The sequence below is a fragment of the Typopeltis vanoorti genome, chromosome 14, assembly GCF_054136105.1.
Source record: "Typopeltis vanoorti isolate ZY-2024b chromosome 14, IOZ_Tvanoo_1.0, whole genome shotgun sequence".
Classification (NCBI taxonomy): Eukaryota; Metazoa; Arthropoda; class Arachnida; order Uropygi; family Thelyphonidae; genus Typopeltis; species Typopeltis vanoorti.
This window is the reverse complement of record NC_143562.1, coordinates 88070523-88477943: the sequence shown is the minus strand read 5'-3', so window position 1 is coordinate 88477943 and position 407421 is coordinate 88070523. Positions and strand designations below refer to the sequence as shown.

General features: G+C 37.0%; 3 protein-coding genes, 1 non-coding gene and 1 pseudogene across 4 annotated transcripts; 3 read left to right on the top strand and 2 right to left on the bottom strand.

Moving 5' to 3' along the window:
- Positions 1-9549: 9549 nt before the first annotated feature.
- LOC150099739 (basigin-like) lies at positions 9550-299737 on the top strand. Its single transcript, XM_090403617.1, has 12 exons — positions 9550-10022; positions 15985-16272; positions 32028-32226; positions 38393-38562; positions 42070-42183; positions 43799-43984; positions 136428-136542; positions 194347-194516; positions 214504-214617; positions 259166-259342; positions 268388-268523; positions 298100-299737. The coding sequence occupies exons 1-12, from the start codon at positions 9950-9952 to the stop codon at positions 298152-298154; spliced, it is 1797 nt and encodes a 598-aa protein (XP_090259743.1). The 5' UTR covers positions 9550-9949; the 3' UTR covers positions 298155-299737.
- Positions 60086-86189, top strand: LOC150099741 (uncharacterized). Its single transcript, XM_090404259.1, has 3 exons — positions 60086-60184; positions 82867-83166; positions 85933-86189. The coding sequence occupies exons 1-3, from the start codon at positions 60121-60123 to the stop codon at positions 86187-86189; spliced, it is 621 nt and encodes a 206-aa protein (XP_090260385.1). The 5' UTR covers positions 60086-60120.
- TRNAA-AGC (transfer RNA alanine (anticodon AGC)) lies at positions 132324-132396 on the bottom strand. The gene has a single exon. It is a non-coding gene; the product is annotated as a tRNA-Ala (tRNA).
- A 34332-nt stretch (positions 299738-334069) lies between the features above and the next one.
- LOC150099737 (nucleotide triphosphate diphosphatase NUDT15-like) lies at positions 334070-406342 on the top strand. The gene is made up of 4 exons (XM_090404147.1): positions 334070-334241; positions 368915-369061; positions 397032-397228; positions 406150-406342. Exons 2-4 carry the CDS (start codon positions 368919-368921, stop codon positions 406245-406247), a joined length of 438 nt encoding a protein of 145 aa, XP_090260273.1. The 5' UTR covers positions 334070-334241; positions 368915-368918; the 3' UTR covers positions 406248-406342.
- Positions 359377-359495, bottom strand: LOC150099738 (5S ribosomal RNA; annotated as a pseudogene).
- Positions 406343-407421: the final 1079 nt, after the last annotated feature.

The window sequence follows — 407421 nt, the reverse complement described above, 5'->3', positions numbered from 1 at the left end:
ACGGAGAGTTATAGAGTAGGTGCCCTCCCTCGATAAGTCTTAGGACTCTTGGAGGTGTCAAATAATAATAATAATAATTTCAAATATAATGATAATAATCTCCTCCTGTGATGGACCCTCTTGTTGCAGTTGGAAAACCTGCTTGCTCTAAGTATGCTAAGGGCTAAACTGGCGGTAGCATAGCGTAGCGATGCCTAAACGGTAGAGACAAAGAGTTGGGACTAAAAGAGCTCCGCATAATCCCTTTGCGAATAAGGGGGTTTGGAGAGATGGGAATTCAAAATATAATATAAAAAATAAATAATATAATATAATATAATATGAAAATGAAAATGAAAAATTATAAATTAAATTTATAATGATAAATGAAAAATGTAAAAATAAATAATTTATTTTAAATAAAATTTATATATTTATATATATAATTAATGAAATTGAGAAAAAAATAATCTTTAGCTTGGCCCACGGTACGAATATACTACAGGTTTCCTCAAAAAAAGTTTGTGAGTGGGATAACATAAAATAATAAAATAAAATAATGATCTCATTCCTGAAGCACCATCTTACTGCGATGGAAAGACTTGCATGTTCTGAAAATGCTTAAGGCTATGCTGGAAGCAGCAGTAACCTAGCTATCAGTACCTTCCAAGTCAAACAAGTCTTAGCAGATAAGCTAGACAAAGTACCACACCATATTTTAATATGATAAATATAAGAAGAAAATCAACCAAACCGGCTGTCGCCCATTAATAAAGACCACGTTTAGTGTTATAGCTCCTGGGAATCAAGAGATAAATGGGCTCCTGATGGCATAGCCTCTTATACTTGGAAACCAGTGCAAGGAAATGAAAACAGACTGGGAGGCCACTCGAAGAGAAAAAATTAACTTTGCCTGAAAACAAAATAATTATGCAATCATTAATCGAATGTAGCATCAATAGCTCACCAAAGCAAATGTATGAAATATGAAAAGCGGAATTTCCTGATAATATAGTTACTGAGTTGCAATTAATAAATCAACGAAGATTTATTGTTAAAACAAAATTTAAAGTGATGTTAAACACTAAGATGTGCAAAGAAAATTTGACACTTAATCCCAACAAGAACTTGAAGTGGATAAAAGACCATTGAGACAACAATTTAGGCAGATTTCTGGCACACAGATAAATTAAAGAATAGCCAACAGAATCAACTAAATCTACACAACAGTTTTAGAATTGAGACCTATGGTTGTAGAACAAATGCATGCCAAAGAAAGACATGACTACCACACTGAAACAAAGCTGAAGACCAGATGAAGAACTTATACAAAAGATGAATAAGACAAAAAGGACACCAATGTATAAATTACTTATGGAATTAAAATATGAAAGTTTCTGGCATATATAAAAAAAAATCAGCTAACGCCTTTTTTTTTTATTCCCGTATATGGGGAGTAGGCGAGGCCATTTAGCACTATCTAACTTATGGAGACTGAGTGGGCAGTTCAATCTCCACTGGTACCAATCAGAGATAGATGGCCCAAGGCTATCACTAATTAAGCGGTACACAGTGAAGAGAGACGGCTCAAATGTGCCGCCATCTCGTGGTCTCTAACCCTAACACAATATATTTAATGTCTGAAATAATGTGGGTTCTATGGTCGATTTTCTTGAGTTTACAGAACGAAAAACCCGAGTTTCCGGGAGGAAAAACCTGCTTGCCCGTGCCAGAGATCGACTAACTCGGGAACCGGTCGAAAAAAGGCTTAGAAAAATTTCCTCTAGTCGCCGACTAGACTCGAAATCAAGTCTTCCTTCGTGCGGCCAAGCGCCGTGGTGCGTAAACGCCACATCCACTGAGCTACACAGGCACACTTCTGGCATATACAGTATTAGCAATTTAAAGAATGACAAGTATAGAAAATTTAAGAACGAAAAGGTGAACAGCAGTCTTAAAATGATTAAACCAAAAACGATCGACGAAGCATCCAAATAAATAAATAAAATAAAATAAATAAATCCGTTTACACCTTTTATTCTGATATGGAAACGGCGAGGCCGTTTTAGCACTATCTGCCCTTCGAAGTCTGCAGGGGAAAGTCAAACTCCAACATTAGCCAATCAGATAGTTTGTCCAATACTATCAATAATTTTAATATGCACACTGTGAAGAGACAAGGTGGCAGACAAGTACCGCCATCTTGTCGTCCCTAATCTTATACAATGTGTCTGAAATATATGGTTTCTAAGGTCAATTTTCTTGAGCAGAAAGAAAAAAACCTGAGTTTCAGGGAGAAAAAAAACACGCCAGTGCCAGAAATCGACTAACTCGGGAAGTTGTAGAACGGCTCTGCAAAATTCCTCTAGTAGGTGACTAAAATCGAACTTAGGCTTTCTTTGGGTGGCCTAGTACTATGGATGTAAACGTCACTTCTACAGGGCTAGACTCATTTCAGCAGAATTAAAACATGAACTCTTGCGACATCTAAAGATAAAATATTCAATAAAAGAACAGCCAATGTCAGTTTTACGGGAATATTATTATTATTATTATTTCACACCTTCAGGGAGTCCAAAGACTCATTGAGGGAGGACACCTGCTCTACAACTCTGTCTCCACTACTCAATCCATCAACTGACTGCAACTACACCAACGCCAGCTACCACCGACCACCACCACTAGTTTTTCCACAGACAATCACAAACATCCATGCCCACGGTGGGATTCGAAACGGCAGCCTTTCGGCTGGAGAGCGGATACCTGACCATTCAGCCAGCCATGCCGGCAGAAAACCTACTCTACATCACTCTGTCTCCACCACTCAATCCACCAACGCTATCTATCGCCCGCCACCACCACTAGTATCTCCACAGACAACAACAAACATCAATGCCCATGGCTGGATTCGAACCCGCAGTCTTTTGGCTCGAGAGCGGATACGCTAACCGCCAGGCCAACCAAGCCGTCGATATTATTTCGAAATCACCAGAATGTTGAACGGCTGAATCCAGAAAAAAAGAAAGAAAAAAAGTTCTGTAGGGAGCTTTGAGATAATCCAAAAGAAACATAATAAAAATGCAACCTGGATAAATTATTCTGTGTTATATCGGCTGCCGCCACGTTGTGGTATGGCTCACTGGCATTCTTATGTATCGCCGTGTACGCCATTTTAAATATCGTTGCTCTTCCATTATTTTACTTCCCTCATTATTTTAACCTCCCTACGTTACTTACAAAATCTTCTTGGCTCTATCTGTATCACTTCTTACACGTTCATTCTATAAGGAAAGTAAATTCTACAGGGTGTTCGGGATAAATTTGACAGTTTCGTAAGGAAAAAGAAAATCTTCTTTGTATCTATTAAATTTAATGAATTGACAAAAAAACATTACAGGCAGAGTTAATTACAATACTATCAACAAGCTTCAATTCTGCTTCGGAACCTCGAACAAGCCGATGCTACAGTCTCCCTGGGAAGGGCCGCAAAAACTGTTTTAATTTTATCCATTAACTGGGCTTTTGTATTACTGGAAGTGCGATTGGTGTCTTTTTCAACTGCGCCCCATACAAAATAATCCATGGGGTTAAGGTCTGGGGAGTTTGGAGGCCAAACATTTGGACTGGTGAAGTCGTAGAAATTTTCAGACAACCATTTTTGACTTTTCCCAGAGGTGTGGCAAGGGGCCGAATCCTGCTGCCATACATACGGCCTACCATTGGCTACCCTTGTTATCCAGGGCTTGACTACAGTTAGCAACCCCACGAACAAAGCCCGAATTCCAATGCCAGGGTTCTTCAACACCTGTTCCTGCAGATTTGCGAGGAATTCTGCTGTACGAACGCAATCAGATCGCCTGCTAGGGATCTTTCTTCTTGCTACATCCTCGTAGTCACCATTGCAAGTCTCTAGTTCATGCCTGATTGTTTTTACTGTATTCAGGGAGCATTGGGCAGCAGTCGTAATATCCTTATTTTGATGGCGGGCACGAATCATCATGATACAAGTTATTCTCTTCCATGATTCAGGTGGGTTCCAGCTATCCATCCTTTCTGACATCTTGTATATGAATGAAGAAGGGTCCAAACTTTTAAATGAAGAGAAGTGTGTGTTAATACATGTAACTTACGGAAAAATATAATTAATTATAAATATGTCAAATTTATCCCGAACACCCTGTATATCTCTGGCCGATTCCTAAATTTACTCACGTGATTACCCTAACTGTTAAAGGTAATTCCTTACTATAAGAAACGAATCCTCTTATTTCTATCTGGGGCCGTCTCCTCTTCAGATATTGACAAATATATTTTTTTAACGCTGTGCCAGCCAGTATCTTAGAATAGAGGGGAACTCTTATTCAGGGAGACTTTTTCAGACCTTTGGTGCACAAGGAGAATAAATTTATTGCTTATACTCATAATTCAAATGCTCTACTATGGTTAAGTAAATTCAGGTTTGCAGTCGTAGCCTCTATAACAACATGTTATACCTTTCTTTCAATTCCTTCCGCCTCTCGCTATGGTTCGAATTAATGAGTGGTAGTTTTGGTTCACATCACAGGCAAAACTCAGGTATAAAAGACAAAGCATATTTATTAGAATCTAAAGACATAATATACACTTAGATCAATCTTACTTTCAATTAGTTCAATGACATGATAAATCAAACTATATCAAACTTATTAATATTCAAATACATGCACAATAAGCCCTTCTTTCAAGTTATAGAATTAACACACATAATGTACACTTCTAAAATATTGTACTTACTATGTTAGTCTTGCATGTTAAACTAGTCACAACCAAACTGTATCAAACTGATTGATACCCTAATACATTAACACCAAACCCTTCTTTCAAGTTAGAGAATTAACACATATAATATACACAATAATCTTTCCTAATCAATATTCTACTTACCGTGTTAATTTTGCATATTAAACTAGTCACAATTATCTATAAACATTCCTAACAATTTGTCTTATGGACATTAACACTACCAAATAATCACTTAAAGTCCTTAAATACTGCCCACACTCGATTAATACACTGCAATAATTCTTCCCCTTTTTCGACTGGGTAATTATACAACAAAATCTGTACTTTACCATTTCGTGGGGTAGGGTCTCCAGGTCCATCGGAACTGTCTTCTTTTGTTTGAACTACCATTCGAATCTGCCATAATTCTGGTTCCACGTGGTGGGTCAACTATGGTTATCAGTTTCCTTCGTCTATTCTCGATCTGTTTCGGGCCTTCCACAACTCTAGCTGCCGGTTATAATGTACGTCCGCGATAGTATTCCGTCGGTACTTTCAGTAAAAGGCCGTATCTACCGACATCTCACGCTGTAGTACTGGCAGAAGTTCAGACATCGAAGGGAAAGGCGCACCCACCGATACCGAACTGCCGCCACGAACATCCTCAGGAACCACCGGCCCACGAGAGAAGTCAAATCATCATCCAGGGAAACAGGCAAAAAAAAGCCCTGAGAAGGGGGTGCAAACCCTTTTTATTCCTCCTTCACTTCCCCCCTTTTTCAGCACCCTGTTCGTACCACGATAGAGCCCTCTTACTTTTTTTTTCTGCGATCTTTTCCCGCCCGCTACTTTCATCGACAACGGCAACTTCGGTACATCGCGAGATCTTAGCAGCGTCTTCCGGGAACCGAATGTGCGTCACTTACTGAGATTTAAATTTGCCTCAGGCCCGCCCGTGACCTTTGGACTATTGCTTACATCTAATTTACCCATTCATTGTATACATGATGCATTTCATATAATACTAATTTATACACGAAGTTCTTTACATGGCATTACAATTTTACTAACAGGAGGTAACTCTACTTCCATTTACAGTTAGTACTTTAGTTCTTCTACTCCAGTACAAGTTTTTTTCTCTCAGCTGAATTTTCTGACTTGTTAAATCCTGAATGAATTATTTCTTTAATAAAGTTCTTCATTCAGGATGTAACATCTGAAAACAATTCAACAACACACATAAATGGAAGATCTTTTGATCACAACAGAAATAGTTTAAAGGCAGTAAAGAAAATGAAGAACTGGTGTGCAGTAAACAGACGATGAAATGAATACTTTTTGGTTCGAATACATGGCGAATACTTAAGATCGATTAACTCGACAATTAACTCCCATACCGAATTAAAAAGTGAATAACAACCAGAAGGACATTTCTGAGTTTGAAAGATAAATAAAAATGAATTACAGTATTACAAGTAATTAGATCCGATAATTTGCCTACCAACACTATTTAGGTTATTCACTGTACTTCTATGAGGTTTGATTATTCGGCAATTATCAAGACTTCAGCTTTTGTATATTGAACAGAATGGTTGTGAAAACTCCAAATAAACAAAAGATTAATTATTAATTTTCAAAATTATTTTGAAAAATCGAATTTAAAAAAAACATATTAGCTAATGCCTGCTATTCCCTACAGGAATAAGCGAGGCTGTTTCAGCTTTATCTAACTTTTGGAGACTGAGGGGGAAGTTCAGTTTCTGATTATATTAGCTAATCAGAGACTGGCTGCTGAGATGATTCTAAAGAAAACTAAAGAAATTAATTCTAAAAAAAAACTGATCTCGGATACGAGTATCAACGAAAGCAGGAAAACCATTACATTTGTTATATACTGATAATATTAAATGGAAAACCATCCAGAGAAATCAAGTCTCAATTCAATGCGGTCTCCGAATTTTCATTGAAAATATTTAAATAGGTAGATTTTCACTGAAATATCTGAAAGGAATTTATGGTCGGTTTATAAATGTGCAGCACTGTTCCATAGTTAGAGACAAATTAATAGACAGAAAAGGAATCATATTTACAGCTGGATCAAGAATTAAAACTTTTTCCCAGAATGAATACAAAAACAGCTTGGAATTCTTGACACAGGCGACGTTTTATTTTCACTAGTTAAAAAGAAAACAGGATTTTAATATTTGAAAAGAGTATGAAAATTTCAAAGATACACACAACGAATCAACACTACAACAAAAACAATTATTCCTAATTCAACTGTGTAATCAAATACACAGTAAACATAATGGGTTCGGCATAAAATTAAAGATTGTGAATGATGCCATGCATCTTATAATCGAACTACATAATTGGCGGATATACAGATGTAGGTCGATTATACCTACCCAGAGAAAAGTGCACAGCATGAAATTTTAAGTTAGCAAAAGAATAAGAAAAGCGAGCGCTGAATGATTAGATCTTTTCTGTTCTTCACTTAAAGTTCACAAAGAAAAAGTAGTCAACATAGTTGATTAAATAAAGCAATATAAGAAAAAAGAATCGTCAAAAAAGATCAGGTTGGAAACATAAAGCTCTCTATAGTCAATATCTGAAGGACATCGGGGTGAAAATTAACAGTCGCTTAAATTGGCAATGGCTACAGCTGGGCACAATTAAGAAAGAGTTAGGTCTGATACTCGTTGATCAAGAACAGGCAAAAGAAAAGAATGCAGTACAAATGAAGACTGAAAATTATCCTAATGATAGTAAAGACGGATTGTATAGAGATGAAAAAGAAACAGTAGACCATATGATTACTTCTTGCAGCAAGATTATTTTCAATTGACTACAAACAAAGACAGGATCAGTTTGTCAAATCTATACACTGGAACTTGTGTAGGAAATATGGTTACAAAATTATCTTGGGAACGCACTGTTGTTGAAAATGAAAATGTGAAAATATGGACTTTAAGATGCAGAATAGACAGACATCTGGAACACAATATGCCAGACACCCATGCAGTCAGCTGAACAAAAATATATGTCGTTTACTGATGCAGCAATACCAGATGATAGCGGAATATAAGATAATGTGCATGAAAAACTAATACAACATAGAGACCTGGAGATAGAAATCCAACGAATTTGAAACAAAAGCAATAGCAGTTCCAAATGTCATAGCAGCAGCCATAACAATACAAAAAAAAAAAAAGAGCCTACCACATATAATACCATCTCAACTCCAGAAAACAACACTATCAGGGACATTTTATATATTATGATATTCGCGGTAATTCCTAGATCTTTATAAATCCTAAATTAAAATATATCTGCTAGTAAGTATTTGATTATTTTGTTAATGTGTTAATGTTTCTTGTCGTCTTTGACACTTCGAATTCTGTTAGCTGAATAAAAGACATCAGCTGACGCCCTTTATCCCATTAGAGCGAGTAGGAGGCCATTTTAACCCTATCTAACTTTCAGAGACTGAGAGGGTAGTTCGATCTCCATCGGCTGCCAATCAACGATACTGACCCAATACTATTCACTAATTTTGAGTGGCATTCAGTAAAGAGACTGAAAAACGAGTGATGCTATCTCTAGGTAGCACAAGTGTCATCAGTTGCGATGTTGATTTTTTACACTAATGTTAATTAGATTCAGCACCAGCGCTATTTTTTGCGAGGTCTCAAATTTCTTAGATTAAAAAAAAAAAAAAAAAACGCCACCAGAAATGTTGATATCATGCTGGATATAAAAATAAAAATAATTTACAGATACAAAACATATTTATTAAATATTTTACATATTACAACTTGCAAAGAGCCGAGATAAACAGTTTTACTTAGGAATACTCGTTTTTCGGAAAAGTAAGTCATTATGTCTTCATAATTTAAATTTTTAGTTATTTCGATTTCAATCCATATAATTGCAAGTGATGAGAAAAGTTCTTAACAAATGCAAGATCCTAAATAATTTTTCATAAGAATGTGTGCATATAAAACAGTAGTCGTTTACACAAACGCTTAGCAACTATCGACGCCAATGCCAGTCTAAGAGTTCTTATTACATCTTCATCGTTGCGACAGTCCAATTTGTTCCAATGACCGTAACCGCAAAAAATGCCTACACCTTTGCGTTGTAAAAATAAATAAATAATAATAATAATGATGATTTAATTCATGAATTTTTCATATTTATTTTCTGCACCAACAGTGGGGTCCCTCTAAACTCAGGGCCTGTGAGACAGCATAGATCGCATACCTATGAAGTCCGCCCTGATTAGGTTGTTAATTAGATATGCTAATTATCTTCCATTTTTATTTAGTCCGTTAGAATAAATAATGTTTATAATTATAAATGAAGTGGGCTTTATTTATAGAAATTAATACAAATAGTAAAATTCCTGACTTCTAGTCCAGAGGAAAAGAAAGCAATAAAGGAAGATTCCAAAACATGAATTAATTTCATATTTTAGAAGTTCTTTTTGTTCAAGAATTAATAAAACAAAATAATATATATTTGTTATTAGCTTAATTTTTTTTTCATATAAAAAAGGAAATTTAATTTAATATAATAATAAAAATGTATAAAAGTTGAAGAAAGTCAAATGCAAGTTGTAAAATGGAAATAGACTAAAAAAATAATAATATTGATTTCATTAACAGTACGCATGAAAATAACTTTTGGATACCAGCCCAAGACTTCTTGCAAAATACCTGAAATAATTGCATTGCAAAATATTACAGGTCTATAAGTGTTTCAGGCAATGTAGAAAGAAAACTAGTGTCGTCATTCCGAAGCATATGCCGCAATAGAGAAGATATCAGCATTCTATGAGATCCGCCTATCTAGTGACACGCAATTTATTTATTACGTACTAGGAGGTGGCTTTCTGTTCTCCTCTACCTTGGGGTTCCCTTCTTCCTAGAATACGGCAGAGCATACACTATTTTTAACTACCTCGTAGTGAGATTGCTCCAAGGTCCCGTCAAAGAGGAGGGTATCCCTTGCTCAGCCAAGAAAAAGGTTATAGCCTTAGCAAGCTTTATGCTTTGTTTGATTTAGTTTCTGACACATTTGTTTGGTTTTTGCTTTGAGCTTATTTTTGCCACCTTTTAAACAGTTCATTCAAAAGGATAAAGGTGACCTAACTGAGTAAACCGTTTAACTTTCTTTCTCATTATAAGACAGTAAGTGTGAAGAGATGTTACTTAAGAACTATGAGTATCACTCGTTCAAGAATTTTGTGGTTTTTGCCCTTTTGCTAAATGTTAGATGTAAGTAGAAAAACTTATAGTACTTCTTTTTTTATTTCTTCTTCTTCTTCGTAACAAGACTTAAAATAACTACGCATTTTCGTAACTAAAGTGCCAAGAATCTAAACCTTCCTAATCTTAGTCGTGCATGAGCCTCGTCCTAAACTGTTTTGTATGCGTGCATGAGATCGTTTGAAAACGAACAGGAGTAGAAGTTTGAGGGATGGAATTATATAACAAAAATTACATAGGAATTATTAATTTCTCTATGATATAATTGACAAAAATACGAATCCAATAAAAATATGAAGCCAATAAAGTTTCATTTACTTTTATTGCTGATATTTCACATTTTTACTGGTAATATTTACCCAGATTGAAATGCGTTCTAACATAAAAATCTAATAAGCAAGAATGCATTCAAGTCTGCTTTTGTGTGTTTGTATTATACGGTTAGCATATAATACAGATTTTTTTTTTTTTTCGATTGTAATGAGAGAACCGTTTTATTCTAACATGCATGTCTTTAGTCTTTCTTTTTCATGCTATTCTTATGCGTGGATTCATTATTGACAATTAAAGTTGACATGAAATAATGTACTGTATCGTATCATATTTAATAAATTACAGTACTGATCTTCGGTTTTGCTCTTCACATTTGTTCATCATATGAAGCAATTATGTGTAATCGTTATTATATGCTGTGGACTTTGATTTGATTCTCTTTCTTTGTGAAATAGTTTTTATTGCTTTCTATAATAAACTGTCAGAAGCATCAGAATAATAAAAATCCTTGACTGGAATAGGATAAGTGTGGCAACGATACACAGAGACTACAGAAACTTATTTTTCACGTATTTCTAACCGACACGTTCATAGTGTAAATATACGCATTGTTTTGTTTAATAAAATGCAAATTATTAGTAAGATAAAATGCTTTGTTTAATTAAGCTGTATATGCATTAATTGCATCAGTATAAATCATAATATGAGTAAATCAACTACTCTGTTCAGAAAAGTATGCTTTTAACTTTCCATATTTAATCGAGTATAACAAAAGCTCATTATAACTACATTATTTTGCTGTAATGTACTTACTTTCAACGCCTAGACCTCCAGCTAATAAGACATACGAACTGCATAGCTTTAGAACATGGAGGGGGGGGGGGGGAGTAATTGCTCACAAGATGTCAAATTAACACTTTCTTGGGTCTATACCAAAATTATTTGGGGGTTGGCTTTTTTTTTTAACTTTAGTTAATACATAAAGCATTTTGTACTTACTGTCAGAAATGAGAGTTATATATAAAAACTTTTAGAAGCAGCTAAAAAGCAATAAAATTAAAATAAATTTAAATGTGGGTCTTTCTATAGTTGTCTAGGTTACAGGAGAATGACATCATCTTCTAGAAGAAAACGATAACACCTATGCCTCCAACGGAATTCTAACCCCCCCCCCCCCAAAAAAAAGAAAGAAAGAAAAAGAAAAAAGAAAAACCTAAGTCACGTTTCATCTTTAAAAAAAAAAAAAAATATATATATATATATGGTACCTTATCAATATTATCTTTCAAGTATAGTGATGCATACCGATACTTAGAAAATTAATAAAATATTTTAATACACATCTAAACAGCGGAAAGATAAAAACGATTGCTTTTGCCCAAGATGAAATGATAAAATTAGCTTTAGGAAGAAAGAGAGGGGGGAGGGCACATACGTAGCATGTAGGAGAAACCGAGCGTGTGTGAGAATTTTTGTGCCTAATACCCGAAAGAAACTATAGAATTTACTAGTTCTGAATGCAGACACGAGTAGGTTTTTGCCTAGTTACAAAGAATTTCTTCAAATATAAAAATGAAAAGTCCTACATTACATAAACTTTACATAAAAATGATCATGGCATTCAGCCTCTATCTTCCTCACTGCTGGGTGAAGTCCTCTTCCGCTGGGGGAAGGTTGGATCTACTTTCCCCATGGTGACCCACTCCATATTAGGAGAGTTTGTGAAAGACAATCGCAAACATTTATGTCCTAGGCAGAATTCGAACCCGCAATCGGATACGCTAGCCACTAAGCCAACCAGACCGGCAGGTCTGAAAACTACGACATAGAGAGTATTTTGCTTATTTAAAACATCTCGTCTGTTATATATATTGAGTGTTATTGCTTCCATAGTAACTAAATCATAGCCCGTTGCAGCACTCAAAAAAATAAAAAATAAAAAAATAATAATGATAAAATAAAATAATAACAATTGCTTTGATATTCTGGCTATTGGCAGTTATGGCAGAACAACTAAGATCGGTGACTGTTAATTGTGTGTGTGTGTGTGTGTGTGTGTGTGTGTGTGTGTGTGTGTGTGTGTGTGTGTGTGTGTGTGTGTGTGTGTGTGTGTGTGTGTGTGTGTGCGTGCGTGCGTGCGTGCGCGTGCGTGCGTTCTTCTGGTCAGTCTGCTACTTTTGCGTAATGCAAAATTCTCTGCCACCGTATGAGACCAGCTAACTCAAATTGAAAAGCCCGTTTAAAAGATCTTACTTATCCTGGACGGTTTGAAAAAAAGGGCAACGTCAATACTAATAGCTAAGAAGGGATTTGATCTTTAGCTGACTGGGATTTAATATGATCTCCATAGATTCTAAGATTTTTTTCCCTCATGATCAGAAGGGTGCGGGACTTCTGAAGCATTCCGGGATACTTACTATCGCCCAGTTTGATTTTTCCACCCTCCTGCGAAATCCATGAACGAAAGGTTTGTAAGCCTAGTTAAATAATGCTGGGTTTAATATCCACTTGATTTATATAATTTTGCATCGCCGAAATCAAGCCTTTTGACTCTTTATTTTAATAATATACCTGGTTTGTAAACCTATACTATACCTGTGCCATGAGTGAGCTAATATGAGTGAGATAACGGAAACCTGTAGACAGCAAACATGAAAACATTCATTAAGCCATTTCAGGCCGCCAATACGCGGGGTAGCATTGGCTGTTAAACTTTTTTAACAGCCTGTTAAAAGTCTTTTAAGAGTTTGTTAAAATTGTTTAAAGTTAAAAATCTACCAACGGTGTATATTATACGAAAGCAATTTAAAACCCATATCTCTGTAAAAGGAGAATGTACATAATTCATTCTGTTTTTCTGATTTAATTTCTATAGTGCTTTATTATTATTTAATAAAATGGCACTTCCATGGATTTCCGGTAGGTCATTCTACAATCTGTCCCACTCCCTCACGCATATTTGAGGAGGGAAGTTTCCTTCTGAGACCCGAGAGAGAGAGAGAGCGAAGCTTCAAACTGCGTTACAGTGACGCTATTTTATTATTATTATTATTATTATTATTATTATTATTATTATTATTTTTGTTACAGTCGAATGCGTTTCCTATTCTCATGATAGATAAAGAACGCATTTGTTAAACTGCTAATTTACAGAAACGATATATCACTACCGCTAGCGTTATTCGGGGTATGTTTGAGCGCAGTTCAATAAAACCTCAGAATTCTTGCAACAAATTAGGAAACATTCAAAATATGCTACAGGGGATTTTACAAGTAATTAAAATATATCTAAATTTTAAATCTGTAAACAAGCAGCTATCGGAGTACAATGTTTACAGTTTACATGTAGCTAGTATACCCTCAAACACAAATTTAAGTATTTATACGTTAAAATAAATTAAAATGTATTAACGTGTCTCCTTATTTATAAGTACTTTAGTACTTAGCGTATCTTTAAACATATACACTTCAGTTTTATTTAAAGATATTTCACAATATGATTGAGAAAGTGCTCACGTTACAAGTAAACTGTACGATCTCATATCACGTTAGTACAGTATTACCAAAACAGCATTCTTTGGAAGGGGTATAAGATGTAAAATGACCTTGTTTGTTGCTTGAAATGACTGTTAATGATGATGATAAGAAGTGATTATTGTGACTTTCTACAAAGCGAAAATGCGCGCACCATAACTCGAACAATATAGAGTTGCATGAATAGAGTCGCCTGTGTAGCATTGTAATTACTTCCTGATTGTAGATCTGAAGGGAAAAAAAAACCCACTTAGTATATAAAAAATAAAAATAAAGGTTGTTCTAATCACCAATTAGAACAATCTATGTTTTTTTTTCCCCTTCCTTCAGTCGACTCTCTTTGATTTATTTCATCATTGTTAAAGAAAGTTGGGTTTTTCTTCTAGAAGAAACGCGGATTTTAAATCCCGTAATTCAAGAAAATCGACCGTACAGTCGATTATTTGGCTTTATTCGCAATTGAAAATGTTCAGTTCAATTGAACAAGTTTCACATGTTCAATTGAAAATGTTGAAGCGGCAGTAATCACGACCCTCAACAGTATCCCAAAAACCGATATAAAAAACTCATTTAACTAATTAATTGACCAAACGCTATATTAAAGCTGAGGGAGAGTATATTGATTGAAATAAATGATTTGAATAATTATAATTGGCCTGTGTTTTATTTTCTATCAAAAGTTCGGTTTCTTTTTGGACAGAGGGTGAATTTGTAGACAATGAAAATGTTTACAAAAAGAGATTCCTAATCATGTTCCTAACCAAAGGGGATCGGAGATACACTAATTTTGCAAATAATTGCTTTCCAACGTATTACTTCTCAATAATGCAAGCTATAACTTAGGTATAAACCATAAGGGATCCAGCAGATTCTACTCTACTTACACTTACTGGAACACTCTGGTGTGTTCCAGTAAGTGTAAGTAGAGTAATCTTGAAGATTACTCTACTTACACTAATCTTAAATTAATCCAAGAGTAGAGTAATCTTGAAGTCAGTCCAAAAAGAAACTTGAGATCACATATATCGCAACGCACATAGTTTAAGATAAAATGCATATCTATGAATATTGATGCATATGCATCCATATCCATCAGTATCTAATTATCTTAAATATGTATCCATAGATATGGATGCATATTTAAGATAAAATGCATATCTATAGATTTAACACAAAATAGTAAGTTATATTAAATGCCAACCGGCTTTGAAATTCTGCAAATATAAATAAATTAACATAAAAATAAAATAAAAATAAACTTATAAATTATCCATTTATTTAAATGGATAATTTAAATTTTTATGGAAATATCGAAGAAACGTGTTTCGCAATAACATCGCTGTGTAGTGATGACATAATTCATTATCACAACTGAACCTAGAATCTTTTTTTTTTGGTATATATATTTACACATATTATTTTTTTCTGCTTAATTCTGTCACTAAAGATTGTCCAGATGACACCTGAAAAATTTTAGGAAAGATCCAAAATACCAAATTGCCTTAAATGCCGTATAACTCATATCCACACAGCGGAGTGCGAAATTCAGTGTTCTAGTCTTGCTTCTTACAGTGAAAATCGTTATGCATAATAAAATGGATTTTCTTTTTTTCTTTTTTTTTATGTTGAGCACATACACGAGAGGTTGTTTGATCAACCTATAGTACATTAGTACAGTATATGGTTAGTGGGTTGGGAAAGGAGGAACTTGCTTACATTTGATTTAAAAGAATGTATATTGTATTCCTTGGGAAGCATATCAGTGGGAAGAAGGTTTCAAGGTGCACTGTGAAAGGATGTTGAGCAGCAGCAGCTGCACGTGTTCAATCGGGCTTAGTACTAAGTGGGGAAATAAGTGTGGTAATTGTGAAAATTCGTAAAACGACCATAGCTCAGAAATTCCCTGCATTTTTCTTTTTGTAAATATTCTTCTGATTTTATTTTCATTTATTTTTACTAATAAAAGAGTTTTTGAAAAGCAGTTACTAAAAGCTTATCTTCTCACAAAAGTTTCTAATGCTGTGCTTACGATCTCAAGCAAGACTAAAATCAAGTCTTTCATTAACTAAGTGATATAAAATACACTTTTACATAAATAAACATAAACAAGAAGTTAATATGTGCATATGCAATTTAGTAATTCTTTATGTTATTGTTTCACTAGGTGTGTTCTCATCCGGAGCAGTGTATTCAGGACCGAGAGAAGTTCGAGAAGGAAGGCCGTTTAAAATACAGTGTAGAATATCAAAGTATGACATTCCGAAATGGACGAGGGATGAGAAACGTATCGATCTTAATAAGGGTGAAATTTATAAACTGAGTCAGGAATTAAAAAATCAGCAGTGGATCTTAACATTACAGGTGGAGAGTGCTAGCATTCGTCATGAAGGAACGTACAGATGCAACAGTCTCAGCAGAGATTCTCATCACCTGGATGTCATTCCTTTAGAAGGTAAATACACTTCTATTTTATGGATATTAATCAAGTTGCATTATTGCATTAAGAAGAAATATTCCATATTACAGAATATTATTATAACATATATATATATATATATATATATATATATATATATATATATATATATATATATATATATATATATATATATATATATATATATATATATCAGGGGACCCTGTAACCCCTAGTGAGCGCTTCCTCTGGGTGGCGGATAGGGGAGCCCACCATGTATGTGTGTGTACATGCGCGTGCGTGTGTGTGTGTGTGTATATATATATATATATATGGTGGTGTGGTCCGAATATACTGAATAAGGACTCGTGGACCAACAGGGCCATAAGGGGCAATCATCTTGATTGTAAGGGAAGCGGCACTCCCATGGACCCCTAGCTGGATCTATCCTCTCCTTCTTCTACTTTGAGGAAGACCCACTTACTTTAAGCTTTCCTATAAGGCCTTATCAGCCAACTCTTCTTACTTTATGACCCTTGTGCTATTAGAGTACTCGAGGGCCATGGGGGTCTTTTCATTTCTGGCCTTACAACTATGTCCTCTCTATAAATCTTACTATATTTCTTCTATAATCTACCCTTTCCCCTTCAATATACCCTATTCCTCCTATGGGTTTAAATTCGGAAAAAGGCGAGTTCAGAAGCCTTAAGGTAGCAGCCCTACCACTGAACTATTCCATCGTCAGGCTAGTCCCCTGACATGGAGAACATAACCATACTTGTAAGCTGACAGAAAAAGATAATCGGATTGAATCTATGGGAAACGACCCTGGAATGGAAAAGGGAAAACGAAAATGGAAACGACAAAATATAATACACATAGCAAACTGGAATGTAAGAGGAATAGCATATAAAGAAATAGAATTAGACCAGTTATTAAATGAAAGAAATTTTAAAATAGCAGTAATCACTGAAACAAAAAAGAAATTAAAAGGAACTATGAGAACTGAAAATTTTAATGTGATATACAGTGGAGTCGACAGAGACCAAAGAGCACAAGCAGGAGTCATGATTTGGATTCATAACTCCCTTTCAAAACAGTTAAAACATTATAAATTATGGAATGAAAGAATAATAGAAGCTAGAATAAAAACAGATAGAGGCTATTTAACAACAATTGGTTTATATGCCCCAGAAGAAGGAAGAGAACAGGATAATATTGATTTTTATAATCAGCTACAAAACATATATAATAAAATAAATAAAAATGATTACATAATTTTAGCAGGAGACTTAAATGCAAGAATTGGAAACACGAAAATTAATAATAATATAGGAATACATGGAGAACACACTCTAAACAGAAATGGTAAAAAATTGATTGACTTTGTAGTTTATAATAACCTAAAAATAATGAATTCCTTCTATAAACATAAAGACATACATAAATATACTTGGGCAGCAAGAGGATGGAAATCAATATTAGATTACTTCATATTAAATGAAAAGACATCAAAATTTTCACTAGATGTTAGAGTTCACAGAGGATATGAAATAAGCAGTGACCACTTCTTTGTTAAAATAAAATTAAGATTACCACCTAAATGGCTACAAGTAACAAGAACAGAAAGAAAAATTGAAACATTTGTTTATAAAACTAGACTATTGAATGACACAAATGTACAATGGCTATATGAACAAAGAATTAACCAGTATCTAGATAAAATAAAACAAAATGAAGAAATAGAAATAGAATGGCTTAATATAAAAACGATACTAAATGCAGCAGCAAATGAAAGCTTAGGAAAGACCAAAAAATTCAATATAAGAAAAAAACTGAAGATCTGGGATGATACAATCAAAGAAATAATCAAAAAGAAAAAAGAAGCCTATCACAAATGGTTAAGCAGTAAAAGATTAGAAGATGAAATAGAATATAAAAGAATAAGAGCCATAGCTAAAAGAGAAGTCAGAAAAAGACATAGAATTAGAAATCAGCCTGAAAGAAACAAGAAACCGAAAATCACCTGGAGAAGATAAGCTAGGTTCAGAACTATATAAATACGCAGGAACAAGATTCAAAGGAAGACTCTTATTATTTTTAAATAAAATTTACTCAACTGGTATCCCCCCAATAGAATGGAAAAAAGCAATTATGATTCCTATCTTTAAGAAAGGTAATAGAGATTACTCTAAAAACTATAGGGGTATCAGTATACTAAATTCATGTTACAAAATATACAGCAGAATCTTAAATAACAAACTAATGAAATATTCCGAAAACTTTATTCTAGAGGTACAAAATGGATTTAGAAAAGGACGATCATGTATAGACCCAGCCTTCTGCCTAAAATTAATAATAGAGAAAAGAAGAGAATATAATTTAGAAACACATATTGCATTTATTGACTTTGAAAAAGCATTTGACAAAGTTAAAAGAAACATATTATTTAACATATTAAAAGAAAGACAAATACCAAATAATATCCTAAAAGCTGTCACAAGTATATATGAAAATAATCAAATACAAATAAGATTAAATCATGAGCTATCATATACAAGAGAGATAAACCAAGGGGTCCGACAGGGATGTCCCCTTTCAGCAACTCTTTTTAATATCTACTTAAATGAAATAATAATAAAATGGAGTAAAAATTTACATCAAGGAATTAAACTTTCACCTACAGTTAACTTAAACACTCTCCTCTTTGCAGACGACCAAATAATAATTACAAATTCTGAAGATAACTTACAGAAAGCTATTTTAAATCTATATGAGATATCCAAAGATTATGGTATGATAATATCAACGGAAAAATCAAAAACTATGGCCTTTAAAGGACAAGATCCAGCAAGAACTAAAATAGTATTAGATAACAAGATCTTAGAACAGGTGAATTCATTTAACTACCTAGGATGTATGATCACTTATGAAAATGAAAAAGATATAAACATAAAAATTGCAAAATATTTAAAAATAACAGGAGTAATTAACTCTATATTTAAACCAAACCTAGTTCAAAAACAAACCAGGCTAAAAGTATACAATACATTAGCCCTACCGGTCTTAATGTATGGAAGCGAAATCTGGACAATAAAACAAAAAGACAAACAAAGATTAACAACAGCAGAAATGAAGTTTATGAGAACCAGTAATTGAAAAAAATTAAAAAATATAAACATAGATGGATGGAACACGTTCAAAGAATGAAAACAGAAAGATTACCAAAACAAGCCTTAAAGTACAAGCCATTAGGAAAAAGAAAACCAGGACGTCCTCTTAAACTGCAAGTATACCCTATTTGATCACAAAAGAAACGAAGATATTATGAAAGAATTAAACCAAGAACCAGTAATTGAAAAAAATTAAAAAATATAAACATAGATGGATGGAACACGTTCAAAGAATGAAAACAGAAAGATTACCAAAACAAGCCTTAAAGTACAAGCCATTAGGAAAAAGAAAACCAGGACGTCCTCTTAAACGATTCAACGATGACTTCTAAGGCCGGAACAGGCCATACTAGTCCTAAATCCTTGATACGTATGATGATGATGATGATATATATATATATATATATATATATATATATATATATATATATATATATATATATATATATATATATATATATATATATATATATATATATATATATATATATATATACACACATACATACATACACTTGCATAATATAATTATAATAACTTAATTTCAGTATTTTATTTTTTTACCGACACTTGACGACGTTTATTATTAACCAGCCTGTCAAAATTTGGACTCAAAGATTGTGAGTGAGCATATGACCTTCATTATGGCAGAAAGGTTGACGTTGGTTAATCTTGATCTGTGGGCAGTTTTGTTACCTTTCATACATGAGAATAATTGTTCACATAAATAGGTGCTTCCAAAATAACATAGAATATTTGCTGCAAACATTTTAATTTCCGGATATTTTTGATCTAAATAACTGTATATTTTTGGAACACCAACTTCTTGGTATTTCGCGTTTAGAATGGAAATCAATAAATTCCATTTGAATACAAATAGAAGCTTTTTCGAAATTAAAGGAAAAATGATCTGTAAAAAGCGAAAAAACTTCTTCTTGCTCCTTGAAATCTTTAAATCGCCTATCAAATTCTTCTTTAATCTTTTCTAGTTTGGGACAATATTGAGAAAAGGTAAAACTTTGATTCTTATTGCTCAACTGTTCACACATAGGAAAGTAATTTAGAATATTCTTTTTTTAAATGATTTTGAAACAAAACCAATTTACATCTAAAACTTGACACTACATCATACATGTGTGTTATTAACTGATCTTTCCCCTAAAGTCTGCCATTTAAATCATTCAAATGTGCTATAATATCAACTAAGAATGCTAGATCTTGTACCCATGTCTGATCATTAAGAAATGCAACATCGTGATTTTTCATTTCTAGGAACAATTTGATCTTCTCTAAAAGAAAAAAAAAAAGCTTTTCAGAACCTTATGACAAGATAACCAACGAATCTCTGTGTAATAAGGTAGCCCTTCAAATTCACTCTCCAAGTCTTTTAGAAATTGTGCAAACTGGCGATGATTGAGGCCTCTGGATCGGATGAAGTTCATGGTATTTGTCATAGGCTTAAGTACGCTGCTCATTTCCATTATTTTGGAGCACAGGATTTGCTGATGAATAATGCAGTGGAAAGATTGCAGTTTTGGAATGTCTGGATACATTTCCTTTAACTTTGCTGCAAGTCTTGACACAAAACCTTTATTTTTGCCTGTCATTTCTGGAGCACCATCGGTTGTCACTGCTACGAGCCTGTTCAGAGGAAGTTGATATTTTTCAAAAATGCTCCACACGGCGTCAAAAATGTCTTCCCCTGTAGTGGTTCCATGAATGGAAATCATTTTTAAGAACTCTTCAGTAATATTCATTTCCAAGAAACAAAGTAACTTGAGCCACGTCATGAATATCGAAACTTTCGTCAAGTGCAATTGAAAAGCACTGTACGTTTGCGGATATTTCTTGCAACTGGGGACGCAGATTATCTGCCATTTCGGTTATTCTTTCGATCACAGTATTTTTGGACAAAGAAATATTGCGAAATACTTGCACACTTGGACATACGTTTTCGGCTGCTTTTATCATACATTCCTTAACCAAGGAACCGTCACTAAAAGGGTTGGAATGTTTCGCCAATAAATAGCTGATTTCATAACTGGCTCTCACTGCTTATTCATTATCTTTCATAATTTTTGAAAATACTTGTTGTTGACTTTTAAGTGAATCTTCATACTTTTTAATTTTTCTTCTCTCAGTTTACCCTCAAAGAGTGAATATTGTTCTTTGTGAATTTTATCGCATTTTATATTTTATATATTCTTTGGCGACACTAATTATTTCGTTATAAATAATGCACACAATTTTGTCCTTTGTTTCAGTGCAGAAGTAATTTAATTCATTTTTTTTCTTGAAATTTTCTCCTCTGATCAGCAATTTTTCTTTTTCTTGTTGGCTTGGAAAGCGACATTGCCTCGGTGAATAAATATAGTATTAATATTATTAACAATTTTTTATAAAAATGTTTGAATAAAACCGCACAAAACTGTAGGCCAGTGCACGATACTATTGCAAATAAAAATAAAAAATAATAATAAAAGGGATTCTCTCACTGCTAGATTGTCGTTAAATAGTGTTCGGCGCACTGACTTCAAAGATCACTGATTGACTGTAGCAGACAATTATAAACTCATAGATGAATTCCCATGAGTGCGTATGCTGCGCGTCACGTGAACAGCTGGTAGCCAATAGAATTCAACTTTTTCAGTACGCTACCAGCAGCGTGCTGTAAATTAATAATGAAAGCATAAATATAGTTTACGGCTGATTAGGATCGGATCTAACATTGAAATTGCGTCATAAATTTTTATTATTGCAATTATATTATAGCAGATTGTTGCATCCACATTGTAACTATATAGTTTACGATTGATTAGGAACGGATCTAACATTGAAATTGCGATATAGTAATAAAAAATTACTGCAATTATATTATAGCAGGTCGTTGCATCCATGTTGTAACTATAAATGTCGTATGAAAATGAATAAATCGATACCATATTTACTCAAATATAACTCGCACTTTTTTTTCCCCAAAATCAAAGCTAAAAAATGATGGTTTGAGATATATGCCGGGATTTTTAGAAACTAAAGTTTTCAGAAAAAAAACTTTAAATGGGGATGACTTACCAAGAATCTCATCTTCGTTATAGCTACTTCCGGCCTCGAGAACGGTTTCCTTGTGTGCATTGTCAAAGTTATCTATCCAAATAGCGTCATCTTCTTTCCCATTATTCCAAGTAAAAATTACAAGTAATTTACAAGATTTTAGATACGTAATGAACACCCTTCACGAATGTCTGAGAAGTGAAAGTAGAACGTGAAATAGCAATGGTAGGCCAATAGAGATAGAACAACTATGAAGATGTGGATATGATTGGTGCGGTATTAACAAAAGATCGCGTTACCAAAACACAAAGTCAAGCCGACATTTTTGAGCTGAAACGCTAATTCTCTTCAACCAAATTCCATAATATCTGAAACTGTCTTAACAACATTCACTCTATATGTCTTAGTTTTAACACGGTTACGAATTTTATTGCAGCTTTGTGTTTGAGTTAGTGGGGCACTCACACATCTAACTAAAACAATAGATTTTAGTTAGATACTGTGTATGACGGTGAAACATATGGTTTTGCTTAAGTCTAAACAGCATGGTTAATGTGGGAGGGGACATGTGATTCATTAGTTAGTGCCGTTTTTATACCAGTTGTCTCTAATTGCAGTTGGGGAAGACATGTTGTTTACCGCGGGGAGCGAGTTATTGTTCCGACGTGAAAGTGGTTAAACTTTAGTTTCGTGTGCGATGTACAGTACATGCAAAACTTTTTAATTTTTTTTTTTCATAAAGTAAAATCAGGGTACTGGGGTGTGAGTCACATGCGAGGGCAAGTTATATTCGAGTAAATACGATATTTCTGTTTTATTATAAAAAGCAATCATCCTTTTTTTAGAATTTGATGTTTTAAGGATACTTGTGACATAAAGACTGAATAATATAAGCACGTAAACACAAGAATCTCTCCTATTTTGGACAAATCGGACGTTCTCTTGAAAAACGAATCCAAGAACATCAATCCTCCATTCATCACAACAAACCCGAAAAATCTGGATTGGCTCAGCACGGGATTGAAACTAACCACAACATCATTTGGTCAAAAACTCGCCTCTTACATACATCCCGTTATAAATTTGAACGTTTATTCAAAGAAAGCGTACAGGCCTTACTCCATCGTCCTAACCTGAATCGGAATAACTCTATATCTATATCAAAAATCTGGGAAAGTCTAATCAGGATAACTCATTAATTCATATTAATTTTATGTTATTTAGTATTATTAATTAATATCTTTATTTCAATCATGTCTGCTTAAAAATATTCCCTTTAATACTTAGTGATATAACATCACGTGGCTTGTTTTCTATTTTTAAATGATCTATTGTTAGTATTCCACCTTGTATTTTTTTTTAAACTGTTCTTGTAGTGCCACTGAAGATGGTCTGCTATTTCCAGGCCGAAATATTTGGTTAATTAAATATCTTTCTTGTGTTTACCGTGCTTATATTATTCATCCTTTTTTTTAAAAATCTTTCCTTGAGGCGTCGGTGGCCGCACGAAATTTCTTTGGGGGCCGCCAGTTTGACACCCCTGGAGGGTACATCCTCCTGGAAACCTTGGGTTTTTTTCCAAAATAGGCTAACCGGCTAGAACAACACATATAATTAATAGACACAATCAACTGGATTCCCAATACCGGAAAGACTAATCTCGATCTACGACATGAGTCGTTCTTGTTATAATATCGGCAGGCACAGATTACTTATGAAGTTCTTAACAATACCTGTATACTCTTTAATGTGACTATGAATCGTGTGAAATCCCTTCATAATTAGTATCTATATTCATTCCAAAGTAAAGCTTATAGTCAATGTCAGAGCTAGGCAGTGGCTTCAAAAGAAAAATGTCCATGATTGCCTGGAACCAAATAAATGTATTTATCTACTTTACTAAATATACAGTAGTATTAATTTAATACACCATTATAAACTGTCACCTTAAAATTTATGGACCAGAAAACACTAATCCACTCATGATTTCTCTCCCCACTCCGTATAATGGCTCTCAATGAGTCACTTGAACATTTTGGTTGGTCCTTTTCAGATTCCTCGCCTTAAAGGGCTAACGATAAGAATTCTTGTTGATCGTTTATTGCGAGCTTTTAGGACCACTGATATCTCTCTCTCTCTCTCTCTCTCTCTCTCTCTCTCTCTCTCTCTCTCTCTCTCTCTCTCTCTTGGAATGTGGTAGTTACGCCAATGCTGTAAACTCTTTGAGACAGATATGTTCACTTTGATCTATACTTCGCCTTCTCCATTAACTATAGCTCACGAAACTAAATATGAAAACCAAAATATTGTTCATTACTACTACTATTACTATACGATTCAAAATTGGTCAGTTTGGAATATCTGCATTATGGGAACTTTATAACAACACTAAAGTCTCCGTCACACTTCAATAATTGGAAATGTGATAAAATAATCATTTACTTGTTTATTCTGGTATAACATTTATTCAATATTATACCAAACAGATCATACCAAAAAGGGATGAACAAGATATCCAACATGATAATAATGCACACAAACTGCACTAGTTTTCTAGTATCAATCTATGTAACACAGCAGAAGTCATTTTTAAATATGTCAATTAAAGAATTATTTATTACACACCAATCGCAAGGCAACTAGTGCAAGAAGGTGAGTGTGAGTTACTGACAGTACGCTCAATTAAAATTACCAATGCCGAAGGGTTACTCCACCGCATGTCACTTTACTAGCGCAGTGAAGTTGCTTGTGTCACTTGTGCAACATAAAATTAAAATAAAACAAAGTCTTTATTGTCTTCGTTAATAAAGATATCCTAAATCATCCGCCAGGTTGTTTCATGCGGATAAGTAGACAGACATAATGGTATTCGTTAGGAAAACTAGCCTAAAATATAAAAAGGATGACATTGTAATATAATATAATATTCCTTCATGTCACACAATGGTGATAAAACTGAGGTACAAGTGATAACTGTAACATAGTAGAAAAATTTGAATTTATTTTCATTTATGGTGCCTGTTTAGTCTTGTGGTTGTTACCTTTAAGACTCCTCGCTTTAGAAGACCAACAATATGCTATGCTTCCATAATGGAAGCATAGCATATTGGAAGACGACTGGAAGAAAGATTCCAGGTATCATTAAATTATATTGCATTCATTTCTAATTATTATTTCTAATCATTTTTCCATATTTAATACGTTAAACGATACAAGTAATTTACTTGGACCATTTTAAAAATATTAATTAAGATTCTCAATGTCAAATAATTATAAAAGTTATATGCATAGATATATACGAATGAATAAACGAATCTAAGTAGTTTTTTAAAAGATATATATTAGAAAAGGTATATTAAACTTGAAAAAAAAAATATAGAATGTTGTTTCTTTCCTATTATGAATGTAACTCATTATCGAAGAATTTGGGATGATATCATGAGGAAATTAGTAAGGTTGAATATTTTATTCTCGTTATGTTGTTTGTCACCTGGGCGTGAATTCAACTGGAGTTGGGGAGATGAGCATCCTCTTTCGGTCACGTCCTTTAATGTTCTTACTAGTTCCATTAGATCCCCAGGTCTTCTCTTTTACATGCTGTAGAAAATAGTTATCGCATCAGCAACTCTATAAATGCCCTTTCTTCGGTCCCACATGTTATTGTTTCCCTTCGGTGTGTATCTCCAAGTTAAAGATATCCTATAATAATTATTTATAGGATATATTTATAGGATAATGGTGATTAATTTGCTGATGCATTTAGCATTCCTCTTTTTATACACCCACAAGCTTCTGAAACTGGTATTATATATTTTATCTTGTTACCTGTCAGTTACATTAAACAGCCTGAAAGCCTAATACCCTTTTATTGAATCTACATTTGCGACATAATTCTCCTGTTATCGTCAATAATATTCTCTCTTTCTTCTCTGTCATCTATTCTCTTGAAAGTATTCCCATTCTAGAGTATCCCTTCAGTAACTTCCGATTGAATCATCCTTCCCTTTTCCCCCATCAACAATTGTCACTCTTTATGAAACAATTACTAGATCAACGATGATCAGAGTTTTCTTTTATGCAATCATATTCTGCTCACAATCATTTCATTACATTTGCATTCTATCATCTGTATATTCTTTCATTCTATGTAATTAGCGTTGGTCTTCTCACAGCGAGTGTAATGTAACATTTTACTCAGTTTCACTGACAGATATCATACCGAGTAGAGGTTCATGAGATCTTCTCCAACAAGACCTTAAATACAGACCTCCATATTCTTCTTCAATGATATGAGGATAATCTAGGTAACTGTAATGCTACCGAAGCATACTATTTGTCTCTTCTTTCTCGCAAAAATATCTTAGTTGTTTTGATAATAACAGATGAATCACCAGACAGAATCAGATCTTGGGCTAGAGTTGTCCTCTTCTGGAAGAGAACAGCTCGATTAATAGCTGATCTCTCTCTCTCTCTCTCTCTCTCTCTCTCTCACTCACTCACACACACACACACACACACACACACACACACACACACACACACACACACACACACACACACACACACACACACACACACACACACACACACACACACACACACACACACACACACACACACACACACACACACACACACACACACACACACACACACACACACTTCTACTAAGGGCTTTATTGCAGCGAACAGCTTTTGTCCTTAGACGGTTTCGACGATGTCTTCGGATGGAAAGACTTGAATTTGAATCCCGTCTAAGACACGAACCTTTATCAGGGCTTTTCAAATGAAGGTGGGTTATCCAGTCTCATACGGCAATGAAGCTTTTTTTTTCTTCCTGAAAACTCGAATTTTTCATCTAGAAACAAGTCAATCCAGCAAAGAGAAAACACGCAATTTATACAAAGTATACTTATAGACATGGGGATAACCACCTTATCCTAGAAATCATAGTTATGAATTCTTAGGAGGACGCTTAAGAGCCTGTTGGAGCCACTGATGATAACCATATATTACATTACGCTTTCGATGGTGTGTGTTAGTAAAGGAGACTCCATTATATCAGACATGGTGAAGTCTCCATCACTAATATCTTCTCGTCACTTTTCAGAAATGAATAAGCATTTAGAAAATTGTGGCAAGAAGCAGAAAAGGCATTTTGTGAGCTATCGTAATTAGTTCTTCGTGGGCTTCCTGAGTTGATCGATCTCTAGCACAGAAAAGTACAGTTTTTTTTGTTTTTTTTTCCTGGAAACTAGCGTTTTTCATCACGTAAACTCAAGAAAATCGACCGTACCAGTCTTGCAATTCCTAACATATAATGTTAGGGATAGTCACCATGAGATTGCGGCAGTTGCCTGCTGTACTCTCCTGCACGGATGCCAATTAAAAATCCTTGATATTCAAGGACCAAACTCCACCATTTAGTTAATCACAGAATAGGTGATTGAAAAACGGCCTATATAACACGTGGTGCTTCTCCTACTTCTCGATTTCAGGGTATCAGAATGAGAAATTAGATAGAAATTCGTCCAGAGATCATACAAACATTATTCTCCGAAGTGGAATTCAACCTACAACCTGTTGGTTGGAGAGCTGGTATGCTATCCACTCGGCAAACTATGCCGGTTTTAGGGATGAAACGGTTTGTCAACGGATATTTTTTTCTAGAAAAGTAGTGCATAAACATTAGAGTCTAGATTTTTTTTTTAATTTTATTCTGCTGCAAGAATTGATGCATATTTAAACCATGCATATCCATAGCCATCAAACACACAGTCCAGTCATCAAGTGAGTTTACCCAATTTTTACGACTACCTAATAATAACTTATGAATTACCCATTTTTTATGTTTTGATACTTTTTATAATCTTTGCAGTAACGATGAAGTCTATTTTTTAAATGAGCTTCAGGATACTTTCTTAAAATTTGGCAAAATACAGGTTGTCATTGTTGACGTCCATACCAGTCCGAATAAGCCTGATTGATTGCACTACAGTCGTCGTTAACATTTTCTCGTATTTAGTTCTTAATCATCATAGATCTGTGAAATGGCTTTCGTAAATGCAATAACATTATTAATTTTTAGGGGGTGGGGGATCCATAAAACGCTATATGCCTAATACCGTTTATCTGATATTTCGTTGTGTTTGCCGTACCAAAATCTCAAACAACAACAAGCAGGAAAAAAAAAAAAATCAGATAACGCCTTTTTATTCCCGTATACGGGGAGTAGGCGAGGCCATTTAGCCCTATCTAACTTTTGGAGACTGAGTGGGCAGTTCAATCTCCACTGGTACCAATCAGAGATAGATGGCCCATGGCTGTCACTAATTAAGCGGTACTCAGTGAAGAGAGACGGCTCAAATGTGCCGCCATCTCGTGGTCCCTAACCCTAACACAATATATTTAATGTCTGAAATAATGTGGGTTCTACGGTCGATTTTCTTCAGTTTACAGGACGAAAAACCCGAGTTTTCGGGAGGAAAAACCTGCTTGCCCGTGCCAGAGATCGACTAACTCGGGAACCGGTCGAAAAAAGGCTTAGAAAAATTTCCTCTAGTCGCCGACTAGACTCGAAACCAAGTCTTCCTTCGTGCGGCCAAGCGCCGTGGTTGGCAAACGCCACATCCACTGAGCTACACAGGCTCAGAAAAAAAAAAAAAAAATTCATGAAAAAGGTTCCTTTCATAAACGTGTTGTTGCATAGGTTAAAGTAATTTGAACAACAGCATCTAGAACTATTTATATGGAATAATTACTGAAAAACGTAATCTGTAATCTACTTATGCCAAATGTTAAAATAGTCAAAGTACAATAGAAAAATAAACAGATAAATAAATAAATACATAAATATCGTCTCAGATATTTCCATTAAAAGCGGAATGGAGAAAGAAAGTTTTTTTTTTTTAAGTGGTCAAAGCGAGAACTAATTTAAACAAGTAATATTACTTTCTAGTTAGGGGCTATAATTTCTTATTATTATCATCCACGTATATTACAGTATAATGAACAAAGTTCTGTTTCAATTGCTGTTATTTTTTCTATTGTTTGTATGAAGACTATCATGAAGTCTGTGATACAATTACGCTATTCAAAGAACTCTCTCGAGTGTTCATTCATACCTTCTTAAAAATCCGACAGAGTGTATCAAAAGTTATGCATGTTTACGATATGCCATCCAACCCGGTAGCGTCTTTATCGACAATGTACTTTGGTTAGAAAGACAGAGGTTTGAATCCAGTTTTGGATGCGAAGTATTTTTAGTATTTTTATGACGATTTTTCAATTTAAGGTGAATTGGCGGGTCTTATACGAAGATGGAAAGGTTTTCCCCTCAGGAATATCTGATTTATGACCCATAAAGCACACACTAAACCAAATTCAACTTATTAAAATCAGTTGAAATTGATCAATATCAATTTCAACTGATATTAACCAGTTCGAAATTATTGGAACTGATATTAATAATTGAAACTGAATCAAAATTGAATCATTTTGGACATTTTTTGTATACTTTAGAAATCCTAATTTTATTAAATTTTATCTAGCTTTAACGGAGTTATATAATTTTGACATTTCTTTTACCTTTATGACCCTGCAGGTACCTGATTGATACAAAAACGGGAATGGCTCTACAAATTTTGTATAGATTCGGAATATAGCAATGATCCAGATTAAAAAAAAAAAAAGATATTTGAAACTCATCTAAAAATGACAGTTTAATATAGCGTAGATTGGTGACTAGTGTGATAAACATGGGATCTGTTGAAGAAAATAACAAATGATTTTGCACTCCATGGAAATTTCTATTTTCTAACTTGCTGACACTGTTTAGAAAATGGTTCATCTGCTTTCATGCATATTGATTAAATGATTCAGCAACTTAATAGTAAGTTGCTGAATCATTTAATCAATATTATTAAGTGAAATTATAAGGCTTTTCGGTTGAAAATACCTTGCAATGTGATGATAATGTCATCGTAAACAAGCTTTCTTTAATGAATGACAAAGCAACATTTTCCCTTCAAGACAGTGATTCAGCATGGTGATCAGAAAGTTTATTTTGCTTGTTACATTAGCGAAAGCTAAGTTAAGTGTGTCTCATTCTTTCTTTCTATCTGTCCCACAAACTATCCACAGTAACTAAAATTTTTGAATGAGATAAGAGTCCACTATATTCATTCTTTAATTAATTTTTAATTAATTAAAGAATGAATTAATTCATCTTTAATTCATAATTAATTCATCTTTAATTCATAATTAATTCATCTTTAATTCATAATTAATTCATCTTTAATTTATTCATGTGCTTTCGTGCATATTGATTAAATGATTCAGCAACTTATTATTAAGTGAAATTATAAGGCTTTTTCGTTGAAAATACCCTGCAGGGTGATGATAATATTATCGTAAGCAAACTTTCTTCAATGACAAAGCATCATTTTCCCTTCAAGATAGTGAATCAGCATAGCGATCAGAAAGTTCGAAGGTTTATTTTGCTTGTTACATTAGCGAAAGAGTCCCATTCTTTCTTTCTTTCTATTTGTCCCACAAAATATCCACAGTAACTAAAATTTTTGAATAAGATAAGAGTCCACTATATTATAGTAATAAAGTGTGGTCATTACTAAATGAAATTCATCTTTAATTAATTAAGCGTGCTTGGCGATTTTACAAAATAGTCTAGGAATTATTTGGGGGGGGGGGGGACTTTCCGAAGAGGTGAGTATCCCAATCGCACTAAAGATCCACATTAAAGAGACTTAGATCCACATTAAAGAGACTTAGATCCACATTAAAGAGACTTCTGCATAAGATAACTAGGATATTTCGAAAGTTTGACAGGAAGAATAATACTGGTTTAATATAGATATTTACCAAAGTTACTTAAGTATAAAGAGCTAATAAGCTTCATTTCGGCAATGAAAACATTACTTAAATTAAGGGGATATTAAATCCCACATAGTTTTAAAACCGAATAAGAAACTCAAAGATTGGAATCAGAGAGTTTCTTGCCGAATATAGTAAACTATAAAGAATCGGCGACACTAGCGTTAGCCAATGCAAGTGATCCTAGTACGTAGTACAATACTCGTTGCAAAGGTGGAGAAAGTTCAGATCGCTATTCTTAGGTATTTTCCATAATGAAAATTTTTTATAGACTATTTTGTAAAATTCTTTATAGTTTACTATATTCGGCAAGAAACTCTCTGATTCCAATCTTTGAGTTTCTTATTCGGTTTTAAAATTATGTGGGATTTAATATCCCCTTAATTTAAGTAGATATTTACCATTTTTTTTTCGAAAAAAAAAGTTTTTTTTGTGAAAGATAGTTATTCATTGAACCCGCTATGTGTTATGTTATATGAAAATCGGAACATTCATCTATATCTACTTACTTGAAGGAACAAAAAATTAAGCTTGTTGAAATGTTTCTCTTGCTGATGGAGATGTAAATTAATGATTATATCTTGTGTATTTCTAATAGAAGAGAGCAGCATTATAATTATTATTGCGAACATTAGATATGCTATTTTCTTAACAAAATGTTCCTATTTGCAATAGGTGACGAGGAAGATGATGATGATGATATCAATACAGGTGATGATGATGATGATGACGACGACGACGACGACGATGATGATGAGAAGTCCGATATTCCAAAAGTCACAAAACAAAAATCTCCTACGATTGTATTAAGAGTGAACGAAACAATAGATTTATTCTGCGTCAGTGCTAAGGATGATCTAACCTCTGTTAGTTGGTAATGTAGAAACATCATTATACAGTTTCATTTCATTTTATTTATGGTACCAAAGAGTTTTAATTTAATATTAAAAAAGTTTCAATTAAAATAGCAATTAAAAATTAGTAGATACGATAATGCGAAGGAGTGTGTAAAATAGTTTCGCTAATATGTTACTTCTCAAACACAAAAAGGCCGCATCTTCTATATGAGGACAGGAAAACGAACAGCAGATAATTTAGGAGAATTTTTCATGCTGTAAATCATTTTATTTGTCCATTGTCAGTGTGTGCTACTTGAATCAAGTAGCGTGAAGATAATATAGAAAAGTGGACTGCAGTATTAAAAAGCTGCTGAAATATGACACAAAATTTAAAAAAAAGGAACAATTAAAGTCTTCCTAAAAAATAATTCTTAAATACCGCTTATTTGAATAGGCATAGCATGAGAAAACCACTAGCCATCTAATAAGTAACTCTTATACATCCCTATAGGAAAATAAAAGGAAGCCAGAAGTCTATGTGGGGAACAGACCAGTTTTAAAAAAATGCCATGCGGCTGAGACTTAAACGAACATACAACGGCAGTAAAAGTCGGTACAAATAGAAAATTGAACACACAGGGGAGAGAGAGAGAGAGGGGGGGGGGGGGGCGGAGAGAACTGTTTGGGTTGGTTGATTGTTTTTGAATTAGAGTTTAAGAAGCATTTCGAAAGGAGAAAGTGTGAAAAGCTAAAGCAATCGCTCTCTCTCTCTTGGAAATGAAAATAAAAGAAAGATTCTGACATCCTCCACAAAATTAAAGTTTCGTTGCTGCCACTGAACCAAAGATTATGAAGTGGGTGATCTGACTTCAATTAACACCAATACTTATCAAAGCATAAACACTCTAAATCTTGACTTCCATAAATTTGAAGTAATATACTCCAAACAAAAATAGTGTAGCAGATAATTCATTTTTTATTTGATTCTCATTAAATAAAGATTTTATTTATCTTTATTCTAAATCCCATTTCTAGATACACGTAAGAGAAAACTAAAGCTCAAATTCTATTACGTGCCACCTTAGAGGACGACGTAACAATTTCTCATCGGTCGGAAAGGTCATGATTCGAATATACCGTAGTACCCGAGAATTATTTATAAAGGGAGCCTTTAGGGTTATTTTCAGTTGAAGGTTAGTTAAATTCTCTCAATGTAGAGGTGGTGGGGTTTTTTATTTCGCAAAACAGGCAACCACCTTGTGAACACACCTACAGTTAAGAGTCACAAATATGGCTCACAGTCTCAGCTACTTTGCCGTAATTATAACCATCGTAATTTTAAATTGGCTTGCACATATATATATATATATATATATTATATATATACTGTATATATATATATTGATGACACCAATAACAATATATATATATATATATATATTGAAGTTAATTGTTTCATTATACTGGTAAGTATAACTCACTTCGCAAAGTGTTTCGTAGATGAAGAGCTTTTTGGACTTGGTGGCTGTTCCTAGACCAAGGAACAACAACAAACAACAAATTCATCTTTGTTTTTCTGGTTTACGGTGAATCTTCGCATTTGCTTTCTTGATGTCGTGTTTTCATTATGGTCCTTTGCTTATGGTTTCTGTTGTGATGTCGCATTTTGACCTTTCCTATGACAATAATCTTCACTTAAAAAAATTAGGAACGTTTCGCAGAATGCCTAAGATCCATTAGATTCGTATTGCCTGTTCGTCAATACGTATACATAAGTTAAATTAACTCTGACTGAATGGCTTTTATCGAAATTTGATAGTTAGGCGCTTTACTAAAATTTGTCGAATTATCCCAATTATTGGTTATTTTCGGACCCATTATACTCTACAGTATTACACACTTAGAATATTTGATGTTGTTTACCTTTGTTATAATCAATTTTTTAACAGCAAATTTCCTTCTTTTATCACTTTTTATTTGTCTGCTAAAAAGATTTTAGCAGACAAATAAAAAGTGATAAAAAGTGTTAAAAGAAGTTTTAGTCACTTCTGACTTTTGGAAACTGAAGGGTAGTCAATTCCTCCCTTTAGTCACAGATAGCTGGCTAAAGACTATCACTAATTTTAACAGCATCAGGTGAAGAGAAGTGCCGCCATCTTGTGTTCTCTAACCCTAACGTAATATTTTGAGTAAATCTTGTTGATAGTATTGTAATTAACTCTGCCTGTAATGTTTTTTTGTCAATTCATTAAATTTAATAGATACAAATAAGATTTTCTTTTTCCTTACGAAACTGTCAAATTTATCCCGAACACCCTGTATATATATATATGTGCAAGGGTTCGATTCCTGTCAATGACATGAGGAACCTTTATCTGGTCTCTTATTCGACTAAAGGTGAGTTAGCCGGTCTCGTATGGAGGTAGGGGATGTTTTTGCCAATAATAGGCAAACCGGCCCCGTGAACACACGCTTCTACAGACATAGGACACCTCCAGGAATAAAGAATAACCAACAAGTTCCGTAGGATTTCGGTTCCAAATACCTACACGGTAAAATGTGTAGGTAAAATGTACACGGTAATCTACGCGTGAGCATAAATTAGAATAGGATCTTAAAAATCGTCCGTTAAAAATCGCACTACATAATTATTCTTTCCATTATGCAGCTTAAGCGAAGTACTTCTTCATCTTCATTCCTTCTTCATTTTTAGAAACATCCTTATTATTAGCAGTCCCACTTATTGAGTACCTAAGTAAATGCGGTAATCTGCTGTAGTACTCGGATAATCTCTAGAGAGATTATCCGAGTACTACATTCGTGAATATCATTTGGCTTTAGTTGGAAAGAAATGGATTCGAATCTCGCCTAGGACCGAAAAATTTTTAAAAGGATTTTTCAATTAAAAGTAGGTTGGTAGATCTCAAACGGCGCCGGAGGTGAGTTTTATTTCCGGAAAACAATATATTAATGATATGTAATCTAATCCGTGCCTTCCTCTTTGAAGAGGGTCGAGTTGATGAACAGACCTCTTCCATTCCTCTCTATCTCTTGCTTCTGTAAGACTCTTGCCCGTTCAGTCTTTGATGTTGTCTTGCCGTTGCAGTCAGGGTCTTCCTCTCCTTCCTCCACCATCCCCTGCAATACTATTCTGGGGAGCTCTCCAGAAGAACCCCTCATCAAATGTCCTGCAAACGCTATTCTTCTTCTTTGGATACCAGCCATATAGTCTCTTTTCATTTTGAATCTTTTAAGAACCTCTTCGAAAAACAATATATTAATGATACACACACACACACACACACACACACACACACATATGATATATATATGATATATATATATATATATATATATATATATATATATATATATATATATATATATATATATATATAGTTTTATGAAAAAAATTTAATGACTAGAACCGAGATTTAATTAAAAAGGTTTTAATATAAACACACTACTAGTTTCGGCCTGTAACAGCCTTCTTCAGGTGACATTATAAAAGAAAAAACACTAAACATTGAGGGTTAAAAGACTATGAACATCATAGACAGTCTTTATACATAATTAGCATTAAAACGTTGTAGTTGTATTTGAAGCTGTTCTTTCATTTGTTGCATTGTTGGGAGAGTGCGTGCTTGCTGCATCACGTGAACGCCAGTACATGATTACAGCTGAATGACTATCCGGGAGGTTGTAGCTTAAGTTGTTATTTAGATGAACAGGATTGAAGATGATTTCTCTCGATTCCACAATTTTTCTCTCTATTTCGTCACTGCAACGGAAGATGTTTGTAGATTTTTCCCAGCAGACTTTGTGACTTTGGTTATCATCAGTAGGATTAGCCGAGAAGAGGATATGACTTGATAATGCACTTGCTCGCTGTCTCTTGTAAGTAATGTCTCTCATGTGTTCTTCCATACGCATTTCGACAGATTTGTCTGTCTGCCCGAAATAAGGAATATCGCAGTCACATAATATTTTATATACGCCAGGGTATTTGAGTTGATGATGACAAGGTTTTGGGTGGCTAATTAAGGAACGGATCTTTGGAAGTGGAGTGAACAAGGTTCTGATATTGTATTTTTTTAGAACTTTTGCTAATTTATGTGAAACAGTACTTATGTAAGGAATAGATATATTGCTTTTGAATCTATTTGTTTCTTCTGAGAGATGTCTTGGAGGATTAAGAAGGAATTTGTTAATGATTTTCTTGGAATATCCATTAACTTCGAAAGAAGTTTTCAGATGGTTTATTTCTGTAAGCAGTTCATTTGGATCATCAAGAAGAGAACGGGCTCTATTTTCCAAGGTGGAAATTATTCCAAGCTTATGAGGAGGGAAATGATGGGATTGACTGTGCAGATATCTGTTGGTATGTGTGGATTTTTGATGATCCAAATGAACTGCTTACAGAAATAAACCATCTGAAAACTTCTTTCGAAGTTAATGGATATTCCAAGAAAATCATTAACAAATTCCTTCTTAATCCTCCAAGACATCTCTCAGAAGAAACAAATAGATTCAAAAGCAATATATCTATTCCTTACATAAGTACTGTTTCACATAAATTAGCAAAAGTTCTAAAAAAATACAATATCAGAACCTTGTTCACTCCACTTCCAAAGATCCGTTCCTTAATTAGCCACCCAAAACCTTGTCATCATCAACTCAAATACCCTGGCGTATATAAAATATTATGTGACTGCGATATTCCTTATTTCGGGCAGACAGACAAATCTGTCGAAATGCGTATGGAAGAACACATGAGAGACATTACTTACAAGAGACAGCGAGCAAGTGCATTATCAAGTCATATCCTCTTCTCGGCTAATCCTACTGATGATAACCAAAGTCACAAAGTCTGCTGGGAAAAATCTACAAACATCTTCCGTTGCAGTGACGAAATAGAGAGAAAAATTGTGGAATCGAGAGAAATCATCTTCAATCCTGTTCATCTAAATAACAACTTAAGCTACAACCTCCCGGATAGTCATTCAGCTGTAATCATGTACTGGCGTTCACGTGATGCAGCAAGCACGCACTCTCCCAACAATGCAACAAATGAAAGAACAGCTTCAAATACAACTACAACGTTTTAATGCTAATTATGTATAAAGACTGTCTATGATGTTCATAGTCTTTTAACCCTCAATGTTTAGTGTTTTTTTCTTTTATAATGTCACCTGAAGAAGGCTGTTACAGGCCGAAACTAGTAGTGTGTTTATATTAAAACCTTTTTAATTAAATCTCGGTTCTAGTCATTAAATTTTTTTCATAAAACTATGTATGTTAACCGAGTCAATGATCATTCTGTCATATATATATATATATATATATATATATATATCATATCATATATCAAAAAATATTTAAATAAAGTATTCAATTCCTTATTTATTTGAACTCTGTTTTTGTACCGAGGCATTTTCTCATGCAGGTTCCAGAATTAGTCGAACTTTGGCGCAATCCAAAGTTCGAATAATGCAGATTATTTCCTCCTGGAAACTCTAGCTATTAATCCAATTAAAGAAAATCGACCGTAGCACTTACACTATTTCAGACAATGAATATTAGAACTTAGGGTTATGAGACGGCGGCACTGGTCTGCCACACTCTTTTGTCAAACTCATAAAAATCAACGATAGCCCTGAACTCAGCTCTTACTGATGACTAAGAGAAGAGACATTTTGTCGGCCGATTTTCTAACAGGTATTTGCTAAAAGTATTCTCTTCCCCCTCTCTAGATAGTAAAGATATTAGTGGATTTTTTTATATGTAAATTTCTTTCTTCTAAAACATTTCTATTGTTAAAAGTGTGTAACGTTTCGCTTTCCATCCTGTAGAGCGTAGCCTCTGCGGGATTTTTTGTCTGTTTAGACGAGGCAAACAAATTTCACCACCTGATGTGAGACCACTGTCTTACTTATTCGAGGCAAGAAGTGGCTCGTTAAAGTTTCGTGGTCGGTTTCTAAAGCAGGATTTCAGTATTATCTCACCTATAGTCCGCTTATTGTAATAACATGAGATAGGTTTGCGGCCTTATGTGAACGGTGGAACTAATAGAAAAAATACAAATACATTTTTTGAAAAACTGTCTATATTAAAATAATAATAATAATAATAATAATAATAATAATAATAATAATAATAATAATAATAATAATAATAATAATAATAAAGGTACTATTGCAGGTTTAAATATGGTATAGGAATAAGTCATGATTCAACTGAATATATCACACATGGACGACATCTCACCATTGAAGATGCACAGATCGATGATGCAGGAGAGTACATGTGCACTGTTGAGGAATCAGGTCTAGCTGATCCCAATGAACAGGGACGTGTGTTTCAAGTCGAAGGTGAGGTAGTGTTAACGTTACCGAGGTTTTTTAACGGTTATGTATTCGCTTATAAGCTTTTACTATGCTATTAATATTAAAGTAACATCATTAAATTAACATTTATTGAATCCATATAGGTGATTTTGATAAAGCATAGAGGTGCTGTACACATGCATCTTTTCAGTCAAACAAATGCAGTGTAATAAAAACTGATAACTCAAGCATTGTAATTTTTATCAAGTATATAATTTTTATCAAGTAATTTTAATGTATTTATATACATTAAAATTAATGATTTTTACTGTAAATTGTAACTTAATAATAAAAAAAATGTTATTCTCTGATTTCTTAGAGGAACGGATTGTTATCATAAATCCCTCACCAAGGGTCCACCAGTAGCAGAGGGCAAATGTATGACTAATAACTTTCAGAAAAAGAGTGTGATTTATAACGCTATTAAGATACCAGATATATCCCTAGAATCGATTCTATATATGCCAGTAATACTGTGCCTGAAAAACTTACGAACTTTGAAAGATATTATCGTATCTTTCAATAGGGCGTAATTTCAATGACCTATCCATTCGTGATATTAGTAAATTTAGAGAGTCCATGGGTTTGCCTAATAGATAATAGGGCACTACAATCCATGGTAATCAACAGTACAGACTACATTGGTGCAAGAACTTCGTACGAATCAGTCACGATATTCTTTACCCCATATCACAGACTTCAAGTGCCGTCTATGATATGGGCTTCCCATATCATAGACGCGAACTTGATCTACACACTATCCTCCAATGGGGGAGGACAACTTTGTTATGTTCAATACTACTAAACCACAGTCTTGCCTTTTCTCGTGCAAAACAGAGCCAAACTCGCCTATCCTTGCCCTCAGTAATACACAAATCACCAGATAAGATCAGATCTCTTTGCTTGGACTAACGTTTATCTCCAGTCTTTCCTGGCATAAACACGTAACATCAATAGCCTCCTCAGCATCCATGAAACTTGGCATTCTCTTTGGTTCAAGAAGCTATTTTACACCCAACCGACTCTTCACTATAAACGCATCCCAAGTCCGCCCATGTTTAGAATACTGCTAACGTGTTTGGGGTTGTGTACCTAAAACTTCCCTTAAAATCCTTGATACTGCCCAGAGGTGTGCAATTAGGCTCAGTGATGAGTCTAACTGCACACCTCGCTTCAACCTCTATCTCACAGACGCAGTGGTTCAGCACTGTGTCTCTTTTATAGGTACTTCCATGGTCACTGGTCCAGTGAATTGGTAACCATCACTCCTCCACTTTCTATTGTACCTGTTAATACAAGAGCTGCAGCTCCCTAGCCTCTCTTTACTGTGCAACTGCAAACACACCGAATCTGCTTCTATTCATCCTTTTTTATTTCGTCCACCTCTGTCCTCTAGAACAGACTCCGCAAGAAGTATTCCCAAACAACTACAACCTGTAACTCTTCAAAAATAAAAAATAAAATAAATAAATAAATAAAAGGGGAAAAACATCATTAAACTTCTATCTCAGTTCTTATTTGCACCCCACACACGGTACTAATGTGCCTAAAGGTTCCTCGACCTCTTATGTATGGTATCAATGTAAAAATAAAAGTACCTCACGGAGAACATTTATGATCTGACTTAGTAAAGAGTGTCTCCACTCTCTAACGTTCCAGCAGATGGGTTCGAATCCAACTGTAGAATGAATGTTTACGAAGATTTTTAAGTAATGGATGATTTTCATCGCAAGGTGTGAAATCACCAAACTTCTTACTGAAAGACAGAAGTAGTTTGAAAACGTTTCATAGTTTTTAAAGTTTCATCATTGTTAGATCAGTGTTTACGCAACACTTATTCGTTAACAGCATTAAATTCGCAGAAAATTAATAAATAATTACGATAATTAGCGATGAACATTAATGAAAAAACGAATCAAAGTAACGGTCATGGGAGAAAAAAAAATCTGATACAGTTGTTTAAATAATTGGTGCTATCAGTTGCTATTAGATCGCTTGAATTTCAGTTGAAAATTTACATTTTTGACAACTGAAACAATAATGTGTCAGTTATTGAAACTGCTACCCAGGTCGCAGTTTCAGTTAAAGCCAACTTCCTTCTTCCAAAACATTTAGCTCACTTTTTTTTTACGTAAAATGTTTTGAGATTCAACTAATTTTAAATGAAACAATTCAAACAGTTGACGAATACCAATTGTTGAAATCAGTTGAAAGATGAGATCAGTAGCGGTGTCTGAGACATTTTACTTTCTTCTCCTTTTAAAACCCCTCCATGCATTTTTTGTACCTGTGTAGAAATTGCCAGGTGATCTTAAATAACTAGATTTCAAATCTGATGAAAAATGATTGAGTGTTACCTATACAGTTGTCGAAATAGGAAGAGGACTCCAATAAATTCAACTTTATGGTAGTCCAATTAGTCTGAATTTTCCGAACACGCCCTTAAGTAACATAAAAAAATAACTAACATTCGAATATATCACCCCCCTGATGTCATCTGCCACGGCATCTACATGCACTTCTTCAGATCTAGTATGTACCATTCAACTTCCAGTGGGACCTTCAATACAATATAGAAGCACCAAACCAGATGAAGATATCCATTAAAGGCTGAGGCACAACATTCTGCCAACACCAGAAAAGCACCACAAATTCCAGATTCTTAATTCGGAACTTTGCATGTTTTGCAACATATCCAGAACCATGGAACTGTATCTGACCATTTGCACTATAAACAAAAGCAATATATATTAGAATATCCTGGAATGCCGCTTCTACTTGAGGACTACTCTACAGAGGAAATATTTGATATGCAACTCCATTCTTCATCACTGTGAAAGCTACTTAATTCAGATAAAACACAGAAGAGAAAATGATCATCCATCAATCACTCAGTCCAGGAAAAACTTCATGTGGAGCCTACGCATAAAAATACACAGGCTATTCCTTGCGTATCATTACCATAAAGAACCAGGAAGTCTAGCTCGATTTAGTGTAGAATGGAATTCAAGTAGTGAACTCTTGAACATCGAACACTTTCATGTAACTAAGAGTCTATCCATGACTGAATTACACGAAGTACAGAAAATACTGTTCCTCCCTGTGTAAACCAAAAGAATATACCCTTCACAAAACAAAACAGCTATATGGAGACGTATTTGAATTTAAAAGAAATAAAAAAGTAATAATTTCAAAATATGTTATTTTTTTTAATATTATTTATCATACCCCTTTCTTTCTCATCCCCCCCCTCTCTCTCTCTCCATATATATATATATTATGAGAGAGAGAGAGCGATGAGAATATATATCTTCTTTTCTTTCTCTCTCCCTCCCTCACGATAGATGCAAATTATGTAGTTGCTCTTAATTGCAATTCATTGTCTTAATTGTTTAACCAAGATCGAATTTCATTTGTATTAAACCAAATTATAATTCTGTCGTAAGTGAGAATGCTAATTTGACAAATGAACATTTGTGTTCTTCCTTCTAGCACCTGCGGTTGTGAGGGATTTTCCACGTAAACTAAGTATAAAGGTGGCAACAAATCTTACTATTCACTGCATGGCTTACGGACATCCTCGTCCAAAGATAACTTGGTACATTGGTAAGTTGCATATTTTATAATTCATGCCTCTAAAAGTTCGGATTCTAAAATAATTATTCTATTTGAAAGAATTTCTTTGAGAAAAGTTTTTGTGATATGCTATATCTACATTACATATAGATTACGTGTAGATTAATACAGGGTTTCTACAAAACAGTGACAGTATTTTAAATGCAAATATATTTTAAATAAAACTGTTGTGGTTACCTAGTTCAGTATTTTCCATATACCGAAACCGAATGCTCGCATTCAGTTCATTCAGTAAGCATTCAAAATTAGATAAAGTAGTAACTCCGGATGGATCGAATTGAATCAAATTTGCAATTTAAAATAATTGCTCCGTTCAGTTTCGGTTAATCAGACCACGTGATTGGAAAAATGATTCGAAATGAGAGTAATAATTCAGATCTGGATATGTGGAAGTTAATGAAATTTCGAATCTCAACTAAAATGTGTTTAGTCACTTTACTATTGGTTTCAGTTGGACCATTTCTAGAATAATCCCAAAGGAAAGTGGAAAAAAATGAAGTAAAATATAACTACGCCTACAGTACATAAGCCCAAAACGACTCTAGTTTCAGTTGTTGTGATAATTATCATTATAAAGAATTTCATTTACAGTTAATGACAATGATGTCATTGTACCAGTATGCTATTACGAAACGCATGTATGCATGGGTCCGAGAGACCAGCATTTATTAGTTTGATCGTGTCTGTCCTCAAACACCTCAAGAATGGACGAACCAAAGAGTGAAAGTTGTCAAGCAGTTTTAATCTTTGTTTAATTCAGATAAGAATGCATTTTTCAATGGTCAGTGATAAAAGTAACTTTACCACACAAGCGAAGCACTCAATGGAGTTATCTTTTTTTTTTTGCAATGCATATTAATGCGTCAGATGAGTTTAGTTTAAAATGCTGCTTTAGGGGCTTGACTTCTGTTATGTCATTTTAATAAGTCAATGAAATGATTAAATGTATTGCTAAGGACAGTAAACTCGTGTATATATAAACCAGTGTTTTCATCCCTTATACATTGAACAAAAAAAACAAAATAAATAAATAAAATCGAAAGCTAACAGTATGTGTTCTACTTGTCTTAGAAGTTTTGTTTACAACTGACCTGGAAAAAAAAAGTAGTATTATCTGCTGAATTTAGTATTCCGATTCTAAACTACAAATAATCTCCCTTCTAAATTCTTGCTACAAACGACATTTCTATATTCAGGGTCGTCACTGTTGGAAATTTTGGCAATCCCTATCTTATCAACACTCTCGAAAGACGCCGTTTTTGGATTGAGAGATCGTTTCGTTCCATCTGCCACACTGAAGATGAGTTAAACGGTCTCTTTATAAAAGAAGCGGGATGTTTACATCTTCAAAAGATTCTAACTCGGCCCTGAGAACAAGTGATTTAAATTGTCTTAGCTTCAACTGAGCAGCGTAATTTAGCCAACCAATTACAGGATATCTTAACACACCCAGCTATAATTATGACTAATCGTAACAATTGTAAACACCAAAATGATAAAATCTTATTCAAAACAACAATCTTCAAAGTCTTCAAAAAAAAAAAAAAAGAATTGTTTCAATGCTGATTATTTTTGTTTTTCGTAGGAAATGAACCGGTGACCGAACTGATGAAAAGTGACCTTAGATTGTTGACTCATGCTGACAGTCGAGGAATCAAAGATGCTACTCTAACACTGAATCATGTGACGCATGAAGATCGTAATCTATATACATGTCTTGTAGAAAATTCATTAGGCAAGGACGAAACGTCAGTCTTCATCACAATTCTTGGTGAGTAAAATTCATAAATAGAAATATAATTTTCAAATTACTGTCATCATCTAGGAAACCAACTGAAAGTGGAATATGGAGCGTGCTTCCTTTTCAAACTGCAATTTTTTTCCTGCTGAAGAGAGAATTATATACGGTGAGCGTTATATATAATTATGAACTTAATATCATGATTAAAAGTCCACTTTTGACCACTGTAAATCTCTTATTTTTAGAGTTGCTCACGTATTCGAAGTTAGTCGGATAAACAAATTATGATACATATAACTTCGCTGCAAAATACTTAATATTTATTAATAGCTACAAATGGTGTTTTACAAAGCATAAATTAAATAAATTATAACACCCTGGGAAGAAATCTAGTAGTTAAAATAATAACACCATATCCTATGACACAATCTTTGTTATTGTTTATTTTATTTTGTTTGATGAATACTCCTTAAATAGACGAGATATTCTGATAAGAAGATGCTGTGTATAATAATAATGCAAACAACATATTCTGTGCGATATAATTCTGATATATCAAAATTTCCTTACAGCACTAGTTAATTAAAATAGCTTTTTTTAAAAAAAAAATTAACATTAAATGAAAAATTAGTAATCCGCACTATTTTCGTTGTGGTTTCATCCTGCTAAAATTTTATAAAATATTTTTATATGCATGAAGAGTGCAGTTGAGTTATGAGTAGTCGAATGGAATAATAGATTATAGCGGAAATGAAAGTAGACAAAAGTGAGTGGAGCTATCAAAGGAAAGGCCAAGGTGTAATAAATAATCTAACGAATTATTTATATTGTATGTAATCGTATGAATGCATATAAAAGCAATAATACGGGATATTAATAAACATCTAAAATATTAAAAATTGAAGCCAATTCTAAGAAAATGTAAATTTAAATGAGAATTGAAGCCTAAGTATACATATAATTGGCGATAACCGTGAAGCAGTGAGTTTCATAATATGTTAAAATGTGCGTTCCGTAATGGATTTCTTGCATAGTGGCATTCCTTATCACAACAATGGAATTACTGCTGTTCTTAATGTACATTCTAGACATAATTTTGTAAATTTGCTCTGCGGTTTTCGTTTATATTTACTAAAATATTTTAAAGTGTTCCCAACTTCAGTTGGTATTTCATTGGTCGGAAAGACCAATGAAATACTTTGGCGCTGAACAACTGTCTTCTGTCCACTGTTTTGACTGCTGTTTGGATTCTGGTGTGTAATGGTGAATTCAAGCCTCATCCACAGTAATAATTCGACGCACAAAATCAGTTTTATTCTCGTTGAAACGCTCCAAGCACTGTTCAGAGATTTTCATGCGAGGTGTTTATGATCTGCTGTGGGCAAGCGCGGCACTCATCTTGCGCAAAGCTTTTTTATTTGCAATTCTTCATGCAAATATATCCTACACGTTCTGTTGAAATGCCTATAGTCTCAGCAATTTCACCCACTTTGACTCGCCAGTCATCTAATACCATATCGTGCACTTGATCAATGATTTCTGGTGTTGTTACACTTTTTGGACGTCCTTCACGTGGTTCATATTCAAGGCAGGTACGGCCATGTTTACACTTGGCAGCCCATTTCTTAATTGTCGAACACGAGGGAGAAGAGCGCCCATAATCTTTTATGAACTTTGAATGAATTTCTTTTGGCGTTAAACCTTCTTTTACAAAGAATTTTATAACCGCCCGATACTCAATTTTATCGATTTAAAGGAATATAGACCACGCTTTTGCTTCAGACAGCTGTATAAAACAAACTACTTGATATAATGACTTGCAATTTTACATGGATGCTTATGACAGATATACCAACTTAGAAAAAAAATTTACCGATAGTGTTGCCATCTATGGTCGAGGCTGAGAACTTTTCAGACTATCCTCGTTAAGAACAGCGAGAAAGGTATGATAATAACTTTAATAAAACACGACTAGTTTCGTCGGAACGCCGACTTCTTCAGGTGTATAAATAATTACAAAAAAACTGGAAAAAATAAGAAGGTAAAAAACATGGACTACTCATATAAACAAATTGGGAATAGCAACAGCTAAATATCATACCTTTCTCGATGTTCTTAGTCAGTATAATTATTTTTTTAAATGTCTACAAGCCAAGTGAATAGAAGATTCTCCAAAGGAAGTAGATGAAGCCATTTAGCCCGGACAAACTTTTGAAGAATACTGGACAGCTGGTCTTCACACTTAACAAATCACAGAAAACCAATCGCCCAACGCTATTAGTGGTTTTAATTGGCATCCGCAGAGGAGAGTACAGCAGACAATTGTCGCCATCTCGTGGTCCCTAAACCTGAGACTATATATTATCGTTTGAAATAGTGTGAGCTATATGGTCGATTTGATTTTCTTTAGTTTATGGAATGAAACCCGAGTTTCCGGGAGAAAAAAAGAAAACCTAATTTTCCATGCCAGAGATTACCTAGCTCGGGAAGCAGTCGAGAAAGGCTCAGAATATATATTCGGCCTGTAGTCGGCGACTAGAATCGAATTAGAAAGGTCTTTCTGCAGACAACCTAGCTGTGTGGATGCAAAAGCCATTTTCACAGTGCTCTACGTAGGTTTCACAAACTATTATGTTTCTTTAATTTCAAATTTTCCAATAACGATGTTAATTTTGTCAGCGGAATGTATCTTTTGTAATAAATAGTCATAATAATAATAACAATAGAAAGAGATATGTAAGTTCGTTCGTAGGACAAAAGCAAAAATTATATTTCCTTCTATTTTCGTCCTTTACTCTTTTTCTATAGCTAAACGTATCGTAATCTACAGGACAATATTAAATTGAAGAGTTTTTCAAAGCTAGACAATTTTCCGTTGCACACCTTTTTTAATTGCAGCTTCATTTTCTCACTACTCACTGAGAAAATCTTTAAGTGAGTAGTGGGTAGACGCATATCATTTTTGCTAATCCAACAATAATTTTCCACTCACCAAGTGTAAGATATTCGACCTTGGTGAGGAGAATCACGTACTTGGCCAACTACTGACTTTCACCTTTCTGCAACCTGAAGGTTATTTATTATCTTCTGGAGTTTCTTTCAAAAATCACTCCTATATCTTGGTGATATCGTATGTCTTTACTATGATTCGCTATAAACACAAAATTTCTAGAAATTGCTGTTTGCTATTATTAAACAAAAAATAAAAATAAATAAATAATGCGTTATCTTTCATATAATGCAAGAACACTCTTCATGCATATCCTGAGAACGCTTATTATTATTATTATTATTATTATTATTATTATTATTATTATTATTATTATTATTATTATTATTATTATTATTAGTGACACCTCCAAGGAGTCCGAAGACTCATTGCGGGAGGACACCCATTGTGTAATTCCCCGTCTCCACCTACTACCAATCAGCTACATCAGCGCCATCCACTGCCTCCACCATCACCACAGCTAGTATTTTTTGTCTGTAAATTGCGTGTGTTCTTTTAGTTATCAAATCTATCATGGCAAAATTCAACCCGCAGGGTCGCAAGTCTCATAATATTCATAAAAAAGGAAATGAAACTTTATAAAAATATCATAATTTTATTTACATCTCTCACTTTGAAAAGTAATATGCAATATCATGCCCAGAATTCTAGAAATACTTTAAGAATAAAATTCATTGACCCTTGTCATCTAAGCATGTAGCGCCGTATATTACATAACCAATAAATTCGGTCGTAGTATATATATATATATATATATATATATATATATATATATATATATATATATATATATATATATATATATATATATATATATATATATATATGCGTGCATTCAATAAATACTAGCATTCTCATCGTGCATGCTGTGGAAATTCACTCAATATCAGCAATAATGAGAGGTAGAAACCGACTGCCTACCGATTTCTAAGAAGTCATTGCCAAAAGGGTGCCACCTTTTGATGAATAAAAAAGCTTTAGAGCTTTTATTATTTATTTATTTATTTATTACATAATCAACTTTGGCGCTAAATGAGCACATATTGCAGTATACTATACAACCTAAGAGCCAAATGCATGCATTTTATCAATATGCAAATAGTTTAGGATCATTATATGTATATATATATAAACTCGACTGCCTACCGATTTCTTTATGTATATATATATATATAAACTCGACATATTCTATGGCTTCCTCACCATATGCAACCACAGCGCGTTGCAGTGGTCGCCATGACCGCTAACAGAAATATGAAAGACTGTGTCCTAACTTTGTATGTCATACCGGTTAGTGCAGATGCTTACTGCGCCGGAAGCTACATAGCTCTGGATCGTGGAAATCATATCCAAGATATCCAAAGTGAAAAATAAACAAAGTGTCTCTTTTTCTATTTTTTTTTTTTTTTATTTTTTAATTTTTTTTTTTTATGTAGTTCATGTGGGATGTATGAGACAAACGTTTGAAGGATATATGATATCCACATAATGCAATTTTCTTCATTAAAATTTATAATAGCTGTATTTTATTTCTTACATATTTATTTATATTTCATATTTTTGCTTTGGTCGCGATATTCTCTAGACAAGTTTATCTTTATTTGTTATTTTTTTCAAGTCAGTGATTGTCTCTACTTCATGATATAGGATTTTTTATAATATTTTTTTGGAGTTTTAGCATTTTAAAGGTTCCCTACGAAAACGAGCTTTACCTCAGTGAAACTTATAGCGTGATTAGAATATCTTTCTGCAATTAAAATATCTTTCTGGATATCAGCTATTATTTCAAATAGGTGGAGTGCTTTTTTCCTAGGTATAGAAGTCACTGCATGAGGACAACTCACCGCAAGTTTGGAAATTATTCTGTTAGGCTGAACCATCGCTAAATGAGGGTGTTCTAACATCAGGTAAGGAGTTTGACTTGTTTATCTATTTATATTTTTTTAAAATAAATTTTATTTGATTTCTTCATTTTTCAAATTATTTTTCATTTTACTTTTAAAGTCTTATTATTATTATTATATTAAACGATATATTATAATACGATGGTATATTACAATGCTGGAATTCAAGAATGCTATGATAGGTGAGATACTTATATTGAGCTCTGTTTAATATATACTGTACAGTATATTAAACCTTGAGCTTTAAGTGGCGGCAATGTTCTTTGCAGCTAATATCCAACGTATCCGACGTACAACACGCATATTCTAGTGGTCCGCGAATGTGTGTGCTGTAAGTACTGTAAAATAACATTTTCCTATTTACTAGAAGCTCTAACGTTGTTCCCACTGCTCAACAACCTCGTTATCTCTGGAATGCTATGGGATTCAATTAAAAAAAAAAAAAAAAAAGTTATATCTCACGAAAATGAAATTTAATAATGCTTCTGTGGTCTTCTGTAACACTACACGAATATATATCCTTTCGACACTAATTAGGATATTCTCATCCCTCTTGTACATGAGTTTTCTCATATCTCTTCTATTACAAAATATTCTAATATACGCCTTATTCAAATTTTGACAGACTCCTCCGTTGCCGAAAGTTTCCATAATTAATGTGTGCAAAGGCTTCATAAGTCATAATAGGAATGTGGAATTTTCATTCTTGGGAGTTTAATTATTTTGGTTCTGTAAGTAAGTTAGAATAAAGTTACCACTACTTTCTGTGATACGCAATATACAGCTACTCCAGTCAAGTTTATCCCAACTTCTTCGGGTGAGCCTGTTTCCTAACTTCAAAAAAGTGAGCACCAGTGAACATTCCGCTGTAAACAGATATTGTCTTAGTTGGAACTAGACCTAGATGACGAACGAGAAAGAAAAACTGAAGTATTTGTTGTAATTAATGACCTAAAGCAAACTGTTCATCTCCCAACCCAACCAGAATAGCCAACAGCAACCAGTTCTCATTTTAGGTACACTGTTAAGGTGAGTACTCCATTTGGTAAATCAGATATCATCCAAATTTTATCTTCGGTGAAGTCCACTCTACTCAAGTTTCACAATCTCGTATTCTTTGGCACTACAATGCCAAGTTGGAAAATCACCCACAGTTTGACTTTTCCTTTCCGTGGTATCTCACCATTCACCATCTAATTTTCCAAATATTTACCAGGGGAGTCCAAGAAAAGAAAAGAAAAGAAACAGCTTGTCGTAAGTGTCTTGAGACAAAAACTTGAAATTCATTCACAGCCTATACACTAAAGCTCACAACAAAACTTCCAAAATTATGATTAACGGTGTATGTCAAACATCGAAATAATGAATGGAAAACTCATGGAAACTATTTCATGCCTTTTGAGAAAAGAAAAACCATAAATAATTGAGCATTTGAGGCAATACAGTTATTTGCTGAAAGAAGAGAAGATAGATCAGTTTTCAAATAATAAGAATAGACTATGATATAGGGAATTTGATCACAGTTGAAAATGGATAAATGGCTCAATAGGATGGCAAAGAATGCAGCTAGGGAGAATAATTTTAGAATACTATATGAAATTATCAATAACAGAAGCAGGGGAAAAAAGTTCATTGAGTGAAATCATTAAAAGATAAAAAAAAAAAGCGTTAATGTATCATATGAGGTGAACAGAGCATTTTGATAATATCTTCAATATTATTCAGCCATATTACCCAATTGTCCTTAATGAATAGAGAACAGTCTAGTTATAAATTCTAATTTCATATTAGTCTCATTACACCATTGATTAATACAAATAAATTAAATATTCTTATCACCAGAGGAGCTTACGTGGTTCAGTCGGTAGAATTGAAGCCCTTTGGTTGGAAAGACAATGGTTCGAACTCTGCCTAGGATGTAAAGGACCTTTATCAGGTCTTCCAATTAAAGGTGAATTATTCAGAAGTGGCGGGTTTTTTCTCCCAAAAACTCGGGTTTTTCATCCCTCAAAGAAAGCAAACTGACCAGTGATCACACATATCTACATATACAAAATATTTCCCTTGAAGGGATGCAGCAGATTCCTCTGCTGCATCCCTTCATTTCGTTCATCTCGGATGAACGACACATGGATGAAAGTCAGTAGGGCGTGATATTTATTGAGAAATAACGCTAAAAAGAGGTAGACAAAGTATTATTTCCTATGAAAGTGGTAGTTTTCAAAGATCTCACTGGAAGTACAATATACACTGCATGGAAAGAAGTCAACGGATACCCCATGGGAAAGGTGTGCAGAGGCGCAATTTAACGAGCACGTGTTTGTAGCTGGAATACTTAGTTCCGGGCATCGACTGGAACACGAATCAGCACAAAAACATTCGGGACCAATGCTTCCAACGTTGGTTTCCATGGTAGGACCACAATATGCAAGTAGTACATTACCCGAACCAACATGCAGCTTCGTCTTCAGTGGTGCAAAGAGCGTGCACAGTCGGGTGTGGAAGCTTGGAATGCCGTGTTATGCAGCAATGAATCACACCACATCCTCTACTGAGCATATAGACGGGTGTGGGTGTAGCAGATGCCCGGTGAATGTCTCTTACCAGTGTGTGTGTGTAACCCCAACTATGATTGTGATGTTTCTCTGACCATTGTCTCTTTCAGCAAGACGATGTACCGCGCGCCGCGTCATAAGGCTGATGCTGTAACTGCATGGTTTGTTCATGAATATCACCGCATTAGACTGGCCTCCACAGAGCCTTTATCCCAACGCTATTGAACATCTGTGGGATAAACTGTAACATAAGGTGAGGTCAAGGGACTCCTTCCCTACAACCGTCCGGAACCTCATTACATGCCTACTTGAAGACGAGTCCAAAATTTCCGTTGATCGTCATTGTACGATTGTGGAAAGTATGCCGCGTAGGATTGCTCCAACCATTGTAGCGAAATGCAGTCCTACGTCTTATAAAGGTGCGGCGCGCTATGGCTATTTGTTCTTTATACTATGATGTCCGTTGAACGAAACGCGAAAAACATTTTTTTTTCGCGTTTCGCGTTTCGCGCTTCCTTTGAGTAAAGGACTAAAACCTAAGTAGATAATTTCTTGGTATCATTAATGTACGTAAAGTAGAACCAAAAAAAAAAAAAGAACTTTCAACAGCTCATCTAGAGATTTTTATCGATGAGATCTAGCAACTTTTAGCTACTTATATATGACTTCTGCATTACTTCAAGCTTGGTATCTCTCCCTGATCTGGCTCCCAGTGATGAGGCCTCAATGAAGGTCGAAGCCGGTCTGGGTAGTGACCCCTCCCATTATGCATAGCATTTTACACGTCCGAAAGGGTGTGTGTTTTACTAAGGCAAGTGATGTGAAGTAATTAGCCTCTGCATACAAGTAACTCAGACGTGAATATGTTTCATGTGCAAAACATTGTTTTGCCTCTTAGATAAAGGATTAAAACCTATTATATAATTTCTTGGTTTCTTTAATATATATATATATATAAAACTTAAGTTACATATTATTTTAGTTACAATTATTTTAGAAAGTTAAGTTACATATTATTTTAGTTACAATTATTTTAGAAAGTTAAGTTACAAATATATTTTTGATTTACTAATAACTTTTCATGGTGGGAAACAGGTGAAAGTTATTACTAAATCAAAAATATATTTGTAACTTGACTCTGGAATTTTTGATCAAACTTACAGATTTTTTTGTATGTTTTTTTATTTATTTTTGCATAATTTGGAAATCCTGTGCTAGAGACCAATATGGAAAATTTTCAAGCCCACCGATAAACGGGTGTTTTATTTTCACCAGGCAATGGCATATGTCTCCCACCTAAAGATAATTACAAACATCTATGCCTCTAGCAGGTTTTGAGCCCGCGAACTGCCATATACAATATATATATATATATATATATATATATATATATATATATATATATATATATGAATCGAACCTCTAACGTCGTTCTTCTTTTACTCGCATTCTAATATAATAATACAAAAAGCATTACTTACCATAGAGCTACATAGGCATCTCTTCGATAATATTCATGGATTTTTTAAAACATTTTTTTCAAAAAAATTACGTATTTATTGTGAATTGATAATATTATTAGTCTGTTACAAGTTCAGTGTCCTTTGTTCAGTTAAGTAATTTTCTAATATTATTCACGGATCTCAAAATTGGCATGAAATAATTACTTTCAACATTTTATTCATTAAATTTTAAAATAATGCCTGTGTAGTCCTGGGAAAACGGTATTTACTTCCATAGTGCTTGACCACCTGAAGAAATATAGGTTCGGTTTGATAAGATAGCTATAGGTTCGGTTTTTCTCTTATTCGAGGAACTTTTACTAGGAATTTCTTCATCCAGTGTTCTGAATCGGTGGAAGTTCAGCAAGTAGAGTTTCTTGTACCATATACTTGGGTTTTTCGGTCTATAGCCGAAAAAATAGACTATAGACGCACACTATTTATGACGTAATGCAGTGCTTCTCAACCTTCTTTCATGTGTGCCCCATTTTTTAATATTAGTTTTTGTGGCGCCCCCTTTCAATTCTTGTTTCAAGACACTTACTAAACCCATAACAGTTAGCAAAAAAAAAACAAACTAGGAATTAATTAAAAATTTTAAATATTCATATAAATTTAAATACGTCATCAAATCTTTTGAAAATTGTATAGATCTGGTATCACTGCACAGACCATTGAATCGTATCGGCCTTTCGGAAATATTCGCGATTTCATCGCGGGAAGTCTCGAATTGGCTGGAAATGTTTCTGCGAGTATAAATGAGGTTTGAAATGACAAGACGGCAGTAACACTACAACAGTGACCAACAGTGAGAAGTCGATGGTCTGCGCGTTATTTCGCTCCTATTCGCACCGACTGTGATAGATGGTATAAAAACAATCTTTTCTAGTGTAGAAAAATGGATAAATTTTAATTGGACGTAAGCGGGCATCTGACGACTGTGCAGCGTCGACGTCAACAAATTCAGGTTCACAGAATATCACTTCGAAAGTAAAATCAAGAAAGTATGCAGCAGAATATTTTGATTTCGGTTTTACAAAGACTGAAGTAAATGATGAAGAAAGATTACGGTGTGCTATTTGTTCGAAAATGTTGACTACTGATAGCATGAAACCGAATAAACTTAAAAGACATTTGGAAACACTTCATAAGGCGTATGTTAACAAACCTCGAGTGGTCGTTGCTGCCAAACTGAGATGTTTTGAAAAGCAAAAATCTAGCATTAAAAAAGATTTGTCTGTAAATGAAAAAGCTTCACTAGCTTCTTACAAAGTTGAATATAAAATAGCTAGGTGCAAAAAGTTCCATACTATCGGAGCAGACCTAATTCTGCCAGCTGCGATTGATATTGTAGAAACCATGCTTGGAGAAAGTTTTGCTGAACGACTACAGTGCATACCTCTATCAGTGATACTGTTGCTCGACGAATTGGCGATATATGTGAAGATATACAGCAACAACTTTTGTCGAAGCTTTGTGACCAATTATTCTGAAATTAGTTTGACGAGGCAACAGATAGCAACAAGGCTTGTCATTTAATTGCTTATGTTCGATTTTGCGATGGATTATCAGCAGTTGAAGAGTTATTGGTTTGTAAACCAATAGAAAGCAGAACCACAGCACCTGAATTGTTTAAAATATTGTACGATTTTATATGCAGGGCAAACATACAGTTGAAAAATTCTGTTGAAATTTGCACTGATGGTGCTCAAGTTATATCTTGAAGGTTTAAACGTTTACAAGTCTTTGTGAGGGAAAAATCCTCACAATGTATTTGGACACATTTCATGATTCATAGAGAAGCTCTTGCTACAAAGGAAATGAGTACCGGTCTAAACATTGTGTTAAAAACAGTTATAACCATGGCGAATTATATAAAAACGTGACTCTTAAAATCAAGACTATTTTCTGAACCTGGCAAACACATGGCTGGAGCGAAACATTCAGCGTTACTATTTTACTGCGAGACAAGATGGTTATCACCGGGGAAATGTTTACAACGTGTTTGCGAATTAAGAGACGAAATAGCAATCTTCTTGGAAGAGGAAAATCACGAAGAAGCAGAGAAGTTCAGTGGCCATTTATTTGTTGTGAAATTGAGCTACTTGGTGGACATATTCGAGAAGCGAAATATATTAAACATGCAACTCGAAGGAAAAAATACACATATCTTAGAGATGAGTAACAAAGAATGTTTTTTGTAAACAAAAAAAAATCTAGAGATGGAATAAAAACGGTAAAGCAACAAAAATTAAAAATGTTTGCAAATGTGGATGGATTTATCAAACCTACAAGGCAGAAGAGCAACACATCAAAGTTTTATTTGAAACTATTGAAAATCATTTAACAATGCTGACGAAGAATTTTAGAAACTATTTTATAACCGACGACATAATGGCAATGTAAGAGGGGGTTAGAAACCGATTTCAAATTACCCCCTGAAGATTTCTCAATTGAAGAAAAACAATTTATAGGCTTCACATCAAGCGGCGAAATCAAAAGACAATTTGCATCTAAATCGCTGTTTGAATTTTGTGCCGGTGTTGATGATGAATTTTCTGCACTAAAGTCAAGAGCTTTTAGTGCACTTTTGCCATTTCCAATATCTTATCTTTTTTGAAATCGGATTTTCTGCAGTGGCTGCCTTAAAAACAAAACATAGATCTGAGCTAAATATAGAAAGAGAACTAAGAGTGTCAATTTTCAGGTTTACCATCATATGAAAAGCTTTGCTCAGCAACACAGGCCCAACGAAGTCATTAATTTTTATATTTATTGTTATTGTTTAGTTTTAATTAGTTGCTCGGTATATTTTGCAATATTAATATGTTCCCGTAAGCATAACTAGTTTATTCAATATAGTCGATTTTATGCATTTTATTATTTTTGTTTCAGAATGTATTTTATGTTTTTGTGTCAATAAAAAGTTTCATTAAATGCTTTTGTTTGAATAAAGTAGTTTTTCAGTTTTTCCTTTGATTTACACTTTCTTCGCATCCCCAAAAGGGGGTGTCCCATAGGTTGAGAATCACTGTTCTGTGCGTTTCAATATGTGTGATAGGTTGTTGAGTAGCATGGGTACGAGATGTGATATCACAGCAGAACAGTATGAGTTGCTGAAGGGTCTAGGGTTGTAAAGATTTGTGGTGGGCCATGTTATGCGAATTGTATCTCTGTTGTTTCGATAAGTGTTGTTGAAGTAATTCCTTAGCAGCATTATGTAATGTTTCAGGTTATTAATTCTCGGGATTCTGTGTATCGCCATAAGCTGTTCGATTATTGGCTGTTGAATATGAGGTCTTCAAAATACTGTTGAAACAATTTTCCTGTGTAATGTTTTTAATTTGGTTAGATGGCTGTTTTTTGTATTGCATAGACTGTTGGACTGTACTTGAGTAATGATTTGCAAATACCGTGATATATGAGTATTTTTAAGTTAAATAAATCATATACTTTACTTGCTAGAGTTTTGTTGTTGCAATGACGGAGTTTAGTATGCAGATATTCTAGATGTTTTTTCTGTTCAAGGTGGCAGTCTATGTAAAGGCGAAGGTATTTCTCATGTGTTACGGTTTCGGGAGAGAGGCAGCTGTTTTTGTTGTTAATGAAGTGGTATGTGTGACAGTGCAGCGCGAGTGGTGCTGGGCACATGATCCTTGGGTTCTGTTTTATCAACATCTGCGTTTTGATGCTATTCATTATAACTGAATTTTGGTAGAAGTAAGTTGTGATTTCGTTTTAGTCTTGGAGAGAATGGTGTGATGTGTGTGTGTGTGTGTGTGTGTGTTAGTAGCTCAGTGTCGTATGCGTACAGATATATTTGATTACGTGTAGCCAGGCTGTGAACTTCGTTAATGTATATGTTGAACAGAGTGGATGGTAATATGGCACGTTGTGGAACTCCGTGTTTTATCTGTATATCCCAGCTCAATGTGTGCCTATTTTTGTTACTTGTGTTCAGCGGCGTAGCTAGAGCTTTTGTCGCCTCGGGGCGGTCTCTGAGTTTGCCGCCCCTCTCAATACACATCAAAAATACTCAGGGCCGGTTTTATCATTAGGCGAACCTAGGCAATCGCCTAGGGGCGCTAAGACTTCGGGGCACCAGATTTTGCTACATAGTTCGGGAAAAAATTACAGTCTTCGTTAAAAATTAGTAAAACCTTGATTAATAATAAAAAACTGAAATAAGTCAAGCCGTCCTGGTGCTCGCTGATGATCCTACATTATTTTGCTTTTCTCTATTTCTTTATTTATTATTTTTATAAATATCTACATGTGTAGGTGTACGTGTGCTTGTTTGAGTATGACAAAATATATATAGAGAGACAATGTATAGGGGCGCCTAAATTTTCTTTGCCTAGGGGCATCAGATACTCTCGGACCGGCCCTAAAATACTCCAAAAAGTCAAACCGACTTATAGGGAAATAAATTAAAACAGTATGTTTATTTTCGAAGTAAAACTTTAATTGCAACATTCTAAAATGTAATTTTTCTTGCATTTCCGTTAGCAAAATTGTCGATGACATCGAAGTCTATTTCATCATTCAGTTGCTGTTCTATAGACAGTATGGCAATATTTCTTAAACCCGAAACGTAGCTGGGGGTGGCGCTCCCCCTAGCTACGCCATTGCTTGTGTTCTGTTTGAGAGATAGTTCCTGAACCAGGTATTCAGCGTTCCTTTTATTTCGATTGAATATAGTTTGGGGGTCAGTAGTATGTCGTGTTCAAATGTGTCAAAAGTTTTACTTAACTCAAGAAGTATACAGACAGAGTACTTTGTATATCGAGAGCTTTGTATATTGCGTCGGAGATATATTAACACCTAACTCATTTTCATAAAGATTTCATTTCCGTTACTTACATCACATTACCCTATTATGCATGTAATTTATGTCCATATATGTACAGTAATACCCGCTATTAACTCTCAGGCTGCGTTTCTAGAAGCTAAACGAAACAGCATTAAACGCTTTTTAGCACATTAACTTGCAAAATATACATAACACATATACATACGTACACAGAAATACATGTACAAAGTTTATTTTTGTGCTGTCGAAGATTATAGCTCTACTGAAATTCTTGATTTTTAGTGATGAAGTCGTCTAGTGTCATTTATCGTTTTCTTTTTCTCTCGTTAAGCAATTGTCGGTAGCAACAGATTGCGCATCCAAAACCCCTCGTCATGCTTTTGTACTTCTTTCAAAATCTGGATCATTCGCTACAAACTGATCTACGATTTCGGTTATCGTCACCAAACTTTTTCTGAGGAAATCTGTAGCAAGTTCTTTGAATTTTTCGTTTTCAGAATCACTATTTTCAGGTTTTGCATAAAATAGTAATGATTAATTTTTAATGAACAAATAGAATTTTTGGTGATTTCCTTGGTCAATAATATCGATGATATTATTGATGTTTTACGCAGCACTCCAAATCGTATTGATACCGTGGACACCGTTTCACTGCCAAAGAACAACTACACGAGTTACGGGGAGAACAAATGCACGGGAGAAACATAGATTTAGGATTTATGGGAATTACAACGCTACGACGAATCATCACCTTTTGTTGATTGGTTCGGGTTCGGGAATAATAGTATTATATACGAATCAAGGGAAATACAGCGATAAATTGAATCAGCCTAAATTTAGCCCTTTTTTAGGCTCCGAGTAGAACCGCGTCGGATCATGGAATACTTAGCGCTTTCTTAGGGTTCAGAAAAAACCGCGTTAAATCGAATAGGTGTTAATTGGGGGTCACGTTAAAAGGGATCTTACTGCACTTGTGCACATTGTAAATAGTATGTATACAGGAACATTCAAATTCTAGTACTATTCTAGTTCTATTCTTTTAATAGTAATTCATCACCAGTAGTAATCTCTCTGATTACTACTGGTGATGATTAAAGTGCCCCTCAGTCTCCAAAAGTTAAACAAGGCTAAAACGGCCTCGACTAATCCCTACTAGCTGATTTTTTTTTTTTTTTTTTTTTGATTTGAACTTTGTACATACATGATAGCACGGAAGCCACAATTTTCAGTGAAAGGTTTGTATTTTGATTTTATCAGTTTAAAAGGTTTAACTTACCGTAAATAAAAGTATACGATATATAGTTTAAATAACACTACGATATTTAACAGACTAGCAATTAATTTTCATAATGAATATATACCGAATGCTTGTTGAAATAACGTTTCCTGCTATTATGCTAAGCTGCTGAAAAAAAAAAAAAAAAAACTGTTGTTACGGGTTCGATTCTAGTCAGCGTGGAGAGAGACTTGCTTGTCCTTGCCAGGTTCCCTGCTAAATCTTTCGCACAGGCAAGTAGTGTTCACTCCCCCATAAACTAGATTTTTTAAACCCGCATGTAAAAAAACTGACCGTATAACTCATGGATATCAGACACAATAATGCGAGTGTTGAGATTTAGGGCAACGAAATGGCGGTAATTGTCTGCTCTAATTTCTCTCTCTCTCTCTCTCTCTCTCTCTCTCTCTCTCTCTCCTGAAAAGCTTTGATTCACTGACTGCGGACTTATTATCGGTGTAAATTTGCATAATTTAGATTTGTTGACCCCCCCCCCTCCTCCAATCCTTGAAAAAAAAAGTTAATTTGGACCAAAAGAGCTACTCTTGGTCCCTTTGGGGAATAAGACATTAGAGGTTTTATTTAATTTAATTTTATTTTATATAGGGTGATATTTGCAAATCAGCAATTTGTATTGATTAGTAATGCCACATAAAGAAAAAATATTAAACTGTATGGTTTATCTAACTCTATTTAGCCAAATGCTATTGCTGTTGTAATCCTTAATAGTAGAAATCATGTTGCTATGGAAACGGTCTTCTTCGTTACAGTCTTGTTTAAGTACGCTAGATGGCTCTCATTTCTCTTTTGTAAACAATGTTAAATTGACAAGGCTTAATGAAACAGAACTATGTATTAATAGTAAGGCTGCAGCGTAGCGCTCAGTTTTTTCTAATTATCGTTGCAAATAGCTGCTGGTTATGATTTGGAATTATCTTAGGACGCATTTTTTGCTAGTGGAAATCCACTTTGTATGTTATACAACTGGAAGAAGTACGTTAAGATGAGTCCAGTTTTTCACTCTCCGAGAATTATATGATAGAAACAACGAATAATCTATTAATTATTGTCACAGTATTTATTTTTTATTCAAGTACTGCTCAAATATGCATCTTCCAGAAATGCAATACGTTGGTCGTTTCATTGTGTTTGTGATGAGCTGTATAACAGGTAATTTGTTAATTATTATTATTATGAAATGCAGTTCTGTTGAAATTTGAATACGTATTAAATCAATAAAAATGGTTCGTAGTAATTGGATTTTATTCTTTATTTCTTTGGCATGTTTATCTAGTATTACTTTAAAGAAAATTTATGTGTTTGTGTACGTACCCGACACACGCGTAAAATATGATATATGCTGCGTGGTCCACATCTTTATCACTTTCAGTTTTTCTTTTCATTCTTTCTTTTTTATTTTCCGCATTTGTTTCAGGCCTTCAGTTATCAGTTAGTATAGTATTGAAGAATAGTCTCTAGTGAGCAAGCACTATTTATAATTATCGATTTTTATCATAATTTTCATTATATTTAAGATAAAGTTAATTTTTTTTCTTGGCAATTTCGGGGACGCGCACATCATTTTTAAATTATTTGTTTTAAAACAAACATTTCATTTGCACGCATCTAATTTACAAAAGCTAGCAGTTTTACTTCACGTAACTAGGTGCGCTAATTAAACAGGAGGCGGAATATTTTCCCGAAGAATGAGTATTCTTTAACATATCAGGATTTGCTGGTATTTTTTCATCGAATGCTTCACAAGATAAGCAAATAAAATAAAAATGATATTAAATAATGTACAAAAAATACAGGCACGATTTTCGTTTCAAGGATGAACGGTTACCTTAATTTAATGATAAATGAGATAGCAGGGTTTCCTCTCCCGCATAACAGGTAAGCCACCCAAGGTAAGTAAGCGTTTAAATAGATAAAAACATGTCTTCTGGTATGTACGGTGTAAACATACAGTCTCCTTCAGCCATGATTATAGAAATTCCACGGGAGTGCCATATAATAATAATATTATTATTATTATCAGATAAAATTTTATTTAGTGCAAAGTGTCATTCAGCTATGCTGTATACCAAATCAAAATGATAATTAAAACCTCGTTCCATACTTATTTCATATAGTTAACGAGTAGAAGAGTGAAGGAAATCAATCCATAAAAGTGGAGAGAAGTAATAGTAATAATTCAGTGGACTTTAAATTCATGTTGTCCTTTACGTTTATTCACTTATTCACTGGAGCACCCTACCTTAACTGACATTTTGGTTATAGTTTATATATCATTATGACATAAAATGTGATTGAATGTATTGTATATTAGCGAAATAAACGCATATACAGAAACAGGGTTGAAGAGACAACATGAAGGATCTACCTTATATGGAAGTAATATAAAAGTAGATGAAGTACAAACACCATTAAAATTTGGTAAATCATTTAGCAGAATAAATTCGGCGAAATTAATAATAAACCCAGGATACAAAAAAGAGTACAAGAAAGTATTAAAACCCGTGTGTGTTTTGACTTAATTGCTGGAAGAAACTAACGTTAGAAGTTTAATGGAGTGAAACAGCACTAGGGGAGGATTAATTTTTTTTTGGAATCTGCTGCTGCTTTTAAAAATGAGCCCTGATTTGAATAAATATGGTTGCATAAAACTTCCTGAAATATGGGAAACACTAATACTTCAAGATCCATGTTTATATCTTAGGCCACTAACAGGTGTCTATAGAGGTTGCTCCACCTAATTAAGACTTTAGTCTTTTATCCACATGTCACTTAGTTTAGTGCTGCCTTTGTGCATGTGTTACAAGTCTCATATTGTACATCCTGATGATGTTTCTGTAACTGAAATGAAATATTGGAAGAATTAAATACTATTTTAACCCTTTCCTAGTGCTGTTTCACTCCATTTCCCACAAGGTACTTTTTTAATGTACCTTGTGGGAAAATAATGAACTTTTAAATAGCTTAAAAATATGTAAAATAAGAAATTCTTCGATTTACTAAGACTCAACTAACTTCCTGCAATACCTTTAGTATTAGATTATCTTTACTGTAGAAATGAACAAAATAACTATACATTTTCCAAATTTAACGTTCATAATCAGGGATTAGCTTTACTAAAAAAAAAATATTATTATTGTTAGATCTCCAGTGAGTCACGGACTCATCGAGAGAGAGAGAGAGACCATATATCACCCACACCAGCTGTCATACCTTTTCTTAAACTCATTCACACTAGATTCACTCAGTACTTCAACAAGCAAACTGTTCCACTCACTCACCTACTGCTCTATGAGAGGAAAAAACCTAGTTCTTATCCTTTCTTAACTGCACACAAACTTAACTTCCACAGATGCCCCCTTGTCCTCTCCCTACCTTTCATATAATGAAAAATGTTATCAACCAATATCCTATAATGATTCTCTCAAAAGTTTATAGACCTCTATAATATCACTGCTCTTTCTACCAGCATCTGCAGTCCACATACTCTCAATCTTTCCTCATAATGTACATTCCATAATTTTAATATCATCTTTGCAACTCTTTTGCAACCTTTCTACAGCTTATTTACACCTTTGGAACCCAAGATACCAAATATGGACACAGTAGTCCAGGTTCAGGTCGTATCAAGGTCTTGTAAAAAGGAAAAGTGACTTCCACATTCTTACATGTCAGTGTTGATTTCAGTATCGCAATTTATCCACTGAGTTATATTTGAGATTTTTGTAATGTGACTTTTGAACTTCAACTTTCTGTCCACCATAACTACAAGATCTTTTGGCTTTACTATAGAACATGAACAAAATAACTACAATTTTCCAAATTTAAAATTACTAATTAGGGATTAGCATTACAACAAAATATTATTATTGTTATTAAGGGAGACCTCCAGAGAATCACGAACTCATCACGGGATGCCACATATCACCTGCACCAGCTTTTATACCTTTTTTTTTTAATTCGTTCATACTATCTTCACTCACTCAGTGAAAGAAAAATCTAGCTCTCACCCCTTTCTTGACTGCATTAATTCTCAACTTCCACGGATGCCCTCTCCTCCTCTCCCTACCATTCATAAAATGAAAAATTCCCTCTACAAGTTCAGAAAATATACCCTTTACATTTTGACTTATATCACCCCAGGTCCAAAAATAAAATAAAAATCCATTGCATTAGCACAATTTATAAATGTTTCTAAATATACTACCATTTCTTCACATTTCATCATCATCATCAAATTCCTGCCAAGTACCCACAAGGGGTGTATAGGATATGATAGTACTACATGAAAAAATTATATCATTACTAACTTCCTATCTACAATTTTCCTCCAAATCATTCTGTTACTTGTCAAGACTCCAACATTATCAGATCTTATATTTCTATCGTCTAAGGCACTTTGTACCGTATCAATCCACCTATATCTTGGTCTTCCTCTGGGTCGTTTTGCTGCCAACGTGGCAGAGAACACTTGTTTTGCTAATCTTTCCTCGCCCATTCTGTTTAGGTGACCATACCACCTGAGATTAGCTCTGCTAACGCATTCCTGGATGCTGACAATGTTCTTTCCTAATATCCTCATTTTTAATATGATATTGCCATTGATGCCATCTGCTTATGCCTATAATCTTTCTCAGGACTCTCATATCTGCGGTCTCTAGTCCTTGGTCAAGTGTTTTACTTCTGACCCAGCTCTCAGATCCATAAGTTAAAACTGGTTTGAACACTGTCTTGTATACAGCTAATTTAGTGTTCCGACTAATTTCTCTTTTATTCCATATGAATTTATTCAATCGACTTCCCACCATACCAGCTTTGCTGATTCTGTTTTCTATATTTAATTTACCATCTTCACTAAAAGTCATGCTAAGTAGCTGAAATGTTTTACTTGTTCCACAGGTTCTCCATTCATAACACAGTTGACATTTTCAATGATTCTACCAATTTTCATTATCTTTGTCTTTTTAATGCTGACCTTCATACCATATCTATTACAACAGCTATTCAATTTAGCCAGAGAATCTTGTAGACTTGTAGCGGATTTATTTAGAAGTATAACATCATCCGCATAAAGCAAAGAGCTGACATTAACATCTCTAATTTTGATATCATGTTTAATACCACTTTCCTTCATAATGTGATCCATATAGATAATGAATAACAGAGGGGATAATGTACATCCTTGTCTCACACCAGATTTAACATTAAACCATCTTCCTGTACTTCCTTCAATTCTAACTGCTGACTTACAACTCAAATAAAGACTAAGTATTGCTTGATATAATGCCCCATTGACACCATATAACTGCAGCGTATTGAATAGCTTCTCTCTTGGCACCTTATCATATGCCTTTTCCAAATCGACAAAACTTAAATACAGATCTTTGTTATATTCCCATGCTTTCTCAACTATTTGTCGTAAAATGAAGATCTGATCCTGACAGCCTCTGTTTGGCCTGAATCCAGCTTGTTCTTCACCAAGCTTTTCTTCCACAATTCTTCTGAACCGTTTCTCAAGTATACTTGTATAGATCTTGCCAGGAACACTCAGTAGGGAAATACCTCTGTAATTCTCACATTCAGTTTTATTTCCCTTTTTATATATGGGTACTATGAGAGCTCTACTCCAATCATCGGCAATTCGTCCCTCTGTCCAGGCTTTCTGAACTATGCAGTGCAGCCACTGTAAGACTCTTATACCACCATTCTTCAGCATTTCTGGTTGAATATCATCTACTCCAGCTGCCTTTCCACATTTCAAGCCTTTGATGGCTTTTTCTACTTCAAGTATGGATATGTATTCCTGCCTGCATGCCTGGTCAGTTTTTTTTACCACTGTGCTGTTATCACTGCTTGTTTCATTTAGCAGTTTTTCAAAGTAATTACTCCATACTTCAAGGATATCTTTTTCTCCAGTTTTCATGTCATCTTTATCATCTCTAACTCCTTTTACAGCACTCTTTCCTCCATTCCTAAGTTTCTTCAACAACTTCCAGATAATAGAATAAATATCCTGAAACAAGGCTTTAAAATATCTGCTCAAACAGACTACAAAATAATTTTTACTAGTTATCTCAAAATATGAAATCATCTAAAATCTTTAAAGAAAACATGACTAAGAAATTCTTCAACAACATAACATAGTATACAGTTTCCTATATCACTCAAACCACAATTCAATACATAATCATGTTTTATGGTATAAACAACACCAAGAGAGGAAAATATATATATATTTATTAAACTAATATTTTGCTGATTTTCTAACCAGCATCTTCAGAGCACAATTATAACTGGGTTAGGCACTCAGCACTAAACTACCTACTTGAGGAAAACAATTTAAATTGCAACTGACAACAGAACTAATGTTCTTACATAGTGCCCTCAGTGGGTCAGACAACCACAAAGAGAGAAGTCAGGCTATCAGATCTTAAAATGAGAGTCTTCCAGATCGTTGGTAAATTAATGCAATACTCGTTGCACTTAATAGAGTGCTTCATAACTGATTCTTGAAATAGTTTCTCAGACTTATGACTTCTGTATAATAAAGATGTTTTCCTCCTATATGAACATTTCTGAGACTGCTGTATTCCCATTCCAGAAAATCTTTATAAAATTACAAAAAGAAGAACAAGAAACAAATGAACAACAATCCCAAAGCTGCAACCACTGAAATTGCAGCCCATGCTTGATTGTAATCATATCCCTCAAATTAAAAAGTTAGTATTGTGGATTTCCAAGAAAATTAAACCAAATTATGCCTCTCTGAAACCTGAAATCTCTGAAAAGTAATCAAACCAGTTGTAATGCCACAAATAGCGCCTCCGTAGCGCAATTGGAAGAACGACGGCATTGCGCTCTTCGATTGGAATAGGCCTAAGTTCGATTCTCATTGCGACGGGAGGAATCTTTATCTGGTCGATTTCAATCGATGGTGAGTTAGTCGATCTCATACGGAGGTAGCAGGGTTTTTTCTCCCGGAAACTCGGGTTTTTCATCCCGCATACATACAAATCTGCCCTTCAGAACACACGCAATTTACAGACAAAAATTACTAGTTGTGGTGGTGTTGGAGGTGGGCGGTAGATGGTGTTGATTCGTAGTAGAGGTAAGGTGTAGAGACAGTTGAAGATGTCCTCCCGCGATGAGTCTTCGGACTCCTTGGAGGTATCAGGAATAATAATAATAATAATAATATTCAGTACGCCTACATTATTTCAGAAGTTTGGAGCAAAAATTATATTAAAATGAAAAAATCAGAAACTGTGTTTTGAATTTTGAATACTAAATACCCAAGATGTAATAATACTAATAATTATTATTATTTTATTTTTTCTTATATTTTTCCACACTTCTGAGGATGGCTATGTTTGAAGCAGCTGCATCGTGTAAATGTTTTACTTCCCTATCATGATTAAAAAAAAAAATTGCTAATTTTTCAAAAATCTTAACAGATACAGAAGAAATACAGTCTGATCTATAGTTTGATGCCTCCTTCAACTTCTTGGGTACTTTTCCCATAGCTAGACTTTTGTTGAAAAGTTAGGTCAATAGAGAGCTGTTCAGCACATTCTCTTAAAACACATTACGAATTCCCATCCAGACCCACTTCTTTATTGACATCCACCTTGTGTTCTCTGTGCTACATGTTGTCCCTCAAGAATTCCAGAAACTCCATCCCTTACTGCTTTACGCTGTTTCTTTTTTTTCTCAGTATATACTGCTGTAGTTAAAATCTCTCATAATGAACACTCATTTTGCACTTACTGAACTTAACTGCCTAAATATCACCAGCTCTTCTTGTTCTGTGTTTCTTGGCTTATAGCATTTCCAAGAAAATGAAACCAAATTATACCTCTCTGAAACCTGAAATCTCTGAAAAGTAATCAAACCAGTTGTAATGCCACAAATATTCACTACGCCTACATTATTTCAGAGGTTTTGAGCAAAAATTATATTACAATGAATCAGAAACTGTATTTTGAATACTAAATACCCTGGATGTAATAATAATAATAATAATAATTATTATTATTTTATTTTTTCTTATATTTTTCCACACTTCTGAGGATGGCTATGTTTGAAGCAGCTACACTGTGTAAATGTTTTACTTTCCTATCATGATTAAAAAAAAAAATGCTAATTTCTCAAAAATCATAACAGATACAGAAGAAATACAGACTGATCTATAGTTTGATGCCTCCTTCAACTTCTTGGATACTTTTTCCATAGCTAGACTTTTGTTGAAAAGCTAGGTCGATGGAGAGCTGTTCAACACACACAGATAGTAAACTGTGTTAACATATCTCTTCCCGGCTATATACGAACTTTCATTTAAAGCATCAGATCTAACTTTGTGTGTTGGTAGATTACTCAAATAAATTGGTTTGATTTGGCCGAAGAACCTCAAGCTGTGAGGTCAGTGTATTATGCCTGTTAATAGCATGTGTTCTAATGACCAGTTTTCTTGCTTTGCATGACAAAAAACCAGAATTTTCAGGAGAAAAATCCTGCCACCTCTGCATGAGACTGGTTAACTCACCGTCAGTTGAAAAGCCCTGATAAAGGTTCCTTTATCAGGGCTTTTCATGGTTATTTTATTTGAGTGCAAGCTTCCATAGCTTAGTTGGTTTCTTTATTGGTTACAGAAGCTTGCACTCAAATAAAATAACCATACTATTACTACTACAGCATCATACACACAGTAGTGAACAAATTAATCTGAACACTCACATTTTAAAGAAAAATTTTAATTTTGCCAGAAAATAAGTATAAAAATAAACTCCAACTTCGTGTAATGATTTATATGTGCTCCTCTGTTCCTAATAAATTCGTTAATTCGCTTAGGCATGGACTCTACCAACGTAGAACACATTTTTCTTATTTCTGCATCTCAAAAGCATACGTTTATAATGGATTGTATCGAGTTATCCTGTGTATTACAATTTAATTTTCCAAGCCTCTTTTTCACTATGACCCACAGATTTTCTATTGACTTAATGTCAGAAGAGTTATCTGGTCACTGAAGGAATTGGATATTATAATTTTTGAGGAACTCTCACTTTTTTTTGAAGTGTGGCATCGAGGCAAGATCCTGTTGGAAGATGAGTTCTTTTTCTTTCTGGATCTGTGGGATCCCTCTTTTTTTCCAATATTTTAATGTATTAGTCACTTTTCATCATACCATCAACAGGCACAAGTGCTGAACTGCCACATGTAAAACAATCCCAGAACGTCTTTTTAGCTGGGTGTTTAGGAGCTTGTTGAAGGTGGGCAGGAAAAGTCTTCTCAGTTGCTGATTTGCGAACATAGGGTGCTCACTTTCCTTGGATAGAGAATTGGTTCTCATCTGAGAATATGACCTTTCACTTCTCAACAGTCAGTCCAATCTTTGTACACGTTTGTCCACTGGAGCCTCTTTTTCTTCATAGCCTTCATCAACAACTGTTTCCTTTTTGGTCTGTGGGCAGTCCTCCCAGCTTCCAACAATCTTTGATGGACTGTCATGTCAAACATTAATCCCACTAGCCCAAGTCTTTAAGTCTAGAGCAAACAATCTTGGATTCGTTTTTGTTTTTTTCTAACTAATAAATGATATTGAATAAGTGTAGTTTTCCTTTTTCACCCACATTTTCCTTTTCTGTCAGGAAAAAAAGTACCTGTCTCTCTAAATCTCTTTAAAATCACATTAACAGTACCAAAACCAATACTACACTCATTGTGAATTTGTCTTTGAGTCATGGATGTGTGCTGAGAAAGAGTACATATTTTTGAATGCTTTCTTGGAGATGTATCCATTTTATAGCTATGCACAATGAATAAAACACTACAAATGTCAACTTGTTTATACTATTAAAATTACACAACACTATTAATAAATATTGAAGAGACAGTTAAAACATGCAGCACTCAACTAAAATAGTGAATTAAAACCAAAAACTTGATGATAATTTGGTTTTCAGATTAATTTGTTCGCTACTCTATTTTATATATCATCATCACATCTCCATGGAGTCAATTAATTCACAGTGGGTGGTCTTTCTCTCACATGCACAGCTCATCGTACCTTGACTTAAATGCATTCGCTGTCTCTGCACTCACTACACTTTGATGCAGTGCATTCCAATTACCCACCACTCTCCATTCAAAAACCTACTCCTCATCCTTTTTGCTCAAACCATCCAGAGATGGCCTCTATATAAGGTGGATACTCCAAAAGGAGGTGAGAGCATGTGTAGGCAGGAAAGGAATGGAATGACCAGGAATCAAGAGGAAACAGTTGGAATTGAAAAGGGTTCTAAAATGAAGAAGCAGAAAGTGAAATGGCCCCGGTCTAGCATGGAGAGATCACATCGAGTGAGTGGTATCAGTGGAACTAGCTGTAGATCCAGATATGAGCTGTTGTGTTTGTATACCAATGCTAGAAGTATAAGAAACAAGGCAGATGAAATGGTTGCACTAATTGTGTCTGTTCACCCAAAGATTGTCGGAATAAGTGAGACTGGTTGGAAGAGGATGACATCCTGACAGGAATAGAGATGAAAGAGTATGATGTGTTTCTTGAGGATAGAAGGGGACAGGGAGTGCTATTGATGATAGAGAAAGAGTTATGTCCATACAAAGTAGAGATGCAAGACGGAAATAGTGCCAGTGGTTTTGAGGCAGTATGGTGTGAGATAGAGATGAATGGAATCAAATACTTGGTGGGATGTTGTTATAGACCAGGTAATGTGGATGGTTTCGGATAGTGAAATGTATAGTCAAATTAGCCAAGCAAATAAGAAAACGGTGATCATTATGGGTGATTTTAATTATGGCAATATAGACTAGAATGATGAGATAGCAACCGTAAGTAAAGAAAATGATTTTCTTGAGTTTTTGAGGGATAACTACCTCAGACAGTATATAACAGAGGGCACACGAGGATTAAGGGTCTTGGATTTAGTCATCTCATCAGAGGATGTAATTATAAATGAGGTGTCAAATCATCCACCAATTGGTAAGAGTGACCATGAGGTGATTACCTGGGTGGTTGCCAGCAGTGCGAGGACCCCTGTGATAAAAGGGTATATATGGAACTACAAGTGGGGGGGTGATTATGAAGAGCTCAGGAGACAGTTTGCGGGTGTAGTGTGGAATGAGGAGTTAGGTGGAAAAGAGATCAATGCAGCTCGGGGGATTTTCAAAAACTATCTAGTAGATGCAATGTCTAAATGTATTCCAAGGGTGAGAAGGTTAAATAAGGTAGGTGTTAGATGGATGAATAAAGAGATTAAGCATGTGATACAGAGAAAAAGGGCATCGTGGAGGCAGCATAAGAGAAGTGGAAATAACCAATTTCATGAGGTCTACAAACACCAGGCAAGGAGAGTGACTTGGTTGTTGAGAGTAGCTAAAGAGAGGTATGAGCAGCAGTTAGCTAATGAAGCCAAAAAGAATCACAGGGTGCTCTTTCGATATGTAGCCATCAAAAGAAAGAATGATTATGGAAGGATGACATTGATTGGAGAAAATGGTATGAAGACAGCTGTTGCGGTGGCTATACTTAATGAGCAGTTCATAAAGATCTTTCAATCTTGTGAATGTGACTTCATGGAGAGATTGAGAGCAGTTGATGATGGAGAAGAGAGACAGACTGTAAGTGAGCAAGAGGTGTTTCGGGAGTTGAGTAAACTAGATGTAAATAAGTCTGTGGGACTTGATAATATATCACCGTGTATTCTGAAGGAATGTGCCAGGGAGTTTACACCTGCCATGACATATTTTTTTAATATGAGTCTTGCACTTGGTCAAGTTCCTAAGGAGTGGAAGGAGGGCAAGATTGTGCCATTTCATAAAGGAGGTGATCGAACTCAAGCATCAAACTATAGGCCTATCTGTGTGTCAGGTGGTGTGGTTAAGTTGTTGGAAAAGCTTGTGAGAACTAGGATCCAAAGTTGGGTTGACAACAATGGTATTATCTTTGATGGACAGCATGGATTTGCTCAGGGAAGCTCATGTTTTAGTGATCTACTCACTTATTACAATATAGTGACTGCTTCCTTGGACAGAGGAGAAGGATACACAGTAATATACTTGGATTTCTCAAAGGCTTTTGTTAACGAGTACCTGAAGATAAGTTGACAGTCAAACAAGAGCACATGGGGGTTAGATATTAGATTAGTGCATTGGATTGGTGACTGGCTATGTGATTGGTATCAACCAGTTTTGTATGGGGTGCGATATCCAGGAAAAGGAAGGTCACTAGTGGAGTGCCTCAGTGGTCTGTTTTAGGGCCATTACTGTTTAACTTGTATATTAATGATATTGGCGAAGATTTGGATGGAGATATTCAGTTGTTTGAAGATGATGCAAAGTTGGGACGAACCATAAAGAGTAGTGAAGATGTTGTGGCCTTGCAAGAAGACTTGAATAAATGGAGTGATTGGGCACGGAAATGGGGATGCGAGTTTAATGTGCAAAATGTAAGGTTTTAAAATTTGGAAAACAAAAATGGGATGCAGAATTTATGATAAGGAATTATGCTTGGTGAGAATATATTGTTGGAGGTAGAGGAAATAAGAGTCTGGGGATGATAGTCGATAAGGATCTAAAATTTGGGGGACATATCGCCAAAATTGTGAAGACCACAGAAAGGCTTTTGGGAATGATGCAGAGGACACTGACGTGTAGAAGTAGGGAGATTCTTATTCCATTGTATAAGGCTTTGATTAGGCCATACATGGATTATTGTGCCCAGATTTGGTCACCGGGTTTCCAGAAGGATGAAGAGATGTTGGAAAGGCTCCAAAGGCGACTGACTAAGGTAGTTTCTGACCTCTGGAATGTTGAGTATGAGGAAAGATTGAGAAGATGTAATTTGCAGAGTCTGGTGGACAGGAGGAAGAGGGGAGATATGATAGAGACCTACAAATTGGTAAGTAGTTGTTATAGGATCAATGGTGGAGAAGTTCTACAGAGAATAGTGGGAGATCAGGGGAGAACCAGAGGTCATCCCTGGAAACTGTATAAAGAAGTGTGAGTATGGGAGTAAGAGGCAGGGTTTTTTTCGTGCAGAGTTGTGAATGATTGGAATGCCTTGCCTGAGAGTGTGGTGTCTGCAAGGAGTTTGAGTGTGTTTAAGACATGGTGTGATGAGATGTGTGTGTGTGATAAAAGGACCTCCCAGATGAATCTTTGACTCCATGAGGTCTTGTGCTAATAATAATAATAATAATAATAATAAAAGAAGGCAGTTTGTAAATGGTGTGTGAATGTGGCATATAAATTATACTGGAAAAGTACCCATGCTATTTGTTCCCAAGTTCCTGTAAGGTAGGTTATGGAAACTTTTTTATATGAAATTTTAGTCTGGTTTAGAGTTGTTTAGAACTATCAATTTTATAATAGAACTATAATAGAACTATCAAGTTTAGAACTATCAATGTATATACATTGATAGTTTTCTGGATGACAGCTTGGTTATATCCATTAGTCATGGTGATGCTTATTTCATTTACCGTATTTGCCGGCGTATAAGATGCACTTTTTTCTTTGAAAATAGGTCTGAAAAACAGGGTGCATCTTATACGCGATACTCAGGTTTTTAATTACTTTCATTTCTGGAAATTTGTTCTGTTCTGAGTTACTCAATTTCTTTCTTGCTTCCTTGTGGTGTGTGAGAGCATTCCAGTTACGTTTGTTTCAGTGGATGCGCATGTGCTGTCATTGACGATCACAGCTGTGTTCCTGTTCATTTAAACTTTCCAATTGTTTTTGAGGTTGTTGTGAACGGTGATAAATTTTTGCCATTAAATCTTCTCTAAATTTCTTCGCAAATTATGGCTGAAAAATGTCGGCATTGCCAGAATATTGCATTCAAGCCACGTGTGATTGCATATGCTTAAGAACATGGAAACAGGACTGCAGAAAGGCTTTTCGGTCCACCCAAAACTTAGAAAATTATAAGAACTTGGTGGAATCAGGAAGAGGAACTAAAAAATCTTTTTTACCTAAAAAATGCTTAAAAGGGGGAGCGTCTTATACACCGGCAAATATGGTAATTCTTCTAACATGAAAGAATCAGAAGAGAATGTGTGCACTCTGTGTATAAAAGTTTGTAATTCTGTCTTCTGTAATGGATGACTGAAAATGGATGGATGTATCTTTTTTTTTCTTTTTTTTTTTTAATCCCATATATGAGAGGTACAAGATATGTAGCATGCAGATGAGGGTTGAGACAGAAGAAACCTATTGGCATTCTTCTTACAGAGCTGTAGGTTGGGAAACACATCACGAGGAAGGCTGTTCCTGAGGACAGAGATAGATGGAATAAATGAGGAAGAGAAACAATGAGTTTGCATTTGTATTGTAAAGGGATATTGGATATCCACTGCTCTTGTTTTAACAGTCCTAACAGCAAGTTAGGAGGATAATGTTTGCCAATTCAATGAGGCAGTGACCATGGAAGTACCTGTAGAAGAGACAGAGCTGAAACATTGCATCTGTGAGATAGAGGTTGAAGTGAGCCTATGAGGAAAGAGTCATCTATGAGCAGAATTGCTCTCCTCTGAACAGCATCAAGAATTTTTAAGGAGATTTTAGGTACACCACTCCAAATGTGTGTACAATATTCTAAGGATGGGTAGATTTGGGATTTATATAGGGTTAGTAGTAGGGTGGATGTAAAATAGCTTCTTGAGCAGAAAATAATGCTTAGTTTTTTAGATGCTGAGAAAGCTATCCTTGCCCCACTGAAGGATGGTATGGAGATTATTGTTTAAGGCACTGGTTGCAGATGTCTTAGATATATATCTCTTACCAATGTGAGGGATACTTAGGAACTACACGGTTTGTCAAAAGAGCAGGATGAGTGGAGAGTGCTATCATCAGCAAGGCTATGAATAGGATTTGTAGTGGTTGAGAATAGGTCATTTATGTAAAAGAGAAAGGGAGTTAGGTGAGAGAATGGAGCTCTGGGTACTGCATTAGTTGCAAAACTCAAAGAGAGGGTGCCATCCACCATGACATGCATTAAATGACAAGAGAGAAAGCTGGCTATCCAGTTACAGAGGGTGACAGGTAGACCAAAGGAAGGCAGTTAGCAAAGCAGGCCTTGATGTCAAGCACAATCAAATGCCTTGGAAATGTCAAGGGCAACAGCACATATTTCTCTGAACCCTTCTGTGGTACATGTCCAGTAGGGTGAGTGATGCAGGCTAAGATATTAGCCATGAATCTGGATTGGCAGAATCAATACTGGTGGTCTCTGATTAACTGGTGAACTAGGCAGAGAAGTTGATCATTAATAACTTTCTCCATTATTTTAGAGACGATTGAGATTATGTCAATTGATCGGTAGTTGGATGGTAGGCTTTTGTCTCCCTTTTTTGGAATGTGTTGGATATATGCTCATTTCCATGCGATGGGATAGGTACCAGCTGAGTATCGAAAATTGAAGAGACAATAGAGGATAGGTGTTAGCTTTGGAGCACAACATTTGGGTACAATAGGAGAGATGCCATCAGGACCAGATGACTTTGTAGTGTTCAGGTTGTTTAATATTCTTCTTATGTCTTTCTGCCGAACTGCTTATAGGAGACATATGGTACTCAATTATGGAATGATATGGAAGGAGGTGATTTGCCTTTGTCTTCTGTGTAGGGGTTAGAGGAAAAGAGTGATGCCAGGAGGTCAGATTTTACTTTGGGTGTGTATCACCTTTCTCTCATCCATCTGGATGGGAGAAAGGTGAGAACACAAGTGAGCAGAAGTTGCATTCGATGGCTTTTGCGAAGGACCCAAAGGTACAACTACCATTTGGACAAGAGACAAGGTTTCTTCTAGTTGCTTTTATGAAGTTGGATTTGGATTTTCTGATAGCTGATTTACATTTATTGCGTGTTTCTGCATAGACTGAGTATGAAGCTTGGGTTCTTGATGCAAGTTACCTATGCTAAACTGAGTTTTTTTTCTTTGACATCCCAGCATTCACACATCTGTTGAACCAAAGCCAGTTGGAGTTGTGAACATTCAGGTCACCTAGGACGATGACTTCTGTTGCTAAATTACAAAACGCAGAAGTTTGCAATGAATTTAAAATAAAGTTAAGGGAAAATATGGATATTAATTTTGAAGTAGGAGAGGATATGAGGATATAAAGAATATAAGATATAGAGGCAAAATGGAAAAAGGTAAAAAAAAATCCTTAATGATACAGCAGAACATATTTTAGGATAGGCTAAAAGAAAGAAAGAAGAATGGTTGATGGAAACTTGGAGACGAGTGGATGAAAGGGAAAAAAAAAGCTGACATTATGTGCTAGAAATACTCCCCAAAAGGAAAATGAATTGAACTTAAAGACAAATATAGTATTTTAAATAAAAAAGTTAAGAGAAGTGCTCGAAAATATAAATGGCAATGGTTTGAAGAACTGGCATCGAGGGCACGACAAGCTGCAGACAAGTATAATAGAAAGTTACTCAGTATCGTAAGAAGACTTTCTGGAGAAGCCATACAAAAGAATGTCCCAGTGAAGGATTTGAATGGGAAAATTGTAGTGTCAGCAGATGAACAATTGGAAAGCTAGAGACAACATTTTAGTCAAATCTTGAACAACAGCAGTGATAAAATACAAACAAAATAAAAAAGGAGTAGATGAATTAAAAATTGATACCAGCTCACCATCTAAATTCGAGATAAAAAAAGCTAAAGAAATGAAAAATGGGAAAGCAGCAGGAACCTGATGGCATCACAGCAGAGGTTCTGAAATCTGACACGGCAATAATCACATATTATTCTCTATCCACTCTTCCAAGATATCTGGGAAAAGATATCTTCAAAGATATCTGGAGACATTCCCTAGGGATAAATACAAGAATAATAGTGAAAATACCAAAAAAATGAGATTTGGGAAACTGTAATAATTGGAGGGGCATAAACCTGCTATGTGTTATTAGAAAATTTCCTTATTCTTTCAAGAACTATATAAGTCAAGTGGATATTAGATCCAGCAATATTTCTTTCAAGAATCTTTAATATTTTAGATGAGGGCATGAAAAGAGAGTAGTCTGGTTTTAGGCCAAATTGATCATGCACAGACCGCATTAACATTAACACCTTAAGAATAATAATCGAATAATAATAAATTTAGTTTAATCCTTTATCCCAGTGAGAGCAAACAAACTGTGTTTTGCATTATGGGAGATACTGGGATAGGAGTGTTGGTAGCTTGCTCCACCTTTGCTACGAGTTGCCCTGGTGTACTACTTACCCAGGTAAGATGGTACAACACTATATTCAGTCCTGAAGATATTTTCAGGCACAAACTTTGTTTGCTCTCACTGGGATAAAGGATTAAACTAAATTTATTATAGTCTAACCAAGTGAAAACTAAACTTTCAATAATCGAATAGTTGGGTGAATTTAACTCTCCTTTATATTTGCTGTTTGTAGATTATGAAAAAACCTTTGATTCCATTGCTAGAGATGATTGTGTGTGGAATACATTTCAAAACAAAGGAATGCCACAGAAGATGATAAACCTCATACAGGAAGGATATAACCAATTCCAGTGCCAGGTGCTGCATGATGGATATCTGACACAATCCTTTCAAAAGAAAAAGAGCAATTTGAAAACTGTAATGGATGTTAAAAGGACGAAAGTGAGGCAAGAGTGGTGGAAGGAAACAAAATTGAGAGAACGAATGTAACTAGAAATGGCGTGACGCAGAAATCGAAAGAATGAATGATGGCGAAAGTTGGATGCATGTTGGACTGAAAGTATGGAAACAAAGAAAGATAAATGAGAGTGAAAGAGAGAAGAATGATAGCAAAAGTTGGACATATGTTGCACCGAAAGTACGGAAACAAAGAAGGATGAATGAGAGTGAAAGTGAGAAGAGGGGGTCGAGAGTTAGATAGATTGAATGATAGAGAGAATGTGTAGCGAGATTCAAAAGTTGAATTGGATTGAATGAGACAAGAAATGAAATGAAATGAATGCGGAATGAAATTAAGAGAATTCAGGTCAAAACTATTAAAATAAATCATGATGGCATGAAAGAGTTAACGAAAGATGAGCGAGTGGCATTGTATGGCGACTCCATTATTAAAGGTGTGCTAGAAAATAGAATGCACAAGGTATGTTTTCCAGGCGGTAAAATGAGTAGAGTGATTGAGGCATCGGATATGAGGTGGGAGCGAGCAAAAGAGTTAATAGTATTAATTGGTACAAATGATTTGAGAGAGGACAAAGAGCATGTCAGAATGTATATCAGGAGGCTGAATGGAAGGATAAAAGAGAATAGTGTGACAGGAAGGGTAGTCAGTGTGTTGCCTAGGTATGACTGTGGTGAAATGAGGCAGAGAGCAAGGATTATGAATGATATGCTGGCTGAAATGTGTGAGGAGATGGGAGTACAGTTTGTTAATGTGTTGAATGAGTTTCAGGGACGAAGTGAGCTGTATGGGAGATGGACTGCATTTGAGTGGTTATGCTGTGAGTCGCTTAGAGAGACTGCTGCTGGAAGGTAGAGAAGTGAATAGAGAGAATGAATCAGATCGAGAGGGGAGTGATGTGGAAGAGCAGGAGAGTAAGACAGGAGAGATTGAAGAAGTGGATATGAATGGGGAAGTGAGTGGTATGAGTATAGAAAATGAGAGAATGGGTGTGCAAGAGGAGCAGGGAAACGGGGAGGCTCAGGGTGGACAGGGTAAAAAACAGCATGAGAATGGATGCTCCAAGAGGAGGTGAGAGCATGTGTAGGCAGGAAAGGAATAGGATGACCAGGGATCAAGAGGAAGCAGTTGGAATTAAAAAGGGTTCTAAAATGAAGAAGCAGAAAGGGAAATGGCCCCAGTCGAGCATGGAGAGATCACATCGAGTGAGTGGTATCAGTGGAACTAGTTGTAGATCCAGAAATGAGCTGTTGTGTTTGTATACCAATGCTAGAAGTATAAGAAACAAGGCAGATGAAATGGTTGCACTAATTGCATCTTTTCACCCAAAGATTGTCGGAATAAGTGAGACATGGTTGGAAGAGGATGACATCCTGACAGGAATAGAGATGGAAGGGTATGATGTGTTTCGTGAGGATAGAAAGGATAAAAAGGGAGGGGGAGTGCTATTGATGATAAAGAAAAAGTTATGTCCATACAAAGTAGAGATGCAAGAGGAAAATAGTGCCAGTGGGTATATGAGTGATTATGGTGTGAGGCATTATGGTGTGAGATAGAGGTGAATGGAATGAAATACTTGGTTTGATGTTGTTATAGACCTAGGAAATGTGGATAGTAGTGACTATGAAAAGTATAATCAAATTAGCCAAGCAAATAAGAAAAGGGTGATCATTATGGGTGATTTTAATTATGGCAATATGGACTGGAATGATGAGATAGCAACTGGAATTAAAGAAAATGATTTTCTTGAGTTTTTGAGGGATAACTACCTCAGACAGTATATAACAGAGGGCACACGAGGATTCTAGGTCTTGGAATTTGGTCATCTCATCAGAGGATGTAATTATAAATGAGGTGTCAAAATCATCCACCAATTGGTGAGAGTGACCATGAGGTGATTATCTGGGTGGTTGCCAGCAGTGCGAGGACCCCTGTGATAAAAGGGTATATGTGGAACTACAAGTGTGTATTGGGGGGTGATTATGAAAAGCTCAGGAGACAGCTTGCGGGTGTAGCGTGGAATGAGGAGTTAGCTGGAAAAGAGATCAATGCAGCTTGGGGAATTTTCAAAAACTATCTAGTAGATGCAATGTCTAAATGTATTCCAAGGGTGAAAAGGTTAAATAAGGTAAGTGTGAGATGGATGAATAAAGAGATAAAAGCATGCGATACAGAAAAAAACGGCATTGTGGAGGCAGCATAAGAGAAGTGGAAATAACCAATTTCACGAGGTCTACAAAGACCAGGCAAGGAGGGTGACTTGCTTGGTGAGAGTAGCTAAAGAGAGGTATGAACAGCAGTTAGCTAATAAAGCCAAAAAGAATCCTAGGGAGTTCTTTCGATATGTAGCCAGCAAAAGAAAGAATGATTATGGAAGGATGACATTGATTGGAGAAAATGGTATAAAGACAGCTGTTGCAGAATGTGTGGTGGAGATACTTAATGAGCAGTTCATAAAGATCTTTCAATCTTGTGAATGTGACTTCATGGAGAGATTGAGAGCAATTGATGATGGGGAGGAGAGACTGACTGTAAGTGAGCAAGAGGTGTTTCGGAAGTTGAGTAAACTAGATGTAAATAAGTCTGTGTGATTTGATAATATACCACCGTGTATTCTGAAGGAATGTGCCAGGGAGTTTACACCTGCCTTGACATATTTTTTTAATATGAGTCTTGCACTTGGTCAAGTTCCTAAGGAGTGGAAGGAGGGCAAGATTGTGCCACTTCATAAAGGAGGTGATCGAACTCAAGCATCAAACTATAGGCCTATCTGTGTGTCAGGTGTTGTGGTTAAGTTGTTGGAAAAGCTTGTGAGAACTAGGATCCAGAGTTGGGTTGACAACAATGGTATTATCTTTGATTTTATGGACAGCATGGATTTGCTCAGGGAAGGTCATGTTTTAGTAATCTACTTACTTATTACAATAAAGTGACTGCTTCCTCGGACAGAGGAGAAGGATACACAGTAATATACTTCGATTTCACACAGGCTTTTGATAGAGTACCTCATGATAAGTTGACAGTCAAACTAGAGCAGATGGGGTTGGATATTAGTTTAGTGAATTGGATTGGAGACTGGCTATGTGATAGGTATCAACAAGTTGTGTATGGGGGGTGTGATATCCAGGAAAAGGAAAGTCACTAGTGGAGTGCCTCATTGGTTTGTTTTAGGGCCATTATTGTTTAACTTGTATATTAACGATATTAGCAAAGATTTGGATGGAGATATTCAGTTGTTTGCAGATGATGCAAAGTTGGGATGAACTATAAAGAGTAGTGGAAATGTTGTGGCCTTGCAAGAAGACTTGAATAAATTGAGTGATTGGGCATGGAAATGGGGATGTGAGTTTAATGTGCAAAATGTAAGGTTTTAAAATTTGGAAAACAAAAATGGGATGCAGAATTTATGCTTGGTGAGAATATATTGTTGGAGGTAGAGGAAATAAGAAATCTGGGAGTGATAGTGGATAAGGATCTAAAATTTGGGGGACATATCGCCAAAATTGTGAAGACAACAGAAAGGCTTCTGGGAATGATGCGGAGGACACTGACGTGTAGAAGTATGGAGATTCTTGTTCCATTGTATAATGCTTTGTTTATGCCACACATTGACTATTGTGCAGAGATTTGGTCACCTGGTTTTCAGAAGGATGAAGAGATGTTGGAAAGGGTCCACAGGAGACTGACTAAGGTAGTTTCTGACCTCTGGAATGTTGAGTATGAGGAAAGATTGAGAAGATGTAATTTTGCAGAGTCTGGTGGAGAGGAGGAAGAGGAGAGATATGATAGAGACCTACAAGTTGGTAAGGGGTTATTATAGGATCAATGGTGGAGAAGTTCTACAGAGAATAGTGAGAGATCAGGGGAGAACCAGAGGTCATCCCTGGAAACTGTATAAAGTGGGTGTGAGTAGGGGATTGAGAGGCAGGTTTTTTTCGTGCAGAGTTGTGAATACACGGTATGATGAGATGTGTGTGTGTGATAAAAGGACCTCCCAGATGAGTCTTTGACTCTATGAGGTCTTGGGGTAATAATAATAACAATAATAATAACTGTATCTGGAGTGCGACAAGGATGTCTGCTATCTCCCTCATTATTTATGCTGGTGCTAGATCAAGTGATAGAACAGACAGCAATGAAACATGCCAAAGAAATATCATGGAAAGTAAATAAAACTTTGGGTGATCCAGACTATGCAGACTAAAGTAACCACATTAGAAGAAGAATCACTGAAAGTTTGTTTGAAAATAAATACGAACAAAACAAAAGAAACGAGAATCAATGTGAACAACAAGGCACCAAGTACAATTGAAAATGGAAAAATCAAAACTGTTTCACATTTTACATATGTCAGCAGTGTTTTATCTGCAGATAAAGGAGCAACTAGAGATGTTGACATAAGGATTCAAAAGGCAAGAAGTGCATATATTAAAATAAGTAGAGTGTGGAAAATTAAAAATGTTCACACAGATACAAAATAAAAAATATTTAATGCATGTATTAAATCAGTTCTTTTATGTGGATGTGAAATGTGGCTGGTTTCAAAGGAAATACAAATAAAACTACAAACATTCATAAGCCAATGTCTGTGGAGCATACTTTGAATTTGGTGGCCACAAATTATTACTTATGAAGACCTCTGGAAAAGAACAAATCAGCAAAAAGTCAACCTTGAAATCAGAAAATGAAAATTTAGATGGATTGGACATGCACTTAGGAAAGATCATGAAGAAATCTGCCATGCAGCCCTGGAATGGAATCCACAAGGAAAGCGAAAGCGTGGCTGTCCTAAAATACATGGAGGAGATCGACTTTAATAGAATGTGAGAAGAGTTTTGCTGAACTAAGACCAATAGCAAGGATAAGGAACGCCAGTGGAAAGCATTTACAGACTCCTGATGTTCCTGATGGAATCTGGGAAAGAAAAAGGATGATGACTTCTCTGTTTGGGTAGATGGTTGAGTTTCATGGAGAGTAAGGTGAAAATGTCTTTGTGGCTTTCAGAGTTTGGAGACCAGTAAATGGAGCAGAGGATTGTTACTAAGTAAGGCATGCAAACTTCAGTCAGAGGAGGTCAAAAGCAGAGGGTTTTAAATTTGACATTATCTGGCAAGCAACAAGAGAAGGAGGTCTGGTTTGGGTGTCTGTAAGTTGTGATGAACATCATTTATGTTGGAATTTATGCCGCAGATGATTGAGAAGTGGATGTGGAAATGATTTTTTTTTTTTTTTTTTTTTGGTAGGGATCCTGATGAGTTTGGAATATTGTGCTTGGTTTGAATTGTTTGGTTCACTTTCCACTCCGTCTATTAACAAAAGGAAAGCATACGGACATGCAGTGGGGGAGATAGACTTGTGAACATGACACACCCATACAGAGTGACCAGTCATCTTGCCATTCCATGGTGTACATTGCCTCCCACATACCACTACTTGGACTCCCGCACTAGGCATGACCTTGTAGAGCATGTGGCAGTGGGATTATATGTCAGTTGACCAGGAAGCCCCCTGACTTGTTACTGATCAGTTGTTGCCTGTATACTATCTGGCAGCCAGCCTGTGGTACCATTTTAACTGCTGTACCCTTGAAATGGAGGATGGTGTAGGTCTCTATGTTAGTCATGCCCTTGAAGGGTATCACTCACACCGCATGGAGAAGAGTGGGGGATGGAGCCCAAACATAGCATTCGCCACTTTCCTAATAAGCAGGTGGTGCGGTGTTTCACTGGGCGATGAAGGTCATCTACCTTCATCTGCAGTGAAAGAGGATTTTCTATAAACAGAAAATTGAGCACTGCGTGTAGAAGTACAGATGGGTAATAATAACTAGTGAGTGGTACATGACTATTTCCATATATATTTCAGTGTTCTAGTAATTACAGAAATAAGTTCTGTGTAACTTATTTCTGTAATTATAGAAAAATAAAATTGCTGCTTCACTTTATGTGCTGTATGTTATACAAAAATAATTATCTAACAGAATATATTTATTGTACTAGGTAAAATGAACGTTCTAAACCAGTTTTATTCCATAGAGGAAGTATATTCAAAATATCTGTAATATTTTTAATCTGAGAGTAGAAGATAAAATAATGTTTCATAGTTAATTCTGGTTGTAGCATTAAATTTTATTCATGGCTGATGTTTTTTTTTTTTTTTGTTTTTGTGTTTTTCAGTTATGGTTAAAAGTGAACTTCCTGGTGGAACTACTTATGTGAAACAGGGTGGTAAATTTACACTAACATGCCTCATACCTTTGAGTGATCCTCATGTGTGGTTTAAGGATGACATGCCTGTGTCTGTAGATCTTAATAATCAGTATGTGCTTGAGAAAGAACCTTCCTCAAGGAATGATGATAGTCAGGAAAAATTACTAACCATGAAATTGTCAGTTCTTCATGCTGATTCCATTCACACAGGAGAGTACAAGTGTAGCAACTTCACTCCTCATTCACAGCATATAGTTGTGGTGACTGGTAAGACTAACAGATATTCTGTCATATTCACTAAAGATGATGATAACATGGCACAAAAATTTTTAATGTTATAACTTTATAAATACGAAAATCGTTAACTACTGTTATTAATTTTTTTTATTTATAATAAATTTTAGTGATATTATTTAAGAATTCCTCCAAAATAATAAGAACTACTACCAAATTTAGTATACAGCTTTATCTTATAACATAAGCTTTGAGAGATATAATGTGCCAGAAAGATGAAGGGGCATGTTAAATCTGAAGATTTCACTGATATAGCTGTTCATTTGGGAATTATTCATCATCAGCTTGCTATAGGCCTTGCTTTTGCAGTAACAATAAACAAATGCAGGGTGAATTTGAGGACAGATTGCCTCTGCAAGGACAAGTAGAGGGTGATTATAATTAAAGTTCACATTTCAAAAAGCTGCAACTGGGTAACCGCTCAGCAGAATGATTTAATATTTATTTTGAAAGTTTATTTTTCACTTGGTTAGAATATAATAAATTTAGTTTAATCCTTTATCCAAAGTGTGAGCAAATAAAGTTTGCGCCTGAAAGTATCTTCAGGACTGGGGTAAGGTAGTACAACACCGGGAAACTCGTTGCAAAGGTGGAGGAAGCTAACATCACTCCTATCTCAGTATCTTCCATAATGCAAAACACATTTCCTTGCGGATATGTATAATATTATGCATGGCTCCCACTGAAGAGACCTCAATAAAGGTCGAAACTAGTCTGGGTAGTGGCCCTTCCCTTAATGCATAACATTATACATATCCGCAAGGAGATGTGTTTTGCATTATGGGAGATACTGAGATAGGAGTGATGTTATCTTCCTCCACCTTTGCAATGAGTTGCTAGGTCTTGTACCACCTTACCCCAGTCCTGAAGATACTTTCAGGTGCAAACTTTGTTTGCTCACACTTGGATAAAGGATGAAACTAAATTTATTATGATTTAATATTTAACATGATAACGTGTGAGGCATTGGAATTTTATTTTACACAAGAACCAACGTTATTTCTAAAAGTTGCTACTAGGGCAATATGTGGTGCTGCAATACATGTAAATTACTCCTGATATGCAATGAAACGCTCTGACCATACCATTTATGCAAATGAAAAATGTCCCCCTGCTTCGACGGGAGCTTCTATAAAAGCAGATAGCTGCAGAATGCATCAGTTCATTGCCTGTGAGCAGACTAGTGGCAGCTGGTGAAAATTTTAAGTGGTGACACTGCATATACAAAATAAGAATAAAAAAATTCTTTTTTTCCTAATCAGTAACCAATTTATTAATAAATAAATTTACATATTAAAAAATTGCTTTATTAAAGATATTTCACCCTCACCACGAACAAACCAATAATAATGCAATCACAAGCGCAAACGAATATATTGGCGAGATTAGCTGCAATAGACCGAACATGATAATTCTGACCCTGCATTCGATCGCAGTACATTTGTTTCGTGTAACGATAATTGAAAAAATATAATTCTTTTCATATTTTCAATGGTGACACTCGTCATAATTCAGCCTTGTATCTATAATAAATAAATAATTATATGTTATTTTAACAAAATAAAATAAGATTTACAAAAAATAGTTCACCCTCGCCACGAACACGCACCAATAATAAAAGTTTCCTATCTCACAGAAATAACGTGTGCAAGCATATGATACACTGCCCAAACGAGCAGTGTCGGAATCACTTGTAATGTGCAATGAGAAGTGCAAATGAATATCGGTGAGGTTAGCTGCAATTGGCCGAATGTGATAATTCCGACACTGCGTTAGATCGCAGTGCATTTGTGTCGTAATCTAAAGCGTTAATCGAACAATTCCAATTATTAACTATTCAATCAATGTCTAAACATAAGCTGTAACCTTTAACATGTTGTATTGCATTTATATAATGTTGTAAGCATTGTTATTATTTATAAACACAAACAAAATTTAATTTTTTCATTTTTTCCTTGGGAGTGCTTCAGTGTTGCAGTGCTTATGTACAAGCTGCCACTGGAGCAGACAATATGTTAAAGCACAATGTCACCATTACCAAAGGATCACGCACTTTTCGTGAAGTTGTTCTACCAAAATAACAGCTGTGCCTTGACATCATTGCAAAAGTTCAGAACATTAAAGGGATTAAAAATGGGTCCTATGACTGCAAATGGTGTATGTAAAATGATCTGGAAATTTGAAGAGATAGGTTCCTTAGATTTCTTACCTGGCAGAGAACGGAAGCCCATCGAATGGCAAACAGTGGAGGAAGTAGCCAAGCATTAGAGGAAGAAAGGATGGCAAATGCCATAGGGAGCAGCAGCACATCTCATATTGCACGGTCTTTAGACAAACCTGTGAGCATGGTTCACAAAGTCTTAAGACAAATTCTGTGCTGTTATCCTTATAAGATTTCCCACATTCAGCAATTGCTTAATCCTGACTGGGATGCATGAGAAACATTTGCCCTGCAATTTCTTGCCTGGACTGAAGTAGACAACAACTGGCCATGGAACATTTTCTGGACTGACAAAAGCTCATTTCCATTTGGATGGTGCTGTGAATATGCACAATTGCAGAATTTCAGCAACTGCAAACCTCCATATCGTGTGACAGATTCCACTTCATTCCCCAGAAGTCACCACTGGGTGTGGTTTTACAGTGAAATTCATCATTGGACCATTCTTTTTCAAGGAACTCAGCCCTGCTAGTCTCATTATCTGCACTGTTAATGGCAGTACTATGCATCTCTCTTAGCTAATCAGGTGATTCCAGCACTTCAAAAACATCAGTACTTGGATTCAACATTTTTTATGCAGGATGATACCCCTCTTCACATGCCACCCCTGCCAAGTGGTTGCTTTAGACACATTTTACCAAGGACAGAATCATCAGCTGCCATTTGCATATGTCGCAAGGTTTCAGATCTGGCTGGTGCACTCGCAAGATCTGAAACCCTGCGACTTTTGGCTGTGGGAGACATCTCAAAGACATTGTCTAGCGTGGACACATAGCCAACTTAATGGACCTCAAGACCAGCATCACATGCCATATCTACAACATTTCGAGTGAAACTCTACTTTCTGTGGTAGAGCATGCGATTTTGCAATTTCAGAACATTGCTGACAATGGAGGACAGCATATTGAACATGTTGTGTAACCACACACCATGCTGTGTGTACCCTATGTTTTGTGACTTTTTGAATTACCCACTACAGCAGGGATCTTCAACCTTTCAGACAGTGCTGGCCGCATTAAAAATTTCAATGAAGCATTCAGGCCACTAAGCTGTGCTGCGGTATTTAGAATTGTAAGATGCTTTCCAGATTCACAAAGAACGCTGTGCATTTGATACTTTACATAAAATCCTACAAAAATAAACTCAGCTTTAAGAGCATAGGTAGGAGTCGGATTCATGATAAGTAAATACAATCAATACTGAAAAAAGATAATTTAATGAAGAAAACATTTATTTTTTACAATGTCATTGGGAAACTTGGCAATGCTTTTCCTTGACCAGCTTGTCGATGTTGGCATCAATGTTGGAAGTTGCTATGCGCAGAGTATTCTCGAGATGTTGGTCCATAATCTGAGTTCTTATCTTGCACATTCTGGAGAAGAACTGCTCACATAAGTATGGGCTTCCTAACAAAGCACACATCTTCAAAGCATGCCTGCAAAGATTAGGAAATGCATCCTCAGAAATGTAGTCTTTGTAAAATGTAAGCAAGGGCACATTGAATAATTTTTCTCTCAAAGAAGAGTTGTTTTGGAGTTCAAGCTGCTCCATTTATACTGAGCTTGGCACTTCGACAGCATTGACACTGAATGGCATTGAAAATAAATCTAAAGAAGACTGTTGGTAACGAAAATCACTAATTCTCTCTTTGAACTCACTTCGCAACACGGCTAATTTTGTAGCGTATTCATTAAGAGACGAACAGTTGGACTCAGCGAGAAGCTGAAAATGAGTCAAGTCTTTTTTTCCGAGTTGTGCCTCCCAAAGTTTGAGCTTGGCCACAAAATCTTTGATGTGATCAAACAGAGTGTGCAGCAGTTGATCTTTGGATTGTAGCTGTGTATTTAGGTCATTCATATGCAACGAGATGTCGGTCACAAATGCAAAGTCTGTTATCCACTTCGAATCGTTGAATTTCGCAATCGGCTTCCCCTTGGTTTGCATGAACTGCTGTATTTCGCTCCTTAAGTCAAAGACTCTTTTAAGAACCTTCCCTTCGCTGAACCAACGCACATCACTATAATAAACCACATCGCCATGATCTGCTTTGCACTCTTGGGTCAAAAACTCTTGGAATTGACGATGATACAATCCTCTTGCCTTAATAATGTTGACGACAGTCACAATAACTTGCATGGCATTCTCAAATCCAATAGTTTTCGTTTCACAAATTCTCTGGGTGGGTTAAACAGTGGTAATGGATGAAATCTTTTCCTTCTAGTTCCGGTTCTTTCCGTAGCGGCACAACAAACCCTTCGTTCTTTCCCGCCATAGCAGGAGCACCATCAGTTACCACACCCTTGAGGTTGGTTAAGCTGAGGTCGAAACGCTGGAGCATTTTCTTGGCGGCTTCAAGAATATCAGTGCCTTTCATCATTCCCTTCATAGGTACAAGTGCTAGCAGTTCTTCTGTCATAGTGAATTGTTGATCAATGCCATGGACAAAGATAGCCAGTTGTGCTGTATCCTTCACATCTGTGCTCTCATCTAAAGCAAGTGAATATGACGTAAATTCGGACAACCGTTTTTTTTTAAAGTGTTCCTTCAATGTCGTTGGCAAGTTCTTCGACACGTCGTGCTACAGTTACCTCAGAGACAAACTCGGTTTTTTAAACACTTCCTTATTATTTGGGCACAGAATTTCCCCAGCAGTGATAAGACAGTCTTTCACAAACTCGTCACCCTTTTGATTTTTTAGCAATTTTTTCAGCTGTTACATAAATTAATTTGACGCACGCTTTGCTCTCTTCCCTCTGCCTTTTAAACTTACCCTGCTGGCATTTTAAATCAATTTGGAGATGGTTCACTTTGTCCACACGAAGCTGCCCTCGAAGGTGATCGACATTGGATGCATGATTTGTCTCATAGTGTCGATTTATATTGTATTCTTTTGATACTGACACTGACTCACGACAAATTAAATACACTAGCTTATTGTTGATTAGCACAATATAAATTGGTCAACTTTTCATTAAAAATCCGACAAGAATCACTTGATTTATGCTTTTTACTCATATACGTCATAGCGATGGAAGGTGAACCCAAAAAATTATCCAAAATGGCTGTGTAACCGTTATTATCCACTGAATATGTCTCACACTAATAAAAAAAGTCTGGCAATATAAAACCACAATAGGCTATGGCTGACACAACGAACCTGCGTGCGCTTATACACGTATATCACACTGTTCATGACGGACTGACTGTGGATGAGATCCTCTTGTATTTATATGAAAATAACGAAGTATCGAGAACCTTTGAGATGTATCTGGAAGGCACTAGACAGTGCACTCGAATGAACTACTGCTTCAGCAATCTACCTGCGACGTTAGTACTAGTACTTAAGTACCGCTTGGCACTGGTAGATGACTGAAGAAGCATATCTATTTAATATTTTTATTTATAGGATTTTATGTAAAGTATCAAATGCACAGCATTCCTTGTGAATCTGGAAAGCATCTTACAATTTTAAATACTGCAGTATAGCTTAGTGGCCTGCGCCTTCATTGAAATTATTTTTTATTTAATCGCGTTTTAATATTAAGTAGTTATTTTTTCAAAATGGCGGACAGGCCATGTCAAAGAGCTCCGCGGTCATGCGTTGAAGACCCCTGCACGACAGTATTGCAGCACCATGTATCGCCCTAATGGCAACTTTTAGAATTAATGTTGGTTTTTGCATGAAATAAAATTCTATTTCTGCACACATCATAGTAAATATTAAATCATTTCACTGAGTAGTAACCCAGTTTCAGCCTTTCGAAATATGAACTTTAATTATAATCACCCTATATATGTTGTTGCATCAATGAGAGAAATGAAAAAATAAATATTCCAAGCTTTATTTCTTTGAATTACTCTTTTAATTATTTTATTAATATAAATTGTTTCTTACTGTGGATAGGGGAGAAACATTTAAATTTTCATATTATTAAAAAAAAAATTTAAAAAAAAACGTAATTGGACATGAGCTGTATTAAACTGAATTTTTGCTAACAAGTCATAATTCTTAAATATCGTAGAATTCATAATAGAAGCAGGAATATTTTAACCATAAAAAAATTTCTGACTGCAGAAAGTAGGTGAAATGACAAAGGTAGTTTGATACAAATGCTTTGAGAGGCAGCATAAATCATATAGTAAGAGAGCTGAGAGAAATGGCACATCAGAGAAGCAAAAGGAGTTATTATTATTACTATTATGCAAGTATCTCCATGTAGTCAATAGCTCCGTGGTGAGACCCACATAATAATTATCACACATATTCTTAAACTTATTCACTGTTGGTGCAATAATAACTATCTCTGACAATGCATTCCACTCATCTCTCCAAGCAAAGATCCTAGCCCCCCCCCCCCCCCCCCCCCCACACACACACATACTCTTGCTAGCTATACTCTTAACAACTTCCTGGAATGATCCCTTGTTCTCTCCCTGCTTCTTATGTATTGAAAAATTCTTTTGTGCCAATCTTACAGAATCCCTTTAGTAATAATTTATAAGTTTCTATCATGCCTGATAATTAAACTGCAATGCACACCCCTTCAATCTATCCTCATAGGAAGCATTCCAGACCTATCACCAGCTTGGCCACTTGTCTCCAAATCCTCTCCACCACCTCCTGATCCCCAAGAAACCCAGGAGACCAAATCTGCACACAATAGTCAATATGTGGCCAAATCCTAGTCTTATAATATGATACAAAGTGTAATCTTCTGCCCTGAAGTGCATTACCTTACATTTGGAACATTAAATTCATAACCATTGTCCTTTACCCACACTGCCAATTTATTTAAATCATCCTGCAGAATATTTATATTACCATTTTCAAATGCTACCCTTCTCAGTTTTGCACTATCAGCAAACAACTGAATATCTCCTCTTAAGTCTTCCACTGTGTTATTCATATACAAATTAAAGAGTCATAGCCCTCCACTTGTCTCTCTCATTCTCCTGGATTCAACTCCATCATACACCACCCTCTGATATCTGTCTGTTCTGTCATCACCTTTCTAATTCCTGCCTTCAGCTCATATCCATAGAGTCTCTACCTGGATGATACACCCTTGTGAAGTTATCACTTAATAACTCAACTATTTCTTCAAGAACAAGTGAACTTTTTAAAAACTGGAAACCAACAAACAGAATAAAAAAAAATCAACAATGCATGAAATCATAGAAAATAAAATTCCCTTGGATTGTCGAAACACGGACTATTGTGCCCAGATTTGGTCAACGGGTTTTCAAAAGGATGAAGAGATGTTGGAAAGGGTCCAAAGGCGACTGACTAAGGTAGTTTCTGACCTCTGGAATGTTGAGTATGAGGAAAGATTGAGAAGATGTAATTCGCAGAGTCTGGTGGAGAGGAGGAAGAGGAGAGATATGATAGAGACTTACAAGTTGGTAAGGGGTTGTTATAAGATCAGTGGTGGAGAAGTTCTACAGAGAATAGTGGGAGATCAGAGGAGAACCAGAGGTCATCCCTGGAAACTGTATAAAGAAGGTGTGAGTAGGGGAGTGAGAGGCAGGTTTTTTTCGTGCAGAGTTGTGAATGATTGGAATGCCTTGCCTGAGAGGGTGTTGTCTGCAAGGAGTTTGAGTGTGTTTAAGGCTTGTTATGATGAGATGTGTGTGTGATAAAAGGACCTCCCAGATGAGTCTTTGACTCCATGAGGTCTTGGGGTAATAATAATAATAATAATAAAATAGCCAACTACCCAGCATTTCTCCAAATCAAGACAGGAAAAATATAGTTATTAACTCTGAAATAGGGAAACATGAAAAACAAAGCCTAGACAACCCTGAAATCTTGAGATCATTAGCCCTTTCAAAAATAATGTAATATGGACCTGACTTAATAAAGATCTGCACAGATGGCTCCAAAAATCCAAATGGCAATTCTGGGAGTGGTGTACTCATCTATGGCTCTCATAATATAGAACTAAAAACAACTAACAGTATTGGATGCAACTCATACCATGCAGAATTAATAGCCATTAACACAGCACTGCAATATTTGGACAAACAAAACTCGAAGGAGTTTATATTTTTCACAGATTCTTTAGCAGCCCTTCAAGCTATTAAGAACTGCTACACTAGCCACCAAGAAATAGCAAAAAAAACATAAACAAACTACATAAGGATTCCGAAATAATCTTCCAATGGATCCCATCCCATGTGGGATTAAAGGGAAATGAAACTGCAGATGAAGTAGCAAAAATCGCTGCAACATCAAGTGATACCACAGATTTCGATCTTTTTAAAACCACCCAGAAAGAAAACATAAAAAGAACAATTCTTCAGGACATGACTCACCACTGGTACTCAGCAGAAAATTCAGGAGCTACCATCAACTCCAAGTTTAATCGCAGTAGTGCCACTACCATGATCTCTCACCTCAAGACCAGCCACAGAAGACCAATCAAGTTTAGCAATGGCATAAAAGTCTTCCCCACCTGCAAAATCTGTAACATCGAGGAAGCATCACCAATGCATTTGCTAAACTGTATGAATATTTCCAAATGTGAACTCTATAATAACCCAGAAAAGGTGCTGTATAAAATACATGAACTTGACCTCTATGATCTGGTATAATAATACCATGGGATAATAAAAATAAAAAATAAAAAAAAAAACCTATTTCTTCTGCTCCTGTCACTTTTCTACCACCAGCAGTGAGTAAAGTTATCCTTCCATAATCTTTCTTTCTCTTACTTACTTGTGTTGTGTCCCATTTTTTGATTATTATTCTATCTAGAGAAATTCTGCTTATCTATATTCAACTTTTATCTATGTACGAGATTTATCCCAAATTACAAATATTTAAGCTATTTCTCCCCTTAGTGTCCCTAATATTTATGTTATACTGTGCCTTTTGGGACATTTAGTTTGAGATATAAAATTTTATATGATATAAAATACAAAAACAAGGAGCAATTACTAAAATATGTCTGAATGTGAAACAATATTGCAGTCGTGACACTTTATCTCGTTACTCATTTAAATATTCTCCCTCCCGCGTGATTAGGTTCGTACGTTTTCAAGTGGTGCATTGGGCAGCAATTTCAGACAACTGTATTATCAATGAACAAAGGTTTATTAAACTCATTAGCATGGTACAATTCAATTAATATATATAACTCAATTCAATACTAAGAAAACATTTACAAAGTAACATTAGCTAATCACAAGTATTTGGCTATGATCCTATATGGGTATTACGATCATGCCTCCATAACAAATTCAACTCATACAATCATATGTATAATCCCAGATCTAATTAACACATTAGTTAACCCTATATTAGTCTGAATACGCTATATGCTGTAGCACCTGGACATATGTGATCAACTCACTCTATTTTACTATGTAAAACTATGTAGATTAAATTATCCTTTCACTGTACTAACACATAACTTTGACATTTAAAACTTTCCTATACGTTACAATACACATGCATAAATCTCAGGACACATGAATTACTTATATAATATTAATATTAGCAAGCATACTTTCATTATAATCAATCATGTACTAAAGTCCTAGTATAATTTTCCTTAGTCTCTTTAACAGTTCAGTAATAGAATAATGATAACAATTACAGATGATTTTCAGTTAACACAAGATTTTTACAGTACCTTTTTCTCTTGAGTTTTCTATATTGGCTTCTACCTTTTTCCGATTATTCTATCCAGGTATGATCTCTCTTATAATCTGTTACTCCTAAGTTCTTTTGGCATTAAACTGTGCTTACGTGATCTTAACTTTTCGTTCTTGAATTAAGGACACACTTTGAATCATCTATACAATGGCTGTGAAACTCATCACGTGGACACCGACTTCTTTACAGATTTCCTTTTCACTGGACTGTGAAACACGCAGATAATGCCTTCTTTCCTTTGGCTAAATGGCATTCCTCGTTTCTTACCATAGGAAATACGGAATCGAAATCCCGCTCACTTTTGTTTCCTTGTTGTGACGACGGAGATTAACTCCAATCCCGCCACTCAGGAAAACCACGTGAAAACCTATACGAAGGAGCTCGTGAAGAAACTCTCCGGGAAAAAAAAGCCCTTCGTGAGGGGGGGGGGTTTCTAACCCTTTTATACCTTTATTCTTGTTCAGAGGCTTATACGCTGGTTAAACATGATAACTAATATTTAAGGAATTGACAGCGTATACTAGAAATATAGATTAAATAAACTTTAATATATACTTTCCGATATTTCGGCGAACGTCACGTTGCCATCTTCTTGGGAACTTACTACAAAGACACGTGCACACAAGTACTAATAACAGCAAATGAGACTGAAGCTAGGAAGCTAGTGTTTTCCTAAAGCCCTGATGGTGCCCCCTGGCGGGCTATATTGGTAGTTCTTGGCCTTTGGGCTGAAGTTCTTCTGATAAAAGTTTCCCAAATTTGGGGCAGTCTCATGCATCCAAATTTGTTGAGGTTTGGCATGTTCCTAAGGGCCGAGGCTGATTCCATGAATAGTCTTTCATACTTGAACTTGCTGCGGTGTATTACTGTGGCTTTCTTCCATCTTATTCTGTGGCGAGTATCCAGAGCGTGGTCTGCAAGCCGAGAGTGGCTGTACTGGTGAAATCGGATGTAATCCTTGTGTTCTGAGATTCTGATATTTGCTGTACTGCTTGTTTGGCCAAAGTAGGACAGTTTACAGCTGCAAGGGACCTGGTATACACCAGGTAGGTCTAGGGGAAGTGGTTGGTCTTTGGTGGAGCGGATAAGGGATGCCAGTTTTCTATGTGGTCTGTAACAAGTGGTCAAGTCATGTTTTTTTAAGATTTTATCGATTTTTTCCGAAGTGCCTCGGATGTAGGGAATGGTGATGGATTTAGAGTAATCTTTTTTGTGAAGGGGAGGGGGTGGTGGGTTGTGGATAACTGGGTTAAGTATTTTTTGGAGGGGGTAGCCGTTGGCTGAGAAAGTGTCACAGATGTGATTTAGTTCAGTGGTTAGGGCTTGATCATTAGAACAGATTATTTTTGCCCTGTTGAATAATGTCTTAATAACTCCATATTGTTGTGAGGGGGGGGGGGTGATGGGATTGTTGGTGAATGTATCTGCCTGTGTGGGTGGGTTTTCTATAAACTGAGAAAACCAAGGTTCCATCAGGTTGGCGGGTGACTAGTGTGTCTAGGAAGGGGAGGTTATTGTTTTCCTCTTTTTCCAGGGTGAATTTGATTCTAGGGTGTTGGTTGTGTAAGTGTGTTAGGAAGGAGAGGAGTGAATCCGGACCATGTGGCCAAATAGCGAAAACATCATCAACGTAGCGAAGCCATATGGTAGGTTTTTGTGGGGCTGAGTTTAAGGCTTTCTCTTCAAACGTCTCCATGAAGAAGTTGGCCAAGGGTGGGGAAAGTGGTGAACCCATGGCTGTCCCCTCTATCTGTTTGTAGAATTTTTCCTGCCAAACGAAATAGCCTGAGTTCATTGTAAACTGAAATAGGGCTGAGATATCGGGAGGAAATTTAGCTTGGATTAGCTCTAAGGTTTCTTTGAGGGGGACATTCGTGACTAGGGAGGAGACATCAAAATTGACCATTATGTCATTATGTTGGAGTGTAAGGTTTTCTATACTGGCTTTGAAGTGGGCTGAGTTTTTTATGTGTGATGGTGTATTGCCAGTATAGTGTGAGAGCGCTTTGGCTAAATGCTTGGCTAGTTTGTAAGTGGTGGAATCAATGCCATCCACTATGGGACGTAATGGCACATTTTCTTTGTGTATTTTGGGGAGCCCATATATGCGGGGGGGTCTAGAGTTATAGGGTTTTAGTCTGTTGGTAATCTCCACAGGCCAAGAAGTGACCTTCTTAAGGAGCCTATGGAGTTTTCTAATTTGTGAGTTGGTGGGATTGTAATCAATGGGGAGGTAAGTGGAACGATCTAATAATAAAGCCTTAAGCTTACCTGTGTAGTCTTTAAGATTGAGTACCACAGTGGCGTTCCCCTTATCCACTTTGGTGATCACTATTTTTTTGTTTCTCTTCAATTCTTGTAGTGCCTTGTATTCACTAATGGATATGTTGGATTTTGGAGGTTTTGCTTTATTGAAAACACAGGCTACTGTGTTCTCAATATTAGTTATCATGTTTAACCAGCGTATAAGCCTCTCAACAAGAATAATGATCATCCACGGAGATCTCTTCGCACGCAAGGCCCGCCATTATGGCAAACTGAAGCTGAAGTTATCCAGACAACTTAACCGTCTGGCATTCCTAAAACGCTGCCGGGATAATCAAGTCATCCCGAACTGTGTTAAATTTAAACACCACTTCATCTCACAGAAAGCTCTCCGTATTTACAACCGCGCTAGCCAGGCATTACTTCGGGAGCAAATTACCGCTACACGCGGTTCCCTAGCCAACATAAACAGAGCTATTTCAATGCTAGAAAATGAGCTTTCACTTACGCTGAATCACGAGCTTTGGTCAGTCCTACATGACGTCTCGTGTACGGCAGCTAGAAAAGAATTTGAACGAGTACGGAGCCGACATATCAACAAGTTTGATAAATTAATAAAGAACTCGGCGTCCAAACCTAAATTACAAACCAACACTGTTGTTAACCTTTCGTCAGCTACCTTAAAGCCTGAAGCACTCCACGCTCTGTCACGTGGTCACAACTTTGCCATTGCTCCTAAGAAATTACCGGCCGAGGAATTAATGATCCAAATTGAACGCGGGATTCGCCAACTTCCAAACCACATCGCCAACGATATTAGATTGGATGTAGCCTGTGTTCTCAATAAAGCAAAACCTCCAAAATCCAACATATCCATTAGTGAATACAAGGCACTACAAGAATTGAAGAGAAACAAAAAAATAGTGATCACCAAAGCGGATAAGGGGAACGCCACTGTGGTACTCAATCTTAAAGACTACACAGGTAAGTTCAAGGCTTTATTATTATATTGTTCCACTTACCTCCCCAGTGATTACAATACCACCAACTCACAAATTAGAAAACTCCATAGGCTCCTTAAGAAGGTCACTTCTTGGCCTGTGGAGATTACCAACAGACTAAAACCCTATAACTCTAGACCCCCCCCCTGCATATATGGGCTCCCAAAAATACACAAAGAAAATGTGCCATTACGTCCCATAGTGGATGGCATTGATTCCCCCACTTACAAACTAGCCAAGCATTTAGCCAAAGCGTTCTCACACTATACTGGCAATACACCATCACACATAAAAAACTCAGCCCACTTCAAAGCCAGTATAGAAAACCTTACACTCCAACATAATGACATAATGGTCAATTTTGATGTCTCCTCCCTATTCACGAATGTCCCCCTCAAAGAAACCTTAGAGCTAATCCAAGCTAAATTTCCTCCCGATATCTCAGCCCTATTTCAGTTTACAATGAACTCAGGCTATTTCATTTGGCAGGAAAAATTCTACGAACAGATAGAGGGGACAGCCATGGATTCACCACTTTCCCCACCCTTGGCCAACTTCTTCATGGAGATGTTTGAAGAGAAAGCCTTAAACTCAGCCCCACAAAAACCTATCATATGGCTTCGCTACGTTGATGATGTTTTCGCTATTTGGCCACATGGCCCGGATTCACTCCTCTCCTTCCTAACACACTTAAACAACCAACACCCTAGAATCAAATTCACCCTGGAAAAAGAGGAAAACAATAACCTCCCCTTCCTAGACACACTAGTCACCCGCCAACCTGATGGAACCTTGGTTTTCTCAGTTTATAGAAAACCAACCCACACAGGCAGATACATTCACCAACAATCCCATCACCCCCCCCTCACAACAATATGGAGTTATTAAGACATTATTCAACAGGGCAAAAATAATCTGTTCTAATGATCAAGCCCTAACCACTGAACTAAATCACATCTGTGACACTTTCTCAGCCAACGGCTACCCCCTCCAAAAAATACTTAACCCAGTTATCCACAACCCACCACCCCCTCCCCTTCACAAAAAAGATTACTCTAAATCCATCACCATTCCCTACATCCGAGGCACCTCAGAAAAAATCAATAAAATCTTAAAAAAACATGACTTGACCACTTGTTACAGACCACATAGAAAACTGGCATCTCTTATCTGCTCCACCAAAGACCAACCACTTCCCCTAGACCTACCTGGTGTATACCAGGTCCCTTGCAGCTGTAAACTGTCCTACTTTGGCCAAACAGGCAGGACAGCAAATATCAGAATCTCAGAACACAAGGATTACATCCGATTTCACCAGTACAGCCACTCTGGGCTTGCAGACCACGCTCTGGATACTCGCCACAGAATAAGATGGAAGAAAGCCACATCAATACACCGCAGCAAGTTCAAGTATGAAAGACTATTCATGGAATCAGCCTCGGCCCTTAGGAACATGCCAAACCTCAACAAATTTGGATGTATGAGACTGCCCCAAATTTGGGAAACTTTTATCAGAAGAACTTCAGCCCAAAGGCCAAGAACTACCGATATTTCGGCGAACGTCTCATTTGCTGTTATTAGTACATGTGTGCACGTGTCTTTGTAGTATGTTCCCAAGAAGATGGCAACGTGACGTTCGCCGAAATATCGGAAAGTATATATTAAAGTTTATTTAATCTATATTTCTAGTATACGCTGTCAATTCCTTAAATATTAGTTATCACCTTTTATACCTTGACCCCTACCGGCACCTGCTTTAATTTCTTTTCTCCGCGCCTTACTGGATTCGACTTCACCGACCAATTAGGGTGGCGTTTTTCTGCCAAACATCCTGAGGTTTGCAAGCAAGTGATGATGTCTCAAATCTGGGAATTGACCCTGAGCGATGGTCTATTGTTTTTCTTTTGCTAGCCTCTAAATTAATCCCCTTTCCAAATTTTTAAGAATTTACTTAATATTTTAATCTCTAGCCTCTCACATACAATTTCTTATGACTAATCCTTTTTGTCTTACTTAGCTAATTTTTTTTTTATATCACAACACTAATATATTTCTTCTTTTATTAGTTAGTTCAACAAACACTTTTTTTTTGTTATATATTTTATTTGGATGTAAGAATATTTTTCTTTCTTTTAAATAATTCATCTATCAGCTTTTATACAGGGGTTTTATTTTATTTTCTCTTCATGTTACACCATGATAACTGAAAATTCCAAATTGTGAAGGTATCAGGGTGTAACACTTGCAGACTTTCTTTTACTATACAGCAAAAAAAAATTTTCTATTTTTTGGATTTACTTTGGCCTGCTTAGCTTAATTTTCTCTCATAATCTGATTTATGATTTAGCCTTCCTTACCATACTAGTTATCCTTCTTATATGTGCTTTGTGTTGCTCATGAGCATGCTAACCTAACCTCCCAGAACAAGATGCCCATCTTGTGTGGTCACTTTCCCTGATCAGAGGTAGAGTTGCTGCTGTAGTTAGATATCTTCCGATGCTATTACCATATCCAAAACTCTCAAGCCCCTGATTCTCCTTCATCAGTTGCTCTTTCAGATAATTATTCCTTAGTAAGTAACTGTATAAATTCCATTTTCATCTTACCATATGCTCTTTCCTCCTTCCAGTCTGTATCCCCATAGTTAAATGTCTCCATGATATTGAAAGTTTATTTTTCACTTGGTCAGACTATAATAAATTTAGTTTAATCATTTATCCAAGTGTGTGCAAACAAAGTTTGCACCTGAAAGTATCTTCAGGACTGGGGTAAAGTGGTACAACACTGGGCGACTCCTTGCAAAGGTGGAGCAAGCTACCAACACCCCTATCTCAGTATCTCCCATAATGCAAAACACATCTCCTTGTGGATATGTATAATGTTATGCATTAAGAGAAGGGCCACTACCCAGACTAGTTAACCCTGTTCTCCATGTCTCCATGATAATTGTTTGACATGCATGCACTCATTCTGCTAATCTGCCAATGAATAGCATCCACATCTTTCTCTAAATCCCCAGGTCTATAGCAGCAACCAACACTACATTTTGCCCTATTAGACTCTATCTCGCACCAGACAGCCTTAAATGAACCATCTCCCTCAGATTTATCATTCTCTTTAACTTCTGTTTTTGTTGGTTGAAGTTTTTTGGTTATCATTAATAATATCCCTCCTCCTCTTGCTTTATTTCCTCTATCTGAAAATACAATTTCCTTACATTCCATCCTTGTAACTATATATCATTTTTCTGTAAACTAGGTTTCGCTGATGCTAATAATTTTTGGCCAAGTCGAGCTGACCAATGCCAAAACCTCCTCTCCCTATTTGATATACTTTAGGCATTTGTGTACATACATTTCAGCATCCTTTTGGAACCTCTACAGTTACTCTTACATAAGGTCATTACCAGCCCATTGAGATTCAAAACTTGTGAATCACACCCAACTGTTCATGGTCATTCTGCACTCGCTTATCCCAGAGTTGGCTAATTTTGCACAATCATTCCTTCACTCACACATTTTCCCAGGAGTGGTCAGACACATGCTTGATTGCATATTGCATTCCCCCCCTCCCCAATATCTCTGTTGTCTTTCCTTTATAATCTACCACAAACTTACAAACACAAGCCAAATTCATTCAAAAATTCATACCACCATCATAACACAAAAACTAGGATTCATCAGCATCCTCAAACAAATCTCTAACAATTTGCTCCAATGAGCAGGCACTGAACAAAGAATATGAAATTATTAGCCAAGCGTTTATAAAAAATTGGGGGGGGGGTGGGGGGGGGGGGGGGTGGGGGGGGGGGGGGGTGGGGGGGGGGGGGGGTGGGGGGGGGGGGGGGTGGGGGGGGGGGGGGGTGGGGGGGGGGGGGGGTGGGGGGGGGGGGGGGTGGGGGGGGGGGGGGGTGGGGGGGGGGGGGGGTGGGGGGGGGGGGGGGTGGGGGGGGGGGGGGGTGGGGGGGGGGGGGGGTGGGGGGGGGGGGGGGTGGGGGGGGGGGGGGGTGGGGGGGGGGGGGGGTGGGGGGGGGGGGGGGTGGGGGGGGGGGGGGGTGGGGGGGGGGGGGGGTGGGGGGGGGGGGGGGTGGGGGGGGGGGGGGGTGGGGGGGGGGGGGGGTGGGGGGGGGGGGGGGTGGGGGGGGGGGGGGGTGGGGGGGGGGGGGGGTGGGGGGGGGGGGGGGTGGGGGGGGGGGGGGGTGGGGGGGGGGGGGGGTGGGGGGGGGGGGGGGTGGGGGGGGGGGGGGGTGGGGGGGGGGGGGGGTGGGGGGGGGTTTGAAGAGAAAGCCTTAAACTTTGCCCCACAAAAACCTACCATATGGGTTTGCTACATTGATGATGTGTTTGCTATTTGGCCACATGGATCTGATACACTCCTCTCCTTCTTAATGTACTTAAACAACCAACACCCCCGAATCAAGTTCACCCTGGAAAAAGAGGAAAACAACAGCCTCCCTTTCCTAGACACACTAGTCACCCGCCAGCCTGATGGAACCTTGGTTTTCTCAGTTTATAGAAAACCCACCCGTGCAGGTACATTCACCAACAATCCCCCCCACAACAATATGGAATTATTAAGACACTATACAACAGGGCTAAACTAATCTGTTCAAATGACAATGCCCTAACCACTGAACTAAATCACATCCTTAACACTTTCTCAGCCAATGGCTACAACCCCCCAAAAATACTAAAACCGGTAAACCACAGCCCCCCCCCCCCTTTCACAAAAAAGATTACTCTAAATCCATCACCATTCCCTACATCTGGGGCACCTCGGAAAAAATTACAAAAATCCTGAATAAACATGACCTGACCTCTTGTTACAGACCATATAGAAATCCCTTATCCATTCCACTGAAGACAATCACTTCCTTTAGACCTACCTGGTATACCAGGTCCCTTGCAGCCATAAGCTGTCCAACTTTGGCCAAACAGGCAGGACAGCGAATATCAGAATTTCGGAATACAAGGACTACATCTGGTTTCACCAGTACAGCCACTCTGGGCTTGCAGACCTGCTCTGGATACATGCCACAGAATACGGTGGAAGAAAGCTACAGTAATACACTGCAGCAAGTATAAATTTGAAAGACTATTCATAAAATCAGCCTCATCCCTAAGAAACATGCCAAACCTCAACAAATTTGGATGCATGAGACTGCCCCAAATTTGGGAGATGTGCATCTTGAAAACTTCAGCCCAACGGCCAAGAATACCTAATATAGCCCGCTAGAGGGCACCATCAGGACTTTAGGAAAAACAGTACTTTCCTCGCTTCGACCTCATTTGCTGTTTTTAATGCCTGTGTGCACGTGTCTTAATCTTATGTTCCCATGAAGATGGCAACGTGACGTTGGAGAAATATAGGAAGTATATATATTAAAGTTTATTTGAATTTATATTCCAGTATACGTTGTGAATTCCTTAAGTTATTTAGTAATCATGTAAGTAAAGTAATTACTCCAACACAAGTGGTTTTCTTCCATAAATTTTACACAATGAAAGAAGGTAACCATAGTGGGGGTAGAGTGTTACTCATTATAAGTGATGAATTGTGCCCTCTCAGGATGGAGAATATCAGTGGAAATAACACTAATGCTAGAGAATAAAAATTGTGATTAAAAGGAAATGTTCATGCAAATTAATATAGCAAGGGCAAAGTGAGGGATCATTTTGGGTGACTTCAAGTATAGCAATATGAACTGGGCAGAGGAGGCAATGTGCACTACTTAGGGAACTGAATTTTTGGTCTTCTTGAGGTAAAACTGTCTTAGGTAGCATATGGTTCAGGGAACATGAGGATCAAGAGGTTTGGATTTGATCATAGCATCAGAGGATCTGATTGTGACTGAGATTTCATACTTGTTCCAACTTGGAGCAAGTATGAAATCTTGAAGTATGAATAGGCATGTGGAGGTATCAAGGCAGAAGGAATTTATGTGAAATCATAAGGCAGGTAACTATCACAGATTTAGAAACCAGCTTGCAATAGTGCAATGGATGAAAGAATTTGAAAAGATAAGTCAGTAGTGCATGAGAGATACTTAATACTTAAGAAAAAATTGTTTTTAATAACAATGGCAGATTGTATACCTCGAGTGAAGAAGATAAAACAATTTGAAGTCGTATGGATGACATGAGAAATTAAAGAGGAATTGCAGATAAAATGGAGGACATTTCATGGAGGTGGAGAACAGGTTCATGAGGAATATAAGACTCAGCTAAGAAATTGACTAGTATTATAAGGAGCCCCCATGTGGTGACCGTGGTTAAAGAATAGTCCCAGTGTAGCCTATGCATGTCGTAAGAGGCAACTAAAATGGGTACTCAGTGCCTGGGGATATAGCTGGGCCACCCTGCCTCCACGGTACAAAACTTTGGAGGCCTGGTCTTCCAGGTTGGGGGTTTGGCAATGAGCTAACAACCCATTCCTATAAAAAAAATTTCTTGTTAAGAAAGCTAAACAATTGAAAGCCACCAGGCTTATTTTGCAAGCTAAAACTCATAAAAAGTTGTAAAACTAGAAGAAGAAGAATTATAAGGAGAGAAAAATTAGAATATGAGAGGAGACTAGCAGTGCAATCCAAGGAGTTTTTTTTTATCTAGCATGTAGGAAGAAAAATTATCGTAGTCAGATTACCTTGCTGGATGGAGATGGGAATCAGATGAAATAGTTGAGCTATTTAATGATCATTTTATTAGAGTGTTATATCCAGGTACAGAAGAGTTGAAATCTTAGAAGTGAATGAATATTCTTAATACTGAGTACGTTAGATGTCAGTAATGCAGGGGGACTAGATATAATTTCACTATGTGTTTTAAGGGAATGTGCTGTGGAACTAAGCATGCCATTTACTTGGCTATTTAATAGACGTCTTGCAACAGGAAAGGTTCCTGGAGAGTGAAAGGAGGTAGATAAGTAGGTACTATTGCATAAAACTACAGCAGACTTATGTATATTTTTGTAGCTGTTAACATTTTGGAGAAATTGGTAAGAACTTGTACAGAATTAGGCAGAACAAGGCAATATTATTTTTGCAGGCCAACACCATGAGCACTAATTAACAAATCCACCTGAATTTGTTAATTAGTGCTCATGTTTTAGCAATCTGGTTATCTTTTACAATAGAGTAACAGTAGCAGTGAATGAGGATTGAAAAAAATGACATCCTGTTTTTTTTTTTTTTTTTTTTTTTTTTTTTTTTTTTTTTTTTTTTGCAAAAGCATTTGACAAGTTGCTTTTTAAGCTGCAACATACAGGTTTGGATATCAGGTTAGATAATTGGATTGGTAACAGCTTTCTGATAGATATCAGAGCATGTATATGGGGAACAGTAGAGCGGTATCAGAGAACAGGAAAGTCACAGGTCGATTTCTACAGGATTCAGTACTGGGACCATTACTGTTCAATCTTTATGTTAATGATATTGTCATGAGATTACATGGAGATATTCAGGTGTTTGCAGATGATGTGAAGCTTGGGAGAGTTATTAGTCATAGTGCTGATACTTTGGCTCTTCAAGAGAATTTGAGTAAGATGGAAAGGTGGGCAAATGAATAGGGATATCCGTTTAACGCAACTCAATACACTGCTTGGCACCATGGCACCCACCTTAATAAGATGTGGGACTGCCTTTCCCTGTGATGACTTCAGCAATCCTATGGGAGAGGCATGCTTTCTACAAGGGTATGACAGTAATCAATGGAAATTTTGGACCATCCTTCTTATAGAGCATGTAATGAGGTCCTGTACTGTTTTGGGGCAGACGTTACAGATGTATTTGATGTGGTTCCACTGTAATTTTTTAATCATTATAATAATATACATATTATTATAATTTTTGTATATAAAAATATTTTATTTATGTTAATTAATTAATTAAATAAAAAAAAAAATATATATATATATATAATTTTTTTTTCTTCACCAGAGGTCAGGCTAGCTTAAACGATTAACAAAGCATTTAGATTTAGCTTTCTTTAGTGTTATGTAGATTGTGTTCTGTGCATATGTATGTTGTATGTTTTCCTCAATATAAAGGTCAAAACGTTGAGTGTTATTTGCTTAACTGTAAGCAAAGTAATTATTCCAACACAAGTGTTTGCCTCCATAAATTCTACACAACGAATGCTGACCACCATGTAACCTTGAAAGAAATAATTACTTTCTGTATCCTCCTGAAATATGCTATGCTTCTTATATTTTATGTTTTATATTTTATTTTGCATTTAAGTTGTGGTTATGCTAATTGGATTCATTGCTAAATTTAATAATACTTGCATTTATTGATAAAGTATAATTCATCTTTCTTTTTTTTTTTTACACTGTAATTGATATTGTTTTTTTTTTCTAGATATTCTCACATAGCAGATTGATCTCTGCAATGGGTAAAACTTTATAACCAGTGATTGTTGCATTTTATGGGACTTTTAGCCCAGTTCTATTTTTATTTCATTTTGTAGTATGTTTCATATATTTTGTTCATATTTTCTTATTATTGCACATATATTTTTCCATGTTTATATTCCATACCTAACTTATATAAAACCACTCACCCAGTCTGGCTGGCCAAGTGGTTAGCGTGTCCAGTCAAGAGGCTGCAGGTTCGAATCCCCCTGTGGACATAGATGTTTGTGATTGTCTGTGGAAATACTAGTGGTGGCGGTCGGCGGTAGATGCCGTTGGTGTAGTTGTGGTCAATTGGTGGAATCAGAGCTGTAGAGTAGATGCCTTCCCTTGATGAGTCTTTGGACTCCCTGGAGGTGACAAATAATAAGCATTATTAAAATTCAAGATATGAAGATTGTGGAGAGCATGTATAACTAGGATGGAATGCTGTCATGATACATACTAAATGAAATAAATAAGAATGTTAAGGTTTTATTAAGAATATTTATGTGACATCTGCTTTTTAGTGATAAATGCATTGATGCAGTGAAAATAAATGCATTGGTTGGACTATTGCTTCCGACCTTCCAACCCAAACATATGCACCGAACTTATCACCAAAGTAATCCTCACCAGCATGAAAACATATATTCCCCACACTACTCTGAACTGCCATTCCCTAACTAAACCCTGGTTCTCCAAAAGATGTGGCAAGGATGCACAAATGAAAAATCAAACATACCATAACTGGTTCACATCAAGAACTCCATCTGCCTTTAGAGCTTATATTCAAGCCCGAAATAGATGCAAAAAAACTATTAATGCTAAAAACTATAAAAACAGGAAACTAGTAGCCTGTTCAAACAGCAGTCGAGCCTTTTGGTCTCTTGCCAAAGCAATTGGTTATAACTTCTGCCCAATACACTTCCCACCCCTATCATATCCAGATGGCTATTGCATCATCACCCACAGAAAAAGCCAATCTCCTGGCTTCGCACTTTGCTTCCAATGCACACATAAACAACAATGGTAAATGCCCCCCCCCCCCTCCAACCATTCCAGATGCCCAGCATACAATGTCCCCTATATCCTTTTGCCAGAAAGAGATCAGAAAAATACTGTCCAAATTAGACACAAAAAAAGGTCTCCTGGGGTTGATGGCATTCCTCCAATTGTCCTGAAAGTTTGTGCACCAAAACTGAATTCCTATCCTAAGTTGCCTGTATATATATCCTCTCTTACTCCACTGGTATCTATCCCACAGCCTGGCCTATATTCAACCCATTCCCAAGAAGAGTGACAAATCACTGCCATCTAACTACTGCCCTATCTCACTCACCTTGGTCCTGTCTAAAGTAATGGAAAATATCATCAATTCCCTACTCCTACACTACCTTTAAGGCATCCACCTAATAAATGACCGTCAGTATGGATTCTAATTAGAAGAAACACACGTATAAACCACAGTGAAAATTATTTAATTGTAAATATTTCATCCTAAGTATCTTAGGACATCATCAGTACAGTATTTAAATAAAAATTAGGAATAACATACAGTTAGGGCGCATGATTACAATAGAATCTCATGAAAGCGTGCATAACCGTGCTAAAGTAGTACAAAAAAAAAAAAAACAACGTTAATTATTTAACACAGTTTTTATTATTATTATTATTATTATTATTATTATTCAGGCCTCCAAGGAGTCAAAAGACTCATCGAGGGAGGTCCTTTCTAAGACATAAAGTCTGTCAAGACTCATCGAGGGGAAGTCCCCCCCTGAGAAACACAAAGTTTATCATACCACTCCTTAAACCCACTGACCGTTCTCACTCCCACCACTCCATCAGGCAATGCATTCCACGGCTCAACCACCCTCCACACAAAGAAACCACTCCTTACCCTCTTGCTCACAGTTTCCTTTCGTAACTTCCAGGGATGGCCTCTTGTCATCACTCCTTCCCGCTGATCAACCAAGCGAAAGAACTCCCCAGTGTCAACCCTGTAACCACCCCTCAACAGTTTAAAAGTCTCAATCATATCACCTCTCCTTCTTCTATCCACCAAACTCTGCAGTCCACATTCTCTCAGCCGATCCTCATAACTATCCTTGTACAGTCCTGAAACCATCTTTGTCATCCGTCTTTGTATCCTTTCCACGGTTAATTTATCCCCTTCAAATCCTGGGGACCAAATCTGAGAACAATAGTCCAAGTGTGGTCTGATCAGAGACTTATACAACGGAATGATAACCCTCTTATCTCTGCAGGTCAGTGTCCTTCTCATAATAGCAGCAATCCTCTGTGTTACCTTCACCACCTTTGCAATATGTCCCCTAAACTTCAGGTCTCTATCAATCATCAACCCCAGATCTCTTGTCTCCCCTACTTCCTCCAGTATAACTCCTCCCATAGAGTATGCAGCATCCCATCGATGTTTCCCAAACCTCAAGACCTTACATTTTGCTGCATTAAACTGACACCCCCATTCATTTGCCCATCTATCTAGCTTATTTAAATCCTCTTGCAGGGCTACCACATCTGCACTATTACTAATAATCCTTCCAAGCTTCGCATCATCCGCAAACAACTGAATATCCCCCTGCAATCCACTGGCTATGTCATTGATATAAAGGTTAAACAATATAGGTCCTAGTACTGAGCCCTGTGGGACCCCACTTGTAACCCTCTGCCTCCTGGAAACTGCTCCACCATACACAACTCTCTGATACCTATCAGACAGCCAATCCTGAATCCAGTTGACCAATCTGACATCCAGACCCATGTGCTGCAACTTAAATATCAGCTTATCATGTGGCACCCTGTCAAATGCCTTCGCCAAGTCTAAGAAAATTGCAGTATATGCCTTTCCCTCATCTAATGCTCTTGTAACTTTATTATAAAAGGCTAGCATATTGCTAAAACAAGAGCGTCCTTTCACAAATCCATGTTGATTCTCACAGATAACATTACCCTCATCTGCCCAATGCTGTACACGGTCCCTCACTACTTTCTCCAAGATCTTAACAACTACTGATGACACACAGACTGGCCTATAATTAGACACTTCCAGTCTGTTACCACCCTTATGCAATGGCACTATCTTACCTTCCTTCCATTCCCTGGGCACCTTTGCCAAAGCCAGACTTTCATTGAAAAGCCACGTTAAAGGTATTGTCAATTCCCTAGCACATTCTCTCAAAACTCGTGGCGAAATACCATCCAGTCCCACAGCTTTACTGACATCCAGAGTACTCAGTATCTGAAACACACTCTCCTCCTGTACCTCCAGACCTCGTACCAGTCCTATCCCTCTAGCATTAAAACTGACTCCTCTAGGATGAAATACTCCAATAAAGTGTTCATTGAACAATTCCACTATGTCCTCTGCATCAGTCACTCTATTCCCATTTTTATCCCACAATATCATTCTTCCACAGTCATTTCTCCTCCTACTGGCCACATAGCTAAAAAATTCCCTAGGATTTTCTTTGGATCTTAGGGCCAATCTCCTCTCATATTCCAGTTTCGCTTTCCTTACCACACGAGTCACTCTTCTGGCCTGTGTCTTATATTCCTCATGCATCTCTTCACCTGTCTCCTTATATCTCTTCCATAGCCTCTTTTTCGCATGCAATTCCTGTTTAATATTGTTTGTCATCCACTTTACTCCAAATTGCGCCCTCTTCTTCACTCGTGGTATACAACTTACCATTGCTGATAACAAATATTCTTTCACAATTTCCCACGCACTGGTGATATCCCGGCCTTCCAATTCCTCCCTCCATGAAACTTCCCGAAGTTGACGTCTAAGACTATTATAATCACCTGCCTTATAATTCCACATAAGTTCCCGTCTCTTTGATACTCCTGCATGTCTATTCATTTTCCAAGTCAAAACCATATGGTCACTCTCTCCAACTGGTGGGAGAGACGTCAACTCAGTTATTATCAACTCTTCTGATGCTATAACCAAATCCAAAATTTTTGAACCTCTTGTTCCCTCTGTTACATGTTGCCTAAGACATTTGTCCCTCAAGAATTCTAGAAATTCCATTCCCCTATTGTTACATGCATCTTCCTCTCTCCAATTTATACTACTGAAGTTAAAATCTCCCATAACAATCATTCTTCTTGCACTTGCCAAACTTAGCTGTCTAAACATCTCCTGGTCCCCATCCTCTGTGCTCCTGGGTCTGTAGCAACACCCCACTAAATATCCTGTCTTGCCTACCTCTACCTCACACCATACGCTCTCAAAATCATTTGTCTCACTACCTTCCAAATTCTCCACTCTTAGAGGACATAGGTCATCACTTATCATAAGCAGCACCCCACCACCACGCTTTCCCCTCCTATCCTGGCGAAAAATGCTATACCCAGTGACTTCTATTCCTGTTTTTATATCCCCTTCTGTCAACCACGTCTCAGTGATCGCAATAATTTTTGGCCAGGCTGATGCTATCTGCGCCACCAATTCCTCTCCCTTATTCCGGATACTCCTGGCATTAGTATACAGCATATAAATGCCATTGTTTCTATACCCAGCATTATCCCTTCTAGACTCCACTGGGCTCAGTCTTACCTGACATTGTCTCCCTTCTCCCAAGTATCCATTCCCACAAGAGGCCACCCCTGCTATCATCCTCCCTGGGACACACATGATAATTTCCCATACTTTAGGAATAGTAAGAACATTGTTGCGGTTTAGGTTTGGTCTGTGTAGTAGGGCTTCAGAACTTTCTTTGTATAAACGTTCATGTTTAAATATAGACCTATGTAAAAGTTTAGCCTTTTCCCAATGGATCCTATGGTTTGGATTTTCAATTCCGTGTTGAGAGAGGCCAGATTTCTGCGGTTTAAGAAGACGAATGTGGTCTTGATGTTTCGAGATGCGTTTCTGAACAGACCTACCTGTCTGTCCAAAGTAAGATAATTTGCATGAGCATGGAATCTCATAAACACCAGGTAACATCAAGGGTGAGAATTTGTCCTTAGGAGAAGGTAATAAGAAAAGGGAGAAATAAAGGGAAAAGGCTAAACTTTTACATAGATCTATATTTAAACATGAACGTTTATACAAAGAAAGTTCTGAAGCCCTACTACACAGACCAAACCTAAACCGCAACGACATTCTTACTATTCCTAAAGTATGGAAAATTATCATACAAAACTGTGTTAAATAATTAACGTTTTTTTTTTTTTTTTTTTTTTTTTTTTTTTGTACTACTTTAGCATGTTATGCACGTTTTCATGAGATTCTATTGTAATCATGCGCCCTAACTGTATGTTATTCCTAAATTTTGTTTAAATACTGTACTGATGATGTCCTAAGATACTTAGGATGAAATATTTACAATTAAATAATTTTTACTGTGGTTTATACGTGTGTTTCTTCTAATTATGAACGCACCACAGGTTTCGTTATTTAAAAAAGTATGGATTCTGTCATTGCCAATCAACAGGAGATCTGCTCACATATGTCACCCATCTCTGGACAAATGCCATGGAGAAGTTTAGTGAATCTCAAGTGGCCTGATATCTCTGAAGCTTTTGACTGGGTCTGGCACAAAGGCTTACTAAGCAAATTACCATTGTTTAGTCTGTCTCGGAACTTCTGTAGTTGGATTGCCAGCTTGTCTGGGTGTACACTATGTGTGATGGTGCAGTTTCCTGATCTCTCACCATTCAACTAATGCCAGGGTTCCACAAGGTTCTGTCCTCTCACCAACCCTCTTCCTGCTATATATATATATATCAATGATCTACTCCCGTTAACCTCCAACCCAATACACAGTTTTGCAGATGACAGCACATTGCACTCCTCACTTTCATTTGACAAATCTTACTCTACACAACTTACCTCAACCTACAGAATGTCAACCACCACTGCTCTCAATTCTGATCTCCATCATTCACTGGGGCTCAGATAACCTTGTCAATTTCAATGCTAGTAAAACCCAGTTCTGTCTTATTTCTTACAAAAAAGAACCATTTTCTCCCAGTATTATTTTTGATAACACTCAAATTTCCAGACAAGATGATATTTCTCTTCTTGGCATAAACACATCACAACCATTGCATCCTCAGCTTCCTAAAAAATACTGCTCTCATATTTGGAGTGGCTCCTAAAAGCTCCCTCAAAATGTTTGACTCAATACAGAGGAGAGCAATTAGATTGATAAATGACCCATCTCTTACTAACTCACTCCCCACACTTTCACACAGACATTTGGTCTCTGCAACTTGTGTATTCTATAAATATTTCCATGGGAAATGTTCATCTGAAATACCATCAATAAGGAAGATGAGATGAGAATTCCTCCACTTAGCACAACAAGTACTAAGCTTGTTGGAACACGTGCAACTGCTGCTCAACATCCCTTCACAGTGCACCTTGAAACCCACAGAACTTCTTTTCCTGCTCCTTCATCCCTGCTACTGCTGTATTGTGGAACAGTTTTCCCCCTGATATGTTTCCCAAGGAATACATTATACAGTCTTTTAAATCAAATGTAAACAAGTTCCCCCTTTCCCAACACACTACTCATATACTGTACTAATGTACTATAGGTTGCTCAACCAACCTCGCATGTATAGGGCTGAAGCTCAACATAAAAATTGATCATTAATAAAACAGTGATGTTAGACAAATTTTGACTGTTTTTTGTCAGTAAATTTAATAGGTGCTTGAATTCTTCATCAAGTGATGTGATAACATGCCATTTAAATTTCAGTATGATGTCTTATTTCACTGTGAACTATTTGTTTTAAAATAGTTTGTCATTGTTTACATAATAACAAAACTTTGTTTTTAGTAAATTAAAAACTGCTTTATTATTATTATTACACTGAAGAATTTTTAGTGAATTTGCAGCAGTCATTCTATTAGTATTCTTTTATCATAATTAATTTATTTTCTGTAATATATTGAAGTGTTTGTTTATGATTGTCTTTATACTGTTGTTTATGCTTAGAAACATTTCTGTTATTTATTTTATAAAAAAAGCAAGAAAATATGCTTCTGCAGTTTTTAACTTGAAAAGTTTAAAAATTATCACTCGTCTTTACTAAGCAATTCTTTTATGAAATATGTATGCAATGCATATATGTAATTTTACTTTGATTTTAATTTATGTAGTTTTATTTTCTGTTTTCCTGTTAAATTTTTATGTAATCTCTCTAAGTAATTTCACTAATAATATGAGGCAGTGAGGGTGTCTTGCTTATAATTAACATCTTCATACAAGTTGAGGAAACTACCTAATGTGAAGATGTTGCAATGCCATGAATAATTGTGGCATGTGCTTTCTAATTGAAATGAAAACTTTGTGTGTGGGGGGTGGGGGGGTAGAGATTATTCACTTCATCAAGATAATACCAGTAACTAATAATTAAGAATTTTCACGTATTCCTGCTACAATTAATTAATGACTAAAAAGTGGAATGAATTACATATGAATCAGTAATTTAGACATAAGAATCATGTACAAGTGGGAAGTTTAAGGCAGTAAAGAAAAGTGTATGAGAAAGAAAGAATGATTCTATAAAGAAAATGAATACTAATAATTTAGAAGATTTATGTATGTTGGTGTAAAATAATAAATATTGAAGCTGTCATCTACAAGTTCTGATCAGCAGTAGTAGTGGCAGATGCCATCTTTTATACTCAAAGATTCAAATGTTTACTATAGTAAACATCCTGCAGGACACTTGCTAAACATTAAAGGCCAACTGCAATCTGGGGATTCTAGATGGCTTTCAAATGTGAATGGTAATATTTTATATGATCTGAAGATGGTCATCATATTTCGCTTTGTTAGGATTTTTGTCAACTTTTTCCATTCTGCAAATGGAGGGCATGAGTTCCATGCTCTCCCTACCCTCCAGCTAACTTTTAATGGAGATATCTGAAAAGAAAACTGTCCACACAGAAACCTACTGTGCTGTATACACACAGCAAGTTTCTGTGAACCCCAACATCCTATGATCCAATTCACTCCAGAAAAAGAAAATGACAATAGTCTGCTCTTCCTTAGATACCTTTATTAAAATTTTGTGTTTTAATAAAGTAATTTATTGTTTATAGACCAGTTTGTATTTCATCAGTAGTTGTTAAGATCTTGGAGAAATTAGCGAGGCAGCATTGAGCAGATGAAGGTAATGTTATCTGTGAGAGTTAACATGGATTTGTTAAGAGGAGTTCTTGTTTTAGTAATATGATGAACTTTTATTGTAAAGTGACAAGAGCGGTTGATGAGGGAAAAGCATATATTCTGCCTCTTTTTTTTTTTGCATTTTACAAAGTCATTTGAGAGGGTAGCACATGATAAACTGATATTTAAGTTGCAGCACGTGAGTTTAGATTTCAGGTTAGCGAACTGGATTCGGGTTGGCTATCTGATAGGTAGTGGAGAATTGTGTATGGGGAGCAGTATTAAGGAGGTAGAAGGTTACAAGCGGGGTCCCACAGGCCTTAGTACTGGGACCTGTATTGTTTAACCTTTATATCAATGGCATTGTCAATGGATTGCAGGGAGATATTCAGTTGTTTGCAGATGATGAGAAGCTGGGAAAGGTTATTAATAATAGCCCTGCAAGAGAATTTGAATAAACTAGACAGATGGACAAATGAATGGGGGGTTCAATTTAATTCAGCTAAATACAGTCTTGAAGTTTGGGATACATCAGTGGAAGGCTGCATACTCTAGAGCAGTGGTCGCCAAAGTGGTCGATATAACATTGTTAGGGGTCGATAGAAAAATATAAGACATCATTGTACGGGTAATATTTAATTCGGTTAACTTGGAGTGAATCTTGGGAACAGTGACATGAATAGGACCTGTAAGATGGAGCAAGGTCATGAATATAGTTACGGATGCCAATCAAGTAGGCCAAAATGACGTATTTGCTAATAAATGGATGTCGGTGGTTCCCGCCTGGCCGGCGCGGGGGAGCGAGATTGCAACACGTGCGTGGTTGCTTATTTACTTATACTTACCCGTATTCGATCCCAGTCTCATTTATGCACATCGACATACAAGTGAGTGTTAATGTTCTAAAATTCATCAACATACATATTATGTAATATTAAAATTACGTAAGAGTAAAATAGAGGGGGTCGATAAAAAGTCAAGAAACTCTTGAAGGGGTCGATGGTCAAAGAAGTTTGGCGACCCCTGCTCTAGAGGAAAGGGAGACAAGGGATCTATGGGGGGGGTGATGATTGATAGAAACCTGAAATTCAGGGAACATACAGTATTGCAAAGGTGGTAAAGGAAACTCAGCAGATTGCTGTAATACTGAGGAGCTTTTGTTTTAGTAATATGATTGACTTTTATCATAAAGCAACAAGAGCGTGTATAAAGCCCTGATCAGGGCTTTATATACTTGGATTATTATGCTCAAATTTGGTCCCCAGGATTTGACAGGGATAAATTAACCATGGAAAGCTGCAGAAGTGGAAAATAAAGATGGTATCAAGACTGTACAATGTTAATTATGAGGATAGGCTGAAGGAATATGGACTGCAGAGTTTAGATAAAAGAAGGAGAGGTGATATGATTGAAACTTTTATACTGTTGAGAGGTAGTTACAGGGTTGAAACTGGAAAGGTATTTCGTTTGGTGGAATGGAGGAAGAAGGGCCATACCTGGAACTTACAAAAGAAAGTTGTAAACAAGAGGATAAGGAGTGATTTCTTTGTGTAGAGGCTGGTTGAACTGTGGAATGCATTGCGTGACAGAGTGGTGAGAGTATGGACGATCAGTTAATTCAAGGAGTGGTATGATAGTGTTTTCTAGGATGGGCTTCCCACAATGAGTCTTGTGACTCTATGGAAGCCTGAAGTGGCACAATTACATAATAATGATAATAATTATTATTATTATGTAATTGGAAGACTACTGACGTTGCATAAGAAGCTGAAATTAAAGTTTCTATTAGAAAAAATGTAGTTTTACAGATTGGAGATAGTTCCAACCTCAACAGTGTTTTCTAAGACTATGTATATATGTGAAATGACTGAAAAGTTGTGCAAGGTTACTTTTTCACCCAATCACTCAATTTATTCAAATCTTCTTGTAAGGCCACAACATCTTCTCTACTCTTCATGGTTCATCCCAACTTTGCATCATCTGCAAACAGCTGAATATCTCCATCCAAATCTTTGCCAATATCATTAATATACAAGTTAAACAGTAATGGCCCTAAAACAGACCCCTGAGACACTCCACTAGTGACTTTCCTTTTCCTGGATATTGCACCCCAATACACAACTTGTTGATACCTATCACATAGCCAATCTCCAATCCAATGCACTAATCTAATATCTAACCCCATCTGCTCTAGTTTGACTATCAACTTATCATGAGGTACTCTATCAAAAGCCTGTGTGAAATGTAAGTATATTACTATGTATCCTTCTACTCTGTCCATGGAAGCAGTCACCTTATTGTAATAAGTAAGTAGATTACTAAAACATGACCTCCCTTTGGTAAATCCATGCATGTCAAAGATAGGCCTATAGTTTGATGCTTGAGTTCTATCACCTCCTTTATGATGTGGCACAATCTTGCCCTCCTTCCATTCCTTAGGAACTTGTCCCAGTGCAAGACTTGTATTAAAAAAATATGTCAAGGCCGGGCGTCAACTCCCTGGCACATTCCTTCAGAATACGTGGTGCCGGCCTGGTTGGCCGAGTGGCTAGCATATCTGCTCTCCAGCCAAAAGACTGCGGGTACGAATCCCGCCGTGGGCATGGATGTTTGTGATTGTCTGTGAAAATACTAGTGGTGGTAGTTGGCGGTGCATGCCGTTGGTGTAGATCATAGGTTGCCAAACTTTTTCAAGCCACTGCCCACTTTGCAAGACATAAATTTTGTAACACCCCCCCCCTCATTATAACAGTTTGAATAAAACCATATTTCAAATATTTGAGACTGAATAAAACCGTATTTCAAATACTCAATACTTTACTGTCGACATTTCTTTTTATATTCAGATATAATGAAGTAATAAAATTTTCAAAAATATTCACAAAATAAAAGATTTAATTTACACTTTGTATGACTCCACTTATCTATCACACTTTCGACTGATGATTGTTGGCAAAGCACACAAAAAATAATCAAACTTATTCCTAAACCACTGGTATTTATAGATTTGAAATCTAGCCCGAATGGACTTGCGTGCATTGACTTGTTTGCAATACCATCGTACTTGTGCTTTGAACAAGTCACTGCAAGCACCCGTATTCCTGTCAAAACATGCTGAATTGAGTGAATTACCTACGTAATAGTTGACCGACATACTACTAGTTAAGACTCGTCTGCTGCGTGGATAGACTAAAGCCTGTATGGCACGATCAATTTACCACCTTAACCCAGTCCTGAAGATACTTTCAGGCGCAAACTTTGTTTGCTCACACTTGGATAAAGGATTAAACTAAATTTATTATACTCTAACCAAGTGAAAAATAAACTTTCAACAATTTTTACAATAGCAAAAAATGAATAAATTTTTTAAGTATATAAAAAATAGAAGTTAAAATAACTTGTATGACACATTAAATTTTCTCATTGACATAGAAAATTGACATCCATTTCTATCTGACATGGTAAATTTTCAAATGATTAAATAATTGAAATAGAAAATTGATAAAAAAGTGATCGTGTAAGACAGGAATAAGATGAATTAAAATTCAATATTTAAATTTTAAATGATTATCTAATCGCAAAATCACGAAAATAATTAATTTTTAAATATATATTATTAATTTCATCTATAAAGAGCCACCAACCCCTAGACTGCCTGAACGCCCCCAAATGCTTCTGATCCCACTATAGCCCCCCTAGAAGGCTTCAGCACCCACTTTGGGAACCTATGGTGTAGATGATGAAGGTAGTTACAGTTGGTGGAATGAGACGGAGAGTTGTAGAGTAGGTGCCCTCCCTCGATGAGTCCTTGGACTCCCTGGAGGCGTTACGTAATAATAATAATAATAATAATATATTATCAAGTTCCACAGCCTTATTAACATCTAGTTTGCTCAACTCCCCATATGCCTCTTGCTCACTTACAGTCAGTCTCTCTCTCTTCCCCATCATCAACTGCTCTCAATCTCTCCATGAAGTCACATTCACAAGTTTGAAAGACCTGCTCATTAAGTATCTCCACCACACATTCTGCAACAGCTGTCTTTATACCATTTTCTTCAATCAATCTTTTGCTGGCTACATATTGAAAGAACTCCTTAGGATTCTTGGATAGGCTTATGCGTTCATCACACATGTTGAATTGAATTTAAACGGTATTGAATCGAACACAGATTGATAAGAAAATAACTATTTATTAACTTAAAAGCTAATATTTCGCTGGTATTATATCTAGCATCTTCAGAGCACACAAACAAAGTTTGTTACAAATGCGAGACAACACAATTCGGTGTAACAGTCCTAATATGGTGCCATCTAAGTTAAAAAAAACAATATTCCATAGTATTGAAAAAAATATAGTAGTCCTTGAAAGTTTTGAAAAAAATAAAATAAAATAAATAAAATTAAAATAAATATTAATTTGGTCTTAGGATGACAGTCTCCCAAATCTCTGGTAGATTTATACAGCCATACTTGTTAAGGTTTGGAGTATGTTTTAAGGCTTCTGTTGATTCCAGGAACAACCTCTCTGACTTGTAGAAGCTTCTGTGCAGTACTTTTGTTTTTTTCTAATTGATCCTGTGTGCTGGAGTATCCAAAGCGTGATCTGCCAGACCTGACTTGCCATAGCGAAAGTGCCTGATATATTTTTTGTGTTCACTGAGGCGGATGTCCACAGTTCTTCCTGTCTGTCCATAGTAGGCTCGATGACAAGAACAGGGCACTTCATAGACTCCTGCATGTGATAAAGGAGTGAATCTGTCCTTAGGTGAATGGATTTATAAACGAGCGAGTTTAGCATTATTACAGGAACAGATATACGCTACTCGACGAGAACTTTCAAAAATAAATTTTTCGATCAGTGCGCTACGTGATATACTATCTGACATTTTGAACCCAGAGCTATGGGATATCCTGGAGAGAATCTTCGACTCTACAGCCAATAAAGAATTCGCTAAAGTTAAAAACCGGCACCAAAAGAAATTTGAAATCCTCCAGCAATGCAGTACTATGCAGCGGCCGCAATTACATCAAGATGGCGTCGTTGTGAACTTATCATCGTTAACCTTAACCAAAGAAGCCACAAGTGCATTAAGTCATGGACACAATTTTGCCATTACTCCTAAAGAAGTTCCAAAAACCAAAATAACGGCTTCCGTTGAACGAGGAATATATGACCTGCCTCCAGCAATAGCCAATAATATTAGGTTAGACGTGGCCAATATCCTAATCCATTCTAAGCCTCCCAAAAATTATATCCCACATAAAGAAATAATGGTTCTAAAAGAGCAACGCAATAATAACCACATTACAATAACCAAATCAGACAAAGGAAACGCAACTGTAGTAATGGATACAACAGAATATGAAAGCAAAATGCACACACTTCTCCAAGACTGGTCAACATATCTAATTTTAGATCGAGATCCCACCAACTCACAAAAGAATAAGGTGTGCAAGTTATTGAACAAAGTCACTTCCTGGCCAAAAGAAACAGTCAACAAACTCAAACCCTTTCACGTTAAAACATCCAGAATATACAGAGCTCCAAAAATTCACAAACATGGTACACCTTTACGTCCTATTGTAGATAGTATAAACAGTCCAACATATAAACTAGCTAAACATTTAGCCAAACTACTAGCTACTTGCACAAACAATCCTCCCTCTTTTGTTAAAAATTCTACCCACCTAAAAAGTATTTTAGAAAACCGCACCTTAAATAGTTCAGACCTAATGGTGAGTTTTGATATCACCTCATTATTCACTAATGTACCATTGACTGAAACACTTAACTTATTAAATTCACAATTTCCCCCTGATATATTTCAGCCATTTAAATTCACAGTACAGGCAGGTTATTTTACATGGAAAGGAAAAATATACAAACAATTAGATGGGACAGCTATGGGATCCCCCCCTTTCTCCTCCCTTAGCCAACTTCTACATAGAACATCCGGAAAAACTAGCTATCAACACAGCCACTCTCAGACCTAGTCTCTTAGCTACGCTATGTTGATGATGTGTTTGCTATTTGGCCACATGGCCCAGACACATTGAATACATACATTTTTAGTGTATTTAAATAGCCAGCACCCAAAAATCCACTTTACAATGGAACTAGAAGCCAATGACTGCCTGCCCTTCCTGGACACATTGATCACACATCTTCCAGAAGGTTCCTTATCATTTTTGGTTTCTAGAAAACCTATACATACAGGAAGATATTTAAACAAACAATCACACCATCACCCTTCTCAACAATATGGTATCTTAAAAACACTAACCCATAGAGCTAGAGCAATCTGTTCCAATGATATTGCTCTCACTGCTAAACTTTCTCACCTGCGCCACACCTTCCTAACCAATGGCTATAATCTCCATAAGATAGACAAATACTAAATGCTACCCAGAAATTCCCCCCCCACTATCTACCACAGAAGACTACAACAAAACTATCACCATCCCATACATTAAAGGCACATCTGAAAAGATATCTAGGGTGCTTAACAAACACCAACTGCGCACCGTATTTAAACCTTATGTGAAATTGGCAACTCTTATCCGTTCACCTAAGGACAGATTCACTCCTTTATCACATGCAGGAGTCTATGAAGTGCCCTGTTCTTGTCATCGAGTCTAGTACGGACAGACAGGAAGAACTGTGGACATCTGCCTCAGTGAACACAAAAAATATATCCAGCACTTTCGCTATGGCAAGTCGGATCTGGCAGTGATAGAGATCTTCAAATTAGTTAAAGGATTCTATCAGATTAATACAGAAAAAATTATAAAAGGAGTGGATGTTAAGATGGTAAGAACAAGAAGCCATCCCTGGAAGTTGTATAAAGATGTGGTGAAGAAAGGTATGAGGAATAGATTTATTACGTGGAGAGTTGTTAGTGAGTGGAATTCATTGGCTGAGTGCATTGTGAGTGCAAGTAATGAGCCTGTTGACTCCATGAACATTATGATAAGTATATAACTGCCAAAAGTATACTTCCTGGTACAGAACAGCCTTATATTTCTGTGCTTCAAAATGTAAAACTTTGCATCCCACTTGACATATTGTCACCGCATGCAACTATTCCCAACATTTTACCATATGCAAATAAATGAATATTTTCTGTTCTTGAAGAACTACCATTCAAGAACAGAAAATATTCATTTATTTGCATATGGTACTACTGATTATCTTCCTTTCTTTCCAAGAAGCAGTTTGTAAAATGCCTTCATAAAATCTAAAAATACCACTCTGTATGAATTTTCCTTACTTAGTGCTTTTATCACCTTTTTCATAAAATGCAAGTAGATTGCTGAAGGCAGGACATCTGGATCATACAGAATTGAATACCCAACAATCAGTCTAGTATTTTAGTCTTAACCAATCTCTCCACTATCTTAATAAAAGCTACAGGTATATAGACAGGTGTATAATGAGAAACCTGCATTGGAACTTCCTATAGCAGGATAGATTCTTTTTAAACAACCAGGTCAGGAGGTCTCATATTTTTATTATCTCACTTGACACCTTGTACATCTTCAGTTCATTTGCCTCTGGTATTTGCCTACAACCTTCTAAACATTCATAGCATCAAACACTAGTACAGAATACTGATGACAAAGCACACATTAATAAATTCTACTATATACTCTGCAGTCATTTGTCTAAAACTTTCTGAGTTTTGCATGGCATTAGTCACCAGTACCAAGTGGTAGTGATTGAAATACTAACCAAGTGATTTTTATGCAATTCCACTGTATTTTCTGCAGATCATGTTGCCACCATCAGCCATCAACCAGTGTGACCTTTTAATCATTCCTTCTCTTGATTGCCAACATAGTGAAAGAACACTCTTGAATTTACTTTAATGGCTTGAATTGATTTCATTTCATTTCCTTTTTTATAATCCTCATTATTATCATCATCATCATCATTATTATTATTATTATTAAACATCTGACCTCCAAGGAGTCAAAGGACTTGTCATAGGAGATCCATACCCTCTCATGCAAAAAGATCATTGCACCATGCCTTACACCCATGCACAGTTTTTGTACTTGCCACACTCCCAGGCAATGCATTCTACTTACTAGTCGCTCTCCATGCAAAGAATCTTTTTCTCACTCCCCTGCTCACACCCCCCTTCTTTATACAGCTTCAGGGATGGTGTCTTGTTCTACCCTTGTCCCTCTCCACTCTATGAAACATCTCCTCCACATTAATCTGGTAACAGCCCTGTACCAACTTATATGTCTCAATCATATCCCCTCTTCTTCTTCTTCTTCTATTCACAAAACTCTGTAAGTTGCATTCCCACAATCTCTCCATATATCTCCATAGAAATTCCATAGACTGGATGCTGACTTAGTAAACCACATCTGCACACAGTAGTCCATAAATGGTCTATCAAAATCTTATACAGGAGAACCATTACCTCTTTGCTTCTGCATGTCAGTGTTGTCATTATTGCCATAATCCACTGTAATGCTACAATTTTAGCAATGTGACCCTTAAATGTGGAGTGTCTACTATCACTCCTGGATATCTCATCTCTTCCACTTATTTCAAAATTTCCCCATTATTTGTATACTCTGCATCTCAACTTTGCCTGCCAAATTTCAAGACCTTGTACTTTGCATCATTAAACTCATAGCTCTGCTCACTTGCCCACTCACATAGTGTATTGAGATCAACTTGCAAAGCCGCAACATCTGCTCTACTTTCTCATAGTTCTTCCCAACTTTGCATCATCAACAAACAGCTGCTCATCTCCAGATAAGTCAGTCCCAAGTCGTTAATATACAAGTTAAACAATGGTCCCAAAACAGATCCATGTGACTCTCTGCTAGTGACCTTCCTCTTTTGAGATACCACTCCTCCATGCACAACCTACTGATATCTATCTGAGAACCAATCAGCTCTCCAGGCTCTCTAGTCTATTATCTAATCCCATCTGTTTCAATTTAGTATCAGCTTGTCATGCAGTATTCTGTCAAAGCCTTTGAAAAATCCAAGTATACTACTGTATATGCATCTCCTTTATCCAGTGAATTTGTCACATGCTTGTAATGTGTAAGCAGATTGCTAAAGCATGACTTTCCCCTAAAAAACCATACTGTCTTACATCAGACCATCATACAGAATACTGCTATTATCAGCCCATTTCTGAATTCTAGTCCTTACCAACCTCCTCATGCATCTGATTATTTGTCGACATTAAAATGTTAATCATACTCATCTTTACAAGATATAAGGTTATTTAAGTCTCTCTAAATGGCCTTGACATCAACATCATTCTATCTCATTCTCTACAACTTGTATCGTTAACAAACACACCTATCAGTCCAATCCTGTATTCTAGTTCCAGCTGATCTTTTCAGTATGATAGCCATAGTCAACACTCTTGCATCTTCCCATAAAATGCATAACAATGTCTAACCACATCACTTTATTAAAATTATCTCTGTCCTGCTATTTTATACCTTTATTGTACCAACTTTTTTCCCATTCTGCTTCCTAATTTCACTTGAAAACTATTTATCTGCTTGACTGTGTGTGTGTGTGTATACCAAGTGTCAAGCAGACAAATAAGACATTATAGAAAGGAAGTATAACACAGACATTACACAGCTATATATTGTTGTATATATAGTTGAAATAGCACATTTGAGGCTATCTGGTGTGAGATTGAGGCCAGCAGAACAAAATATACATTTGGATGCTGCTATGGACCAGGGGATAGAATAGATGATGGAGATAGAATGATATAATCACGTAATCACAAGAAAGATATTTATTTAACCAAATATTTCGGTCTGGAAATAGCAGACCATCGTCAGTGGTATTACAAGAACAGTTTAAAAAATACAAGCTAGAATACTAACAATAGATCGTTAAAATTAGAACACACACGCGCGATGTTATATCACTAAGTATGAAACGGAATATTTTGAAGTAGAGACATAATTGAATTTGCTATTAAAAAAAAAAAAAAAAATTAATTAATGAGTAATCTTGATTAGACTTTCCAAGATTTTTGATATAGATATACAGTCACTACGATTCAGGTTTGGGCGATGGAGCAAGGCCTCCATGCTTTCCTTGAACAAACGTTCGAACCTATAACGGGATCTATGTAAGAGGCGAGTCCTGGACCAAAGAATGCTGTGGTCAGTTTCAATCCCATGTTGAGCCAATCCAGACTTTTCAGGTTTGTTGTGAAGAATGGATGATTGATGTTCTTTGATTCTTTTTTTCAAGAGAACGTCCAGTTTGTCCAAAATAAGAGAGATCACAGTTGCACGGAATTTGATAAATTCCAGGAAGAGATAAAGTTGAGCGTTTGTCTTTAGGAGAAGGAAAATGAGGAGACAATTTATTAATAGGTGAATACGTAGTTGTTAAATCATATTTCTTTAAAATTCTTGCGATAGGTTCTGAAATACCAGAGATATAAGGAATAGGCACTCGACGTATTGAAACTTTGTTGTTTTGTGGAGGATTATAAGAATTGAGAAGACGTTGAGTACTTTTTTCAGAAAAGCCATTGAGTTTCATGTGTTGTTGGATAGTAGAAAGTTCTTTCTGTAGATAATCAAAAGTATAACAATTAGTTTTGGCTCTTCTGATGAGGCATTTTATAATTCCTGTTATTTGACATGGATGGTGGGCTGATTCTTTAAGAATATAACGACCTGTGAATGTTGGTTTCCTGTATACTGTAGTTGTAAGAATATTTGAAGGTGATCGGATGAGGAGAACGTCTAAAAAAGATAACTGGTTGTTTTCTTCTAATTCCATAGTAAACTTTATGCGATGATGCAAGGAATTAATACTGTTTAAAAAGGAAGGTAAAGCGTTTTTGCTGTGAGGCCAAATAGTAAATATGTCATCTATATATCTTACCCAAAAAGATGGTTGAGGGAAAATAGATGCGAAGAGAACTTTTTCTAAATGTTTCTAAATAAAAGTTGGCTAAAGCCGGAGAAAGAGGACTTCCCATGGCCGTTCCTTCTATGGTTAAGAAGTTGACTTAGTTTATTATAAGCACGTTGAGTAGAACGTTTAGCCACATTTAGAACTATGTGAGAAAGATGTGGATCCAAATTTGTGGACATATAGGTGCACAAATCAGAAATCTGATGACTGTGAATAGCAAGGTCATGTTTAGCAGCTTTAAGTTGATTACGGATTAGAGATAAACAAAGTCAACATCTTAACCGTAAATATGAAGCTCTTTTGTCTAGACAATCCAAGCCATTCATAACTCCAGATAATTGGATTGTAAATATATCCGGACGTCCTTTGACTAAAAGCGAAACCCTCATCCTATCAAAAGGACATGATTTTTCTATTGTTCCAAATAAAATACCATATTTAGATTTCCTAGTTAATATTGAGAGGAATCTCAATCATCTAACTAGTGATAAAGCTAATGCTCTTCGCCTAGAAGTCGCTTCGTCTCTACTTAAGGCTAAACTTCCTCCTTCCGAAATGAAGTCTTTACAGTCCTTGAGAAAAAATAATCACCTCATTATCACTAAAGCTGACAAGGGATTAGTTATGGACTCAGCAAATTACAGAAGAAAACTTTCTCTTTTGCTTCGAGATCGCTCCACATATCAAGAAATTGATTATAATCCAACCAACAGACAACTAAAGAAATTAAATTCTCTCCTTGATGAAGTCATCAGTTTGGATAAAGACACAATTGAAAGACTTAAAACTCATTTTGCAAGACCTCCTAGATTTTATGGCCTTCCAAAAATCCATAAGATAGACTATCCTCTTCGTCCAATAGTAGATTGTATTGATTCTCCTACTTACCGTATAGCCAAATATCTAGCTAAATTATTGAAATCTTACATTGGCAACTCTAATTCTTTTTTAAAAAACTCCTCAGATTTCTTAGAAAAATTAAAAAATGTCTCATTACAACCTACAGATCTTATGGTTAGTTTTGATATAGAATCCTTATATACCAATGTACCTCTCAAGGAAACTTTAAAATTACTTGCTGACATCTTTCCTCAAGATATTATAAAACTATTCGATTTCGTAATACATTCTGGATATATCGTGTGTCAAAACAAATTTTATAGCCAAGTAGAAGGAACGGCCATGGGAAGTACTCTTTCTCTGGCTTTAGCCAACTTTTATTTAGAACATTTAGAAAAAGTCCTCTTTGCAACTATTTTCCCTCAACCATCTTTTTGGGTAAGATATATAGATGATATATTTACTATTTGGCCTCACAGCAAAATCGCTTTACCTTCCTTTTTAAACAGTATTAATTCCTTGCATCATCGCATAAAGTTTACTATGGAATTAGAAGAAAACAACCAGTTATCTTAAGACTATTACACTTTTTTTATCTAATCTTTGTCAAGTAGCTTTATTTTATCCTCCTACATTTCGCCAATCTTTTTCTATTGGCATCCTCAGGGAATACAAACTAGTAAGCTAAAATGAAGGTTACAGACTAGGTTATAACGGGAATAAAGCTACTTGACAAAGATTAGATAAAAAAAAAGTGTAATAGTCTTATGAATAATTGTCAAGAAAAAATTCAACATAACCAGTTATCTTTTTTAGACGTTCTCCTCATCCGATCACCTTCAAATATTCTTACAACTACAGTATACAGGAAACCAACATTCACAGGTCGTTATATTCTTAAAGAATCAGCCCATCATCCATGTCAAAAAACAGGAATTATAAAATGCCTCATCAGAAGAGCCAAAACTAATTGTTATACTTTTGATTATCTACAGAAAGAACTTTCTACTATCCAACAACACATGAAACTCAATGGCTTTTCTGAAAAAAGTACTCAACGTCTTCTCAATTCTTATAATCCTCCACAAAACAACAAAGTTTCAATACGTCGAGTGCCTATTCCTTATATCTCTGGTATTTCAGAACCTATCGCAAGAATTTTAAAGAAATATGTTTTAACAACTACGTATTCACCTATTAACAAATTGTCTTCTCATTTTCCTTCTCCTGAAGACAAACGCTCAACTTTATCTCTTCCTGGAGTTTATCAAATTCCATGCAACTGTGATCTCTCTTATTTTGGACAAACTGGATGTTCTCTTGAAAAAAGAATCCAAGAACATCAATCATCCATTCTTCACAACAAATCTGAAAAGTCTGGATTGGCTCAACACAGGATTGAAACTGACCACAGCATCCTTTGGTCCAGGACTCGCCTCTTACATAGATCCCGTTATAGGTTCGAACATTTGTTCAAGGAAAGCGTGGAGGCCTTGCTCCATCGCCCCAACCTGAATCGTAATTACTGTAATATCAAAAATCTCGGAAAGTCTGATCAAGATTACTCGTTAATTATTTATTTATTTATTATTATTTTTTTTAATAGCAAATTCAATTATGTCTCTACTTCAAAATATTCCATTTCATACTTAGTGATATAACATCGTGCGGCGTGTTCTAATTTTAATGATCTATTGTTAGTATTCTAGCTTGTATTTTTTAAACTGTTCTTGTAATACCACTGATGATGGTCTGCTATTTCCAGACCGGAATATTTGGTTAAATAAATATCTTTCTTGTGATTACGTGATTATATCATTCAATCTTATGTTGTAAGTATCCTTGAAACAAGATGATGGGGACAGGTAATTATTATGGGGGGTTTCAACTATGGTAATGTTGAATGGAAGGCTCAATGAGTGGAGGACAGGTAATTATTATGGGGGGTTTCAACTATGGTAATGTTGAATGGAAGGAGGAGAGGACACATGGGAAGAAGGAAATGGATTTTATGCAGTTACTAAGGAATAATTACCTGAGACAGCATGTAATGGAATATACTAAAGGTTCAAGAGTGCTTGATCTAATAATTGCATCTAAGAATTTGTCTATAACGAATATGACCACATTGCCACCAATTGGTGAGAGTGATCATATGGTCTTGACCTGGGAGGTGGCTAAATGTGTGGAATTTTCAGTTAAGACAGTATATATGTGGAATTACTGGGCGGGTAAGTATGACAAGCTTAGGAGAGTGCGTGGATCAGTGCCATGGCATGTAAATCTGCAAGGGCTGGATGTTGATAGTGCAAATAAAGGAGTGTTTGAAGGAGGTAATGACTGACTGCATACCTGGAGGCAGGAGAGTAAATCAAGTGGGAGTCAAATGGATGAATAACACCATTAAGTTTGAGCTACAAAAAAAGAAACAGTTGTTGAGGAAATTTAAGGAAAAAGGTGACCTGCAGACACGCGAACAATACAAGGCACAGGCCAGAAGGGTAACTACTGTGATAAGAAAAGCAAAAGCAGATTATGAAAGGAAGTTAGCAACACAGGCTACAGAGAATCCCAAACAGGTCTTTCGATGTGCTACAAGTAAAAGAAAAAATGTATGTGGCAGAATGATTTTAAGGAATGCCAATAGTAAGAAAGTAACTGAATCAGTCGAAATAGTAGAATTAATAAATGAAGAGTATATCATCCAGGCAGTGATGTTGCAGGAATGAGGGAACCAATGCCTTATGTGAGAACTGAGGTGAATGAAATGAAGGTGAATAGCATATTACAGAACCTTAATGGGAATACAGCTGTGGGATTGAATCGTATACTAGCTTGAGTTTTATGTGAAGCTGGTACATGAGTTTTGCGTGAAGTCATGAGAGGAAAATAGTTCATTGTATAAAGATAGCTCCAAAATTATTATTATTATTATTATTATTATTATTATTATTATTATTCAGGCCTCCAAGGAGTCAAAAGACTCATCGAGGGAGGTCCTTCCTAAGACATAAAGTCTGTCAAGACTCATCGAGGGGAGGTCCCCCCCTGAAAAACACAAAGTCTATCATACCACTCTTTAAACTCACTGACCGTTCTCGCTCCCACCACTCCATCAGGCAATGCATTCCACGGCTCAACCACCATCCACACAAAGAAACCACTCCTAACCCTCTTGCTCACAGTTTCTTTCGTAACTTCCAGGGATGGCCTCTTGTCATCACTCCTTCACGCTGTTCAACCAAGCGAAAGAACTCCCCAGTGTCAACCCTGTAACCACCTCTCAACAGTTTAAAAGTCTCAATCATATCGCCTCTCCTTCTTCTATCCACCAAAATCTGCAGTCCACATTCTCTCAGCCGATCCTCATAACTATCCTTGTACAGTCCTGAAACCATCTTTGTCATCCGTCTTTGTATCCTTTCCACAGTTAATTTATCCCCTTCAAATCCTGGGGACCAAATCTGAGAACAATAGTCCAAGTGTGGTCTGATCAGAGACTTATACAACGGAATGATAACCTTCTTATCTCTTCAGGTCAGTGTCCTTCTCATAATAGCAGCAATCCTCTGTGTTACCTTCACCACCTTTGCAATATGTCCCCTAAACTTCAGGTTTCTATCAATCATCAACCCCAGATCTCTTGTCTCCCCAACTTCCTCCAGTATAACTCCTCCCATAGAGTATGCAGCATCCCATCGATGTTTCCCAAACCTCAAGACCTTACATTTTGCTGCATTAAACTGACATCCCCATTCATTTGCCCATCTATCTAGCTTATTCAAATCCTCTTGCAGGGCTACCACATCTGCACTATTACTAATAATCCTTCCCAGCTTCGCATCATCTGCAAACAACTGAATATCCCCTTGCAATCCACTGGCAATGTCATTGATATAAAGCTTAAACAATATAGGTTCTAGTACTGAGCCCTGTGGGAACCCACTTGTAACCTTCTGTCTCCTTGAAACTGCTCCACCATACACAACTCTCTGATACCTATCAGACAGCCAATCCTGAATCAGTTGACCAATCTGACATCCAGACCCATGTGTTGCAACTTAAATATCAGCTTATCATGTGGCACCCTTTCAAATGCCTTCGCCAAGTCTAAGAAAATTGCAGTATATGCCTTTCCCTCATCTAATGTTCTTGTAACTTTATTATAAAAGGCTAGCATATTGCTAAAACAAGAGCGCCCTTTCACAAATCCATGTTGACTCTCACAGATAACATTACCCTCATCTGCCCAGTGCTGTATACGGTCCCTCACTACTTTCTCCAAGATCTTAACAACTACTGATGACACACAGACTGGTCTATAATTAGACACTTCCAGTCTGTTACCACCCTTATGCAGTGGCACTATCTTACCTTCCTTCCATTCCCTGGGCACCTTTGCCAAAGCCAGACTTTCATTGAAAAGCCATGTTAAAGGCACTGTCAATTCCCTAGCACATTCTCTCAAAACTCGTGGTGAAATACCATCCAGTCCCACAGCTTTACTGACATCCAGAGTACTCAGTATCTGAAACACACTCTCCTCCTGTACCTGCAGACCTCCTATCCCTCTAGCATTAAAACTGACTCCTCTAGGATGAAATACTCCAATAAAGTGTTCATTGAACAATTCCACTATGTCCTCTGCATCAGTCACTCTATTCCCATTTTTATCCCACAATATCATTCTCCCACAGTCATTTCTCCTCCTACTGGCCACATAGCTAAAAAATTCCCTAGGATTTTCTTTGGATCTTAGGGCCAATCTCCTCTCATATTCCAGTTTTGCTTTCCTTACCACACTAGTCACTCTTCTGGCCTGTGTCTTATATTCCTCATGCATCTCTTCACCTGTCTCTTTATATCTCTTCCATAGCCTCTTTTTCGCACGCAATTCCTGTTTAATATTGTTTGTCATCCACTTTACTCCAAATTGCGTCCTCTTCTTCACTCGTGGTATACAACTTACCATTGCTGATAACAAATATTCTTTCACAATTTCCCACGCACTAGTGATATCCCGGCCTTCCAATTCCTGCCTCCATGAAACTTCCCAAAGTTTACATCTAAGACTATTATAATCACCTGCCTTATAATTCCACATAAGTTCCCGTCTCTTTGATACTCCTGCGTGTCTATTCATTTTCCAAGTCAACACCATATGGTCACTCTCTCCAACTGGTGGGAGAGACATCAACTCAGTTATTATCAACTCTTCTGATGCTATAACCAAATCCAAAACTTTTGAACCTCTTGTTCCTTCTGTTACATGTTGCCTAAGACATTTGTCCCTCAAGAATTCTAGAAATTCCATTCCCCTATTGCTACTTGCATCTTCCTCTCTCCAATTTATACTACTTAAGTTAAAATCTCCCATAACAATCATTCTTCTTGCACTTGCCAAACTTAGCTGTCTAAACATCTCCTGGTCCCCATCCTCTGTGCTCCTGGGTCTGTAGCAACACCCCACTAAATATCCTGTCTTGCCTACCTCTACCTCACACCATACGCTCTCAAAATCATTTGTCTCACTTCCTTCCAAATTCTCCACTCTTAGAGGACATAGGTCATCACTTATCATAAGCAGTACCCCACCACCACGCTTTCCCCTCCTATCCTGACGAAAAATGCTATACCCAGCGACTTCTATTCCTGTTGTTACATCCCCTTCTGTCAACCACGTCTCAGTGATCGCAATAATTTTTGGCCAGGCTGATGCTATCTGCGCCACCAATTCCTCTCCCTTATTCCGGATACTCCTGGCATTAGTATAAAGCATATAAATGCCATTGTTTCTATACCCAGCATTATTCCTTCTAGACTCCACTGGGCTCAGTGTTACCTGACATTGTCTCCCTTCTCCCAAATATCCATTCCCACAAGAGGCCACCCCTGCTATCATCCTCCCTGGGACACACTGACTCGTTCAGAACAGCAATCTCTCCAGATGCCTACGTCCTTCCTCATTCAAATGTAAACGGTCTCTCTCGCATACAATTCCTCTCTTTCCTCAAACGCACTCCAAGCATCCACATATACCAGTCCTCTCTTGTCACACATTCTCGCTTTTATGCCATTCAATATCACCGCTCTTCTGCTCAGCTCATCATTATCATACCTAGGCAACACGCACACTATTTTTCCTCTCTCTGTCTTCTTCCGTACAGTCTCAAGCAAAAATCTCATATCTCTCGCTGCCTGACTTACATTACCACCCAAGTCATTCGTTCCTACCATCACAATCATCTCATCCACCCTTTCACCTCTCTTAATTGCCATAGCCACCCTTTCTATTGTTCCTCCTGGCAAACACTCCTCACGCATCCTATCTTGAACACCACGGATCATTGAGTCACCATACATTATACCTCTTACCATTCCCTCACTCCTATTGTTTCCATTCTCTTCTCTTCTTTCATTCCCATACCTCTCTCTTCTACTGTTTCCATTCTCTCCTCTTCTAGCAATCCCATACATCTCTCTCATTCCCTCTCTCCTACTGTTTCCATTTTCTCCACTTCTAGCACTTCCATAACCCTCTTTCATTCTGTCTCTCCTACTACTGTTTCCATCCTCTCGTCTTCTAGCACTTCCATATCTCTCTCTCATTCCATCTCTCCTACTGTTTCCATCCTCTCGTCTGCTAGCATTCCCATACCTCTCTCTCATTCCCTCTCTTCTACTGTTTCCATTCTCTCTTCTTCTAGCACCCCCATACCTCTCACTCATACTCCCTAAATTCTCTCTCTCTCCTATTCTGATTCGCCTTGCATTTATTTCTTCCATTCTCCTAATCTTATCTTTCATACTTCTGCTCTCATTCACAAGACATTCCACCTCCTCTTTCAACTCATCTATCTCCCTCTGCAGGTCAGTCACTCTTAATCTAAATTCACTCTCCCAAACAAAACCATCTCCTAAACTTTCACAGTCACTCACACCTTCCACACTATCAACTATTATTTTCTCATTCTCTCCTATCACACTACTTGTCTTCCTACATTCATTCCCTGTTCCTGGAGCAACAAAGTCAGATATCGATATATCTAATGTATTTATTTCCTCCAACTGCCTACATTTTGCGCACATACGCTCTCCACTCTCTTTAACAAGCCACATATGTAATTCCTGAGACGCATACATGCCGCAAGTACTGCATGCCACAAAGTCCCTTATGATATTGCTAATAATTGAGTTCTTAAATGGCGGAGGACTTGGCGTCACGCCACTTGCGACTGCTGCTGAATCCACCATCATTCCTTACTACCGAGTAGCGTAATCTTTAATAATTATTCGATTAATAAATAAGAGGGAAAAAAAAAAAGTACAAACATCAGAACATTTAAGTACTAAATATAATTAAATAAAATGAAATATAACTAAATACAGTAACTTAGCTTCGTTTTGTCTTCCACCGTTACGCGTTCGATTCCGACGGTACCAAAATATATTATATCGCGACAGCAACTGACTTCCAAAAAACAACCACTGAAGTACACTCGTATTCAGAGAAACAATTTAGCACTCAAAAACATTGAAAAACGGGGAAAAAAATGGACTATTCACCGATTAAAAATCACTTTCTTCTGCACAGCTCAAATTCACCGCCACGTGCTACGGCGACGCTAGCGCCACTCTCAAAAAAAAAAAAAATCACTGGAGGCGCCGGGCATCGATCCCGGTACCTCTCGCATGCTAAGCGAGCGCTCTACCATCTGAGCTACGCCCCCTGATACTGATTGATCAGCATATCAGGAGTTGTTGTCAAAGTATTGGAGAAGTTGGTCAAGAGCAAAATACAGGAATGGATAGATGGAAATGGGATACTGTATTCGGGGGGGGGGGGGGGCAGCATGGCTTTGCGAAGGGTAGATCATCATGCCTCAGTAACTTGCTCATGTTTTATAATCCAGTGATAGCTGAATTGGATAAGGGTAATGGGTTTACAGTGATATTACTGGACTTTGCAAAGGCCTTTGACAGAATACCACATGGAATTCTAATCAGTAAACTGCAGTACTGTCCAACCGCAGATATGAGACTCTTAGCTGGCAATGTGCCAAGAAGTTGAAGGGGGAAAAAAAATAAGGCGATGTACGATTTCGGCACCAACACATGAAGTCACATGCTTTATACGTAAAATTTTTCAACTGTTGTACCAGCATAATAGTTACCACTTTAAAAACTAGACTTTTCATAAAAGAAAAGCTAATTTTCCAACGTATTATAATAAACACTCATCCCAAGAAATGCATTAATTACCCAATTATCGTAATGGATTCTCCTTCTTCTGACATGTGCAGAAGTGTCGAAGGGTCTCGCATCTCTGGGCGTACAGTACAGTACATGGGAATGGATATAGGATTGGTGAGATGGATAGGAGGTGATGGAGAGATATCAGGGAGTAGTTTATTCAGGAGTAGAGTCCAAAAGAAGGCCTGTGACTAGTGGTGTGTTGTAGGGTTCTGCTCTTGGACCACTGCTATTTAATTTGTTCATTAATGATATAGGAAAGAATCTGAGTGGAACTGTTCAGTTATTTGCTGATGATGCAAAGTTGGGTAGAGCAATAGTGAATAGGCATGATGCCAAAATTTTGCAGGATGATTTGGATAGATTGGCAGACTGGGCTAAGGAGAGTGTCAATTTCCTGGAGTACAGTTCCACCAATATGGAATTGTACTCCAGGAAATCGATGAAGCCAGAAACTTAGGAGTGTTAGTGAATAGAAAGTTAAAGGTTAGGGGGACATATAGCAAAAAGTGTCTAAAGCAGCTCATCAGATCACTAGGTTACAGAAGAATACTTTGATGAGCCAAACAGGTTATTGTTCCTTTTTATCGAGCCTTGTTAAGACCTCATGTTGACTACTGCATGCAGATCTGGGTGCCAGGGATTTCTTGGTGATGGGGAGGTGGTAGAGAGGATCCAGAGGCAAAGTGACCAAGATGGTAGCACATCTATGGAATGAACCTTATGAGAACAGGTTGAAGTTTTGTGGATTACAGAAACTAGCTGATAGGTGGAAAAGGGGTGATATGATTTAGACATTCAAATTACTGAGATGGTTTTTACAAGGTGAATTCAGAGGAAATTTTTCAGAACAGGTGTGGTTGTGGGAGAATTAGGGCCATCCATGGAAACTGAGCAAGAATGTAGTTAGTGGGGGTGTTATAACTAGGTTGTTTACTTGGAGAGTGGTGAATGAGTTCAAAGCAAAGCAGTGGTGGCCAGTGAAGTTTTAAGTGGGGGGTGGTGCCTATACAGAATAATTTTTAAAAATTTATTTTTTTCCTAATCAGTAACCAATTTATTAATAAATAAATCTGTAGATTTATTTATTAATAAATTGGTTACTGATTAGGAAATATAATTAGAATAGAAAAATTAGAACAGAAAAATATAATTTTGCAGTATAGTCACTGTATCTGCTAAAAATATATACTGTCTTTTCTTCTTTCTTTATAATATAACCAATGGACTGTTTAAGAAGTTATATTTTATTAACATGCAATGTGAAGTGAATATGTATTTATTTATGCATTTGTTAATTATACTACAGTTGTTGCTTTGTTAAATACAGGTTTTGCCTTGCCTATGATGTCTTTTCTTTCTTTTTCCCATTGATTATTGCCTCCATGTGATTCCAAGGAATGCAGTGTATAGTTTTCACAATGGAGTATATAACTTGTACTTTCTACTCATTTTGATAACTTGTATGTAGTAACCAATTTATTAATAAATAAATCTGTAGATTTATTTATTAATAAATTAGTTACTAATTAGAAAAAAAAGAATTTTTTAAAAATTATTTTGTACAGGCAGCACCCCCACTTAAAGCTTCACGGGCCACCACTGAAGCAAAGTATGATTAATAAACATGGTAGATACTGTGCGAATGTTGAATAGTTCTTGACATGATGTTTAGGGCTTCCCTCGATGAGTCTGAGGACTTCTTGAAGTTGCCCATAATAATAATATTACCTATGTTAGAGATGTATTTTAATTGTTTTTTTATGGTTTATTCAACCTCTTTCTTTGCAACCAGTAACCACCATGTTTATTAATGATACTTCTAATTTAATATAATAAATAATTTATTAAGAACATGGATGATGATGCAGCATTTACAGATAAGTATAAAATCCAAATCCTATACATGAAAAATATAATTTTGCAGTATAGTCACTGTATCTCCTAAAAATATATACTGTCTTTTCTTCTTTCTTTATAATATAACCGATGGACTGTTTAAGAAGTTATATTTTATTAACATGCAATGTGAAGTGAATATGTATTTATTTATGCATTTGTTAATTATACTACAGTTTTGCTTTGTTAAATACAGGTTTTGCCTTGCCTATGATGTCTTTTCTTTCTTTTCCCCATTGATTATTGCCTCCATGTGATTCCAAGGAATGCAGTGTATAGTTTTCACAATGGAGTATATAACTTGCACTTTCTACTCATTTTGATAACTTGTATGTACAGGGTGTTTGGGATAAATTTGACATATTTATAATTAATTATATTTTTCCGTAAGTTACATGTATTAACACACACTTCTCTTCATTTAAAAGTTTGGACCCTTCTTCATTCATATACAAGATGTCAGAAAGGATGGATAGCTGGAACCCACCTGAATCATGGAAGAGAATAACTTGTATCATGATGATTCGTGCCCGCCATCAAAATAAGGATATTACGACTGCTGCCCAATGCTCCCTGAATACAGTAAAAACAATCAGGCATGAACTAGAGACTTGCAATGGTGACTACGAGGATGTAGCAAGAAGAAAGATCCCTAGCAGACGATCTGATTGCGTTCGTACAGCAGAATTCCTCGCAAATCTGCAGGAACAGGTGTTGAAGAACCCTGGCATTGGAATTCGGGCTTTGTTCGTGGAGTTGCTAACTGTAGTCAAGCCCTGGATAACAAGGGTAGCTAATGGTAGGCCGTATGTATGGCAGCAGGATTCGGCCCCTTGCCACACCTCTGGGAAAAGTCAAAAATGGTTGTCTGAAAATTTCTACGACTTCACCAGTCCAAATGTTTGGCCTCCAAACTCCCCCAGACCTTAACCCCATGGATTATTTTGTATGGGGCGCAGTTGAAAAAGACACCAATCGCACTTCCAGTAATACAAAAGCCCAGTTAATGGATAAAATTAAAACAGTTTTTGCGGCCCTTCCCAGGGAGACTGTAGCATCAGCTTGTTCGAGGTTCCGAAGCAGAATTGAAGCTGTGATCGATGCTAATGGTGGTTATTTTGAGTAAATCTTGTTGATAGTATTGTAATTAACTCTGCCTGTAATGTTTTTTTGTCAATTCATTAAATTTAATAGATACAAAGAAGATTTTCTTTTTCCTTACGAAACTGTCAAATTTATCCCGAACACCCTGTAGTTGTTTTTTTTTTGTCTGAATTCTGACTGGTTCTACTTAATCCTTTCACTTGATATGTAATATATAAAGTAATAGGGAACTAGAAACAGTTTTGAAGCAGTTGTACAAGGCCTCTTTCTCCTCCTTCCCACCCCATAATCCCCAGTAATGCAGAGAGAAAGTTTATGAAAACATGTACAACCGTACATTTATCAGTTTCTCAATTTCCAGATTTCTTCTTTTGAGTGATTGGAAGCTTACTGTATTATACCATCATCAATTGACCATTGAATATCTTTATAAATGAAACAGAATATTGAAATTTAGTATTTTATTATTCACTTACGTATATCTTCCATAATATTTTTAAAATAGATAATATGATTTTAACCAATGAAGAAGAACCTGGAAGAGGACTTATACTTGAGCCTGGAAAAAGTCTTATACTGCAGTGCAATACCACAGATTGTCCCAAATGCAAACTTCTCTGGTAAGTTAAAGATTATTTTTTGCCACTCTCCTTTTTTTTTTTAATTATCTCTGCATCACTAGTGTGGCATATGGCAAACTTTTTTGAATTTCAGTTTGTCTTCAGCAAATCTGCCTATATCTTCATGTTGGTGGGCTTGTTCTTGTTAGTAATCCAATTCCCCAGTTAACAGTCATTAAACCATCAGACCAGAAAAACTTTCTCGGAGTAAACTAATGTTAAGCAGAGAGCAAGGTGTGACATTCACACTCCACAGAAGAAAGCTCAAACCTCTGTGTAACTAAGCACTACTTAGTGGTAGATGTATTTAATCATCTACTATGTTACCACTTTGCTTACTGAAAGCTTTAAGTGTGGCCATTCATTTTTCCCTTCCTTCCACTATGCAGTTTCAGTGACATTTTCAGAATTTATAAACATCATGGAAAGACCCAGCATCTCTTCTTTTTGGAGGTACAGCTTCAAAACAGTTATTCTGCAGGCTGACTACTTCATATTATACTAAAGTAAACCTATTTGTAATAATGCTTTAGAAGGGTTCTACCTCAGCTAATGAATAACTTGCTGCCACGTGCACCTGGATGGAGTCGGGGTAGCAATATGTAATGCGATGATTTGCAGAAGATTGGGGAAAATTCTTCAAATGTATGGCATAGTAAAAATGTATTACTCTCTATTTCATGTCCTGTTTCAGTTCACTTTAAAAGCAACCATGAAAAACCAAGCAAAGAGAAACAGGTTATGTACAGAGAGTCACTTCACAAATAAATAGTCTTAATTCCAACATCAACAATGTGATTTCCATCTCTATCCTGCAAAACCACGCCAATATTTCATAACAAACTCAAATTTTAGCTGTTTAAAGTATTCATTTCAGCCCTCACTCATTCGGAGATGCCTGCAGGCCAGAATGGAGATGATCAAAAATTTCATGTAGGTATCCTTGGAGCAAATGAGCGATAGTGTGAATTAACAAGGAATACCAGATGTGTTTTCTAAGGTCTCAAAATCAAAATGAAATTCTCATAACATGATGCAAGGGTAGATGTGGGCCCAAAGGGATATTGCAATTTATGTATGCATATTCCAGGAGTATCATTCGTTAGTTCTACTTGGGATTACTTAAACTTGGATAGAGGACAGAACAGTTATAGGCACCAAATGTTAGAGGTATTTCAGGTAGGATAGAGAACAGAATGGAGAGGAGTATCGATTATTGCTGATAGCAGAAGAATTGCAATCAACAAGAGAAGTTGAACAGAAGGGCAGGGATGAGACTATCTAATGTGAGATTAGAGGTAACAGGACAAAAAAATATATAATTGGTTTATGCTATAAGCTAAAGGGTGCAAAGACAGATGTAAATGCCATGAATTGGAAGATTAGCACAATGAATGTAGTCTAATAAAGTTATAATCACAGGCTCAGAGCCAGTGATTATAACTAACTTAAAAGGTAACTTGAATCTCATCCATGGGATAATAAACTGCAAGGAAAGGATGTTATCAGTGCACTGGGAGATGGTCAAAAGGTGTTTGAAAGGAAGTAGTATCAGATTGCATATTCAGAGTCATCAAGTAAGAACTGATAAAAAAAGAAAAGAAAATGTTATGAACTAACTAAATATAATAAAAATGATCAGTAGACTTAGGAGCAATACAAAGCACAGGCAAAATGGGGTGACTTGCATGGTAAAGAAGACAAAATCAAATTATGAAAGGTAATTAGCTGAGCAGTCAAAGAAAATCCCAGAGTTCTTTCTCTGTGTGGTAGGTAAAGGAAGGAATAATTATAGTTGGATAATGTTAACGAATTTTGATGATAAGAAGATAACAGAAGCAGAAAGAAAAGTTAATTACTGAATGGTTACTTTGTGATGGTGTTATCCAAATGGATTATTACAATAACAGAGACTAATGTGATAATAGAGGCAGATAACTGGTGGCATTTAGGATATTTCAAAATCTTATTGTGAATATAACAGAGTTGGTTGGGATACCAGAATATGAATTACTGGCAAGTGCAGAAGAATTGGCAGTGGCTCTAACCAAGCATTTAAATTCACATGTTATCTCTAATAAGATATCAGGAGAGTGAAAAGCAGAAAAATTAGTTCGGTTATATAAAGGATGCTCCAAGACAGAGGTAGTAGCAAATTATAGACTGATTATTACCTCAGAAATGATAGCTAAGATATTGGAAAAGTTGGTTAAAGGTAAAATTCAGAAATAGTTGAATAGGGAAATAGCATCATTTTGTGTAGGATAGGTCTTGCTTTAGTAATTGACTCAACACAATAAAGTGACAGTTGAATTGGATAAAAGAAATGGCCACATGACAATAGTGTTGGATTGTGCAAAGGCATTTAACAGGATGCAAGTAAACTGAACCAGATGGGAATGATATGAAGCTGGTGACAGATAAAAGGATGGCTGACAGATAGACATCAAGAATATGGTGTATGGTGGAGTAGAATGTAGGAGAATACAGGTGGCCAGTGGTGTGCAACTGGACTCTGTACTGGGACCACTGCTATTTAACTTGCACATTAATGATATAGGAAATGATTTCAGGGAGAATATCCAGTTTGCTCATAATGCAAATCTGAGTAGTTCAATAGTTAATAAAACTGATGTAGATTTCCTGCAGGATGATTTAAATAGATCAACAATGCAGGTAAAGGATAATGGTTATTAGTTTAATATGGCAAAGTATAAGGTTATGTACTTGGAGATAAAAAGGTTGCAAGCTGTATATTACATTGATGGAACTGGAATGCAGGAAATTGAGGAAGCCAGGGATTTAGGGATGATGCAAACAGACAGTTGAAATTCAGAAGGCATATTGCAAAATAGTAAGTAGGGCAAAATAGCTTGGTGGATCACTTGGATTTTGAAGAACACACTGACAAATAGAAATAGAGAAGTTACTATACCTTTTTATGAGGCTTTGATATGTTCAAAGTTTTTTTCACTTGGTTATACTATAAATTAAAGATGCCAAGAAATTATGTTCTTGGTTTCATCTTTTATCCAAGTGTAAGCAAATGAAGTTTGCGTGCAAAGTAACTTCACGACTGGGCTACTTGTATATAGAGGCTGATGACTTCACATTAATTGCCTTATTATCCCATAATGCATATAAGGATATGTGCATTGCATTATGGGATACTAAAGCAATTGATGTGAAGTCATCAGCTTCTATATACAAGTAGCCCAGTCATGAAGTTACTTTGCACACAAACGTTTACTTACACTTGAATAAAGGATGAAACCAAGAATATAATTTCTTGGCATCTTTAATTTTTAGAGGCTTTCATATGGCCACATCTTCACTGCTGCATATAGATTTGATCACCTCTGGGTTTCCAGAGGAGAGTGACCAAGATGGTGAGTCTGGGAATGTTTACTGTGAGTATAAATTAAAGATGTGGATTACAAGGCTTAACTGATAGGTGGAAATGAAGAGATATAATGGAAATAAAAGTTACAAAAGATGTTTTGTAGGATTGATGCAAAAGAAATTTGTCAGTATATGAAAAGGGGTAATCCCTCAAGGTTGTTTAAGTGCATGGTTATTAGCAAGGAAAAGCTAAATTCCTTCCCCCCCCCTTGGGGTGGTATGAACAAGAGGTTGCCAGAATGGGTTGCCAGAGATACATAATGCTTTAACCATGAATGAGTCTAATGAAAGACATGATAGTATTTTGTGAATAATGCTGACTATGGAGCTCTTGTGATAAGTCTTCAAACTTCATAGAGATGCTCATATAATAATGATAATAATATGCCATGTTAGTGGATTTTCATCTTAGAATCTCCTCTGTTTGATCATCTTGAACTAAAAATCTTGCTTCCCCATTTTGTCAGATTCTTTTAGAATTTACAAGTGATTTAGAATTGAACTTCACGGTAATGTCAATGATGGTAGATTGGCAGAAGAATGACCATTTTATAATTAGCATTTCAAGGATGTTTTATGTAGAACTTGATATGAAAACCTAACGTTAAGTGTTGATGGTTATTCATAACAGTGCTTTGTGGTATTTTTGAGGAACAAAATAAACAAATAATTTATTGAGTTACTAATATTTTTCTGGATTCAAATCAGCATCTTCAACTCTGGTAAAACATGCATCACTTTGACTTCACTGATGCATGCTTCAGTGAAGTCAAACCAAATGTGGTCATAGAATCACTCCTCCAAATCTTTGGCAAATTAATGCAACTATACTTCTTGAAGTTACTGGAATGTTTGATAACTGATGCTGATTCTCCAAATAGAGTGTCAGAACTTAGTGACTTATGTGCAGCATAAGTCACTAAGTTCTTTATCTTCTTCTTTTATTTAATTCTCTTCAGGACTAGCAGACAGTGCCAGTCCTGACCTGTCATATGGAGTGAATGCATTTTGTGTTCTTCAAGGTAGATGTTAATAAATTTATTGGTCTGTCCAAAGTAGGCTAAATTCCAATGATACAGCTCTTGCCAGAGAACTAAGCTATCATAGCAACATTTTTTAGCTAGTGGCTACAACATTTATGAAATGGACACAATACTGCATGCCCCCCCCATCCTTCCCACATCTGACACACAAGATCACAACAAAACTATCCCCATCCTTTATATCTGGAGTACATCTGTAAAGATGGTTCAAGTTCTCCATACCACTTTCAGACTACACATCCAGCTAACAATCTTCATTTGTTCTTCAAAGGACTAGCTTCTTCCTCTTGCACTTTCTAAAATGTATGAGTTCTTTGTGTATGCAACTTAGCCTGCTTTGGACAGACCAATTGATCTGTTCATTTAGCTTAGAGAACATAAAAATACATTCACAATTAGGACTGGCAAACCATGGTCTGGATACTCCTTTACAGAGGATTAATAGAAGAATACAACTGCATTGCATAGAAGTTGTGGGTCTGTGAAACTGTTTTTAGAATCAGTATCAGCTGTGAAACATTATCCTTATTTCAAATAATACAGCTACATTAATTTGCCAAAGATCTGAAAGACGAGTCATTCTAGGACCACATTTACCTTTACTTCTCTGAATTAACATAATTTTTATCTGGCACTTGGAAGGTGTTTTGATAGAACATTAGTTCCTTTTCAGTTACAATCTGAATTGCTTCTACTAAAATCTAATTGAGTGCTGTATTCTTTACTTGGAATTTGTGCTCTGAGAATGCTAGTTTGAAATCCAGTAACATATTTTGCACGTTTGATGAGAGAAGGATGGTGAGAAAGACAGGCGAAAAAATGTTAAAAAATCAGGAAAAAAGAAAAAGAGCGATTTGACAACCGTAACGGATGTTAAAAGGGACGAAAGTGAGGCGGAAAGAAACGAAATTGAGAGAACGAATGAAAGTAGAAATGGCGTGATGCAGAAATCAAAAGAATGAATGATAGCGAAAAAAGAATGACTGATGGCGAAAGTTGGACGCATGTTGGAACGAAAGTACTGAACCAAAGAAAGATGAATGACAGTAAAAGTGAGAAGAATGATAGCGAAAGTTGGACGCATGTTAGTCCGAAAGTACGGAAACAAAGAAAGATATGTGAGAGTGAAAGTGAGAAAAATGATAGTGAAAGTTGGACGTATGTTGGACCGAAAGTACGGAAACAAAGAAGGATGAATGAGAGGGAAAGTGAGAAGAGGGGATCGAGAGTTAGAAAGTTAGAAAGATTTAATGATAGAGTGAATGTGTCGCGAGGTTCGGAAGGTGAATTGGATTGGATGAAGCAAGAAATGAAATGGATGCGGAATGAAATTAAGAGAATTCAGGTCAAAACTATTAAAATAAATCATGATGGCATGAAAGAGTTAACAAAAGATGAGCGAGTGGCGTTGTATGGCGACTCCATTATTAAAAGTGTGCTAGAGGATAAAATGCACAAGGTATGTTTTCCAGGCGGTAAAATGAGTAGAGTGATTGAGGCATTGAATATGAGGCGGGAACAAGCAAAAGAGTTAATTGTATTAATTGGTACAAATGATTTGAGAGAGAACAAAGAGCATGTCAAAATGAATGTCAGGAGACTGCTTGGAAAGATAAAGGAGAATAGTGTGACAGGAAGGGTGGTCAGTGTGTTGCCTAGGTATGATTGTGGTGAAATGAGGCGGAGAGCAAGGATTATGAATGATATTCTGGCTGAAATGTGTGAGGAGATGGGAGTACAGTTTGTTAATGTGTTGAATGAGTTTGAGGGACGAAGTGAGCTGTATGGGAGCGATGGACTGCATTTGAGTGGTTATGGTGTGAGTCGCATGGAGAGACTGCTGCTGGAAAGTGGAGAAGTGAATAGAGAGAATGAATCAGATCGAGAGGGGAGTGATGTGGAAGAGCAGGAGAGTAAGACAGGAGAGATTGAAGGAGTGGAAATGAATGGGGAAGTGAGTGGTATGAGTATAGAAAATGAGAGAATGGGTGTACAAGAGGAGCAGGGAAACGGGGAGGCTCAGGGTGGACAGGGATACACAGCGTGAGAAAGGTGGATGCTCCAAGAGGAGGTGAGAGCATGTGTAGGCAGGAAAGTAATGGGATGATCAGGGATCAAAAGGAAACAGATGGAATTGCAAAGGGTTCTAAAATGAGGAAGCAGAAAGGGAAATGGCCCCAGTCCAGCATGGAGAGATCACATCGAGTGAGTGGTATCAGTGGAACTAGCTGTAGATCCAGAAATGAGTTGTTGTGTTTGTATACCAATGCTAGAAGTATAAGGAACAAGGCGGATGAAATGGTTGCACTAATTGTGTCTGTGCACCCAGAGATTGTCAGAACAAGTGAGACATGGTTAGATGAGGATGACATCCTGACAGGAATAGAAATGGAAAGGTATGATGTGTTTCGTGAGGATAGAAGGGGTTAAAAGGGAGGGGGAGTGCTATTGATGATAGAGAAAGAGTTATGTCCATACAAGGTAGAGATGCAAGAGGGAAATGGGGCCAGTGGTTTTGAGGCAGTATGGTGTGAGATAGAGGTAAATAGAATCAAATACTTGGTGGGATGTTGTTATAGACTTGGTAATGTGGATGGTGGTGATAATGAAATGTATAATCAAATTAGCCAAGCAAATAAGAAAAGGGTGATCATTATGGGTGATTTTAATTATGGCAATATAGACTGGAATGAAGAGATAGCAACTGGAAGTAAAGAAAATAAGTTTCTTGAGTTTTTGAGGGATAACTACCTCAGACAGTATGTAACAGAGGGCACAAGAGGATTAAGGGTCTTGGATTTGGTCATCTCATCGGAGAATGTAATTATCAATGAGGTATCAAATCATCCACCAATTGGTGAAAGTGACCATGAGGTGATTACTTGGGTGGTTGCCAGCAGTGCAAGGACCCCTGTGAGAAAAGGGTATATGTGGAACTACAAGGGGGGGGGGGGATTATGAAGAGCTCAGGAGACAGCTTGCAGGTGTAGCATGGAATGAGGAGTTAGCTGGAAAAGAGATCAATGCAGCTTGGGGGATTTTCAAAAAATATTTAGTGGATGCAATGTCTAAATGTATACCACGGGTGAGAAGGTTAAATAAGGTAGGTGTAAGATGGATGAATAAAGAGATTAGGCATGCAATACAGAGAAAAAGGGCATTGTGGAGGCAGCATAAGAGAAGTGGAAGTAACCAATTTCATGAGGTCTACAAAGACCAGGCAAGGACGGTGACTTGGTTGGTGAGAGTAGCTAAAGAGAGCTATGAACAGCAGTTAGCTAATGAAGCTAAAAAGAATCCTAGGGAGTTTTTTCGATATGTAGCCAGCAAAAGAAAGAATGATTATGGAAGGATGACATTGATTGGAGGAAATGGTATAAACACAGCTGTTGCAGAATGTGTGGTGGAGATACTTAATGAGCAGTTCATAAAGATCTTTCAATCTTGTGATTGTGACTTCATGGAGAGATTAAGAGCAGTTGATGATGGGGAGGAGAGACTGACTGTAAGTGAGGAAGAGGTGTTTGGGGAGTTGAGTAAACTAGATGTAAATAAGGCTGTGGGACTTGATAATATATCACTGCGTATTCTGAAGGACTGTGCCAGAGAGTTGACACTTGCCTTGACATATTTTTTTAATACGAGTCTTGCACTTGGTCAAGTCCCTAAAGAGTGGAAGGAGGGCAAGATTGTGCCACTTCATAAAGGAGGTGATCGAACTCAAGCATCAAACTATAGGCCTATCTGTGTGTCAGGTGTTGTGGTTAAGTTGTTGGAGAAGCTTGTGAGAACTAGGATCCAGAGTTGGGTTGACAACAATGGTATAATCTTTGATGGACAGCATGGATTTGCTAAAGGGAGGTCGTGTTTTAGTAATCTACTTACTTATTACAATAAAGTGACTGCTTCCTTGGACAGAGGAGAAGGATACACAGTAACATACTTTGATTTTGCAAAAGCTTTTGATAGAGTACCTCATGAGAAGTTGACAGTCAAACTAGAGCAGATGGGGTTGGATATTAGATTAGTGCATTGGATTGGAGACTGGCTATCTGATAGGTATCAACAAGTTGTGTATGGGGGTGCAATATCCAGGAAAAGGAAAGTCACTAGTGGAGTGCCTCAGGGATCTGTTTTAGGGCCATTACTATTTAACTTGTATATTAATGATATTGGCGAAGATTTGGATGGAGATATTCAGTTGTTTGCAGATGATGCAAAGTTGAGACGAACTATAAAGAGTAGTGAAGATGTTGTGGCCTTGCAAGAAGACTTGAATAAATTGAGTGATTGGGCAAGCAAATGGGGATGTGAGTTCAATGTTGCAAAATGTAAGGTTTTAAAATTTGGAAAACAAAGATGGGATGCAGAATTTATGCTTGGTGAGAATATATTGTTGGAAGTAGAGGAAATAAGAGATCTGGGAGTGATAGTGAATAAGGATCTAAAATTTAGGGGACACATCACCAAAATTGTGAAGACAACACAAAGACTTCTGGGAATGATGAGGAGGACACTGACGTGTAGAAGTAGGGAGATTCTTGTTCCATTGTATAAGGCTTTGATTAGGCCACACATGGACTGTTGTGCCCAGATTTGGTCACCTGGTTTTCAGAAGGATGAAAAGATGTTGGAAAGGGTCCAAAGGCGACTGACTAAGGTAGTTTCTGATCTCTGGAATGTCGAGTATGAGGAAAGATTGAAGAGATGTAATTTGCAGAGTCTAGTGGACAGGAGGAAGAGGCGAGATATGATAGAGACCTACAAGTTGGTAAGGGGTTGTTATAGGATCAATGGTGGAGAAGTTCTACAGAGAATAGTGGGAGATCAGGGGAGAACCAGAGGTCATCCCTGGAAACTGTATAAAGAGGGTGTGAGTAGGGGAGTGAGAGGCAGGTTTTTTTTGTGCAGAGTTGTGAATGATTGGAATGCCTTGCCTGAGAGTGTGGTGTCTGCAAGGAGTTTGAATATGTTTAAGACCCGGTATGATGAGATGTGTGTGAGATAAAAGCACCTCCTAGATAATTCTTTGACTCCATGAGGTCTTGTTTAATAATAATAATAATAATAATAATAATATTAATAACTTGGTGTATTATGTACTTTTGTTCCTCTGCTGTTGTTTATAAAGTACTTTCATGAATAGATGCTATGAGCATGCTTTGGTGGTCCTATTACTAGTGTGAATTTTTGTGTCGAATTTATTGTGTTGTTATAATTTTATTTTTGCTTTATTGACTACATTGTGATTTAGAACAGCGTTCTTCAACCTTTTTACACCTGCGGACCGTGGAATATAGGAAAAATATTTCGCAGACCGGCTGACGGCTAAGACAGAAACATAAACCAATGTAGATAGTATTTTATTTATTAAATCCAGTGTTATAAAATTACAATTTTTAGCTAGTGCAACATCTGCTGCTGCTTAGAGGTTAGAAAATTTTATATACATGGGTGGAGCGTTGTTTCTGAGAGACGAAGTGCTGCAATAACATCCATTCGATTTCTGTGTTTGTTTTTTATTACTGACATGGCTGAAAAAGTCTTTTCACACAAATAAAAAGTCGAAAAAACGATCAACAATTTGATAGCTTTATAACTCAGAAATGGTTATTCTTTTTCGTGATATCCAAAATTGAGACAATGATTGCATTTTATGTCTGGACACCAGAGTGACATCAGAAGACAACTCGATCAGCTTTTCACGAGAATCAAGTGCGCATGATTTTATATCTTCCAAGTCGGGATTATTAATCCAGAGGTTACCTTTACGAGGATCCTCATTTTCAGGGAAATAATTATTAAAGTTTTCAGTTAATGCCCTTAAATGTTGACTGATTATGTTGAGTATGACTTTCTTGTTGACATCAGTGGCAATCAAAAATTCTCCCAAAAGTGGAAACATTTCTATATCTTCCTCTTGTATGTGACTATCCCAAAGAGCCAGCTTTTTTTTTTGAACGCATCCATTTTATTTCTCAGTGTAAAAATATAAATATTTGTATAAGACCCCTGAAGAGAAATATCAAATTTGTTAAGAAGGCTAAATATGTCTGCCATATATGCAAGCTTAGCCATCCATTCCTCATTGAACAAAGGCTCTACTAGGTCAGATTTTTGCTCTCGCAGAAACTGCTTTACTTCTTCCCTCAGTTTGAAAAGGCGTGCAAGAACCCTTCCTCTCGATAACCACCTCGCTTCTGCATGGAGAAGGAGATGTTGGTGGTGTGAGTCCATACTCTCACACAGTGTTGGGAACAGCCTGGAGTTCATAGCTCGACTACAAATTTCATTAATGATCTTCACCGTGTCATTCATCACAGTGTTTAGTTCAGTAGAAAGCTTCTTTGCAGCTAGGTGATCCCAGTGGATCATACAGTGAGTGGACAAAACTTCTCTGTGTGCAACTTCCTTTATTTTTGCAACTACTCCTGAGAAATGTCCAGTCATGCTCGCAGCACTGTCCTTACACACTCCGATGCATTTGCTCCGGTCTAAGCCCTGCGCTTGAAAATACCCATCAAGAGCATTAAATATCTCTGAACTAGTGGTCTGTCCAGGTAAGTCAAGGCAACAAAGAAGTTCTTCCCTTAAGTCTTCATCTTCACTATACCTGACGAAGCAAAGTAGGATAGGATAGCATGGTTACTCCCGTCAGTTGATTCATCAAGTTGAATTGCAAAACATCTCGATTTCTTTATCCCCTCTACAACTTGCTTTTCAATTTCAGTGGCCATATCAATAATTCTCCTCTCAATGGTGGTGTCCGAAAGCGATATAGCCTCCAGTTTTTTAGTGGCTTGAGGACCCAAAATTTCTCGTACGACATCTAAGATGCAAGGCTTTGCTAACTCCTCACCAATAGTAAACCGTTTTTTGTTTTAGCTATTCGAAGAGCAACTAAATAAGACACTCGAAGCAGCGACTTGTCACTAGTCATCATCATTTTCATTTCACTTTTCTGACTTTTCATGTGGTCATGCAATCTTTGAAAAAGTCCAGTGGCTTATCAATAAAATCTTCGAATGCAAATGATGAGCAAGTTTGGAAGGTTTCATACTGTTATTTTGATAGAATTTCGGAACACACTACACACAAAGGGCATGGCAATAGTTCACTTCCAGGGGCTACAATGAAACCAAGCTTTAAATAGTCCTTGTCGAAATGCCAAACAAATTTTCCTTTTCTTTTTTTGGTTCATCACTACTTTTCTCCTGAATATTGTCCTTGCCTCTACTAAAGAAGGTTAAACAGTTTTGCTGTTTGACTTTTTTTGTCTCCATTTTGTAGGGTTTCAAATTTTATGAAAGAAATAACTTGTTTTCCGAAATACCACAACACAATATTAGAAAACAATACGGACAAGCGCAATAAAATAAGAATTTTTGTGACGTGTTGATGACACGTTGCAAAACAGGCCTGTTGCCTGTCATCAACAGGCAAGCTGATGCAATACTGGCATTTGACGGTGTGCACTTCGCCTATACTTCGGGTGCTACATTGTCACGTGCAGCGTCCGGCTTCCCCTGCAACAATGTAGCGCCCGAATCATGTAGCCGCTACATGATTGGGGAGAAATTTTTGGTGGACTTCCAGGAAATTTCTGCGGACCACAGGTTGAAAAACAAGGATTTAGAAGATTTAGGTTGTGTAATGGCCTCATATGTTAATTTCATAGGAAGATTTCAGCAAGAACGCTGCCAGTTCAGATAAGTTTTTTGGTTAATCAAAAAACTTATCTGAGTTTTTTTATGTGTGGGAGTTGCTGTAGTTATTATTATTATTATTATTATTATTATTATTAGACACCTCCAGGGAGTCCAAAGACTCATCGAGGGAGGGCACTTGCTCTACAACTCTATCTCTGCAACTCAATCCAACAACTGACTGCAACTACACCAATGCCATCTACTGCCAACCACCACCACTAGTATTTCCAAAGACAATGACAAACATCCATGCCCACGGTGGGATTTGAACCCGCAGCCTTTTGACTGGAGAGCGGATACGCTAACAACTTGGCTAGCCAGGGTGGTCATTATTATTACATGCCACCTCCAGGTTGTCCAAGGACTCATTGCAGGAGGGCATTCTATCATCCCAAGAGTGATAATTACAGCAATTAAGTATCATTTAATTAATTATCAGCAACCAACTAACAGATAATTAGAGTTTTGAAGGCTGTATGCTTTCTTGTAGTGCTTGTGTGTGTGTGTGCTTGTTTGTTTTCAGTCGTCTTGCAAAGAATTAATACATATACTAATGGGTATTGAAAGGGAGATGGCATCTACATTGTCTGTTCATGAAGTAAATTTTAATTTAGTTGTCTTATGAAATGTGAGGTGTGCTACATGTACTAATTTTTGTTATGTGAATACGTGCTGGATTTCTACTGTTGATGGAAGGAGAGTGTGCCATAAATGTCGACATGATGGCTGTTAATGTATCAGATGATCACTCATGCTCATCTGATAGTGAAGAGAGATAATGTGAAAAAGCAGTGAGGTGGTAAGAAAGTTACGAAAATGCAGGTGAGTGATCTGATGAAAGAAGCACTGTGTGTGTGTGGTAGCATGAATGATGTAAGCATTATGAGCTTATTTTCACTATGCTCATATTGGAATAGTAGAAGAATGAAGACAGAATGGTAAAGAAGAAAAAGTATGAAAAAAAATATGAACAGGAGTGAAGATATTAGAAAAGAACTGGTAAGGTTAGGAACGAATTGAGGCATGTATAGAGTGAGATAAGACATTTAAAGAAGAGATTGATGGTTACAGGTGTAAGAAGCAAGGTGCCACTGGTAGATGAATCAAAAATGAATAATTGCAGTGGATTGGTGGAAAGCAGTGTAGTGTTCATGAGGACCCTCTGGTAAAAGATGTTAAAATGCCTGTTACCGAGATTCAAAGCAAAACTCTAGTGACAACATGGCTGCCATCACTACAATGCTTGCATATTGTAATAGTCTATGGGATAAGAACATTACTATAGACAAACATATAATAATCCCAGCCTGGTTGGCCGAGCAGTTAGTGTATCCGCTCTTCAACCAAAAGGCTGAGGGTTCGAATCCCACTGTGGGCATGGATGTTTGTGATTATCCATGGAAATATCATGTGGGCATGGATGTGGATTGTCTGTGGCAGTAGATGGCATTGGTGTAGTTGGTGGATTGAATTGTGGAGTAGGTGTCCTCCCTCGATAAGTCTTTGGACTCCCTGGAGGTGTCACATAATAATAATAATAATAATACACCTGAAACACCATTTCTATGTAAATCCCCAAGGATTACAATGTATATAAAGAAAATTTATTGCTTCTTTGAGAATAGAAACAGTAGAAGAGAGGAAATGAGAGAGAGTTATTGGAATAATAGAAGAGGAGAGAATAGAAACAGTAGGAGAGAGGGAATGAGAAGCATGCGAGGGAGGGCTAGAACCAGGGATAGAGTGATGCCACGATGGCAAGCAAGTAGGGGAACATAGAGAGAAAGTGTTAGAGGAGAGAGAGAGAGAGAGAGTGAGGGATATAGGTGAGCAATCTAGCAACACAGTGGTAAGAGGCATGATGCATGGAAACTTGATGATCCATGGTGTCGAAGCTAGGATGCCAGAGGAGTGTTTGCCGGGAGTAATGACAGAAAGTGTGGCTATGGCAATTAAGCGAAATGAAAGGGTGGATGAGATGATTGTGATGGTGGGCACGAGTGACTTGAGAGGCAGTGTAATTCGGGTGGCAAGAGATTTGAGATTCCCTATTATTATTATTATTATTACTCCAAGACCTCATGGAGTCAAAGACTCATCTGGGAGGTCCTTTTATCACACACACACACACACATCTCATCCTACCATGTCTTAAACACACTCAAACTCCTAGCAGACACCACACTCTCAGGCAAGGCATTCCAATCATTCACAACTCGGAATGAAAAAAACCTGCCTTTCACTACTCTACTCGCACCCACTTTATACAGTTTCCAGGGATGACCTCTGGTTCTCCCCTGATCTCCCACTATTCTCTGTAGAACTTCTCCACCATTGATCCTATAACAATCCCTTACCAACTTGTAGGTCTCTATCATATCTCGCCTCTTCCTCCTGTCCACCAGACTCTGCAAATTACATCTTCTCGATCTTTTCTCATACTCGACATTCCAGAGGTCAGAAACTACCTTAGTCAGTTGCCTTTGGACCCTTTCCAACATCTTTTCATCCTTCTGAAAATCCGGTGACCAAATCTGGGCACAATAGTCCATGTGTGGCCTAATCAAAGCCTTATACAACGGAACAAGAATCTCCCTACTTCTACACGTCAGTGTCCTCCACATCATTCTCAGAAGCCTTTGTGTTGTCTTCACAATTTTGACAATGTGTACCCTAAATTTTAGATCCTTATCCACTATCACCCCCAGATCTCTTATTTCCTCTACCTCCAACAATATATTATCACCAAGCATAAATTCTGCATCCGATCTTTGTTTTCCAAATTTTAAAACCTTACATTTTGCAACATTGAACTCACATCCCCATTTCTGTGCCCAATCACTCAATTTATTCAAGTCTTCTTGTAAGGCCAAAACATCTTCATTACTCTTTATGGTTCGTCCCAACTTTGCATTATCTGCAAACAACTGAATATTTCCATCCAAATCTTTGCCAATATCATTAATATACAAGTTAAACAGTAATGGCCCTAAAACAGACCCCTGAGGCACTCCACTAGTGACTTTCCTTTTCCTGGATATCGTACTCCAATACACAACTTGTTGATACCTATCACATAGCCAGTCTCCAATCCAATGCACTAATCTAATATCCAACCTCATCTGCTCTAGTTTGACTATCAATTTATCATGAGGTACTCTATCAAAAGCCTTTGCGAAATCTGAGTATATTACTGTGTATCCTTCTCCTCTGTCCAAGGAAGCAGTCACTTTATTGTAATAAGTAAGTAGATTACTAAAACATGACCTTCCCTGAGCAAATCCATGCTGTCCATAAAATCAAAGATAATACCATTGTTGTCAACCCAACTCTGGATCCTAGTTCTCACAAACTTCTCCAACAACTTAACCACAACACCTGACACACAGATAGGCCTATAGTTTGATGCTTGAGTTCGATCACCTCCTTTATGAAGTGGCACAATCTTGCCCTCCTTCCACTCCTTAGGAACTTGACCAAGTGCAAGACTCGTATTAAAAAAATATGTCAAGGCAGGTGTCAACTCCCTGGCACATTGCTTCAGAATACGCGGTGATATATTATCAAATCCCACAGCCTTATTTACACCTAGTTTACTCAACTCCCCAAAAACCTCTTGCTCACTCACAGTCAGTCTCTCCTCTCCATCATCAACAGCTCTCAATCTCTCCATGAAGTCACATTCACAAGATTGAAAGATTTTATGAACTGCTCATTAAGTATCTCCACCACACATTCTGCAACAGCTGTCTTTATACCATTTTCTCCAATCAATGTCATCCTTCCATAATCATTCTTTCTTTTGCTGGCTACATATCGAAAGAACTCCCTAGGATTCTTTTTTGGCTTCATTAGCTAACTGCTGTTCATACCTCTCTTTAGCTACTCTCACCAACCAAGTCACCCTCCTTGCCTGGTCTTTGTAGACCTCATGAAATTGGTTATTTCCACTTCTCTTATGCTGCCTCCACAATGCCATTTTTCTCTGTATCGCATGCTTTTATCTCTTTATTCATCCTTCTCACACCTACCTTATTTAACCTTCTCACTCTTGGAATACATTTAGACATTGCATCAACTAGATAGTTTTTGAAATTCCCCAAGCTGCATTGATCAATTTTCCAGCTAACTCCTCATTCCACGCTACACCCTCAAGCTGTCTACTGAGCTCTTCATAATCACCCCCCCCCTTGTAGTTCCACATATACCCTTTTCTCACAGGGGTCCTCGCACTGCTGGCAACCTCCCAGGTAATCACCTCATGGTCACTCTCACCAATTGGTGGATAGTTTGACACCTCATTTATAATTACATCCTCTGATGTGATGACCAAATTCAAGACCCTTAATCCTCGGGTGCCCTCTGTTACATACTGTCTGAGGTAGTTATCCCTCAAAAACTCAAGAAACTCATTTTCTTTACTTCCAGTTGCTATCTCATCATTCCAGTCCATATTGCCATAATGATCACCCTTTTCTTATTTGTTTGGCTAATTTCACTATACATTTCACTATCACTACCATCCACATTACTTGGTCTATAACAACATCCCACCAAGTATTTGATTCCATTCACATCTATCTCATATCATACTGCCTCAAAACCGCTGGCACTATTTCCGTCTTGCATCTCTACTTTTGTATGAAAATAACTCTTTCTCTATCATCAATAGTTTCATCAAGAGGAATCAAATGTTTCTTCTTGATCCCTGGTCATCTCATTCCTTTCCTGCCTACACATGCTCTCACTTCCTCTTGGAGCATCCACCTTTCTCACACTCTGTACATACTTAAGATTGTACAAAAGAAAACACAAAAAGGAAAGATACTGCATGTATGTTCCCTGGGTATGATAATGACTAGCTGAGTAGAAGAGCAGTAAAAATGAATAGTGTGATAGCCAGAATGTGTCAGAAGAAAGGATTGGAATACATGAATTCTTGGAGGGCATTTGTGGACAGAAAGGAACTGTATGCTATAGACTGCTTGCATTTGAATGAGGAAGGATGTAGGCATTTGGAAAGATTGCTGTTTTCTGAATGAGTCGGTGTGTTCATGCAGGAAAACTAGAACTCCCAGGGTGGATGGTAGCAGGGGTGGACTCTTGTGGGAATGGTAGCTTGTGTGGGGGGGGGGGACATCAGGTAACTCTGAGTCCAGTGGAGTCTGGAGGGGATAATGATAGGTATAAAATAGTGTAATTTTTATGTTTTATACTAATGCCAGGAGTATCCAGAATAGACATGAATTAGTGCTACTGATAGCATCAGCCTGTCTGAAGATTATTGGGATCCTGAGACGTAGTTGATGGAAGATGATTTAATAACAGGAATAGAAGTAGCAGAGGATAGCATTTTTTGGCAGGATAGGAAGGGAAAACATAGCAGTGGAATACTGCTTATGATAAGTGATGACTTATGTCCTCTAAGAGTGGAGACTTTTGGAAGGTAGTGACACTACTGGTTTTCAAAGCATATGGTGTGAGGTAGAAGTGGACAAGACATGATATCTAGTGGGGTGTTGCTACAAGTCAAGGAGCACAGAAGGTGAGGAGCAGGAGATGTTTAGGCAGTTGAACTTGGCAAGTGCAAAAAGAATGATTTGTATGGGAGATTTTAACTACAGCAGTATAAATTGGGAAGAGGAAAATGCATGTAGTAATAAGGGGATGGAATTTCTAAAATTCTTGAGGGACAAATGTCTTAGGCAACATGTAATAGAGGGAACAAGAGGTTCAAGAGTTTTGCATTTGTTCATAGCATCAGAAGAGCTGATTATAACTGAGATGACATCTCTCCCCCCCCCAGTTGGAGAGAATGACCACGTGGTTTTGACTTGGAAGATGAATAGATATTCAGGATTATCAAAGAGAAGGAAACATATATGGAATTATAAGGTGGGTGATTATAATAGTCTTAGATATCAACTTGGTGCAGTTCCATGGAGAATGGAATTGGAAGGCCGAGATATCATTAATGCTGGGGAAATTGTGAAGGAATATTTGTTAACAGCAATAGTAAGCAGTATTCTACGAGTGAAGAAGAGGACACAATTTGGTGTAAAGTGGATGACAAACAATATCAAACAGGAACTACAGGTGAAAAAGAGGTTATGGAAGAGATATAAGGAGAGGGTTGGAGAGCAGATGCATGAAGAATATAAGACTCAGGCCCCAATGTGAAGAGATTGGTCCCAAGATCCGAAGAAAATCCTAGGGAATTTTTTAGCTATGTGGCCAGTAGGAGGAGAAATGATTGCGGAAGAATGACATTGTGGGATAAAAATGGGGATAGAGTGACTGATGCAGAGGACATAGTGGAGTTGTTCAATGAACACTTTATTGGAGTATTTCATCCTGGAGAAGTAGGTTTTAATACTAGAGGGATAGGGCAAGTTCGAGGTTTAGAGGTGCAAGAGGAGAGTGTGTTTCAAATACTGAGTACTCTGAATGTCAGTAAAGCTGTGGGACTGGATTGTATTTCACCGCAGGTTTTGAGAGAATGTGCTAAAGAACTGATAGCTCCATTGAACTGGCTTTTCAATGAACGTCTGTCTATGGGAAAGTTACCCAAGGACTGGAAGGAAGGTAAGATAGTGCCATTGCATAAGGCCGGTAGCAGACTGGATGTGTCTAATTATAGGCCAGTTTGCGTTTCATCAGTAGTTGTTAAGATCTTTGAGAAATTAGTGAGGGATCATATACAGCATTGGGCAGATGAGGGTAATGTTATCTGTGAGAGTCAATATGGATTTGTTAAGGTGCGCTCTTCCTTTAGTAATACGATTGCCTTTTATAATAAAGTGACAAGAGTGGTTGATAAAGGAAAGGCATATGCTGCCTTTTTTTTTTTTTGGATTTTGCAAAGGCAGGGTGCCACATGATAAGCTGATTTAAGTTGCAGCACATGTGTTTAGATGTCGGGTTAGTCAACTAGATTCAGGATTGGCTGTCTTGATCTTAGAGTTGTGTATGGTGGGACAATATCAAGGAGGCAGAAGATTAAAAGTGGGGTCCCACAGGCCTCAGTACTGGGCCCTGTATGAATCTTTTGACTCCATAGAGGCCTGAATAATAATAATAATATGACAAAACTTTAATATCATTAATGAAAATTTCACTCAGTGTAGCATACTCTTATATATATAATTATATAATATATATAACTATATAACATACTATAAAAAAGGAAACATAATAAGTAAATCATGATTATTTTTAGTGGCTTAGTATTTCTTTGAAAAATTTTTTTTATCAAAATATGTACATATTATCTCCTTTTAATTTTCACACTAATGACACTTCTTATGAATATGATTTCTAGGCCAAATTATATTGTCTTTGTAGCCTATTTTCACCATGTTTATCGACTGTAATTTGTGAGATCACTTGCGAAGCATCTAGTAAATCCAAAACATGAGCTTCTTTATTACTAATATGAGAAAGTTATTCATATCCATTTCTAATAGTTTATTCAACCCTGTAGAATTATTAATTGTTAGTATGGAGCCTTCAGCAACAGTTTCAGAAGTCTAGTTATCTTATTTAACAGTATTTCAGTTGGAAGATGATGCAGGTTCGTCAATATATATATTTTTTTGAATCTGAGTATACACACTTATGATACTCTAACATTAATTCACCTAAAGTACAATTATGTACTTTAGGTGAATGTACTAAAGTACAATTATGTAATTATTGTACTTTAGTACAATAATTACATAATTGTTTATTTATTACAATTATGTAATTGTACATAATTTATTACAATTATGTAATTGTACTTTAGTACATAATTAGGTATATAATTATGTACTAAAGTACAATTATATACCTAAGTCTAAACCTAGAGAAGTTAGGTTTAGACTTAGGTATATAACTAGATAATCTTTTGCAATTATTATTTCTATACAGTCATCCTTTGCCTTATGTCCACTCGAAAATATGTCTGTGATCCCATAAGTGAATAAATAACATTTTCAACTATACTTTCAAACAAGACACAAGCGAGCATATAGTAAAAAGGTTTCTATTTAGCAACAATGCATCATGCACAGCGGCAATAGTGCATTCAGTGGCAACTTCCCTTGGCAATCGGCACATCTTCAACAGTTCCTCTGTTGATTTTGTGTCTGAGAAATAGTTTATTTGTGTATTTATTTGTAAATATTTCACAATATTTTGTGCAACATGCCCCTATATGCCCAATCAAAAAACCTAGCGAAGAATTACAGAAAAAAAGAGGCAAGTAATTGATCTCAAAACTAAGTTGCAAGATATGAAGCAGCATGAAGCTAGTAAGCCCGTCATTGTGATTACACATGACTTTGGATCTGCTCATTCTACAGTGATGACCATTTTGAAAAATAAGGATAAAATCGTGGAGGCTGTGAAAGGATTTGCTTCCATTAAATCTAGTTTAATCCTTTATCCTAGTGTGTGCAAACAAAGTTTGCGCCTGAAAGTATCGTTCAGACTGGGGGTAAAGTATCCACAAGGAGATGTGTTTTGCATTATGGGAGATACTGAGATAGGAGTGTTGGTAGCTTGCTCCACCTTTGCAAGGAGTTGCCCGGTGTTGTACCACTTTACTCCCAGTCCTGAAGATACTTTCAGGCGCAAACTTTGTTTGCACACACTTGGATAAAGGATTAAACTAAATTTATTATAGTCTGACCAAGTGAAAAATAAACTTTCAACATCTTTCTGCAAATCCAGAGTAATTTAATAAAAAGGTGGCACACCGTTTGGCAACTCCTATAGGAGGAGATGACCTTGCTAATGCTTTTGCCTGATATCTCCACTTGGGCCTGGCTCCCACTGAAGAGATCTCAATAAAGGTCAAAACTAGTCTGGGTAGTGGCCCTTCCCTTAATACATAACATTATACATATCCACAAGGAGATGTGTTTTGCATTATGGGAGATACTGAGATAGGAGTGTTGGTTAGCTTGCTCCACCTTTGCAAGGAGTTGCACGGTGTTGTACCACTTTACCCCCAGTCCTGAAGATACTTTCAGGCGCAAACTTTGTTTGCACACACTTGGATAAAGGATTAAACTAAATTTATTATAGTCTGACCAAGTGAAAAATAAACTTTCAACTTCCATTAAATCAACGATAGTGACAAAGCAATGACAAGATCCTATCAGTGATATGGAAAAGCTACTTGCATCATGGATAGAAGACCTGAACCAAAAGCACATAACCCTTAGCACTATGACCATAACCGCTAAGGCATTAAGTCTCTTAGTGGTTCAAATTTGTAGCCATAATCAGGGCCAGATCAAATTCAATGCTTCTTCTAGTTCCTTCATGAGATTCAAGCAGCATTTTGCACTGCAAAATGTGAAAATGTATGGTGAATTTGCAAGTGCCAATGAGAAGGCTGGCAAGGAGTTTGTGGAGAAATTAGATAAAATTATTATGGAGGAAACTTATTTGCCCTAGCAAATATTTAATATGGATGAGACTTCCTTGTTTTGGAAAAAAAAATGTCAGAGCAGACATTCATCCACAAAAAGCTGAAATCATAATACAGTCTTAAAGACTGTATTACGATTCTGTTAGGGGGTAATGCAACTGGATATAAACTGAAATCATTTGTGATATGGCACAGTGAGAATCCACGAGCTTTCAAAAACATTAGAAAGCAAACTCTTCCAGTTCATTATCAGAGCAATAAGAAGTCTTGGATGACTCAAAAATTGTTTGAGGATGCCTTAATCAACTGTTATGTAAGTGAAATGGAAAAGTATTGTGTGAAATAAAATGTAGAATTTAAGATTTTATGAAATCAAGATAATGCTCCAGGTCATCCACTTTACATCGGCGATCTTCACTCTAAGATCAAGGTCGTGTTTCTCCCTCCAGACAGTATTTCATTGATCCAACTGATGGATCAGAGAGTTCTTGCAATGTTTAAAGCTTATTATCTATGGTGAACTTTTGTTCAAGCCATTTCTGCCACTGAAGGAAATGATCACTCATGCAATTCTGGAAAGCATTCAGTATTTACTATGCTATTAAAAATATTGCTGTGGTAGTTAAACAATCTATGAAGTGATCTCTCAATGTATAAGTGGTATATGGTAAAAGACATTAAAAAGGTTTGTGCATGATTTTGGAAGTTTTGAAAAAAATGATGACCTTTGTAAGTTGAGTTGAAGAAATAGTGGGCCTAGCAAACAATCTGAATCTCAAAGTGAATGATGACGACATAGTTTAACTCATAAAAAGTGCTCCTGAAGAGTTGACCAATGAAGAATTGATCAAACTGGAGGATGGAACAGCGTGTTGCAGAAGAGGAAGCAAAAAAGAAACAAGAAGAGGTAATTAAACAATTCACAGTGAAGGGTCTTGCAGGAATATTCTCTATAGTTAGTGATGTTCTCAAAATGACTGAACACATGGACCCCAATGTTGAACACTACTTACTAGTAGAAAGGAAAGTACATGATGTGTTTGCTTGCTTTAAACAAATTTATGATGAAAAGAAGAAGAGGAATAAGCAAAGCACATTGGACATTTTCATCAAAAAAACAAAAGTTACACCAAAAGAGCTGCAGCTTGGTCCATCACATAGGGAAGGTAATGAAGATGTGATTGTAGAGGAAGATTTGGGTGATTATTCTCCTGTTTTATAGTGGCAGTAACCCACAGTATGGTTTTATAAGGTTTAAAATTTAAAATGACAGTATGCTTATTACTGTTAAGTCCCTAACCCCTATAATTCCGTCCTGCTGGATGGAACGGAACCCCAACATAAGTCTAGGGATGACTCTATTCAATTAACAGAGTTTACAGTCAAAGAGTAACAAGAAATATGAAACAGTGTATTGAAATATTATTATTATTATTATTATTGATTTCTTCTCTGGAATTTTCTGAAGAATTAGATTGTATTAGAATTTAGATTGTTTATATATTTATTTATATTTACATTAAATTTATATTTAGAATTAGATTGTATTAGATTGAATTAAAATTAGAAGAATTAGTAGTAGCCACCTGCAATGAGTCCTTGGAGATATCAGGTAATAATAATAATAATATCTTATTTAAATTATACATATTTGGTCATAAAATACTTAAAAAATGAGACTTTTTGTTGTTATGAGACCATAGGTACTTTATTAATACATATATTAATATAATCCTGCCTACTAGTTTCACTAGCGACTGTCTAGCTTTGTCAAGGCTGAATGGTACACATAAAAAATATGAGAGAATACAGAAACATGTAACTGTTAGGCAGTTAAGTTTGAAACTATGCGTGACAATGCGTGCATGTGTTGAGAAGCTTCAGTCAGTATCATGGATACGTGTTGTATGCACACGTGTTACATGATTTTTCACGTATTGTAGTTCCGTTAAACTGAGTAAGTTGATTAAGTTTTTCCATATATCTTTCAGTATGGCACCTTGATTTCTGTTGAGGTTGTTACCCGTTCTTAATACCACTGCCACTTCCTTGAAAATTCTGTAACCGTAATCATCATCCAAATACGGCATAGAGCTATTTTCCCAGTCAATTGCATGGTTGGAAGTTGCAAAGTGATGTGCTAAGCCTGAGGAGACTGTCATGTTGTGATTGACATCCCCAACATGCTCCTTCTGTCTGATTTCCAGGCTTCTTGAAGTTTGCCCAGTATATGAAAGGCTGCACGTACATAGAATTCTATAAACACCTGGATATTTGAAAAATGGTACACTGTCTTTAGGAGAACTTAATACTTGTCTGATGGTAGTGGTAGGCTTAAATACCACTCTGATGTGAGATTTTAACATTCTCGCTAATCTTGAAGAGACTGAATATACATAAGGGATGACTACTGTTGAAGCATACTGGGTGACTGTTCCTTGTTGTTGGAGGGTGTCTTTATAAAGGAACTTGTTGATGACGTTTGTAGGAAAACCATTCTGCGATAGTGTTATAGCAATTTGAAAAAGTTCTGTCTGTACCTCTTCTTTGTCTGAAATAAACTTTTTGGCTCTGTTCCGTAACATGTGAATGATGCTATGTTTTTGTGATCTATGATGGTTGGAAGAATAATGTAAATAACTTCCAGTATCTGTAGGTTTTCTGTATATGGAAAGTTTAAAATTATTCTCCTGTCTTTTCACCAATGTGTCTAGGAAGGGGAGTTGTCTGTTTTTTTCAACTTCTAAAGTAAATTTAATCTTGTTGTGAAGAGAGTTTATTCTCTCTAAAAACACCTGTAGGTTTTCTATGTATTCATTCCAAATGATGAAAATATCATCAACGTATCTCCACCATATCGATGATTTAGGTGTAATTTTGGTAAAAATTTCATTTTCCAACTTTTCCATGAATAAGTTTGCACAAGGTGGTGACAGTGGGCTACCCATTGCTAGGTCTTCCAGTTGTTGGTAAACTGTGTTATTTACTTTGAAGAAATTTGATTTAAGGCAGTGAATGAACAACTGTGTAATGTCTGTAGAGAAGAGATCTTTAATAATGTTAATGACCTCCTCCACTGGAACATTCGTAAATAAAGATACTACATCCAGGCTGGCCATTGTGTCCATTTGTGATGTCTTGACGTACTTCAGTTTCTCTACAAATTGTTGAGAGTTCTTAATATAGGACTCTGTTTGTCTAATTCTTCCTTTTAGTAAGTTGGCAAGGTGTTTAGCCAATAGGTATGTAGGGAAGGATCTGCCATCTACAATCAGACGCAGTGGAACACCCTCCTTATGCACTTTGGGTGCACCATAAAGGCGAGGAGTTATGGGATGTGCGGATTTGAGTTTTCTTTTTAATTCCTCAGGCCAACCAGTTATATTTCTGATCAGCAGGTTTGTTTCATGGTGGTTTGTCATGATAGGATTTTTCTTTAGTATTTTATACGTAGAACTGTCCAACAGGAGATTGTTTATCTTAGTGAAATAGTCTTTTGAGTTTAAAATGACTGTGGAGTTCCCCTTGTCAGCTTTAGTAATGATTATCTCTTTGTTGTTTCGTAAGTTACTAATGGTCTTCCTATCATATGGAGTGGTGTTCTGCTTGGGTTGTTTTGCTGTTGCAAGGATAATCGTGGTCTGGAATCTAATATCGTTAGCTGCAGCCTCTGGGAGAGGACGGAGGCCTTTTTCAATTCCACAAATGAAGTGAATTTTTGGAATGAAATTAGGGGTGATGGAGACGTTGAAACCTTTCTTTAGGATGTTGGATTCTTGTTTGGTAAGGCTGTGATCCGACATGTTGAAGATCACTTTGTCATCTGGGAGGTTGTTATAAGAATATTTTTTCTTATACAGTTCTTCAAATTTTTTAATTTGGTTCACCTTGCTTAACTGGAAAGTTTTCTCATGGTTAAATTGTAACATGTGGTCTATTCTTTTCCAGGTGGTGTAGTCTAAACTGTTTGAAATATCGTCAAAATGGTTCCGGCAATTAAGGTCAATAATATTTAGTTCATACCTGATGTGTTGTATCCTTTCTCGAATTAGCTCCAAAGAAGCTTTGTTGTAGATACTTTTGGCACGTTTAGATTGAATACATCCTTTAATTATTAAGAACTTCAGGATGATTGAAAAATCTCTGCATCTCTTCAGAAATGTAAGGTGGTTCAATAACGTAGCCTTCCTGCATTTCTCTTTTTCGAGGCACCGTACTTTGTGTTTCATCTGTCTATTTAAATTATACATATTTGGTCATAAAATACTTAAAAACGAGACTTTTTGTGGTTATGAGACCATAGGTACACTATTAATACATATATTAGTATAATCCCGCCTACACAAAAATATAGCATCATTCACATGTTATGGAACAGAGCCAAAAAGTTTATTTCAGATGAAGAAGAAGTACAGACAGAACTTTCTCAAATTGCTATAACACTATCGCAGAATGGTTTTCCTACAAACATCATCAACAAGTTCCTTTATAAAGACAACCTCCAACAACAAGGAACAGCAGTCACCCAGTATGCTTCAACAGTAGTCATCCCTTATGTAGATTCAGTCTCTTCAAGATTAGCGAGAATGTTAAAATCTCACAAAATCAGAGTGGTATTTAAGCCTACCACTATCATCAGAAAAGTATTAAGATCTCCTAAAGACAGTGTACCATTTTTCAAATATCCAGGTGTTTATAGAATTCTATGTACGTGCAGCCTTTCATATACTGGGCAAACTTCAAGAAGCCTGGAAATCAGACAGAAGGAACATGTTGGGGATGTCAATCACAAGATGACAGTCTCCTCAGGCTTAGCACATCACTTTGCAACTTCCAACCATGCAATTGACTGGGAAAATAGCTCTATGCCGTATTTGGATGATGATTATAGTTACAGAATTTTCAAGGAAGCGGCAGTGGTATTAAGAACGGGTAACAACCTCAACAGAAATCAGGGTGCCATTCCGAAAGATATATGGAAAAACTTAATCAACTCGCTCAGTTTAACGGAACTACAATACGCGAACAATCATGTAACACATGTGCATACAACATGTATCCATGATACTGACTGAAGCTTCTCAACACATGCACGCATTGTCACGCATAGTTTCAAACTTAACTGCCTAACAGTTACATGTTTCTGTATTCTCTCATATTTTTTATGTGTACCGTTCAGCCTTGACAAAGCTAGACAGTTGCTAGCGAAACTAGTAGGCGGGATTATATTAATATATGTATTAATAAAGTACCTATGGTCTCATAACCACAAAAAGTCTCATTTTTAATATCTTGTTATATTATCATAAGATTTTACTTTCTTATTATTTAAATTGGGAAAAACATAATCCTTTAACAGTGTATTTAAATTATCTCCTAAACATATTAAGCTTACATTCCTTAATGGGTATAATCTCAACCTTATCAGAGTGCTCACTTAGCATTTTAGTTGGATTATTTATATCTTGTATTTTAAAATTTTTCTGGCAACAACTTTTCTAGTATCCTGTAAGGATCTGAATCCTTTTTACCTAATTACCAACTTTATGACCAATTTAAAGCTAAGTCACTAGGAGTCAGATTCTTATATTTTCTAAATGTATTGGTCAATTGGTAGGCTTCTGCTACTAATGGCTCATGCAAAAAGTTAAGCAAGTTTGGGTGCTGTTAGTAGTTGGAAGGGGTCAATCGTTTGATGCTGTTGGCACATTGTCCCTCAATGAGTCTTTGGACTCCCTGGAGGGGTCACATAATAATAATAATAATAATATAAAGTTAAGATCCAAACCATATAATACAAAAGCAGGTTTTTCTTTTATAGCAGAAAGAACTGCTGTCCTATAAGCAAATCAAACTGGCAAGGTAAGAATCCCAAGTAGACAATTTAGTATTAGCTAGCTTGGTCTGTTTTACAGTCTTAGTTAGCTTTTCACACATTGCATTACTTTGAGGATGATAAGGTGTGGTAAAAAGCTTCTTTTTTATTTAATAATAACTGCAATATAAGTTCTGCTGTAATAATACAGCAGAACTGTATTAGGTTCTGCTATGTTATTAGGTTCATTTGAAGTTTGCTCCTTAATCAGATAAAAGTGTTTGCTTCAAAGCTTTAAGGCTGAAATTAGCAGCTTCAAAAGCTTATTAGCTACAATTTTAACATTCTGATATTTTATTGACTGTTTCTGGAAAGCATTAAAGTTATCAATAGCTACAAGGATGCACTTATCTCCTTTCTTTGTTGTGGGTAAGTGTCCCATTATATCAATAGCTACAGCTTAAAATGATCTAACTAGTATAGGAAAGGGTTGTAGAGGTGCTTTGCTTGTAAAGGGAGACCTAGGTCATAAGTGACAGTGTTTCACATACAAATTAATATCATTTCTCATACCTCTCAAAAAAATACCTGTCCTTAATCCTATGCCAGGTTTTCTCAGATCCTTGATGACCAGCTAGATCAGAATCATGAAAAGCATAGAGAATACAAGGTTTTGATTATAACTAGAACTAAAATTCTCACTTTTATTTTGCCCTCATCTATTTGTCTTGATAATAACAAACCATCCTCGTCCAAATAGAGCATTTAAAGGAAAGAAAACTCCTCAGGAATAGATTCATCCCTTTGAACTCTTTTGTACACATTTTTCAAAATAGGATCTTTTTTCTGAGCTTCAACTATACAAGTTTTCCTAATTTCAATAGGTGATTTACTCTTAATCTTGTAGATGGTATGGCATGTATACTGTACTAGATTGAATAGGAATTATTCCTCCTTACTAACTTTATGACCTAAATATTCAACCTCCTTTAAAAATAATTTATATTTTGAATTCTTCGATAATAAATTAGTTTCATCAAATCTAGAAAGAACTTGAAGATATTTTTATGAGATGGTTAGGTTCTTCAAGTATAAAGAAAGTCATCATGAAAACAGATAATGCCTTTACCTGACATATCTGATAAAACAGAATTCATTAGTGAATGGAAAGACCTGGCAGAGTTTCTAGCTCCTTGAGGAAGATGATATAATTGGTACTTCTGCCATCTGGTTGTGAAGGCAAAATATTTTCTATCTTCCTTCCTTAATGGAATCTGGAAATAGCCAGAGTTCAGATTTAACTTAGTGAAATATTCTGCTCCTTCTAAACTAGTCCTGTAATTCTTCAATTTTGCATAGAGGGAAATCAGTGGGTTTTATGACTTTATTGTCATTTCTCTTAAATCTACAATAAATCTTAAACTTCTATTTGGTTTCTTTATGAGAATAAAAGGATTGTCCCATTTTGTGTTGGACGTTTCTGTAATTCCTGATTTTTAATACTATTCTAGTAACAACTGAAAACACTACATATATTTCACCAGAGTTGGATACTGTTTTGCCTAGACTGGTGTTTGAGCAGTAAGTTGTACAGATTGCTCAGCTGCATTAGTACAAGACTTAAACACACTATCTTCAGTTAAAATCTTGGTGGGGATGTACTTTAAGATGTGGAGGAAGCAAGGTATCTCAGGTGATTGTGGATAGAGATTTGAAGTTCTAAGGACATATCACAAAGGATGTGAAGATATCTCAGAGAATTTCTGCAATATTGAGGATGACATTGACCACAAGAGATAAAAGTGTGGTGGTCCCATTGTATAAAGCTTTGATTAGACCATATCTGGATTTCTGTGCTCAGATTTGGTCACCGTAATTTGAAGGGAGCAACCTTGGAGAGAGAGTGCAGAGCTGTATAACAAAAACGATATTATTATTATTATTATTGACATCTCCAAGGAGTCGAAGACTCTTCGAGGGAGGACACCCACTGTACAACCCTCTATCTCCACCACCACCCTGACCCTCAACTACCATCACATTCTACATCAACGCCATCTACTGGCCACCACTACCACAACTAATGTTGTTTTCTTTGTCTGTAAATTGCATGTGTTCTGAAGGGCTGATTTGTCTGTATGCAGGAGAAAAAACCCTGCTGCCTCTGTATGAGATTGGACTACGAAGATATCAGGACTGTACAGTATTGATTATAAGGACATGTAGACTGCAGAGTTTGGTGGATAGAAGAAAAAGGGGATGTATGAATGGGACATTTAAGCTGTTGAAGAGTTATTGTGTTAACAGTAGAACAAGAAGGAGCAAAGACAAGGGAAGTTGCAAAAGGAAGAGATGACTAAAAGGGCAAGAAGTAAGTTTTTTGCTTGTAGAGTGGTAGGAGCATGGAATGCATTGGCTGAGAGGGTGGTGAACGTGCAGACAGTGGATAAGTTTAAGGAATGGTGTGGTAGACTGTGCTTTGACCTTCCATGATGAGTCTTATGACTCCATGGAAGTCAGAAAATAATAAATCATCTCTAAAACATTAGGGAATCATTTAAAACAGACTCTAAAATGTATTAATTAGCTTATTTTCATTGGCTGTAGTTGCTAATATTTATTGCATTTCCACTAGGCTTTCTTTTATTTCCTCAAAATCTTCTTTTTCATCCATATTTATTGCTTCAATTTCAGACACTTCATCTTGTTTGGCATCAGAAGTTTCAGATTATCTTGCATCTTGTGAACAGATAAGCAGTGGCCTGGTTGGCTGAGTGGTTAGCATATCTGCTCTCCAGTCAAAAGGCTGTGGGTTTGAATCCTGCTATGGGCATGGATGTTTGTGATTGTCTATAAAATACTATAGTGGTGGTGGTTGGCAGTAGATGCCGTTGGTGTAGATCAGCGTTTCCCAAACTTTTCCTACGACGGAACATTTCACAAATCCTGAAATTTTCACGGAACACCTTGGTTATTTTGTAATGTATTAATTAATAATTAATTGTTAATTTGGTTTTTATTATTAATTAATAATTGCTCATTAATTAATAATTAATTAAACATCAATTAAACATAAACATCATTAAATTATTTTGTGCTGATTTTCATTGACATATTCCATTCTGATCACCAAAAATTTATAATATTATTATAAGTACTTACGAGTGAATGCAGACTTTTTCTCCTGTGTACTAGTAGTTTTCCCCTCCTTTTGTACATCCTGGAGATCACGTTGTAGGCTGGTGGTGGATGACTCACTGTCTGTTGCATCACAAACACCTTTAATAAGAGATTTCTTAATACCAAAATTAAACAAAGTCCCTTATCTCTTATTCATATTAAAATTTAAATCAGCAGGCTTATTACTTTTAAAAAATCATGGCACTACGGTTTCGAAACTTTCACCCTACAATACGAACTTGCGAAGAAAGTATTCAGTATTACTAGATTTGAGAACTGGATACAGACTATCTTGATCTTCAGTTTTAGTGGAAAAATTTCTTTATACTTCCTTGCTGATTAGTCACTAACATTTGCAACACAATTATCATTAATTTTCACACATTCAACAATCGGGAACAGAATACCGCTGCTTATGCCCGATCATAAAAATTGCCTGCAAGCCAGCAATGGGTGGTGTATCCTCTGTTCTCAAAAACTGAAAGAAATAACAATTTTATGATCGGGCATAAACAGCGGTATTCTCTTTCCCGATTGTTGAATATGTGAAAATTAAGGATAATTCATGAATACCTCCACGTTCAAAAATACATGGCTTGGTCACTAACATTTGCTACACTGATGTTATTAGGTGTTCTGTGTCTGAGCTTTTTGACATATTCACGAATATTATTCTTCTCAGAACATTTCCACAAATATTTATTCATGAAAAATGCTTTGAAAACTAAAATGACAAATTCCAGGAGAATTTCTCGTGGAACACTGATGTTCCACGAAACACAGTTTGGGAAACCTTGGTGTAGATGATTCAGTGGTCACTATAGTTGGTGGAGACAGAGAGCTGTAGAGTAGGTGTCCTCCCTTGATGAGTCTTTGGGCTCTTTGGAGGTGTCACGTAATAATAATAATAACATAAGAAGAAGAAGACTATAATCCAGTCCACAAAGAGAAATAGTACTATATATGAAATTACAGGAAAACTGATATCTCTTTATGAAATCAAGAACCAAGAATAACTTCTTTTTTTTTGAAATTCTTTTTTATTAGAAATCTCTAAAGAACAATCAGTTCAAACCAAGAATAACTTCTTTTTTTTGTAATTAAAAATCTCTAAAAGAACAATCAGTTCATGAGAAACTTTCAGAGGAAAACATGGAATTTAAAGAGATACATCAATCTTTTGAAAAGTAGAAATTTCGGTTTTAAAAATACCTGTTAACTTAATTGGATATCTCACTCTTATAATATCATCAGGAATTAATTTTGTGATTTTATTAAAAAGTGACCAAGAAATAAGAGAAATTATTATTATTATTACGCAAGACCCCATGGAGTCAAAGACTCATCTAGGAGGTCATTTTATCAAACACACAGCTCATCATACCGTGCTTTAAACACACTCAAATTCTCTGCAGACACCACACTCTCAGGCAAGGCATTCCAATCATTCACAACTCTGCATGAAAAAAACCTGTTTCTCATTCCCATACTCACACCCTCCTTATACAGCTTCCAGGGATGACCTCTGGCTCTCCTCTGATCTCCCACTATTTTCTGTAGAACTTCTCCAGCATTGATCCTATAACAACCCTTTAATAACTTCGTGCAGAGTTGTGAGTGATTGGAATGCCTTGCCTGAGAGTGTGGTGTCTGCAAGGAGTTTGAATGTGTTTAAGACACGGTATGATGAGATGTGTGTGAGATAAAAGGACCTCCTAGATGAGTCTTTGACTCCATGAGGTCTTGTTTAATAATAATAATAATAATAATAACTTGTAGGTCTCCCCTCTTCCTCCTGTCCACCAGACTCTGCAAGTTGCATCTTCTCAATCTTTCCTCATACTTGACATTCCAGAGGTTAGAAATTACCTTAGTCAGTCACCTCTGGACCCTCTCCAACATCTCTTCATCCTTCTGAAAACCAGGTGACCAAATCTGAGCACAATAGTCCATGTGTGGCCTAATCAAAGCCTTATACAATGGAACAAGAATCTTCCTATTTCTACAAGTCAGTGTCCTCCACATTATTCTCAGAAGCCTTTGTGTTGTATTCACAATTTTGGCTATATGTCCCCTAAATTTCAGATCCTTATCCACTATCACTCCCAGATCTCTTATTTCCTCCACCTCCAACAATATATCCTCATGAAGCATAAATTCAGCATCCCATTTTTGGGATGCTGAATTTATGCATCCCAAAAATGGGATGCATAAATTTTAATTCCCATTCCCATGCACCATCACTCAATTTATTCAAATCTTCTTGTAAGGCCGCAACATCTTCTCTACCTATTCATGGTTCGTCCCAAATTTGTATCATCCACAAACAACTGAATATCTCCATCTAAATCTTCACTAACATCATTAATATATAAGTTAAACAGCAATAACCCTAAAACAGACCCTTGAGGCTCACCACTTGTAACTTTCCTTTTCCTGGATATCACTCCCCCATACACAACTTGTTGATACCTATTAGATAGCCAGTCTCCAATCCAATGCGCTCCAGTTTGACTATCAACTTATCATGCGATAATCTATCAAAAGCCTTTGCAAAATGTAAGTATATTACTGTGTATCCTTCTCCTCTGTCCATGGAAGCAGTCACCTTATTATAATAAGTAAGTAGATTACTAAAACATGACCTCCCTTTAGTAAATCCATGCTGTCCATCAAAGATAATACCATTGTTGTCAATCCAATTCTGGATCCTAGTTCTCACAAGCTTCTCCAACAACTTAACCACAACACCTGACATGCAGATAGGCCTACAGTTTGATGCTTGAGTTTTATCACCTCCTTTATGAAGTGGCACAATCTTGCCCTCCTTCCACTCCTTAGGAACTTGACCGAGTGCAAGACTCATATTAAAAAAATATGTCAAGGCCAGAGTGAACTCCCTAGAACATTCCTTCAAAATACGTGGCGATATATTATCAAGTCTCACAGTCTTATTAACATGTAGTTTGCTCAACTCCACATACACCTCTTGCTCACTTACACAAAGTCTCTCTCTTCCCCATCATCAGGCTCTCTATGAAGTCACATTCACAATATTGAAAGATCTTTATTAACTACTCATTAAGTATCTCCACCACACCTTCTGCAACAGCTGTCTTTATACCATTTTCTCCAGTCTTTCTTTTGCTGGCTACATATCGAAATAACTCCTTAGGATTCTTTTTGGCTTCATTAGCTAACTGCTATTCATACCTCTCTTTAGCTACCCTCACCAACCAAGTCACCCGTCTCGCCTGGTCTTTGTAGTCCTCATGGAATTGGTTATTTTTCCACTTCTCTTATGCTGCCTCCATAATGCCCTTTTTCTCTGTTTGCATGCTTAATCTCTTTATTCATCCATTTCACACCTACCTTATTAACCTTCTCGCCCTTGGAATACACTTAGACATTGCATCTACTAGATAGTTTTTGAAAATCCCCCCCCCCCAAGCTGCATTGATCTCTTTTTCAGTTAACTCCTCATTCCATGCTACACCTGCAAGCTGTCTCCTGAGCTCTTCATAATTACCCCCCCCCCCTTTTGTAGTTCCACATATACCCTTTTCTTAAAGAGGTCCTCACACTGCTGGCAACCACCCAGGTAATCACCTCATGGTCACCCTTGCCAATTGGGTGATTTGACACTTCATTTATAATTACATCCTCTGATGTGATGACCAAATCCAAGACCCTCAATCCTTGTGTGTCCTCTGTTACATACTGTCTGAGGTAGTTATCCCTCAAAAACTCAAGAAACTCATTTTCTTTACTTCCAGTTGCTATCTCATCATTCCAGTCTATATTGCCATAATTAAAATCACCCATAATGATCACTCTTTTCTTATTTGCTTTGCTAATTTGATTATACATTTCATAGTCACTACCATCCACATTTCCTGGCCTATAACAACATCAAAGCAAGTATTTCATTCCATTCACATCTATCTCACACCATTACTGCCTCAAAACCACTGGCGCTATTTCCCTCTTGCATCTCTACTTTGTATGGACATAACTCTTTCTCTATCATCAATAGCACTCTCCCTCCCTTTTTACCCCTTCTATCTTCACGAAACACATCATACCCTTCCATCTCTATTCCTGTCCATTTCATCTGCCTTGTTTCTTACACTTCTAGCATTTGTATATAAACACAACAGCTCATTACTGGATCTACAGCTAGTTCCACTGATACCACTCATTCTATGTAATCTCTCCATGCTCAACTGGGGCCATTTCCCTTTCTGCTTATTCATTTTAGAACCCTCTTCAATTCCAACTGTTTCCTCTTGATCCCAGGTCATTCCATTCCTTTCCTGTCTACACATGCTTTCACATCCTCTTGGAGCATCCACCTTTCTGACGCTGTGTACCCCTGTCCACCCTGAGCCTCCTCGTTTCTTTGCTCCTCTTGCACACCCATTCTCTCATTTTCCACACTCATGTCACTTACTTCCTCATTCATAACCACCTCTTCATCTCTCCTGTCGTACTCTCCTGCTCTTCCTCATCACTTCCCACTTGATCTGATTCATTCTCTATACTCACTTCTCTACCTTCCAGTAACAGTCTCTTAAAATGACTCACACCATAACCACTCAAATACAGTCCATCGCTCCCATACAGTTCACTTTGACCTTCAAACTCATTCCACACATTAACAAATTGTACTCCCCCTCTCCTCACACATTTCAGCTAACATTCCATTCATAATCCTTGCTCTCTGCCTCATCTCACCACAGTCATACCTAGGCAACACGCTTACTACCCTTCCTGTCACACTATTCTCTTTTATCCTTCTAAGCAGCCTCCTGATATCCATTCTGATGTGCTCTTTCGTACCTATTAAAACCATCAACTCCTTCGCTTGCTCCCTCCTCGTATCCAATACCTCAATCACTCTACTCATTTTACCACCTGGAAAACATACTTTGTGCATTCTCTCATCCAGTACACCTTTAATAATGGAGTCGCTATACAACGCCACTCGCTCGTCTTTTGTTAACTCTTTTGTACCTACTTGATTTGTTTTAATCGTTTTCACCCAGATTTTCTTAATTTCACTCTGCATCCATTTCATCTCTTGCCTCATCCAGCGCAATTCAACTTTCGAATCTCACGTCCATTCTCTCTATCATTCAATCTTTCTAATTTATGAATTCTTGACTCCCGCTTCACACTTTCACTCTCATTCATCCTTCTGAGTTTGTACTTTCGGTCCATGCATCCAACTTTCGATTTCATTCATTCTTTCCGTTTTTCCCACTTTCAATCCTTTTGTCACGCTATTTCCGGTTTCTTTTGTTCTCTCAATTTTGTTTCCTTCTGCTACATTTGCCTCGATATCATTCTTTTTACCATCCATTACGGTTTTCAAATCACAGTTTTCTTTTTCAATGCTTTCTTAACAATATTTCACCTTTCTTTCACACCATGCTTCTCTTTCGAATGAGCACTCATTCTTCCTGCGACATTTTCGCTACTAACACTTTCTGTCATCAAATTCATATTAGCACTCATCAAATCCTCGTTTAGCTCACACTTCACACATACCCTCCTTCCATCAGCCCTAAATGTCCACAAACCATCTATGTAATCAAAAGAATACATGTAGCACATCTATATGTAATGAAATTTTACAAGGTATATTTTCAGTAAAACCTTCTAAAACTGTCAAAAGTTTATCTTTGCTGGTATGTAGCATTATCAATTTATTCATTTGAATTATAAACTAACTTATTGTTACTTTGTTGAAATGTCTGTAGGTAAATTTGTTTTTACTACTACTACTATATATGTATTATATTTCATTGAAGCATTTGAATTTATCTTACCTTTAGATTTATTCCTTCTAGGATTAAACTTCTACTTTAACAGTATTTAGGTAAGTGTCCTAACTTGTTACAGTTGTAACACCTAGGAGTAAACTTTTCTTGCACTGCATTTAGTTTAGAATCAGATTCAGCATTATTTGATAATTTGTCAGGATCTTATTTACTAGGAGAGTTACTACTTATCTTAAGATCAAATAACATTTTAAATTGCTTTTCTTGGTTTTCTAGTATAGGTTTTTGTTGTCTTTCTATCTCTTCTTTAAAAAACGTTTTAAGGATTTCTAATTCATTAGACTAGATTTTGTTAATCTTTTTTTCTGAATTTACATCCATAGTTTGATTTGAATGTGTAAAATTTTCCTTCACATTTCTCTCCTTTTTTAATTAACTTTAGTTTCTGACTACCTTTGTTTTGATATATGCACTTTTGAATGATATATGCACGTAAACACAAGAAAGATATTTAATTAACCAAATATTTTGGTCTGGAAATAGCAGACCATCCTCAGTGGTATTACAAGAACAGTTTTAAAAAAATACAAGCTAGAATATAACAATAGATCGTTAAAAATAGAACACGCCGCGTGATGTTATAGCACTAAATATGAAACGGAATATTTTGAAGTAGAGACATGATTAAAAAAAAAAAAAATTAATGAGTAATCTTGATTAGACTTTCCCAGATTTTTGATATAGATATACAGTCATTACGATTTAGGTTGGGACGATGGAGCAAGACCTCCACGCTTTCCTTGAATAAACGTTCAAACCTATAATGGGATCTATGCAAGAGGCGAGTCCTGGATCAAAAGATTCTGTGGTCAGTTTCAATCCCGTGTCGAGCCAATCCAGACTTTTCAGGTTTGTTGTGAAGAATGGAGGATCGATGTTCTTGGATTCTTTTTTCAAGAGAATGTCCAGTCTGTCCAAAATAGGAGAGATCACAGTTGCAAGGAATTTGATAAACTCCAGGAAGAGATAAAGTTGAGCGTTTGTCTTTAGGAGAAGGAAAATGAGAAGACAATTTGTTAATAGGTGAATACGTAGCTGTTAAATCATATTTCTTTAAAATTCTTGTGATAGATTCTGAAATACTGGCAATATAAGGAATAGGCACTCGACGCATTGAAACTTTGTTGTTTTGTGGAGGATTATAAGAATTGAGAAGATTTGAGTACTTTTTTCAGAAAAGCCATTGAGTTTCATGTGTTGTTGGATAATAGAAAGTTCTTTCTGTAGATAATCAAAAGTAGAACAATTAGAAGAGGACTTTTTCTAAATGTTCTAAATAAAAGTTGGCTAAAGCAGGAGAAAAAGGACTTCCCATGGCCTCTTCTCATCTATTTTCCCTCAACCATCCTTTTGGGTAAGATATATAGATGACATCTTTACTACTTGGCCACACAACAAAAACTCTTTACCTTCTTTTTTAAACAGTATCAATTCCTTGCATCATCATCGTATAAAGTTTACTATGGAAATAGAAGAAAACAGCCAGTTATCTTTTTTAGACGTTCTCCTCATCCGGTCACCTTCAAATATTATTACAACTACAGTTTGTAGGAAACCAACGTTCACAGGTCGTTATATTCTTAAAGAATCAGCCCATCATCCATGTCAAAAAACAGGAATTATAGAATGCCTCATCAGAAGAGCCAAAACTAATTGTTCTACTTTTGATTATCTACAAAAAGATCTTTCTACTATCCAACAACACATGAAACTCAGTGGCTTTTCTGAAAAATGTACTCAACATCTTCTCAATTCTTATAATCCTCCACAAAACAACAAAGTTTCAATACATCGAGTGTCTATTTCTTATATCTCTGGTATTTCAGAACCTATTGCAAGAATTTTAAAGAAATATGATTTAACAGCTACATATTCACTTATGAACAAAGTCTTTTCATTTTCCTTCTCCTAAAGACAAGTGCTCAACTTTATCTCTTCCTGGAGTTTATCAAGTTCCTTGCAACTGTGATCTCTCCTATTTTGGACAGACTGGATGTTCTCTTGAAAAAAAGAATCCAAGAACATCAATCATCCATTCTTCACAACAAACCTGAAAAGTCTGGATTGGTTCGACATGGGATTGAAATTGACCACAGCATCTTTTGATCCAGGACTCGCCTCTTGCATAGATCCCATTATAGGTTTGAACGTTTATTCAAGGAAAGCATGAAGGCCTTGCTCCATCGTCCCAACCTAAATCGTAATGACTGTATATCTATATCAAAAATCTGGGAAAGTCTAATCAAGATTACTCATTAATTTTTTTTTTTTAATCATGTCTCTACTTCAAAATATTCGGTTTCATATTTAGTGCTATAACATCACGCGGCGTGTTCTATTTTTAACGATCTATTGTTAGTATTCTAGCTTGTATTTTTTTAAAACTGTTCTTGTAATACCACTGAGGATGGTCTGCTATTTCCAGACCGAAATATTTGGTTAATTAAATATCTTTCTTGTGTTTATGTGCATATATCATTCAGTCTTAGGTCACAAGTATCCTTAAAACAGCAAACACCTTTCTTTTGACTATTATATTCTACATTACTTGTATTGGAGTCATGTTGTCCTAAAGAATGTACTTGTTTGAAATTAGACAATTGGTATATATCTCTAAGCCTTTTTCTTTCTTTCTTTCCCTAACAGCTTTATAACATTCTCTATATTTCTCATTTTTTTCTTATTCAAAACATAGACCATTCTGATTTCTCTTCAGCTGAGATGCATAGCTTATGAGCTATAGTTAGCAATCATCATCATCATCATCATCATCAAATTCCTGATGATGGGCTGTACCCTCAAGGGATGTACAGGATATGATAGAACTACATAAAAAAACTCACATCATCTAACTTCCTATCTACAATTTTCCTCCAAATCAATCTGTTACCTGTCAAGACTTCAACATTATCAGACCTTATATTTCTATCTTCTAGGCACTTTTACTGTATCAATCCATCGAAATCTTGGTCTTCCTCTGGGTCTTTTTCCTGCTAACCTGGCAGAGAACACTTGTTTTGCTAATCTTTCTTGTCCCATTCTGTTTACATGACCATACTTCCTGAGATTAGCTCTGCCAACACATTCCTGGATACTAACAATGTCATTAGTTAGCAATCTGTTATTATTATTATTATTATTACATCACACCTTCAAGGAGGTGTCATTTAATAATAATTTTACCCATGTAATTTGTACCCATGATGGTACTTTGACTTCAAAATCAGCATGCTGTGAATGCTGATTATGTGAATCCGAATGAAGCTCTAACATATACAAAAAATTAAAGTATTTACGGTAAACATATAAATATTTATGTATATTTAGTAATTCTCTCCATCTCTCTAAGGAGTTTTCTTATCGCATCTTTTCTTCATTGTATTGAAGTAGGCATAGGAGTACATTTAATTGAGTAGCTCGAAAGGCACTTCAAATGAAAAGAACTTTACTGCAGATTGCATCTTGCTCCTCGGTATACCACTTGCTTCTCTTAAGCACATAACATTGTCACTAATATATGAAGACTTGATTTATTATATTGTCCTTCAATATTAACTTCATAGTTCTTCAGTGGTAATATATAATGATCCATATAAAAACTTTCTTTTCCGAAATCGCAGAACTTGGTAGTTTTTTTTCATTTTAAACCTCTCTTTTCTTACTTGCCTACTTAAGGCAAGGAAAGAGAGCTGGAAAAGCTATCTTTCAGACACCTAGTTATTTGTGGAATGAGGAATTGGACAAAAAGGAATAGGTGAGGCATGAAGTTTGGAAAAGTGATGAAAAAGAAGGCATTATGGAGGCTGCACAAGATAAGTGGCAATTGTCAGTTGCATGATGAGTACAAAGAACAAGCATGAAAGGTTATTTACTTAGTAAGGGTAGCAAAAGTGTAGTATGAGCAGTAGTTAGCTAATGAGGCCAAAAGAGGTCTCAGTCTGGGGAGGTTTTTCGATATGTGGTCAGTAGAAGGAAGAAGGATTATGGGAAGATATACATATTGGTTTGGAATGATAACCATTGAGGAGGATATAGTAGAGATGTTGAATGAACAGCTCATAAAGGTACTTTGTCTTCTTGAATGTAACATCACAGAACTTGGAAGCATTGGAAAGGAAGGAGCCACTGATAGTGAGTGAGCAGAAGATATGTGAGGAATTGAGTAAACGCGATGTTAATAGAGTTGTTAGGAGTTGATTGTATCTATCTATCTATCTATATATATATATATTTATTTTATTTTTTTTAATTTATTACTTTTATTTTTTATTAACTGTTAAAATATACATTGGACGATTGGTAACAAGGACTATTTACATATCATAAGTATATATATTACAGAAAGAAACAATTTCCTTTCAGGTATACAATAGAGAATGTAATAAATGAATTCAAAATTTACAGTTCAGTTTCAGTCTGAGTTATCTTTCAGATGAAGCATATTGTTGTCATCAATCCAGAAGAGGGTACCAGTTGGATTCCATTCCTCTATGAATTTCACGACAGTTCTTGTTTCTTTGAAGTACTCAAGTTCCAATAAAAGCCTGCTTTTTAGTTTCCGACGGAAGATATACATGAGGGTTTTTGCAGTTTCAGTGATGGATGGGTGCTGGTTATTTCTTGTCTGTTTTAGATAGAAGCTGTAGATGACGGCCTTAACACAGATGAAGAGGAAATTGTATGTTCTGTGTCAATTTTCTTCCGTGTGGACTAAATTCCAGTAGTCTTCTTGGCTGTGTGCGTAGTTACAGGTGCTAGAGGCAGTATTCAGGGCATAGATGATTATCACTTTTTGCAGGACAGGTTAGATATGTGTGTTCCAAGGTACCTGAAACGTCACAGAATAGACACAGATCCATTTCTCTTAGCTGAAATTTGTAGAGCTTAGAAGGAGTTGGCAAGATGTTATGCCATAGTCTCCGCTGTATGTCGGAATCTGGTTTGGCACACTTCGATTTATATGGCAGATCCCACTGAAAACTGAGTGTCATAAGCAGCCTTGTAGATGAGAGGGTTAAGGATGAATATAAGAAGGGCGAGGTTGGAGACACTGACATGAGGAAGTGGTGTATTTTCTTGTAGTTGGAGGGAAGAATTGGAAGTGAGCTTCAGATTGTACAAGATGAAATATCGGCCCCGAGCAGTTTCTAGAAGAAATACGGATTTCCTGAGGTGTAGCGATATCTGGATAGGCTTTTATAATGGAGGCTTACAGCTGTTGATATTGCTTTTCAGTTTTTGGGTTCTTTGTTGGTAGGCTTGTAAATGCTTTCCACTTTAGGGTCTGGGTTAGGAAGTCCCCTATGACTCTTATTCCTGCCCAGTTCCATGTAGGGAAAAGAAAAGGCTGGCCAGTTGTGAGACTTGTTATGTTTCTGTTTGAAAATAGTGGTTCTGTAAGTACAGCTGACTCTGTTGATCGTGTAAGTGTTTGATGAAGTTCTGTGTTTTTCCACCGCTGTAGAGTATCTTTGTAAAAATGAGGTAGTTTAGGAGGAGATGGTACAGGACTGGCCATTTGGAGGATTGTGGAAAGTGTAAGTCCTCTGGTGGATGATTTCGTGATGTAATCGAAGGTGGTTACATAAGTGTGATTGCATTGAAGTGTCTTTAGAAGGAGGATTATCCTGAAGGATCTGATCTTGTTTTCAAGGGAAATCAGGCCCTGACCTCCCTTGCTGAGTGGCTTGCAGAGTTGAGGGTATGTTGTCCAGTGAGTTTTGTTCCAGAGGAAACGTTTGATTTCCTTTTGAATGTGGTAGAGAAATTCTTCAGGAGGTGTGAGTACTTTGAGGGTATGCCATAAGACACTCGCAGCCATCTGGTTAACTATTAGTACTCTTCCTCTAAGTGAAGACATGGAATGAACGCTGTTCCATTTACCTTTTAAAACAGTTGTGCAGCTGTGTCCAGTTCAGTGTGTTATATATTTTGGTGTTGCCAAGGTGCACACCTAAGTATATCTTTGTCCTTCGCTTGACCAGGTACATTCGATTGGAGAATCATTTCTAGACGTCCATCTGCCTGACCACAAGCTCGTGGTTTTTGCAGAATTTAATTTGGCCCCTGAGGCTTGTGCATATAGTCTGTGTGCTTCCTCGGTTATTGTCATTTCTTCTTCATTTCAGACTATTACAGTGATGTCATCAGCATATGCTGATAGGGTAATTTTTTGATGTGGCTCTATTATGCTGGTTCGTTTGGAGATGATGGTGTCGTGTATTCTTTTTAAGAAGGGTTCTATGGCCAGTGTGTATAATTGACCGGAGAGGGGACATCCTTGCTTGATCCCTCGAGAGTATGACAAAGTGCGAGTGAGCCTGTTGTTGATTTTTAAACAGAAGTGTGCATCTCTGTAAAGCAATTGCACTGTTTCAATGATGAGAGGACCATAGCCAAATGCCTTTAGAACTTCATAAAGGTATTCGTGCTCTACCCTGTCGAAAGCCTTCTCCTGATCAAGGCTGACGAGTACTAGGTTTTCATGTTGGCTGTTTGCGATGTGGATGAGATATCTTATTAAATGGAGGTTATCATGTATTGATCTTCCTGGGACAGAGTACGTTTGATGTTGGCCAATAACTTCAGGCAGTGTTGGCTTTATTCGGTTTGCTATAACTTTGGAAATGATTTTGCAATCGGTATTAATTAGGGAGATTGGACGCCAGTTTCGGATATCTGTGTGGTCTCCCTTCTTTGGTATCAATCGTGCTACTGAGGTCGTGACGGAATGTGGGAGGCCATTGATGTAGGCTTCTTGCAGTGTTTTGAGGAGAAGTGGTCCGAGTTGATTCCAGAAGACTTAGAAAAACTCTGACGTGAGACCATTAAGGCCAGGAGATTTGTTCTTTGGCAAAGATGTGCATCCGATTTTCAGTTCATCTAGAGTGATTTTGTTTTCAAAGTGGTTCCGATCTGTTGCAGAGATTTTTTTTTTGTTTTTTTACAGTATTTCATGATTGGCATGATGGGATGTTCCTGCAGTGCTGTATGCATTCTTGTAGTATTGTAGGATTTCAGAGGTGATTTTACTTGGATCTTCTGTGATGCTGTCATCTTGAAGTCTGATAGCAAAGATGAAGTTTGCTACCTGGCATTTTTTTTCCAAAGAGAAAAAATATTTTGTGGGGGCATCTGAAAGATTTATTTGTGCGACCTAAGTAGGGCACCTTTTGCCGATAATTCTGCCTGTTTTTGCATGGCTTGGAAGGAAGAATGATGTTCAGGGCTTTCTTCTGGGAGATACTTGAGCTGCTCTTCAAGTTGTTGGATTCTAATGTTCCTCCGTTGATTTTTCTGGTGACTGTAGATCTGCGTAAAGGATTTTATTCGTGATTTAAGGTGGGGCCACCATGTTTTTATTGGTTCTGTATCCACTTTCGAGTGAGTGAGGTTGGTTATTAAAGCCTGAGCGTTTATTATATAAGCTGGATCTTTCAGGAGAGTATTGTTGAAGATCCAATAGGCACTTCCTGATTTGGATGCTTCCAAAGATAATGAAAGTTGCAGCTTGAAGAAGCAATGATCTGAAATGTAAGAAGGGATGTGTGAGATGTTTCTAACTAGAGGCAAGGTGTGTTTGGAAATGTAGTATCTGTCCAGTCGTGCTTGGTAGAATGGCCTATTTGTCGCTGTGATTGCTGACCTCCATATGTAGAAAACTTGGAGGTCAGCAATCCTGATTTCTTATCAGGATGTTGATGCTGAAAGACGTCGATGAGTTCATTATTATTTACCAGTGTTTGAAGTTTGTTTATTAATTGGCTATGATGTTCAGCACACTGAAGTCTGTCTTTTTCTTGGTCAAGAGTGCAATTAAAGTCTCCAGCTATTAAGATATGTTCTTGGTCTATACTAGAAAGATGGTTTTGAATGAAATCCAGGATTTGTGATGCCAGAGCATCCTGCTGTGGTATATAGATGTTGAACACATGTAGGGTATTATGGTTGGGTGCTATTATGTGAGCATACAAGGCATATCCTGATATATCAGCAATCACTTTTAGTTTGTAGGGAGATATCTATGATGTATACCTAAGCTAACTCCTGCTCCATGATGTTGTTGGGTTGCAGAGTGCTGTAAGTCATAGGGCCACTCTGCTCATCTTCTGGACAAATTGGATGAGGAGTTGATGTTTGTTTCTTGCAGAAGTATTAGGTCTATATGATATTTTTGTACCTGGTCAAGGACTATTCTGTTGCGTAGAGCAGAGGCACATCCTCTTGCATTGAGAGAGAAAAGGCTTATAGACATGATTTATGAAAGTTCAATTGTAAGTTTAATCTAATATTGGTCCTGGTACTGTGTTTGTAGTCCATTAATTAGGCAGTAGATTCGCTTACTCCTGTTAACCTCTGCTCTGCTCTTTTTACATTTCAGTTTCGAGTGTAGGTCCTGAAGTTGAGATATTAGTTCCGGGATTCTTGTGGTGTATTTAAGGGCTATAGTTAGTTTGTGAGGAGAGCCTCGCACTTTCTGTATGAAGGATGACAGCTGCTTCATGGTTAGGGGACCCTCAGTGTGGGGAAGTTTGCCCTCAGCTTCCTCTTCTTCTAGGTCGTCATGTGGAAGTACAGTTTGCTCATCGTCTGGGAACTCTGTTTCTCCTTGGCCATTTTGAGTAGTTTCTTCTATAGGAGGTTTTGAATTAGTGGGAGGCTGGGTTGGTGATTCTGGTTGCTGGGTCTGGGGATTGCTTTTAATTAGTTCGTCCTTGTCATCTCTGTTGGGAGGATCCGTGTTTTCATGCTGTGAGACTTCATTATCAGAGCCTTGGATCTCATTACTTGGCAGGCGTTCAAGAGCGACATGAGCGTTGTCTTTTCCAGTTCGGGATTTTCTTTCTTCTCAAGTTCGTGATGGGGAGAGAATTTTTGGTTTACTTTTTCCTATGCTTTGATTTTCTTCATGTACGATGTTATTCTGTTCAACTGGTTTGCTATTCTGGGCTGGGATGTTTGTTGATGAACTGTTGGTAATATAGGGACATTGTTTCCTAATGTAACCATTTACATGACAGAAGAAGCACTGTGATGAGGAAGATAAGTAGAAAGTGTAGGTTATTCCATTTATGTCCTTGTTGATTAATTTTGGGAGGTGTAGTGCGTCGTTGTTTGGAAAGTGCATTAATGCCTGTCTTTGAAAGCTTTTGACATGGGCAAATTTGGGCTTCTTCGTGGCTGCTGACAATATGCATATTTTTCTTGTGACAGAACCGTATCTTGATAACATGGATCTGATGAGTTGATGAGGAATTTCAGGGGGAACATTTGATATTGTTACTTTTGTCAGGGCCAGTGCTATTGGTACTGCTTCAAAGTGATAATCACGGATATCTATGCCTTTTTGCAGTACGTTTTGTGCCCATGAGATGTGGCTAAAATACGCCTGCACAGTACCAGCTACGCGGGAAGTGTCAGTAATATTTTTTGCAGGTACAATTTTGGTGATCGCTGTCAGATAATCTTCTAATGGGATGTTTTCTTTGGTGGTGAAAATAACAGTTCCATTTTCTCGGGAAATGATGTTGGTAACAGTGGTAGTTATTTTTGTGTTAATCGGTTTACTGCTGGCTGATGTGGCATTCGTGTGTGAGATCAGTGTTTTGGGAGACGATAGGATATTTCCATTAGATACAACATTAGCATAAGATTTTGAATTGACTGACCTGTTTTCCATGTCCATAGCTCCGGTGAACTTTGCACTTCCTTCCGGGTCCAAAGTCATAGGGGGGTCTTTGAATTGCTAAATCCTTGGTAGTGCATGAATGTGCAGCTGCCATGGCGGGTAATCCTGCACCGGCTATAGCCTCATGTGAGGAGTGCAGGTGTTGGAGAAGGAATTATGGCATCGAAATTTATAGGAACTCGTACACCAGGAGAAGAAAAACTGTCATAAATCACTTATCACTATACTTACGTGTACACGACTAGTATGAGTAGATAGCTCTCAGATTGGAGAATATACCTATATAAAAAACTAAGTCCTTCCTTGCGGATAAACATATAAACGGTGGGGGAAAGCAGGAACGGTATGAACGCATGTGCAACACTTGGCCACCTATAGATAGATAGATAGATATAGATATCACTATGAGGGAATGTTCTAGGAGTAAACAACAATTTTTTCACATGAGTGTTAGATTGGTCCAAGTTCTAAAGCAGAAAGAGGACAAAATTCTTCTGCATCATGGGGGGGGGGGGGTGATAAGACTAAGGTTTTGAATTATAGGCCAGACTGTTTGTCTGGAATTGTGATCTGGGTGGTAAAGAGATTAGTGAGAACCAGGATTCAGAATTGGGTTAATAACAGCAATATTCTTTTTGATAGACAGTATGGGTTTGCTGAGGAAGATCGTAATTTGGCAATCTGGGTTCTTGTTATAACATGGTAATATTGGATAAGGGGAATGCATATACAGTAGTAGACTTAAATTTTGCAAAATCTTTGATAAATTGTCATGTGACAAGCTGGTAATTACACTGGAATGGATGGGATTAGTAGATTACCGCATGGAAATCTACTAATCCCATTGCTCCCCCTCCCCAATACACAACTTATTACTGTGCAATAAGTTGTGTATTGGGGAGGGGGAGCAATATCTCAAAGAGGAGACTCATTAATGGTATCTGCTCCAAGGATCTGTTTTGAGGGCTGATTATGTTCAATTTGTATATAAATGATATTTAGAGGGTCTTGAATGGTTATATATACTTATTTGCAGATGATGCAGTTTTGGAAAGAGCTATGAAGAGAGTAGAACAGATATTGTAGCTTTTCAAAGGGACTTGAATATACTGGATAAATGGAAGAATAAGTGGGGCTACTTCATTGTAGGAAAGTGTAAGATTTTAAAATTCAGGAAACAAAGATGGGCTGCAGGCTGTAATATTGGTGGGATACATCTTAGAGCAGGTGGAGAGTAGATGAGGAATCTCAAGGTGATGGTGACCTGAAATTTCTGGGACATTTTGTTAATATCGCGAGGGCAGTGATGCAGAAGACACTGACATGTAGAAGTAAGGATGTTATAATTCCATTATATGTCTTTGAACAGACTGTATGGATTACTGTGCATATATTTGGTTATCTGGTTTTCAAAAGAATGAAAAGATGTTGGAAAGGGTTCAGAGGTGTTTTTTTTTTTTGTCTCTTAAATGTTTGGTTTGAAGTCAGATTGAGGCAGTGCAATTTGTACAGTCTAATGGATAGAAAGAGAAGGGGGGGGGGGGGAGATATGATCAAGACATGAGTTAGTAAGGACTTATTAGTGTTAACTGATATGGCTTAATTACATTTTAATCACGTGGAAATTATAATTTCAAGAATATTTATAACAACAATACTTTTGAAAGAAATGAACATAAATGCAGAATTCAAATACTTGATCTATTTTGCATTATTAAGAATTTTTTTATATGTGAAGATGACATTAAATGAAATGGAATAAAAAACAGAAATGAAAAAAAAAATTAATTCGTTGTAATTCAAATATTATTATTATTATTATTATTACTCCAAGACCTCATGGAGTCAAAGACTCATCTGAGAGGTCCTTTTATCACACACACATCTCATCATACCGTGTCTTAAACACACTCAAACACCACGCTCTCAGACAAGGCATTCCAATCATTCACAACTCTGCACGAAAAAAACCTGCCTCTCACTCCCCTACTCACACCCTCTCTACACAGTTTCCAGGGATGACCTCTCTTTCTCCCCTAATCTCCCACTATTTTCTGTAGGACTTCTCCACCATTGATCTTATAACCCCTTACCAATTTGTAGGTCTCAATCATATCTCCCCTCTTCCTCCTCTCTACCAGACTCTGCAAATTACATCTTCTCAATCTTTCCTCATACTCAACATTCCAGAGGTCAGAAACTATCTTAGTCAGTCGCCTTTGGACCTTTTCCAACATCTCTTCATCCTTCTGAAAACCCGGTGACCAAATCTGGGCACAATAGTCCATGTGTGGCGTAATCAAAGCCTTATACAACGGAACAAGAATCTCCCTACTTCTACATGTCAGTGTCCTCCGCATCATTCCCAGAAGCCTTTGTGTTGTCTTCACACTTTTGGCTATGTGTCCCCTAAATTTTAGATCCTTATCCACTATCCCCCCCAGATCTCTTATTTTCTCTACCTCCAACAATATATTCTCACCAAGCATAAATTCTGCATTCCATCTTTGTTTTCCAAATTTTAAAACCTTACATTTTGCAACATTGAATTCACATCCCCATTTCCATGCCCAATCACTCAATTTATTCATGTCTTCTTGCAAGGCCACAACATCTTCACTACTCTTTATGGTTCGTCCCAACTTTGCATCATCTGCAAACAACTGAATATCTCCATCTAAATCTTCACCAATATCATTAATGTACAAGTTAAACAGTAATGGCCCTAAATCAGACCCCTGAGGCACTCCACTAGTGACTTTCCTTTTCCTGGATATCGCACCCCCATACACAACTTGTTGATACCTATCAGATAGCCAGTCTCCAATCCAATGCACTAATCTAATATCCAACCCCTGTTTTATTTTAATGATTACATTGACTTTGGAGAAAACGGAACTGTCATGAGTCTTTGACTCCATGAGGTCTTGTTTAATAATAATAATACTTTGTATGATATGTGGTCAAGTAAGACGTGTATTAATTGCATACTTTCTACAGAAAATTTTGTTAATGAAAGTAAAATAAAAATTGTTATTTCTTGTTTTATGCCTGAAATAAGATACTTGAGCATTAAAAACCATTAACATGTATTGAATATACACTATCTACCAGGGGCGAATATTCAGGGTGTACTAAGTGTGCAGTCCTCATCCACCGATAACAATATCACCAATCTTATATTTTTGCATTTATTCCTGTTAAAGACTCCCCTAATTGTTTCCTGGTTTTGTGTGATTCCTAAAATTAAACACACTCTACTAATGCTTTATGAAGAGGACACTTTTCGACGCATAGACATTGCATTACATTTGTGATAGTACCTAGAGGCTGTGATTGGTTATTGTATCAATCACTCCAATTGAATGTTATCATTTGTCACGAGTTGCTGTTTTTGTTTTCTGTGTTTCATTTGTTTTGTACGCATAAATTGTGAACTGATGTGGTAGGCAAGTTTTTATATATATAAAATAGACAAGTTTTTAATATATAATTTTTGATAAATTAATAGCTTTTAAGTCCATATTAACAATGGGGAACAGTATTGTTGTTGAAGGAGGTAAGTCTCGTTGTCCTCTTCCAAATTTTACACCTTTGAGTAATTCAAATACAGCATTCTCCTTCATTATTGTTTTCTAATATACAGTATCTGATAAAAACAAATATATTGACTCCCATACTGTCAGATATGTTATAATTAACTGATAAATTAAAGTATTCAAAGTTATATTATTATTATTATTATTATTATACGGGCACCTCCATGAAGTTCGAAGACTCATTGCAGGAGACTCAATCTATCTACACAATCTATCATACCACTCTTTGAATCCATTAACAGAAAAAGCACTCACAACTGATTCTGACAACACATTTTCCACTCATTCACAACTCTCCAAGCAAAAAATCTAGTCCTCACACCCCTACTGACCACACCTTTATTCCACTTCCAGGGATGACCCCTTGTTCTGATCCATCTAGCCAAGTACTGAAACATTTCCCCTGTATCTATCCTATAAAATCCTTTAAGAAACTTAAATGCGTCTATCATACCCCCCCCCTTTTTTTTTGTCTCCTATCAACCAACTTCAGCAATCCACACACTTTCAATCTATCCTCAAGGAACATTCCACAGGCCACTTGCCTCTGAATCCTCTCCACTGTTTTTTTTTATCCCCAAGAAACCCAGGGTACCAGACTTGAGCACAGCAATCCAGATGTGGGCATATCAAGACATTATAAAGAGGAATTACAACTTCCTTTTCTCTACTTGTTAATGTGTTCTTCATCTATTTCCTGGAGCACAGTGCCATCAGTGTGATACATAGCTTGTAATCTATTTATCCCAAAATGCATAACTTTACATTTCTCAACATTAAACTGACACCCATTCACTTTTGCCCATACTGACAGCCTATTTAAATCTTCCTGCAAGCTCTCCACATTGCCTTGATTAACTATTACTCTACCTAATTTTGCATCATCAGCAAATAACTGATCATTTCCTTTCAGGTTATTTTCTATATCATTTATGTACAAATTAAACAGCAATGGTCCCAGCACTGAACCTTGTGGCACACCACTAGTCACAGTCTTCACCTCGATTCTGTCCCTCCATATATCACTTTTTGATATCTGTCCAGCAGCCGCCCTCTTATCCAGTGTCATGTCTATCTAATTTGCGTAATAGAGTTCCATGTGATATTTTGTCAAATGCCATTGCAAATTCCAGTAAAATCATTGTGTAGCCATTCCCATTATCCAACTCAGTTGTTACTCTATTATAAAAAGTTATTTTTATTTCATAACGGGTAGATAAAAATATCATATTTTTATCTACCCATTCTTGAATTAATCTTTTTTAACAATTTTTCTAGTATTTTTACCACCACGCCTGAGATACTGATTGGGCTATAATTTGCTACTGTCTTAGAACCTCCCTTACGAAAAGGAATAAATTTACCCTCTTTCCACTCCTTGGAAATCTACCAGAGCTGAGACTTAAATTAAACAGCTCAGTCAAAGGCATTGCCTTTTGCCCTAACTGATATCCCGTCTTATCCCACAGCTGTATTTACATTAAGATTCTGCAATATCCTTAGAACCTCAAATTCATCCACCTCTGTTCCCACCTTAGTATCTGTCACATAGGTTAAAGCAGTAACCTCACTAGGAAGATATATGATGGCAAAGTGGTCACTCAGTAACTCAACTTTTTTATCCGCTTCTGTCTCTTTGTGACCATCATCACTCATTAAGGTTAATCTTCTATAGTTATTCCTCCTCTTACTTGCCACATAACGAAAGAATTCTTTGGGATTTCCTTTGGACTGCTCAGCTAAATTATTATTATTATTATTCAGGCCTCCATGGAGTCAAAAGACTCATCGTGGGAGGTCCTTCCTAAGAAACACAAAGTCTATCATACCACTCCTTAAACTCATTGACCGTTTGCGCTCTCACCACTCCATCAGGCAGTGCATTCCATGGTTCAACCACCCTCCATGCAAAGAAACCACTCCTCACCCTCTTGCTCACAGTTTCCTTTCGTAACTTCTAGGGATAACCTCTTGTCATCACTCCTTCCCGCTGTTCAATCAAGTGAAAGAACTCTCCAGTGTCAACCCTGTAACCACCTCTCAACAGTTTAAAAGTCTCAATCATATCACCTCTCCTTCTATCCACCAAACTCTGCAGTCCACATTCCCTCAGCCGATCCTCATAACTATCCTTGTACAGTCCTGAAACTATCTTTATTATCCGCTTTTGTACCCTTTCCACAGTTAATTTTTCCCCTTCAAATCCTGGGGACCAAATCTGAGAACAATAGTCCAAGTGTGGTCTGATCAGGGTCTTATACAACGAAATAATAACTGTTGTGTTGAATTTTTTCTTCACAATTATTCATAAGACTATTACACTTTTTTTATATAATCTTTGTCAAGTAGCTTTATTTTATCCTCCTACATGTTTTGCCAATTTTTCTATTTTTGCTGTGATTATGACGCCAGGGACTTGGGAGTGTTGGTGGATATGGAGATGAAGTTTAGGGGACACATTGCAAAAGTGGCTAAATCAGCTCATCAAATCACTTGGTTCCTGAAAAATACTTTGACGAGTAGAGACAAACAAATTATTGTTCCTCTGTACCGAGCCTTGATAAGTCCTCATCTCGACTACTGTGCCCAGATTTAGTCACCTAGGTTTCTTCTTGATGGGGAGGAGAGGATCCAGAAGCGAGTGACCGAGAGGATAGCAGGTCTATGGAATGAACCTTATGAGAACAGGTTGAAGATTTGTGGGTTGCAGAAATTGGTTGATAGGCTGAAAAGGGGAGATATGATTGATACATTCAAATTGCTGAAGGGTTTCTATAGGATTAATTCAGAGGATATTTTTGAGATCAGGACTGGTGGCGGGAGAACTAGGGGACATCTGTGGAAGCTGGGCAAGAGTGTGGTTAGCAAGGGTGTTAGAGCTGGGTTCTTTAGAGTGGTAAATGAGTGGAATAAGCTGCCATAGTCTGTTATGGGTGCTATGACGGTGAATGGGTTCAAGGCAAGGTATAATAGATACTGTGAGAATGTCGAATAGTTGTGTGGACATGATGTTTAGGACCTCCCTCGATGAGTCTAAGGACTCCCTGGAGTCGTTCGTAATAATAGTAATAGTAATAACTCCTCTCATAGAGTATGCAGTGTCCCATCGATGTTTCCCAAACCTCAAGACCTTACATTTTGCTGCATTAAACCGATACCCCCAGTCATTTGCCCATCTATCTAGCTTATTCAAATCCTCTTGCAGGGCTGCCGCATCTGCACTATTACTAATGATCCTTCCCAGCTTCGCATCATCCGCAAACAACTGAATATCCCCTTGCAATCCACTGACAATGTCATTGATATAAAGGTTAAATAATATAGGTCCCAGTACTGAGCCCTGTGAGGACCCCACTTGTAACTCTCTGTTTCCTTGAAACTGCCCCACCATACACAACTCTCTGATACCTATCAGACAACCAATCCTGAATCCAGTTGACCAATCTGACATCCAGATCTATGTGCAGCAACTTAAATATCAGCTCATCATGTGGCACCCTGTCAAATGCCTTCGCTAAGTCTAAGAAAATGGCAGTACAGTCATACTCCGACACGCGAATCCGGAGTTATGCAGTTTCTTATATGTATGTATTCCTGTCCTGCTTCACGCCTCTTCACTAGTCGTATCTTTCAGGTGCTGGCCGCATTCACCAATGTCACACATGCTATGAACAAGGACTGACATGTTTTGCGCAATCTCCATTCATACACGATTTTTATAGTCTACAAACCTTGCGATTGTTTAATGTTATGTTCTTGATAAAAATTTTATCACATAAAAAATAATAATGTCATCCAAAGGAAGCAGGTCCGATTCTTCTACAGCTAGCAAGAAAAGAAAAACATTGACTTTGGAAACAAAACTCAACATTATTAAAGATTTTGAAGGTGGAATGAAAATTTGTGAGCTAGCAAAGAAGTTCAATCGACAGGAATCCACAGTAAGAACAATAATAAAAGAAAGGTATACACATTTTGGAGGAATGAATTGTAGCCACAAGGCAAGGAATAAAAAATCATTAGCTTGCTATGAAGAAATTTTGCGTGACAAGAAAAAGACATTATGCTGTCAGACGAATCTATTAGATTTTATGAAACCATCGAAATAACTTTCGTTTTTTTATGTACGAAAAACTACAATTATGATTATATTTCTTAAAAAATATAGGTGTTTTTGTAAATCTTTGGTCCCAATTGTATGTTTGTATATATAAATTACATGCAAATAATACCCCGAGTTACGCGAATTTGACTTACGTGTTTTTTGTTGGTCCCACCTACCGCGTAACTTCGGGGTTTTACTGTATATGCCTTTCCCTCATCTAATACTCTTTTAACTTTATCATAAAAGGCTAGAATATTGCTAAAACAAGAGTGCCCCTTCACAAATCCATGTCGACTCTCACAGATAACATCACCCTCATCTGCCCGATGCTGTATACGGTCCTTCACTACTTTCTCCAAGATCTTACTAACTACTAATGACACACAAACTGGCCTATAATTAGACACCTCCAGTCTGCTACCACCCTTATGCAATAGCACTATCTTACCCTCCTTCCATTCCAAGGGCATCTTTCCCTCAAACAGACTTTCATTGAAAAGCCAGGTCAAAGGCACTGTCAGTTCCCTAGCACATTCTCTCAAAACTTGTGGTGAAATACCATCCAATCCCACAGCTTTATTGATATCCAGAGTACTCAGTATTTGGAACACACGCTCCTCCTGCACCTCTAAACCTCGAACGTAAATTTACTCCTCCAGGATGAAATACTCCAATAAAGTGTTTATTGAACAATTCCATGATGTCCTCTGCATTAGTCCCTCTATTCCCATTTTTATCCCACAATGTCATTCTTCCACAATCATTTCTCCTTCTACTGGCCACATAGCTAAAATATTCCCTATGATTTTCTTTGGATCTTAGGGCGCCAATCTCCTTTCATATTCCAGTTTCGTCTTCCTTACCATAGTAGTCACTCTTCTGGCCTGTGTCTTATACTCTTCATGAATCTTCTCTTCACCTGTCTCCTTATATCTCTTCCATAGCCTCTTTTTCGCATGCAATTCCTGTTTAATATTGTTTGTCATCCACTTTACTCCGAATTGTGTCCTCTTGTTCTCTTGTGGTATACAACTTACCATTACTGCTAACAAATATTCTTTCATAATTTTCCACGCACTAATGATATCCTGGCCTTCCAATTCCTCCCTCCATGAAACTTCCTCAAGTTGACATCTTAGACTATTATAATCACCTGCCTTATAATTCCACTTACGTTCCCATCTCTTTGATACTCCTGCATGTCTATTCATTTTCCAAGTCAAAAAAATATGGTCACTCTCTCCAACTGGTAGGAGAGATGTCATCTCAGTTATTATCAACTCTTCTGATGCTATAACCAAATCTAAAACTCTTGAACCTCTTGTTCCCTCTATTACATGTTGCCTAAGACATTTGTCCCTCAAGAATTCTAGAAATTCCATTTTCCATTAAACTGAAATCAAATTCTTACTCATAATTTGAATTTGCCTTCCTTGCCATGCTGTTCACCCACCTTTTTCTTTATATACCCTCCACATTATTTTCTTCTTCTGCAGCTTGTGCTTAATGATATTACTCATCTAACTCCTACCCAATTAACCCTCCTTATCTAGGCATACAATTTGCCAGCCTGGTTGGCCAAGTGGTTAGCGTATCTGCTCTCCAGCCAATGCATACACTGCGCTGAATAGTATCCTGCAAATTCAAATCACCGAATAACATGGTCTTTGCCACCATTGTTCATCACATTGGTGCAATGCCGACAATATCACAATAAAAATGTTATAAATATACTAATACTCTAAAAACACGAAAATCTACACTAATACACTATAGTACTCTAATTTTCTGATGAAAAAACACAACAAAACAGATAAAAATCACTAATTTCACACGAGCGCTCAATTTCATGACCACTCGCAATGTGAAACTGAAATCTTACAATTAATTGTATTAGACCAATTAAGTTGAGCACTGATGAGCTATATACTCTTAAAACTTTCATACATTAATAAAAATGCAATCATACAATCAAACTGATGTGAATTTTGTGGCACGGGTTGCATAAGCCACGACAGCACACCCAACCGAAATGAGCTCACAATGCCACTGCAGTCTACCAATAATTGTCTGGACACCCCTGTTATTTGAAGTTATGGAACATTCCAGGTTTGTTAATAACATAAAAACTGGTGCACAGATAGTAGAAAGCAATATTTCATCATAGTTGAATAAAGGTGATATGGCAACATGACGTGAACTCAGACTTCAAGAGAGGTGTCATCGTGAGCTGTCACATTGGTAGTATGTTCATGCATGCCATTGCCACTCAATTGGAGCACATTCAAAATCAACGGTTGGCAATATGATCAACAAATGGCGATGTTCTGGCATCACTAGTGAAAACACCTAGGGTGACTGCTGAAAATGACTGACAGAGATATGAGAGTGTTAAAACAGGTGGCATATAAAAACCGGTTACAATCAGCATGGACCATGCTTGATGAGTTCCAGAATGCCAGTAACGCTATGGGGAGCACTAATACTGTACAAAAAGAACTCCATTTACTGGGTTTCCACAGAAGAGCAGTAACACACAAACCAAACATCACAAGAATGAACAAAGCAGCTCGTCTGGCTTGGTACAAAGAGCATGTGAACTGGACAATTTACCAGTGGAAAATAGTACTCTGGAGCAATGAACCAAGGTTCGCTTGTTTCCAGTCTAATGGCAGAGTGTGGATGTGGAGGCAGCCTGGTGAATGCTTGTTACCACAGTGTGTTGTACCCGCAGTAAAGTTTGGTGGTGGAGAAATAATGGTGTGGAGTGCATTCAGCTGGTTTGGAGTAGGTGTACTGGTCGTTGTCCATGGTTCCATGAAGGCAGCTCAGTACCTTGATAATCTTGATAATCAGGTGCTGCCTACACTGTGGAGTTTTTATGGAACGGACCTGTGTTACTATCAAGACGACAATGCCCCATGCCACAGAGCTGCAGCTGTTATGGAATGGTATGAAGAGATGGTTGTTAAACGACTGCCTTGGCATGCACAAAGGCCTGACCTCAGCCTCCCATTGAACACCTGTAGGATGAATTGGAGCGCTGATTGAGGTTCAGAGCAGAACGTTCTCGATTTGTTGCTGAACTGAGTGCTGCTTTAATGGAGGAATGGAGACAAATTCCAAAGGGTACAGGAGATGATCAGAGACAAAGGTGGACATACCCAATATTAGAGTTTGCCTGCTGGTATCGATTGTAAATTGCTAAAGTGTCCTGACAATTATTGGTAGATAGTGTAGTTGAACATGCAGCTGAATACAGTTGTCTCCAGTTAAGAGTAATTTATGTAACTGTCATACTTCGTATGATATATGGTCTGTGATTCCTTTGAGCTTTATGACAGCATATTTCATTTAGAAGAATAACTAAATATAGACAATATATTGTGAAGAATGTAGAACTTTTATACTAATGTTGATGAAGTGTCCATTTAATTCAAAATTTATATGTATGAAAATTGATCAGTTCAAAGAATTGTGCAAGTTATTTTATGTTTACCACAAAACATCTTTCTGGACTTGAATTTTTGTTAAACTTATTATTATTATTTTATTATTATTATTATTTGACACCTCCAGGGAGTCCAAAGAGTCATCGAAGGAGAGTGTGCCAACAGCATAGAACGATTGATATCCCTTCCAACTACTAACTGCACTCAAACTTGCTTAACTTTTTGCATGAGCCATTAGTAGCAGAGGCTATTCCAATCGAGCAACCTTTGCTGGCATTATTGTGATTGTCTATGAAAATACTAATGGTGGCAGTAGGCAGCAGATGGCATTAGTGTAGATGATGTGGTTCGCTATAGTTGGTGGATTGAATAGTGAAGATGGAGAATTATAGAGTAGGTAGTACCCTCCCTCAATGAGTCCTTAGACTCCTTGGAGGTGTCATGTAATAATAATAATTATTATTATTTACATTTAATACATAAATAGATAATTATATTACAACATACAGAGTTTTAATTATTTTAATTAACATTTCATTCTTAGGTACAAAGATGGTTATGCAGTAAATGCAACTGAAAGCCGGATAACTGTAGTTGAGGAAAATAATTCATTAGTAATTAAAAAGGCAACAGAAAACGACACTGGATTTTATGTATGTGCTGTAGATAGAGATCAGCTAGATGTTGACATGAATGCCTCAATTGCAGTCCGAAGTAAGTTGATGATTGACAAATTAACTGAAACATTGTTTTACATATTTAATAAATCTCTTATGCAGTAAGTATAAGTAAGTGCATGATTGCATACTTTTTTACAGAAAATTTTGCTAATGAAAGCAAAATAAAAAATCCTCTCTCTTGTTTTTTTTTATCTAATTAACTATTCTTTAGTTATAAATTCTTTGATTAATTTCATCTGTATTAGCATTATGTATCAAGTGAGTTGCCAGTGAATCACTCTTTCTTATCCATATTATTATTCTTATTACAGCCACCTCTTTGGAATCAGAAGTACATCACAGTAGGCCCACATTAACCATTATTCACACTATCAACCACTCCTTAAACTCATTCACTGTCAGAGCACTCACAACTAGGGATACCATACGTCCCGATTTGTCTGGGACAGTCCCGATTTATTATTTCTGTCCCAGCGTCCCGATATGTTTAGTTCGGGATGCTAAATGTCCCGGATTTTTTAGAATATAAAAATATTAACATTTCTAATAAGAATAAGTACAAGTCATAATATTTTTGGGTGCTTTTAAAAATGTATGTTTACAAAACAAAAAGCAGAGACATATTTATTTTGTAGTTCGGTGAATTACCAGAATGTTAGAATTTTGGGAAAATGATTTAGTTCCATACATTTCATTCAGCTGGAGAAAAGAATGTCAGAATGAGGGAGACAGTCGCCCAACTGTATGTTTAACTAATCGCAACCACGGCATCTGTTTCATTCGTCTGGTTCGCTGTAAATTTTTAGCAAGCTTAGTTCGCATAGTGTACGATATCCAACGGCAGTGCCGTGCCGTGAGTAGGAGGTGCCCTTGTGCAAAACTTTTTTCAGCGCCTCCATAAAATAAGTTTCCATGAAAAATTTTTGCGAAAAATTTTACTTTGTTATAAGTACAAAACAGTTTATACGCATACATAAAAATAAATTTTATTTAACAATAGTAGAACATTGTAATCACTGAAATTCATTAAGCGAGTCAATTAGAATGCAAAAGCAGCGGATGAAAGAATTGATAGTGGTGGCAGGTACAAATAATTTGAAAGGAAACAAAAAGGCTATGAGTGAGGATGTGAAGGAATTGCTTGAAGTAGCAAAAGAGAAGAGAGAAAGTTAGGTTGGTGAGTCTGTTGCCGCGGTATGACAGTGAAGAGTATACAAGGAGGGCTATAATTGCTAATGACTTTATGCGTGAATTATGTTTGATGAGTGCTGTGGAATTTGTGGATGTGTGGAATGAGTTCGATGGGCGAAAGGATTTATATAAAATGGATGGTTTACATTTGAATGGATTTGGTGTACGGAGACTTGAAAAGGTGTTGTCGAATGTAGTGGAAGTGAATGTGCAGAATCAGGAAAACTAGAGTTATTAAGGGGGGGGGGAGTAGATGTGCAGATTTTAGGGAGACAGTTGAGTGTGTGAATGTGTGTAATATGCCCAAGCAAGTAGGAGAGACCACAAATCAGAATGAGATAGTTAGTATAAGGCATCAAAATAGGGATGGGACAAATCGGCTTCTGCAATTCATGTATACAAATGACAGAAGTATTAGGAACAAGAAGGAAGAATTTTTGGCCTTGGTTGGCACTTCCAAACTACAGGTTATTGGCATTAGTGAAACATGGCTGACAGAAGATGACACAGTTAGTGGGATTGAATGTGAGGGGTATGGTGTGTTCAGGAGTGACAAGGAGAATAAAATGGGGAGAGGAGTATTGTTGATGATAGCTGATGAGCTGCAGCCAAGGAGAATAGAAGTGGAACTGCAGGATAGAGAAAAGAGCACATTTGAGGGTATTTGGTGTGAGAGTGAAACTAGAAGAACTAAATATACAGTTGGATGCTGCTATAGACCAGGTGATGGAATAGGTGGTGGACATAGTATGCATAAGCAAATAGAAGAAATGAGTGGAAGGAGGGTAATTATTATGAGAGATTTCAACTATGGTAACATTGATTGGAAGGAGGAGAGGAAACATGGAAGGAAGGAATTGGATTTTATGCGGTTATTAAGGGATAACTAACTGCGATAGCATGTAATGGAAAATACTAGGGGTCAGAGAGTGCTTGACCTGGTAACTGCATCTGAGAATTTGGCTGTAATAAATATGACCACGTTGCCACCAATTTGTGAGTGTGATCATGGGGTCTTGACCTGGGAAGTGGCTAAATGTGTGGAATTTTCAATTAAGAAAGGGTACATGTGGAATTACTGGACTGGTCAGTATAACAAGCTTAGGAGATTGCTTAGTTCAGTTCCATGGCATGTACAACTGCAAGGGCTAGAAGTTGATAATGCATGGGAGACGGTTAAGAAGTGTTTGCATGAAGCAATGGCTGACTGTATACCTAGAGTCCGAATAATAAATCAAGTAGGGGTTAAATGGATGAATAACACCATTAAGCTTGAGCTGCAAAAAAAGAAACAACTATGGAGGGAATTTAAGGAGAAAGGTGACCGACAGGCACATGAATGGTATAAAGCGCAGGCCAGAAGGGTAACGAGTGTGGTAAGAAAAGCAAAACAGGATTATGAAAGAACATCGGCCATGCAGGCTAAAGAGAATCCTAAACAGTTTTTTCAATATGTTGCAAGTAAAAGAAAAAATGTATATGGCAGAATGATTTTAAAGAATGCCGATGGTAGGGAGGTAACCGAATCAGTTGACATAGTTGAGTTACTGAGCGAGCACTTTGCAAGAATATATCATATCGGTGGTGACATTGCAGAAATCAATGAACCAATAGATTATACGGGAATTGTGAATGAAGTGGAGGTGAGTAGTCTATTGCAAAACCTCAATGTCAATACATCTGTGGGATTAGATGGTATACCAGCTCGTGTCGTACGTGAAGCGGCTAAAGAATTGTCAGTACCCTTGACCATTTTGTTTAATTTGAGTCTCGGCTCTGGGTTAGTCCCGTGGGGGTGGAAAGAGGGGAAAATAGTTCCACTGCATAAAGGATGTTCCAAGACTGCTGTTGTAAATTACCAACCGATTAGCATATCAGGAATCGTTGTCAAGGTCTTGGAGAAATTAGTCAAGAGAAGAATACAGGATTGGATAGATGAAAATGGGATACTGTATGGGGGACAACATGGTTTTGTGAAGGGTAGATCATGCCTCAGTAACTTGCTCACGTTTTATAACACAGTGACATCTGAAGTGGAAAATTGGTAATGGGTTTACAGCGATTCTACTGGACCCTGCCAAGGCCTTTGACAGGATACCACATGGAAGTTTAATCAGTAAACTGGAGCAGATGGGGATGGATATTGGGTTGGTGAGATGGATAGAAGGGTGATTGATGGAGAGATACCAGAGAGTGGTTTATTCAGAAGTGGAGTCCAAAAGACGGCTTGTGACTAGTGGTGTGCCGCAGGGTTCTGTTCTTGGACCACTACTTTTCAATTTGTTCATCAATGATATAGGAAGTGATCTGAGAGGAAGTGTTCACTTGTTTGCTGATATGCAAAGTTGGGTAGAGCAATTGTGAGTGCACAGGATGTCAAAATTTTGCAGGATGATTTGGATACTTTGGAGGACTGGGCTAGGGAAAATGGATGGGAGTTGAAGTTTAGGGGGCACATTGCAAAAGTGGCTAAATCAGCTCATCAAATCACTTGGTTGCTGAAAAATACTTTAACAAGCAGAGACAAACAAGTTATTGTTCCACTATATCGAGCCTTGATAAGACCCCATCTAGACTACTGTGCCCAGATATGGGTGCCAGAGTTTCTTCTTGATGGGGAGGAGAGGATCCAGAAGCGAGTGACCAAGATGATAGTAGGTCTGTGGAATGAACCTTATGAGAACAGGTTGAAGATTTGTGGATTGCAAAAATTGGTTGATAGGCGGAAAAGGGGTGATATGATTAAGATATTCAAATTACTGAAGGGTTTCTATAAGATTAATCCAGAAGATATTTTTGAGAATAGGACTGGTGGTGGGAGGACTAGGGGCCATACATGGAAGCTGGGTAAGAATGTGGTTAGCAGGGGTGTTAGAGCTAGATTTTTACTTGGAGAGTGGTGAATGAGTGGAATAAGCTGCCAGAGTCTGTTGTGGGTGCTATGACTGTGAATGAGTTCAATGCGAGGTATGACAGATATGGTGTGAATGTCGAATAGTTGTTCGTGACATGATGTTAGGGCCTCCCTCGACGAGTCTGTCTACTCCTTGGAGTTGCCCTAAATAATAATAATAATAATAAACCCGTTAGATGCTCTCCAGACGTTGTTGACCGCAAATAATTTTTTATTAGTTTCAGTTTTGAAAAACTTCTTTCCCCTGATGCTACGGATATTGGTAATGTTAAATAAATGCGCATCACAATCGCTGTATTCGAAAACATGTCGGTTAATTTATTTTCATATATATAATTTGAAACATCCTGAGGAGCCAACTCTTTTTTAATGAAAAAATAATAAAACATTGCGAAGTTTTTATTTCCTCAAATAAAGTCATACCATCAATATCGTGATTGTCGGAATCTTCATTGTCGCTCAGTTTTAAGTACAAATCTTTACAATGTTTCATTAAATCTTCATCGCTCCAATCTTTTAATTTGCTAATGTCTCTTATAACTTTAAAGTCCTCGCTATTTTGTTTTAAGAGTATGAATCTTTCCGTGACTGAAGTTATTGTCGTGGAGAAAATTGCGAAGAAAAAGTTTATTTTAAAATTTTGTTTAGGATCATGCGTTGTCATATCTGATATTTCGTAACCAAATATTTTTGTTTTTGTTCTTTTGCGAATGTCTGAAAAAATAGGATCAATATTAAGATTGTTTGCTACTTCTTTTGCAGTTCTAATAATATTTTAAAAATATTGGTCTGTTCAGTGAGTATTTAATTCTTGTATAACATAATTAAGATTTTCTGTAATTTTTCTTATATCAAATGTTGGATTCTGCATTATTTTGCTAGCAACATTTATGAGACTTAAGATTTCGTACCAAACATGAACAGAGCAAATAAATTTAAACGAATAAATCTCTGAAATTAAGTTGTCTGCCTGAACTCTAGAATCGATATCTTTAGTTCCATCTTCCATAATATCAAAAAGAGCCTGGTAAATTTTCTTGATATTATTTTAAGTGGCTTTATTGCTTCTACTCTACTTTCCCCACCTAGTAGCAGAAAGTGGTTTCAAATTTAAAACACGAATATGTTTTTTTAATATAGCTGAACGCTTCACAGATATTGAAAAATAATTATATAATTCCTGTATTAGCCCAAAAAAATTTAGTTTCACAGGATATCTTAGCTGCATCATTAACTACCAAATTTAATGAATGAGCAGCACACGGAATTAAAAAAGCCCTTGAATTTATTTCAAGGATTTTTTTCTGCAGTCCATTATGTTTACTTTGCATATTTGAACAGTTAACATAACTTGGCCACGTAAATCAGAAATGTTAATATTCAATAATTTTAAATAATTTTTTATAAATTGAAATAGTCCTTGCCCAATGGTATCTTCTGCAGATTGAAAACTCAAAAAATATTCATGAATTTCTGCTATATTTGTATCTTTATTTTGATTAACAAATCTAATAACAATAGATAATTGTTCTGTGTGGCTTATATCCGGAGTAGTGTCAAGAATTAATGAATAATATTTTTTTCTCCTTAACCATTTCTAAGCTTTTTTGTTTTATAGCTTCAGAAATTATATGGATGATTTCATTTTGTATTTTATCACCTAAATAATGAGCAATGTTCCTTTTTTTGTGATGTTTGGATGCAATGCAAGTGTTCTGCCATTATCGAATCAAATTTACCGACAGTTTCTACTAACTTTAAAAAATTGCCGTTATCATTTTCAAAACGTTTTTGTGAAGAACTTCTAAAATCTTTACACTGTCTTGATAAATATTGTATTATGTAGATTAACCGTTCTATAACAGATTGCCAATATTTTTTCTCAGTTTCGTATAATCTTTGTTGTGTGCAATCAACAATGCATTTCTTAATCAATGACATTTTAAGTTCACTGTATTTTGAACAGTTTTTAATGTGCGCGGAACTTGTCCTGTGTATGTTTAGTATATGACTCGAATGTTGCCAATCATTACAAATATATTCATTAGTAAGTTGGGAATTTTGACTAACAAATATTTTGCAATAGTAACAGAAAACCGAATTTCGCGATTCTGAATAAACTAAATAACTTCGTAAAAGTTTTTCTCCATTTGCTAAAGTTCGATAATAGTATGAATTGGAAAACTTGTGGCCAGATTCATCTTTGGGAAATTCTTTATTAACTACTTGACATGGGCAATGCTCAACTAAACAATCTCTAACTTTGGTAGTTATATGATTCGGCCAAGTACCTGGATCATTAACATTAAAATTTAAAGTAAAATTTGAAGTTTTGTGTTTGGCTGAATCGGAATCCAATATTTCTTCTGCTGCAACTTCTGTAGACAGTCCAGTCAGGCCAGTTTCATTTTCGCATGTGACATTTGTTTCTTCATAGTTATCTTGTGTCCTCTCTTTTTCTGTAGTAGATCTATACAGAGTACTTGCTTCATCAGAACTTTCTGTTCTTTGTTTTTTATGTGGTCCTGAAGTTAAAAATTTATTCAGCGATCCAGCCAATTTATGTTCCACTTGTAATAGTTGCAATTGTCTTTTCCTGTTTTTGCACCAGATAACTTCTTTGGCTTTTTTTCCGACATGTGGGAAACACGTTTCCCACATCTGGGGGTTAACACACATTTGGTTAGATTTTAAAATAAGAAGAGTGTTAAAAGTTGTCCACCAAAATAAATAATAATTGCTGAAATTTTCCCTTCAACTTATTTTTTAACCCCTTAACCGACTATTATTTTTAAGGTGAATGGCCCAAAACTGACTATTTTTTTTTTTTACTACAGAATTTGATTTTTCAGATGTTTTGAATAATAAATATGCTTACATTTTAGGTATTTTTTTGAAAATTAACATGCAGAGATATTAGGCACTGATTGATTTCTCAGTGATATTTATTTAATATTTTTTACATTCTGGTAATTGTTTAATAATTAAGAAATTTCTAGAATATTAAAATTATTTATTAAAGAAATTAGTAAAAGGACCCCAACCCCAATGTCTTCCAACCAGAACAAGAACAAATATATAAATAAATCTCTTATTGAAAATTATTTATTTTCTAGACGTCTACCCAACATAAGATAAAAATCTTTTGTTTTCAAAATAAGTTAACTAAAATGAAACAATGAAACTGATTTTCAAACTTTGCAAAAATATAATAGACGTACTTACTTTACACGAATAACCAAATTCACAAAAACAAGTTAAAAATTATCCAAAGTAAACATACACAATACACTCATGATGTTTCACATTCAAAATTGAAATGACGCTGAAAAAAATGTAAGAAGTGCATATTTGGATAGACGCTATTTTGTCTATTGAAATTTGAAGTTGATTGAGGAGTGTTTGCCAGGAGGAACAATAGAAAGGGTGGCTATGGCAATTAAGAGAGGTGAAAGGGTGGATGAGATGATTGTGATGGTAGGAACGAATGACTTCAGTGGTAATGTAAGTCGGCAGCGAGAAATATGAGATTTTTGCTTGAGACTGTACGGAAGAAGACAGAGAGAGGAAAAATAGTGTGCGTGTTGCCTAGGTATGATAATGATGAGCTGAGCAGAAGAGCGGTAATATTGAATGGCATAATAGCGAGAATGTGTGACAAGAGAGGACTGGTATATGTGGATGCCTGGAGTGTGTTTGAGGAAAGAGAGGAATTGTATGCGAGAGAGACCGTTTACATTTGAATGAGGAAGGACGTAGGCATCTGGAGAGATTGCTGTTCTGAACGAGTCAGTGTGTCCCAGGGAGGATGATAGCAGGGGTGGCCTCTTGTGGGAATGGATACTTGGGAGAAGGGAGACAATGTCAGGTAACACTGAGCCCAGTGGAGTCCAGAAGAGATAATGCTGGGTATAGAAACAATGGCATTTATATGCTGTATACTAATGCCAGGAGTATCCGGAATAAGGGAGAGGAATTGGTGGCGCAGATAGCATCAGCCTGGCCAAAAATTATTGCGATCACTGAGACGTGGTTGACAGAAGGGGATATAACAACAGGAATAGAAGTCGCTGGGTATAGCATTTTTCGTCAGGATAGGAGGGGAAAGCGTGGTGGTGGGGTACTGCTTATGATAAGTGATGACCTATGTCCTCTAAGAGTGGAGAATTTGGAAGGAAGTGAGACAAATGATTCTGAGAGCGTATGGTGTGAGGTAGAGGTAGGCAAGACAGGATATTTAGTGGGGTGTTGCTACAGACCCAGGAGCACAGAGGATGGGGACCAGGAGATGTTTAGACAGCTAAGTTTGGCAAGTGCAAGAAGAATGATTGTTATGGGAGATTTTAACTTCAGTAGTATAAATTGGAGAGAGGAAGGTGCATGTAGCAATAGGGGAATGGAATTTCTAGAATGTTTGAGGGACAAATGTCTTAGGCAACATGTAACAGAGGGAACAAGAGGTTCAAAAATTTTGGATTTGGTTATAGCATCAGAAGAGTTGATAATAACTGAGTTGACGTCTCTCCCACCAGTTGGAGAGAGTGACCATATGGTGTTGACTTGGAAAATGAATAGACATGCAGGAGTATCAAAGAGACGGGAACTTATGTGGAATTATAAGGCAGGTGATTATAATAGTCTTAGACGTCAACTTCGGGAAGTTTCATGGAGGGAGGAATTGGAAGGCCGGGATATCACCAGTGCGTGGGAAATTGTGAAAGAATATTTGTTATCAGCAATGGTAAGTTGTATACCAGGAGTGAAGAAGAGGACGCAATTTGGAGTAAAGTGGATGACAAATAATATTAAACAGGAATTGCATGCGAAAAAGAGGCTATGGAAGAGATATAAGGAGATAGGTGAAGAGATGCATGAGGAATATAAGACACAGGCCAGAAGAGTGACTAGTGTGGTAAGGAAAGCAAAACTGGAATATGAGAGGAGATTGGCCCTAAGATCCAAAGAAAATCCTAGGGAATTTTTTAGCTATGTGGCCAGTAGGAGGAGAAATGACTCTGGAAGAATGATATTGTGGGATAAAAATGGGAATAGAGTGACTGATGCAGAGGACATAGTGGAATTGTTCAATGAACACTTTATTGGAGTATTTCATCCTAGAGGAGTCAGTTTTAATGCTAGAGGGATAGGACTGGTACGAGGTCTGGAGGTACAGGAGGAGAGTGTGTTTCAGATACTGAGTACTCTGGATGTCAGTAAAGCTGTGGGACTGGATGGTGTTTCGCCACGAGTTTTGAGAGAATGTGCTAGGGAATTGACAGTACCTTTAACGTGGCTTTTCAATGAAAGTCTGGCTTTGGCAAAGGTGCCCAGGGAATGGAAGGAAGGTAAGATAGTGCCATTGCATAAGGGTGGTAACAGACTGGAAGTGTCTAATTATAGGCCAGTCTGTGTGTCATCAGTAGTTGTTAAGATCTTGGAGAAAGTAGTGAGGGACCGTGTACAGCATTGGGCAGATGAGGGTAATGTTATCTGTGAGAATCAACATGGATTTGTGAAAGGACGTTCTTGTTTTAGCAATATGCTAGCCTTTTATAATAAAGTTACAAGAACATTAGATGAGGGAAAGGCATATACTGCAATTTTCTTAGACTTGGCGAAGGCATTTGACAGGGTGCCACATGATAAGCTGATAATTAAGTTGCAGCACATGGGTCTGGATGTCAGATTGGTCAACTGGATTCAGGATTGGCTGTCTGATAGGTATCAGAGAGTTGTGTATGGTGGAGCAGTTTCCAGGAGGCAGAGGGTTACAAGTGGGGTCCCACAGGGCTCAGTACTAGGACCTATATTGTTTAACCTTTATATCAATGACATAGCCAGTGGATTGCAGGGGGATATTCAGTTGTTTGCAGATGATGCGAAGCTGGGAAGGATTATTAGTAATAGTGCAGATGTGGTAGCCCTGCAAGAGGATTTAAATAAGCTAGATAGATGGGCAAATGAATGGGGATGTCAGTTTAATGCAGCAAAATGTAAGGTCTTGAGGTTTGGGAAACATCGATGGGATGCTGCATACTCTATGGGAGGAGTTATACTGGAGGAAGTAGGGGAGACAAGAGATCTGGGGTTGATGATTGATAGAAACCTGAAGTTTAGGGGACATATTGCAAAGGTGGTGAAGGTAACACAGAGGATTGCTGCTATTATGAGAAGGACACTGACCTGCAGAGATAAGAGGGTTATCATTCCATTGTATAAGTCTCTGATCAGACCACACTTGGACTATTGTTCTCAGATTTGGTCCCCAGGATTTGAAGGGGAAAAATTAACTGTGGAAAGGGTACAAAAGCGGATAATAAAGATAGTTTCAGGACTGTACAAGGATAGTTATGAGGATCGGCTGAGAGAATGTGGACTGCAGAGTTTGGTGGATAGAAGAAGGAGAGGTGATATGATTGAGACTTTTAAACTGGTGAGAGGTGGTTACAGGGTCGACACTGGGGAGTTCTTTCGCTTGGTTGATCAGCTGGAAGGAGTGATGACAAGAGGCCATCCCTGGAAGTTACGAAAGGAAACTGTGAGCAAGAGGGTAAGGAGTGGTTTCTTTGTGTGGAGGGTGGTTGAGCCGTGGAATGCATTGCCTGATGGAGTGGTGGGAGCGAGAACGGTCAGTGAGTTTAAAGAGTGGTATGATAGACTTTGTGTTTCTCAGGGGGGGACCTCCCCTCAGTGAGTCTTGACAGACTTTATGTCTTAGGAAGGACCTCCCTCGATGAGTCTTTTGACTCCTTGGAGGCCTGAATAATAATAATAATAATTTAAGAAAACGAACATTGTACTATACACCTATGTTTCAGACTAATATATTTAGATAGATTAGTGTTTCTGAAACTTCAGATATCTGTGTACCCCTTCTTTAATTTTCATTATTACCAAGTACCTTTTCAAAATACCCTTATCAAAATAATAATAATAACAAATAAATAAAAATATATTTCATTGTAAATGTCTGTTTTAGTTGAATTAAATGTACATTTATGTTAAAGATACCAAGCTATTTTAAACCTGGTTTTACTCCATTTCCCAAGTAAGCAAACAGACAAACAAGTCAAGTTTGCACCTGCAAGTGTTGTAAGTCTAGCCGACCCTGCACGTAGTGCAAGACCAAGGCAACTCATTGTAAAAGTAGAATAAGCTCTGATCACTAATTTTAATATTTACCCATAATGCAAAACACATCTCCTGGAGGAGATGTATGATGCTTTGTATAAAAGGCAAGGGGCCACTACCCAGACCGGTTTCGACCTTTATTGAGGTCTCATCAGTGGGAGCCAGGCTAGAAATACCAAGATTTAGTAATACAGAGTTTATAAGTATTATACCAGAACAAGTTACCATAAGGTGTTTTAACCTTATTAAATAAAAATCTCAGGAGGAGATATAAATGTTGAAAGTATTTTACCTTGGGTATAATAAATGTTAAAGATACCAAGCTATTTTAAACCTGGTTTTACTCCATTTCCCAAGTAAGCAAACAGACAAACAAGTCAAGTTTGCGCCTGCAAGTGTTGCAAGTCTAGCTGATCCTGCATGTAGTGCAAGACCAAGGCAACTCATGGTAAAAGTAGAATAAGCTCTGATCACTAATCTTAATATTTACCCATAATGCAAAGCACATCTCCTGGAGGAGATGTATGATGCTTTGTAACTTGTTCTGGTATAATACTTATAAGCTCTGTATTACTAAATCTTGTAATATTTCTAACCTTGTAGTATTTCTAGCCTGGCTCCCACTGATGAGACCTCAGTAAAGGTCAAAACTGGTCTGGGTAGTGGCCCCTTGCCTTTAATACAAAGCATCATACATCTCCTCCAGGAGATGTGCTTTGCATTATGGGTAAATATTAAGATTAGTGATCAGAGCTTATTCTACTTTTACCATGAGTTGCCTTGGTCTTGCACTACGTGCAGGGTCAGCTAGACTTGAAAACACTTGCAGGCGCAAACTTGACTTGTTTGTCTGTTTGCTTACTTGGGAAATGGAGTAAAACCAGGTTTAAAATAGCTTGGTATCTTTAACATTTATTATACCCAAGGTAAAATACTTTCAATAAACGTACATTTAAACAAAAAAAAATGATCTATTTTTAATAGAACAAAATTTATAAAGATACTATACATTTTTACTTAATATAAATAATTTATCATCAATGAGAGGAGTGAAATTGCTTATTTCTATATCTGCTATATTGCTCTCTTTTGTGCGTTTTATAAATCCAGTATTTAACAAATGATCCACACTTAAGAATTTGAAAGCTAAAAAAATTACCGTATTTACTCGACTATAACTCACACTTTTTTCCCAAATTTAAAGCTAAAAAATCGTGGTGCGAGATATATACGAGGATTTTCGGAAACTAAAGTTTTCAGAAAATAAACTGAAAATGGGTATGACTTACCAAGAAGCTTCTATTCTCCATCACTTCTTCTGTCCTCGAGAGCAGTTTCCTTATGTGCAATCAAAGTTATCTACCCAAATAGAGTCATCTTCTTTCCCATTATATCAAGCAAAAATTACCAGTAATTTAAGACTTGGGATACGTAATGAACAATCCTTGACAAATTAGTAATGAGAAGTGAAAGATGTGTGCAGATGTAGGCCAGTAGAGAAAAAGCAACTATTAAGAAGTACATATGATTGGTGTGATATTAACAAAAGATCACACGACCCAAACAAAACAAGCTGACAATTGAATTGAATGCTAATTCTCTTAAACTGATTTCCATAATATCTGAAATGCATTCACTATATATTTCTTAGTTTTAACACATTCACGATGGGGGTAGTGTCAAGCAAAACCATATGTTGCACCTGCAACATGTGGTTTGCTCCAGTCTGTACAGCAGTTTCTGTTGGAGGGGAGATGTGATTATTAGTTAGTGCTTATATATTCCCAGTTGTCTCTAATTTTACTATTTGTTGAGAAATATATTACACAGTCTGCAAATGTCTGTGAACCTTATTCAGTGACATGATAAAATTAATTGCTTTTCGTGTTTTTGCAGTATAGTTGTTGGTTGTGGAGGGCGTATTGTTTACTGCAGGGAATAAACAATACTGTTTACTGCAGGGAGTAAAATGTGAAAGTCGGGAGTGATAGTGATTTGCAATTTGAGTAGGAGAATTCATGCATAATATAATTTAATATATATATATAGACTATAAAAGTTTTTGAAATTCACATCGTATGATACTTTATGGGTTGTTTCCTTAAGTATCTAATAAGTGGGTTCTAAAACGTTTAGTTTTAGTATGTATGACTGTAATTTTTTTATTAATAAAATATAATAAGCACATATTTAACTGTCAGTGGGAACTGGCGCCTTTTTTTTGCTAAACTAAGCGCTTTATTTTTGTAAAATATCATGTTGCCGTAATACGGCTGAACGAGCGCCCTTATTAAGCAGCGCCTTTAGGCAGGCTGACTCTATGCTACACCCTGTCGACGGTATGAATTCACGGTCTGTCTTAAACTAACAATTTCCACTAAAATTATAATAAACAGTCGAGATTATTTATACAATTTTCGCTGAGTCGATGCTTACTCTGTGAAATAAAATCTGTGGTAATATTGATAACATTTCACTTCAAATAAATTATAAAAAACTGGCGATGTATTAAGTTAAAAATGTTGTTAGATTATTTAGAATTCATAATAATTTGACTGATTTAAAATTTCATTTTTATTGCATTAACTATAATTTGTTATTGTGATATTTATATAGTATGATATAATTCAAGAATAAGAAAATTTATATACATATATATATATATATATATACATGTATATTTTTTTTATTTCCCGTCGTGAAATGGCGCCCCTATCTTCAAGCACCCTTGTGCGGCGCACAATCCGCACAACCACACGGCTTGGCCCTGTGTTCTGATCAGGGTCTTATACAACGGAATGATAACTCCTCTGCAGGTCAGCATCCTTCTCAGTATTGCAGCAATCCTCTGAGTTACCCTCACCACCTTTGCAATATGCTCCTTGAATTTCAGTTTTCTATCAATCATCACCCCCCAGATCTCTTGTCTCCCTTACCTCCTCCAGTACAGCTCCTCCAATCGAGTATGCATCCTCCCATTGATGGATCCCAAACCTCAAGACTTTAGATATTGCTGCATTGAACTGACATCCTATTCATTTGACCATCTGTCTAGTTTATTCGAATCCTCTTGCAGGGCTGCCATATCTGCACTATTACTTATAACCCTTCCTGGCTTCACATCATCCACAAACAGCTGAATGTCCCCTTGCAATCCATTGAAAATATCATTGATATAAAGGTTGAACAATACAGGTCCCAGTACTGAGCCCTGTGGAACCCCACTTGTAACCTTCTGCTTCCTTGTTATTGCCCCACACCATACACAACTCTCTGATACCTATCAGTCAGCCAATCCTGAATCCATTTGACTAACCCGACATTTAAACCCATGTGCTGCAACTTAAATATCAGCTTATCATGTGGCTTTGCAAAATTCAAAAATAATTGCAGTATATGCCTTTCCCTCATCAACTTTGTCACTTTATTATAAAAGGCAATCATATTACTAAAGCAAGATTTACACACACTAGATTTGGAGGCTCTATGGTTCACTTCCTCAGGATTAAAATTACATTAAATAAACTTAAAAGGTGTTATATATACAGAGTATAAATCATTCAAAAAGAAAGTAAATGCTTTAAAATAACCTCTCGTCAGTGTGTGTCATGTGAAACTTGATCATTGTTGTTCAAATGGCTGACATGTTGTCTTTTCATATCTTCTGAGTGGGCCACAATGGTAGAGTATTAAACCTTGGTTCTTATTGCACTGTTGGGGTGAGTGAACGCAAACAATAATAAAGCATTTCTTTCTTTCTTTCTTTTTTTTTTTTTACATTCACAGTTATCTTCCAGAAATGAGTGAATAGGAAATTAGGAAATAAAAAAAATAATAATAAACTAAGTAAAATAAAATAAAATAAGACTAATTAAAATCAGTCTGTTGCCTGATGAAAATAATTCTGAAAGGTTATATTTATCTGTTTTATGGATTGAGAAGTTCATTTCCCTGTAACTTCTGATTCAATTAAATCAGTGTTTCTCAAAGTGTGGTACGCAGACCCCCCCGGGGGGGGGGGGTCTGCAAAAGATCTTCAGGGGATCCGTGGCAATTTTCAGCTATGCATCATTAACGCATGGAATAAAATTTAAGTTTGAGATCGTAAAATGTTCCTATTGTATTACTGAATAAGGTACAGAGACATCTGCAGGCTGTGTAATATGTTTCTCAACAAATAGTGCAATTAGAGACATCTGGTTAAAAATGGAACTAATGAATTACATGACCCCTCCCACATAAAATGATGTATAGTAGACAATCAAAACCATATGGTGCACCGGCAACATATGGTTTTGTTTGAGTGAACGTGTTAAAACTAAGAAATATATAGTGAATGTGTTTCAGATATTATATAAGGAATTCGGTTGAAGAGAATTAGCATTTCAACTGAACTGTCGGCTTGCTTTTGTCAATTATTAGCGCGATCTTTTGTTAATACCACACCAATCATATGGACATCTTCATAGCTGCTTTATCTCTACTGGCCTACCATTACTGTCTGTTTCGAGTTCTGCTTTCACTAGCCATTTGTTGAAGGACTGTTCGTTAAATACGGTAATTTTTTTTTTAGCTTTCAAATTCTTAAGTATGGATCACTGGTTAAAGACTGGATTTTTAAATTGCACAAAAGAGAGGAACATAGTAGATACAAGTAGCTGTCAGCAACAAGAAAATGTTGATATTGTATCTAGATCAAGTGAATTGATAAGTGTATGTCGTCTGACATCTCTAAAGAACCAACTAGGAAGAAGATGAGAAAACTTCGTAAGTACGATATAAATTACTTGAAATGTGGATTTTCATGGACGGGAAATGAAGAGGAACCTATTCCATTATGTGTAATTTGCGGTGAAACTTTAAAAAATGAAAGCATGAAACTATGTAATTTAAATCGCCATTTTGAATTGAAACATAATGAATGTAAGGACAAACCTGTTGAATTTTTTCAAAATAAATTAAAAAATTTAAAAGAATCTCAAAAAGTGATGTCGATCGTGTCAGGAGGTGAAAACATGAAGGCTTTAGAAGCTTCATATCGTGTGTTGCTATTAATAGCAAAAAGTGGTACAGCGAAAACAATTGGTGAAACTTTGGTCAAGCCTGCAGCAAAAATAATAGCAGAAATTATGATCGGAGATAATGCAAAAAGATCTTTTGATAGGATTTGTCTTTCAAATAGTACCGTTCATCACTGAAATGGCTGTAAATATAAAACAAACATTGTTATACGATATACGTAAGAGTCGTTATTATGCGTTGCAGGTAGATGAATCCACCGACATTACAAATTTTGCAAATCTTCTAGTGTTCGTTAGGTACGAAAAAAATCAAAAAATTCATGATGACCTTTTATGTTGCCAACCCTTGCCAGAACATACAACAGGAGAAGAAATATTCAACAGCATAAATACCTTTATGCATCAAAACAAGCTTGATTGGAAAAGTTGTGTTGGAATAAACACAGATGGAGCGAAATCCATCTGTGCTTATTCCAACACTAAATAAGGGCTTGTTTCAAGGATTCAAGCTGTTGCACCAAATGCAAAGTCGACACACTGCTGCATACACGGGGAGGCTTTGGCTACACGTATGATGGCTACAGACTTAAGAAAAGTTCTTGATGAAGCTGTAAAAATCAAATTATATTAAAGGCCGTCCTCTAAATGCCAGACTTTTCTCTCAAGTTTGCAAAGAAATGGGAAGCAACTATACACAACTTCTTTTCCATACCGATGTTCGTTGGCTTTCTCATGGAAAAGCTCTTACTCGTTTATTTGAACTTCGGAATTTTTTCTTGATGAAAAGTTTGAATTAAAAAAGTATTTACATAATTGGAAATGGCTCAGTCAATTAGCATACCTGGCAGATATATTTACTGTATTAAATAGTCTTAATTTATCTTTACAAGGCAAGGAAATTTCTATATTTCATGTCCAAGATAAAGTGAACGGCACGTTGGCAAAAATGAAGTTATGGCAAAAGCGGGTTGGTAATGGAGAATTTGAAGCGTTTCCATCGCTTCATGAATTGCTCGCAAGTTCAAATGAACAAATTGATGATGATGTAAAAATTACTATCATGCAGCATTTAAAAAGCTTACAAATGATTCTAGAAAAGTATTTCCCTGAATTGGACATTAATATTGAGTGGATAAGATACCCTTTCAATAAAAACAAATTTATGCCAAAGGGTCTATCGTCAATAGAAGAAGAACAACTTTTAGAACTAGCTTCTGATGGTTTCCTAAAAAATAAATACAGTGAGAATACGTTATCATCGTTTTGGTTACAAATACAGAATGAATTTCCTGAATTAACAGATAAAGCTCTAAGGTTCATTTTTCTATTTCCAAGTTCATATCTGTGCGAAGTTGGATTTTCGGCCCTTGTAGATGTTAAGACGAAGAAGAGGAATCGCATTATAGATGTCGAACCGCATCTGAGATTGAAATTAACAACTATAGAGCCAAATTTTGCTGAAATTTTATCTCACCATAAGCAATTTCACTCCTCTCATTGATGATAAATTATTTCAAGTAAGTAAAACTTTGTAGTGTCTTTATAAAGTTTGTTCTATTAAAAATAAATCATATTTTTTGTTTACATGAACATATAAATTCAAATAAAATAGATATTTATTTTTTTAATATTTTAAATTAATTTATTAACTTTAATTAATTTGTTCATTTTAATTAATTTATTGATTTTTAATTAATTTATTTATTTTTGAATTAATTAATTAGGGGCACTTGGTAATAATGAAAATTTAAGAATTGGTCTGCAGATATCTGAAGTTTGAGAAACACTGAATTAAATGATTAAATGTGAAACACTAGGAAAATCTTTCTAGATAAAATTGTTATATGGGGACTATCATGGCCAAGTAAAAATTTATAGCATTAATTAGGTATCATGGAAACCTAATTAATGACTGACAGAGTGGTTATTCCTATCTGCATAGACATATGTCTCAGTTGTGGCTAGTTTGTCTATATTGTGGGTGAAACACCTGAGTTTCTGGAAGGGAAAACACTGCTACTTCCATAGGAGACTAGTAACTCACTTTCATTTGAAAAACCTTATAAAGTTCTTCATGTCCTAGGTGAGATTTGATCCTAGGTCTCTCCATTCAAAGGACAATAACATTATCACCTGAGCTGTGAAGTTCTTATCAATATTCTCTTATAGTGATATTGAAATTAACATTTTGAGTTAATATGGAGGAGTAATTACCTAAAAAAAATTCCATTTTGCATAGCTAATTTTCACTGTTTTTATTAGCAATTTCTTGATAGTATTCTGCATTAAGAAAATATGAAAGATTTAGATATTACAGCAAATTCTAACAATAGAGTTTCCAGCTTATGTATTAGCCAGATATAACTTATTTGAAGAAGTCAAATAGAATGCATTTCCTTTATGATGACATTTGCACTATGGGAAAAGTTTGCTATAATAAGAATGAATTAATTATATTTTATTAACCTTCTTTCATTTTATAATACAGTGACAGCTGAGTTGGATAAATATAATGGGTTGACAGTGGTATTGCTGGATTTTGCAAAAGCCTTTGATAGGATACCACATGAAATTCTAATCAATAAAGTGCAGCACATGAGGATGGATATAAAGTTGGTGAAGCAGACAAAGAAAGGTTGATAGAGAGATATCAGAGAGTAGTTTACTCAGGAGTAGAGTCCAGAAGAAGGCCTTTGACTAGTGACATGCCACAGGGTTCTATTTTTGGGGACTACTATTAATTTGTACATCAATGATATAGGAAAGGATCTGAGAGGACTGTTCAGTTATTTGCCTTTGATGCAAAACTGAGTAGAGCAATAATTAATACAGATGGTATTAAAATTTTGCAGGATGATTTGGATAGACTGGCAGTCTGGGCAAAGGAGAATTGGATGTCAATTTAATGTGGCAAAGTGTAAGGTTATGCATTTTGGGGTGAAAAGATGATTACTAGCTGTATACTACATTGATGGAACTGTACTCCAGGAAATTGACAAAGTCAGAGATTTGGGAGTGTTAGTGGATAGGAAGTTAAAGTTTATAGTGCATATTGCAAAAGTGGCTAAAGCAGCTCATCAGATCACTTGGTTACTGAAGAATACTTTGATGAGCAGAGACAAGCAGGTTATTATTCCTCTTTATCGACCCTTGATAAGACCCCATCCTGACTACTGCATGCACATCTGGTCCCCTGGAGTTTCTTGCTGATGAGGAAGAGGTGGAGAACATCTAGAGGCAAGTGACCAAGATGGTAGCAGGTCTATGGAATGAACCTTACGAGAACAGTTTGAAGATTTGTGGGTTACAGAAATTAGTTGACAGGCAGCAAAGGGATGATATGATATATGATCGAGACATACAAATTACTGAAGAGTTTTTAGAAGATTAATATAGAGTAAATTTTTCAGAACAGGTCTGGTGGCAGGAGAATTTGGGGCATCCTTGGAAACTAAGCAACAGTTTAGTAAACAAGGGTGTTAGAAACTAGATTTTTTGCTCGGAGAGTGGTGAGTGAGTTGAATAGGTTGCCAGAATCTGTTGTGGGTGCCATGACTATGAATGAGTTTAAAGTATGATAGATACTGTTCAAATATGGGATAGTGCTTGGCATGATGTTTAGGACCTCCCTCAATGAGTCCATGGACTTGAAGGACTCTATGGAGTAGCCCGTAATAATAATAATAATAATATATATATATATATATATATATATATATTTTTTTTTTACATGTTTGTTTAATTGTGTAATTTTGTTTATTTAGCTCTGGTGGAGATTGAACCATTCCATAAATCAGTGAATCTAGTTCAAAGTGATAAACTAACACTACACTGTAAAGCAAAAGGAAAGCCATCTCCAGAGATAACATGGTATAAAGGTAAGTTGATATAATGTTTTTAAATTGCATTACAGCAACAAATTATGAAAAATAGTTGTTTTTTTCTTAAATCAATGAACCGAATTATATTTTAATAAGAAATTTTATGAATATTGAGTGAATAGCTTTATTTAGTAATACAGCTATATGGATATATGTGGATCTCTTCAGGTCATATGGGCTATTTTAACTTAGTAATTCTGAAATATAAAATGATAAGCAGGCTTTTGTTTAATATAAGTCATATTTAGTTAGCTTTAACTCCCAATCTGCTTTGTGTACGATGATTGATATTTTACTGATATTTGTTAAAAATGGTACTACAGGGGTGGTCAGAAAAGTTATTATTATTATTATTATTATTATTATTATTACCCCAAGACTTCATGCAGTCAAAGACTCATCTGGGAGGTCCTTTTATCACACACACAGCTCATCATACCGTGCCTTGAACACATTCAAACTCCTTGCAGACACCACACTCTCAGGCAAGGCATTCCAATCATTCACAACTCTGCACAAAAAAACCCCTGCCTTTCACTCCCCTACTCAACCCTCTTTATACAGTTTCCAGGGATGACCTCTGGTTCTCCCCTGATCTCCCACTATTTTCTGTAGAACTTCTCCAGCATTGATCCTATAACAACCCCTTACAAACTTGTAGGTCTCTATCATATCTCCCCTCTTCCTCCTGTCAACCAGACTCTGCAAATTACATCTTCTCAATCTTTCCTCATACTCGACATTCTAGAGGTCAGAAACTACATCAATTGCCTTTGGACCCTTTCCAACATCTCTTCATCCTTCTAAAAACCAGGTGACCAAATCTGGGCACAATAGTCCCATGTGTGGCCTAATCAAAGCCTTATACAACGGAACAAGAATCTCCCTACTTCTACAAGTCAGTGTCCTCCGCTTCATTCCCAGAAGCCTTTGTGTTGTCTTCACAATTTTGGCTATGTGTCCCCTGAAATTCAGATCCTTATCCACTATCACCGCCAGATCTCTTATTTCTTCCACCTCCAACAATATATCCTCACCAAGCATAAATTCTGCATTCCATCTTTGTTTTCCAAATTTTAAAACCTTACATTTTGCAACATTGAACTCACATCTCCATTTCCATGACCAATCACTCAATTTATTCAAGTCTTCTTGTAAGGCCACAACATCTTCACTACTCTTCATGGTTCGTCCCAACTTTGCATCATCTGCAAACAACTGAATTTCTCCATCCAAATCTTCACCTATATCGTTAATATACAAGTTAAACAATAATGGCCCCAAAACGGACCCCTGAGGCACTTCACTAGTGACTTTCCTTTTACTGGATATCGCTCCCCCATACACAACTTGTTGATACCTATCAGATAGCCAGTCTCCAATCCAATGCACTAATCTAATATCCAACTCCATTTGCTCTAGTTTGACTATCAATGTATCATGAGGTACTCTATCAAAAGCCTTCGCGAAATCTAAGTATATTACTATTGTTAGACCCTGATAACCAAGAAAAAAAAAAATTCAGTTATCATGGTGTAACAAGAAAGTAAAAATATAAAGTCCTATGTAAGTTGCTAATACAAAATAGTTAAAGACAGAAAATATGCTTATATCCAAGTAAAATAATTATAGCAGAAATTGTTTATTTAACTAAATAATAAAAAAGGGAATCTTATTACAAAAAGAAAGGATATGGAAAATATAGGTTAAGTAAGACAAAGAAGATTAGTGATAAGAGTTTATATGTGAGAGGCTAGCTTAACACTTGAAAAAAGGAGAATAAAATATTCAAGTAAATTCTAAAAAGGGGATTAATTTAGTATAGAGGCTAGCTTAAAACAAATGACGATCGCTCAAGGTCAGTTCCCGAAGTTAGACATCGTCACGTGCAAAGGAACCGTAGCAAGTTTTGGGCAGAAAAACGTGACTTTAATGGGTGAGTAGGATCGACTCCAGTAAGGGGGGGGAAGAAAAGAAATTTGAAGAAGGTGCCGATAGGGGCCATGCAGATAAAAGGGTTAGGAACCCCCAATGGGGCTTTTTTCCTCGGAGTTTCTTCACGAAATATTCGGATAGGTAACACGTGGTTTTCCTGAGTGATGGCGTAGGAGTTATCGCCGTCCGATACAACAAGGAAACAAAGTGTGCGAGAATTCGATTCCATATTCCTATTGCAAGAGACGAGGGATGCCGTATAGTTACAAGAAGGAAGAAATTGTCTATGTATTTCATCATCCAGTACTCAAAAAAAGGGAAAGAAAATCCATACAGAAATCCATGCCCACCTGATGAGTTCCATAGTGATAATATAGGAGATCCTATGTGTGTCTTTAATTCAAGCACGAAAGGTATAGATCGCGAAAACCAGGGTTCGTCCTAGAAAGGTACTGTAAGATCTTGTATCAATTGAAATCGCATATAGTTGCAATCATTGTTAATTACTGGACAGTTGAAGATAAACTAGAACTTTGGTACAAGTCAGAGTAGAATGAGAGTAAACTAGTTTGTATTAGTTGATAAGCATTCATGTGCTAGAGATTTATGTATGCGCATGGTATTTCATATGAGAGTGTCTTAAAGATCAAATATATGTATGGGCATAGCAAAAGGATAGTTTAACCTATATTGATTTGTTTTGTAAGTTAGATAAGGTAAACTGAATATAAATATAAATGTCCATGGTATTATAGCAATATAGAGCATTCTGATTAGTATAAGGTTAGGTAAAGTGTAAATTTGTTCCAGGATTATATATATATATATATATATGTATAAAATCTTTTATGATGGCATGATCGCAAATTCCCATATAGGATTTTGCCCTAGTACTTGTATTTTGATTGTGTAATTTTGTGATTTTATTCTTAGTTTTGAATTGTGTTTTATATAATAGAAATTGAATTGTACCATGTTTAAGATTTTAAATAAACTTTTGTTCATTGATAATACAGTTGTCTGAAATTGCTGCCTAATGCACCACTTAAAAAAATGTACGAACCTGATCACGTGGGAAATTAATGTGTTAAGTTACAGGATAAAGGGTCATGACTGCATAATAGTTTCACACTCAGATATATTTTTGTGATTGCTCCTTGTTTTCGAATTATATATCTTAAACTAAATCTCCTGAAAGGCGCAGTATAATATAAATATTAGGGACACTAAGGGGAGAAAAAGCTTAAATATTTGAATTTTGTAATATCTTGTACATGGTTAAGTTTGAATAAAGATAAGTAGAGATTTACTTGAAAGGATAAAAGAAAGTTTAATAATCGTAGGTATGGACACAACACTGTGTATCCTTCTCCTCTGTCCAAGGAAGCAGTCACTTTATTGTAATAAGTAAGTAGATTACTAAAACATGACCTCCCTTTAGCAAATCCATGCTGTCCATCAAAGATAATACCATTGTTGTCAACCCAACTCTGGATCCTAATTCTCACAAGCTTCTCCAACAACTTAACCACAACACCTTGACTCACAGATAGGCCTATAGTTTGATGCTTGAGTTCGATCACCTCCTTTATGAAGTGGCACAATCTTGCCCTCCTTCCACTCCTTATGGACTTGACATGTGCAAAACTCCTATTAAAAAAATATGTCAAGACAGGTGTCAACTCCCTGGCACATTCCTTCAGAATATGTTGCGATATATTATCAAATCCCACAGCCTTATTAATCTAGTTTACTCAATCCCCATACGCCTCTTGCTCACTTACAGTCAGTTTCTCCTCTCCATCATCTACTGCTCCCAATCTCTCCATGAAGTCACATTCACAAGATTGAAAGGCCTTTATGAATTGCTCATTAAGTATCTCCACCACACATTCTGCAACAGCTGTCTTTATACCATTTTCTCCTATCAATGTCATCCTTCTATAATCATTCTTTCTTTTGCTGGCTACATATCGAAAGATCATTTTGGCTTCATTAGCTAAATGTTGTTCATACCTCTCTTTAGCTACTCTCACCAACCAAGTCACCCTCCTTGCCTGGTCTTTGTAGACCTCGTGAAATTGGTTATTTCCACTTCTCTTATGCTGCCTCCACAATGCCGTTTTTTTCTGTATCGCATGCTTTTATCTCTTTATTCATCCATCTCACACTTACCTTATTTAACCTTTTCACCCTTGGAATACACTTAGACATTGCATCTACTAGATAGTTTTTGAAAATCTCCCAAGCTGCATTGATCTCTTTTCCAGCTAACTCCTCATTCCATGCTACACCTGCAAGCTGTCTCCTGAGCTCTTCATAATCACCCCCTTGTAATTCCACATACACACTTTTCTCAGAGAGGTCCTCACACTGCTGGCAACCACCCAGGTAATCACCTCGTGGTCACTCTCGCTAATTGGTGGATGATTTGACACCTCATTTATAATTACATCCTCTGATGAGATGACCAATTCCCTCAATCCTCATGTGCCCTCTGTTACATATTGTCTGAGGTAGTTATCCCTCAAAAACTCAAGAAACTCATTTTCTTTACTTCCAGTTGCTATCTCATCATTCCAGTCTATATTGCCATAATTAAAATTGCCCATAATGATCTCCCTTTTCTTATTTGCTTGTACATTTTATTATCGCCACCATCCACATTACCTGGTCTATAACAACATCCAACCAAGTATTTTCTCGGCTTAACAATGAAAAAATACCCCACTGTTCAGAGGGGTATTTTTATTTTTCAACATAATCTCCCTTAAAACTAATACATTTATTCCAGCGATGCTCCAGCATCATTATCCCATCCCTGTAGTGGTTCTCAGTAAGATCTGCAAAATACCCCTCTACAGCTGCGATCACCTCTTGATTTGAAGAAAAACGCTGAGGAAGAGTTTTAGTTTTAGCAAGATAGAGAAGTTAGAGGGAGCCAAATCTGGAGAATAGGGTGAATGTTCCAACAATTCATAGTGCAGATCCCTTAATTTTCTCATTGCCAAAACACTTTTGTGGGCAGGTGCATTTTTCCGATGAAAGATGATTTTTTTCTTCTGCAAGCCAGGTCTTTTCTCACAAATTTTTTTGTCTAGTCTGGTTAAAAGATCAGAATAATATTCCCCAGTTATTCTTTTACCCTTTTCAAGATAATTAATAAACAAAATGCCTTTAGCATCCCAAAACACTGATGATATGACCTTTCCTGCTGATGGAACCGACTTTGTCTTCTTTGGCACTGATCAACCAGATTCTGTCCACTGTTTTGTCTGCTGTTTGAATTCTGGTGTGTAATGGTGAATCCAAGTCTCATCCATAGTAATAAATCGATGCACAAAATCAGTTTTATTCTTGTTGAAACGCTCCAAGCACTGTTCAGAGATTTTCATGCTAGTGTGTTTTTGATCTGCTGTAAGCAAGTGCGGCACCCATCTTGTGGAAAGCTTTTTCATTTGCAATTCTTCATGCAAAATATATCTTATACGTTCTTTTGAAATGCCTATAGTCTTAGCAGTTTCACCCAATTTGACTCGCCGGTTATCCAATACCATATCGTACACTTGATCAATGATTTCTGGTGTTGTTACACTTTTTGGATGTCCTTCACGTGGATCATCTTCAAAGCTGGTACGTCCATGTTTAAACTCGGCAGCCCAGTTCTTAATTGTGAAAAACGAAGCAGAAGAATGTCCATAAACTTTTACATAAACTTTTATGAACTTCGAATGAATTTCTTTTGGCGTTAATCCTTCTTTTACAAAGAATTTTATAACCGCACGATACTCAATTTTATCCATATCAAGGGATACAGACAACACTTTTGCTTCAGACAGCTGTATAAAAAAAAATTACTTCGTAGAATGACTTGCAATTTCACATGAATGCTTATGAGAGATGTACCAACTTAGGAAAAAAACATCTCGCCAATACCATCGATGGTTGAGGCTGAGAACTTTTCAGACCACTCACGTACTGTGTAATTCCCCGTACCCACCCCTAATCACGTTTGCTGTGCACAATTTAAAATTAAAATTCCAATCCAAAAAATTTGTAAAGTGAGAAGTACCTGTACATTTAATCGAGCAGTTCCAAATGCATTTCCCATACAGGGACTTTTTACTGCAGATCCATATTGTAACTTGAAACATATATCACCTGCCTTTTATTAAGTACAAAATTTTCTCATATACAAAAACTTGATGTAATATACCATATTTCAGTTATCAACTTCAGATTTCCATATCCTTGGAGAGTAATTAAAGATGCATTTGAAAACTCTCCCAAGATTAGTAAACTTAACTCAGTAGTTTATTAGACCTCTTTTGGTTTTTCTACTTGCTTGACTACTCTTTACTTCTTATCATTCCTTGTTTCCCAGTGTCAGCTGTTCTATAAACAACTAATGTGTGTGTCCATTACCGAGATTCAAAGCATAACTCAAGTGACAAAATCGCTGCTGTTGCTACAGTGCTTGTACATTGTACAGCAAAAGTGATGTAAGAACATTACTGTAACAATATACAAATAATATATATACAACATTGCTGTGTTATTCCCTAAGGATTTACAATATACAGTAAGTACGTTTACTACTTAATTACATTTAAGTCTCTTTTAATATTGCTACCACTTAACCACATGGCAGCTTCAATAATTCTAAGCATATAATTGCAATACTAAATGTGAATAATCACATTTATACTGTATGTGTATATTTTTAGATTACTTTATCACATAACAAAACATATTCCTCATTAAATAAAATTTTCACTAACCATATATAAAATTATAAAAAATGAACATAATAAGCAAAACATTTATGTGATATTTTTACATACTGTTATTTTCAGTTCAAAATATCTGTACTTTCATTAAAGTTTATTACTGTGGTTATCATGTTATTCTGTTGTTTAATAGTAATCTTGGTAAACTTCTTGCTGAATTTACATTTATTATCTTTGAAGAGCCTTACACATCCTCATATTCACTTTAATGACAGAAAGAAGACCATAGTAAGTTTGACTGTATGCAAACCCAAAATGAGGAACTTTTTTCTAGCTTTTTTTTTCAGCTAGTTCCAGATAGTTGATCTTTACTGCAGGCAAAAACCATCCTTTCAGAAGAGGAGGATATTTTTTTTCCAGGACTAAAATTGACTATAGAGCACATAGGGAGGCATACAATAAATACTATTGTGGTTGCAAACATTGCCTCTTATCTAGCAGTAGATGGGAATTCTCTCAACCTCTCCAATACTCTAAAATGAGTTCAGAAACATGACAGACAAAATTAGGAGGGCACACAGGCTAACTGATGTGGAGTGAGAGAGAGAGTTACGGAAATCATAGAAGGAGAGAGAATTGGAGAATTAGGGGAAGAGAGGGAATGAGAAGAAGGTGAGACAGTACAGGATCGAGACATGGAACAGCGACAGGAAGGCAGAGAAGTGGAAGTGCAAGGAGAAAGAGAATGTTGCAGGAGAGAGAGAGAGAGAGAGAGGGATGCAGGTGAGCAAAAAATGAACAGAGCAGTGAGAGATTTAACAATTTGTGGAGTGCAAAATAGAATGCTAGAGGAGTGCTGGCCTGAAGGAACATGAAAGTGTGGATGAGATGATAGTAATGGTGGGTACGAATGACCTGAGAGGTAGTATGAATTGGGTGATGAGAGATTTGAGGTTAATAATTGTCGAAGTAGTACAGAAGAAGAGTGTCAGACGGAAAAATGGTGAGCATGTTGCCCGAGTATGATAATGTGGCGTTGAGGAAAAGAGCATCAGTAATGAATGGCATGATAGTGAGAATTTGAATGTGGATGTCTGGAATGCATTTGGGGAGAGAAGAGAGCTATGTGTGAGTGACAGACTTCATTTGACTGAAAAAGGATGTAGATTTGGAGAGAATGTTATTCTCTGGACAAATGAGAGTGTTAGTGCAGGGGGGGGGGGACTAGAGTTGTCAGAGTGAATGGTAGCAGAGACGTCCTCTCTGTGGGAATAGTCACTTGGTAAATGAAGTAATGTATGGTATAGTCAAATGGAGTGGAGGGAATAATAATAGGTATAGACATACTGACAATGCACTGATATTTCTTTATACAAATGCCAGGAGTATCAGAAATAAAGTATATGAATTGGCAGCATTGATAGCCTTAATCTGTCCGGCAATCATTGGGATCAGGGAAACATGGTTGGCAAAGGAAGATATACTGACAAGAATAGAAGTAGAAGGGTATAGCACAGTGGTCGGCAACCTTATAATTAAATTATTTATTCAGTTTTTTTTACAGTAACACGTTATCATACTTGTAAAACACAGGGGTGGCATGTCACACGAAATTATATGATATTTTTAAATATTAAATAATAAAACAAATATTTCCTCCTCCTTACAAAAAAATATGTATAAAATCCAATAACATACCTATTTCTTTAATTTTTTTTAATTTAAAATATCTTCTTAGTGCGACTTTTGCTGTTGAAATTCTTGGGATAGTTTCTCAATATGCGGCGAATACGCCGTAATTTTCATTTTGAAACATGACGAAAGATTCACGTTGTTTAGTTGGTTTCTCAACTTACTTTTAATAAAATTGATATTAGAAAATATTTGCTCACAGAAATATGTCGATCCGAAAATCTATAGAAGTCCAAATGTGTATGTTTTTAACTGACTGTAAGTGTCCAGTAAACAATTCCATGTGTCAAATACAATCTAATCTTGCTTTTTAAGATCTTCTATTTCAGACTTGTATTGCAAGGGTAGATTTTTGTCTTTCCAACTCCTCCAGGTCAGCTTCAAGATTTCTAAATTTTGAATTCCACAAATCCTTGGTTTTCAGGTCCTCTAACTCAAGTTAAAATGCAGCCTCATCAATTCCAGCAAAAGGTGAAAAATTTAATTCGGCAGGATTAATTTCAAGTGGTCGCAATAAAAATGACATAGTTACCTTGTTCTTTCTAAACTCCTCAAATCTCCCATTAAATTCAGATCTCATATTTACCACAATTTCTTTGAAAAAGGTTAAATTTATGGAATTATTATCAGCTTGTTCTTGTTGATATTTCTTCAACGTAGAAAATATAATAACGTGCCTTTCTCTAAGTCTGTCGCAAACAAATATAATTTTTGTTCAAACGAAATCACTTCTAAAAGAAAAACTGCGATATTTCCCTTTCCCTGTAGTTTCTTATTTAGTGCGTTTAAATGGGAAGTCATATCCACCATAAAGTAGAATTTTTGTAACCAATGAGTATCTTCTAACTGTGCATATTCAAGGTCTTTTTGTCTTAGAAACAACTTACCCTCTCCAAAGTAGGTGGCACATCGCATCAACACTGCACCTCTGGAAAGCCATCTTATTCTGTTATGCAAAAGAAGATCGGAATATCCACAATTGATTTCTTTAAGAAGTTCACAAAATTGCCGATGATGTGCGATGTTGCCATTATTTTGTTAACAATTTCTAAACCAAATCCATCGCTACTGTTATCTCTTTTGGAAAAGTTTGTGCACAAAATATCTCTTGATGGATTATGCGGTGATTGATCATGCAAAATTTGTTTTTTAAATAAAGGAACAAAACCTTTTTTTTGTACCTTTCATGCTTGGCGCCCCATCGGTCGCAATAGATATTATTTTGTTAATATTAATACCCTTACTTTTCAAGCAAGTGGTAAGAGTAGATTCAATGTCTTCTCCACGAGTTTGTCCTGTAAGTGGCAGTATATCGAGTAATTCTTCCTGAGGTCCTTGAGAGTTTACGTATCTACAAATAAGTACAATCTGCGCAGTGTCATCCACATTGCATGATTCGTCACAGGCAATGGAGAATCCTAGTGTTGAATTTAGATCTGTAACCTGCTGATTTGTTATATCTTTTGCCATTCATATAGTTCTGTCCCTTACAATCTTAGCAGATAATGGAATGGCTTTTATTTTTGTAATTATTTCAGCTTTGTTTTTAAAATCGCAGAAGAGAAATTCAGACATTTTAATAAAACATTCTTTGACATATTCGCTTCGTAAAAGGTTTCAACTTCTTGAGCGGCCACTAAACTAGCAATAGTTGTATTTCTTGATGCTTTTATCCATTTGGAAAATGCCCATTTAGTTAATTTACTTTGCATTGCAGCTCTTCTACTGAATTTTTTCTTTCATCTCCCTGTGGATATGCTTTGTCAAATGTATCGTGTTTATTTAAAAAATGTCTTAGTATATTTGATTTTTTATTGTTTGAAAGCTTTTCATGGTATTAAACACATTGGAAATCCTGCTGTATTTGCTACAAATGCGTAGGTTTCGGTCCATTCACTTTTAAACTCCCGATGTTCTTGTTCTATCTTTCTCTTCTTTGCTAACATTTTAAATACTATAAAAATATTTTTATTTTGTTAATATTTAATTTAATGTTACAATATTCACGTTACCTAACACAATCACAATGAAAGCACTGCAACGTCCACTACAAAACCTTTACTTATTTTAACAAAGTGAGCAGATTTACAGACCACACCTACACTATATGCGAGGACAAATATTTGAATTTTACAAAATCAAGGACGTTTTACATTTTAATGTAAAACGTCCTTGATTAAATGTAAATTGTCCTTAATTTATTGCAAATGCTATATTTAGGGTTTTTAGTTTCTAATTTAATAAATAACATTCATTTTGCATTATTCAAAAATAGATTGCTTAATAATGAAAAGAGCTGCAATTATTCATTCAAAGAGCCGTATGTGGCTCCGGAGCCGCCGGTTGCCAACCGCTGGTATAGCATATATTGGCAGGACAGGAAGGGCAAACACGATGGTGGGATGTGTCCTCTTAGAGTGGAGGATTTGGAGGGAAATAACACAAATAGTTTTGAGAGCATATGTCGTGAAGTGGAGGAAGGATAGGAGAAGATGTAGCTGGATGTTGCTGTAGGACAAGGAATACAGAGAGTGAAGAGCAGGGTTTAGGCAGTCGAGTTTGGTAAGTGAAAAACAAGTGCTCATTATGGGAGATATTAACCATAGCAGTATAAAATGGGAATAAGAAACAGCATGTAGTAGTATTAAGGAAATGGAATTCCAGAATTCTTGAGGGATAAATATGCTAGGCGACACATAGTAGAAGGAAAATGAGGTTCAAGAATTGTGGATTGAGTCTTAGCATCAGAGAATCTGATTGGAAGTGGGATATTATCCTTTCCCCCTTTTGTTGAAGGTGATCGTGTAGTCCTGACTTGTAGAATGAAGAGGCATGCATAGGTATCAAGGAGAAAGGAATTTATATGGAATTATAAGATAGGTGATTATAATAATCTTAGAAATTGACTTGGGTCAGTTCCATGGATGGAAGAATTAGAAGGGTGAGATATTACCAGCACATGGGAACTAGTGAAGAAATGTTTCTCAGCAGCAATGGCAAATTATATACCTCAAGTGAAAAATAGAGCATGAGTTAGTATATAACGGATGAATAACAGTATTGAATGAGAACTACAGATGAAAAAGAGGTTGTTGAAAAAGTATAAGGAGAGGAAGATGAGAGTATTTGCATGAGGAGTATATGATTCAGACCAGGAATGTGACTAGCATGCTAAGGAAGGCTAAACTTCCTTGAAAAGAGATTAGCCCTGAAATCCAGGGAAAAATCTGAAAAAATTATTTTGTTATATGACCAATAGGAGGAGAAATGATTATGGAAGAATAACATTGTTAGATGAAAATGGGAATAGAGTAACTGATCCCCAAGTCATAGTAGAATTGTTTAATGATCACTTTATTGGGATATTTCATTCTGGAAATGTATGTCCTACTACTAGAGAGAGAGATGGGGAGTGTGTTTCAAATATTGAGAAATATGGATGTTGATAAGACAGTGAGACTGGATGTGAAGAGAATGTGCTAAAGAATTGACAGCTTTTCAGTCGTTGACTTGGCTTTTTGGTGACAGTCTGGCTGTGGGAAAGATGCTCAAGGAGTGGAAGTGTCAAACACAAATGTATATTCAGGGTATGCTGGGCATTCGCCACACACCCAAAAAATTCATGAAGAATTCATCTTTGAGCAATTATTATTTGAAATAAATTTATTTATTTGAAATAAATAGTCACAAACTATTACAAATATCAAGACATTCACAGTGCGACTGTAAATCATATAAGAGGAGTGTTACCATCGAAACATGCATTGAATAGTCATATTATTATTATTACTATTATTATTATTATTGCAAAGGTACCTCCATGGAGTCCTAAGACTCACTGTGAGAGACCCAAACTATCAGCATAATATTTATCATATCTCTCCTTGAAAGAGCATTCACAACTGAGTCAGGCAACCCATTCCATTCACTCTCGAAGCAAAATATCTCGTCTTCACATCCTTGCTAACCATGCTCTTATCTAACTTCAAGGAATGACATCTTGTTCATCCTCCTCTAGCCAAGTGCTGAAATATTTTCTTTGTATTAATCCTATAAAATCCTTTAAGTAACTTAAATGTTTCTATCACCCCTCCCTTTTTTTTTTTTCACCTATCAATCAACTTTTTGCAACCCAACCCACAAACCCTCAATCTATCCACATAGGAAGCGTTCCACAGACCACTCACCATCTTGGTCACTTGCCTCTGGAAACTCTTTACTACTTCCTCATCTCCAAGAAACCAGGCAATCAACCATGAGCACAGTAATCCAGATGTAGTCATATCAGGGTTCTCTAATGATAACTCCTTATCTCTGTTTGGAAGTTTATTTTGCACTTGGTTAGACTATAATAAATTTAGTTTAATCCTTTATCAAAGTGTAAGCAAACAAAGTTTGTGCCTGAAAATATCTTCAGGACTGAGGTAAGGTGGTGCAACACCAGGCAACTCCGAGCAAAGGTGGACCAAGTTCTCATCACTCCTTGTCTCAGTATCTCTCATAATGCAAAGCACATCTCCGTACGGACATGTATACTGCTATGCATTAAGGGAAGGGCCACTACCCAGACCGGTTTCGACCTTTATTGAGGTCTCATCAGTGGGAGATAGACCCAAATGTGGAGATACTAAGGCAGAAGCAATAGGAGAGGTCATATTTACCTATATGAGCCTGGTGTTGCACCACCTTACCTCAGTCCTGAAGATATTTTCAGGCGCAAACTTTGTTTGCTTACACTTGGATAAAGGATTAAACTAAATTTATTACTTATCTCTGTTTGTTAGTCTGTTTGTTCTTAAATAACCAAGTAATCCTGTGAGCTACTTTGGCAATATGCCCTCTAAACTTCAACTCTCTGTCTACCACTACTACTACCCTAAGAACCCTGGCTTCATCAGTTTCCTGGAGTACAGTTCTCTCAATGTAGCACACAGCTTGTAATCTTTCTATTCCATTTGCCCATACTGTCAGCCTATTTAAATCATCCTACAAGCTCTTTATATCACTTTGATTAACTATTACCTTACCCAACTTTGCATTGTCAGCAAACAGTGGAATATCTCCCTTCAAATCATTTCCTATATCATTTATGTACAAATTAAACCGTGGCCCAAGCACAGAACCCTGTGGCACACCACTAGTTGCCTGTCTTCTCCTGGATTTTGCTCCTCCATATACTGCTTTTTGGTATTTGTCCATCAGCCACCTTTTTATGATTCACAGACAATTCATCATGGGGAAAATTCATCACGGAAAAAATTCGCTGAAAACATTATTCGCTACAAAATTGAAATGATATTGCATTGATACCAATATATGAAAAGTAATGCAGTGCAAGACAAATTTCACGAAATATAGTTTTTTATGTATTTATATATTATTTGTTTAGATTTTATGAAAATAATATATTTATTGATTGTTGAGTTTCCTAATTTCTATTTCATTGTAATTTTTATTCATTTTAACCTGGTTCAGAAATCCTGCTCAAATTCTATGACCAAACATGGAAACTACTCAGGCCTCCAATAAGCAGTGCTGTGGTCTCACATCAGATGATGAAATTCATCTCTTATCTAAAAACAGTTACAAACATATGTGCCCATTGCGAGTTTCAAATCCATAGCTCATTCGAATCCACGGCTCTTGTTAACGACATGGTATTTCTGATTACAGTTTATTTTTGAATGTTTCACAAGAGAAGTATTTAATTGCATATTTCACTTTAGGAGCATCTATTTATCTACCTGTGAACCAGGCTCGTCCTGCAGCATATCCTTGCCCACCAGCCAGAAATAGTTATGCTGCAGGAAAGTAACGTCCATTTCACCAGCAAAGCTTCAGATCAGCACTGGAAGACCTGGCCATATACCATGCATCATTGTCCTGCCACACAACTTCATGAATCAGAAGTCAGCATTGGAATCCATAAAAAAAAATCATCCTAAAATTAGGAATAATCGATACTTTTCCTGGGTGTGCAATATAGGCACTCATTATGACTCAGACTGGAAAGAAAATACATATTAATATATACCTACCACAAAGCGAACAGCTTGCAGTGCAGGTACTAGAGTTCATCCAAAACCACCTCAGCAAGGTCGATGACCACCTCATACTGGCAAGGGATTTCAACTGCACTCTGGATCCTGCAATGGACAGACAACAACGTCAAGAACATCGTCTCTCTCTCTAGCTCAGCTTCTCTAGGATGTAATCAATGACTATCCTATCCCAATGGCTTTTACAGGCCTTTAAGGCCCATAACTTTTCAAGCATGCTTGGATTTTGTACCCGAAGTACGAGGATAGGATGGTCACCCCTATGCCTGTAAGTGTTCTTGGCTGTATCCCTGTGTGTTCACGGGGCTGGTTTGCCTGCTTGCAGGATGAAAAACCCCAGATAAACTTGCGGAAAAAACCCTGCTGTCCATGCCCAAGACCAGCTAACTTGGCTATGGCTGAGAAAGATCCTTAAGTTCCTCACGTCGTCGACGGGAATCGAACCTAGGATACTCCTTCCCCAGGTATATGGTTGCGAAGCGCAAAGTCACTAGGCTAACCGCACGGACAATCAATGACTATGAGCTGACTAATATCTTCAGACATCTGCACCACATAAAAAAGTGTTCTCTTGGAGGTCCAAAAATGGTCCTACCAGAGTCCTATACCAGGCATGGCTCAATAGATACTATACATCTATGCACACAATACCTTTCGTAAGGAGAGTCACATACCATTCATCTCATGCACTGGACCATGATTCCATCCTTCTGAGCATTTGCATTCCTGGACACACTGAACACAAAGGAGGAGCATATTGGATATTTAATAACAGCTTACTACAGGACACAGGATATCTCAGAACCTCCAAAATCTATATCGCAACTCTCATCAGAGACATGCCTACTTCTCAATCAATTTCCGATTGGTGGTCACTCTTTAAGGCCAAAGTTAGAAGAATTTGAATAAACATTCAGTCCTAAAAAATCTGTAACAACAATTACATCATCCAAAATTTGAGGAATTCCATCCCCCTAGAAGCCACCATACGCTCATACCTAGAACACACTGCAAGCGGAGCACTAATAAGAGCACAATGCAAACACGTTAACTTCACAGATGTACCCACAAAGTTTTTCTTATCACTGGAAAAACATCAGCAAGAGTGCACCACTATATCTACTATAACAACAGATAGTGTAAATATCATAGAAAATCATGACGAAATCCTGTTATATACCTTGCAGTACTTCAAAAATGTATACCAAGCTAACTCAACATCCATGGATGCCACTGATATAATTCTCTCAGATGTGAAAAGACTCTCACCAGCAATGTGGCATAAGACAGAACTCCCCATCATACATGATTTGACAACTGCCTGCAGCTCCTTACCTAAAGATAAATCTTCTGGCATAGACAGCTTCACCATTAAATATTACCAGTTCTTCTGGGAACAACTTGGACCTATCCTCCACAGAGTATATGTTGAAGCCTATACCATTGACTTCCCACTCAGTATGACAACATCTGTTATTAAGCTTATTCCAAAGAAACGAGACGTGACAAAATTAGGAAACTGGGGACTCGTTTCCATCATAAACACCGACTGTAAAATAATATCAAAAGCCATTGCCAACAAATTTAAACCTGCTTTGAACGAAATAATTGATAGGCATCAGAACTATTCCATCTCTGGACGATCTATCCACGAAAACTTGCATCTCATAAGAGATCTCATAAGCATAGCCAACAGCAACAGTGAAACAATGAGTCTTGTAACACTAAACCGAGAAAAAAAGCTTTCGACCTAATTGAACACCCCATACCTATTCAACTGCTTGAAAGCCTTTGGCTTTGGCTCAGACATCATTCAATCTATTAAGATGTTATATGCTAAAGCACATGTTTGCATGAAAAGAAACAACAGACTCACCATATCTATATCATATAACAAAGGTATTAAACAAGGCTGTCCACTTTCCGGTCCTCTACACAATAGAGCCCTTTTTGCATAGAATAAGCATGCTGCTTAGGGCACTCCATCCTAAACTTTCTTACCAAGCCATAACCCTGACAGCATATGCTAATAATGTTACAGTTATAGCTTGCAAAGAAGAGGATTTCTGTAACATACAAACAACATACCAACAACACCAAGCAGCCTAAGGAGGCAAACTAAATGCACATTAAACCACAGGAATGCGAGATGGCAAATGGTAAAACCGAACAGATTCCCCAATGTCTCTTCACTGGTCCGCAGAGGAAAACAAATACCTGGGAATTTACCTAAGAAACATGCCCCCCCCCCCTTATGTGGATAAGAATTGGGAAACACTTATTAAATGTTTCAAGCAAGTACTAGGAAAGTGGGCAGCAATACGAGCCTCTGCCCCCCCCCCCCCAACAAGAGGGAGAACAATAATTGTTAACCAAATAGCCAGCAGTGTCCTTTGGCATACACTAAAGATTCTCATGCCACCAATGCAATTTATCAAACAAATACTGTCAACCATTCAAATGGAACAAAACAAATTGGCTTTCCTACTCCAAGCTAAGTACTTCTCTCAAAGAAGGACAAAACTTGACCTTCATTGACAACAGGATAACAATGTTCTGCACTCGCTTTCTCCTTAATACCCTACAACAGGAAATGGCAAACAAATGTACCACCAAGTATATTTTTACTTCTGTCATTAGAGGTCTCTCTCTTTCACCACAACCTTAAGAATGACAACAGTGCATGTGCCTGTGAATCTAACAAACTTCTACAAAGACACCCTTCAAAGATGGAAGCTAAACCTCCATCACACAGTGAAGACAGCATCCCTTCCTGAAATCCTCATGAAACTCATCTTCCACAACACGATGGTAAGGAACCCCATCACTCAGAAAGAGATTTTCTTTCCTCCGTGGAGCTGGTGAGACATGAGGGTCTCGGGTGACATTCTTTGAACCTCACCTGACGCTTTCCAAAATCACTCGCAAACCTGGAATACGGGAATCAGGCTGAGCAGATACACACTGTAAAATCCACTTTTCAAGCTGCTATGCCTGATATCATAATGGAAGAGGGCTCAGCCCTCCTAACTCAGAAGATCTGGTGCCTATCTTTCTGATAAAAAACCAACGATGCATGGGAGAAGCTTACACCCTGCAACATAAACAAAATCTACACCACCCTAACATAACAGCTGAACCAAAGTGCTTCATTGGAAAATTTTGCGTCATCCCACCAAACCTGACTCAGACATTCAGTGGAGAATGTGCACAATGCACTACCCACTCCAACTATATTACAAAAATTTAACCCGGATGTTTCAGATAACTGCCTGTTCTGCTACCAATTAGGAATAATCGAGCATAATATACTTAGAATGCCCAGTCAAAACTCAATTAATCTGTTTGTTTTGGGAAACAGCAGCATTAACTGCAGTAGTCTTCATACAGAAGAGGAGTATTTCTATCTATCTCTTCCATGCAGAGTCAAATAATCATCCGATAAGAACTACCTTTTCATCACTGCGAAATTGATAATGTACAGCTTCTATTTTTGACATACAAGACCATACAGCACAACTTCACAGAGAGAGAGAGAGGTGGTTGACCATCTCCTTGCAGCCTTCAAACAAAAGGTGAGAAGTCTGATCCTACACGAGCATCATCACCACCACAAGCAGAACAACACCTTAGATCTTTTCCACCAAGACTGCAATTCACAGAATCAACTCCTGGCTGAGCAGTGCGACTGCAGCATATTCCACTTTCCAACCTAGAAGTGTCATCACCCCTCCCCTCCTAAAGAAAGGGGAAGGAAAGATTTTTTGTGCTTAACAGTGTGAATGATGGTCATCTGTTACTTTTATATAAATATATAATATTGTCCTATAGCAACTGGTATGTTCTTATACAGTATCATGTCAAAATAACTGTTAATAGCATGAAAAAATGTAATTCACCTAAAAAAAACTGTTATTCCTATGTAATATACCTCAACAAAGAATGAGCATGTAACCTTTCTGTCTGACTGCAGAGAACCAAAAACCAGTTAATCCTTTACATAAGATTGTTATTTAATATATATATATATATATATATATATATATATTATTATTATTATTATTATTATTATTCTGGGCAACTCCATGGAGTCGACAGACTCATCGAGAGAGGCCCTAACATCATGTCACGAACAACTATTCGACATTCACACAGTATCTGTCATACCTCACCTTGAACTAATTCACGGTCATAGCACCCACAACAGACTCTGGCAGCTTATTTCACTCATTCACTACTCTCCAAGTAAAAAACCTAGCTCTAACACCCCTGCTAACCACATTCTTGTCCAGCTTCCATGTATGTCCCCTAGTCCTCCCACCACCAGTCCTATTCTCAAAAATATCTTCTGGATTAATCTTATAGAACCCCTTCAGTAATTTGAATGTCTCAATCATATCACCCCTTTTCCGCCTATCGACCAATTTTTGCAACCCACAAATCTTCAACCTGTTCTCATAAGGTTCATTCCACAGACCTGCTATCATCTTGGTCACTCGTCTCTGGATCCTCTCCACCTCCTCCCCATCAAGAAGAAACCCTGGCGACCATATCTGGACACAGTAGTCTATATGGGGTCTTATCAAGGCTCGATACAGAGGAACAATCTGTGTCCTCTCCTCCTTGTCTCTGCTTGTTAAAGTATTTTTCAGAAGCCAAGTGATTTGATGAGCTGATTTAGCCACTTTTGCAATGTTCCCCCTAAACTTCAGTTCCCTATCCACCAACACTCCCAAATCCCTGGCCTCATCAATCTCCTGGAGTACGGTTCCACCAATGTGATATACTGCTGCTAATCATTTCACCCCAAAATGCATAACCTTACACTTTGCCACATTAAATTGACATCCATTTTTCCTAGCCCAGTCCTCCAAAGTATCCAAATCATCCTGCAAAATTTTGACATCCTGTGCACTCACAATTGCTCTACCCAACTTTGTATATCAGCAAACAAGTGAACACTTCCTCTGAGATCACTTCCTATATCATTGATGAACAAATTGAAAAGTAGTGGTCCAAGAACAGAACCTTGCGGCACACCACTAGTCACAAGCAATCTTTTGGACTCAACTCCTGAATAAACCACTCTCTGGTATCTTTCCATCAACCACCCTCTTATCCATCTCACCAACCTATATCCATCCCTATCTGCTCCAGTTTACTGATTAGAGTTCCATGTGGTATCCTGTCAAAGGCCTTGGCAAGGTCCAGTAGAATCACTGTAAACCCATTACCAATTTTCCACTTCAGATGTCACTGTGTTATAAAACGTGAGCAAGTTGCTGAGGCATGATCTACCCTTCACAAAACCATGTTGGCCCCCATACAATATCCCATTTTCATCTATCCAATTCTCTTGACTAATTTCCCCAAGACCTTGACAATGATTCCTGATATGCTAATCGGTCAGTAATTTACAACGGCAGTCTTGGAACCTCCTTTATACAGTGGAACTATTTTCCCCTCTTTCCACCTCCCTCGGGACTAACCCAGACCCGATACTCAAATTAAACAAAATGGTCAAGGGTACTGACAATTCTTTAGCCACTTCACGTACGACATGAGCTGGTATACCATCCAATCCCATAGATGTATTGACATTGAGGTTTTGCAATAGACTTCTCACCTCCACTTCATTCACCACAATTCCCTTATAATCTATTGGTTCATTCATTTCTGCAATGTCACCACTGGGATGATATATTCTTGCAAAGTGCTCGCTCAGTAACTCAACTATATCAACTGATTCGGTTACCTCCCTACCATCGGCATTCTTTAAAATCATTCTGCCATATACATTTTTTCTTTTACTTGCAACATATAGAAAAAACTGTTTAGGATTCTCTTTAGCCTGCATGGCCAATGTTCTTTCGTAATCCTTTTTTGCTTTTCTTACCGCACTCTTTACCCTTCTGGCCTGCGCTTTATACCATTCATGTGCTAGTCACCTTTCTCCTTAAATTCTCTCCATAGTTGTTTCTTTTTTTGCAGCTCAAGCTTAATCTCTGCATCCAGAAGACTGCATCCAGCAGTCTTCTGGATGCAGTGTTCCACTTCTCCTTCATAAATCCCTTAAAGGGTTTATTAATACAGACATCTAAAGGTAGAGGATGACTACTTAGACCTCCTGGAATTAGAGCTAACTGAGTTTTCAATTCCTTGGGTTTATTTTTAACATCTGTTCTGTGAGAACGAAACTAATCCCATACTAGCAGGGTAGGCTTCTTCAGCAGGGCACCTAGACCAAATGTTATCTATCCATAACTGGAATACTAGAATGTATTTCAGTAACTGGAATACATAACTAACGTAACTGGAATGCTCTCTCACACACACACACACGCTAGGAAGCAAGAAAGAAATCGTGTAACTCGGAACAGAGAAAATTTCCAGAAATGAAAGTAATATAAAACTGAGTATCAGCGTATAAGACGCACTTTGTTTTTCAGACCTAATTTCTAAGAAAAAAAGTGTGTCTTATATGCCGACAAATACAGTATTTCTTTTTTTTTTTCACATATATCCATCAAGAATTTTCGTGCGATGAATTTTCCCACATGAATTGTCTGGACATGCTCTTTTATCCATGTCACCAGTTTCATATCCATCCCTGTTTATTGCAATTTGTACAGAATTTCCTGTCAAACACCTTAGTAAATGCCAACAGTTTCTGGAAATACTTTTATTGGGATTATATCGATCAAGTGCATATAACAACAACTAAGTTATACCAACTAGTTTCACCAACTAAGTCTGTTGGCATCTTCAGGGTACATAACTGATGTATGGCACTAAAAAGTAAAAAACTGTTACAAACTATAATCAACCGATTCCAATTATATTAAACAAAGAACAGAGAGCGTACAATACATTCATAGAGCGTGGATGATATCACTTGTTGTTATTTAGGAACGTTCTATAGTTGGCACTATAATTCAGTTCTGTCGAGTTGAAGGATCTGATAAGGGTCTTCCAGATCATGGGCAAGATTAGTCCTTGGTTCCTGTTAAGGTTTTGTATACAGCGGGCAACTGTTGTGGCTTCCATAAATTCAGGAGCGGAGGTCCTCCTCCATGTAAGGAATTGTGTGCTTCTATCCCACTCTATGGTATGGTTCATTCTTGAGAAATGAAAAGCTAACCCCGATTTTTCTTCTCTGTTATTATTGACATCATCAATTTTTCTTCTCTGTTATTATTGACAACAGTTTCATCCTGTAGCCATTCCTTTTGTCCAACTCAAATGTCACTTTATTATAAAAAGTTAGTAGATTACTAAGGCATGACCAACCCTTCACAAAACCATGCTGTCCCTCATAAGTATATCATATTCTTATCCACCCATTCCTGAATTCTCTTTTTGACTAACTTTTCCAGTACTTTCACTACCATTCCTGAGACACTGATTGGTCTTTAATTTGCTAATATAGTCTTAGAACCTCCCTTATGCAAAGAAATTATTTTTCCTTCTTCCGACTTTTGTGGAACTTGAATAGAGTCTCTGAAAACATGGGCCAATATCTCATCAACTCCTACATCTGTAAATATATACAAATATTCAAGGACAGAGCAAGAAATACAAATATAATTAATAGTGCACTAACTTAATTATATTTGTATAATTAATATAAAATATTATTATATTAATTGACAGACTGCATGCCTCAGAAGTTAAAGGCATGCAGTCTGTCAAGAGCACAATTAGCTTAGTTCCACTCAGCAGATTGCCTGCAGCCAAGAAGTGAAGTTAGTTATTCCTTGTGGTTTCTTGTTAGAGAGCTGTATATATATATATATATATATTTTTTTTTTCAACTAACATGTATTTTTATTCTTCTTAACAATGGGAAACAGTACTGAAATGTTGATAATTTCATGCACACTCTTTTCAAGCTGAGAATACGAAGTCAGGTTGAAATTATTAAGGATGATAAACCATGTCTGACATTTCTAAATTTAGGCAGCATTTACATCTAAGAAATGAAGGATTCACCTGAATCATAAATGAACTTTTTTTTTTATTTTCCTTAATATAATAAATTTTTATGCCAATGTAATGATTTCTTTTAATAATTTGGCTTTGCCACATCACATCTACTGGAATACCCACTGTACACCACTGGTGAAGCTATAGACCTTTTTTTTTTTTTTTTTAAGTTAAGATTTTGAGAAATTAAGATCATATACAGCATTGGGCAGACAAGGTATTATTATCTGTTAATGCCAGCATGGATTTGTTAAGGGACAGGATACCCTTGTTTCAGTGATCTGATTGCTTTTTATAATAAAGTAACAAGAGTGATTGATGATAGGAAAGCATATGCTGCTATTTTTTTATTTTACAAAGGCATTTGACAAGGGCTACACGATAAGCTGATATTTAAGTTTACAGCATATGGGTTTAGATGTCATGTGTGAATTGGATTGGAGATTAGCTGTCTGATAGATATCAAAGAGTTGTGCATGAGGGAGCGGGTATCAAGAAAGAAGAAGGTTGCAAGTGGGACACAGGGTTTCAGTACTGGGATTTGTGTTGTTTAACCTTTATATCAATGACATTATCAATGAATTATGGGGGGAGGGGGGATATTCAGTTCTTTGCAGATGATGTGAAGCTGGGAAGGATTATTAGTAATAGTGGCAATGTTGTAACCAGTGGTGTGTTGGTAAATTTTTAACAACCGGCTCGTTTAATGTTTAACAACCGGCTTGCTTTATGAAAAATTTGATTCTTCACAAAGTTCTATTGTATCTTCAGATGTCTTTTTTTCTGCTTCTTCAAATTTTGTCCTTGTAATGTTTAAGAAGTTTCGTTCTGTTTCATTTTTTCAACTAACGGCTATCCGCTTTTTCGACTGCAAAACTCTAACCCTGATTAAAATTATTTAATTATTAAAAAAAAAAAAAAAAAGTCCGCGCGGTTAGCCTAGTGGCTTTGCGCTTCGCAACCATGTGCCCGGGGAAGGAGTGTCCTAGGTTCGATTCCCATCCACGACGTGAGGAGCTGAAGGATCTTCCTCAGCCATAGCCAAGTTAGCCGGTCTTGGGCGTGGGCAGCAGGGTTTTTTCCGCTAGTTTATCTGGGGTTTTTCATCCCGCAAGCAGGCAAACCAGCCCCGTGAACACACAGGTTACAGTCATAAATACTTACGGCAAGGAAGGCAATGGGAAACCACCTTGCTCATAATCATCTCTCCCTAGAATAGTAGCATTTAGCTACCCTCCCACGGCCGTATGGCAGATGGGAACCAGAAGAAGAAAAAAAAAAAGAAAAAACCGAAATAAAAACACATATTAAAGAAAATTTTCCTATATTACCTACAACTTACCTATTATCAAATGAAATCCTGAACAAAAAAAATGTAGCACTAATATTACCACCCGTAGTCGATCAAATGACCAGAGACTCTAGCCGTCGCGACGAATTTTTGTATTTATTGATAGTGCAACAATGTTGCATTTCCAAGAACTTAATGTTGCAAGTTCTTGGAAATTTGCCGAAAAATAAGCCATTATTGTTTATTCAAATACCCAGTTCGGGAGTTTTGATAACGTGCTTGTGTTTTAATGAATACAGACATTGTTTAGTAAATAAAATCGTTTCCAAATTCCCGTGCGTAAATTGAGTTTGTGTTTTGTGAATTCTCCTTTATGCATTTATTTTTGATAATAATAATATATGTGTTTGTTATACAATTTCAAAATATTTATGAGAAAAAGTATATACCACCATTCATCCTCTATCCTTTCATAAAGAATTTTAATTACCGGCTTGCTAAATTTGAAAAATTTTAACAACCAGCTCGCACGAGCCAGTCCCAACACACCACTGGTTGTAACCGTTCAGGAGACTTGAATAAGCTGGTAAAGATTGGCAGATCTTTACCAGCCCTCTTAAATAGAGGGGTGTCAGTTTAATGGAACTAAATGTAAGGTCTTGAAGTTTGGGATTCGTTGATTGGAGGCTGCATACACTATTGGTGGAACTATACTAGAAGTAGAGGAGCAAGGAACCTTGTGGTGGTGATTGATAGAATAAATTTAGGGGGCATATCATGAAGGTGATGAGGGTAACCCAGATTTGGTCACAGGTTTGAAAGGGATAAATTAACCATGGAGAGGATGCACAGGCAGATAACAAAAATGATATCAGAACCATACAGGCAGATAACAAAAATGATATCAGAACCATACAGGCAGATAACAAAAATGATATCAGAACCATACAACTCTAGTCATAAGGATAGGCTAAAGGCATGTGGCTAACAGAGTTTCACAGATAGAAGAAAGAGAATTGATATGATTGAGACATTTAAACTGTTGAGAAGTTACAGGGTTCAACTTAGATCTTTCATTGGGTAGAACAAGGGGAAAGAGTGAGGACAAGGGACCATTCTTGCAAATTATGAATGAAAATGGCGAGCAAGATGATGAAAAGTTTGAGACATTTAAACTGTTGAGAAGTTACAAGGTCCACACTTAGGAGATCTTTCATTCTATAGAACAAAGGGAAAGAGTAAGGACAAGGGAACATTCTTACAAGTTATGAATGGAAGTGGTGAGCAAGATGATGAAAAGTGTTTTTTTTGCATGGAAAGTAGTTGGATCATAGGATGCATTGTCTGATAGTATAATGAGAGCATGAACAGTGAATGAGTTTAATGAGTGGTATGATAGACTTTTTATGTTGTCTAGTATGGACTTCCACGATGAGTCTTGTGGCTGCTCAGATGTTCTGAATAATAATATGAGGGTTGTTTGAAAAGTTTGGTAAATTTCCAATATACTGCAACACAAGTTTGGTCATTCATACCAGTATCGACATGTATCATTTTTTTCATGACCCTGGCAAAATTTTAACCACGTGCAACACATATTTCTCATTTGGGAAACATTTAAAATAATCGTATTCGCATTTTTCATAAAAATGGAGAAAAACGAGTTTCGTGCAGTGGTAAAACACTTTTATTTGAAGAAGTGGACAGCCATGCTGATCAAAGCTGATTAGATGCAGTTCATGGGGACTCTGCACCAGCATTAAAGACTATTTATTTTTGGATAAATGAGTTTAAACATGGCCATAAGTCCATCGAAGATGAAGCGCACTTGGATGCCCTCCTGAGGTCACTATGAAGGAAATGATTGACAATATCCATGGTATCGTTATGAAAGACTGCCGAGTGAAAGTGCCTGAGATTGCTGAGATTATAGGCATCTCAACTGAACAGGCATATAATATCCTGCATGAAAAATTGCACATGAAAAATGTTGAAAGTAAAAAAGGTGGCAAACCTTTTGGCAACTCTTATAGGTAAAGATGACCTTGCTATTGCTTCTGCCTGGTATCTCCAACTCTGGGCCTAGCTCCCACTGAAGAGACCTCAATAAAGGTCGAAACTAGTCTGGGTAGTGGCCAATCCCTTAATGCATAACATTATACATATCCGCAAGGAGATGTGTTTTGCATTATGGGAGATACTGGGATAGGAGTGTTGGTAGCTTGCTCCACCTTTACTACGAGTTGCCTGGTGTTGTACTACTTACCCAGGTAAGATAGTAAAACACCATATTCAGTCCTGAAGATATTTTCAGGTGCAAACTTTGTTTGCTCTCACTTGGATAAAGGAATAAACTAAATTTATTATGCACATGAAAAAGCTGTGTGCGCTATGGGTGTCACGATTGTTGACTGTCAATCAAAAATGCATGCAAAAAGACATTTCAACGCAGTGTTTGGCAATGTGTCCTTAGCAGTATGTCCTTTAAACTTTAACTCTCTTTCTCTCTCTCTCTACCACTACCCCTAAATCTCTAGCTTCATCTATTTCCTGGAGTACAGTTCCATCAATGTGCTATACAGCTTGTTCTATTTACCCCAAAATGCACAACTTATTTGCAATTTGCAGGATTTTTTGCAGTGATTTGTGACTGTAGACAAAACTTGATCCGCCACAACATACCCGAGTCCAAGCAGCAGTCAAAACAGTGGACAATGCCTGGTGAAAGAGCGCCAAAAAAAGCAAAGACCGTTTTTTCAGCTAGGAAGGTGATGACCACTGTTTTTTGGGATTCCCAAGGAATTATCATGATAGACTATTTGGAAAAGGGTAAGACAATAACAGGAGTCTATTATGCATCATTGTTGGACTGTTTAAAAGAACAAAAAAAAAAAAAGGCTGAGATTGGCACACAAAAAAAGTGCTCTTTCATCAAGACAATGCACTATCCCACACATTGGCCATCACAATGGCAAAATTGCACGAATTTGAGCTTCGAATTGGTTCCACATCCACCTTATTCTCCAAACTTGGCCCCATGTGACTTCTTGTTCCCAAACTTAAAAATTATTATTATTATTATTATTATTATTATTCATGACACCTCCAAGGAGTCCGAAGACTCATCGCGGGAGGACACCTACAACTGCCTCAACCCCAAATTTGGCTAGGTGGAAAAAAATTTTCTTTGAATGAGAATGTCATCAAGGCTGTCAATGACTATTTTGCACAATTTGACAAATCCTATTTTTTAGATGGGATGGAAAAATTGGAAACTTGTTGGACCAAATGTGTAGACCTCGATAGAGACTATGTATTATTATTATAATACATAGTCTCCTAGAGACTATATATAATAATAATAATAATAATAATAATAATAATACTTTAACTAGGGATGTGCCAAAGCACCAAGTACTGAATATCCAGTTTGAAATTTGCCCAAAGCATCAAATATTCTTCCAAAGCATACTGAATTTAATTTTATAAACAGATGTTTTGAAAATAAAATAAAATAAACTCATTAAAAATTTTTATCTATTTTTAATGAGTGTATTTTGTTTCTCAAAACATTTTTTTATAAAATTTAATTAATTGTGCTTCATCCAAATATTCAGAACTTCATTCAAATTGCAAAATGAAGAAAGATTAAAAAACATATATAATAATACTTCATCCAATCATGTGACCACACCACATGAAAATCAACAAATAACTATATATATATATATATATAGAGAGAGAGAGAGAGAGAGAGAGAGAGAGAAAGAAAAAAACTTTTGAAAATTTCAACAACTGACTGTAGTAGAGCTTATGAAAATTATTGTATGGTCACCTCCATAGAATCCAAAGACTCTCTGCAGGAGATCTGAACAATCCACACAAACTATCATACATCTACTTGAACCCATTAACAGACAAAGCACTCACAACTGACTCTGGTAACCCATTCCTTTCATTCACAACTCTCCAAGCAAAAAATCTAGTCCTCACACCCCTACTAACCACACCTTTATTCAACTTCCAGGGTTGACCTCTTGTTCTGTCCTTCTAGCTAAGTGCTGAAACATTTCTCCTGCATCAATCCTGTAAGCAACTTAAATGTTTCTATCATATCATATCCCTCCCCTCTTTTTTGCTTATCAACTAACTTTTGCAGTCAACACACACATCAGTCTATCCTCATACAGAATCTTCCACAGACCACTCATTATCTTGGTTGCTCTCCTCTGAATCCTCTCTACCAATTCCTCATCCTCAAGAAACCCAGGAGACCCAAACCTGAGCACAGTAATCCAGATGTAGACACAAGAAGGCCTTATAAAGAGGAATAACAACTTCCTCGTTTCTTATTGTTAGTGTGTTCTTCAATAGCCAAGTAATATTATGGGCTACTTTAGCAACCTTAGCAGTATGTCCTTTAAACTTTAACTCTCTCTCTACCACCACCACCACTCCTAAATCTCTAGCTTTATCTATTTTCTGGAGTACAGTTCCATCAATGTGCTATACAGCTTGTTCTATTTACCCCAAAATGCATAACGCTACATTTCTCCACATTAAACTGATACCCATTATCTTTTGCCAATTTAAATTGTCCTGCAAACTCTCCACATTGCTTTGATTAACTATTAGTCTAGCTATAATATATAATAAACAACTGAATATTTCCTTTCATGATATTTTCTATATCATTTATGTACAAATTAAACAACACTAGTCCTAGCACTGAACATTGCAGTAACCCTCTTATTCACATAACCATTGTCATATCCATTCTCTTTTGTTCTAATTATCATAAGAGAGTTCTGTTATTATCTGTGTGGTATTCTATCAAAAACATTTGCAAAATACAAATCCAAAGATCTAATTAATATTTGTTTTCTCTCTTTTTCCAACATTGATAGTGCCTAATTAGGACTTTAGTTCTTTGTGTCGTCCATTACAATTTTTTTTTTTAACTAATTCCACTGCTACACAAAAATTGTTGTTGTTTTGCATACTGTGACAAACTGTTTTTGTGTTTCAAAGTTGCTGGATATAATACCACCGTAATATCAACAAATAAGTTAATAAATATTATTTTCTTATCATTCGGTGTTGTCATCTACAACATGGTTAAATAAATAATGCATACTACTTTATGATATCTGTCCAGCAGCCACCCTCTTATTCACATAACCAGGATCATATCCATCCGCATTTTTTTTTAATTTGCATGACAGAGTTCTATGTGGTATTCTATCAAAAACTTTGCAAAATGCAGCTTGGGGGATTTTCAAAAACTGTCTAGTAGATGCAATGTCTAAGTGTATTCCAAGGGTGAGAAGATTAAATAAAGTAGGTGTGAGATGGATGAATAAAGAGATTAAGCATGCAATACAGAGAAAGAGGGCATGTGGAGGCAGCATAAGAGAAGTGGAAATAACCAATTCCATGAAGTCTACAAAGACCAGGCAAGGAGAGTGACTTGTTTGGTGAGGGTAGCTAAAGAGAGGTATGAACAGCAGTTAGCTAATGAAGCCAGAAAGAATCCTAAGGAGTTCTTTCGATATATTACCAGCAAAAGAAAGAATGATTATGGAAGGATGACATTGATAGGAGAAAATGGTATAAAGACAGCTGTTGCAGAATGTGTAGTGGAGATACTTAATGAGCAATTCATAAAGGTCTTTCAATCTTGTGAATGTGACTTCATGTAGAGATTGAGAGCAGTAGATGATGGGGAGGAGAGACTGACTGTAAGTGAGCAAGAGGTGTTTGGGGAGTTGACTAAACTTGATGTTAATAAGGCTGTGGGACTTGTTATCACTTATTATCACGTATTCTGAAGGAATGTGCCAGGGAGTTGACACCTGTCTTGACATATTTTTTTAATACAAGTCTTGCACTCGGTCAAGTCCATAAGAAGTGGAAGGAGGGCAAGATTGTGCCACTTCATAAAGGAGGTGATCGAACTCAGGCATCAAACTATAGGCCTATCTGTGAGTCAGGTGCTGTTGTTAAGTTGTTGGAGAAGCTTGTGAGAACTAGGATCCAGAGTTGGGTTGACAACAATAGTATTATCTTTGATGGACAGCATGGATTTGCTAAAGGGAGGTCATGTTTTAGTAATCTACTTACTTATTACAATAAAGTGACTGCTTCCTTGGACAGAGGAGAAGGATACACAGTAATATACTTAGATTTTGCAAATGCTTTTGATGGAGTACCTCATGATAAATTGATAGTCAAACTAGAGCAGATGGGGTTGGATATTAGATTAGTGCATTGGATTAGAGACTGGCTATCTGATAGGTATCAACAAGTTGTGTATGGGGGAGCGATATCCAGTAAAAGGAAACTCACTAGTGGAGTGCCTCAGGGGTCTGTTTTGGGGCCATTACTGTTTAACTTGTATATTAACGATATAGGTGAAGATGTGGATGGAGAAATTCAGTTGTTTGCAGATGATGCAAAGTTGGGATGAACCATGAAGAGCAGTACAGGTGTTGTGGCCTTACAAGAAGACTTGAATAAATTTAGTGATTGGGCACGGAATTGGAGATGTGAGTTCAATGTTCAAAATGTAAGGTTTTAAAATTTGTTAAACAAAGATGGGATGCAGAATTTATGCTTGGTGAGGATATATTGTTAGAGGTGGAGGAAATAAGAGATCTGGGGTTGATAGTGGATAAGGATCTGAATTTCAGGGGACACATAGTCAAGATTGTGAAGACAACACAAAGGCTTCTGGGAATGAAGCGGAGGACACTGACTTGTAGAAGTAGGGAGATTTTTGTTCCGTTGTATAAGGCTTTGATTATGCCACACATGGACTATTGTGCCCAGATTTGGTCACCTGGTTTTCTGAAGGATGAAGAGATGTTTGTAAGAGTCCAAAGGCAATTGATGTAGTTTCTGATCTCTAGAATGTCGAGTATGAGGAAAGATTGAGAAGATGTAATTTGCAGAGTCTGGTGAACAGGAGGAAGAGGGGGGATATGATAGAGACCTATAAGTTGGTATGGGGTTGTTATAGGATTGATGCTGGAGAAGTTCTACAGAAAATAGTGGGAGATTGGGGATTGGTGGTGGGGTACTGCTTATGATAAGTGATGACCTATGTCCTCTAAGAGTGGAGAATTTGGAAGGAAGTGAGACAAATGATTTTGAGAGCGTATGGTGTGAGGTAGAGGTAGGCAAGACAGGATATTTAGTGGGGTGTTGCTACAGACCCAGGAGCACAGAGAATGGTGACCAGGAGATGTTTAGACAGCTAAGTTTGGCAAGTGCAAGAAGAATCATTGTTATGGGAGATTTTAACTACAGTAGTATAAATTGGAGAGAGGAAGATGCATGTAGCAATACGGGAATGGAATTTCTAGAATTCTTGAGGGACAAATGTCTTAGGCAACATGTAACAGAGGGAACAAGAGGTTCAAAAGTTTTGGATTTGGTTATAGCATCAGAAGAGTTGATAATAACTGAGTTGACGTCTCTCCCACCAGTTGGAGAGAGTGACCATATGGTGTTGACTTGGAAAATGAATAGACATGCAGGAGTATCAAAGAGACGGGAACTTATGTGGAATTATAAGGCAGGTGATTATAATAGTCTTAGACGTCAACTTCGGGAAGTTTCATGGAGGGAGGAATTGGAAGGCCGGGATATCACTAGTGCGTGGGAAATTGTGAAAGAATATTTGTTATCAGCAATGGTAAGTTGTATACCACGAGTGAAGAAGAGGATGCAATTTGGAGTAAAGTGGATGACAAACAATATTAAACAGGAATTGCATGTGAAAAAGAGGCTATGGAAGATATATAAGGAGACAGGTGAAGAGATGCATGAGGAATATAAGACACAGGCCAGAAGAGTGACTAGTGTGATAAGGATAGCGAAACTGGAATATGAGAGGAGATTGGCCAAGATCCAAAGAAAATCCTAGGGAATTTTTTAGCTATGTGGCCAGTAGGAGGAGAAATGACTCTGGAAGAATGATATTGTGGGATAAAAATCGGAATAGAGTGACCGATGCAGAGGACATAGTGGAATTGTTCAATGAACACTTTATTGGAGTATTTCATCCTAGAGGAGTCAGTTTTAATGCTAGAGGGATAGGACTGGTTCGAGGTCTGCAGGTATAGGAGGAGAGTGTGTTTCAGATACTGAGTACTCTGGATGTCAGTAAAGCTGTGGGACTGGATGGTATTTCACCACGAGTTTTGAGAGAATGTGCTAGGGAATTGACAGTGCCTTTAACATGGCTTTTCATTGAAAGTCTGGCTTTGGTAAAGGTGCCCAGGGAATGAAAGGAAGGTAAGATAGTGCCATGCATAAGAATGGTAACAGACTGGAAATGTCTAATTATAGGCCAGTCTGTGTGTCATCAGTAGTTGTTAAGATCTTGGAGAAAGTAGTGACGGACCGTATACAGCATTGGGCAGATGAGGGTAATGTTATCTGTGAGAATCAACATGGATTTGTGAAAGGATGCGCTTGTTTTAGCAATATGCTAGCCTTTTATAATAAAGTTACAAGAACATTAGATGAGGGAAAGGCATATACTGCAATTTTCTTAGACTTGGCGAAGGCATTTGACAGGGTGCCACATGATAAGCTGATATTTACGTTGCAGCACATGGGTCTGGATGTCAGATTGGTCAACTGGATTCAGGATTGACTGTCTGATAGGTATCAGAGAGTTGTGTATGGTGGAGCAGTTTCCAGGAGGCAGAGGGTTACAAGTGGGATCCCACAGGGCTCAGAACTAGGACCTATCAATGACATAGCCAGTGGATTGCAGGGGGATATTCAGTTGTTTGCGGATGATGCAAAGCTGGGAAGGATTATTAGTAATAATGCAGATGTGGTAGCCCTGCAAGAGGATATAAATAAGCTAGATAGATGGGCAAATGAATGGGGATGTCAGTTTAATGCAGCAAAATGTAAGGTCTTGAGGTTTGGGAAACATCGATGGGATGCTGCATACTCTATGGGAGGAGTTATACTGGAGGAAGTAGGGGAGACAAGAGATCTGGGGTTGATGATTGATAGAAACCTGAAGTTTAGGGGACATATTGCAAAGGTGGTGAAGGTAACACAGAGGATTGCTGCTATTATGAGAAGGACACTAACCTGCAGAGATAAGAGGGTTATCATTCCGTTGTGTAAGTCTGTGATCAGACCACACTTGGACTATTGTTCTCAGATTTGGTCCCCAGGATTTGAAGGGGATAAATTAACTGTGGAAAGGATACAAAGACGGATGACAAAGATGGTTTCAGTACTGTACAAGGATAGTTATGAGGATCGGCTTAGAGAATGTGGACTGCAGAGTTTGGGGGATGGAAGAAGGAGAGGTGATATGATTGAGACTTTTAAACTGTTGAGAGGTGGTTACAGGGTTGACACTGGGGAGTTCTTTCGCTTGGTTGAACAGCGGGAAGGAGTGATGACAAGAGGCCATCCCTGGAAGTTACGAAAGGAAACTGTGAGCAAGAGGGTAAGGAGTGGTTTCTTTGTGTGGAGGGTGGTTGAGCCGTGGAATGCATTGCCTGATGGAGTGGTGGGAGCGAGAACAGTCAGTGAGTTTAAAGAGTGGTATGATAGACTTTGTGTTTCTCAGGGTGGTGACCTCCCCTCGATGAGTCTTGACAGACTTTATGTCTTAGGAAGGACCTCCCTCGATGAGTCTTTTGACTCCTTGGAGGCCTGAATAATAATAATAATAATAATAATATCCTCCAAAGCATTTCCTTTTTTTTTCTTTTCTGCAGCTCATGCTTAATGATATTACTCATCCATCTAACTCCTACCTAATTAATCCTTCTGACCTTAGGTATACGATTTAATATTGCTTCCTCTAAATGACCCTAAACTATCTCCCATGCACTACTAACATACTCAACCGGCAGTATTTTATGCCATGCACAGTTTTAAGCTTCATCCTAAACTTGTCATTATCACCTACCTTGTAGTTCCACATAATTCTTTTCTTGATAGAATATTCCTTGTTTTACAATCTCCCAAGTCAAGACTGCATGGTCACGTTCGTCAATCAGAGGCATTGGCCACCTTAGTTATGGACAGCTCTTCTGATACTATGACCAGGTCTAATATTCTCAGTCCCCTAATCCCCTCCATCACATGCTACTTCTAGTAATTATCTCTCAGTAGGTGTATAAATTCCATTTTTTTCCTTCCATACGATTTGTGATCCATAGTTGAAGTCTCCCATAATAATCACTCAACCTGTATTCGTTGTACTAATTTGCCAATGCATGTCTTCCATATCATCCGTTGAACTCCCTAGCGTATAGCAACAATCAACTGTATATTATTATTATTATTATTCAGGCCTCCATGGAGTCAAAAGACTCATCGTGGGAGGTCCTTCCTAAGAAACACAAAGTCTATCATACCACTCCTTGAACTCATTGACTGTTCTCGCTCTCACCACTCCATCAGGCAATGCATTCCGTGGTTCAACCACCCTCCATGCAAAGAAACCACTCCTCACCCTCTTGCTCACAGTTTCCTTTCGTAACTTCCAGGGATGGCCTCTTGTCATCACTCCTTCCCGCTGTTCAACCAAGCGAAAGAACTCCCCAGTGTCAGCCCTGTAACCACCTCTCAACAGTTTAAAAGTCTCAATCATATCACCTCTCCTTCTTCTATCCACCAAACTCTGCAGTCCACATTCCCTCAGCTGATCCTCATAACTATCATTGTACAGTCCTGAAACCATCTTTATTATCCACCTTTGTACCCTTTCCACAGTTAATTTATCCCCTTCAAATCCTGGGGATCAAATCTGAGAACAGTAGTCCAAGTGTGGTCTGATGGGTCTTATACAATGGAATGATAACTGTTTTATCTCTGCAGGTCAGTGTCCTTCTCATTATTGCAGCAATCCTCTGTGTTACCTTCACTACATTTGCAATATGTCCCCTAAATTTCAGGTTTCTATCAATCATCAATCCCAGATCTCTTGTCTCCCCTACTTCCTCCAGTATAACTCCTCCCATAGAGTATGCACCGTCCCATCGATGTTTCCCATACCTCAAGACCTTACATTTGGCTGCATTAAACTGACACCCCCCATTCATTTGCCCATCTATCTGGCTTATTCAAATCCTCTTGCAGGGCTGCCGCATCTGTGCTATTACTAATAATCCTTCCCAGCTTTGCATCATCTGCAAACAACTGAACATCCCCCCCCTGCAATCCACTGACAATGTCATTGATATAAAGGTTAAACAATATAGGTCCCAGTACTGAGCTCTGTGGGACCCCACTTGTAATCCTCTGCTTCCTTGAAACTGCCCCACTATACACAACTCTCTGATACCTATCGGACAGCCAATCCTGAATCCAGTTGACCAATCTGACATCCAGACCCATGTGCTGCAACTTAAATATCAGCTTATTATCTGGCAGCCTGTCAAATGCCTTCGTTAAGTCTAAGAAAATGGCAGTATATGCCTTTCCCTCTAATGCTCTTGTAACTTTAAAGACAAGTAATATTTTGTCTCACTGGCCTTGATCTCACACTAGACTGCTTCAAATGAACAGCCACCCTCCCACCTATTGCCAGTTCTTTTTGACTGCAATTTATCTACTATCATCAGCAGTACTCCTCCCCCATCCTATCTTCTCTGTCTTCCCTGAAAATTCTAAACCTTTCACATTCTATCGCTGTAACTACATCATCTGCTGTTAGCCAAGTCTCCCCTTTGCCTATAATTCTTGGCGAGGTTGCAAAAACTCCTCCCTCTTGTTCCTAATACTTCTGGCATTATTATATAGAAACTGCAATATCCCTTTAAGTTCCCACCAACCTTTACTTCCTGAATTGACTACTCTATTCAATATTTTTGCTTGAGGAACTAGATTCTGCACTTGGTCATATCCACTCTCACTCCCTTCATGTGTGCCTTCACACAAGTACTTACTTGCTTCCACCCTAATTGCTTTAGTTTTCCTGAATTTGCACTTCAGCATGCTCAGTGAATAAAGCTGTCTCTAGACACCTAACACCAAATCCATTTAGATGCAGTCCATCAGCATTATACAAATCCTTCTTTCTGTCGAACACAGACCAGAGATCCTCAAATCGTACACCATTCCTTCTACGCAACCTACATATTGATTCATTACTTAATGACCTCCTCCTCAATTTGGCAGGAGACTTACAATCTTCAACTTCTCACTCTTCTGTTTTGCCTCTTCTATCAACTCCTTTACATCCTCATTCACAGAATAATTCTTGCCTCTCAAATCATTTGTGCCAACTAAGACAGTCAGTTCATTTGCCGTACTTTTTTGCATCTGGATTGCACGACTAATATCGTGAAATTTTGCACCAGGGAAACACGATTTTTTAGCACTTTCATTAAGTACTATCCTGATCATTGAATCTCCATCAGTAAATTTCTCCTTAACTCTTGTTTTTTTCTTTTTTGTTTGATCGGTCTTTATTGCCATTTCAGATTGCCTGCTTCTTTCTCTTCTTGGCCCTGCTAAACTCTTGCTGCTTCTGCAATTTTTCAGTTTTGCACTTTGTACTATTAAGGATAACATTCAAGCTTGCTATTTCTTTATTTATCTCCATTTCATTCTCCTCTATTTCTACAGATGCAAGTTCGACATTAATTCCGATATTTTTCATCCTACCATCAATACTCCAGTCTACTTTCATTTGCTGCATTCTGGTGGTCACTTAATAGACACTCCCTTTTGAAACATTTAATACACACTCTTTCTCTGGTTTCAATTTCCTTCCACATATCTTTTATTTTTCTCTACAAATACATTTCACACATACTGCACTGCACAAAATCCCAGAAATTCAAATCGGCCAACAAATTGGTCTTTGCCGTTGTTGTTCTACCAAGCATCGAGACCATTCCAATTATGCCAGCCTGGTTGGCCGAGTGGTTAGCGTATCCGCTCTCCAACCAAAAGGCTGCAGGTTCAAATCCTGCTGTGGGCATGGATGTGTGTGATTGTCTATTAAAATCTAGTGGTGGTGTTGGGCAGTAGATGGCGTTGGTGTAGATGATGATGGTAGTTGGTATTAGTGGAGACAGAGTTGTAGAGTAGGTGTGCCCTCCCTCAATGAGTCTTTGGACTCCCTGGAGGTGTCATGTAATAATAATAATAATATTGTATTTAAACAAAAGAATACAAGTTTTACTTATATACTAAAAAGCACAGTCAATAACACATCCATTTAAAACAGAAACTACAATAAGTTAACATAATATTATCAAATAAAATACAAAAAGTTAGTGATCCTTCCAGAGTGCTAACTTCTCTCTGCACACACACACAGTATGCCACGATTCAGAGAAGGAACTAGCCAAGCAGGCCAAACAAAATTCCAAAGAGTTCTTTTGTTACAAGCAAGTAACAAGTAGCAGAAAGAAAGATTAACCATAATCATTCTTCCTTTCTGTCCATAGCAAGCCCAGTCACAAGAACAGGGAATCTCATAAACTTTTGGATGTGAAGAAGAAGAGAGCTTGTCCTTAGGAGAACAGATGAGAGTTGCCAATTTGACATAAGGTTTAAATGTGGTGCATAGCTGATGTTTATTGAGAACTCTAGATATCTTTTCAGATGTGCCTTAAATGTTTGGGATGGTAACAGTTTTGCTGCAGTCTTGTGTGGTCGGCAATGGAGGGGATTTCTGGGAAGCATTTAGTATTTTTTCTATCCTATGGAGATTATAGCCATTGGCTAAGAAGGTGTGATGTAAGCGAGTGAGTTCAACAGTAAGAGCATTGTCATTGGAACAGATAGCTGTAGCACTATGAGTTAATGTTTTTAGGATACCATACTGTTGCGCTGGATGATGGTGTGACTGTTTGTGCAAATATCTCCCTCTATGTGTGGGTTTCTATAAACCCACACATATAGGGAGTTCCTTATCTTTTTCTATAAACAGAAAAAGATAAGGAACCATCTGGAAGCCATGTGATTAGTGTATCCAGGAAGCGCAGACAGTCATTAGCTTTCTGTTCCATTAGGAAATGGATTTTAGTATGTTGGCTATTTAAATGCACTAAAAATGTATCCAATGTGTCTGGACCATGTGGCCAAATAGCAAATCTTTGCTATTTGGCCACATCAGTTATGCATCATCAACATAGTGTAGCCAAACCACTGGTTTGAGAATGGCTGTATTTATAGCTAGCTTTTACAAGTGTTCTATGTAGAAATTGGCGGCTGTAGCCCATTGCCGTCCGATCTGGTTGTGTATATCTTCTCTTTTCATGTAATATAACCTTCATATACTATAAATTTAAATAGTTCAAATATATCACGGGGAAAATGTGACTTTAGTAAATCAAGGGTGTCAATTAACTGTACATTTGTAAGTTTTGATATCATTTCACTATTATTATTATTATTATTATTACGGGCAACTCCAAGGAGTCGACAGACTTATCGGGGAAGGCCCTAACTTCATGTGAAGAACAACTATTCGTCTTTCACACAGTATCTATCATACCTCGCCTTAAACTCATTCATGGTCATAGCACCCACAACAGACTCTGACAGCTTATTCCACTCATTTACCACTCTCCAAGTAAAGAACCTAGCTCTAACACCCCTGCTAACCATATTCTTGTCCAGCTTCCATGTATGGTCCCTAGTCCTCCCACCACCAGTGCTATTCTCAAAAATATCTTCTGGATTAATCTTATAGAAACCCCTTCAGTAATTTGAATGTCTCAATCGTATCACCCCTTTTTTGCCTATCAACCAATTTTTGCAACCCACAAATCTTCAATCTGTTCTCATAAGGTTCATTCCACAGACCTGCCACCATCTTGGTCACTCGTCTCTGATCCACTCCACCTCCTCCCCATCAAGAAGAAACCCTGGTGCCCATATCTGGGTACAGTATGTCCAGATGGGGTCTTATCAGGGCTCGATATAGAGGAACAATCTGTGTCCTCTCCTCCTTCCAATCAATGTTACCATAGTTGAAATCTCCCATAATAATTACCCTCCTTCCACTCATTTCTTCTATTTGCTTATGCATACTATCTCCACCATCTTTCCGTCACCTGGTCTATTGCAGCACCCAACTGTATATTTTGTTCTGCTAGTTTTCAATCTCACACCAAATAACCTCAAATGTGCTCTTATCTCTATCCTGTGGTTCCACTTCTATTCTCCTTGGCTGTAGCTCATCCGCTATCATCAATAACACACATCCCCCCATTTTATTCTCCCTGTCTCTCCTGAACACACCATACCCCTCACATTTAATCCCACTAGCTGTGTCATCTTCTGTCAGCCATGTTTCACTAATGCCAATAACCTGTGGTCTGGAAGGCAAAAAATTCTTCCTTCTTGTTCCTAATACTTCTGGCATTTGTATACATGAACTGAAGAAGTCGATTTGTCCCATCCCTATTTTGATGCCTTATGCTAACTATCCCATTCTGATTTGTGGTCTTTCCTACTCGCTTGGGCATATTAACACACATTCACACACTCAACTGGCTCCCTAAAATCTGCATATCTACTCCCCCCCCCCTTAATAACTCTAGTTTCCCTGGTTCTGTACATTCACTTCCACCACATTCGACAACACCTTTTCAAGTCTCCGCACACCAAATCCATTCAAATATAATCCATCCATTTTATATAAATCCTTTCACCCATCGAACTCATTCCACACATCCACAAATTCCACAGCACTCATCAAACATAATTCACGCATAAAGTCATTAGCAATTATGGCCCTCCTTCTATACTCTTCACTGTCATGCCGTGGCAACAGACTCACCATCCTAACTCTCTCACTCTTTTCTTTTGCTACCTCAAGCAGTTTCCTCACATCCTCACTCATAAGCCTTTACAAATTCTACAGCACTCATCAAACATAATTCACGCATAAAGTCATTAGCAATTATGGCCCTCCTTCTATACTCTTTACTGTCATGCCGTGGCAACAGACTCACCATCCTAACTCTCTCACTCTTTTCTTTTGCTACCTCAAGCAATTTCCTCACATCCTCACTCATAAGCCTTTTTGTTTCCTTTCAAATCATTTGAACCTGCTACCACTATCAGTTCCTTCACCCTCTGTTTTTGCATTCTAATTGACTCGCTTACATTCTTTACGGTCGTACCGGGTTGGTACAATTTTGTTAAACTCTCAACTAACACACCTCTTACTAGGGAATCTCCATACAACACACGCTCTTTCATTTTGTTTACACTCACTATCATATCCTTATTTTTTCTATCATACTTCTGCCGATTATTAGTCGGTACACTTGTTAAAGATTTTTGCCAACGTTCCAGTTGCTGGTTTACTCCATGTATCGCTCCGCATAATAGAGCTATTTCGCTCATTGCATCAGTGTCATCATTTTTATTTTCTGATGATTCATTCAATCGTTCTGTATGCTTAACTTCATTTTCTCTTACAACGCCACTCTCACAGCTATCAGATACCACCTCACAAATATCTTCATTCATACCTTGAATAACGCTGTTATCTAGATTCTCACTTTCGACAATGTTATCACTCACATGACCTGAAACACTCTTTAAATCCTCACATTCTTTACACTTTTTGCACACATTCACTCCACAATCATTGTTTAACCAGACTCCAACCGCTCTCCTCGATGCATATATTTCACAAAACGGTACACTGAATCAAGTCTTTTATGTTAAGATTTTCAGACAAATATGGTGACCTGGATGCCATCTGTGTATTATTCTTTATGGGAGCCATGCGCAGATAATCGATCTATCAATTTACTATTAAATACTCAAAAAACACACAAAATCACCCAGACACGTTAAAATACTAAAAGTAAACAATACTATGCAAATTCATCAATTTTTACTCAAAATATCACTTATCTGGTTAGGAGCTATCCTCAGACACTACATACTATATAGCCCTCTAGTGGCAAACTCCACTATTCGCTAAATTCTATTTCATTCCTGCCATGTGATCTTTCTTCCTTCCAATTTATATCTTCATAGTTGAAGTCCCCATAATAATCACTCGACCTTCCCTCTCACCTATCTCCTATTATTTTTGGTTGCAATTCGTCTGCTATCAGTAGCAGTACCCTTTCCCCATCCTAAACCCTTCACATTCTATCCTTGTAACTACACCATCTAGTGTTAGCCAGATCTCACTAATGCCTATAACGTTTGGCGAGGTTGCACTAACCAATGCCAAAAAACTCCTCCCTCTTGTTCTTGATACTTCTAGCATTAGTATATAGAATTCTTGTGTAGAGGCTTAAGTGCTGTGAGGACATTATGTTGGAGGTTTAATGGATTTTTTACAACACTCAAAAAAGAATTAAAATAGAATTTAATACTTCCTATATTTCGTCCTAGTCACTAGGACATCTACGGGGATTACAAAAACAATTAATGTAACGTGCACACAAAAACTTACAATACTAAGCCCAACCACGTGGGTGACATAAAGTGTCAGTTAAGGGAATATTGGTAAACTTTGATATTTGAAAATTGGTAAGCTTTGATATCTCCTCTTTGTTTACCAATATTCCCTTAACTGACACTTTATCTCTCTTAGAAAACGTTTTTCCCTCTGACATCTCATCATCATCTTCCTCCTTATACCCTCTTTTACCTTGCGGTGTCGAGGATCCATTGATCATCGGACCTCACTCCGTTTACAGGATAAGGTGGTCAGCCTTATGCCCCGGTGTATCCTATGGCCTGTAGTGTTGAGTTCTCAAGGCCAGTTTGCCTGCTTTGTGGGATGAAAAACCCCAGAATAAACTGGGGGAAAAACCCTGCTGTCCACGCCCAAGACTGGCTAACTTGGCTATAGCTGAGGAAGATCCTTCAGCTCCTCACGTCACCGACGGGAATCGAACCTAGGACACTCCTTCCCCAGGCATATGGTATGAAGCGCATAGCCACTAGGCTAACCACGCGGACCCTCTGACATCTTAGATCTCTTTTCCTTTGCCATCAACTCTGGGTATTTCTCTTGGAACAAGCAGATAGAGGGAACCGCCATGGGTTCCCCCTCTCACCCCCCTTGCCAATTTCTATATGGAAGATTTTGAAAAACGAGCCATAGACTCAGCCCCACTCAAACCTTCTATCTGGCTAAGATATGTAGATGATGTGTTCTCTATTTGGCCTCATGGCCCAGACACGTTAGACTCCTTCCTCAGTCATCTCAATAGCCTACATCCAAGAATCCGGTTTACTATGGAAAAGGAAAAGAACAATTGTTTACCCTTCCTAGACACCTTAGTCACATGCCTGCCTAATGATACACTTGCCTTCACTGTATACAGAAAACCCACACACACAGGCAGATACATTCACAAACTCTCCCACCACCACCCCTTGCAACAATATGGCATCATTAAAACTCTTACCAAGAGAGCCCACAATCTTTGTTCCAGTGGAACCACCCTCACTACTGAGCTTAACCACATACACAGAACTTTCCTCTCCAATGGCTACAGCGAACACAGTATCAAAAAAATAATCAATTCCTCCCCCATTTCCCGTCCCTCTCATCAACAAGATTTTAAAAATGCCATCACCATACCCTACATCCGTGGTACTTCGGAAAAAATAGCCAAGATACTAAAAAAGTATAACCTACACACAGCATATAAGCCCTACCGCAAACTTGCTACCCTTATCCGTTCTACGAAAGATCAGCTCCCTCCTCTCTCTCTGCCTGGAGTTTACAAAGTACCCTGTTCCTGTAAGCTTGCGTACTTTGGACAGACAGGCAGATCAGCATCCATCTGCCTGGAGGAACACAAGTCGTACATCGTTAAACACAACTATGGCCATTCAGGCTTGGCTGACCATGTTTTGGACACCACCCACAGAGTATCATGGAAGAAGACCACCATGCTCCACCACAGCAAATTCAAGAAAGAGAGACTTTTCTTAGAAGCAGAAGCAGCTCTCAGAAACCAACCAAATCTTAATAAATACAGTTGCATTAAGCTTCCGAAGATTTGGGAAACACTCATCACCAGAGGTCCCACCTTACATTCCAGGCCACCTACTACCGCCCTTAGAGGGCACTCCACCTAGATAGGACTTTAGTGTCACCCATGTGGTTGGGCTTAGTATTGTAAGTTTTTGTGTGCATGTTACATTAATTGTTTTTGTAATCCCCGTAGATGTCCTAGTGACTAGGACGAAATATAGGAAGTATTAAATTCTATTTTAATTCTTTTTGAGTGTTGTAAAAAATCCATTAAACCTCCAACATAATAGTATATAGAAACTTCAGCATTCCTTTAGGCCCACAGCCACCTTTACTTCCTGAATTGATTGTCCTATTCAATATTTTAGGTTGAGAGACTAGATTCTGCACTTGGTCATTCTCACACTCAATCGCCTCATGGGTGCCTTCACTCACTCACTCACTCCCTCACTCACTCTCACACACACACAGAGTGAGAGAGAGAGAGAGAGACAGAGTATATATTATATATATAATAATAAAAATAATGTAAACTTAATTGGGTAGTACTGACATGGTATCTTGTATACCCTTTGAGGGTACATATCAGGAAATTGATAATGATATACATAAACATATACACACTGAGTTTGCTTCACATTAGGAACACCCACCTAATAACACATTGGTCTACCTCTCTGTACAATCACAGCTCGCAGACACCCAGGAGCAGATTCCACAAGGTGTCAAGCATAATCCATGCGTAACCTGACCCATGCCTGCTGAAGCAACTCCATCAGTTCATTTATTCCACGAAAGAAGATCAGCAGTTCTCACACCCCTTTATAGCATATCCCACACATGTTCAGCTGGGTTACAGTCAGTGTAGTTTGGGGGCCAAGGCAATGTGACAAATTTGTTGTCGTGTTCCTTCAACGACTCAGTAGTATATGAGCCCATTGACAAGGTGCATTACCCTGTTTGAAAGATGGTGCACTATGGTTGAGAGACCTCCTGGAGATATGGATGGAGATGGTTGGCTAACAGGTCCCTGTTGCATTCATCATTCAATATTTGTGAGATGATAACCAATGGACCTAGGATGTGCCAGGAAAAAGCTCCCCCAGACATAACACCACCTCTACTGGACTGTAGAACCCCAACTGTGCAACCATAGGATAGGACTTCATCCTGTTTATGCCAAATTCAAACCCTGCCATCAGCATGGTGCAGCAGGAAATGTGACTCATCACTCCAGGAAACCTTCCATATGTCAAGGGTCCATTGCCAATGGTTCCAAGGGATTTCCAGGCATCGCAAACAGTGCCTCGCATTGCTTGTGATACCTGGCCATCATCATAGATACACTTATTGGACTCCAGCTGTGGAATTCCCCAGGCATATCAAGGGGCATCGCATGATGCATGTGGAAATGGATCAAACTGCCCCACAGTTGTACTGGTAACTGTTGCATGTCATTGCTGAGATACCAGTTGTGATGACACCCGATTTTCACCTCTAAGATCAACCACACATGGCTGACCAGTGTGATGAGCCCTTTTGCTGGATGTCTCTTCATGGTTATTCCAGTCCTGGTTCACCCTTGATACAGTAGTATGGGAGCAACCAACAAGTGCAGCTGTTTCTGAAATACTGGCACATGCCCTCTGGGGGCCCCAACTATCCGCCCACAGTCAAATTTGCTTACATCACCATGTTTCCCCATTACTGTCAAACATTTACTGATTATGAACAGAGGATAAGTGTGCCCATTTATAGTAGCCACACATGTTGATATCACATGATACTTTGTTATTGCATTGAATCTGTAAATTGGGGTGTTCCTAATGCTAAGTTAACTCAGTGTATATTATATATATATATTTTTTTTTTTAAGGTCCTTATGTCATTAACAAATCTGACACTCATATCAAACTGGAAGCTGATGAAAATAAAGTACAGGATGCTATTCTTATAATTGAAGAATTGGATTTTGATGATCGAGATTATTACACATGTGAGGCTGATAACGGAATTAGTAGTGCCAATTCTACTATTTTAGTTAGAGTAAAAGGTAAGCTTATTCCAATAAACTATATGACTATATAAACTTATTCATACTGAAAATGTATCATCATTATCCTTTCCTACTACATATCCGCCTTGTGAAAAGGAGGATGTTGAAAACTAGTTTTCTTTCAGATTATTTTTTTATTTGTTATTTGATTAGATTAATTTCCTTAATTTGATTAGACTTACTCTTCAGTTTTTCGGAGTCAATCTTAGTGGTATCAATACACCATACCTTAACTACCTCTGAGTTGTTTCTCCTCCTTTCCCAGCTGCCATCATTTTTGAAAAACGCTATCTGAGAGTTGTATGCAAGATGAGAATTGGAATGTGAGAGATGTACTGCATTTAAAAGTGAAAGGACAGAAGCATCCAAAGAGCTTCTGTCCTTTCACTCTCTCTCACAGGAAACTAGCATTAGTAGCAAAAGTGATCTCTTTTGGAGGATAGTCACTTGGGAGATGGCAGAATGTGTAGTATATTTTATTTAAATGGAGTCTGGAGGAAATAATAATAGGTACAGAAATATGAATGCATTGATATTTCTTTATACAAATGCCAGCACTGTCAGGAATAAAATCCTGTCCAAATATCACTGGAATCAGTGAAACATGATTGACAAAAGATTATGTCCTAACAGGAACAGAAGTAGAAGGATATAATAGCATATTTCAGGACCTATGAGAGAGAACTGGATTCGGAAGTGTTGGAAGTTGAAGTGTAGCAAGAAAGCACCTAATGTGTCTAAGCCATGTGGCCAAATAGAGAACACAGTGTCACCAAATAGCAGAAGGTTTGAGAATGGCGATATGAAGAGCATGCTTTTCAAAATGCTGCATATATAAATTGGTTATGGATGGAAAAATTAAAGAGATTAATTATGTCAGAAGGGAAATTTTATCTTACATTACATTTTTTTTTAAAATATTTTTAGTGATGGCTGATTTTAAATAAATAAAAAGGAAAAGATAACTTTTAGTTTCATTATATATACAAACATTTACAAAATGAATGTTGCATGAAAAAAAAATTTTTTTTTTTAGCAATGGCTGATTTTGAATAAATAAAGAAAAAGGAGAGGAAATTCAGGAGACCAAACCTGAGCAGAGTAATCCAGATATGGATGTATCAAGGCCTTATAAAGAGGAATATCAACTTCTTTATCTCTACTTGTTAGTTTGTTCTTCAGTAACAAAGGTGGTGAAGGTAACACAGAGGATTGCTGCAATAATGAGGACACTGACATGCAGAGATAAAAAGGTTATCATTCCATTGTATAAGACTGCTCAGACCACATTTAGACTATTGTTCTCAGATTTGGTCCCCAGGATTTGAAGAGGAAAAATTAATTGTGGAAAGGGTACAAAGGCAGATAACAAAGATAGTTTCAGGGCTGTACAATGTTAGTTATGAGGATCAGCTGAGGGAATGTGGACTGCAGAGTTTGGTGGATAGAAGAAGGAGAGGTGATATGATTGAGACTTTTAAACTGTTGAATGGTGGTTACAGGGTTGACACTGGGGAGTTCTTTTGCTTGGTTGAATAGAGGGAAGGAGTGATGAAAAGAGGCCATCCCTGGACGTTACAAAAGGAAACCGTGACCAAGAGAGTGAGGAGTGGTTTCTTTTCATGGAGGGTGGTTGAACCATGGAATGCATTGCCTGATGGAGTGGTGAGAGTGAGAACGGTCAATGAGTTTAAGGAGTGGTATGATAGACTTTGTGTTTCCTAAGGGGGGGGGGACCTCCCCTCGACAAGTCGATAGACTGTGTTTCTTAGGAAGGACCTCCCACGATGAGTCTTTTGACTCCATGGAGGCCTGGATAATAATAATAGGTTTTAGTTTTATTATATATGTAAAAATTTACAAAATGTATTATGCATTATTTCTCATAATCAGAAATTATTATTATTGTAAAGTCACCTCCATAGATTCTGAAGGCTCATTGTGAGAGATCCAATTTATCCATATAATCTATCATAATTCTCCTTGAACCAACAGACAAAGTGCTAACAACTGACTCTGGCAACCCATGTCATTCATTCATGACTCCAAGTGAAATATCTAGTCCTCACACTCCTGCTAATCACACTTTTACTCAACTTCCAGGGATGACTCTTGTTCTTTCCCCTCTAGCTAAGTGCTGAAATATTTTTCCTCCATCAATCCTATAAAACCCTTTAAGTAACTGAAATGTTTCTATCATATCCTCCCCCCCTTTTTTTTTCTGTCAACTAATTCTGCAGTCGACATACACTTAATCTATCCTCATAGGAAATCTTTCACTCAACTTTCCTCTGAACTTTCTCCACAACTTCCTCATCCTCAAGAAATTCAGGAGACCAAACCTGAGCAGAGTAATCCAGATATGGATGTATCAAGGCCTTATAAAGAGGAATAACAACTTCTTTATCTCTACTTGTTAGTGTGTTCTTCAGTAGCTAAGTAAGCTTATGAGCAACCTTAACAATATGTCCTCTGAACTGTAACTCTCTGTCTACCACCATCCCTAAATTCCTAGCTTTATCTGTTTCCTGGATTACAGTTCCATGAATGTGGTATACAACTTGTAATCTATTTATCCCAAAATGCATAACTTCACATTTTTCCACATTAAACTGACACTCATTATGACTATTACACTTTTTATATAATCTTTGTCAAGTAGCTTTATTTTATCCTCCTACATGTTTCACCAATTTTTCTATTGCCATCCTCAGGGAATACAAACTAGTAAGCTAAAATGAAGGTTACAGACTAGGTTATTTAAAGAAGCAGCTACAGTCGCCCGTAAAACTGAAAACCTAAACAAGAATCAAGGTCTAATTTTACTAGAAATTTGGAAAACTTTTATTAGATCATTAAACATCAAAGAAATGAACTTTCATAACAATTATGTCATGAGCCATAACGAATAAATCACGTTAACGAGACACGCACATTGTCACGCACAATACCAATTTTTTGTATGAATTAGAACCATCAGTGATAACCTAGTCTGTAACCTTCATTTTAGCTTACTAGTTTGTATTCCCTGAGGATGTCAATAGAAAAATTGGCGAAACATGTAGGAGGATAAAATAAAGCTACTTGACAAAGATTATATAAAAAAAGTGTAATAGTCTTATGAATAATTGTCAAGAAAAAATTCAACATAATGACACTCATTATCTTTTGTCCATACTGACAGCCTCTATTTAAATCATACCGCAAGCTCTAAACATTGCCTTGATTCACTAGGCCAGTGGTGACAAACCTTTTTATGTGCACGTGCCAAAAGTTTACAAATCAAGTTGCTGACGTGCCATGAAGTTTTTAATAGGGGAAAAATTAATACAAAATTAATTGCAGAATTTTATTGAGACAAGTTTAAAAATTAACATAGAATTTCATAAAAATGAACTCATAATTTGGCATACACATTGTCATATACAAATCAATATCAACCTATTATCAATTTATTAATTTGCAATATCAATATATCAATTTATTAACGAGATTTTTGGGCTGTTGTACATTAGATGCGAAATGCTTTATATCAGGTTCATATTTTGTCACTGTTAGTAATACACATGTCGAATGAGATTCATCAGTCATTCTATTTCTTAAACTATCTTTTATAAAATTCATTTCAAAAAATAATGACTCACAAGCATATATAGAGGAGAAAATTGATAATATAGCCATCGCTAGTTTTTTTAAACAACAAAAGGAATGACATTCCAGGTTTTCAATATTTGCTCTTCTGCATTCTTTTTTAATTGCGCCCAATAATCGATTATTTTCCATTATTTCCAAGTCATTTCTCAAATAGACAAACTTTTGTTACCATTTAGAACTAGATTGAAAATTGATTAATTGCATTTCTATATCTTCCAAATTCAGCCACTCAAAAATCTCCAAATTGAGTTTATCTGCTGATGTTGTGTCTGGATGCAAAATAAATTTTGATGTCTCTGCAAATTGCCTGAACTGCTTAAATCTTGAAGAAAAATTGTTGATTATCGACTGAATAACTGTAGAAAACTCTATTTAAATTAAGGGGATATTAAATCCCACATTGTTTTAAAGCCGAATAAGAAACCCAAAGATAGGAATCAAAGAGTTTCACGCCGAATATAGCAAACTATAAAAGTTTCGACGGATCGTAGCGTATGCTAAAGCACGTAGCTCAACACTAGGGCAACTCGTAGCAGAGGAGGGTAAAGTTCTGATCACTATTATCAGAACTTTACCCTCCTATTCTATAAATTTTCGTTTATTTAAAGCGTGTGCCGATATAAAATTGACCAATTTTGTTACAATGCTCATAATATGTTCCAATGGCTTGAAACTAGCCTTTGCCCATAAAACCTGCCAATGTATAATACAATGAAAACCCCAGAACTGAATGTCCAATATGTTTGGTAAATAAATTGACGAACCCATTTTCCTCTCCAGTCATACTGCAAGCACCATCAGTAGTTACTGATACAATTTTGGTTTGGAAGGATCTAGATCTCTTTCAGCAAGTGCATTTACAACTGCATTGCAAATATTTATTCCTTTTGTTGTTGTTGCTAATGATGTTCAACTTATCAATTCTTCTTTGATATTATTCCCAACAGAATAACGAATAAAAATTGCTAAACGAGCTGATCAAGTTATGTCAGTACTCTCATCAAGACAAAGAGAAATTAAACCAGAAGATTTTATATCAATTTTTTGCTGATGAGTTATAGTTTTAGCCATTTCTATGATTCTATCTTTCACTGTGTTTCTAGCCAAAGGCATATCTTTTATTCTTTGAATAATTTTTTCCTTGTTTTCAAAATCTTCAAAGAGAACTGGTGCGCATTTTAACCATGCTTCTTTTATATATTCCCCATCACTAAAAGGTTTCCCGTGTTTGGCAATTAGTTTCCTCAGGCCAACATTAAATTAACTTGTGGTAAGTTTCATTGACATATCCCATTCTGATCACCAAAAGTGTATAATATTATTCAGTATAAAATTGATTATTGTATTATTAAATTGTTTTTAATGATGTTGGTTTGAAAAAAAAAAAAAAAAAAATGGTAGTGAGAAAAATATTTATGCATTGTAACTTGCCATAGAAGTCAGCAGAGCAGGGGAAGCAGCAGAAGGATGTCGACTTGTCGGCGAATGCTTACCGTCGAATATAACTTGCCCTCGTGTATAACTGGCACCCCTGATTTCACTTTATGAAAAAAGACATTAAAACGTTTTGCATATATACCTCCCACACAAAAACAACACGCCTTCCCCAACAGCCATTATATACTGTAGATGCAAGAAAAAAAAATTAGTTTTATTGTATCCCTGAATAAGGTACAGAGGCTTTTGCAGTCTGTGTAATATATTTTTCAACAAATAGTGCAATTAGAGAGCTGGAATAAAAACGGTGCTAAAAACGCCTGTGAGAGGAGTACATGTGATGAATCACATGTACTCCTCTCACAGAATCTATATCATAGGTTCCCAAACTTTTTCGGCCACCGCCCCCTCGAATCCATAAACTCATCGTCAGTGCCCCCCCTGTCTTACCTGAGCCTACCCTACATTCAGAAAAGCGATTCACACAACCTACAAGGAACGGTAATAACATTTTAAAAACAAATTATTAATTTATAATTTAAATTTATTTTAAATCCAAAAAAAAAACATTTAACTCTAATAACAACTTTACATTAAAATCTAATAAAACATTGTATAATAAGGCTATTCAATAGCAGCTATTGACTTGAATGTTCTGAAAATCCTTAATGTGATGGATGGGCTTCATTGAGTTATACCAGTTTTTCTATGTCTGGTTTAATATCACTTAGCAGGCATCTTAAATCTCCACGTTGAGTTATCTGGAGTCTTATTCAAATTAAGTTGATATTGAATCCAACATTAGTTCAAAGCCAAATAGAGAAACCACAAGAATTTCCGTGAAACTACGAGTTTCATGCCGAATATAGAAACTATAAAAGTTCCGGCAGATCCAAGTGTAAGCAAACCTTTCATGACAGGGGCAACTCGTAGTAAAAGCGGAGTAATACTGATCACTATCCTTAGTATTTCCCATAATGTAAAAGACATCTCCTAGTGGACACACATAACATCATACATGTCCACTAGGAGATGTGTTTTATATTATGGGAAATACTAAGGATAGTGATCAGAGCTTACTTCATCTTTACTACGAGTTGCCCCTGTCATGATAGGTTTGCTTATGCTTGGATCCGCCGAAACTTTTATAGTTTCTATATTCGGCATGAAACTCTTGTAGTTTCTCTATTCGGCTTTGAAATCTCTTTGCACAAAGAGCAGAGATCTCTTTCTGCAACTGAAACTCTTCATAAGATTTTAAGATTTCTTAAATTTTGGGTTCAGCTCAAAGTCATTTTGTAGCTCAGTTAGTTCTTACTCCATGGCTCCCACTACCTCAGTATCAGAAAATGGATTTATTACCTAATCTGGAACTTGCAACGAAAGTAAATCCTTGATCTACTTGCTTTGTCAGGATGTACTTTTTGAAATGTTCAATTATTCTGGAAGGCGTCATGGCCTCATTAGAGAAGACACTTTCACAAATCGGCACATTGGCAGCTGCTGGTTTGTTGGTGCTGGTATGCATCCATATTTTAGGTATTCAATGCTATACTGCCTACATTTCTTCTTTGACATATCTGCATCTGCCATTTCTATTCTGGAACATGCAGAAATAAGTGTACATACATATTTGAAAGCAGTTTTTGTAAATAATAACTTTATCTTTATATCCTCACAATATAACAGAACCTACAATTTGCCAAGCTGTGACACAACACTTATATAGCTAAAAGCTTCACATTTTTGTTCAGTAAATACGAATATGGGAAAATACATTATAACACACTCAGTACTATTAAGGTAAAAAAGGACCACTTCAGAAATTACCAGCAAAAACTCAAAAAATGTTTTGGAAAACAACGAAAAATGTCGTGGAAACAATAATAATAATAATCATACACCAGCAATTAATTATTGCACATTTCAGCATTTTGCAGCACACCTTCAGCACCCCCCTGCTTCCTGCTTGCCTCTTGGCATCCCCTTAAGTAATCCCACTGCCCACTTTGGGAACCGTTGATCTATATGGATCACATTATGAAGGAAAGTGGTAATAAACCAGATATCAAAATTGGAGATGTTAATGTCAGCTCTTGGCTTTATGTGGATGATGTTATTCTTCTAAATAAATCCACCACTACAAGTCTGCAAGATTCCCTGACTAAATTGAGTAACTGTTGTAATAGACACGGTATGAAGGTCAGTAATAACAAGACAAAAACAATGAAAATAGGCAGAAGCATTGAAAATATCAACTGCATTGTGAATGGAGAACCTATAGAACAAGTGAAACATTTCAGCTACTTAGGCATGATTTTTTTTGTGAAGATGGTAAATTAAATATGGAAATAGACAACAGAATCAACAAAGATGGTATGGTAGGAAGTCAACTGAATAAATTTATATGGAATAAGAGAAAAATTAGTTGGAACACTAAATTAGCTGTATACAAGACAGTGTTTAAACCAGTTTTAACTTATGGATCTGAGAGCTGGGTCAGAAGTAAAACACTTGACCAAAGACTAGTGACCGCAAATATGAGTCTTGAGAAAGATTAGGGGCATGAACAGATGGCATCAATGACAATATCATATTAAAAACGAGGATATTAGGAAAAAACTTGACATTGTCAGCATCCAGGAATGCGTTAGCAGAGGTAATCTCTGGTGGTATGGTCACTTTAACAGAACGGGTGAGGAAAGATTAGCAAAAGAAAGTGTTCTCTGCCAGGTTGGCAGAAAAAAGACCCAGAGGAAGACCAAGATATAGGTGGATTGATACAGTAAAAAGTGCCTTAGAAGATAAAAATATGACATCTCATAATGTTGGCGTCTTGACAGGTAACAGACTGATTTGGAGGAAAATTGTAAATAGGAAGTTAGTAATGATATAAATTTTTCATGTAGTATTATCATATCCTGTACACCCTCTGAGGGTACATGGCAGAAGTTTGATGATGATGATTATTATTATTATTTATATTCTTTTTTTTAAAAAAAAAGTATGAAAAAAATGGAATCATTTTTAAATTATTGAAAATGCAAAAGTGTACTAATAGCTCTTGACCATTATTATTTATGCACCTCTCTCCATATTTACCTGTAACATTTGGCTTTAGATTATTTCCACCTCTAGCATTGAGATCAACTGCTATCAGTATATAGTCCATTTTTATTTGAAATATTTAATTGTTTTTGAGATTCCTCATAATATGATCATTTACAAAAGTGTCGTTTTGTATTTTGTTTTTCTATATATTATCAGTTAAAATGGTCATTCCACTAGAAGCTTTTTGTTGGTCTACCCCACATAGCATACTATAATCATCTGTATCTTGTTCACTTTCAACTTTTTACTATGTTAATATTTTTTTTAGTTGTTTTACCAATTCCTTTGTTGTTATGTTTGTATTCCATGTAGCTGAGATTCCTATTCTTTTACCGTTATACTTTCCTGGTTGTAATCCATTATTTTTGTCTGATGAATTTTCCATTTGAAGTTTTTGAGTTATAATGGTTTTTATTTGGTAAAGTAGCCATCCTTACACAAAATCTCCAACATGATAAACTAGGTATCATATTTATTCTAGCACCTACTTCTTCACCTGTCCAGATAGGGAGGCTCTGTTGGTGGTAGCTTAGCTACTGCTAGCATAACTCTTGAGATTGCTGGTGCAAGCAGGCCCCATACCACTTCAAGATGAAGATACCATCAAGAAGGAACGAGCATTTCCTAGAATAGAATTTGGTTAGTGCATATCCTGTTAATGTATTTTATGGAACATCACATAGAAAAGACCAAATAAGGTACAAAACAGTATTTATGTATAGTCTGAAAGCAGCAATTTTATTACCTTTGTTTGATAAATTTAATAAGTTCATATTTTAGTGATTATTATATTATGGCACTTAAAATAAGTTAGTTTTTCTTTACAACTTTATATTATAGATAAACTCGCAGCTTTATGGCCTTTTTTGGGGATTTGTGCAGAAGTTGCAATCTTGTGTTCTATAATATTTATTTATGAAAAGAAACGAGTAAAACCAGATTTTGATGAATCTGATACTGATCACAACACTGAAAAGTAAGTTACATATAAAATATTTCTGTGAGAAGATTGATATGACTATATATGCAGTTAATATTAAATTAATATGAAATAAATTAATGTCTGTTACAAAATTTTCACATCTCACAATCAGAATCGTGTTGATTCTGATTGTCACCAAATTTTTTTGGGAGCGGAAACTAATGTAGTTGTTTTAAGATGTATTAGAAAACAATAATTAAAGAGAATGCTATATTCGGTTCATATTTTTGAATTTAAATATTTAAATATATGAACCATCATTAATGAGCCATGTGAGAATGGGAAATATAAGGGAGAGAAAGAGTAAATGTGAATAGAAATACTTTCATTACTGGCAAAGGAATTATTAATAATTAATATTTATGATGTTATATATGAGCAAATAATATGTGATTCTAAAAACTCTAGATAATAATGGACCTAATTAAAAAAAAAAAAAAATTATAAGCAGAGTGAAAGAGATTTGTTTGTGAAATAGAAATAACTAACTAATAATAAACACCAGCTGTACAAATTTGGTAGCTTATTAAATAAACATAGGGAAGGTTTCGAGTGAACTTATTTGATCAGGTCATCATGTAGATGTGGCAGGAATACATATTGGTTGATGAGGCAGTAAATCATCATCATCGTTATTGTTATTATTACCCCAAGACTCCATGGAATCAAGACACTAATAAATTTAGTTTAATCCTTTAAACTAAATTTATTAGAACTAAAAAGCCAGGCCCAAGTGGAGATACCAGGCAGAAGCATTAGCAAGGTCATCTCTACCTATAGGAGTTGCCAAACGGTGTGCACCTTTTTATTATATTACTCTGGATTTAGAGAAAGATGTTGAAAGTTTATTTTTCACTTGGTTAGACTATAATAAATTTAGTGTAATCCTTTATCCAGTGTGAGCAAACAAAGTTTGCACCTGAAAGAATCTTCAGGACTGGGGTAAGGTGGTACAACACCGGGCAACTCGTTGCTAAGGTGGAGCAAGCTAACATCACTCTTACTCCAGTCCTGAAGATACTTTCAGGCATAAACTTTGTTTGCTCAGACTTGGATAAAGGATTAAACTAAATTTATTATAGTCTAACTAAGTGAAAAATAAACTTTCAACATCTTTCTCTAAATCCAGAGTCATTTAATAAAAAGGTGGCACACCATTTTGCAAATCCTATAGGTAGAGATGACCTTGCTAATGCTTCTGCCTGGTATCTCCACTTGGACCTGGCTCCCACTGAACAGACCTCAGTAAAGGTCGAAACTAGTCTGGGTAGTGGCCCTTCCCTTAATGCATAACATTATATCCACTTGGGCCCATCTTCTACCGAAGAGACCTCAGTAAAGGTCGAAACAAGTCTGGTTAGTGTCCAATCCCTTAATGCATAACATTATACATATCCGCAAGGAAATGTGTTTTGCATTATGGGAGATACTGAGATAGGAGTGATGTTAGCTTGCTCCACCTTTGCAACGAGTTGCCCGGTGTTGTACCACCTTACTCCAGTCCTGAAGATACTTTCAGGTGCAAACTTTGTTTGCTCACTCTTGGATAAAGAATTAAACTAAATTTATTATAGTATAACCAAGTGAAAAATAAACTTTCAACGGAATCAAGCCTCATCTAGGTGGTTCCTTTTATCATACACATAGTTCATCATACCATGCCTTAAACACACTCAAATTCTCTGCAGACACTACACTCTCAGGCAAGGTATTCCAATCATTCACAATTCTGCATGCAAAAAACCTGATTCTCACTCCCTTGCACACACACCCTCTTTATACAGTTTGCAGGGATGACTTCAGGTTCTCCCATGATCTCCCACTGTTTTCTGTAGAACCTCTCCAACATTGATCCTGTAACAACCCCTTACTAACTTGTAGGTCTGTCTCTCTATCATATCTCCCCCTCTTCCTCCTATCTATTAGACTCTGTAAATTTCATCTTCTCATTCCTTCCTCATATTCGACATTCCAGAGGTTAGAAACTACCTTAGTCAGTCTCCTCTGGATCCTTTCCAACATCTCTTCGTCCTTTTATAAACCAGATGACCAAATCTGGGCACAGTATTGCCAAGGGGCCCTAGCACTACTCCAAAGAAAAAAGAAAAACACTAGAAAACTTTCCAAAAATCGTTTCCTAATTAAAATTCATTTTTTTATTTATGCTGTGTCATGTCTTCTATTTCTATACTACTTATGAATTAGCGATCATTGCAGATGCTCAGTCATAGGGCGTATGATATGTGTAGTGTGTATTCGCAAATCGTCTACTCAACTCGCCCCCCCCCCAAGATTAAATCCTGAGTGCACCACTGCAGTAGTCCATGTGTGGCCTAATCAAAGCCTTATACAATGGAACAAGAATCTCCCTACTTCTGCAAGTCAGTGTCTTCTGCATCATTCCCAGAAGTCTTTGTGTTGTCTTCACAATATTGGCAATGTTTCTCCTAAATTTCAGATCCTTATCCAATATCACCCCAAGATCTCTTATTTCCTCCATCTCCGAAAATATATCCCCACCAAGCATAAATTCTACATCCCATCTTTATTTCCCAAATTTTAAAACCTTGCTTTTTGCAACATTGAACTCCCATCCCCATTTCCATGCCCAATCACTCAATTTATTCAAGTCTTCTTGTAAGGCCACAACCTCTTCTCTACTCTTCATAGTTCATCCCATTTTGTCATCTGCAAACAACTGAATATTTCCATCCAAATCTTCGCCAATATCATTAACATACAAGTTAAACAGTAATGGCCCTAAAACAGACCTCAGTGGTCTGTTTTATCATCACTAGTGACTTTCCTTTTCTGGGATATTGCTCCCCCATACAGAACTTGCTGATACCTATCAGATAACCAGACTCCAATCCAATGCACTAATCTAATATCCAACCCCATCCACTCTAGTTTGACTATCAACTTATCATGCATGTAATCTATCAAAAGCCTTTGCAAAATCTAAGTATATTACTGTGTATCCCTCTCCAATTATCTTCTAAAATTTGTTGTGCTTGTTATGTGTATTTATTTTTATGTTTTCCTTATATTTTGCTTGGTTTTCTAAGAATTTTCTTGAATTTCTGATGATCAATATACACATTTTACATAGTAAATTTTCATTGAGTTATTTTGGTGTTTCCAGAATTACTGTAATTTAACATGATTATTTCAGGCAATCATGCCTACGTAGTGCAATTGGAAGAACGATGGTAAGTTGTGCCCTTCAATTAGAAAAGGCCTAAGTTCGATTCTCGTCATGACGGGAGGAATCTTTATATGGACTTTTTGAATTGACAGTGAGTTAGCCGATCTCATATGAAGGTAGCAGAATATTTTCTCTGGGAGACTAGGGTTTTTCATCCAGCATACAGACAAATCGGCATTCAGAACACACGCAATTTACAGACAAAAAAATACTAGCTGTGGTGGTTGTGGGCAGTAGGTGGCTTTGATGTAGATGATTAGTAGTAGAGGTTCGGTTTAGTGGTTGAGACAGAGAGTTGTACAGCAGGTGTCCTCCCACGATGAGTCTTTGGACTCCTTGGAGATGTCACGAATAATAATAATAATAATAATGTTAAATTTATTCCCCTATAAGGAGTATGCGAGGCTGTTTAGCCCTGTCTAACTTTTGGAGATTGAAGGGACAGTTCAATCTCCACTGAAAGCCAAGAAGAAATAGCTGGCTCAATACTATTACTAATTATATATGGCAATCTGGTGAAGAGAGGGTGACAAGTGCTACCATCTCATGGTTCCTAATCCTAACCCTATATTTTGCTGTCTGAAATAGTGTGGATTCTAGGGTTGATTTTCTTGAGTTTACATGATGAAAAATGCAAGTTTCCAGGGGAAAAAAATCTGCTTGCCCTTGCCAAAGATCAACTAACTCAGGAACAGTTTGAAAAAAGGCTTAGAAAAAAAATTTCTCTAGTCAGTGACTAGAATTGAACTTAGAGTCACTGTGCACGCAGGAAGCCCACACACACACTACTTTCTCTGAGCTATACAGACTCTACATGATAATATTTACATAAATAATTTCTGCTCATTCTAAGTTCATTACATAACTTTTTGCAGAAAGCCATGGTTTTATTATTATTATCTATAGCAAATAAAGATGCATATACGTGCATATACACATGCATATGTATTGAAATCAGTTCAAATTGCATTTGAGATTTTTGATATCATTAAGAGTTCCACAAATGCTTAGCTTATAAATAAAATTCTACCAAAAAAATTGGAACTAACATGCTGTATATGAGCTTTGTGAAAATCTGATTGCTTGGCATGGAAACAAGATATATGGTAATGTTCCCACAGATGGTTTTCGCATGTGCGAACACTTCCCAGTGCTAATGTGTTAAAGGAGATTATGTTCATTATTAGCAATACAATTCCGGTTAACCAATTAGAATATGTGGACTATGATATAAAAATACATGCATAGCACATGTATCATACAAGTGAGATCATACACACGCTATGCATGTATTGTACGTGTTCTGTTTTGTCAAATATAATTGGAATCGGTTGATTTATAGTCTGTAACAGTTTTTAGCTTTAAGTGCCTTATATCAGTTATGTACCCTGAAGATGCCAACAGCCTCAGTTGGGGAAACTAGTTGGTATAACATAGTTGTTCTAAAAAAATACTTGATCAATAAATCCCAATAGAAGTCATTTCCATAGTTTTTGTGGTCAAGAAAATAACATTTTAACACGTTAATTAAGTCGGGATATGTAAGAAAACAGTTATTGGGGGGGGGGGGGGGCTTAATACCATAAAAGAAAAGCAGAAAAAGATGCAAATATTTAAAAAAATGAGTGGTTCCTTGAGTAAATTCTTAAAATCAGATAATTCTAATGATAGTGTTGGTTAAATAGTTGCTTCAACTTCACAAAGTGGAGAAACCAATGAGAAAAATGTAACGTTAGAAATTATGGAAGATCCGATCTCTGAATTGTCAGTTTTCGAATTGTTGGAAGAAAAGCAAAATACAGAATCACAAGAATTTACAAGCATTAGCGAAACTCAAAGAAGTGAAATTTCATACGATCCTGCAGAATGGCCTCAGATAATTAATGATTCATTTAGATTGTTCATGGTAGAGAAGGGACTGGTACAAATTGGTAACTCTGATGAAGAAAAAAAATAAATTTAATTTCCCACAAGATTGTCGTGGTCACCGTTTTTTCAAACCATCATATTACCAAAGATAATTACATAATGGCGAAGTAGTGCGAAGATCGTGGTTAATATAAAAACAATACGGTGTTTTGCTTTTGTTGTAAGCTTTTCTCGACTATTCAAATTGCGTTGACAACAGTAGGTAAGGTAACAGTGACCGGAAACATTTATTATTATTATTATTACCCCAAGACCTCATGGAGTCAAAGACTCATCTGGGAGGTCCTTTTATCACACACACATCTCATCATACCGAGCCTTAAACACACTCAAACTCCTTGCAGACACCACACTCTCAGGCAAGGCATTCCAATCATTCACAACTCTGCACGAAAAAAACCTGCTTCTCACTCCCCTACTCACACCCTCTTTATACAGTTTCCAGCGATGACCTCTGGTTCTCCCCTTATCTCCCACTATTTTCTGTAGAACTTCTCCAGCATTGATCCTATAACAACCCCTTACCAACTTGTAGGTCTCTATCATATCTCCCCTCTTCCTCCTGTCAACCAGACTCTGCAAATTACATCTTCTCAATCTTTCCTCATACTCAACATTCCAGAGGTCAGAAACTACCTTAGTCAGTCGTCTTTGGACCCTTTCCAACATCTCTTCATCCTTCTGAAAACCCGGTGACCAAATCTGGGCACAATAGTCCATGTATGGCCTAATCAAAACCTTATACAACGGAACATGAATCTCCCTACTTCTAGATGTCAGTGTCCTCCGCATCATTCCCAGAAGCCTTTGTGTTGTCTTCACAATTTTGGCAATGTGTCCCCTAAATTTTAGATCCCTATCAGAAATTTTAACTGACCACGAAAACAACAAAAGTCATTTAATAGTTTATAACAAATGGATAGAATTAGAAGTTAGAGTAAAGTCCAAAACAACTATTGATGCGACCCAACAGAGACTCCTGAATGAAGAAGTGCACCACTGGCAAAATGTATTGGAACGGCTTTTGGCAATTGTGCAATTTTTAGGACACTGGTGGAATTAATAGCAAAATTTGATTCAATACTATCCGAACATATATTGAGAATTCAAGGCAAACAATTCATTCAACATTGTTTGGGGAAAGATATACAAAATTAACTCATTCATTTGCTAGGAAAGAACATAAAACAGAATATATTGTGTAGGGTAAAAAACTCAAAATATTATAGTATTGTTGTAGACTGTACAAGTGATATTAGTCATCTGGAACAAATGTCTATCATTTTGTGATACATCTCTATAAATAAAGAAAATGAGCAAAAAAAAATAGAAATTTGTGAGAGTTTTAGGGATTTGTACCAATTAGTACGCATTATTTCAAGTAATTATTGAACAACTGGAAGTAAGTGGCTTGTCAATTGATAATTTAAGAGGATAGGGTTATGACAATGGCTCAAACACGAAAGGGAAAAATTCTGGCGTTCAAAAACACATTGTTGATATTAATTCTCGAGCCTTTTTTTATTCCATGCAATTGCCATTCTCTTAACCTGATAGTAAATGATGCAGTAATGTCATCAAAAGAAGCAATTTCATGTTTTGATCTCATACAAAAATTATATGTGTTTTTTTCTGGTTCTACACACAGATGAGATGTATTAAAGAAGCATACTAAATTAACATTAAAACCACTATCTGCTACGCGGTGGGAAAGCCGTATAGAAGCCATTTGTTCCATTCGACATCAACCGAGAGATATTTATGACGCTTTATTGGAAATGTCTAGCATTGAAATTGCAGAATTTTCAATTTCTCTGTTCTATTGTTACTTGGCATAACATTTTAAACTATATTAATACCACCAGTAAAATGCTACAACAAATTAATATAGATATTTCAGCAACTGTATGTGAGTTAGAACAAGTTATACTTTATTTAGAAAGACACCGATCAGACAAAGGCTTTGAAAATACCTTGCAAGAAGCAAAAGTGTTGGCAGATCAGTTGGATACTGTAGCAGAATTTGCAATTACTCCGTCTGCGATACCAAGGAAAGCCAGAAGACAATTTAACTGTGAATCAGAGGAGATGCCGATACAAGATCCCATAACAGAATTTAAAGTGGAATTTTTTTTCAACGTGCTCGATACAGCGTTAAATTCAGTAAAAGAGAGAGATTTCAACAACTTCAAACGCATATTACATATTTTTCATTTTTATATGACATTCACAAATTACAAGAAATCGATCGCACCAAAAATGTGAAAGACATAGATGCAATAGAACTGGCAGATGAATTGGATGTTTTATCTAGCTCTGTTAAGAAAGGAAGCGCACCCTTAGAAGTATTGAGTTATGTAAGTCAACTTGATTTATTCCCGAATGTGGCAGTGGCTTTGAGAATTTTATTAACATTACCAGTAAGTTTGTGAGCTCTGAAAGAAGCGTCTCCAAATTAAAATTAATTAAAAATTATCTTCGATCGTTGATGTCTGAACAACGACTTGGTGATTTGGCATCTATTTCCATCGAACGCAAGCTTGGCACAAATTTAGATTCCAAGAAAATTGTTAAAGAATTTGCAGCCCAGAAAGCTCATAAAGTGCATTTTTTTTAACATTTCTTAGCAGTGCCTTTTCGTTTTCGTGAATGAAAATAACGAACAGTGAAACTATTGTAGTAATGTAAGTGAAATTAAAATATTTTAAATAAAATTAAAATTTAAAAACATTGAAAAAGTTCTTCCCACTTCTAAGTGTTAGGCATTTCAAAAAAAAAATTTTTTTTCATTTTATGTAGGGGGGGGGGGATAAGGGGCGTCAAATGCATGTCTTGTCCCGGGCGACATAAACTTTAGTGCCAGCCCTGACTATTATCAATCTATCTGTTGTTCTATAGTTGGTACTTTATCCTTATCCATTGTTCAATGGTTAGTGCCTATAATTTGTCAATAGAATCCATTATGAGTGCTTGTGCAATGCCAGCTTGATTCGAAAAAAATGGTTTAGTTTTGTGCTGTCATATGTATTATTGTTTTATAACAAGCTAAATGAGGAGAAGTTTTTGTTTAATTCATTTATTAATTTTTTTTAATTTTATTTGATATCCCAAATATGTCAAATACAAAGAAAAGAACAATTAAGGAGGAGAATAAAGTATCTAATGAGGAATAGGAGCTGCAGTACTACATGCTTGCAGTCAAAGATAAAATATATTTAGGGCAGAATTGGAAGGCCAGGATATCATTAGTGCTTGGGAAATTTTGAAGGAATATTTGTTACAGCAATAGTAAGCTGTATTCCACGAGTGACGAAGCGGACACAATTTGGTGTAAAATGGATGACAAACAATATCAAACAGGAACTGCAGATGAAAAAGATCATGGAAGAGATATAAGGGGAGCAGTACAGAGCAAATACACAAAGAATATAAGACACAGGCCAGGAGAGTGATGACTAGTATGGTGAGGAAGACAAAACTAGAATATGAGAAGAGATTAGCACTAAGATCCAAAGAAAATCCTAGGGAATTTTTTAGCTATGTGGCCAGTAGGAGGAGAAATGATGGAAGAATGACATTGCGAGATAAAAATGGAAATAGAGTGACTGATGCAGAGGACATAGTGGAGTTGTTCAGTGAGCATTTTATTAGAGTATTTCATCCTGGAGAAGAAGGTTTTAATACCTTCTTCTCCAGGATGAAATACTCTAATAAAATGATGAATGACTCTAATAAAATGACAAAGAAAGATGAATGACAGTAAAAGTGAGAAGAATGATAGCGAAAGTTGGACGCATGTTAGTCCGAAAGTACGGAAACAAAGAAAGATAAATGAGAGTGAAAGTGAGAAGAATGATAGAGTGAAAGTGAGAAGAATGATAGTGAAAGTTGGACGTATGTTGGACCGAAAGTACGGAAACAAAGGATGAATGAGAGGGAATGTGAGAAGAGGGGGTCGACAGTTAGAAAGTTAGAAAGATTTAATGATAGAGAGAATGTGTCGCAAGGTTCGGAAAGTGAATTACATTGGATGAGGCAAGAAATGAAATGGATGCGGAATGAAATTAAGAGAATTCAGGTCAAAACTATTAAAATAAATCATGATGGCATGAAAGAGTTAACGAAAGATGAGCGAGTGGCGTTGTATGGCGACTCCATTATTAAAGGTGTGCTAGAGGATAAAATGCACAAGGTATGTTTTCCAGGCGGTAAAATAAGTAGAGTGATTGAGGCATTGGATATGAGGCGGGAGCGAGCGAAAGAGTTAATTGTGTTAATTGGTACAAATGATTTGAGAGAGAACAAAGAGCATGTCAAAATGAATGTCAAGAGACTGCTTGGAAAGATAAAAGAGAATAGTGTGACAGGAAGGGTGGTCAGTGTGTTGCCTAGGTATGATTGTGGTGAAATGAGGCGGAGAGCAAGGATTATGAATGGTATTCTGGCTGAAATGTGTGAGGAGATGGGTGTACAGCTTGTTAATGTGTGGAATGAGTTTGAGGGACGAAGTGAGCTGTATGGGAGCGATGGACTGCATTTGAGTGGTTATAGTGTGAGTCGCTTGGAGAGACTGCTGCTGGAAGGTAGAGAAGTGAATAGAGAAAATGAATCAGATCGAGAGGGGAGTGATGTGGAAGAGCAGGAGAGTAAGACAGGAGAGATTGAAGAAGTGGAAATGAATGGAGAGGTGATGGTATGAGTATAGAAAATGAGAGAATGGGTGTGCAAGAGGAGCAGGGAAACGGGGAGGCCCAGGGTGGACAGGGATACACAGCGTGAGAAAGGTGGATGCTCCAAGAGGAGGTGAGAGCATGTGTAGGCAGGAAAGTAATGGGATGACCAGGGATCAAGAGGAAACAGATGTTGTTGCAAAGGGTTCTAAAATGAAGAAGCAGAAAGAGAAATGGCCCCAGTCCAGCATGGAGAGAGCACATCGAGTGAATGGTATCAGTGGAACTAGCTGTAGATCCAGAAATGAGTTGTTGTGTTTGTATACCAATGCTAGAAGAATAAGAAACAAGGCGGATGAAATGGTTGCACTAATTGTGTCTGTGTACCCAGAGATTGTTGGAATAAGTGAGACATGGTTAGATGAGGACGACATCCTGACAGGAATAGAGATGGAAAGGTATGATGTGTTTCGTGAGGATAGAAGGGATAAAAAGGGAGGGGGAGTGCTATTGATGATAGAGAAAGAGTTATGTCCATACAAGGTAGAGATGCAAGAGGGAAATAGGGCCAGTGATTTTGAGGCAGTATGGTGTGAGATAGAGGTGAATAGAATCAAATACTTGGTGGGATGTTGTTATAGACCTGGTAATGTGGATGGTGGTGATAGTGAAATGTATAGTCAAATAAGCCAAGCAAATAAGAAAAGGGTGATCATTATGGGTGATTTTAATTATGGCAATATAGACTGGATTGAAGAGATAGCGACTGGAAGTAAAGAAAATGAGTTTCTTGAGTTTTTGAGGGATAACTACCTCAGACAGTATGCAACAGAGGGCACATGAGGATTAAGGGTCTTGGATTTGGTCATCTCATCGGAGGATGTAATTATAAATGAGGTGTCAAATCATCCACCAATTGGTGAAAGTGACCATGAGGTGATTACCTGGGTGGTTGCCAGCAGTGCAAGGACCCCTGTGAAAAAAGGGTATATGTGGAACTACAAGGGGGGTGATTATGAAGAGCTCAGGAGACAACTTGCAGATGTAGCATGGAATGAGGAGTTAGCTGGAAAAGAGATCAATGCAGCTTGGGGGATTTTCAAAAACTATTTAGTAGATGCAATGTCTAAATGTATACCACGGGTGAGAAGGTTAAATAAGGTAGGTGTGAGATGGATGAATAAAGAGATTAAGCATGCAATACAGAAAAAAAAGGCATTGTGGAGACAGCATAAGAGAAGTGGAAGTAACCAATTTCATGAGGTCTACAAAGACCAGGCAAGGAGGGTGACTTGGTTGGTGAGAGTAGCTAAAGAGAGGTATGAACAGCAGTTAGCTAATGAAGCCAAAAAGAATCCTAGGGAGTTTTTTCGACATGTAGCCAGCAAAAGAAAGAATGATTATGGAAGGATGACATTGATTGGAGGAAATGGTATAAAGACAGCTGTTGCAGAATGTGTTGTGGAGATACTTAATGAGCAATTCATAAAGATCTTTCAATCTTGTGAATGTGACTTCATGGAGAGATTAAGAGAAGTTGATGATGGGGAGGAGAGACTGACTGTAAGTGAGCAAGAGGTGTTTGGGGAGTTGAGTAAACTAGATGTAAATAAGGCTGTGGGACTTGATAATATATCACCACGTATTCTGAAGGAGTGTGCCAGAGAGTTGACACCTGCCTTGACATATTTTTTTAATACGAGTCTTGCACTTGGTCAAGTTCCTAAAGAGTGGAAGGAGGGCAAGATTGTGCCACTTCATAAAGGAGGTGATCGAACTCAAGCATCAAACTATAGGCCTATCTGTGTGTCAGGTGTTGTGGTTAAGTTGTTGGAGAAGCTTGTGAGAACTAGGATCCAGAGTTGGGTTGACAACAATGGTATAATCTTTGATGGACAGCATGGATTTGCTAAAGGGAGGTCATGTTTTAGTAATCTACTTACTTATTACAATAAAGTGACTGCTTCCTTGGACAGAGGAGAAGGATACACAGTAATATACTTGGATTTCGCAAAGGCTTTTGATAGAGTACCTCATGATAAGTTGACAGTCAAACTAGAGCAGATGGGGTTGGATATTAGATTAGTGCATTGGATTGGAGACTGGCTATCTGATAGGTATCAACAAGTTGTGTATGGGGGTGCAATATCCAGGAAAAGGAAAGTCACTAGTGGAGTGCCTCAGGGGTCTGTTTTAGGGCCATTACTATTTAACTTATATATTAATGATATTGGTGAAGATTTGGATGGAGATATTCAGTTGTTTGCAGATGATGCAAAGTTGGGACGATCCATAAAGAGTAGTGAAGATGTTGTGGCCTTGCAAGAAGACTTGAATAAATTGAGTGATTGGGCAAGCAAATGGGGATGTGAGTTCAATGTTGCAAAATGTAAAGTTTTAAAATTTGGAAAACAAAGATGGGATGCAGAATTTATGCTTGGTGAGAATATATTGTTGGAAGTAGAGGAAATAAGAGATCTGGGGGTGATGGTGGATAAGGATCTAAAATTTAGGGGACACATCGCCAAAATTGTGAAGACAACACAAAGACTTCTGGGAATGATGCGGAGGACACTGACATGTAGAAGTAGGGAGATACTTGTTCCAATGTATAAGGCTTTGATTAGGCCACACTTGGACTATTGTGCCCAGATTTGGTCACCGGGTTTTCAGAAGGATGAAGAGATGTTGGAAAGGGTCCAAAGGCGACTGACTAAGGTAGTTTCTGACCTCTGGAATGTTGAGTATGAGGAAAGATTGAAAAGATGTAATTTGCAGAGTCTCGTGGAGAGAAGGAAGAGGGGAGATATGATAGAGACCTACAAGTTGGTAAGGGGTTATTATAGGATCAATGGTGGAGAAGTTCTACAGAGAATAGTGGGAGATCAGGGGAGAACCAGAGGTCATCCCTGGAAACTGTATAAGGAGGGTGTGAGTAAGGGATTGAGAGGCAGGTTTTTTTCGTGCAGAGTTGTGAGTGATTGGAATGCCTTGCCTGAGAGCGTGGTGTCTGCAAGTAGTTTGAATGTGTTTAAGACACGGTATGATGAGATGTGTGTGTGTAAGATAAAAGGACCTCCTAGATGAGTCTTTGACTCCATGAGGTCTTGTTTAATAATAATAATAAATAATAATACTAGAGGGATAGGGCAGGTTCAGAGTTTAGAGGTGCAAGAGGAGAGTGTGTTCCAAATACTGAGTACTCTGGATGTCAGTAAAGCTGTGGGACTGGATGATATTTCACCACAGGTTTTGAGAGAATGTGCTAAAGAACTGACAGCTCCATTGACCTGGTTCTTCAATAAAAGTCGAGCTGCGGGAAAGATACCCAAGGAATGGAAGGAAGGTAAGATTTGCTACCACCCATTGCATAAGGGCGGTAGCAGACTGGAAGTGTCTAATTATAGGCCAGTTTGTGTGTCATGAGTAGTTGTTAAGGTCTTGGAGAAATTAGTGAGGGGCTATATAGAGCGTTTGGCAGATGAGGATAATGTTATCTGTGAGAATCAACATGGATTTCTTAAGGGCGCTCTTGCTTTAGTAATATGATTTCCTTTTATAATAGAGTGACAAGAGCAGTTGATGAGGGAAAGGCATATATTGCCATTTTTTGGGGTTTTTCAAAGGCATTTGATAGGGTGCCACATGATAAGCTGATATTTAAGTTGCAGCACATGGGTTTAAATATTGGGTTAGTCAGCTGGATTCAGGATTGGCTGTCTGATAGGTCAGAGAGTTACGTATGGTGGGGCAATATCAAGGAAGCAGAAGGTTACAATTGGGATTCCACAGGGCTCAGTACTGGGAGAGCCTGTATTGTTCAACCTTTATGTCAATGACATTGTCAATGGATTACAAGGGGATATTCAGTTGTTTGTGGATGATGTGAAGCTGGGAAGGGTTGTCAGTAATAGTGGAGATGTGACCTCCCTGCAAGAGGATTTGAATACACTAGACAGATGGACAAATGAATGAGGGTGTCGATTTAATGCAACAAAATATAAAGTCTTGAAGTTTGGGATCCATCGATGGGAGGCTGCATACTCGATTGGAGGAGCTGTACTTGAGGAAGTAGGGGGAGACAAAAGATCTGGGGGTGATGATTGATAGAAAACTAAAATTCAGAGAGCATATTGCAAAGGTAGTGAAGGTAACCCAGAGGATTGCTGCAATACTGAGGACGCTGACTTGCAGAGATAAAAGAGTTATCATTCTGTTGTACAAGACCCTGATCAGACCACACTTAAACTATTATTCTCAAATTTGGTCCCCAGGATTTGAAGGGTATAAATTAACTGTAGAATGGGTACAACTGTACAATGTTAGTTTTGAAGATCGGCTGAGCAGAGTTTGGTGAAGAGAAGAAGGAGAGGTGATATGATCGAGACTTTTAAACTATTGAGAGCCAGTTACAGGGTAGACATTGGGGAGTTCTTTCGCTTAGTGGAACGGCGAGAAGGAACGATGACAAAGGGCCATCCCCAGAAGTTACAAAAGGAAGCTGTGAGCAAGAGGGTGAGGTGTGGTTTCTTTGCTTGGAGGGTGGTTGAACCGTAGAATGCATTGCCTGAGAGAGTGGTGAGAGCAAGAATGGTCAGTGAGTTCAAGGAGTGGTATGATAGACTTTGTGTTTTGTAAGGAGAACCTCTCATGATGAGTCTCTTGACTCCATGGAGGCCTGAATAATAATAATTACTTTGTGCAATTGTGATTTCATCAGTGAAAAGATACAATGCTAATCAACATTATGGTACACAAGGCATTGCCAGTTTCACAATGTGCTTCAAATTGACGTGGAAACATTCAGTATGGATCTTCATTATCACTCTAAAGTATGCTGGTTGTCACAAGGAAAACTTCTAGAAAAAATTTTAACACTGCAATTACAAATTTTTACATGGAACAAAACAAACAAAAAAAAAAACTTGAATTTTCTAAAGAGAATTTCTGCAGAAATGTTACATTTTTATTTGACTTAATATAAAAAAAAACCCAGCTAAATGTTTCTTCAAGGGCAAACTAAATCAGCATATGAAATATGCAGAATATTCAATCATTTTGGAAGAAGTTGATTTTTTAAAAACTCTTCTTTCCAAACCTGTATTTTCAGTCAAACATTTTCCTGAACTGCCAAAGATAGTTGAAGAACAATGCACTAATAACACCTTAAGAAACAGTGAGATTAATGAATACAGTTATGTCTTAGATGCGTGGATTGAAGAATACAATGACAGGTTGAGAAACATCATCTCACACTAAAATTGGATTTCCAACCACATGTGATTGATATCTCTAGTGTACCAGAAAATTTACAAATGGAGCTGATATGCTGTCTTGTTTTGGCACAACCTGCTGTTGTAAATCAACATTTTCATGCATGGTTCAAATTAAGATGAACTTGAGATCACAAATGATGAACTCTCACCTGGAAGGTCAACCAACTGAAGCTAAAGACAACAGTGCTTGGATTGTTCAATGAAATTCTAGCTATGGGTAAGGTGACCAAGTAGTGGTAGAATGGAGGTGTCAAACTATAGACCACTATGCATTTCTTCTGTAGTTGTTAAGATTTTATACATGTCCATAAGGAAATGTGCTTTGCATTATGGGATACTAAGACAAGTGATGTGAAATCATTAGCCTATATATATATATATATATGAGTTGCCCAGTTGTGAAGTCACTTCACGTGCAAACTTTATTGGCTTACACTTGGATAAAGGGTTTAAAAAAAGAATATAATTTCTTGGCATCTTTAATTTATAGTATAACCAAGTGAAAAAAACTTTAAACATATATCTGCAATCTAGAGTATATTAGTAATAAGGTGTGACACCCTTTGCCTAATTTTATATGGAAACATGACTTCTGCATTACTTCAACCTTTGTATCACTTCAGGGTCTGGCTCCCACTGATGAGACCTCAATAAAGGTTGAAACTGGTCTGGTAGAGATCCTTTCCATAACGTGTAGCATTATTCGTGTCCATAAGAATGTGTGCTTGGCATTATGGGATATTAAGGCTAGTGATGTGAAGCCATCAGCCTCTACATATGAGTTGCCCAGTCCTGAAGTTACTTCAGGTGCAAACTTGGTTTGCTTACACTTGGATAAAGGATTAAACCAAGTATATAATTTCTTGCCATCTTTAATTTATAACATTGTACAGTCCTGATACCATCTTTGTTATCCACCTCTGCACTCTTACCATGGTTAATTTATCTCCTTCAAATCCTTGGGACCAAATTTGAGCACAGTAGTCCAGATGTGGTCTGATCAGGGCTTTATACTTCAGTCCTTCTTAGTATTGCAGCAATTCTCTGGGTTACCTTTGCCACCTTTGCAATATGTTTCCTGAATTTCAGGTTTCTATCAATCATCACCTCCCTGATTCCTTGCCTCCCTCACTTCCTCCAGTACAGTTTCTCCAACAGAGTATGCAGCTTCCCATTGATGTATTCCAAACTCTAAGACTTTACATTTAGCCGAATTAAACTGAATCCTCATTCATTTACCAATCTGTCCAGTTTATCCAAATCCTCTTGCAGGGCTGTCACATCTGCACTATTAGTAATAACACTTCCCAGCTTCAGTCCATTGACAATGTCATTTATATAAAGATTAAACAATACAAGTCCCATACTGATCCCTGTGGGACCCTACTTGTAACCTTCTACCTCCTTGATACAGCTTCCCATACACAACAGTCTGATACCTACCAGATAGCCAATTTTGAATCCAGTTCACTAACCTGACATCTAAACCCATGTGCTGCAACATAAATATCAGCTTATCATGTGGTACCCTGTCAAATGCCTTTGTAAAATCAAAAAAAAAAAAAAAAAGCACAATATACCTTTCTCTCATCAAACACTCTTGTCACTTTAATATAAAAGGCAGTCATATTGCTAAAACAAGAGTGCTCCTTAACAAATCCATGCTGACTCTCACAGACAACATTACTCTCTCCTGCCCAGTGCTGTAAATGATCCTTCACTAATTTCTGCAAGATCTTAACAACTACTGATGAAATACAAACTGGTCTATAGTTTGACACTTCTGGTCTGCTGCAATGGCACTATTTTATCCTCCTTTCACTCCTTGGGTACCTTTCCCATGGCTAGGCTTTCTGAAAAGCCAGTTCAACAGAGCTGTCAGTTCTATAGCACATTCTCTCAAAACCCATTGGAAATCCCATCTATTCCCATTGCTTTATTTCATCTTGAGTACTCAGTATTTGAAACACACTCTCTTCTTACATTTCTAAACCTCGAACCTGCCTTATTATTATTAGTGTTATTATTATTACCAAGAATTTAATTCCCTAAAACTACAATACGAACTTTTAAATCAGTAACAACATAAAGAAGACCTTGTCATAAACGGTCTTCCAGAAACTGAATCCACAGAAAATCTCAGAGACGTAGTTATAAAGTTAGGCCATGCAATTGACATCCCCCCCCCTACAGCATAATGCCATTCAGACCATAAATCGGATTCCCAGGAAGAACAAAAAACAAAGCTAGCCACAATCAGCACCAGTCATAGTTCGTCTGACAAGCAAGGCTACAAGAGACAATCTCATAAAAGCCAGAAGACTGAAAAAACCAGTTGTCAAGGACTTAAACGCAACACAAGATAATCCACCACTCTTTCTACCTGAGTATTTAACACCTTTCAATCAGAATCTGATGTACCAAGCAAGAAAAGCAAAAACATAAAAAAATTATCAATTTTTGTGGATCAAAGATGGCAAGATACTCTTGAGAAAGTCACAAACTTCAAAGTCTATACAAATAAAAAGCTCGGAAGACATAGATAGGCTGCCAGAGTGAAATAAAAGACTCCAATTTATTTCAAAACGAAGACCTCAACACAACAAAAATGAATGCGAACCATCAGATAGATGTAATCACACCAGAATACAACAGCAATTGTACTTTCGACTCGCTTGATGCATGGAAACAACACATACATAGTACAAGCGAGAGGACTCTCAATCTTGCATATTAACATCAGAAGCATCCGAAAACATTGATAATTATTGTTACAGGCTTATCCGAGGAATTACACCGGTAGTATTGATATATTGGTCCTAACAGAAGTATCCATAACTAATGAGGAAGTGACTGCTTTCCAAATTCCAGGCTTCCAACAACATAGATCATGCCGCCAAACAAAAAAGAGGGGGTGGAATATTAATATTTATCAAACATAAATTAATAGCAAAAGAAACTGCCTATCAATTTGAGCATGCTGAAACCCTTTGCCTCGAAATCACTAATACAACAAACAGACAGCATCTCATAATACTAAATGCTATTTACAGGCCACCAAACTTAAACATGATAAAATTCTTGCACGAACTCAATTGCTGGCTTTCACGCCAAGAAATATGCTTAACCGAATACCTAATGATAATTGGCGACATAAACATAAATGTTGCAAACGAAAACAGAACAACACTGTACAATACCTAGAAACGCTATCCATGTATAATCTAATACCAACAATAATATCATGTACTAGAGAAGAAATATTCGGAAATACTATCACTGCTTCCTGCCTAAATCATATAAATGTCCGAGCACCACCAAACAGTTACACTGCATCAGTCATAAAATGCAAAGTAGCAGATCATTACTTCACAGCTCTAAACCTGCACACTAAGACAATATCCATGCAACTCCCCACAGAAGAAAAGCGACACAAAACAATAATAGACGAAGAAATAGTCAACCACGAAATAAGAAAAACCAAATGGGGACACATGGCATTAGATTCAGCAGATATCTTATACAACAACATTAGACTCACACTGGAGGAAATATATAAGAAAGCTGAAAAAAAAAGTCAGAATTCGCTCAAAAACAACCCAAAATCCTTGGGTTGTTTTTGAGCTCCCAACACCACCGCCTCCGAAACCATAAAACACAGCTTCATGAAAGACGCAAAACCTATCCAACAACTAGCAAATGACTTTAACCAATACTTTGCAGACTCCATCCAAGAACTGCACAAAAATATTCCCCCACACGCAAAACGTGATCCTCCACTTGGACCACGATCAAAACAGACATTATGGTTCCCAACCATAAAAGAAGCAGAACTTCTCTCCGTAATACATCAAATCAAACCAAACAAAGGCCCAGGAATTGATAGCATAAGACCTAAGGATATCAAGCAACATGCAACTAGCTTAGGTCCCAGCCTACTAAAATTAATAAACAAAATATTTAAAACAGGACAGATACCAAGTATGCTAAAGACCACCATAATCGCACCCATATGCAAAGCATGTAATTGCTGATTAAAGAAATTTAATCAGCAATTACAGACCCATAGCAACATTACCAATTATCAATCAAATTATGGAGCGGATCATACTGAAGAAACTCACAGCATATACAGAGACCTTTCATATTATCCCCTTTCATATTTCAGAAAAATAAGGGAACAACATCTCTCTTGGAAGACTTTACAAACGTAATTAATACCATGTTTATACAAAAATAAAATTGGCATAGTAGTCTTTATTGATCTAACTAAAGCATTTGATACACTCACACATCAAACCTTGTTAGAAAAGCTGAGGTATGTTGGAATAGACGGGCCTCTGCACAGGTGGTTTACAAACTACCTCCAAAATAGAAAGCATATCACACGTATCGGGTCAAACCGAAGTAGAGAGCTACCAGTAACCTGTGGAGTGCCACAGGGAGCTGTACTCTCTCAACTCTATTCAACATTTACACGCATGATATTAATCATCTACCTCCCAAAGGTAAGATCTTCCAATACGCAGACGATACAGCAATAATATCCATCCATAATAACACAAACATAGCCCAAACAAATATGCAACATGACATAAATCTGATCACAGACTGGTTCACAAAAAACTCCATACACCTAAACTCAGATAAGACAAAATTAATGATATTCAGACCACTGACTCGACTAGTTGATAACAAATATATAACCCTCCAACATCCACTCTTCAACATAAAAAACACACTGAACAGCGAAACCACTACAATCACTCAGATTGAAACAATACGATACCTTGGAATTTACTTCGATGCAAATATGAACTGGAATAGCCACATAAACCATCTACGCAACAAACTCCGAACAATAACTGGCAAACTCTACAGGTTAAAAGACATAGCTCCCACACGCCTAAAAACACTAATATACAAAGCACTATGCCAAAATATACTAAAATACACTATAACAATGTATGCTTTCGGTGCACCCTACAAACTAAATAGATTAATGTAGATTAATGTCGTTTCAGTACAAAATGATAAAACTGATCTTTTGGGAACAAAGAGATAATAACGACTTTATATACACTGCAATGTCAGAACACAAAATACTGACAGCAAAACATTTATGTCACTATGCAGCTTTGCTAAAACATTATTTCTATACCAACTACAGGCCCGTCAGAAACATATATCGCATAACAAGACTCAGACAACTAATTATATCACATATAAATACAATAATCATTACGGAAAGGTCACACGAAACCTACATCCCAGACATGATAAAAAAAATTACCTTTTCAATACAGAAACCTTACAAACTACAATAGCCTGAAAAGAGCTCTAAGGACATACTATGAACAAGAAACATGCACCCAAAATTCCATACAAACTTAATAAAACACAATATATTCATTCAGGCTTTCAGTTCAGCGACGCATCAATAAATTCCAAGTTATTGTATTTATCTGTGTGTGTGTGTGTGTGTGTGTGTGTGTGCGTGCGTGCGTGCGTGCGTGCGCGTGTGTGCACACGAGCGAATTTCTCAATTATAGATTTCGTAGCTTCCCAACACAGCAAACAAACCAATAAATAATAACCAACTGGTGTCATCCTCAGATATGCTTACATATAAGCTTCGAGGATGCAAGCTGAGAAATTATTTCTCATCCAAGATATTAAAAAAAAAAAAAAAAAAAAAAAAAAAAAAACCACTCGAAGACCTCATGGAGTCAAAGACTCATCTGGGAGGTCCTTTTATCACACACACACAGCTCATCATACCGTGCCTTGAACACACTCAAACTTGCAGACACCACACTCTCAGGCAAGACATTCCAATCATTTACAACTCTGCACGAAAAAAACCTGCCTCTCACTCCCCTACTCGGCACCCACTTTATACGGTTTCCAGGGATGACCTCTGGTTCTCCCCAGATCTCCCACTATTTTCTGTAGAACTTCTCCAGCATTGATCCTATAACAACCCCTTACCAACTTGTAGGTCTCTACCATATCGTCCCTCTTCCTCCTGTCAACCAGACTGCAAATTACATCTTCTCAATCTTTCCTCATACTCAACATTCCAGAGGTCAGAAACTACCTTAGTCAGTCGCCTTTGGATCCTTTCCAACATCTCTTCATCCTTCTGAAAACCAGGTGACCAAATCTGGGCACAATAGTCCATGTGTGGCCTAATCAAAGCCTTATACATTGGAACAAAAATCTCCCTACTTCTACACATCAGTGTCCTCCGCTTCATTCCCAGAAGCTTTTGTGTTGTCTTCACAATTTTGGCTGTGTCCCCCCTAAATTTCAGATCCTTATCCACTATCACTGCCAGATCTCTTATTTCTTCCATCCCCAACAATATATCCTCACCAGGCATAAATTCTGCATTCCATCTTTGTTTTCCAAATTTTAAAACCTTACATTTTGCAACATTGAACTCATATCTCCATTTCCATGCCCAATCACTCAATTTATTCAAGTCTTCTTGTAAGGCCACAACATCTTCACTACTCTTCATGGTTCGTCCCAACTTTGCATCATCTGCAAATAACTGAATTTCTCCATCCACATCTTCACCTATATCATTAATATACAAGTTAAACAGTAATGGTCCCAAAACAGACCCCTGAGGCACTCTACTGGTGACTTTCCTTTTACTGGATATCGCTCCCCCATACACAACTTGTTGATACCTATCACATAGCCAGTCTCCAATCCACTGCACTAATCAAATATCCAACCTCATCTGCTATAGTTTGACTATCAATTTATCATGAGATTCTCTATCAAAAGCCTTTGCGAAATCTGAGTATATTACTGTGTATCCTTCTCCTCTGTCCAAGGAAGCAATCACTTTATTGTAATAAGTAAGTAGATTACTAAAACATGACCTTCCCTGAGAAAATCCATGCTGTCCATCAAAGATAATACCATTGTTGTCAACCCAACTTTGAATTCTAGTTCTCACAAGTTTCTCCAACAACTTAACCACAACACCTGACACACAGATAGGCCTATAGTTTGATGCTTGAGTTCGATCACCTCCTTTATGAAGTGGCACAATCTTGCCCCTGTTCCACTCCTTAGGAAGTTGACCGAGTGCAAGACTTGTATTAAAAAATATGTTAAGGCAGGTGTCAACTCCTGGCACATTCCTTCAGAATACGTGGTGATATATTATCAAGTCCCACAGCCTTATTAACTTCTAGTTTAATCAACTCCCCATACACCTCTAGCTCACTGACAGTCAGTCTCTCCTCCCCATCATTAACTGCTCTCAATCTCTCCATGAAGTCACATTCACAAGATTAAACTTTATGAACTGCTCATTAAGTATCTCCACCACACATTCCGCAACAGCTGTCTTTATTTCCATTTTCTCCTATCAATGTCATAATCATCCATAATTATGATTATGGATGATTATGCCATCCTTCCATAATCATTCTTTCTTTTGCTGGCTACATATCAAAAGAACTCCTTAGATTCTTTTTGGCCTCATTAGCTAACTGCTGTTTATACCTCTCTTTAGCTACTCTCACCAACCAAGTCACCCTCCTTACCTGGTCTTTGTAGACCTCATTGAAATGGTTATTTCCACTTCTCTTATGCTGCCTCCACATTACCCTTTTTCTCTGTATTGCATGCATAATCTCTTCATTCATCCATCTCATATCTAATTTAATTAACCTTCTCAGCCTTGGAATACATTTAGACATTGCATCTACTAGATAATTTTTGAAAATCTCCCAAGCTGCATTGATCTCTTTTCCAGCTAACTCCTCATTCCATGCTACACCCGCAAGCTGTCTCCTGAGCTCTTCATAATCACCCCCTTGTAGTTCCACATATACCCTTTTCTCACAGAGGTCCTCACACTGCTCGCAACCACGCAGCTAATCACCTCATGGTCACTCTCACCAATTGGTGGATGATTTGACACCTCATTTATAATTACATCCTCTGATGAGATGACCAAATCCCTCAATCCTCATGTGCCCTCTGTTACATACTGTCTCAGGTGGTTATCCCTCAAAAACTCAAGAAACTCATTTTCTTTACTTCCAGTTGCTATCTCATCATTCCAGTCTATATTGCCATAATTAAAATCGCCCATAATGATCACCCTTTTCTTATTTGCTTGGCTAATTTGATTATACATTTCATTATCACCACCATCCACATTACCTGGTCTATAACAACATCCAACCAAGTATTTGAATCCATTCGCCTCTATCTCACATCATACTGCCTCAAAACCACTGGCACTATTTCCCTCTTGCATCTCTACTTTGTATGGACATAACTCTTTCTCTATCATCAATAGCACTCCCTCTCCATTTTTATCCCCTTCTATCCTCACAAAACACATCATACCCTTTCATCTCTATTCCTGTCAGGATGTTGTCCTCTTCCAACCATGTCTCTCTTATTCCGACAATCTTTGGCTGAACAACACAATTAGTGCAACAATTTCATCTGCCTTGTTTCTCATACTTCTAGCATTTGTATACAAACACAACAGCTCATTTCTGAATCTACAGCTAGTGTCACTGATACCACTCACTCGATGTGATCTCTCCATGCTTGACTGGTGCCATTTCCCTTTCTGCTTATTGATTTTAAAACCCTTTTCAATTCCAACTGTTTCCTCTTGATCCCAGGGCATCCCATTCCTTTCCTGTCTACACATGCTCTCACCTCCTCTCAGAGCATCCACCTTTCTCAAGCTGTGTACCCCTGTCCACCCTGGGCCTCCCCATTTCCCTGCTCCTCTTGCACACCCATTCTCTCATTTTCTATACTCATACTACTCACTTCCTCATTCATAGCGACCTCTTCAATCTCTCCTGCTCTTCCACATCACTTCCCTCTAGTATTAAAACCCTCTTCTCCAAGATGAAATACACCAATAAAGTCTGTATAAATATGCCTTTCCCTGGGAACCAAAGTTCATTGAACATCTCCATGTCCTTCGCATCAGTCACTCCACTCCCATTTTTATCCAACTTCATTCTTTGACAATCATTTCTCCTCTTACTGGCCACATAGTGATAAAATTCTTTAGAATTATCTTTGGATCTCAAGGCCAATCTCTTCTCATGTTCCAGTTTTGCTTTGCTTACCATACTAGTCACTCTCCTGGTCTGTCTTATATTCTTCATGCATCTGCCCTCCACCTCTCTTTATATCTCTTCTATAACCTCTTTTTTACCTGCAGTTTCCATTTGATATTGTTTGTCATCCACTTTACACCGAACTGTGTTTTCTTCTTCACTCACAGTATACAGCTTGCTATTGCTACTAATAAATATTCCTTTGCAATTTCCCCAACACTAATGATATCTTTCCCTTCCAATTCCTCCCTCCATGGAAACAGCCCCAAGTTGATATCTAAGACTATTATAATCACCTGCCTTATAGTTAGTTTCACATGCATTACTTTCTCTTTGATACTCCTGCATGTCTATTCATCTTCCAAGTTATATCCACATTGCCACTCTCTTCAAATGAGGGCAGAGATCCTCTCTGAGTTTTAATCAGCTCTTCTGATGCTATAACCAAATCTAAAACTCTTGAACATTGTGTTCCTTCTGCTATGTTGCCTAAGACATTTATATTATTATTATTATTATTATTATTCATGACACCTCCAAGGAGTCTGAAGACTCATAGCGGGAGGACACCTACAACTGTCTCAACCACTACACTGAACCTCTACTATGAATCATCTCCATCAACGCCATCTACTGCCCACTTCCACCACTACCACAGCTAGTATTTTGTGTCTGTAAATTGCATGTGTTCTGAAGGGCCGATTTGTCTGTAAGCGGGATGAAAAACCCTCTACCTCCGTATGAGATCGGCTAACTCACCTTCGATTGAAATCGTCCAGATAAAGATTCCTCCCGTTGCGACGAGGATCGAACTTAGGCCTATTCCAATCGAAGGGCACAATGTACCATTGTTCTTCCAATTGCGCTACGGTGGCGTTTATGCCTCAAGAATTCCAGCAATCACATTCCCTTATTAATACATGTAGTTTCCCTTTCCCAGTTTATACTGCTGTAGTTAAAATCTTCCATAACAACCATTCTTCTTGCACTTATCAAGCTCAACTGCCTAAACGTCTCCTGCTTTTCATCCTCTATGCTCCCTGGCTTCTAGCAACACCCCACTAAATAGCCTGTACTGCCCACCTTTACCTCACCATATGCTTTCAAAACCATTAGTGCCATTGCCCTTGAAATCTTCCACTCTGAGAGGACATAAGTCATCACTTATCATAAGCTTTCTACACCACTGCATTTTTCCTTTCTTTCCTATTGAAAAATGCTATACCCTGCAACTTCTATTCCTATCAGTATATCATCTTCCGTCAACCACGTCTCAGTAATCTTTGGACAGGCCGATGCTATTGGCACCGCCAGTTCATCTCCTTTATTCCTGATACTCCTGGCATTGGTGTATAAAGAATCAAGGCATTGTCATTATTTCCATACTTATAATTATCCCTTCCAGACTCCACTGGATTCAGCCAATGTATTCTCCCTTCTCTCAGGCACCTATTACTACAAGAGGCCTCCCCTGCTACCATCTACTCTGATAATTTTAGTTTCCCTGCATTGACACACTGCTTGCTCAAAGAACAGCCTTCTTTTCAGATGCCTACATCCTTCCTCATTCAGATGCAATCCATCTCTCGCATACAGTTCCTTTCTGTCCTCAAATGCCCTGCAAGCATCAAACATTCCACCCTCTCTTTTGACACATTCTAGCTATTATACTATTCATTATTAATGCTCTTCTCCACAGCTCTGCATATTCTCTCTCACACACACACACACACACACACACACACACACACACACACACACACACACACACACACACACACACACACACACACACACACACACAGTTCCTTTCTGTCCTCAAATGCCCTGCAAGCATCAAACATTCCACCCTCTCTTTTGACACATTCTAGCTATTATACTATTCATTATTAATGCTCTTCTCCACAGCTCTGCATTATCTCACACACACACACACACACACACACTTCCCTCTCTCAGTCTTCTTCCATACAAGCATGAACTTCAGATCTCTTGCCACCTGATTCACACTGCCTTTCAAGTCATTTGTGCTCACCATTGCAATCATCTCATCCACCCTTTCACCTAACTTAATTGCCAATCATATTATCTATCGTTCCTCCAGGCAAACACTCCTCAGGCATTCTATCTTGCACACCACAGATCATTGAGTCTCCACACATCACACCTCTTATTATTCCTACCATACGTCCTTGCGGTTAGCCTAGTGGCTATGCGCTTCGCAACCATATGCCTGGGGAAGTCGTGTCCTAGGCTCGATTCCCATCGATGACGTGAGGAGCTTAAGGATCTTCCTCAGCCATAGCCAAGTTAGCTGGTCTTGGGCATGGACAGCAGGGTTTTCCCCGCAAGCAGGCAAACCTGCCCCGTGAACACACACGGATACAGTCAGGAATACTTAAGACAATCCCTCCAGCCATAGGTCTGAATTGTCAGCTATGCTGGTCCCGAGCCCGGATAAAAATAGGGGGGAGGGTTGAGGTGGTGCTGTTAATCCCTTTAAAACGGGCTCACGGCCGTTGAATCACCATACGAAATGAATGAATGATGAACACCTCTTACCACTCTGTTTCTTACTTGCTCACCTGCATTCCTCTCTCTCTCTCTCTCTCTCTCTCTCTCCTCTAACACTTTCTTTCTTTGCTTCCCTACTTATCTGTTGTCTTGTCATCTCTTCATCCCTGGTTTCCAGCACTCTCTGGTATCTTTCTCATTCATTGTGATTCACTATGCATTCATTGTTTTGATTCGCCTAATCTCTTCTTTCATGCTTCTCGCCTCATTTCCGAGATATTCCATTCTTCTTCTTTCAGTGCATCTCTCTTCAAGCTATCTACTCTTGCTTGCCATTCATCCTCCCAAACTATCTACCAAAACTTCACAATGTTTCAAACTTACTATACTCCCTACTTTTATTTTTTCATTCACTTTCTGCTCATTATTCTCACCTTCATCTTCAATCTTGCTACTCGTCTCTCTCTCAGTTGGTATTCTTCCGTTTCTGATGTAACACTGCCGAGGTCTGTTATACTAATGTCTAAATCATAAAGTTCTTTCCATTTTCTGCATATATGCACTCCCGATCTCTCACTTGCCACATATCTAACTGTTGGGAGGCATACCAGAAAATCCCATTGTATGTAAGAAGACGATGTTCAAGGTTTGTTATATAAATAGAATGGTTCTACGAGGTTGGTCTGAAAAGTTTTCGGCCTAACAATGAAAAAAAAATGAATTTATAATTTCAAAATAATTTTTGTTTTTCAACATAATCTCCCTTAAGAGTAATACATGCATTCCAGTGATGCTCCAGCACCATTATCCCGTTCCTGTAGTGGTTCTCAGTAAGATCTGCAAAATACCCCTCTACAGCTGCAATGATCTCTTGATTCAAAGAAAAAACACTGACCAGCGAGAAAGAGTTTGAGTTTTGGGAAGAGATACAAGTCAGAGGGAGCCAAATCTGGGGAATAAGGTGGATGTTTCAACAATTCATAGTGCAGATCCCTTAATTTTCCCATTTGCCAAAACACCTTTGTGGGCAGGTGCATTGTCCTGATGAAAGATGATTTTTTTTTGTCTAGCCTGGTTAAAAGATTGGAATAATATTCCCCAGTTATTGTTTTACCCTTTTCAAGATAATTAATAAACAAAATGTCCTTAGCATCTCCAAACACCGATGCCATGACCTTTCCTGCTGATGGAATCGACTTTGTCTTCTTTGGCGCTGAAAAATCGGCTTCTGTCCACTGTTTTGACTGCTGTTTGAATTCTGGTGTGTAATGGTGAATCCAAGTCTCATCCATATTAATAAATCAACGCACAAAATAAGTTTTATTCTTGTTAAAATGCTCCAAGCACTGCTCAGAGATTTTCATGCGAATGTGTTTTTGATCTGCTGTGAGCAAGCACAGCGCCCATCTTGCGCAAAGCTTTTTCATTTGCAATTCTTCATGCAAAATATATATCCTACACGTTCTTTTGAAATGCCTATAGTCTCAGCAGTTTCATTCACTTTGACTTGCCGGTCATCCAATACCATATCGTGCACTTGATCAATGATTTCTGGTGTTGTTACACTTTTTGGATGTCTTTCACGTGGGTCATCTTCAAGGCTGGTATGGCCACATTTAAACTTGACAGCTCATTTCTTAATTGTCAAAAGCAAAGGAGAAGAGTGCCTATAAACTTCTATGAATTTCGAATGAATTTCTTTTGGCGTTAAACCACCTTTTACAAAGAATTTTATAGCTGCACAATACTCAATTTTATCCATTTCAAGGGATACAGACAACACTTTTGCTTCAGACAGCTGTATAAAAACTATTTGATAGAATGACTTGTAATTTCAGATGGATGCTTATGACAGATGTACCAACTTAGAATAAAAAAAATCTTGACGATATTACTGCCATCTATGGTCGAGGCCAAGAACATTTCTGACCACCCTCATATATTATCATTGTGATTTATATGCCAAGGTTTTATTGGTTATTAGATTGTTGATATCTTGAACTTTATTTGGAAATATTGTTAATATTATTTTTCTTGTTTTCGGAACTTAAGTCATTGTTGCTGGCCTGGTTGGCCGAGTGGTTAACGTATCCGCTCTCTAGCCAGAAGGCTGCGGGTTTGAATCCCTCCATTGGCATGGGTGTTTGTGATTGTCTGTGAAAATACTAGTGGTGGTGGTGGTGGTGGTGGTCGGCAGTAGATGGCATTGGTGTAGATGATGAAGGTAGTTGCAGTTGATGGAGTGGTGGAGATGGAGAGTTGTAGAGTAGGTGCCCGCCCTTGATGAGTCTTTGGGCTCCCTGAAGGTGTTACATAATAATAATAATAATAATAATTGACCATATTGTCCTTTGTGTAAAATGTAGTCTTTAAATAGGGATGGGGTGGGGAACTTCTTGATAAGCCATTGGCAAACTGAGCTGCGGCTGCTGCCATTATTCAAACACTCCACAGAGAATGAGAAGGAGTTGCAAACGGAAGTGTTCAGTAAGAAGATGAGAAGTGTTTTTTTGTATGAAGAGTGGTTGAATTGTGGAATGCATTTTTTTAGTTTACCTTTCACCACCTCCTAATATGGGCTTCCCATGATAAGTGTTGTGACTCCATGGAGTCCTGATAATAAGAATATATTAATCCATAGTGCTGTATTATTATTTATCATGGTAACTTCATTATTTAGGCTAGCAACTTTATTCTAATCAACTTATTATTAGGATCATATCATTTGGTAATTAGGATCAGAAGCCCATTATAGTATTCTTTTCTACAATTAGTAATTATAAGTATCTATTTTTAATGGTATTTATTAATTTTATTTACTACACTGTGATTTTTTTTTTTATTTCAGCAAAAGTACTCCTGATCAAAAAGAAAAGAGTCAGGATGTCAGACAAAGAAAGTAATCTTAACTTTTAAGAAGTATTATTAATTTCATTTACTGCTCAGTTGATTGTATAATACTGAACGAGGTTATTGTTATATTATAAAATTTCACTTAGTTATATATTATCATCCTATGTTATGTAATGAAAGGTATTGTTATACTTTATTTTTGAAGGATTTATTAGTTGAAATCATGTAATAATTTATTTTTATTTCTCCCGTTAAAAACTAATCAGTGACACTACATTATAACTAAACTGCCACATGTAAGACTATAACAATCTCACCACCCCTTTATGTAGTATTATAATAAAACCACAAATAGCAAATCCCTGTTTCCTCTAGTAAATAATGATATTATTACTCTGAATCCTCTTTTATTACAAAGCAAATATCAGGTGTTCAAAAAATTATCTTTATTTTCAGAGTATTTATGTGGTGTATTTAGTATTAGAACATGATAGTATATATAATAACAGAAGGTGTGGGTTTTAAAAGCAAAAGTATGTATAACATAAGGAGCAAAACTATGGGTATTGTTATGTACATAATCATATATACATATATATTATATATGCATTTATGTGCAATAAAATAGTTATTTAAATAGCAGATATTTTGGAATTTCAGATATTTTTATGCAAAGATAGCTTATTTACAAGAAATTATATGCTATTTAAATACTGAATAGTAAAATCGAACAAGTTAATATTCCAAATAATTCTGCATATTCAGAATAGTTTTCTTATGTAATTTAGAAATTGTGTCTGTTGCTGTAGTTTATACCGGTAATTAAAACACCATGGTCTGTTATATAAATAGAATGGTTCTATATTACCAGTGATTCATATGCAAAGGTTTTATTGGTTATTAGATTGTTGATAATAAAAGAAATCTTGAAAATTTATTAGGAAATATTGTTAATATTTTTTTTCTTGTTTTTGGAACTTAAGTCATGGTTGACCATATCATCCTTTGTTAAATTAAACTTTTTCAGTAGTTTTATGTGTGCATTATGTAACTTTTTTTTTATAATCATTGCAATGTTTTATACACGAATCAGTTTCATTTGTAGAATCTTGTTTAACAATCACTTTGATGTTTAAATAAAATGCTACATAACAAATTTCATAAAGCTTAACTCTGCACCACAAGCATGTCCTTTATAAAGCTAATTATATTGATCTGTAACTGCTCTTTTTTTTTTTTTAAAAAAAAAAAAAAAGACTATTTAAGTTATTTGCTAAGTATTTTGATTTTGTTTCTAACAGTAGTATATTTAAATTGCTATTTTCACTGATGTTCAGTGTCTTCACAGCCATTTATTTATTTATTTCACTTTGCATTTCTACATTTTATTTACATTGGAGTCTTATGAAAGTAGGCTGCTTTTATTAATATAATGAAGTAGAAAGCAGTTAAAAAAAAAAAAAAATTTTGATTTTAGAAACAACTTTGTTTTTGCCATTGTTTATTTGTATTTTTTACTGCATCTGTAATTATTCATACTGTGATAATCTATAACAGTGCATTAGGAAAATTGATAATTTTCCTGTTACCATATCACTACTGGTTTTTGAATAAAAAATTGTTCCCAGGTTAATTAAGTTTTGTTTTAATATTTCTTACATATTATCAATTTCATTATTTCATACAGCGAATATAAATTTGAAACACTTCTCAAATATTTGATTTAAAAAATGTTGCTTTATTTTATTTATTTAGTTTGATTCTTTTTCTCAGATTGAGAAAATTTTCATCAGCTTTTTTTTTTTAGGCTTCAACAATGAGATATAACCACATATGTTCTATCTCCAGCTGGCCTGGCTGGCTGAATGGTTAGCCTAACCTTTCCAACCAACAGGCTTTGTGTTCAAATCCCGCAGTGGGCATGAATGTATGTGATTGTCTTTAATTGGGAGATGAATTTCATAGCTCAGTGTAAGACCGCTGCTCCTGCTTATTGAAGGCCTGAAGCGGCTTGAAAAGTTCTGTTTGGTCTCTGGAATGGGATTTCCATACTATGTAAAAAAATTAATTTAAAATGTAAGATATATATTTCAAACAGTGAGTGCTGTATTTGCATTATACACATGGTTTCCATATGCTGAAAGCTGTAAATGATTTATGACAGATTAACGTTTATGCTGTGTTCAAGTAGCAGTATTTGGGGCAAAAGTAGATCTATATAAATAGAGTAGAGTAGAGTAAAATGTCCTCTCATGATGAATCCTTGGAGGTGTCACATAATAATAATAGTAGTAATATATTAAAAAGTAGAAGTGATAAGGTATGCCCTTGCCGTGCTCATCTTGATATGTTTTTCCATTCTGATATTTGTTTTTATTTGAGTGCTATTTTATTTCCTGTGTATATTTCTTGGGTAGCCTGTAGGAGCTGGTTTGGTATATTTAGATCAGTTAATATTTTAAATATATTTTGTCTGTTAATTTTATCAAAAGATTTTATATAATCAATGAAGACCATGTGTGTTTCTTTTGAAATTCTCTTTGCTTTTTACTTAATATTTTTGAGTGAAAATTGAGTCTATGCAAGATCAGCCTTTTCAGAATCCATTCTGTCTTCTAGCAGTTTGTTGTCTACAATACTGTTTAGTTTGTCTTTTAATATTCCTCTATATTAATTGCAGGCATCTTTGTTTCCTTTATTTCCAAAAGATATATATAAGTGATAAACGTAAAAAGAAAGGGGAAAAAAAAAAAAAAAAAAATATATATATATATATATATATATATAAGGTTTTTAGTAATACAGAGCTTTATCAGCTTTACCTATACACATTGCTTTTACTTTGAATAAGAAACTGTGGATGAGATAAAGATGTGCAAAGTTTTTTACCTTGGGGATAATATATATTAAGGATACCAAGTAATTTTATAAACTTGGTTTTTTTACTCCTTCTCCCAAGTAAGCAAAACAGTTAAGTTTGCGCCTGAATGTAGTTATTGTCTAAAGGTAGTGCAACATCAGGGCAACTCGTTGTAAAGGTGGGTAAAGCTCTGATCACTATTCTTAGTATTTCCCATAATGTAAAACACATCTCACTAAGAGATGTATACTGTTATACATTATGGGTGTGTGTGGGGGGGGGGTCACTACCCAGACGGTTTTTTTTTTTTTTTTTTTTTTTAAAGCACCTTGTAGCAACTTAAAAAAAAAAGAAGAAAAAAGAAAGAAACCGTCTGGGTTTTTTTTTTTTTAAAAAGAAACCCCCACTCATAAAGTTGAAAAGGCTCGGTATTACTAAAAACCTTGGTATTTCAGGGTCTAGCTACTCACTGAGGAAACCTCAAAAAAGGTTGAAACCGGTCTGGGTAGTGACCCCCCCCCACACACACACACCCATAATGTATAACAGTATACATCTCTTAGTGAGATGTGTTTTATATTATGGGAAATACTAAGAATAGTGATCAGAGCTTTACCCACCTTTACAACGAGTTGCCCTGGTGTTGCACTACTTTTAGACTTGAACTACATTCAGGCGCAAACTTAATTGTTTTGCATACTTGGGAGAAGGAGTAAAAAAACCAAGTTTATAAAATTACTTGATATCCTTAATATATATATATATATATAATGTAGAAGAAGAAAGGAGCTATCAATATGCTGCTTTTTAATTTTCATACAGTTTTTTTTTCCATAATTGAAACAACTCAACCCAATTCCGTTTTCCTTTAGAGCATTTGAAATTTTCAATCAGTGGTCTGCAGTCTTACAGCCACTGTTGACCTGAATATAAGAACAGATTAATATAATTCAAAAGTCTTTGTAAGCTGTATAACTGTATATCTTATTCTTAGCTTAATCTATCCTTGTCAACTATTAATTACGACTTGTCCTCCTGTCTGGGTATATTAGAAACAGGAGAACAGAAATAAACAGCAGTGGAATTTATTTGAAAACTTGTTTTATTATTATATTCTGAGAGAACCTATTAGCAAACTACAGATCACATGTGCCAGTCCAAGAAATGCACTCAGGTTTATACTCTATAGCAGGGGTTTTCAACGCATGGCCCGCGGACCACCTGTGACTTGCGGAGCTCTTTGCCGTGGCCCACCAGCCATTTTGAAAAAATAACTACTTAACATTAAGACGCGATTAAATAAAAAAATAATTTCAATGAAGCCCGCGACCAATAAGCTATACTGCGGTATTTAGAATTTTAAGATGCTTTCCGGATTCACAAGGAATGCTGTGCATTTGATACTTTACATAAAATCCTATAAAAATAAATATTAAATACACATGCTTCTTCAGCCATATACCAGCGCCAAGCGGTACTTAAGTACTAGTACTAACGTCGCAGGTAGATAGCTGAAGCAGTAGTTCGTTCGAGTGCTCTGTCTAGTGCCTTCCAGATACATCTCGAAGGTTCTCGATACTTCGTTATTTTCATATAAATACAAGAGGATCTCATCCACAGTCAGTTACTACAAGTAAATCCCTAGAGCACAACTATACTCTTCACAAGAAGACGAGCAGCCCCCAAAGGAGACGTCACCCTGTTCAACACAAATATTCCCTGGAAAACGGAAACTAAATACCTTGGAATACTCCTCGACAAAGGATTATGCTTCAACAGCCACATCAAGAGCACATGCACCAAAACATCGAAAGTCATCGCCCAGCTGTACCCTTTGATCAATAGACACAAGAAACAAAATTCTACTCTACAAGACAGTGATCCGTCCCACAATTACATATGCCTCTCCAGCCTGGAGCCATACTTCCAAGACAAATATCCTCAAGCTACAAAAACTACAAAACAAGTTCCTACGGATGATCCTGGATGCTCCATGGTTCATCAGGAACAACCAGATCCACCGGGACATAAATATTCCCCACATCTCCTCACTACTGCGCTCCCTAGGAGAAAAATACTTCATGACGGTGTCCATTCATCGAAACCAATTAATCCAGCAAACCGGAAACTATGATGGTAATGACCACTGGAAACACAAGAGACCTAAAGCCATCCTAACACCCAACGACGACACTTAACCACCTCTTCCCCCTCAGGGCGAGCTAAAATAGCTCACAAACTTCTCCCATCACTGCTTCCGAAACAGGGAATACAAAAAGCGTAAAGCTTCACCCTCTGCGCCCTAAATGTCCTGCGTCCACAGTCAGTCGTGAACAGCATGATATTCGTGTGTAAGTGCACGCAGGTAAGTGTGAGACATATTCAGTGGATAATAACTGTTACACGGCCATTTGCCATTTTGGATCATTTTTTTGGGTTCACCTTCTGTCACTATGGTGTCTACGAATAAAAAGCGTAAATCAAGTGATTCTTGTTGGGTTTGTAATGAAAAGTGGACCAATTTGTACTTTTTTGTGCCGATCAACGATAAGCCAGTGTGTTTAATTTATCGTGAGTCAGTGTCAGTATCAAAAGAATACAATATAAAACAACACTATCAGACAAAGCATGCGTCCAATTTCGATCACCTTCAAGGACGGCTTTGTGTGGACCAAGTGAACCATCTCCAAATTGATTTAAAATGTCAGCAGCAGGGTGACCACTCAGCAAAAATATTTCGTACCAACTTATGCAAGAAAAAGGTACTAAATCCGAAAAAAAAATACTAGATTTTTATTTTCTTTCGTTTCAATCTGTTTTGGGATTTTACAATATCACTACCTTATTATCATGGATGAACTCAATGTAAAACCTCTAAATTAAAACATGTACAACAAAAATGAAAAGTAAAAAAAGTCAAACTCATCTCACTGTAGTCATCTAAGTCCAAGAGCTGAAGTTGTCATTCATCATAACAGAAGTCCCAATTATAACTCTAGCACTTAATGTGTGTATTAATTTACCTTATAATTTTTAGTGTTTAAAATAACATAATGCATATTTTTTAGTGTTTAAAATAATGTAACATTAAATTTTCAGTTATTTAATATGCTGTTTACATATATACAGGGGGCCCATTCATAAGAAAAACAATGGTAGTATTTATTCATCATTTTTAGCAGATTTTGCTAAATTAACTCTTCAGAAATAGTAAAATCTGTAGCTGATGAAAGTTTCAATTTTTCTTTTGTCAAAAGAAGTCCATTCATAAAGGGAGTTTGTAGTTGATTTCTTATTTTATTCTTGTTTATTGTCACTGCTGAAAATATTCTTTCAGTTGCTGCTGATGAATGAGGGAGGCACAGACAGCTTTAACTAATGTTGTTAAATTAGGAAACATTTGTTCTCCTAGCATTTTTAATTTGAAAAACTTTATTCCAAAAAAACTTTTATCAAATGCTTCTACAGTTTTCAATAGTTGCCATTCTCTATCAAGCTCTTCATAACGCCCCTAGATATATTTTCTATGTCTAAAAACTGACCATTGTCGGCTGGATTCATCTTTTCAATGGGATCCAATTTTCACTGTACATAAATAAAAGGTGGTTACTCATATTAATATATTTAATTTTTCCACTTGTTTTCATTGCTGTAGTGATCTTATAACGTGCGAGAGGTGTTTCAATAGCAAAGAATATGTTTTCATTAGCTAATACCAGTCGGATTACGTGAGTATGGGTTCAGGGGGTGGGGAAGAGAAGGTTAGCAAACAGTGAGAAGGGGAGAAAAAAGAGAGAAATCATGCTTGTATCACTGAATGTGACATATGGGGAGGTGGGAGAAGAGAAAAATATTAAACTCATATATCTAACTCTCATGTTGTTGTTATTCGGAAGGAAGAAAGTACTAGATCTGTTGGTCAACGTACTAGAACACTAAATATTTATAAAAAGTACTAGATCTAGTACGAAAGTACTAGATGTGGTCACCCTGGCCAGCAGGGTACGTTTAAAAAGCAGAGGGAAGAGAGCGAAGCGTGCGTCAAAGTAAGTTATGTAATAGCTGAAAAAATTGCTAAAAAATCAGAAGCCTTCTTGAGCGGCGAGTTTGTGAAAGAGTGTCTCATCGCTGCTGGGGATATTCTGTGCCCAAATAAAATAATAAGGAAGTGTCGTGACGTTGTTCTCTTGATGTTCGAATCCGCCATCTTGTTAAAAGTCACTTTCATAAAATAAAAGAAAACTAATTGTAAATTGATCACTAATCTAAGGGTAGAGAAAATTTCTATTATACTGCGCCACTCTATCCTTAGATAAGTCTATATGAAATAGTAGGATCAATTCAAAGTTAGTAAGCAGTCTTCTCATTCATTTAGACCGAAGTATTTATTTTCTCTCTTTGGGATTCCCGCTAGATTCGAATTTTTGTGAACGGTGCAGTAAAAAGAATTTCAGGCAAATACAACAGTTAGGTTAACAAATAAAGCATTTAATATAGGTCATATAACACTTACATAAATTTTACTTCTAATTTTTAAACAATAGAAATAAGTCAAACATTAAGTGTCAATTACATTAGCACAATCTTCCAAGTCTTCACATACACCTTCTTAGCTTCTGGGTTATAAAGTTTTTACACTTAAATGAATATAACTGAACATCCAATCTAATTAGTTTTCACACATTTTTCAGTCATGCTATAAGTTCAAAATATTACAGGATCTAATAGCTGAAAATATCTTTCAAACAATTCTTATCTCCAACTCTCAATCAAGAAGGGTTTCCACAGTTAAAGTTAATAATACACTATGATAGAACTTACTGGAAATGGTTCCTAGAACATCAATTATGTTGTGAGCAAACTTCTGGAATCCACTTATCACACTTAAAGAAAAAAATACATCTACAAAACTTATCCGCAGTTATACTTAAAGCACTATCAATCACGCTTCAGAATTCTTGACATCAATCACAGGGCACTTCAACCATCCTTATTACCACTCATAAATTAATTAAAACACTGTGAGGTTCTCTTTAGGGCAAATCGGAAATAAGCTGCAATACTAGATCAGCTGGATTTATTCAGAATTCTTCCTTGAATGTTCAGCTTTTTACTTTATCCGATTGTAGCTTTAATTTTCTTTCTATTATTACTGCTGATTTCACTTTCAGCTAACTATAAAATTCGTTACGTTCTTGCTCACTTATAAAAATTATCCACTTAATTCCTACCCTTAAGAACCTTTTATTTACTTCTACTTCTTTAGTTTATAACCTTCCTTTCACTTCCAAGTTTCCGTCCCAGCTCTTCACTTTTTTCATTATTTTTATTATTCTCTCTTTATCCACGCTCTGTTCCACTCGCGCTCGTTTATTTCACGCGTCTCCATGACAACAGACAAACATAAACATTCTCGCCAATGTTAGATAAGGCTATACTACTACATTGAGTTATTACATACCGTTAAGCTTCTTACACAAATAGGAATAATTTGAATATTTGCTTTTCAATAAATGCATAGTTAATATTGCAAATACAAGTTTTTATAATATTGACATAACAATAAATAGAATAGCTTAATAATATTTAATACAGAATCTATTTACCATTAACACATTTCTTTGATTAAATAATTAAATATTTGATATAATTAAGGTGGTTATATGATATCAAATTATAATTTACGTTATTTACATTAAATAATATTTACAAACGTAGCCCTTGTGATGGAAAATCATGTTGGATTCTGAATCAAATAGCATTTATTCTATTTTCCACATAATTAGAATCCAACAGAAGTGTTTAAAAAATCGAGTTTGTCTGCTGTAACTGTAGCAGGGCGTGTCGAAGAACTTGCCAATGACATTGAAGGAACTTGAAAAAAACGGTCGTCCAAATTTACTTCATATTCACTTGCTTTAGATGAGAGCACATATGTGAAGAATACAGCACAACTGGCTATCTTTGTCCGTGGCATTTAATCAACAATTCAATGTGACGGAAGAACTGTTAGCACTCGTACCTATCAAGGGAATGACAAAAGGCACTGATATTCTTGATAGCCAAGAAACTGCTCCAGCGTTTCGACCTCAGCTTAACCAGCCTTGAGGGTGTGGTAACTAATGGTGCACCTGCTATGGTGGGAAAGCACAACAGGTTTGTTGTGCTGCTATGGAAAGAACCGGAACTAGAAGGAAAAGATTTCGTCCATTACCACTGTTTAATCCACCAGGAAAATTTGTGCGCGAAAACTATTGGATTTGAGAATGTCATGAAAGTTATTGTGACTGTCGTCAATATTATTAGGGCAAGAGGATTGAACCATCGTCAATTCCAAGAGTTTTTGACCCAAGGTGCAAAGCAGATCACGGTGATGTGCGTTGGTTGAGCATAGAGAAGGTTCTTAAAAGAGTCTTTGACTTAAAGAGAAAAATACAGCAGTTCATGCAAACCGAGGGGAAGCCGATTGCGGAATTCAACGATCCGAAATGAATGACAGACTAAGCCTTTGTGACCAACATCTCGTTGCATATGAATGACCTAAATATGTGGCTACAATCCAAAGATCAACTGGTGCACACTCTGTTTGATCACATCAAAGCTTTTGTGGCCAAGCTCAAACTTTGAGACGCACAATTCTCAAAAAACACTTAACTCCTTTTCAGCTTCCTCTGCTACCTCTGTATGAGACTGGCTAAGCATGGAATGTCTTTAAATGAATCCAGTGGATTTTTTTTTTCAGAGGGAGAGAGAGAGAGAGAGAGAGAGAGAAAACAGTTAAAAAAATCAAGGCAACAGTGAATCAGGCGATTTGCAGAATAATAACCTTATTATTATTAATGCTTCTGTTAAATTCTGTTATTTCACATCCGTAGATGCTTGCGGTCACTCCTGTACCTCACCGGGTTTTGAGAGTAAAGCCTTCTACTAGTCGCACATGCAATTTTCCAGTACCGTCGACAGGGTGTAGCACAGAGGTAGCCCGCCCCTTAATTAAGGGCGCTCATTCAGCCATATTGCGGTAGTCGCTATATTAGGGCAACAAGATATTTTACGACATCTGATGCAATAGATTTATTTGAAGAATTAAAAATTCTGTCAAAAATAATACAAGAGAAAAGTGGTCCTCATTAAATTTTTATCATATATCTATCTATCTATCTATAAAAACACTTCAATGGAATCACACTTATGTGACCACCTTCGATTACATCACGAAATCATCCACCACAGGACTTACACTTTCCATAATCCTCCGAATGGCCAGTCCTGCACCATCTCCTCCTAAGCTACCTCTTTTTTACAAAGACGCTCTACAGCAATGGAAAAACACAGGACTTCATCACACACTCACAGGATCAACAGAATCAGCTGTACTTACAGAACCACTATTTGCGAACAGAAACATCACAAGTCTCACAACGGGCCAGCCTTTTCTTTTCCCAACATGGAACTGGGCAGGAATAAGAGTCATAGGAGACCTCCTAACCCACACACTAAAGTGGAAAGCATTCACAAGCCTACCAATGAAGAACCCAAAAACTGAAAAGCAATATCAACAGCTGCAAGCCTCCATTATAAAAGCCTATCCAGATATCGCTACACCTCAGGAAATCCGTATTCCTTCTAGAAACTGCTCGGGGCCAATATTTCATCTTGTAAAATCTGAAGCCTCACTTCCAATTCTTCACTCCAACTACAAGAAAATATACCACTTCCTCATGTCAGTGTCCCCATCCTCGCCCTTCTTATACTCAGCCTTAACACTCTCATCTACAAGGCTGCATATACCACACAGTTTTCAGTGGGATCTGCCATATAAATCAAAATGTGCCAAACCAGATTCCGAAATACAGTGGAGACTATGGCACAACATCTTGCCAACACCTTCTAAGCTCTACAAATTTCAGCTAAGAGAAACGGATCTGTGTCTATTCTGTAACGTTTCAGGTACCTTGGAACACACATATCGGACCTGTCCCGCAAACAAAATGATAATCACCTATGCCCTGAATACTGCCTCGAGCACCTGTAACTACGCACACAGCCAAGAAGACTACTGGAATTTAGTCCACACAGAAGAAAACAGATACAGAACATGCAATTTCCTCTTCATCTGCGCTAAGGCCGTCATCTACAGCTTCTACCTAAAACAGACAAGAAGTAACCAGCACCCATCCATCACTGAAACTGCACAAACCCTCATGTATATCCTCCGTCGGAAACTGAAAAGTAGGCTGATATTGGAACTTGAGCACTTCAAAGAAACAAGAACTGTCGCGAAATTCATAGAGGCGTGGAATCCGACTGGTACCCTCTTCTGGATTGTCGACGACAATGTTCTTCATCTGAAAGATAACTCAGACTGAAACTGAACTGTAAATTTTTAATTAATTTGTTGCATTCTGTATTGTACACGCGAAAGGAAAATGTTTCTTTCTCTGAAATATATATACTTAAAAACTTATAATATATAATATTTAAATAGTCCTTGTTACTTATCGTGCAATGTTTATTTTAACAAGTTAAATAAAAAAAAATATAGAAGAGTTACAAAGATTATATCCGGATTATGGGATTCAGATTATGAGGACAAATTGAGAGTATGTGGATTACAGACTCTGGTTAACAGGAGAAAGAGGGATGATATGATAGAAGCCTATAAAACTTTTGAATGGGTGTTATAGCATTTCAAATTATGAAATTTTTCGTTATATGGAAGGCAGGGAGAGAACACAGGCGCATCCATGGAAGTTAAGGTTGTTCTCAGTCAAGAAAGGGGTAAGAGCTAGGTTTTTCTCTCAGAGAGAGCAGTGAGTGAGTGGAGTAATTTGCCCTTAGGGGTAGTGAGTGCATCTAGTGTAAATGAATTTACGGGAAGGTACGCCCCCACAAAATATTTTTTCTCTTTGGAAAAAAAATGCCAGGCAGCAAATTCCATCTCTGCTATCAGACTTCAAGATGACAGCATCACAGAAGATCCAAGAAAAATCACCTCTGAAATCACCTCTGAAATACTACAAGAATGCATACAGCACTGCAGGAACATCCCATCATGCCATTCATGAAATACTGTAAAAAACAAAAAAAAAATCTCTGCAACAGATCGGAACCACTTTGAAAACAAAATCACGCTACATGAACTGAAAACCGCATGCACATCCTTGCCAAAGAACAAATCTCCTGGCCTTGATGGTCTCACGTCAGAGTTTTTCTAAGTCTTCTGGAATCAACTCGGACCACTTCTGCTCGAAACACTGCAAGAAGCCTACATCAATGGCCTCCCACAATCCGTCACGACCTCAGTAGCACGATTGATACCAAAGAAGGGAGACCACACGGATATCCGAAACTGGCGTCCAATCTCCCTAATTAATTCCGATTGCAAAATAATTTCCAAAGTTATAGCAAACCGAATAAAGCTAACACTGCCTGAAGTTATTGGCCAACATCAAACGTACTCTGTCCCAGGAAGATCAATACATGGTAACCTCCATTTAATAAGAGACCTCATCCACATCGCAAACAGCCAACATGAAGACCTAGCACTCGTCAGCCTTGATCAGGAGAAGGTTTTCGACAGGGTAGAGCACGAATACCTTTATGAAGTTCTAAAGGCATTTGGCTATGGTCCTCTCATCATAGAAACAGTGCAACTGCTTTACAGAGATGCACACTTCTGTTTAAAAATCAACAACAGGCTCACTCGCACTTCGTCATACTCTCGGGGGATCAAGCAAGGATGTCCCCTCTCTGGTCAATTATACACACTGGACATAGAACCCTTCTTAAAAAGAATACACGACACCATCATCTCCAAACGAACCAGAATAATAGAACCACATCAAAAAATTACCTTATCAGCATATGCCGATGACGTCACTGTAATAGTACGAAATGAAGAAGAAATGACAGTAACCGAGGAAGCACACAAACTATATGCACAAGCCTCAGGGGCCAAATTAAATTCTGCCAAAACCACGGGCTTGTGGTCAAGCAGATGGAAGTCTAGAAATGATTCTCCGATCGAATGTACCTGGTCAAGCGAAGGACAAAGATATACTTAGGTGTGCACCTTGGCAACACCAAAATATATAACACACTGAACTGGACACAGCTGCACAATCGTTTTAAACAGGTGCTAGGTAAATGGAACAGCGTTCGTTCCATGTCTTCACTTAGAGGAAGAGTACTAATAGTTAACCAGATGGCTGCGAGTGTCTTATGGCATACCCTCAAAGTACTCACACCTCCTGAAGAATTTCTCTACCACATTCAAAAGGAAATCAAACGTTTCCTCTGGAACAAAACTCACTGGACAACATACCCTCAACTCTGCAAGCCACTCAGCAAGGGAGGTCAAGGCCTGATTTCCCTTGAAAACAAGATTCGATCCTTCAGGATAATCCTCCTCCTAAAGACACTTCAATGCAATCACACTTATGTAACCACCTTTGATTACATCACGAAAGCATCTACCAGAGGACTTACACTTTCCACAATCCTCCGAATGGCCAGTCCTGCACCATCTCCTCCTAAACTACCTCATTTTTACAAAGATGCTCTACAGCGATGGAAAAACACAGGACTCCATCACACACTCACAGGATCAACAGAGTCAGCTGTACTTACAGAACCACTATTTTCAAACAAAAACATCACAAGTCTCACAACGGGCCAGCCTTTTCTTTTCCCCACATGGAACTGGGCAGGAATAAGAGTCATAGGAGACCTCCTAACCCACACCCTAAAGTGGAAAGCATTCACAAGCCTACCAATGAATAACCGAAAAACTGAAAAGCAATATCAACAGCTGCAAGCCTCCATTATAAAAGCCTATCCAGATATCGCTACACCTCAGGAAATCCGTATTCATTCTAGAAACTGCTCGGGGCCAATATTTCATCTTGTACAATCTGAAGCCTCACTTCCAATTCTTCCCTCCAACTACAAGAAAATATACCACTTCCTCATGTCAGTGTCCCCATCCTCACCATTCTTATATTCAGCCTTAACACTCTCATCTACAAGGCTGCATATACCACACAGTTTTCAGTGGGATCTGCCATATAAATCAAAATGTGCCAAACCAGATTCCGAAATACAGTGGAGACTATGGCATAACATCTTGCCAACTCCTTCAAAGCTCTGCAAATTTAAGCTAAGAGAAACGGATCTGTGTCCATTCTGTGACGTTTCAGGCACCTTGGAACACACATATCTGACCTGTCATGCAAACAAAGTGATAATCACCTATTCCCTGAATACCGCCTCTAGCACCTGTAACTAGACACACAGCCAAGAAGACTACTGGAATTTAGTCCACACAGAAGAAAACAGACACAGAACATGCAATTTCCTCTTCATCTGCGCTAAGGCCGTCATCTACAGCTTTTACCTAAAACAGACAAGAAGTAACCAGCACCCATCCATCACTGAAACTGCACAGACCCTCATGCACATCCTCCGTCGGAAACTAAAAAGCAGGCTTCTATTGGAACTTGAGCACTTCAAAGAAACAAGAACTGTCGCAAAATTCCTAGAGGAGTGGAATCCATCTGGTACAACGTCGTCAATCCAACTGGATTGACGACGATAATGTGCTTCATCTGAATGATAACTCAGACTGAAACTGAACTGTTAATTTTGAATATTCATTTATTGCATTCTCTATTGTACACCCGAAAGGAAAATGTTTTCTTTCTCTATAAATATATACTTATAATATGTAAATAGTCATTGTTGGGTGTTGCCTATCGTGTAATGTTTATTTTAACAAGTTAAATAAAAAAAATAATAATAAATAAATATCTATATATATATATATATATATATATAAATCAGCTAACGCCTTTTTATAATATATATATATATATATATAGATATAGATAGATAGATAGATGGATAGATAAATATATATATATATTTTTTTTTTTTTTCCAGTAAAGAAGACTAAATATAAAATTTAAAATTTCTTAGTGTTATAAAATACTAGTATTGGAATAAAAGGTAATCAGTATTGAAGCTGCAGAGTGGCAATTTAGCTTATGCTGATTTACATAATGATGATAGGATTTACATATTTTTTTTTCCCCCTTAATACAATTACTAAAAAAGTGCATCCATGTTCTTAAACTAGCTCTGTAAACGAGAAGAACATACAACATATCTTTGGTATATGCAGAAATAGTGGAGTCATTTTCAAAATATACGTGTATTCAATACCTCATCTGAAATCTATATATATATATATATATATGATGCCCTTTCTTCCTATACCTATTCCAGTGTTCTGTAAATATCAATATTCCATCAGAAGAACCTGTAATTAGTATTTATGTAATAAAAAATATTGACAAATTTTTAAGACGAAACAGAAAAAAAAAAAAAAAATCTATCTATCTACTTATATAAATACACACACACACACACACACACAAACACAGTATATATATATATACAGTGGCGTAGCTACAGCTTTTGCCGCCCCTCTCAATGCACACCAGCAATACTACAAAAAATCAAAACGACATATAGGAAAATAACTTAAAACACTATGTTTATTTTTGAAGTAAAATTTTAATTTCAATATTCTAAAGTGTTATTCTTCTTGCTTTTCTGATACGATGACATTGGCGAAGTCTGTTTCATAGTAATGTAGGTAATTCTTAATCAAGTTTATTTAGAAAAACTCCTCTCACAACTAGCAACACTTACAGCAATTGTGAAATTTGCAGTGATATTACAATATTTAGAACTGAGCTCTCGAGAATGTATTTTAGAATTAAATGAAAAAGTTCAAAGTGCCACCCGGGGCGGACTGCCCCTACGCCACTTTATATATATATATATATATATATATATATATATATATATATATATTAGGATAACCAAGCAATTTTATATGCTTGGTTATTTTAGTTAGTAAAAATATATATATATATATATATATATATATATTTTTTTTTTTTTTTTTTTTTTTTTTCTTTCAGAATTCATTTTTACTCGGTTGGAATATTATGAAAAACCTTCAATGACTAATACCGAGAGATAAAAAGATGACAAGATATATTTAAAAAGATACTACTATTTTACTAGTTTCGTTGAACAGATCAACATCCTCAGGTATCACAATCAAAGAAGTATATAAAAATTTACAGAGATTTAAAATTGTAATAACAGAACAAGTATAAAAAAAGACAGTAGCGTGTTTGAAAAACAAATGCGAGTATGAGTTCCAAACAAACATATACTACGCGCTGTCGCGAGTGCGCCAGTACTGAACAGAAGCAACGTGTGCGTCAGAGAGAGAGATTGTAACTCAGGCTGTTGTTGATATGAGAGGAATCTAGAGAAATTTCCCTGGATTCAACAATCTTTCTTTCGAGTTCATCATAGCACACATGGATGTTAGATGTGTTGGCGGCCTTCGTCTGAGTTAGCTGAAAAGAGAACGTGGCTAGAGAGAGCGCTAGTTCTAGTCCTGTTATAGGAGATATCTCTACGGTGTTCATCCAAACGTAGAAGGATGGATTTAGCAGTCTGCCCATAGTATGGCTTTCCACAATCACACAAAATCTTGTTCACTCCTGGAAACTGAGTAGGAAGATGTTTCTGTTTATGTTTGCTAAGTAATGAACGAAGTTTTGGAAGCGTAGTGAAGCAAGTTTTGAAGTTAAATTTCTTGAGAATCTTGGCCAGTTTTGGTGAAAGAGAGCTGATGTAAGGCGAGGATATGAAGGCTCTTGGGGAAGAGGGATCTTCAGAAGTAGTTGAGTGCCTGGGGAAAGAAATTTGTCAATTTTCTTTGGAGAGAAACCATTGTTAATAAAAGTTTTTTTAAGAAAAAGGAGTTCATTTTTAATTTCTGTTTCTTCTGTAAGTAATGATTTGGCTCGGTGAGCTAAGATGGAAATAATACCACATTTTTGTGGCGGATAGTGATGGGAGGAAGCATGAAGGTATCTATCAGTATGAGTAGGCTTTCTAAAAATTGAGATTTTAATGCTCTCAGCACATCTGGTAAGTTTGAGGTCTAAAAAGGGAAGGCCGTCATCTGATTCCAGTTCGAAGGTGAAAGAGATTTTTTCATGGCACTTGTTTAGGTGGTCTAAAAATAAATAGAGGTTATTGACACCGTCTTCCCAGATGAGGAAAATATCATCAATATAGCGGTACCAGACTTTTGGTTTAAAGTGAAAGGAGTTAATAGCTTTTTCTTCAAAATCGTTGTTGAGAAATATATCCGCGAGAATCGGAGAGAGTGGGCTGCCCATAGCCAGACCTGAGTTTTGTAAGTAGATCTTATTATCATATTTGAAGTATCCTGACTTTATGCAATGGGAGAGAAGAGCAAAGAGTTTTTTTTTGATAATTTGTTCTTGAGAAGATCGAGGACTTCTTGAGCAGGTACATTTGTAAAGAGAGAAACAATATCAAAACTGGCCATTAAATTTGTTTTTTTAAGTTTGATGTCCTTGATTTTAGAAACAAAATCTGCAGAGTTTTTAATACGTGAAGAGGAAATTCCAGAAAGATTTCTTAGAAAACTCGCGAGATATTTGGAGAGATTATAAGTAGGAGAGTGTATGCCCTCAACTATAGGTCTGAGTGGGCAGTTACTTTTGTGAATCTTGGGGAGACCATACAGTCGTGGGATTAAGGGATGAAGTGACCTAAGAGAAAGCCGAATGTTTCTTTGTAACTCTAAGGTGGTTTTTAATAAATTATTAGTTCTATTGTGTAGTTCCATCGTAGGGTCACTAGCAATTTCTGAGTGAGTATCACTATTTAAAAGTTCCAAGATTTTATTATGGTAATCAGACTTGTTTAAGATGACAGTTGCATTCCCTTTGTCTGCTGGAAGGATAACTATGTTACTATTATCTTTCAAGGACTTGATAGCTGTCCTTTCAGAGTAAGAAATGTTGTCAGGTGGAGGTCTAGCTTTATTTATAGAGAAAATTGCTTCCATACGGAGGAGGTTAGCTTCTTTGTTTGGTAATAAAGAAGCTGCCTTTTCTATCTTTGTTAAGAGATGTTCTCTAGGGATGGATGTAGGAGCAGTGACAAAGTTGAGACCTTTAGCAAGTATGCTTTCTTCTGCCAAAGATAATTGATGGGAAGACTTATTGATGACAACTTTTTTTTAGATAGGTAGAGTCAAAATGAGAAGTTTTGCTACCCTCATTATATTTAAGAGAATCATATTTTCTAATGAGTTTGATTTTATTTAAATTCTGTATTTTAGAAGCTTTAAGGGTGCTAATTTCTTTTAAATAGTTCCAAGGTGAACTGTCTAGAGAATGAGAAAAACGTGTTTCGTGATATGTCTTCTTAGAAAAATAAGCAGCAAGACAACGTTTGGTATCACAAATGCGTTCCGATAAAAGATCTAGTTTTGCTCTCCTGTAATTTCTTTCAGCTCTAGCGGTTTTAATCGATTCTTTAAAATTAAGGAAGCGTGGAATAATAGAATTACACTTACATCTTTTTAGAAATACAAGTCTGTTGATGTATAATCCAATCGCTCTGAGATTCTTCTGATATTCTTTGACCAGTGAATTTAATTCCTCGTCATCAGGAAAGTAGATATTTTCAGAATTCATTTTTACTCGGTTGGAACCGAGTAATAATTGAGGAAAACTTACATCTTTTCAAGAAGATAAGTCTGTTGATATTAATTCCAATGCTGCAGAGTGTCTTCTGATATGCTTTCGTAAGTGCACAATTACCCTCGTCAGAAGGGAAATGATGACTACTACTATTAACTCGGGGTTGGCATCTGTTCATTTTTAATATAAACTGACTAAAAACACGAACAACGAAAAAGCGCCAACATGAAGTAAATTGGACAACAACTTCAAACCTACACATTTGCCATGATGAGATAGAACGCAGCATTGTAGAGTCAAAAGAAATCACCTTGGACCCTCTTCATATGAACAATAATCTCAGCTATAAATTGCCTGACTCTTTCAGCTCTACTATCATATACTGGAGATCGCGTGGTTCCACACACACGCACAAGTGTACAACAATAGAACTTTAACACTATAGCACAAGTTCATAATAACTGTAATTTACAGTCGAATATCATAACTTTATAATTGTATAGCTTCAGAGTGTCTCAATGTTTTTTTCAGTGTCTTTTAATATCTTTCTATGTTCTTAACGCCTGATGAAGTCAATCTCGGCGAAACATGTTGCGTTTTCAAATAAATCTGTTATAATTCTCGGGATTTAGTCAGTTTAAGACAAGTAAGTCAAGTTTGCGCCTGCACGTAGACCGTCCCTACGCCACTGTATATATATATATGTGTGTGTGTGTGTGTGTGTGTGTGTGTGTGTGTGTGTGTGTGTGTGTGTGTGTGTGTGTGTGTGTGTGTGTGTGTGTGTGTGTGTGTGTGTGTGTGTGTGTGTAAAAAGTTTTTTACCTTGGGTATAATATACGTTAAAGATACCAAGCTATTTTAAATATAAACCTGGTTTTAATCAATTTCCCAAGTAAGCAAACAGACGGGTAAGTGAAGTTTGCGCTTGCAAGTAGTGCATGTCTGGGTGACCTATAAGTAGTGCAATTCTTAGGCAACTCGTGGTAAAGGTGGAATAAGCTCTGATCACTATTCTTGATATTTACCCTTAATGCAAGGCACATCTCCTTGAGGAGATGTATGATGCTATGCAATATACATACAGGGGTGTAGTTGGGCCAGGGCCACGTCCTGGTACTTTTTTAAAACTATCAAAATTTTTAAATTCATTATAATAAATTATAAGAATTATAATAATGAGACGGAGCCTGTGTAGCTCAGTGGATTTAAGGCTACTAGCTTTCAACAACTACTGGAAGGAAATGTTTCATCTGGCAATACCTCTTCAAGTACCAAGGCTACTGGATCTCTGAAGGATACATCCCCAGTCTCTACAGTAACAAATCTACATAACACAATGGAACAGGCATCAGCGACCGTCTTTCAGTCACCTGCTGCCAGTACAACGAAGGATTTCAATTCAGATGTTCTCTCATCGTTGAATCTCCCAGATGAACTAGATTGGAGCAAGGCCTGCTTCCTAAAGTGTGATCCTTCTGGCGCCCCATATACAGAACTGGATATCATCGAAAGTTTGAAAGGCAAGGTAAGAGGTTTCGATGTATGGCACCTTGGCTCCTTAAAGTTCAGTTATGTTTTCATAATTTCATTTAAACATATTTCTTTGAAAGAAAAATTTGCTAAATTAAAATCGCTTAATGTTAATAACCATACATGGAAATTATCCCCATTGTGAGATCTAGAAAATTAGATATTTTAATTCATTGGTTGCTCCCCCCAAATATCTAATAGATTAGTTGGCATGCACTTTGAATCATTTGGTAAAATAGAATGTATTGAAAATGTATCCAATATAAAAGATAAAGAATGGGCGCATGTATTATCCAACAAAAAAAGATTGACTATTACATTGAATGACGATGCCAGAACAGAAAATATCCCGTACATTATAAAAGTTTCTAAAATGCCAGTAATCATTCCAGGAAGACCTCCTGTATGCTTCAGATGCAGGCAGGTAGGTCATCTAAAAAGAGAATGTACAGCATCTAAATGTGAGCGATGCAAGAGAATCGGACACGATATTAAACAATGTCCAGGGCAGACATATCCCTCCATGTTGGCCGCGCGCCCTTCGGGCAGTCAACCGAACACATGCGATGAGCTTGAAAAAGCAGAAGACTTCTAGGAAATAACCTCAAATATTGCATTTGAGGCAGATAATCGGGTCAATGAGAGCAGTACCCCAGGGCTTAACACCCACGGCCACGCGGAATGTAATGAGAATAACTCTCCGCTAAAGGCAATGGAAGGGATTATCCGGGCGGGCGAGGAGACTAACAGCCAAAGTCAGTTTCAAATTCAGAAAAAGTAACAAAACGTGAAACTACAGAGAAAAAAAAAATCACTCCGAATAACACAAATGAAGAATTAAATAATAATTGCCCGGTTGAAGATGAAGAACTTCCAAACAGTGAAATAATTCAAACCATCTCGGTAACACAAATTACAGAAAAAAAGTAAAACGGATTTAGAGAACGAAGTAGAGAAATCAGAATGGAATACTAAACAGATCCCAGTAAAGAGAGCAAAAATGAATTTTACGCCTAACATCACCAAAAGCCGGAAGTCAAAACACAAAGGAAAAAAAATAGCTAAATGTGAATATATATATATATATATGTATATATATGTATGTATGTATGTATATGTGTGTATGTATGTATATATGTATATCTAATTGTGTAAGAAAAAAAAAAGAAAAAGAAAAGTAAATAGCAAATTACTCCTTAAGATAAGTCAGTACTACTCTAGTAATAAATATGTAGATTAAGATACCAGACTACCAGACTTATGTATATGTTAAGACTACCAGACATATGTATATGTTCTTGTATATACAGACACAAGGACGGTAGAAATGTCAATTGTAAGAAATGCAGATAACATAAGTTCATAACATGATAATAACCCAAAATGTTAATAGGATATATTATCCATTTATAGACCTGTAACTAATTCTGCAATTCAGAAAACTTTGTATATAAGAAACTACAGATTTACCTCTTAAGTTACGCAAACAATATAATGTTAAAGCAAGATGGAATTCTTTTTTGTAAAAATAAGAGTGCCTCCAAAAAAATAAAATCTGCATGAGATATAGAGATACTACCAAAATATATGCATATATAAATGTAAATAAAAACATAAGCAATGAATGTATTTTAAGAATAAGATGTGCATTTAAATTAAGCTAATAAAATAGTCTTCCAAAATATGTGAACAAAAATATAAAATGAAGATATATGTAAAACGAATTGTACATATGGAAAATGTCAATGCTAACATATATATGTATGTATATGTATATGTGTGTGTGTGTGGGTGGGTGGGTGTGTATGTACATGTATGTATGTATGTATGTATGTATGTATGTATGTATGTATATATATATATATATAAACGAGAATAGACTGATCTGATAATGGAACTTATAAATAGACTGAAATCACGATGTAACATATACCAACAAAAATAACAGCTCAAGCAATTCAATAGGACAATAAGGAAAATAGAAATTGAGCATGTGATGTTGTATCTTATTTAAACAGTGATTGTAAAACAGGTGTCATAAGTATATTGTAACGAGTAAATGAAAATGCCTAATAGAATTAGCAGCCTATGTACAAATTTTAAATAGCTCTATATATATTTATTTTTAAATGTACACAGCTGCTGTTGTTGATACAAATAACCTCAGTAGAAGTAGCCTCAAGAAATGTAAATCAAAATGTCAATTAGAATAAGCATTCTATGTACAAATGTATATATTGTAAATAGTTGTATATATATTTATTTTGATTGTACATAGATGCTTTAGTGTTAATAAAAATATACTCAGTGGATGTGGCGTTTGCCAACCACCGCGCTTGGCCGCACGAAGGAAGACTTGGTTTCGAGTCTAGTCGGCGACTAGAGGAAATTTTTCTAAGCCTTTTTTCGACCGGGTCCCGAGTTAGTCGATCTCTGGCAAGGGCAAGCAGGTTTTTCCTCCCGGAAACTCGGGTTTTTCGTCCTGTAAACTCAAGAAAATCGACCGTAGAACCCACATTATTTCAGACATTAAATATATTGTGTTAGGGTTAGGGACCACGAGATGGCGGCACATTTGAGCCGTCTATCTTCACTGAGTACCGCTTAATTAGTGATAGCCTTGGGCCATCTATCTCTGATTGGTACCAGTGGAGATTAAACTGCCCACTCAGTCTCCAAAAGTTAGATAGGGCTAAATGGCCTCGCCTACTCCCCGTATACGGGGAATAAAAAGGCGTTAGCTGATTTTTTTTTTTTTTGATAATAATGAGACTTATAATGCATTTCCAGCTTTTGGTCAAAAAAAAAAAAAAAATTGGAACTTCCCGCTCTTATCATTTTCGTTTCAGAAAACAAAGCAATGACTTGCGTCTATGTTCGGTTTCGCAGTTTCAAAAGTTTTAATATTGTAATATTGTCGTTTTTCCAAAGAAAACTGACAATATTACATCCCCACCCAATGCTACATCGCAGTTGGTCGTTTGTCATCCCTACACCCCTAACAAGTTCAATGGACCTGACAAGTTAAAACGTGTAGTGTGCTCTGTGTCCTCGCTATAGTTTGCTATATGGTGTTAGAGAAAGTATTTTAAGAAGGAAAGTGTAATAGTGCATCATAGTGTATCAACAATATGAAGAGAACCGATGAAAATAAATTAACTAATTACTTCTCAAAACGAAGAATGAAAATTCTGGTACGAGTTCGGAATACGATATAAACTTTCTGCTGAAAATTCAGAACAATGAGTGCGAGCCTTTTCCTTCTTCGATGCTTTCAGAAAAACCGGAAATGCAAGATAATTTGTGCAATGTTACGAGTATATCTTCAGCTATCACACGACATAACGAACATGCAGGTAATGCAATTGACACTAATTCTATAAATGTAGAATACCGGGTAGTATGGGAGCAAAAGTGGATTAAACGCAAGGACAAACATAAGTGGCTCATAGCAAAGAATGGATATTTAGGTTGTAGTGATTGTTCATCGGTAGGGTACTTAGGACTTCACAAAACTCAGGGTTATCTCTCAGTAACGAATGGGTGAATTGCACAATTACATTTAATGGTACAGAAAAACTCAGCAATTGAAATCCCTAAGAACTAAAATTTCTGCCCGTCAGGCATCTATAGCATACAAAAAATGCGAGTCAATTTTAGCCGCGTCTAAAAAATCTCAGTTAGGAAGTTAACATTACAACAAAAAGAGCATCATATCAGTGTAATAGAAAAAAATTTTAACACTGCTTATCATTTGTTTAAGAATGATCGACCATTCAGTTACCATGAAGATTTAATTGAAATGAAAAAGAAAAACGGACTTGATGTTGGGATAACTCTTCATTCACGTTACAGTGCAGCCGAAATAATCAAACATATTGCATCAGAATTTAAAAAGAGACTGATATCAGAACTTACAGGTGCTGATCATAAAATTTCCATTTCAACAGATGAGTCAACAACATTAGGCAAGCAATCTGCTTTAATAGTCTATATTAAAACTTTCATACATGGCAAAGATGAAATTATATTTCTTGACTTAATTACTCTTGCAAATCAAAATGCTGAAACAATCACTAATGGAGTCCAGTGCCGTAACGAAGGCGTGGCGCAACTAGGTTTAGGGCGCAAAAACGTAAAAAAAAATGTAAAAAATAAAAATAAATAAATAGATATAAAAGTCGGCTATTTTATATTGTATTTTTAAATTTCAGCAATACGCCGCTTTAGACACACAAATTCTGCAACTCATTTTGATGGGGGTTAATAGTAAGTATTTAACATATTGCCTTTAGTAAAATTTAACTTGTTACATTTAAATTTTTCAAAATTTTTGTCATTTTTGGGTTAGAGGGCGCAAGTTAGACACTTGCCACAGGCGCTTCAGACTCTCGTTACTGTACTGATGGAGTCTATCGAGTTCCTGAAGGACTCAGAAATAACGCATGATGTTTTGGAAGAACTGAAAAACTTTTCTCTGCAGCTTGAAGAGAGAACTTGCACAGTAAGTCGTGCAGACAAATTGATCAAAAGAATTCGGTATATAGGATCACTGAAGGAAAAGCCAGAAGAAAAAGAAACGGAAGCCGAGAAAGCATCAGAGAGCAACAGAGAAATTATCTTGGGATCTCTTTGACGAATAATAAAAGAATAATAAGTATTGATAGACTTCAATTCCTTACAAGCATTATTAATAATCTTGAAAGACGTTGTTTTACCACTATTGCATCACATCAAAAAAGTAAATATGGCAACAATGAAACTGAAAGTTATAACCAAATGTTGACTGACTTTGAAATTTTAAATCCTGACACATGGCTTGAAGATGAAAAAGAAAACTTACGATATGGCGGAGAAAATATTAGAAGAATGTGCACAAGATTCCGGCTTGAAAGTGTGCGATCCGTTTTAAATGGATTTCGAGAGTATTTCGACGAAGGAGGGAAGAAGATACCCGTTGTTTTGACCCCTTTGTCAAATGCAGTTACGCAGTACGGCTGAGTGTGATCGAGGATTCACTGCTCTGAACGTTATAATTACAAAGTTACGCACAAAACTCTTCTTCTGCGATATTTATCAAGCTTAATGGACCATCACTTTCCACATGGAATGCGCTTCCTTACATCAAGTCATGGTTAGTGCATCACCGCTCAGCTGAAGATCGACAATCGCGACTTGTAGCAGAGAAGAAAGACGAGAGCAGGGAATTTTGAAATTATTTTGACAAGGTATGCTTAAATGTTATTAAGGCTTATGTATTATTTATAATTTTAATTTTAATTGAAAGCCTGTGTAGCTCAGTGGATGTGGCGTTTGTACACCACGGCGCTTGGCTGCAAGAAGGAAGACTTCGTTTCGAGTCTAGTCGGCGACTAGAGGAAATTTTTCTAAGCCTTTTTTAGACCGGTTCCCGAGTTAGTCGATCTATGGCATGGGCAAGCGGGTTTTTCCTCCAGGAAACTCGGGTTTTTCGTCCCGTAAACTCAAGAAAATCGACCGTAGAACCCACATTATTCAGACATTAAATATATTGTGTTAGGGTTAGGGACCACGAGATGGCGGCACATTTGAGCCGTCTCTCTTCACTGTGTACCGTTTAATTAGTGATAGCCTTGGGCCATCTATCTCTGATTGGTACCAGTGGAGATTGAACTGCTCACTCAGTCTCCAAAAGTTAGATAGGGCTAAATGGCCTCGCCTACTTCCGGTATACGGGAATAAAAAGGCGTTAGCTGATTTTTTTTATATTTTAATTGAAGTAACACTTAAATGACCATCAATGCAGGCTGCTGGATGATTAAAATTATTCCAATGAAAACAATGAAAGAATTACATAATGACGTGGTATAATTTTGCATAATAACAACAACAACAACAATAATAATAATTTTTGTTTATGTACGGTACTGTTTGGGTTCTGGGATTAACCATGTGTTTAGGGTAATCCTTTGACCACTGTTATTTTTTGTTATTCTCTGTTAGGCTGCCAGATTATCCCACCCACTTGGGCGGAGCTTAACCACACGATCTCTCTCATCTCGTAGGGCGTACCACAAGCCTTCTTTTCCTCTCAGAGCCACGTCCACCACTCTGCCATGTGACCGTCATAATAATAATAATAATAATAATAATTCCGCACTTCGTACATGGATTTTTTGATTTTTGTTTCCGAGATAGAGCCTAATTTTCTTTTGGTACTATTTCTTTTAGGACTACACCCCTGTGTGTGTGTGTGTGTATATATATATATATATATATAAAGATACTGAGCAAAAACTCGGTTTTAATCCTTTTTCCCAAGTAAGCAAACAGACAAGTAAGTCAAGTTTGCGCCTGCACGTAGTGCAAGTCTGGGGCAACTCGTGGTAAAGGTAGAGTGAGCTCCGATCACTTTCCTTGGTATTTTCCCCTGATGCAAAGCACATCCCCTTGCGGAGATGTATGATGCTATGCATTAAAGGCAATAGCTACTACCCTCGCAGGCGCAACTACTACATGCAGGCGCCAACTTGACTTGTCTGTTTGCTTACTTGGAGAAAAAGGATTAAAACCTACCTTATAAAATTGTTCGGTATCTTTAACATAGCATATACCCAAGGTAAAAACTTTCTACACACATATATATATATATATATATAAACCAAAATCTTGTAGAAATTTTTCCCAACGTAACCACGCCCCTCAAGATATTGTTAACAATTCCTGTTAGCGTAGCAAGTGCAGAAAGACGTTTTTCTAAGCTTAAACTGATTAAAAAATTTTTGCGAACAGCAGTGGCCCTAGAAAGGTTGGTTGGTCTGGCAACTATATCGATAGAGGCGGACATAGCTTATAATTTAAATTTAGAAGAGATTATAAGCAGCTTTATTGTGCGATATCACCGTAGAGCAAACATTTAATTACTATTATTATGCAATGGTTTTGCAATAATGTTTCTGTTTTAATAAAAACAAAATAACAATCGGAGATTTTCTTATATTTTTGTCTTATAATCCATCAGGGGCGTTCTAATCTGGCGATGGTTCTGCCCTTTTCACACAGAAATAGTAGGAGAGGCACAAACATTTTGTGCCCATGGCTGGAGACTGGATTTGCTAGTCACTCGGCCAACCAGTCTGGCAAGTGTTTCTGTAACGACGCGAATTAACCTGATGATTTGCAAAAATGATGGGGAACAATGTAGATTTAGTTTAATTCATTTCGTCACTTGGTTCTAAAATAAATAAATAACAATAAAGGTAAAAAGAATGAAGGAACGAACAGTCAGTTATTCAGAAATGAAAACAAAAACACTATAACCCAAATATAAACAACATTATGCAATAAAACTTTAACTAGAACTTCAAATGAACGTAAGAAACGAATATCAAAAAGAAAAAAAAATGAACTTTTCATACTTGTTCTCATTTCTTCGCTATATTTTAATTACCATGTTTACTCGAATATAACTTGTCCTCGCGTATATCTTGCACCCCTGATTTTACTTTATGAAAAAAGAAATTAAAAAATTTCGCATATACTTCGCACACGAAAAAAAGTTTAAAACTTTAAAAAATAGGTAGTGAATGTTGTTGATGGCAGTCTCAGATATTTTGGAATTCGGTTGAACAGAATCAGCATTTCAACTCAACAATCGTCGGCTTGCCTTTGAGTCATGTGATCTTTTGTTAATCCTGTACCAATTATATATGCATAGAAATGGAAGCAAACAGTAGAGGAAATGTGGAAGTGAGAGCAGTAACTTCTATTCGATCTTGGATTGAGCGGGGGATGGAGGTGAGGTTTAGGTTCTACATGGAGTGTAAGGCAGTCGACGGCTACCACCTGATTCCAGCAGGGTAATAAAAGGTGTTAGCAGATTTATTTTATTTTTATTCCTGAAGTAACGTGTAAACTTCAATTAAATCTCCTCTCAGCCTCTTGTCTGATAAATGTATTTTTATTGTTTTTAACAGAATGGTTAAGTACATTGGGAGGGGGAAGGAACCCAGAATATATTTTAAAAATCCAGGAAAAACAACGTTTTTTTTTTCTCTCTACTCTTCCAACCTCATGACAATATTCCATCTCTTCACCCTGCAACAATTAAAGTCCCATTAAAGAATTCCGTTTATCTTGGGACGTTTTATTCGCCTTCAGCTGAGGAATATCTCATCTCCCTGCTCTCCAACCAACTGGTGAATTCGAAACCAATTACCTGCATCTATTTTTTGTAATGGTCATTAGATGTGTGATGAATTTCGTCATCTGTTGTGATGCCTGAAGTGGCCTGAAAAAAATGTTTCATGTTCAGCCTTCAGAATAGGGTTTCCAGTTGGTAACTTTAGCCTGCCCATAGCATCAAGTCTGATGTACCACAGGATCACTGCGTTACACTGGTAGGATTCATAAAAATACATAAATAAATAAAATAAGTTAACTCTGCCCATGACATACTGTATTACTCACTCGCATATCACTCAGTGAAAGCCCTTCATCTGTAAAGAGGAAAACGTGGAAAGTTCAAAAATGTCATTATATGGGATAATTTTCGTAGTTTCTTTAAAATCTGTGGTGGTGGTTGACATATCAAGTGCTGAAAAGAACTGGCTTTTTCTGGAATAACACGAATCTCAACGGACACGTATCAAAACTGCATCCTATATCAATGTTGAAGTTCGTTTAAATCGGCCAGAGGCTAGGATTCGCGTCTTCAGTAACTGCAAAGTGAGATAGGCTTCATCTTTATTTTTGTTTACACAATCCATCAGCAGTGTAGTTGGTTTTTAGCTTCCTTAACAAATTCGTAGCTAAGTGCCTTTTACAGCGTAACAATCTCGATAATTGGTAAAATATCCTGCCACTGTGCCCTTCTGAAACCGTGCCCTTGAAAACCGCTAGGACATCACGTTCCTATGTCTCTGCATTCCATTACGCTACTTTCTTCCATACTGAACATGTTCTCCATCGTTACCTTAAATTACATGGAATCACGAAAGCGAAAGAACAAACAGTATCGTAAGGCTTTTAGCAGGTCACAAGTTGATAGAAATATTATTATAAAAGGCTTTACTGTAATCTTCAACTCTTAAGTGGCGCATGCAGTAAGATATAAAAACAGTCCATTTTCATGTCATTTAGTGCCCCCATCAATAGTAGTGTATAAGACCTATTCTAGTGAATACTCAAAAATTCACCAGAATAGGCCTTCTTGAATAATAGGAATGTTGATTAAGCTTATTCTGGTGAATTTTCGAGAATTCCATATTTCAAATGTTTTTGTCAGGATTATTAGGAAGTCTGTAAGAAATTAAGTTATTCAAAGAAATTTATGAAACCGGTTTGTGTAAAAATTCTCGAGCTGTTTATTTGCTTAAACACCCTAGACATACTTTTGTTTTGCCACTACAAATGATTCGATTGATTCCAAAATTAATACGACCGAAAAATTACAGTACAGATCCTATGGACAAAATTTCATTAAATTTGATCCAGATGGTACGGAACTATTAAACGCAGTTCGAATAACTGAAAATACAACGATCCCACTGACACAAAAAATTTAACCACATAAAAATCTCTCTTAAATCATGTTATATCTGAAACCTTATTAAATTCCATCCTACCAGAGAGGAGTTATCGTAATATATATTTTTGATATGTTTGCTTATTGTTAGTGAAACATGCTTACAAAATGCAAAGACATTGTGGAAAGCTAGAACTCATTTAAGGTTTGTTGTGGCCTCTAATCTATAACTTTTACGAATTTGCAATAAACAAAATTGCAATGAATTCGGTAAGAAGTCCAAATATCATATTTCAGTCAAATTCTTACATCAGTGTTATAGCAGATACAACATACATACATTTCGTATGAGTTGGATTTATGTAAATAGAAAGGAAAAAAACCCAGAAAATAATGAATATATATATATACATACATACATATGTATATATCAAAAAAAAATTAGCTAACACCTTTTTATTCCCGTATACGGTAGTAGGCGAGGCCATTTAGCCCTATCTAACTTTTGGAGACTGAGTGGGCAGTTCAATCTCCACTGGTACCAATCAGAGATAGATGGCCCAAGGCTATCACTAATTAAGCAGTACACAGTGAAGAGTGACGGCTCAAATGTGCCGCCATCTCGTGATCCCTAACCCTAACACAATATATTTAATGTCTGAAATAATGTGGGTTCTGCGGTCGATTTTCTTGAGTTTACGGGACGAAAAACCCGCTTGCCCGTGCCAGAGATCGACTAATTCGGGAACCGGTCGAAAAATGGCTTAGAAAAATTTCCTCTAATCGCCGACTAGACTCGAAACCAAGTCTTCCTTTGTGCGGCCAAGCGCCGGTGTGCAAACGCCACATCCACTGAACTACACAGGCTAATATTTTTTTTAATTTTTAATTGAAACATTTACAACTAGTATAAAAATTTGGACGCACCTACGAGTTGAACTTTCGACTATATGTTGGAAGTTTCATGAATTTTTAAAAAAAAATAAAAATAAAAAATCAGCAGGTTTTTTTTTTACCATTGTAGGGAGTAGGCAAGGCCTTTACACCACCCTATCTAGCTTTTGCAGACTGAGGGGGAAGTTCAATCTCCACCGGTAGTCAATCAGAGATGGCTGGCCCATGTCTATCATTAATTATAGCAGCCACCGATGAAGAGTGCTTCCATCTCTTGGTACCTAACCCTAACAAGATATGTTACTGTCTGAAATAATGTGCGTACTACGGTCGATTTTCTTGAGTTTATGGAATGAAAAACCTGAGTTTCCGGGAAGAAAAACCCGGTTGCCCGTGCCAGAGATCGACTAACTCGAGAACCTGTTGAAGAAAGTCTTAGAAAAAGTTCCTACAATTAGCGACTAGACTTGAACTTAAGCCCAACTTCGAGCGACCAAGCACAGTGGACGCAAGCGCTACTTCCACTAATCTACACGAGCTAACTTCAAAATATTAAAAATACTAATTGAGTACTAAAAATTGAACAATTGATGAGCAAAAATATATGGTAGATACTTGAATCATCGCGTTAATATTTCGTAATGATACCAATACAATTTCTATGAAGTTCTTACAATAATACTTTGAAATTCAACATCAAAAAAAAATTGTAGAAATCTTTGGATTATGATGGGAAGAAAGAGAATTTGTTGATAACCAAAACTAGTGCAAAAGCTATATTCTTGGACCTCTGATTTAAATACAGAAATAAAACTTCTGGTCTATGTGCAGGAGAGGAATAAGCCAGATGTGTCCCTCGGTGGTAAAATTTTTGGTGTTCCTAAAATTTCTTTAGATTTGGAAAAGTTTATGATATTTCGCTTGCAGCCTGGTATACTTGTGTGGCAGTACTGAATCTGTTTTTATTTATGTTCTTTTAAAAATAGTAGAAAGATTTCCAATTCTTCAAAATGTATAATAATATCTATATTGTTTCTATAGATCTCTTTTAATTTTTTCACATGGCGCAGGGCCCTCGGCTGCCGCCAGGTCTAACTCCTGCTTGATCAGCTTCTGACTATGTGAAAATAACCTGGACATATCAAAGTAATCAAAAAAATTCAGCCAACCCCTTTTATTCCTTTTAAACTGAGAGGTTAGTTCAATCTCCAGTGGTAGCCAATAAGAGATAGCTAGCCCAAGGCTATCACTATAACAGAGAGCGACTAAGTCGGAAACCATTCGAAAAAAGCTTGCAAAAAGTTTCTCTACTCCAGTGTGACGAGCCTTTTATGCTCGGCATGTCAAAGATTTCGATAATACCTAACTTGACTCTGTTGGTTCCCCCTGAACCAAAAAGAAACAATTCTTTACATATTGCAGCCTTCAGTTAGAAAAGACCTGGGTTCAATTCTCTCGACAAGGGGAATCCTTATATGGGCTTTCTCAGTTGAAGGTGAGTTATCTGATCTCATGTGGTGGTAGCAGGTTTTTTCTCCCGGAAACTCGGGTTTTTCTTCCCCCATACAGACAACTCAGCCTTCAGATCACATGCAATTTACGACAAAAATACTGTTGCTGGGGATGATGACGATAGATGTCGTTGATGGTAGCAGTGTCATAGTTGGAAATTAAGTAGTAGTGGAGAGGACGAGATGTATTTAGTGAAGTAGAGTGGTATGCCCTCCCACAATGAGTCCTTGGACTCAGTGCCGAATTACCAACTAGGCAGAGCAGGCATCGGCCTATGGGCTCCACGCCATTTAGGAGCCCCGCGACAACGGATCAAAATATTATTGATTTGATCTTGAAAGAAAATTACAATCAAGGTTTCTTCTATTGTTTCCAGAAGATAGAAAAAATGAATCCACTCAAAGAAACGAAAACTTTACATTAAAAACTCTATAGAGAAAATACTGTATTAATGTACTGTACCCATTAATAACTTAATGTACATAAACCATAAACATCTGGTTCACGTTACAGTTTGTCTCGTAAAAGCTCATTTTCTGTCATTTGTCAGTTAGTAAAAAATTTCGGTGCAATCTACATACGCGTGTCATCTACAGAGTCTGCGCAGTTACCCTAGTGGCTATGAGCTTCGGAACTATATGCCTAGGGAAGGAGTGTCCTAGGTTCGATTCCCGTCGACGACGTGAAGAGCTTAAGGATCTTCCTCAGCCATAGCTAAGTTAGCCAGTCTTTGAGCGTGGACAGCAGGATTGATCCCAGCAGTTTATCTGGTGTTTTTCATCCCGCAAGCAGACAAACCGGCCTCGTGAATACACACGGATACAGTCATGAATATCGCCCTTAGGGGATGCAGCAGAAAAGTGATGAACCGGCTGCATTAATACGCCAGTACCCCTCATTAGGAGGGGACTCAACCCATCCTAGACAGATGAGAAGGATAGTCAGTAATGTGCAGTAGTGATGGTCATCTCCATCTAGCGGCCGACGTGCACAACACTACTTAATTCAATGTTATCCCACTATAGCGCTTATTAGGAGATAACACCGGCCTGCAAAATTCGAGTCATGAAAAGTTGTCTGGAAACTATTAACTGTTTCTGATTTATTTTTAACCACTGATTTCAAATATGTTTTCCATTTTTCTTACATATAGTAAGATAGATTTAAAACGCATTATATTAAGTGTAAAATAATAGCATTTAAAATTTTCCGAAAACATTTTTGGAATGAAAGTATTGGAAAAAAAAATTAATTAAAGTAATTAAAGATTAATCTTTAGTACATAGTTTATATTTCGTTGTGGTGCCTTTTTTCCCCCCCTTCAAAGCTTCTTTTGAACTTTTTCTGTGAAATTCTTTTCACGGGTCATCTCTGTGCAACATCTAGCAATAGTCTATCACCATGTTGACAGTCCACCTGCCCTGATGCTGTGAAGCATACTTATTGAGGCTTCTTTCTATCTCCTTGATGGCTTGGTGGAATCGCACTCCTTGTTCTTCGCTGACAGTTCCCAGATTCTCAGGAAAGTAGTCTAAATGAGAGTGAAAGAGCATTTTTGAGCTCATGGAACATCCGAAATCCTTGAATTTTTGTAGCATGTCACACTTCATTTTATAGTCGAGGTCCTAGTGAAATCCTAAAAATGTTGTCACCACTTCTTTCAAAGCTTTCTATGCTTCTTTTTCAACAGCTGCAATTTTTTCTTCAAACAGTTTAGCCTTCATAAGTTTCCTGATGTCTGGACCGATAAAAATACCTTCCTTCAATTTTGCTGTAGATAATTCTAGAAATTTTGCACAGATGTATTTAAAGCACTCTCCTTCTTTCGACAAAGCCTTGACAAATTGCTTCATCAATTCCAGCTTTATGTGAAGCGGGAGTAAAAGGATTTTTTCCCGAGCAACCAAAGTTTGGTGTAACACATTTTTACTTCAACGTTCAAATGTGACTCTTTGTGGCCATTACTTCTTGATCCAATGTTGCTCTCAATCTCGACTGTCCCATTCGCACAAAAAGCATGGGTATTTGATGTATCCTCTGTGTTGTCCCAAAATCATAGATATGACTTTAAGATCATCACAAAGTGTCCATCCATGATCATTGTACTTAAGTTTGCTGAGAATGAAGGCTAAATTTTCGTATCGTTCTTTCAAATGCACGGAATCTGCTACTGTTATTGAAGCATACTTATTGTAATTATGGAGAAGCACAGTTTGAGGCTTCTTTTTGAGGAATCGATAAACAACCTCCAATCGATGACTTCATATTTTACGTTGAATTTGCTTATCAGTCCGGGAATATCGCAGTGAACTAAATTACTTTCCTCTGAAAAGTAAGGAAGAAAATCTCTTTCTCTATATCTAAACCTTTTATCTGCATTCCTCCCTCCCTCTCCTATCTTAAGAATGAAAAGTTTTGTGGAAATTTCTTTATTTACATAAAAAGGCACTTCAAAAAAGCACTCATACAACTAATGAGTTGCAAATAAAGGAGAATGAAAATAAATACCAATGCATTGAATTTAAATCCAAATACTACTAATAAAAACGATAAAATTAGAAATTGGGTAAAATTGATGGTTGATGAATTTTTTTTACTATTTTGTTCTGAACTCAGCACCTAAAAATCTATAAGAACCAATTATTACTTCTCAAATAACATTTTCATCCCAGACCTGTGTAATTTGCGAGGGGGGGGGGAAGAGATTTAGACTGCCTAGTGGCCTCCACAGGGTTTAATCTGGCACTGCTTGGACTCCCTCGAGGTGTCACGTAATAATAATAATAATAAAAATAATAATAATATTCGTTTATTTACAAAAAATACAGTCCAATCATGTGTGGTGTTAGGCATTATATATTGAAACGTTATATAGTAACATCAGTAAAACAAACTCAGACACATGTAAAATACTCGTAATAATAATGAAAAATCAGCGATTTTCAATAGAAAAATCTATGTGCACACTGAGAATTCGGCTTAAAATAATGCACTAAAAATAACCCCACTTTTAATAGTAATTTTGAATTGAACTGAAAAAAAAAAGTAACACATTACATTTGATTTGATTAATATAAATTAATGACGTTTTTGTTGCTGAATCTTAATGGATAGGTCTGAAACTGAAGATCGGTATTTTATGCACTTCAAGACCAAGCAAACAGCACCAACTTCATCTGTCAGTCGCATAACGTTTCTTAACTGCGAGAATAAGGTCTCGCAAGAGCATGTAGAAGGAAAAATTGTGAATAAATTGTGAAACTTTTATTTTATGTATACGCTTGAGACTACCAATATCGACCCTCTTCAATTCCCTGCACATAGTTCGATGAGATATGGGTCTGGGAACTGCCTTAGGACCACAATTAACCTCTTTCACAAGCAAATGGTTATTTTTCTACTGAATATCCTGGATATCCCGCCTTTTGAGAAATAACTCATCTCTTCTGTTTTCAAAATTATGGCTCCAGCCAGATGGGCACTCAGAATAAGTCTTTATCGAACTTCAAAATATCAAATATCCTTTATTTTTCCCATTGTGATCAACAATATTGCCGATTATTGCGAGAAGCAGCATTCCTAAATATAGAACATATAGAAAATATAGAAATATACGTTAACGACTGATTTCTGCGAAGAACCGGAAGCTTAGTGTCAAGAACACGATGACTTCCACATCAACAAATGTTCTGTTGATGTGGAACGGGTCACCTGATATTGCTGGAAGGTCGGGTGTCCTCCAAGGAAATTGGAGATCAAACACAGATCACATCATATTTCATAAACTGAAATATTATAATCCCGACGTTTCAAATGGCAAACAACTTGAATTTACATCTAGATATTTAGTTTGGTGATATAGATTGAAACAATAGTGTTGATAGTTAAAGTAATTTTTGTTGAACAATACGAAAATTATAAGGGAGGAGGTTTAAAGCTGTTTGGAGGAGTGTCTTGACAGTAAAATTAACGAAACTGAGAATGAAGAATATATGTCTATCTCTCGTTGATTAACTGACGGATCTAGATTTCAGATACTGTGCAATAGAAGGGGTGCGTGGAATGATTGATAGTACAAGCCCAAAATACATAGTTTTCATGCTCAATTGCGAAATTATTTTCTACCCTCTCATATAATGATCACAGTCTATTTTATACCGCACTAGTCTGCTTTTTTTCCCTTCGATTTCCTACCTACGGTATAAACATTTGACTGCATATAGTGAGTATTATTCCAGATATACTCTATATACCATCTATTTACTATTAGTATTCCTCCCTCCCTCGTCCAGAAAAAAAGTGTATCTTTATAATACATGTTTTATGAATGGCGCCTCTACGGCACAGTAAATTAAATTCAAGAGATTATTTTATTTTTGTTTGAAATGCTGCATAGAGAACAATACTCGGTTTTAATGGCTTGTGCTTCTGATCAGTTTGACAATAACTGTGCGGTTAGATTCAGAGCAACCACTATACTTTCCAGTACTTATATAAAAAAATAAATAAAATAAATTCTGACTTTATAAAATTAAATTGCTGTGAATTTCAGCCTTTTTTTTTTATTCAACGTTTAATTTGAAAAGTGTTGGAAGAGGCATTAAAATTAGAAATTATCAAAAGGAAGATATGCATTTTTTATCCATGATATCCAATAATACTTATAAAACGTAGTTCATATTCCATGCCTTTTATTTAGGTATCACACTGAAGCTAGTATTAAGTTTAATTATACCATATCCTCAGGATCAAGTTGTAGAACTGATTTTTCTCTTTCTTGCCTTGGCAGTAATATTTCAGTAGGCCATCTGATAGGCCCTTATATTTTATTTTAATTTATCCTAAATTTTATTTAGGAAGTTTCCTTAGCACTTTAAATGGGTCTCCAAAGGATTCATTTAAAGTTGTTCAATATATGATACTGCAACTGCTTTAAGTTGGATTAAGATGCCCATGATATTTATTATCATCATCGTCATGGGCAATTCCAAGAGGTCTTTAGACTCATTGAGGGAGGCTAAACATCATGTCAAGAACTATTCAGCATTTTCACAGTATTTATCATACTTTGCTTTTAGCTCATTCACAGTCATTGCACCCACAACAGACTCTGGTAACCTATTCCACTCATTCACCACTTTCCAAGTAAAAAACCTAGTTCTAACTACACTTACTTACTGACTACACACTTGCTCAGTTTCCATGGATGGCCATATTTCTCCCACAACCACACCTGTTCTGAAAAATTTCCTCTGAATTCATCTTGTAAAAACCCCCTCAGTAATTTGAATGTCTCAATCATATCATCCCTTTTCTTTCTATCAGCTAGTTTCTGTAATCCACAAAATGTTTTGTGGATTACAGAAAAGTGTTGGAATTGCAACCTGTTCTCATAAGGTTCGTTCCATAGACGTGCTACCATCTTGGTCACTTGCCTCTGGATCCTCTCTACCACCTCCCCATCACCAAGAAACCCCTGGCATCCAGATCTGCATGCAATAGTCAAGATGAGGTCTTAACAAGGCTTGATGAAGAGGAACAATAATCTGCTTGTCTCTGCTCGTCAAAGTATTCTTCAGTAACCAAGTGATCTGATGAGCCACTTTTGCTATGTGCCCCCCTAAACTTTAATTCCCTATCCACTAACACACCCAAGTCTCTGGCTTTGTCAATTTCCTGAAGTATGGTTCCACCAATATGGTTTACTGCTGATAATCTTTTCACCCCAAAATGCATAACTTTACACTTTGCCACATTAAACTGACATCCATTCTGCTTAGCCCAGTCTGCTAATCTAACCAAATCATCTGCAAAATTTTGACATCATGTGTATTAACTATTGCTCTAACCAAACTTTGTATCATTGGCAAATAACTGAATAGTTCCTCTCAGATCCTTTCCTATTCATTAATGAACAAATTAAATAGCAGCGGTACAAGAACAGAACCCTGCAGCACACCACTAGTCACGTGCCTTCTTTTGGACTCTACTCCTGAATAAACTATTCTGTGATATCTCTCCATCAACCACCCTCCTATCCATCTTGCCAACCCTATATTCATCCCCATGTTCTGCAGTTTACTGATTAGAACCCATTAGGACCCCCACTCAAATAAATTTAAGTGAAAATTGAAGGTTCCTGAAAATAAGCATACTAAACCTTTATTTAATTTTCTCATGTTTACACAACTTAATAGATCATGAAACATGAATAAAGAAATCAAAAATAAGAATGTTACCAACTAGATAAATATTATTTTACACGTCCACGGAGTCCTAAGACTTATTGTGGGAGACCCAGCTATTGAGACAATATCCATCATACCTCCTTAAAACCATTAACAGACAAAGCACTAAGTGAAAAATCTTATCCTCACACCCTTACTAACCGCACTCTTACCCACCTTCCAGGGATGACCTCTTGTTCTGCTTCTTTTAGCCAAGTGCTGAAACATTCCTCCCCTGAAGTCCTATCTATAGAACAATCCTATAGAAACCGTTAAAGTGCCTCTGTAGCACAATTGGAAGAATGACATTGCACTCTTCAATTGGAAAAGGCCTAAGTTTGATTGTCATGATGAGAGGAATCTATTTGGTTTTTATGGTTTTTTTTCAATTAAGGTGAGTTAACTGATCTCATACAGAGGTAGCAAGGTTTTTCCCTCCTGGAAACTGGGGGTTTTTCATCCAGCATACAGTTAAATTGGCTTTAAGAGCACAAGCAGTTTATAGACAAAAACTACTAGTGGTGATGGTGGTAGACAGTAGATGGCATTGATGTTGATGATGGTAGTGGCAGTTTGCTGTAGTTAGTGGATTAAGTGGTGAGATGGAGAGTTCTAGAGCAGGTGCCCTCCCTTGATGAATCTTTGGACTCCTTTGAGGTGTCACCAGCACCACATTTATCATAAAGTGCATTAGGTACAAGCTGGGACCACATTTTAAAACCTTACGTTTGAACAAACATTTGAAAATTTGCAAAAAAAATTCTTCTGTGTTGTCAGTAAAGTGAAAGAACAAAGTTGTCTTGTTCCGTTGCACTGATTTAAAGAATAAGACAGCAAATTTACTATTACTAAATAGATTCATTGCAAAGGCATTGATTATTTTTGCACATGTGAAATTCGTTTTTATTTTTGGGAAGAGACACAATAAATAACTAGTGCAGCAAAAAAGGGTCAAATATTGTAGGACAGTAGAGGAAATTCCAAGTAACACAATACATGTAAAGACAAGTGACACAAATGTCGCTACACCACAGTTAATCTGTTAACTGCTCTAAAATCGCCCTGAAGGGCGATTTTAGAGCAGTTACAGATTAACTGTGGTTAACAGATAAAATCACCCTTCAGGGATTAACGGCAGAGGGAGGTAATTGCATGATAAAAGGTAGAATGCCAATGAAGTTTTGATCCATTAAAAAATGCTGGGAGTGGGTGTCACTTAGTATAAATTTAAGTAACTGAAATGTTTCTATCATATCACCTCTCTCTTTCACCTAGTAACATTTGAAACCTTCAGTCTATCCTCGGGAGCATTACACAAATCACTCACCATCTAGGTCACTTGCCTCTGTATCCTTTCCACCATTTCCTCTTCCCCAAGAAACTCTGGTGACCAGACCTCAGTCTGGTCACCATGGTTTCACTGACGCACAGTAATTCAGATGTGGTTGTATCAAGGCTTTATAAAGAGGAATGATAACTCCCTTATCTCTGCTTGTTAGTGTGTTCTTCAAAAACCAAGTAATTCATGGCTGCTTTTAACAATATGCTCTCTAAACTTCAACTTGCATCTACTACAATCCCCAAATCTCTGGCTTTATCAGTTTCCTTGAGTACAGTTCTCTCAATGTGGTATACACCTTGTAATCTTTTTATCTCAGAATGCATAACTTTACACTTTTCCACATTAAATTGACATCCATTATGTTTTGCCCTATATCATTTATGTGCAAATTACATAAAAACTGCCTTTGTTGATGATGATGGGCAGTAGATGGCATTGATGATAGTAGTGTCATGGTAACAGAATTAAGTAGTCGTGGAGAGGGTGAGATATATTTAGTGAAGTGGAGTGCCCTCCCATGATGAGTCCTTGGACTCCCTGGAGGTGTCACATAATAATAACGATGAATTAAACAGCAGTACTCCAAGCACAGACCCCTGCGGCACACCACTAGTCACCTGCTCTCTCCTGGATTCTGCTCCTCCATATACTATATTTAGTAACTGTCCATGACATCCTTGTATTCATATCACCAATTTCATACCCATCTCATTTGTTGCATTTTACATAACAGTTCCATGTGATATCCTGTCAAACACCTTTGCAAAATCCAGTATCATTGTGCAGCCATTCCCTTTATCCAACTGAGCTTGCACTCTATTATAAAACGTTACTAAATGACTAAAGCACAGTCGACTCTTCACAAAGCAATGATGCCTCATAGAGTATCATTATTATCACCCATTCTGGAATTCTCTTTTTTTTTTTTTTTGACCAACTTTTCCAGTACTTTTACTACTACTCTTGAGATTCTGGTTGGTCTATGATTTACTACTACAGACTTACATCCTACTTTATGCAAAGGAATTATTTTGTCCTCCTTTCACTTTCTTGGGACTTTGCCAGAGCTGAGACTGAAATTAAACAGCCTAGTCAAAGGTATTGCTAGTTCCTCTGCACATTCTTGTAAAACACAAGCCGATTTCCCATCCAATCCCACTGCTGTATTTATGTTCAGATTGTGTATTATCCTAAGTACTTCCAATTCGTCAACTTCTGTTCTCACCTCAGTCCCTGCCACCTCTGTCAAACAGTATCTTCAGTTGGATGGTTTACCCTTTGAAAAGTGATCAGTCTGAAGTTCAGCAATTTTGTCTGTCTCTGTCACCTTTCTACATCAGTACTCATTAAAGTTATCCTTCCATAGACAGTCTTCTTGCCATAATGAAAGAAGTTTTTGGGATTTCCTTTTGCCTGCTTGTCTAATTTATTCTCATCTGATTTTGCTTTCCTTACCATGCTGGTCATTTTTGTTGTGCTTGTTCCTTGCAATGTTCATATGTTACCTGGTCACCTTTCTCTTTATATTATTATTATTACCCTAAGACCCAGGGCCAGCTCTAGGCCTAGGCACAAGTGGCACCAGCCTAGAGGTGCAATGACTTTGGGACACCGACATCATAAAAAAAGTAATAATATTAGTCAAAATAATAGTAATAGTCAAAGCGTGTGGTACGAGCAGTGACCCCCAAAATGCTCTATATGCACATTTTTTGGCAATAACTATAAACTGCTTAACAATAAAGAATTTTATGATGCCTGTCTTGTCTTACAATGCTTTGATAAAACTGGCCTAGGAGTGCCACATACTCTCGAGCTGGCACTGCTAAGACCTCATGGAGTCAAAGATTGGAGGTCCCCCTTTTACATACTCACAGCTCATCATACCATGCCTTAAACACATTCAAATTCTCTGGAGACACTGCACTCTTAGGCAAGGCATTCCAATCATTCACAACTCTGCATACCAAAAATCTGCTTCTCACTCCCTTGTTCACACCCTCCTTATACAGCTTTCAGGAATGACCTTGTTCTCCCCCTTATCTCCCACCGTTTTATTAAAAACCACTTCAATGTTGAACCTATGATAATAACTGATAAAGCAATTGATCAAAGCAAAATTCATTGTATACCCTCCGCAACATTTTTTTTTTTTGCACCTCGTGCTTAATGATACTGCTCATCTATCTTACTCGTAGCTGATTTAACTTCCTGACTGTGAGTATATAATGCGACTATTCCCCATGCCCTGAAAACATCTTTCCCTTGCTGATCTTTGTGCCAACATACTACTGCAAGCTGCCTGATAAGCTTGTCATAATCATCTGCCCTGTAGTTCCACATATACCTCCTTCTTTACTGGAATTTCCACATGTTTTGCTACCTCCTAAGTCAAGAGCACATGCTTACTCTTCCCAATTGGAGGCAACATAGCCACCTTATTTATGGACTGGTCTTCTGATCCTATAACCATATCCAACACTCTCGTATCCCGAGTCTCATCAGCACATTCTGATTCAAGTAGTTATTTTTAAGTAAGTGTATAAATCCCATTTCCTTCTTGCCATGTGATTTTTCATCCTTCCAGTTGTCTCTGAATTGAAGTCTCCCATCATAATTACTTAACTTGTGTTTATTGTCCTGATCTGCTGATGCATGTCTACCACATCATCCCTAGCCTATAGAAGCAACCAGTTTTATATTTTGTCCCTACTGGCCACAGTCTCACACCAGATTGACTCAAAAGAACTGCTATCTGCCCTAGTGACTCCTACTCTTATTGGATGCAGTTCAGGTATCATCAGCAGTACTCTGTCCTTTCTACCCTAACCTCTCTAAAAATACTAAATCCAACACATTCCATTCCTGTAACTGTGTCATTTGCTGATAGCCAAGTCTCATTAATGCCTATAACTTTTGCTGAGGTTGCACTAACCAATGTGAAAAACTACTCCCTCTTATTCCTGTTACTTATTGGTAAATATCTAGAAACTTGAACATTCCCTTAGGCTCCTAACCACCTTTACATTCTGATTTGACTATCCCATTCAATATTATTAGTTGAGAGATTAGATTCCACATGTTTTGTTAATTCACACACTCATTTGTTTTAGCAAATGAGTGTGTGAATGAACAAAATATGTGGAATATGGGTGTCTTCACACACGTTCACCTGCATATGCCCTAATTTCTTTAGTTTTCCTAACTTTGTGCTTCCACCTTCTCAGTGAACAAACAAGAAAAAAGTTAAAGAGAGGTTTATCTGGTTGTTAAAATACATATACATATTACTTCTGTTAAAACACTGTTTTTTGAGTTTTATTACATTAAATATCTTTTCAAAATCCAACTGGATGACTTATATTATTAATATAATAAGATCTGATATTAACTAAGGTGTAGTGTATTCAGGAAAGATAAAGAGAAAAGAATGGGGGAGGGGTGTTATTGATGATAGCCAATGAACTGCAACCAAAGAGAGTAGAAGTTAAATTGCAGGCCAGTGAAAATAGAACATTTGAGATGACCGGGTATGAGATAGAGGCCAGCAGAACAAAATATGCAGTTGGATGCTGCTATAGACCAGGGTAGGGAAAAGATGATGGAGATAGTATGCATCAGCAAATAGACTCAATGAATGGAGGACAGGTAATTACTATGGGAGATTTCAACTATGGGAACATAGATTGGAAGGAGGAGAGGACACATGAGAGGAAGAAAATGGCATTTATGCAGTTGCTAAGGATGAGATAGCATATTAGTGAGAGTGATCATATGGTCTTGACCTGGGAGATGGCTAAATGTGTGGAATTTTCAGATAAGACAGGGTATATGTGGAATTACAGGGCTGGTAAATATGACAAGCATAGGAGGTTGCTTGGATCGATGCATTGGCATGTAAAATTTGCAAGGGCTGGATGTTGATAGTGCATGGGAAGTGGTAAAGGAGTGTGAGGGAGGTAATGGCTGACTGCATATCTAGAGTCAGGAGAGTAAATCAAGTGGTGTATAATATAATATAAATGGCTGAATAACACCATTAAGCTTGAGCTGCAAAAAAAGAAACAATTGTGGAGGGAATTAGAAGAGCTCAGGAGAAAGCTTGCAGATGTAGCATGAAATGAGGAGTTAGCTGGAAAAGAGATCAGTGCAGCTTGGGGGCTATTCAAGAAATATCTAGTAGAAGCAATGTCTAAATGTATTCCAAGGGACAGAAGGTTAAATAAGGTAGGTGTAAAATGGATGAATAAAGAGATTAAGCATGTGATACAGAGAAAAAACATTATAGAGGTAGCATAAGAGAGTTGGTAATAACCAATTCTATGAGGATTACAAAGACCATTTAAGGCAAGTGACTTGGTTGGTAAGGGCAGCAAAAGTGAGTTATGAGCAACAGTTAGATGAAACTAAAAAGAATCCTAGGGAGTTCTTTCGATATGTAGCCAGCAAAAAAAAAAAAAGAATGATTACGAAAGGATGACATTGATTGGAGAAAATGGTATAAAGACAGCTGTTGCAGAAGATATAGTGGAGATACTTAATGAGCAGTACATAAAGGTCTTTCAATCTTGTGAATGTGACTTCAGGGAGAGATTGAGAGCAGCTGATGAGGGAAGCAGAGACAGACTGTAAGTGAGCAAGAGGTATATGGGGAATTGAGCAAACGTGATGTTAATAAGGCTGTGGGACTTGATAATATATCACCACGTATTCTGAAGGAATGTACCACGGAGTTGACATCTGCCTTGACATATTTTTTTAATATGAGTCTTGCACTAGGTCAAGTTCCTAAGGAGTGGAAGGAGGGCAAGATTGTGTTGCTTCATAAGGGAGGTGATAGAAACTCAAGCATCAAATTATAGGTCTATCTGTGTGTTAGGTGTTGTGATTAAGTTGTTGGAGAAGCTTGTGAGAATTGGTTTGACAATGATGTATTATCTTTGATGGACAGCATGGATTTTCTAAAGGGAGGTCATGTTTTAGTAATCTACGTACTTATTACAATAAAGTGACTACTTCCTTTGACAGAGGAGAGGGATATACGGTAATATACTTAGATTTCACAAAGGCTTTTGATAGAGTACCGCATGATAAATTGATAGTCAAACTAGAGCGGACGGGGTTGGATATTAGATTAGTGCATTGGATCAGAGACTGGCTATCTGATAGGTATCAGCAAGTTGTGTATGGGGGAGCAATATCCCAGAAAAGGAAAAGTCACTAGTGGTGTACCTCAGGTTTTTTTTTATGTTGGGCCCATACACAGAAGGTTGATTGGTCAACCTATAGTACATTAGTACTGTGTATGGGTGGTGGGTTGGGAAAGGAGGAATTTGTTTACATTTGATTTGAATGACTTTAAATTGTATTCATTGGGAAACACAGCAGGTGGGAGACTGTTCCACAGTGCAGCAGTTGCAGGGATGAAGGAAGAGGAAAAGAAATTTGTTCTGTTTGTTTCTAGGTGTACTGTGAAGGGATGTTGTGTAGCAGCTGCATGTGTTCCAATGAGCTTAGTACTGAGCGGGGGGATTATTGATGTTATTTCGGATGAGCATTTCCCACGGAAATATTTGTAGAATATACTTACTGCAGAGACCAAACGTCTGTGAAAGTGGGGGGTAAGAGTTGGTAAGGGATGGATCATCGATAAGTCTAATTGCCCTCCTCTGTATTGAGTCAAGCATTTTGAGAAAGCTTTTAGGGGCCTCACCCCATATGTGGGAGCAGTATTCAATAGTTGGGCGAATTTGTGACTCGTATAATGTTAGTAGCTGTTCAGGTGTGAAGTAACGTCTTGAGCAGAAGAGAAATCCTAGTGTTTTTGAGGCTGAGGATGCAATGTTTGAGATATGTTTGTGCCAGGAGAGGTTTGATGTGAGGGTGATTCCGAAGAGCGAGATCTCAGGCTGTCTGGAAATTTGGGTATCGTCGAAAAGGATACTGGGAAAAAGTTGTTCTTTTTTATGGGAAATAGTACAGAACTGGGTTTTGTTGGCATTGAAATTTATGAGGTTATCTGAATCCCATTGTAGGATGGCTTGGAGATCGGAGTTGAGGATGGTGGTGGTTGATGTCCTGTAGGATGAGGTGAGTTGTGTGGGGTAAGGCTTATCAAATGCAAGCGAGGAGTGTAGTGTGCTGTCATCTACAAAGCTCTGTATTGGGTTGGAGGTCATTGATGTATAGCAGGAAAATAGGGTTGGTGAGAGGACAGAACCTTATGGGACCCCAGCATTAATTGAGTGGTGCGAGGATAGGGAGCCATCCACCATCACACACAGTGTGCGTCCAGACAGAAAACTGGCGATCCACCTACAGAAGTCCTGGGTCAGACCGAATGATGATAGTTTGCCTAGTAGGTCTTTGTGCCAGACCTGGTCAAAGGCTTTGGAGATATCTAGTGCAACCACTTGAGATTCGCCAAACCTCTCCATAGCATTTGTCCAGAGATGGGTGACGTATGTGAGTAGATCTCCTGTTGATCGACAGTGGCAGAATCCATACTGGCAGTCATTTATTTGCTGAGTGTCTTCAAGATAGTGCAGGAGGTGGGAATTGATGATTTTTTACATTACCTTCGACAGGACTGAGGTAAGCGAGATAGGGCGGTAATTGGATGGCAGTGACTTGTCACCCTTCTTGGGAATGGGCTGAATATAGGCCAGTTTCCAGTTTGTGGGATTGATTCCAGTGGAGTAGGAGAGTATATATAGGTGACATAGGATAGGGGTCAGTTCTGAGCACAATTTTTCAGAACAATTGGGGGTGGAATGCTATCGGGACCAGGAGACTTTTTTGTGTCTAATTGGGACAGTATTTTTCTGATTTCATCCTGGCAAAAGGATATAGGGGGCATTGTATGTTGGCTATCTGGAATGGTTGGGGGACATTTACCATCATCAGTTATGCATGCATTTGAAGAAAAGTATGAAGCCAGAAGATTGGCTTTTTCTGTGGGTGATGAGGCAGTAGAGCCATCAGGATGTGATAGGGGATGGGTATAGCATTGGGCAGAAGTTACGGCCAGTTGCTTTGGCAAGAGACCAAAAGGCTCGGCTGCCGTTTGGACAGGCTGCTAGTTTCCTGCTTTTTGCTCTTTCGAACTCTGTTTTGGAAGTGTTGATTGTTTTTTTGCATTTATTACGGGCTTCAGTGTAAGCTTTGAAGGAGGATGAGCCATTTGTGCCATTGGCTGAATATTTGTGCATATTCAGCCAGTTGTGGTATGTGTGGTGTTTCATCTCTACAGCCTTGGCACATTTTTTGGAGAACCAGGGTTTTGTTAGGGAATGGCAGTTCAGAGCGTTGTGTGGAATGTACGTATTCATGCCGGTGAGGATTATTTTGCTAATAAGCTCAGTGCATATGTTTGGGTTGGAAGGCCGAAAGCAATAGTCCAACCATGGGAATGCGACATAGAAGTTGCGGAGGCTGTCCCACTTGGCACTGTTATAGTGCCAACCTACTCTTGTATGGGAGTGTCTGTGTAAACGTTGTTGCATGGGGGAGGAGACGAGCACTAGATTGTGGTCAGAATTGCCCAGGGGACTCACTACTTTCACTGTGTATTATGAGGGGTCATTGGTGAGGAAGAGATCTAGGGTATTTGGGGAGTGGTTTGGATTGTCTGGTATTCAGGACCATTACAGTTTAACTTGTATATTAATGATATTGGCAAAGATTTGGATGGAGATATTCAGTTGTTTGCAGATGATGCAAAGTTGGGACGAACTATGACGAGTAGAGAAGATATTGTGGCCTTACAAGAAGACTTAATAAATTAAAATTGGGAATGGGGATGCAAGTTCAATGTTGCAAAATGTAAGGTTTTAAATTTTGGGAAACAAAGATGGGATAAAGAATTTATGCTTGGTGGGGATGTATTGTCAGAGGTAGAGGAAATAAGGGATCGTGGGTTGATAGTGGATAAGGATCTGAAATGTAGGAGACACGTTGCCAAAATTGTGAAGACAACACAAAGACTTCTGGAAATGATGCAGAGGACACTGACTTGTAGAGTAGGGAGATTCATGTTCCATTGTATAAGGCTTTGATTAGGCCACACATGGACAACTGTGCCCAGATTTGGTCACCTGGTTTTCAAAAGGATGAAGAGATGTTGGAAAGGGTCCAGAGGCGACTGACTAAGGTAGTTTCTGACCTCTGGAATGTTTAATATGAGGAAAGATTGAGAACATGCAATTTACAGAGTCTAGTGGATAGGAGGAAGAAGGAAGATATGAGACCTACAAGTTAGTAAGGGTTGTTATAGGATCAATGTTGAAGAGGTTCTACAGAAAACAGTGGGAGATCAGGGGAGAACCAGAGGTATCCCTGGAAACTGTGTAAAGAGGGTGTGAGCAGGGGAATAGAGAAGCAGGTTTTTTGCATGCAGAGTTGTGAATGTTCGGAATGCCTTGCCTGAGAGTGTGGTGTCTGCAGAGAATTTGAGTGTGCTTAAAGCATGGTATGATGAGCTGTGTATATGATAAAAGGACCTCCTAGATGAGTCTTTGACTCTATGGGGTCTTGGGTAATAATAATAATAATTTAAGCAGAAAAGTGACCAGCAGGCACATGAACAGTACAAGGCACAGGCCAAAAGGATAATTAGTGTGGTAAGAAAGACAAAAGTAGAGTATGAAAGGAAATTAGCAATGCAGTCTAAAGATAATTTCAAACAGTTCTTTCAATATGCTGTAAATAAAAGCAAGAATGTTTATGGCAGAATAATTTTAACGAATGCCGATGGTACGGAGGTAACTTAATCTGTCGAAATAATAGAATTACTAATTGAACACTTTGCAAGAGTATATTATCTAGGTGCTGATATTGCAGGAACTAGAGAGGCAAAGTCTTGTCATCTAGGTGTGTGCAAATGGAGGTGCATAGCATGTTACAGAACTGTAATGTGAATACAGCTGTGCGATTGAATGGTGTACCAGCTTGAGTTTTATGTGAAGCTGCAAGGGAATTATCAGTGCCCTTAACCATGTTGTTTAATCTGTCTCAGCTCTGGTTTAGTCCTGAGAGGAAAATAGTTCATTGCATAAAGATAGCTCCAAAATTGATGTAGTAAATTACTGACCGATTAGTATAGCAGTAGTTGTTGTCAAAGTATTGGAGAAGTTGGTCAAGAGCAAAATACAGGAATGGATAGATGGAAATGGGATACTGTATGGGGGGGGGGGGGAAACATGGTTTTGTGAGAGGTAACTTGCTCACATTTTATAATACAGTGACAGCTGAGTTGGATAAAGGTAATGGGTTTAACAGTGATACTGCTGGACTTTGCAGAAGCCTTTGACAGGATACTACACGGAATTCTGATCAGTAAACTGCAGCACATGGGGATGGATACAGGGGTGGGTGATGGAAAGATATCAGAGAGTAGTTTATTCAGGAGCAGAGTCTAAAAGAAGTCCTGTGACTAGTGGTGTGCTGCAGGTTCTGTTCTTGGACTGCTACTGTTTAATTTGTAAATTAACAATATAGAAAAGCATCTGAGATGAACTGTTTGGTTGTTTGCTGATGATACAAAGTTGGGTAGAGCAATAGTTAATACAGATGATGTCAAAATTTTGCAGGATGATTTGGATAGATTGGTAGACTGAGCAAAGGAGAATGGGTATCAGTTTAATGTGGCAGAGTGTAAGGTTATATATTTTGGGGTGAAAAGATTACCAGCTGTATACCACATTGGTGGAACTGTACTCCAGGAAATTGATGAAGCCCGAGACTTGGGAGTGTTAGTGGATAGGGAGTTAAAGTTTAGGGGGCACATAGCAAAAATGGCTAAAGTAGCTTATCAGATTACTTGGTTAGTGAAGAATTCTTTGTCAAAGTATTCTTCAGTAATACATTGGCAAGCAGAGACAAGCTGGTTATTGTTCCTCTTAATTGAATCTTGATAAGACCCCATCTTGACTACTGTGCGCAGATCTGGATGCAAAGGTTTCTTCGAGATGAGAAGGAGGCAGAGAGGCTCCAGAGGTGAGTGACAAAGATGTTAGCAGGTCTATGGAATGAACCTTAAAAGAATAGGTTGAAGATTTGTGGGTTTCAGAAACTGGCAGATAGGAAAAGGAGTGATATTGATTGAGACATACAAATTACTGAGGGTGGTTTTTACAAGATTAATTCAGAGGAAATTTTTTACAACAGGTTTGGTGGTGGGAGAACTGCGGGCCATCCATGGAAACTGAGAAAGAGTGTAGTTAGCAAGGGTGTTAGAACTAGGTTTTTAATGCTTGGAGAGTAGTGAATGAGTGGAATAGGTTGCTTGCCAGAATCTGTTGAGGCTGCCATGACTGTGAATAGGTTCAAAGCAAAGTATGATAGTTACTGCACAAATGTTGGATAGTTCTTAATGTGATGTTTAGGACCTCTCTCAATGACTCTTAGGACTCCTTGGAGTAACCCTTTATAATAATAATAACAACTATAAATTATGTTTTAAAATTACAAAGGAAACAGAACAATTTGTACATATTACCTAAGGCTACTGTGGATTTGGGGATGACAGGGAGTTGAGGTCTAGAGGGCAGATTGTATAAGTGTCTTTATAGACACTTATACAATCTGCCCTTATACACTTATACAATAAGAGCCATTAAGTTACTTCAATATTGAAGAACAACACTGACAAGCATTGATAGGGAAGTCTTTCTTTTAAGGTTACATGGTGTTCAGAATTCATTAAAAAGAATTTATGGAGACAGAAACACGTGTTGGAGTAATTACTTTAATTATACTTATGAAAATAACACTCGACATTTCAACCTCTGTATTAAGGTCATCACCAGGAACACACATGCACAGGACACAAGCTACATGACACTACACAAAAGTAAGATAAATCTAAATGCTTTTGTTAATTGTTTATCTTTGCCTGACCTCTGGCAGAAAAAAAAAAAAATTAAATAAAAATTATACATAAATTATAAATTGTATTAAAAATTGCAGCTCAACCTTTTAATATTTTTATTGTCCAAATCGATGCACCTACTTCTGATTACCCAGATGAAGATGTAGAATGCTTCTATGAAGACATTTAAAATGCACTAAACAACACTAAATTAGATGACATAACTATCATTATGGGAGATCTAAATACTAAAATAGGCTCAGAAAAGATCTCTTCCCACATGGGAAACCAGGGCCTGGGGCATAGAAATCCAAGAGGCGAAAGATTAATACAGTTCTGTGAAGAAAACAATCTGGTAATAGCAAATACTTTATTTAGCCACCCTCCTAGAAGACTTTGCACATGGAAAAGTCCTGGAGACAGCTGTAGGAACCAGATTGACTATATAATGATTAAAAAAAGATTCCGGAATAACATCTTACAAGCCAAAACGTACCCAGGGGCTGACATTGGATCAGGCCACAACCCTGTGGTCATTAAAATTAAAGAAAACAATGAAACCTCTAAACATAGAAAAATATGATCTTGGCTCCCTTAAAAATCAAGAAATACAAGATAAATTTTTAAAGGAACTGGCACAATCCACTGATTCCACCAAGTATCCTAAGTACCCTAAAGATGAGATTGAGGATAGATGGCACAAATTTAAAGAGGGCATAAAAAGGCAGTAAAACAAACAATTCCCAAATTTGAGAAGAAGATGAGTAAACTCTGTATGAATGACAAGATACTGAAAATGATGGAGGAAAGAAAGAAACACAAAAATCGTCCTGAATACAAGAACTTAAACAAGGAGATCAGGAAAGAATGTAGGATTGTAAAAGAACTATGGTTCAACAACAACAAATGCAAGGAAATTAAACTTCTGGACAAAAAGCACAAAACCAGAGAACTTCATGAAAAAGTTAGGGAGCTAACTAACAAATCTAGCAAAAGGGTAGGCTCTCATTGCATTGAAGATACCAGTGGAAACATCCTAATGGAGAAAGACAAAATAAGGGATAGATGGGTAGAGTGGGTAGAGTATTCAAAGGAACTCTGCAATCATGATAGAAAGGAAACTGTGAGCAAGAGGGTAAGGAGTGGTTTCTTTGCGTGGAGGGTGGTTGAACCGTGGAATGCATTGCCTGATGGAGTGGTGGGAGCGAGAACGGTCAATGAGTTTAAAGAGTGGTATGATAGACTTTGTGTTTCTTAAGGGGGACCTCCCCTCGATGAGCCTTGACAGACTTTATGTTCTTAGGAAGGACCTCCCACGATGAGTCTTTTGACTCCATGGAGGCCTGAATAATAATAATAATAGATAAGCCAATGCAAGAAGATTTGGAGGGGCCTGCTATTCTTACCTGGGAAGTAACAAATACCATTAGGAAACTAAAACCAGGAAAACTCCAGGAATGAATGGAATTATGGCAGAATATCTAAAATCTTTAGATGATAAGGCTATAAGATCACTGACTGACATATGTAACAAAATATACAAAACTGGACACCTGCCAAAAGATTTTAAGCACTTAATGTTCCTACCAATACCTAAAAAATCGAAGACAATCAAATGTGAAGAATACAGAACAATCAGTCAGATAGCAAAAGTTATGTTATATATCATCCTAGAAAGAAATAAACATAAAATCAAAATGGAAATTAATGAAACACAATCTTGTTTCCAGGAAAATAAAGGAACTAGAGAAGGACTCTTCAACATTAGAACTATTATAGAAAGATATCTGAAGAAGCAGAAGGAAGTCTACTTATGTTTTATTGACTACACAGAAGCCTTTGACAATATACAACATGAACAACTAATCAAATGCATCAGACATTTAGGAATAGATGGTAAAGATACCAGATTACTGATAAATCTATATTGGGAGCAAACTGCCTCAATAAAAATATCAGGAGAAATCTCGGAGGAATTCCCAGTAACGAAGGGTGTTGGACAAGACTGTGTTCTTTTTCCAATATTGTTTAACCTCTATACTGAAAATATCTTCCGACAATTAGAAAAATTTAAAGGAGTCAGCATAGGAGGCAGGAATATAAACAACTTGAGATATGCAGATGATACAGTACTGCTAGCTGAAAATAAAAAAGATCTTCAAAACCTACTAGAAGAGATGCTGAAGCTAAGTGAAAAATATAGACTTAATTTCAACTTCTAAAAAACCAAAACCATGCTGGTAACGAGAAAAAAGAGAAAATACTTGATATAAATATTAAGATCAGAGGAAATACTTTAGATCAAGTAGAGAGGTATATACGAGGTGGTATCAAAGAGTTTTGAGACTAGCTCTTTTTATGGGAAATTACTTTATTTATCTACGTTTTCACACTATCACCTTCAAAATACTCCCCTTGCATATCAATACAGCGCTCCCAGTGTTCTTGCCACTTCTGGATGTCCTGGAAGTCTTATTTTCGAAGCATGTCAAGCACCTTCTGCAATTCGCGCTGGATCTCTGCAGTGGTGCCAAAACAGTGACCTTTGAGCTGGATCTTCATCTTCAGGAAGAGGGCAAAGTCTGCAGGAGCCAAATCTGGCAAGTAAGGTGGGTACGGAAGTGAGATCATGTTGTTTCTGGCGAGAAACTCATGTGTGAGGAGAGCTCGGTGACAGGGTGCATTGTCATCGTGGAGCATCCAGTTTTTTGCACGCCACAGATCTGGTCGCTTTTGCCGAATGTCCTCCCTCAGATGCATTAAAACCTGGCAGTAGAACTTGCTGTTGATGGTCTGGCCGCCTGAGGACGAATTCTCGATGCACAATGCCACGAATGTCGAAAAAGATGATGTGCATGCACTTGGTCGAGCTGCAGACCTGCCTCGCCTTTTTCGGTCGTGGAGATGATGGGCTCTTCCACTGTGAAGACTGTTGCTTCATCTCAGGGTCGTACCCAAAGTTTTGTCACCGTAATGATCCTCGACATGAAGGATGGGTCATCCACAGCACACTGACCGAGTTCTTGGCAGACTTCGACGCGGTGTTCCTTCTGCTCCTGGGTCAGCAGCTTGGGGACGAATTTGGCAGTAACACGGTGCATGTTCAAATCACACGTGAGGATTGCCTGGATTGTTCTGTATGACACACCGACAATGGCAGTAATGTTGTGGAGTTTCTCCGACGATCTTCATGCACAAGTTCCCGAATGGTTTCGACATTTTTGGGAGTTGAGCTCGTTGAAGGTCTTCCTGATCTCTCATCGTCTTCTAGTGATGTTCTTCCGCTCTTGAAGCACGCGTGCCACTCAAAACACCTCAAACGACTCATTGCAGCATCTCCGTAAACTTGTCGAATCATGTCAAACGTCTCTGTGGCAGATTTGCCAGTTTCATGCGGAATTTCACGTTTGCTCTTTGTTCTAACTTGCTGTCCATGATGAAATCGCAGATGTGGTAATGCAGGTGGTCAGAATAGCATTAGTTGCACAGCTCCCGATGTACACAGGACAGTGTCTTTTGGCACACTGACTTATGAAGGTAGGTGCTCCCTGTGACTGTGCGTCACAGTTGGCGTGTTACAAACCTAGTCTCGAAACTTTTTGATACCACCTTGTATATTTGGATCAACTAATTACAGAGAATGGAAAGTGTGATAAGGAAATATTAAGAAGAATAGAAATTGCTAGATCAACCTTCATTAGCATGAAAAACATTCTGACCTCAAGGGAAATTCACACAAAAACAAGAATTAGGCTATCCAAATGCTGCTTATAGTCAACATTGTTATATGGAGCAGAAACCTGGACAATATCAAAATATTGTGAAAATAAACTAAAAGCCTTTGAGATGTGGATCCTCAGAAGAATTCTTAGAGTCCCATGGACTGCCAAAAAACTAATTTAGAAATATTAGAGATAATTGGAGAAGATAGGACTCTGTTGAAAACCATTAAGAAAAGGAAAACCAATCTACCTTGGTCACATGCTAAGGCATGGATCCCTACAAAAAACATTTCTAGGATACAAGGAAAAAGAAGAAGAGGAAGACAAAGAACAAATTGGATGGGAAATATTAAGGACTGGACCTTTTTGTCCTATGAAGAATGCAAAAGAGAAGCACAAAACCATACATGGTGGAAGCTCATGGTAGTCAACCTCCTGGAAGGAGATGACATCTGACAAGATAAATTAAAATTTATTAATTTTATTTTGTAATTTTATTACAAAATAAAATAAATTTTTATTCATGTCATTATAATAATAATAATAATATTATTATTATTATTACTGGTAACTCCAGGGAGTCATTAGACTCATCGAGGGAGGCCCCAAATCATATTCATCACAACTATTCGACATTCATACAGTATCTATCATACCTCGCCTAAAACTCATTCACTGTCAACGCATCCACCACAGACTCTGGCAGCCCATTCCACTCATTCACCACTCTTAAAGTAAAGAACCCAGCTCTGACACCTTTACTAACCACACTTTTGCCCAGTTTCCATGGATGTCCCCTAGTCCTCCCACAACCAGCCCTGTTCTCAAAAATATCTTCTGAATTAATTTTATAGAAACCCTTCAGTAATTTGAATGTCTCAATCATATCTCCCCTCCTCTGCCTATCAACCAATTTTTGCAACCCACAAATCCTCAACCTGTTCTCATAAGGTTCATTCCACAGACCTGCTGTCATCTTGGTCACTTGCCTCTAGATCCTCTCCACCTCCTCCCCATCAAGAAGAAACCTAGGTGACCAAATCTGGGCACAGTAGTCGAGATGGGGTCTTATCAAGGCTCAATACAGAGGAACAATAACCTGCTTGTCTCTGCTTGTCAACGTATTCTTCAGCAACCAAGTGATTTGATGAGCTGATTTGGCCACTTTTGCAATGTGCCCCCTAAACTTCAACTCCTTATCCACCAACACTCCTAAATCTCGTGCCTCATCAATTTCCTGGAGCACAGTTCCACCAATGTAGTAAACTGCTGCTAATCTTTTCACCCCAAAATGTATAAGCTTACATTTTGCCACATTAAATTGACATCCATTCTCCTTAGCCCAGACCTCCAATCTATCCAAATCATCTTGCAAAATTTTGACATCATCTGCATTCACTATTGCCCTACCCAACTTTGCATCATCTGCAAACAAATGAACTGTTCCTCTCAGATCCTTTCCTATATCGTTAATGAACAAATTAAACAGCAGTGGTCCAAGAACAGATCCTTGTGGCACACCACTAGTCACAGGCCATCTTGTCGACTCTACTCCTGAATAAACCACTCTCTGATATCTCTCCGTCAACCACCCTCCTATCCATCTCACCAACCCTATATCCATCCCCATATGCTGTAATTTACTGATTAGAATTCCATGTGGTATCCTGTCAAAGGCCTTAGCAAGGTCCAGTAGAATCACTGTAAACCCATTACCCTTATCCAGTTCAGCCGTCACTGTGTTATAATACGTAAGCAAGTTACTGAGGCATGACCTACCTTTCACAAAACCATGCTGTCCCTGGTACAGTATCCCATTTTCATCTATCCAATCTTGTATTTTCCTCTTGACTATTTTCTCCAAGACCTTGATAACGATTCCTGTTATACTGATTGGCCCGTAATTTTGAACAAAATTTTTGGGACTGACCCAGACCCGAGGCTCAAATTCAACAAAATGGTCAAGGGCACTGACAATTCTCTAGCTGGTTCACGTACGACATGAGCTGGTATACCATTCAATCCCACAGATGTATCGACATTGTGGTTCTGTAATAGACTAGTTACCTCTACTTCATTCATCACAATTCCAGTATAAGCTGTTGGTTCTTCCATTCCTGTAATGTCACCACCTGGATGATATACTCTTGCAAAGTGCTCGCTCAGTAATTCCACTATATCGACTGATTCGGTTACCTCTCTACCCTCAGCATTTTTTAAAATCATTCTGCCATGAACATTTTTCCTTTTACTTGCAACATATTGAAAAAACTTTTTGGGATTCTCTTTAGCCTGCATGACCAATTTTCTTTCATAATCCACTTTTGCTTTTCTTACCACCCTTGTTACCATCCTGGCCTGAGCTTTATACTGTTCCTGCACCTGCTGGTCACCTTTGACTCCTGCAAACACTTCTTAACCACCTCCCATGCACTATCAACATCCAGCCCTTGCAGTTTTACATGCCATGACACTGAACCAAGCACACTACTAAGCTTGTCATACTTACCATCAGCTATCATAATATGCAGATGATAAAAAAATCTAAATAAATAAAAAGAATGTTTTATAGCAGAACTACATTAAACATATCTCTATATATGTTTCTGCTATTACAAAACCTTTATCCTTAATATAAGGTTTTGTGATAGCAAAATATATTAATAATAATAATAATAAATAATAATAAATAAATAATAATAATAATTAATAATAATAAATAAATATATTTATTATTATTATTTTTTCACCAGAGGTCAGGCTAGGGTAAATGATTAACAAAGCATTTAAATTTAACTTACTTTTGTGTAATGTCATATGTAGCTTGTATCCTGTGAATATGTATGTTTTCCTGATGATGATCTTGATACAGAGGTCGGAACATCGAGTGTTATTTTCATAATTATAAATAAAGCAATTACCCCAACACGTTTTTGTCTCTGTAAATTCTTCACAGTGAAGGGATAGGAAAGTTATTATCACTCTTTATAAGGCCAGATCATCTGAACTACTGTGCACAGATCTAGTCTGGATACTTTGGGAATGAGGAAGTAGTGAATTGGAGGCATGTGACCAAAATTGTGACATGCTTATGGAATGCTTCCTCTGAGGATAGACTGAAGGTTGGGTTACAAAGGCTAGCTTATAGATAGAAAAGAGGGGGGGGGGATATGATGGAAACAGTATTTATAGTACTGACACAGAAGACTTGTTTTTTTTAATACATGGCAGGAAGGGATAGAACAAGTGATCACCCGTGGAAATTATGTAAGTGTGTGGTTAGCAAGGGTGCGAGAATTAGATTTTGTGCTTCGAAGGTGGTGGTCGGTTGAAATAGGTTGGAATGCTAGAAGTATTTGTAAGTGCTTGGCTTGATAAGTGAGTTAGTGTACTATGTAATTGAAAATAATTTTTTTTTATATATTTTTACTTGTTTTTATTTACCAGCATTGCAAAAGAAATGTATCTTCACTGATATTAAAGCAAGGTTAAGGTTAGTAGACTGAAGGTCAGAAAGTTGATTTAACACAGGCCTCATTAATTCTTCTTCTCAAAAGATTCATCAATATCAATATTTTCCCTATAAATTTCAATAAACTCAACTACCAAATCATGAGTAGTCAATTGACCACAGGAAGGCAAATATTATTTTTTAAAAATGTGCAAATTTTTCCATATGCAAATAGTAAAATTTGCATATGGAAAATATATGCTTTCTGCATTGATTAGCGTGGTGTTCTTCTTCTTCTTATTATTATTTAGGCCTCCATGGAGTCAAAAGACTCGTTGTGGGAGGTGATTCCTAGGAAACACAAAGTCTATCATACCACTCCTTAAACTCATTGACTGTTCTCACTCTTACCACTCTATCAGGCAATGCATTCCATGGTTCAACCACCGTTCATCCAAACAAACCACTCCTCACCCTCTTGCTCACAGTTTCCTTTCGTAACTTCCAGTGATAACCCTTTGTCATCGTTCCTTCTCGCCGTTCCACCAAGCAAAAGAACTCCCCAATGTCTACCCTGTAACTGCCTCTCAACAGTTTAAAAGTCTTGATCATATCACTCTCCTTCTTCTATCCACCAAACTCTGCAGTCCACATTCCCTCAGCCGATCCTCATAACTAACATTGTACAGCCCTGAAACCATCTTTGTTATCCGTTTTTGTACCCTTTCCAATTAATTTATCACCTTCAAATCCTGGGGACCAAATCTGAGAACAGTAGTCTAAGTGTGGTCTGATCAGGGTCTTATACAATGGGATGATAACTGTTTTATCTCTGCAGGTCAGTGTCCTTCTCATTATTGCAGCAATCCTCTGTGTTACCTTCACCATCTTTGCAATATGTTCCCTAAATTTCAGGTTTCTATCAATCATCAATCCCAGATCTCTTGTCTCCCCTACTTCCTCAAGTATAAATCCTCCCATAGAGTATGCAGTGTGCCATCGATGTTTCCCAAACCTCAAGACCTTACATTTTGCTGCATTAAACTGACACCCCCCATTCATTTGCCCATCTATCTAGCTTATTCAAATCCTCTTGCAAGTCTACCACATCTGCACTATTACTAATAACCCTTCCCAGCTTCATATCATCCGCAAACAACTGAATATCCCCCTGCAATTCACGGACAATGTCATTGATATGAAGGTTAAACAATATAGGTCCCAGTACTGAGCCCTGTGGGACCTCACTTGTAACCCTCTGCTTCCTTGCTTCCTTGGAACTGCCCCACCATACACAGCCATCTGATAACTATTGGACAGCCAATCCTGAATCTAGTTGACCAACCAGACATCCAAACACATGTGCTGCAACGTAAATATCAGCTTATCATGTGGCATCCTGTGAAATGCATTCGCTAAATCCAAGAAAATGGCAGTATATGCCTTTCCCCTCATCTACTGCTCTTGTAACTTTATTATAAAAGGCTAGCATATTATTAAAACAAGAGCACCCCCTCTCATGTTGACTCTCACAGATAACATTACCATCATCTGCCTAACTAATTTCTCCAAGACCTTAACAACTACTGATGACACACAAACTCGACTATAATTAGACACTTCCAGTCTGCTACTGCCCTAATGTAATGGCAGTCACCTTCCTTCCATTCGCTGGGCACCTTTCTCATAGCCATACTTTCATTGAAAAGCCAGGTCAAAGGAGCTGTCAGTTCTTGAGCACATTCTTTCAAAATTCATGGTGAAATACCATCCAGTTCCACAGGTTTACTGACATCCAGAGTACTCAGTATTTGGAACACACTCTCCTCCTGCACCTCTAAACCTCGAACCTGCCCTAACCCTCTAGTGTTAAAATTTACTCCTCCAGGATGAAATACTCCAATAACGTGTTCATTGAACAATTCCACTATGTCCTCTGCATCAGTCACTCTATTCCCATTTTTATCCCATAATGTCATTCTTCCACAACCATTTCTCCTCCTACTGGCCACATAGTTAAAAAATTCCTTAGGATTTTCTTTGGATTTTAGGGCCAATCTCTAATCATATTCCAGTTTCGCCTTCCTTACCATACTAGTCATTCTCCTGGCATGTGTCTTATATTCTTCATGCATCTGCTCTTCACCTGTCTTCTTATATCTCTTCCATAGCCTGTTTTTCACATGCACTTCCTGTTTAATATTGTTTGTCATCCACTTTACACCAAATTGTGTCCTCTACTTCACTTGTGGAATACAGCCTACTATTGCTGCTAACAAATATTCCTTCACAATTTCCCACGCACTAGTGATATCTCGGCGTTCCAATTCCTCCCTTCATGAAACTTTCCCAAGTTGATGTCTAAGACTATTATAATCACCTGCCTTATAATTCCACATACGTTCCCGTCTCTTTGTTACTCCTGCATGTCTATTCATCTTCCAAGTCAAAACCACATGGTCATTCTTTCCAACTGATGGGAGAGATGTCATATCAGTTATCAACTCTTCTGATTATGACCAAATCAAAAACTCTTGAACCTCTTGTTCCTTGTATTACATGTTGCCTAAGACATTTGTCCCTCAAGAATTTTAGAAATTCCATTCCCTTATTGCCAGATGCATCTTCCTCTCCCCAATTTATACTGCTGTAGTTAAAATCTCCCATAACAATCATTCTTCTTGCACTTGCCAAGCTCAACTGTCTAAACATCTCCTGGGCCCCACCCTCTCTGCGCCTTGGTTTGTTGCAAAACCCCACTAAATATCTGTCTTTCCCACCTCTACCTCACACCATATGCTTTCAAAATCATTAGTGTCACTGCCTTCCAAAGCTTCCACTCTTAGAGAACATAAGTCGTCACCTATCATAAGCAGCACTCCTCCACTACGCTTTCCCTTCCTATCCTGCCAAAAAATGCTATACCCTGCTACTTATATTCCTGTTATTATATCCTCTTCTGTCAACCAAGTCTCAGTGATCCCAATAATCTTTGGCCAGGCTGATGCTATCAGTGCCACCAATTCCTTTCCTTAATTCCAGCTACTGCTGGCATTAGTATAAAGCATAAAAATGCCACTGTTTCTATACCCAGCATTATTCCCTCTAGACTCCACTGGGCTCAGTGTTATCTGATGTTGTCCCCCTTCTCTCAAGTACCCATTCCCACAAGAGGCCACCCCTGCTACCATCCATCTTGGGCATTCTAGTTTCCCTGCACTGACACACCGACTCATTCAGAACAGCAATCTTTTCAGAAGCTTGCATCCTTCCTCATTCAAATGCAAGCGGTCTCTCATATACAATTCCTCTCTGTCCTCTAACGCCCTACAAGCATCCATATATTCTTTAATTCATCAATATTACTGCTCTTCTGCTCAGCTCATCACTGTCATACCTAGGCAACATGCACACTTTCTTTCCTCTCTGCATATTCTTTCGTACAACCTCAAGCAAGAATCTCATATCTCTCGCTGCCCAATTTACATTACTTCTCAAGTCATTTGTTCTTACCATCATAGTCATCTTATCTACCCTTTCACCCCCCTCTTAATTGCCATAGCCACACTTTCTATCGTTACTCCAGATAAACACTCCTTATGCATCCTATCTTGCACACCACGGATCATTGAGTCCCCATACGTTACACCTCTTACCACCCTGTTGCTCATATGCATCCCTTACTCTCTCTCCTTTAACTCTTTCTCTTTGTGTTCCCCTACTTACCTGCCTTCACAATAATTAATGCCAGCAGCACCCAGGGTTTCGAGGTGGTAACCCTCCCAAGTACTAACTGGGCTCAGGTTTGCTTAACTTTAGTGATGAGATGAGAACTGGTGCTTTCAAACCAATCTGGACGCTGGAATTTTTTATTTTAAAATTATATGGCAGGGGTGGATCTCTAGGAAAAGTAGCTGAGAGGGTAATCTGAGTTGAGAATCACTCCACTGAACAAGAAATTTTCAGAGTTGTGGAGCACATCAGTATAGGGTGCAATTGGAGGCAGAACACAGGTGCAGTCTGTGTTCTACCTCAAACTGTGACAGAATACAGCTATTATACTAAATTGCTACTAGGAGCAGTCAAACTCACCAAATTCTATCTTAGCAATTACAGACTCTGAGTGAAGCTGCAGGGAATCAGATTACCTCCATGCAAAATTACAGGAGGCATTTTCTCAGGGCTCCTTGCTATCACCTCTGCTCTTTGCTATTTATGTTGCTGACATCCAACAGAATTGCTTTCACAATGGCCCATGGCCCTATGTACAGATGATACTACAATAATTTTCTCTCCCTCTGACCTAGATTACTAATTGAAAAACTGCAGAATGCAATCTCAGAACTAGAACACTAATTCAAGAAATGACAAATTGAAGTCAATACAAACAAGAGCACTGCAGTGCTTTGAACAAGATCAGTATTCCTGAAGGACAAAGTGGTCATGTCTGGTACCCTATTCTATAGCAACCAGTAGCCAAATACTCAGGGATACAACTATATAAAGAGCTTTATTTCATAAACCATGTCGATTACATCTGCTGAAAAGCAAGTTAAGTACTACTTTACAAGATGCTAATCAGCAGTGGAATTCGATGTATAATGCTGGGCCTAGGGAAAAGAAGTTACCAGTTCCTCTGAAGTGGAAAAAACAACAACAGAATTTTGTAATGTATTGCAGTTTTTATTTACAAAGAAAAAAACTTATGCCTGGGCCCAGAGAATCTGATTCCCACCGCTTCCTTCTCTTCTCGTCAGGCTGCTGATCAGCCAGTCCTGATTTATGGCTCACCTGCCAGGAGCCACATGGTGGATTCAAACATTATAAAACTACAGATGATAATCCAGAACAAATGCTTACAAATTGTGTTAAATGATGCCATCCACCCTGCCACTATGAATCCACCAAATGATAGACTACAGCAAGCAGGACCATACAAAAAGCAAGTGTCCCAAAATCATAGTGAACAGGTAAATATTAAACTCGCTGCCAGTAACCCACAATAAGCAAGCCAAAGGCTCAATAATATCTAAGCCCATTGTGGTCTACCATCTAGCAGTAGGCCACAATTCAACAAATAACTTTCAGTCAAATGTCCCAAAAAACTGCACTGAACAGGAAATGGGTTTGGTTATAATCATGAGATCTCAGTAAAGGTCGAAACTTGTCTTGGTAGTGACCTTTTCCTTAACCATATCAGCATCAGTATGGATGAAATGCATTGCTCCTTGTGCACTTTGTATCTATCATATATGTCAGTGGTATTGCAATTTTAATATGTACTTTGCATCCATGGTAATTTTGATGTGTATACACGTCAAGGCTAGTTGGGTAGTTAAAGCACAGTGACATACATTTTCAAAAGGAAGTGTGCTGTGCATTATTGGATACTGAGGCAAATGATGCAAAGTCAACAGCCTCTCTGTACAAGTAATTTACTTGTGAAGATACTCCATTCACAAACTCTGTTTTCTTCCTGCTTAGGTAAAGGATTAAAACAATATAATTTCTTCTCTAGTTTAATTTACTTGATAACCAAGTGGAAAATCTTTCTGTAGCCATTTTGATCAAGCTTCAAAGATAAGAAATCAAAGGCATCTGAAATATTTTCAGAATTAGGGGAGTAGTAAAGACAGAAGATGAATGTACATGATGGGACAAGGAAATTTTATGCCACTGAAGGAGGAAAAAAAAAGGGGGAGGGAGAGGAGCTCAAAAATTTGGCATCCTCTTCCAAGGAATATCAGACCAGAAAAAAAAGTACAGTAGTTATTTCCCCTTGTGGTAGAAGGAATCAAACTAATGGTAGTCAACCTCCTGGAAGGAGGTTGACTACCATTAGCTTCCACCATGTACTGTTTTGTGCTTCTCTTTTACATTCTTCATAGGACAAAAAGGTCCAGTCCTTAAGATTTCCCATCCAATCTGTTCTTTATCTTCCTCTTCTTCTTTTTCCTTGTATCATTCCTTCTAGAAGTGTTTTTTGTAGGGATTCATGTCTTAGTATAGTTCGCCCACCGTTTGTAGATCTCTCCTTGTCATTTTGTCAAGAATAGTCGATTCATGCTGAAGGGGAGAAAGAAATGATGGATGTACGAATTGGTTGCCAACATGTGAAATCACGTGCTTTCTTGTCTGTCGCTGTACTAGCTTGATTTTTGTTGTCGCTTTTTTGCATTATTTTTTTATTATTAATTTGTATGATGGATCCAGTACAGTCAACAAGTTCTGTTGTTGTTTAACAACAGAACTTCTTGACTGTAGTTTCAGTAGCTCTTGCAAAAGAATATTGAAAAATGTGCTGACCTTCTGCGAAAAAGAATCGTCTCCTTGTTCCCCTTTCTCAAGTCATAAAACGTGCAAGTGCAATTGCGTGCATATCGGGGTCGACTGTTAAAAGAATTCGTAGGGAATCAAAAGGTGAAGGTAAGCCAAAATTTAAATCTCCTAAAAAAAAAAGCGCCAGAGTAAAGAAAACCATCGAAACCGTAGCTTTGAATGATTTTGATGTTTTGATGTAGACGTTATAAGAAGAACTATTCATGAATTTTACATAGTCGAGAAAAGGGTGCCAACGGTTCCGAAATTGATTCCTGTGCTTAAAGAAAAAATTAATTTTCCTTGGAAAAGAGAAACTTTAAGGAAAATACTTCATGAAATCGGATTTTGTTTCAAAAAGTCCCAGAATAAAAGGAAACTTATCATGGAGCGAAGTGACATTGTTTTATCTAGAACGCAGTATTTGAGAGCAATAAGACGTTTCAGGGAGGAGAAAAGACCGATTGTGTATCTAGATGAAACTCGGATTGATAGTCATTTAACTTATGTCAAATATTGGCAGTCTAAAGAAGAATGTGGAGTGCTACAAACCGGAAATGCCTTGCGGCGCATAATAATTTTGTGTGCTGGTGGAGAAATGGGTTTTTTACCGAATTCAAACCTACTATACAAAGCCAATTAATGGCAAATGAATTCTACGGACTTCGAAAAGTGGGCAGAAGAAAAACTGATTCCAAACCTTCCTAAAAATGCTGTTATAATTGATAACGCTTCATATCACTGTATTCGATTAAACAAAGTTCCAAATTGGTCAAATAAGAAGCAAGTTCTTATGGATTGGATCTCTGCAAATAACATTTATCATTCTCCAGATGTGCGAAAAATTGAATTGCTTAATTTGGTCAAAAGAAACTCGCCCACAACTAAGCTATTTAAATTCGGCACGATGCTCAAAGAGCATGGATTTCTAGCTTTGAGGCTACCACCATATCATTGCGATATTAATGCTATTGAGTATGTTTGGACAGAAGTGAAAAGTTTCATTCGCCATCGCAATGTAACTGGAGATATTGACATGCCGAAACTTTTTAAGCTTTCAGAACAGGTGATTGAAAGTATTGCAGCTCAAAACTGGGGAAAATATCTTTCATGTCACCTCATTGGAAAATATGTATTTGGACAGTGACGGAATTATCGAAGAATTATGCGAACCTTTGGTGATCAGTTTAAGTGAAAATGATGGTGATTCGGACACCGATTCAGATGACTCTGAAGATTAAAAGGATTTGATAATGGTATTTTTTTCAACCTTTTTTTGCATGGGTTTGTTAAAAGAGTCGCAACAAGTCATAAATAATTAATTGGTTTAGGACATTAAAGTGTCTCAGTTCTCTCAACTGTAAGTTTAGAATATCTAAGTTCATTTGAAAAAAGTTCTGTTTTTCTGTATAATTATTTTTATTTTATAGAACTTTCTTAAAAATAAACTTAGTTAAATTTTTGTTTTATGCTATACCTTTTTTAATTTTGTTAATACTCTATTGATCTGTTATACAAGCAAAATAGTTACACTCTAAAAACTACAATGTTCGTAAAAGAAAAGCTAAATTTTCCGACCTGTAACAATAAACCAACACATCCCGGAAGACAGATTGATTACCCTATTATCGGAATGGATTCTCCTTTTTCTGACATGTGCAGAAGTGTCAAGGGACCTCTAATCGGTGGGCGAATTATATGTGACCAAGGTAGGTGGTTTTCCTTTTCTTAATGGTTTTCAACAGAGTCCTATCTTCTCCAATCATCTCTAATATTTCTAAATTAGTTTTTTTTTTTGGCAGTCCATGGGACTCTAAGAATTCTTCTGAGGATCCACATCTCAAAGGCTTTTAGTTTATTTTCACAATATTTTGATATTGTCCAGGTTTCTGCTCCATATAGCAGTCCAAATGCTACATATTGACTATATGTAGCATTTGGATAGCCTAATTCTTGTTTTTGTGTGAATTTCCCTTGAGGTCAGAATGTTTTTTGAAGGTTGATCTAGCAATTTCTATTCTTCTTAATATTTCCTCATCACATTTTCCATTCTCTGTAATTAGTTGACCCAAATATATATACAGAGGCTGTTCAATAAGTTATAAGACTATATTTATACAGAAAACAGATTACCTTTAATCGTCATCATTTACATGGTCTTTTTCGAAATAACTACCGTGAGACACCATGCATTTGTCCCAACATTGCATCCACTTCTTAAAGACATGTGAAGGTCCGTTTTTTGAGAGTTCTTTTAAAACTGCCTCCGCAGCTTTTACACATGCTTTGTTGCTTTCGAAATGGCGGCCTCTTAGTGGTTTCTTGAGCTGAGGAAATAGCCAGAAATCGCATGGTGCGAGATCAGGACTGTATGGAGGGTGTGGTAGGATATTTATGTTGTTCTTCTGCAAAACGTCCACTATACCACCAGCAATATGTGGCCTTGCATTATCGTGGTGCAATAAGAAGCCATTCTTCAGCAACGGACGCTTCCTTTTGACATACTGTACCATTGTCCTTAAAAATCTGCATAGTATGAGCCGTTTACAGTATTCCCGGGTTCTACAGCGTGTTGGTAAACAATGCCTTCGTAGTCAAAAAAACATTATGATCATAACTTTACCAGACGATTTTACAGTTTTTGCTTTCTTGGGGGTAGGTGAAGACGGATGCTTCCATTCACTGCGTTGTTGTTTCATTGTAGGGTCATAGTGATACAACCAAGCTTCATCTGCTGTAATGATGCGTTTTAAGGAGTTGTCACCTTCTTGTTCCAGTCTTTCTTCCCATTCTGTGCACACATCCACTCGATGCTGCATTTGCTCCAGTGTCAAGAGTTTGGGAATCCATCAGGCACAAACATGTTTCAGTCCCAAATGTTCAGCCATGATTGAGTGAACACTTTCCACAGAAATATTCAGGACAACATGCAGCTGGCGTACTGTAATTCTGCGATTCTCCTTGTGATAATCGCTGCTGTGTTGATCATTGTCTCTGTGATGGACGTTGAAGATCTTCCCTCACGTTCAAGATCTTCCACATTTTGCCTTCCTTCCTTAAAAGTTTTATGCCAGCGAAAAACACTTGCCCTCGACATTGCTTCATCGTGGAAAGCTTCGTGTATCATGTTAAAAGTGTCCAATGCCGATTTTTGCAAACGCACACAAAATTTAATAGCATAACGCTGTTCCAATTTCAACTTCCATTTCAACGACTGGTCGCGGCTCATGGGTGCACCGAAACAAGCTTGCGTTTAGTCACATGACACTCTGGCACATCAGCCCATATATGCCATCTATCAACCTCCTTTGTTAATACAGAAATCAACATTTCTTTATTCCACAGAAATTAATATTGTGATGAGTGGTTTCGCGACAGTAAAATTAGTCTTATTACTTATTGAACAGCCCTCGTAACTCGTTACTTGATCAGTATTTCCTCTGATCTTAATATTTATGTTGGGTATTTTCCCTTTTTCTCTTTTTTCTTTTTCTCTTAACAGCATATTTTTGGTTTTTTTGAAGTTGAAATTAAGTCCATATTTTGAGAGAGAACTGCTTTACTCTCAAAGATGGTGGAGGCTCTAGATGTCCATAGTATGTTTAGTATACCCTTAAAGATATCACTCACACTGCATGTTAGGAGGTTATGGATGGGGAAAGACAGAAGCCAAAATACATAGCTCTGGGGACTAAATATAGCATCAGTGACAAGCTCTCAGTAGCAAGGTGGTGGATAAAGTTCATCTGCCACCTAGTAGATCAAGTTTACATTATCTCCATCAGCAAGCATTCTAGCCTTCACAGCAAGAATACTTATGGATTGTACAAGCACCCTTTTTTTAATGAAACGGGCCACACCTCAAGAAGGCATAGTTAGATTAACTGGGAGAAGCTGTATATTGCATGGCACTAGTCCATTAATGGTCCTGAGTTTCATTAAGCAATACTCACTGTATTGTTTCATAATTAATTCTGAAATGTAGGTAATGGTAGGCAGTCTAGATCTTCCAGTCTGGATGAGGCTTAAATAATAATCTTCTCTATACTGATTTTTGGATTTCTGATATTTTCATAATTACTTCTATGATTAGTTTGTTGATCTGGAGAAACCTGATATTTTTTAGTCTGCTTTATTTTTAATATTGTCAATGTTTATGAAATCAGAATAATGCCATTGATAAATCTAACAGATAAGCTTAGGCGTTGATGGTTATTCATGACTTATTTTTCATGGTATTAACAACACCACAAACACTTTTATCAACAAAGATGTTTTACAAACGCTAATATTTCGCTGATTTTCAACTCAGCATCATCAGAGCACAACACACATGTAAACGCGACAGTGAGTGAGTGAAACAATATAATTGCACAAGACAAAAGATCTAAAGTCCTTTTTTGGCGCCCTCTAACGGGGAAAAAAAAAAAAAAAAAAAAAACAGCAGTTATCCAGGAGTTTTTCTTAGGATAACCGTCTCCCAAATTTTTGGCAAATTAATGCAACCATATTTGTTAAGGTTGGGAGAATTCTTCAAAGCCATTGCTGACTCAAAAAATAATCTTTCAGATCTATAATGACTCCTAAATAGCACATTCGTTTTCCTCCATCTAATCCTGTGTGAAGGAGTGTCCAAAGCGTGGTCTGCCAGTCCCGACTTGCCATAGTAATAGTAGCAAATGTATCTTTCATGTTCTTCCAGGCGGATGTTCACTGATCTTCCTGTTTGCCCATAATAGGCCAAGTCACAGTCACATGGAAATTCATACACTCCTGGGTGTGCTAAAGGGTGAAGTTTATCCTTTAGTGAGCAGATCAGAGTTGCCAGCTTGACATGAGGTTTGAAGGTGGTGCGAAGGCCATGTTTCAACAATACTTTGGCTATCTTTTCCGATTTTTGAATTATTTCAATTTACCATGAATGCAGGTTACTTTACATGGGGGGGGAAATTCTACAAACAGATTAATGGTACTGCTATGAGTTCCCCCCCCTCTCTCCCCCGTTAGCAAATTTTTACATGGAACACTTTGAAAACAAAGTCCTTACCACAGCTACATACAAGCCACAAGTGTGGTTGCGCTATGTAGATGATGTGTTTGCCATCTGGCCCCATGGACAAGACATGTTGGATGCTTTTGTCACCTACCTAAATAGCCAACACCCTAAAATTCACTTCACAGTAGAAAAAGAATCAAATAACTGTTTGCCATTTCTTGACACATTAGTCACCCGCCTTTCAGATGGATCACTATCTTTTTCTATTTACAGAAAGCCTACACACACAGGAAGATACATAAACAATCACATCATCATCCGGTCCAACAGTACGGCATTTTAAAAACACTTACACACAGAGCCAGAGCCATTTGTTCTAACGATACAGCTCTGACCACTGAACTCCAGTACCTGCGCCATACGTTCTTAGCCAACGGCTACAATCCCTACAAAATAGATAAAATACTACATAGGCCCATTACTCTGCCCTCCCCTAATACACAAGAATACAACATGACCATTTCTATTCCTTATATCAGAGGTACATCGGAAAAGATAGCCAAAGTATTGTTGAAACATGGCCTTCGCACCACCTTCAAACCTCATGTCAAGCTGGCAACTCTGATCCGCTCACCAAAGGATAAACTTCACCCTTTAGCACACCCAGGAGTGTATGAAGTTCCATGTGACTGTGACTTGGCCTATTATGGGCAAACAGGAAGATCAGTGAACATCCGCCTGGAAGAACATGAAAGATACATTCGCTACTATTACTATGGCAAGTCGGGACTGGCAGACCACGCTTTGGACACTCCTTCACACAGGATTAGATGGAGGAAAACGAATGTGCTATTTAGGAGTCGTTATAGATCTGAAAGATTATTTTTTGAGTCACCAATGGCTTTGAAGAATTCTCCCAACCTTAACAAATATGGTTGCATTAATTTGCCAAAAATTTGGGAGACGGTTATCCTAAGAAAAACTCCTGGATAACTGCTGTTTTTTTTTTTTTTTTCCGTTAGAGGGTGCCAAAAATAGGACTTTAGATCTTTTGTCTTGTGCAATTATATTGTTTCACTCACTCACTGTCGCGTTTACATGTGTGTTGTGCTCTGATGATGCTGAGTTGAAAATCAGCGAAATATTAGCGTTAGTAAAACATCTTTGTTGATAAAAGTGTTTGTGGTGTTGTTAATACCGTGAAAAATAAGTCATGAATAGCCATTGATAAAAGTGATGAAATATTGAGTTTTAGAGTAATTAAGTTGTATTAGCAGTCTGATTCTACTCAACTTTAGAATGCTTTTTATATGAATGCCACCCATGAAAGGTTGCAAGCATTTTATGTAGGTACATTTGTAATGGGTTCAATCAGAAGGATTAGATAATGCAAAAACATGCCAGAACTTTTTCAAGCCTCTTCAGTAAGCAGATTGGTGGTTGCACACTGGGCACAAAAATAATTTACCATGCTCTAACCAGGTCTGATCTGCTTGTTATTTGCAGTAGCTAAGAGAGAGAGAGAGAGAATCATAATAATCATTTACAATTTACTACAGAAAATTATTGGGAATTCCATTATAACAGACAATTTCTTTGTCTGTTATAATGGAAGGTTTGCTATAATGTTTTTTTTGGCTTGAAACTATGTGGAATCGGCTGAACCTTTTTGATAGTTTGTAGTGAGTAAATTTACTAAACTGATGTTTGCTGTAGTGAGAGCTGATTATATGTCATTATGCTGTCACTGCCACATAATGAATTCAGTATAGCATTAACATTGTTGTTATCGAATGATAGCAGCAATGTTAATCCCACACTTTATTAACTGAGAATTTTTGCTGTTGTCATGGCAAGTTACAAATAAGCATAAAATTTTTATGGTACATGGATTCTTTTAAACTTGACATGCATTTTTGTTGATTATCATTAATGTTTTGTTAATCAAAAGTTGTGTGGCTATTTTCAGTGTAATGCAAGGTAATTTAAGACCAGGTGTTGGAATTGCAGTTTTCATTGTAAGTAAAGAATACCCAAAGTGTGTAGTCATTGGGCAAAGGAAAAATGTACTTGGTTCAGGGCTTTTCCAGCTTCCTGGTGGTCACCTGGAGTTTGGGTGTGTGTATATTGCTTTTATTTTTATTTTACCAGTTACATTGAAGGTGACAGTTATAGTTCTGATTTAACATGCAAATTTTAGTGTTTACAGAATTAAAAAAGTGAATATTAAAAAAAGAGAGAGAGAAAACAATCAAGAAAGAATAATGCAAAACGTTTTGTTAAATAAACATCACTAAATAGAACATTACAAATCCTTATGGTATTCTCCATGATTTCTTATAAAAACTAGCTAATAAGGGAACAGTAAGTGTGATATTGAATCATTTGATATGAGGAAAATTTCAAAATATACTGAAAACTTCAAAAAAATTAAAAAGGCACATGCCTTGACAAACTGAACTTTGATATTGCCACTTTTGGTTCCTGTGTTTGGATCTTGTTGCCATGACAAATTTATGGAAGGTAACAGACATGCTGATATCTGCAGAACACTTCCTTTGAAAAGAGACTGAAAGTGTGTGAGTTGAAAAATTTTTATAAGCTGAAATGAGGGGATACATGACAGAAACATATTATTATGATATGAGCAACTCCATGAAGTCTGTAAACTCATCAAGGGATGCCCTAAACATTATGCCATGCGGTATCCAATATTCTTGCAATATCTATCATACTTTGCTTTGAACTTATTGGATGAAAAACCCGAGTTTTCGGGAGAAAAAACCCTGCTACCTCTGTATGTGATTGGTGTATCTGTGTACTCGCTCAACAGCTTTCCCCTGAAAGCTCTAGTTTCCCTGATTTTGCATCTTTTGATCTTTCACTTCATTCAACAACATTTTTTATAGACTCTGAACACCAAAGCCATTCAAATTCTGCCTTGTATAAGTCCTTTTGTCCATCAAACTCACTTCACACCTCCACAGTCTTCACATCATTTCACTTGCAATAACCTTCACATTGGCTCATTTGTTGTTATGGTCCTCCATCTGAACTGAACTCTGTCATACTGTGACAACAGATTCATTATCTTAACTCTCTGACTCTTTTCTTTTGCTACTTTCAGTAACTCTTTTACATCCTCCCTCATACTGCACTTGTCTCCTTTCAAATCATTCGTTCCAGCCAAAACAAACTCTTTCACTTTTTCTCTGAAGATGTAGTATGATAGCATTCTTCACAGCTATCTTACTGCTGTGTTTTTGATAATCAGTTTTACTCTCTTATATATAAGCTGCTAAGGGGTGATTTTGAAAGTTTATTTTTCACTTGGTTAGACTATAATAAATTTAGTTTAATCCTTTATCCAAGTGTGAACAAACAAAGTTTGCACCTGAAAGTATCTTCAGGACTGGGGGTAAGGTCAGAAGAAATTTCAGTATGTATGTGGCAGAAAGACAGAGAATGAAGGGATCATTTACACTTTTGCATTCTAAATAGCCTTGTTAACATCATTAATCCTTGCACTTGGGAAGCATGATTTGAACACCCTCTTGTCTAGCACATTTCTTATAGTAGAATTGCTCTACAAGTCTCTCTCCTTAATTTTTCTTTCTCTTTTAGACAAGCATTCCTTTCTCTTTTATTGCACTTCTTTCTTTCTTTCTGTTCTCAGCTAAACCACATGCCATTTTCTGGTTATTTCCTAAATTGAATATATACCTCAAGGATATCCATTTTGAAAATTTTGAACAGTGCCAAATCAGAGGTGAGAAATTCATTCTGAAAACAGCCTGAAGAGATGTCTGACAGCTACAAATAAAATTTCTAACACAGTAAAGAAAATGTATGAAAAGAGGCTTCTCTTTCAAGCACTTTTTGTAAATACAACATGAAAGTAAAACAGAGACTTGAAAATATCTTTTTTTTTTTTTTATTTCATTGCATATCTCTTTTGGCTGGGAAGTTATCACAAGGGAGGCATCAAAATTTCCCATTGTATAGATGATGTCATGCAATCATGGAGGGGCGGGAGTGAACTTTGGCATTCATCTGACTCATGAAATTTCTGTTAATGTACTTTTCTGCAGATGATAAAGCAGCACTGTAAACATTGTTCTGCTATATCATTAGAGTGCGGCAGTAACAACAACATTGTAATAGTAACTTTTCTGCTTGGTTACAAAGTAAATTATACCAGATCCTTTATCCAAGCATAAGCAAACAAATTTTGCTTGTGAAATATCTTCATGACTAGGCTAGGTAAGTGACTTCACATCACTTGCCTTAATATCTCATAATGCACAGCACACTTTATTATTATTATGATTCAGGACCTCAATGGAGTCGCAAGACTCATCGTGGGAGACCCACCCTAGAAAACGCAAAGTCTATCATATCACTCCTTGAACTCATTCACTGTTCATGCTCTCACTGCTCTATCGTGCAATGAATTTCATGGTCCAACCACCCTCCATGCAAAGAAACTACTCCTCACCCTCTTGCTCACAACTTCCAGGGATGGCCCCTTGTCCTTGCTCCTTCCCCTTGTTCCACTAAACATAAGAACTCCCCAGTAAATCCTGTACCTACCTCTCAACAGTTTAAATGTCTCAATCATATTACCTCTCCTTATTTTATCTACCACACTTTGCAGTCTACATTTCCTCAGTCAATCCTCATAACTAATATTGTACAGTCCTGATACCATCTTTGTTATCCACCTTTGCACTCTTTTCATGGATAATTTATCCGCTTCAAATCATGGGGACCAAATTTGAGCACAATAGTCCAGGTGTGGTCTGATCAGAGCTTTATACAATGGAATGACAACTCTTTTATCTCTGCAGGTCAGCGTACTTCTCAGTATTGCAGCAATCCTCTGGGTTACCTTCACCAGCTTTGCAATATCTTCTTCCGTGAATTGAATTTCAGGTTTCTCTCAATCATCTGTACTGGAGGAAATAGGATAGGCAAGGGATCTTGGGATCACTCCCAGATCCTTTGCCTATCTCGCTTCCTCCAATAGAGTATTCCCATCAATTTATCCCAAACTTCAAGACTTTACATTTAGCTGAATTAATCTGCTTTGCTTTCTTGATATAGCTCTCTCTTACACAACTCTCTGATACCTATCATACAGCCAATTTCCAATCCGATTCACTAATCTGACATCCAAACCCATGTGCTGCAACTTTAATATTAGCTTATCATGTGCCACCCTGTCAAATGTCTTTTATAAAATCCAAAAACATTGGCAGAATATGCCTTTTCCTCATCAACTGCTCTTGTCACTTTAATTATAAAAGTCATATCAGATTAATAAAACAAGAGCAACCCTTAACAAATCTGTGCTGACTTCCACAGATAACGTTACCCTCATCTTCCCAATGCTGTAAATGATCCCTGTAAACCACCTTTCACTGATTTCTCCAAAATCTTAACAACTACTGATGAAATACAAACTGGTCTATAGTTTAAGTAGCCATTCTACTACCACCACCCTTATACAATGGCACTATCTTACCCTCTTTCCACCTCCTTGGACACCTTATCCATACCAGACTCTAATTGAGAAGCCAGGTCAACGGAGCTGTCAGTTCTTCAGCACATTTTCTTAAAACCCATGGTGAAATCCCATCCACTCGCATTGATTTATTGACTTCCGGAGTACTCAGTACTCCAGAATTGCCCTGAAATCCAAAGAAAATTCTTTGGATTTCAGGGCAAATCTCTTCTCATATTCTAGTTTTGCCTTCCTTACTATACCTCTCCTTGTCTGAGTCTTATATTCTTTATGCATCTACTCTCTGTCCCCTCTTCTGATATCACTTTCCTAACCTCTTTTTCACCTGCAGTTCCCATTTGATATTGTTTGTCATCCACTTTACACCAAATTATGTTCTCTTCTTCACTCGTGGTATACAGCTTGCTATTGCTACTAATAAATATTCCTTCACAAGTTCCCAAGCATTAATGATATCTTGCCCTTCCAATTCCATCCTCTATGGAACTGCCTCAAGTTGATATCTAAGACTATTATAATCACCCACCTTATAGTTCCACATGCATTCCTTTCTCTTTGATACTCCTGCATGTCTGGTCATCTAAGTTACAACTGCATGGTCACTCTCTCTAAACAGGAGCAGAGATGCCATCTCAGTTATAATCAGATCTTGTGATGCTGTGATCAAATCCAAAACTCTTGAAATTCATGTTCCTTCTACTGCATGTTGCCTCAAGACATGTGTCCCTCAAGAATTCCAGAAATTCCATTCCCTTATTATTACATGTAGTTTCCCTTTCCCAGTTTATACTGCTGTAGTTAAAATCTCCCATGACAATCATTCTTCTTGCACTTGCCAAGCTCAATTGCCTAAACATCTCCTGCTTTTTGCCCTCTATGCTCCCTGACTTCTAGCAATAACCCACTAAATCTTCTGTCCTGCCCAACTCCACCTCACATCATGACCTCTACCTTTCAGATATGTGTACTCACTCAGACTGGTTTTGACCTTTATTGAGGTCTCATGAGTGGGAGTTAGAAGATGCCAAAGCCTAAATCAAAATCATATATTTTCCATATACAAGTAGCAAATTAGTGTATCTCCATGTTATTTAAATACTCTAGATCAGAGATAATTGTAGAAAGTTTTTCTGCAATTGATGTGAATTCAACAGCCTCTATATACAAATAGTGTAATTATAAAGATAATACTTCATATGCAAACTTGATTTATGCTTATTTAAAAGATTAAAACTAGAATATAATTTCTTGTCTAGTATATATTTATTTGGTTATCAAGTTGAAAAATTTTCTCCAACTATCTCTGATCCCAAGCATTTCAGTAATATGGTGATACACCATCTTACTATTTGTACATTTAAAATATATGAATTCTGCATTGATTTAACCTTAGTATATTGTAAGGTCCAATTTCTGCTGATGAGACCTCAGTAAGCTCTTTTGGGTCTGGCTCTCACCGATGACATCTAATCTACTCCCCAGGAAGCAAGCAAATCAGGTGATGTCTTTATACCCGTCACTGATTGTAGCCACCGCTGAGTTTCCTGTCCTGCAGTGATTCAGGTCAGGAGTAATGAATGTAGTAGTAGTGATCCTATACAATCACTCAGTGAGATTTAGAGGGATCTACACGATCACTCAGAGTTTTTGGAGAGGTACCTAACAGTACCTCAATAAAAGTCAAAATTGGTGGGTGGTGACCCTTTTCAGTGCATAGCAATATACATGTTTGAAAGGAAGTGTGCTGGTCATTACAGGATACTGCGGCAGTTGATGCGAAGTCAAGTTATGAAGATACTTCATGTCCAAACTTTATTTGCTTATGCTTGGGTAAAGGATTAAAACAAGAATATGGGAAAGGTGGAGAGCAATTGTGTGAATGTAAGACTCTAGGAAAATAACTCGTACTGTAAGGAAGTCTCTTCTTGTATTCCATTTCAGGAATACAAGAAGGGACTGGAACTCCAAAGTAAATTCTAAGGAATTCATTTGTTATGTGGCCAGTAGGGGAGAAATGAGTGTGGACAAATAACCCTGTTAGATATAAATGAGAATTCGGTGTCCAGTGCATATAACATGGTGGAACTGTTTAGTGATCACTTTATTGTGGTAATTTCATCTCAGAAAAGCAGATTTTATTACTGGAGGGATAAAGATAGGTGCATGAAAAGAATGTGTTTCAAATACTAATTACCCCAAAGTCAATATGGCAGTGGAACTGGATGGGATTTTTCCACATGTTTTAAGAGAATGTGCTAAGGAACTGGCAGTTCGATTGGCAATGAAAATCTAGCAACTGCGAAAGTACCCAAGGAGTGGAAAGAGGATAAGATAGTATAAATTAAAGATGCCAAGAAATTATATTCTTGGTTTAATCCTTTATCCAGGTGTAAGCAAACAATGTTTGCACGTGAAGTATCTTCAGACTAGAGGTTAATAATTTCACATTAATTGCCTTAATATCCCATAATGCAAAGCACAACACCCTTTTGGATGTGTATAATGCAATGCATTATGGGAAGGGCCATGCATTGCATTATACATTAGGTATTATGCATTATACATAATGCATAATACCTTTGCATTATGTATGGGATACTAAGGCAATTAATGTGAATTCATTAACCTCTCTATACAAGTATCCCAGTCTTGAAAATACTTCACACACAAACATTGTTTGCTTACCTTGGATAAAGGATGAAACCAAGAATATAGTTTCTTGTCATATTTAATTTATAGTATAACCAAGTGAAAAAACTTTTAACATCTATCTCTAATCCAGGATAAGACAGTGCCAACCATTGCATGGTGGTAGAATGAGGGCATCATGCTATACACCAATTTGTATTTCTTCTGTAGTTGGTAAGATTTTGGAGCAAATTAGTGATAGATCATATACAAAATTGGGCATGTGAGAGTAATCTTATCCGAAGGTTAGCATGGATTTGTTAAGGAGTACTTTAGTTCAGTAATTCAAGAATAGTTGATGAGAGCAATGCATATATATATATATATATATATAAGAAAAAGAAATACAGTATATATATAATACATTTTTTTTTTTCTTTTTGGTATTTTGCAAAAACATTTGACAGGTTATCACATGATAAGTTGATATTTATGTGGAAGCACATGGTGTTAGATATCAGGTTATAGCAAATTGGTCATGTTGGAGGCTTAATGGGCATTCCAGTTTTGAACTTCAAAAGGATGCCATATCAGGGAGGGGGGGGGGACACCATTCATACCATGGGCATCATTACTATTTTGAAAAATTATCATATTTTTATTATAACTTAGTGCCCCCATAGTGCAATTGAAAGAATGACAGTACGTTGCTTCCTTCGATTGAAAAAGGCCTAAGTTCGATTCTGAGGAGGAATCTTTATATGGACTTTTTTTCAATCGAAGATGAGTTAGCCAATCTCATATGAGGTAGCAGGGTTTTTTTCTCCTGGAAACTCGGGTTTTTCATCCTGCATACAGACAAATTTGCCCTTCAGAACATACACAGTTTACAGACAAAAAATACTAGTTGTTGTGGCGAGCAGTAGATGGCGTTGATGTAGACGATTGGTAGTAGAGGTTCGGTGTAGTGATGAAAATGGAGAGTTGTACAGTAGGTGCTCTCCCACAATGAGTCTATGGACTCCTTGGAGGTGTCATGAATAATAATTATAATAATAATAATAACTTTGTTGGCTTCACAGATGGGAATTTGCATGTTTATTACAACATTTCCCCATCAGATAGCAGTATGGTGTCTCAAACAAAAGCAGTATAACAAAAATAATTTGAGGCACTAGGGTTATTTCCATGCAAATATTCATAGAAAATCTAATGAATTGCAACAGAAAGGCTAAAAAATATTAGGGTATGCTATATTCAGTTCTATTCGCTGCTAACATTTTTGCCGTAAACTTTTATGCCATAAGACATTTGGATTAATTTTTGTAAATAATCAGTGGATGATAAAGGGTATTATAAAATCATTAAAAAGGCAAATCTTTATTAAGGTGAATGTTAATGATACATAACATAATGAAATCATTTAAAAATGTACAAATTAAAAGAGAAGAATTAACTTTTTGTCTCAGATTGTCAATTCAATAAATCCATCAGTAACATCGCTCATTGGAAGAAATGCTAATGCTGTGAACCATTTAATTTTCATGTTGAATTCAACATCTGTTTGATAGCATAACTTTGAACAGTGGCAATTTTTCGATAAAGATTTTGTGCCATATGAAATAAACTTCCAGTTATAGTTGTTGATATAAATATGTTAGAAAAAGCGTCGATAGTTGCTTTCTCAAAGTCAACCATTAATGTTTCGGGATCTAATGATGAATGTAAGCCCTTTAAGGCACTGAATAACTTGCTGTAACTTAATTCGGATTTGCCAGGATAGCAAAGCAACACGCCGCCATGGAATCCTTGGGGGGTCTCAAGCCTGGATAAAGGAGGAGGGTCAGTCAGATGAGTGTCCATGCTCTAACCGTAAAGAAAAAACACGATTGTTATCTGATGCCTATACAATCAACAGCTACAACATGCTGGCTCGAACGTCGCCCGGATCAACAAGGTCCACGATACCATATCATACTCATTATCTGATGGTGATATCTGCTTCAATTCTTCAATCTGTTTCCCAATGCTATCTATCTAAATCTAGTTTTTTTTTTTTTTCGTATAACTCAGTACAGTATCTTGTCCATTGATGTACAATTTTATCTTTATTCATCAATACTTTGCCTTTTTCGTCTTTAACTGTGGTCTGTTTTGGTTGTGACCTTCTATTAATGGTTCTAATCACTTTGCACACCTCCCTAGTTTTATGCTCTCCATAGTACTGTTCTATATTATTGCATTGGGCTTCTAACCATTTCATCTTATCTAGCTGACTGCTTTTTTTTACCTCATTACACTTTCTTCTATATTGCTCCTCTATTTGTTCTGATGTATCCATTCTTATCTTCAACATTCTTTTCTCCTGTACTAACTTCATTGTTTTTGGTCTAATCCATTTCGTCTTGATCTTCTCTTCTTCTTCTTCTGGTGCTGTTTCTTCAACCTCTTTTATTACTCCTTTCACTCTTAGATTCTAATTTTTTTCTTTGTCCACACTTTTAAGTTTCTCCTCTAACACTGTTCTGTACCTTTTTACTATTTCTGCTTCACTTATTCTTGTTCTCTTCATTTCTGATGATGGGGTTTATATTTTATTTTTAATTTCAGCTTGATTTTTGCAATCACTAAACTATTATCTGAGTCTGTATCCACTCCTTGAAAAGTTCGACACTGCTGTACTGATGTTATGCATCTTCATTTAATCATGGATATTATTTCTGGGAAAAATCCCATGTTACTCCTCTTAACAAACTATTATATTTACGGCTATTTTACTGCTTCTGTTTAGGAGTGCTCCAGTTTAAATGCCATTGGCTCTTTTCTCACGGATTCTTAGGGCATTGTAGATGTATATTTATCAATAAATATATGTTGCAAAGAGGACAAGAAATTTGCACATACAGTATCTTGTCTTTTTTAGGTGTTGTGGCTCTTCTTCTTTTGCGTTGTCCAAACTACTGTGTGTGTGTGTGTGGGGGGGGTTGGAAAGTGGGAGAATTGAAATAACAAATGGAAAAAACCCAGGTTTTTTTTGAATAACATATATATACATATATATTATAAGGGATGGGTGGAGCGTTTTTTATATATTTATATGAGGTGGGAAAGGGTGAAAGGGGTTGAAAACAGCAACTGATATTTTAGAGGGGGAGAAGGGGGTTGACGGGGTGCGGTCCGTTTCGACTATTTATGGTCGTCGTCTGAACACATGGAGGAAGTGGATGCTATGTCAGGTCGGGTAGGTGCTTCTGCTTTTGAAGTGTTTGTGTTATCGCCTATTGGTCAGGGTTGTGACCTCAATTTTATGTGTAGCTTCCTAACCTCGGAGATTGCCTGTGTACGTTGATAGAGTTCGCGTCACACTTTATGGCTATTGTTTCCGATATTCTAAGCATTGTTTCATTGTCTTGTCTGTCTACTATGATGGCCTTGTCGATCTGCGGGGTATGTTTTTGTTCAAGGGCGTGGACAGCTATTTCTGTTTTTCCTGTGCTTTGTATTCGATTTTTCTTTTTGATGTTGTGTTTTTTAGTATTTAAATGTTCTGGAATAGGGATGTTACAATCGCGGAAGTGTTCTTGTAGTCTTGCCCATAAAGACCTGATGGTGGAACCTGTGTAGGTGATATCACAGTCTTTTTGGCAGGGAAATTTATAGACTACATTGTGGTGTTCAAATATTTCTTTTTGTGTCTGAGATTTAGTGGGTTTTAGGAGATTTGCCAGTTTTTGGTTTGTGGTGAATACCAGTTTGTAGTCAGTATGTTTGAAGATATATTTGTAGGCTTTGTATGTGTTTTGGGTGTATGGTAGTTTGATAATTTTTTGTGTAGGGAAGTTTATTTTGGTACTTGGGTTGTTTTGGCAGTTTTTGGCAGTCTTGTTTGCATAATTTACTAGTTGTGTAGGATAGTTGCGATTTTCGAAGATCTGTGTTAGTTTTTTTATTTCTGCTTTTAGATTACTCTGATTGGTTGAAAATTTGTACGCATTTATGAATTGTGATAAGATGACAGATTTTTTAATGGATATGGATGGTATGAGTGGAAACGGAGGTAGTTTCGGATATGTGAGAGTTTGTGGTATATTTTCGTGGCTATTTTGTTGTGTTCTGGTTAGTGTCAAGTGTAAGAAATTGATGGATTTGTTCTGTTCGGTTTCTATGGTGAATTTTAGTCTGTTGCTGTAACTGTTTAGGGATGCTTTTAAGGTGGCGATGTGTGTAGGATTTCCAATTCACAGAATATCGTCCACGTATCTGCCATAAAATGTGATGCCGGGGGGTGGGGGGGTGGAGTAGGAGTGATTCTATGTGTGCTAGGAATAATTCTGCTAGTTGTCCGCTGATGTTTTGGCCCATGGGGAGTCCGAAGATTTGAATGCACACGTTGTTGTTGAATTTGAAGAAGTTTGCCGAGATGATTAGTTTTATTAGGTTAATAATGTCATAGGATGTTAGTTTAGTACGAGAGTGTAGGATGTGGTCTTCTGTGAGTAGTGTGTGTACGATGTCTAAAGTTCTGGGGACATCCACATTGGTGTATAAAGAGGCTGCATCCAGTGAAGTGAGGATGTCATCTTGGGATAGGGTTAGGTTTTTTATTTTCATGAAAAGGTCGTCCGAGTTTTTTATCATGAAGTTAGATGCTGTAATTAATGGTTTGAGAAGTTTCGCTACGAATTTCGATAAAGGAGCTGTAGTGGTGTTTTTGTAGGAGACTATTGGCCTCAAACTAACGCAGATCTTCAAAAATCACAACTATCCTACACAGCTAATAAATTACGCAAACAAGATTGCCAGAAACTGCCAAAACAACCCAAGTACCAAAATAAATTTCCCTACACAAAAAATTATCAAATTACCATACACCCAAAACACATACAAAGCCTACAAATACATCTTCAAACATACTGACTACAAACTGGTATTCACCACAAACCAAAAATTGGCAACTCTCCTAAAACCCACTAAATCTCATACACAAAAAGAAATATTTGAACACCACAACGTAGTCTATAAATTTCCCTGCCAAAAAGACTGTGACATCACCTACACAGGTTCCACCATCAGGTCTTTATGGGCAAGACTACAAGAACACTTCTGCGATTGTAACATCCCTATTCCAGAACATTTAAATACTAAAAAACACAACATCAAAAAGAAAAATCGAATACAAAGCACAGGAAAAAGGAAATAGCTGTCCATGCCCTTGAACAAAAACATACCCCGCAGATCGACAAGGCCATCATAGTAGACAGACAAGACAATGAAACAATGCTTAGAATATCGGAAACAATAGCCATAAAGTGTGACGCGAACTCTATCAATGTACACAGGCCCTATGTAATCTGCGAGGTTCGGAAGCTACACAACATAAAATTGAGGTCACAACCCCGACCAATAGGCGATAACACAAACACTTCAAAAGCAGAAGCACCTACCCGACCTGACATAGCATCCACTTCCTCCATGTGTTCAGACGTCAACCACGAATAGTCGAAACGGACCGCACCCCGTCAACCCCCCATTCCCCCCTCCAAAAAATTAGTTGTTGTTTTCAACCCTTTCACCCTTTCCCACCTCATAAATATATAAAAAACGCTCCGCCCATCCCTTATAATATATATGTATATATATATATATATATATATATATATATATGTTATTCAAAAAAAACCCAGGTTTTTTCCATTTGTTATTTCAATTCTCCCACTTGCCCCCCCCCACACACACACAGTAGTTTGGACAACGCAAAAGAAGAAGAGCCACAACACCCAGAAAAAGGTATGTGCAAATTTCTTGTCCTCTATGCAACATATATTTATTGATAAATATACATCTACAATGCCCTAAGAATCCGTGAGAAAAGAGCCAATAGTATTTAAACTGGGGCATTCCTAAACAGAAGCAGGCAAATAGCCGTAAATATAATAATTCATTTAATCATAATCATATCAATCATGTTCTTGGTTTTCTTGATCGCCACATCCATTTTCTACACTCCTTTTGCTGGAATCTTGTGTTACAGATCATCATCTCGTGGTCGAGAGCAAATTCTAACATTTTTTCACCTCGTTCATTTCTTTCTTAGAATCCATATTTTCCCATGATTTTTTTCCAATCATCATTATATATTCCGACTTTGGCATTCCAATCTCCTTCAATAATTAGTACATCTTGCTTTGGTATTGTTTCTATTGTCTCTGTCAGATCTTTGTAAACTTAGTCAATATCCGCATCTGTGCTGTCAAATGCGGGTGCATATATCTGGACTATTGATATATTAAATGGTTTTGCTTGAAATCTTGCTGCTATGATTCGTTCATTGACTGTTTTGTAGCCTAACAGTGCCTTTCTAACTTTTTTGTTAAGAAGGAAACCAACTCCTGCTTCATGGTTGGTGTCATGCCATATGACTTTGCATCTATTTATCTTTCCTGCTGATGTTCATTGCAACTCTGCCAGTCCTAGTATATCACACTAATATTTCTTTATTTCCTTGCGATGTAATTCTAGTTTTCCTGACATTCAAAGTGTCTGTACATTCTATGTTCCTACTGATAATAGTTCTGTTAGTTTCAGTTTCTGTTTCCTTTAGGTATCCCACTTTTTGATCCAACCCCCAATCGCTCGAGTGGTATCGCGGACTTTGTTGATCCGGGTGACGTCCAAGCCAGCATGTTGTAGCTGTTGATCGTATAGGTGTCAGATAACATCAGATAACAATTGTGTTTTTTATTTACGATCAGGGCATCGACACTCATCTGACCGACCCTCCTCCGCCCAAAAAGCCGGCATGCAATCAAAGGATTGCATAGCGGCTTTTTTGCTTTGCTTCCTGGCAAATCAGAATTAACTTACAGCAGATTATTCAGTGCCCTTAAAGGGCTTACGTTCATCATTAGATCCCAAAACATTAATGGTTGACTTCGAGAAAGCAACTATCAATGCTTTTTCTAACATATTTACATCAACGACTATAACAGGTTGTTTATTTTATATGGCACAAAATCTTTATCGTAAAATTATTGCCATTGTTTGAAGTTACACTATCAAACAGATGCTGAATTTAACATGAAAATTAAATTCTTCACAGCATTAGCATTTCTTCCAATGAACTATGTTACTGATGGATTTGTTGAATTGACGATCTGCAGAAAAAAATTAATTATTAACACAGCATCTCTTTTAATTTGCACAATTTTTAAATGATTTCATTATGTTATGTATCATTGACATTCACCTGAATAAAGATTTGCGTTTTTAATGATTTTATAATACCCTTTATTATCCATTGATTATTTACAAAAAATTAATGCAAAATGTCTTACGGAAAATGTTTGCGTGGAATTTTCCTATGGTGAATTTTCCGGCCACGGCTATATTCCTTGTTCTGCACATTCTTTAATGTTGGTAGTCAAAGAAGCAGCAAAAATCTCTTTTGACACCAAGGAATTTTTTTTTTTTAATATCATCTGAGAATTTTTTGGCTTTAGCGAAAAGACGTTTACCAAATATAAATTTGAAATCATTGTTGAATATGTGATAGGAAAATTAAGTCGGTGCCATCATGTCAGTAAAAAAGTCAATTATATGCAGCCTGCAATTCTCTTTAAGAAATTATTGATAGTATAAAAGTATGAATTCTTTTATTACTAAAAAATATCCACTTTTACATTTATTTGCTTTCAGTATATTTGGCATAATGTTTCAAGTAAACTTTCTGTTATAAGCAAATTGATGCAGAAACAAAATTCAATATACGTAATGCTCTTGAAAACATTAAAGTGATTAAGAAATTGTTTGAGAAAAATGAAGTAATGATGTTCGTAAAAAATATATTATTGATGATATGTACAAGGGTGGTATGAAAAGTTCTTGGCCTTGACCATAGATGGCAACACTATTGGCATGATGTTTTTTTTTTTCTCGGTTGGTACATCTGTCATAAGCATCCATGTGAAATTGCAAGTCAAGTCATTCTATCAAGTAGTTTCTTTGATACAGCTGTCTGAAGCAAAAGTGTTGCCTGTATCCCTTGAAATGGATAAAATTCGGTATCGGGCGGTTATAAAATTCTGTAAAAGAAGGTTTAATGGCAAAAGAAATTCATTCGAAATTCATAAAAGTTTATGGACACTCTTCTCCTTCGTTTTTGACAATTAAGAAATGGACTGCTGAGTTTAAACATGGCCGTACCAGGTTTGAAGATGATCCACGTGAAGGACATTCAAAAAGTGTAACAACAGAAATCATTGATCAAGTGTACGATATGGTATTGGATGACCAGCGAGTCAGAGTGGGTGAAATTGCTGAGACTAGGCATTTCAAAAGAATGTGTAGGATATATTTTGTAGGAAGAATTGCAAATGAAAAAGCTTTGCGCAAGATGGGTGCCATGCTTGCTCACAGCAGATCAAAAACGCACTCACATGAAAATCTCTGAACAGTGCTTGGAGCATTTTAACAAGAATAAAACTGATTTTGTGCATCGATTTATTACTATGGATGAGACTTGGATTCACCGTTACACACCAGAATCCAAACAGCAGTTAAAACAGTGGACAGAAACTGGTTCTTCAGTGCCAAACAAGACAAAGTCGGTTCCATCAGCAGGAAAGGTCATGCAGCAGGAAAAATCAATCACCTCTTGATTCGAAGAAAAAAGAATCAAGAGGTGATTTCAGAGGGGTATTTTGCAGATCTTAGTGAGAGCCACTACAGGGACAGGATAATGGCACTGGAGCATCACTGGAGTAAATGTATTAGTCTTAAGGGAAATTATGTTGAAAATTAAATATAATTTTGAAATTATAAGTTCATTTTTTCGTTGTTAGGCCGAGAACTTTTCTGATCACCCTCGTATGTATGGGGTAATGATGCATACATACAAGGGTGATCGTATGTATATATGGGGTAATGATGCATTAGACATATCGTGGCCTACCCAACTACCAATTTTACCTTCTCTTGATACATCATTTTTTCACAATGAGGTACTGGCAGTCGAGTCACAGTGGCATAACTGTTTCATCATATTGGAGGAAATGCATGTAATATATGCTGGACCAGAGGCTGTATGATGGCACTCCCCATCATTGAACTTACTACTTCTCAGCTAGCAACTAATTGAAATGACATTTATATTGTTTTCAACCAGTGGCGGCTCATGGCTTGAAATCGTGGGGATGCTGCAACTTTCGAAATATACATACATACTATAAGTACAGTGTATACATGTTTGGATAAAATATCAAAATTATGGTAAAAATTTAAATCAAAATTAAATATGAAACAATATTGTTTATTATCGATAAAATTATACAGTTTGGTATAATTCAAAATAATTTGAAAATAAAATATATTCTTCTCGTTTTGTTTCATGAAAAAATATTGTTTATTATCGATAAAATTATACAGTTTAGTATAATTCAAAATTATTTAAAAATAAAATCCATTCCTTTAATTGTAATTAAAGGAATGGATTTACAATTTTTGGACATTACAATTAAATCCTTTAATTGTAATGTCCAAATATTTAAAGCGACGGAGTAAACACGTTAAGCACTACGAACACTCTACTACTGGTGCAAACTGCATATAAACAACAGTGGAACTGCACGATGGACAGTGCTTCATTACGTTAATAGCTTGCATCTCACTATGACGTGCATATGTTTGCGCATGTAGCAATATGACACTGGTAAACACAGTACTGCGAGCGTCCTTTGCCCTCCTAAGTGCTATAAGATGGATTTTTATTATTTTTTATACAAAATAAGAGAATTGTATGGGATTATTGATGATAAAATTAAATATTACAAGCAAATAGAAATAAATTAATAAACATATTTATATATTGAGAAAAATTGGGGTGCTGCAGTTCCGCAGTGCCTATGCACGAGCTGCCTCTGCTTTCAACTCACAAAAGGAAATAATAAAAAAAAAATTTTAAATGTCTGCATTTAAAGGAAACAAGGATACAAATGACAACATGAAAAATAAAAACAGAATCTAATTAACATTGGTAGTTGGAATGTACAGGCATAGGCTAGGCCAATGAGATAAACAATTGAATGAACTCTTAATTAAAAAGGCCATAAAAATGCAGTAATATCTGAAGTCAACAAAAGTTTGAAAGGTTCAAACAATTTAATAAATATATACTGTTTTATAGTGGTGTAGGCAACGGTGAGAGAGGATACAGAGGCATATAACAAAGATAATTTCAGGACTGTACAATGTTAGTTATGAGGATTGGCTGAAGGAATGTGGACTGCAGAGTTTGGTGGATAGAAGAAGGAGAGGTGTTATGATCGAGACTTTTAAACTGTCGCACGGTTGAAACTGGGGAGTTCTTTCATTTCGTGGAGGAGTGATGACAAGGGGGCCATCCCTGGAAGTTACAAAAGGAAGCTGTGAGCAAGAGGGTGAAGAGTGGTTTCTTTGCATGTAGGGTGGAATGTGAAATGCATTACCTGATAGAGTGGTGAGAGCAAGAACGGTCAATGAGTTCAAGGAATGGTAGTATGATAGACTTTGTGTTTTCTAGGAAGGTCCTCTCGCGTCTCTTGACTCCGTGGAGGCCTGAATAATAATAATTTGTTCTTGACGTAACAGTCTTTAGAAGCTTTCTATTGGAAACTGACCACTTTGTTCTAGTTTCATCAATTCAGTTTCCTCCATGATGGTTAATTTAATTTCTGAATAAAAGAAGTTCTTGAATCAAGACTACAAATTTGAATAGAATATAGGATGGAGAAAACTCATCAGAATCCTGGCAGAAAGCCATAATTATTCTGGTTTAGAAAAAAAAAAAGGCAACTGTAAAGACTGTGAAAATTATCGTAGAATAAGTCTCCTAAGCAGTTAGAATATTTATGCAAAAATTTTAAAAAAGTGAACTAGAAATATTATATTTTTAATAATAAAACACTTAGTTAAGAAACTGAAGCCATTACAGCAATAAGATATAGGTGACAAACAAAATAAATTCTGTAAAGGCAGATCCTGAGCAAATATCAGTTTTATTTGAAATTGCTAATTGAAAAGCACCAAAAATTCATTAAACCAACACATGTAGCATTTATATACTAAGCCTTTGGCTGCTTGAACAGAAATCAACTTATAGAATCAATCACTGATGATAAAATCCTGAGCTAAATAACAGAAGCAATCTACAATAAATTTAATTTCATGCATTCAAATTGGAAACCATAACTCATATATTCTAACAAAGCTGCCTTTTATCACTGCTACTCTTTAATCTATACACATATATCAATGCCGTTATCACACATTGGACACCTACAATTGATGGAAATATCCTATTATGTAGTGATAGCCATTTTGACACACTGAAGATGATCAGATACTTCTGGCCAATGATGAAGATGAATTGCAGTATTCTGTACACCATTTAAACCACATTGCTGAAAAATATAATATCGAAATATCAACTGTAAATACTAAAGAAAGAGCCAAAAGGCTTCATTTCGGTGATGTAAAATTACATAGGCAAAGTGGATATTAAATCCAACGTTATTTCAAAGCCAAATGTTTGTAGAAACTATGAAAGTTTTGTAAGTTGACCTAAGAGCTTACGAGAATACAATGCTTGGCATCCCCAAGTTGCCTTAGCTTGGACTTAAAGGACATGGGTGCTGCCCTAGCGTCCACATATTCACCTTTTATTAGTCCATTTGATAAAGGTTTCACTGGCCTGATAGCTGTTCTCTTCATAGACCACTGTATAAGTAAAGGATCTCATCTCCAAAAACTAGGTGATCCCCCAGATCACTCTAAACTCAACAAGTGACCCAAAGGATCATTTAATTTAGCAGTGGTTTTACTCAGTAACAGACTCACCCTACCACTGAGCAGAACCACTCATATTCCAGGGTAAAGCATTCACCAACATGGCCCTAATAGAGGCCACTCCAGAAAACACCAATCCCAGATGCTTAAGAGATCTCTTAAGGCAGAAATCTTAAGAGAGCAAAAACTCTCATTCAGTACTAAGGAAATCAAAGTGTATTTTTTTGTAAGTAAACTCTCAGTTGGTGCATGAAAGTAATTACTAAAGAAAGAGCCAAAAACCTTCATTTTGGCAACGCAAAATTATATAGACAAAGTGGATATTAAATCCAACATTATTTCAAAGCCAAATGTTTGTAGAAATTATAAAAGTTTCATAAGTTGATCTGAGCACTTATAAGGATGCAATCCTCTGCATCCCTGAGTTGCCTTAGCTTGGACTACTTAAAAGACATGGGTGTTGCTCAAGTGTCCATATATTTGCCTTTTATTAGTCCATTTGATAAAGGTTTCACCAGTTCGAAACAGCTGTCAGGCCAGTGAAACCTTTATCAAATGGACTAATAAAAGGTGAATATATATGGACTCTTGAGCAGCACCCATGTCTTTTAAATAGTCCAAGCTAAGGCAACTCAGGGATGCAGAGGATTGTATTCTTGTAAGCTCTCAGATCAACTTATGAAACTTTTATAATTTCTACAAACATTTGGCTTTGAACTGATGTTGGATTTAATATCTACTTTGCTGTAAAGACTAAAATTATGGCCTTTCAGAGAAAGGAACTAACTCAAAGTAAAATACGTGTCAGAAATTCAATCCTTGAATAATGAAAATGCTTTAAATATCTTCATTATAGACTGACTTACAAATGTGAAATGCTAAGAAAATGCCATGAAATTTTAAAAGTACAGCAGTGCACTGAGAATAATAAATCAATATTTTAATCCAGCAAAAAGTACAGAAACACATAGTAGAACTAAAGCATACACGGCATCAGCAAGAACAATAATTTTCTAAATGCATGAAGCCTAATCACCAGAAAAAATGAATAATGGCTTGCATCGGTTGAAATGGAATTATTGAGAAGATGCAGAATATATGTTACTGAGTCAGATGAAAAGCAAAAATATAATGAATCAACTAAGAGGAAGGAGACTACCAGAAAGACCAGCCAAAAGATGGGTTAAGACTGCAACAGGAAGAAGATGATGATGATATTGATGTTAAACTGCAGTCTCTTGACATTTGCACCACTTTTCTAATATAGAAATGTACTAGAAAATACTAGAAAAAGGATTTCTTTCTGTGACTCTTCATTGGAAAATTACAGCAGCCTTGCAAGCAATAGATCCTAATCCTGAACAACAGTTCAAGGAGCACATGGAAATTTCTAAGACTCTTCAAAGGACAAGATAACAACAACAACTAGAAAAAGGAGGAATAAGATTTATTTTGACTGCAGATTGCATGATTACCCCATCTATAATCCTAAACTAAATTCAAAATCAACATCTGTTTTTTTTTTTCCTATATTGGATTTAGTGTTTTTACACTCTTTAGTGTTTTTTACACTCTTTAGTGTTTTTAGATGACTTGTAATTTGAAGAATTATAATGAATGTGAACTACTGTAACTGTAAAAATTTACAGTTGACTGATGAGCATAGTAAGGAATGTGATATTGACAGGGCATCAGTGTATGAAGAACTAAAAACCTAACACTGTTTTCTAGTTTAGTGCAACTCCAGTTGAAGTGTTACAGTAAATTTGTAGCAAACATTTACAGGACACATTTCTGAGCAACTATTATTTTTGAGGAAATTACAATTTCCTCAAAAATTTCCTGAATATTAATTATAATAACTTTAATTAATACTTCCAGTATTTTGGTGATGCTACATTGCTATCATCATCCGAGATCATAGAAGCCTCAGCAAATGCAGATATGAGAGGTTATTCTGAATCTGCCTCAGCTCTGAGAAATTTCCCAACCTCAACAAATTTGGGAATCACTCATCCTCAGATCTTTAGTCCAATGACTAAAGCCCAATTTAGCTGGGGTGCCATTTAGGACTCCAGGTCGAACTTTAGTTGCTTTTTTCATCCTCATTTACTTAGTGTTAGTGTCTGTATGCACACATCATTGTTCTGTGATCCCGCATGATGGCAATATAATGTTGCCGAAATATGGGAAGTATTAAATAAAGCTATTATAAAAATTTACCAACAATTATATATTTTTGAAGAGAATTTTTTTTTTTTTTGTTGATCCCATACATGAGAGGTTGGTTGGTCAACCTATAGTACATTAGTACCGTGTATGGGTAGTGGGTTGGTAAAGACTGTTCCATAGTACAGCAGTTGCAGGGATGAAGGAGAAAGAGAAGAAACTTGTTCTGTGGGCGTCAAGGTGCACTGTGAAGGGATGGTGAGCAGCAGCTGCACATGTTCCAATGAGCTTAGTACTAAGTGGGGAAATTATTGATGCTATTTCAGATGAACATTTTCCATGGAAATATTTGTAGAATACACATAGTGCCAATCGTCTGTGCAAAAGTAGGGGAAGTGAGTTGGTAAGAGATGGGTCATTAATAAGTCTGATTGCTCTCCAATAGTTCAATGAGTTTAGTACTAAGTGGGGGAATTATTGATGCTATTTCAGATGAACATTTTCCATGGAAATATTTGTAGAATACACATAGTGCCAATCGTCTGTGCAAAAGTGGGGGAAGTGAGTTGGTAAGAGATAGGTCATTAATAAGTGATTGCTCTCCTCTGTATTGAGTCAAGTATTTGAGGGAGCTTTTTGGGGGGGGGGGGCACCCCATATGTGAGAGCAGTATTCAATGGCTGGGCAGATTTGTGATTTGTATAAGGTTAACAGCTGCAATTGGTTGTGATGTGTTTATGTCAGGATAATTATAAGAAGAGAAATCTCAAATTGTCTGAAAAATTGGGTGTTGTCAAAAATAATACTGGGAGAAAATGGTTCTTTTTTTTATGAGAAATGCACAATTTAGAGATAGTTGTAATCCAGTGGCAGCCAGTGAAAATTTTAAGTGGGGGTGCTGCATATACAAAAAAAAAAAATTTTTTTTTTCCTAATCAGTAATGAATTTATTAATAAATAAATTTACATATTAAAAATTTCTTTATTAAAAATATTTCATCCTCACCACGAACAAACACCAATATAAAAGTTTCGTATCAATAGCAATGACAAGTGCAAATGAATATCGGCGTTAGATCACAGTGCATTTGTTTCGTGTAATGATAATTAAAAAAATATAATTCTTTTTATTATAATAATAATAATTGTATGATGATACACGGTCATGAGTTCCCTTTACAGGGAGGTATGGCACCATCTAGTCTCCCCAAATTTTATCCGGGCTCCGGAACAAGCATAGCTGACGAATCAGACCTATGGCTGGGTCAGTATTCTTGACTGTAATCCGTGTGTGTTCACTGGACCGGTTTGCCTTCCAGTCCAGTGAACACACATGAAAAACCCCAGATAAACTGGTGGGAAAAACCCTGCTGTCCACGCCATAGACCAGCTAACTTGGCTATGGCTGAGGAAGATCCTTAAGCTCCTCGCATTGTCGACGGGAATCGAACCTAGGACACTTCTTCCCCAGGCATATGGTTGCGAAGTGCATAGCCACTAGGCTAACCGTGCAGACATTCTTTTCATATTTTCAACAGTGACACTCGTCATAATTCAGCCTTGTATCTATAATAAATAAATAATTATATGTTATTTTAACAAAATAAAATAAGATTTACAAAAAATAGTTCACCACGCAATGTTTCATATCTCACAGAAATAAGGCACATAAGCATACTAAACATACACTGCCGTTTGAACAGTGTGGGAATGATGTAACGTGCAATGACAAGCGCAAACAAATATCGGTGTTAGATCGCAGTGCATTTGTTTCATAATCTAAAGCGTTAATAGAACAATTCCAATTATTAACTATTCAGTCAATGTCGAAATATAAGCTATAACCTTTAACATGTTGTATTGCATTTATATAATGTTGTAAGCATTGTTATTATTTATGAACACAAACAAAATTTAATTTTTTCATTTTTTCCTTGGGGGGTGCTGCAGTGTCACAGTGCTTATGTATGGGCCACCACTGTTGTAAACCATAATATAAGATTCCCATATGATGTTAATCGTGCTGGTTTGTCTTTTTGAAATAAGCTAAGCAAGCAAGACCACACTTCACCTCACCTTACCTTTAATAATACTAGGAGCTCTATGCACAATCAGATATCACTTCTTGAACTGACTTATATCTCTGGCCTGTCCTGCATAAGTACATCATACTGTAGCATCCTCTCACCTGTGCAACTTGTAATACTGCAGAAATCCCATATCTACCCCTATCTTGGAATATTTTCTCACATTTGGAGTAGTGTACCAAAAAACCTTTAAATATGTTTGATGCTATCTTTGAGGGGACATTTCCAGTTAATTAGTGACCCTTCTGTCACACATTTATTCTAGCCTTTTTCATAAACATGCAAGCATGTTTATAAGAAAATGGCAGCCAGTTCAGTGGCCATTTTCATGGCCACTGAACTGGCTGCCATTATTCCCTATGTTCCTTCAAACCCATAAACACATGAGCAACTGTTAGTCTATATCCTTTCACTGACATAATTAAGTAACTTTTTATCTACCTTTTTCATTCTGTCTACTTCTGTGCTTTGGAAATCTTCCCCACACAGATTTTCTTGAGGACTATAACTTCAGGTTGCTCACAAAACATATTATCAGGTTCCTTCTTTCTTTCTTTCTTCTTGACCACTTATCCATATATAGCAGTGATATGTTTTAGGTTTTGCAGCCTCGTGTGTGTGTGTGTGTGTGTGTGAGTGATGTTTTTGACATGTGTGCATAATAGTTTGTAACTGGGTTCATCCTAATTATGAAGGACTTCTTCAGATGTACAAAATTATAAGACACTGTTTTACAGAAAATAGTACATGAAAATAAAACAAACTGCACTCTTCTACCTGCACAGAATTGGCATCATTGTCATCATCATTTTTGCATTACTTCAAAAGGGTGTACAGCATAAAGGGAATTCTACAGTAATCCTTAGATGGTAGTATGAGTATAATAAGTACAGTAAGTATGGTGTAGATAAGTATGATAATAATATCCAGCAGCTGCTCCACACATGGGCTTAGTATTAAAATATGATTCCCCAAGAGCATTATAAGACTTTACTGACAACCTCCTTAGAATAATGTACAAACTCAGTAGAGACAATATTAGCTCTTATAGCTTTTCATCTTTTCCCTCCATTTTTATGGGGGTTCTCAAAATTCATAAAAGATACACCTACAGACAATTGTTGAAGGTATAGTTTTGCCAGCTCATAATCTATCTAAACATGTAGTAAGGGTATTAAAGGATCTGATTAAAGGTCAGTCATCATCATTTGTAAAAAAAAAAAAAAAAAAAAAAAAAAAAAAAAAAAATTGTGAGTATTGTGAGTACTTCATGTCTGTTAACAACAACACCTCTCTCAAAAAACAATACATAATTCAAACTTTGATGTAGTAAGCATTATAAGGTCTCTCTAGCTGGTATACTGCTTATTCATCAGTATAACAGCTAGAGACCTTATAATGCTTGCTTAAGATATGTAAAATGTTGCACAGCATGAGATTTTTTCAGATATGATAATACCATATATAAACAGAACTCAAATCTACTTCTGTAAAGTCTTCCATCTTCATGAAACCCAAGTTGTGGAAATGATATATTAATGGCATCTTTGTAATATGAAGCCATGATGAGCAATTCTCTTGCAGTTTTTTAAACCATCTCAAGAACCAATATCCAGTATAAAATTTACTGCTCAATTAGTGTCAAGTGGTTCACTCCCTTTCCTGGATATGAAAATGACCAGATCATCAGATATCTTTATACTACTTGATGCTTTTATAAACCTCACAAATTAGGCATCATATCAGCCCAGCATACCTGGTAATCTATTAATAATGGGGATAAAGAACCTCAATTCATTACTAATACTTCCTGCAAAATAGTTTATGACAAACAGATGATCTCAGGACTTCTTTGAAGAAATTAAGGGTCATATTGGGAGGAGGTAGAGAGGATCTAGAGGCGAGTGACCAAGATGATAGCAGGTCTATGGAAACAGGTTGAAGATTTGTGCGTTAGGGAAACTGGTTGATAGATGGAAAAGGGGTGATATGATTAAGATATTCAAATTACTGAGAAATTTTTACAAGATTAATTCAGAGGAAATTTTTCAGAACAGGTGTGGTGGTGGGAGAACTGGGGGGGGGGCAAATGGAAACTGAGCAAGAGTAGTTAGCAAGGGTGTGGAATAAGTTGCCAGAGTCTGTTGTGGGTGCTATAACTGTGGATGAGTTCAAGGCAAAGTATGATAGATACTGTGCAAATGCTGAATAGTTCTTGCCATGATGTTTAGGGCCTCCCTCATCTTAAGGATTCCTTGGAGTTGCCTGTAATAATAATGATAATAATAAATAAGACAGTACTGGGTTTTATTAGCATTGAAATTGATTAGGTTATCTGAACCCTCATTGGAGGATGACTTAGAGATCAGAATTGAGGGCAGTGGTGGTTGATGTTCTGTAGGCTGAGGTGTAGAGTAAGGTTTATCAAAAAGAAAAGTGTAGAGTTGTGTAGAGTAAGGTTTATCAAAAGAAAAGGAGAGTGCATTGTGCTGTCATCTGCAAAACTGTATATTGGGTTGGAAGTCAGCTGAAGTAGGTCATTGATATATAGCAGGAAGAGGGTTGGTGAGAGGACAGAACCTTGTCAGAAAGAATCTTGACAGAGCAATTCAACTACAGAAGTCTTGAGACAGACCAAACGATGGCAGCTTGCTTAGTAAGCCCTTGTGCCAGACCAAGTCAAACACCTTGGAGAAATCAAGTGCAACCGCTTGAGGTTTGCCAAACTTCTCCATGGCATTTGTCCAAAGATGGGTGACATATGTGAGCAGATCTCCTGTTGATTGGCAGCGACATAATCCATACTGGCAGTCGTTTATTAAGTGGGTACCTTCAAGGTAGTGTAGGAGTTGGGAATTGATGATTTTTTCCATTACTTTAGACAGGACTGAGATGAGTGAGATGGGTGGTAGTTGGACAGCAGTGACTTGTCGCCCTTTTTGGGAATGGGTTGAATATAGGCCAATTTCCAGACTGTAGAATAGATACCAGTGGAGTAAGATAGTATTTACAGGCAACATAGGACAGGAGTCAGTTCTAGTGCACAAACCCTTCAGGACAATTGGAGGAATACCATCAGGGCCAGGAGACTTTTTTGTGTCTAATTTGGACAGTATTTTACTGCTCTTTCTGGCAAAAGGATATAGTGAGCATTGTATGTTGGGCATCTGGAATGGTTGGGGGATATTTGCCATTGTGAATTATGCATGCATTGGAAGCAAAGTGTGAGGATAGGAGATTGACCTTTTCAGGAAGCATTGATTGTTTTTTTTTGCATTTATTTTGGGCTTGGGTATAAGTTCTAAAGGAGGATGGAGTTCTTGATTTGAGCAAGTTATGGTATGTTTCATTTTTCATTTGAACAGCCTTGACACATCTTTTGGAAAAGTAGGGTTTAGTTAGGGGATGGCAGGTCAGAGTACTGTGGGGAATGTACGTTTCCATGCCAGTGGGGATTACTTTGGTTATAAGTTTAGTGCATGTTTTGAGTTGGAAGTGGAAACAAATGGGAATGAGGCATAGAAGTTGCAGAGGCTGTCTCACTTGGCACTGTTATATTGCCAAACTACTCATGTATGGGAGTGGCAGTGTAAGTGTTGCATGGGAGGAGGAGATGAGCACTAGATTGTGGGCAGAATTGCTTAGGGGCTCCACCACATTTACTGTATATTTGGAAGGGTCATTGGTGAGGAAGAGATTTCGGGTGTTTGGAGAGTGGTTCGAGTTATCAGGTATTTTGGTTGGCATCTGAACAAGTTGTGTAAGGTCATTAGTGATGACAAATATTTCAGCATCTTGGCCTGCAAGATCTGTACAGCTGGAGGAGGAAAGCCAATTGGTGTTGTGGACATTAAAATCTCCTAGGAGGATGATTTCGCTATTGGGAAAGTGGGACTGGAGAAAATCAATTTTTTAAGGAGAGAAAAATAAACAGCTCAGAGTGGTTGGTTCCATTAGGGGAGTGATAGAGACAGCATATGAATTTGACTGAGTTGGGAAGGGATATTTTCAACCATAGAAGGTCAAAGCTGGGCGATTCTAGGTTGAGTGCTCTCTGGAAAGGTATGTCAGAGCGGATGTATGCACAGACGCCACCCTTGGGTTGAAAGGAGTTAAGGAGTGTGTAGTTTGGAAGGTTGAGATGAATAGTGCTGGGAGGAGGTGAGATTTGAATTTCTGCCAGAAAGAGCAGGTGGGGTTTAGGCCACGGATATTGGTGAGGTGGATATGTAGGGTTGTGAGTCATATGTTTGACTGCAAGGATCCTGCACATTTCCTATGTGGTGCCCGCATACTGGTCTCCATGGTGGTTGCTAGTGGCATCACTTGATTTTTGCACCAATTTAACTTGTCTGTAGTCGATGATCCAAATGTTGTCACCATTTTGAAGTTTTTCTTCAAGTTGTCTTTGAAGCTGGCATTCTTGTTCCCTTTGTGCAAAATTTAGGTCTGGTTGAGCACATATGCATGATTGGGGACAAGTGTCTTTGAACTTGTTGTTGATCGCTGTTATTAGTTTTGATGTGCTTGTTAGTGTGTTGGAAGTCATTTTTATTGGGTGTGGAAAGTTCGTTCCGTCCTTCTTTTATTTATGGGTCCGAAATGATGGCACCTGTCGATATTTTTAGAATCAATGTTGCATTCTTCTGCTAATTTGATGATGTCTTCTTTTAGTGCTTTCCGTTTCCTTTGGGAAGTTCAAAATAATGGCGTTGAATTTTTTGTTTTTGGCCTCCATCAAGTCATGCACCATTGATGCGATTAGGTCACGGAGTTCATTCACGGGGAAGGATGAACTTGCATTGTGGTGTGGATTGTCAGTTCAAGTTTGGTTTCTAGTGCTCGTATTTTGGAGGAAAAAGTTTCATTTGTAGCATTGTGCTGTTTGAGGTTTTCGATTCGTTTGCTTAAGTTCAGGAGCTGTTTTACAGATGGGAGGCACAGCAAACAGAAAAAGAGCTGGTTAAGGTCAAGAAATATCTTGTGCACCGAATCGTCGGTTTTTGCACAGGAAGCATGTAACCAGTGGCAACAGAACTCTCACATTATACTATTTTTTTTATTGCTGACATCAATTTTACAGCTACGGCACTTTGTGGGTTTGTCGGGAATTGACAGCGCTACACTGGCGAGACATGGGGTGCTTGTCGTTGGCTTTTGTTACTGCCATCTATGCTTTGCATGGTAGGCATGGCAGGCACTTGCACGTGGCTGATTTTTAGATCAAAAGATAACTGATTTAATGTACTGAGAACTTACAGGTTGTGCAGAAGTAATCGGCTCCTTAGTACCTGCTGTTAAGATTTCCATTTGATCTTTAATGAATGAGAAACACTTGCAGTAGCAATAAAATGCTGGAGCACTAGTTTAGAGTAGCTTACTCACAGACACCTCCTGGTGGTCATGATACTAACAACCTTGTGGAACTTGCTGCAAGTTTACATGCTAAGTCAGTGGCAGTCAGCATGTTAATTTGACTGCAGTTGAGTAGAGTATAACCATATACTTTCAACATAATTTTATAATAAAATAGGCTGAATTTTCTTCCTTTAGTCTAAAAATTCCCTAAATTTGATATGGTTTAGTTCCAAGGTTGAAATATTAACTACCCAAACAGCCATATGGATTTTTGCTTTGTCTCCATGTTATTCTAATTGTGTTTAAATATTATTTTAGTTTCAATGGGCACTTCACATCCATATATTTATTGACATATAAACATGTCAAAGCTGGTATGACTGTTGAAGGTTCAGCAGCTTAACCTTTTCAAGATTAAGTTAAAAAAAAATTAAAATAGTTTAAGCTACATTTAAGTTCAGCATTTGTTTAAGTTCATAAAAAATTGTTATTTTCAGTGAAACCTGGGAACAAGCAGCAGTCCGAGAAGTCTTGGAAGAGACAGGTCTTCGTTTAAAAAACGTGGTATATTGTATGGCTGTTAACTCTATTCAGAAAGAAATAAAATACCATTATGTAACAATATTCATGAAAGGTGATATAGATGCTGATTATGGAATTATTCCACAAAATTTGGAACCCGAAAAATGTGAAGGTATGTAATTATTTTATAAAATATACACCAAACACATTATAATATATCAGCTCACACTGTACCAAACATTATAGTGGGAACTTTTTTTTTTTATGTGACTCTAACTCACAAAGGGTTGTAAGCCTATGGCACATTAAATATTGTGAACGGTCTAAGGATTTTACTTCTCTTTTTATTATTAATTATATATATATATATATATATATATATATATATTTTTTTTTTTTTTTTGTATTTTATTGATATTTTTACATGGCCCAGAATCCAATTCTGGAAATTAAACATAGAACTTTTTTCAAGCCATTTCAGCCCAGTATAGTGTGGCAGTGGTCTCACACTGGTGATGAAATTCCTTCTCATTTAAAGACAATCACAAAACCCACAGCCTGTTGGTTGGAGAGCAGATGTGCTAACAACTCGGCCAACCAGACTAGAACGTGCTCACTATAAGTACTAAAAAGTCACAGCTGAAGTCACATATTACCTGTTGTATTCTAAAGCAACTTTAGTAGCAAACTTTCAACTAAAACCACAATTCCTTTGGTGTTAAAAAAATTTGGGATTTGTTGACACTTTGATTTTTGACCAGCTTGCTCCCTATCTCTGTTCTTTCTTCTTTTTCAGACCTGATTGTTTTTTTCCCCCCTAAAATACAGTGAAATTACATCAAAACTATTAAATTCTTGGTAAAACCTTTGTAAGCTCAACTGGCAGCATACTGAATTTGTCTAATCCATATATGTCCTGTTGCTTTCAAACATACACAAATGAAACACAAATGACTTGATGGCTATAATGTTGGTAAAGTTTTTTCTAATTATTATTATTATTATTATTATTCAGGCCTCCATGGAGTCAAAAGACTCATCGCAGGAGGTCTATCAAGACTCATTGTGGGAGGTCCCTCCTAGGAAATACAAAGTCTATCATACCACTCCTTAAACTCATTCACTGTTCTTGCTCTCACCACTCTATCAGGCAATGCATTCCATGATTCAACCACCCTCCATGCAAAGAAACCACTCCTCACCCTCTTGCTCACAGTTTCCTTTCGTAACTTCCAGGTATGGTCCCTTGTCATCATTGCCAAAAACGGATAACAAAGATGTCAAACCATCTTTGTTATCCGTTTTTTGTACCCTTTCCAATTAATTTATCACCTTCAAATCCTGAGGACCAAATCTGAGAACAGTAGTCTAAGTGTGGTCGGATCAGGGTCTTATACAATGGAATGATAACTGTTTTATCTCTGCAGGTCAGTGTCCTTCTCATTATTGCAGCAATCCTCTGTGTTACCTTCACCACCTTTGTAATATGTTCGCTAAATTTCAGGTTTCTATCAATCATCAATCCCAGATCTCTTGTCTCCCCTACTTTCTCCAGTATAACTCCTCCCATAGAGTATGCAGTGTCCCATCGATGTTTCCCAAACCTCAAGACCTTACATTTTGCTGCATTAAACTGACACCCCCCCATTCATTTGCCCATCTATCTAGCTTATTCAAATCCTCTTGCAGGTCTACCACATCTGCACTATTACTAATAACCCTTCCCAGCTTCATATCATCCGCAAACAACTGAATATCCCCCTGCAATTCACAGACAATGTCATTGATATGAAGGTTAAACAATATAGGTCCCAGTATGGAGCCCTGTGGGGACCATACTTATAACCCTCTGCCTCCTTGAAACTGCCCCACCATACACAACTCTCTGATACCTATCAGAAACCAATCCTGAATCCATTGATCAACCTGACATCCAAATCCATCTGCTCCAACTTAAATATCAGCTTATCATGTGGAACCCTGTCAAATGCCTTCGCTAAATCCAAGAAAATGGCAGTATATGCCTTTCCCTCATCTACTGCTCTTGTAACTTTATTATAAAAGGCTAGTATATTACTAAAACAAGAGCACCCCTTCACAAATCCATGTTGACTCTCACAGATAACATTACCCTCATCTTCCCAATGCTGTATACGGTCCCTCACTAATTTCTCCAAGATTATAACAACTACTGATGACACCCAGTCTGCTACCGCCCTTATGCAATGGCACTATCTTACCTTCCTTCCATTCCCTGGGCATCTTTTCGATAGCCATACTTTCATTGAAAAGCCAGGTCAAAGGAGCTGTGAGTTCGTTAGCACATTCTCTCAAAACTCATGGTGAAATACCATCCAATCCAACAGCTTTATTGACATCCAGAGTACTCAGTATTTGGAACACACTCTCCTCCTGCACCTCTAAACCTCGAACCTGCCCTTTCCCTCTAGTATTAAATTTACTCCTCCAGGATGAAATACTCCAATAAAGTGTTCATTGAACAATTCCACTATGTCCTCTGCATCAGTCACTCTATTCCCATTTTTATCCCATAATGTCATTCTTTCGCAATCATTTCTCCTCCTACTGGCCACATAGCTAAAAAATTCCCTAGAATTTTCTTTGTATCTTAGGGCCAATCTCTTCTCATATTCCAGTTTTGCCTTCCTTACCATACTAGTCATTCTCCTGGCCTGTGTCTTATATTCTTCATGCATCTGCTCTTCACCTGTCTTCTTATATCTCATCCATAGCCTCTTCACCTGTCCTCTTTTTCACATGCAGGTCCTGTTTAATATTGTTTGTCATCCGCTTTACTCCAAATTGTGTCCTCTTCTTCACTTGTGGAATACAGCTTACTATTGCTGCTAACAAATATTCCTTCACAATTTCCCAGGCACTAATGATATCCCAGCCTTCCAATTCCTCCCTCCACGGAACTTCCCCAAGTTGACGTCTAAGACTATTATAATCACCTGCCTTGTAATTTCACATATGTTCCTATCTCTTTGATACTCCTGCATGTCTATTCATCTTGCAAGTCAAAACCAAACCACATAGTCACTCTCTCCATCTGGTGGGAGAGATGTCATCTGTTATTATCAACTCTTCTGATGCTATGACCAAATCCAAAACTCTTGTTCCTTGTATTACATGTTGCCTAAGGCATTTGTCCCTCAAGAATTCTAAAAATTCCATGCCCTTATTGCTACGTGCATCTTCCTCTTCCCAATTTATCCTGCTGTAGTTGAAATCTCCCATAACAATCATTCTTCTTGCACTTGCCAAGCTCAAATGTCTAAACATCTCTTGGTCCCCACCCTCCGTGCTGCTTGGTTTGTAGTAACACTCGCTAAATATCCTGTCTTGCCCGCCTCTACCTCACACCATATGCTTTCAAGATCATTAGTGTTACTACCTTCCAAAGTTTCCACTCTTAGAGGACATAAGTCATAGCTTACCATAAGCAGTACTTCACCACCATGCTTTCCCTTCCTACTCTGCCGAAAAATGCTGTATCCTGCTACTTCTATTCCTGTTATTATATCCTCTTCTGTCAACCACGTCTCAGTGATCCCAATAATCTTTGGCCAGGAATTTTGGAATTGGTGACGCTGATAGCATCAGCGCCACCAATTTCCTTTATTCCAGATACTCCTGGCATTAGTATATTATTATTATTATTATTATTTGTCACCTCCAGGGAATCCAAAGACTCATTGAGGGAGGGCATCTACTCTACAACTCTCTCTTCCCAATAAGAACTCCACCAACTGACTGCAACTACACTAACGCCATCTATTGCCGACCACCACCACTGGTATTTCCACTGACAATCGTAAACATCCATGCCTACGGTGGGATTCAAACCCGCAATCTTTTGGCTGGGGGAGCGGATATGCTAACCACTCGGCCAGCCAGGCTGGTCAATATAAAGCATAAAAATGCCACTGTTTCTATATCCAGCATTATCCCCTCTAGACTTCACTGGGCTCAGCATTACCTGATGCCGTCTCTCTTCTCCTAAATACCCATTTCCACATGAGGTCTCCCCTGCTACCATCCACCCTGGGTATTCTAGTTTCCCTGCATTGACACACCGACTCGTTTAGAATAGCAGTCTCTCCAGATGCCTACATCTTTCCTCATTCAAATGCAAGTGGTCTCTCACATACAATTCCTTTCTGTCCTCAAATGCCCTCCAAGCATCCACATATTCCGATCCTCTCTTCTGACACATTCTAGCTATTATGTTATTCAATATTACTGCTCAGTTCGTCACTATCATACCTAGGCAACACGCACACTATCTTTCCTCTCTCTGTCTTCTTTCGTACAACCTCAAGCAAGAATGTTATATCTCTCGCTGCCCAATTTACATTACCTCTCGAGTCATTTGTTCCTACCATCACAATCATCTCATCCTTTCACCCCTCTTAATTTCCATAGCCACACTTTCTATCGTTCCTCCAGGCAAACACTCCTCACGCATCCTATCTTGAGCACCACGGATCATTGAATCCCCATACATTACACCTCTTACCACCCTGTTCCTTGATTGCTCACATGCAACCCTCACTCCCTCTCTCTCTCTCCCTCTAACCCTTTCTCTCTGTGTTTCCCCCACTTACATACCTTCCTGACATCACTCTATCCCTGGTTCCAGTGCTCCCTCGCATTCTTCTCATTCCCTCTCTCCTATTGTTTCCATTCTCTCCCCTTCTATCATTCCCATAACTCTCTCTCATTCCCTCTCTTCCACTGTTCCTATTCTCTCCTATCATTCCTCTCTTCTGCTGTTCCTATTCTCTCCTCTTCTATTATTCCCATAACTCTCTCTCATTCCCTCTCTTCTGCTGTTCCTATTCTCTCCTCTTCTATCATTCCCATAACTCTCTCTCATTCCCTCTCTTCTACTGTTCCTATTCTCTCCTCTTCTACCATTCTCATAACTCTCTCTCTCATTCCCTCTCTTCTACTGTTCCTATTCTCTCCTCTATCATTCCCATAACACACTCTCACTCCTACTCTGATTCGCCTTGCATTCGTCTCTTCTGTTTGCCTAATCTCATCTTTCACACCTCATCTCATTCCCTAGACATTCCACCTGCTCTTTCAGCTCATCTCTCTCTCTGCAAGTCAGCCACTCTTATCTGAGACCATCTCCGAAAACTTCACAATCCTTCAACCTTTCCATACTCCCCACTCTCATTATTTTATCATATTTCTCTCACCATTCTCGCCCTCTATCATACCACTCATCTCTCTATGTGGAGAATATCCTGACTTAACGAGGTCAGTTATAGTCATCTCTTTCTCACCAAGTTCCTCCCATTGCCTGCATTTTGTGCATATACATACATATTTCCCTTTCTCTCACCTGCCACATATACAACCGCCGGGACACTTACATACCACAAGTGTTGCATGCTACAAAATCCTGTATGATATCATGCAAAATGGAGGACGTGGCAATACACCATTTGCAATTTTAACTGCCGCTGCCACCATTATTCAAAATAGTGTCGAGGAACTATTACACTAAACGCTAAATAAGTATAAGGGAGTGTAACTATATAAGTAAAAGTACAAACAAAACATTTAAGTATACTAAATAATGAAAACTTATGTTATCTTTGTTTTCTCTTCCACCATTATGCATCTGATTCTGCCCAATCTTTTCGGTAACCAAAATACACAATATAGTGACAACAACTAACTTCAAAAACAGCCACCAAAGGACACTTGTATTCCAGAAAAACAACGTAGCACAAATCTCGACAGAAGTTAGACTATTCACTGATTAAAAAGCACTTTTTTCAGCACAGCTCAAATTCCCTGTCATGTTCTCCGGTGACTCTAGCGCTCCCCCCCCCCCCCCCCCAAAAAAAAAAAAAATTTTCTCTGCAATTATACCAGCTAATTGCAGAGAAAATTAGATTTAAACTTGGTAGGTACATTTTGGGCCACCCTGCATATGGAAATATGACTTCTGCATTAATTCAATCTTGGTATCACTTCTGGGTCTGGCTCCCACTGACAAGACTTGAATAAAGTCAAAACTGGTCTGGGTAGTGACCCTTATAATAATGCATAGCATTTTTGTAGATAGATAAGCTTATATATTGATTAGACATAGCTTCTAATAGCTTAAAGCTTAGACATAACTTTTAGGAAATGACAACATAAACTAGATTATTAATTATAAAAACTTTAATAACTACCTATATTTCGACAATGTTATATTGCCATCTTTAGCGATCACAAAACAATGATATATGTGCAGGCAGGCACTCACACTAAGTAAATGAAGCTGAAGAAAGGCTACTGAAGTTAGTCCTCGAGTCCTGAAAGGTGTCCCATAGCAGGTTAAATTGGGTTGTCTTGGCTGTTTGGCTGACAGTCTTAGAATTTAAGTTTCCAAAATTTGGGGCAGTGTCATGCACTCAAATTTGTTGAGGTTTGGGAAGTTTTTCAGAGCTGAGGCTGATTCAAGGAATAACATTTCGTACTTGTACTTGCTGCAGTGTAAAAAAGTAGCCTTCTTCCAGCATATTCTGCGGTGGGTGTCCAATGCATGGTCAGCAAGTCCTGATGTAGTCCTTGTGTTCAGATATCCTGATATTGGCTGTAGTAGGACAGTTTGCAACTGCCAGGGATCTGGTATACTCCAGGTTGGTCTAGGGTAAGTAGCTGGCCTTTGGTGGAGTGGATAAGAGATGCCAATATTTTATCCTGTTACTGGATTGTAACTAGTTGCGAGGTCATATTTCCTTAGGATTTTTTATTAATTTTTTAGATGTACCTCAGCTATATGGAATGGTGATAGATTTAGAGTCATCTCTGCTTTGAAGGGGGAAGAGGGGGGGTTACCTGGTTTTAATATTTTTTGGAGATTGTAGCCATTGGCTAAGAATGTGTTAAGGATATGGTCAAGTTCAGTAGTTAGGGCATTGTCATCTGAACTGATTAATTTTGTCCTGTTATACAGTATAGGGTTTTTATAATCCCATGTTGTTGGAAGAGGGGGTGGTGTGACTGCTGATGAATGTATCTACCAGTGTGTGTAGGATTTTTGTAAACAGAGAAAGCCAAGGATCCATCAGGCTTGCATGTAATCAGTGTCTAGGAAAGGGAGACTGCTATTGTTTTGCTTTCCCAAGGTAAACAGGATCCTCGGATGCTGATTGTTTAAGTGTGTTGTGAAATTGTGGAGTGTATCCAGGCCATGAGGCCAAATGGAAAACACATCATCCACATAGTGTAGCCAGACTATGTGGATTTATGTAGGGCAGAGTTCAGGGCTTTTTCTTCAAAGCTTTCCATAAAGAAGTTGGCCAGTAAAGAGAGAAGAACCCATGGCTGTCCCCTCTATCTGTTTGTAGAATTTTGCTTGCCAAACAAAATAGCCTGAGTTCATGGTGAACTAAAATAGGGCTGAGATATCTGGAGGAAATTTGGCTTGGATGAGTTCTAAGGTATCATTGAGTGGGAATTGGTGAATAAGGAGGAGACATCAAAACTGACCATTATGTTGTCAGTGTACTGGAGCGTGAGATTTTCTATACTGGCTTTAAAGTGGACTGAGTTTTTTTATGTGTGAAGGTGTGTTGCCAGTATATTGTGTGAGCACTTTGGCTGATTTATATGGGGGAATCAATGCCATCTACACAGGTACATAATGGCACACTTCGCTTATGGATTTTTGATAGTCCATATATTTTTTACTTTTAGACCATTGTTACCTACCTATCTCCCTATAGAATATGACCACACCAGCACACAAATCAGAACACTCCATAGGCTCCTTAAGACGATTACCTCTTGGCCAGAAGACCAAGAGGTAACCTTCTTAAGGAGCCTATGGAGTATTCTGATTATGTGGGATCATATTCTATAGGGAGATAGGTAGATAGAATGGTCTAAAAGTAAAAAGGAAAGCTTATCTGTGTAATGTGATTGGTTTAGAACTATAGTGGCATTTCCCTTATTTGCTTTCGTAATTACTATTTTTTTTTGTTGCTTTTCATTTCTTGCAGAGCTTTAATTTTTTTTTTTTTTTTTGATGTTGTTTTTGGCTGCTTGTCACGATGATAAATGTCAGCCTTTGGACAATCCTTTCCAACATCTCAAACACTTCTCATAAAAAAAAATTTTTTTAAATATGATGTTGGCATATTAAAAAATTTGAAAGCCTACAAAAGAACTCAGCTTCCAAACCTCACTTATCTCCTAACACGGTAATAAATCTATCATCCCTTACCCTGAAGTCTGAAGCAATTAGCACACTCATGCTTGGCCACAACTTTGCAATAGCACCTAAAAAGATCCCTGCAGAAGAAATAATGATACAAGTAGAATGAGGTATCTGCAGCTTTCCCAACCATATTGCCAAAAGCATTAGACTGGATGTGGCCAGTGTTCTCATCATCCAAGCCAAACTACCAAAAAGAAACCTATCAAAAAAGAATTTGAAGCTCAGAAAGAAATGAAAAGCAACAAAAAAAAAAAATTAGTAATTACCATAAATGTAATTGTTGATATACATCAGTATTTTTCAAGCCTCTTGCAGAGAATGGAATTCCCCTCTTTGAACTAGTTTAGCATTTTAGCATAATTTTGAAATTATAAATTCGTTTTTTCATTGTTAGGTCGAGAACTTTTCAGACCACCCACGTAAAATCATTTTTTAGAGAGTTTATTTACTAACATTGATATTTTTAATGTTTGTTTAAAATTTCATATTTCTGAACATAATGAAATAATTTAACTTGCTTATTAGCATAGAAAAGCGTAACACATGCACACAAACACATGCTTAAAATGATAACCCATTTAGAGGTTTACCTACCTCCAAATTAAAAGATAACATGCTAGTGGTCAACTTTTCTCCTTGAAAAGATTGTCAGTGAGCTCAGCTAATGGGTCAGTTCAAGCATGAACAATTCTTGTTGGTATTTGAGATTATAAATAATTAACTGGCAAAAAATAAATTGTTAATGGCATAACATGTAGAGTTACTAAAGATTTGTTCATTTCATTTATACTTTTATTTAAATATACTTTTGAAACTGATTTTCTTTTAACTTGTAGGTTGGAAATGGTGTCCATGGAATGAGTTACCACCTTTAGATCATTGTTTTTGGAGTCTCAAAGATTTGAGACAGCTGGATTATAATCCATTCTTGTAATATATTCTGTTTCCTTAAAGAATAATCATTCAGTGTGTTAAATGAATCAGGAAGAATTGTTAAGCACAATAAAATTTTATAATCTGGAAAATGAATTGAATTTTATATAATTTACAAAGTTAGACAGTATCAAATCCTATTGTACAATTTCTATAACTGGTTATTTATTTCAATTTCTCTTTATACCATAAAAATAAAGATTTTTCTCTTTTTTGATGAGGATATAAAAATACTTCTATATAAAAATGCTTTTAATTAATAAAGTCAGTATGTCAATGTTTTATATTAATTTCACACACGAAAGGTTGCAAAACGCATTAGTACCATGTGTGGACTAGCTGTTGAGACTAAAGAAGGAACATGTTGATCTATTGATGTCTCAAGGGATAGACGAGAATAAGATGTGATTGATGAAATAAAATGAAAGAAAAAATTATATTTGGTACCCACTATTAATACTGCAACATTTAATGTGTAACTGACTTTATTATATGACCACCTAACTAGTAACATGTTGGACCTTCTTTGGCCAAGATAACCACTTGAACCCATCTTGACACTGACTCCACTAAACTAGAGACAGTGTCCTGAGGTATTCTGGATCAATTAGACAGAATAATGTCTTCGAGGTCAGTGATCAAGTAAGTCACTTGTGGAAACGCAGTATCACGTGATCCCACAAATGTTCAAAGGTATTCAAATCAGGGGTAAAAGACAAAATAAAGGGGAAAAAAATTTTTTTTTGGTGGTTATATACGTAAAGTGGATATTAAATCCAGCATTATTTCTCAGTCGGTGCATAAAAGTATTTTCTAAAATAAAGAGCCAAAGGACTTCATTTTGGTGATGCAAAATTATATAAGTAAAGTGGATGTTAAATCCTGCATGATTTCAAAGCCAAATGTAGAAACTATTATAATAATTTTAAAACTCATAGTTTCTACATTTGGCTTTGAAATAACGTTGGATTTAATATCCAATTTACTTATATAATTTTGCATCGCCGAAATGAAGCCTTTTGGCTTTATTTTAGAAAATATTTTTGGTAGTCACTGTAACAGTACTGCAACCTTTAGTGTATAATGGAATGCTTGGATATGCTCATGGAATGGAATGGAAATGTTTGCACCATGCTTGCATGATGTGAGCCTTGTCACATGTGCTGTCTTGCTGG

Bases quoted from the DNA above. Each gene is read 5' to 3' on its own strand.
- LOC150099739 (XM_090403617.1), top strand. From the start codon at position 9,950: ATGTTACTTAAGAACTATGAGTATCACTCGTTCAAGAATTTTGTGGTT. The intron at 194,517-214,503 runs GTAAGTTGATGA...TTGTTTATTTAG, and splicing joins TGCCTCAATTGCAGTCCGAA to CTCTGGTGGAGATTGAACCA. The intron at 259,343-268,387 runs GTAAGCTTATTC...TTTATATTATAG, and splicing joins TATTTTAGTTAGAGTAAAAG to ATAAACTCGCAGCTTTATGG.
- LOC150099741 (XM_090404259.1), top strand. From the start codon at position 60,121: ATGCATCTTCCAGAAATGCAATACGTTGGTCGTTTCATTGTGTTTGTG. The intron at 60,185-82,866 runs GTAATTTGTTAA...TGTGTTTTTCAG, and splicing joins TGTGATGAGCTGTATAACAG to TTATGGTTAAAAGTGAACTT. The intron at 83,167-85,932 runs GTAAGACTAACA...CATCTCTCTTAG, and splicing joins GCATATAGTTGTGGTGACTG to CTAATCAGGTGATTCCAGCA.
- LOC150099737 (XM_090404147.1), top strand. From the start codon at position 368,919: ATGCAAGGTAATTTAAGACCAGGTGTTGGAATTGCAGTTTTCATTGTA. The intron at 369,062-397,031 runs GTGTGTGTATAT...TGTTATTTTCAG, and splicing joins GGTGGTCACCTGGAGTTTGG to TGAAACCTGGGAACAAGCAG. The intron at 397,229-406,149 runs GTATGTAATTAT...TTTAACTTGTAG, and splicing joins GGAACCCGAAAAATGTGAAG to GTTGGAAATGGTGTCCATGG.